This window comes from Arctopsyche grandis, chromosome 9 (genome assembly GCF_051622035.1).
Source record: "Arctopsyche grandis isolate Sample6627 chromosome 9, ASM5162203v2, whole genome shotgun sequence".
Classification (NCBI taxonomy): domain Eukaryota; kingdom Metazoa; phylum Arthropoda; class Insecta; order Trichoptera; family Hydropsychidae; genus Arctopsyche; species Arctopsyche grandis.
Window position 1 is genome coordinate 20,577,234 of NC_135363.1, and position 576,716 is coordinate 21,153,949.

The 576,716-nt window shown below is 34.2% G+C and overlaps 16 protein-coding genes and 6 non-coding genes across 35 annotated transcripts; 10 read left to right on the forward strand and 12 right to left on the reverse strand.

Annotated features, from left to right (window-relative positions):
* Positions 1-78,347: 78,347 nt before the first annotated feature.
* Ttc7 (tetratricopeptide repeat domain 7) lies at positions 78,348-86,815 on the reverse strand. The gene is made up of 14 exons (XM_077437721.1): positions 84,513-86,815; positions 83,715-83,994; positions 83,513-83,624; positions 83,117-83,367; positions 82,866-83,043; positions 82,598-82,795; positions 82,331-82,519; positions 82,135-82,250; positions 81,910-82,060; positions 81,638-81,832; positions 81,408-81,561; positions 81,089-81,339; positions 80,901-81,006; positions 78,348-80,826 (listed from the first exon to the last, which is right to left on the reverse strand). Exons 1-14 carry the CDS (start codon positions 84,637-84,639, stop codon positions 80,603-80,605), a joined length of 2,532 nt encoding a protein of 843 aa, XP_077293847.1. The 5' UTR covers positions 84,640-86,815; the 3' UTR covers positions 78,348-80,602.
* A 4,976-nt stretch (positions 86,816-91,791) lies between these two features.
* On the forward strand, positions 91,792-107,734 carry LOC143917028 (organic cation transporter protein-like). Its single transcript, XM_077438397.1, has 6 exons — positions 91,792-92,398; positions 103,887-104,124; positions 104,369-104,624; positions 104,720-105,367; positions 106,438-106,619; positions 106,712-107,734. The coding sequence occupies exons 1-6, from the start codon at positions 92,229-92,231 to the stop codon at positions 106,880-106,882; spliced, it is 1,665 nt and encodes a 554-aa protein (XP_077294523.1). The 5' UTR covers positions 91,792-92,228; the 3' UTR covers positions 106,883-107,734.
* A 114-nt stretch (positions 107,735-107,848) lies between these two features.
* On the forward strand, positions 107,849-115,622 carry LOC143917029 (organic cation transporter protein-like). Of its 2 annotated transcripts, none has more exons than XM_077438399.1 (6): positions 107,849-107,934; positions 112,631-112,862; positions 112,930-113,185; positions 114,356-114,979; positions 115,068-115,249; positions 115,323-115,520. In XM_077438399.1, the coding sequence occupies exons 1-6, from the start codon at positions 107,912-107,914 to the stop codon at positions 115,476-115,478; spliced, it is 1,473 nt and encodes a 490-aa protein (XP_077294525.1). In that variant the 5' UTR covers positions 107,849-107,911; the 3' UTR covers positions 115,479-115,520. The 2 variants fall into 2 exon arrangements, with proteins under 2 accessions (XP_077294525.1, XP_077294524.1); XM_077438398.1 differs by lacking the exon at positions 107,849-107,934 and adding an exon at positions 108,982-109,327 and having other exon boundaries at positions 115,323-115,622.
* LOC143917027 (5'-3' exonuclease PLD3-like) lies at positions 115,572-132,285 on the reverse strand. 6 transcript variants are annotated; one of them, XM_077438394.1, is made up of 13 exons: positions 132,168-132,285; positions 129,253-129,345; positions 127,369-127,664; positions 121,296-121,396; positions 121,060-121,221; positions 120,522-120,702; positions 120,315-120,449; positions 120,115-120,237; positions 119,975-120,043; positions 119,601-119,732; positions 118,746-118,885; positions 116,679-116,844; positions 115,572-116,604 (listed from the first exon to the last, which is right to left on the reverse strand). In XM_077438394.1, exons 3-13 carry the CDS (start codon positions 127,633-127,635, stop codon positions 116,305-116,307), a joined length of 1,776 nt encoding a protein of 591 aa, XP_077294520.1. In that variant the 5' UTR covers positions 127,636-127,664; positions 129,253-129,345; positions 132,168-132,285; the 3' UTR covers positions 115,572-116,304. The 6 variants fall into 6 exon arrangements, with proteins under 6 accessions (XP_077294520.1, XP_077294518.1, XP_077294517.1 ...); XM_077438392.1 differs by having other exon boundaries at positions 129,169-129,345; XM_077438391.1 differs by having other exon boundaries at positions 128,995-129,345.
* A 1,096-nt stretch (positions 132,286-133,381) lies between these two features.
* LOC143916480 (putative methylthioribulose-1-phosphate dehydratase) lies at positions 133,382-136,306 on the reverse strand. Of its 2 annotated transcripts, none has more exons than XM_077437608.1 (7): positions 136,199-136,306; positions 135,890-135,984; positions 134,736-134,849; positions 134,506-134,659; positions 134,146-134,348; positions 133,930-134,057; positions 133,382-133,554 (listed from the first exon to the last, which is right to left on the reverse strand). In XM_077437608.1, the coding sequence occupies exons 1-6, from the start codon at positions 136,214-136,216 to the stop codon at positions 133,979-133,981; spliced, it is 663 nt and encodes a 220-aa protein (XP_077293734.1). In that variant the 5' UTR covers positions 136,217-136,306; the 3' UTR covers positions 133,382-133,554; positions 133,930-133,978. The 2 variants fall into 2 exon arrangements, with proteins under 2 accessions (XP_077293734.1, XP_077293735.1); XM_077437609.1 differs by having other exon boundaries at positions 133,397-133,572; positions 133,944-134,057; positions 136,199-136,300.
* Positions 136,307-139,507: 3,201 nt separating this feature from the next.
* Positions 139,508-150,384, forward strand: Dok (docking protein homolog). Its single transcript, XM_077438383.1, has 3 exons — positions 139,508-139,888; positions 145,215-145,435; positions 146,522-150,384. Exons 2-3 carry the CDS (start codon positions 145,364-145,366, stop codon positions 148,100-148,102), a joined length of 1,653 nt encoding a protein of 550 aa, XP_077294509.1. The 5' UTR covers positions 139,508-139,888; positions 145,215-145,363; the 3' UTR covers positions 148,103-150,384.
* On the reverse strand, positions 150,329-151,737 carry LOC143917022 (DNL-type zinc finger protein-like). The gene has a single exon (XM_077438384.1). It carries the CDS (start codon positions 151,675-151,677, stop codon positions 151,186-151,188), a length of 492 nt encoding a protein of 163 aa, XP_077294510.1. The 5' UTR covers positions 151,678-151,737; the 3' UTR covers positions 150,329-151,185.
* Positions 151,738-152,665: 928 nt separating this feature from the next.
* LOC143916998 (guanine nucleotide-binding protein subunit beta-like protein 1) lies at positions 152,666-157,580 on the forward strand. 2 transcript variants are annotated; one of them, XM_077438354.1, is made up of 4 exons: positions 152,700-152,770; positions 153,395-153,878; positions 155,685-155,849; positions 155,930-157,580. In XM_077438354.1, the coding sequence occupies exons 3-4, from the start codon at positions 155,703-155,705 to the stop codon at positions 156,731-156,733; spliced, it is 951 nt and encodes a 316-aa protein (XP_077294480.1). In that variant the 5' UTR covers positions 152,700-152,770; positions 153,395-153,878; positions 155,685-155,702; the 3' UTR covers positions 156,734-157,580. The 2 variants fall into 2 exon arrangements, with proteins under 2 accessions (XP_077294479.1, XP_077294480.1); XM_077438353.1 differs by lacking the exon at positions 153,395-153,878 and having other exon boundaries at positions 152,666-152,770.
* Positions 157,388-216,949, reverse strand: Sobp (Sine oculis-binding protein). Of its 3 annotated transcripts, none has more exons than XM_077438349.1 (3): positions 216,658-216,949; positions 173,697-173,844; positions 157,388-160,077 (listed from the first exon to the last, which is right to left on the reverse strand). In XM_077438349.1, the coding sequence occupies exons 1-3, from the start codon at positions 216,760-216,762 to the stop codon at positions 158,531-158,533; spliced, it is 1,800 nt and encodes a 599-aa protein (XP_077294475.1). In that variant the 5' UTR covers positions 216,763-216,949; the 3' UTR covers positions 157,388-158,530. The 3 variants fall into 3 exon arrangements, with proteins under 3 accessions (XP_077294475.1, XP_077294476.1, XP_077294477.1); XM_077438350.1 differs by lacking the exon at positions 216,658-216,949 and adding an exon at positions 216,272-216,554; XM_077438351.1 differs by lacking the exon at positions 216,658-216,949 and adding an exon at positions 202,796-203,002.
* A 6,804-nt stretch (positions 216,950-223,753) lies between these two features.
* Sec3 (exocyst complex component Sec3) lies at positions 223,754-229,399 on the forward strand. 2 transcript variants are annotated; one of them, XM_077439063.1, is made up of 16 exons: positions 223,754-223,850; positions 224,034-224,287; positions 224,531-224,726; positions 224,806-224,969; positions 225,050-225,156; positions 225,238-225,358; positions 225,431-225,561; positions 225,643-225,898; positions 225,977-226,168; positions 226,845-226,922; positions 227,003-227,262; positions 227,336-227,552; positions 227,629-227,776; positions 228,041-228,186; positions 228,261-228,455; positions 228,526-229,399. In XM_077439063.1, the coding sequence occupies exons 2-16, from the start codon at positions 224,036-224,038 to the stop codon at positions 228,676-228,678; spliced, it is 2,616 nt and encodes an 871-aa protein (XP_077295189.1). In that variant the 5' UTR covers positions 223,754-223,850; positions 224,034-224,035; the 3' UTR covers positions 228,679-229,399. The 2 variants fall into 2 exon arrangements, with proteins under 2 accessions (XP_077295189.1, XP_077295190.1); XM_077439064.1 differs by lacking the exon at positions 223,754-223,850 and having other exon boundaries at positions 224,024-224,287.
* Positions 229,400-229,437: 38 nt separating this feature from the next.
* On the reverse strand, positions 229,438-231,354 carry COX7B (Cytochrome c oxidase subunit 7B). Its single transcript, XM_077438787.1, has 4 exons — positions 231,344-231,354; positions 231,085-231,230; positions 229,690-229,850; positions 229,438-229,624 (listed from the first exon to the last, which is right to left on the reverse strand). The coding sequence occupies exons 1-4, from the start codon at positions 231,352-231,354 to the stop codon at positions 229,568-229,570; spliced, it is 375 nt and encodes a 124-aa protein (XP_077294913.1). The 3' UTR covers positions 229,438-229,567.
* Positions 231,355-235,000: 3,646 nt separating this feature from the next.
* LOC143916997 (aarF domain-containing kinase 1-like) lies at positions 235,001-239,872 on the forward strand. The gene is made up of 6 exons (XM_077438352.1): positions 235,001-235,106; positions 236,022-236,461; positions 236,530-236,940; positions 237,019-237,192; positions 237,274-237,474; positions 238,549-239,872. The coding sequence occupies exons 2-6, from the start codon at positions 236,030-236,032 to the stop codon at positions 238,867-238,869; spliced, it is 1,539 nt and encodes a 512-aa protein (XP_077294478.1). The 5' UTR covers positions 235,001-235,106; positions 236,022-236,029; the 3' UTR covers positions 238,870-239,872.
* A 1,579-nt stretch (positions 239,873-241,451) lies between these two features.
* RpL18A (ribosomal protein L18A) lies at positions 241,452-243,113 on the forward strand. Of its 3 annotated transcripts, none has more exons than XM_077438355.1 (4): positions 241,452-241,557; positions 242,045-242,221; positions 242,468-242,647; positions 242,887-243,113. In XM_077438355.1, the coding sequence occupies exons 1-4, from the start codon at positions 241,540-241,542 to the stop codon at positions 243,043-243,045; spliced, it is 534 nt and encodes a 177-aa protein (XP_077294481.1). In that variant the 5' UTR covers positions 241,452-241,539; the 3' UTR covers positions 243,046-243,113. The 3 variants fall into 3 exon arrangements, with proteins under 3 accessions (XP_077294481.1, XP_077294482.1, XP_077294483.1); XM_077438356.1 differs by having other exon boundaries at positions 241,472-241,960; XM_077438357.1 differs by having other exon boundaries at positions 241,506-241,876.
* Positions 243,114-244,496: 1,383 nt separating this feature from the next.
* On the reverse strand, positions 244,497-257,605 carry Dcr-2 (Endoribonuclease Dcr-2). Its single transcript, XM_077438358.1, has 27 exons — positions 257,483-257,605; positions 254,643-255,016; positions 254,373-254,550; positions 254,161-254,284; positions 253,886-254,075; positions 253,486-253,798; positions 253,167-253,404; positions 252,840-253,071; positions 252,669-252,765; positions 252,415-252,590; positions 252,238-252,347; positions 251,410-251,530; positions 251,053-251,333; positions 250,709-250,978; positions 250,483-250,624; positions 250,187-250,407; positions 250,018-250,100; positions 249,743-249,942; positions 249,478-249,668; positions 249,174-249,410; positions 247,918-248,056; positions 247,634-247,825; positions 247,419-247,523; positions 247,181-247,336; positions 246,740-247,102; positions 246,481-246,665; positions 244,497-246,402 (listed from the first exon to the last, which is right to left on the reverse strand). The coding sequence occupies exons 2-27, from the start codon at positions 254,994-254,996 to the stop codon at positions 246,240-246,242; spliced, it is 5,061 nt and encodes a 1,686-aa protein (XP_077294484.1). The 5' UTR covers positions 254,997-255,016; positions 257,483-257,605; the 3' UTR covers positions 244,497-246,239.
* An 890-nt stretch (positions 257,606-258,495) lies between these two features.
* Positions 258,496-260,626, forward strand: LOC143917450 (PRADC1-like protein). The gene is made up of 5 exons (XM_077439010.1): positions 258,496-258,917; positions 259,031-259,167; positions 259,246-259,361; positions 259,665-259,796; positions 259,875-260,626. The coding sequence occupies exons 1-5, from the start codon at positions 258,803-258,805 to the stop codon at positions 260,044-260,046; spliced, it is 672 nt and encodes a 223-aa protein (XP_077295136.1). The 5' UTR covers positions 258,496-258,802; the 3' UTR covers positions 260,047-260,626.
* Positions 260,627-262,449: 1,823 nt separating this feature from the next.
* mspo (M-spondin) lies at positions 262,450-457,894 on the reverse strand. Its single transcript, XM_077438360.1, has 7 exons — positions 457,283-457,894; positions 299,948-300,222; positions 278,110-278,214; positions 274,623-274,802; positions 266,049-266,317; positions 265,807-265,958; positions 262,450-263,445 (listed from the first exon to the last, which is right to left on the reverse strand). Exons 1-7 carry the CDS (start codon positions 457,491-457,493, stop codon positions 263,243-263,245), a joined length of 1,395 nt encoding a protein of 464 aa, XP_077294486.1. The 5' UTR covers positions 457,494-457,894; the 3' UTR covers positions 262,450-263,242.
* TRNAP-AGG (transfer RNA proline (anticodon AGG)) lies at positions 384,755-384,826 on the reverse strand. Its single transcript has one exon. It is a non-coding gene; the product is annotated as a tRNA-Pro (tRNA).
* A 25,929-nt stretch (positions 457,895-483,823) lies between the features above and the next one.
* On the forward strand, positions 483,824-483,895 carry TRNAP-AGG (transfer RNA proline (anticodon AGG)). The gene has a single exon. It is a non-coding gene; the product is annotated as a tRNA-Pro (tRNA).
* A 916-nt stretch (positions 483,896-484,811) lies between these two features.
* On the reverse strand, positions 484,812-484,893 carry TRNAS-AGA (transfer RNA serine (anticodon AGA)). Its single transcript has one exon. It is a non-coding gene; the product is annotated as a tRNA-Ser (tRNA).
* A 502-nt stretch (positions 484,894-485,395) lies between these two features.
* TRNAS-CGA (transfer RNA serine (anticodon CGA)) lies at positions 485,396-485,477 on the reverse strand. The gene has a single exon. It is a non-coding gene; the product is annotated as a tRNA-Ser (tRNA).
* A 1,652-nt stretch (positions 485,478-487,129) lies between these two features.
* Positions 487,130-487,211, forward strand: TRNAS-AGA (transfer RNA serine (anticodon AGA)). The gene has a single exon. It is a non-coding gene; the product is annotated as a tRNA-Ser (tRNA).
* Positions 487,212-505,601: 18,390 nt separating this feature from the next.
* On the reverse strand, positions 505,602-505,683 carry TRNAS-AGA (transfer RNA serine (anticodon AGA)). Its single transcript has one exon. It is a non-coding gene; the product is annotated as a tRNA-Ser (tRNA).
* Positions 505,684-576,716: the final 71,033 nt, after the last annotated feature.

The following is a 576,716-nucleotide window of genomic DNA, read 5'->3' on the forward strand; positions in this document are numbered from 1 at the left end:
TGGTGCCGAGGTTTACAACGCCCAAAGGTCTTTATTAGCTTTGCAGGGGTGACCAACCTGATGAACCTTTACTGTTGCTATGCCGCACTTTTACTCTGCAGTCCTAACTCTTCTCCAATCCCCTCCATATATTTATTTTGTGTCTTAGCTGTGGACTGATTTTTTTCGTTACTAACTTTCACCTTAATGTTAGACAGTTTTCTTAGTGAAAATTCTACGTGTGCTTTGATTGGAACCAAATTGATTCAATGGGTGCGTAATACTTATAATAATAATTATGAATATCATATTTTATGTATGTACATATTCTTACAGAGTAAATGATTTTCGGAAAAATATAGCAATGCACGTAATATTCAGATACATACATATGATGGTTTGATTGAATCTGTAATTTTTATCCCAATTATGTATATTTAAATTAGAATATAAAATTCTTACATTGCCAGTTTTTTTCATCAATCAATCATTTTCCTCGTTTTATTTATTATTCATTTATTTAGATTTTATTAATTTTGATTTCTTCATATTGTTACTATTCGAGTAATTTTATTATGATTCTATTTAATTGGCTATGCTTATTACCAAATTGCTATTACCTCTTTCAATCCCAGCATATAATTCCTTACATAGTATATCAGAGGTTGCCACGCGGGCTTTTTCCGGGCGTAGTTTATATTTTGGGCGTGAAATTTTTTTTCCGACTAATAAAGGACGCATATCAGTCCAGAAACTGACATTGAAACTGAAAAGAAATTACGTCAAAGAATATTTATTATATATTAGTACTTGCTATGCCCGTTCGTAGAGGCTATTTTTGTATGCAATTACTGTTAACTAAATACTATTTCCTCTAAGCAAGAGATTATTGAGCTGCCGCAGGGATGTTAATTTTATTTAAAAATAATATTCTCAAAGGAGCTGAATAATTAAAAAACGGGAATAATGTTTATTAATGACGAAAGTACAGATCTCATTAAATGTAAGTGCAAATCTAAATACAAAAGTATTATATCCTCCACAAACAAAAGAGAAAAAGGAAAAAATATTTGATTGTGATTTATTTTATTAAATTAGATATTAAATTTTATATTGAAATACCTTGTCAACTGCATCTACAGAAAAAGTAAGCCAATAGGATAATACTGGAAAAATGAACAACGCCCAAAAAGAACACGCTTGGCGACAGTGTAGTACATATGTATGTATATATGTATGTATGTTTGTATGTATTTAGGTACATATATACATATATCCTTCTGTACGTGTGTTTTTAATTTCGTTTTTATTCAAGATTTAACGTCAAAATTAAGAATTGATTAAATTAAATAAACTTTTATAATTTAAAACATTTTACTTTTTACATTTTACTTTTAATTTAAAATAATTTTCTATTAAATATGTTTTCTATTGAAAATCTATAAGATAAATTAGATATCATCTGATTATAATATAGGTATTTTTGAACTTCAAACTAAATTTGCCTTAAACCGACTTTATACTTTTGAACAGTATAACTTTCACTAATTACAAATTTTAGCCAAACTTTAATAACCGTGTATAAGTGATATACATATGAACATTATCCGCAACAATATTGTACAATATATAATATTTAGATTGATAAAAAAATTATTACTAAGGTATTAAACTTTTATTTTATTATTATTTTTTCAGATTCCCAACCACGAGCACCAGCTGTTACTAAGATGGAGCTGTTTTTTGCAAGAGTAAAACAAAACGGTGGGTCACCTTTTCCTCACATAAATTAGTTTTATTATTGCCCCCAGATGTACTTAATTTACATCCAACTGGGACGTTCCGCACAACTGTTGACCCTCACGGTTTATCATCGTCGTAATGGAGACGTGTAATTTTATGACCCGGTGTAACCGATAAAGCACGGTCACCCTGTACACGAGAGGTCCCACTGCGTCACAGCCATGAAAGTGCATTAACGTGTTACAGCAATTGTGCATAGCGGGGTGCATAACCCTGCAATTCGTCTGGAGCTTACACACGTAGATATGTACACACTACCATATTGATCCTTGTATATGCAGAGATGTGCTACTAAATTTGCAATTTGTGTGTCAAATTTTCTAAGACGGTCAAAGTTTTGAATAAAATAATATTTTTGTTGTGGGATTGCATCCGCTTCTGGGTAAATTCAAAAATATTTGTATTTCTATAAGCCGTCCAGCAAGGTTCTAACATGCGATCAATTTTTAATATTTTTAGGCTGAATTCTATTGCTTTTATTTCAATTCAACTTGGTTTTTATTGAATTGATGAAATATTGAGTGTATTTACATACACTGGCTGAGCAGGTCAACACCCGGCTCGCTGATTTTCAAAAATCTTATCAATCGGCTCATGCGTGCCGGACCGAGCCAGCTTCAGCACACACCTGGGTGTATATTGTATGTACTTACATATGTATATATTCGTCTACCAGATGACCTCCTTCCTAAGCGAGTCCTGATAACCGGCATTGCATCAATACTAATTTTAGGTAGGATCGTGTCACAACTATCGTTTGATATCATGTATTTCAGATCTTGTAAGGCTTTATTGGCGAATAGTATGTATAGTAAATAGTGAGTAAGTTTAGTGAAAATTTGCTCATGACCTAGATTTTTTTCATGAGCGGATAATGGAAGCCTTCTCGGTACTAAACGCCTGTCGAAAATCGATTATCGTTTAACCTTCGTGCATTGTCGCGACTTTGTGGCACGCAAAACGCTGACCCATTATATTGTTTATAAACAATTGGCGGCTCATTAGACCAAATCGCCCAATTGGTTGTCGATGGATATTTAAAGGTAAAAAAAATCGGCGGGCTGTTTGGAAAGCGCTTTGAAAGTATTTTGTTTGATCTGTCACTACACAGTTTGAATTGTATTTTTATTTTATTTTATATACGTGCGGCACTGTAAATTTAGACGCGTAAATAATCTTTAATCTCACTTGTAATAAATTACTTGATTTTAAAATCTCATTCTTGAATATTGTGTTGTTATCATCATGATCATCTACAGCCACTCACCGTCCACTTCTGGATTAAGGCCTCTCCAACATGCTTCCTTAGTCTCTGTTTTGCGCAACTCTCGTCCATCTCACCCCACGCATTTTCCTAATTTCGTCTACCCATGGTCCCTGCGGTCTTACTTTTACACTTTTGCATTATTTCGGGTGACATTCTAGCACTTTTTTTGTCCACCTTTCGTCCATTCTTCTAGCCACGTGGCCCGCCCATTGCCATTTCAATCTCTTTATCCACTATGTCAGCTACCTTTGTCATACTTCTCACCCACGTGTTCGGCTTCTTCTTCGTTATGCTGAGCAAATTGCGTTCAATACTTCTTTGAGTGCATTGGACTTTGTGTAGCATCTTGGCGTTCAATGTCCAAGTTTCATATCCATACGCAATCACTGGCAAAATACATTGATCGAAGATCTTTTTCTTCAGGCAGAGTGGTATTTTTTATTTAAAAACAACATTCATTCGTCCAAATGCACTTCATCCTTATTTCATTCGTCTCTTTATTTCTTCTTCTTTACTGTCGGACAAATGTGAATCGCTACCAGGATAACGGCCACTACGAAAATTCGTCGTACAGGAAAATTGCCGTACAGAAAACTGCCCAAATATTGCTCAGAAAATGCATTTTTCTACGAGATTTGGGCAGTTTTGAGTGGAAATATCTTAATTTTATATATCGGCATGCCACGGGGATTTCCACGGCATGTGCGCTATAAAAGAGATTTTATGGTAAAATATAGATTGTGAGCTGAATGCGTTCTGGCTCACTGTTTCAGAAAGCTTCAGCTCTGCGGAACGATTGTCGTAGTACGCTTATGGAATCACGTTCTCGTTGCTATTATTCGCGACGTTTTAAAATGCATCAATCGGCGTATTCCAAGTGCAATGTAAGCTTTTGAAAAGCGTCGGTTTTCGTATGCGCGTAGCGAACGAACATTAATATCAATTCGAACAATTCGGCCGACGAGGATTTTCCCGCGGGAGTTTTCTCTTGCGCTCGCGCTCCCTTCCATTCGCGGAAAATATATTTCACAATGGTGGCTTCCTGTCGGGATTTATCGTGCGCCGGTTCGCCTGTCGGGATTTCCCCGTTTTCATAAATTGAGTGTCGCCGGTCTAGCCGCTGCCGCACCCGAAACTTTCTCCCGGAGAAAGATCCCCCGGAAAGCTGTGACACAGGATACATTAGCACTTCTACGGAAAATATCTTCGTATATGTATATATAATATATAATCGTTTTCGCAAATTCGGACAGGGGTGTTAAACCACTCGTGAAATTCATAGGTTGTACCCCTAGACTCATTTGTAATTCATAACTATGTAATTTATAAATATATATGCATAGATCAAAATATGTAAAAAATGTGGTGATAACTATCTCTCTTGAGAGTGACACGTGAAAATACCTTTCTACGTTTATTTTATATTTTCAATTTTGGCTTGGAATATTTTCGTCAACGAATGTTTGTAAAGGTTGAATAGATAGTCCCTCGTCACATTTTTTTCCATAATGACACTTAAGCCGTTCACGTCAATTGCATAAAAAGGAACGCCCGAGATAAATTTCTGATGTTTATGCTGAAAAAAGTCCTTTTATATACTATACAAATTCAGTGATTTTCGGTTTCAATTTGAAAGACGAATGATTTCTATTCTTGTCTATGACGCTTAAATTATTTTTATTTTTAATTTATTATATATTGTTGATACTCCATATAAATATTGGAAGTTGAATATTTTTAACAAAATTCAGCGGATTAACAATTTGTGTTTTATATATTACTAGCTGAACCCGGCATGCGTTGCAATGCCACAATAACACATGCAATTCTGGTTCCCGCTCCCGTTCCCGATCCCGTTTCCGTTCCCATTCCCGTTCTCGATCTCATTCCCATTTGTCAGAAAAATGCAGGCAGCGAACACATTTGAAATTATTGCGTTGCAATGACACTCATTCCCGTTTTTCCCGTTTCCGTTCCCGTTTTTGGGCGTTTTTTTTCCATAGTAATCTTCCCGGACATGCATACAACAAATCCTGAAAGTTCCATCGTAATCGGTTCAGTGGTTTAGGAGCCTATTCGAGACACACAGACAGACAGAGAGACATTCTATTTTATATACATACATATATAGACATTTATATGTACAGTATTATCGATTGAACATAATAAAAACAAGAAATACACAAGTAGTACATACATAGCTTGTGACATCGGATGGGATTAATAATTTTTGACTTGACCTTTCTGAACGTCCTTCGCTGTGTTTTTGAATATTTTAATAAAATGTTTATACGAAAACCTTTTTCGGATATTTCCCATTCGATGTTAAAACTAATAGTTTTTATGATAAAATCAATTGGTAAATACATTTTCCTATTATAAATTATGAATACGATATCAATATATGCACATATGTATGTATGTATGTATATGTAATACGAAAAAAGTGTACGTACATTGAATAGCATGAAATGGACAAAGGCATTATGAGTATTCGCAATGCGGCAGAAGGTCCGCAGAGCAACAAGTGCTACGACGAAGGCCTCTACGGAGCCTCAACGCTACGGCCCGGCCGGAGCAGAACCTTTTTGCTTATGAGCTTACCTACTTACGCTATAATCAGGTTAAGATAAAACTATTTGGGTCGCAGCTGCGCACCGCATTACCATACAATGGACTTCAAGTGCCCCCACTAAGTAAGTTTAAAGTAATAACTTTAAACGCTACATCTCCCCTCCGTAGATTTAATACACTAGGACGCGTAGGCTCGTCTATCTTCTTACTTAAGAGATTCACTGAGGAAATTTTACCTTAAAAGTTTTTCGTATATGTATTCCTACATATTTATGCTAATTGGAAAAGATAGAATGCTTTTACTATTTTTGTGTATGTATAGGTACATAAGAGTCGAAGTGTATTTTCAGTTGTAATATATTCCAACTGGCGTTTTAGGTCATTCATATTCGAATACAATTCGCAAATATGTACATTCAACAATGTGCACCAGTTGTAATACATATAACTATTGAGTTTTGACAGCTGTGATGTTTTTATGATTGCTTTAGAATCCAATAATGGTATTACGAAAGAAGGGAATACGTACCGTATTACGATAACTCTAAGAATTTGTTCAAAACTAAAATGTGACTTTCCAACCCAATCTATAGGTATTTACTACATAGTTGAGTGACGTTTTTACGAAAACCTTACCTCTCCACCTAACCTGGTACCAATTTAAGGTTGAACTATATCTTAGGTTGTAATATATTTGACCAGTTGGAATTCAATTCTCCATATGAATCAACTTATGTGAGTTAAACGGAATATATTCCAACTAGTCAAAATATTTTACAATTGAAAATATGTACATTTAACTATAACGATAGTTGGTACCAGGTTAGATGGAATATATTCTAGTCTAGTTAGATGGAATATATATATTACAACTGGAAGATACACTTCAACGGTAACATATATGTAACATATATGTACATACATATATAACATATATGTACATACATATGTACATCATTTTCCCACATATTGTTCATCTTAATTTACAATATTGTCTATTGAGAAATCTATGATGGATTCATGCTCTTACGATCAATCTTTCTATTGAATTCGTATGAAAGTTAGATGGAATATATTCTAGTCAAAATATATTACAACTTCAACTGTAACATATATTAAATATATTTTCTCTTCAAATCTGTTGCTTTAGTTATAATATAAGGGACATAAAATATTTGCAGATGTCAATTTATCATCTGCTTATATGAACATCGTATGTATGTAAGTCTGCAAATGGTGTTACAAGTTGTGCTAAAGTAGAATGATCACAGGGGTTCTTTGGAAGAAAACATTTTCTTTTATGATTCAATTTTCATTTTCATCTGAGACGATTTTCTTTGTCCTCGTTTTATATTTTTTCTTTGTTTTCATTTTAAATTAAAAAAAATTACAAATGCTTCAGTTTTCACAATTGAGGGTCTTGAATATTGAAATAATTCACGAACAAATTTATTTTGCAAAAATTTTAACTCGACTTTGGTAATTTTTACTTTATCTATGTACGTAGTAACAATAGATGAAGTTTTGTGATCATGCGAAAATTCGAACTCGAGATTTTTTTTTATTGTAAATATCATGTTTTAAAATACATATATTCGGAACAGATTTGGTAAGTGGTAAGCATCTTAAATCGCATCACTGTTTACCTTAGCACACAATTTTCTCCCTTGTTACAGATTGGCGTGTACGCGTGCACATCGCATAATACACACGTATCGATCGAATACAAATCTGCATCGAACTGTGTTTACGTTTGAGGGTGTACATTTATATAATCGTATTATATTTATACACATGCTGTCGAATTATTTATACATTAGCCTCGTTTCTGATGCAATTGACGGGTGGTCACGCGAACCTCGCGACATCTCCCCGTGACTCCTTGACCCCCGCGAATAAAACACAAGATTGGCTACCGACTGCAGAAACTATACAGGGGCTCTAGAGAGGGTCGACGGGGGTGCGAGGGGGTGTGGGGAGAAGTCTTTCGCCCCCCGATGGGGCGCAGTCAGCGCCGGAGTGCGCGTAATGCGAACCGACGGCAATGCGGAATTTGAATCGATTGAAGCCAATCAGAAGCGCACGGTCGCGGTCCCTCTCACGTGTCGCTGACACACACGCACATATGTATGTACTACACACCTTCGAAATTTTACAATTTGCATCGTTCATCCGTCAATATTGACGGCGATGATTGAACGGTGTAAGAGTTCCTGTCGCGGGGGTACCTAACTACGCCTGGTGTCGATTTGCAGGTCGTGCGTGACTCGGATGTCGTTGCAGGGATTGTCGCTTTGAGTGTCTTGAGAGTTGGGGTGTTGTTTTAGTTCCTGCCAGTTTCTATTAATGAATATTTGTCCGCTGCTATACAAATAGCGTTGGTCTATGATTAGGGTTACCATACGTCCCGTTTTGGCCGGGACATTCCCGTTTTTTACGTGCATTGCGTTCGTCCCGTCGTTTTCGTATAATTGTTTGATTTGTCCCTTTTTGTCCGTCCACTGATTATATACGTAAATATATTTCCATATGTTTCCTTGTTTTTCCAAATCACTTACATACAATATATCTATTGATTATAAAGTAACATTTGAATAATGTGTTACATGATTCATTGTACATGTTTCTGAAAAAATAATCACTGTGCTATTATTTTCATCATCATTATTTTTAAGTAACTGCTAAATACAATATTATATTATACTAGTGTTGTACCCGACGACATATCATCACATGGTTGTTGGCATATTATGCTATTGAATAAAAAAAAAAATTATAAGATATTTGTCAGTCCTGTGTTCGATGCGCACTCGGTCTTTAATTTCATATTTACATTTAATTGTTTAATATAATAAGTAGAAAAGGTAAAAACTACTTACCCACCTACATATATATGTATGTACATATAAACAATATAAAACACCAATAGAATAAATAAATAAATTAATTAAATAAATTATCAATAGATGTCCAGAGACTTAGCGACGTCTAAGCCCGGAGGAAACATTGGTAGCAAACAGTATATATATAGAAGCTTTTTCTTTTGTTATTATATTCGTACGTTTTCTTGGCATGTTTTAGCTGTGACGTACATATGTATGTCGAATCGAAACGACTATTAGAGTACGGTGAGCGTTATCTTACACAGACACACAGACAGACAGAAGCACAGAATGGCGATATTATATATACCTACATATGTATATATGTATGATTTAAATTTTTACCTTGTTTCATTTACGTATTTTAAAGAAGTGTACATATGTATGTTCTCGTAAAAATTACATTACTTAACAAAATAAGAAATCAAAATTATAGAAATCAAAATTTTCAGTCTCAAATTAATTTTGTAATTAAAAGAAACCGAGAATATCGCTTTGGAGATTTTTTAGTTATTTTATTTGTTAACACTTTTCAGAAAACAAATCAGCATGTAGGCATGAACATCAAATTTTATTTAATTTGTTTTTATTTTGTTTCTATTTCCTTTGTACACAATAATTGTAAATTCTGAAAAAATATATAATTTCTTGACAATATTAATGGTTATTTGAGGGAAAAATTATAAAAATTTTGGACGTGCAACACATTTTTTTATATGGGGGGGGGGGACTTTTTTTTTGTGGAGCGTTCCGTTTTGAGTCCTGAAAAATATGGTCACCCTACACATCTATGATGGAATCTGGTGTTACTTGTGAAACATTTGAAGGAAAGAAAGTATACGCGGTAAATACATACTCATATTAGTCATATGTACGCACATATTGTGTATGATAAAAAGCGCTTAATGGGAAAAATAATAGTAAGTGAAACGTAAAGAAGGTTTGTAAAAATAATAAGCATTTCTTCTATTTTACATTGAAGATTCTGCGGTAAAATATATGTCTCGAGACGAACAAGTGATTTTGGTAAAAACATATATAAAAGATTTTCATAGAATAGGTACATACATACAAACAAATGTATGTATATACCTACATACATGTATATAAAAATCGAATAGTAAACATAACAGATCATCCTGTGGCCTTGTATATGTACACACTTATGTATAGTTTTGCAAAGTATAAGATTACTCTATTTTTATAGTTATCAAACGATCATATTGGCGACTAGACGTCTGGAGACCATCAAATTGCCTGAGTGCGATACGGATTTTATAAGCGACAATTATTATTATCGAAAAAGTTACAGAATTACATGCTTAAGTTTTTTTCAGTTATTTTCTAGTAAATGTATATGTAGACGATTGGATCAATTACATACATATGTATGTATAATACATTGTGTTTATTGGTTACTGAGTTAAAATCTTTTGTTCGTGTATCTGTGTGTCCGTGTATTTAAAGGATTTTTGAACACCGTTCGTCCTATCGAACTGAAACTTCGTATCGATACGACGTAAATTTTTTTCCAATTTTTAAGTTGACCGAAAACGGTACTTTCCCTTATTTATTGGTATCCTCTTTTTTTAAGTTTTTGAATTCAACTATCTCCCAAACCGCTAAGCAAATCATGTAATATAAATTATAAATTTTATACCTTTATATTATTTATATATCTTTAACTCAACCGGAAGTAGTATGTATTTTACTCACTACATTTGCGCTCAATTTGTATCGAAAATGCTCTCATAGCCGGTATGTGTGAACGTGTACGTAGATATGTTTAATTATCGAATTTTGTTGTTTATCCTTTTCGTATTCCTCAAATACATACATACATAGATAAAGTCGTGGGTTGCTCACATCCGAATTTTTTACCTAAGAATAATCGGAACTTTAAATTTTTCATCCGCGTTCAAAAATAAAATTTAAGTATGTACGCGGATATCAAAATAGGGAAATTCACCAAAGTTTTGAGTTATTCAATTTGGCATCAGAAAGGCTCCTATAGATTTGGCATAAATCCAATAGCAACAAAAGTTGTTACATACAATATTTATCCATTTACTTTGAATAACTTGTTGATTAAATATGATTTGAAAAAATATAGCGCAGGTTTTTAAATGAGTTTATGACTTTTTTTATTTTAAAAATTCGTTTAATCGGGTAAAAGATCATAGGAACTGATAATCTTTTAATTTTTTTAAGATCTTTAATTGGTTTTGATTAAAATGTTGGTCTTCTTCCTCTTCTATTTCATTATTTCAGATCGATGCTTTGAAATGCTAACGATTTAAAATTATGTATATATTATTTTATCTAATACTAGTGCCAAACATGGCCAATCTAATAATAAACCTTCTATTAAATTTATTTCAATAGTTTTATTTTATTTTAATATTCATTTGTTTTTCTACGAACCAACAATAGTTACATATGTATGTATATACAAAGTCTCTTTCGAAATTTTAAGGTACTAGTGTTTTTACCCGGCTTCACTCGGTATTTGTAATATAAACAGCTTAAACATGGCGAAACTAATAGTAAATATTCATTTGTTTTTTTTTATTAAATTTATTTGAATCGAAAAAATAAATATTCAACCATATATCGATATCGTCGTCATAGAAACTTTGATTTGTTTTCGAAAATCCCAACCAAACCATACAAGCTTACGAAGTCTCTTTCGAAATTATATATTAGATATTAGATATGATAATATGTATTAAATACCATAGTAGGCAATGAATAATAAGTGCTTTCCACATAAAGCTATCACTATATTATTGTGTATAGCTATTTATAGGTTTATTGGAGAATCGACTTTAGAAACGTACAAGACGATGTTTTGTAATATAAAAAACAAATTCAAATCCCTTAGAGCTTGCGGTGTACGAAACGAATGGTGAAAAGCACGGAATCGTTTTCAGTGTTTACCCTGGCTCGGCATCGCCCATCACAAAGACAAATTGCGCACCACTGGCGAATTGAGCCTTTGGCATTTAACTCGGCGAAAATATTTTCTTAGCACTTCTTGTGCGCGCGGTCGTTAGATAAAATGTTTCATAGTTTTCTTCGTCTGCGGAGAGGGAACCGCCCTCCCCAGAACCTCGCACCGGAGGGGCGGGTCGCAAGGGTGGGCAATTAATAAGGAAGTTTCTGAATTATCGGGATTTCTCCTGTCTCTACTACAGTCCCTCAGATTTCAGTAAAGTGCTCGTTCTTCGCCTGAAACGGCTCAAGCGATTGCTTTAATTTTCTTTACCCAAATATTAGAAAATATCGCGAGCGTTTCAACGCCCGCTCACTTTGTTTACGCTCGAAAGGTGATCTTCATCATACAACTTTACTTTCAGATATCTCAACGGTAGTATAATTGATTATGAATTATTCATTTTGCTGCGAGTTTGAATAACAAAATCGGCAATCATAATATTTATATATGTTAAATCATTGAAAAACCATTACACATCTTATAAATACATACTTATATTGCGTGTAATTATGAATCCTCCAGCATATCCTTGTTCGGAATTAAAAACTCCACATATATGTAAGTTTTTTTTCATAATTATGGAGTGATTTGGATAATATTCCGTATAATATTTATGTTTAACGTAAATTATACATTGGCAAAGTATATCGCAGATTTTCGGTTTTACCTATATATAGTAATATTGAAACATGGAACCTTAAAACGAGTCGATGATTACACAAAAAATATGAGAAGAGCGGCTTTAACAATAAAATGAAAACGGTGGAAACATTATTCGCTACTCAAGAAAATTTACTATACAAAACGTAACGACCCTTAATTTCCCGAAAAAGGCTAGGAAAAGCATTGAAAAAACTGGGGGAATTTACGCCATCAGCACTGCTACAATTAATTTGCCAAAATGCTGACGCGCAGTGATTTGTCAAGCACAATCGGCTTGATGTTAACAAAAAATACAAATATGTAAAAATAGAATTCATATTTTGCATAAACAGAGTTTGTATTTAGGGCAAAAATTAATTAAAAAAAAAGTTGGATCGAATAAACAGTGAAACAATGACAACTCGCGTGAATTGGTCCGAGAGTTCTGGGCGCTGGTTCTCGTACAAAAAAGAATATTTTTTTCTTGTCTGAAAAGAAAATTATTATAGAGTGGTACGGGACAGGCTAGTAATGATGAAAAAAGCGTTTTGCCGAACCGGGGAAACTTTTTTCCTACCCCAGTTTTTTCTCGTGTCGGCATTGTCGTAGCAACAAAGAAAATGTCGTGTGAAGGAAATATTACTCTATATTTACAGAACCCCGGGTGTTGTGCCGATACTTCTTTATTGTCTTATTAGATTATAAATCAATACGAAATTGATAGCCAAATGTTTCACACAATATATAATGGTATAAGTACATATTATATAATGCACGCATAGGAACAAAGGAATATAGGCAATATATCAATTTTTTTCAAAGATGTATCAAGAATGTTTTTTTAGTAGAGATTTCAAAATTGAAAATTTTTATATAAATTATCTTTTTAAATTTAAAGAATAATATGAGTGGATTATATTAAATTACTTGAACCGTCTCGCAGTTAAATCTGTAAAATGTATGATATTGGAATCAGTCGAATACTATTTGTTTCGAGTACCTGATAGACAAAACCTTAGAGGTCAAGACGACTATTTCTTAAATAGCCAGTCGTACGACTAGACGGCCCGGCCCTTTCAGTCCTTGGAGGGCTTAGTTTGAAGACGAAAAAATCAATAGAACGTACCAGCACAAGTACAGACACAACCTGTTGTCATTGTTGTTGTTGTGGGACGTTTTCGACCCGTAAAGAAGCGCCTTCGGCGATTTTCAATTATGGCAAATTGCCAGGCGTGAGCCGAATGTATTCCAAATCTAGAAGGAAACCAATAAAGAAATGGAAGAAGAACTAAAAAAAGCCCTGCGAAGCGTTGAGCAAACAACGCGTCACTTCCGCATTAAATCACAATTAAGTATCGAGATTTTTCCATTAAGAATAACGACAATAAAGCATTACTCTCGTACCAAATTCTACATTCAAGGTTTTCGAATATAAAACGTTCATGTGTCGCGTTATTCCATCGTCTTGTATTATGCATAGGCTTTGTTATACATTATACATACGAACATGTCAGACATGTTTTGTATCGTTCCATTTCACAACGAACGAAACAAAATGTTTGCCATTAAAATAACTTCGTTCAAACAAAGGAATGTACATACCTATGAACGTGTGTGTGTGTATTTTCTCAGTCTAGATAAAAAAGTATATACGCGAAAAAAAGCGAGCGCCCGAGTTATTGCGAAAGTTTGCGCTCGTTTAATATCGCGCTAAGGGAGGGGGAGGAACCACGGTTCGAACGGCTCCCGTTCCTTTGAATTTTCTTGGAAAAATGTTGAAAATCTTGTCTTGGGGTAGGGACAAAAAGGCCCCATTGAATTTAATATAGTGGCGCAACAGAGCGAGTTAACGTCCAAAAAAGCGGTGGGTCTATTTCTCTCGCATCTGAATTTATTATGACAATGGATAAAAAGTAACGGTTCCAACATTAGCTTAATGTCTTCACTGTTCCCTCAGCTAGGACGATGTTATTTCAAGTCAAATCAAATGGACACAGTTTCAGATGGTGATCTACTCAAAAATAAATTGTTGCAACTACTCATTAATAAAGTTAGTAGTAGGTATATGTACATATATACCTACTATGTACTAACATGTAACTTTAGCACTCGAGAAGGAATCTAAATGCCTATATGAAATATTTTCTTTAGGGGACTGTCTCCTGTGCCATATCTGAAATATCACCTCGTGAAATCTAACTAAGTTTTACTTTAACTTTGACTTCATCCTAAATTGCCTCCCAAAAATCCTTTTGGGCCATCATTCATTCGTAAAATATGTCCCGGTCAGCTTAATTAAGATATCTCGGTGGAACGTTAAAATGGTTCTTTATTGCTTGATGTCTTCTGCGTTTTCTATATTTTGGTGTACATTTGTATATACAAATAGATGTTCACGGGTGTTCATTTACGCTGTATACGAACCAATGTAAAAAAGAAATGAAAAAAATTAAATAACCTTCAACTGAAACGACATTTCATATTCGTGGATGGACTCACTCGGCCGTTAAAAATTTGATATTGTTGTAAAAAAAATGTGAAGTTACGCTTTCAGCTTTTAGTGTGATGTGTGTCAACTCGTGATAACAACCCTTAACGCGCACATGTGCGCAACGCGAATCATTTTAGTAACGATTGTTTTAAATGCGACAATTTCAACTGTCGCAAACTGCGATTTGCAAAATTCTAGCACGTCTACAAACTCTCGTGACACTGTGACCTTATACATACATACTTATGAATGTACTGAAAGTTATGTAAGTTAAGTATGTATGAATGTACTGAAAGTTAACAAATTCGTATTTTTTTCTTATTAAAATCTAAAATAATTTCAATTGTCATAATATTATAATATATGTACAGTGACATCTATCGCTTTCATAAAAAAACATTGGAAAATGGAAAATTATGATAATTATTAATTTCTATGATAAAAATTTAATTAGATATTTTTAAATGAAATTCAACTAAAGATTTTTTTATTATTGGTAAAAGACAAATGAACATTAACTTTTATTTTTATAAATAACCAGGGCTGCGGAGTCTATCACAATTTACCGACTCCGACTCCGACTATATTTTATGATTAGACTCCGACTCCAATTTGAATGATTTTATTGTGATCGACTTTTCTTGCCAACTAGTAACAGCGATTTTAAATATTAAAGGATTTAAAAAAATCACTTTAAAGTGACATGTAACCCAATTCATTGAATTAGTGGTTATTAAATGGGTAGACATAAAAATTAAGTACATTTATAGTGTATTTGTATGAATTTCATACAAAAATAAATCAATGAGAAAGATGGAGAATACCACAACACATCAAAATACGTGCAATTCAACGATTTTATAATGTAATTTAAATTATTGATATTTTTAAACAAATTATTAAATTTAAATTTATCAGTGGATTTACTTCAGTAAAAGTGAACTCTAGTTGACGCATACCGTAATACTGTTAATGAAAATAATACAAATAAGTCGGAGAGGGTTGATTTTTTACGACTCCGACTCCACTTGGAATGCTCCGACTCCACGACTCCGACTCGACAGCCCTGTAAATAAAAATGATAAGAAGTAGCAAGAATAAGTAACAATTATTATTGCCGTTTTTTAAGAGAATTTCAAATCTTTCAATTTCATACATTAAATTTACAGATTCTTTTAAATATTGATCTACATATGTGTAATACAAAAACTGCGGTGATCATAATTGTATTTACTTTCAGCAATAGTAATTATTTATGATATAATTTGTTTGAGCGCGCGTTTTATATACATATTTTCCCAAATTTTTAAAATTCTATGATTTCATGAGTTTTGACGAATTAAACACAAGATTATTCAGAAATCATGTCATTTGAAACTCGTTTTAAATTTATTTAATAATACTTTATTATTTTTATGTAAACCAGTCTACAAGTTATTGGACACATTCCTACACTTCAAAATTTCAAAGGTTGGTTCAAATTCACTAATTTGCATCCGCCTTTTATATAAACTGTCATAAAATTCCAAACCTTTCACATTTTGAAAGAGCAACTTGGACTCTGATAGCTTGTATACGATAAATTTTTATTTATATCAAAGAAGGTTTCAATACAAATTGACTTGATCACAATAAAATTTTAATGGTTAGCGATCTAGAGGGGAAAAAAGTATTGAGTCTCGACAGCGTCTTATTAAATTGACGACGTATTTCGTTCTACTTCAAAGAACGTTTCATTATTTAATTTACATCGACTTAATCGCAATTGGGTCGTATCTTGGAAATTGAAAGACTCTTGTTCCATGAACTTCCATTTTACATCGTGTTATAAATAGTATACATATACGCAATACATTTTCAATTCGATAAAATAAACAAATTAAAACACATATTTATTTCCCTGGGGCAAAAGGACAACATCACCTTACAAGTGGTCCCTTTAAAATGCAAATATCTTCTTCCATCACACATTGCTTAAGTAGGTCACCGTTTCAGTCAATTATTTTTCGAAATAAGCCAGTAGCATCGGTGGTTGCGCTAATATTAACCATCGAGAGTTTGCTGGGTTCAATCCGTTGACCTCGATTGAAAATAATTTATTCCGAGTATAATCTGTAGTAGTGCTGGTCAGACTTGGATATTTGTAACTCTAAGTCGGTTGCCTCCTATCAGAGTTTGACAATTTATCTGATTTCATTGTTGAAACAGTGCCTCCATCAAATTGGCAAAATGCAACTTACCCACTATTTGAATATTAGTTCAACATTTATCATGGGCAACTCGTAATGACATCATGGGAAAGTATAAATTTAATTTAAAATAAAAGATATCCTTATCATTTTTGTCATAATGGAGAGTATGTCTGTAAAATCTACAATATCTCATTAAAATTTTGTTCGTGTGAAAAGGCAAATGGAGCTATTAAACATTTCTATTTAATTTAAATGAAACTAATAAAAACCTTGTAAAAAAAGTAACAGATGATTACATTTTCAATCGATTATTTTATAGAATTCACTTGTACTGTAGTGGCCGCTGCGATGGAATGGGTCCTGCACAAACAAAAGCCCCCGGAGCTTTTCAAGGATACCCCGGGAGGGGACCCGTCTGAGGGGGCCGGGGTCGGGGAGGCCAAGGGGGCCAAAGGAAGCAATGCGGCCCGGGCACCCGCAAGGGCGCACCTCAACTGTCCAAAAACGTTGACACGCGATCACAAGTAATATACATATTTAATATACCTAGTATAATATTAAATTATATAATATCTAAGTGGTGTAATGTATAAATTACTTTTAAAAGTGACGTGACATTTAATTCCATCTATATATACATATATGTATGTATATACTGATATAATATGTATGTATGTACAATAATATCGTTTATTCCGTTGAAATTTAATTAAAACTATATAAAAAAAACCTCTTTGGGTGTAAGGGATGATTTTAATTAAAAAGCGCACACATTGGTATTACGGTGATATGTTTTTATTTTTATTTTATTTTTATTTTATTTATTGAAAAATCAACAGACAGGATGTACAGAGATAGGTATAAAAAAAACAAAAAGTAAATAAATAATATATGTAACATCCGAGTCCAATAATAGATTTTTACAAAAATGAAAAAGATAAATATAAGGAAAACAAATTAAAAAGTAAAGAATAAAGGCAATAAATATTATATATGACTATTCAAGCTTTCTATGAGGATTTTCTAAATTTCATCATATCAGTTGGATTATTTTTTTTATATATTATCTTTAATATTACATACATTTATTTTGCGAGATGTATTCTTTGTGCGTCATTTATAAATTATATACATATATGTATATTTTTTGTTTGATTTGACCATGATGCCATTACTGGTTGCCCCCGAGCGACATCTACGATATTAAACTTGTACACATGTATATAAATTTATAGATAACTTATTTGAAATCACATTCAAATAGCAGTGACAAATAGGTAAAATGGTTTTGTCCACGATGTCTCGAAACGTGGACTCTGAAGACCAGGATGATCAGCCGCATTGAAGCTTTTAAGATTTGGGTCTACGGGCGAATGCTAAAGATCCCATGGACCAAAAAAGTTAAAAATGAAGCTCAGCATGATAGTGAGAGGCAGGGAACTTGTTTCTGTCATCAAACGGAGAAAAATGGAGTGCCTCGGACATATACATATGTACATATGTAATACAGGATCCAAAATACGAATTTTTCCGTTTGAGAATCGCGGGAAATATAGAAGGTAGAAAATGGATTGGCAAGAAGAAATTGTCTTGACTTTGAAACATGTGCACGTGGACCGATATTAGCGCCGAAGAACTATTCCGAACCGCTGAAGACCGATGCGGATATCTGCAAATAGTCGATGGGGTAGTCCAGATGCGGACAAGACATTAATAACAAGAAGAATATGGTTTTGCCAATTTTGATGAGGAATCGTTTCAACAATGAAATCAGATAAATTGACAAACATTAATAGAAAACGTACGGCTTGGAGTCATAAATATCCAAGTTTAACCAGCAGCACTGCAGAAGTACTTGGAATAAATTCTTTTCAATAGAGGTTAACCCACTAGCGGATCCAGAAAATGGTCAAGGTTGGGGATATTTTCTAATTGATATTGGCCTAATTGAAAATAGTAAATAAAAAAAATTCGGATGTGACCAACCCATGACTTCATCTAGTATGTATTTGAGGAATATAAGAAGGTCACAAAACAATAAAAATTTGATAATTAAACATACACATGCGTTCACACATTCCGATTATGAGAGCATTTTCGATACAATATGAGAGCAAATGTACGGAAACTTATTCAAGACAAAAGTTACAATTCCGGTTGTCGGATTTTGTTGAAATTTTTTTTATTACTTAAAATCACTATAAATAATAAACACATTAAATATCAAAAAAAAAAATTAAAACGTCAAAATAAAATAATTAAATATATTAAAAAAAATACTACTTTCGGTTTACGAATTCTGACCAAACCCTTATCAACTCTAAGTTAGTACATAAAGAATACAAATATGATGATTCAGCTTGATACGTTCGGGGGTGTGGAAAAAATCATGGTCACAACATTTTTAACTTTTATAAGAGAAAAAAATCCTACTTTTTATTAAATTTAGTGATTTATTTTTATTTTCATCACATTTGTACAAGATATATACTTGAATTTTTTCGTAAAGAGCACACAGTTTAAGGGGTCGAAAAAAATAGTGGAAGAAAAATCGAACAAGAGTATACTGCCACTTCCGGTCAACAGACGCTTACCAAATTTTAGACATAACTTGATATTAAATTGATATCAATTGGAATTCACTTTTGTCCAATTTAAATATTGATTTAGCTTGTAAAAAATTTTACGATACCTTACAAAATATTATTGAATGCCACGTCCCTTTTACTCTTAAATCTAAGCGTACCAAATATCCCCCTTGGTTTACATCGTCTCTTATTAAAATAATAAAAGAAAAAAACAAATTCCATAAAAAATTTAAAATTTATTCAAATCCCTTAGATTATCAAAGTTTTTCACTATTAAGAGCTCGAATTAAAAAATATTCTTTAATCTGCTTTAGAAATTATATTTCTCTTATTCAAAATAATATTAAAACTAATCCCAAATCATTTTGGTCATATATAAATTCAAAAAAAAATACCTCCTCTTCATATCCTTCCGTAATGTATTATGGAAATAAGTCGGCTTCACATGGTTCTGAAATCTGTACCATTTTTGCTGACTATTTTGACTCCACTTTCAATAGTGATTCTACCATTAACCTTTCTATCTCTAATACAGATACTTCTTCTTGTAACTTATCTACTTTTCATTTTGACTTATCTACTGTACTCAGTCACATCAACTCTCTCAATGTTAATCTTGGTGCGGGTTGTGATGGTTTGCCTTCTTTTTTCCTTGTTAAATGTGCTGTCCCATTATCTCTTCCCATAACAATCCTTTTCAATCTTTCTATGTCGAACGGTAAATTTCCTGACTATTGGAAATTATCTTACATCACCCCTATTTTTAAAAAAGGTGATAAGAATCTTATTGAGAATTACCGTCCTATATCTAAACTATCTGTCATTAGTAAAATCTTTGAAAAAATTATCTATAATTTCCTTTTCTCCAATTTCAAAAACTACATTATACCTGAACAACATGGTTTTTTTAAGGGGAGATCGGTAGAGACTAACCTGCTTAATTTCACTAGTACTCTCACATCTTATATGGACAAACGAATCCAAATAGACGTCGTTTATACGGATTTCTCTAAAGCTTTTGATAAAATCAATCACAACCTTTTACTCAATAAACTTTGGTCCCTTGGAATCCGAGGAAATTTATTTCGTTGGATCTCTTCGTATATACTAAATCGTCACCAAATCATAATTCTCAATGGTTTTAGATCATCACTTAGACATATTCCTTCCGGTGTCCCACAAGGGTCGCATTTAGGTCCCTTATTCTTTTTACTCTATATTAATGATATCTCATACATCTTCAAACATTCCTTTATACTTCTTTACGCTGATGATTTAAAAATTTGCAAACCTATATACACCATAGACGATTGTCATAAGATACAAGAAGATCTAGATAGATTCTCTATATATTGTTTAAATAATGATCTTTTTATTAATCTAGAAAAATGCTCTATTTTAAATTTCACTAGAAATAAGTCAATTATTACTAATCAATATCAATTAAATCATTCAATCCTTAACACGTCATCTTCTATTAAGGATCTTGGTGTAATACTCAATAATAAACTAGATTTCTCTGAACATATTTCTTTTATTATCAACAAAGCATTTAAATCTCTTGGATTCCTACTCCGCTCAACAAAACCCTTTAATGATCCTTATGTACTAAAATTACTTTATTTTTCCTTTGTAAGGTCTCACCTTGAATTTGCCTCAATTATCTGGTCACCTTTTTATTTATCCCATATTAATTGTATTGAGAAAGTTCAACTTAAATTTATTAAATCCTTACGCTACCTTTTTCCTACCTATACCCATTCTACTGTTTCCGACATTTTAAAAATCCTTTCTTTTAACAATCTTTCTGTCAGGCGACGACATTCTGATGCTATATTCTTCTTTAAGCTCATAAATGGTTTCCTTGATTGTTCTGATTTACTGAATAAGGTTAATTTCAGAATCCCAGTTCGATACCCTAGACGCGTTACACTCTTTTCACTTGATCCTTTCAATACTAATTCCCAAAAATATTTTTATCTGCAGCGCGTTTATCGTATGTTTAACGGAGAGCTGAATGAGGTTGATCTGTTTGGTATTTCCCTACATCAATTCAGGTCTAACATCAAGAGAATCTTGACCGATTGATTCATTTTTTCTTCTATTCTATTTTTCCAATATTTCCATTATTTTTATACTTTAGTTTAGTTATGTAATGTGCTATTTAATCATATTATAGCTTTCATTCCTTTCCATTTCATTTGTTTATTTTGTATTTACCTTTTTCATTTGTTTTTTATATTTGTAAATTTCAATTTCTTCTTATATTCTATCTTATAACCTTTTCCAAATATTTTAATACTATAGTTTAATTATGCAATGTACTACATATTTTGTCATGCCTTTATTCTTTACTTTTTAATTTGTTTTCCTTATATTTATCTTTTTCATTTTTGTAAAAATCTATTATTGGACTCGGGTGTTACATATATTATTTATTTACTTTTTGTGTTTTTTATACCTATCTCTGTACATCCTGTCTGTTGATTTTTCAATTAATAAAATAAAATAAAATAAAATAAAATATTAAGCTTAAACTTCTAGATATGAAATTTCAGTTCAATAAACCAAAAGATTTCTGAGAAAAATATAAAAAACTTTCGGTTCAGGTAAAAATATTTAAGTATAAAAATGTATAATTTCTATTACATGCAAAAAAAAATTGTCTGATTCAATTAGCGGTTTGGGAGATAATTGAATTCAAAAACTTAAAAAAAGAGGACACCTATAAGGGGAGGTACCATTTCCGGTCAACTTAAAAATTTGAAAAAAATTTACGTCCTATCGATAAAAATTCCAGTAACCGATAATATTTCAGTTCTATAGAACTAACGGTGCTCAAAAAATTCTCAAAATACACCTACACACAGGCACACATACATTTTTTCTAGATCATGAAACGGTTACTTTCATCTTGCAAATTTAGCCACTCTACTTAAAAGGGTCGTGCAGATATGCAAAAACAATAAGGGGACTCGGAACTAAAATATATTCGTAAAAATATAAAAATAATATGCATATTTAAATATGAAAAATTAGAATTATATATGAAATTGAATTCGTCCAAGGTGGGTGCCATGGCACCAATAGCACCCCCCTTGGATTCGCCAGTGGGTCAACCCAGGGAACGAACCTGGAAACTTTTTTTGAAACCTCTTAATTCAATTAGTAGTGCTTTTAAAGTTTGTTTTATACGTATACATGTACATATTCCTATGATTACGAGCCGCCACTGGGTCGCCATTTCAAATTGGTCCGCCTGCACAAAGGGCTTATCAAGTCGAGGGTCGCTTCAGATTTCGCCAACTTAATTTAATCAACAGACTCGCAGGAAATTGTCCCTCCCGGCTGCCTCTATTATTACATTTTTCCCCTTTCCGTCCATTCACGGCTTTTTTTATTGCGCCCTGTTTACAAGTCGACGTCTGAGTGCCAAAACTTTATAGTTTCAAACGTTTACGTCGACCTCTTTGAAATTATCTCGGGCCATTCTTTCTACCTACTATTCTTGTATATTTTTATTATTTATTTTTTATATGTATGTATGTATGAATATATACACACGTCGTTTTCTAGAAGGTATTCGAATCGAGCTGTGAACGTGTTCGTTCTGGGTCGGGTTATTATGGTTTGCTTCGTGCTATTGTGCTGCTTAAACGTTTCCCGTCGGATTAAGACCCATCCATCATTATGGGAGAGCAACTCGGCAAATGGTTAATCTTAATGACAAAGAGGAACACCACAAAAGGCCTGAAACGCGGCTGAAAGAGGCGCGCATCCATCAGAGCAGAAGACCCACTCGACTGCCATATACCAGATTATATTTACTAATAATAATTATTATTAATCTCATTTTATTTTACATACTTATTATTAGTCTTCGGCGGTGGAGGTCCCATCTCCCAAGAAAAAGGGCTAGCTATTTTGTCAATTACTATTGTCCTACAAAGCTAGAAAGCAAAAAAAAAATGTTAACGATAGAAATTTGCAATAGTGAACCAATTTGTTGGGCAAAAGCATCCTGTCCACCGTTCATTACTTATTATCAGAGATAGGCGCGAAAATGCGCTGAAACGGGTTCCTATTGCTAATTTCTATTGTTAACCTTTTTTTGCTCTCTAGAGAGCAAAAAAAAAAGGTTGACAATAGAAATTGACAAAAGAAACCCATTTATTTCGAGCTGGCGCATCCTAGCGCCACTCACTGCTTATTATATACTAGTTGTTTTACCCGGCTTCGCTCAGTATTTGTAATATAAACAGCGTAAACATGGCGAATCTAATAGTAAATATTCTTTTTTTTCTTTATTAAATTTATTTCAATCGAAAAAAATATAATATTCAACCAATTGAATTGTCGTCATAGAGACTTTGTATTTTTACATACCTCCTTTACGTTTCACATGGCTTTCGTGTTAGTGGTCATTTTTATCTCTTATCCGATCGTTTTCATACTTTGCCATATTGCTCATTTTGGTCATCAATATAAGTAAATGGAGCCTCCGCCATTATTACGAAGTTACTTACATATACATATATGTACATATATACATACTTAAAAGGCGAAAGATTTATTCGTATTGAACGCAATCAGATCAGAGAGCGGAGTAATAATTAGGAATAGAGAAGAAATCATAGACAGAGTTTACACGTTCTATGCAAAACTATACGAGAACGACAACGGCCAATTCCCCGCTCTGGAATCGACACACGGCCAAAGGGTTCCTGCAGTATTGCCTAGCGAAGTAGAGGCCGCGCTAAAAACTGCAAAGAACGGTAAAACCCCAGGGGAAGATAATATTCCCATTAACTTACTAAAATGTGGCGGCCCCCCCCTAATTAATATCTTAGCTAGGCTTTTCAGCAAATGCATCCAGAACCAAGCTATACCAGAAGGATGGAATAACGCAACTATCATTTTAATACACAAAAAAGGCGACAAAAGCGATATCAAGAACTACCGACCCATTAGTCTACTTTCAGCGGTCTACAAGCTCTTCACGAAGGTTATTACAGAAAGGCTGAAAAATATCCTCGACGAGAACCAACCTATAGAGCAGGCAGGGTTTAGGGCAAATTTCAGCACAATGGACCACCTCCAAGTAGTTGGCGAACTAATCGAGCGCGCCAACGAATATCAACGGCCATTGTGCCTAGGTTTCGTCGATTATGAGAAAGCCTTCGATACAGTTAGTCATAATGCAGTACTTAACGCTCTAAAAACACAGGGAGTGCCGGAACCCTATGTGGGACTGTTAGCTGCAATATATAAGAATGCCACAGCTTCGGTTAAAATTTTTTCAGGTACAGATAGATTTAGCATAGGAAAAGGAGTAAGACAAGGAGATACAATCTCGCCCAAGTTATTCAATGCGGTGCTTGAGGGAGTTTTCAGGAAATTGGATTGGGATACAGCCGGAGTAAGCATCAATGGTCGCTTTTTGAGTCACCTTCGGTTCGCAGACGATATAGTTTTAGTAGCTCGTGATTCAGCTGACCTACTTATCAGACTAACACAGCTGGACAGGGAAAGTAGAAAAGTAGGATTAAAAATTAACGTAGATAAGACTAAACTAATGTTCAATAGTTATTGCATGCCTGATAGCATCCCCTTAGATGATAAACCAGTAGAAGTAGTAAATAATTATTTATATTTAGGTCAAATAATTGACATGTCTGGTAGTAAAAATGAAGAGATAAAGAGACGTATGAAATTAGGGTGGAGTGCGTTTGGACGGATGAATGCTGTTTTTAAATCAAAAATGCCACTCTGCCTGAAGAAAAGGATCTTTGATCAATGCGTTTTGCCAGTGATGACGTATGGATGTGAAACTTGGACACTGAACGCCAAGATGCAAAATAAAATCCAATGCACTCAAAGAAGTATGGAACGCTGTATGCTTGGCATAACGAGGAAAGACAGGAAGCGGAACACGTGGGTGAGAAATATGACAAGGGTAGTGGACATAGTGGATAGAGTGAAGAGATTGAAATGGCAATGGGCGGGTCACGTAGCTAGGAGGATGGACGAAAGGTGGACAAAAGAAGTGCTTGAATGGTACCCGAGAGAAGGCAAAAGAGTAAAAGGAAGACCGCAAGGAAGATGGGTGAACGAAATTAGGAAAATGTGCGGAATGAGATGGATGAGTGTTGCGCAAAACAGAGACGAGTGGAAGCGTGTTGGAGAGGCCTTCATCCAGCAGTGGATGGCGAATGGCTGTAAATGATGATGATGATGATACATACTTACATACAAAGTCTCTTTCAAAATTATATATTAGAAGAAGATGTATGTATGTATGTACATATACGATCATATAACTTTGGTAATCAAATAAATACTCAATTTCCATGTGGATATGTAAAAGTATTATATTTTTTTCTTATTTTTCATTATTTTTAGTTTTTTCATTTTTTTTCAGTTTTTTTCATTATTCTTCATTTTTTTCAAATTTTTCATCTTTTTCATTATTTCCATTTTTTTGTACCTTTGTCTTTCCGAAACCAGTTGATTCCATATCTAACTTTATTTTTATTCGAGTTTCAATTTATTTTCGAAACCACCCCGTTGAAATCAACGGGCCCTACACTAGTCCTAATATAATAAGAGATTTGCTATGTATGTAACTTTGGTAATCAAATAAATACTTAATTTCCATGTGGATATGTAAAAGAAAGTATTTTCATCATGTCTATCGTAAACTTTTATAGTCGAAAACAGAAAAAAAATATTTTCTTTGAGATTTATGGAGATACTTTACACAAATAATTGAGAGACAGACACAATCCGTGAAAAAAAGTTACCTAAAGAAATTTATCTATTATTAAAAGGAACTAGTGTTGTGCCCGTGGATTTCAACGGGTGGTTTCGGAAAGGAATCGATACACGAATTAAAATAAAGTTATATGTTATATTTAAACATCCATAGTGTAATGTAATTTATAGGCGCGCACACCTATTAATAGTAAAAAGTCGAGCGATCATTAAACTCCCGCCGTTCGCCCACGTTAAAATTATGAATGAATGTGTGTATGTGTGTGACTTTGTGTATGTGTATGTGTGTTCGCTCCCGCGCATCTGATGCTGACGCCACCCGTTCCAACTCTCTTAATATCGCATCAGACGCTCCACACCACATTCGGTCGTCACGCCACATCCCTATGCATAACGTATACCCCTTCGGTATTCATAGCGTATAATTCTTCGGTATATATATTTTTTTGAAATATCCATTCCACGCATCCACTACATACCCCACACACATACATCGCGTTCGTTTTTATATTTATTATGGTTGTCTCTTCCTTAATTACAAATATTTTTATAATAATAAAAATAATAAAAAATAAAGTAATAAAATTAATTAAAAAATCAAATAAAAAACAATAATAAAAATTATAATGAATTTAATTTAATTTTATAAATTATTTATAAATTTATTATATTTATAAATGGTCATTTGTTCAATAGTTTTCAGTTGGCAATTGAATTGTTTGAGATATTTTTAAAGCAAAATTATATAATTTTGTTTAAAACTGATTTGGCAAGGGATATCGATTCATTTTCCCTTACGTCTGCTGTGAAATATTTCCCTTGCTTCCTATTCACTTTCCGAATTATAAATATTGGTTAATTCAAGAAGATTTTTCATCTTCTATCTTTAATCTTTGATACTTTGGTATGTTTTATTCAATAATCATGTATTTTGTGAGTCATATCAAATTACACAATAATATTTATTCGAGAATATAAATAATATACATACACCGCAGTATATTATTATCTCTTGATGTGGACAAATTCATGCTCATAAACAACCCACATTGGTGACCTCAGGGGTAAAAGCTTGTGTCTCTTTTTTTTTTTTGCTTTTTAACACATTTTTCCTGCACGTTCGCGGAAAATGGAACACAGCGGTGTATATTTGTTTTTAATAAGGGCTCTCTCGACACATCTGAATCCGCACTGGCGAAACTCATTTTACATACAAACGTATGTACATTTTTCTGGATATTTATTATTCTATTGAAATATTCCGAATAAATAACTTTTTTATTAAAATTAAAATCAAAATTATTCTTGGTGTTTTATCAAATATCGTAGGCTTATTGACATTGTTTCAGATTGATATATTGATTTATACCAGAGCAACAGTTTTTTCTTTTTTGATAATTTTGTGGATTGTTTCTCAATTTTTCGTTTTATTTAAGGAAGAGCAAGCACGCATACTTATATTTAATATGGTTATTTTTCTTAATAAATTCTTTTTTAGATATTTTCCCTTATGGTAGATATTTTTCGCTAAACCGAAACTCAGGTGTCCTTGACCGTGCGGTCCCTGAGTGGCCCCGGGCCCCAACCTGAGCAACACGTGGCGTGTTGTTCCCAAACAAACTCCACTGAATACAAATATCGTTTTTCGTTTTTTTTTCGAATTCTTTTTCCGCTCTCCGGCTAAAAAAAAGCCCTTACGCTGCGTCGATCGACACGCGAGATCCGCGAGGTTTTATTTTCATATTTAAAGTCGAAAGTCAAAGGGCGTAACTAACATCGAGGCCTATGGGGAATGACACGGGGTGTCTAGTAAATAATTCATCGTGCTCGGGACACGCAATATTTCATGTCGTATATAAAATGGAAGTTGATTATTTTTCTTAACGAAAAACTTTTCAATCTCAATATTATTATCGTATATAAATTTTATAGTTTTCAAACATGATATGCTGTCTTGTATTTAAATATTTTTTAATTATCGAAAGTTTTTCTCAGTTGATATGTTATATTTAAACATATGCAACTAAATTTTAAGTAATATATATATATATATATATATATATATATATATATATATATATATATATATGTTACAGTCGAAGTGTATTTTCAGTTGCAATTATTCCAACTTGCGATTTAGTTCATTCATATTCGAATACAACTCAACTAGTAAATTATATCTCTACAAGCGCAAATACACTTTCAACCATGTGCACCAGTTGAGTTTTGACAGCTCGGATGTTTTTACGAATGCTTTAGAATTCAATATGTGACTTTCCAACTCAATCTACATACTAGTCGAGTGACATTTTCACGAAAGCCTAACCTCTCCACGTAACCTGGTAGCGACTTATAGTTGAAGTGTATTTTAGTTGTCATCAATATTGACCAATTTTAATGTAATTCACCATATGAATCAGCTAACGCAAGTTAAACGAAATATATTCCAACTAGTCGAAATATATTACAACTGAAAATACACTTCAACTATAACGGTAGTTGCTACCAGAATAGATGGAATATATTTCAACTAGTGAATATATATATATATATATATATATATATATATATATATATATATATATATATATATATATATATATATAAATATAAATATATATATATATATATATATATATATATATATATATATATATATATATATATATATATATATATATATATATATATATATATATATATTACAACTGGAAGATACACTTCAACTGAAATATATATACATACATCATTTTCCCACATATTGTACATCTAAATTTACGATATTTTCTATTAAGAAATCTACATATGATGGATTCATGCTCTTACAACCAATCTCTCTATTGAATTCGTATGAAAATTTATTTCTGAATTTTCATACACAATTACGAATTGAATCCACCTGACAGTTATTCAAAAACGGTTAGTCTTCCATATTCATGAATATGTGATGATTTTAATCGTATTCACACAACGCTTCAAGTAGGGGGCAACAATTGGTCCACTAAACTCAATTTTCCACATATTTTCCTAACTGACAAGTGGTCTTTCGTTATCTGTCATTTTATCACGATGGCCTCGATCTTTATTGTACATACATACGTATTCTGACCACAGCGTGTATTAAAATGTATGGACATTTTGGTGAATGCATGGGCAATTGGTGTTTTAGAATTTTATGTGCAGGTAGCCTCAAAGGTCTAACAGATCCATTTCTTCATTGTCCTCAAAGGGAAGTATAAAAAAATGTACTTTTCGGCGTCGCAAAGTAACCAAACGTCTATACGGTATTGCCAGGTAAAATTTTAAAGGAAACAAATAACAAAATTCGAATATAAAATATCGTTTTCGTATTGACTTACGATAGAACAACAATTTGTTATTGCATGGAAATATCTATGCTATTTGTTGATAAAATGGCGGAAAGGAAAATTTTATTTTAAAACTACATACATAGATAGATGCTTTATTACAAGATACGCTATATATGTACATATAAATGTAGTAAGAAATAAAAACATGAAAGGATAGGATAAGCTCGCTCAATTATCTATCTATCAGTCATTTACATACAATTCTAAATCAATATATATATATATATATATATATATATATATATATATATATATATATATATATATATATATATATATATATATATATATATATATATATATATATATATATATATATACATATGTACATATGAAGATTATAAGAATATTTACAAAATAAATTTAAATTTAAATTAAATTTACCATATCAAAGAAGAAAACTCAGTTCAAGATTTATGACTGAAAGCTTTACGAATTAAAATATTGTAAGTCTAGCTTCTCTCATATCATTAGATATATCATTAGACGGTCTCCGGCACGAGCCCGAATGTGAAACGCCCGAAAACGCAAATATCGGAAGGCAAAGATCGAAAATCGAAAGATCTTAAGTTGAAAGATCAAAAATAAAGGGTACATGGTAAACGGTACATACTCACTTAATTTGCGCGAGCAGGATACAACAGGAACAAGAGGAACAGGCTTTTCCTCCCGTATTAATGTGCGCGTGCAGAATACGGGAGGAAAAGCCTGTTCCTCTTGTTCCTGTTGTATCCTGCTCGCGCAAATTAAGTGAGTATGTACGCGAGTATGGACCGGTTACCATGCACCCTTTTTTTAAGCTTTCGATTTTCGATCTTTGCCTTCCGATATTTGCGTTTTCGGGCGTTTCACATTCGGTCCCGTGAGGTAGACCCATCATATATATAAAGACGGTAATCTGTGTGTGTGTGTGTCCTAACCCTCGCCGAACATAATGAATCAACCAGTATGGGGAACAAATTTTTTTTTTTCATATTCTTCATATTTTTCATTTTTTCAGTTTTTTCATTTTTTTCATTTTTTCAGTTTTTACATTTTTTTCATTTTTTTCATTTTTTCAGTTTTTTCAGTTTTTTCATTTTTTTCATTTTTTCAGTTTTTTCATTTTTTTCAGTTTTTCAGTTTTTTCATTTTTTTCATTTTTTCAGTTTTTTCATTTTTTTCATTTTTTCAGTTTTTCAGTTTCCCAGTTTTTTCAGGCCCCGGGGTGCCGAAGGCATCGGGGGCGCTGGGGACGAAGCCCCCGGGGTGCTTCGTCCCCAGCGCCCCCAATGCCTTTCATTGGGGGCGCTGGGGGCGCCGGAGGCGTCGGCGGCGCTGGGGGCGAAGCACCCGGGGTGCCGGAGGCATCGGGGGCACTGGGTGCGGTGCGGCCGCCGGAGGCTGGGGCCGAAGGCCTCGGAGCGACGAAAGCGCCGGAGGCGAATGCCCCGGGGTGCCGGAGGCGTCGGCGATGCACAAAATGTAATTCGTAATTTGTCATTCGTAATTCGTGCATCAATTTCTTTCCGAAACCAGTTGATTCAATATCTTTAACTTTATTTTTATTCGAGTTTCAATTCCTTTTCGAAACCACCCGTTGAAATCAACGGGTCCAACACTAGTCATATATATAAAGACGGTAATCTGTGTGTGTGTGTGTGTGTGTGTGTGTGTGTGTCCTTACTCGCCGAACATAATGAATGAATCGATAAAAATCGATAAATTCATTTTTCGACGAGACGACTTTGTCGCGACTCGAACCGATCACCCCAAATAGCCTGAATATGGGTCTAAATTGAGCTAATGGTCACGTGCATGACGCCAAATCCAATTCTTCATTTCGCCTTAAACATTAATTGAAATATTCCTTCTCGCCATATAAAAATACGTAATTATAATAATTTTATTTAGCGAGGTTTTGAACCATTTTTTTTTCTTTTCACATAAAACAATTAAATATATATTTTTAATTGAAATTAATTTATATTTTAGCGATATTTGAAAAATAAAATTAATTCCAAATCACGGAATCGAACTAAGGCCCCCCTCGCCCAGAACAGGTCGCTAGCCATTAGACTACGGCCTCGACAGAAAAAACGCCTAAAATTACTTAAAATTCGATTATCGTTTAGAAGTATTGGGAACCAATCATTCGCGTATCTTCGGCTTTCGTCGACAATCGATTTCCGATTTCTTATGATTAACCATCAACCAGTATGGGGAACAATTTTTTTTTTCTTCATATTTTTCATTATTTTTAGTTTTTTCAGTTTTTTTCAGTTTTTTTCATTTTTCTTCATTTTTTTCAAATTTTTCATCTTTTTCATTATTTCCATTTTTTTGTACCTTTGTCTTTCCGAAACCAGTTGATTCCATATCTAACTTTATTTTTATTCGAGTTTCAATTTATTTTCGAAACCACCCCGTTGAAATCAACGGGCCCTACACTAGTCCTAATATAATAAGAGATTTGCTATGTATTCCTGCTTTCCAACATGTGAAATTTATCATCTGGTATAAATATTGAAAATATGTATGTATATATATTCATATGTACATATTTATGTACATTGTGCATATGTACATACATACATACACGCTCGCATCCAGGGACATTCAAAATTGGGTCAAAAGCTATCCCGTTTACGCTATTAACCCAGTTCAGCGATGAAGGATAAATATTTGAGTTATGTAGCGCAATGGCCAAAAATATGTTTATTCAAATAACATTTTATTCGTTTGATTTAAATCTGCAATTAAATCAATAATAATAAATAAATTCGTTATTATTTTGTTATCAACATATTTATTATTAAAGAGTGATTTATGACGGCTTCGGTGGTATTACCCATGTACATACATAGATAAGCACGAAACTAAGCTCTTATATCTCTCATTATATATATAATATACATACATATGTATATGTACGTTAGGTAACCCACACTTATGAATAATGATTTGGCATTTTGAGCGTGGAATTTTAAGTTGAATTTCTGTATAATTAACGACGATGGCTAAAGTTTCGAACGTTTCAAAGCACCGGAAATCGGCCTTCCATCCCGGAACTGAAACCGACCCTAAAATTCCAAGCCTATGTGCCATGACCCACCACAACTGCGATTGCGATCAAACAAACAAAAAGGACCTAATTTTAAATGGGAGCAATTCGTCAATCAGTCGTCTCTTGTTTCGTCCTTTGGCTTCAAACAACAATCAAGTGTTGGATTCGATTAGTGCCGGATGAATCAATTATGGTGAACGCTGTGGTACTGCGTCACATCGCCTAATCATATTCGATTGATTATCGTATATACATACATGTTTACATATATACCTTTATATTTTAACTCTATTAATATATACCTACGTACAAATTTATGTGTATTTAAACATATAAACAGATGTAACTGCATACTATGTATAAGGCAAATTTTAGACCATTTATATACTTTAAGTACTGAAATATGAAATACTTTCCATTCTGTATATATGTATGTTCTATATTTTATATTAATAATATGTTTTTAACCACTTAGCTGCCCAAAGCGCCTTAAGGCGCAAACAGCCGTATCTATTATACGCTCAGCGCGTCGGCTGGGAGTCTAAGCGGTTGAGAGATGTATAAAATTGAGATTGAGTGCATTTGGGCGAATGAACGCCGTTTTTAAATCAAAAAAGCCACTTTTGATCAATTTGCTTTGCCAGTAGTGAGGAATGGATGTTTAACTTGGGCGTTGAACGCCAAGATGCTACACAAAGGTCAATTCATCAATTCAATTCAAAGGAATGCTGTATTCTCAGCATAACAAGGACAGATAGAAAACGAAATATGTGGATGACAAGGGTAGTGGATACAGTGGAGAGAGTGAAAAGAGACCCGTCCATTGAAATGGCAATGGACGGGTCTCGTAGCTAGAAACATGGACAAAAGATGGACAAAATAAGCGCATGAATGGTGCCCGAGAAAATGTAAAAGGGTGAAAGGAGTGTGTAAAGAAATTTAGTGAGTGAAATGAATTGTGCAAAACAGAGATGAATGGAAGCGTGTTGGTGAGGCCTTCATCCAGCAATGGATGATGAGTGGCTTTAGATGATGATTATGAACCACATAGTATGTATGTTTATTGAAACCCAATCATTACATACTGTATGTATGTATTATACTCGTGTATGTATGTGTACATACTTCTTATTGTTTGAATTACATAACTACATACTTATCTAATAGTGGTAACTTTTTACTGTATTTGTGTACGTAGCAACAATAGATGAAGTTTGGGGATATGTAGAATACCCTATGGGAAGTTTTTACTTTATCTATATATGTATGTATGTATATACGCAAGAATAGATGAAGCTTTGTGTTCATGCAAAAAATTTAACTCGAGATTTTGACTGATTCGAACTCAGAATCGATCACTGATCACGTTTTCATGATCTAGAAAAAATGTGTCTGTGTGTCAGTGTATTTTGTAAATTTTTTGAACACCGTTAGTCCTATCGAACTGAAATTTAGCATCGGTGACTGAAATTCTTATCGATACGGCGTTAATTTTTTTTTAAATTTTTAAGTTGACCCGAAATGGCACCTCTCCTTATAAGTGTCCTCTTTTTTTAAGTTTTTGGATTAATTATCTCATAAACCACTTAAGGGATCAGACTGAAATTTTTTTATATGTAATATAAATTATAAATTTTATACTTTAATATTTTTTATCTTTAGTTTCAAGTCTTAAATTTTCAACTTTAGATTTAAGACTTTTTTGTTTTAATTTAAATTTAATTAAATAATAAAATATATGTAAAATATAATACATTATTTATTGTGTAATATGTATGTATGTATTCCGAGAAAAATCCCACTTCAAGCGTTTTTATTAGTTTTTAAATGAAAAATTTTATGTTACATTTTCGTGGAAAATGCTTAAATTAAATTTCGAACGTAGCGCATCTTTCCTGTTTCTTCATATTTACATACATCAAATTTTAATGTTTAAATAATTTTAGCCAGCATTAATATACATATAGTATGCTATATGTATGTTTGATAAATTTAAATATCAGATTCCTTTATATAATTCTTAGGTCAATTAATTCAATTTCAAATGCGCTAAAATTATACCAACAACGATTCAAGAGTTTTCAGAAGTCCTTTCAACGCATTTTATTTGAAATCAAATTAAAGGTCACAAGGCGTGACCACGTTCAAGTAATCCAAATCGACGCACCGTATAATTTTATTCGGATTAATTTAAATATTAAGCACGCGAGATTTTTCATCCGAAATTCAGCGTAAAAACATGATTACGTTTATACGCGCTATCATAAAAGGTGTTTTCCTATTAACCGTATAAACTCGTTACTACCAGCTTTCATACGTCGATATAAACGCGCACGTCAATGACATAATGTCGATATAATTTCGAAACGTATAATAAAAACGTGAGCTTTCACATTTGAGGTCGTATATCTCGCCTGAAACTTCTATTCACCGTCTCGCCTCGCAAAAAGTTTAACGTACATATATTCCCCTCATCATATGAGTTAAACTATCATTCGCGTTTATATAAACGCGATAAATTCATATGAATTTATCACCCCCTCCTATCTATCCCCAAAATCCATACAAATTCTTTATATCCACATTATTCCAAATCAGCGATTTCCACTGACATCGATCCATTGACCCGATTTTAGCATGTATAAACACCCGCAGGCAGGGGCTGCCGTTATTCATTCAATGTTTCGAAATCCTATATTTTGATTAGATTGAATTACCATATTTTACATTTGCTAATGAAACTCTAAAACGATTAACGCTAATTCTATACTAGAACTTATTTTTAATCTGTAATTATGTTTATGTGCCAGTATATGGGTGTGTGTTGACACTTTAGCGTATTATGTTTTTAATTGAATAACGCATTATCACAATAAACTCTCGGCTTACTTTTCCGACCTAAGTACAAAACAAATAGGGATCGACTTACCCTCGGCTCTATTAAACATTGTGCGTGTGTGTACATAAGGATTGTAACCTTTTCCAATCCTAAACACACAAAATGACCTAAATCCCATAAGATATCACATACATACATACATGTGTACTTATCTGTGTATGTGTAATATTTTCGGGTTTGCATAATTATGTGGTCTTTATTTGGTTTTCTGTCGAATCGGAGATGATTTCTAATCTTTTTGAATTTTTATATTATTAAAATCCTAATCGGATTGATCTACTAACGAAAATGTACGTATTTAATTGTTGATGTTGTAAATTTTTGTTAAAAATTCCAGCATCCAATATGTATGTTCTGGTGTTTCCAAAAATTTTTTAGGAACCGATGCTTCAAATTGAATATCCAAAAAATTGATTCTCTATTTGATATCTATCTATAGTTCTACTTCAACTGCTATTATTTTTTTTACAAGAACACAAATATCATAAGTATTATATATGTAACAATCTAAGTGTACATTTCGTCTGTTCATGAACAAACTTGTTTGTTCATACATTCTTATTTTCTTAGCCTTAGAGACGATTTGAAGCCATTCTATAATATCACTATGGAAAATTGTAAATAAATAAATACACAAACCAATCTGGCTAGTAACATACATACATATGTATATATATATACATACATATGTATTGTATATAAAATAACATATTGTACAACGAAATAGTTTCTGCATGCACAAACTATTATTTATTCTTTGTGCTATATTTATATGTACCCTGGGTTGCAATATTTTAAAAATCATCGAAAACACGAGTTACAATGTGGTTTCCATAGGATTTCCCGTTTTAAACACCCTTTTTTAACGTTTTGACAGCCGAAAGTTTCATGCAATACCCAAAGAATGTTTAAATTGTAAGCTTTTAAACTAAAACCCATAGTTTAAGCTTGAACAAGCTAGTATGCTCATGAACGAACCAGAGTTTTAGACTCCTTAGAATATGTATAACATAAACATGTTATAATTTTTTTTTTTTAAGGCGCTCTCATAATAGATTATCTTTGGTTACCCTAATGCGATGAATCTGGCAATACAATTTCGTGGAAAACTCAGATTTTTCCAGACAGGGAAATAGAAAATTGTAATTATTATTTAATATTTTCTTTATAAAGATGATCTTCTTTTTTTGACGTCAAAAATATTTCAATCATGGAGTTCAATATCCGGAAAAATCCACGATTTTCACGTCCATTGAACGACACTAAGGGTATTCATTTTCCTAAATCCTAGTACGTTCGAAGCAACAAGTGCCAACACAATCATACATTTTTCGATATATTGCTTCTATGCGTAACGGAGCTTATGAAATCACCGAAAATACGAGTACGTAGAATTAACACACGTAGATAAAATATATGCACATAATGCGTATACGTATTATAATATCTACATACATACATATTATATTTGATGAATAACACTATGCCGCATAGAGCTGAACGTTTATTCAACCCCTTATTAATAATAATAGACGCCCTGTGTGTTCTCCGCAGGGGAGGAGGGGGCAGGTTGTAACGGGAGTCGGGGAAAGGGGATGGGGGTGATTTTCCCGGGGTCGGTTTACTCCGACCATTACCTTTCTCCAGTTTTACGGCTTCCCGGCGGGGCACAAAGGCCGCTCTTGCGCCTATACCTCTCTCTGTTGCTCTCGCGAGCCCTCGTGTACCTCTGTTCCTTTCTAGTGACGTCACTAGGCAGGTGCGCGCGCCCTCCGACCGCCACACACACTCCCCGATGACACATTTCTATCAGGGCTGGCTCGAATCCTTTTAAAAATTGATGGAGGACGTGTGCGCCGTGTGAAATTCGCTCAAGGACCCAGGTTATACGCGTCGCCGTAGCCTCGATAATCCAATCGTTGACCTCGTTGGAATATTGCTCTTACGTACCAGTATGTAATGTACCTACATCCATATGTCTGTGTGTAGGTATGTGGGTATGAGCTGAGAACACTTTTCCCCGCACGGCTGGCAAATCAAGTGGTAGTCAACCGATCCTAGATACATACATATATTCACGGTGGGGATCTGTAGAATACCTATGGGAAGCTTTTTTTATTTTATCTATGTACGTACATATATAGTAACGATGGAAGTAAAAAGTAAATGGAAGTAAAAAATTTGTACGCCAGATTTTGACTGATTCCAACTCAGAATCGATCACTGATCACGTTTTCATCGTCTAGAAAAAATGTGTGTATTAGTATGTGTCTGTGTATTTTTTGAACAACCTTAATCCTATCGAACTGAAACTTGGTATCGATTACTGAAATGTTCATCGACACAAGGTTGAGTTTTTTAAATTTTGAAGTTGACTGGAAATGGTACCTCACCTTATTGGTGTAAAATTTATAATAGAAATTATAAATTTTATGTACTAATATTTTTTAAATATTTTTACCTCAGCCGTAAGTAGTACTTTTACTCTAGAAAATTGAGGGTTTTCTCAGAAACATTTCGTTTTATTAAACTGAAATTTCATATTTTGAGGTTTAAGCTTAATACCCAGCTATATATATAAAATTTGGTGAATTTCAACTGGACGTGGTAGTTTACTCTTGTTCGATTTTTCTTCCACTAATTTATCCGACCCTTTAAATACATATGTATGTGTGGTCATCACGAGAAAATTCAAGTATAATCCTTGTATCAATGTTATAAAAATAAAAAAAAATCATCAGGTATTTTTTCCATTTAGAAAAATCAAAAATGTTGGAACCACATGATTTATTCCACACCACTGAACGTACCAAACTGAAAATTTATATTCGTATTCTTTATGTACTTACTAAGAGTTAGATATAAGGCTTTGGTTAGAATTTGTAAACCTGGTACAGTAGTAATATTTTTTAAAACAATATTATATTATTTTATTTTGTCCTTTTAAATCTTCTTGAAATTTAATATTTATGGTGATGTTAAGTAATAAAAAAAATTGAATACTTCTTTCCTCAAATACATAAAGTCATGGGTTGGTCACATCCAAATTTTTTTTATTTGTAAAAGTACATATTAATAAAAATGGTAAATTTGTATAGGATTCGAAACGTCTATCGCGCTGCCTCGTCGTTATTTAAAAAAAATCGTCAACTTCCGCTTGGCATATCAAAATATGCGAATGTGTTTTAAATGACACTAGATCTAAAATATGTATCGTTTCCAATTGAGTTCTCATTATGATTTACAATCGTTTGTACCATCTAATGCTGCATGAACCACTCTCTTAAGGTGCAAACACAAAGAGTGGCACATGTAGGCTTTGGATAATACTTACACTACTTTAGGTATAATATTTGACCATAAAAGTCGTGTAAAGTAAAAAAAAATAGGTGTACTTATATACATATATATAAAAAAAAATCTAGCCACATGTTCATTGCCATTAGAATCTCTTAACACCTACCTACGTATGTACATCATAGTACATACATGTGAATTTGTTTTATTTTTTGTATCTCTTCGTTATATTGAGCATAATATATACGCTTAATACATGTATATGTAACGTTTTGGAATTTTATGATCAAATTTTGCTTCTATGCCACCAGATTTACAGATTTACCACTACGTTTAAAAATATATTTTTTAAACGCTTTTTATTTATTGTTCGTTTGGGGAAAAAAGTGCCCTAAAATTTGTTAAACTACGTAGAAATATCATTAAAAGATAAACCTACCTATTTAGTTTGAAATTTTAAAGCGGTTAAAAAAAATCGAACCATTACGAGATGCTGATAAGGCAGCTTCGAAACTTGGCAACTATTCGCTTTTGAGATAACTTTATACAAATTAGAACGTGGAAGCGTCGTTCCACAAAAACCAGGCTAAATTAACTGCATTTCAAACCGGAATTTATTTTGCAGATAATGAAAGTACGTTAATAACGATGTATGTGGTCGTAAATGGCAGGAACGACCCTGGTTTGCCCTTTAGCGTCCTTTTGTGAGGCCGAAAGTCCTTTCATAATCCGGGTCCAACGTCTTCGTTTGGAACGGATCGCTTTAATCATAAATTGAAGTCGTTTCTACGCACCCTTAAAGCTTTGGCAGGTGTATAACGATGATGTGAGTGCTCGTTAACGACAAACCCACATACGCATATCTATTTAGAGCAAATTGAAGAACATTCTTTAGACCGATTTTCGATCAAATCTACATTAAAACTCACAATATATAAATTTTACTTTTGTATATTGGTGGTCTATCACCCGTCGGCCACAAAATATTTTAAATTCAATTACTTATCAATACTATATCTCATACTTTCATCAAATCATGAGTTGATGACCAATTTATATTTCTCGTTATTTCATTATCTCATATATTTACACATGTATGTACATGTTCGATAACATTGCTCAATTTGCTCCAAAGAAAATATTGCTCCAATAAGCTCATTGCTCCAAAGAAACTATCATTCAATATAAAAAAAGACACATTTTCCTATTCTTGAAAATCAAAGTTAAGTAAGAATGATTAATCGGATTTCAATGTATAGGTAGTTTGTTTCTTAAAGTATTAGAATTTTTTGAATGAAGATTTTATGCTACATACATATGTATGTTTATATGCTTATATATGTTTAAGATACTATTTAAGATCCGTTTATATTACCCAGCACTGCAAGTCAACAGCTTGACAAAACACTGCACTTAAAAGACTAATTCTATTCATACTATACGGCACCGCCCGTTTTCAGCACGTTCATACTTTTTTGAACGAGTGCAGGGCAAAATCGGCTTACATATACAGAGTGCGACAATACGTCACAATATTGCTTAATGTTTATGTATGATGTTTTGGAAATTATTCATTACACATGACATCGCTTTCGCTGAAACGGGTGCTCTTGACACTATGACGTCACGTCATGCGTGGATATTTCTGTTCTGCTTGATACGTTTCGGTGACGTACTGCTTGCTGTTTTATATTAATTGATCGTGTTGGCTGCTGCTGTTACGAATATGCCACGTACATACATACATATTACGGAACACATAAATGTGTGCATATTAAATTAATTAAAGAATATTTTTTGTACTGTTGTTTACATGCAGTTTCCAGCTTGAGCTGTACTAGTATAAATTAACCTTAAATCTGTGAAAGCAAGTATGAAATAATATAGCATGAACTGATTATACAACGATATGATTTCAATTATATTATTTATTGAAAAGTAGACTCATTGTTGTATATTTTACATATAAGCCATTATATTTGAAAATGGCATAAGTCCACTTTTCTTCATTTCGAGAAATATCTCGTAAAACATAAATATAATGATTTGCGTTTAACAATATTTAAAAATAATAGTGGCCTGTAATACGTTTATTCTGCTTTTCCGGAATTATGGACATATCAAATTAAAATAAGTGATACCAATTTCTGAATTATACTAAAAAAAATACTGTTTGTGGAACTGAAAATTGGACTTCCGCCATGTTCAAGTATTATGGCTCATATTGTACCATTTTTTTAAAATACATATATACCGGGGAGGCCTAAAAGGTAAACCCAAATGCGTCTTTCTGGCCAATTACAGACTTTGCAGCATTTTTTTATTTCAAAAAATTTCGGAAAAACTCGAAATTAGCAAGACATATATAGACTTAAACTTGTACATTAATCATATTCAAATATTGGTAACATATTTGAATATGATTATGCATTTATGCTATTTGCATTTATTTTATTTTCATTTTTATTTTACACAGATATATACCAGGAAGGCCTACCAGGTAGACCCCAATGCGCCTTCCTAGACAATTAATTACACACATTGCAGTATTTTTATTACATAAATCGCTGTATTTCAAGAGGCTGAATAACACGAAACCGAACCCGACAACCTCTCTGTGCTTAGTATAAACGTAACCATCGAGCCATACTGCTGGCTTATATTTACTATATGTATACCAGACATGATCTTGACCAACTGGGAGATTTATGGTCAGTATATTTATATGTGGATAAAATATAAACTTTCGAAAGTATATTTTAGGCTAATAAAAGCTATTTTGGCAACGAACAAATATACCCTACGCAGTGAAAACGGGTAAAGATACCCAAGTACTTCCTAATTATATGCAAATGTGGAAATTCGTATTCTCATTATACGAGGGACAATCACCGACCGTTGTCCGCTAACGGACGTAATTTTTGTCGTGTATAATTTTATTACACGCAACGTGTAATTTTTCTCCAGAGTTAATTATGCGCAATTTTTTTTTCCAACTGGAAATTTCCATTTCCCACACCCCTTTGGCGCACTTTCCTCCGAGTGCTGCAGTAAAGTAAAGGTTGATCGTTTATCTTATAGTGAATTACGTTATTATAGACATGTACTGAAACATAGAGAGGAAGTTCACCGTTCGCGATGCGGAAAATTTGCATCTATTTACACCGCAACGGCGATCAAGTTTCCCGCTAAAAAGTTTTCCTCGTCAGCTTTCTTCATCTCTTTGTGCTGTTACTGGGAGCGATGTTTTTTCTTCTCGGCCTCGACCGCAAAGGCTTTAAATTAATTTCAATTTCTCGGTAACTACGCACGTTTTTCACCCCTTTCCTGCTTTTTGCTTTCCCCTCTACAATCCCTCGCCTCTCTTCTTCATCGCCGCCTTTCCTCTGCTTTGGAGATTTCTGAAGTGCGGCTCAAAACCCTACTCCACTCGATCGAATAATATTTTTTTTACTCTGCAGAAATTTGACTGTCCCTTTCCGCCCTCACGAATTCCCGCGGTTAACGCTAACAAGGGGAATTCAAATTGGGTGCTCCCGACTTACGCATACCAGTTTGCGGAATTCTCTCGCGATAATCGTTCTAATTGCCGACTGACTTAAATGCCATTGTGTCAACCGTTGCTGTGTGACCTTTGATTTCAACAGAATATATTAAGTTAAAGTATTTATAAATAAAAAAGTGGTCATACTTCACTAGAGGATATGCTGATTTCGTATTTACGATGATATGTTCATATTCATAATTAATATTACTTAGTTAGACATTACATATTTAATATATAACTTTGAAAGAGACTTTATAAGGTCTAATGTATATACGTAAGGTTTGGGTGGTAGAATCAAGAAAAAACCTGTACATTTGTATTTTGTTTACTATCAATATTTTCCCTTGGAAAATAGTGGCACGAGCGTTTAACGCCATCTACTGAAATTTAATTTAATTAATAAATTATTTTTTCTATTGCTGTTTTATATTGTTTATATGTAGGTAGGTACATAGGTAGTTTTTACTTATAATACATCCGATGAAATTATCATCGGATATATCACTAGTACTAGATATGTATGTATGTATATGTTATAGTTAAAGTATATCCTCCAATTGTAATATATTTTGAATAGTTGTAATATATTCCATATAACCTGGTATCAACTGCCGTTATGTGTAGTTGAAGTTTATTTTCAGTCGTAATATATTTTGATTAGTATATTCCGTCTAATCCACTTAAGTTGATTTATATGGCGAATTACATTCCTAATCGTCAAAATATATAATACCTATATAAAAACTGGAAATACAGTTGAACTATAAGTTGGTGCCAGATTAGATGGAGAGGCTAGGTTTTCGTGAAAACTTCACTCGACTAGTAATTTGAGTTGGAAAGTCACATTTTGTTTTGAACATCTTCTTTGAGTTATCATAATACGATACGCATTACATTTATTCGTAATACCTAGCAAATATTAACGCATTGTTGAATTCTAAGGCATTCGTAAAAACATCAGAGCTTTCAAAACTAAACTGTGTCTTTGCGCTTGTAGAGATATAATTTATTAGTTGAATTGTGTTCGAATATGAATGACATAAAACGCTAGTTCGAATATATTACAATTGAAAATACACTTCGACTGTAACATATATATTATATATACATATATGTATGTATGTATATGGAAAGCTTGTTCCAAATTTTCTTAATTTTCTAACTAACTTCAAATAAACTTTCGCGATTATCTGTTAAATATCTTACGTTTTATTGGGTTGAACTAGTATTATGCTTATAACTTTAACTTTAATCCATGGCAATGTTCTAAATATTACAACTTTAATATCTTGTACCGTTAAGGGTGATTTTATGAAGAAATCGCAATATAATAATATATATATATATATATATATATATATATATATATATATATATATATATATATATATATATATATATATATATATATATATATATATATATATATATATGTATATATATATATGTAGGATCAGGATGTGAAAAATTCTCAATGATACACATGATTTAGGTCAAACGACCTTTATTCAGCGTCTTCACTCAGGTCTGCCATAGGGCAAGTGCACTTAAATCAGCTCTCTACACGCTCTGCAGTATCCCTGCTCGCGTACACATGTACATACGTATATATGTACATATTTGAAATTAAAACACAAATTTATGTATGTGTATGCTGTTAATATATGTACACATATTCTAACAAATCATCTCCCTGTTGACATTAAGCTTTATAAAATGATTGATGTGCATATGTACAGATGTCAATTATTATTACCTATTATTTTTTTAATCACCGAACATCAACGTGTAGAAATATATACTTTCCTCACGTACAGTATAACATATGTATACTTGTTTTATAAAGCCATCTTAACCACTTAAGATTCTCAAATGAGGTCACCACCCTCCTCCCACTATATAAATAGAGAATATCTTGGAATTTATCAACAATAAAATAAGGCTTAAAAATAATTCCCAAATTCAATGTGCAGATAGAAGAAATCAATGAAAAAAGCGCTAGTATAATTGCTGACAAAGCATAGATCTGACATTGCCGATCGGAAGTGTCCTCCAGTTTATTTTTTTTATTTTATCTTATTACAAACTTTTTATAATGTATAGTCCCGATATTTTATTTAACTACGTCATTTCACCGTTATCTAAAATGGACAGCGAAGTATAATCTAGTAAAAATATAGAAAGAGATGTTGATGAAGGCGCCGTTTTTATACAGATTCATTAGATTAGTGTTCTCAGAATTGGAGATAATCATTCCCAAATGGGTGACAACTACAATCTTAGTCTTTGACTTCGTCTTCGTGCTCAACTATGAAGATATTGAGGTAAATAGCAGGGCTGTGGAGTCAGAATCGGAGTCGTGAAGTCGGAGCACACTCCTACTCTTTTTTATTATTTTCTATATAACAGTATATGCTAACTAGAATCTACATATATACAATTATTTTGAGGTAAATCCACTAATAAATTGAAATTTAATCATTTCTTTATAAAACTCGAGAATTTTGAATCGTATTTTGATGTGTTAATATATTTTTTTATTTACAATTTTATTCTAATTTTATTATTAAATTGATTTGTTTGTGTATGGAATTCATACACATACATATACATATGTATTATGACCAGTAATTCAATAAATCGGGTAACACGTCAATTTTCAATGATTTTTTTATTTCTTTAATTTTTTACATTTTAAATATCGCCACTATGTTTATTACTAATAACTTTATACGTTGGCAAGATAAGTCTATCTTACTTAAATCATTTAAGTTGGAGTCGGAGTCGGAGTCGAATCAAAATAAAAAGTCGGTAAATTTCGATCCGACTCCACAGCCTTGGTAAATAGTCATTCTTTTCGATACAATGGCATAATGATCCTCAGTAACGAGAAAAATGGCTGTATTTCCATCTCCAAAATTAATAAATATAACGTAGAGTAGTTTTCTGATGTATGCATTTGCATATGCACAGTACACACACATATGTATTTAATAATTTTGAACCAACATTCACAGGTATGAATGTTGCGATCACTCGGCACAGTTTACAACCATTAATCAAAACCATTTCTGTTCAAATGCAAGTCATTCCAGGATTAATTAAAGATAGTATGTGTTTTGAAAATAGTATTTCCTGGGACGGTAGCCGGAAAAAGGGAAACTCTCACGCATTCAGGAGTTACACACCATGCGTCAGTGTCGCTTTTTGCCAAAAGCTGTGTGTATCCGTGCGTGTGATACGCCCCGCCCCGCACATGAAATATTCACGGTCGCGACTAATGCGTCTCGCGCAGGGGTTTCCAACCACCGAGCAAATGGGGTTCGAGATGTCACCTTGCATAATTCACCGACACAGCGCAACATTGGATGTGTCAAGACTTAATTTTTGCACGTTTAACGGTGTACTTGTATGCGTATATGTATACATATATACGGTTGTGTGTATGTGTGTGTGTAATGCATGAGTCAGAGTGCGGTGGCTGTTGAGCATAAATAAGGTGGGGTTGTGGGGTGGTGCCACCCTCTGGAAACCCCCCGTTTGTAGGGGGGTGGTTCGCTGCGGCACTGCGGCTTTTCGGGAGCCAAAACTTAATAATGGCGAGGGGCTGCCAAAGGGGAGGTCTGCCAAAGGCCGGGACGGGACTGCCACCGGCAACGCTGCCAATCTGCTCTCACACCATTCCCTCTTCCTCCTCACCGCGTATTACACAGATTGTCCCTCCTTCCTATCTCATTCTTCCTTACAAATCGGTGCATCCGCATTCCTAAAGTGCGCTCTTATCAGATGACAATTTTTCAATATTTATCGAGGGAGGAATTGTTGATTTGGCGGGATACAAGGGAGGAATTTTTTGTTTGGAATGAAAATTACTTGAACCTTATTTTTAGTAAACTTTTTAATGAATTTTCATCATGATAAATGTGCGAAGTTTCTTGGAAAGTGTTCTTTTTGAGATAAATTCAGTGAAAGGATAATGATTTTGTTATTTTGCAAGTGTTAGTAAGTACTCAAAACTTTTATACTTGCTGTTTTTAAGATTACCTGTTGGGTGGTGGGAGTTATTAGGTGAGATCAAACGCGAAACAAAGAAAATTACTAAAATTGATTCGCCCGTTGTATTTAAATATATGTACATATGTACTGCATAAACTTACAGTCTCATGCGGAACATAAAATACTATTATTGTCAACTTTCTTTGTGAAGGTTTTTGAAATTGACTATAAATATAATCAGATTGTTCATTTACGGAACTTTAGGCAACATTCTAAATATATAATTATTTTTAAAATTTAATATTTTCCCATGATTTAGAATTAAGTAATTAAAAATGTATTTTTAAATTAGCTAGATAGCTAAAATTATATAAATAAATAAATAATAAATGAGGCCATTTCGCCAATTTCAACGAGGAACCGTTTTAACATTGAAATCAGATAAATTGGTAAACTCAGATAAGAATCAATCGACTTCTCCTCTCAGTACCTTATCCGTTACCGGAAGTTGGCAATCATGATTCCAATGATGATTTTGTTAGCCGCCGCCTGAAACAGTGCAGTGGTATTTTGATTGAACCATTGCCTCACATTTTTCAGGACGTCCTTCTTCATCCGGGGCCTCTCCTTCCGCAGATCTTACCTTAAATAATAAGATGCAGGAGTTGATATGTCTCAGGGTATTCAAGTTTTCGTCTCTTGATAATCTTGGCGATTTCTTTTGTTTTATTTGTTCGAGACGAAACATACACAATTGTAACCTTATCTGTCCAGCTTATAAGTAGCATTCTTCTGAAGATCCACATTTCAAATGCTTCTATTTTTTTTTCATAATAGTTTCAGTGAGGGTGCATGCTTCCACTGTATAAGAGAACTGAGAACACATAGCATCTCACTATCCTCACGTATAATTCACGGCTACATATGACTTGTTTTAGCCGAATAAAGTTCGCCCTGGCTTTGTCTATTCGACATTTTATTTCAGTCGGGTGATCCCTCTTGTCGTCTGAAGTACAACCCAGATATATGGTCTTGTTGACTCTCTCCAGAGGCACTCCTTCAACTTATTTGTAACATTATTCGTCACTCTGTTAATGAGTATCTGTTATCCATCTAGACTGTCCGCCATAAATACAGTGTTATCTAAGAGTCACAAATATCCGAGTCTGACCAGCAGCACTACAGAAATACTTCCGAATAAACTCTTTTCAATCGAGGTCAACCCAGGGCTTGAACCCAGGACTATGCTGCTGGCTATATGTACATAATATTTATCGAATAAATTTGTCTTGGTATTGTGGTTAAGTCACCGTACCGACTAATCGTTTTTTGTCAAGAATTGAGTATGTCTCATGATATTGTACAGCATGTGCCGTAACATACGATATAAAAAAAATTAGCACTAATAGTCGGCAGATATTTTTTTAATTTTGACACACGCTGAAGTTTTTCCATAACGGCCATTTTTTTACAGCCACGAGTTTTATTACAATACAAAATTTCGTTTATTTAAACCTTCCGCTCGTAATAATGTATCTTTTTTGACATCGCATGTCAAAGATTGCCAAACGAACGATTGCGAACTGATAAAAATCGCGATGAATATATTATACGAATAAAATTTTATATTACACGTATCGGTTGCGATGGCTTTTTGTAGAAATTGAAGCAGTCGGAGGAAGCGGGGAAATGAGAAGGGGGTGAATTGACTGACTGTTTTGTCTTTATGGTCAATTTGTTTTTACGACACATTCATTCTTACGATAATGGAACGATGAATATTCTTTTTTTGCGGACAACTTAATGAAAAGCGCCGGAAATTGTATCTACCTATAAATAGTATGTCTAGATGTGCTCGTATAGCGTCATACATCCGTCAAATTTTAGTTTTATACCCTACAATTTTACAATTTACACACGTATGCTTAGAAATTATTTCATGGCTAAGTAAATTTTGAAACATTAGTGGTAGAAAGTTAAAATAAAAAGAATGAAACTAATCTTACATGTAAGTACTATGTTTGTCATTACATTTTTTTAAATGTTATACATATGTATGCAGATAAGTCAAATAATGGTGGAATAGTTAAGTAAATAGCCAAAGGCAGTTTTAAAGGTTCAGCTGGTTTACTTAAAATGTTGTTGGTATGTGAGCTCAATGTATGAGCTAGACGTAAGTTAAAAGTGAAGGTCTGGTATCAGGTGTTGGTATCAAAGTTTACACACGCTTTACTCAATTTCGTTGAAAAGGTGTAGTACAAGTTCGTGGAAAAGTGTTAAAAACTTTACAGCTACAATAAACTCGTATGTACATAGTTACAATTTAAAATTAAACTCTAATTAATATGCAGAGAGAATATTCAGGTATTTTCAAATTAATAATTTTCTTAGACTTCGTTATTTATTAGTTGATTAAATAGTTTCGTAGCAAATTGATATCATCCAAAACCTCGCAACCCACCAGAGTATTCCTTCATAGTGAACGTCCAGAAACAATGAAGTTTATAATTCAAATTCAATGATAGATAAAAAAAATTCAGTTGTGACTAATCCATGACTTTATCTATGTTTGTATTTGAGGAATATAAGAAGTAAAAAAAAACAAAATTCGATAATGAAACAGAGAAACTTACACAAGACAAAAATTCTACTTCCGGTTATCGGATTTTATTCAAAATTTTTTATCACTTAAAATCACTATAAATATTATACGTATTAAATATCAAGAAAATAAAAATAATTTCAAAGGTCAAAATAAAATAATTAAATATTGTTTAAAAAAAATTACTACTTCCGGCTTATGAATTCTAACCAAAACCTTATCAACTTTAAGTTTGTACATAAAGAATTAAAACTATAAATTTTCAGCTTGATAATTTTAGTGGTGTGGGGGAAAAATCGTGTGGTTACAATATTTTTGAGTTTTCAAAGAGTAAAAATTCTACTTCTGGTCTATTAAATTAAACGAATTTTTTGTTTATTTTCCTTACATTTATACAAGGTTTATACTTGAATTTTATCGGGAAGAGCACACATATTTAAAAAGTGGAAGAAATTGTGGAGGAAAAATCGAACAAGAGTAAACTGTCACTTCCTGTTGACGGGTGTTTATATATATATATATATATATATATATATATATATATATATATATATATATATATATATATATATATATATATATATATATATATATATATATATATATATATATATATATATATATATATATAACTTGATATTAAACTTAAACTTATAGATATAAAATTTCAGTTCAATACACTTAAATAATAACTGAAATAACTTTGAATTTTTGAAACGAAAAGGTAAAAGTAAATTAAAATCCACTTCTAACACCTTATTACTAAAGAGCGGACCCAGAGCGCGCTGTTCATTGTTCACATGTTGTAAATCCATTGTTAAAGGTTTGCCGAACCTTTTTTACAAAGCATTTACAATAATGGAACAATAGACGGCGCGCTTCCGTTCCTACCTCTACTTATTACCCACTCAAAATTGTGTGCCCTTTTGAAATTCGGCACGAACCGATGTATGTACATATATGTATGTATGTACATTGGTATGTAGTTATAAACGAGACTGCAAATCATCGTGGTCGATTTGAGTAATTTTCGTCGGTCGTCATGCGCTCTCTCTCGTCTCCAAGGTCTCCCATAAATCAACAGCCTGTTTCAATACCGTTTTCCCGCCGCTTATGCAAAATGAATTATTCATACGGCGCAACTGGTTATTCTGAATTCAGAATTTCAGCAGTCAGCCGCCTTCTGAACGGACCAGAAAATCGCTAAGCACGCTAAATTTGCTAATAGCTCGCTCGATTTGTGTACGAATAGAACTATGACTGAAGAGTCACACGCGAACTGCATACACTCTATTTGAGACGGTATAAAATTAAAGACATTTTTCAACATTCCATTCCTCTGTGCATGTACAAATGTGGCACACAAATCCCACTGACACTTTTAATATCGCTTTCCTACGTGAAAGGTGAGTGTTAGGGGTTGTGGCTGTGTGCCAAGTAAAAGAACATTTTTGCGTCATTTTAAGTGCTTTGTTTTTCTCGTGTCCGATGGGGGGGTTTATCTTTTTATGAAAGTCTAACATCCGATCCATTGATGATTCTGGGCGTTGTCTACTCGGAGCAATCGCGCAGCTTAAGCACGTTCTGGAAGAGTTTCGAAAAATCTTACACGATATCAGGTTACACCCGAGCAAAATACTGATGTGTTCTTCTTGAAAATGTATCGCATAAAGATAGTGTTTTAAAAACTGATAATATTTGCTTAAAAGCGTTTCAATTTTATATTAACAAAATAATCAATTAACACATGATAATCAATTGACACATAATCAGCAGCGTGGACTAGTCGTTAGTACATACGATGTATGCTTTCGAACATATTAAGTGGTCGCGGGTTCGAATCCCACTGGTTGCTGCTGGCCAGACCTTGGTTTGTGACTCCAGGTCGATCGTTTCCTATCAGAGTTTGCCAATTTATCTGAAACGGTTCCAACAAATTGGCAACCTTTACCCATTTCTCGCAATTTTCGGGTTTTCAGCATTTCAAATTTCACTGATTCGTATAAAAATGCTGCAAATTTGTCCACCAATTTTTCGTAAATTTCAAGTTTTTCAGCATCTTAAAATTTGACGATTATATAAAAATAAAATGCTCCGAAAATGTAAGTTTATCAAAAAAAAATTATCCATAGATGTCTCTATGTTGCTTTGTTAAAAAATATTATAAAAATTGTATATCATTGTTGGTATATTAATTGGCCAGGAAGACGCATTCGGGTTTACCTGGTAATATATGGTATATAATATGTATGTATGTAAATTTATTAAAATTAAAAAAGGAATGTTTAAGGACAGATCTCGTTTGTATAAAATTAATGCCAAGATTTTGCGCAATAAATGTTTTATAGCCACATTAAAAAGTTATTTTGTGGTGTAGTTATATTTTACGAGCATGCGATCGTTGATGTCTAAACATATGTACATACATACATATATGTATTTAAAATATAAACAATTAAAACTACAATAAATGCTACTTTCTGGTTATGTCAAGTATTGCACTTAAATTTATTATTTAGTTTGCAATTTTTAAAATTAGTCTGTTAGATAATGTGTAAAAACTGCAAAAATGGCATTTTTAATAGCAATGGCCCATTGTAATTAACTCACTATGAACCCAAAACACATACACTATATTTAAAAAAAAAACTTCATTCAAAGGCCGTCAACACAGCGTGTGTATTTTAAAACCCTCCAAACTTCATACAAAAGAGTATTATGTATTTCATAAATTTAGTTTCAAACTACGATTACATAGCACGTAAAGAGAAAAGACATTTTTTCGAAATATATATAATATAACATATAAATAATATATACATTGATAAACATTTGGAAACCCGTTGTTCCAAAATTGGGATGACACCACTGGATACATTATTGAAAAATCACTTAAACCTCATTAAAATTAGATATTTTTGATAAATTTAAGCAATTAAAAATTTCATTTGGTCAAATGTCCATCGACTTGTATCCATTCAGCCAATAGTCCGTCAACCTTAATATACAACGCGCACGGAAAAAATCATGAGCGTCTTGCGTGTCCGTGTTTTTCCGTGCGCGTTGTGTTATAATTTGAAAAGTCATCATTTCAGCCGTTATATTTGAGAGTGGTGGAAGTCCAATTTTCTGTCCAAAAACACTGTTTCTGTTTGACTGAATTCACACATTGCTATCACTTATTTCGATATGTCTAGAATTTTGGAAAAGCAGAATAAGTGTATCACCAGTAGGGATCCCAAATATTCGTCGACTTCAACTATTCGAATATCGAATAGTAAATCAAGAACTATTCGAATATTCGAACATATTCGAAAATTAAAAAAAAAGGTAATTATATATGTACCAAGCATAAATTTGAATGAATCGTCTTATCATAGATGCCATTGAATTCCACCTCGTTTTTACAGCCAATAATAATTTCAATTTTTTATTTTCTTTTTTCATTATGATTTCTGGTAAAAATGTATATTTCGCCGATGGCTTCTTATATATTCGTTTTATTTTTCTGATGGTTTCTAAAATTTCGTAGAGATTATTATCGATCGAAAAGTGATTTTCTTCAAACATTTCCGTATTTAATGATTAAAAATGCGTTTCTTCACATGTAAACATTTTATCTTCTTCATTATCTTCATTTTCATCACAATTATTCCCATTATATATTTAATTTTCTTCATAATCGTCGGCTTCTTCGTCATCACTCTTATCGTGTTGATTTTGTGTATTTAGTTTATAAAAAAATATATACACGAATAATATTTTAATAGTTGATGAAATATTCGAATAACAAATGGCTGAAAAATCAGACGAATAATTCGAATATTCGATTGGGATCCCTAATCACCAGCCACGAGTATTGTTAAATATTGTTAAACATTATATTTAATGCTTTGCGAGATATTTCTCGAAATTAAGAAAAGTGAATGTATGCCACTTTCATTTATATCGGCTCATTAAATTATTTCCTTTTGAACAGAGGAATGTTCTTTAATACACATAAAAAAAATATCTTGAGAGAATCACTGATGCTAATATTGCAAGGAGACAAAATACTGGCTTCCAGATACAGTCAGCAACATGGCTCAGTGGTTGGGCTTTTGCCTAGCACTGAGAAGCGCCCAGTTCGATCCCGTGAGTTGACTTCGATTGAAAAGAATTTATTCTGAGTATATATGTAATGCTTCTGGTCAGACTTGGATATTTGTGACTCCAGGTCGATCGTTTCCTATCAGAGTTTTCCAATTTTTATGATTTCATTGTTGAAACGGTTCCTCGATTAAATTGACTAAAAACCTTCCTACCTACTATGTATGTCACCACTATTTGAGTATGTTTAAAGTACAATAAATTTGATGTACAAGTTAAAATTCATAGACGTCTCGTTAATTTCATGTTTTCAGTGTCTCGTAGTTCAGCGACTTACGTAATAAAAGATACTGCATTGTATGTAATTGGCCAGGAAGGCGCATTGGGGCTTACCTGTTAGGCCTTCCTGATATTATTTATTTATTATTTATTAATAGTTTTGGACCATTGTGGCATTACAGGAAGAACCTAATGCGCCACAATGACCTACATTTAACAAAGATAAATACAAGTAAAATTAGTAAAAAACAGAAAAATTAAAAAGCAGAAAACATGGTAAAATAAAATAATAATAAAAAAGCAACAAAAGGAAATAATAATACAATTAAAATAGTACATAAAAATGAACAAAGGAGAAAGAAAAAGTAAAATAAATAAAACAAAATATGAATAAAAAATAAAATCACAGCGAGGCCCAAATGGAAGAGAGTAGATTAAGATTCCACTCATAGATCACATTCAAATTAAGAAAGTAAAGATGAGCGCAGGTTACCAGATAAATATGTTAAAATAATATCCGATAATCTACGCTCCCCAAGGTGGAAAATATCACATTCAGGGACGGCAGCAACGACTTCATTGAGAAGTCGAATAGCTCTTGGAATAGGAGCCATTCGAAAAAGAACTGTGCGAGCAGCAGGAACAAAAATCAAATGATGATGTCTACCACGCACATAATTATTAGGGACATAAAGTCCCAATTGTTCGAGCAACAACGGGCATGACGTATTACCACGCAATAGCTGGAGAACGAAATATATGTATATGTATATAATAAAATAAAATATGCTTACATATTTGAGAATCTTTACTTGGCAAATTTTTGAGAAAAATATAAGTAGACAGACAAATGCGCACATATCCGAATGAATTAACAGTGCCCGTTCTCGTCTGGGTAAATCGCGAAACAACCCACATACATTAATCTATTTGAGGGGAATGTGCATAAACATGGCCCGTTCACATTTTCCGTAACATATTTACGATATACCTCAGTTATGATAAACTCTCCGCGCATTCCGCGCGCACAAAGGAGCACCGAGAAGAGCCGAGACCTGAACAGAGGTATGCTACACATTCAAGCATGCTTTCAACATCGACTTGAGCATTTACTGGGTGCGTATCCCAAGCCGGCTTAGCTCGATTCAACTTTAATTGCAGGGATAAGCAAACATTGCTAAGCCACGTAGTCGTTGAGGTGCCTTTACGTTTTACGATCGGGGCCATTTTCATTGCTCACGTATTTCACTTACTGTATCGTAAAAGTTCGCGCGATACCCGTAGACCACTCGTAACACTTACATACATGTACTTACTGATGAATACTTCATATACCTCTAACCGGAAGTGATGTTGACTCTTCCGCATGAATTTTATTCCATCTATTAGCGTGTATGTGTATTGACTGATTGCAAAAAGCGCATTAGTTTATTTTGGTTCATGGTTCATATACTACTCACGTGCTAATCGAATTATGCACGTGAACAATTCAAATTTTTTACATCTTGTATTTTCAAAATTTGGTTTGGTAATTACATATTTCAGGCTTGCTTCGTGTGATTTTAATCAATATAATATACATTACCTTATAACAGTTCTGCCGCTTTTTATTACATTCAATGGTAAAAATAATAAATGAATATAAGAAAAAAATACATTTTTTTTCTATATCAGAAAATTGAGATAAAATTAACGGTAATGCTAGACAATATTTTATATTTAAAGATAAATTTATATTCGATTTATGTATATTAGTCGGAATGAGTTTTTGAATGTCCATTTCGACAATATTTGATCAAAAACCCGATGAGTATGGAATAAAGTTAAAAAAGAAACGACCGCATGCCGTATATTATTTTAAATTATATAAATAAATAATTTTTATATTCAATCAAAATAATACTCATATAATATGGAACTAAGTCAACTTACTTACTTTTTTTCTCCAAGTGTCATTTATTATTTTGAATTAATTTTTTTTTTCAATCAATAAAAATCATATTATGACTTTTACAATCAATTACCTTTCATAATATAGAACCATAATAAACAATAAAATCCAACCAATCCGTCTGTGTTAGAAAATTGTAGTATTAGTTCTAAGGCTTAAGTGTACATATTTATGTATGTTTGTATTAAATTCTCAATTTTCTGGAAAATGTGGTGCAAAGGGACAATGTTGATCTACATAAAGCAGTGATTCCCAAAGTAGGCGCTACCACCCTCCAAAGGGCGTTGAAACGATCCAGGGGGCGACGTAAACATACCGGAAGAAAATTGAAAATTTATAAAAAAAAAACCGTTCGTACTTATTTCATCACTTCATCTGTTGTACAACATAAAGCTTAAGTCTGAGTGATTTTTTTTTTCAATTATATCTTTTCATTTGCTGCAGATGTTGCTCCAGCGATTATGGGGGTTTAATTAAAACAAAAAAATTCTGTTTTCAGAGCAAAACTGATTTTTTACAAACTATACTTAGGACGAGGAGATTTCAGCCAATTTCTTAATTTACCAATGGCAGATAAACTTGACAAACATTTGCTTACCTCTTGTCTTCACCAGGGGACTCTCAATTGCAACTTTGATAAACAAGCTGAAGAATGGTATTTACAGAAAGAATTGATAGAAGTAGCCATAAAAGAGGTTTAAATTAAAATTCAACAATGATTACCAGCAATTCTGGCTTTAAAAGGAGATACCTTCATTATATCCAGGATTATGGGCTATAGTTATTCTATTTATTTCAGTGTGGTCACAAATCTGCTAACTAAAAAATGAAACCGACTGCAAATAATGAATCGATTTATGCTACAAAAATATACCAAGCTGAAGGACACAGGTAAATATATAAAAAAAATTGCAGGGGCTTTCTGGGGGGGTGCTAAGTAATTTCTTATCTTTAAGCTTGGGAACCTCTGATCTAAGGTTACGTCTAGTTTCATGAACAGAACCCACTGTTCTGAATGGAACAAACATCATAGCCAGCAGTATAGCTCGGTAGTTGCGTACATGCTAATCACTAATGAGGTTCCTGGGTTCAAACCTTGAGTCTATTTCTATTGAAAATAATTTATTCGGAAGTATTTATGTATTCCATTTGATTTCATCAAATTGGCAAAACCATCCTACGAATACGTCATCACTATTTGAATATGATTTCAAATTTATATTCATATGTGTATATTGAAACCATCATGGGCAATGTTTTCAGCTATGAAGTATTGGAAATAAGAAAAAAAGGAAAAATAGAGTGTTTTTGCAAAAAATAACTATCCCAGCAAATTTCGCTAAAAGTTTTAGAAATATATGTGTTTTTGCAAGCAATCTACAAAAACCGAATAAATTTGTTTTTCCTCTTTCAAGGTTTGTTTAGTATACATAATATATAATAAATCCTTGAATAAAATCGAATAAATATTTAAGCAATATTTAAAGCTACAGCCCAAATCTTCTGTCCTTATTTTTCAAATACCAATGTTTTTATGGGCGGTATAATAAAATGATTGCGTCGAAAAATTGACTTTCACACGTAAAATTATTTACGAGCGCTGTTTTGAGCCCCGATCGGAATAATTTGTTGAAATTTGCGGCTATAAATTTATTATTGCGTTGGGTCGAGCTTATTCGCGAACACTGACCATTGGTGCACATTTAAAACCCGGTTTTAGCGATAAAACCGAAAAGAGGTGCTCTTGGGAAATTTACGACGTGTTTAAACTTCGCATTTTTCAAGCGTACGCTTAATCCGCTTTGGCGCCACGAAAATTCGACGGCAGCTGATTGATATGTTTTCGCTTCGACTTTAAAAGTGCTCCCGTTTTGTTTCAATCTATTATAATTGCTATTGAACGCTCAATATACATGTCTGTGTTTCGCACATTTTTCATCTTATAATTGATCGTTATTTTGTTTCCGTCTCATGCCTCAATATTTGTCAGATTCGTTAAAATATATCTATCAATGCTATAGATATGTTTACAATGTCAAGATTTTCTTATATAATATTATTTATATTGGGTCGGGTAGAGTGAATGTTCAGTTCGAGTATACAGTCTTCATCATGCTCGTAGTTTTTTCAAGATTCGTCAAAATTAAGACACATCCGTGTGCATGTAGACACAATAAGTTCGGTGTGTCTCCGTGTATACTAATTTGGACGCATCTTGAAAATTATACGATCATGATGAAGACTAAAACGTCAATACTCGTCAGTGAGAGGTACAGGAGCGTAACGAAAAGTGAAACGCTTTCTTCGTCAGTTCAGCAGCATTTCGAATGGCTGAAGCTAATTACTGTTTATGCTCTAGGAGAGGCATCTAGAGTAATTTTTTACTATGGTATCATTAAGGAATAATGGTATCTCTTCTTCTGGGACACGTACCAATTTGATGGTTTCGTTGCCTGTTGCTAGGAGCATCTAGCTTCTCAGCCAGATTTCTGTTAACTTGGAATTGTTCAATCGGAAATTAAATCGGAATCGGGAATCGGAACTAAAATCTGAATCGAAAATTGAAGCTGCAATTGGAATCGGAAATTAAAATCGGGAATTGGAATTCAAATTAAAATCGGGAATCGTAATGGAAATAGGAATCGGGTATTGGAACTGAAATCGGAATCGGGAATTGGAACTGAAATCGGAATCGGGAATCGGAACTGAAATAAGAATCAGAATCGAAATCATTGGTCACATTACAAATACATTCACATATATTCTTATATGAACACATTCGTAAAAATGATTTAGGTCGAGAGATGAACGCAAATGTATAAGTCAAGTGTTAAATTTTTTTTCAAATAACTTTAATTAACTTTTAATTTTCTACTTTCGTAACAATTTATTTCTAGACGCATCATTAAGAGAGGGCTGTACACCCGAAACCTTAATTTTGTTGCCGTTCCTTTCTTCGATATATATATTGAGTGAATGCGACAATATTTTATTTTTTTATTTTTTTTTTATTTATTGAAAAATCAACAGACAGGATGTACATAGATATGTATAAAAAAACAAATAGTAAATAAATAATATATGTAACATCCGAGTCCAATAATAGATTTTTACAAAAATGAAAAAGATAAATATAAGGAAAACAAATTAAAAAGTAAAGAATAAAGGCATGACAAAATATGTAGAACATTGCATAATTAAACTATAGTATTAAAAGATTTGGAAATGGTTATAAAATAAATATATATAAAGGTTATAAAATAAATAATATATAAATATATATCAATATATATATATTGAGTGAATGCTACAGTTTCACTTCGACCAGATAATACGTATTTTAAATCGACAAAATCGAGTTTTCGTATTCTCCTATTTTCTCCTCCAAAACTGCACCAATTTTTAAAATAATTTCATAATCGGTATGAGAAAGATATTTTCTGTGCAACTATGCGCCTATTTTTTTTTTTAAATCGTCCGTTAAATAAGCACGCTGGACCCTTTTCGTGGGTGTAAAAAAGAGGCGATTTTATAGATGTTTAGCGGCCCCTAGCTCCTAAAAAATAACTAATCAAAAAAATAAAACGATAGATGCATCCCAATGGTGGATATTCATAGCATATTAAAAAATAATTTCTCTAGTGCCATAATTGAGGAAGGGAGAATTTAAATACGTTTGTATGGACAAGGCGCTGGTGTCCAGCCCTCTTAAAGTGTAAAAATTAAATTTTGATTTTTCTCTCAATATTCCTGAGTTGAATAATAAATATCGCATGAGAAATTATTTCTTATGACCGGATTCTACAGTAGCTTTCGTGTATAATGGAATCACGACATTATTTGATATTCGACGACGTGTGCCCGCATAAAAATTCCCGTCGCGCAAAATAAATCCCGCGATTTAACAGCGAAAGGGGTGAGGGAGGGTGAGGAACGAGCGACATAACCTATACATGGCCGCATTCGTAAATCATGACGATTTTGCCGCTGCCGCGTTCTGCCTTTATTGCAAAAAAATATATAGATGTGTTTCTGTGTAGTGAAAATATCGGGGGGTTGTGGAAAAAAATATATAGGAAAAATCCTCTAACGGGCGCAAAGGCGTGAAAATCACTCGGCTTCAAGTGAAAATTTATTGACTGTAAAAACCGAGAGGGCCAATGCATTCGAAAGGTTGAGAACACTCGAGTCACAACAACGCGTTACAGATATTATCCGTATATATATATGTATACGTACATACATACATACATATAATATACAAAGTTTCCATAATATTTTGTTTAATTTATTTTCCTTAGATTGATGGGGGAGGATCTTCTTCTTTCTTCTTATATAAGATTGGGTTGGGGTTATTATGTCTTAATCAGGTTCCTTCAACTGAACCTACTTATCTTATTTTGTTACTGAAACCTGTTCCCACTTCCACAGGGTTGGGCTCATTCATTTTTCCCAACACCCTCGAAGTTTTCTCACAGATACCTACATATATATATATATATATGTATGTAGCAAATAAAAAATAAAAAAAATATATATATATATATATGTGTGTGTGTGTATATATATATATATATATATATATATATATATATATATATATATATATATATATATATATATGTATATATATATATATATATATATATATATATATATATATATATATATATATATATATATATATAAAATATTATTTCTAGTATTTCATTCAATTTTAACTTCCTCTATTACTTCAAACACATTCTTCGTTAGTGAGTGTTGGCTTGTAAATCTTTTTATAGATGCTCATACATATTTATTTTCTAAGTATCTCCCATTTGATAGAGCTATCACAATCCTCCCCATGCAATTTTCTTTTTAGAAGACCTCCGATCAATAATACTCGTGTATTAAACGTCGCTTAAACCAGTACAGCTTAATCTGACAACTATGTACATGTAAATAGCAGTATGAGAAATATTCTTTAGTACATTCTACAATATATGGAAAACATATGTTCCGTAATGTGTTTGTGACGTATCGGATACAGCGGTAGCTGACACGATTTATTCATATCATACAGTAGGTCATGTCAGCGAAACGTATTAAGCAGAACTGGTTTTCTTTTACCACTGTGGAAATATTCACGCATGACGTGACATCATAGTGGCAAGTGCATTCGTTCTAACGAAAGTGCTGCTATGTTAGGGCTGCCATAAGTGTCGGAGCACCGACGGGGACAACCCCCTTAAAAAAAAAAAAAAAAAAAAAAAAACATTTTTATCGATATTCATAGCTGTATTATAAAAAAAATATACAACATTTCAACACAAGTAATTGGAACTAAACAAAAATTGAATTGAAAGAAAAATTTAAAGATTGATAATAGGTTTTTTTTGTGGAAGCGTCTGTACCAAATCTAAAATAAATAAATATAGATAATTTGACGATTCACATAACTTTAACTAAATGAAACCTTACATTAATATTTTATTTCATGCCTATTCTTCTATCGCCTTCACTCTTCTCTGATTTCCGTGACTTCATTATCATCGCTCTTCTTTGCCCAATCATATTTTTCCGATGTTTTCGTTTTTTGAAGTAACTCTTTTTCCCCTTTTATATAATTATAGAATTCAATCCATGACATTTTATAATTTAAAGTACATTGAATTATGCTTTTTACTGTCTCAATAGAAAGCGAATTGCGCTCATCTGTCCATTGATTTTTAATTAATGACAACACACGTTCAACATGTGCATTGTGCGGTGGGATGGCGAACAAGTATTGGCACATTTTCAGTAGATTAGCTTTTCTTTCTGTCTCTTCAGTTTTTTTGAAATAGTATAACCATTAATCATGCACATCTTTCGTTTTCCATTCTTCGGCTTTTTTATTTTCGATAAATGACTTCATATACTTTACTTCCTCATAGATTGAATCCGTGAACAATATTCCCATTTCCCTTAAATAAGCAATAGTTTTTTCAACATGTTCCCATTCGGGTACTTCATGGAGAAGCATCCATGAAAAAACATCATATTTCGCCAGTGGAACTGACCACTTTGCCAAATAATTAATTCTAACGTTGTAAAAATTCTCTACATCTTTTTCAAATGCTGCTACTTGTGTCGTCGTAATGTCCATGTGTTTTTTCAGTTTATTGTATGCCTGGGTTGCTTGAATACCTAGATATTTACTATTATATTTACTATGTATTGAATACATATAGGTATATATATGTATGTAAGCCGATTTTGCCTTGCACTCGTCCAAAACAAGTATGAACCTGTCGAAAACAGACAGTGCTGTATATTATGAATGGGAATAGTACTTTCCGCGCAGTATTGGTTAATATAAACGGAATTTTAAATGCTTTCATAGCTTCAAGGACATTAATGCATTAAAATCCAAATGGGTCACCTTCCATTATATTTAAATCTGGCTTTAAGCACCAAAATTAATCTTATTTACCACCAATACTTGCTAAACTTCCATATTTTTTCATGAGAAAACATATAATATATTTTTTTACAGACTATAGAATATATAATATATAATAAAGTAGCTCAATTATGGCAAATGTTTAATCCAACATACAGCAATTTTAACGAATTGTTTAAAAATCCAAACAGTTTATTTCTACGCCAGTAATTATGTATAGTTTAGTATTCAGATATTTCAAAAGGATCTGATCTTTAGAGGTAAAATTTCGAAGGAACTGTTTCATTGACTTTTTATAAGAGCACATGTATTATCGTACTTTTAAAATCTTTTATTAATCAAAAATGTACTTTATATCGTTTTATTCCCATATAACATATAAAATACATTAGTATGTATATGTATTTTATATGTTACCCAGACTTTTCCGCTCGGTCAATAAGCGCCCCGACATGACCGCGCCGTCATTACCGCGCCTCGAAAAAATCACAAGAGTCATAACCGCGCGCCGACAAAACCGCGCTCCGACAAAACCGCGCTCCGACAAAACCGCGTGATTCAGTTATATTAATCAAATCGAAGTCTAAATAGATATTTTATTTTTTTAAATATAAAATTTGGGGCGGTTTTGTCACCGAGCTCTTTTTGCTAGGGTGGTTTTGTCGACACGCAGTTACATACATATGTCTGTTGCGGTTTTGTCGTGGCGCGGTAATGTCGGCGTGGCTATGTCGGGGCGCTTATTGATCGACCGGTTTTGAATGGACACCATTTTATATACCTTTTAAAATCGCATTGCACACAAAAGCCCCATTTGCTAAAATGGTTTGAAACTTCAATATAATATATAATTTCGAAGGAGACTTTGTATGTATGTAAGTATGTAAGTATTTTTGGTTGGTAATCGAAAACAAATCAGTTTCTAAGACGATCCGATATTTTTTTTTTTGATTCAAACAATTTTAATTAAAAAAAATTGAATATTTACTAATAGAATCACCATGTTTAAGCTGTTTATATTACAAATACTGAGCGAAGCCGGGTAAAACAACTAGTTTTCTATATTCATACATTTCGTATATCACATTTCTAAAGGAGAATGCTTGATAATTACAGTGTAATTACTACACGTAATGGCGATTCAAACTTCTTTGTAATAATTTTTATTTTATGAGCAGTCATTTAAAAATAACACTAAATTCTTATTAGAGATAAAATGGCGATAGTACAATGTACATACATAAAAAAATCTTTGAATGCTTTATTTTATTATTAGGGAACAGGAACGCGACACAGAATTTCACTTTTCTACATATGAATGTCATCAAGTTTGGCACGAGTGTTTGACGACTGCTATGATGATGCAATTTTACATAAAATATTTACACCCGTTGTAACATATTGTAATCTGGGCATCAATTTATTGTGTCAATGTAGCGGATTCGAGGCACGCGTGCGATAAAATAACAATATTGACAATATGCGCCGTTGGCAAAGGGTCGACCACTTTTCGTAGGACGTTTCCATAAATTTTATTATGCGACGATAAAAGCAAAATAACCCTTCGACTGCTTCCTGGAGAGGATGCGCGCACAATTTTTACGACACGCATAAAAGTGATTGACGGTGGGCAAGGTGTTAACTCGCATGAGCACTAACAAAACTGTACACGCTCGCTCGTTACTTTGCAATTATTTTTTCGCACTTGAGTGTTATTATAAATATACATGTACCATGCGTATCTATTACAAAGGCTAAAGAAAAAACATGCTTTTATTTTCGGTATCACTATATTAACTATTATGTTTTTTATACGTCTTCGAAGTCGAAATCACATTTTCCGATAATTCAAATTGTCTAGGCGTCATAAATAAAAAGATTTCTCTTTCAAATCGCTTGGATTCAGTGAAAGACACTGGTCTCACAAAAGGAGGAAAAATATGGAAAAAAACTTTTCTTATTACCGGGAAAATCTAATTCGTTTTTCCTCTCCGCATTCATTGTATGTGTATTCGTATTCACTCTTTCTCGCTCTTCATTTATTTGCTTTCTCGCTCTTCATTGTTCCTTCATTTATTTATCCTTCGTTTTGTTTTTGAAATAAAATAGCTTTCCCTGACAATAGCCATATACCTAAATGTCCACACATCTACATACATATGTATGTACATATGAGCCGTTATATTTGAAAGTGGCATAGTTCACTATTCTTCATTTTGAGAAATGAAGAATAGTGAACTATGTAAAAAGTACTGTTGCCCTTTAATACATTTATTCTGCTTTTTTAAGATTCTGGACATATTGAATTAAAATAAACGATAACAATTTGAGAATTAAGTCAAACAAAATAGTGTTTTTGTAAATGAAAATTAGACTTCCGCCAATTTCAAATATAACTGCTCATATGTACATACATATTTGTTGCTACGTCATTTTTTGCTTTTTGTTCAAAACGAACGGACCTGGGTTTTGCCAGATCTATTCTGATTTTGTATAATTTTTTTTTTATATATTTTGTTTATATTTTTTTTATATTTTTTATATATTTTATATATTTTTTTGTATAAAGGTTTTGTATAAATCATTTTGATTTCAAATTAAAAAAATTACAAAACAATGTAACGATCTCTTTCTTATGAAAGAATAATAAAAAAAATAAGTTTATATCTTCCTCACATGTACATATGTATGAAAAAAGAGACGAAAAATACATATATGTATGTATGTATGTATACGTACAAATGCGTACATAAGAAATATCAAATACATTAAACTAAATGTATAGTTTTTCTGTACTTTTACTTTATCTATGTGATTGTGATCATGCGAAAATTCGAATTCGAGATTTTGACTGATTCGAACTCAGAATCGATCACTGAACATGACCTAGAAAAATGTGAGTATGTGTGTCAAATGAACATAGTTGTATCATTTATTGAAATGACACAAGTGCATACATATGTAGGTATGTGTGTCAGAGTACATGTGTAATCTTGGTAAAGCCATAAATTTAAATATTTTTAAACGCCCTTACGAAATAATTTAAAAATAAACGCAAATGCGCATTATGCAAATTTTTAATAATTTACAGACAAATATTACAACTTAGATCGATGAAACATACTTCATGCACTGCGATTTTCTTGTCTAGATCGAAATTTCATTTTAGATTTATTACCTGTGCGTTTACTACGTATTACAGTTTTCGACGATTTCTGAACAATGTTAAAGTTTCATGCAGCACGATAATAAACAATTGCTTTCAAGTTGTATAATTTGCATAAAATTTGATTTTAAACTTTTATTTGAGATATCAAACTTAACAATTTCGAATACAATTCGTTATTGTACGTATTTTTTCATCAAAAATCGATCATACAAAAGTCTTTCTCCATACATATGTAGGTGCTACGGATCGGTAATAAAATCATTTTGAACGGAGAACTTCGCGATTTTCCAGTCGCACGCAAGGGGATTTTTCCTATTTTTATAGGCGGGAATAATGCGAATTTTCACGCGCCGATACGTTCACGTTCATGGTGGCGAAACAATGGCGATGAAATTTATGCGCAAGTTCGTCCGACTTTTTCTAGGAAGGTCGCCGCCGATCTTGAAGGCTTCGGCCCTTAATGGACGGAGTTCTCACCCCCTCGCCTCGTCGACCACGTTATCTCACGATAAAAGCCCTTACGTGCCTGCGGACTTTTGTGGGAAAAATCGCAGAAAATCTGGAGTTTTCCGATGTATTATGCACGACACTGAACGCCATATTCCCCGTTCCCCCATTAATACCCAGACTCGCATTCAATATTCATCACGTCCATTTTTACCATAAAAGCATGGTCTAACTAACGTTTTATAAAAATCAAATTTAATTATTCAAATGTTCAGAACACATTACCATACATACATATGTATGTATATGTAGACGACAGCTTATTTTAAAAGAAAAGTTTCTGTTAAATTTGAATTTTCATAAAGTAGTAAGAATTTTTAAAATTCTATTATTTTTTACAATTAATAAGATGTATGTTTTTAAATAAAAAAAACTTACCTATATTTTTAAATAAAATGTCCCATATTCATACAATTAAGGAAAATGGAAACTATTGAATTACATAAATTAGAGTTGAATTTGCGGAAAAGTATTCACAATACAAAAATTTCAGATGTGACCAACCCATTACTTTATCCTATATTCAACTGAAATTTCATATCTAGAAGTTTAAGCTTAATACCAAGTTAAGTCAACCGAAAGTGGCAGTTTACTCTTGTTCGATTTTTCTTCCACTATTTTTTTTTACCCTTTAAATATGTGTACTCTTCACGAGAAAAATCAAGTATAAACCTTGTATCAATGTGATGAAAAAAAAAACTAAATCATTAATTTATTTAACCGGAAGTGGGATTTTTTCCTCTTAGCAAAGCCAAAAATGTTGTGACCACGTGATTTTTCCGCACCCCTGAACCTATCAAACTGAAAATTTAAATATTGTATTCTCTATGTATTAACTTACAGTTGATAAGATTTTGATCAGAATTCGTAAACCGGAAGTAGTAATTTTTTTAAACAATATTTCATTATTTTATTTTGACCATAAAATTATTAAATTTTCTTGATATTTAATTCGTATAATATTAATAGTGATTTGAAGTAATAAAACAATTTGAACAAAATCCAACAACCGGAAATAGAACTTTTATCTTGTGTAAGTTTTCCTACATTTACGCTCAATTTGTATCCAAAATGCTGTCTTAGCTATTAGTATTTCATAATGCTGCTGGTATGTGTGAATGTGTCTGTACGGTTCTATATAGAATTTTGTTTTGTGACTTTCCTATATTCCTCAAATACATAGATAAAGTCATGGGTTGGTGACACCCGAATTTTTTTTTCTTAATAACCAGAAGTAGAACTTTTATCTTGTGTAAGTTTCCCTACATTTGCGCCGAATTTGTATCGAAAATCCTCTCATAGCCGGTATGTGTGAACGTGTACATATGTACATATGTTTAATCATTGAATTTTGTTTTGTAACCTTTTTATATTCCTCAAATACATAGATAAAGTCGTGGGTTAGTCACATCCAAATAGTGCTATTACAGGTCTCCCCAAGGCGACATCTATGGCCAAATATATGTGTTGAGGAACCGTTTCGACAATGTAATCAAAACCAATCAACAAATTGGTAACCTTGTTAATTCGAGTGTACAGCATCTCGAATTCGCTGATTTATAAAATTCTGCAAATATCTCCATAGATATATCTATGATTGTTAATCAATGTTTGTAATTGGCCTTGAATAATACTTATATACAATGTTTGACTATAAAATAAATGGGTTTATACTTGTGTAAAATAAATAAAATAAAAATACTTTCTACTTGGGAAAGTATATTGAAGGTGAATAAGGTATGATGTTTATAATGACTGCTTTTGTACGTGTATTTTCGTATTTTTGAATGACATTGAACAATTTTTAAGCGGGGCTGTGACCAACCTTCCGCCATTGCTATTTGCGTGTCAAATTTACCTTCGCTTGTGGCTTATCATATGTAAATTAATTATTCGAATACGTTAAATATTCAAATTTAGTTCGCAAGTATGTATAAGAGGAGGCTTTTAATCCGCGGTCTGCGCGTTTGATGTTAATGTACATCGAAAAATCCGTAAATGAATTAATTTTCCGCTGCGAAAATTTCTTAAAATATTCAACGAGGTACATTCGCAAAGTCGAGACGTTAAGTGAAGAACCGGGTAGCGAATAATTCAATAAGTGCGATTAGGCTTTATTGTATATAAAATTTTATAGCAATATACATATATATTTTTTGTTCTATTGATATATTACAAATATTTTAATGCAGAACTACATCTATTTGAAATGCTGAAAATATGTTTCTTTTAAAATCGCAATTAAATGGAGATTATCTCTCACAACTTAATACTTAGTACTCGTCATTAAATAGACCAATAATTAATCAATTTAGATTTTTTTTATTATTTTTTATAATATTGATTTCAAATAAAAAAAAAACTCAATTTCCAAGGTATAATATGTAATAAAAGGTGTCATCATCTGAAAGAAATTGAAAATATATTTTCCCTTTATAGGTGGGAATATTGGACCTAGTCCCAATTCCCAAAAGAAGTGCTACGATATGATTTGCGATATGCGACTGGAGAAAATATACGAGTGCCGGACGAAGGCTTTCACACCTAATTCCGTCCCCTACCTCACAGCGTCCCCTCATTTTGTCCGCAGTGTACGAAAAAAAATGATGTCAGATTCCAGCCAGTGTACCCTCGGTCCCTGGCGAACAAAGGGAAAATTCCGGGAAACGCCTCGACGGACGGGAAAACTTACTACGCCGGAAAAATCTACAACGATGGCGTCGGCCGACACAAAACCAAAACTTAAGCACACATTTACCGTTCCTTCATTTCAAAACCACGTACAATGATTAATTCAAGTCGAGAGAAGTTTTGCTTCTTCCATTTCATGTTGCTGAGATTGAAAGAAAATTTCCATAGTAACCGAAAATTATCACGTCGCGCCGAGGCGTGCGGATAATTGTTCTTAGAGTATGGGGGTGGCTGGGTGGGTGTTGCCGGCTAATTTCATTAACTTTATACAGCGGGCGGGCCGATATAGGGTGAATGTGACGTCACGGATTAAGTCATTACTGCTGTGAGGACAGCAATCGTCAACCGTAAGTACAGAATTTTGTCTCAAGAACGCGTATTTTATCATACTTTATTCCATTCGACAGGTTTTAAATGTGAAGAAAACAAACACATGTAAATTGAGACTTCGTCACTGATAACTAAGCAGTAAGTAATTTATTGTTACTGGTCCTAAAAAACATATTAGATGCTTGTTGCGTAAGAACTTATGTCGAGATCGAAGTCGAAATTGATATTTAATTTTTTTCATATATTCTAGCGCGGGTTTGTCGCCGAACCCTTTTTGCTGGGGCGTTTTTGTCGGCGTGAAGCTATTTCGGCGCGCGGCTATGTCGCCGCGCGGTTATGTCTCATGGGGCGAGCGCACTGCACAATATGCAGTACCATATAGAGCGCATGTACCATACACGTGTGCAAATTTTTGGGTACCTGGGTGCAATCTGCCTAAAAACAATTAAATAATACACAATAAAATACAAAAAGAAATGTTAAACAAAATAAAAATGCACAGTACGATACAAAAAAAATGAAAAACAAAATCAATCATACCCAAAGAAAAATAGAAAACTAACAAAATTTTGTAAATATTAAATTATAAAAATGAAAAAAACTTATAAACCACAAAAGCTTTTAACTTTTGGTAAAATTTATTCAACTTATGTATATGAGATCGTTATTCTCATATTAGGCGAAAACATAACGACTTATGGGAATGTTTTTTGTATTAATGTTTCGTTCTTCGGTCATCGAAAAATTTATAATATTTGTCGAAATATTTTAGGCGCCTTTTCTTTTATAGTGCCTGTTTGTGCCAAACACAAATACGTATATTCTCATATATTGGATAGTGATTGCATACTAGCAGTAAAAGTATACATTCACTTGCATTTTAGGGAATCCATATTCGGAATACTTTTCATTTACATCTGATACTTCTATTAATGTTGCGTCTTCTTCTTTTACCTCCAAGAAAAGTTTTTCGATATTTTAATACAGTGTATTAATGTTTACTTACATCAGAAGGGAAATGTGATAATGTTAGAGCAGCTTTTGCAGTTTCTCCAATTACAGCTTCATATGGGGATCACTTGATTCTTGAATACTACTATAATACTACGAATAATCTACCAATAGTTGCTGTTATGATCTCACATCCAAGTTGACAGTATTTTTATTTTTAATTTCACAGAACACGAACCTTGACAGATCGCTCCAAAGCGACGAGTGCACTTAAACAAATACAATACAATCAATATACACAAGCATTTTATACAATGCGAATTCATACAAAAATTCACAGTGGCATCTATGGAGAAATATTTGCAGCATTTTATAATCAAATTGGCGAATCTCAAAGATTAGCAAGAGAGATAGGAAAGTAGATGCTAATTTTACAGGAACCGTTTCAATGAAAATCAGAAAAAATTGGCAAACTCTGATAACACACGATCGACCTGGAGTCACAAACCAAGTTCTGGCCAGTAGTGGCACTCTAGTAGGACTCGAACCTGTAATCACTCTGCTCGAAAGCATAATATGCTAATCACTGGTCCAAGCCGCTGGTTTTCAGACCACGTATGTTTTCAATATCCTGATTTGTGTGATATGTATATGTACGTTGGCGAAAGTAAACTTCTACTAGTGACACTCTTATTTCACTAGGAAATACAGATTCACTGTAACATATACAAAAAATGCATGTAATCATTTATTGCTACTAAAATCATATGCAACGTTGGAATTTTACTATTTTTTTTAAATTAATTTTACCCTTTTATTAACTTTTATTAATATTACCTCTTTATTAATTATTTTATAAAATTTAGCTCTTAGAAACTTTAGTGCATCGGACAATGAAGCTATTCAGGTCGTGGTCGATCAAAATAATTGTAAAATACTTAAAAATGTATGTCGGTTACATTTATGTAGACGCTTTTCAAGTTTTGCTGATGCAAATCGTCAAACAAAAGTACTACACGTTTTCTACAAACCCGCATTGATGTTATGTTGTAAAACAATTTCAGAACTTGTCGCAATCTGAAAACAAGCTCCACTCTCATCGAAAAGATTTTCTCTAGAGTCACGATGAAATCTTCTCCGAGCAGTCACTATACTATGCTCAACCATGAGGAAAATGACGAATATTTATATTGTACACATACATACATACATACATATACATATTCAAAGAGCAGACGAAATTCATCATTTTATAGTTCATTTTGCAAACTTTTTGATCTCGCCTCGTAAACTCGTCGTCTCTGGATACGTGACAGTGTCGACTGAAAAACCTAATATAATCTCACAAATACATACACACATACATTCGTACAAATAATGCGAAAAAATGTTATTTGATCATTCAGATATTGTATAGACACATACATACATACATATTCAAATCAATTGTCATCTTTTTTGTTAGGCAGTTCATAACTTTCGCTTGAATGTATTTTATATTATATTATACAATAACTCACTCGGAATATATTATATCGTGTTTCGTTTTATTTTTTCCTTTTTTATTTAATTCATTTCAAATAGAGATTTATGGCACGCGATATTCGCATATCCGCACATAGCCTTGAGGCTTTTTTGTATTGCCTACTCAATATTCATACGTTTCCTTCAAACGTATACACGCGCGTTTATTTTTATTATGTTTACTTAATTTTTCGCTTTTCCGTATCGGAAATGATCGAAGAAAAAATATATATTAAAAGTCTACATTGGAAAAACTCCCCTTTTGTATACAAGCAGAGGAAATTGAACCTAATTTCATATTGAAGCATTATTAGTTTGCTTTAATTAGTGTGTTCATTGTAATGATCCATTGTTGCACAAATACAAAGACATAATTACACTTAAAATTTATACGCGAATCTATAGTTGGCTACCGCTTCTAGAAGAGCTCTAAATAGAACCTCATTTGGCCGCGTGGAGTCTAGGGGCTGTATTCTATCACCGAAGACACCGTCCTCTATTATCTACCAGCTCGTAAAGTTTCACCCACTTCTCCTCCCAGCCTGCATTTGATGCGTTTTCCACGAATTTTCCACAGCGCTAAACGATAAAATGGATTATTCGCTTTGAAAAATTTTATTATGATCGAACGTATTAAGGCCAGGGATACTTGACCTTTTCCAACGCTGACCCACATAGAGCCAGATAACTCTGTTAAATAATTCAATTTCGATTGAATTTATATATGTACATACTATACATATGTATATAAATTCAGTGATCTGGGAATCTTATTCTGCGCGGAATTTCGATTTTGGACGGCACATTGATGATATTTGCTCAAGAGCTACAAATATGTTGGGTTTCATATTGCGTGCAAGTAAACCTTTCCAGAGTACTCCGTATCCTATATGATTGGCTAGTACGAACCATTCTTGAGTTTTCTTCTATTATATGGAGCCCTAGCCATTGTTTGAGAATCGAGAAAGTACAGAGGAGATTTCTCAGATGTACCTACATGATAGTTTACGGTCACTATCCTACTACTTACCTGGTGGGAGCACTAGGTTATATGTAATTCCCTCGGGTCACGACGTACATAGAGTATATTTGGGGAAACATTTTTATAAAATACTGGTTGGGTTAATGAGCAATCCTTAAGTTCTTGCATAATTGAACAACAATATTCCCAGCCAACTCAGAGGTATCTGGACATGTACCCCCTGGACATATACCCCCTGGACAAATACCCCCGGTCGAAAACCCCCCGTGCAAATAAAATATTTAAAAATACTAATAAATAATTAATAATTTAAAAGTAATAAATAAGAATAAATTAAGTCTGGCAGAAAATATATAATTTCAATTTATATACAATATTTAATTCGCAGATAGTAACATAATAGATTACTTACGTGGAATAGCACACAATCTTTCTTTCTGACATTACATTACAATTGATTTTGGAGTTTTGTATATTTTAAATTATTATTATTGATAACTGATTTTTCATTATTAATTATTGATTATGTATAAGAAATCCGATATATGTATTTATTATTATGATCTGTACTTCTGAGTTTATATTTTTTTCTGGCTGTTTTTTTATTATTGATTATTGATTATTTATAAATAATCCGATATACATATGTACATATGTATTATGACTGAAATGATAGTGATATTGATACTGACTTTTTATTAAAGATACTGCCAATTTTTATAACATATTTTTATCCTTGGCGGGGGGGTTATTTGCACGGGGGGATAATGCCAGGGGGTTAATGTTAGGGGGTTTTTGACCGGGGGTATATGTCGGGGGGTATGTATCCAGGGGGTAATTTTCCTCGAACCACTTAGAACTATTATGTTATGTCACTATAGCAAAATTGCAATAAATTAATAAATATGTACTACATAGACTTTCAAACCTTTTTCATTAACTGTAATATAATAGAATCATTCTCAGTGCAATCTGTTTAATTGCATGAGGTTTAATCTAACCAGTCTCATATGAACGTGTATTTGTGCACAATGTAATAATGCCGAGACAACGCTATCGTATTAATTAGAGCTTGAATATGTATGTACTTCTGTCGTCGTTGTGCTGTCTTCATCCGAATTGCAATTTAATATCGATTTCATGCCGAAATTCATTGTTATGTGTGGTTGAAACGGCACGATAAAATTAATAGAGTGAATGATGATATTCTTCTCATATGCGGTTTACCATAGAATTTTACTACACTATGAATATTCAAAACGATTCCATATCTTCGATTACTATTAAAACAATTTTTATTTAAGAAAATATTATTTATATATAAAGAAACGATTTCTTTTTGTAATTTACCGAAAAATTCACTGTAAAGGGCTTGGAATACAGCCAAATTGGCAACAAGTTACTAATATATGAGCCGTTATATTTGATAGTGGCGAAAGCCCAATTTTCAGTTCCAAAAACACTATTTCTGTTTGGCTGAATTCACAAATTGTTATCACTTATTTTAATACGATATGTCCAGAATATTGTGAAAGCAGAATAAACGTATTACAGGCCACCAGTACTTTTAAATATTGTTAAACGTAAAACATTATATTTAATTTTTTGCGAGATATTTCTCGAAATAAAGAAAGGTGGACTTATGGCGATTTCAATTATAACGGCTCATGTTTTGTTGTGTTAATTTGTGCCCCGCTGTTATTTATTATATGTATATGCATATACATATGTTACAGTCAGAGTGCATTTACCAGTTGTAATATATTTTAACTAGTTAAAATGTGTTTCAACTGGTAAAAGGATTATTGCGATCGCGCGCACAACAATCTGAATATCTGGCACTCGAGTTCTCCTTAGTACAATACTTCGCGTGGGTAGCTTTCGATTGATGAGATTTTTGGGTTGCCTGATGTTCCATGATCTAGATTTCAGTGACGTGCGCGAGATCGCTTTTTGCGGAATAATCACCTAACCGTTTCAACTACCTCATGTAGATATTTCATATGTCACAATGGATTTACAATCTGATTAGTCAGAATTAGTTAATATGTATTCTGCTCTTCGTTGTACTCCGTTTCTTTCATTCACTTTTTGAATATGATTCACAAAACCTAGGCTTTCAATGCGACCTGATTTTGATGTAAAATTTTATTCACACTGCTTTTCGCGAAAACGTCACTTGACTGGTAATTTGAATCGGAGTTACATTTTTTTTCTTCTTTTGAATACACTCTTAGGTTTATCATAATATGAAACTCCTTTCCATAATTCGGAATAGTGAGTAATATTAACGCATTGTTGAATACTGAAGCATTATGTAAAAAAATCTGAATTATCAAAGTCAATGTATAATAACTGGTGAGCACCGGTAAAACCGTATTTTTGCCTGTAGAAATATATTTTCTAGTTAATTTGTATTCGAATATGAATTATCTAAAACTCTAGGTAAAATATATTACAACTGTTAATACTGTAGGGACAGTAATACACTTATACGAAATATCAATGGGAAAATTTTCACATTAAATAATTATTATTTTAGAAATATATCAAGGCAAGGATTAAATATATGTATGTATGTAGCATTGAGGTAAATACATATATGTATAGGTATATATTCCAGATTGAAGCTCATACATATATTGAATGATAAATAAATCTAGTACATTGGGAAATTGCTAGCACAGCCTTGAAAGTAAGTATATTACATTATGTATGTATGTATGTACGTATTGTAATAAGGTTTCCCTGTCTCTAACTATAAGCACAGATATTTGATATTTTTCGTAAATTTACTTTTCAAGTAAATTTCAATTTCCTTGAAAAGTAAATGTGGTGATATTGAAGCCGGAAGTTGACAGTAATAATTTGACTTTTATAGGAAACAATGGACAAAGTGGAAAAGTTTGATGATCGATATTCGTTCGGTAAAGCCGCAACTCGCCTCCGAGCGCGACTTCACGACGGAATTAATGACTTTCGAAATTGCAATATCAGATTACGCCCGATTGTTAAGCAATAATTAAATTCGGCGAATCGCGAATCCCAGTAATTACTTCTCAGGCGTGGAGATTGCTCACCAGACCGCCAAGTGCGATATTGTCGATAAAATTATGCGGGTTCGGATATCTGGGGGGTGGGAGGGGTGGCTGGAGACACTATTGGCAAGGGAACGGGTCGCTTATTCGGCCTTTTCCATTTGGCAATAAGCGAACATTTGTCCCCAGCGCGGGCTTAAGGTGAAAGGGGGCGTGATGATACATTGTGTCCCACATCCTTTGTGCCCTTACGCTTAACAAAGCCATTTTTCTTCGTCTCGGCGAGTAGACGCGAGATAAAAATGATTTATTTTCCTTTGATCCCCATTCCACAGCGTCTAGATTTTATAGATCGTCACGTAACAATGCGTCGGCGAAAATTCGTTTCAATGCCAGATTATAATCTACAGATAACATCATAACACGTTATAAATCGCTTAATACATAAACGCGTGTAATTAATTATATGAGAAATTGTTAAAAAAAAATTAAGCTCAATCAAAACATTGAATTTGGCTCAGTGCCATAGCTACCTAACAGCAGGGTCATGCAAAGCATGACCCCTTGTCCCAGCTTGACAAGGGGTTCAAATGTCTAAACTCTCAATATGAAAAAATACTTACTGTCAATCTAAAAATATCTAAAGTTAAAACAGAACATACACAATTTAAATAAATTACGAAATTCATATAATGATATAAAATCAGAAGCGAAAGAAATGGCCAGTTAGTAGGGCTTAAATGATTATTTTGAAAACAAACGTCTAAATGTCATTAAACGTAATGCTGATGAGTTAAGGTCTGACCGCACTATACGACAACCGAACGATCCGACACTTCACAACAGTGTGCGACAATATTAGGTAAACCGCACTTGAACGACAGCGATGCGACACTCTACAATCAATTATGTCAATCATTCGTTCGGTACCTCGGAGCAAAATGGACGCAATTATAGTATTGTTACGTACGCCGTGGATTGAGCGAATTGTACTTAGACCAACGGATATCTGTTATCGGTTAACTAAATGCATGCACTTACTTCCAAAGATTATATCTGGACTCTAAGTGCATTTAGGCTAAACAATGACCGTTATTAGTTAGTTCTCAGAATCGATACGGGAAGACCCAATGTCTTGGAAATACATATCCGAATACGTGACTATACAACAGGTTAACAGATTAGGCGTCCTGAGAGATCTACCCTTTATAAGGCGGTACGTAGGCGATATAATGCATTCTGGACGGAGCAGTGACCGTGCGTGTATCTCCTGAATCATAAATAAATGCTGTGAAACGACTGTTGGCTTTTACTTGGATCCTCCACCCACCCTTACGCAACAGTATCATTGATATGCGAGGAAGAAGAACAATCGAGAAAAACCAAAAGATTATGGCTACATGCTATTTCAAAGTCACGATATGAAGAAGGAGAATAATTGTCGCAAGGCAGCCCCCACTCAACGACACTGCGTCACGTCGCAAACGACAACTTGCGTCAAAGTTGGTCGAAAAATCAACTTTGACGCAAGGTGTCGTTCTACGTCATGCGACTGTCGCGCAGTGCGTTATGTCTCATACAATTTCATACAAACAATATTTGGTCGCGTACTATTGTGAAGTGTCGGATCGTTCGGTTGTCGCATAGTGCGGTCAGAGCTTTAGTGTCCGACTACCGATTCAACAATAGTGAAAAACTATTCAGAGTTAACATATTTTATATTATAATTGACAAAGTAACCGTTCAACTTAAGTCTCATTCAAGGAATACAGTGACTGAAAAACTATTTCAGTTTTCTTGAACCTCGCAATATTATAAATACATCACAAGCAAATATTTGTTAAGTTTTCTCAGAGGAATTTTATGCCCAGTTCATCACGTCACTTCACTATTGAAGAGAGACTTGACTGAAAATATGACCATAAGACAATTTTCAGAATGACATATCACGAAATACAGTTGCTTAGAAAGTGAATTTTCAGGAGTTTGTTATTTTTATTTACTCTACCAATAACAGTGGCGAGTGTTAGAGGTCTTAAAAATGATTAAAGACTGCAAAAGAAACTCTATCGGATAATCAAAACTAAATAATCTCAAATTACTGGCCATTGAACATAAACAAGTATCAAAACTTGAACATAAAAAACTTATTAGTGATTCCGCAAATCTATAAAGTATTAAAGCAAGAGAGAATAAATTTTAAAATCGATGAGCTCATAATTTATTTTCTTATTTACTCTATTATGAGAATATTTAGTATGTGCAAATACGTAGTTAAAATTATTTTATTTGATATTTTTTTTAAATGTAAGGGGCCTTTACGTAATTTTTGCATGAGGGCCCAAAATTTCTAGCTACGCCACTGATTTGGCTTTAAAAGGTTTTCTGAAATGGCAATATACCTAAATGATACATATATTTAATCCTTGCCTTGATATATTCCTAAAATAATAATTATTTAATGTGAAATTTTTCCCATCGATATTTCGTATATGTACATTGTATTATCAGTTGTAATATATTTTTGGCACGGCTGTAAAATAAATTACAAGACAAATGTCAAAACGACATTTAATGTTAAATCAACATCTCTAACATAGCTCGCACGACAGAATCGGCGTTCGCCCGGCAAATCAAAGGTCAAACGGGTTGCCAGTAACAAAAATAAAATTTAACGTTTTATTGAAATCATAACCAGTTACATTTTCACTGGGTAATCGTAATATCCTAGCAGACAACACTGTTTTTTTAGGGTTGGGTTAGGTTAGGTTAGGTTAGGGTTGGTCCTATTCATTTAAGATTAGGTTGTTATTTTTGTGACTAGCAACCCATTTGACGTTTGATTTGCCGTGCGAAAACCGAAACTATCGTGCGAGCTATTTTAGTGAGGGACATTATTTTTTTATTTGCCGGGCCGATAAATGGTACCCATATTAAAATATGTATGTATATTAAATTTGAAAAATTTCAGCAATCTGAAATCACTTTGTAGTTTTAAATTAAAAGAACGTAAATGGTAACAGTCTTTATATATTATTTTAATTGTCAATGAGTCAACATACATAAATAAATTTAAATGGAAATTTACATATTGATAAATTACATATACATATATCTTTTTTTTTTAATAAATTACAATATTTAAATTTTTACAGTATCAATTTTTCAGACTTATTCATTTTACTAAAACGGGGAAAGACACGATTACAACACATCAAAATAGATATCGATTAACAATATATCAATAATTATACAATATTACGATATATTTAAACTTGTTTATATCGACAGTGAAAGTTTTGACAAAAAAATAATATATAATTTGTAGCACAAATTTATATGCGCTATTAAATTCATATAAATAGCACAATTAAGTAGTCCAAATATTAACTAAAATATATATTTAATTAAACAAGAAGCAAGCAGATAAAGTAACAAGGTAAATTCAAACGCATTAGTATTGCTTTGTGATATTTCAATTAAGTATACTATTGGTAATATAAATCAGGCATAACTTTCAATCGGGTACTAATTTTTGGTACATGAAGACACCGATCAAAAATAAACAACGCTATTCAAATTTTATAAAGTAACATTTACCCCACGCACATTTACCAATGTGCCAAACGATTAATCTTATATTCCAATTGTGATATTTATTAAATATACATTTAAAGTACAAATCTATCATTTACATATAGACATTCAATTTGATAAGCTGATATTGTCAAGAAGTTTTTGATTTCATAGATATTAATTAAAATTAACATTGTATTGATACATAGCCAATATTCTCACTAACGCCTCGCGGCACACCATACACCTAAAGGATTTAAAATCATAATACCAAAACAAATTGTATAAATTATTAAGTGGATTGCTCTTACAGATGAAATATGTAAAATGAAAAAATATAGGTATTATCCAAAAATACCAGAACACATCGAGTCCCGAAAGACTGTAACAACACTATTTATATACAACTACTATACCTAACATTTCTAGATTTATACCCGAGTATACTAGTGCGATTCCGTGTCCACATTTATTGCATATATTGTACAGTGATGAAATTAAAATACACAAAAGAGTTACGAACAATCACGTATATCCACCAGAACATATAATATACAAATACGTTACGCTCTAATATCAAATTCTATTTAGTGTAAAATTGACCATATCTACTAATCAACTTGTAATCTTTTATGTTACAAACTAATTGAGACGAATATATATTAAATATACAATATATGTGTGCATGTATGTAATGATAGGGTTCAACAGTTGTAAATTGTAAGTTAATTGTAACAAACGAGATATAATATCGTTCAACGATAATATAACATTATAAAACATACTTTGACGAGAAAATTGCTATATTAAATAATGTGACGAGCAACAAGGTAACGTAAAATAAATCATCTTTTAATCGTTATAAGACATTCGATTTAACAAAAATGGAATGTTTCAAACAACCGCATAAATGTCCAATGATCACAACAAGCGTAATTAATACTATCACCAACCCGTCTCCATTTTTTTTTACATCCTCACCTTCAATACAAACTAATCGGTTAAGTACGAAATATACAATTTTTAACAAAATAAAATTATATCACAAAAATGATAGTGCACACACTGGCGATCCGCTAGGTTTAGTATCTTTCAAGCGAGCGTGCAAATTAGTTCTCTCACTCTTAGATGGATATGATGGATATCAGTCTTACGTCGAATAGAATATTTATAAATTGAAATTGCGCACAAGCTGATTTACATCAAATTTAGAATACGAATTATTGTATTGCTATGAACGTCAAAATTAAATATTCTAATAACAATATGAATTATGAGCTCGTTATATAATATTAAGAAAGATGCGATGCAATCAATAACTCAATCAATCAGTACCAGTGTGTGCTTATAATATTTTTAAATGAGGATCAACTCTGTTAGGATCTAAATTGCAAATTCACTATTAAAAATACTGGAAAATAACAATAATTAGAATGACAGTAAATCCAAATTAAAAACATAAACCGTTTAGGAAGTGACATCTAAAAAAATATCAATTTAGGTCGTATTCTACAAATTTCATTATATTCAGCACATCAATTATTGCCAAATGTAACACCATGAATATAATTTATGTCATAAACAGACTGACCAAATAATAGCTTATATAATACTTAGAATCACATTTAAGCAAGAACACCTAGAAAAATTATAGCAGATGTCAATCGAATACGAGTAAGATGAAACACTAATTGTAATGGTTGAGCATTAGATCTTACTCGGCAAGCTCTGGCCTCTATGATTGGCACTGCTATAACGGGATACAACATGAATATATCCCGGTATTTAAAGAAACTATTACATATACATATATGAACAAATCTTTTTTTATTCAAATTAAATACTTTTTTTTATAAAAGGAAGCATATGAATTGCACAATGGCACATATTATCACGCCTAAACAATTACAAAACAACTTCCGAATTAGTTTTGAAAATTAAGTCCATATAAAATCTGAAATTTCATTAGCATGATGGGTGAAATGACATCATCGATAAGTATTGTTATCTGTTATTAACAACAGTATAGATATCGAAATGGATAAGTAATAAACAATTTTAATATTACATGTAAATACATATTCAACGTATGTATATAAATAGACACAGAGCATATCGAATTTTTTTTTTTTAAGAAACTTCATTCAAAAATATAAGCAATGGAGGTAAAAGGCAAAACGGGTGATGATAATTCAACATTGAGAGCCGTCGCCATGCAATCACTGGCAGTATCGTATTCTTCCAAGCTTTCGAGGACTAGTCCCAGACTGTACCATGTCGTGTAGTTATTCGGTTCTAATCTTGCCGCATCCCTCAAAATCTTCTCTGCCAATCGTTGAGCCCCTAAATGATGATGGCACAGACCTAAAAATCAAAATTAAAACACTCATTATAAAACACAAACATCCATTAATGAAAACTAAATAAAATCAACAAACCCAATTGAACAAGACTGTTGACATGTCCAGGATTGATAGCGATAGCGTTCTCGAAGCACTGTCGAGCTTCAGACCACGCCTGTTTTTGACTATTTACCATACCTCGCTGAAAAGAAGGTACACGAATTAAAACAAGAACTAGATTTCTTTGTCTTCATACGGTTTGTATAAAATATGTGCATATTTACCATGTACATTACTTGATGCGAAAGAGGGAAAATGTTAGCGGCTTCCGTTACGCAAGCAGCAGCAGCTGGTGTACCGCCTAAAGCTAAATACAATTCAGCTAAAAGCAACCATACGCGAAGACGTAACATTGGGCCGCCTCGAGAGTTAGCATCAGCTCCTGCACTACCACTCGGTGTTCCAGCAGTTGACGCTGCCGAGCTGAGAGCTCGTTCAACACGGGACGCAGCCAACGAATTAGCCTGCAAAGAACCTGAAAATGAAAAGTAAATAAATATCCAGTGACATACCGAGTATACTTTGGAATGGAAGTTTAATCACTTGAATCTTTTGTTGAATCTCTATCATTGTACAACTGTAATACAGATCTCGTTTCAGATTTTCTGTCAAAATCATTTGGAACGTCACTAACAGCACCACTTTCATTGAGCGATTTCCAAAGTGTTAGCATGTGTTTTCCTGTTACCAATGCAGTCTACGAATGATCATAATAAGCAATGATTAAACTTATAATTAATCAAAATTATTAGCATACAATGTAAGTTACATACTTCTCCTCCTTCACAACGCAGTTGAAGTAATGCCAGTATCCTCAATAAATCCATACTATCAGGATGATCTTCTAGAGCAGCTGTAGCTGTATCTAAGGCTTCCTTTGGTCTTCCGCGTGCTGATAGTAGCAAACATAATAATTGCATAGCAGCAGAACATTCTGAACGTTTACCCAAACAAGAGCGCACATATATCTATAAATAGTCAATAAAAATCATGGTTAAATCTCATTATATATAGTATATCAATTAAATTTGAATTGAATACTTACGAGTGCTTCTGAAAGATTTCCTACTAGAGCGTATTGCAAAGCTAAATAATAAAGCGCCAAATGATCGTTTGGATCACAATCTACTGCTTTATGTAGACTCTCCAAGCATTTCGTATTCGCAATTGTTTTTTCAGCACGTATTGTCGTAGTCCTAAACATTTGTATACAATTAAAAAATAATAATTCAAAACATGTCACACACATTAAAAACGAATGTTTCAATACCTTGCTGTCATTAAATGCCCTATACCTACATACAAATGGCATCGAGAGAGCATGTAAGTAGGATGCTCGTGTTCTCTAGCTAATGCCATCTCACTGTACATAATACCCTCGGATATCTATAATTAAATGATTAATTAAAAAAATTACATTAAATCAAATTAAAATCTATAATAATCAAACAAAAAGAAAAACATACCCTATTAAGAGAATCGTAACACTGCCTAGCTGCGAGTAAACAAGGAGCGACAGCATTAGGACTCAATTTAATTACTTGAGATAAAACACTGACACCGCGAGCAGCTCGACCCAATCCAACTAGTGCAAAAGCTTGTTGCTGCCAAACATGCACTTCTTCAAACGAAAACTTCATAGCTCTTTCCAAGGACTGAAGAGAACAAATAAAATCAATCAAATTACAAAACGGACGTGAAATAATCAAATTTGATTTGTTATATAATACTACCTCTTGCAAAAGTCCAATTTGGCCCCATCTAACTGTCGCTATTGTCAGCAAGTCATAGATAGCACTTGCATTCTCAAAAGCGTGGATTCTCGCTTGCATGAATTCCGGACTCTGAGACAACACAGCGTCCCTAACCGCCATCGCTTCTCCAATTAAAAGCAATAGAATCGTTTCTTCACATTCATTTCGAGGGATGAACTAAAATCGTACAATAAAATCAATAGAATTCAATATAAATAACGAAATACATACCAATAACAAAACATACCTGATTTAATCCCAAATATTTTTTTGGTTTCCATGGTCCATCAGAAGTTTTGTTCGCCGGAGCAGTCCATTCATTACCGGATACTCCACGTAGAAGAACTTCAGCCAACTGCCTCGCTAATGTCAGACGTAGCGAATGCGTTCCAGACGACTCCACTGCAGTCAACATTTCACGATATCTAAAAACGCAATTAAAAAAAAATCAGCATCGAAAATGCAATTACAAGTAAATTAAAACACCGTCACACAAACCTTTCCACAGCACGTTGCAAATTGCCAGACTGCATGTGTAAAATGGGTGCTCGTTGTAAAGCGGTTTCCAAAACTGGACCGAGTCCCCGAAATCCACTCATAGCACCGCTACTTCCACCAATAGTACCACCAATGGATCCGGTTATGTTCGACGAACCTCCGACTACGCTTCCAGTGCCAGATCCACCACCTCCTTCAGCACGTTGTAAATACAGAAGAGACAATTCAGCTGCCAATTCAAAGCAGCGAATCTACAAGTATAAAATAACAATACAAGTATTGCACATTGGGAAGACTCATAACATCACAGATTAGTATTGATTTTTTCTGTATGCATGTATGTATGTATGTATGATTATAAGAAGCCATACATTGTTTGTTCACATGTGTACTAACCATATCATTTTCTCTTTCAACTTGTTTGAAGCGACTACCTCCAGGTGTTGCATTGTGTTCTAAACATAGTCCTTTAATGGCGTATGACTCGGCCACAATACGAAGACTTCGTCTGTTATTCAAGAATGATAATATATTTGAAAATTGGTTGTGTAAAAATTTTATAATATTGATCAAGTTAAAAATGGGATATTTTACTCACATTGGAAGTTGTTTTTCTGTCAAGGTGTGCAATTCAGCTAATTTGTAATTTTTTAAACTTTCGCTGAACATGCCACACGAATAGTGTAATTTTCCTAGTAAAAGGTGAGCGTCTAAAGCTACTCCAGCTTTTTTGCCGAGATCGTTTGCGGCCAAGAGCAAAAATGATTTTGCTTCTGCGAGCCCCTGCTTCGCTTTTGAAAAGTTTGTTTCGATTGGAGGCCATTCTTCCAGGTAGCTTTCCAATTTCCCTTCTCCGATTAAGAAATTTGAAAGACATTCTATAATGACAAAAAAAAACAGCATTTACTACCAATTTCATATATTACTAAAAATCCGGAATGTTTTACATATAGTTATGACACATTATTGTCCAAATCCATTAGGAATTTTCAAAATCATCTTATTGTTCAAAAATATTTATTTATAGAGCAATACATCCAGATGGTCATGACACATGATTTATGAAAAATGGGAGATATTATTGTTTCAGTGACAAGTCAATTTCGATCAATACAATACGAAATTTCAATACACAAAAGATGCTATAACCTTATACCAATGTAAGGCTGAATATTAAGTCGTTACAAGAATCACAAGGAGCTTCTCCCAAATCCGAAATTCTACATATTACATATCGAAACAACAGTGATGTGGTGAGAAACTGTAATCTGTCATATAATACAAATGGTCGAGTTTAAAGTCGAAGGTCATAAAGTCAACACTACAATAGTGTGATAAGTGCAAAGGTGAGTGTCGAGTGATGTGCGAATGGTGAACGATTCATTCATTAATTTACCGTTGGCCGGCGATCTGACTTTGAGCTGCTCGGCCAGCTCGATGACCTTCTTCCAGTTGGAGTCTTCGCGGCTCTTTTCGATATCAGTTTCGATGCGGACAGCCCCGCGGCCCCCGCGACCTGTCATGCCGCCACCCGCCCCCACACACCCGCGCGCCCACACTCCCTCCCACCTATCACCTTCTACTGTCACACACCACTCACTGACAGTTCTCACGTTCCCCGAACCTAACAACGCGATTCACGACCATCGCCACTTGGCTAACTTCCTGTGATAAAATCAATGAAATTATTTCGGAAAATTCTATCAGTATTATTCAAACCCTCATTACAAATACGTATCTTGCAATACGTAAATTTATCATCAATCCTGATTATTTTTTAGTCAACGTTTAAATATAGTTTAAAATAAAGAGTGAAAGGTCATTGTACCAAAATATCGCCTGAAGATAGTCCGACCAAACAATACTGATAATTAGTTTATAGTTCTGTCTATTCAATCAAATCTTTAAACTTTAAAACCTAGAGAGCACTGTGCTCTTCCACCCGTTTCAAATACAGGATTTTTAAAACTATAATTATAACATATCGCAGGGAAAATGGCAGAAAACGTTAAGTCAAAAATTTTATGTTTTGAATAGGTCTATCTCACAGGACCGAAGGTGAAAAGCCCGAAAAAGCAAAAATCGGAAGGCAAAGATCGAAAATCGAAAGTTAAGTTGAAAGATCAAAAAAAAGGGTGCATGGTAAACGGTACTATGTATATATAATATATATGAGTAGCATGCGGTGAAATTATCTCTCTTTTTGTCATACAGCCTTGTTTAATGTGCGCGCGCAGGATTCGGGAGGAAAAGCCTGTTCCTCTTGTTCCCGTTGTATCCTGGTCGCGCAAATTAAGTGAAGATGTACGACGGGGGGAGAGAGACTTTTACCGCACGCCACTGATATATATACTAACCGTTTTTCATATGTATGCATGGTAAACGAACATTTTCGACTTTTTAACATTCGTTGCGGTGACTGTCACCCGTTTTGAATGTGTTAAGTCAAAAAATGAATAATGGTTTTGGTTTCAAAAAAGAGAGCTTCATTTTTGAAAAAATCGATTTTATCAAAATAAGGATTTTTGATTTAAAGCTTTCTGCCAGTATATCGACAATAAAAAATATTTATTTACTCAAAGTGATAAAAAAATTTGCTCTTTTTGGATGTCATATAGGTCTCATATCAAATTTTCGTCTATTTGTAAATGTTTTCTTCCGTTTATGACTTTTTTATCACTTCCAATTTCAGTAATTCTGTACCTGTATACTTTTTCCACCTGTTGAATTATAGCCTCAATTGTGCAGTTTTGGAATGTTGTTTGATCAATTTTACTGCTATAGAAATTACAACTAACAAAAAACTTAATCCTTGCTAATAGTTTTAGCAAGGACTTAATAAATAGTTTAAGCCTAAAACTATTTATTAGCTCCTAAATTAATTAAAATCTTGGCTTATTGCAAGCATTGTAGCTCGACTTGTAAGTCTTTATCACCATCCAAAATTTCCTAATTCTATTTTAAGAATAAATTTAAATTTTAAATGCTATGAGGAATATGCGACGTTATACAGTCCAACTTGTTTATTACGTACAAGGCTATAACGATGACGCAATTGAAAAATAAATAAAAATGAATCATTTATTATTTTAGACTCTCAAAGATCAAAATATTATTGAAATACGCACTGAAAAAGAAAATACGGTCGACATTAAATTTAAAGAAAATAATTATACAATTTTAAAAAAGCTTATGAAGTACTATATAAACAATCTATGTAAAATCAATTCATTCAATCACTAACTGAATAATGCATAACATAAAATATACATTACGCAAATTCTTTCCTTACCAAATTATGCAGTTGTATAGTTTTAAGACCGATTGTCTACAATTACATACATATATAGTTATACTTTAAATTTATCGTAATTACGAAAAAATAATCCGTTACATTATAACTAGCAATTTTATTATACACTGAGGTTAATGAAATTATAAACTACTAGACCAAACCAACACGAGCAGTTATATGTATGTATGTATACTATGATGACCATTTTTTTCAAATTGAAAACCAGGACATTTTATCAAAAAAAAAAAAAAATCTACATATTATACTTCCATTATTAAAAACTAACATACAGAATTAATTTTCTTTAATGCTCTTATAAAATTCTACACAGCACTGGTTAAAATTATGCTTATCGATTAGCAAAAATTTTAAAGTTTTAACATTCAATATTGCGTTTTATCACTGGACCACATATTGTTCATCGAAGAAAAAAGTTCCTGGTAAACAAACACAATATTTGACTAATTTGCCAATATTTTTGTAGGAGACATCATTTTCGCTGAAGGCTTTTGTATATTTAAATTCATCTATTATATAAAAAAAAGTTTACTGATTTTATCTCATGACTTACCAGGACAGATACTCTAATAACCAGTACTGTACTGGTTAAAACAGTACGAATGGTCACCTTAATGTAGACTCATATTTGATTTTTATAAATTATTAATGTAAACTATGTATGTATGTATATATGTATGAGATTTTAAAATTCGCGAAGACAAATGCAATATATTCAATTGAAAAATACTTGTTTAAATCAAGAGTAGAATTTTGCGCTTTGGTGTGACGTGTAACTGTTTTAGAACCAGTAGTTTCGGCGTTTTACGATCATCGTATTTTATTTTCGGTGATACGAAGAGACACATATCGCCAAAAGTATCTCAATACCACATGTCTATTATGTAAATACATACGCAATTGTATTATTTTAAAACTATTAATCAACCATCTGATACGTTTAGATTTATCAATTAGTATATTATTTATAAAATATAATATTACAAAGCATTTTTCAAATTTTAAAAATTTCGTACTCGAAATGGGGAAATACACGTGTCAATAGATAACTATGTATAATAAAAAAAACATCGTTCCATAATTAACACCTGAATGAACTTTGTTTCTGCTCGTACGACTCCATAAATATATTTGCAGACGATTTCCACGATAAGATTGTACATTATACGTACATATTCATTCATTTATACCCACAATAAAGTTCAAACTGTAGAATGTGTTATAAATATTTCTTTTCTGAACACTTATTTATCATAGAAGCACTTAAAATTTATTTAATCGAGTTTTATTACTGCTGTCAAACAACAAAAACATACACATGAATGTGTATATTTACTTAAAAATGTATTTTTGCATGTTTATCGCCTCTAAAAAATAATTTCTTATGTTAGATAGTTGAATGTTCATCAATATTTATTCGACAGTAGTTACAATAATGTCAATGAATATTGATGAATGTCCCAAATGAACACGAGCCGTTATCGTGCTCGCGCTATAAATGTCAATTGATGACAATTTTTTTGTATATCAATAAAGACCGATTGAATATTGGCAACCTTTTAATAATGTTTTACAAACTTTCCATTTGATTTTTATAATACACGTGACGTACTTACTAGTCCGTACTACTTTTACATTTTATGTCGAGTAATAAAAATACTTACCTAGAGTCTACAGCCTGCACACATTTTTATAAGTATTTGTATGAACATAGTAACTCATTATATATTTTCTCAATCAATGAAATCACCAAAGCTTGAAACAGTAAGTTTAATAACTTCACATTTCTTTTTATTCAACATTGAAAAGTCTCGGGAATTGAAAATTCATCGTAATAGCGTTATGAAAATTATCTTTTATCTTTAATCTTTTTTTAATTTATATCAGGAAGGCCTAACAGGAAACCCTAATGCGCCTTCTTGGTCAGAGACAATGTACATTTGATACAAATACTATTAGTATTATACAAAGTAGTATAATAATTTGAAAGTACATAAATACATATCAATTAATATTCAGAGACATATATTTTAAATTATAATTGCAGCATTTTATACAATTCAAGATTACTGAAAACTCGAGATTTTGCGAGAAATTAGTTAAGGTTTCTAATTTGCTGGAACCGTTTCAATGAAAATCAGATAAATTAGCAAACTCTGATAGGAAATGATCGACCTGGAGTACAAATCCAGCAGAAGCCAGTGGGATTTGAACCCGTGACCACACTGCCCAAAGCATTATATAAATATATATATTTCGTTTCACGTTTATTTGCACTAGGGAGAAAAATACGCGACTCCTATTGATCAGCCTACATCTTAGCTTACCAATAGGAACCGAGATTTACAATTTGTCTGCTGTAAAGACTACTGAAATGAAATAGTATTATATACATTAACATATAATATCTATAAAATTTTAATATACATATATTAATTGCTTCATTGATTAAAATCATCCATCCCTCCATCCATCCATCATTCATCCCTTTAGTATATTTTGACAAACACTGAATTACTACGCTATTTCGAACAACCATATTTACTTAAATTTATTAGGGTTGTCGATAGGTTCCCAAAATATCAAATATATATCGTAATTTAGGGAATTTTTATTTTAAATTTATTAAAACCAAATCCCAGAATTGATTTTAAATGAATTTACATAAAATGTATGTTTAATTTTAGCTTCCATACCCACAAAAGTTTGTTTACTCTATTATAAACCAAACCGCGATAATACAAGCGTATAATCTATTGTCTAGTCAAATGTAATATATGTATATGTATGTAATTTTTAATCAACCAAATAAATATTTAAAGAAGAAAACTTTACAACTACAGTAGTATGTTGTAGTTTCTATATACTTATGTATGAACATAGATGTAGTAACAACATAATCGAATTAGCAGTATGCGCAATAGGTTCGAATCAATACCAATTTACAAAAAAAAAAAAAGAAAATGATTACGAATACATAACAATACCCAAACATTCGTAGCATTCCTCATACATTTTTTCTCTAATTTGAACAATGATGCTTAAAAACTCCATTTGTAATGTTTGTGTAGCATGAGCTAAAATCAGTAGCAGAGTCTATCAACAGCTCGTTTATCTGAGCTATGTACATACATATATGTATATGTAGAGGCGTGCGATAAATGCACCAAGACTACCGTATTAGAACCGCAGACTTGAATGAAAGTCTATAATCAGACGATAGGCAATAATAAAAAAAATCCGGAACCGAAGTAGAACTACACATGACCCTAGCCTGGGGTTTCTTACAGAAATGAAAGTACCGGTTACTGATTTACAAAGATTCATTTATTTGATCGTTGACACTATTTTCATTATGAAAATCATTGGAATCAACAATATTTTCGTTTAATTATTTTTAATACAAAGCGCTAATTTTATTATATTCAAAAATATACTTGTTTTTGCTACGCGTGAGATAATCTCAAATTTACATAGCGGAAACATAACAGTCGTTTAATTTCAAAGGTCAATGCCTATTTCGATTATTAAACTAAAAAACATAATAACCCTATATTTGGTGCCCCTCCCTTGCCAACTGGTAGCAATCGTAATATATTATTAATTATGATATATTATTAATCCGTTAATATATTATTTAAACCAACTAGCCAACGATTATAGGGTACTTGTTTAGTAGTGCGGCTCGCACTTTACACTCAAAAATCTATTTTTACACTTTTTACACTCGCTTTAACGTCATGTTTCGACACGTTGTTAACAGGTGGTGTAGTAACGTAGAATTTTCAAATGTATTCCTACCTTATAGCGTAAACAAAGATACGAAGATATGAAGAAGAGTCGCGCCCATATAACTTCATTCGCCTGATAAGCGTAGCCAGATATAAAGTCCCGGTTTATTCCTCGTTTCCGCTTATTTTCCGATTTGACAGAATGCCGCATTCGTTCTTTCTATTGGGTGTTATGCATTATTAAACGAATAAAAAACGTACAAACGTATTAAGACCTATGTATAAACTTCAGGAAAGTGCGCGAATACTGATTTTAGCACTTAAAGGATTCACAGACGAGTTGGTCAACCCTGTCGTCAACGGGTCTACCTCACGGGACCGAAAGTGAAAAGGTTGAAAAAGCAAATATCGGAAGGCAAAGATCGAAAATCGAAAGATCTTAAGTCGAAAGATCAAAAAAAAAATGGTGCATGGTAAACGGTACTGTGTATATATATAATATATATATATCAGTGGCATGCGGTGAAATTATCTCTCTTTTTGTCATACAGCCTTGTTTAATGTGCGCGCGCTGGATACGGGAGGAAAATCCTGTTCCTCTTGTTCCTGTTGTATCCTGCTCGCGCAAATTAAGCGAGGATGTACGACGGGGGGAGAGAGACTTTTATTGCACGCTACTGATATATATACTAACCGTTTTTCATATGTATGCATGATAAATGAATATTTTCGACTTTTTCACGGTCACCCGTCGTCAACATGCCATGTTGATGACAATATTGTTCGTATGTGGGCATGTTGGTGGTTTGCATTTCATGTCAGGGCAACGGTTGACAGCAATATTGACGACAAGGTTGACCAACCAAGTTGTTCGTCTGTGGGCCCTTAGGGCGGTTTCAGACTAGCGTTTTTTTCTGCGCGTATACGGTCGTTTCGGTATACGCGCTTACACGCGCGCTACTTTTCGCGCTTCAAAAAACCGGACGCGCGCACACGAGCTTATTCCGGCGTTTTCGCTAAAACCGGTAGAGGTGATTTAGTATCAATATGGATAATACGAGCTTATAAGCGCGTCTACGCTCGTACGAGTTGCGCGTATGGAAAACGACGCGCCTATACGCGCCTACATGCACTTCAAAAAACGAGATTATACGCGCGTATAAAACGCTAGTCTGAAACCGCCCTTAAAGCATTTCTTACTATATAGTCGCAACGTAATGTCGCAGCGTAGTCACACGGGTTTGGTGCAAACGATCGAAAAGCGCCAGACAGATTGAACCACAGATTAACTGGATGGCTGCTTTAAACGCAATGCTCGACTTCACGAATTAAAAATTGCACATCAGATGACGAGTAACCTTTCGATGTGCACAGATGCAATTATTAAAATTGAGTTGGATCTTTCTAGCGAGTTTTCAATAATTTAATAAGGAAAAATTCGGAACTAAAGTATCAGAAGCACAGAACGTATACAGGGTAGGTATGTCGGGACTTCGGGTTGATTTCGCTTAGTGTAAGTGCGAGCAGTGCGCACGCATAAGGTACACGTGTCGTTAATCTGTGGTTCAGTCTGTCTGGCGCTTTTCGATCGTTTGCACCGCATCGAGTCGCACATAAGCGTGAGCCACACTACTAAACAAGTGCCCACTGTATTGTAACCTTTTTTAATATCAGCGCTCCCTCTGTTGTAGTTTGTAGTTCTTCATAAAAATTTGCTCTAGGTGCAAATGTAGCTTCATAACCTGAGTTCAACCCATCAGTACAGAGACGTTGACCCAGTAACCTGGAGATTTCGCCTAAGAATGGCACCCAGTCAGTGGTAACCCTAGGTTTGACCGGTTCCGGAGTTAGCGCGTGGCCACGCGATATGGCGTGACGTTTGGGAGGGATAGTAGAGGGGGACCAAATGAGAGGGTGCAACGGAGGGAAAGGAGGGGCTTTAGAAGGCGCATGTGCACAAGTAGAGGGACAACTCAACTCATCAGGCCACTGAGGAGTTGGCAGCTGACGCGCGAACCACGCGTTTTTCCCGTTATCACAAGCCGCAAATAAAATACCCACGTCTGAAATGGGGGACAAGGCTAAATCCGTCGCCATCAACCTGGACGCAATTCTCATGCAACTGGGACAATTCGGGAAATTCCAACTCTTCAACTACATGCTCATCATTGTCCCGGTCATATTCGCCGCGTGTAACAATGGAAATTACATATTTTCCGCCGGTGACCTCGAGTACAGGTATGTGAATCGACCATGGTGTAGTGTTTGTACGTACACGTGTTCCAGAAGATGTTTCTTTTCCGTGATTTTTTCCTACTGTGATAACGATGTAGCAATTTAGTAGTGTTCTGATAAAAATTCTAAATAGTAAATATTGTAATTCTAGTCTGTACTTAAAATGCGGTTTGGACGTGTAAAAAAATGGTCTAGAATTTTCCATAAATGTTCTGTGTTTTTGTTTAAAGGCGGTAACTATGGACGCTTAATCTCATGTTTACACTTTTGACATGTGTTTCACGTTTTGATACAATGCAATGTACATTATATATATACATATGTCGATAGATCTTATCGCGACCTATAAAGAGTTAAATTACATATGCACATATATTATGTGTAGCTTGCAATATTCTGGATTTTTTGCATTAATTTTACAAGTAAATTTTAAAAAAATAAAATAAAAAATCGCATAATACAAACACATATTGCGTATACGTATTTAATATGTATTATGAGTTTGGATATGCTGTGTAGGTATTTCTTAGTTATATTATTTCAATAAAATAAAATAATACTAAGCAAATCCTATTTGAATTTTGGATTTCATCTGAAAATTTTCAGATGAAAATTCTGACAGTTATATTTTGAAGTTTAAATAAAAAGTTATTTGAAAAAATACATAGATGTCTCTTTAAATATACGCATATAAAAGTATTGTTTTCGTTCAAATAAGTAAAATATTAAACAATCGCATCGATTTATTCGACTAATGGTGAGCAATAATAATGCATGTAGGGGGTTGCATTTTTTTATTTCTTTTATATTATGTGCTAATACCAAACATATAGAAAACGTCTGATTTGCGCAAGAAGACATGTCAACTTCGTAACTTCTGTTAAACTGGGCGCTGATCTCTTAAATATTAAATACATTTAAAATATTTAAGAAGAGGTCTCCCTTTAAAACGTATAAATATGCGCTGCTCTTATTTAGTTTGTACATACATACATACATACATGAACATTCTGGACGAAATTAAATTTATAACTGATTTTATAAAACCACGTTTAATAATTACTATTATAATATAAACGTATCTTTATGTCTGGAGTAGGGACTCCCAATCGATGAGTAATTTTAAAGTCCTAGGGGGTGAATTGCTGAATTTTGATTCTTATTCTTATTATATTTTTTTTTTTTCATTAAAATTAATATTACTAGCTTTTACAATTTCTCATATAAATTTTCACTTCAGTAATAGATTAAATAAAGTAAAATATGATTGGTGACGTGTTAAGGCCAAAAGCCATAACACTATCAATGGAGAAGAAAGACCTTAATGTGTTATTTGTATCAAAGTTTTGTCAATGATTCAATTTCTTAAAGCAAAATTTGCTGTTGCATTTGTTGATCCACAACTAAAGAACAGGGAAAAACAGATTTTTTTTCTTTTTTGAACTTAATGGGAATAATCTCGATAAATAAAAATAAAGCTGGACTCAACAGCGAATTTTCGAGAAAAAAGCGAAATATTTTATGTAATATTTCTATATAAAAGTAGGAAAAACCCACATATAATTGAGGAAACGTTAATCTAACCGTGCTCACAAATTGATAGAAATTATGTTGTGAAATGGATTGGAGTAAAAATAGGGGGAAGGGGAATTATATTCGAAAAAAATAGCTGGAATGGTTTATAAGATTTTTAAATATTAAAAACACATAATATGATACATATATGTATGTACAAATGTACATATATACAAGTATATCAAACACATCAACGAACGTATTTTGAAGTTTTAATGGGTATCAACAAACGATATGCACATTTTATTACTGTGAAAGTCCAACATTATTTTTAATTATATGTATGTGATTTTTCAAAAAGACAGACATGTCTGCCACGTGAATATCCACGATGATATCATCCAGATCTCCAATCAAATCAGATCAATTGCATTATGATAAAATCACACCTTCCGATTTATAGTAATATTGTGACGTCAGGCGCGGAATTCGACACTAAACAGATAGGCGTAACATTCGACTATATAAAAATATTAATATATTATATTTATTTGTAACCAAAGGCGAATTTATGATGTTTTACAAAGATTGAAAACAATGGTATTGTGCATTACATTTTATTCACTGTTTTCATTCACGTTGATCGTAAGTATGTATGTATGTATATGTATTATATGAATATATGTATCGACTGTGTAAATTTCAATACGGATGCATTTAATCATAATATTTTATGGGATATACATTCTACAATTAAAAATGGTGCATACATATTCGTCGTTATTGCGTCGTAAGAATTCTAAATACATATATGTACATATTTTCGTCACATAAAATTTTTAAACGTAGCAAATCAAATAGATCTAACTAAAAGTATCCGCAATTTCATACACCAATGTAATTTTTTTTAAATTGCGTAATATTGTATGGGTAGTTTAATACTACGAAAATCTGTAATCTCGCGGTTTTTTTTAATTCATAAAAATAAAATCTGTTTCATTCATTAAACATTCTATTTTACGGAGCTTTTTTGCAACAAATTAAAGCAGAAAGCACTCGGTCAGTTTCGATGACCTCATTGGAAATTATGCAATTTTGGACAGCTGCAACGCCCTTGACGCGAAATTTCTCCATGCAGTTTTTTGGTACACTCAATATTTCCAACGAAAAATTGCACACTAAAAAAACTCGAATGTGAGAACAAGTATCTTAAATATATGAAATTCTTCAGAAAAAATAATAGGAACATTTAATAAAAACATAATATTTGCATAATTTTGTTGTTTGGATTTTTACGTAAAGATGTCAACAACACAAGCTGTCTGCAAAACTGCAAAACAATTTAAATATCAAAGTATGTATACAAAAGTTTCGCATATTATTTGGTCAAGGTCGTTCGCAGCTTTCCTACTTCAAAAATAGCTTCGTCAATTCTTTCACCAGGTCAAGTCTAATATAATACATATTTTTGGATTAATTATGAAACCAAATTTCGCAAAATTGAACTCGAAAAAATTATACCGTAAAAAAGTATAGTAAAAAAGCTACCTGGACTTAACTGACATATTTGTGAATCGAGGTATCGAGTCTAGTATAATTTTAAACATTTTTAATGTACCTGGTAAAATTCAATATACATATGTACATACATACATACATACATAAATATATATACTGTATCGAATCTCTGTCAATAGTGTTAATTTAACGAATTTCGTGTTTGGAACTACTCCAACTTTTCGAAATTTACTTTTGACTATATAATATGTATATTTATCGCAATAGTATATTACGAGCTGCTCAAATGCACATAATGCGTTTATTTATCGTAAAATGTTTGAGTACATTTGTATTGTACAAGACATTCGATCACTCGTCAACATGTTTTTATTTGGTTAGTGAAAAATAAAATATGAATTGCAAATTAAAAACGAAAGTTTAATAAGTTTTCGATACTGTAATCAAGTATAATTGCCAGACATGTCAATTCCAGAGCTGTAAAATTGTAAAAAAAAAACACGACTTCGACTTCCATAATTTGACTCGGACTCCGATTTTAAAAATTAAATGTGTTCAATAATATTTTCATTGGGCTATTTTTCAAATATTTCTTGACTACTTATACAAAGTGCCGCATAGACAATATTTTATATTTTTATTTATGAATATACATAATACAAGTAACTAATAAAATGTACACATTTGAGACGGATTTGTCAAATATCAGCCATATCATTTGACCTAAGCCAGAATAAAAAACCTTGTAAAAAAAGACAAAGCCAGCATTAAGGTGAAATAACACAGGGAAGAACGGCACGGTGTGTGCTTGGCTCCCCGCTGTGGGGGGTCTCCCACATTTCTTCAAATATGGGATACACCGTTATCGATCACTGTCAACCAAGGATACAATTTTACCGAAAACACTCCAAGGGGGCGATTTTGGCGGCGTTTCATGAATATGTGCAAGGCATTCCACATTTTTTCGCATGTTTAAAACTATCTAAAAAAACATGTGCCACGTTCATCGCTGTGTTTTCGCACGCTGGTTGCGTTTATGTTTAGCACCGAGAGGTTACCGAGTTCGTTCCTGTGCTAATCTTTAATGCTGCTGGTCAGACTTGGATATTTGCGATTCCAAGTCGATCGTTTCCTATCAGAGTTTCACAATTTATCTGATTTCATTGTTGAAACGGTTCCTCCATCAAATTGGCAAAAACCATCCTGCCTGCTGTCACAAATATCTGAATTTGTGCACAATATGTAAAAATAAATGTACAAGTCTAAATCCATAGATGACTCTATGGATTAATTCATTCATTGTTAATTTCGTGTTCTTCAGTCTTCTCTTCTCAAAATTCAGCGATTTATGTAATAAAAAATGCTGCAATGTTTGTAATTAATTGTCTAGGAATACGCATTGGGGTTTATCTGTTAGGCATTCCTGGTATATATCTATGGAAAAACAATAATATTGGGTATTGGTGAGCCGTTAAATTACTTAATTAGTAATTCAATAGTCACTCAAATTTTTAGCCACTCCGACTCTTACCAAAAAGCTACGACTCTACGACTTCGACTCCGATTTTACAATCCTGATTAATCAACAGACTTTTTATGTTTAATTCAAAGCGATGCATTGCGATGATCTATTGAAGTTTTTTTTTTCTATTTATTTTTTGTTTTTATAAGCCCATGTGCTTATATATGTTTAAAAATATTTAGAAACAAGTAGTCGTATTTAACCGAATCAACCGTTATTCATTCTATCTTTGTATATATTTTGCATATGTTTATCTCATAATATGTCAATACTTCTCGTAAGACGACACGATTGAGATAAGATTGAGTTACTCCATGTAGCACCCAATATCGTTAATACACATTTTAAGAAGACCAGTACGATAATATTGTTTCATTTATGAAATACTCATAACTCTTAGATCCATGCATTAAATCTTTTTTTTTTGTGACAATCGTCTTTTGTTTTATTCAAAAAAAAAAATTTTTTTAACTGGATTCATCCACGGACAATCGAGAGTATATTATATGAAGATAAATCACTAATTGAAGAGGATATTCTATTATCCTAACTAGTTCGAATGGAACTAATTTACTTTCGCTGATCATTTTTTTTTTTTTGTAATTTTACACGGTTCGATGACTTCAATTAAGTGTTGTGTGATCACGTTATGGTGCTAATTGGTGGCAGTTTGTGTTCCTGAAAAATTGGGCTCACATTTCATTGTCGCCAATTACACGAATTACAGCAATTCGAGATGTATAAAGATTAGTCGGGGATAATAGGAAACTATATAGTGGTGATCAATTCCGAAATGCGTATTGACTTACCGCATAAACTGTGTATGTAGTCGAAGTCCTATATATAACCGCCATTCTCAACTATAAAAATAAATGTTTTATAGTATAATTATTAATTAAATTTAAACGTAAACTACGAGTACGTACGCCAGGGGCGTAACTAGAAAAATTGGGCCCGCATGCAAATGTTAGCAAAAGACCCCCCTTTAGTATTTTTTTTTTTATTGAAATTAAATTGATAATTAACACATCATTTAAATGTTCTTTTTCCTCACCTTCGAAGTCGGAAATTCTGCAATTACATCTTTCAAAGACAATTTAGAAATTTCTTCATGTTCAATCGATAATATTGCTAATTCACTGAGTCCTAGTTGACTTTTCGAATTCCTTTTACAGTCTTTTATTAATTTTTATTTACTAAAAGTTTGTTCAACACTAGCGACAGTGACCGGCTAAGTGAAAAATAATAAAAAGGCCGTGTACACTTCAACGAATTCACTTTCCATAGAATTATATTTTGAAATTAACAAATCCGAAAACTGTTTAATAGACATTGTTGCATTAAGATCACGTCTTATCAAAGTTATAACATGACTTTCAAGACAATATAATATACATGTATGTATAGTGTTGAAACTTTATCAAAATAAAAATTAACCAAAAAAACAGACAGAAAACCAAAATGTTTAGTTCTGAACAGGACCAGACGTCAATAGAGACTGAACGTTTTCAAGTTCATTCATGAAAATATAGTGTTTTCACGAGAGAAATGTAATAATAATAGAATAAATAATTGTTGTCAAAACTACGCGGTACGTCTCTATAAATACGCTACAACGCATGGAATACAATCGGAGCAATTTACTTATAAAAATGTATCCCATGTTGTTTATTGTGTGTTTTTGAATGCATTGTGCAATTTTTACCGATGCTTGCACATCGTGCGAGTAATATAAACAAACAGATCAATTTTTATCGTCTATACGTCGAGCACCAAGCATCAAATACGACGATACTATAAATCATCAAATACGATAAATTATTTAGGATTGTCTGTGGACAATCGTCACTTGACAACAATATGACGCCTAAAGCCACGGTTCGGTGATTACTAGTCAAATGTGAACCGGTCGCTCTAGATCGGTCACACGTGATAACCCGTCACACTAAAACTGGTCACGAGAAAACTGGTCACACCCTAAAATCGGTCACGAGAAAACTGGTTGACCGATTTTAGGGTGTGACCAGTTTTCTCGAGACTGGTTTACATATGACTAGTCACCGGAGCCTGAGGGGGCTGTGTATTGTTCAAAGGTTGTAAATGCATTGTTAAAGGTTTGGCGAACAATGGATAGCACTGTGACTATCCTACCTCTACATATGACTAGTAGTCCGTTTACCAAAGCCACTTCTATTAATATAACATTTCTCTGGTTTTTACCCCCAATCCCACACCTAAAACATTGTTCTTTCGATGCCCAACCAATACTCAACACCATTGAAGAAATATAACTGGCAGTCGCAAAGATAATAGAACATAAAAGACTAGCTCTATGCGAACCGAATTTCCCCGTTATTTCCCCGAATTATAGTTTGGGTGTGTTACAAATTGTAACTTGCAACGGCAATCCACAAATATACAACAAGACAACCTAAATGCAACTTAAAAAGTAAGATCTCTTATTTCATATTTTTTAAGGAATTTAATTTTATATACTCATTTCTTTCGTTGTAAGCGCGGTCCTTAATAAAAAAAAATTGATTCTTTTTTTCTTCATAAAAAGCTCAATTATCAGAATAAGGAAATTAACAGGACAAGAAAACAAATTTGTGCTTTAAATTCAACGACACTTGAATAGGAAAGAGCTTTGTCTTTTAGTGTTGTTTAATGTAGTTGTTATATTTCCGTTGCTAAGGTGCAAGAAAAGGTTGAGATCTCCCCGTGTAATACCCGAAAATCAATCGACACACAATACAGAACGGAAGAAAGTACTTTATTATTATTCCCTGTTCGAAATGGATCTGTTGCCCAACAGTGATGTCTAGAAGTAATCTGGTGTCTACGGCATATTCAGTCAGTTCAGTGGCGGCTATCCGACCATCACGGACGTCTTCCAACACCAGTCGTCAGAATTCCACCAAAAATCTACAGATCGATCTATTCCTCTCCGGGGATGAAGATCGCTAGGCATAAGAATGTCGTCAATCTGGACGTCATTCTTTCCGAGTTAGGTCAATTCGGAAAATACCAACTCCTGAACTATTTGCTGATCGCAATGACGGTCAGCTGCGCCGCCATGTACAATTCCAACTACATTTTCTCCGCTGAAGACACCGAATACAGGAAAGTGACGCTTTTGGCGCCAATTTAGAATCTAGGAATAAATCATACCATCAATTCCGCACTGTCGTATTTAAACTATTCTATGTACTATATGCAATATATATTTTTAGATGGCATTTAATTTCCGATAAACGTAAACGTTAAATAAATTATTTTAATGCCATGACGAATTCTTCTCAAAGTTAAATTTTCCGTAAGAAATAAATAAATAATTATACTTAATAATGCTCCTCAATACACTGATATCCATATCGTTTTGTGTTCTAAACTACATATATAAAATTATCGCGTTTGACCTGTGTGGTTTATGTTACAGAGAAAACTCAACAAATTGTTTGATATCGTATTATTCTGATATGAAATACATACATATGTACATATTTAGTTTATATTGTTTCGCTTGCATTCTTTAGTTTCAATTGCGACGAATATGTAATTAACCACAAAAAATATCTAAATATAACAAAAAACTTTCCACTTTTCTAATGATGATTTTATGATTCAACGTATGTTTTACCATTAAAAAACAAATACATATACTGACTAAATTTAACAAGTGCATAACATATGGTGCCTTTCTCGGATCATGTGAACAAGAACAGCTGGAAGTTGTTTTTTACTTTTTTTTTTATCTTCAATCTTTTTACATTTCCCACTGTTTTAATTATTTGAAATGAATCCTTCAAGTCTGATTATATCTCGTTCTGCAAATTTTGACTTGCTTTTGAAATTAAAGTTTTTTGGAGAATATTCGCTCGCTTAGCATTATAATTAACAAGATATTAAATGTTGTCGTCAAAATACATGTAATCCAATTAATTACTTAATTAACAGGCAGCTTAAAAGTACATTAATATATGTACTAAAATTTTTTTTTATCTATAATATTTTAACGGGACATTTGATTTATATATGTACATTGTTAAAGATTTGTGAAATATAGATATATAGGTTTTTCAATCCAAATTGACCCTTTTTCATTTCAAATTAAACCTTTTTTATTTCAAATTGACATTGAAACGGGGTAAATTTTAAATGAAAAACCTGTATACATGTAAAAATAAGACATGATCGTTTGTCGAATTACATATATAGTATTTTAATTGAGCCACTTTCAGATCTTCTGAAAAAAGTCATCGTATTTAAATATAGTGTAATTTTTCGTATATTGCTATTTTCTTAATTTACAAACCTTGTTGTTTCTCCTCTTATCTTTATGTCTTCTGTACATTCTTTCATTAATGATCAATTATCTGTGTATGGGTCTACCTCACGGCACCGAAAGTGAAAAGGTCGAAAAAGCAAATATCGGAAGGCTAAGATTGAAAATCGAAAGATCTTAAGTCGAAAGATTAACAAAAAAAGGGTGCATGATAAACGTTACTAAGTATATATAATATATGTATATGAGTGGCATGCGGTGAAATTATCTCTGTTTTTGTCATACAGCCTTGTTTAATGTGTGCGCGCAGGATACGGGAGGAAAAGCCTGTTCCTCTTGTTCCTGTTGTATCCTGCTCGCGCAAATTAAGTGAGGATGTACGACGGGGGGAGAGAGACTTTTACCGCACGCCACTGATATATACATATACTAACCGTTTTTCATATATATGCATGATAAACGAATATTTTCGACTTTTTCACTGTCGACTTTTTCACTGTCGACTTTTTCACGGTCACCCATCTGTTTATATATTTATATTCAAATAAAAATAAAATAGTGTTTTACTTGTAAATGTGTATACAGTCAATAAAGTGAAAGAAAAAACTCACTCTTGATAAATTTTCATGAAGAATGTTGCTATTCATATTTTGTTCTAATTAGTCAAACTGTTATATGCCTCAATCTAATCATCTAATATATAATTTCGAAAGAGACTTGTTAACTATAGTTGGGTGGGAAACAAAAATAAGTTTCCATGATGACAAATAAATTCGCCTCCGGCCCCCGGGGGGGGGGGCGCCGGATTCTGATATACATATAATTTCGAAAGAGACTTTTTTATAGATGTTTGTTTGTTCGTGAGAGTCAATTTAATAAAAAAAAACAAGTGAATATTCAAATAATTTTATATAAAATAAAGCTATTCAAATAAATTTAATAAAATGATTGCTATAAGATTAGTCATGTTTAAGCGGTTTATATTACAAATACCGAGTGAAGTCGGGTAAAATCACTAGTTAGCTATAAAATTACTTATTTTTATGAATATTCCCAATTGTCAGAACAAACATACATATAGCCATCTAATTTTCCCCTTCTAATAATTGAGGAATTCATCCCGATGCGCACATGCAAAATAGATTCCTTGTATTATTTCAGACGTCTGCGCCACTAAACCCGCCTGGCCCGTCTATAAATATCATTGACACCAGTGAGACCCGACTCTTGGTTTAGTTTAACTATCGTTTAAATTTCAAATGATTAATCATGAACCGACATCAATTCGAGGCTAATGAATTATAATTATAGCTAATAGATAGCGAAAGAGTCATCTGCCACAATTTTATTTTTTTAAAAATTAATAATACAATCGTTTTCCCATCAATCAACATTAATCAATTGCTAGGTTTCAATTCATTAAAATTAACCTTTACACTGATTACGCTACAAATACATATACGTATATAATTTCTACAATGACGTTTTCAATAGTATTTTCTCATTGAAAATATTTTAAAACACATGTTTTTGATATTTTGTGTAATTGAATATTCTGCCGTCTTATTGCACGAGTGCGAATATGCTTAAATATTTATTTATGTGCGACAACAGTTGAATAACCACATGATGGAGTGTACTACATACATAAGACTAATTATTTGCCATTCTTTATTATTAATTCTAGAATATTTTAACGTTGAATTGTAATCTATTCTGAAATTATTACTTAATAAGTAGGGAAAAATTTTCACTAAATCTACCCCGCGTCTCCTCAACACGATCGGTCGTCACGCCACATCCCTATGCATAACGTATTCTAAACTTTGTTTTTTTTATATCTCCATACTTCTCTACTAGAAAATTATTCATCATTTAATTTTTGAATGAAATATGTACATGAGTTCCCATAAGTGACAAAAACCATATCAAATTTTAATTTCACTGATGGTTATCAGAAATATATAGAATCCATCGTTTATTGATATGCAAAATCAACCATGAATTTGTTAAAAACGTTGCATATATTGTATGTAGTTGATGCTCATTAAAATCAACTATCAAGCGGAAAAGAACATTGAAAAATTATTGAACACAATATGCACTACGTTCATATGTATGTATGAACATGACCCGTGGTTATATTTATTTAACCTTTTATACTAAGCTTCATCAATGTTTTCAATTGCCAACTTATTATTTTTGCTATCAATATACATCCATCAATTATTTTTGTACTACACAATTCACTGAAACATTTAAACGGGAAATTTTGTTGCATTTAATGTTTTGAACAGAAACTATTTAATAAATCCTGAAACCTGTTGTTGTTATACATTTTCAGTAATCGCTATTTGGAAAACAACCATTAGTAGAATGGTTTTTGAAAACCGTTTGTTTCAAAATTGGGATGTGACACTACTGATAATACGAATCTTGTATAAGTATAGTAACAATTCAAAAACTCATATTAGAGTCTATATGTATATAACTTATTTTTAAATATCTACATGAACGTGAGGTTATCATAAACTTATCGTTCAGAATATGCAACGGAACACACAAAATAATGACGTATCAAATAATTTCGTAATAATAGATAGTATTTATTCAATTCTATATTGTCTGATTTAATCAATTTCTAATTATAGATGTCGTATACCAGAATGCGACCCATTGGAGAATCCGATTTTGGAAACGGACTGGTTGGTTAATGCTATGCCGTCGAGTGGTGATCCTCGTAGATGTTCCCGTTATGCTACGAAAAATACAACAGAAATTCCAGATCCCGGAGGACAGGATGTTTGCAATCCTGATTTATTCAACCAAAGTCAAATTATAAAGTGTGAAGAATGGGTTTATGGCCAAGGAGACTCTATAGTAAAAGAGGTGTGCAATTAATTTTCAAAATTGTGATACGCTATGAAATTAGTTTTACTTAAAGGATCCAATAAGGAACTTTTAAAGGATCCAATAATGAACTCCCCTAAAGGAACTTTTTTTCTACTGTGGAAAATTTATAAACTATTATTAATTTGAATTGGGTCCTTTATGCAAAACTAAATTTATAAAATATATTTTGCATTGATTTTATTTACATTTATGTATCATTTTCAATTTTTATTTGTTTCAGTTAGGATTACAATGCCAATCTTGGAAAAGAACCTTAGTTGGAACTATACACAGTTGCGGATTATTGACTGCTTTACCTATTGTTGGTTTTGTGTCCGACCGATATGGAAGAAAAATAGCTTTGGTGTCTTCAGCATTTTTTGCTGGAGTTCTCGGACTAGCAAGATCATTCGCCAACAACTACTATACTTTTATTGCATTTGAATTCCTCGAACCGACACTAGGTTCTGGAGTTTACAGTTCAGCCTTCATACTCGGTCAGTTTATATTCCGGTATATGTACATACATACATATATATACATGTATTTTTATATAATTATTTATGATTTATAATATTTTTTCACATTATAGGGATGGAACTTGTCGGTCCAAAGCGTCGTGTATTAGGTGCAACCATACTATGTATGTTTTATTCTTTCGGAGCCATGTTACTCGGTGTGTTCGCCTGGTTGTTGCCATATTGGAGAACTTTCCTACGCGTCATATACGCTCCATCACTATTTTTCATATCATATTTTTGGTTTACCCACGAAAGTGTCCGGTGGCTGATCAGCAAAGGCCGGTACGAATCGGCGGTGAAGATTTTGAAGAAAGCTGCCAAAACCAATGGCGTAACACTCACCGAAAAATCAATGGAGAGTTTATACTCCAATGTTGAGTCGAAAAACCTTCAGAGTGAATCTGTGCAAGCAGATGATGGTGCGGACATTGAATTGACGCCCTTACGACAAGTGATACGCTCGCCTATAATATTGACTCGAGTGCTTAAGTGTTCGTTTTGGTGGATTACGTGCACGTTTGTTTACTACGGTCTGTCAATTAATGCCGTATCATTAGCTGGCAATTCCTATTTGAACTACATTCTTGTGAGCACAGTTGAACTTCCAGCTTATTTGACCAGTTTCGTTTTGTTGGATCGCATCGGAAGAAAGTATACCCTCTGCGCTGCGTTCCTCACCAGTGGGGCCGCTTGCATAGCATTCCCCTTTTTACCAGCAGGTATATAACTTTAAATTTCAAAACATAACTAGAATATAATCGACCAGTATCATATTTTGATATACCCAAATATTATATACAAACTTGGTTATAATGGGTAATAAATGATCAGTTTTATATTGACACTCACACTAACGGAATGCTTTAAAGTGAAAATCTGACTGCAATGGACTGTTGTCTAAGAAGTTTCATCAAAACATTGTAATATTTTACTTTAGGATTGCTCAATTGGTATATACGAAATATGCAAATTTGAAAAGTTCGTTTTTTGTTTGTTTGTAATGACTATAATTTACTAGTAAGCAAATTCGACTGTATTTGAAACATGAATTTTGTTTAGAGTTTAGGGCTTTTTGCCAAAAATATCTCTTTTAAACATACGTTTCGACTTTCTAATATTATATTAGTATCTAGTATCGATAGGAATGTTTAAGCCCTATACAATAAGCGGCGGGCTTGGTTTTATCAATTCTCGTTAAATGAACTCTCCGTTTCTATACTTGAATATTGTAATTTGTCATCAATTTTGAATAAGATTAATAATTTTATGTTTATTACAACTACATACATACATGCATGTGTATAGGTATGTACATATCCATTTAATTTAATTAAACATTTTTCATATACTCCTAGAACCAAGCCGATGAGATGAGACTTTTTTTCATAATTTTGGTTAAGTTGATGATTATCGTGGCAATCCTAGCTTTGGAAACTGTAGATGTGGATAGTGGCAGCACTCTTATGTGGAATTATATGTATAGGTAGATTCCTAAATCGGAAAAATTTCGTCACATACAGTCAGTCATTTATAGATTCACCATTAAGTGTGTATGTTTGTATGTCTAGAAAAGCAGCAACTTTATCCATGAACATCACACTCTTGCTATGTTTGATTGTCAACAATTTTTGATACATAATGGTGAATCTATGCCTTATATATTTCCTTTAATTATGAGTTGACTTTTTGGGTTAAAAATAAACAGCAAATTGAAAAATACAGTCGTTAGCCGATTTGGATTTAAATAATTCATAAACATGATGAATAAAATTGTTGCTTATATTTCCAGATATGAAATGGTTGTCTACATTGGCATATTTGATGGGAAAGTACTGCATAACAATGGCTTTCGGTTCGTTGTATGTGTACACATCAGAATTATTCCCAACCCCTCTTCGCCATTCCCTTTTGAGCTCTTGTTCGATGATTGGAAGAATTGGTTCAATTGTAGCACCGCAGACGCCTTTATTAGTAAGTTAATGTCTAATGTCATAAACAACATTGTGAATCTTGTAAGATTTAGTATGTACGTGATCTAATTTATAACCCCTCCATACTTTCAGGCGGAATATATGCCGTCGTTACCAGCGTTGATGTTCGGCAGCTGTTCATTCATAAGTGGTTTGTTGATGTTGACGTCGCCGGAAACACTTAACATCAAGCTTCCCGACACAATCGAGGAAGCGGAGAACATCTCCAAAAAACCGGTCAGCCAACGCACCAAAATCGTATAGCTCCACAGCAGCAGCGAGTGTTTTCCAATCGACTGATTTAAATTTAAGTGTCACTTTGGACTTAGGAGCGCAAGATCAATCCGAAATTGGCTCACTATAACCCGAAAGACACACCTGAAAATTAGTATTATTGTGTATTACTTGTATTTACATTTAAAATATTATGTGCCTCAAACTATCATACATGTTTAAATTGTGAACGTCTTTAATCAGCACAATATGTCTGATCTCATCGATTGTTACTAACAATTTATTTTAAAACAATGTAATACAGAAGAATTTCAGTCTTAACAAATGCAACCAATATTCCTTTTTTTGATATGTAATGTGAATTATACAAATCAATCGTTATTGCAAAGCCGTTGTTAATGAAGTTGAGACTGAATAAACATATTTTTAAGGATTTTATATTTAAATTAATCGAAATTTTATTACAAAATCAAAACATTCTACAAAATAAATCTGAATCATATTGTGAATATTTTTTTATATCAAACAATATGTTAATTAATATTTTATACCGAATATTAAATAAGCATGAAAGCGTCATAGTAACCAATTTTCACAGCGTCGTTACTTATTTGTAAATTTGAGACTTTTATTTAATTTTTATAAAAAAAATAGTTAAATGATTAAACTTGCTATTTTGTCAGTATACGTAAATGCATTTAGAATTGCAATTATAATATTTATTTTTATACAGTACCTTTATTAAAACAGACTAAACATAAAAACACTTTTTTGAATGAATAACATAACACAAAAAATATTTATACGATATTTTTATGTAAGTGTTGATTTGTTATAAAGAATGATACATTCCCAGAACCAATGAAATACATCATTCTAAGAAAAGAAAATTTATTTTTTATTATTGACTATGCTTTATCATGACAAACATTTTTACTTTGTCATAAGTGTGTGTATATTTGGACAGATAAAAGAGAAGTTGGAAATGAAGTTACCCACTCTTGATTAGCTGGGATTCGGACAAACATCTAAACAAGTTTTATCCATACTTCTACAAATATGGACAATTCTATAGTAACTATGTATACATATGTACTTACATATATGTTCACATATTTGTACTTATATATTAATATAAGTACAAATATTGATATATAAGTACAAATATGTGAACACACAATATTCAATTACTTTTGTTTTATTTGGATTTTTTATTATATTGAGATTATATAGTACACAATTTTTTCGGGATATTTTTAATCGTTCATTGCCAGTCCTATACAAATAAATAAAAAGCTTGTAAAAATGGTCGGCAATATGTAATAAATTTCTTACTGAAATTTTTGCTTCAGAAATGCTTTTTTAGAAAATTAAAATACACATGTATGTATGTACCTTAACAGGACACTTGAATGCGTTTGTCGAGAGAATAATGAACCTCATGATGCATATCAAAGAATGGAAAGAATTTCAATCAACCCAATGTGGCTTTTTTACAAGGTGTGGCGAATGACACAAATCACATATGTTTATACTAATTTGTAGGAAGAATCGTTGTTGAAAAATCTATACACTAATCTGGAAACAAGACGTAATATGTAATAGGATATGTTACACACATGAAAAAATGTTCTAAGTATATCCCAGATAGAAATCAAGTGATCCATGATATATTGTTTCACTAATTCGATATCAATGACTCGATCACCATATCAGATTATATTCAACGATTGTGAATAAAGATATATATTTAAAAGGGAAGAACTAATATTTTTTGATATATAATATCCAAAATTCCAAACATTTTAAGAGTTTATTACAAAATGACCCAAAAGCACTATCTTTTCTCATATTATTCATATATCGGTATGGGTTTATGTACTGATTTTTAAACTTTCATATTATATTATTTCTTTGAAATTATTTTTGCACTGCAAATATCTTTTACACATACATATCTTTTACATCATAACATGGAAATGTAACAATAGTATTTTAAAAATCGATCTAATTTTTTGATATATCGAATCGATATATTATGCATACAATGTAATGTGTATGTTCACATATCATAGTAAGTTTATCTATCAACATAAACAATAAACAAGCAAACAAATGGCTGCAGCTTTAGTCTAACTGTGAACACTGAATGGACTACACGTCCCAAAAAAATAAATTGCTTGTACATATGTACATATATATTACAATTGCATTGTAATAAATCTCAACAAAAACATATTGCAATATTATTAATTATAAAATAATTTAGATATAATAAAAATTGTTCACTATGGTGGAAGATGGAAAACATTCCTCTATTTCTGAATTCAACTATCATCTTGACACGATTTTAGAGGAGTTGGGGAGCTTTGGAAAATATCAGAAATTTAATTATTTTCTAATTGTAATACCCATCATATTCAACGCGTGCTTCACTACTAGTTATATCTTCACAGCTGGTGACTCAAAACACAGGTAAAAATGTATTTCATGTAATCATTGATCTCGGAATAGCAATTGCGTACGTTTAATTATTTTTTGCTAATATTTTATTATCCTTTTGTTAAAATTTACTACTATTTCAATAATTAAAGATTATACTCAAATATTCTTAAAAAACAAATTCTGTACGTGTACTAACAAAATTTTTATATGAAATATCAGTTGAATTAGTAAGCGTCAACACACGAAACACAATGACGTAGTTTTTTATCGTCAATTTCAAAGTCTATTTCTTTAACATGTAGTTAATGCATTTCTATATATTTGTTTATCGATTTGAAACCGTTATTTCTCATATTATGAGTATAACAAAATTTAAATGCATATGAAAAACCCAATATTTAAATATTAATATGTATATTAAACTGTACATCATAAGTAATTTATTACAAATACATTATATTTTTTACAAGCCTTTTATATTATATTATTATCACTAGTTCATATATTTAGTAATAGTACGAAATACTGTAAATTTGAAAAACTTTAAAAAATATTCTTCATCCTATATCGATAAAGTATTGAAAAAAAATGATTTATTGCTATAAGTGAATTTCGTTAACATACATAAAATCAAAATAAATCATTATCAGAGCCATTAAAATATTGAACAAGATATATCTTTCTTATAATTTCATCATTTCATAATCAAAAATATGATAATTTGCATCATTTAAAATTTAGATTAGTGCAGTTGAATTGCACAACTACTAATATTATATTTTCCAAACGTTAAGAGGGCTGTACACCCGAAACCTTAATTTTGTTGCCGTTCCTTTCTTCGGTATATATGTATATTGAGTGAATGCGACAGTTGCGCTTCGACTAGATAATACGTATTTTAAATCGACAAAATCGACGTTTCGTATTCTCCGACTTTCTCCTCCGAAACTAGACCAATTTTTAAAAAAAATTCACCATCGGTATGAGAAATATATTTTCTATGCACGTGTGCGCGTATTTTTTTTTAAATCGACCGTTAAATAAGCACGCTGGACTCTTTTCGTGGGTGTAAAAAAGAGACGATTTTATAGATGTTTGGCGGCTCCTAGCTCCTATAAAAAATAACTAATCAAAAAAATAAAACGATAGATGCATCCCAATGGTGGATATCCATAGCATATTAAAAAATAATTTCTCTAGTGCCATAATTAAGGAAGGGAGAAGTGTAATACGTTTGTATGGACAAGACGCTGGTGTCCAGCCCTCTTAATATATACAAGATTTTTTATTACAAAATTACATGCTGTTTTTTTTAAACGCCTTGCTAAATGCAAGTAATGATATCGTTCGATTCCAATTAATATTATTAAAACGTGATCTCACTTTCAATGTAGCCATTAACATTTACAATCAATGTCAATGAAACGAAATTCGCAATTTGAATTTAAATTAGTGCACCACGAGGGCATTCATTGCATTGTCAAGGTATTTATTGATGTATCGATTAAAAAAACATTTGCCATGAAAAACTTCAGTGGGCACAAACTCACAATTGTGCCTATATATTGGAAAATTTGCTACTACGAATTGTCGGCTTATCATCTAATTTTAAGTTATAAGTTTTTCAATATGTAAGTTTTTGGGTCAAGCTGCCTCTCACCCACTTTTATAATCTATATGTATATAAATCGTCCATTTTGCTAGATAAGATCACTGTAAGAATACATGAAAATATCTACCACTCGACCGGCGCTTTCATAGTGTAATTGATTAATTTGAATTACGTATTAGACATCGTATCTAAATTTATATCGGATGATACTTTTTAGTCTAGGGATTGGTGGCATTTCCAAACATTTTCACACACGCGTTGAGATAAAACACAATATCGAAATGACGATAGTGATTTACTATAGTTTTTTTTTTTCAATGTATCGCATAACAATGATGCATACAAATTACCAGACATCGTATGTTTCCATTTTAATTCTTTAGATAAGTTGAATATCTTTATAACACCGGAACTTAATTGCCAAAAGTTTTAGCTATAAAATGGTAGGCAGGATTTATGGTACTTACCCAAATTCACATGTAATACATTTATCCATTTCACCTTCAAACAAACGTTCATTTTTTTTATTATACATAACGATAAATTATTATAATATTAGTTTGAATATTTAATCTCATATGTTTTTTCTTTGGATATTTATATGTAATTACCTCGCACCACATAGAGCGTGATTTAAGAATATTAATTAAATTTATATCTATTCTAATCATCATATATATAATATCGCTATTCTGTGTGTCTGTGTATCTGCAATAACACTCGCCGTACTATAATAGTCGTTTTGATTCAACATACATATGTACGTCACAGCTAAAACACTGCCAACAAAATGTAAGAATATAATAAGAAAAAACCTTCTATATATACTGTTTGCTATCAATGTTTCCTCTAAGCAAGTCTCTGAGTATTTAGCGCCACCTATTCAAATTTTGTTTAATTAATTAATTAATTTTTATATTGGTGTTTTATATTGTTTATATCTAGGTAGTTAAGTATAGTTTTTCCCATTTTTTTTTTCATATTAAACAATTAAATATAAATATATTTATTACAAAAAAAAATCGATGACACACTTCTTTTAATTTTTTGTTATTTAATAACTTAAGAGGGCTGGACACCAGTGCCTTGTCCATACAAACGTATTACACTTCTCCCTTCCTCAATTATGGCACTAGAGAAATTATTTTTTAATATGCTATGGATATCCACCATTGGGATGCATCTATCGTTTTATTTTTTTTGATTAGTTATTTTTTATAGGAGCTAGGAGCCGACAAACATCTATAAAATCGCCTCTTTTTTACACCCACGAAAAGAGTCCAGCGTGCTTATTTAACGATCGATTTAAAAAAAAATACGCGCACAGTTGCATAGAAAATATCTTTCTCATACCGATAATGAATTTTTTTTTAAAATTGGTCCAGTTTCGGAGGAGAAAATTGGAGAATACGAAACCTCAATTTTGTCGATTTAAAAGACGTATTATCTGGTCGAAGCGCAACTGTCGCATTCACTCAATATATATATTGATATGTATATTGTCACATTCACTCAATATATATATCGAAGAAAGGAACGGCAACAAAATTAAGGTTTTGGGTGTACAGCCCTCTTAATATTCCAACACCCATGCGATGATATTTCATCGGGTACAACACTAGAAAAATATAAAACATAGAAAAATATGTTACAATTAAAATAATCCCAATCGATATACATTATATAAGGAACAATATATCTAAATTCTGACTAAATTGCAGATGTTTAATACCAGAATGTGAAAGTAGAAATACTACATTTGAACCGCAGTGGCTTCAGAACGCGATTCCTTATGATAAAGACAATTTTGATAATTGTGTAAGATATTCAAGCAATGAAACATCTTCAACATACAACTTTAACAATTCATGTCCCAGCAGTTTCTTCAACTACAATCAATTGGAAGGTTGTGAAAGTTGGATATACGAAAATGACAACACTATAGTTAGCGAGGTATGTCCACAAACATCAAGAGATTTTAAAACATAAAACCACATTTTATGATAATATTTTGTTGTAGTTTGATCTTGCATGCCAGAGTTGGAAGCAAACGTTAGTGGGTACCATCAACAATGTGGGGCAATTCGTATGTATGCCCCTATCCGGCATCATTTCAGACAGATTTGGAAGGAGAACTATTTTAATAGCGGGAATCACTATCAGTGGCATAGTTGGACTTGCAAAATCCTTTGCACCGAACTACTGGTCATTCATTTTATTCGAATTCTTGGATCCTGCACTCGGATCTGGAGCCTATGCAGCTGGGTTTATTTTAGGTATTGCTCAATTGCTTTTCTTAGAAGGCTGAAATAAATTTCCATTGAAAGCAGAAAATGTAAAACGCAAAGTATATAACCTTGTAAATTTCTAGGTCGAATTACTGTTAGTTTTCTTTAATGTGTAGTTGATTTTATATGGATATGAATCCTTGAAGGCTATTGACGTACAAAATACTGCGATTTTATCATACGTACATATCAGTGATCAGTATTCATAAAAGGTTCACATGGATGTCATTGAACATGGACGATGTCAAAAATTCATTAAGGTCGCACTTGAACCATTGTGATTCATTCAATTGTCATTTAATAACAAAATTATATGCTAAAAAAATTGTTTTCAATTCCAAACACAATTTTGTCACTTATATGTGGTTATAATATGTATAAAATAACCCTGAAATTTGACAATGAGTAGAATTCTATCAGAAATTTCAGATTTGATATTGGAATGAAGCTTCAAACTTTAATAACAGAACACTGTCTGTAAAGCCATCATTTTAGTTTAATTAAAGGAATCCTCAAATTCTTCCATCATATAGCAACAGATCACAATTATAATAGCAATATATCCGACGTGGATTAACTTTTTATATTCTCTATTAATTGTCTAAAAAGTGCTGATATCCTTCCAAACATTGAGCCTCTGTTAATACATTAAACAATGGCAGGTTTCTAAAAAACAAAACTGTTTCTTTAACATTAATATTAGATTTTGAACCTGCCACAAATGGATTGAATAGTTTACTCAATGTTCGGAGGAATAGATTTGTCTCATTTAGTCTTGAGTGCGAGTTTAGTCTTATTTGAGCAGCCTTTTGGATACACAGCTCCAACTGTCTTCTTTTATTTACAGTAGTAGACAAAAGCAGTTGCTTTGTTTCGACAGGAAAAACACCGTCTATGGTAAACTGCAAGCTCTGTTTTATCCCCTCAATTTCTTCACATAATAAATGAGCAAAGGGATAGGAAGACCCTTCTAAATTGTCTATTAATTTTATAAATTTTATGCAAATTTCACTTTTGTTTGTTATTTTAGCATCTATTCGCAGATTTTACGAATTTAGCATCTATTCCGAATTTTAGCATTAATAGCAAAGTGCCCAAAATACGGGTCTCTAGGCATGAGATATACCTATTCGGCATTTTCAATTCATATCTTTTCAGCTGTAGAATTGGTGGGACCACAGCAGAGAGTACTCGGAAGCACCATAGTGAGTGGATTTTACGCTGTGGGTGAAATTATTATGGGAGTTGTAGCGCTATTATCTCCATACTGGCGTACGCTTCTACGTATCATCTACTCTCCAGCTATATTATTAATCTGCTATTTCTGGCTGATTCCCGAAAGCGTCCGTTGGTTGGTGAGCAAAGGCAAATCTGAAGAAGCCGGTCGGCAACTTCTCAGAGCAGCACAGATCAACAAAGTCACACTGTCATCCAAATCGCTAGAAGTCTTAAACGTTAGTAGTAGTGAGCATTTGCCTAGTGAAGAAGTCATAACTAAATCACCACTGCTTCAAATTCTGAGATCGCCTACTTTGATGGTGAGATTGATCTGTTGTTCATTCTGGTGGATCACGTGCACATTTACATATTATGGATTATCTTTGAACTCTGTATCGCTGTCTGGGAACATCTATGTGAATTTTATATTGGTGTCATTGGTGGAGATACCGGGATACATAACTTACTATTTCACCGTAGACCGATTCGGTCGGAAAATATGCTTAAGCATTGCTTTCTTAGGTAGTGGAATCTCTTGCATAGCATTTGCTTTCGTACCAGCAGGTAATAAAATATGAAATTGAATTTAACGAATGAAAACAAATTCTATATAATATAATATTTATATAATATGCTAATATTTGACTTTTAGATATAAATGGATTGAAAATTTTTCTGTATTTGTTTGGAAAGTTTTGCATCACAATAGCGTTCACTGTAGTGTACGTTTACACCACTGAGCTGTTTCCAACACAACTACGACATTCTCTACTGGGAACATGTTCCATGTTTGGTCGAATGGGATCCATCGTTGCACCTCAAACTCCTCTTTTGGTACACCTTGTTGCTCATAAAACAATTTTATTTAATTAAATATTCATATATAACAGTATTAGTGTATTTTCAGAGCGTTTACATGGAGAGTTTGCCTTTGATTTTATTCGGTGGAACGTCTATAGTGTCGGGCTGTATGGTGTTGTTTTTCCCCGAGACTCTAAATACCAAATTGCCAGACACCATTGAAGAAGCGGAGAACATATCGAAATCGAAAAACGATAGATGACGGGTGAAACTAATTTTTTAATAAAGGCTAGTGATATATTGTACTTATAGAATATATTTATTTATTGTAATATTATATAATTGACATTTTTTTCTGAATATTTACTATTTGGAAAAAATAAAAACAATGCAAATTCATGAGATCAAATGCTATTTTTATTAATTTTGCATTCACTTAATGATATATTACACATTATACACATAAAATCAATATGTACATTAGTGTTATACAAATACAAATCACATAAAAATTTCAATGCGAACACGCAAACGGCAAAATAAAATTGGCTATAAAATTCAATATCTAAAAATATTAACTGTTTAACTGTATTTGAACAAAATAACTATAGAAAATAATCTGCAAGAGCAATAATATTTTCATCATCGGATTGAAAAGAAAAAAATTGTATATAAACCTAAAAATAATTGAACAAATTATTATCAATTAAATAAAAAGTTATAATCAGTGTATAAATCAGTCAATTTTTTTATATTAAGAAATGTTACAGTAATAGTTACAGTTCATTAAAAATGATGCATTTAATTATTATCTCATATTATGCATTGACTTTATAACTAAAAAGATCACAGATAAATTTAAATGCAACTGAAGAGATCTCGGCCTCTTGAGATTTTGTCCGTGTTATGGAGTCAAAAAAAAGTATTGAAAAATACACAAACACACGCATGCATTATGAGTTATGATTTCAACGTTCATTTTAACATAAACCATAATGACTCCAACACGTAATTCTGTGATCAACACAATTACACGTCACGCTACACATCATATAAAAAATCTACGGCTAAATAACACATAATATTAACTACGATATAACTCTAGGCCAAACGTGACACTGTATCAGAGGTAGAGCGTAAGGCGACTCCCAGTCTCGTTCAAAAAGACTTTGAAGTTCATTTCTGATATGCGTTTTGTTTAACGTCGTATCCGGCATTTCTGGCTCTTCCATCACGAGCCCTACACCAGCCGTGTTGGTGAAGTAACTACCTGACCAGTTTGACGTTCCTATATACGCCACTTTATCAGTCACCATGTATTTGTTATGATTAACACGAGCGAAAGGTATTTTTGATTGATCAGCGGTCGCTGGTACGACAAACCGTTTCTGAAAATTGAAATATTTTTAACATTTCATATAAAAATTTTGAATACAACATTAATTTAAATCCAATTATTTACCACTTGAACGTCAACTCCAGGATAAGAATTATTAAGCGCTGTCAAAGACCGCAGGAAAAAATCTTCAGATGGTTTGGAATGATTCCACCAACTGATGAGCATTTTTATTTTTACACCATCTTCGATGGCTACTTTTCGTATGGCGTCGTCTATATGAGGCCAAAACCTAAATAAAAACATGAAACATAATGAACATAAGTTGTTTAAGAAATTTATTAGTGATGGGACTAGTTTTAACAGATGATCACTGATAAAATCAATACACATATTACATCATTTATATAACACGTGTTTGTATTTAGTGATAGAAAAGCCCACTTGTCATTTGAGGCTCGAGATTTGGAGATATATGTGTTTTTTAAATCGCGCGATTTTTCTATATCTTCGTGTTGTTTGGTCGATGTCTCAAAATCTGTCAATTTCCTATTCAAAATGAATATTGGAATCTATAGTCGGGTATTTTATCTTTCATTTGTAGTACATTCCAGCTTTCAAATCTCTCTAAGTAGTCGTCCAGTTCAAATCAAAAGTCAAAAGTACGTATTTTCACTTGGGATTTTTTCCCACTGTTAATACTATTTTATATTGAATATGTTTATTTATTATATTTTATATTGAATATGTTTATTTATTTTATATTGAATATGTTTATTTATTATAGTTTATTTAGTATATTATTATGTTTATTTATTATACTATTTTATATTGAATATATTATTTATCTATTGAAACATGTTTATTGGGATGGTGTTATGGCCACACTATTTTTTGTTTTCGTTTAAAAGGGTTAATTGGAAGTGTGCTGAATTTTAAATCGGTAAAATTGCGAACTAAAAGCTCGTACTAGTATTTACTCGTATTTACACGAATCTGAATTGAATTAACACACCTTAAGCAGGCGAATTTTTTTTGCAGCGACTAGCGGTAGCAGGCAAAATTACAAAGCTGCGCGAATAAATACAATAGATTATAAAAATCACTCAACATTCAAACTAATATAAAAAAAATCTCCTATTAGAGAATATACTATTAGAATAAACGTAGTACTACGTATCCCGCCTTCCGCGATGAACCAATATCAAACGTAAACGAAGTACTATGTGACCCACTTAATAACAAAAATTCTTTTATTTTATCGAGGTACGCCAGTTATCAAGTTTTTTTTTTGTTTCAAAACTATCTAGCATTTTTTAAGTAAAAAAAAATTATTTTCGGGTTATTATGCATTTACATACTTGACCAGTGTTTTTTTTTTCATTTTCTAATTTAGGTATATATATGTAAATATAAATAACCATTCCAAGTTTAAAATAAACACTCATTTGAGAGATCATACTCTCGGACTCCAAAAAGATATTTACTAAAAAATAATTAGAGAATCCTTCTTTTCAAATAGACTGGTTAAAATTTGGGATAATCTACCAAATAATTTATTAACTTCTAGTAACCTAAACCTCTTTAAAAATATACTTAATGACTTCCTAAAAATAAATGGGTTTTTGTAGATCTAGATAAAAATGAAGCTTTTTCTGTTTATTCTTTTAATTTTTTAATTGTTTTTTTTTTGTTTGTTTGTTTATTTGTTTATTTTAATTTTCCTCCATTTTCAGTTTTTTGTTATTTTTGCTATATATAATATTTCATTTCGGGTTTTGTTTTTGATTTTTTTTATTTTTAATCTCATATACTTGATAATTGTATTTTTGTATTAACAAACCCCTTGGTCCATCAGCTATGCCGCCTTTCCCAAGTATTCTTAACTTCTAAGCAACTTTCGCGGTAATTTTTAGCGAATTTGTGAATCGAATTTTCGACCATAAAGATATATTGTAAAATGGGACCAAATATGTCAATTTACCCCTGAAGTTTTATTTTAATAGTGAATCACGTCATTCACGTTACTGGCATTTTACGCATGATGTCTATAGCGGTCATCCACGTGGAAAGGGTTAAATATCCCATAAACGAAGGCGAACCAATAAAAAGCATTATCCCTCAAATGACGCCCCTGCTCAAAAACGTGATTTTTTTTTTTGTTGCTCAGTGACAATTAAGAAAAATACTTACTCTCTTTTTGGGGTATATAGCATCAGGGGAAAATAGTCCATAACCGATATGTACACGAACTTCTCAGCCGATTTGATAATATTTACAATAGCACTCAAATCATTTGTACGGCCCACAGGACTCAGCGGAGGAGGAGAACTCTGAAAATTAATAAAAACATTACGATGACTAGCTTTCATCATCCAAACAAAAGTAATAGTATCATAAGAAATAATCAATAATTCTATTTGGCGTACGTATGTAGTTCAAGCCACCTTGCCCCCACCAACAAAAGAAAGAAATACCACAAACACACCCCCACCCCCCACTAGTGATAAAACAAACACCACCGTAAAAGTACGTAGCATTGAGAAAATCAATTGAAAGCTATTTTAAACGTTTTATACTGACAAAACATGCACATCGCTCATCAAACATACCAAATATAATAACTCATATAAATTGAATTTTCCCAAAATATTGCTAATAACATCCAAAACAATTATAAATTTCACCGAATTCAAAGCATTTAATCAAACATGAAAAAAAAACAATTAAAATTTAATAAATAACCACTTTTTACAAACACCGTTGATTTTTCACTCTGTTCATTGATCACATATTTACATATGAAATACATTAGGTGATATCAATAACAAAAAATGCATTGCGATAAAATGTAAATATCTACGCATTTCAAAGCACCAATGTAAGAGGTCACGGTCGCTATTTATAAAAAGGTATTTTACTAATGCTCGAACGAAATAAGGTCAATGAAACACATTAAAATTGATGGCGAATATGAAATTATAATATGTACAACGAAAGTGGTGATTTTACTATCTATAGTAAATTTCAATCTGGGGAAACACTCACCGATATGTACGCATAGTAAGGAACATTGTCTACGCTAATGTTCATTGGATTTTCTTTATTATAAACAGTTTGTAACGATTGAGGCCATGCATTCGGTATCGCAGAATCCTCTTTTCCCAGTATCCAATACACCTGAATAAACAAAAACATTATAATAATTAGTACAATTTAAGTGACATATTACTAATTCATGCTATCACTGTAGTACGGACATGTGTAGGTCTTTTTGTTTGACGTACTACATAAGTACATCTGCATTGGCGCAAACAACACATTTGCATGGCACAAATTGCTGCATAACTATTAGTGCATGCACGCATGCAGAACCTTTTAAAGACACATCACGACATTAAAATCACAATCTAATTACTTACATCGAATACTTTTCCCAAGTCCTTTGCCAAACACGAACAGTTGTAACCGACTATTCCTAATTCTTTCACCTAACAATATAAATGCTCATTATTTCATGTACATATGTAATATTCAATATTCATTTAGAGCGTTGTAATACTTGAGTTAGAGATCTCCAATCCATATTTGCACTTCCGATGTAAAAGTGAGCACGATCCACTATCCAAAATTTGGTGTGCAAAACTCCACCACCTAGTAACTTCGGAAAGTTTACACTTCGAACCTGAAAATAAACAATACAATAACTAAAATCAGTCAACCGCTTACGCTATCGAACGAGATGCAATCACTTAACCTTACCTCGGCTGCTTTTTTCTTAGCAAGTATTTCAGTATCTGTATTTGGATTGCTTGCCGTCGGTGCACTTTGAGCTATGTTAACTGTAATACCTCTTTTAGTCCCAGCTTTATATAAAGCTTGAAATACATCTTCTCCCTAAAAAGTACATACATATATAAGAAGTTATCGTTCAAAAGTATTGAACCTCATGTTAAACTGAATAAATACTTTTTTAGACGAATTGTGTGGATATACTTCATTTTCCCTTAAAGTCCAATAGAATGAAGCGATTTCGACTGTATTTTGTGCCATATTTATTAACTCTAACCAAGTTTCATATGTTGGAAGATTTTTGGGCACATCTGGAGGATATAGTAATCCTTCTGGAATACTTTCCACTAAAGATACCCTGAAATGTCGCTCGATTTATATACATACATATACTAAAATAGTGTATATAGTGAAGAGATTGAAATGGCAATGTGTGGGCCATGTGGCTAGAAGAATGGATGAAAGGTGGACAAAAGAAGTACTAGAATGGTACCTGGGAGAATGAAAAAGGGTAAAAGGAAGACCACATGGAAGATGAGTAGATGAAATAAGGAAAATGTGTGGAGTGAGATGGATGAGAGTTGCGAAAAACAGAGACGAGTTTAAGCGTGTTTGAGAAGCATTCATCCAGCAGCGGATGTTGAGCGGCTGTAGATGATCACGATGATGATATACTAAAAATAATGAAAAAAATATAAAATAGAAGGGAATATACCTGCATTGATCTGAACACGTTTGAGGAAGATCCATTTTTTCCATCACTGTTGTGACGGAATTCGAGTGGTCTAGAAGTGGCACTAAAACGACTAGAACGATCAGAACCATGATAATCGATATCGGGATGCATGATGGTCTGCACCAACCGTCTGAACCCAACCTACAAAATGATTATTTTATAACAGATATCTTTCAATTGTGTTTATTTTTTAAATTTTACCACATCTGGCTCACTTCTTAAAGTTGCTAGATCCTTGGTCTTGTCGCAACATAAAGCTTTGTTCCCACTGGTCATAATCGTCTTCAACACCAGTTGTATTTGTCTCCAAAACAGTCTACGAAAAATTTATATCAGGAAATAATATAAATTACGTTTCACTAAGCTTAGAATGTGAACCTACATACATAATTGAATAAGTAATGGATCACTAAAAGTATGTTCAAAATACGCCTAGTAAATATAGTTCAAAATTACACTAATTGAAATTAAGATGACCATTCGTACTGATTTTACCAGGACAGTACTGGTTTTTTGGGTATCTGTCCAGGTAAGTGGTGAGATAAAACCAATACACTTTTTTTATCTATATGGATAAATATACAAATTCCCGGGCGGAAATGATGCCTCCTACAAAAATATTGGCAAATTAATCAAATGTTCTTTTCCATTTATCAGGAACAAAGGCACCAGCCAAAGGATTTTTTACTTTGATGAACAATATATAGTCCAGTGATAAAACTAAATTGAATGTTGAAACCGTAAAATGCTTGGTAATCACTTAGTATAATTTTAACCAGTCTTGTGTAGAATTTTATAACAGCATTCAAGAAAATGAATTCATTTTTCATAAATGTGCGTCCACGATTCTTTAATCTTCGTTTTAAATAATGGAAGTATTTAGAAATACAGTAGAGCCTCGATTATCTGGACTAATTGGAGATGAAGGTAGTCCGGAAAAAATCACAATTGACAGGGAAATATGTGTACATTCAGTATGAATAATTTTTATTTGTCTACATTTACATCTAATATATAATTTCGAAAGAGACTTTGTATGTAATTTAATAAAAAAACACATAAATATTCAAATAAAATTATACTATTCAAAAAAAATTTAATAAAATTTTTACTATTAGATTAAGCGATTTATATTACAAATACCGAGCGAAGCCGAGTAAAACTACTAGTATATAATAACATGAAGATCAATATTAAATTATTCTTTATTAAGATTTTTGCTTAAAGTTAGCTGTTCTTTTTTGAGCTGCCGAATCGCGAATACTCTTCATACAATAATGGACCAGAAATTGGATTTCCAGACGATCGTCTTTGAATGAACCACATAAAAATACACTCTTCGACTTCTTCATTTCCTGATTTTTTCATAACCTTACGCTTTAAGCCATCTTCCATCTTCTGATATTAAAGAATTAGTAAACTTCATTTTTCCAATTTAACGAAAATACAACACGTTTTCTTTCCCATATTGGTAATATTAAAAATATATATTTAAATCGCGATAAAATTTTCAAGAAACAAACATCATTTGAGTATTGAATTTTGAAGACAACTGACTCATTTCTCCGTCTTATTTTTGAATTTTTATATTATGCATTTCAAAGCAGCAAAAGTTTGTTTTTAACAATCGGTATAATCGAGGTTCTACTGTATGTTTTTGAAAAAAAATGTCCTGGTTCTGCATTTGGAATAAATGTACTTATTCTAGTCCACTTTTTCTCTGTAAATAAATTAACTTTGAGTTATATAATTATAATTGTCATATTATAATCAAAAACTCAATAGAAGTCGTACTGTATACATTCGCATCGATTAAAACAGTGATTTAATAACGCTATAAAGATAAACTAATTATGTACGTATCATATGTACCGATTAAAAAATAAAATAAAAATGTTTTTTTAGCGATTATCAATTTATTTATAATTCAGTGCCGTGTTTATTTGACCAATTGACCGAATTAATTCGCAACGCATATAACAAAGGACCCATATTGTTCAATTTACATTGAGTGTGACTTGTGATAAGAAAAGTTGTACGAGCCAAATTTATAACATGAACCGAATTATATCACAAATGGAAAGTGTAATATGAGACTGTTTTGACTTACTGAAAAGTTTTTTTCGTTCGTCATGATAAAAGCATTATATTATATGCGATCTCGAAATCGTACACCAAGTGTCAACGCGTGACTAAAGTTTTGCAGGCAAATTGACACACGACCATAGACAAGCAACAGCTCTTCAATAGACGCTCGCTGATATCGATTATCGATCCTGTCCCCCTTCATTCCGTTTCTCTTTGTCCAGCGTGTCCAATCAAGGACGAAAAATATCTCAAAGCATCGTTTATTTATTATTCAATGTAAACGTGAAAGCGTTGAAAATATTGCGACATTCACTTTTCGTTCTTAATAATTTTTAACAGTCGGTGTTCGTGTTTGTTTACGTTATTATTAACACGCGTGAGATAAGCAATCATGTATATATTTTTAACGCTTATCTTTTCTTTATAATTTGACTTGTTTTTTAGATTTATCTTAGCGCATTAACATAAACAGATTGAAAGCAATTATTATACAAATTGCAAGAATCGGAAACAATTTTTTACAAGGCTCTATATTTCTATATTTCACTACGCTCATTGGTCTAACAATAAATCCTACATTCTTCCGATCGTTTTGAAACTTTGACATTTTGAGTGGTTTTTAATTCGTTTGATTGGTTCGTTGATTATTCCGCAAAAAGCGATCTCGCAAACGTCACTAAAATCTCGATCACGACACCCGAAAATTCCATACATCGAGAGCTACCCACACGAACTATCATAGTAACGAGAACTCAAGTTCCAAATATTTTATATGATTGTCGTGCGTGCGTGCGATCACAATGTGCGAAATAATCCATTTACCGCTGTGATTATCGCATAATTTGTGAAATAATGTATTTTTATGAAACATTTATGTTATTGCGTTTAAATTAGGAGGGAGTTAAATACAAACGTCTTTTTTTTACGATGCATTGAATTTTTTTATTAATTAGATTATTTATTTCTCCAATCAAATAATTCATATTCTGGTTCTAGAAAAAATCTATATTACATATGCGAATGAACGTAATTGAACTGATTTTTTTTTGTGTGAAAATAGTCGTCTTCTATAATCTTCTATATCTTCGATGAATAATTGGGGTTAAAGTTTGACATTAAATTTCATATTTTGATCAGAATATTATTTATTATTGGATACTATAATACTGTAGTATACAATAAAAAAATTAAATAGTTCGATGTAGTATAAAATATGTACATTCGTATTTAGTGACGACCGCGAATAGTATATAATATATGAGACATGTACGTAGATATGATCTTTTTATTACTTTTATGTATAATATATATCATACAGAAAAATGTTATAATATAACATTTCTCTGATATCATATAGGAATACATATGTATTTAATTTCATACTACCAATATTTAAATCCAAAAATTATAATATTTAAAAGCATAACTCCTAGTAGTATGTATATACATACTAGATAAAAGATATAAAAACACTATATCTAATGGGTCTTTTAATTAACAAACAAATTGAGAAAGTACACCATAAAATTATATTACTATCCATACGTACATACATACATATGTATGTTCATTATTATGCACGTACATATGTACTCTATAACCATGTTGGATGGTAACTAAATGAAGCTTTTAAGGTAATATTATATATAAATATATAACTGAATAAGTTTTGGCGTGACAAAAGATACTCACTGAAAACTAAATTGGCTTTGGAATTTTCAGTGAAACAGCCATCTGCTATGATCGTAGCACCTGACACTGGACTAACTTAAAGCTCGATATACCGCATAGTGTTGGCGTGACGCTACTGCACAATACAAATGTGCAAAGGTACATATGCATATGATATGTAATCAAGTACTGCATGGGTCATAAAATTTAATTTAATTTAAACCATTTTCATTCAAAATTTTTCAAAAAATAAAATTCATATACATATGTTGTATATGTATATGATTCGTATAGCTGGATTTAAATATATTGTAATATAATATGCTAATTATGGCAAAGGTGGTTGTTATGATAGTGAGAGTAGATATTGAAATGTCAAAGGGCGGATTACGGAGCTAGAAAAACGAACAAAAAAGTGGTTAAGTGATGCTCGAGAAAATGTATAAGGGTGCAAAGTAAGTTACAGGGTAGATGGGTGGATGAAATCGGAAAAATGTGTGGGATGAAATGGATGAGAGTTGCCCAAAACAGAGACGGATGGTGGCGTGTTGGGGAGGCCTTCACCCAGCAGTGAATAGAAAATGGCTGTAAATGATGATGATGATGATGATGATGGTGTACATACATACATGTAGTAACACTTTTGTCAGTTTCTTTATGAATTTTATACTAAATAAAATATTATTGTGATTGCACTGTTTTATAATAAAGTCGGTTCGGTGATTATTGCCCACAAAGCGCTCGCCCAAAAGTCACTAAAATCTCTATAACGGAACATATGTACATATGGCAGCCGAAAAGTCCATCATACAAACGATAACTATCATATTAACGAGAACTCGAGTCCCAAATATTCAGTATTCGCGATTTTCATGGCAAAAGTTGTCTTTTGGGCGATCGCAATGTGCGTAATAATCCAAATACCAATAAATTCATTACATTGGAAAAATCAATTTAATACCTATTAAACGAAAGTAATGAACTTGAACTATTGAATCCGATTATTTTCGCTTGCTATTTCCCGAGTGATTCATAAAATGATTTATGTATTTTTGTGTACAATATTCGTGAACTAGTTTCTGTTTCTAAGAAACTATAATGCCGTCGCGTGAAAAAGAGTATACAAATGGCTAAATATAAAGGAGTGATCAAAAAATTCTCTGATCGAAGGTATATATTACAAAAATAAAACCATAATATATACAAATATACGCAATGAACGTATAATACCACAATTGAGTTGTGAAATTGACCTGTTTAATGTCAGCTGCACTGAACTAGTTGAGTGGTTGTGGAGCAACGCCCGTGGTTGATTTTATCAATTATAAATATCATTTTATTTACCTTTATTTGTGTTCTGATTGTGTGACGCGTTAGAGTACTCTGTAATGTCACTGTGACTAATATGTTAAAAATAAAATAAAAAATAAATTGCTATATATAAAATATTATGGAGTTAAAATTAATGTTCAGGATGTTGGCTATTATTAAAAAAATGGAAATCGTAAAAAAATATCACGACCCCATCTCCAATGATGTTTCCAGAATGTTAACTAATTCGAGTCAAAAATGAAGTCGTATAAATGTTAATTTAAAATCAGAGCTGAAGGTGGAAATTTATTTTATTTGAACGACTTTTTGAATCTTGAAAGATTTATTACAAGTACATATTTTTCAAGATCATATTCTATAGTTTTTTTTTTATATAGAATTATGTATATAAAAGATTAAAAAGTGAACTTTCACTCGTTTTATACATTTTTTGTGTTTGAAATTAGTTTTAAAACACATCACTATAGATTTTAAGTCATTGCATATCAACCAATTAATATTTTAGAAATTATATCTTGAAATACAATAAATAGTATCTTGACAACGCCTTACAAAAATTTTATATAATTTTTAGTTGTCTTTTCGACTTTGAAGAATTTATTTAGCCAACGCTTCATATTCCATTACGCCGTGCATAAATATATACCAATATACGAATTGCGCATCACAATAGAATGGTAAAATGTTTTAAGTCAAAAATCGGTATTCACCCTATTTTTTTATCATACATGTGTACATATCTTTGATCGTACGGAAATGGTTGATTGACGAAATTGCGATATTTCTTGGAAAGTCTAACATGTTTCCAAGAAAAATTTAACCCACGTAAAAGCCGGTGGGAAATTTTGCGCCCACCTGTATTATATTTCATAAATATGCAAATAAGCTTGGCCTTTAACAGCGTCATAAACGAGGCTAATCCACTACGAACAATGAATTCATTTAAGTATCGAATTTTGCAAATGGATAAGCAATCAATTGTCATGTCCACTATACATATGTATGTATATTGGACACTTTTATAAAGGTCAAAACCCATATCACGTTCTTTCGGAGATCATTAAGCGGGGAGGCTTTCATTAAATAAATTACCCTAGAGTACTATCATCAAGCCAATCACTAATTCCAATCAATACCTACCCAATCATTGAGTTTATACATACATAGGTACATTCTAATTTTACTAATAGTACTTACTGAAAGGCGTTTCTTGTAACCAGAAAAAGATGGCATTTTTCTAGATGCAGGTATGAGATCCTTCGTCTGTCCTGATCCACCATCTCGTCCCGAAAAGTCGTAATGTATATTTGCTGAATTGTTTCCATAGCAGATATTGTTGGTGTTGTTGACCTTGACCAGAATGCTACAGGTCTGAGATGCAATTTGGAACAGTCCATCTTGCAGATTGTGATGGGTCTGAGGGCCCTGGCGTGAGAAGCCGAAGTTGTCCCAAAAATTAGGCATCGTCTGGTTTTTTTATATCATTTTAAATCCTAACAACAATAAAAATATACACTTCACATATGTTTTATTTATTGTGGAAAATTTTGAAACTTATTGATTTTTTTTGTTCACAGTTGCAATTAACAGAATGTCATGGCCAAGCAAGCATTTTCATACAATACGACGTACAGAAAATGCTAAAATTTGACATAATTATGTATTAATTTAATAAAGACTGTAATTTAGAACAGTCTACTAATACTTTGACCTAATAATTTAATTATATGTACATATGAGCCGTTATATTTTAAAAGCATCAAATATAAAGTTTTGCATTTAACAAAATAAAAAAAAAATCTGGTGGCTTGCAATACATTTATTCTACTTTTCCAAGATTCTGGACATATCGAATTAAAATAAATGATAACAATTTGTGAATTCAGTTAAACAGAAATAGTGTTTTTGGAACTGAAAATTAGACTTCCGCCACTTTCAAATATAACGGCTCATACTTTCAAAATCAAAATTAGCCTATTATACAATTTTAAATACACGATTATTTGAAGTGCAAGATAAAAAGTAAGATTAAGTGCAGAAACAAAAATAAATACCAGAAAAAATAAGATTATTGATAGCGATCATTTTAGTTAATCGTACAGATATCATAGTAACTGCTAGCTAAGGTTAACGACCCTAGTAGAATTTTAAATTATATTTTACATGTAAAAAAATTGTATGTACATTGGTAACTTTTTTTATAACAAAATGGTACTTTAACTAATTAGAAACTCTTTTAAATTGGGGTGATTTTAGTGGTAAACGGATTATTGTGCAAATTGCGATCAATCGTTGCCAATACGGAATATCTGACTCTCGAGTTCTCGTTAGTACAATATTTAGCGTGGGTAGCTTTCTATTGATGGAGATTTTGGGTACCAGATGTTCCGTGATCGAGATTTGAGTGACGTGTGTGAATCACCGAACCAATTTTAGTATAATATTTAGTATAACATGATTGCTCTTAATTTATATTTTAATTTTCAAAAATATATTGTGAACTCGATAGCTGTTTTCCATCCCTAAAAGGGAAAAAACCCTTTCACCGTGACACTCCTTTCTAATTATTTCCACACAAAGAAAATCTGCAAAGTGATAATCACTCTATTTGTATACATATAATATACATACATATTTTATGCATACTTTGAGTAAATTCTCCAAATAAAAATAATATTAAATATTCAATAACTAAAAGTATTAACGAAATGTCGAAATTATGACACGTGGAGTACATATGTACATACATACATATATGAAATTTAGAAAACAAACATTTATGTATACAACAACAAGAACTCACATACTTAACTAAATACTTACCAAGAGATGTTGAAATATTCCAATATAAATATATTGTTTTTACACATCACAATTGGGTATTGAATTTATTATTAATAAATAATGTACACTTTTAAAACAAAATTGGGATGTTAATATTCGTTGTATGTTTCATGCTAACTTCGAAATTAAATTATTTCTGTCGAGAGTACCGACCGTGTGGATGGTCTGCGGGCTTTTGACTTATTTTGCCGACGAAAGGTCAATATTTAAGAAAATCGTCTAGTAAAACGTGTCTACTATTCCACAGGCGGCTACACCCCTTCTCACCCTACGCAACTGACCCAGGATTGTACGATACATCTACACGCTATCAGAAGCCAGTGCCGTCCCCTAAAACTCAAAAAAACATCATTTATATCAAACCTAAACTACATATATTGATGAATATTAATAGAACTTCAGTGTGCATAGCATAAATATAGCAGTATTGTACATACATACATACATACATATGTATATGTACATACCTAGTCCAGGGTTATACAATGGCCAGTACGCGCCGGTACGGCGTCCCGCCACCTTTTAGGGCGAAATCACAAAGCGGTGAATGTGGGACGTGGGTATTTTTAGATAGTTTTGAACATAAAAAATGTCGCGTTCATAGGATGCGTACAAGGTATAGTCCTTTCAAAACGTCGAAAAAAAAGACCTCCTGGGTGTGTTCGGTAAAATTGTATCCTTGTATTTATCCTTACTCGACGGTGATCGATAACAGTTTTAAGAAATGTAGGAGAACTTGTCGACGTTCCACATACCAAATCCCGCGCTGTGTGATTTTGCCCTTATCGGCACCGGTACGCGACCCGGCATAAAAATTTCAAAAATCAAAATAGTATTAAAGTTTAATTTTTTCGAAAAGTTTTACCACTTTTGCAATATTTTTCACCCAAGCTCGGATACAAGAAGCGCTGTCGTGCATAAAAATGTTGTCAAGATCAAGGATACCACCAGGCTTTATGTAAGGCACCAGATGTGTCTTTAGCACATTTAAATATTGGTCCCCATTCATGGGCCCATTAACGAAATAAATGGGTCCGGGACCTTTTTTTCGCTTATGACGGCTCAAATCATTGTCTTGGGTAGATGTTTAATTGTGCTATTGATATATGTTTAATTGTGCTATTGATATATTGTATATAAACGAACAAACAAACGGCTTTGTGTCATGAACTGAAGGATACATTCATCGCTCGAAGATTGCTTTGAGGATACACTTGATGCATTTCTTGCATAATGCAAAAGAAGGGCCTGATTTTTTTGTATGGTCACGAGAAGGTACGCAATAAATTAAGGAGTAATGGGTGCGTATAAAAAAAAGCATTCAGTAGATAAGGATGCTCTCAAATAGAAAAAAATGTGAAAGTTTCCGCATATGGCAAGTGACTCAAGTAATATGTATATTTGATTGAAACAATAAATTAGCATCTTTGAGAAAAAAAATTGGCGATCATTTGAAATCACAAGCCCATATTAACGCCAAAAAAATTATAGAAAGTTCGAAAGAGCAGCCTTTTGAAAAGATTTTAGATATTATGAATGACTCGGAAATAGTATCAACCAGTAAACTATTTAGAACTTCGTATTTTATAGCTAAACATGATAGACCATATTCTGATTGTTTTGATCTATTAGTTTTACAAGAATTAAATGGATCGGAAATTAGCCATAGTTTGCACTCGTGTTATAGTGCAACAAATACAATTGAATCATGTTGGTCAAAACATGAAATCTCGGTATGCGAAAAAATTATAGAATTGGATTGAAAAAAAAGTGTAAAACTTTGTAAAAAAGAAAAAAATATTTTACAAAATCAATTAATCAAGCACACTCGTCTAATAGATTGCTCCAAAGCGACGAGTGTGTATTATATACTATATATCTTACAAAGAAAAATAATATCCAGAAATAATGAAATGTTTGTAAAAACCGATGTCAAAAAATCACTGAAAATATTAGTACATTCAGAAAAAATTGTTTTTTGGTGTAAGAAGTTCAGAATTTAGAAAATAAAATATATTACATGTAATTATGTAATAGAACTATAACGTGGAAACATGTGAGAGAGTATCCACTGTCTACACCTAGAAGTACCCGAACAAAGGATACGCTGGGGTTCTCACAGAATGGGGTGAGTGCGGGTATCCCTACGTGCCTAGACAATAGACACGCCAACGGATCGGGGATGCTATGCTTAGCAACTTGTCCTTTATAAAGAGGTACACGGTAGATCAAGTACTCTGGAGCGAGCGGTGGTTACGTGTGGACCTCCTGAATCGTTGAATAAATGCTGGGAAGCGACTTTGGCCTTTTATTTGGATCCTAATTCCACCCCTACGCAACAGTACTTCTTCTTCTTCTTGTTAATGCCTTGTCCGCATCCGGACGTTGGCGACCACCTCGTCGATTATTTGAATATATCCGCACCGGTCTTCAGCGGCTCGGAACAGCTCTTCGGCGCTCATATCGGTCCACATGCGCATGTTTCGAGCCAAGATAACTTTTTCCTGCCAATCCATTTTTTCCTTCTACATATTTTCCCCATGGTTATCAAACGGAGAAATTTGTATTTTGGACCCCGTATCATGTGTCCGAGGTACTCCATCTTTCTCCGCTTGATGACAGAAACAAGTTCCCTGCCTCTCCCCATCATGCCGAGGACAGCTTCGTTTGATATCTTTACTTACTGAATTACTATTAATATAACAATTTTTTTTTTAATATGATAAGGAGATGTGATAAACTTAATGATAAACAACTCGTTGATGCTATTGTTGTGGGAAAACCCTGGAAAATGTATATCTTTAGAAAAAGTTAAGGAAACCCAATTTAATTAAATTAAAACACTTGAACTGTGGGATTTTGAAAAAATTCAAAGACATATATAGCAAAAAACTAATCTTCAAATCTCGTTTCAATTTGTTATAATGAACGAACGATTATTAATTTTGTAAAATGTTTATTTTGTATTAAAAATGTACGCGGAACGCCATTGATTGATTTGCTTATCGCACTATACGATATTAGAGTAACTAGCGAAATTGTGGAACAGGGGAGTGAAGCCACCCACGATCAATTTTTTGAAACTGATCATCACGCCATTTATTCATTATTTTCTGGAATTTAGAACTACAAATGAAAATAAATGGTTATACCTTCTAAACGATTATTGCTCAAAAAATAATGTCATAAAGTATGAAAAACAGTATTAAAAACCGCAATTCGTGAATTCTTAGACGAGCAGACTTTTCATACAGCAGACAACAACAGACTGACGATGCTTCCAAATTTTCTAATAATTTATTTACCAATTATAAAATTGTGTCAATATGTTTCACAAGTTGGGGGCTTAATCGAAAATGTATCGATTGAGTAAACAATAATTTGGACAGTTATATTGTCATCTTCATTATGCGTACCTACATATGTACGCATATTATTCGTTTTCATTGCGTTGACCTTCTGAAATATGAACGACGTCGTTTCCAACATTTCCAATATGCACAACACCTTCGCAATGAGACGAAGCGTGCAAAAATAGTCGTGACTTTTAACAAGCAAATACCACCGTTTGACGTCATTTGTAGTGTTTAGTTTACACCATTACCCCCGCTAACAAGGTAGTGGTTTGTTTGAAACTATTTTTTACAGATGTATCATATACGCAGATGCAGATGGAATATTAGATATCATTTTTTATAGAAAACATACTATTGAATTAAAGATGATTTGGTATTGCAAGGTGCTAACTTTACGTATATTCTGTCCCATCTCGCGCCTATAAAGGTCTGTTCATACCTATCCAACACGACCCGTATCCTGCAAGTGCGGATAGTATTATTTGGTACATTATATGGACGTATTCATACTCCATTCGCGCATGCGCATTTACGCATTCATGCGCGTCCATATAGAATGTACGAAAGAATACTGTCCGTACTTGCAGGATTCGGGTCGTGCTGGATAGGTATGAACAGACCTTAACACGTTAGATTTCGTGATAAAGAGGGGGGGGGGGGATCTGTACATAGATACATGTGTATGAACATATATACAAACATATCTTGCATTGTTTGTACAAATTTTAGTAGATCAATCATCCTTTTACCTACATATATTTTGTTATCTGGGATTTTCCCAGCTTCGAATCCTCAGATACTATCCTCTCTCCCTCCCCCTTGTCTCAACAGCAAAATATCTCCTAGTTATTTTGCAAATACAAATGAGATTGAGCTATTGGCAGAGATTGTGTTGTAGGAAAACCGTGTTATAGGAATTATTTGAGAGGATAGTGCACGTGTTATAATGGAGACGACAATATACACAATCAAATTGTATCTTAAGCGGAGCCACATTCAATAATAATTTTAAAACAAAATTTATTCAAAAATATATATTTTCCATTAAACAAAGAAAATTGTATAAAAAATTTATTTCGTATAAACTAATGGTTGTGGCTATTTGCAAGTACTATATCTGCAAATCATTGGCTATTTGCAGGTACTACATATGCGAATTATTGGCTATTTGCAGGTATTATATCTGCGACAGGCGCAAAGCCTTCTGCGCATGCGCGTGAAATGTCACTGTCAGCGTGTTTACTGTTAAAATTTTGTTTTAAACCTCTTAAAATTTAGTCCGAACTCGTAAAGTGACGTAGAGTAAAAAATATAATCCAAATTAGTTAATATTATTAATTCTTAGAAAATTATTATCATATACAACGTATAATACTTACATACAAGTACAAGCCGCGAACCAGCTAAATGATATAATAACGTGCGAAATTTATTTGCCTCATGTATAATGAACGATTGATTAAACAAGTACAGCATACATTAAATGTAAGAAATTATAATCGGATTATAAGTTCACGCGCATGCGCAGAAGGCTTTGCGCCTGTCGCAGATATAGTACCTGCAAATAGCCACAACCTAAACTAATAGTAAGATTGTTTTCAGATCTTTTATGGTTCTTGCTCCGGATTTAAGCCCAATTTTTTCATCTCTACAGCCATCTCAAATAAATAATCAAAGCATTCAGTCCTAAAAATAGCAAAATATCATGCAAATTCACTGTCAGAATATTTTAGTATAATCCATCAACTTATTATTGAATATATCTGTATATTACATTGTTTTTGCAGACTTCCATGTATCACCCCATACATAAACACCGTGTCTTCTGACTAGTATGGCACTCGTACCGGGATATTTGCCCAACGCTTCGTCCATACTAGATGCCAAATCTTCTTCGAACGGTGTATTTTCTATGATGGGTATAATTAATTTCTCATCATAGTGAAGATTTCTCCCTAATGATGCATCTTTAATTCCCTAAAATAAACAATTTCAAAAAATTATCACAATTGTATACATATGCAAATTTATTATCATTTTAACAGGGGATACATATATATATATATATATATATATATATATATATATATATATATATATATATATATATATATATATATATATATATATATACTTTGATCATTTCTTGGTGGGTTATGCAGAATTCTTGGCCAGGCCAAAGCAATGTAACTCGGACAGCATGTGGTGAATGAGTGTGAATCACAGCTCCTGCATTTCTGGATCGATATGCTAACATAAAAAGAGGAGTACATTGACTTTTCTTCAAACTGAAAATAATATAAATCATTCAGAATTTGGATGGTGTTAAATTTTATATAGAGTTACAGGAATTTTTCATCAAACTTTTTTTCAGATGGAGGTAGCTCTAAGTCTTCATTATTGATCGTTTGCACAAACATTTCATCTGGTTGCATCCGCTCTTTTTGCACTCCAGATGGTGCAATATATATTTTGTTCCTAAAAAATATTCATAATTACAATACAAGACTTTCATGTTGAAAGGTTACTTATGAGATTATGAAATATCTTATATGTAGGTATATATTTAGTAAACATATTGACAATGTTGTAGCTCGAGCGTCGAAGGCCCTCGGGTTCGTCATCCGGTCCTCCAAATGCTTTACTTCTATAAAATCATACAAAATACTATATTGTGCATACGTAAGAAGTATTGTTGAGTTTGCATCCCAAGTTTGGAACCCAGATTACTCTGGTGCAAGAGACAGATTGGAGCGCATTCAGAAGAGATTCCTGAGGTACGTCAGTAGCCGTTTTGGATTAACCTATACTTCCTATGAAGATGCTTGTAGGTGTCAGCATCTACTTCCTCTTGTCAAAAGAAGGGAGATAGCTGACATCTCAACAATTTTGAACATCCTTAACGGCTCGATTGACTGTCCTCAATTATTGAGCAGACTATCATTGCGTGTACCAAATAGAATGACTAGATGTAATGAGCTCCTTTACATACCTAATACTTTTTCTAATTATGGAAGAAGCTCATTCATCTGGCGTGCAAGCTCCACCGTCAACACACTAATCTTAACAATTTCTATGTTTGACTTATTTAATATTAATGCTATACAAGCTAGAGTAATTATTGCAAATTTGTTTTTCGATGATTAATTTTAATGAAAGTTTATGATTATGATTATGAATTTTTATTTTGATGTATTTATTTTGTCTTTTTGTTTTTTGTTATATATTATATTTTTTATATTATTTCATAATTTTTATCATATTATTATTCTTATTATTCTGATATTTTTATTATACTGTTATTTCTATTTTTTTTCTTTTTTTGTTTTCTTTAACTATCTTACTCTATTATCATTTTTGTTTCTTATTTTAAATGTTTGAGCTTTTCTTTTTTTACCTATATGTGAAAATTATTAATGGTTTACTTAACATAATTATATTTTTTTTACTATCAATCTAATAAACTGTAAACTGTAAATTTTCCAAATAAATAAAATAAAATAAAATAATATTCATACTCGTATTTGATTGAAATTCCTCCACCGGTCCCGGTAACCCAACCCAAGTGATAAAATTGTCTGCATAATTCTGGAATCAAATTCCTAGGATGTTCCTGAAAAATAAAAATATAAACAGATTTTATTCAAGTATTATATCAAAGTTCACAAAACAATCTTTATCTCGATTTAACCTTTTAACCTTCATACAATGTATTAAAATTTAAGATATATTTAAAAATTAATGTTTATTTATATGAATTTACAAATATACAAGGATACTTATTTATAAAATTAAGAGAAAAGCTTTAGTATGTTTTTAATATTAACCTTGGGTAGATTATTCATTCTATTCCTATATATAGGGCCAACACTAACAGACCACTACAACATTCCCTGACTGAAATCAACGAGAAATGTCAACTTAAAATCTAGTCTAAATTGAGAGCCGTTTACCACCATGTACTTTCAGTGTACGTATTGTCAAAAGTGGTAAACGGATTATTGCGCAAATTGCGATCGCGCGCACGATAATTGTTGCCACAATCGCGAATACAGAATATCTGGCACTCGAGTTCTCGTTGACTGAAAAGAAGACTGGACTGAATTGGAATGTGTCGTTATCTGTCGTAGGAATTCTCTTGGTTCTATGCTCCTCGTCGAATCACAGCCAGCTGTACGAGCTGGCGGGAGAAATGGACCCGGTCATGAGGTTCTTCCTCTACGGAGACGGCTTCTGGCTGTTCCGTAAACAGTGGCGTATGAAGAGAACGGGAGCTCCAGGAACTGTACAGCTACTACTAGGCATCAAATGCACGTGGACCGCTCGGCTCTCCGGATGCAGTGAGACACACGACTGTGTCCCTTGAAGGTCTGGTGACAAGAGAGACTAGAACAGGAAGAAACTGGTCTCGATCGTGTCCATTGGAAGTCCTATGGCCAATAGAGCGATTCTCTTCTTGCACGCGCCTGGGAAGCTACGTCCGGGGAGTGGGGGTATCAGGATGCCAAGCTAACTTTTGGCAATGTTGCCAACTGAGGACGACGTAGCGTTATAACGGGTCTACCTTGCGGGCCCGAAAGTGAAACGCCAAGGCAAAGATCGAAAATCGAAAGATCTTACGTCGAAAGATAAAAAAAGGGTGCATGGTAAACGGTACTATGTATATATAATATATATGAGTGGCATGCGATGAAATTATCTCTCTTTTTGTCATACAGCCTTGTTTAATTTGCGCGCGCAGAATACGGGAGGAAAAGCCTGTTCCTCTTGTTCCTGTTGTATCCTGCTCGCGCAAATTGAGCATGTACCGTTTTACCATGCACCCTTTTTTTTTGATCTTTCGACTTAAGATCTTTCGAATTTCGATCTTTGCCTTCCGATATTTGCGTTTTCGTGCGTTTCACATTCGGGCCCGTGACGGAGACCGCTATGACATATACTGAGTTCATTGATAACTAGCAAGCTTCACATATAATTGTATCTAAATCGGAATCGTTAATAGAATCTTTGATTGCTAATTGTAAAGTATGTGCCACACATTTTATCTCTTTCGATTTTCGATCTTTGCCTTCCGATATTTGCGTTTTAGGGCGTTTCACTTTCGGGCCCGTGAGGGAGACCGCGTTATAACATACGGAAAAGCATGGTAAAAAACGATGATAGCATTTTTTATTGAAGTGGGGCCTCAAATTCCAAATGTGCCTGAGGTCCCCCATTTATTTGATTCACCACTGTGTGCAACAAAAACAGGGAGATTTTCACGGCACGCCACTGGTCAGGAGCAACGTCTATAGGTCTCTTCATACTTAACAGCACTGCACGACTCCGTTTCAAATATGTAATTTTATTACATTTCTATTCATATCTACCTACACGTCGCGGTCACGTAACGTTCACAGCACTTTGGCCGAGTGCAAGGCAAAATCGGCTTACTTATACATTGCAGTCCATGATGATACGGCGCAATATTGCTTACGTTGTATTGTCGAGTACTTACAATATGAATGCATACACATGCATTCGTAGCTACGCGTCAGAATACAAGTAAGCAAAAATGTTTCGGCATTTATCGAACGAAAAATTATGTATAATCGCGTTGTTGTTGGAAGAAAAAGCTCAAGAAGGCAATAAAAAAGCACGGAGGCATTTTATAGAAGGCACGGAGGCAATAGAAAAACCGAAGGAGAGTTTTGGACACTGTATAAGGAGCTTGTGGATGATGGACAATTTTTTTTTTAATATTTCCGTAAAGAATTTGTAGGCATATAGTACAACTGAAATGATCTCATCAGGTCACTGCGACACATATCTAGGAAAGTCATTAACGCATGGCACACGCTCGCCTCGTCAAAAGGTCGACACGTGTTTCTATACACGTATCTTGGAAACAAAGGAAGAACTCACTGAACCCATAAAAACCACGAACTACGTCCAGGCGTATGAACCCATAAAACCACGCTCGCGAGTACCAAGAACAAAAGATGTGCACACGACACACTTCAACCCAAAACGTTTATAAAGCAACGCAGCAACCTCCACCGGCAGAGTGAGCCTCTAGAGTTCAACTAGATCACATCTCCGAAGAAACCTCTTCGTACATACAATAACCATTGTACCAATTGAACGCAAATAAACGATCCTCTTTCAAACTACACAACACGTGTTTCGTTAGACCGGGATACGGTCAACATACCTTCCCTGTCTTACACTGATGACCGCCGACTACTAAATTGGCGATCTTACAAATTTAAATTTTTTTTAAATATTTGCGCCAAAACCATGTCGAAAGATTGAACAGCTGTCAACTGTCACTATCGATAATTGGTCCAAAACAGCAAAGCAGCAGACTCATGGCACGTAATTCGCGTGTATATTTCCACGATGGCCATGTAGGAATCTCGTCATCGTCATCGTCATCGAAACATTCGAGAATATTCCGCAACAACAAACTACATCGAGCGGAACAAAACCCAGACGACATACACCTGCAGTCATTATATTAAACTCAGGCGGAACGGCGCCAAATCCAACTCAAGCGGAACGATGCCAAAATCCTTCGAGAATGATCCACCCTTCACACTCGAGCGGAACGAAACCCAGACGACATACACCTGCAGTCATTATATTAAACTCAAGCGGAACGCCCCTACCAGTCGAGTGGAACCAAAACGGTTGAAACACGCCGCCACCATTAAAATACATCGAGCGGAACGGCGCCAATCGTTCCAGAAAATTCTACCCCTCGACAAAAGTGCATTCCTCTCTTACGCATCAACAAACCACCACCATCGATCAGGTGATTCCAGAAACACTATAAAAGGAGGTACAACCCAAACAACGCCAGTCGACCCACAGCAGCAAGCGTCGACACACAGCAGCAGACCAGTCAACATACAGCTCCTGACCAGCCACCACTACACTACGCGGACTTGGAAGATCAACCAGCCGGACGAGCCAGCAACACACTGCCGTATCCAGAGACCTTCCGAACATAGCCGAACAACGAGCCAGCAACACACTGCCGCATCCAGAGACCTTCTGAACATAGCTGAATGCCGAGCCAGCGACACTCTACCATATCCAGAGACCGCTGAACGACATACTTTTGCCCACAAATACCATACCTTTGTACAACCATAGGCAAACAATAAAACTTTATAAAACTAGCACAACAGTGTTTCATTAGGCCGGGATACGGTCAACACATACCTACCCCGCCTACAGCCAAAAAGACGGATACGATACGTTGACGGATGTTGCTGTAAGGTATGAACAGGAAATGTCGGGTACTGCTGTAAGCCTGCCGTGGCGTAAACGTGACGGTTGGTATGAATATACCCATACAAAATGTACCAAAGAATACTTTTCGTACGGCCGGATACCTGCTGAAGTCGGTAGGTGCTGACTAGGTATGAACAGACCTTTAATCTTCTACAAATCCAAGGTAGATAAGAAAAAAACATATCGAGCTGGCTGTGCAGGCAGTGTCGTGTGGTGATTTGAAAGGTGTGTAAATAGTGGGAGCAGGTAAATTGGTCGAATGCAATACACCTAAATCAATTCACCTAATGCAATTCCACTAATGACGCTTTTACCGAAAATCTATTGACCTAATGGTAAATTCACCTAATATCTTTATACCGAATGACACATTCACCTAATTTCGAGTTTCAAACCAGCAGTAGCCGAGTTTCAAACCAATAGTAGTAAATTTTATTATTTAGTAATTTTTCGACGCGATATCAATAGATGGCGTAGTAACATAGACAGATAAATGTTATAACATTTCTTTGCAAATAGCCCTTAAACTCTATATACACCATATTGCGCCCGACAGAAGATTTAAAAAGGATTTCCCACCTAATGGCGAGTGAACTAAATTAAGGACATTGAAAAAATTAATTGCTTTTGTAGCTTTGTATTATCTTTTGCTATATATACTATACTATATTATATAGCAAACATTGTACATATTTACAATAAAATTTATGATAAAACAAAGTAATAAAAAGGAATCAAAAAAGATATACAGATTTTTTTTATTGTACATATATTAAAATTGGCTTTCCAATCATCAATATTAAAAGAAGGTGAGAAGAAAACGCATGTATAATAGACAGACTAGTACAATTTCTACGATTGATACAATTTCCATAATAAATAATTAATAATTTTAAATATACGTAATAAATATAAATTATGATGAATACATAACAAATATAAATCAGTTAGTAATTTATACGTAGATTGCAAAACACAATGAAATATAAACAATAATAGCAAGACAAGAAACAAGCAATACAATAAATAATAAATAATTTATTAATCAAGTTACAGAAATAAACCAATTTATAATAAACATTTTCATATAATAAAAACTCATGAGTGGTATTACAGATGGTCAACTTATTACAGACAACACAGAACACATATATTCTTTTCAATATATGAATAATCAATATGTAAAACAACTAACGTTAAAGAAAATTGACTATTGTATCAAGTCATGTAATAAAAATACTCTTGTGTGAAGCTATAGAAGTTTTTTACAAAAATTTTGGTACGTATATAAACGAAAAGACGTTTGCTAATTTCAATGACCATCTCTTCTCCACCGATCATGGTATTTGGTTGTTCTATTAGTGACACCACACAGACCCTAAGTAAATAATGATTTCAATCAATAACTGTAGCTTGTGACATGTCTAATTGTTTCGCACAAAATTTAATGCTTATCAGCTCATTCACACAGCGATAAATAAAATTTAACATTGGAAAGAGTTTAAAAATTTGAAGCCGCATATTTTTTCGAAATCCTTTTTTAGTTCAGAATTTAATATCACATTTATAATTGGGTTTCAAGCGTGGAGCTAGGATTCTAAACGTACATTAAATCCAAATTTCAGTTCTAAATATACTAGAACGAAAAATTTAAAAATAGCATAGTATAAGTAATATTTATCAATAAATTATGGAATTCAGCATTTTTAATCTTGACATATTCTCTAACGCAGATTGCCTCCCTGCGACGATAACTGTGAACGAAACAGCTCCCATATCAAATTTTGCTAACACAAATGTGATACTGTTCCATTAGTTGTCGCATAAATCTACTAACAACAAATTTAGGATATTCTTGGCTCGATGAGTAGGACCAACGGGTCCTCAGTAGTTTCCACAGTTATTCCAACCCTTTCCTCTTCAGAAATAGTTTTCCAATGTCTAAAAAAAAAATCATTACCTTAATTGATCCCATGTTATCAAAACTTAATAAATAAAATAAGTAGGGTGAAATTGATTATATTGAGTAATGAAATGTTTCGTGCTATTCTAAGATAATGTGATTGCAATTGCGAAATATAACTTCACTTAAGTCATACGTGTACTTCATATTAATGGTTGTGGTTGGTGAGAACAACTGCGGGAAAGCTTTGCTAGCGTTTAATTATTACATTAAATAAAATAGTGAATTTGGCATTTTTCTAAAGTACAATATTCTAAATGAATTATTACTGGTATGAATTATTTCAAGTTTTATGGAGTGATTTGGCATACAATATAACTGTATATATGAAAGTATTGAATTTTGACATGTTACATTTCAGCACAAATAAAAGTTGCATATTATATATTTTCTTGAAATGTTCATTATGAGTATAACAAAAGTACATTTAAATGATAAAAAAGAGCCTCGTAAAAAAGGCTTCATTTTGACTATAGAACAAATGTACGACTTTTGCCGTGCAGAATCAACAAGACTTGAGTATGCATTGCAAAAAATATTTTGATTTTTCAATGGAGAAGTTGAATCTGAATACCAAAATCCGACATTTTGAGCAATCCAGATGTTAGGGTTTTTTGCAGACACGGGTTGTCCCTTATATTTAGATATGAATTTCTCTAGTCCACCGTATTCGATTTCCTGGTCTTCTTTTAAGTACTTTTACAACATTTTCACTGTTCTGGTAGGATAAACAATCTGCAGTATTATTAATGGTATCTGCATCTAAAACAATACAGCATTATAAATAATTGTACTAGTTCAAGAACGTATTATTTACACAGTTTCATTATGATTTTATTGATGTGAATAATTTATCTCATGAGTGATATCACATTCATAATAATATAACATCATCAGTGATTATAATTACTTATAGCTAATGATGATAGAGTATGAATTAAAATATGAATAGAATGAAAAATCAGTCCCACCGTATCTAAAGTGGGAGGTATAATTAATTCAACATTCGTGTACATATTTTGATTGGCCAGTATCGCAATATCCTGGGCCCTGGGAAAATTAATTCTGGGTCCTATGACAAATTAAAAAAAAAGATCTTAAAAATATATTTTAATGAGTTAAAAATCTATCAGAAATATTATAAAAGTACCTATATGTTAGTTGCTATTTTTTAATTTAAGATGTCGGCTGCTCTGCTGTCCCTTTCTCCTTCGTAGTGTGCGTGGGATGCGTGATGTGGAAAAAAGGGAGGAAATTGTAAACCAATGAAAACAGGGCGTAAATCTGTTTATGTATTGCGACTGTATTTTGTATAAGTTATACAGAGATCAAGCAGAGGAAAGGGGGGGAGTAAACAAAGAAAGCACGCGTGCCTTTTGAGGTTAGCCACGCGTAGCTGAGTTGTTGAGTAGCTGCCTTCTGGACGACAACTGAGACAGACCCTCTGATGCTTCCTCTGGCGCACACCGCTATACTGGCGATACTGGAGCTGGTCGCTGGTCGCTGGTCTCCAAGTATCATCACAACCCATCACCAGTGGCTGAGCTGGTGATTTCGGTGGCGACAAAAACTACGTGTTTATGCCGAAGCCGTTGGCGCGCGACTGTCAGTCAGTCTGGGGTGGCCAGCACAAAAATATATCGGACAAATCGTGGAAAATTCTCGAGAAAGTATAATTTTTTTTTTTTAATATAGTGAATTGATTTTTTAGCATATAAAATCGACAACATCAAAAGGACACAAACACTACATATGTATATCATATCAGGGGTTTATAACTTTTCATGGTTATTGTGTAGTGAAAAGACTGATTAGCTTTAATACTATTGCATAAATCGCCACCCCATGAGTTTTTTTTATATTTTAAATATTTGTATACGAGACCAATGATTAAATACTGTGTTTTCGTTGATTTCCGAATTGATATGTTGTTTTGAATTGTTGTTATTGTGGAATGAATTGTTATGTAATGACTGCCACTTAAAATCAAGTTTTGCAAGTGATGTGTCACCGCTCATGGTTATTGTGTAGTGAAAAGACTGCCAATAAATCACCACACCATGAGTTTTTTTATATTTTAAATATTTGTATACCAGACCATTCATTAAATACTGTGTTTTCGTGTTTATTAATATTTGTCATAACTATTGTGTATTAAAAAAAATTCAAAAGACTCTATTTCTTTCAATTTAAAAAATTTTACTGTGTACTTTTTATTCCCATTATTTAAATAATTAATATATATTTACTTTTTCTTTATAATTTTTAACTTCAGCAAGTGGAGACTCTTGTCTTCTACAATCTAAGACGAATTGTCGCCGGAAGATAAAGAGTGATATATATTTTCTAGTTTATTTCCGTTCGATTTCTTGTTTGAAAATAGATTTGAAATGTTGTTCAGTAAAACTCAAAGATTGTTAATGATAACAATGCCAGCTGTTCTCTAGAGTAAGTATCAAATGAAACACAATGTTTCCACAAATCTTTGACTTTTTCTAGTGTTCGGGTAAAAAGTATATATCTATATAAGAAAAATATTAACAGAGTACATATGTATAGTAAAAGTGTATTTACCTGTTGTAATATATTCTGATTAGTCACAATATGTTTCATCTATCCCATATATAATAATTATTTCATATGACAATGGATTTAAAATATGACTTATCGGAATTAGTCGATATGTAAAATGGTAAGTGTTCATCGTATGACATTTCTTCGCTGAATTCCGTTTCTTCTATCTACTTAATGAATATGATTTATAGAACCTAGGCATTCAATGAATGTAACACAGTATTGCTTATCACTTAATAAAACGGCACTTGACTTGCAATTCGAGTCGGCATGACACTATCAACTATTAGTTTAATGTGAGTATCCAATAGTTTCGAAAAAATCAGCAGCATCGGCAGCAGCAGTCGCATCATTTTTGAGATTTGTATGTAATAAAAGGCTCGTTTCCGGTTTATAAAACTTATTGATTATTTATTATTTATGTAATATTAATTGAAGGACTATATTTTTTCGATAAGAGTAGACATTTAATTAATAAGTCCAAAAAATAGTGTAAGTTCGAGCGTACAAGTTAATACAAGTTATAGATATAAAATTTCAGTTCGATACACGGTCTAGGATATATAATAATTCAAAGAAAAATAATGCTACTTCCGGCAGATTTGAAAATGAAAAAAAAAATTATAGCGCAACGATTAAAATTTTATTACACAGTAAAAAGTTTCAGTGTTTCAGTTTCAAAGATATTTAATGGTGTTTGAATTATTACTAAAATACACAGCCAAACACGCACATTTTTTAAAAACAGTGATCGACTTCATCTATTAATAAAATATAAATTTTAAAATACAACTTAATATTTTATTTTGTTTTAAATAATCTTGAAATTATCAATGCAAAAGTGCCATCTATCCGTCAACGTAAAACAACCTTCATTCGATCAATTTGTATTAGGTAAACTGCAGTTAGGTATGTATGACATTAGGTATGGTCGTCGTTCGGTATGTTGATATTCGACCAACTCGCTTAGGTATACTCGAATTAGGTGAATTGCATTAGGCGAACTTACAGTGAATCGTAAATAGTGCATGTGTCCGAGCGGGAGAGGTAGAGGCGCCCAACATTCATCGCCTGCCGCCCCGTTGACAGATGACGATGAGGCGTGACTGACGGTCAGCAAGAGACGGGGCGAGGCGAGGCGAGGCGAGGCGAGGCCCGAGGAAGTCGCGCCCCCATGGAGGTGGACGTGCCTCTCCTCACCGGCGTGCTGCAGCTGCAGTCGCCGACTACACTCGCGCTCAAAAAGGTACACAATACGTCACTTCGCACCCGCCCATCCCTCGCCTCTTCTCACCACCACCACCACTACCACTACTCTTCTCCCCTCAACCCTCTTCCCCCTTATTTCGTCGTATCTTCACCGCCAAAATCTTTGCACGGCCTCGCCCGCGACGCGTACTTTCCACGTGACTCATTGTTTACCTAACGTCAAACATAACCTATAATTGTCATGTCCCATACGCGTCACGCATTTTCCATAATATTGACTCCCAAACCTACCGTGATTCTCCGACGTACTGTGCATACGTTGCAAAGATAAAAACTTTCCAAAAAAAAAACGCTTTTGAATTCATGTATATAGAAAATATTCAAAATTATATCGCATTATCTGTATGCAATTATCTTATCAATGGTCGAGTACCTCACCAGAACGCTACTTATAGAACCTAAATTTTTACAAAATTGAAGGCCTTACGTTTGAACGTTAAATGTATTTCAAATCACTTTATTGATAATTATTTTCCTTAACTATCAACCAATATGCGAACGAATACATAATGCTTCAAAATGTATATTTTCTTAGCAATGTCGCAATAATAAGCTTAAAATTACTGCAGATAACGATTTTTTAATTCGTCTCAAATTATATCTATTTAGACGTGCATTTGAATTGAAATTCGTTTTTATAAGGTTATGCTGTGGTTAATAAAACCACGATATTTCTAATTACAATCAATTTTGGAGTATGGCAAAGGTCGTCCGACCGACAGGAATCCATTTGAGGGTATTTGTATGATAATTTTCACCGAGTTTAAGGGGAAGTCGAGATAGTGATACAACCATAGAAGTAGAATGCATAGAATGGTCATTGTTAACAAAAGTATCGTCTAAAAGCGAGCCATCGAAGAGAGACAAAGTTTAGCAAACAATGAACAAACTCTGCCGCGCAGAGTTTTTGTAGCAACATTTTTGGAGGCCGAGAGCGATTCTATGCATTCTTCTTCTATGGATACAATATATGAAAAAGAATATATAATTTACTCTAAAATAGGTTTCTTTTGCGCAGTTTACCTTGTTAAATTTCTTTAATTTGTTTTCGTTTTTCTTTCAGAAATCTTGGCAACAGAAATATGGCATGCTCTTCAAAGCCAGCAAACAGGGTATCGAAAGATTAGAAATATACAATAACAAAGATGATTCGGCTACCGGATGCTGCCAAAGAATAATAACATTAGAAAATTGCATAAAGATAACGCATTCGAGACCTAACATCATAACCATAGTTGCAAAATCTGACACTTACCAGCTTTCAGCATTGACGGAGAACGAATCCATTGAATGGGTGACGGCTCTACAGTCTGTGGCCTTTGGAGATGACGAATCTAAGAAGATTAGCTTTGACGAAGATAACGATTTGTATTGTTCGTCTGGAGAGGGAATATTTTGTGTCAAATTGTGTTCTTCGGAAGCGTCTACTAGATGTGGATTCGAACCGATTGTATATATTTTATTGATTACGACAACGGCACTCGAATTGAGAGGCGTCGATAATAACACAGTCTATGCCACCTGGCCCTACCGATATATACGGCGATATGGCTATCGAAGTGGTAAATTCACATTCGAAGCGGGTAGGAAATGTGAGACTGGAGAAGGTACTTTTCACTTAGAACACACTAATCATCATGCAATCTTTAGATGCCTCTCTTTGAAAATGAAGTCCATGAAAAAGATGATAAATGGCGAATCCCTGCACAGTTTAGATTGCGGAGACCAATTTCAAGCAGCTCTTAGCATGGAAGCGAGATCGAGGAGTCCTTTTCCTCCTTCCTCTGCACATTCAGAAGAATTGAATTTTAGTTCTGTGTCTATCAAATCAACGTCGTCGATTCATCATTCGACCGATCCCCAAACCCCTCTCATTCCACCACCTAAGCCTAGTGTTAAACCTAAACCTATTAAACCTCCTAGAAAACACATATTTCCCATTACCAAAGATAAGAGTGATGCAGATTTTAGCACCAATAAGTTAGAATTTGGAAAATATACAAAATTAGACAATTATGAACCAATTGAAAATATCATTCAACAGCCAGATTCATCCTCCACGCCTTATGATAAAATAGAAATAAGAAACGAAGCATGGAGGACTTTAGGCATAAATGACATCGATCATGTTGAATTTACGCACAAGCCCGTAACGGACAGCAACAGCTCAAAAGCAATGTCACATTCCCAGGATACTTTAAATCCGCCCAATATGGGTGAATCCTCCAAAATAATCATATTACAAACTCCTAATCTAAATCCAGATGAGGCCAATTACGATAGATTACAATATTTTGGCTCAACGAGTAAACTGAATAGATCCAGCGGTTATAAGTCGATCGTTGCCCGTCCGATGGATTCGCCGAACAGCTTTAAGCTGTTCGGCGAATCGGATAGTTCTAAAGGAACTTGCAACGATTATGACGAGGTGGAAACTGCAATGCAGTCAGTGAGATTAGCCGACGATTCTTATTTGGGTTACGGCATGTTGAGGAAACCGAGCATTCCAGGTCCACAAGTCCCGCTGAAGACGAAACCCGTTGAAAATAACAATTCTGAAAACCCAGTTTCGCATTTGGAAGTCGATCATTGCGCATTCAACGAAACATCGTACGCAATAGTCAGTAAGCCCAAACATGTATAGTATGTTTTTATATATGGATTTAGCACTCGTCTATCTTCATACATATTTCATTTTCTTAATGAGACTGCTTTAAAAAATGATCTTGCATTGTTAAAAAAATTCCTATAATACATATCCAAAGTTTTCATAACTTTTGACTGAGCCTAACGAAAAATTTTCGAAGATATGTTATGATTTATCGACTATATCACAGCTAGCGTAATATACATTCACTAGTTTTCCTTTCGAAAAGTTCTTTTAGTTTATAAATTAAAATTTATTCATGTATCAATTTTTATAAAGCTTTATATGAAGTTTTTAGCATCGAAATTATTCTTCAAACATGTCGTTATATTGGAATAATCTGCATGTATTTCTGTTATGATCACTTTTTCGGTTTTATAGAACCTTGTTAATTAGTTGATTTCATAATATAATGCAAAACCAGGATAATTTTTTAAAAATTAAACCCCCACTCCAACTTGATATTTAGCTCTTTGACTGTCAGCCATTTTGTTAAAGGGTATAATTTTCAATTCCTTAAAGATCTTACTGTTTAATAAATTGTATATGCTCAAATAGCATTCAGCATGATAGATAATAGGTATTTTAAAATTAAAGGCCTTTCCTTGGTTGTTTGGTTCTAATACACGTAATTGCAATGTGACAGTATTTGTGGTATTGTAATAAATAATAGCTCAAAACACACTGTTGACTAGGATATACATCTTAGTATTTTTCAAATTAGCTCAGATTTTTCTGAGCTAAAAATTTTTACACCACCGACCCAACCACTAGGTTTAAAAATGTCTCGTTATTTTTGGTCCATTGTAGTAAGTGACAATGTTTTTGGCAGCAAAGAGTTAATATCACCAAGAAACTACATATAATACATATACATATGCAGTTATCTTTTAATTGTACGTTGAAGTGATTTTTATCTATATTTGCTTTCACCATTACCTGTGTGATATTGTATAATAATTGAATTTATTCTAGAAACTTTTTGACAATCATCTTCTATGATATCCATTGGATTGTGAATTTGAAAATTATTTTTTAACTAACTTTACTTATAGAATCATTCAGCTACATATCCATGTATCGTTTGCTCAATTTTTTTTTATGTATTGTATTTTTCAACTACATATCGGATAAAAAGCCATATTTGTTAACTAACATTTGTGTCATAAAATTAAAAAAAAAAAACATTTATGAAAGCAAAAATGTTCGTTTTTGTAAATGCATCGAATTGTTCAGTATTTGCTCCTTAGCTACATTTATAGAGTGCCTTATATTTATACGGCGAAGAAATATCCAAGTGCCATTCAAATGTAAAAAGATTAATAACAAGTATTATGTAAAAATATTTATTAAATATCTTTATATTATAGTTGCTAATTTCCATTCCTTTTGAAATGTTGAAATGTATGCAACTCTTATTAATTAAAATTATGAGTAAAAGTCATTCTCATTTATCTTTCACAAGATATAATGTTGAAGCTTTGTATTGTATCTAAATAGTTTAGCAATAATGTATTTGTAAATCGAATGTTGCTACTGTTTTTTTTTAATTGAAATTGGTATTTTACAGTCATTATTCAACCAAGTAAATAAATCAAGCTAATTTTAAGACACTGATAGATTCCAGTTTCATCTGAAACTTGTTGTTTTAACTCGAATGTCTTATTTACATAAGTTACAAACTTTATATTCTACTCTTGTTACGAATATGTGTTTACTATTTTATTTTCTCTGTATTCAGCAACTCTGGTGCTATTTATATAATATTTACCGATTAAATATTATGTTTAACCATTTATATTCGAACTATTCATATACATTTTTTGTAGTACTTGTAAATCGATAATTCATGTTATAATATTTTTGATATATTAAAATTTACAATTATTGTAAAAATTATTATATATAAAGTTACCGAAATTTTATTAAATAAAGTTTATTATATTATGAACTAACCCCAGAATGTATTGCATAGTATTTTTTACACTTTGTTACATTGAATCATTCCCTTTATGTCGTATTTATAAAATGCCGATGGCCATGCAATGTGTGATACTGTTTCGATAAAATAAAAAAGAAGGGATTTTATTGAAATTAACCTGAACGGATTTCAGGTTTGTGCTATGTTTGTATGTATGTGTTAAGTTCAATATGTTATATTAAGATTTTGTATATATTATAAGGTACATTGTCTAAGATATAAACATTTTTAAATGTGTACGTTGCCATGTTATCAATTATAAAAATGATAATTTTTTAATAAATTCAATAAATACATTACAAATTTCTTTCATTTATTTCTTAAATGTATATTTTATTCATATAAAAAATACTCTTGTTTTGTATACGGTAAACAATTTGTATGCAGCACGAACCACAAACATGGTCATGTTTAGAGACCTGTATATTTAACATTATTTATTTTCAAAATGAAGATCAATTTCAATTACAATTTAAAGCTAACATAATATAAAATGTCCATTAAATAAATGGTAATATGAGCAATACATATATAGCATCTATTGAAAACTACGCCAAACCCAAACATTCAAATTCAGGTATGGTAAGAAACCGTGAAGTAGGCACGTCCCAGGTATAAAGGATTAATATTTTTCGTAGAATTTTGTGTTTTTTTTCGTGAATTTTTAAAAATTCTAAAATAATGGGTTTTTGGCGATGTGTATGACCTGTGCTTTAACATTTGAATTATTTTTAATAGAAGAAAATACAAACCTATATATTTATATGTATGTATGTATGTATATGTCATAATCAATACAAAAGTCAATATACAAAGTCTTGTTGGATTGAAAACATAACATGATTACATTCAATTAGTAAATTAAGAATACGCATAAGATTCTAGAAAATCAAATTAATTTTTAATTAGTGATACATTTTAGGCAAATTTTCATCTACCCTATTAAGTTATAATTCTACAAAACTGAGGTTACATATAAAAATCATACCAGAAAATAAAAATTGAGAATGCGCCTGATAAATTCAATACACGAATAAAAATGACCAGAATTTCTTTTATTAAATTTTCTTAAAAACTATTACTAAATCATTGGTCTCCCCTAATCCTTTTTAATTTCGTCCAAAGATTTTCTGGCTATAATTTCGAGATCGTTAGATGTGATTTTCATGATGGACTCTCCTTTCGCTTTCAATATTTCCTCAATGTTCTTCATTCCACCGAGGTCAGTGAACCAATTGAGATTGTCTGCTATTAAATGATTGTTGTGGCAGCCATCGCATTCCACAATGACGACTCCTTTGTAATACGCTATTTTCGAGATCAGTTTCTGGTTTTTGTGGTCACATTTTTTGCACGTGAAGCATAGCTGAAACTTAGCGTTGGGTTTCAAGTGAACTTCCTCGGTTTCTCTGCGCAACGCGGTCACTATATCTGGCATCGTCGAACAGTTTCTGCCGTTCACATTTCCAAATGTCACCGTTTTGGAAACTGCACCGTTGAGATATATATTTCTATTGAGTTTGGATGTATTCTTCGACAATCTGCCAAAGGCTTTTGTAATGCTAAAAAGTTGCACCACATTTCGCGACATTTTAGCACAGATTTGACAGCTTTCTCATATCACTTGGCCTAAATAAAGGGAGTAATCACTATGGCCACCACAACATTTATTTCGTGCAATATCTAAAATAAAATCTCATCAGAAAACTTTGTTTCCACCATTATTATTAGATAATAAGTTAAAGTGAACTATTCGTCCTGCATTGAATATCGTCCCGGAAAGTGCCCCGCATTTAGATATATTCGCAGAAGCACAAAGTTGTTGGTTCCTCTTACTTATTATTAAAAATTTTATTTATGTATAGATGACACGAATCTATAAATAATATGCTCTGTTTCTTAGGGGAACATGTTTATATTGCATCTCGTGTTTTTTTAACACGTATAAAAATATCTGGTCATTTTATAATATAATACTTACTTTTACGTATGATAGAATAACAGCATAACAACGGTTTGCTGTTATGCTGTTATTTTGGTAATTTTTCTGTAAAAAGCGACTAAAATCTGGCAACCAAAAACTTCATCGATCGAAAGCTACCCACGCGAAATATTGTACTAACGAGAACTCGAGTGCCAGATATTCCGTGTTCGCGATTTTGGTGGCAACGATTATCGTGCGAGCGATGGCAATTTGCGCAATAATCCTTTTATCCATAACAACATGTCAAACTAAATAAATGCTTTTAAAAATGGGTCGAAAAACAACCAACGATTCTTTGAAGTGTGCAAGTCAAATAAAATAGGCTCCACACTATTCTCATTGTCCACTTAATGCTATTTGTTATACTGCAATAGAGATAACTTTTGGGACAGTCATTTTCAATTTTTCGACATATGCTTGCTTATTCCATATATTTTTCTATGAACGCTATTTATATAATAGTTCCGACAGATAATTTAAATTCATGTATTTGAGTTTTTTTTGGCTATATTGGAATGTGATTTTACATAATTTATTGATTTTGACGCACATTTCAATCAAAAACACTTAATTCGAATTACGAATTAATGAGAACACACATGAAGAGTTACCAATAGTCTGGGTTCATTGGGCTGATGGTGGCCAAACTCGCAACGTGTAGGATTGACATTTGTAGCTGCTGACTTTCCCATACAATCGCGTGAGTTCGCATCGCTTTTACATCCCATTCCAGCATGTCTTCGTTATAATTAACACGCTGAAAAATACTCACCAACCCACACATCATATATAAATAGTATATATGTACATATATGTCACACAAATCATCAGCTATCATCGAGGTGTTTATAATTTGCAAATCAATCAACGAGCGATCAACCCCGCACTGTTTATGCACAATTAGCTCCGAAATCTTCGTGCTATGTATTTGTTTTGTAACCATATTAATTTATTTTCCATATGTATATATACTAGAATAAGCATTCTAACAATATGTATGATATACATATGTATTTTTCACATTAGACCAATCTATAACATTAAACTTCGATTTATTTCACTATTTTATAAATAAAATTGATCATTGACATGTTTCATCAACATTCATGTATATTTCAGACTTGATAAATCATCTATACACATGCAAAAACCTCTGAAATTATCTACTTTTGACTTTTATTAACATAAATTATATAAATTTATGCAATTTCAACGAGATTTATCTCGCACATTTGTATGACACGGCCTGTTATAATTGAAAACCATGATACTTTGCTGATACACATGTCGTAATGAGATTGAGAACAGTCAGCTTTCTTTGCAGGGAATGCACAATGGCGAAGATCTGCAAACGATGCTATCAGATGATGCACTACAATCGTCGCTTCAGCTCTAAAAAATCATACCTGACAATAACATAAATGTTCTATCAAACATGGTGGACGTTAAATAGCATTCAAAAATGGTTTCAACTCTATAAAAATTGACTTTAACGAACCTCATAATAAAATCCACTAGAATCAATGCTTTTATTAGTATGGAAAATATTAAAGTAGAGTATTTAGATGTTGCAAATATGATATCGCCCAATAAGAAAGGCAAACAGAGATTGTCTTCAACGAAGACAAAAAGACGCGTTTCAGTCAAAGTGCATCAGTGCGAATACTGTCCATACTTTGCACCTAAACCATATCTCCTCATACGGCACATGCGATCTCATTCGGAAGAACGACCGCACAAATGCCCCATGTGTGAACAAGCTTTCAAAACAATACTATCACTGAACAATCACATCAACACGCACACAGGTAATAAGCCGTACAAATGCCAGTTTTGCGATACCGCATTCGCAACGTCTGGAGAAGTCATCAGGCATGTTCGGTATCGTCACACTCATGAGAAACCGTACAAATGCGATCAATGCGATTATTCCTCTGTTGAGTTGTCTAAGTTGAAACGGCACTACTTGCGTCACACGGGTGATAGACCTCACCAGTGTCCGCACTGCCAATATGCATCCACAGATATCTTTAAGCTGAAGAGACACAATCGGACGCATACCGGGGAAAAACCATACGAGTGTGACGTTTGTCTGGTTCGTTTCACACAATCGAATTCATTGAAAACTCATAAACTGTCCGTACACAGTGTCAATGTTAAAAGAGTATACCAATGCAATCTTTGTGCATCGACATGCAGTAGGAAAACTGATCTCAAAACGCACATGCAAAATTTACATGCAACTAAGAAAGATTTAAAATGTAAGTTGTGCGGAGCTATATTCTCTGATCGCTTTTTATTTAAAGCTCATTGTAGATCACACAGATAAAGAGGAACAATTCTTTAAGTCTGATTTGTGTGTATATTCTACATCGTCTATAGAAATTCTTAATAAAAATAAACTTGTTCACATAGATAATAAGAAATCTAGTCAAAGGTTACTGTCTAAAAGGTACAAGGACCTGTTTTCTAGTCCCAATCATTTAGCATCTTTGTCGAAAAAGAAAGGTTATGAAAAGATTGACCTTAGATTCGGACGAAAGTGTAAACTGAGTAAATTATTGGAAGAAAGGAATGATAAAAGTGATAATAGGAAGAAATCTTTAAAAAGTTCTTTTGCTTCTATCAAAAATACCAAAGAAGAAATTGTTGAAAATTATATTATATAATTAAGTGTATCAAAAATTAAAATTGAAGAATACAATATTTTAATTTTGATGCAGATGATGCAGAAGGCGATTTAAAATATAGTATATGGTAGGAAATTTATTTGGGAATAATTTCTAAAAATCTTTACAATGGCAATACTGAAAGATCAAACAATCAGTAATATGATTTTTAGACAAGCTTTAATTTTTTTGAGTTAAAATTTCGATAACTATATTAAAATTTCTATCCATATTTAAACAAAATTTGTTTGATCATTTGTTATTGGAATTAATTTTTAATTAATCATTTTCATTGCACTTATTTTGAGATGGAGTATTACAGTATATTATTTTTAAATTAACCATATATTTTATTTATTATATCATCATCATCATTTACAGCCATTCACTTCTCCAACACGCTTCCACTCGTCTCTGTTTTTCGCAACTCTCATCCATCTGACTCAACACATTTTCCTAATTTCATCCACCCATCTTCCTCGCAGTCTTCCTTTTACCCTTTTGGATTCTCTCAGGTACCAATCTAGCATTTCTTTTGTCCATTCTTCAAGCCATGTGGCCCAACCATTGCCATTTCAATCTCTTCACTATGTCCACAAACCATGTCATACTTCTCACCCATGTATTCCTCGTTATGCCAAGCATAGAACATTCCTCACTTCTTTGAGTGCATTGGATTTTGTGTAGCAACTTGGCGTTCGATGTCCAAGTTTCAAATTCATACGCCATCACTGGCAAAACACACTGATCGAAGATCTTTTTCTTCAGGCAGTGGCATTTTTGATTTAAAAACCGCATTCATTCGTCCAAATGCACTTCATCCTAATTTCATACGTCTATTTATTTCTTCTTATTTATTTTATAAAGAAAGTTATACATATAATTCTTTAAGAACTTTAAACAGTTCCATACTTACTTTTTGTTTAATGTTTTTTTTTTTTACAGATTTAATTCCCCATCAAAATGGCTGTGCTACCTCCAGATCCCGTATTTAGTCTACGTGCTGCTGAAATGGCTCCTGTACATAGTATCTGCTTTCATTGTAATGGTGATTCACAACGATTGTTAGCAGGCACACAAGACGGAAAAGTGTTCACTTGGAATCTTGCTGTAATTTTTTTTATCAATTGCATTTTTAATAAAAACAAATATATTTACGGAATTTTAATTATTTATTTGCATTGTTTCAGACTAAAAGGTATCAGAATAAAATAAATGTCGGCAGTGGAACAATATTGCATGTGTTTCATACAACTGATACACTCTTCACTCAAGAGAAAGGGGAATGTGTTAAAATTTGGAAACTGTCCGAAAGCAATTACAATGTTGACCAAACAATTGTATCCGATTATTGTGGTTTCTGTCGCTGTTTAGTATCCGAATCGAACAATCTCCTTTTCGTGCCGAAGAAAGATTCTCAAATTGACGTTTACACGTTGGACGGAGAAGAGATAATGACTCTACCCGTATCCAAAGATTCTAGAGTAGGTGAAGTGATGTGCTTTAAACATTTAGAGATATCAAATAGTCAATATTTGCTTGCAGCTTACGAGAGTGGCGATGTGTTAATGTGGGATTTAAAAACTCAAAAATCGATCAGCAGCTTAAAATTGAGAGAATTTCCATTGACTTTAGATTACGATTTGATTCTTGGCCGTGGCATTTACGGCAACTCGTCCGAAAGTATTCAAGTGTTTAGTATATCAAAGAGTGATATGAAAATATCTTTGAAATGCGAAATTATCATGAAGAATGCTGGCGTCAACGTGCTGAAGATACGCAACGACAAGAAAGTATTTGTCAGCGGCGGGTGGGATGGTAGACTGAGAGTCTACTCTTGGAAGAGTTTGAGGCCTTTGGCCGTCCTCACTGAGCATAAAGCTGCCTTGCAAGATGTGTGCTATTCAGATGTGCCTATAGCTTTGTGGAATTCGCCCATTATGGCCGCTAGCGGCTTAGACTCTACGATCACCCTTTGGGACATATATAATTGATAATACCAGATTGATATTTACCTATGCTATTAATTGACAATATTGTTACTGGTTGTTTACTTATTTTTAGTCGAATATTTCTCTTAAATTGAGGTGAACTTGTTTTATTTGTTGTATATGAAATATGTATTTGCAAACTTTCAAAACTACACTTTGGAAATTGACAATTTTACTAATATATACATATGTATATTATATACAAGTTGAAATATGTGATTTGTGTAGTTGGTTGTACGGTGTCATCTCTTAGCTGGTGTTCACTGAAAGATATTCCTATGTAATGTAATGTGGGCCTTTAAAGATTCAACGTTTGAGTTGAATGAATTATATTTGTCTACTTAGCTAATTATATGTATGTATGTATTAGATTATAGATACAAAAAAGTCAGACAATCATTTTCATAATAATTGTCATTTTGTAAAATATAGGAATTGATTATGTAAAATATGAGAAATTGGAATAAACTTGTATATTTAATATACAATTATGTAATTGCAGGGTGAATTGTGATGAAATTATTTTTTTTAATGCATTTAACAATTTAAACATATTTTTTTAAAGACTGCCATATAATAACATATTGCTTTTGAAAATAAATCGATTAGCACACTAGTAAAATTACAACAAATTAATATATTTTGTTTATTAAATTTCAACTAAAAATGATGAAAATATGAACAGTACTTAAAAGGCTATTTTTTTTTATTTATTATTAACATTTTTTTTGTAAATTTTTATAATGGATAGTGTTATTTGTGTAGATATATTGAATTATATTTTCTCAAAGATCCTTGGATCTTCTTGATTTTTACTATTAATAAATAAATACTTAAAAACTTTGGTTATAAATATTTTTTACAATTTTATCAATACGTTTCAAGGTTCGTTTATACCAGAATAATTCAAGCCGGCAACTGCATGTAAACAGCAGTACAAAACATATTCTATATGGACACATTTATATGTTCCGTAATATATCAAGCAGTACCGGTTTTCTTTGGCCATCGTGGAAATATTCACTCATGTCGTGACGTCATAGTAGCGAGTGCACCCGATCTAACGAAAGTACTGCTATGTGCATATGAATACTTTCGGAAACATCATATTGGAACAATATTGATTCGAAAATACGACACAAGCAATATTACGCTGTATGTGTCGAGCTCTGTAATGTGTATGTGAACCGATTTTGTCTTGCTCCCACCCGAAACATATAGTAACATGTCGAAAACGGGCGGTGCTGTATAGTCTGAATAGAACTAGCCTTTTCCGTGCAGTGCTGTACTATGTTGTGCCGAGCTGTTGACCTGCAGTGCTGGATAATGTTTCTTAAACATGATTTAAAGGTTCATATGTGTGGATAATTCTTCAAAAACGAAATTTTAGAGTATGAAATAGATAATTGTGTTTATTTTATAATTAATAGGTACATTTTAACGGTAACTTTACCACTTGTAAATACAATTCAATGGTGGAACATACAATTAAATGCTCTTCTTGGGTATCGTATGTGTATGGTATCTTCAATGTAGTCCGTGAAAATACAGGATTTATCGAGATGAGTCTTTGAGGATTCCCAAGTAGACATTGAAACCGGCATTTTCATGAAAAATACTTAATTACATAATCGCTGGATTTTTTACACGCTAAACATGTACTCGTTTATATACAAATATAGTGTGCGCCTTACTACAAATATTATTTTTTGCATTTGGTTGTACAAACGATGACGCTGAGCTGTCCACGTCAAATTATAATACTGTGCATTGTAAAATATAATTGATTAATTTTGCGATTTAAGCGTGGACCGTCTTTCGCGTTTTGCTCACAACTGGACTACAATCCTCATCTACAGGTACGTCGACTAATCTGCTTCTCTTTCTGAGCGGTCTTGTAGATTCAGAATAATCTTTGGCCTTGGGTACTATGACTTTAGATAGTTTTGAGCCCAGTCTTGTGATTTTGAAACGTGGCAAAGTTTGCTCTGGATTGGGTGACTCGACTTCTTCCAATTGACTGGTGAATTCGTTTGATTTGGCCGGTGATGTGTCTGCCTCGCCAGGTGAATCTTCTTTGGTGTTTTTGCTTTCATTTGTATCGACTTCAATATCTGTATAAGGCTTCTTTGAATTTATGGTAAAGTCCAATGGTTCTTCGGAACTGCTCTCGTCTGGTTCTGGTTTTTGGTGGTTCTTTTGATCGCTAGGCCATTTCTTACTATCTAGCGCTTTCATAAAGTCTAAAATGGGAATAGGTATTGGAATCGGCAACGGTATGGGTAAAACTACAGGATAAGGAACTAAGACCGTAACTGAAGGTGGTGGACCAATGCCTAACTGATGTAACGGAGGAGGCATCGGTGGGCGTAGTTGTTCTTGGGGGAACATATGTGGACGGTGCATGAAATTAGGTGGTGGAAAGAAAGATGGTCTCATTAATCTGGGATCTTGAAACGGACCTTGGTGATTTCCGAAAAATGGTGGCGGTTGCATACCGAACAATGGGTTAGGGAAGTTGTTTGGTATTCTGGGATTGATTACGCAGGGTGGAGATGGTATTATGTTTTGGGACTGAGGCGCTGAAAGCAGTGAGCTCGAGCTCGGCGAGCCCTCGTGGGACAGGGGAGGACTAGATATGCGCAAATCTTGGGGTTTTGCATTCGAACTGTGCTTTTGGAGGGACTGGGACGTGATAGTTGACGTGCATCTGGAGCTTCTTCGTTTCTTCGCGTTCGCTTTCATTATTCTATGTTCCCGTCGCGACTCTGAGGTACTTTGGACGATCGTTCTCTCGTCTAAACACTTTGACTTCATCAACTTGGAGTTGGGCGCCACCGATATCACAGGAAGTTGCTGCTTGTTGCCAATCTGCGGCGAAGTGGTCACAGTTGGCGACACAACAGTAGCGGTCTTTGGAGAAAGTGGTAAATTTGCGCTTTCAGTCACCGGTGATATAGACCTGTCTGAAGTCGGTGACACCGATCTGCTTTTACAATTCTTCATCCATAGATCGGGTGTGATGAGGCTGGCTGATGAAGATGAGTTTACGTTGACTAGATGAGGGTTGAGGTCGAGATGCGCTTGGGTTTCTCTGCAAAAGATGTGCATTTTGTATTGGTTGAGACATTTGTCTGAGCAGAACTGCAGTTGGGTGGCGCCATCTTGAAAGTCCACATAGGAGACGGTATGGCGGACGTGTCTGCACCAGTCGCAAGTTTTGGCCCTCTTGAACGTGGCTCTGCGAGACTGGCTGAAGCACAATTCTGAGCAGTAACGATCGCCAACTGATTGGGAGAGTGCGTTGGTTTCAGGCGGTATTTGATTCTTGCACCAGGAACAGTCGTCTGAAACAAGAAGACAAAATTAAGCACCGTTTCAGTAAGGCTTGCGGCATATGGCGGTGACTGTTCAGTTCTCGTAATATCCTGAAAGGGTGGGTTGTAAATAGGTGGTGGATTTTAGGGCGGCTTCCGCCATTCAAGTCGAATTAAAGTCGGTGATAAATTGCATCCGGTCGACACTGGATTGGAGGGCGCGTAGACGCCCTTTTCGTGGAAGTGGGCGGGCATTGGCTACGGCCCTCCGGTTTGTCTTATCTGCTTTTGATCAACGCAACGCTGGGGCTTATCCGAGTAAAGGCGCACCTGGATAACGCCCAAAATGTAGTTCAAAATATATTATTTGTGCATAGGAAGTGCCCAGAATGAGAATAATTAGCTTTCCACTTGAAAAGTACTAGCCCCTTGCAACATATGTACATATTTCTTTCTACATACAAATGAGAAGAGAATGTTCGAATATTTTTCAAAAAATCAGGACTGTGGAGTCGGAGCATTTCAAAAGGAATGAGAGTCCGACTCCTTTTTACCATTTTTTTTTTAATTAATATTATTATGGTATGCGTCAAATAGTCTTCAATTTTACTGAAGTAAATCCACGAATAAATTGAAATTTAATAATTTATTTATATGCAGGCGCGGCTCGTGCATAGGAACTGCGGCGCTGCAGCACTCGCAGAAAAAATACAAAAAAATCACATTTGTATACATTTACAACTTGTGAATATAATTTAAATGAGAATGATTAGATATTTGAGATAATCATTATTAATGAGTATGTCAAATATATATAAATACAAGTTGTAAATGCGATTTTTTTGTAATTTTTCTGGGGGTGCTGCAGCACCGCAGTTCCTATGCACGAGCCGCGCCTGTTTATATGTAACTAGCTGAACCCGGCTTGCGTTACAATGCCACAATAACGCATGCAATTCCCGTTCCCGTTCCCGTTTTTGGACGAATTTTACAGAAACCATCGCTGGCATTCACACAATAACTCATGTAAGTTTTATCGTAATCGGTTGAATCGTATAGGATCACATACGAGACAGACAAACAGACAAAAATTGATTTTTATATAAACATACATATATAGAAAAATCATGAATTTAAATTACATTACAAATAAAATCGTTGAATTGTACATATGTATTTTGATATCTTCTGACCAAAACCGATTGTGTCCTCTTTCTCATACCCTTTTTTTAATAAATTGATTTATTTGTGTATAAAATCGATGGTAAATGGATTATTGCGCAAATTGCGATAGGTAAACGGACTATTGTGCAAACACAAAAATCGTGAATACGGAATATCTGACACTCGGATTCTCGTTAGTACAATATTTCACGTGGGTAGCTTTTTGCGGAATAATCACCGAACCGAAATTGATATTTAGGTACATATACTATGAATGCTTACTTACATACACTATGAATGTACTTCCTTTTTATCTATACCTATTTCATTCCCAACAAATCAATAAATTGGGTTACATTTTTTAAAATTCCTTTACTTTGTTATATTTTGAAAAATCGCTATTGTTTTAACTACTAATAATTTTATACGTTGGCAAGAAAAATCGATCTTACTAAAATTGTTCAGGTTGGAGTCGAGTTGGAATCGAATCATAAAATAAAATCGGAGTCGGTAAATTTGAACCGACTTCACAGCCCTAAAAAAACTTAATTTCCAATTTACCACTTCAAAAGCAATTTACAAAGGATGCGATGGTTTAATTCGATTATATTCTATTTAAGAGTACATAAGTATCCTGAACCTTTGCTTAAATTTGGTTGAAAAAAATCACCAAATGTTGAAATATACACACATACGTATGTACCATAACATCTATAAAATCAGAAACTTGTTAACTGTTTGTAAATGTATGTACATACATACATTCATATATGTTACAGTTCAAGTGTTCACTCCGATTCGTTCATGGACACTAGTTTGTTCGTACACCATCTATATATGTATATAGGTCCTAGTTTAAGTTCTGAAAGTAAAACAAAAAAAAATATCCGCATACATACATTTATATATATATTGCTGTTATCAAAAAATGTTTGGAGAAAGATAATAAAAATAAATTGCACGGAAAATCATGTCAAGTCATTAGTCTTTTTCTCACCTAAGCTTTGAATCAAAATAAGCTTCCATTGTTTACTAATTTCTGTATTCTTCTAGTATTGGTAATCACACGCTATTTATAATATAATATGTAAAATGTATATAAGGAAAATTAAAACGTTTTCGAATTATATAAAATCGAAAACAAAAGAACGTTCTTATAAGCAAGCAATTTCAATAAAGTAAAAATAATGCAAATTTAAAATTATATTGCATACTGAAATCAATAGATGTCGCTTGCGTTTGTAAGAAGAGACTTGTTTCCTTAATAACCCGCTATATTTAAAAGAAAAATTAATAGGACGCGGATAGGATTGCAAAAATATCGCGAAATACTTTAACGTCTACGTTTAACTGAGGAGTGGGGCAGTGGCGAGGGGAAGGAAAAGCGAGTTACATCCCCTCCCCACCACCCACTTCCACTCTCGGGATGAAAACATCACTAACGGCCGGTTTCAATTTCGCGGTCTCATTAAAAACAATCAAATTATTTTTTGCCAATCATCTATGTACGTCTCTTTTGTCAGTGGTGGAGAGGATACCTACTAATTTCCTAGTTTCAAATGACTCGATGAAAAAATTCATATAAGTACATAAAAATATTTTAATTTTATTTTTTACAAAGATATATATACCAGGAAGGCCTGACAGGTAGACCCCAATGCGCCTTTCTAGACAATTAATTACAAACATTGCAGCATTTTTATTACACGAATCACTGTATTTCGAGAGGCTGGAGAACACGAAATTAACAATTAATAAAATAATTAATCCATCGAGACATCTATGGATTTAAATTTTTACATATTGTACATAAATCAAATTCAGATATTTGTGACAACAGGTAGGATGATTTTTGCCAATTTGAGGAACAAACTCTGATAAAAAACGGTCGACTATTTAAGACAAATATTCAAGTCTAAACAGCTGTATTAAAGATTAGCACGGGATCGAACCCAGTGATCTCTCGTTGCTAAACATAAACGCAACCACCGAGCCACACTGCTGTCTAATATGTATGTACGTACAAGCAAATAAAACAAAATAAATATTTAATTTTGTTCAAGGAACTAATTTTCTATATTGAACATTTTCAATTGTAAGTTGATGTTGAGATTCGAGGCTAAATTTGGAAAAAAATTTTTTTTAATTAGTGGCGAGTATCTCGCAGCTACTAGTTAAGATTCTATGTATGTTAAAATTAAAAATAAAAATACTTTATTTTTTAATTAATGATCTCTACGGCCGCCACTGTTCTCGGCTTTGCACAGTCGGTATTCTCTCCATTAGTATTGCGATTTCAACAAACGATAATTACAAAAGTAGGAGTCCGTTTTTATTACTGCATTTCCCTTTTTCTCAACAGAGGCGGCGCGCGCGAGCATGAAAAAAAATCTCGCCGGGAAAATGATCCCAATCGCGGAAAAATTGTTCATTTTGCTTAATTGAACCAGAGAGAATTATTTTTTTTCCTTGTTTGTGAATGTTTGAGCGAAGGTTTACAAATACACAAACAATGGAAAATATGGATTTTGATAGATGGGATTATATGTACATATACATATTTGTAAACGTACACAAAGAAAATCGTATCTATTTCAAATTTTTACACACACTCATTCGGTATGTATTTATGAAATATAATGAACGCGTACATGCTGATTATTATTATTGCCAAAGCGTTAACATATTTTAACGAGCAAAATATATACATACATATATACATACATACATGTGTAAATATGAACTAATTATATTTTTGTATCAGTCCATAAAATATAATATTACTGGATTTAAGCTCAGAGAAAGTATTCCTTCGTTATATGTACAGACGTATATAAATAATAAGTTAATAATAAAAATTTTTCCCAAAGGTAATAGGACGGTGCGAACACCATCAAACATATATTGATTGATAGTAAATAATATTATAGAATTTAATTAGAAATGCAAAACTACATAGGTATGTACATATATTACAATTTTAAATTTTAAATATGTAAGTATGTACGTATGTAGGTATTTTCATATATGTAATTTATTAGGTACTTAATTACATATGTATGAATAAAATATGAAAGCAAATATTAATCGATTGCAATGGTGAAATTGATGTTCAACATCTTATGACGTAGTTCATTCAAATTTGTGATTTAGAAAAAATGTGTTTCTAAAACTGAATTTCTATTATTCTATTAAATACTATACCATTGTCATAAGTTGATTGTTATTAGTTGAACATACTAGTTTGTTCATATTTGAACCAATCTGGCAAGTTATAGTTTACACATATAAACAAATTGACAAACAAACTATTATTAATTGTTGCAATATTTTAAAAATAAGCGGAAGCGGTAATTATATCAACGTCGTGATGTGGTTTCCATAGGATTTTCCTTTAAAATTCTTAGCGTTTTGACAAGTAAAAGTTTAATTCGGCACTTGGTGACTCTATTTGAAGATAGGTCTTGATTGTCAACACTTAAACAAAAATTAATAGTTCGTGTATGAACAAACTATGTATGTACATACATATATAGTCTGTTCATAAACGAATGGGAGTGAACACTTGAACTGTAACATATTGTATATTAGTGGTTTTACCCGGATTCGCTCGGTATTTATTTTTAATATAAACTGCTTACACATGGCTACTAATTGTAAACATTAATTTGTTTTTTTTTTATTAAATTTATTTGAATTGAAAAAGAAATTATATTCAACGACAGCCAATCAAATAGGAATGGTTTTTTTATAGATAAAGGGAATCGGGAACCGAAACTTAAATTGAATCGAAATCGAAATCGAAATTGATATCGATATCGTCGTCATAGAAAATTTGATTTTTTCGATAACATCACGGATTTTACGAACCAAAACTTACATACATACATATGTACATACATACAAAGTCTCTCTTGAAATTACATATACATATATTAGATGGGATATATGTATAATATAATAATTTTCGTTTTTTCACCCAAACGACTTATTTAGTTTCCAACTAAAAATAAATCGATTCTTATTGAAATACAATCATAGTTAATTTTGGAAATTAATGGTTGAGGGCTGGTATGACCAGTAAGTAATAGTCCCTACTAAGTACTGAAAGTGATCGTATATATGCAAGAGCTTGCAGTGTTTTATGATGAAAGACGATATTTAACTTAAAATATTTACGTAAAATAATGTTACGATGAGCCTTCATTCCAGCTTACTATAATTTAAATATACTAAATGGTATAATCTCATCTCCTAAGCGTTTGAACGATATCTCATAAGCTTCAAAAAGCTTTAGAACTGAACAATGATACCATAGCCGTGTTTCGATTCTTCCAAACTCAAATCGCAGATACGACTATTTATAATAATATATGGAATATAATGGAGTGTGTAAAAAATACACGTGCGTCTAATATTACACGAGCTGAAAAGTTTTCAGCCGTCGCGAACAAATTCCAAGTTGCCAGACACGAGCAAAGGCTGTCGACGGGGCTTCAATGAAACTCCAAACCAACACAAGTAATTCCACATAATTTTAATTTAATATATTCTGTGAGCGATGAAAATGCTATGCATCGAATTACGTAACGCTACGTATCGCGAGGTCTATATACATATGTACATATTTGAAGAATATAATAAGTACAAAAAACAAAATTCGATAATAAAACTATGAGAGAATTTTCGCTACAAATTGAGCGTAAATGTAGGGAAACTTAACTTCAAGACAAAAGTTCCACTTCCGGTTGTCGGATTTTGTTCATTTTTTTTTAATTACTTAACATCACTATACGTATTATAAAAATAAAATATCAAGAATATAGAAATAATTTAAAAGGTCAACATAAAATAATGAAATATTGTTTTAAAAAATAATTACGACTTCCGGCTTACGAATTCTGACCAAAACCTTATCAGCTCTAAGTTAGTACATAAACAATACAAATATAATTTTTCAGCTTGATACTTTCAGGGGTGTGGACAGAGTAGTGGTCACAACATTTTTGACATTTCTAAGAGGGAAAAATTTCACTTCCGGTTTATTAAATTTAGTGATTTTTTTTATTTTTATCACATTGATACAAGAATTATACTTGAATTTTCTCGTGAAGAGCACACATATTCAAAGGGTCGAAAAATATAGTGGAAGAAAAGTCTAACAAGATTAAACTCCCACTTCCGTTTGACGGGTGTTTACCAAAATTTATATGTATATAACTTAGTATTAAGCTTGAACTTTTAGATATAAAATTTTATTTCAATACAATCAAAAATTTCTGAGAAAAACATAAAAAAGCCTCGGTTCTCTAGAGTAAAAATACTATTTCCGGTCGAGTTAAAAATATTAAAAAAATATAAGTGTATAAAATTTTTAATTTTTATTACATGTCAAAAATTTCAGTCTGATTCGTCGAGCAGTTTGGGAGATAATTGAATCCGAAAAAAATTTAAAAAAGAGGACACCTACATATGTATGTATGTATGTATAAGAGGAAGTATCATTTCTGGTCAACTTAAAAGTTTGAAAAAAAATTATGTCGTATCTTTAGCACCCGTGACCACACATTTGAAACCATTTCATGCTAACCATTGATCAATGCTGCTGGTTGAATTTAATTTCAAATTTATAATAATATTTAAATAATACAATTATACAGATAAATACATATGCATATGTATGTAGAAGACAAACACCGAGAATTCTCTCTCCACTCTTCCCTGAAAAATAATATGTACGTTCCTACTCCCTAACAGTCCAATTTATCCAAAATTACACTTATATACACTTCCACTCATATATCTATACATACATATACGCACATCTCTTAACAATCATAAATAGGTGTTTGTTCTGAAGCAAGAAGATCCCGCACCACTAATGCATATGTATTAGAGTTACCGTACGATATTTCATTACGTATTGTGCGATGTATTATATTATAAAAATAGGAAGAAAAGAAAAGCACATAATTTACCAAAAACTGGTGTAATGTACGCTACTGAATACACTCACTAGTGCCGTGTCGTGTTTCGTTAATTATCATATATTGTCTGTCAAAATATGCTTTGTGTGCATATTATTAACGTCACATTGACACTTTAATGGCGGTGTAGGGTTTCGTGGACATTTCAGCCGTTTTCAGAGACACAAACGACGTTCATATCGATTTTCACTGTGCAAAATAATAAAAAAATGTGGACATAATAATACGTCTGAAAACGGGATTAATTATTACTGACTCAACAACTAAAAATCAATAATAATACATACATACATCTTAGTATAAATATAATACGTTTTCGTATAAACGTACTTCCGGGGAAAAACTAATTTAAAAATATGCTAATGATAAAGAATACTGTTTATTCCTTATACATACATATATACGGGATTTAGTTTTATAACCTAGCAGAACAGCGGCTCCCAACCTGTGGTACGTGTACTACTTGGTGGTACGCGAAAAAAATCAGCAATGGCGGACATGGACAAGAATGAATGATGTATAATCATAAATAGAAATATTTTTAATATAATTAATAAACATTATCTTAATTAATCATAGTCGACGTCAATATGTACAGTCGATGATCGAAAATCCAATTAATACCGTTTTATAAAAGAGAACTATAGAAATAGATTGAATGAATTGAATCGAAAAAAAAAATGATATTCAACTAATCAAATCGTCGTCATAGAAACTTTGACCACTACGTCAATTTTTATAATAAAAAAACCACATTCTTTAAACTTTAAATCCCGGCTAATATTCGAATTAATTACTGAATTTGGAAAGACTCAAAATAATAATTAACATTTTGGCTATCCATAATGAAACGAAAAAGAAATACATAGTATGCAAGTACACACATGCATACATTGTATGTATGTAAGTACACACATAAATATTTATTATACACACCAGAATTGGCAAAACGGGCTATTTTTGAGCGTAGTATGTATTTTGGGTAAAATAACTGCATTTAATTCTTATGGTATATTAGTATCAGCTATGCCCGTTCATTGTGACTATTTTTGTATAAAATTACTGTTGTATACCTGATGTATGTATATTCTTGGTTCACAGAAACATAGGGTGAAAACCGGTCTCCGTGAGGAGCCAGAATGTTAAATTACAGAAAACACAAATATCGAAAGGCAAAGATCGAAAATAATTAATTCGAAAGATCAAAAAAAAAGGGTGCATGGTAAACGGTACATACTCACTTAATTTGCGCGAGCAGGATACAACAGGAACAAGAGGAACAGGCTTTTCCTCCCGTATTAATGTGCGCGCGCAAAATACGGGAGGAAAAGCCTGTTCCTCTTGTTCCTGTTGTACCCTGCTCGCGCAAATTAAGTGATTATATACCGTTTACCATGCACCTTTTTTTTTGATCTTTCGACTTAAGATCTTTCGATTTTCGATCTTTGCCTTCCGATATTTGTGTTTTCTGTAATTTAACATTCTGACTCGTCACGTATAGTAAATTTAAAACAAATATTTTTTTTATTACAATTAAGTGGCGTAAGCCTAATAAAATAATTGGAGTAATAATGTTTTCAATTTATATTTTAATTAAATGTTGAGAGTCTCTAGATGTTATTTAAGTAATTCGAACAATGATGGTTTGAATTATACATAGTTACACAATTTCTCGGCAAATTATTCTCGCAATCGGCAATCTATTCATCAATCTAATAAATCGGCAAATTATTCTCGCAAAAGCGTCCACGTGATAAATGTCTGTACGCTAGTGTCCGTGTATTAAAGTGTCTGAGCGGTTAGTGTCTGCGCGGTAAAGTGTCTCTAAAAAATATTCTAAATCTCTTTACGGGTCAACTTTATCCAATATCATCAATTCATTATAATATGTTAACAAGATGTGTGTGTATGTATGTATGTAGGTGGTACATAATTAATTATCCAATCTCGACGCGAAGGTGTAGGTACGTATATTGACTTTTTGAATATGTAGTGTATGATGAGCGATACTCGATCGCACGTGTAAAAATTTTCGCGAAGTTCAGAGATGGGGGCCCCTGGCGGTGGCGGAGCACCTATGGGGCGTCGCAGAGGCTTCTACGCCGTAGCAGCAGCGCCGCACCTAATTAATTAAGGCGATATTTGAGAGCCGCCATCATTTAGTGAGCGCGGTGTCGGATTGCGCGTCAGTCTGGAAACGATACCGGGATGCTGAAGCAGAGGAGGAGATGATGGGGAAGGGCCGATTCTCAAACACGGGGACGCGTAACACCCACAACATCACACCGAATGTTTAATACATACATACATACATAGGTAATAAAAAAGTTTTTCCGAATTGTCTATAAGGCTTATATTGATATTTCAAGTAAAAAATAAGAGTTTGAATTAGCCATTCTAGGTATTATATGTGCCTATATACATATGTACCTATGTATATATCAGTGGCGTGCGGTGACTTTTCAAACAGAGGATGCTGTCCAAAACACGATCAGTTTATTTTTTTAAATGTTATTTTATTCTTCATTGTCATATTTTATTTTATTTTTATTTTACATATATACCAGGAAGGCCTTACAGGTAAATCCCAATGCGCCTTCCTGGCCAATTACAAATACAAATACAGCATTTTTATTATAAGTCGTTGAATTGCGAGACACTGAAAAAACTCGCAAATTAACGAGACATCTATGAATTGTACATAAATTTTTATTGTACATCAATCAAATTTTTCAAATAGTGGTGACATAGTAGGTAGGAAGGATTTTTAGCCAATTTTTTTTTTCCGGGAACCGTTTCAACAATGAAATCAGAGAAAATTGGCAAACTCTGATAGGAAACGATCAACCTGGAGTCACAAATCCAGGTCTGACCAACAGCATACTCTGAAAAATTCATTTTCATTCAGGGATAGAACCCGGCACCTTCTTGACGGTAAGCAGAAGCTTAACGTCCGAGCTATGCTGCTGGCTATTTATATTTATTAAAATGTCTTTGGTGTTTTCGTTTTAGAATGAATATTCAATATTGGTGTGAGTTTTGGGCTCTTAACAATAATCTCTTTTTTCATTATATGGTAGAGAAGCAAATGTCCTTTTAGTATATTTTTACAAACCTCTTTTATGTTTCATTAATTAAACAATTGCAATTATTATTAACAACTGCGATAAAACCATTAGGGCCATAATAAATAATAATTTAGTACATAATAAATTACAACAAAATAATAAAAGTTACCATAATAAATAATAATTTAGGACGTAATAAATTACAACAAAATAATTATTTATTTATTTATTAATAGTTTTGGACCATTGTGGCATTACAGGAAGAACCTAATGCGCCGCAATGGCCTAATAATAAAAGTTACCATAACAATAATAAAAGTTACCATAATAAATAATAATTTAGGACTTAATAAGTTACAACAGAATAATAAAAGTTAATAACTTAGGACGTAACGTGCGAAATATCAATCAACGAATCAAGCGAAAGTCCAAAAATAATTGCAAATCAAGTTCAAACATAAAAAAATCGAATCAAGTCCATACATATGCAAAAGGAGATGTTGCTTCCAGAGCAAGTGTCGCGCCAGCGAGACGACTGTAGAGTCGTCTCACTCATGCGCATACGCAAGAGTGACAGCTCACTTGTGCGCCTGCGCAAAAGATTTGTAGAGAACTTCAGCATCCATAGCGATATGAGCGTGATGTGAAAAAACAAGTACCGGTCGCGCAATCGGCTACGGCCTCTTAACGCGTATGCTTGTCCATGTCGATTTTGGATCAGACAAAAGATCGCATATATCATAATCACGCAATCAAAAATAAATTAAAGAGAAATAAAATAAAGAAAATTCAGAAAACAAACGGTATGAAAATATTTTTGACGTAAATTTTAAGGGATGCGCAGCATCCACAGCATACATGGACGGCACGCCACTGCTATATAAATATGTATGTTATATGTGCCTATATATTATATATACCTATAGAAGTATGAAGTCACAATTATGTCTAAGGTAGACTTTGATATTAGTACTTATGGTGTGTTAAAAAAAATAGCCTACAACGTTAAAATAAAAGAATGCCTTATTCCAACCCATGCGAGCCAAATTTTCAGAAGCGACATTGGACTCGTCCCATAGTCTTTCGAGACTGGATGGGCGGCAGGGATATAAGACGAGGGAGGGGTAATACAATGCCGAACGAAAAATAACACGCCTCTCCACGTAAATAATAAACAATATTCTTTCAGAAAGTGGGTGGTAGGAGGGGAGGGGGGTTCCCTTTTATGAAAAGATTTATAGCTGTTGTGTGAGATGAAATTCACGGGACTAGAACAGTAATTAATATGCCCCCCCCCCCTCTCTCTCCTCCATCTGACGTCACCCCACCTCCTACTTACCCATTATTACATCGGACAGTATTTACAGACTTTTTATGACGTAACCAATTTTCTTTGTACTAGAAACGGAGATCAATCGACAAAATCGAATTTCTCACTCTTGTTCGGAAATCCGAGCGCACGAATAAATTTAGCGCTCGTTAAATAATTAAATCAATTTGAGGCGGCGGGGAAGAAGGGCGCTGGCAACAGAACGGTTGTGGAAGCGTTGGACGAGTATAGAAAACAGAAGCGATACGGTCAGAGTTGTTGCACCTTGAATTCACTTTGGTCATGTCACGTTTCCCAGAAATTTAATTACACTGTAGGCTCCTAAATGCACTCACCTGAAAGTGATCGACAGCTATTGGTTTTCGAACTCTAATCAACCAATTTTATTATGCAATCAAGTAAAACAAAGTCTCCGAAATGTGTTCTACTTAAATTTAGGGCAATAGTTAATATACTCGTGTTCTATTATAAACCCACCATCACTACAGTCCGTTTTTTTAATCAATAGAATATAAAGAATAATTGTCTCTAATTTTCAAATCAAATTTCGTATCACATACCATATTCTTAATATAAAAAAATATATGTATAATAAAATATTAATACAATAAGTGTACTATTTGATGCATCTTTAAATGTACATAAACAAGGTTCTATGGTTATTCGCCACAGGAGGATTACCCACTCGAATATTACTCAAAACTAACCCGAACAAAGAAAACCAAAAGTAAAAAAAATAATGAAAAATAAATATAAAACCACAGGCAACACTGGTATGGGCAATCCTTTAATACAAATTCAATTCGACATGAGCTTGATATGAAATATGGTACCAAATATGATCAAAAATTAAATTTAAATTATACACAGATTTTTAGAAATCAACTTTCAATATTAAATGTGTAAACTTTTTAAAATTTAATCATAACTTATGAGTAGTCACCGGAGTGTGAGGGGGCCGTGTATCGTTCAAAGGTTGTAAATGCATTGTTAAAGGTTTGCCGAACAATGGATAGCACTGTGACTATCCTACCTCTACTTATGAGTAGAGGTAGGATAGTCACAGTGCTATCCATTGTTCGGCAAACCTTTAACAATGCATTTACAACCTTTGAGCAATACACGGCCCCCTCAGGCTCCGGTGACTACTTATGAGTAAAGGACGGCTTTCGGACCGAAAAAAAAATGGTCCACTATTGTTAATTACTTTTGTGAACCATGATTTTTTGCTCTCTTATTTGTTAGTTAATGAATGGAGAGGTCTATTTTATTAAAGGGGCACCAAGGCAACGCCGAAGTCTATTTATACATTATAAGCTCCTTAAACAGACTATATTTAAGAATGTTTTTTTCTGTTTAACCAATCTTAGTTAGAAAATAGGATTAAGATTTTTAATGTATATTAAAATGCAAAATCGATAATATTTTTTTATATAAAAAAGTATAGTCAATCTTTTATAATGCGCTACATCTGCCATGCAAGAAAACGTAAAAAAAAGTTAGTAAGGAAATGAAAAACAATGAAACTAGTTATGTTTTCCTTTGTGTTATTACCACCTTTTTGCTAAATAGACTCACTGCCGTATATAAAAATTGAATATACAATCATACAGAAAATACAATTTGTTCCAGTGATTTCATTTTTTATTTAAAATTTTTTGTCAATTAATATAATTAAAAATAATTTATTTGCTTGTGCATCTTATATTTTATTTTATATTCATATTATTTTTAATTTTTAAGTAAGTTAGTGCCTATTATCGCAAACGCTATTTCATATTTTAAACAAACTTCACCCTAAGTTACGATATACATACATAATAATAAAGAACCACTGAGTGATTAATTTTAGCAAAGCGCGTTCGACACCGACAGTGAACGACCCCTGAAAATATCCGATGGAAATAGTGTGTTCGTTTATTATATGAATTTTTTATGTGAAATTCTTGGAACGATTATATAAACGAATCGTTCACAAAGGGGAAATAAATACGTATCGGATCGGGCGAACGATAAAAATGCACCGAATCGCAGAGGTCAATTTAAACCGATCGACATTATACACATCCAATATATTACAGTTGACAAAAAATTATTTACCTGTGTCATCATTCGGACTGACCGGGGGCTGAGCCCCTGGCGAGGGGGACCCCGTCCTCGTCACCACGGGTCCCCTTGGACCCTGGCCCCCCCGCGCTTCGTACCCGTACCATCCTAACAATTCATTCATGGCCGTTTCGGCGAACTCCTGAAACAAACCAAACATTTGAAATACATACATACTCATGATAACTGAAATCGATATATAAAAATATTCGCATTTATCAAAAAAAGTACCCACATCATATAATTTAATCGATAAATAGTCATTTCATATTATACCCAAATCTAATTGATACAACGGATATGATCTATTTGATAAACCATGAAAATCCATTTTACTAATCAGTATCGAAAAACTCTACAATTGATAATATTTAAAAGTTACTACATACAGTTTTAAGATTTTACTAATTTTTTACTTATTTATTCATTTTTAGATTATTTGCCACAGTTACATTACAGAATACTCTAACGCGTCACTACGAACACACATATAAGTATAATAAAATAATGATAGTGGTGACATAAAGGGTAGGATGGTTTTTGCCAATTTGGTGGAAGAACCACTTCAACAATGAAATCAGATAAATTGACAAACTCTGATAGGAAACGATCGATTTGGAGTCACAAATATCCAAATATGACCAGCGGAATTTAAGATTATACTCAGAATAAATTATTTTCAATCATGGTCAGCGACCTCTCAGTGCTTTAGTATCAACGCAACCACCGAGCCACGCTGCTGGCTCGGTGGTTGCGTTACTAATGTACATACAAACTAGGGATTTTAATCTCGGTACTACCAAAACTGTTTCTAGCGGGTTTTTTTCATCATTTTTTTCCTTCGGTACTACTGGTAATACAAAATCGACTACCGATAGATATGAAATATTATAATTTTAATTTTATGTTAATTGAATTGTTTTGAATTCAGAAGAAAACCTTTTATCGGCTAGTTTTGTATTTGAGTCAACACTCAACATCCTTTTTGACTTGCTATTCAAAGGAGCCTCTAAGTGTATCATAAATTTAAAATCAATTAATAATTATTTGAATACATATGTATGTATGTACATATATAGTATTTAAAAGCTAAAGCCATCCTTTCCAAACAAAAATTCGTCAGAATAAAGACCGCGCAGAAATTTATTTACCTTTTTTGACAATTGCCATTCGGTAACTCACGCAGTGTTGATGGACTCAACACATTATTTTGTAATTAAGAAAATACATAGTTAATTACAAATTAATTGATTAAAATTAATCAAAGATTAACCGACAATTAATTACTAAATATTTTACTGATAATGGATTAAATTTTATTGCACTAATTGCTTCAATCAAACTTCCGGTATATACCGGTAGTATTGATAGTGTTAAATGTCGGTATTTTTGGGACCTGGTACAAGAAAGGATAAACTCAATCTTGGTTGCAACTGCAACCAAATTGCTCAATGCAAGTTGAAAGAATATAGGACAAATATGTTGATAAAAAAAAAATTCCATAAAAAACCCAGGAATTACATATTGTTTTAAAGTATACGAAACTTTTATCAAATTAACATTGCGTATCATTATTCTAATTGCTTGCTAGTGAAGCATTATCAAAATATATCATGCTTTAGAAAAGTATACATACATTATGTATGATACATATCTATGTAGTACTCGTGCTATGCATGCATAATCCAACTGCAATTGTTAGTTTACAAAATAAACTATTCCCGCTGAACAAAGTTTCTAAAATCGATTGGGTGCCAAAACTCCCTTGAAGAATCGTTTTAATAGTTACAAACTACACGTTGGCGCCATGGTAACTTCTTTGGTTGCGAGCCAAACTAAAAAATAGTAAATATTCAAGAAGTATCAAACATTTTCTTTTCTCAACCTCAGTCCAACACTCCCATATTACATAGGAAAGGGCAAATCGATAAGTGGACGAGTGATCTTTCGCCGGAAGGGTACGATTTTCCGACTTTTTTGAACGGGCGAGACCAAGGTAGTGAATCAGCGAAGCACCTGCTCATCTGGTCGAATCGGCAGTGTGTTTTAATGGTGATCGATGGCGTATTTCGAGCGATGGGTATCGTGTGACCAGTGGCAGTGGCAGACGCTGGGGCTATCGTGTGGCACCGTGACGGAGATACTCCAAAGATAGACTCCTCAGCCGCAACACTACACCACCGCGGGATCTATTTCAAGCGAGCGACTTTCATACACAAAATATACAACCCAGACTGAGATAATTATTATGTATGTATTCGATAAAGTTTTCCCAATGGTATATTATTCAAACTATACAAAAACCATTGACGTGATTATCGTTTGCGTCGCGATGGTAAGCGTTGTTCTGATCGCGGTGGTTCAATGATGCGTAGCAGCAGAGAGATCTATTGGAATGGTAGTTATTTCCCAGCATGCTACGATTGGAAACAAACAAAATTGTACAATTTTACAATATAACCAACTTTAATTTAATTTAATTCAATGATCTTTACTTCCTCTATGTACGTAGTAACAATAGCCGAAGTTTTGTAATCATGCGAAAATTTAAACTCGAGATATCGACTGATTAAAACTCAGTATGGATCACTGATCATGTTTTCATGATCTAGAAAAAATGTGTGTGTTGAACACCGTTAGGGCGAAATCACACAGGGAAGGACGCCACGCCGTGTGCTTGGCACCCCGCTATGGGAGGTTTTCTGCATTTCTTCAAATATGGGATACACTGTTATCGATCACTATCAAGCAAGGATAAATACAAGGATACAATTTTACCGAAAACACCCCATTGAGGTGGTTTTGGGACGGTGTGTGCTGGACGTTCCATGAATTTGTACAAGGCATTCCACATTTTTTTCACATGTTTAAAACTATCTAAAAAAAAACCATGTGCTACGTTCATCGCTGTGTGTTTTCACCCTTAGTCCTATCGAAAAGAAACTTACTAAATGCTTATCGATACGACGTAAATTATTAAAAAATTAAAGATGCAGACACACAGAGTGCAATGCCATCGCGATCCTTGACAATACTCACCAACCAGAGTGTTTTCGATGATATTTTATCCTTGTATTGATATGGGTTTGACAGTGATCGATAACGGCGATTCCCATATTTGAAGAAATGTAGGAGAAACTTAGAATAATAAGATCGTACGGATTAACAATGAAATGAAGACCTATCACAACTGGAGTCTACCCAGACATACCATGCCGTACTATTCTTACCATAAGATATTGCTTATAGTTTTAATTTTACAAGACTTTTAACCATCAAAACAAAAACAAAAAATGAAGAATCAGATTACATGATTACTATATAGCCCTTTAGACACAAAGGGACTTTAAAACGAACTCGAAAATACAAATTAAAAGGTTGACGACGGCCGTCGTAAGGGACACCGAATGGGCGGGAGCTGATAGGCGGACCAGTGTCAGATTATCAAAAGAGCAGCAACGGGAAAGGGAAACTGCGTAACATTACACCGACCTATGTATGTGTGTGTGTATGCATGCAAAAGCCCAGTATCGAAATAAATAACCGTGTATAAGAGAAACCACGGAGATTCACCATTCGCCGAGATCGGACATCAAAAGCGCAGCTCGCCGACCGGACCGTGTAAATCGAGTCGACCAGATGAGCACACAAATAAGCGTCGTTTTAATAACACGGCAGGTGTTGCGCATCAACGGATCTTTTGTCATCGGACACTTGGGACACACAACGACCCACCCCAGGATATTGTGCAGCGTGAATCGATCGCGTAGAATGCGGTGTCTGAATAGCCCGATTTTTTTTTCATTGACTTTTATTTCTTCGTTTACGTAATTATTTTAAGGACGAGAGAGGATCGTCGCTCTCGAGATATTTGACGTTGGCACTCGTGTCAATTTTCACCTCCCCTGTTTCAAACGACCGGTCATAAAATTAATTATTCGGAGAACGTCTTTCGCGAGCGTCCTTGTACATTCGATACGTCTAATAGCACAAAAAACGATTAAAATTACAAAAAATTAACTACGTGTATTAAATAAGTAAAATTAAGAATCTGATATTCAATTATAATAATATATAGGAGATTTCAATATGGGCGTAATTATACATTGCCAGCTATCCAATACTTGAATAGCTCTCTCGTTACTTAAAATGTTAAATGAACAAAAACATTAAGAATGTACACGTCAAATACAATGTAATATTATGGAATCAATAGAAAATTTTCATTTCGGATATTCAGTCGTGATAACAAAGCAAAGAAATATTATATACAATGCATGGCAATGAAGACTTAGTTGAACGAAATCGATCACTTTTCATAACATTCACGGCTGTGGATTCGGATCAAAATTTACCGACTCCGACTTCATTTTATGATTCGACTCCGATTCCGACTACAAACTCCTACTCCAACTTTAACGATTTTAGTAGGATCAACTTTTCTTGCCAACGTATAAAATTATCAGTAGTAAAAATAATAGCGATTTTCAAAATATAAAAAAATAAAGGAAATAAAGAATCTCTAAAAATTGACATGTAACACAATTTATTGAATTATTGGTAATGACATGTAGGTATAAATTAAAAGTAAATACATTCATAGTGTAATTATATCAATTTTCATGCACAAATAAATCAATTTATTAAAAAAAACGTATGACAATGAGGACACAAAACATCAAAATGTATGCAATTCAACGGTTTTATTAATAACGTAATTTAAATTCTAGATTTTTATAAAGGAAATATTAAAATTCAATTTATTAGTGATTTTTTTTTCAATAATATTAGAAACTCTAGTTGACACATAATTAAATACTCGCAATACTATTAAATAAAGAAAATAATAAACGAAGACCGTGTGACACGTAAAGGAGGTTAGTAATAAAAATGAGTCGGTTGATTTTTTACAACTCCGACTCCGCTTGAAATGCTCCGACTCCAACTCCACAGCCCTGCTTACAAGTGATATTCTAATTTTTTAAATTTCATTTAATTTTCACATATAAATAAAATTGCCTTCAATTGTAATTCTAATTTAATAAGTTTTTATTAATACATAAATTATCGGTGCGAGGCCTTTGCATATCTCATATATGTATGTACATACATATGTATGTATTTATACATACATATATTTTACAATTCTTTAATTTCTTTAATTACACTGAGCAACAAAAAAAAAAAATACCAGAGCGGAGACTAGCCAATCTTTACTAAGTTTGACCCACTGAATTCGAATATGATATTGATTTTTGTTGGTGGGTGATCGTTTACGAGATATGAGCGTGTAAACAAAAATCAATATCATATTCGAATTCAGTGGGTCAAACTAAGTAAAGATTGGCTAGTCTCCGCTCTGGTAACTCAAAAACGTGATTTTTTGTTGCTCAGTGTTATTATTATGCGAGTTAATTCCGATCTACATACATACACGAGTGGGTTTCCAAAACTACGCGAATTTTTATCATCAGTCCGACCGCTGTACTCTGTGAGGTGGATTATATGCCATCTCGCTTGCCCTAACATATTACGCGATACAACCATATATACAACGAAAGCATTTAAATTGCAATTTCCGCTTTAGTTAGTACGTTTAGATAAAAAAAAATATTGAGATAGAAAACCAATCCTTATAAACGTGGTGAAATAAAAAATTTGCCAAATAAATGAAAAATAGCACGGAAAAAAAATCCGTAAAAAAAAATATATTTTTGACTTATAAAATTCGCTAGACAATTAATTAGAAGTATTTTAAAGCAATAAAATATAACAATTAATAGCAAAAATATCTGACTATTGATTCCAATACTCACTTTGAGCGTAACAATCCTAAATTTTGAGTTAAAGACCGCAAAAGCCAAAAAACTGTAAAAATCGCGGATTTTTTTAAACGCTCATATCTCGTAAACGATCACCCACCAACAAAAATCAATATCATATTCGAATTCAGTGGGTCAAACTTAGTAAAGATTGGCTAGTCTCCGCTCTGGTATTTTTTTTTGTTGCTCAGTGTAATCATTGAATTCACGAATCTAATGCTACGCTACGGCTCAGTAATATGTACATGACGAAACACGGAACGCGTTTATGTCTTTTTGAATTGGTAACAGTGGAATACCTTAAACGTGTACCTCTGCGATAAGTAAGTCGACCAGCGACCACGAGGCCAGGGCCGGGGAGTGGATCGGAGGCGACAGAAGGGGGTTGCAAGGTGGTGAGTGGGTGGTTGGGTGGGTGGTGTTGGTGTTGTCTGGATGTGTGTGATTTCTTGATGGAGGCGGGAGCGGCCGTCACCCGACACTGTTGTGCCACGCGATACGACACCGGATCAATCCATTAGTCATGTTTGCCAGCTTATTAGGCGACTACACCCCTGGGTCGTCTTGCGACCGCCACTAGCCTCATTATAATCCACGACGCTGTAAACAACCCGCCGGCGCTCGAAGGGTTAATGAAAAAATGCAACCAATGAATGTAACAACCTTGCATGTGTACACCTAAATTACATCTAAATTAGTGAAGGACCTACATGTAGGCGGGTCGGGTCTTCTATACGTACATACATATATATGTACATACACATCACGTATAAATAATGCAGACGAATCGGGTAGAGGGTCAAGTGAAGTTCCATTTGTAAGGGAAAATATCCTCAGTACAATTACATACATACGTAGAAGAGATAGTATGCCAATGAGGGAGTAGTACGAAGGTAGTAAATGATAGTGGTGAAGAATATTTGATGGAAAATGCAGACATCCAAGTACTTGAATTGAATAACTATTAATTGTGTGCTTTGAGTTGATAATTTAATAAACAATAAAAAAAAATGTCAGATCGATCAAAAGTAAAGAAAAATTGAAACTTATTGACAAGGCTTTCATCCAGCGATTGACAATGCTTCATAGTCCTGTTATCAATGATGATTGAAAATATATTTAAACTAGTGTTGTACCCGATGACATATCATCGCATAGGTGTTGGTTTATTAAGTCATTAAATAAAAAAAAAATTAAAAGAAATGTGTCGTCGGTCATGTGTTCGATCCCCAAGCAGTCAAATTTTTTTCAATTACCTTTTAAATATATTTAATTTAATATTTATATTTAATTGTTTGATACGAAAAAAATGTAAAAACTAGCTAAACAATATAATATAATATACAATATACATGTAAACAATATAAAACACCAATAGAAAAATGAATTAATTAAATAAATTTTCAATAGATGGCGGTAAATTATCTGCCAAGCGGAAACATTAGGAGCGATCAGTATATATAGAAGTATTTTCTTTTTGTTATTATATTCGTATATATGTATGTATGTTTTGGCAGTGGTTTAGCTGTGACGTACATATACATATGTATATGTATGTCGAATCGAAACGACTATTATTGTATGGCAAGCGTTATCTCAGACATACCGACGGAATAGCGATATTATATATACATATGATATTGTTGCGTAGGGGTGGGTGGAGGATCCAAGTAAAAGGCCAACAGTCGTATCACAGCATTTATTGATGATTAAGGAGATACACGCACTGTCACTGCTCAGTCCAGAATGACATGATGTCGCCTAAGTATCGCCTTATAAGGGATAGATCTCTCAGGACATCTTCGACGTCTAATTTGTTTACCTATTTTTATGGTCACGTATTCGGATATGTATTCCCACGGTATGAGAAGTGCAATCATTGTTTAGCTTACATGCACTTAGCTTGTCGCTAATCCTTAAAACCACTTACACCGGTCTCACGGTCTCTCAGGACGCTACCCGGCCTGATCCGATCGCAATTACTCGGCGGCTCTTTTTAGTATACGTAACAATATTATAATGGAAAATTATATCATTTAGAATTAAAAAAGAAAGACTCATTTTACATATAAGAAAAAGTAACAAAAAAAATTGGAAACAAATTTAATAATGAAAAACTACACAGGGGACTATTAAGAAATTTGTTTACAAATAATAATATTAATATATAAGGTCATATTAATTTTAAATTTGTGGCCCTTTAGGTTCTTCCTGTAATGCCACAATGGTCCAAAACTAACTATAAATTTTCAGTTATACAGATAAAGTGTGTGCAAACGTTGTTATATACATATACAAGGGAAGGCTAAAGAATACCGCGGAACACGTTAAAAACGAATTAAAACCAGTAAACACTAAAAAATACGGTTCAACATACCAAAATTTAAAAAACAATATAAAAAAATGCAATTGTACATATGACAGACGAAACGTTGCAACGCGGCCCGTAACCCGATATTGCAGCGTGTCGAATGATGGGTGCAGCGAGCAAAAGGGAACACTATTATGCAGATGCATACACATTACATGCACGCGCCTACGCGAAAGAGGTCCAGACATGATGATTTTTCATCATTTTTCAGCTGAAACATTAAAACCATTTGGTATTTTCAGCTGTAATAGATTCCAAATGTCGTGTGAGGTCCTTCATATTCGAATGCAATTCAACTAGTAAATTATATCTCTACAAGCGCAAATATACTTTCAATAGTGTGCGCCAGTTGTAATATAACAGTTGAGCTTTTGACAGTTCTGATGTTTTTATAAATGCGTTAGAATTAAACAATGCGTTAATATTTGCTAGGAATTACGAATTATGGTAATGAATATCGTATTACGATAACTCTAAGAATGTGTACTTAATTTATTAGTCGAGTGACGTTTTCACGAAAACCTAACCTTTCCACCTTACTTATAGTTGAACTGTATTTTCAGCTGTCATATATTTTGACCAGTTGGACTGTAATTCACCATATGAATCAACTTACGTGGGCTAGATGGATTATATTCATACTAGTCAAAATATACATATTCAAACTATTAAAAATATATTACAACTTAAAATACTATAATTGGTACCAGATTAGATGGAATATATTCCAACTAGAAAAATATATATTACAACTAGAAGATACACTTCAACTGTAACACATATCCTAATAAACATAACAGGCCATATACATAGTTGAATCAAGAACTAAAGGAGGTTGAAAAAGATTGATTTAATTTTAGTGTGATAGGAATAAAATGATATGACAAAAATCATATATGTACCTACGATGAAAAACAAGGCAGATATCATCGATGCCGGAAACACCAATTAAAAATATATACTATATACATTTTATTGTGAACATTCCAAAGACGCGAGATGTCTTCTCGAAACGCTAAATAACTAAAATAATAACCCTTTAAACGCGGCCGTATCAAATTTCATTCCGACAAACGCGCGCGCACACACAAACACACAAGAACAAATGGGCATTGACAGCAATGTTAATTGAGTACATGAAGACTCTGTCTGACTCCAGCATGAGGCATTAATTAAAACGACAGTTTTTTTTTTGTTCGTATTCATTTCTCAGACTACGTATGGTGCGTATGCAATTTGACAAAAGTCTAAAGTTCGACCGACAAATCGGGCATAATTTCCGCAGAGTCGAGAGTATCGACTACGTTATCGACGCGAGAACATTATTGTGCCAAGTTACACAATGGCGAATACGCGGGAACAATTGCCAATTTGGAAATGGAACTGAAACTCGAAACTCGCAGCGTTATGTTGCCGTCGATGAAACACAACACTTGATATTTCAACATTTCACATTGCGAGTCGACAACCGAGATAATATTTATACCGAGATAATATTTCACGACTCGAGTGACATCTTGCGGCGAAAAAATCTACTAAATCACACCCAAGTCCCCAACCAACTCCAATTCGATGATGAAAATTGTATACGCTAAATGACTATCAAACTGAAAAATATCTACTTGAACTGAAATGACTATCAAAGTAGCTAAACGAGTACAAGTCTATCTACATATTATATTTTCCTTGTGCAGTCCCTTTGAATGTACGTAGATAAATACATATGTACATATATTTACTGATTTACTCGATGCAATCTGATTGTTGCAAGATGCACGTAGCAGAAGTTTGAAAGTAGAGGTAGATGATGATATAATAATTACACATTAGTAAGTACCTAAACATTTAGTTTGCTAGTTATGCAAGTTCTCGTACATTTCTTCAAATATGGAAATAACCGTTATCGATTACTGTTAAACCCATGTCAATATAAAGAAAACATATCAATGAAAACTCAATTTTTTACCTGAGCAAAAATGTCTAAAAAATTCGGATGTGACCAACCCATGAATTTGTCTATAATATTTCTATGTATTTGAGTAATATAAAAAGGTCACAAAACAAAATTCGATAATTAAACATACATACACGTTCATACATTCTGGTATGGGAGCGTCTTTGAAACTTACATAAGACAAAAGTTCTACTTCCGGTTGTCGAATTTTGTTCGAAATTTTTTTATTACTTAAAATCACAATAATTTTTAGACACATTTATCAAGAAAATAAAAATAATTTAAAAGGTCAAAATAAAATAATGACATATTGTTTTAAAAAAAAAATACTACTTCCGGTTTACAAATTCTGACTAAAACCTTATCAGCTCTAAGTTAGTACATAAAGAATACAAATATAGATTTTCAGCTTGATACGTTCAGGTATGTGGAAAGAATAGTGGACACAACATTTTTGACCTTTCTAAGAGGAAAAAATCTAAAGCACATACATATATTTAAGGGGTCAAAAAAAGTAGTGTAAGAAAATCGAACAAGAGTAAACTGCCACTTCTGGTTTACGGGTACTCAACAAATTTTATATATAACTTACTAGTGGTTTTACCCGACTTCGCTAGGTATTTGTAATATAAACCGCTTAAACAAGCCTAATCTAATAGTAATGATTGGATTTATTTGAATAGTTTTATTTTATTTAAATTTATTTGAATATTCATTTGTTTTTTTATTAAATTGAACGTCACGGATTCTACGAACCAAACAAACAAACATACACACATATAAAGTCTCTTTCGAAATTATATATTAGATTATTAAGTTTAAGCTTCTATGTATATATGAAATTTCAAATCAATTCGCCGAAAGGTTTCCGAGAAAAACATAAAAAACTTCGATCCTCTAAAGTAAAAGTACTACTTTCGGTAAATGTAAAAATATTTAAAAAAAATACTATAATTATAATTTCTATTAGATGTAAAAAAAAAATCAGTTTGATTTGGTTAGCTGTTTGGGAGATAATTGAAATCAAAAACTTAAAAAAAGAGGACACCTAAATATATACATATAAAGGGAGGTACCATTTCCGGTCAACTTAAAAATTTGAAAAAAATTAAGGTCGTATCGATAAGAATTTCAGTAACCGATACGAAGTTTCAGTTCGATAGGAGAACGGTGTTACATAAAACGGTGGACCTAGATCATGAAAATCTAGATCCTAGGTTATTCTAGATCATGAAAACGTTACCAGTGATCGATTCTGAGTTCGAATCAGTCAAAATCTCTAGTTCGAATTTTCGCATGATCACAAAACTATTATTAATTACCACGTATGTATGTACATACATAGATAAAGTAAAAACACGTGCCACGTATCACTATGTGTGTCTGCGCACTAAATGGATTAAATGGATCAACGATTAATCTTTTCGGGGTACATATGCATGTATGTATGTAGATCTTTATGGAAACAGAATCGCGCGTCCATCTCTTTTCGTAAAATGCGATACATCAACTAAATATCAGGATTCAATGAATGTAAGCAAATTACATGAATTTAATACGATCAGTACTTAGGGATCAGTCGTATTGAAATTTGATTACGTTGACCCATGGAAATACAAAAAAGCATGTTACACACACAAGTGTATAATGTTACTTTTTTATATAATATCAAATTGCACTGTCGAACTGTAAAGGGTTAAACGGCCGACGGATTCAAATAACTGATGGCTATTGTACGATGATATTTCAGACCCAATTTACATGCTGCATAAATATGTACATATATTGAAGTCGGATATTGTGATCAATTTTTGATTCTCGATCGAATTGAACAAATTTGTTGCATGCTCATGAAAAGTCGCGTAAAAGCGCTTTTATGATAATACAATTTTCTTCGAAACAATACTGTCGATACAGCTACCTGAAATATGAGCAATATATAGAGACCTTACAATTGATATCAAGAGTATTGTATACGAGAGGGTACCCCAAAGTAATCACTTTCATAATTAAATAATCTTCGAAATACTCCCCCGTTTTACATGAAACCCTTGTCATAATGTTTTTACCAATTTTCAAAGCATTTCTGGAAACCTTAAACTTTATTCTATTACGCTTTCGTCGTTTTCTATTTAACCACATCAATATATTCCTATCGTTTTCTTTTCAGTCAGAATAAAGAATAAGGTTACATAATAGAGGATCAGGCTAAATCAGGAATTTTACCTCAAAAAAATTGCCAACCGCTTCAAAACTTCAAGACAAAACTCTTGTTTCTTGGACTTAAGATCGTTTTGACACCATCCACTGCTAGATGGTAAATGCCTCTACAACACGCTTCCATTGGTCTTATTTGTTTTGCGCAACTCATACATATCAACTCACACTTTTTTCTACATAATTTCGTTCACCCATCTTTCTTTCAGTGTACCTTTCACCCTTTTACATTCAATCGGGTATCATTATAGCACTTATTTTGTCCACCCGTCTTTTAGCTACATACATACATGACCCGCCCATTGCCACTTCAATCTCTTCAAATTCTCCACTATGTCAACTACCCTCGACATCAGAGGCGGCTCTTCTTAAGGAGCGGTCAAAATTAATAAATTTATATCAATATCTAGCAGTAAAATAAACGAAAATTACAAAAAAATGTGGGTATTTTCAAGAAGTTGTGCGTATTCTACACTGATACGGACAATAGTGTATATGTTACACCGAATCCACGAAATTGTCTATTACAAGCATTCGGCAAGAGAATTGCCGAATGCGTGAAAAATGCAAGCACGTTGCCCAGTTCACGGATTCCGTAAATTCTTTGCTGAATGCGTGAACTGGACAGCGTGTTATATTATAACTAAGTGTCAAAGTGACAGCTGAATAAGGATGTTTAATTTAGTTTAATTTACATATTATTATGTATAATATGACTCCATACATTTGTTTCACTGTTAAAATATTGATCAAAATGTATAAAAATGGCATTAATTTATGTATAAGTCATATGAGATGATCGAAATATAGGTATGTAGTCATATTATACATAAAAATATGTAAATTAAACATCCTCTTTCAGCTATCACTTTGACACTTGTCCACGCTGTCCAGTTCTAAAAAACAACACCGGAGCGCTGCTGTCTATTTGCCGACTCCATGCTTTGAGCAGACAAATTCTTGCCGAATACACGCATTCGCCAAAAAATTTGCCAAATCCGTGAACTGGGCAACATGCTTGCATTTTTCACGCATTCGGCAATTCTCTTGCCGAATGCGTGTAATAGACAATTTCACGGATTCGGTGTAACATATACAATATTCCGCGCCGAGTCAGGTGCGTCAACCGTTTGGCGTTTGGCGCTCCTATTCCACTTACAAAAACCAATGCGAGAAAAAGAGAACATTCAAGTATTCTCGAAACGTGAAACAGACATACATACATATGTATGTATGTATGTCTGTTTCATACATACATATTTTATTTTATTTTTTTGTTACAAATCAATATACACTCGCCATTACAGATTTGCTCCAATGCGACGGGTGTACGTTAACGAAATACAGAATACATAAACAATCAGAAATCAGAAATAATAATCATAGAGACATCTATGGATTATTTTTAGATTTTTTTTGTATACAATCTAAAGTATGTATTTCCATACAAAAACGGTTAATATGGATCAGCATTGCAAAGTCACTGGTCAAATAACAATATACCTCTCCATTACCGTACAAAGCAAGAGAGCAAAAAAACATGGTTAGCATTGGTAATTGACAATAGTGAACCATTTTTTGTGCATAAAGCATCGTCGGAACGCCGCCCTTTAGTGATCATCCAGAGACCGACGGTCAAGTTGCTTTTTTTAATCTTTAAAAATGATTCACTATTGTCTTAGCATCCAGCCAATGCCGAAGATTAGTGATCATTGATCACTAGTGGTAGGATAGTCACAGTGCTATCCATTGTTCCATTGTTGTAAATCCTTTGTAAAAAGGTTCGGCAAACCTTTAACAATGCATTTACAAACTTTGAACAATACGCGGCACCTTCTGGTAAAACAATACGCGGCACCTTTCTGTCAAAACGCATTGATCGATGATATTTTTCTTCAGGCAAAGTGGCATTTTTGATGCTCTTTCTTCCCAATTTCACAATTTATTTATTTATAAGTACACAAAATGTATTTCCAGATAAATTAAACGGTATCCATATGTAATATATTCAAGTTACATACAATGTATTTTCATCAATGTTTACTGCACTCATTGTTTCGTCATTATACTGTCGACAGCATGCAACACACCCTTTCGTCGCTCACGCATAGGGATCCAACCACGTGCGAATTTTGATTTTCAACTTTGACATAAAAATTCGCGGTAAATTATGGAACCAGCGAGCGCAATCAACATATGCCGTTCGAAGGTGTCATATTACTATACGGTTCCTGCGCGCGCTTACGAATATCAATTTACCCCAGCATCGATATTACTGAATTATTGACGGCGGGTAGTAACCGATAGGGATCGGTTAACGCTAACGTATCCGACGATCGCGATTCGTGTTTGCCGATCGTATGCACATGTCTACAATACGACATACATATGTATGTACATACATATCTCATATATCGTGTGTGTGTGTGTGTGTGTAATAAGATTTAACTCTAAGTTCTAACGTAACTAATAAATTGATACAGCTATATGGCACTTTGGAGGAATAATACACCCATCCCCAGTTTTACGCGGTACTTTTTTAGGCAAAATAGTTGCATCATTTAAGCAAAACTATCTAGCTGGCCAAGAAATCGTAAAATGCCGTTTTAAATATTGATTCAAAAGTGGAACGTGCCCTCAAATTCCAAAGAGACCTGCGAAATACGTATGCACAATATGAAGATTTGTATCCATAAATAATTAACATTGATCATGGATTTTTTTAATAAACGAAAACTCATTAATCGATAGATTTAGCATAGGAAAAGGAGTAAAGCAAGGAGACACCATCTCTCCTAAACTATTCAATGCGGTGCTTGAGGGCGTTTTCAGGAACCTGAAATGGGACACAGCAGGAGTAAGCATCAACGGTCGCTTCTTGAGTCATCTTCGGTTCGCAGACGGTATAGTTTTAAAAGCTCGCGATCCAGCTGATCTACTAAACAGACTAACACAACTGGACAAAGAAAGTAGGATTAAAAATTAACGTAGATAAACCAAACAAATTTTCAATAGTTATTGCATGCCTGATAGCATCTCGTTAGATGATAAACCTGTAGAAGTAGTAAATAATTATTTACAAATAGATCAAATAATAGACATATCCGGTTGCAAAGAAGAAGAAATAAAGAGGCGTATGAAATTACAATGGAGTGCATTTGAACGAATGAATGTTGTTTTTAAATCAAAAAAGCTATTCTTACTGAATAAAAAGATCTTCTATCAATACGTTTTGCCAGTATGGCAAAAATGACGTATGGATGTGAAACTTGGACATTGAACGCAAAGATGCTGCAAAAAGTCAAATACACTCAAATAAGTATGGAACGCTGTATGCTTTGCATAAAGCGGAATACGTGGGTGAGAAGTTTGACAAGGGTATTGGACATAGTGGATAGAGTAAAGAGATTGAAATGACAGTGGGTGGACCACGTGGCTAGAAGAATGGATGAAAGGTCGACAAAAAAGTGCTAGAATAGTATCCGAGAGAATTTAAAAGGGTAAAAGGAAGGCCGCAGGGACGATGGGTAGACGAAATTAGGGAAATGTGTGGGTTGTGATGTATGGGAGTTGTGCAAAGCAGGGTCGAATAGAAGCGTATTGGGAAGGCCTTCATCCAGCAGTGCATGATGAGTGGCTGTAGATGATGATTATTTTTATTATATTTAAAAGTGGTATAAGTCCACTTTTCTTCATTTCGAGAAATATTTAGCAGTAAATTAAATATAATGTTACTATAATGAACAATATCTATACGAACAACGATTTGAATTTATTATAATTGAATTGATGATATTTTTTTATTTGTGGTGAAACATTTTAGGTGACTAGCATAGTCCTCCTAGTCCAGTGGTTCTTAACTAGAGATACGCGCACCCCATGGGGTGCGAGAAGACATATCAGGCAGTCCGGGAGGTCAATTTTTTTCTTGACGAAAGCGCTTGGATAGCTCTAACTAAAATAATATAATTTATGGCAGGATATCGCGTCAAGCTCTCTCCACATTTCTCACAAATAATAACGAGAGTTTTCTCAGATTTTGCACACCGTCGTATCCATTGGTATACTGTTTACAATTGTTTTTGCGACAGTGGCAGATAGCAAAAAACTATAGATAGATAGATAGATATATATCAAAAAATTTCTTGAGACTAGCATGTGTATACACACGAAAGTTGGATTGCAAACATTATCTACCATTTTACATAAAGCAGAAACAAATACATACTTAATTGTTCAGTGATTAAAGCCCGAATAGGATATAATGTTCACACAAACGTAAGAATTTTTCTCGCAAAGTACATATTATTATCATTTTATAGGTTCTTTCTAATTATTATTTGACCGTAGTAAGCCCCGCCATGTGAAAAAAACGCCTATGTTGAGACGATTATGTTGGTTACGGACTCACTTGTACAACAGAAAAAAATGGTACGCAACGACCTGAATGCGTCTTATGTTCCAAGATGTTTTCAAACTCCAATCTTAAACCATCAAAGTTGTTAGAACATTTCAACAATGTGCATGGTGGTGACGGTGCAGGTCATAGTCGGAACATCTTGAAGTCAAGGAAGGCTCGATTTGATGCCATTGGTACAATCACAAAATTATGAGGCGCAACAATTCAAAAGCCCTTGTTAGCAGCGTCATATCAAGTGGCATATAAGAAAAAAAGCATACAATAAATGTATTTTTTTAAATTAAAGATTCCAAAACTTATTTTTCAAGGGGGAGTGCGGGAGCATATTTTCAAATTCAAAGGGGTGCGGCTCACTGAAAAGACTAAGAACCACTGCCCTTGTCGAATGACGGCACGCCACGTATAAAAAGTTAAGTGCTTGCTTGTTCAAATCAACATTTTTTTTCATTTTAATAAAATGATCCAAGAGATGAAGACTTCTATACTAGCGACAGACTAGTGAAGTGAAGTGAACTTAACCTTTAGTGGACAGCAGAGCGATGGATCAACAGGTGCTAAAAATTTCTGCTATTTCAACGAAACCAAGCATTCCAGCGAGATAGTCGATAGATAAGACATCGAAGCTCTCCGGGTTGGTTTGGCGGGGTATATCCTCGATAGGGTTGTATATCGGGGCTGTTGGCAACCGGATCTGACGGCAGCTTTAGCGGCGCGCTGCGAGTGCTCGCCCTCTAGCAATACGACACCGCTCGCCCGTAATCAGATACCGACATCTTTATACACATGCAATCATACATACATATACATATATAAACATGCAGACATATTTATATGTACATACATACATATATTGGCTGGCTGCTAATGGCGTAACATACACCCGGCTCACGACCGGCAGCGAATCTGCCAAATTGATCGGTCCGAGGAATCATCGGACAAACGCCGAGATGCGATGATGAGTGTTTAAGATGATATAATTCAAGCGCTTTGGCATGTCGCCTTTGCATGAGAGAAAGCGTCGTAAATTTTGCCTAAATTCATCCCAGTCGTAAAGCGTTGTCACTTTCATACAGGAGCATTTGGTGACAGCCAAAAGCCTATCATAATCAAATAGATTTATAATAACAGTACATTCAACAAAGATATTTATTTTCCTGAAAATTAGTTGTCACAATCAAAGTAAATTCATTGTTGGGTTTTAATGAGTGAAAATCGAAAATAGATCAAAGCGATGATGATGATTAAAATGCGAAGAACTGCCATCGACCTATCGCGTCGCGTCGTTTCACTGTCTTAATATGTATGTACGTATGTATGTATGTATGTATGTACATACGTCTTAATAAATAATTTATAATACAAGTGATTCGTAAATAATCTTAATAGTATATGTACATACACTTGCAAACGTAGGAACTATTTTTGTAAGTGTATGCACATATACTATTATATATATGAAACAATTTCTCACTAAAATTTCATGGGTTCAATTTAATTTGTGTATCTTCAATTAATCGCCCGCATTAGCATCTCGAATTTGTTGAATATTATAAAAAAGCTACCTACATCGTGAATTTCTCGCAAATTTGCTGTGGATCAAAAATTTTTTGATTTTCCAAATATTTCTTTATTTGTATTATTGTTTTATTTTTTATTTTTTTACATCGATATATACCAGGAAGGCTTGACAGAAAGACCCCAATGCGCCTTCCTGGACAATTAATTACAAAAAATGCAGCATTTTATTATTACATAAAATGACTGTATTTCCAGAAGCTGAAGAACACGAAATAACAATTAATTAATCCATTGAGACATCTATTGATTTTAGATTTGTACATAATTTTTAGAAATTGTACATACTATAAATACAGAAGATTTGTGACAACAGGAAAGATGTTTTTTGCCAATTTTGAGCAACCGTTTCAACAATGATCAGATAAAATTGGCAAACTCTGATAAGAAACGATCGATTTGCAATCACAAATACCCCCAAATCTAACGTACAGTATAGCGGATCGAACCCACTTATCACTTGGTGCTAAACATACAAGCTACCATTGAGCCATACTGCTGCTTATGTACTGTTATGTTTGAAAAATTATTAGTACTTATATATGTACAAAGTATGTGTCGCCTTTGGGTATTTCAAGTCATGGCACATATGTACATATAACGTATGTAATAAAAATGACCACTGACAAGAAAGCCATGTGAAACGTAAAGGAGGTATGTAAAAATAAAATAAAATATGATCAACAAACAATTAGCAGCACTTCATATATGTAGATACATGTACATATGCACATTAAGGTGACGTGTAAATCTTTCCTGGCAGAATCGTTGGGATAGGCTGTTTATAAATATTGAAATCGATTTTTTTTTATTTCAAAATGTACATCCATGATACTCTAATGCTCATTAACGTTTTTAATAAATCGAGTATTTAGAAATATTCTTTTGAAAAAATGTCCTGGTTTTATCACATCATTTTACAATCATGTAAAATGGTCACCTTAAATTACATACATACATACATATGTATGTAGATAACCTTTGGATTGTAAATAGGTTTTTGAGCTCTTTTCCTATTATGCTGTAGATTAACATTAGAATAATATAATACTATGATTACTAACCAAATTAAATTAAATTGTAAAATAGAAAATGATCAGTAGATCAGTAGCTATTAAAATAGATATAAGATGTATTGTGAACATAATTTCGTAATAATAAAAAGCATTTAAAAATCAAAATGTAGATAACCTTTAGATAATAAGCACATATCAAAACAGCAACGTTAAATAGTAAAAATAATATATAATATTATGTATATAATGAATGAAACTTTTATTATATTATATAATGAAACCTCTAACAGTTCAAATATGTATATAAAACAATCTAAGAATTTTCCTGGAAAATTCATTACATTATACAAAAACCTCCCACTAATACTATGCATGAAGCATAAGATAAAAAAAATCCAATTAAAAATAATAAAACACATACATATGTATATACATACGTAGATAAATACAACACTTCTAATCTTTCAGCCATACGACACCGAAAACTAAAAACCCCGTCGCACGTTCGGCATCATCCCAAAAGCTCGACCTTTTCTCTTTTTTTATTTTATTTAAAATTTGAACTTTTCGTCTGATGTGCGATACCACCCAGCGTCAGTGATAATTTACTTATATGTATATCAACATAAGTTGAAACACACACAATAATGGATGTTCCTGGACATGTGCACAAACATACACACACACACACAAACATATTACACATACATATATGTACATTCTATATCACACGTTTTTGGATGTGTTTCGTGACATTTGATAGCCGGGCTGTAATGGAACACCTTCGCCTCGGGATGAATTCGTGTTTTATTGTCGAGCTGCTGCCAGCTACACCGCGATACCTGTGTGAAACCGAAGATTGCACATGTATTATTACATGTATTTATGTGTGTACAATACGTGGATGGGTTTGTACATATATACATATCTAAAGGTTTGACGTTTTGATTTTTGAACGGTTCGCTGGTGAAATTCGACGACTCGAAGTTCTCGAGTTCAAGTTTGAAAAGTGATTCTATATCCTCTTTTGTTGCTATTTAGGTGATTTTGTTTATGATTATGATTTTACAAAGTAGATGAACGTGAACAACCCCATCTGTAATAATAAGCTGTTCGACAATACGACATATGTATATGTACATACAATTTGCATATTTTAATCAGTCATATTGTACTTATAATACATATACATAGAGTAAGGTGATCATTCGTACTGATTTTAACAGGACAGTTATGGTTTTTTGGGTATTTGTCCTGGTATGTCGTGAGATGAAACCAGCACACTTTCTTGTGTAATAAAATTTTGTATCTAATAGATGAATTAATGTACAAATTCTTCACCGAAAATTATGTCTCGTACAAAAATATTGGAAAATTAGTCAAATGTTGTTTCCGTTTATCAGGAACAAATGCAACAGCTGACGGATTTTTTACTTTGATAAACAATAGATGTGTAGTCAAGTGATAAAACGAAATTAAATGTTTGCTAATCACTCAATCAGTATAATTTTAACCAGTCTTGTATAGAATTTTATAAGAATATTCATGTGCATCCATGATTCATGGCATCCATGATTCCAAGAATCATGGATGCCATGGTCAAATGTGCATCCATGATTCTTTAATCCTCGTATTAAATAATTGAAGTATTTAGAAATATGTTTTTGGAAAAAATTGTCCTGGTTTTGAATTTTGGAAAAAATGGTCACCTTAGAGAAAAATTGCATTTATATATGTAGATTGAAACTGTTTTAATGATCCTAAAATCTTAAATTTTGCAGTACGAGTTTTTGGGTGGAGAAAATACGCCACTTGTAAAAAGTTTGAACCATGAAAAAAAATTAAAAATAATCATCCACATTTTATTTATATCTAAAATACTAGCTAAAAATTTGATACGAAGATCGTATACCGAATTTAGTGGTTCAAGCTGTAGAATTGTTTAAAAAAGTGCTCGAATGACACATGAGAAAATGTAAAAGGGTATAATTAAGGCCACTGGTGAGATGGATGGATGTAATCAGAAAAATATGTGGGATGAGATGGATTAAAGTTGCTCAAAACAGAGACAAATTGAAGCGTGTTGGAGGGGTGGGTCTTCATCCAGCAATGGATAGCAAATGGCTGTGAATTATGATAATGATGACATGCATTATGTAAATATTTATAACATATACATTTATATTGTGACGAGAAGAAATTGAAAGAGGAACAAGTGAGTACGCTTAACCATATGCCAGACAAACGTATGTATATATAAATATGTATCTACTTATACATATACATAATGTAGAAAATAGACGAAGTGATTCGAGAGCAGGGTTGCCAGACGTCCCTATTTGAGCGGGACTGTCCCGAGTTCAACAGACAAATCCTGAGTCCCGCATTGCCTCTGAAAATCCCGAAAAACCATTTAAATAGAAGTGGTTTGACTTCAAAAATAACAAATTTCAATTCATTAAAGTCTTGCCCTTAAACCAAACATTAAAATGGAATTTTCTTCAATTGAAGAATTAAAAAAATTATTTAATATTATTTGAAACGTTGACCTTCTATACGAAGATGTTTGTTTATTAAACATTTTTTTACTGAAGCAAACGAGAAAAAAACAGTGTGTGAGAAATGTATAATATGTTTTAAAGATCATTACGCTTGCAAGAATTTGTAAAAAATTGTGGCTCACATCCTCTCAATTCGACATTCCATTGAAATATTTTGAAAGCTGACGAACATATTTTGAAACAAGTTTTAATAAAATTTGTTATGATTGCATATTTTTTTGCATTTAAAACAAAAACTAATTCCTGTAATTGTGTCCAATATATTTTATTAACTGTGATTAAGTGATTATTTTTTATACGATATCTTCTATGTATATACATATTTGTATACATATGCATGTATGTACTTATTTATATACATTGTAATTAAATTAAAAATATTTTTTTCTTAATTTCTTCATTAATTCTTAAACTTCTGTTTTTGTTTTTGATCGTTCGAAATAGTGAATGTCCCGATCTGTGAATTTGGAAATCTGGCAACCCTGTTCGAGAGTGACATTAATAGCATCATCCAAAAACTAATAATTTTAAAAACATTTTTTTTAGTCACGCAAAGCTCTTAGAAACGCATCTTAAGACTTTCCTCAAATTTTGACAAGCAAGAGAGTTCGGTGGCACCGCACTGGGCTATTTCCACCCCACAACAATGACAAATCCTTTCGTCACAAGGTCGTCTAATTCGGTCACCCATTGTGCAACGCGGCATGATCCATGCAATCAACGTGAACGCATCTCAAAGCTGCTCACCAAACCACAACGACACCATAGAATGATACTTGAAATGACCGATGATTTATTGGTTGCTTTTCGTACAAAACATTTTGGCCAATAACGACGTATCGAAATATCGTCTTACCGGAGAGCGGCTAAGTCGACAGGCCCAGGCATATTTCGGTCTCGGCTATTTCAGTAGCCGGATAGCTTGATCCAAGGATGTAAGCGGTCGAATTCGACCAAATATCTGAAAAGTCGACTGAAAGACGACCGAGATTTCAGAAAGAGCGCATCTCCGAAACCGACACCGATCAAACGAAACCACCCAGGGGAAAAATCAACCGCAAATGAATCATTCTTTACGCGAGTATTACTCAACGCTTAAGCGGTGGAGTGTTTTCGATTCGGTTTGGCAACAAACTGTTATGTTTCAGGAGCAGTCGACGCTATTTATAAAAAACAGAGTATTTTCTGCACGTGTCGTAATATCGTGTCACTAATTTTGTACTTCAATCAACTGTCAACATAACTATGACTGGATCAGTGCTTCAATTATTGTATGCCGAGCTGCCAACTTTTCCCACGCGAGAGCTCGAAAAATTCCATTTCTACTTTTTTAGTACATTGAAAACAGAAAGACAAACCTAAATGTATCGAGCAATTGGCCATTTTTGTGCAAAATTTAAATTTAAAAGCGTTCAATCGTCAACTTAATTTTTCCATTGACTCGCACCAACAAACTGAGTAAGAAGACAATATAAAGTTTACGATGAAATGACTTCTTTAACCAACTAGAAGAATCTACATAGATTCAAATCATAAACACTTTTGTATATGTTCAAGTCCAAGTGTTCACTTCGGTTCGTTCGTGAACATTCTGGTTTGTTCATAACCGAACTATTTTTTTTATTGGTGTTAGTTTATCTTCAAATAGAGTCACCATAAAACGTTTTAAAAATAAAATATGAAACATGAAAAGATTTGAGATGCTAAAACTCCAAGTATGTATTTGAAATTAGAAATCCTATGGAATCCCTCTTTCAATGTTGCTATAATTCCCGTTTCCACTTATATATAAAAATATTGCATTCATACATATGTATGTATGTATATCGAGGATGGGACAAACGATTGAGAATACTTTATCGTGCATGAACAAACTAGTTAGTTTGTCTATTTGTTATTTTATATGTTACAGTTGCAGTGTATATTCCAGTTGTTATATATCTTGACTAGTTGGAATATATTCTATCTAACCTGGTACCAACTACAGTTTAATTTGAAGTGTATTTTCAGTTGTAATATATATATATATATATATATATATATATATATATATATATATATATATATGTATTTGCGCTTGTAAAGTTGAATTGCATTCGAATATGAATGACCTATGTAAAACGACAATTGGAATATATTACAAATGAAAATACACTTCGACTATAACAATATACACTATAACTAGCCAAATTGGTTCATGTATGAATAAACTATGTATTTAGCATGTTCATTAACGACCAAAATAAAAACTAAGACGGTAATACATACATTATCATTTGAAGGATTAAAAAAAATAGATAGAGGTCTTCCAAATAAACAGTATTTGCACATTAATATTTTTCGTACATAAACATCAAATTTAACAAAGATCGTTCCATTTTAAGTGGCTCACCTCCACTTACCGGAAAAATCAAAATCCGTGAAATACGGGTGAGCAAACATTCGTAAATAGAACAATCAATAGTAGTATCAACAATATACATACATACAGTTGTTTATTCTTCAAAAAATAGACTATCCTTATTATAAACGTATAGAATAATATTTCCGCTGTCGACAGAAATACTAAATGGAAAAAAATTCCTGCTCATCGACAGCCTGCAGCCCCGAACCAGAAGAACGTATTGATCAACGTATCAACTTCCCGATTTTAACCGTATTAATTAAACGTAAGCCAAACTTTCAAACGAGAGACAGACAAAAAAAAGTCGAAATTTCTGCACGATCTTCAGTACTATCGCCTGACCGATTTAATTAAGGGCTCGTCCCAAAATTTTTCCTCGGACCTCGTGCGGCCCCAAGTTAAAGGCTACGCATATTCGATTACGCAAGGCCAAGCCCCACAAAACGTGGCCTGAACCACGGTGGCCCACTTGCGGGGGCGTACTATTTGTAAACTGCGTGTATTTTATTTCAAATCTTAGGTCCAGCCGAGGTTCGGCTACTAATTAATGGGCCGCGCTGAGGGTGGCCCCTCGCCATATCGCCTTTCATAATAGGACCTCTATTCGTTTCGGACCGGCCGGTAACCGTATCGGGTTTTGCGAGCTGCGGGACCCGGCTCAGAGCATCTCCCTCCCCGTATCGTCCTCCTCTTATCTCCTCGTCCGACCACCCTCCACCTCTTCGGGGGTCTGAAAAAAGCTCACCGGACCGGACCGCCTGTATCAAGTGAAAGCCTCCCGCTCCTGAAACACGATAAGCTTTTCACGATCATTTGGGCGGGTACCTCCCCATTATGCGGTGTAGTGTACTCCCGGATTATCAAGCCAGCACCCTTAACTCAAACTCCGTAGCTAACACACAATAGTTTATATCTTATATACATACATACATAGATTATATAAAGTGTGATTCAAAAATGCAAAATTTATCATTAATCATACATATGAGTTATAATGAATGGAAAATTAAAAATTTATTTCTTTGGTAAAAATTTATTGCTTAACATATGATACGTTCGTAATTCGTTTCATTAATTGTAAGTTTAGCTTATTTATTTTTTGTGTATAATATACGGACTATTATTTGAACTTACAGAAATGCCTCGCAGTTATATTGAAACGCGATACTTTCATACGCGAGCGTATCGAGTATCAAACTGGGAACATTTTGTTCGAGACTGACGTTTTGTAAACTGCAAGAATGATGTGTATGTACATACATATGTATGTATATACGTTATTTAATTTACAAAACACACATAGTATGTGTGTAAGTACATTATACTTTCATATTTAATTTATAATAATTTATTTGTAATGCTTGTGCGAGTGCAATTAATATGAAACCGAATAACACTAACGAAGATATACATACATACGTACATACTATGTATGTATACTACTAGTGGTTTTACCCGGCTTCGCTCAGTATTTGTAATATAAACCGCTTAAACATGGCTAATCTAATAATAAACGTTTTATTAAATTTATTTGAATATTTTTATTTTATTTAAATTTATTTGAATATATTCATTTGTTTTTTTATTAAATTTAACCTTACATACAAAGTCTCTTTCAAAATTATATATTAGATAAGTATGTATGCATGCACATATATATGTATATCGATACCCACATCTATAATATATAATTTTGAAAGAGACTTTGTATGTAATTTAGTATTTTTGGTTGGGAACATTGAAAACAAGTCAATTTATATTAAAAATACTGAGCGAAGCCGGGTAAAACAACTAGTATATTATAATTAACCTTTTCACTCTGGCGATCACATCTAACGAAGCTTACACCAATTATGTAGATAATCCTGTAAATTTCAACATTATACAAGAACGTAACAGTATTACATAGAATAACCATACATTTAAATGGATTTTTTGAACTTTCATATTAAGCCCTATTGTTTTATATATTTAATTATTGCAATTTTACACGTATAAATAAAAAGTCTCACCAGTCTTAAAAACTTTAACTCGGACGATATTTCAAATGAGTATCTTATAGCACACCACTGTACATATGAGCCTGAAAGATTTTAATTGGTTTTAAACAACTGTGTAATTATAAACTTATTCCTTTGTGTTTATTTACATACGCACTTTACAAAGCTCATAAGAGCTCAACAATTAGTCTCCCACAAATATTATCTTTTAAGCTTAGCACGCGATCCCATTATCCAAATGCGCGACAGTTATCGATATTATCCAAATAAAACTTCATCGTGCTAATAATAGTACAATTTGATAAATACATAATGTATTGTTATAATGTTTACGGAATATATAAAAATAAATATAAAACGATCGAAGGATTTTCATTTCATAAGAATATCATTAATTGAAGAATAATCGAGGTATACAGTACATAATTACATATGTATGTATGTATATTTATAAATATATTGTATATAATACACTAAAATAATACGAATGTATGAACCAAGAGAAGCTATACATATACACACATATCTATAGGTGCAACAGGTATAATCCGTGTAATTGACTCTTAGCTGTAAAAAAATTGGGATAGGGCGCAAATAGTTAATTTTTTTCAATATTATTTTGCTTATTTTTTAATAAAATATAATAATAATTACTTTATTAAGATATTAGCAATAAAAATGGGCAATTCCTTGATGTAATTTTAATATGAAACATCCTTAATTCTAAATAATGACGCTTTCACATTTTATGCTGAATATATTGATATATTCATATCATTCAATCTTAAAGAAGGAATGGCTACAGTGCAGGTCTGGGAAAACTGTGGCCGGATTCGAATTTTTGTGAATTTTATTAGAGGATCACTTATTTTTTTATGTTGAAATTTTTTTTCATGACAGTAAATAATAAATAGTATTTTACTTGCAGCCCGACGTTCATTTTTAATTCCTAATGCGACCCTTCATTCCAAAAGTATGCCCAAGCCTGCTATAGTGCATTTAAATATAAAAAAAATACATATGTACATATAAACAAATATTGTCACCATCACTCGATGAAATGCTTATTGAAAACTCTAAAAGAGAAATCAAATCCATTAGAGAACACGTAAAGTCGTTTCAACGTACCGAAAAGTAATTAAAATCATTTTATACATGCAGAATTTTTTTTTATTTCAGAAAACTAGCTTCCATCAACTTTTATAACCTGCTTCCATCGATCAAGCAATATTTCCTCGTGGCTTTCTTTAAATAAAAGAAAGCCCACAACTTTTATATGTATGTATATATGTACACAGGTCAACCCCAAGGTGGTCCCAATAAAATTTATGAAATATAACAAGTGAAAATTATTTCAACGAATAACAAAATTGTATTTTGCACCCCTCTCAATCTACTATTTCATGAATTGTACTTTTGTAAATTAATTAGACTGCAGATTAAAATATATTTATTTAAATATTACCTTTTTGTTATTATATTTTTTTATTTTAGAACTACAGCCCAGCTATATCTTTAAAATAATTATTTTAATAATTTCCGGATTTTATTTAATTATGTTGATTAATAATTATATTTCTAAATAATCTTTCGATAACACTTGATGCAAGATCAAATGGAACTGACGTAAGAAACCCTTGGAAGTTTTCAACGAGTCGTAATTTTCGGAGTAATTTCTTAAAAATAAAATGATAGTATCTACATTCATTTCTTACATAATAGTAGTGTCTACATTCGAAAATGGTCTCGCATTAATATGTAAATAGTTGAGCACAACATATAATAGACTAACGTAAAACAGGTAAAAATATATGGTCAACCGTGACTCAACAATGATCAGAAATGTGGTGTTTTACATTTGATAAAAATTTAAAGCAACCGAGGGTATTTCTTGGTAAAAGTTTAAGAGAGGCTGTGCCTAGAATTATACCGCCCGTGTGAATTGCACACGTTGCACATATGTATAGTACAAATTATCGAAAAAACGACTTATCGTTGGGAGAATTAATTACCATTCGATCTATCGAAGTGATATTGTAATTATTATCAGCACATGTATGTATACATACATACATATGTATGTATCATCATCATTATCATTTACAGCCATTCACCATCCACTGCTAGATGAAATACTTTCCAATACGCTTCCGTTTTCTTCCACCCCAAACATTTTTCTAAATTACCATCTTCCTTGTGACCTTTTACACTGTCTCGGGTACCATTTGAAAACTTATTTTATCCAACTTTCGACCATTCTCCAAGTTACGTGACCCGCCCGTTTACATTTAAAATTTTTCACTCGTTTCACTATGTATGTATATATATCTAATACCCTTGTCTTACTTCTCACTCACGTATTCCGGTTCCTCATTATGCCAAGCATACAGCGTTATATACTTGAGTGCATTTTGATTCTGTGCAACATTTTGGCCCTCAATGCTCGAGTTTCACATCTATACGCAATCACTGGCAAAACAGTACATATGTAGATGAAAATATAGGAAACTATGTGTCATCGATGAAGTGAGTGCAGTTTATGAATGCGCGTAACATGCGTCACGCATCGGGTGACCAGCCGTTCTGGGGCAACGAGCGGAACAACGACGTTCGTTTAACGCCTGTTTTAACATACAAACACGTGTTACACATAACGACGGATATCGCCTTACAATTAATCGCGTTTCATTCGGAATAGCATTACAAAAATATATTCATGAAATCAATACGATATATCGCGGCCGTAAACTCACCCGATCAATTGTCAAACAACACGAGCGAAGACCACGGAAGCAACTTCACGAATGACCAACATATGTATGTATGTACATATGTACATATTATTATAATTATCTGCACATATCGAATAGATGTATTTAATGATTGTTTGCCGAATTTGCAAGTGATTTAATTGCGCACATATATTGTAATTTGACACGTTCGATGTGTACGCTGACACTGTATACCTGCCGGGATAGTGAATTATTAATATTAATATATGAATTATTAATATTAATAATAATAATATGAGAATAGGTTAATTAAATTTGGGATCAACACTCACATGGAAATCGTATATGCCGTATATGCCTATAGAATATGTACAGTTAATGTGATAATATATGTATGTATGTATATGTATGTATGTATGTATGTATGTACATATATACATATATCCCATGGTAGCAAAGAAAAGGAAATTTTTATTTTTTACTAGCTGTATTACCCGGCTTCGCTCAGTGTTTATAATATAAACCGCTTAAACATGACTAAGCTAATTTAATTAAAAAAAAAAAAAAAATTTAAAAATTTAAAAAAAAAATAAAAAAAAAAATATTAAAAAAAAATAAAAAAAAAATCAAAAAAAAAAAATAAAAAAAAAATCAAAAAAAAAATTTAAAAAAATCAAAAAAAAAATTTTTTTTTTTGCCTTCTAGGGCTTCGCCCTCGGCACCCCCCTGAGCCTTTGCCTTCTAGGGCTTCGCCCCTCCACGCCCCATGAGCAATTGCCGTTTAGGGCTTCGCCCCCATGATCAGTTGCCTTTTAGGGCTTCGCCCCTCCGCGCCCCCATGATTCAAAGCCGTCTAGGGCTTCGCCCCCCTTAGTTAATGCCTTTTAGGGCTTCGCCCCCCGCGCCCCCAAGATTAATTGCCGTTTCGGGCTTCGCCCCCCTTAGTTAATGCCTTTTAGGGCTTCGCCTCTCCGCACCCCCATGATTAAATGCCGTCTAGGGCTTCGCCCCCCCTAGTTAATGCCTTTTAGGGCTTCGCCCCCCGCGCCCCCAAGATTAATTGCCGTTTAGGGCTTCGCCCCCCTTAGTTAATGCCTTTTAGGGCTTCGCCCCTCCGCGCCCTCACGATTAAATGCCGTCTAAGGCTTCGCCCCCATGATCAGTTGCCTTTTAGGGCTTCGCCCCTCCGCGCCCCCATGATTAATTGCCGTCTAGGGCTTCGCCCCCCTTAGTTAATGCCTATTAGGGCTTGCGCCCCATGAGGCTGGGCCCCCCGGGCCCCCTCCGGGGCCCCACGGGGCTGCGCCCCTTGTGGCGCCCCCTTTTGAGCCCCATGGGGCTGCGCCCCATGAGGCTGGGCCCCCCAGGCCCCCATTCGGGGCCCCACGGGGCTGCGCCCCTTGTGGCGCCCCCTTTTGAGCCCCATGGGGCTGCGCCCCATGAGGCTGGGCCCCCCGGGCCCCCATTCGGGGCCCCACGGGGCTGCGCCCCTTGTGGCGCCCCCTTTTGAGCCCCATGGGGCTGCGCCCCATGTGGCGCCCCCTTTTGAGCCCCATGGGGCTGCGCCCCATGAGGCTGGGCCCCCCCGGGGCCCCACGGGGCTGCGCCCCTTGTGGCGCCCCCTTTTGAGCCCCATGGGGCTGCGCCCCATGAGGCTGGGCCCCCCGGGCCCCCTTCGGGGCCCCACGGGGCTGCGTCCCTTGTGGCGCCCCCTTTTGAGCCCCATGGGGCTGCGCCCCATGAGGCTGGGCCCCCCGGGGCCCCACGGGGCTGCGCCCCTTGTGGCGCCCCCTTTTGAGCCCCATGAGGCTGGGCGCCCCCTTTTGAGCCCCATGGGGCTGTGCCCCATGAGGCTGGGCCCCCCGGGCCCCCTTCGGGGCCCCACGGGGCTGCGCCCCTTGTGGCGCCCCCTTTTGAGCCCCATGGGGCTGCGCCCCATGAGGCTGGGGCCCCACGGGGCTGCGCCCCTTGTGGCGCCCCTGGCGGGGCCCCATGAAGCTACTCGCCTTGCGCCCCCGCGGGGGTGAATCCATTGAAACGAAAAAAACAAATCGGCGCCCATGGATCGAAAAAAAAAAAATCGAATCACGTGTTCGATGACGTCACCGATCTACGGACGACGACGACGAAAACGACGACCAAGGATACATACAAAGTCTCTTTCCAAATTATAGATTAGACTAGCTGTATTACCCGGCTTCGCTCAGTGTTTATAATATAAACCGCTTAAACATGACTAAGCTAATTTAATTAAAAAAAAAAAAAAATTAAAAAATTAAAAAAAAAAATTAAAAAAAAAATTAAAAAAAAATCAAAAAAAAAATCTAAAAAAAAATAAAAAAAAAATCAAAAAAAAAATTTAAAAAAATCAAAAAAAAAATCTTTTTTTTTTTGCCTTCTAGGGCTTCGCCCTCGGCACCCCCCTGAGCCTTTGCCTTCTAGGGCTTCGCCCCTCCACGCCCCATGAGCAATTGCCGTTTAGGGCTTCGCCCCCATGATCAGTTGCCTTTTAGGGCTTCGCCCCTCCGCGCCCCCATGATTCAAAGCCGTCTAGGGCTTCGCCCCCCTTAGTTAATGCCTTTTAGGGCTTCGCCCCCCGCGCCCCCAAGATTAATTGCCGTTTCGGGCTTCGCCCCCCTTAGTTAATGCCTTTTAGGGCTTCGCCCCTCCGCACCCCCATGATTAAATGCCGTCTAGGGCTTCGCCCCCCCTAGTTAATGCCTTTTAGGGCTTCGCCCCCCGCGCCCCCAAGATTAATTGCCGTTTAGGGCTTCGCCCCCCTTAGTTAATGCCTTTTAGGGCTTCGCCCCTCCGCGCCCCCATGATTAAATGCCGTCTAAGGCTTCGCCCCCATGATCAGTTGCCTTTTAGGGCTTCGCCCCTCCGCGCCCCCATGATTAATTGCCGTCTAGGGCTTCGCCCCCCTTAGTTAATGCCTATTAGGGCTTGCGCCCCATGAGGCTGGGCCCCCCGGGCCCCCTTCGGGGCCCCACGGGGCTGCGCCCCATGTGGCGCCCCCTTTTGAGCCCCATGGGGCTGCGCCCCATGAGGCTGGGCCCCCCTGGGGCCCCACGGGGCTGCGCCCCTTGTGGCGCCCCCTTTTGAGCCCCATGGGGCTGCGCCCCATGAGGCTGGGCCCCCCGGGCCCCCTTCGGGGCCCCACGGGGCTGCGTCCCTTGTGGCGCCCCCTTTTGAGCCCCATGGGGCTGCGCCCCATGAGGCTGGGCCCCCCGGGCCCCCTTCGGGGCCCCACGGGGCTGCGCCCCTTGTGGCGCCCCCTTTTGAGCCCCATGGGGCTGCGCCCCATGAGGCTTGGCCCCACGGGGCTGCGCCCCTTGTGGCGCCCCCTTTTGAGCCCCATGGGGCTGCGCCCCATGAGGCTGGGCCCCCCGGGCCCCCTTCGGGGCCCCACGGGGCTGCGTCCCTTGTGGCGCCCCCTTTTGAGCCCCATGGGGCTGCGCCCCATGAGGCTGGGCCCCCCGGGCCCCCTTCGGGGCCCCACGGGGCTGCGCCCCTTGTGGCGCCCCCTTTTGAGCCCCATGGGGCTGCGCCCCATGAGGCTTGGCCCCACGGGGCTGCGCCCCTTGTGGCGCCCCTGGCGGGGCCCCATGAAGCTACTCGCCTTGCGCCCCCGCGGGGGTGAATCCATTGAAACGAAAAAAACAAATCGGCGCCCATGGATCGAAAAAAAAAAAATCGAATCACGTGTTCGATGACGTCACCGATCTACGGACGACGACGACGAAAACGACGAAAACGACGACCAAGGATACATACAAAGTCTCTTTCCAAATTATAGATTAGATTATAGACATACATACATATATACCAGGAAGACCTAACAGGTAAACCCCAATGCGCCTTCCTGGCCAATTACAAACAATGCAGCATTTTTATTTCATAAATCGATAAATTACGAGACACTGAAAACTCGAGAAATTAACGAAATATCGAACAGGTGGACGAAAGAAGTGCTCGAATGGTACCCGAGAGATTGTCAAAAGGTAAAAGGAAGGCTGCATGAAAGATGGGTGGATGAAATTTAAAACTAAACGTGTGGGGTGAGATGGATGAGAGTTGCGCAAAACAGACGAATGGAAGCGTGTTGGAGAGGCCTTCATGCAGCTGTGAATGGTAATAAATTTGAGATCGTAACATGTTCTATTATTATATTTATATTTTATTTATGCTAATTTTGTTTTTAATCATGTTTTATTTAATTTTCATCTGTATATGTATTGTATACTTTCTTTGTTTAGCCATAGTGATTACTTGGAACTACTCTGTAATGTCACTATGTCAAAATTATAATAAATCTAATATATAATTTCGAAAGAGACTTTGTATATGTATGTTTGTAAGTATTTTTGGTTGGGAACGTCGAAAAATTTTTTTCCATTCAAATAAATTTAATTAAAAAACAAATGAATATTTACTATTAGTTTCGCCATGTTTATGCTGTTTATATTACAAATACCGAGCGAAGCCGGGTAAAAACACTAGTAAATAAAGTAAAACACTAGTAGTAAAACTTGTACTGTGATTAATTTTGAAATTATAGTGTAGACAAAAAAATGTACATTATGTTGAATTATAAATTTTTATATTTCTGGATATTTGCTTATGAGATGTGAAAATTAACGAACGATGTGATTTGATTTCAAAGCTATCAAGTAGTCTAGCTGCCGATACTTCGTATATACAGGTCTACGTGACGAGCCAGAATGTTAAATTACAGAAAACACAAATATCGGAAGGCAAAGATCGAAAATCGAAAGATCTTAAGTTGAAAGATCAAAAAAAAGGGTGCATGGTAAACAGTACATACTCACTTAATTTGCGCGAGCAGGGTACAACAGGAACAAGAGGAACAGGCTTTTCCTCCCGTATTCTGCGCGCGCACATTAATACGGGAGGAAAAGCCTGTTCCTCTTGTTCCTGTTGTATCCTGCTCGCGCAAATTAAGTGAGTATGTACGTGAGTATGTACCGTTTACCATGCACCCTATTTTTGATCTTTCGACTTAAGATCTTTCGATTTTCGATCTTTGCCTTCCGATATTTGCGTTTTCTGTAATTTAACAATCCGGCTCGTCACGGAGACCGCGTATATACATATGTATGTAGATAAAGTAAGAATTGTAAATAGGTTTTTGTTCTTTTATGCTGTGCATTAACATTAGAATAATATAACTATGATTACTAACAAAATTAAATTAAATTTTAAAATAGAAAATGATCAGTAGATCAGTAGCTATTAAAATAGATATAAGATGTATTGTGAACATAATTTAGTAATAATAAAAAGCATTTAAAAATCAAAATGTAGATAAAGTAACATAATTGTTATAAAGTTGATGTAATGCATTTGTTACCAGTGAAATTATAAATTAATATGAATTTTGTAACGAATGTATACACTTAGTACAATGGTTCTTAATATATAAACAAACATACGTGTGTATGAATTTTTATTATTGTAATGTTAAATTCACTATTAATCAATTCCGGTTAATTATAACCATATAATAAAATAAGAAATAACGAACCTTCACAACAAACGACAGGTCCAAATAGTAAATTTAACGCGAAATGAAAAACTGTTGAAAAAACAGCAAACAAAAGATCGTATTATGAAAATAATATATTTTATTTTGTTTTAAATTATTTGAATTAAAAACAATATGAATGGTGTACAAAAATGCGATTTTATAATTATAATAGTTAATTAAACCAAATTTAAAATGGTTCCGATTTACTTGGTTAAAAAAAATACGTGTAAAATGATCCTCAAAGTTCAATCTGTATATAAAAAATGCATACTTTCAGAACAAAATCGCAGGTGTAATGTTGCGACATCTGCAATTCGACAAAGCGTACCAAAAAAGCGATAACGTATGCGAAATTTTAGTAAAATCGGAAAAAACATCTTTGATAAAGAAAAAACAAAATTTCTGTGGCGTACGTACTGACCAATTTTTTTAAACAAAATCCCATACAAATGTATGGTAAAAATACAGCGATGCTTATACGAAATTGCCACATCCCATTTCCATGGCTAAAAGTGACATTATGCAATTGAATATATTAGCAACGTACTTACCCAATTCCCGAGGCAATAGTTTCAGAGGAAATGCTTGAAAAGTATGCTGAAATTGCGGTGATTTTCAGCGAGATAGATAGCATCGCGACGAGTACGAGCGAAAATATTATTTATTGTACGCTTCTGAAACGTTGCAATTTGCACAATAAGTAGGGGTAGTTTTGCAATAGACAAATTGCCCCCAAATTACGCTGCATAAATTTACAACGACGACAGCTGCAGCGATGTGCAATTGCATTTCACCCGTATATGTACTTTCGAAAGTGCAATTTTTGAAACATTCCAAGTACTACATACAAAAGTTTAGCACCTGTGAAAGCCACTGATTATGATCTCGATTAAATCACCCCTCTAATGTGAAAAAAAAATACTCGGATGCTAACGTGCTAACTGTTATTGCGGAAAACATTTAAGGTAGCCATAAATGTGTATAATTATCGAGTTAAATAAAGTCGGTATATAAATTTATTCAGGTTTAATCGTTTCAAATATACAGCACCATTAATAAGTTGTAAACAAAATGTAATAAAAGATGATTAATCACAGAAAGTAGATATGATTGTTGCAAATTAAATTCAATGAGGCGGAATTGTGTAGAATTCAAATGGGAATGTCAAAATAGGGGATGGATTCTAAAAACTAAAAATTATCGTTCTCATTCTGATATTTTGGCAATATTGTAACTCTTAAAGACTGTGCTAAAATTTATAAGTCACTTTTTTATTTTTTATTATTTACCAGGAAGGCCTAACAGGTGTTTAAACCTCAATGCACCTTTCTGGCCAATTAAAAACAATGCACCATTTTTTATTACACAAGTCGCTGAATTACGAGACACTGAAAGCTCGAGAAATTAATAAATTTTATTGTACATTAATCATACTCAATGGTGGCATAGTAGGTTATTACCCAATTTAATCGAGGAACCATTTCAACAATGAAATCAGAAAAATCGGCCAACTCTGATAGGAAACGATTGACCTGGAGTCACAAATATCCAAGTCTGACCAGCAGCATTACAGATATACTCAGAATAAATTCTTTTCAATCGAGGTCAACTTACGGGATCGAACCCGGAGCCTCTCGGCGCTAGGCAAAAGCCGAACCACCGAGCCATGCTGATGCGTATTTTACAAAAAAAGTTTTATATATTTATGTTGTTAAAAAATTACTCATGTGGGTTAGTTCTATTATGCAAAAATATGGGTACATCGATGAAATTATATTCTTATGAAATGGTGGGTTTCCGAAGAGCTTTCGCCTTCAGAGCTTTTAGCGTGATTAGCGTTAGGAATCGCGTGACGGCGTTTAATTACAGTTTTAACCCTTTTCTTTCGAATTTAGCCAATTATTTTTTTTTGGCAGACTAGCAACACGCCATGACTAATGTTCCACTATAATTGCAATATGCGGAGAGGGGTTGGGGAGAGAAATGTAGACGATGCAACTTCACGCGACCGGTCACAAATTTTCCGAAAATTTTCACCTCGCGCGTGGAAAATTCGACCACGTGGGCCCCAGTTCCAGAAATAGGAAGTGTTTACAAACAGGAAGAAATAGCGGCGCGATGCGGTGGGCGAGTGCGCCAGAAATAATTTTCACGTTTTATCGATCACAAAAATAAAACAAAGACACGCTCTCGGCGCCGGTTAATGTGATCGCACCTCACTTATCCCACGACGCGGATTCTTCCTACCGAATTAGATTTATACTTCTTTTGTCATCCAATAAAATCAGAAGCAATTGGTTAATATTGAGTAAGATACATCAATGGATTTCGAACGCTCGCCATACACAACGTTATTAGTATCCACACACTTCGTGTCGTTTCCGAACAAGAAATCTGAGGCTGAGAATTTCATACATACATACATTTCATTTTATTTTATTTTATTTTACATAGATATGTATATACCAAGAAGGCTTGACAAGACCCAAATGCGCCTTCCTAGAAAATTAATTACAAACAAAGCGGCGGTACCATTTCCGGACAACTTAAAAATTTGAAAAAAATTTACGTCGTTTCGATAAGAATTTCAGTAACTGATACTAAGTTTCGGTTCGATAGGACTAACAGTGTTCAAAAAATCGCCAAAACACACAGACACACACACACACATTTTTTTCTAGATCATTAAAACGTGATCAGTAATCGATTCTGAGTTCGAATCAGTCAAAATCTCGAGTTCAAATTTTCGCATGATCACAAAACTTCATCTATTGTTAATACGTACATAGATGAAGTAAAAATAATACGCTATATAATAGCGGATAATAATAATAATTACAAATTATTAAAAACAACAAAGAAGGGAATGTCTAATAAAAGAAAAAAGAGAAAGAAAAAGAAATATAAACATATGTAGGTACAGACAAAAATACATTTATACATAATAATAAACAAACAGAAGCAGTTAATAATAGCAGATAACGTAAAAATATCAAATATAAAATATAACATAAGGAATGCCTTGCAACTACAGCCAGTTCCAATAAATAAGAACCAACTGCAAATACAACACATCTCTGTGATGCCCAAATGGAAGAGAGTAAATCAAAATTCCATTCATAAATCACAATCAATCATGAAAACAATGATGAGCGCAGACTACCAGACGAATAGGTGGAAAATATCGCATTCAGACTCAGCAGTAATGATTTCATTAAGAAGTCGAATAGCTCTTGGAATAGGAGCCATTCGAAAAAGAACAGTACGAGCAGGAGGTACAACCATAAAAGGATGATGTCTACCACGCACATAATTATTAAGGACAATTAATTAATCCATTGAGACATCTATGGATTTAGACTTATACATATTTTTTTTACAAATTGTACATACATTACATTCAGAAAATTTGTGACAGCAGGTAGGATGATTTTATTTGTTTTTCCAATTTGAGGAACCGTTTCAACAATGATCAGATAAAATTAGCAAACTCTAATAAGAAAAAATCGACTTGGAGTCACAAATATCCAAGTCTAACCAGCAGTATTAAAGATTAACCCGGGATCAAACCCAATAATCTCTTGGTGCTAAACATAAACGCAACCACTGAGCGATACTACATATGTATATGTGTACCTTTTAAACAGCTGAAGTCTACCTAGGCAAGCCGTGCCGTACGATTAATTGTGTCGGCGCCTTCAATTCGCATTCAACTTCATGATGTCGTATTGGATTAGTATAGAAAAACTTAAACAATTCATCAAAAATGCTAGGGTTCTTTTAGGGCCCCCATCCAAACGAGGGCCCTGAGGCGAGTACCTCCCCCGCCTGTGCGTAAATCCGCCACTGTCAATACGTATAATCTTCATTGGTGGAATCCACTTTTGTGAGGATTTTTGTGAGTTCAGTTCCGAGTCCAACAACAGCCAAAGAGCTGTAACAGGACACCGAAGCGCATTCCACGTATTTTTAAGTTCGTTTGATATATGCATGTGCATATATACATACATACATGCATACACTCGAAAATATCCTCTGTTTTTGTGTACGGCGAGCAGCCCCTTTGCTCTCGAATCCAACCGCCCGACACTATTTATATCCGACTTATTTCAGACTGTGTACATATCCATCGCGGGACGAGATGAAATTATACCTCGATATGTGCAAAATCATTACAAATCGATGTTTCGGTCCTACAAATATCCACCTGGTTATAAATACATATACATATGTAGGAATCGTGGAATTTATCCATCGAAACAAAACTTGGGAATCGGCCGGAATTGGAATTTGTTTGCAGGTCAAACGTTGGTTATATTATACACATGCATACATACATAGTTGGCAGATTACATCGACTTAATTTAAATCGGTAAATTTTGAAATATCGTGTGACTCGAGTTTGGCAACCTTTATACTCGAAATTAATAAAAAGGCGTGTTCATAAAAATGATATAAATTGTAAATTTTGGCTAAATACATACAAATTAATATAACTTTCATTAAACCAAAGAATATTGTTGGTATGTCGTATAAATAACTGTAATAAGGTTTATTTTAATTTTCATTTATATCAACTATTATGTTTCAATTGTTTTTGCATATCGTTATTGTGTTTCAAATCAATTACTATTCAATAAATTATTTAAGATACAAAAAAATGCTATAGATAGAAATAATTACATATAAATTTCTTATTTAATATATTATTTTTAAATTATGCGCACTTCAGAAGGAATTTTGGATCCTTAGATTTTTAACAACTTATATAAATAATAAAATTGGCCTGTATTTATTTGGTCAGTAACTTCGTAGGCTTTGGTTAGTAAAAGAGGTAAGTAATATACATATATTATTGGTCACTACTTGACTATTTTCTTTTTGTCAAAAAATAATTAAAACAATAAGAGGTTTACTAACCTTTATTATTATCTATACGGTGTATTATCACAGAAAATTTCTAAAAGTTACTGACCACTCATTAAAAAAAGGCCCATTCAAATTTTTGCCTGCTCAAATTAGTATGCTATAACACTATTTTATTATTGTAACAAATTTTTTGTGGATGTTACTAACCATTTATTGAAAAAAATCTGGTCACTTAATTTGTTACCAATAATAAAATAACAAAAAGTAAAACATAAAATTTAAAATAAAATAAAAATTGGGGGCAATGATAACGTTCAATAACAATTTTTTTTGAAAAATCCAAATATTTTTAACAACTGCACCAAAATCAAATTTTCTTAAATCTGAGTATCAAAATATTCAGTAAAAATCTCGAGATAGAATTTTCTCACGAACACAAAACGTCATCTATTGTTGCTACGTACTGCAAATCTGTGTATTCGAATATTTTTTTATATGAACTTATTTTTAATTTACGATTTACAGCAATTTGATGTACCAGATTAGGATTCTTTTAAAATTTCAATAATATCTTGACCTTCCAAAACTTCATCTAAATAATTCAAAGCTTACTATTCGATATACAATATTCAAATTCGAATATTTGGCAACTCTACTACGTATGTACATATGTATGTATATAGATTAAGTAAAAAGTTTCAAAACGATCGGAAATTTGTAGGAAAAAATACTGAATCGTTAGCGATTCAGTATTAGACTAAATAGAGTGTATAGAACAGGCTTGTAAAAACTAGATTGAAAAGCCATCCATTCTAAGATATTCGACATAAATTAAGTGAAATTTAGCTGTATATCAAAAATCCTTTATATAAGCAGCAAATTTTAATATTAAAGTTTCTACAAATTTGATGAAATCTAATATATAATTTCGAAAGAGAGTATGTATTATGTAACATTCGTTGGGAACTTTGTAAACAGGTAAGTTTCTATAAAAATATATTTTCTTTTCGATTCAAATAAATTCGCCCCCAGCCCCGGGGGGCACTGAAGGTCCCCGTAGGCGAAGGCGCCGGGGGCGAATCTAATATATTTTTTCGAAAGAGACTTTGTATATATATGTGTAACTATCGTTGGTTCGTAGAATCCGTGACGTTAAATTTAATAAAACAAAAACAAATGAATTTGAATAAATCAAAACTATTCAAATAAATTGTTTACTATGAGATTGGCCATTTTAAGCGGTTTATATTACAAATACCGAGCAAAGCCGGGTCAAACCACTAGTATCCTATAACTATGAAATACGTATGTACCTACATACATATGTACATACATTCAATTTCTGACTTGGTTGTATTGAGAGTTTCCCGTGTGGATATTACGCTCGAGAGTGCAAAGGGTTAGCATGAATGACTTTTGACCTATGGGGCAGTGTCGTCAGTGCTGGATTTGGCGTTTCGCAACATGGTTTTGGTAATTTGATACGAGCCACACTGCTGTAAAATCAACACCGCATAAATCGTGTGAAATTACATCGACCGATCCGTGAATGTGTGCAAGTATTGTGATCCGGTGATTTATCCCAATGGAATATAAAACAAATTTTCATTATTATTTTCATACACACTCGAGCTTGTTTGCGGGGATGCCTGTGTGCGAATATGAGTTGGTTTACAAAGTGAGCAAGGTTGTCATACGATACAGGCGAGTGCTATCTGAACAGTCTCCGGTGACAAATGGCAGAAGGCAAGAAGTAAACAATACATTCTCTCCTCTCGAACTTTTCGAAATACACCGAAAACTCGAAACCGAGCACCTCCTCGTGAAATTTCAGGATTACTTGCGGCGACTCTATTGAATGACACCAATTTGAATAAAGCAGTGGTGATGCAATCGATTGTGATATAAAAAGTGGAAGAAACGTCATCTCTACCTATGTATATTAACACGAGTATCCGATTTCATTTGAAGTGGTTTTTGATTAAAACTAAGCCAGAGTTTTCATTGTCGGCTGCGAATAGACTGAAAATCTCTAATGAGTCTGTTTTATAAAAGCAAATTTAGATAACACAACATAGCTACATAATTTAATTGAATATTCTTAATCAAAATATGTTTATTTTCGTAATATTACATTCAATATCTTAAAATATAACTAAATTTTTATATAATATGTACAAATACATATAACTAGTGGTTATCCTCGGCTTCGTTCGTTATTCATGACATTAATTTTTTTTTTTAAATAAATTTATTTTAATCGAATTTATTTGAATGTTTAACGACAGCCAATCCGAAACGAATTACACACACACAACGAACGGTCTTTGTTTTACTAATAATAATACAAAATGGCGCTTATCCATTTAAAAACATGATTGATTCATTTTTATATATGATGTATACATATGCAACAATGTCATTTATTTAGAAATTTATGAATCAAATGTATAAAATTCAATACTTTGTTAATTGTAATTATTATTCGATAAGAGCCTTTTGTATACTTACATTATTTTTAGTTGCGTATTTAACTTAATCATTTTTTTCTCACTTTACATATAGCATTATCTTGTCGAATAAAAACTACAATTAACAATGTATGACATTGTCCATATCGATAAAAAAAAAATATATATATAGAGTTAATTCATTTTGACGCAACCAAAAAGCAAGGTTTATATATTAATACGAAAATAAATTAAATTAAACGATGACAACTTTTTATCGAGACGTCAAAACAAATCATTCCATCAAATTTAAATAGGTATGACGATATATAATATTTTAAAGGCAAAAATTTATATAGTTAGTTGTTTTCAATAAATGGTCAGTAACTTTTACAAAAAAAAATTTTGATAAACAGACAATACTCGAATAGAAAGTGACTGATAATATAATCTACTGACTAAATCAAACGAAGTTACTGAGCCAAAAAATACAGGCCCGATTAAAAGTAAATATATTTCAGAATTCGAGTGAAATTTTACCCGAATCAAAAAGCTTCTGTATATTAGTGTCGAAAAAAATACAGTTACAATCAATCGAAAACAACGTATAAACGAAACGAAACAAACCATAACGAATGATCACCAAACACAGAACGATCAAAGAAATAGGCGCAGCGACTTTTCCAACTGCGAAAACTTTTCACGCGTGTAGGAAAATCAACACCAGACGAACGGAGGGTTTCAGACCGCGCTTCGGAGAACTTTTGGAAAGAGACGTTCCACAATATTCCAACAGTTTGAGAACGTATTATCCTTTGAAATCCGACTCTGACTTGGGCAAAAGTTCAGCGGCGATCGTGACTGTGCGAAACGCGCCAGTTATAAATATCCTAGCGCGCTAGCAAACACCACTTTGTTTTTATAAATAATCGGTGACGCGTTACGTGTTACGCCGCCGGGGGGGCACGGGGGGAGGGATTTACGATGGTTTATATTTCGGAAAAATCTCATACCTTGATTTCGTCGTCCGGAGCCTCCTTTTTGAGGGGCCTGTCGAGCAAGGGGGGGCTCGCCGAAGAGTGCGGCGAAGGTCCACTGGCCATCGTCAGCGGTCTCATTAAGATGGCCGATTGTGTTATCCGACGGTGGCCGCTACTGTAACGTTCAACTTGTCATGTTTCGTAATACCAAATAGCGCGAGTATAATACGTGTCCCCCCCTCGATATAATACGTCCACACTGTACGAAGGCCAGGAGCCAACTGTCAAGTGATAGTCGTGGGTTGTTTCTGTCTCATTCGCTCCTGTGGGTTGGTTCGGGGGCGGTAACCACCCCCTCCATGAGGCTCCTGATAACAAAAATACAAATCAACCTGTTATATACCTGTAAATTAGGCAAAATCAGGTGCGATTTAGTGTCGTGTGAGTGATTATCGCTAGGTAGCTGGAAAATTTCGTGGAAAATCTTGATTTTTCCGTACAAATGTATGGTGAATCGTAATTTGAGTGCATGCATTTTCGTTTTTATTATATACTAGCTGTATTACCCGGCTTCGCTCAGTGTTTATAATATAAACCGCTTAAACATGACTAAGCTAATTTAATTAAAAAAAAAAAAAAATTAAAAAATTTAAAAAAAAAATAAAAAAAAAATCAAAAAAAAAAATAAAAAAAAAATAAAAAAAAAATCAAAAAAAAAAATAAAAAAAAAATCAAAAAAAAAAATCAAAAAATTTTTTTTAAAAAATCAAAAAAAAAAATCAAAATTTTTTTTTGCCTTCTAGGGCTTCGCCCTCGGCGCCCCCCTGAGCCTTTGCCTTCTAGGGCTTCGCCCCTCCACGCCCCATGAGCAATTGCCGTTTAGGGCTTCGCCCCCCTTAGTTAATGCCTTTTAGGGCTTCGCCCCTCCGCACCCCCATGATTAAATGCCGTCTAGGGCTTCGCCCCCCTTAGTTAATGCCTTTTAGGGCTTCGCCCCTCCGCGCCCCCATGATTAAATGCCGTCTAAGGCTTCGCTCCCATGATCAGTTGCCTTTTAGGGCTTCGCCCCCCGCGCCCCCAAGATTAATTGCCGTTTAGGGCTTCGCCCCCCTTAGTTAATGCCTTTTAGGGCTTCGCCCCTCCGCGCCCCCATGATTAAATGCCGTCTAAGGCTTCGCCCCCATGATCAGTTGCCTTTTAGGGCTTCGCCCCCCGCGCCCCCAAGATTAATTGCCGTTTAGGGCTTCGCCCCCCTTAGTTAATGCCTTTTAGGGCTTCGCCCCTCCGCGCCCCCATGATTAAATGCCGTCTAAGGCTTCGCCCCCATGATCAGTTGCCTTTTAGGGCTTCGCCCCTCCGCGCCCCCATGATTAATTGCCGTCTAGGGCTTCGCCCCCCTTAGTTAATGCCTATTAGGGCTTGCGCCCCATGAGGCTGGGCCCCCCGGGCCCCCTTCGGGGCCCCACGGGGCTGCGCCCCTTGTGGCGCCCCCTTTTGAGCCCCATGGGGCTGCGCCCCATGAGGCTGGGCCCCCCGGGCCCCCTTCGGGGCCCCACGGGGCTGCGCCCCTTGTGGCGCCCCCTTTTGAGCCTCATGGGGCTGCGCCCCATGAGGCTGGGCCCCCCGGGCCCCCTTCGGGGCCCCACGGGGCTGCGCCCCTTGTGGCGCCCCCTTTTGAGCCCCACGGGGCTGCGCCCCTTGTGGCGCCCCTGGCGGGGCCCCATGAAACTACTCGCTTTGCGCCCCCGCGGGGGTGAATCCATTGAAACGAAAAAAACAAATCGGCGCCCATGGATCGAAAAAAAAAAAAAAATTAAAAAATTAAAAAAAAAAATTAAAAAAAAAATTAAAAAAAAATAAAAAAAAAAATCAAAAAAAAAATAAAAAAAAAAATAAAAAAAAAAATTTAAAAAAATCAAAAAAAAAATCATTTTTTTTTTTTTGCCTTCTAGGGCTTCGCCCTCGGCACCCCCCTGAGCCTTTGCCTTCTAGGGCTTCGCCCCTCCACGCTCCATGAGCAATTGCCGTTTAGGGCTTCGCCCCCCTTAGTTAATGCCTTTTAGGGCTTCGCCCCTCCGCGCCCCCATGATTAAATGCCGTCTAAGGCTTCGCCCCCATGATCAGTTGCCTTTTAGGGCTTCGCCCCCCGCGCCCCCAAGATTAATTGCCGTTTAGGGCTTCGCCCCCTTTAGTTAATGCCTTTTAGGGCTTCGCCCCTCCGCGCCCCCATGATTAAATGCCGTCTAAGGCTTCGCCCCCATGATCAGTTGCCTTTTAGGGCTTCGCCCCCCGCGCCCCCAAGATTAATTGCCGTTTAGGGCTTCGCCCCCCTTAGTTAATGCCTTTTAGGGCTTCGCCCCTCCGCGCCCCCATGATTAAATGCCGTCTAAGGCTTCGCCCCCATGATCAGTTGCCTTTTAGGGCTTCGCCCCCCGCGCCCCCAAGATTAATTGCCGTTTAGGGCTTCGCCCCCCTTAGTTCATGCCTTTTAGGGCTTCGCCCCTCCGCGCCCCCATGATTAAATGCCGTCTAAGGCTTCGCCCCCATGATCAGTTGCCTTTTAGGGCTTCGCCCCTCCGCGCCCCCATGATTAATTGCCGTCTAGGGCTTCGCCCCCCTTAGTTAATGCCTATTAGGGCTTGCGCCCCATGAGGCTGGGCCCCCCGGGCCCCCTTCGGGGCCCCACGGGGCTGCGCCCCTTGTGGCGCCCCCTTTTGAGCCCCATGGGGCTGCGCCCCATGAGGCTGGGCCCCCCGGGCCCCCTTCGGGGCCCCACGGGGCTGCGCCCCTTGTGGCGCCCCCTTTTGAGCCCCATGGGGCTGCGCCCCATGAGGCTGGGCCCCCCGGGCCCCCTTCGGGGCTTCACGGGGCTGCGCCCCTTGTGGCACCCCCTTTTGAGCCCCATGGGGCTGCGCCCCATGAGGCTGGGCCCCCCGGGCCCCCTTCGGGGCCCCACGGGGCTGCGCCCCTTGTGGCGCCCCCTTTTGAGCCCCATGGGGCTGCGCCCCATGAGGCTGGGCCCCCCGGGCCCCCTTCGGGGCCCCACGGGGCTGCGCCCCTTGTGGCGCCCCTTTTTGAGCCCCATGGGGCTGCGCCCCATGAGGCTGGGCCCCCCGCGCCCCCTTCGGGGCCTCACGGGGCTGCGCCCCTTGTGGCACCCCCTTTTGAGCCGTGGCGCCCCCTTTTGAGCCCCATGGGGCTGCGCCCCTTGTGGCGCCCCTTTTTGAGCCCCATGGGGCTGCGCCCCATGAGGCTGGGCCCCCCGCGCCCCCTTCGGGGCCTCACGGGGCTGCGCCCCTTGTGGCACCCCCTTTTGAGGCCCCATGGGGCTGCGCCCCATGAGGCTGGGCCCCACGGGGCTGCGCCCCTTGTGGCGCCCCCTTTTGAGCCCCATGGGGCTGCGCCCCATGAGGCTGGGCCCCCCGGGCCCCCTTCGGGGCCCCACGGGGCTGCGCCCCTTGTGGCGCCCCCTTTTGAGCCCCACGGGGCTGCGCCCCTTGTGGCGCCCCCTTTTGAGTCCCACGGGGCTGCGCCCCTTGTGGCGCCCCTGGCGGGGCCCCATGAAGCTACTCGCCTTGCGCCCCCGCGGGGGTGAATCCATTGAAACGAAAAAAAAAATCGGCGCCCATGGATCGAAAAAAAAAAAAAATCGAATCACGTGTTCGATGACGTCACCGATCTACGGACGACGACGACGAAGACGACGACGACGACGACCAAGGATATTTACATACAAAGTCTCTTTCCAAATTATAGATTAAGACTAGTTGTTTTACCCGGCTTTGCTCAGTATTTGTAATATAAACAGACAAGGTGAATCTAATAGTGAATCTCTAATGAATATTTAATTCATTTGTTTTTTTATTAAATTCATTTGAATCGAAAAAATATAATATTCAACCAATTGAATTGTCGTCATAGAAACTTTATTTTGTTTTCGAAGTTCCCAACCAAAGATGCAAACTTACAAAGTCTCTTTCGAAATTATATATTAGATTTATTTTACATATTCAACTTCGATGAGTCAAATATTTACTTTATCTATGTACGTGCAACAATAGATCAGTGGTTCTTAACCTTGTTGGAGGTACTGAACCCCACCAGTTTCATATGCGCATTCATCGAACCCTTCTTAATTGGATAAATAAAATATGATTTTTTTCAAATTCAAAACATATGTATATATTTTACTGGTGCAAAAAATGAACCGTGCATCAACGTCACTGTATTCAAAGAACAAAACCATTAAAACATGATTTTCACACAAAAACAAAAACATAATAATGAATATTTACTGCAAATCAGTGTGACTTCTGCTGTTGCCTTTCAGAGACCAGTTCAGAAATCTTGGCAAGTGCCACTCTCATGTCATTTTCGCAACAAAGTCTGTTCCTTTTATTCGTTTTTATGTCCAGCATCCTCGAAAAGGATTGCTCGCAAAGATATGTTGTAACAAACGGTATGAAAATCTCCAGAGCTTTCTTAGCAATAACAGGGTACGCTACCATTTGTTGACACCAAAATGTTGAGAGAGTTGTTGTTCTGAAGAGTTGCTGTTGAACCTGGCTTTGCTGAATTTGAACCCCTGAAACTGACTCAACGAACCTGACATTCGAACTGACAATCGAACCCCTGGTTAAGAACCACTGCAATAGATGAAATTTTGTGATCTTGCGAAAATTCGAACTCGAGATTTTCAAGATCTAGTTTTTACTAGTTGTCATGTAATGAACTTGGCGGTCTTAAATCAATTTTTTTCAACCTATGTATGTATGTATGTAACTATGTACATACATATTATGTACATACATACTATGTACATACAGCACACTCGATTTGATTCAACGTACCAGGCAAGGATTCTGTTAAAATTTTAATAATATTTTGACATTTCTAAAACATTATCTAAATATGTTATAGCTTACTATTCGGGTTTCGATATTCGAATAATTTAAATATTTGGTAGCCCTAACTTTTCGTGATTTTTTTGCCAACAATTGAATATATGTACATACATACGAGTATATTTTGTGTTTAAAAGACAAAATCTAATTAATCAGGATTTGATCGAAGGAATTGATTTTATTTGTAAAATCAAATAATAAAAAAATACGCATGTGTGCTTAATTTGAAACATTGCCAGTGTGCTTTGTTGGAATATGAAATTTTCGACTGTGTAATAATCGTGATGTCCTTTCACGTTTTATTACCAATAAAGAATAAATTAGTTTAATATAAAATTCCCTGATTTAATGCATTATATGTTTTAAGAACATTGTTGCATTTTTACGTGATTTAAAATGTAGCTCAGTGAAAAAAACCTATGCATATATGTACATATGTATGTACATACATATGTAGATTATATAGCCACGTTGATCTCATTTTTTTAATCCGCTGTTTGGAAAAAAATATTTACGCAATTAAAAGTAAATCATCATAATCCCCAATTGTATGCCGTGCGAATTCCTTGATTAATTTGATTTTTTTCAATCGCTTCGTATGATCATTTTTTACATATTATGATCAATCAAAATATGTAAAAAAAGGATGTATAGGATGTAAAAAAAACGTGATACGCATCTATGTATATAATTTCTCATAGGACGATATAAAAACTTCGCCCTATAGTCAAGTCGATACTATATATACATACATATATTCTAATAAAGTTTTTAAAATTTATATTCAGTTTGTGTAAATTATTTTTTACGGTAAAATTAATAATATAATAAAAATTCAGTTAAAATTGGAAAACTTAAGTTGGTGAATTTGGAATTTATAATCATTCTGAATATTGTCAGGAGCGAATAAATTCTCCATGGATTTTGTGTCTTAAAATATGTATTTAATTTCTTTCGAATTCGAATAAAAATTTATTTGTTCTCTACTTTAAGTTAATTTATTTCAAACATCAAAGCCTTAACTCCTGAGCTTTATTTTTTTCTTACATTGCAATAAATAGTAGATAGTGGCAGTGACGTCGCTACGATTAGTGTCAACCGGTGCGTTAAGGATATGACCCGCTTCAACCCGAAGTCATAAATTTACAAATGAAATAATAAAAAAAAACTTCTTCTGTGACAGATATGAGACTCTTGGCTTGAAAATTTTGAAACATAGCTGCTAATTCCTTAATGGTTCTTGCCCTGATATACATAGAGTTCAGAATGAAAACGGTCAATTCATTCAAACATCAGCTTCTTGTTTTCTTCTTGTAAAGTGAGTTCAGCGTCTCTTGTTTGCTCCCCCGCCAACCTCTTTTAAACCCTTCTCTCTATTGCAATTTCATTATCATCTCACTTGAAAAGCGCTTGTTCAATTTCATACTCCCACTAGGTGACCGCACTTTTCTAGTTATCTTAATGCTTAATAGCTTCCAGTAATGATAACGGCACCCCTAGCTACCCTTAGGTTGGAATACCCTTTCATTTGTTTTATTTTTACTAGCCTCTTCTTACTTCACTTTTGATTTTTTTTAATAAATTCAACAATACTACGAAATTTAGATAAACAAAAATTCCTCCAAACGAACGAGTTGTTTCGGTTGCGAATAAATTAATTTAAATTTCGTAGTATTGTTGAATGTATTTTTCATTTACTGTCACCCCCTAAATGGTGACACCCGGTGCGATCCACCCCCCCCCCCCCCGCACCTGCCTCGTGGCACCACTGGATACTGGGAGTAATCACCAAACAACTTGCAGGGGCTCTACGACATGGTCAAGTTCGGGTAGCCATCCTGTGAGATGGGGTCGATTCGACCATGTTAGTGGCTACTACGTTACTTCCTCCCCGCCCGTATTATATAGTCGTGTTTAAAACAACACTATAATTTCACTTCCCTCCAACTATCCCCCATGGTTGGAATCACCCCCCATAACATACAATGAATAGATTTAAGTGAAACCATTTATGGACCATTTTATAAAATTTATTATCTTTTTCTAAAAAGTATCTTAATTTTAAAAAATACACTTCATTAAATTAGAAGAATAATAAAATAATAATATATTTAAAATAGATATCCCATATTCAGCTGATAAACAATATTTCAAATTTATCATCCTGAGATTTACACATGGCTGTAAAGTTTTGCACTCGACAGCCATAACCTCTAAAAAAAATTATCAACTGTCACACCTATCGTTTGACATTAGAGCTGTCTGCGGCTTGAATTCGTCGCAAAACTAAAATGTATATTTGAACACACTAAATCAAATCAGGTATGAAGGAAGCAAATAGAAATTACAACAAATATTTCATTCGTTCCTTTAATAATATAGTCCATAAATATAAATCGGAAACGTTACTTCAACTCACACCACTCTTGTGCAAATCTGTATGATTAAACACATACTTCAAATAATATTACTCAAAGTTTGGTTATAATTTGGTTGCTGTTTTAGGAATGGCTGCCATTCGTCACAGTCTCCAAAAGGAGGTCTTCGAGAGCAATGGAGAACGCCTACTGGTCGTATGCGAAGTCGCTAAATTGTTGAAGAAGAAAAACACTTGTTATTTATGCATCGTCAACAGCACCGACTTACCTACATCAGTATCGATATGTCAAGTGAAAAAAATAGACAAAAATTCATTCAAAAAGAAACGCACATGGCTTTTGAATGAAATTAGAACTATCGACGGAGGGACCGATATTGGAGTATGTTTCTTTCATTATGATTGCATTGAATTCATCTCAATTCAAAATCCATATTGGATTCGGATGAAATCAACGTATCCTCTACTAAATACACTTTATTATACACAGAGTATTATATTTATCTTTTGAGTATTCTTGCATTTTACAAATCCTGTTTAAAACTTTTAAACTACTCTAAGCTGATTTGAAATACATATATTTTAATGAAAACACTTCTATATTATGTACTTAATCTATTTTCAGTCATTGACATTAGACATAAATGCCGAGAAGCTATATAGATGGGTCGCCCTGAATGAACATGATAGGCAAAACTTCATCACTGCTTTGCATCAGATGGTGGTGCACAGTAAAGCTAAAATTGAATTTGTACACTTTCCAGAAAAGTGGCTAGGTTCGCAGTCTATCGATAGTCCTGATAGCCCCCTCATATTACCAGGTAACATAATTAAGATTTTATAATATTTGTACAATAGAATTAATGACTCTTTTGTAATAAATATTTTTTTAATTTCCAGTTCAAGTTCCCGAGAGTGAATCTGGCTACGAATATCAAGCGCTCAGTGGCGATTTAGACAATATTGGTGATCTCGTAGCTTTAATAGGAAACTGTGATACTGCTATATCAAACGCTGAACAATTTATGTCACAATTAGGCGATAAATTATCATTATTAGATGGGGTGATCTATCTCTTATATTACTACTGTGATTTGACTAATGCTTTGTCTTTCATGAAACTAATCCGTGTTTGTGCTTGTAGGAGAATATAGAAAGTATGTTAGTGTCGGAAGCACAAGTTGAATCATTAATGAATAAATTAGAGGAAGCTATAACATACGCTGAAACTGTAGAAACTAGATTAGACAAGTAATCTTTTTTTTAATTTTATATTAAACTACGATATTTTTTATTATGATTAAATTAATTAAATTAAATTTTTATTCTTAGATATGATGAAATGTTGTGTCATATTAGAGACACAATGGACAAAATGGAAGAAAAGAATGGTATGATTGAAACTGCCAATAGAAATAGTCAACGCTTGTTGTTACAATTGGAAAGCGTCATTGTAAGTATTTGAATTGCATTTTTAAATATGTATACATAGAAGTGTGTATTTTAATGGTTAATTTTATTATAGGCTTGGCTTGATGTGTCAGGATCTTCGATGGATGTAGTCTTAAATACTCCAGAGGGCCGTGAGGCTGCATTAGCCGCTGGAAATATTCTTCGTAACACTCTTACATCGACTCCTCCACCATTTGTTTTAAGGTTTATAATTTTTTTCAAAACAACATTCAAATGTATAATGTCAAAAACGAGTATTTATCGACATATATATAATTTGTGTAGATTATCAGCAACACAAGAACAACAAAGAAAAGTAAACAAGTACAAAGAAAAGTTTGCTCAAGCTGTTTCGAGATACCTCAACATTCTTCTGATTCATCTGCGTAATGATGCGATTCAAGAAGTCGCCGGATTCGGTTCCGACGGATCAATAATGTTACCCCAAAGAACTCATATTCATGATGAACTCCAAGAATACGCTCCGCTAATGCATTGGACTAAACAAATGGAACCCAAATCTTACGCTGCATTGACTGGGGTATTTCAGATTTTTATTCAATGATTTATGGTACTTAATTAGATATCAGTTTTAATGATGGTATGAAAATAATTTTAGGTGTATACAACTTCGATGAGCAAACTATATGACCGAGATATACGGTTGTTCTTTGAACATGCACGTCAGTTGATCGGTGGGAATTCCATTGCAACAAATTCAAAAGATAAGAAAAGTAAATCTAATGATTTAAAGGAAGACGCCTCTAATCATTCCAATTCGTCACATTCTTTTGATGCCATATTAGAAACGGTAATATGCGTTGTATAGTTGCTAAACAACCGCGATGCATTTTTTCAATATTATTACTTGAATGGCATATTTATACCTTATCATTATTTTATAAAATTTTCTTATAAGCAAATTCTTTGAAGAATCTCTCTTACTATTTTATTTTATTTTATTTATACTCGAGAAAGGTGGCATAGCCGATGGACCCAATTTTATATTTTTTCAAGATGTTATCAGGTTGCCTCTGTGACATCTATATGGTATTAAATTTATAGATTATAAATTTTGAAATCATAATATTGGTGACATATATGATGGCTTTTGCCAATTTGATGGGGAACCGTTTCAACAATTAAATCAGATAAATTGGCAACTCTGATAGGAAACGATCGATTTGGCTTCACAAATATCCAAGGCTGACCAGCAGCATTACAGATAATACTCGGAATATATTATTTTTAATCGAAGTCAAACCGCAGAATCGAACCCGGTAATCTTTCAGTGGTTAGCATTGATGCAACCATCAAGCTATGCTGCTGGCAAAATGATTTCACAAATTATTGATTTTTTTATTTGTTTTGTTAAGTTGATTGATTTAGTTTCTAAAAGGATATGTGTATATTTATTTACTAATAAGTTATATGTGTGAAATGTAATTTTTGGCTATAAAAATCATATAAAGTTTATATTATTGCAGGTGCTTTCTCAATTAGAACCTGTATGCTTGAGTGAACAAGAATTTTGTGTATCATTTTTCCAATTAGACGGACCTAAGGTAAATGGATTGTCTATACCCGTTATTGAACTTAATTTTGGCAGATTAATTCATTGCTATTTTTTTTATGAATGTTTAAGAGTGGGCAACAATCTCTCGATGGTTCTTTCAATGCCGATACATCAACGAGTCTTGTCATGTCACCGTCGAGTGATGATCTGAGCGGAAAAGATCTGTCGCCTGGATCGGGTGACATTCAAAACCAAACGCAAGAATTAAACAGGTCGCGCCAAGAAAAATTATTCAGCGAAGATGTACGCCGAATGATGGCCGAGCTGTTTCCGAGTCTCGAACAGGAATTGGCTGCTTTCATAGCGCACTATGAAAGAGTCGACGCTTAGTGAGTTTCTTCAATTTCGTTGAAACAATTATGCTTTTGTTGGATTTTACTTCATTTTTTTTCATTTGTACAGTGGCTGTATGCAAACGTTGGTAGTTGTGAGTTCGCATGTCTTGGCTGCTCGGGATGCGGGTAGTTTGCTGTCCGTATCACTCGGATCATGTTTGGTACAAGCCAAGCGTGCCTGCGATGCTGCAATGAAACGTCGATTGCAGGTTCTTATTGAACCTTGCAAGGCTACAATGAGAAAACCAAAATGTGGAATTTTACCATTTGTTGAAAGCTTTGAAGTTTGTATATCTGATTTAATTTCCATATTTTTAAGTTTATTCTATATATAAATTTACAATGATGAATGTTTTGTAGGAATTTTGTAAGACGGCGGAAGGTATATTCAGTAAATCAAGTAGAAGAGTCGATCTTGATAAATGGTATGTGCAATTAGTAACTGCAATGATGCAATCTATACAACGACAAGACCATCCTAAAACACCACATCAAGTTATAAAAATGGGTAAATTATAAACATATTGAGTTTTATGCATAGAAGTAGTATGCCTAGAATTGTCATTGTTAACAAAAGTATCAACTAAAAGCGAGCCATCGAAGAGAGAGACGGAAAGTCAGAAGAGAGACAAGAGAGAGAGAGAGAGACGAAGTTTAGCAAACAATGAACAAACTCTGACTCAAAGGCTGAGAGCGATTCTATGCATTCTACTTCTATGGTTTTATGTGATTAGAATGAATTTAGAGTTACGTATATGATGTGTCATTTCAGAGAATTTTCATCATTTATATGCACTATTGTGTCAATTGAAGATACCATCTTTAGATACATTGAGGAAAGAAGCAAAAGTTAAATATATTGAAGCTCAAAAGGCGTATGTTACGCATTACTTTGGAAGACCCTTGGAAAAGCTTAATGTGATTTATTATACCATTATATTGATATAACCGTTTTTATTATGCAAAAATGAAAATAAAAATTGTTTTTTTAGCAATTCTTTGAAGGTGTCGAAAGTCGCGTCAGCCAAGGTGTGAACAAAGCGGAAATATCATACCAGACAGCATTCAGCAAACAAGAGTTGAGGAAAGTGATAGCAATGTATCCGCATAGGGAAGTCAAAAAAGGCCTCGATAGTTTATATAAGAAAGTAGAAAAACATCTTTGCGAAGAAGAAAATTTACTTCAGGTACCCTTCAAACAATATCGAAAATAGATATTTTCAACCTATATATAAATTTATGACTCTTAATACACAGGTGGTCTGGAGAGCAATGCAAGAAGAATTCATCACTCAATACAAATATTTAGAAGAACATATACAGCAGTGTTATCCAGGTTCGATGATCGCATTGGACTTTTCTATCAAAGACATCTTGGATACCTTTTCGGAAATAGCTCGGTCGCACTGAAACGTCAACGATGACATGTATATCTATTTGCTCGTACACGTTTATCGATATTTATGTGTAGTATATAGCCTTTTAGGAATGTTTAATTTAGAGGTGTTATCAAAGATCGGTAGTCTCATGTACAGGGAAAGCCTTAATGACATTTCAAGAGATGGAAAACAAAAACAAAAAATAAGACAGTAACGGCTGTATATAATTGTGCCTTTAGTTTTCACAGTTTGTGAAATCATTGTTGCTGTTAAATCTGTATTAGTTATGTATGTATTCAATTAAAAATGTAATTTTATTTAATCCATTCTTGTAAATTATGCGATATCAAATGGTACAAACATTGTATTTACATTGAAAAACGTTTAAAACTCATACTGAGGGTCTGTTGTAAAAATACGTATGTTCAGATTCTTCATATTAGCTACGAATGTTTATTATTGAAATGATTTTAATGTTATTTATATTTAATTTATTCTTTAATCAAAAAAAATATCTTATTTTCTTCTAAATTAATACCTTTTAATCATATCAAAATTAATTGCTTTAAATTAAATTTTATTCTGGTCATAATAATCATCATTGTAATAATGTATGTGTTTATGTAAATGCACAGCATAAATGTGCATAGTAAAAAATGAAAGTGTAAACAAAACGGTTCCACTTTATTTCATTGAATCTCTCTTATTTTATGCAATTAATAATAAATCGTTTGATATACGATATTTTCACCAAGTATGAAGTTTTTAATTTAAAAAAAAATGCACAAAATTTATTAAATCATTTATTTAAATTATAGAATTATATATATATATAACTGCAGCAAATAATATATTACAACTAAATTATCATCCAACAAAGTGATTCAGCTACGTGAATTGATGTTTTCCTGCAAATTTCCTTAATCAATGGAATCTGGTGGAGAGAAATTAAGGTAGATCAACCCGGATGTTTTCGCCTAAAAAAGTAAATCATGAGTCAGTCAATGCATTTAGCGAATCATCTGAATCAACGATAACTTACGGTGAAAATGCTCGCTCCTGCGAAAATTATTCCGCCAATCAAAGTCAAGTTATTTCTGCGTTGTCTGGCGGCAAAAGCGTCCGACCACGAGCCGGCAGGAACGGGCAATTCGTCCATGCTTGGTGCTTTGAAATCTGAATGTTTTCCGTGATAGGAACGAGCTGAAACAGTTTAAAAAAAGTTATTACTAATGAAACTGTAAAAAAAAAACATAAAAATCAAAATTATATGTATTATATTATATAATTGATTTGTTTTATTTGTATGAAAAAAGCATAGCGACAAATTTGACGAATTACATATCAGAATGCAACGCAACAGTAACCTATAACTAACTTTATCTAATGGCGATTTTATCAGTTATCATACAGGTATTTGTAATTGTACAAAATTTTATAATTTAGTATTATTGAATACAGTGGTTATATCATCTCAACCAGTTGAGCTCAGCTTAGTAATAAGGTATAAAAATTTAATATGTGTACATAAAAGTTGACATGACTTGGATGCTGCAAAAATCTAGATGGGTCCGTACAAAATTAAAACCGTTAAATGATTGCCATTCTAGAAACTAACAACTCTTTTCAAGGCATACACATCACTATATATCAAATATCAATACTCAATTTTAACCGTTTGCCCGCGGCCATCTTCTATGGAAGCTTTGGGAGACAAGTCTGTAGCGCGGCTGTCTTCTATAGAATTTCTGAACTTTGCACGGGATTTTTAGCCTTATATGCGCCAATTTCAACTGTTTCAAGGTTCAAAATTGGTTGAATATATTACTAAGAGTTGAATGCCATCTATTCAATTTGCTTAAAATTAATATATACCAGTCAAAATTAGTTTTTTGTGGAACCATACTGAAACCTCGTTTATGTGACGTCACGTCTGTTGAACAATGGCGACGATACGTCTCAATTGTATGAAGAATGATTATTTGATAATTAAGCCAAAACTACGAGATATATTATGTATTTTATTGTTTAAAATAATACTGTATGTGTTAATTAAAATATCTGGTTACTTGAGTTAATATTAAAATCTGTATTTAAGGTCGAAAACTCGATTGCCAAATTCGCGAAAAAGGTGCCGCGTACAGGGCTTGTTCGCTATATTTATTGCCGCGGGCAAAGGGTTAATACTCAATTTTAAGCCTTGGAAAAAAATGAGTTTGAGGTTATGGCGCGTTATGTAATAGTCTGAGGTTATCGAAGCAGGGTAAAAAGTAGCAAGAGCAATACAGTTGAAATAGGTTATATGTTGAAGAATGAAGAATGAAGAGAGACAGGTGGGGGTAGACACCTCGATCGATTATATCCGATGTCAACAGTGATTACTTAACAGGGTTGGTTTCTCAGGGTTGCTTGGGAATGTTGTAATATGATGGATTACCGTTCCTGGACACGAGCATCCTAGCACTCCTGGCGGCCTGCATCGTGAAGTCGAAGGTTGTGATCGAAGATCGAACTCCCGAGCGTGATCGAAAGCCGACACTCGTAGACTCGAACTGACGGCACCCCGTACCACTTAAACACTCTCTGCAACCGTAGTGCAATCATTTGCTTTTTTTTTTTAATATAAATTAAAATTTGTTTGCCGATTAAAATTGTAGTAATAAACGAGTTTAATTTTAAAATATAAATGATTAAACAAGCGCGGCATTTTTAATGTGAATTAAAATAATATTGCTATCAGTTAATAGTGAACATGAGTTCCGTCGAAGACAAAATATATTCAATCACGCTGCAGGTTTCATACTTCAATACCATAGAAGTAGAATGCATAGAATGGTCATTGTTTACAAAAGTATCGTATAAAAGCGAGCCATCGAAGAGAGAGACGGAAAGTCAGAAGAGAGACAAGAGAGAGAGAGACGAAGTTTAGCAAATAATGAACAAACTCTGCCGCGCAGAGTTTTTGTAGCAACATTTTCGGAGGCTGAGAGCGATTCTATGCATTCTACTTCTATGTTCAATACATATTGTAAACGCAATGATACACCTAAGTCAACGACTAGTGTTTCCCCTCCTTAAATACTTTGTAATTTATTTTTATCCGACTATATGTACATATATTAAATATGGTTCGGTGATCATTGGTCACAAAGCGCTCCCCCAAAAGTCACTAAAATCTCTATAACGGAACATCTGGCAGCCGAAAAGTCCATCATACTAATGATAACTATCATACTAACGAAAACTCGAGTGCCAAATATTCCGCATTCGCAGTTTTCATAGCAAACATATGACCATCGCAATGTGACTAATAATCCAATTACCACTAAATATGTATACTATTTCCATCTTGCGGTACCGAACGGAAAATTCATAACCCCGATTTTAGTATTTTATCTCAATACCTTGTTAATTATTTGAGCTATTATGTTACTGGTAAATATTTCAATGACAACATGTTCTATGTGTTTATTTACGAACAAATATTTGATCTGTCGTCTCCCTATTTCAGCTTTTGTACAAATGGTGTTGTTACTAGTTCCATACTCTCTGAAAAAATAGACTATCTGTAATTCTGGTTCGGTGATTGCTAGTAAAATTTGAACCGGTCAGAGGACAACCGGTCGCTCTAGATCAGTCACACGTGATCACCCGTCACACTAAAACTGGTCACGAGAAAACTGGTCACACCCGAAAATTGGTCACGATAAAACTGGTCACACCCAAAAATTAAAAATTGGTTGAATTTTCGGGTGTGACCAGTTTTATCGTGACCAGTTTTAGTGTGACGGGTGATCACGTGTGACCGATCTAGAGCGACCGGTTGTCCTGTGACCGGTTCACATTTGACTAGTAGTCCGTTTACCGTAATTCTGTATATATCTATAGTTAACCATATAAATCTTTAAATATACCTATATATTTTTCAAGTGCTATATTCTCATATCACTGTGGACCATAATATAACTTGCAGCTAAGTATTGCAATTTACCGTCAAATTTCATAAACCAGTAAACGGTAAATGATTTTTCACACTACCGGTAAACCGATATTTACCGGGAAATGAAAAAAAAATGTGGATTACATAACTGTGTGTGGTTACTTTTCCTAAAAACGTTATCCTAGATTGAATCGTAAATAATAAAAAATAAATTTTAGGTGAATAATGTCATATAAATGCATTTAGGTGAATAATGTCATATAAATACATTTAATTAAATTCGTAATAATAAATATATTTTTTTTTAAATCAATTATATTTTTTTATTTAAAATTTGGATCATTTGATAGCTTGAATCATAATTGAAACAGCCATCTGATCGCATTTATTTCAATTTGGTTGGTTTTTGTTGCCAGTGAATTTATCAATTTGAAATTGCCACATTTAATACTGAAAATAAGCAAATTCCAGACAACCGAACTAAGTATACATATGCACTTAATTCGCGATAGAATATTTTCCGATAATTACCGGTAAATTTTAAAATGTACCGGTATTTACCGATGGTGAAATTTCGGCGATTTACCTGTAAACCGGTATATCTGTATACCGGTATTGCAGCCGCTTTTTGTCTCAAAAACGAATATTAAATTGCAAGAATCTATACAAATACCATAAATGATATATGTACATATGTACATCAAATCCAATTTCTAGAATATTCTGGAAAAAATTTAGAATCCGAAAATGTAGGCTCAGTATGTACATACTTCATATATTCTTATTTGACTCTCGTCCTAAAATGTTTGAAGCCCCTGCTTCAAGTCTCTCGCCAACACCTATTTTTTACAAGCTTTTTTTTTTCTTTTTACGTTGAATGATTTTAAACTGGTATTTGTCACTGTTAATAATAACAGATAGATGGTTTTTTTTTATTTTACGACTTTTCGATATTTTTGTTCATTGGTGTAAGTAGAAATACACGTGTTTTATTTTTCAACTCTTAGAAAACAGTTATAAAACTTTATTCGACAAAAATATATTGAAGACACACAATAATACTTTTAATACCAATTTGAATTTATATCATTTTTCTATTCATTTTCATAAAGAAAAAAATATATATTAAAAAAACGTGAATATAATCTTTGTATTCACACCTTAGATAATTCCGAATCTCGTCTTGAACCCAATACTTCGCTTTAGTCAGTTTTATTTTTAATTTTAGTTATTTACCAATCTACCTACATCTTATTTATCGTATGATTTTAATTATTTTTCGGAATCAGTTTATTTTCTTATATAATGTACTTTTTATTACAGTTAATAGACGTAGTAATAAATAAGTGAATCAATACATCGACTTTTAAAAGCAAATTCGATTGAATCTGATTACATTTTCATTCATATTTGAATAGGTAAGTAGATGTTTGTACGAAACAAATTCAAATTAGCTCGCACACTTATTGAAATGCCATATTTTTCAATGTATTTATGTAAAAACAAGTTATTCGACAACAAAATTTAGTTTCATAGTTTCTCCACTTTAATGTTCATTCCACTATTTTTTTTTTTTAATATGATGCACACTTAATATGGGCAAATGAATAAATTATATGTATACGTGGAAAACATATGTATGTATGTACAATACAACTTGATAATTACAAAATTTCTATTAAATTTGACACCAAAATTTAGACACTTGCCTGGTGCCATATTTAAGTGGCATAATGACATTAATGACATATATGTACAAATGGCACATCCGTCCATAATGGTTTCAAAGGTTTATAATAATCAGTTATATGTATGTATGTAGTTATGTATTAAAAGTGACAAAAAGAATCCGTTACTGATTATATATTGGTTAGACATCTAAGTAGTTACAGTATTACATATGTATGTATTTGACACGATTTTCGAATAGGCTTTTGAGCTCTTTTTTCTATTATGCTGTACATTAACATTAGAATAATATGATTACTAACCAAATTAAATTAAATTGTAAAATAGAAAATGATCAGTGGATCAGTAGCTATTAAAATATATATAAAATGTAAAAATAAAAAGCATTTAAAAATCAACAAAAAAACACGATTTTCGAGTAAAAGCAAAGTTTCCCAAATTCAAATTACGCCACTTCTGCACTGACCGTCTCATATTATGTACGTACGTATATATGTATGTATGTATTATACTTTAGCATGCAATATTATTTTATACAGTATACATTTCAATGGATTGAATCATTGAATAAATGACCAATCTGGAGTATTCGGCGCTTTCTTTTACTTTTTCTTTTGATCGTAAGCCATGTGTATCGATAAAAAGTAGTGGGAGTGGGTAAGAAAGAGAGAAAATGATTGAAATTGTACATTGCCATGGCGCGTCATCACATCACCAATTCCCCAGTATTCGTTGTGGCTTGGGTGGGTTAGCTCGCGTTCATTCTAAGATTTTTCCGGTTTTCTGTCATCTTTGAAAGGTCAACGCGCAAATTGCTTATGCAATACCAGGTAAAACCACGCCTAAAAACGAATTACTGAACGTCGCATACGAATAAAATTATATAGCCAAATTTTGGTGAAAGTCAATTTTACATACCAACTCATTTAGGACATGCAAATTCACTATACGTTATATATATGTACTACTTTCTTCCACATATAATCTAACATTAAAAAGTAATAACAATTTCCTATGTACATATATCAGATATTGTATACAGGTGATGTTGTATAGTTTTTTTTAAATAAAAAAATGCTTAATTACAATAAATAATCACGAAAATCATTAATATACTTTTTATGATCCGATATTTTTTATAAATTTTCGGTCTTATAGAATTCTGGGGCCACTGTATGTTTTCCTAATTTCTCAAATTACCTATTATACATATGTATATTCAATTCAATGGTGCTATCATTTAGTTTAATATTTATTTTAAAGGCAAAACCTTTTCAATCTCACTGAATATGTTCATGAATCATTGTGAAATTCAGTTTAATATATGTTAACTTACACTGCATAGTTTTGTATATAAATATATAACACGTGGAATGATGGAAAAAGTTTCACATTCATAGTTAAATTCTTCAAAATATATTTACTTACCTGACATGCTGAGATTATTTTAAATGTTTAAATTGAAAAACTTGTGAATTGCAATTATATTTTTAATATTTACTAACTTTATCGAATGAAACTAAACGATCAAAGTATCGTAAAGATAATATAACTTTTTCTTATATATTTTACTACATACATATAGAAACCACAATTTTACGAGAACATTTTAAATGAAGTGATAAAAATTGTGTGATACTGAGTAGTTAAGTTCTTGATTGAACAGAATTTTTTGCCAACATTTATATATACGTATGAATCTATATTTATATTTATAAATTGTTTTAAAAAAGAGTTCATTTCAGGAGTTAAAATGCTGCGTAGGTATCTCAAATACGGTTTAGCAGGTGGATTAGGTCTTGGAACGATCAACACCTGGGTGAAACTGCACAATGAAAACTATGACATAAATTCTCTGGTCGTAGTCCGTACTGGAAGATCCATGATAACCGCCTGCCAGATTGGTTTATTATACAAAACCAAATTATATGCTAAAAATCTTGACAAAACTACTGATGAGTACAAACAGCTAAGGAGTGAAGTTCATCAAATGGCTGCTAATAAACTTTTACAACTTTGTCGAAGTAACAAAGGTATTTTCGTCAAAGTTGGCCAGCATATAGGAGCCATGGATTACATACTGCCCTCTGAATATGTGCAAACGTTAAGAATTCTACATAGCGATGCTCCCATCAATCCAATTAATATGATATACAAAATCATCAAAGAAGACTTAAAAGTAGAGGTATGAGCGAAATGTCTGAATCTGACTTATTCCTATCAGATTTGTTATCATTATTTGTTATGTTACAGGCCACTGATATATTTGATGAGTTTGTTGCTGAACCATTGGGTGCTGCATCTTTGGCACAAGTGCATAAAGCCAAATTGAAAGACGGAACTGAAGTAGCTGTGAAAGTTCAACACTCCTTTGTGAGAAATAACATCGATGTTGATATACAATGTATGGAATTTATGGTCAAGACAATGTCTTGGGTATTTCCCGATTTCCAAATGGATTGGCTTGTTAAAATGACAAAAAAGAATATATACAACGAATTAGATTTTAAGCATGAAGCATCGAACGCTGAAAAGCTGGCCATGTTATTTAAGGATTACAAATGGTTAAAAATTCCCAAGGTGTATTGGGATTATACTACAGAGCGTGTTCTTGTTATGGAGTATGTTGATGGAGGATTAGTGAATAATTTAAATTATATAAAAGTAATGATATATATTTAGTTTTGTTTATCATATTTTGTATTGTTTGTAATAAATTGCAGCTATTTCTTTTTTTTTTAGGAACATAATATTGATCCATACGATCTGTCGAAAAAATTAGGTGATCTGTATTCACATATGATTTTTGTTCATGGTTTTGTTCACGGTGATCCACATTCTGGAAATATTGTTGTACAAAAAAAACCAAACGATAAAGAGGTCACAATTTATTTGTTAGATCACGGTTTATATGGAGTAAGTTTAGTTGATAATAAATTAAATAAATTAAAAAAAATGTATGTATGTAAGTGATTTATTTAATTTTACATTTTATAGGTATTAACCGATGAGTTTCGTTTTGACTATTCTCAATTTTGGTTGAGTATAATGCATCGTGATTTCAACAAAATGAAAATATATGCAAAGAAACTCGGTATCAACGAGGATCTTTATTTCTTATTTGCTGCCATGGTGACTGGTCGACCATGGGATACAATTAAAAAAGGAATAGATCGCACCAAGCCGGGTGAAACAGAGGTTAGTTGCAGAATTCAAAATCCATAGAATAATGTTATATAAGGAATTTTTATAAGAAACTCGCCGAAATATCCAGAGTTGCTCGGGTGGTGGAAAGATGGAAAAAAAAAGCAAAAGATTGAACTCTTTTGTAGTCTTCAATAGTGGTTTTAAATTAAATATTGCAGATTTTATCAATCTAACAACCAATCAAACGTATGTTAATAAAGATGGATGAAATTCATATTTATATAGTAGATACAATACATGCCGAGTTAAAATAATTTTACATTTTTCCTATACATAATAAATTGTGCTAAAAATAATATTTTAATATTCACACTGCAACCGTCATTCAGAATTTCGCCAAACAGAATTGAAATGTTGTAAATGTATTCATATATTCATAAATAATATTGCAGTCGTAATAAAATTTACATAATGAAATTTTAAGATATTGAGCTACAAAAAAATTTTATATGATTGTACTTTATATATGTATGTACTTTGTACTCTTTCTACTTTTGTTTTTGCAGTAAAATCAAAATTGATTAGTATAAAGTTTGTATATACCAAAAAGGAATCATCGATGTTATATTACATATATGTATAATACAATATATAGCAAATGGGTCTACGTGACGAGACAGAATGTAAATTACAGAAAACACAAATATCGGAAGGCAAAGATCGAAAATCGAAAGATCTTAAGTCAAAAGATCAAAAAATAAATGGTGCAAGGTAAACGGTACATACTCACTTAATTTACGCGAGCAGGATACAACAGGAACAAGAGGAACAGGCTTTTCCTCCCGTATTCTGCGCGCGCACATTAATACGGGAGGAAAAGCCTATTCCTCTTGTTCCTGTCGTATCCTGCTCGCGCAAATTAAGTGAGTATGTACCGTTTACCATGCAACATTTTTTTTTTGATCTTTCGACTTAAGATCTTTCGATTTTCGATCTTTGCCTTCCGATATTTGCGTTTTCTGTAATTTAACATTCAGTATCGTCACGGAGACCGATAGCAAATATGTATACGTATGTAATATTCAGACAACATTAAATTATACACAATAATTTATTATTTTTCAGAAAGAACAGTTTCAGCTTCATGTGCCAAATCTAATCAACGATGTTTCACATTGTCTGGAAACTATGGATCCACAGACGCTGATTGTTCTTAAAACGAATGACTTGGTGCGTAGCTTGGAATACATGCTCGGTACACATGAAAGAATGTGCGGACTAACAGTGATGACTAAATGTTGTCTGCAGACAGTCAACACTGGAAACATTAGAAATTCGAAATCTACACTTGATAGAATGTGTGTTAGATTAAGAAATTTTTATACAATGGTAACTTACTACTTTTATACAATTCTGTTAGACGTGAGGTTCAAATTTTTACTGTAGTAATTTTACTATTAAGATTAGGGGCGCGCGGTGAAAATCTCCCTATTTTTGTCGCGCAGCCTTACTAACGTATGCGATAAAAACAGGTAGAATTTTGTGGCACGCCACTGATCAAGGTAATATTAATATTTGCATCTGTAAGTTTTTTAAAAGTATTTCCATTTTGTTATATACATACTTATGTTTATTACACTTATGGTGTTCAAAAACCTTAGCCCGGCTTTACACGGGCAGGATGGATTAGACCGGTATTGTGTCTACGCCGGTTACTAGGCGCTGTGTTGTATGGATGGGCATGCAATGTTTCATCCGGCCCGTATGAAACATTGCATGCCCACCCATAAAACATGACACCTAGTAACCGGTGCAGTTACAGTGCCGGTCTAATCTACCCTGCCAGTAAAGCCGGACTTAGATTACCTCAACTATCCAAAGTGGGTCTAAGAGATAAATTAAAATTAATGTCTTCCAATTTAATATAAATGCTCAATATATAATAAGCAGGTATGAGTCCAAATAGTTTATAAATACACAAGGTTGAATCAAAAATAACTCATGAGTTATAATAGTTAATGTACATATCATAAAAAAAAGCTTTAATGAAAAACCTCTAAGTCGACTAAATATTTTAGTTTAATTTTAAGAAATGTACTGAACATTGGGTTACCGGGTGGTATATTTTTTGGGAATTTATGGTGTAATTTTGATCACCAATAGATATGCATTAAAATTAAACGCTTTTACTGCAACATTCTCAACACTCATAAGAGTTTTGATTTAATATAATATTTGCCATATTCTATAAAGGTAATATTTTCTGGTATTATCTTTTAGATATTACATAATACTTATTAAAAAAAAAATCATTGGGATTTTTTATTTTGTTGTAGATAATTCAAATCAAAAAGATGTTGACATTATTTTTTTTTATTATTATAATATATGTATGTATGTATAACATATACCTGTTTTTGTTGAAAATAAAATATTTTCGAAACACATTATATTCAGTTTCTTATTTTTTTTCCTTTTTAATATCAATTGATTAACTACTAACCTTTGAATAAAAATGAAATTAAGATTATTTGAAAAATAAAGTTTTTATATATAAAATTAACAATTTTTTGTCGCGTTTGTTTTTGATACTAATGTAAAAAAAACTATTTGAACTAAGGGAAACGCCACAGTTTTTGACTGCGATATACATACATAGTTGTAAGGGTAATTGGATTATTAAGCACATTGCGATCGCTCAAAAGACAATTTTTGCCATGAAGATCGCGAATATGAAATATTTGGCACTCGAATTTTAGTTAGTATGATGGTAGTTTTCGGCTGCCTGGTGTTCCGTTATAAAGATTTTAGTGAATTTTGGGCGAGCGCTTTGTGGGCAATAATCACCGAACCAGTTATTAGCTGCTTAAATTAAAACGATACACTAAATTCAATTAATATATTATTAGTTAGTAATGAGTATAGATTTATTTCCAAATAGACGAATAGAGTATATACTACAGTCGTTGGTCATGCACTAGATTTTGGCTACATGGATTAAAATAATGTTCCGAGATTTTAGTGATTTTCGAGAGATCGCTTTTTGCGGGATAATCACCGAACCTATTCAATCACCCTCCATTATATAGTTATGGGTTCAGTGAGTATTCCATACAAAGTGATCTCGCATACGTCACTAAAATCTCGATCATGGAACTTCTGGCACCCGAAAATTCCATCCATCAAGATACACCCACGCGAACTATCATACTAACGAGAACTCGAGTGCCAGATATTTCGCGATCGAGACTTGCGCAAGATCGCTTTTTGCGGAATAATCTGTTTACAGATTGAACACTGTGGTTCTCACTGCATCGAAAGTGACTTGATTGAAAGTCGAAAAACCAATATTTTTGCGATTTTTATGACAATATGTGAAATAGTCCGTTTATCATACATACATACATATGAAAAGCGGATAGTATTACCGGTAAACGGACTACTAGTCAAATGTGAAAATTAAAAATTGGTCGAATTTTTGGGTGTGACCAGTTTTTTCGTGACTAATTTTCGGGTGTGACCAGTTTTCTCGTCACCACTTATAGTGTGACGGGTGATCACGTGTGACCGATCTAGAGCGACCGGTTGTCCTGTGACTGATTCACATATGACTAGTAGTTCGTTTACCTTACCATACATATATAGTACCGTTTACCATGCATAGATTATTTTCGATTTTCGATGCAGTGACCCAGATCCGATTGAACAATATGGTTTTTTGACGTTTTGGTAATTGTTAACTTCATAGAAAACATTTTTTTTTATTAATAATGAACAAGAGTGCTTTCAGCATTGCTGTGACGAGTATTGTTATTTGGGACTGCCTTAATTAATTTCCGTCCCTCATATTTACATGACTAAAGAATATAATAATTCCTTTCCTTGACAGACAAAAATTGAAAATAAGTCGATTAAATTATTTTTTCTTATCGCTTATTTAAATGAAATGATATTTTAGATAAATAAAAGCAGAAAAAAATAATATTAAAAAGTAGCTAGCACGTGTAGAAAATTGAATGTTCGATGGAGCAGTTGGCAGCAGTGATCTAGAGCGAGTGTTGGCCCGCGTGGCCTGTCCGTGTCTTTCCGGTTCCAGCGAGTCGCGTCGGCCGCAACATGAAGGCGAGCGGCCAGGTAAATTCGAATTTCACGGCTCCTAGTCTCCTAGTCCACTCGCGGAGGCCCGCTGCGGGGGCGTATGAGTGGAGGCCTCGCCCCGCAATATGCGCCCCCGCGTCGAGCGTTCCCCACCCGAGCGGTTCGACCGCCATCGTCCATCACTATCAACTCCACGTGACACCGAATTCTCATATCCTTTACATCTGGATTCCATCCTTCCGCCTCTCCACTCCAGTTCACCTCTCTCCCTATTACTTTGATTGTTCTATTTCTGATCGTCCACACTGCCCCGTACTGTCACAACTTGGCGATTTCACACACTTCACATTTTGAGGTTATGTCACATTGACACGCTTTTGTATACGCTCATCGAAACACTTTTCATTTCCATTTCTGATACTGTGTTCTACAATGAGCGGTATTTACATTGATATTTTCATCAATATGCTCAAGCTTGGATGTGATTCAGATTTTTTTTACCATATGTTTTTCTCATTTTCAGTTGAAGGAGTTCGAGGTGATTGGGCGCAAATTGCCCACAGAGAAGGAGAAGAAGACTCCTCTTTATAAGATGAGAATATTCTCTCCAGAACCGATAGTTGCAAAATCTAGGTTCTGGTACTTCTTGCGACAACTCAAGAAGTTCAAGAAATCAACTGGCGAGATCGTTTCAGTTAGGGTATGATTATAATCTCATTTATATATGTATTCGTTTGGGCGAACAACCAGCTGTCCTATAATCATGCATATTATTTGACTTCCTAGATATTCGCCAACATCGATCAGGAGAAGTTTTGAGATGCTTTGACTTTCAATGTTATCGCATAATAAATTTCTTCTTACAAGTTTTCTCATTTAATGTTTTTTTTATTTTATTTTTTACATCATTTTGATGTTTAATTTATTTTCGTTTGTTAAATTTTAGGAAATCCCTGAAAAGACTCCCCTTCGCATTAAGAATTTCGGAGTATGGTTACGGTATGAATCCCGTTCAGGTACACACAACATGTACAGGGAATACCGAGATCTGTCTGTCGGCGGTGCCGTCACTCAGTGCTACAGGGACATGGGGGCCCGCCATCGTGCTCGCGCCCACTCCATCCAGGTAATTAAAAGTTCCTTTCAAACTCCACTTTTGGTTAGCGAATAACCAGCTGCTGGTGTAATTAATTCCCTTTCGCCAGCTCCCTAGACACTCACTTAAATTGAAGTAGGGATAGTTTGAAATGTCAGCGTTCTCGTACGCTAGCATTATAGAACCCCTATGACAATGCATATTGGATACAAGTTATCTCGTATTCATATTTAATATTTGTATTTTACTATATTGTTTGATATTTGCAGATTATTAAAGTGGAAGTTTTGAAAGCGTCTAGTTGCAGACGGCCCCAGATCAAACAATTCCACGATTCCAAAATCAAGTTCCCACTGCCCAAGAGGATCCAACACCGCAAACGTCTTATTAAGTTCTCAATGCGTCGCCCTAACACTTATTACATGTAATGATGGATTTTTTTTATTTTTTGTACATCTTACATCTAACATTAAATAAATGTGGTTAGGCAAATACCAAGTTTTTCTTATTTACTGCCCTTTGTTAAATCATATGAGTGATATTGTTATAAGGTGAATATCAGATTAATTTTTAATTTTGACGAATTAAGTCTTATCTATTCTTGGAATATGATAACACCAACACAACTCTACGGACTCAAGCAGAATTTTGCTATAAGAGAATTTGTCATACAGTGGCTGTGGAGTTCAGACGAAAAGGTTTGAACACATGTGTTCAATGATATAATTACTTTTTGTATTAAATAAATTGCTTAGTCAAAAGAAAAGTTCATTTCCGAGCACAAATCATCCAAAAGCGTATTACAATCGTATCAGGAACTCGAATTGAAACTTTTAGCAATTGGAAAAGTAAAAAAACCTAGATCATTTAAGGGGACTGAATCAAAAACTGTTCCTGTTGATTTTTATAACCAAAAAAAGAAGCATGGGTGTATAAGGGATGCGGTGCATCCGCTCTAAAATCGCCAGACAGATTAACGAACGGCTGCTTTAAATGCAATTCTCATCTTCTCGAATGATAGATTGCACATCAGATGACGGGTAACCTTTCGATGTGCACAGATGCAATTATTAAAATTGAGTTGGATCTTTCCGGCAAGTTTAATAAGGCAAGATTCGATAAGTTCCGAATCTTGCCTTATTAAACTCGCCAGAAAGATCCAACTCAATTTTAATAATTGCATCTGTGCACATCGAAAGGTTACTCGTCATCTGATGTGCAATCTATCATTCGAGGAAACGAGAATTACGTTTAAAGCTGCCGTTCTGTTAATCTGGCGATTTTAGAGCGGATGCACCAAACCCGTGGATAAGAGAGATCTTCGAAGATTGGTCCAAGACTCCAAGACATGGGTTTCTGAAATGGGAATTTTTTTTTAAAAGTTGAGGGTTAGCATGAACAGTTAAATTATTAGATAATGAAACCATAATAAAAACAAACGATGGTCTTATCTTAGTTAAATTTTTACCGCCTAATATTACAAGATTAATTCAACCCATGGAGCAAGGTTTCATATTATCAATACCGGCTTTACCGTGTTGGTCTTTTCGATGCTCTTGCTGAGGAAGATGATGATGGGATCAATTTATGGAGAAAAATGGTATTGGATGCTATACAACGAACAGTAAAATCTTGGTCGAAAGTAAAACCAATAACACTGGTTCGATTGGGAGAAAGATTCTTCCTAATGTGGAAATATATTCATCGGATTTTGAAGAGATCAAGGTAAGTTATCTGAAATATGCAGATTGATGGATAATTTAAAATGCTTTGATATTGTTGATCGGGAAAACATCGGAGTGGTTTGGTCGTGATCTGGGTTTTGAATGCATGATTGATGCAGATTTTTGAGTGACAATAGAAACGATATCAAAAATTGATAGTTCATATTATCTGTGTCTTTCAATATATACAGTTCCACACTCAGTATAATATAACAGCCTGGATAATTGAGAGTACACTGTAAGTGGATAACTATGCCTTTGATAGGTTTTATTTTTGTATCGCTAATGGAAATTCTCAAAATTTGTAATAAAAAATATTTTATTCCACAAACTTCTAGATCAAGTCGTTACATTTTTATGATTTCACAGGTTTAAACAAAATAACACTAAAACAAAAAATTATCACAGGAAGTTCAAAAAAAAAAAAATTAAAATGATAAAAATACTTTATTCATATGTTACAGTGATAATTCAGATAAAATTAATATTCGAAAACTAATAAAAAAATACTTTTAGCAAAATAAATGTTCATTATATTTTTGTTCCGACATTCGAAAATAAATATTTTTCATTATGTTGAGATAATACAAAAAAAATAAAATTCCGGGTATCATAAAATTTTTTTATCAGGTCTCCTGAATTTCAAAAATATTACATAATCTGACTCAAGACTTACATAGTAATTCAGACTTCAGAAACCCTAACGCTACTTATCACAATTTTGCGAAATACCGACACATGTTTCCATAACATTTCAATGTTATATTTTATTATAATAGAAAATTTCGATTATTAAAATTTCGATTCGAAAAAAAAGTCGATTAATTTCGGAATTTCCATACATGATGCATATAATCACTCAATGAAGCATAACGAGATCCAAAATTATACTGCAAATTCTCGATTTACCATAACATTCCAAATTATCAAAAAAACAAGTACATGACCCAGAAAATCATCACATGTGAAAAAACATACCCTACTTTGTGGTTTTAACCTTTCCACCGCGTACGACTACTATACATGTCCTAGCGAACATGCCCTCAGCGCGTGAGACACGCATAGATGTCTTGGAAGTTCCAACCTGTATAAGAGCCGTCTATTGTGTTAAAATTTTATAACTTGGTTGAAAATATTACTAAATGTATACTTTACCAAATTCAATAGATGGCAGTAGTCAAAAAAAATCCAATATAGGCTAAAATAATTTATAAAATATTACAACCTATATTTATAGTCGAAAACGCGATAACAAAATCCGCAAAAAAGCAGCCGCGTACAGGGCATGTTCGTTAAATTTGGTGACGTGGGCAAAGGGTTAAACATCCTGGTAAAACGAATTTGCGGTATATGTATGTTACTGTCCAAGTGTATATTTCATTTGTTCATGAACATACTACATAGTTTATTCACACACAAACCAATCTGGCCAGTTATAGTGTACACAAAAAAAAAAAAAACAAATCGACAAACGAACTATTTTTCATGCACAAACTGTTAGGCATAATCGTTTGTCCCATCCTTTATGTATATATGCTCACCCTGGGTTGCAATATTTTAAAAATTAGCAGAAACGAGAATTATAGCAACGTTATATAATACGGTATCCATAAGATATCCCATTTAAATACTTAGTGTTTTGACATTTCAAAGGTTTTGACAGCTCAAAAGAGTCTATTTGAAAGTATGTAGACACCTGGTGAGTCTATTTGAAGGTAGCTTTTGACTGTTAGCACTTACACTAAAACAGATAATTCGTAACGGGACTACTAACTAGTATGTTAATGAACGAACCGGAGTGAACACTTGAACTGTAACATATACGATAATCAATTAAAGGTATTAAATACCTATGTCATAAACTTAACAGTAATAAAAAATCATAAAAATCAATAGTTTCACTGGCAGGAACCAATGCCTAACATTTTGAGGGCAATTTTCGCCGCTGATCTTTTTGCATTGGCTTTATTGAAACCAAAACCATGAACTACTTTGAAAACTCCATTTAATTGGAATTGTAAAGGTACCATCACACGTCCTGTACTAGTTATGCTGCTTTCCCTGCAACGAAATACAAAAAGCGCATTAACAAAATTAACAAAATGTTTAGCAAAAGATGCAAATAAGTTAAAATCTTACTTGAATTTAGGCGTTGCGTGAATTTGTTCATGGAGCAATCTGACAGGTTGTTTCGGAATATTTTCACTAAACATCACTATTTCGTTGCGCATGAACTTGTAAAATATCTTCCACACCACATTTAAATCATTGCCACTATCAAAATATATAGCTCCGGCCAACGATTCGAATATATCTCCCAAGGCCTGAATGAAACATTGAAAACAATTAGATAAATATAATATAAAAATGTATATTTACACTAAATAAAGAAAGTAACCTTAGGCACGTCAACATAATCTGCGATGGTGCAGTCATTTTCTTCCAACAGAAATATGACAGTATCATCAATGAGATGCTGTCTCGACTTTTGGTACACTACAAACTTATATATGGCGACGTCGAGAGCAGAGTTCGACGACTGGATGAATTTGTGAAGGCCGAGTCTGACTATGACGCATGCAAATGTGACGTTGTTCACCAGAGCCGAGCGCAGGTCGGTAATATCTCCCGGACTCAGCGAGCCGCAGTTCTCATATATGTAGCTGGTGATCAAGAAGTCCAGGATCGCATCACCGATGAATTCTAAGCGTTGATAGCATTCAGTCACGTTGTTTTTGACGTTCGAGGAATGCGAAAGGGCCTACGGTGAATGTTACACACGTTCAATAATAAGCTGTTAAATATATCACACATTCAAGTATCGGCTCGACCAGCTTACCTGAACTAGATAAGACGGGTCTTTAAAATTATAATTCAATATATTTTCAATGTCCTTTTGACAAAAATCTAATTGATAATTCACACTGCCGATTGGAATTTTTCCTTCATTGAAAGACGTTTTTAAGTGTACATGCATCAAGTCGAAGACATTTTCCTGAAATTATTTAAAAATTAATTTAAAATTTGGATTTAATATTAATTAAAAATACATGATTTCATATATAATACATATTTACATTTTCTGGTAGTATTTTTAACCATGATAAAATTTTAAAAGCAGCTTCAATTCCGCTGTCTAATAGATAAAGGCCGATGAGAGCTTCAACGCAGTCAGAGATAACCTTAGTTTGAGCAAAATACAGAAATTAGTATCACCTATTATGTATATAATTACAAATAGCATTGATTGATTCATTTATAAATATTGAACCAGTGGATGGTATATAAAAACCTTATCAGCCACGTAAACTTCACCGCTATATGGTTCCATATTATTATCACGAATATCAAACACCGTGTCATGGTCCATTTCCAAATATTGGAAGAGAATCTCATTGATTTTTGATTTTGAGGAGTGTGACAACACTCCAATTACTACCTCTTCTCTCGGTATTTCAATAGGATAAATTGATATGGGATTAATCTGCAACACAAGTACAATTTACATTACTTTTACAGCGCGAAAACCCCCCCCCTTGGTTCACAATAATATGAAAATATCTACGTAATACTTACATTGGTATGTTTTTGAAGTAAATCAAAGATATATTCTGAGAAGCAGAATCCAGGCATGAGCCAGCCAAATTTAGCATTGAACTGTTTAGTCTTCATTCGACCGGCCAAATTGATAGCTTGTGCACAAAAATAAAGATTTCTAAAAAAACAAGCAATAACATTGAGCAAAAAAAAAATTACCAGAGCGGAGACTAATCAATTTTTACCAAGTTTGACCCACTGAATATGACAATGATTTTTGATGGTTTCCTCTCGTTTATGAAATATGGGCGTTTAAAAAAATGCGCAATTTTTACAGATTTTTGGCTTTTGCAGTCTTTAACCCAAAATCTAATATTGCTGGGCCAAAAGTGAGTATTGGAATCAATATTCCCGTGTTTTTTCTATTGATTTCGAGTGTTATTTTATTGCTTTAAAATACTTATAATTAATTATCTAGCGAATTTTGAAAGTCAAAAGTATACTGCTGTGTAGGGGTGGATTGAGGATCCAAATGAAAGGCCAAAGTCACTTCACAGCATTTATTGAATGATTCAGAAGGTCCACGCGCAGCCAGCGCTCGTTCCTAAGTACCTCCTTATAAAGGGCAAGTCGCTCCCTACAGCTTCCCCAATCCGTTTGTTTCTCCATTGTCTGGGCACATACAGTTTTAAGTGAGTCTCACGCTCTCAGGGTTCTAGGAATTCTAAGGACCACTTCTCGCTAGGCCAATTCGGGGGTCTCCATTGTTAGCCCCCGAATGCATTTTAGGTGACGGATAAACCCCATAATGTTCCCACGTTACAATACTTTTTATTTTACACATTTTTTTTTATTATGTATCCATTTCGGCCAGTTTTATATTTCACTACGTTTACAATGATTGGTTTTTAATCTCAATATATATATATATATATATATTTTTTTTTTTTTTTAACCTAAACGTACTAATTAGAGCGGTAAATGATTTTACATACGTTAATAAAAAATCACAATCAATAGAAAAAAAAATCTGATTATTGATGTCAATGCTCACTTTTGGCACAGCAATACTAGATTTTGAGTTAAAGACTGCAAAAGTTAAAAATTGCGCATTTTTTAAACTCTCATATTTCATAAACGAAAAGAATCATTGTCGTATTTGAATTCAGTGGGTCAAACTTAGTACAAATTGAATAGTCTCGGCTCCGGTAAGTAAAAAAACATGATTTTGTTGCTCAGTGTAATCAGATACAGTTGAAGTAAAACATACATATACACTCGAAAAAAATACTTACTTATTACTGACTAATTTTCCTTTAATAGTGGTGAGTTCACCTTCGGTGTGCTTTGGGTATTTGTGCCACAGGTAAAGGCTGGCCCCAAACTTCAAAAAAGAATCGCCCAAAGTCTCCAGCCGTTCTAGATTGATCACATCGTTAGATTTTGATATAGTGATTGCTTCCAACATGGAACTCAACTGTGGTCCGATTTTGGATATTTTCTTTTTCACGATGTCGATGACGTCATTATACCTAAATTTAAAATTTGGACATGATCGTGGGTATCTAGAAAACACTTCAATGAATATTATCCACATACTTTGGAGGTGCTGCGCGAATAGCTCTCTTGGAAACATTCGAGGGTATGGAAAAAATATCTGATTCGGTCTGATTTTGTTCGTTCTCGTCAACGGTTTCTACTTTATGAGAAACAAACTTGTCGAAACATTCGATATCCATCACGCTTACTTCATCAATTTTGCGATTGATATCTACAGGTTCTAAATTAGGCTAAAACATCAACAAGAAAATAAAAAGTGAGTATTGCATGACTTTTAAAAGGTTCTTATTATGAATTTACTAACATTCCATGGATATTCAGCGTCAATATTTGATTTTGTGAATTGGGAAGTGATTGTATTTCTTTCGGTGGTTTTATTGAATTCACGAGCCGGTGAGCATGGAGAAATGTCTGAAGAATGGTTTTTATTTTGAGATGTCAATACCGCCTTTTGAGATTTTTGAATTGCATGGATATCGACAACTAATGGTTCCCACTCTTCGCCTGAAATTATAATTGATATCAGTTTGTATTGATTGGTTTCCCTCGTATATATATAAATACGTCATAATTGATTACCATCTTCAAGATCTAGACAACCTAGTTTAGTCTCTCGCACTATCATTTGCCGTAATTCATTTGCTTGTAGAAGCATTGTAACTCTGTCAGTTAAAAAAAAAAAGAAATCAAATGTCTATGAATAAATTAACTTGTATTAAATTAATGTTCCAAAAATTTGTACAACTACCGATGAATCAGCGAAGGAAGTAGAATCGCTTTCAGCCACAGAACACCGGGAAAGTTGAATTTAAAACAAAATTCGGGCACTAATAGTTCCTCGTGAGAAGGTATATCAATCGAAGTAGCCTCTAAGATAGTTTTAACCTTTTTTTTGCTCAAATTTTCTTCAGCAGCTATCGTTATGGAACGTGGTAGTAAACAATTCATTTTTCCACCAATAGGTCTAACCTAAGAAAAAAATACGGTGAATCAATTCAATTCACTGCTTAAATTCAACTTGAATTGTATTCGAAATTTACTTACTTTGAGCATCGGTTGATTCTTTTCACCGACAACTCGCAGGTTATTGTACTTTAATTGGAAGTATTGAGCAAAAGATTCAAAATCGGTAGTATCGAAAGGTGAATCCGGTGTTTTATCTTCACAAACTTCAGTCACAATGTATCTGTATTAAAAAAATACTATGTTAGTAACAAAAATTGATACGAGTGGTTAAGCTATACATAAGTATTTTGAGAATAGGTTATACCTCAATGTGGTGTCGACTCGATACCACGGCCAAATCACACTGTGCAAGTATTCATCTTTAGTTACTCTCAACTGTTGTCGCTTCACAATGGACGGTTCCACACACTCATCAATTTTTTTGTGTGTATCGAGAATCTCTTCGTCAATGTCGATGATTTCGCCGCGTCTTAGTGTCGGCACCACATAGAAGAAGTTGTCATCTGATGTATTGTCCAGCGTTAAAAACGGTTGAGTGATGGCGAGCACGTCGTAAAACAACATCACATGAAATCTGAAAAATTCAACTGCCATATCAAAAATTCACACACACAATAAAATAATTTATTGACGGATTCAAATAATTACTGTTTTATTTTCTTTAACAGTTGATTTGATATTTTACGAGGAGTATTTTTGGGTGTGATTTCGATTGTAACTTCACCGGAACTGAGAAACAGGGAGAATGGACATATTTGATGCATTTCATTTTTCGTTATGAATGCATAACCGTTCTCAGATTCGAGCATTTTGTACACTTCTTGGATCTGTTGATTGGTGGTTTCAGCTTTGGGAGTTATCTTTATGTTTTGCATGAAGTATACGTCAGCTGGTACATTTTGGTTTAAGCGTTTGAAACTCGCTGGACACTGAAGATGAAAGCAAATCCTGGTTAAATAAGAATGCATGAAATACATTTTGTTGAATCATCTGAAAGAATCGAACCTCCTTTTTATAGAATTTTTGCTTCTTTCCGAATACACTCTCAGTTGAAATTTCCTCACTCGAAACAGGCCAATGCAAAAACAAAGCTTTTGTAGAGACATCGTCGAATACCATTTTAGCTCTAAAATCAAATTAGCAGGTTTATTCAGATAGTTGTAATCAGGCAGATTGTGATTGTTACGATGTAAGAATAAGGAAATGCACAAAATTGGAAGAGAATTCTTTCAGCTGAGTAATCATTTTTAAATCTAATGATACAATAGTTGAGACATGAAAACAAGTAGGTAAATATTGGATAGAATTTAGTGGCTGCAAAGCATGAAAATATCAAAATAATTACATGAAACGTTAGGGCGGAAGCACACTGAGTGGGACGTGGTACGTGTTTTGTTTTTAGATAAACTTTCAAACGTGCGAAAAAACGCAATACCCCTAGACCATATTCATGGTACACAGTCCCAAAAATCACCCCCTGAGTGTTTTCGGTGATATTTTATCTTTAATTGACAGTGATCGATACGGTGAACCCCATATTTAAAGAAATGTAGGAGAAGCTTGTCGGTTGCATATGGATATGCATACACGTGCAATCTCCCAAATATATTCATTCTGCAAGTGCACAGCGGGAAGCCAAGGACACATGACGTCCCATACCATTCAGTGTGGTATCGCCCTTAATGAGATCAGTGTTTCTGTACCCACTGTTGTCAGTAGATGGGATACATACAAATTAAAACAAATGACCAAATTGACAATTAGCAGGTATCCAACAGTGATTGGTTTATATGTAACTCCAATAATAGAATAAATCCATTAATATTCACATACCTATCTATCGGTAAGAGATTTTCATTGAGCTCCCCAAGTTTGTGTAGTTCTTTACAAGCCAAAAGAGCAGCAACTTGCTTAGCATCCTTTAAATTATTCATCGGAGGACTCTAAAAATTTAAATACATATTTTACACCCATATTTTACTAAAAACATTAATTAAATTTCAACCATACCTCGATAGTTCTCTTCATAGGTGAATTAGAAGGCATTTTTATTGAGATTATTGTAATATTTTTATTATTAATGCGTTTACGTAGCCATACCGGCTGAGGATCGGTGTAAATGTCATGATCCAGAGTAGAACAATATCTATTGAGTAAACTTATTGAAGAATTGATTGTTACAGTCGCTGAAAAAAAATAGAATCTCATTGTTAATAGGTCAAAAATACGAATATATGTGTATATCCAAGTGTTGATTTAAATACCATTATTATGACAATATGGTTCAAAGATACTTTTATATACTTTAGAAATTTCCTCTTCGCTTGGAGCAAGTCTATCTCGAGTTTTTCCAATGAGCATCTGTTATATAGAACTTAATATATGTATTTATGTATAGCTATTTTATGTGCATTTTATACGATGAAAAAACTTACCTCATTCATAATATGAAAAACGTCTTGATAAGACTTGAAAGTTTTAGTAAAATCACTTTTCTTGGGACTCGGTATGAGTATTACGTACGATGCGGTGGATTGACGACCCCTACCTTTAGATTGAATGTAAGATTTAAAAGTCATCAATTCGTCAAATCTTACAATGAGATTGCACTGAGGCAAATCAAAGCCTTCTTCTAATACATCAGTACTAATCAAACAATTGAGAGCTCTGTAAGGTAATGTTTAAATTATTATTACTAGAATTGAGTAAAAATATATAAATAAATTAGAAATGAAATTATAAAATAAAATAGATATACAGACCCTGTACGAAATTCGTTGACAGCAATTCTGTTTTGTTTCTTTTCATATAAATCTTCTCTGGTATCCGAGAATGGATTAACGTTAAAACCAGTGATAAAGTCGTGTTTCAAAAATTCGAACTCTTTGTTATGTTGCCTGACATGTTTAAGATAAATATTAAGCACAAGAGCAGTGACCCTTTCTTTGACGAAAATTATGCAACATAATTTTTCGTTGTGTTTATTGATTTTTTTAGGACCTGAAACGTACGCAACATTTTTCAGAACATATTGGATATTTGGGATACAAAAAAAATATGTAGTACTACAAAATATCCCACTAGAAACGGCCAAAGCTTTTGGTGAATACTCTTTCAAAAAGTTTAAGAGTGATTTAAGCTTTGATGACGAATTTTGAAAAATTTTTTCATAGGGATCCTCGTATTTCATCATAAACTTCTCTATGATTCCACGACATTTATTCGAAATCGTTATGATGTATTGTAGAAGTGGTTGTACTTCATAGTCAGACTTCAGCTTGATCCTTTCAACTCTTATAACAATGGCTAATATTGCTAATGAGGTTCCATAAGTCCCCAAATCATCCAAGTGTCTGATTATCGTTTTAATCAGTCGTATTAATTTGGTTCGTTGCTGCAATATCAATAAAAATAAAATAAAAAACTAGGAAAGAGGGAAAAGTTCAAATTCAACGGATAAAATTAAGTAATTAAAAATTACCTTATTTTTTGAAGCCAAGATTTCCATAAAATCTGCCCCTGAATGTTTACCAGTGGGATCATCTTCAGATAGCTTCACAATTTCCAAAAATTTTGTGACTTCACTTAAAGACTTTTCGACATATTTATCTATATCATTACAAGTATATGGAGTGTAAGTTATTACAATTTCACATGGCTTCGTGGAATAGCTGTCAAAAAAATTATACATAAAATACTTCATAGTATTGCTAGTTGATCCACATAGGGAATAAAACGTAATACAATAATAATCACCTATTAACTTCTTCGACGACATCACATGTGATAATTTTTGAATGAAACGTAGTTTCTAGTTCTCGTATGGACGCCTCTACCTCTTGGGGTTTGACGTTTCCGTTCAGAATAGTAGCAGTTAAGCCTGTAATATTCGTATGCTTTTAAATAAAATGTTTCACATAAAACATTTAATGAATTGACTCTTTATACAAGTGAACTATATTCGTTACCTACAACTCGGGGAGTTTCATGCATAGGTACAAACTCAAACTGACGCATGATTTGCCGCATCGGATGATCTTTAACAGCGGCATGACACTCGTCAAAAATGAGCAAGTTTATTCTATTGAACTGTATATAATTGTGTAATAACATATCACACAAAATTTGAGCCGTCATGATCAACACCTTAAATGTAAAATTGAAGCTAGACACGTTTTTTTCATATATATTGTACATATTTTGTTTACAGTATGGATTTAGATTGAGTGATAAATAACCTGCACATTTTCCAACTGCAGTAACCATTCATTTTGATCCCACAAATCAACTTTTTCTTGACTGGTGAAACCTTTTACCGTCAATGAAGTTAAATTTTCAACGACTTTCAAGTGCTGTGACACTAACGGAACTGTATTTACTAGGAAAAATATCCTTTTACCCCCTTCAGAATATGGGGCTTTGATGGATTCCTGTAATCTTTTCATCAATTGTATGGCTATGAATGTCTTGCCTGCTCCGGTTGGCAGAAATATAATTGAATTCTCTTCCAGAGCAATATTTTCCATCTGGCTCTGATAGCTGCGGGGTTTCATCTCGGGTATCATCTCGGGCTCCATCTCGGAGTCCGACATCTTTTAGCGCAGCAAAAAAACTGAAAATTAAAATATTATCATCTTAATCGAATCATAAAACTTACGTTGTATATATTTTTCGCCGTCACAATAGTAAAAACTGATGAAAATGATATAAAGTGGACCGTTATATTAACTTTAATTTGATAAATCAATACACTAAATGTAATATACAGTTGAATCAGTCATTTTTAAGTTCTATTATAATGACCCTGTCTAATTTACATAGAAACTGCTTCTCAATTCATCTTTTGAAAATTCTAGTATTTATTCAGTTGTGGTCATACGAGACTTTTATTTAAACAGTTTGCTACAAAAAATAATCTCCAGAATAACAATAGCACCGCTTTTTAAGGCTTCACAACTGTCCTTTTAAATTGCTTAAATTCTAATGTGACCTAATGTCTAAAGTCTTTCATCTTCGTGAGATTGATGATGAAATACCAGAATTGTTTTTGATTAACATTTATTGTGGTAAATTAATATATAAACTATTCAATTGCTTTGTTATTAGAAAATTCTTGATAATCAAAAATTATGTAGACATTTGCAATGATTCTAAAAATAGGAAAATGAGCGGATCCAGGCAAGTGATGCAATGTTATGAAATCAGCATAGTTTATTTATTGAAAAATCAACAGTTAATAAATGTATAAATGCATAAAAATAAAGAATAAATGTAATAAAATAAAATATCATCTGAGCCCAATTATAGATTTTTATAAATTACATAAAATGATACATAGAGACAAACAAATGAAAAAGGAAAGAATAAAAACTAAAACATGACTAAATAGAACAGTGTATAACTAAACATAAAGTGATATAATATTGGATAAAGATTATAATAGGAATAGAATCAAAACTCTCCCGATGGCAGTCCTGAATTGCTTCAAGAAATACCGAATAGATCAACGTCAATCAGCTCCCCGTAAAACATACGATAAACACGCTGTAGATAGGAATATTTTAGGGAATTGGTTTTGAAAGGATTAAGTGAAAATAGTGCAACCTAACTGGGATCCTGAAACCAACCTAACTCAGTAAATCAGGACAATCAAGGAAAAAATTTAGGAGCTTAAAAAGGAATGTAGCATCAGTAAGTCGTCGCCTGACAGAAAGATTGTTAAAGAATAGGAGTTTAGAATTAAAATACCGAGAACAGTAGTATGGGTGTATTTAGGAAAACGGTAGCGTAAGGATTTGATAAACTTTAGTTGGATTTTTTCAATACAATTAAATGGGATATATAAAAAGGTGACCAGATAATTGAGGAAAATTCAAGGTGAGACCATACATGGGGAAAATAAAGTAATTTAAGTACACAAGGATCATTAAAGGGTTTAGTTGAGCGGAGTAGGAATCCAAGAGATTTATATGCTTTATTAGTAATGAAGGAAATATGTTCAAAGTACATAATCGAGTTTATTAATAAGTATTACACCAAGATCCTTAATAGAAGGGGATGTATTTAGAATTGAATAGTTTAAATGGTAATGATAAGTGATAATAAATTCATTTCTGGCAAAATTTAAGATAGAACATTTATCCGGATTTAGAAAAAAGTTTATATAGCAAATATATCCAAATCTTCTTGCAGTTTATAACAATCGTCTATATGTAGTATAAATAGGTTTAAAAGAAGTATAGAAGAGTGTTTGAAGATATATGAAATATCATTAATATAGAGTAAGAAAAATAAGGGACCGAAATAAACTGATGTAAATCATTTCATCAACGAAACAGTCCTCCAGCTTCTTCATAAAAAGAGAGAGCTTCTTGACACGGTGAAGCGCCGTAAGATGGAATACTTTGGCCACATTATTCGCGGCCCCAAATATCGCCGTCTACAAACAATCATAGAAGGGAAAATAGAAGGCAAACGGTGGCTTGGGAGAAAGAAGCTCTCTTGGCTCCGGAACATCAGGTCATGGATGGGACTCGGTCTCGAAAAGCTATTTCGGCTTGCCCATGATAGGGAAGAATTCGCACGGGCCATAAACGATGTCTGCCCATGGTAGTCGCCTACGTCTGAATACGGATTCGGCATTAGAAGAAGAAGAAGAAATCATTTCATCAGATTTTTTGTAATAAAAAATTAAGTTTGATGTTTAGTTCATATATTTTGAATGCAATATGAGCATATATAATTAAGGGAAGTAATTACATAAAGAACAAATTGAATTAATATAATAAATGAAACTTAAATTTAGTAAAAGTAAAAATATTTTCTTAAATATACAGCACACGAGATATAACATTTTAAATGAAAATGTGCAGTGTTGATATTGACACGTGCAATTCGAGTGACTAATATTGCAAAGGACTACTCATTGAATGCTGATAAGGAAATAAGTGTTAACAGAAACTGGGGATAATAATGAAACCCCATGAAACTGAAAGGTTATGGAGTTGGACGAAGGCTCGAGAGAATGTTTGAGGTTTGAAGGAAGTTGGTTCATCTTTAACATAAATACACGTCATACCTTATCACCGGCAAATAACACTCGTACAAGAGCGAAACGAGCGGACACAACCGATTCACATTGTGTACTCGGCTACTTGTATATACATCAAAGTTCACTCCAAACCATCAAATTAACGACCATACATGAACTTTTTAGTCCTTGGACAATCGCCAATCTTGCATACCAAAGGGGCCTATAAACTAGTAACATGCTCATGGAAATGTATTACCAGATATATCGGGGCAATATAGTCGTGTAGCCCGGCAACATGTCCGTGTTTGCCGGCACTATTGCTCCACTATTACTGGTGGACGACCAAAACGATCAAAAACGGCCGATGACCTGTTACCATACTTAACATACTTACATACTTAACAGCACTGCACGACTCCGTTTCAAATATGTCATTTTATTACATTTCTATTCATATCTACCTACATGTCGCGGTCACGTCACGTTTACAGCACTTGGCCGAGTGCAAGGCAAAATCGGCTTACTTATACATTACAGGCCATGGCGATATGGCGCAATATTGCTTACGTCGTATTGTCGAGTACTTACAATATTAATGCATACACGTGCATTCGTAGCTACGCGTCAGAATATAAGTCAGCAAAAATGTTTCGGCGTTTATCGAATGAAAAATTATATATAATCACGTTGTTGTTAGAAGAAGAAGCTCAAGAAGGCAATAAAAAAGCACGGAGGCGTTTTGATGTGCATCTCATGTTAAAAAATAGAAAAACCGAAGGAGAGTTTTGGACACTGTATAAGGAGCTTGTGGATGATGGACAATTTTTTTTTAAATATTTCCGTATGAACCGATACCAATTTGAAACAATACTGTATACAATAAAAACACAAATCACCAAAAAATCTACAAAATTTAAGGAAGCATTGTCAAAAAGTCATTGTCAGCGCCAAAACCATGCCGAAAGATTGAACAGTGTCAACTGTCACTTTCGATAATTGGTACAAAATAGCAAAGCGACAGACTCATGGCACGTAATTCGCGTGTATATTTCCACGATGGCCAAAAAAAACGGATACGATACGTTGACGGATGTTGCTGTAAAGTATGAACAGGAAATATCGGGTACTGCTGTAAGCCTGCCGTGGCGTAAACGAGACGGTTGGTATGAATATACCCATACAAAATGTACCAAAGAATACTTTTCGTACGGCCGGATACCTGCTGAAGTCGGTACGTGCCGACTAGGTATGAACAGAACTTTAAAGTTACAAATATATTTATAAATTTAAATTGGAAAATTTGCGTGCTACGACCAAAAGTGGTGACAGCTGTCAGTGGCGGTGGGTTTTCGCCGGTGTATCGTCATGTTACAAATTCGGTCGCTCTTCAATGTTAAACCTGCACAATGGAAAAAGAAATATTGCAAAAAGTTGCAATTATATTCTATCCTCGCCTTAATCTTATGTTCCGCGACTGGAGGTGAGTTTACTCACATAAAAAATCTTATCTCCTTTAATATTTGCGATAATAATGTGTATTTCTTTTTTATTTATTTTATTTATATTTATTTTAACGATTTTGTTTTATTGTAGTTCACAATGTGCAGTTACAAGAATGGTTGAATAATGTTGATATAATAGCGGGAGATGTATTTTTTGAAATAATTGACCCACCTGAATTGGAGTACACTTATAGAATCAAACCTGCCCGAGACTTCGGGGCACCATTTGTAAGTATTATATTAACATATACGTTTAAAGAAATATATTGGAATTGTTATATATGTATTTATTGGTTTTTCTTGAAGAATTCTAGTTTTTTGTTGAAACGAGCAAAGTTGGTTCCGATGGATCCTATTGATGGTTGTACTCAACCCAACAACATTGACATGATAGAAGGAGGAGTTGCTTTTGTCCAAAGAGGGTTCGTATAATTATGTGCAGTCAATATGCAAAAATACACAAAGATTTTGATATAAAGTCGTTTGTAATATAATAAGCTGAATAATATTTTGAAATTTATTTAGCTTTATAAAATAAATACTCAATCGCAAATATAATGAAAGTTGACTTACAACAATACTATGTTCATATGTATGTACATACATATGTAGTCAAAATTTATTTATTTAGATTAAATTAAAAGTTTCTTTCTGTTGGTTTTAAATTAATTCCACTATTTTTAAATTTTAATGTTTTAATTTAGTTTTTTGTTTGCTTAATTTAGAGAGTGCTCATTTCTTCACAAGACCATCATTGCCGAAAGTGCAGGCGCACGAGCTATAATTATTACGGAGCAGTCGACAGGTTCAATGTGGGATACTCTATCTGATGACTACATTGAAATGATCGCTGATAAGTATGCATTATTTTGTTGTATATATTTTCAAGTTTTTGTGTTTTTTCGAGTGTACAATGATTTTTTTCTCATTTTCAGGACTGATAAGGAAGCTAATATTCCTGCAGCTTTTCTTTTGGGTCGTAGTGGAGCTTACATCTTACGTATATTAAGAAATTTGAGAATGCCGTATGGTGTTATCAATTTACCCGTGAACATGACTTTTGTTCCTATTCATAAAATGAATCAACCACCGTGGATCAGTTGGTGACTGCGTACAATTAAATGCAACTTATATTGTTCTATGTGAGAAACTAGTCGTCTTTTTTATTGAAATTTTAGTGATATGCGAACAAAGCACTCAATGATTGTTATAATTTTTATTTGATTTTATTACATTTGGAGTTAATTTTTAATTTTGGATTTTGATTTTTAAAATGAATTGTAAATTATTCTTTTTAAATCTTTCTATTGACATACATACATATACTGTTTACCTATTAATCTATTTTTCTTTATATTTTCCCATACCATTTATTTGACTTGTACTTACTATTTTCATTATACAAACATACTTACCAGTGGCGGCTTGTCCATATGGGCTGGGGGGCTACAGCCCTCCCAGTATAGTACATATGCATGCTATTTTTGTCTGCATTTGATCACCGGTATGTTCAACGAGATACTACAGTCCGAATAATCTCTGCAGCCCCCCCCTCTGAATTCTCACGAGCCGCCACTGATACTTACTATATTTTCTAAAAGCTTCGTAATATATCATATTTAAAGAACAGATCCATTCTTTACAGTCTTTATATTCAAACTATGAATACATTTCAATCTGTACCATTAGAAATCTTTCAATATTTATTAAAAACACTACAATTCTATTTATCGCATACTACATACATACGTATATACATATGTAGGTATATCAGAATGCCCGATAGTATTTCATTAGATGATGAAACAGTAAAAGTAGTCTAATGTATTTACATATATTTAGGGCAAATAATAGACATGTCTGGTACTAAAGAAGAGGTAATAAAGAGACTAATGAAATTAGGATCTTCGTTCAATGTCTTTTGCCAGTGATGACGTATGTATGTATGTGAAACTTTGACAGTAATGCTACACGCTAAACGCCACAATGGTACACAAAGAAGTGTGGAACGCCTTATGCTTGGCATAACGAGGAGAGATAGTAAAGGGAATATGTGGGTAAGAAGTATGACAAGGGTAGTGGATATACATAGTGGAATGAGTGAAGAAATTGAAATGGCAATGGGCGCGTTATACATATAGCTAGAAGAATAGACGAAAGGTGGACAAAATAAGTACTGGAACGGTTCCCAAAATAATGTAAAAGGGTGAAAGGAAGGCTGCAAAGAAGATGGGTGAGTTGCGCAAAACAGAGACGAATAGAATCGTGCTGAAGATGCCATCAATCAGCAGTGGATGGTGAATAGTTGTACATGATGATGATGATGACATATATACCTACGTACATAGAATATTTAACTTCACATCTGTATTTATATATATTTATTATTAAATTATTTTTTACATGGTAAAAAATACATGTAACAACAAAAAAGATATTTTTTTGCTAATTTACATACATCAAAACATTTAAGGGCGGGAAGTTATGAGAAAATGCAAAATATTTTTAAATAATGTGTGCGTATAATATATGTATTTTAATGATAGTTAAAAAATTATAACTTAAATATAGGCATTGTGATTTGCATGACATATTCACAAATTGATGCTGTAGATTGGCACTTTTCCTTTATATAATTTACGGTTTTAAAATAGTGGTCTTTAACTGCATACAGAGATGAAAATGTTTCACATTGAATACTTTGATTTCATTGTGTAATATTGTTAATTATTGTTATAACAATTAAGAAAGTGGTAATTTTATTTATGATTTGTAAACGACTGATTAAAAAAATACCACTATTTTAAAACTGCTCACAAAAAAAGTTATGTATATGAATGTGCCATCTTCGAACGAATAATTAACAACAATGAGAGTGACAATAATTTACAATCTTACGTTTATATTTCACTGTTTACATATGGATTGTCTACACAATTTGGCGATGAAATGATCAAGTGTTTACAGTCACACTCCAGCTTGCATTATACAAATATATCTGATTTTCGACAACGTAGATATTTGCCTATTTCAGATAAGCAAGCCGAAGAATAACTGTATACATTCTATATTTATACACGTGGCCTGTGATAAGAAAGCTTGCTCACTCCGTCGTCGTGGATTGAGTTTCGATACGACACGCCACGTATACAAAATTAAATATATATATGTACATATTAATGCAATGAAAACGCAATTACCTTGATCAAAACAACAGATAACATCTATTAATTTATATAAAAAAAAGAAAAAATTGTTACATTTAACTGAATTATCGATAATTATAAGTATGCAAGATTTTATTTATATAATAAAACACTATTAACTAGCAGTGTTAAAAATATCATACATTAAATATGGTAACATCAATCTCACACTTCACACTATAATTAATTATTATCTTAATGCATTTCTTATGTTCATTCTTATGATGTTGATATTCCAATTGATTTCTTTTATTATTTTATTTATAAAAAGTTCTTCTTTGTCGCGTTATTATTTTTTTTTTTTAAATTAAGTCGCACTTTATTTGTACTCGCATATATAAAATATGCCTTTTTTAATTAATCGAATGTCTTTCAAGCAGTTCCGCTGTAGTGTCAGATTTTGTTTTTATTATTATTATTTTTATTTTACATCAAATATCAGGATATAATAAAACTTATTTTAATTATTGTATGTTTTTTAAAGGGTCAGGAAACGAGGACATGTATACTTACAGATAATGGATTTCGGCGATAAAAATTTTAACTAATCATTTTTGGAACACCACTTCGACTTATTGCGCTTGTATCGAATAATTGAAAAAGGTTTCAGTTCGACAAGAAATGACTGATTTTAATCTCAAAAGGAAATAGTATATTTCATTTCATCTCGCTCCACGTTGAAGCTTACTCATAGCACAATACATAGTTCAATAAACAGTGCAATTTTGCAAGATTAAAGAAATATTTCTTATAAAACTATACCACGTGCCACGAATTTCAAGATTCATGCATCATTTAAATGTACACCCGTTAAAAGTTAGACCGTCTTGGGAAATAGACGGAGGCGGGGCCCGACCTCTGAAAATATCGGTGTGAACGAACGTTCAAGTTATGCACTCTCTCTCTCTCTCTCTCTCTCTCTAATCATAGAAAAATATTAATTTGCATTTAGATCGCATGCCCGATTCGCCGTTGCGACTTCGGAACGGATTTCAAGTTCGCATTACGGGGTCGGCGGATGTGTTGAAAAGGAGGTCGGGGAGGTGTGGTGTGGTGTGTGGGTGCATCTGTGGTTCTTCGGCGTGTTGACAGTCTGGTTACCAGGTGAAGTAGTCCTTGGGACAGTCTCTGGCCGAGCCGCACCAGCGTGTTTGCACGAGAGGTGGGCACGCGCGTCCAGCTCTACGTGCCGGTCGTACGATGCGTCTCGTGCGTCTCATGTCTCCGATGCCACACGTGCGTGAGCACGTGGACCATTCGCCCCATTCGGACACGCGGCAGTCGCGCAAACGTTCAGCACCTGAAAACAAAACCAAGCTATCATCAATTGAATCTTCGGCAATTTTTTTATTCACTCATGGTAATGTAAGTTACAGCTCGGCTATGAAAACTTTGGGTTTGGTGCAAGCGCTCGACAATCACCAGACAGACTGAACGACAGATAAACTGGATGGCAGCTTTAAACGCAATTCTCGTCTTCTCGAATGATAGATTGCACATCAGATGACGAGTAACCTTTCGATGTGCACAGATGCAATTATTAAAATGGTAATTATTAAAATTGAGTTGGATCTTTCTGGCGAGTTTAATAAGGCAAGATTCGATAAGTTCCGAACTCGCCAAAAAGATCCAACTCAATAATAATAATTACCATTTTAATAATTGCATCTGTGCACATCGAAAGGTTACTCGTCATCTGATGTGCAATCTATCATTCGAGAAGACGAGAATTGCGATTAAAGCTGCCATCCAGTTTATCTGTCGTTCAGTCTGTCTGGTGATTGTCGAGCGCTTGCACCGCACCGGAAAAGTTTATCATAAGAAATGTTAATTTTAGATAAGCTTTATTCCAGATAACTTAAAGTCAATCCTATAAATGCTAAAAATATAAATTACGCAAATATTCTTTAACATTTTTTTATAATTAAATGTACGCTTAAAAATCTTAAGTGCTACTTTAGTATGCGGTCTACCTTTGAATTGCAGTCGACTATTTTTTTTTGTTTGTATCGTAGCAACGACCTTTTTATTATAATTGTTGTTTTTTCCTGCCGCCCCATAATGTTTTCGAAGCATTTCTATCAAAATATCGTCAGCAGCGAAGAAAATACCGTTCCTAACAACCTTATCTTAAATGAATAGAGCCAACCCTAACTTAACCTAACGTAACCTGACCCTTAAATACATAGGTGTTGGTTGCTAAGATGTTTTTTTTTAAAGTTTTATTTAATCAATATTTTCACAAAAAAAAAAACATATCTTAGCATCCAACCAAATTTATTTAAGGGTAAGGTTAGGTTAGGTTAAGTTAGGGTTGGCCCTATTCATTTAAGATTAAGTTAGGATACTAAAGTAGATATGTGAAGGTAGACCGCATACTAAAGCGGCACCAAATTTTTTTATTTATTTATTTTTTTTTATTTTTTTTTATTTATTTCATACCAGGAAGGCATTACAGGTAAACCCCAATGCGCCTTCCTGGCCAAATTACAAACAATACAGCATTTTTTATTATATAAGTCGCTAAATTACGAGACACTGACTTAAACTCGACAATTAACGAGACATCTATGAATTGTACATACATTTTTATTGTAATATTTACATTAATCATACTCAAATATTATCAAATATTATCAAATCTTATATCTTATACGTAAAACCGAAACGGCGTCTGTAATTCGTTTCTGATTGGCTGTCGTCAAGGTCGTTTGTTATTGGTCGGTCGTTAAATAATATTATTTTTTTTCGATTCAAATAAATTTAATAAAAAAACAAATTAAGATTTTTTTCGTGGTTCGACGGTATTCTCATTACTAGACTGCATTTCCATTTCAAGTTACTTATATTATATCCGTGCTAAAACGGAAGAGATCGTCTAAAGTGGAACCGAGCGATGCCTGGTAGTACTACTAGAATGTATATAAAGCAAAGGCAGGTGCATTTGTTCCTGGTAAATGGAAACATTCGATTAAGTTTACTCACATAAAAAATCTTATCTCCTTTAATATTTGCGATAATAATGTGTATTTCGTTTGCACTAATGGTAAAACGTAAGGTAGGTCTAAGAAACTATTTTTGGATCTTAGATTGAAGAAAGCTGATCTACTGGATGGGAGAGTACTGAATAGAAAGGACGATGAATTTGTGGATTGTACGATAAATGTATGATAACCTTTTAAAGATTTATTGATAGCACTGAAAATTTTAAATATAAAATTGTCGTGGTTTTGCGTTTATGTATGTAATTCATTCCCAAATTGACATAATCCAGAATCACCGAGGAATTGAAACCCGGATCTTTTAGAATAAGCTTTTGAGCTATCAAAGTCGATATTATATTATACAATTTATATTTAATGGTAAAACCTTTTGAAACTGATGGTGTTTCGTGATAAGGTTGATAATCTCAATAATTTGAATAAGGTTGAACATGTTGCTCCACCGATAACCCAATATTTTAATTAAATTTTTGACCCATTTCTGGGGAATTACTTTGATTTTATAAACTATATATATATAAGACAATATTTGATAGAGATTAATAATATATTTAATATAATATCTATCAAAATGTTTGAATGAATCTTTTTCCACAGAGTTTTTTAATGCTTATGAATATTCACAATTGACATCAAGGTAAATCTTTTAGTTAACTTACGCAATTTTTTGTGATAATGTTTTCTGAGTTTGTCTGATTTGCGCGATTTGACACGATACGAACGCGCTATGCTATTCAATATGGCCGTCTTGTCTCCTCTCGGAACTTCGTTCGCTTCTCTTGGCTCCACCGTACTATTATCGTTGCTGTAACTGTAATTGCAAGACATAACATTACTTATGATTCAGTTTTTTTTAAACAATATAATATTTATTTGCAAATAAATAAATTGTGATATTTACACAGACGTGTACTTGTTCTCTGTGGTCGTTTTGTACGATCCGTCTTTCGAGTAGATCCTCGGTGGTTCGCTGGCCAAGGGGTCGATGGGGCGGCGTCCCACTATATGGGGTTCCCTTTCTGCTCTCTCCTCTTCGATGGCCAACGACAGTGCGTTATTGCCGTCAAGGATGTCTATGCTGTTCGCTGATGGTTGGTCCATCTTGAGCACCTCGTAGCTCTTGTCATCTGAGGCGTGGTGGAACACTTCCGATAGCTCGTATTCTTTTATCTGTAAAATAAAAGCAGTTGTATATTATAATACTTGGTTGGTTTAATGGTAAGAGTAGAGGTTTCAATATGTGACAAAACAGTCACATGCGTTCATAGTTATTTAATTTTGAGGAATCGTACTGGTCACTCAAGCAATAAAATCACCTTAACCAGACAGAATGCCGGCAACTGATCTCGCTAGTCGGAGATCAGTTGATGACTTTATGGCTCGGGCAACCGGTGAGTTGCCCGGTGTGGCATACTCCATACAACTGCATACATTTGATTTGGTCGCGCAATAAAGTCACCCGACTCTAAAGAGATTGCAATGGCAATGAACGGGTCACGTAGGCAGAAGAACGGATGATCGATGGACGAAATAAGTGCTCGAATGGTACCCGATAGAATATAAAAGGGTGCAAGAAAGGCCACAAGGGAGATGGTTGGATGAAATCAGAAAAATATTCGTATGTGGGATGATATGGATGAGAGTTGCCCAAAACAGAGTCGAATGGAAGCGTGTTCATGGAAGAGGCCTTCATCTAACAGTGGATAGCGAATGACTGTAAATGATGATGATGATATAATATTTATTTAAAAAAAATAGATTGAATTTTGGAACTTGGAAATGTAATTGCTTTTTTGTATAAAAATGTTATTTATTACATGATCATAGACTGTTAAATTTTCAAAAATATAAATCCGTTACATATTTTTATATCAGTCGTCATGATTCGTTTTCTAATTGTAGGGTAATAAAATGAGTACACGTTTTTTGGCAAGTGCTTTAGACTCGAAGATAAGTTCTTAGAGTTCTAATTTTGTTGCAAGTAGCATAATGTCAGAGTGCTTTTCTTCAAAATGTATTACAAATAATTATTAAATCCACATAATGAGGGAGAAGTATCTGCGATGAACGGAAAAATTATACAGATATTAAGGGCATATTGGAGAAGTACATAAAGGTAAGAAAAAATTGTCAATTTTACTATTATTCAAAATAGAAAAGGTATTTTAACCACTGTCTATTGATTGAACGATTAAATATAAAAAAATATCTCCGTTTTATTTTTTCACTTCACATACCATATACATATGTATGTATGTAATTTGGCACAAAAATAGCATAAGACTAAAATAGACAACTTATACATACTTGTCTTCTCGATGAGAGTAAAAAAAGCGTAACACTGTTCGTGCTATGAAATAAAAATAATAGAAAAAACTATCATTTTCATTGAAAATCAATAGGTTCGTGCGAGCGTAAAAATAACACGATTTTATCAGATGTCATTTGGAAAATACGCACTCTTTTTATTTTCCGACCTCGTCAGCCAGACGTTTTCAACATTTTATTGAACCACATATGTACATATATTATAGCTCCTGTGCCAGATGCATAGACTGTTACTTGTATTCGTATAGAAAATATTCTACGTGAGGGTTTTATAGCAGCGTCGATTACCTTTAAACTCGTGGAGAGCATCCATAATACAATATTTTAAAATGTGAAAAGTGCAGGAGACAACGCGTGCCCGGGTTGACGATTGCTGTCGTCGAAGTAGAAGAAGATTACCTCACGTCCGAGCGAACGAATGACAAACTAATGAACCCTTCTGTCTGCGAACCACCCTGGAGTTTTCCACCTTTTTCCCTCGGCCACCCTCGCATGTCACAAAATGATTTTTTTTCACGAGATGGAGGGTCGCACCGTGTCATATTTCGTTTCATCGGAGACGTACAATCTTCGTTGATACGAAAGGACACACCTAAAAGTAGTTCTCGCCGAATTTTCGAATCACACTTGAAGGACTTTCGACACAATCATCACCGTCCACTTTTACACTCTTTCTTTGACACACTCTTTGTTCTTAGTTTATATAAGGTGTAAGGTACATACCGTCTGAACTTTTTTCTATCATATCTATCGGCATTGATAGATAATTTGGTACTCGGGACAGTTCATAACACTATTACTTTCTATTCTCCAAAAATGTCATTTAATATATATTTTTTTATTACATACATTTCTATCATAGCTGCTGCAATGACAAGAATTACTTCAAAGCGATACATGGTCAGATTATTTGTACATAAGTACCAACTTTCAAATATTATAGTACAGTTATATATACATAGATATAGAATTAGTGTTGTGCCCGTTGATATTTCAACGGATGGTTTTTGACCCGATGACAATTTTACGATGTATTATAATTAAAAACTACCTACCTATGTATGTACATATAAACAATATAAAACAAAAATAGAAAAATTAATTAATTAATTAAATTAATTTTCAATATATGGCACTGAATGCTCGTGAAACTATTTCCTAGAGGAAATATTGGTAGCAAACAGTATATATACAGGTTTCTTTTTGTTTCTCTATTATATTATATTCATACATTTTACTGGCAGTGTTTTAATTGTGACGTACATATGTACATATGTCGAATCGAAACAACTATTATACTACGGTGAGCGTTATCGCAGACACACAGAATAGCGTTATTATATATGTATATGATGATACAATAGAGACTTCTATGGACAAACTGGTATAATCAACCATTTGCGAGAAATACATTTTTACAGAGTATGTAGGTAGCATATTTTATAAGAATCAACAAATTCGAGATACCGATATTACCGATAACGAGAAAATGTAGATACCGATCTATTCTAGGACCCGTCACAACAATTAAGCTAGATTAATTAACTAAATTAACTAGCAGTATAGATCAATGGTAAGCGTGTAATTATTTCAATTGTATGGTCATGGGTTCAATCCCTGGCTGTGCTGCTGGCCAGACCTTGGATATATCTATTCAATATATCTGATTTCATTGAAATGGTTCCAACAAATTTGACATTACAGAGTAAAAAAATCGTCACGATGAAAATGAAATAAAAAATAATTAAAAACAAAATAAGCATAAATATAAAACAAATAGGCAGCCCTGTCCTATTTCTCGCAAAATTCAAGTTTACAACATCTCGAATTCGCTGATTTATAAAATGCCGCAAATTTGTCCATAGATGTCTCTACGATTGTTAATCGATTTTTATAATTGGCCTTGAATGATAACTACAATACTTACATACTATGTACCAAGTTTGATCATTATGTTGTGTAAAAATAAAAATAAATGGGTGTATACTTGTATATAAATAAATAAAATTCTAGCGGGAGACGGAAAATCTGTATTTTAATAACAAGCAAGATTTCGCCAGCAGCGTATTTGAATCGAATAATAATGTATGTAAGTAATTACTCGATTCCGACCGGGACTTGAACCCACGACCTCTCTGCTGGTATATAATAGCTCTACCAGTGAGCTACGCTGTATTGAAAATATGTGTACATAAAATTCTATAAAAAAAAGAAAATTCTTTAAATCCACTCTAAGCTAAGCTATTCGTCAATTCAAAATGTATAATATTAAAAATTCCTTTTTGACATGACGGCAAATATATACGAGTTGTAATTTTTTAATAAAATATTTGACAGCCGTAGTGAGAGAAGATGATCATTTTTTCTTTCGTCTGCCATTTTTTAAAATGAAATGGAGGATTTATAATAATGCAGGGTACTTGATTAAACAGCTGGTTGCACGTAGAGTTTATCCTGACGAATCACTCAAATTTTGTATGCAATAAGCAATTTAGCCGTGCATGTTGCATACTGAGGCGCAAAAACAGTGCCATTCAACTTTTGGACGCTGTGGTTGTATGACAAATATTATTCATATAGAACAATTGGCTGTTTTGAATGATTAGAAATATTTACCCAATGTGCATTCATACTATGTTCATCTATTAAGAGGGCTGGATACCCGAAACGTTTATTTTGTTGCCGTTCCTTTCTTCGATATATATGTATGTATATTGAGTGAATGTATATATTGAGTGAATGCGACAATATATATATCAATATATGTATATATATTGAGTGAATGCGACAGTCGCGCCTCGACCAGATTATATCTATTTTAAATCGACAAAATCGAGGTTTCGTATTCTCCAGTTTTCTCCTCCGAAACTGGACCAATTTAAAAAAAAATTTCATCATCGGTATGAGAAAGATATTTTCTATGTTTGTGTGGTCGTATTTTTTTGAAAATCAAACGTTAAATAAACACGCTGGACTCTTTTCGTGGGTGTAAAAAAGAGTCGATTTTATAGATGTTTGGCGGCTCCTAACTCATATAACTAATCAAAAAAATAAAACCACAGAAACATGCCAATGGTGGATATCCATAGCATATTAAAAAATAATTTCTCTAGTGCTATTATTGAGGAAGAGTAGAGTGTAATACGTTTGTATGGACAAGGCGCTGGTGTAAAGCCCTCTTAAAAAGTGCAACTGTTGTTGTAAAAGTCCGGTTGCTGCTCATTATTGCTCCAAAAAATAGTATCACGAGAAGTTTAAGTAACGGTGTCAAGTTCGTGGATCTATTTTAGACCCATCAGCCCCACCTGAAGAGACACTCATTAAGAACAACTAAGCAAATTGTCACCCACGAACTCACATCCAAGTTGGATCCCTCGAATGAATGGAGAAAAGTACGAGCTTTACCAAGTTGGGTCGAAGCTTCAGCTCTCGCCAGATGTTTCAACGATCAATGGAGAACTAGATTGCGTCATTTTGTTGTGTTGTGTTGTGTGTGTGTGTGCAAGAAACACGTTCGTTCGTGATTCAGAGACCCTATTGTGATCCTTATATGGTCCCTGGTCCCGTTCTTACGGAGACCTCGAAGTTTCACAGTTTTGCTCGGACTTTTTATTTTATTTATCCCTCAGAGTTGCCACCCTCCCACGCTGAATTGGGGTTGAGCAAATCGCCGTCTGCGAACCGATAAAAGGTTGATGATCACCGGCAAAGGTCAATATCTGCCATATGCGGGCACACAAGCAGAGTCGATCGTTGAAATTTATGTTAAATCTTAAAATACACCTAGGTTATAACTTTGAATTAGATTGTTGAGACGTTTTGATAACAAGTTGAGAAGTTTTGTAATTTAAAAAATCGGTGCTCTCACACTTACTGTATTAATAACTAGTCACCGGAGCCTGAGGGGGCCGTGTATTGTTCAAAGGTTGTAAATGCATTGTTAACGGTTTGCTGAACAATGGATAGCACTGTGACTATCCTACCTCTATAATAATAACACGTATTATCGACTGTAATTTGATTTGGTTGATTCTTTTTGTAGACAATCTTTCGAGTATTTGTAGACAATATGAAAGTTATACATACATAGTTTATGAGCAATATGTGTTAGATCAAATATGCTAGAAAGACGACTTTACCACTCCAATATAGAGGTGAAGAGACAATTATTTATGTACTTTTGTACTATACAATTATTTATATACTATGGAGGAAATACAAGCAGGATACAATGAATAAGATAAAGGTACCAAAAGGGTTCTCTTTGGACCAACAAGCGCGTCGCGGATGTTTGTAGAAGGGCACGTGCCTCACTTTGAGGCGATTCTCAGAATGAGAGTGGCCTGCCTTCGTCGTTGTGTATTTGTAACGACAATTTTTTTGCTTGTTGCCGTATCTTCTCATTTTCACTTATTTATTTATGTTCGGTGGATGTACTTTATGTACTTAACCGATCGCCAAAAAATTACTTTCAATTCATTTATTAGTTATTATTATTTAATATTATTATATGTACATATATTATTATTGTATTTATTTATTTTATCATTCATTTGAATTATCTATATATTATTTATATCGACGATTCTCCTTATCGTCTGGGATAAAATTTTATTATTAGTATTAATATTGTATTTACATTTATATTTTATTACGAACAAGAAAGTTTTTAATGAACAGATTGACAGTAAACTAAGCACGATTGAACTACATATGTACATAAAGCGAATAATGACTGCACTTGAATTTCACAAGAACTGCATAGAAGCAATTATATGTAATTGAATCCCGAGAGTAGATTGCAACTTGAATTGAATCCAATTTAAAAAAAAAGCATTCCACATTTTCATTGGAGTTGATGACCTCGGCGAGCTCTCGTCTAAATTCACTTACAAAATATTGCGACATTTTGAAACTTTTCTCGTTTGGCGAATAGCGTTCGCTACAATTTCAGAAGCGACTAGATTAGTCCTCGGATAACGAGAACCAATATAGCGGGCACGATACTTTCAGACATGTGAAAAACTGTCGGATGCACTCGGTGCACTTCGGAGTCATAACTCCGAAGTGCACCGAGAGCACATTGGTGATGCACTTTTGCATATCCTCCTGGCGGTCACGTTCCGGTGAGTTATGGCCGATGGAGCTGGAAAAGGGCCACACCAATTAGGCACAGTTCCCCTTTCCGGTTCCAAACTCGTGACGCCATTTATTCGGGATTATTGTTGTACGTGAGTAAGGGAGGTAAGGAAGCCTCACACTCCAGGTGCTAGTCCTGAAAAAGGTGCAAAAATGTATTCTCGTTCGCGCCTTATTAGGTTGAACCCCCCCCCCATCTCTCCATCCCGGGCTTCAGTAATAACCGTAAAGAAAGCACTTTATGCGCTCGGACTGACAGAGGTTCGCATATAAAAGAAGTAATTACACGAGTGCGCCTAAAAGTGCGTACACATATTGGAAAGAATTTTTTCAGACGGTGTTAGCTGCTCCATGAATATTAAACGTATGAGAAAATTCGAAAATGTAAGATCGTTGCACGTTCGAGTAGTTTAAAATTCGGAATAAAAAATGTGAATTGAATTTTTATCTAAAAATAAAGTTTAATGCTGCGAATAATATATTATACTAGTGGTTTTATCCGGCTTCGCTCGGTATTTGTAATATAAACAGCTTAAACATGGCAAAACAATCTAATAGTAAACATTAATTTGTTTTTTTATTAAATTTATTTGAATCGAAAAGAAATAATATACATACGATATTGATATCGTCGTCATAGAAACTTTGATTTGTTTTCGATGCTCCTACCTAAACCTTTAAACCTTACATACAAAGTCATTACTTACCAATTAATAAAATAACTTTTAAATGGTCAATTTTTTAAAAGTTTTTATTCAAAAGTGGGAAAGCATTTATTATTTCACTTAAAAATTTTGGAATTTGTCGCATTTATTTAAGATTTTCATTAAAAATTTAAATTTGTGATGGCAATTTTGACGCCCTTAGATTTTGATGTCCGGGGCCATTAATCTATTTGCACGGTGTATACGATAAGTAATTGCAGGTCACATGGTGAAATTAACGTAAAGGTTTGACTGCACTATGCGGCAACCGAACGATCCGATACTTCACAACAGTACGCGACCAAATATTGTTTGTATGAAATTGTATGAGACATAACGCACTGCGTGACAGTCGCATGACGTAGAACGACACCGTGCGTCAATGTTGACTTTTCGACCAACTTTGACGCAAGGTGTCTTTCGCGACGTGACGTAAGTGTCGTTGAGTAGGGGTTCCCTTGCGACAATTATTCTCCTTCTTCATATCGTGACTTTGAAATAGCATGTAGCTATAATCTTTTGGTTTTTCTCGATTTTTCTTCCTCCTCGCATATCAAGGATACTATAATAGCGTAACGTTTCGTTCATCTTGCTCCGAGGTACCGAACGAATGATTGACATAATTTACTGCGTAGTGTCACATCGCTGTCGTTCAAGTTCAGTTTACCTAATATTGTCGCACACTGTTGTGAAGTGTCGGATCGTTCGTTTGACGCATAGTGCGGTCAGACCTTAAACCGCGCCAATATGTAATGTTTCGATTGAAAAACATTCATTTAATTTTTTTCAAGAGCTTTAAATATAGGTATAATAAGTAAATGGAACTCATCTTGACTTATTTTTTCTCTAAAGTTTAAGAGCTATTAAACACATAAGATACTCATACTCTGGATTAAATTTATTTCAAAGCATCGATTTTTTTCGTGTAAAATATTTTTTGTGAATATAAACTTGTTGAGTAAGTTTTGAATGGGCCTTTTACCTGCAGTACAACTTCCTTCTTTTCCGGCTTATTACAGCCAGTTTCGCAGAAACTTCAGACCATGATAAATTACTCAATTTGAACATAGAAAGAGAGGGACATTCATAAGATTGTGCAACGCTTCCGGTGTTGCACTCCCGCTCTTTTGTGTGTCGACAATGATCGCCCTCTTTGGGAGGGAAATTAATTAACATCCGCTCGGAGGGAGGCGGGTAATGAGTGGGAAAATTACAAAGGGGGTGGAGCACTTATTGTAAGACGGGTAAGGGGTTTCGTCAACGACGACATTTCGAAATTGTCTGAATATTGCTTGGGTACTCACCTTGAGGAATTGAAAAGTGGCGATAGGCGGAAGCCTCTTGACGTGAGGGTAGAAAAAGGACCCGGCTGGATGTGAGGGGTAGCGCGCAGTCATCCTGTAGGCCACACCTTGGGGTGAAGTGGGCCAATTTGGGGCTGTAAATGTGAACCCGTTGTCTGTACCGGCGTCTATCGGATCCACCTGAAATAAACGTGTCAATATTTTATATTACAATATGTATATTTAAATTCTGGATAGAAAATACCTGTGACTATATGTGTATGTATGCATATGTTACAGTCCAAGTAAGTGTACATACATTTCGTTCGTTTATGAATATTCTAGTTTGTTCAAACACGAACCAATCTGGCCAGTTAAAGTGTACACAAAATAACAAATTGACGAACGAACTGTATATTTTGTTCATGTACAAACAATTAGACCTAAGTTTAAGTATTCAATCGTTTGACCTAACCTCTATATATGTATGTATGCCTACCCTGGGTTGCAATATTTTTAGCAACGGGAATTAAAGCAATGTTGAAATGTAGTTTCCATAGGATTTCCCTTTTAAATTCTTGGTGTTTTGACATCTCAAAGGATTTGACAGCTCCAAAGTTTCATGCGACATCTGGTGAGTCTATTTGAAGGTAACTTTTGACTATTAGCACTTAAAGTAAAATCAATAGTTCGTGTATGGACAAACTAGTATTTTCACAAGCTCATTGAAATGAACACTTTAACTGTACTTGAAATGTACTTGAACACTAGAAATGAACACTTAACATATGTACATTCACATATATCATATATGTAGTACGTATTATATGGTGCTTAGAGGATGAGACGATTCTGAGGAAAGTTTTAAATTTTCCGTACAATTAGTTATATATTCGTAGTTTTCGGGATATTGATTATACCAATTGACTATTACAAATATGACGGGTAGTTAAAAAAATCAATCTTATAATGTCTCATATGGAAAAATCAATGTTTTTCACGAAATTATCCTGGTCAAAATCCTTTATTGAAAAGAAGACCCAACTATAATTGCTACTCTACAAAATCTTCACAATTTCATGACAAAACTAAAGGTTAAATCTTTATACATATGTATGTATGTATGTATGTATGTATGTAGGTATATTTTAATGATCTCTAGTTTATGACCAAAGAGACAGATGAAAATCTTACAACACGTGAATTAGTCCCAGCAGAGGTTCTATGTACACATTTTCTATGTGTTAATTGTTATACACAAATATACAAAATACTTGCTGAACCAATTCTAGAAACCACTAAGTGTAAGTAAGTAAGTAAATAGAACCATATAAGTAGAATATTCGACTGCCTGTTTAGCATAAGCTATATGAAATTCCTTATTTTAAGCTATATATGTATGTATGTACGTACTTGTATGAATCTATCTATAAATTTATCCATCTAATTTTGCTTAATGAATTTTTAGACTTATTCTAAATTCTTTTGAGTAACATTAGTGTATCTCATATGCTCACCCTCTCGAAATCATATCTAAATTTGAGAATCGTTTTCTCAACTTTTTCGGTGTATTTCGCTGTCGAGTTTGTATATATACATACAACACACATATACGAAAATTTTTGACATAGTGAAATACTTATTTCACAATATAATCATTACAAATATAATTATTATTAAATTAAATATAATTAACATTAAATATTAAAAAATATAATAAGAGATGATTAAAAAACTTTTTTTTTATAAAAATATTTTACAAGTGTGTTAATAGTGTTGCGTAGGGGTGGGTTCAGGATCAAAATTTAAGACCAAAATCGCGTCACAGAATTAATTCAACGATTAATTCAACCACCGCTCCCTCCAGAATAATCTGATCTACCGTGTGTACTTACTTATAAAGGAAAAGTTGCACAGCATAGCTTCCCCGATCCATTATTGTGTGTATTGTCTACACACTTATAGGTCTACCCTGGCGAGACTATTATTAACTCACACACTCGCCCAGGTCTGTGAGAACTTCAGCGTATCCTTAGTTCAGGCACTTACTGAGTCCCATTAGCCTAATCCGGGGTCTCTATTTTTTACTCACGAATGCACTTAGACAGTGGATACTCCCTATTACGTTCCCACGTTACAATACTATTGATAATAATAAAGTGTAACGTTTTTTAATAAATAAAGAGAAATATAGATTGGGATGATTGACTGAATCGTCATCATCCTATACAAGTTTTAAACTACCTTTAGAACGTGACAATATGTATGGTATATTGTCTAGGCACTTAGAGGTCTACCCTGGCGAGTCTATTGTTTACACACGCATTCGCCCAAGCTGTGAGAACTCCAGCGTATCCTTTGTTCCGTTAGTACCGTTAGCCTAATCCGGGGTCTCTATTGTTAACCCACGAACGCACTTAGACAGTGGATACTCTCTCTCTCTCTCTCTCATGTTCCCACGATAAAATAGCTTAAAAATCTATAAATGATCACAATATGTCTCGTATATTAAATATAATGGATGCATATATACAATAAAAACATTTTTGTTTATGTACAATATACAAACTCCTGTTTAAGCAGACTAAAAGTTGAGAAAACGAGTCTCGAGACATTGCAAGTTTGTAGACCGGAGCACACAACTAAATTTGTTCCTTTATTCATACACTTAATCGATGTTTGCCTCTTCTCCTACATCTGCCTGCTCAAATGGTCCTGATAGTCGTGATTCTGTTGTGACTGTGTTGGCTTCTTCTTCTGCTTCCTCTTCCGTTTCGTCTCCATTGGCTCAACCTCCGTTGGCTCAATCAAAACTGCCATTTCTTGTCTCAAAGAAAGTCACGCGCCAAACCGGGAGACCGAAAATTGGTAATTTATTACCAAAATGCACGAGGTCTCAGGACAAAGCTGGCTGCGTTAATTCAGCCGTTTCTACTACATATTTGTGATGATATGGTAGCACTAACGGAAACATGGTTGACTTCATCATTTTTTGATGCTGAACTTTTTGATTCTTCCTGGAGGCTGCATCGTCGCGATAGAGTAGATCGACGTGGTGGTGGTGTATTATTTGCTTGTCGTGATCGGTTTCGGTCAGTCCGGATGACAAATTTTGAAACTCTATCTGGTGAGGACTTATGGAATTCATAACTTGAAAATCATAATCGAGAAAGAATATTACGAAATACAAAAACCTTGTAAACATAGAATGAATTCAAGACGATAAACGATATATAATAATAATAATTATTATTTTTAGTTGTTTGTGTATATATATGTTTTGTTTTTGTTATGTCTAATTTATTATTTTGTTTCTTGTCTTTTCTGTTATATTTTTGACCATTGTGGCGCATTAGGAATTCCTGTAATGCTACAACGGTCCAAACTTTAAATAAATAAATAAATAAACAATATAGAACATTTCTTACCTGGAGGTAAAATTTCAAGAAAATTATATGATACAACTGGGTATATGTAGGTAATTTGAACATGCTAAGTGGTTTGTTACCTCAATGGTGATGCTGTCGAGCCAGTTGCCGTTGACGCACAGATCGAAGCTGTCGATCCCGATGAACCAATCCGGCGACGGGATCATCTTGGACATCACCGACACCTGTGAATAATGCACAAACTAGAATTAGAACGTCTGAAACGTGCGAAAGGAAAGATGGACGTCCGGTACAGATTGTCGGCGAGTGTTCTCGATTGACTCGAAAACCTGCGTAAATCACGGACCAGCCCCGAGAGCCGGCATTCCGGGAGCGGGTAGTAAGTATCTTGGGAGGCTGACGTCCTGCCCATCAATCTTGTACCGGGGGCCTCGGGAACATCCCCCATTGACAGGCGGACGTGAAAGAAAAAAATAAAATAAATAAAGAGCGCTACAAACGATCACTATAATTGGCGATTAAAGCAGTTGCTTCGGTGGCAAACAGGAAAATTGCGCAACCGGAAACGCGCGCCGTGATTGCGAATAACGAGCGAAAATCGTTCAGTACACGCTTCGTAACGTGATATTTAAGATTTATATTACTTGATAAGTATTACTAATTGATTTTAAGTATCACTACTATAGGTAGAATACTCAGATTTTTCTGTGGTTAGTTTTGGAATGGTTGATTTAAATAACTTACACATTTGAGACTCGATTATAAATAATTGATTTTTTTTAATTAAACAAAAGAAATCCTTTTTTTTATTGTAATCGTTTCTTTCATTCAAATACATACTTAATTTGTACTATCTTGTATATCCAAAATTATATTTTTTATGGGTGAATTTGATTTTTAAATGCTTTTTATTATTACTAAATTATGTTCACAATACATCTTATATCTATATTAATAGCTACTGATCTACTTATCATTTTCTATTTTACAATTTTAATTTAATTTCGTTAGTAATCATAGTATTATATTATTCTAATGTTAATGTACAGCATAATAGGAAAAAGAGCTCAAAAACCTATAAATGGTTGAATAAAATCCTTTTAACTTTGTATTACCTTTGTCGACCTGATTTTATTTTTAAATTGAGTCAAAGTGACATTACAAGTATCTCGAAGTCGTTGCAATAACTAAGTATGATGATTCATAAGTATTACACTGAGATGAATTTGGAATACGTAGCTTGCTAGCATAAAAAATGTGAATAATAGTGGATTTATGAGGTTGACAGAGTAAATGTCATATTGTCATTCGTCAATCTTTCCCTACCCTACAGATCAATGTATATGTTTGTATATGTATATGTATGTATATGTAGTTTATAACCTCTCTATAAATATTTCCAATAGGCAATCATATTAATCAATAAATATTAAAATAAGCAATTAATAATTTATCTATGAGAAAATGAGTTCATTTACATTGTCATCATCATCATTTACAGCCATGCGCCATCCAATGCTGGATCAACACGCTTCAATTTGTCTCCGTTTTAGGCATCTCATTTCACACATTTTTCAGATTTCATCCACCCATCTTCCCCGTGGCCTTCTTTGCATCTTTTTATATTTTCTCGGATACCATTCGAGCACTTCTTTCGTCCACCCATCGTCTGTTTTTATAGCTCTGTGACCCAGCTATTACCATTTCAATCTCTTTAATCTCACCATTCAAAGTTCAATGCACTCAAAGAAGTATGGAACGATGTATGCTTGGCACAGCGAGGAAACATAGAAAACGGAATACGTGGGTGAGAATTACGACAAAGGCAGTGGATATAGTGGATAGAGTGAAGAGATTGAAATGGCAATGGGGTGGGCCACGTGGCTAGAAGAATGGCCGAAAGGTGGACAAAAAAAGTGCTAGAATGGTACATGAGAGAATGCACAAGGGTAAAAGGAAGACCGCAGGGAAAATGGGTAGGCAAAATTAAAAAAAATGTGGGGGATGAGATGGATGAGAGTTGCGAAAAATACAGACGAGTGGAAGCGTATTTGGAGAGGCCTTGATTTAGCAGTGGATGGTGATGACGATGATGACTTTCACCATTATATTAACTATTTTTGTCATATTTCTCACCCACGTATTCCGTTTTCTATATATCCTCGTTATGCCAAGCACACAAAGTTCCATACTTTGAATACACTGGATCTTATGCAGTATTCTGGTGTCCAGTGTTTTGCATCCACACTTCATCAATGGCAAGACACATTGATCGAATATTTATTGTCATATGACACTAATATCGATATGTATAATAAATGTATTTAGAGCTCAAAAATAATTATAAAATTTTCTTATAATATTTTCAATTAATAAACTACATATTCTCCAATCCACGTGTTCTCACTCACACTGAAATATATCGCGATAAAATAAATATATGTAATATAGAATATCTGGAACGTGTGTGGGTATGTGAGTACCAGGCACCCCACTAGTGTTCCGAAAGTGTAACAGAAGGCGGACACATTATCGCTTCTTGACGCCTCGTTTATCATCGCTTCCTACCCTGATTCTCCCCCTTCTCCCACTTGTCTTGTATATTTTTTTTTATATATTTTATTTTGGCCTCCCCAACCCGTCTGCTTCCCCGTGGACCCGCAAGGTTCTCCTTCCATACCTGCTGCTAGACATTTATCAAAGTGTTTGCTCGCAGGACTATATCAAATAACCGCGCGAAATTAAGCGGTATAGTGAGCGAGAAGATGGTGCAGAAATTTAAAGGGGAAGGGGACTTTCACAAATGCTCCCGAATAATAGGGATATATTCTGTAATATTTTGGGGTTGATATTTTGCAATAAATGAAAGTGAATTGAATATAAAAGACTATTTCAAACGGTAGGTCCCTAAGGGATCTAAGAGCATATTATATACATGGGTCATTTTAAAGGGATCTGACATTTCAATCAGCAAAATTAGGATTAATATATTTAGAGCAAATGATAGACATGTCAAATAGCAAATAAGTGGAAATAAAGAAACGTTTGAAATTAGGATGTTAGGAAATAAGGATGGACTGTATTTTTTCGAATGAGCGTAGTTTTTGAATGAAAAATGCCATTTTGTCTGAAGAAAAAGATCTTCGATCAATGTGTTTTGCCAGTGATGACGCATGGATATGAAACTTGGACATTGAACGCCAAAATGGTATACAAATTCCAATGCACTCTAAGAAGTGTGGAACGCTGTATGCTCGGCATAACGAGGAGAGATGGGAAACGGAATACCTGAGTGAGAAGTATGACAAGGGTAGTCGATATAGCGAAGAGAGTGGAGAAATTGAAATGGTAGTGGGCGGGTAAAGTAGTTAAAAGAATGAACAAAAGAAGTGCCGGTATGGTACCTCGGTATGGTAGAGAATTAAAAGGGTGAAAAGAAGGCTGTAAGGCAGATGGGTGGATGGAATTAGAAAAATGTGTGGGGTGAGATGGATAAAAGTTGCGCAAAATAGAGACGAATGAAAGCGTGTTGGAAAGCCCTTCAACCAGCAGTGGATCGTGAATAGCTGTAAGTATTGATGATGATGATGATTTAAGTTGAGAACCAAAAACATATTAAAATTAAGCTTCTTATGACTAGTCTTCGGAGTAGGCTGGGTTCTCGTCGAATAATAATAGACTATTACATTAGAAACAAAGCAAAAGAGCAAAAAGCATGGTCGACAATAGGTGGTTAATTGACAAAAGTGAATAATTCTTTGTGCCGAAAGCATCGTCACAATGTCGATCTTTGCTTATGACTGAGCATTGTGATCTGATAGTGGTTCTCAAACACTGCATTACCCATTTTTACACTGGATTTTCAAATAATTCGAGATTTCATTTCAGATCTATGAATTGCTTCCAATTTTGGGAGGAAGCTATTGAGCACTAATTAGAGAAATATCTCAAAAAAATTGTCCTATTATATTGCTGAATGTAAATATTGAATTTATGCTAGCAAATTTGCTCTTGTATTACTCTATTAATGGGAAATTCAACCCTAAAAGGGTATCTCTTAGTGTCTGCGAACTTTGTCTGCACAATTAAAGCCGATTGTTTGCAGTCTGGATTTTGTGGTTGCCTCGATTAATGATCGCCATTCGATGTTCACTTTGCAGTTTTAAGCGAATCTGAGCTCGGATAATCCAGTTTGAGTTCAAGCTTCACGCGAACGAGAGCTTCATGGAGACAGATTCAGACTTACCACATCAAAATTAGTTATCTAGGAAGTTTTAGTGTGCAATTATAATGGTTCATCGATCACTTCGATACGATTCGCTCTTAAATCGGAAACTTTGCAATAACCGCTCCGTGCTGGTAAAAGTCGTAATAATTCCCGAAATATTCCCGTGACGGGAAGCCGATGCGTAACCGTTTCCGTCGGGGGTCTCCGAGACCCCGGGCACGTCTCGCCGAATACTAATGAACCGATTCTTCGCGTTCGTATCCCGGGAATGACAATAGAGGGATAACGGGAGGAGATCCGGAGTACCTGCCGTGGACAATTGCCGATTCTGAAGCCAGCATTGTGTGGATCGAGCGAACCCTTAATTCTGGTTAATTCCGTCCAGTCTTCCGGCGTCTAATTGAGGCTTTTTCCTGCGACCCAGAACTTTGCCGAGCATGATGGTCGAGGGTCTCGTCCTTACCATCTGCGAATATTTCGGCATTGTGACGCATTCGACTCGAGTATAAATTTATCCTAGTTCAAAAATATATCTATGCATACATATGTACGTAATGTTTGTACATTTAAATATAAAGTTTGTACAACACATTTAAATATAACTTACATTGCCGAAAATTTTTGAAAAAGGCATTTGGTGGAAAGTCTTGTAGTCTATTTTCTATTTAAGAGATGTATGTATAACAGGCAAATAAGTAAAAAAAAAGACCATTAGCTAACCATAAAAAGGTGAAATAGTTTTGATGAAAGATTATGAGACTTTCATTAGAAAATTATACCTTAAGAATTTTCAACGAAAATAAGACCATTCTACTGTAGGATCTTGTTGTCAAGAGACAAGCGAAAGAGTAAAATGAGACTCGTCGGGCGGTTTAAAACATTGTTTACTACTCAGAGAGCCGCAATGAACTACCCGTCACATTACATGTTACCAACACCATCATTTAGTCTACTCAAGCGTGCCAACCTAATCATTTATATATGCATTCTTCTAGGTTAAAAAACTAAATCTTACGATAATATGCATACATGTTTGCAGCATAAGCATTTCCATATCGTTTGACTTAATGGGACGCTTTTACAGATTTCCTTCTTATTCTCATTTCTTTTATCAAAAGCGTGAACAATTTTTTTTTAACCTAAAACATTAAACTTGCAAAATCTGTTATCCATTCAAATTATTATTATTGGATGTTGGTTTAATATTTAATCATCTTAAATAGTACTCTAACTCCCACACAGATCCTGCTCTTCATTAAATTCCTGTCCAAATTACTACTACTTGCCTTCAATTAGACATTTATTTTTATTTATTTATAACAATTTTCGTTCTAATTAGCAAATCTCTTTTCATCTCCCCGTTCCATATGATGTTTTTGAATATTTTTGTTTCAATATTATTTTATAATGTTATCACCTACAAGGGTCGTAGCGTTGGGGAGGGGGGAGGGATAGATGACCCCGGGCGCAAGATTGATAGGGGCGCCAAAATGCGGTTAATATAATCAGAGTTTTTTTTTAATGTTGATTACTATTATCTGAAATTTTACAATTAATGTTTATTTAAAATACAGACGGCACTACAAGGAGAGGCGAGGTGCCACTCGCCTTACCGATTTATAAAAATGACAATATCCTTCTTTTATTTTGATTTGAATTTATATTTATTGCTTATTTACTCACTTACTTAATGTATGCATTAAAAAATTGTGAATAAAAAATAGATAAATAATGAATGGAGGGGGAGGGGGCTAGAAGCCTGTTTGTCCTTGGGCACAAAATACCCTAGCTATGTACGTCTGCTACATATGTATACATTAGGATTGTAAATAGGTTTTTGAGCTCTATTTCCTATTATGCTGTAGATTAACATTAGAATAATATAATACTATGATTACTAACCAAATTAAATTAAATTGTAAAATAGAAAATGATCAGTGGATCAGTAGCTATTAAAATATATATAAGATGTATTGTGAACATAATTTCGTAATAATAAAAAGCATTTAAGAAATCAAAAAATATGTATACATGTACATGTTTATGTTATAAAATAAACACTAATTTAATCACACATATATGTATATTATATTAGAAGAAATTTTTTAAATATTAATGTATTATAAAATTTTCGTGCGTTTTCATAAGATAGGCTGCCCCCAATATACAGAACCTGAACTACTGGGTACCTAAATCTAATATACATATACTTAATATGTGGATACATATATTTATTGCACCATACGAAGTTTGTTCGCCCTGTAGCGTCTGGAGTCAAATGTTCGATATGAGGTTATGGAGTGCGACTGCACTATTTATAAAATAAACACACGGTTATTTATTATTGGGAGATAGTGGGGAACCACACAGCCCCCGTAAAGAATAGGGAACGTGCCCAGACCCACAAACACGCCCACACAATATTTACCCACGGTGTATTGAATTAGGGAACGATCCCTATAACTTCCGTTTGCTTATAAGCGCGGACACACACACTCGCGTATAAATCGGATATGAGATAAATGGTCAAAAACTGCCGAATTATTAGCCATACGTGACAGCGACGGGGGGTGAATAAACGGTATAATAAATTACCGAAAAAAAAAATGGAGCAATTATCGGATGTAAATAACTGAATGTAAATGTATTATAACCGTTGAATTATTTCTATTGTTCTTTTCAAAGTAAATATATGAGTCATTTTCAAAGTGGGATAAGTTTTTAATGAAATTACACCAACCAGTCTTTGTAAATATTGTGTGGTTGAAATATGTAGGTTCAAAAGTTAGAGTTTTTCCACTTTTTTGCTACCCGGCACATGTACATATGTATGTACGATGTTATCAGAAAATTAATTAAACTTGTTTTCCAACGAAAATTGAGGTGTGGGTAAATCCACATCATCATTACTTTGATCCTACTCTGAACTTATAAGTTTTCTTATTTTATGGTTGAATAATATTATTTTTGGTGTATTAATAACATTTGGATAAAAAAAAATTCAAATTCATAAAAAAAATTATAATTTCTACCCACCAAATCATCCTTCCAGTCATCGTTTCAATAATGAAACGATGAATGGAAATATAATGGAGATATACATAAATCCATTAGGCAATGAGTAGTTGAAAAATCACTTTATCAAGAAATTACGCCTAAATTGCATGAAAATGGAAAGAGTTTTGATGTGAAAAATTCAAAGTATAAAAAAAGCTTTTTCTCAACTTAAATATCTTTCATCTACATATGTGTATATTACAGTCCAAGTGTTCACTCTGGTTTGTTCATGAACATATTAGTTTGTTCACAAAAGATCAAATTGACAAGCGGACAAGTTTGTTCGGTAAACTTAAAATAATCTTCATCGAAATTAATATTTTAATTTTTTCATATACATATTCTGGCACGGTTTTGTCTCTCACGTTTTATCTCCCGTGATTTTGATGCCTCGCGATTATGTCGGGGCGGTTTTGTAACGAGCGCTTTTGAATGGACACCAGTTTTTAGATGCACAGACTATAAGTTTAAGTATTTCCTCTTAATTTAAGTACATACATATACTATATGCTTACTCTGGGTTGCTATATTTTTAATATTAGCTGAAACGGGAATGATATCAACGTTGTTATGTGCTTTCCAAAAGATTTCCCTTTTTACAAACCACTTCTTACTTCAGAAACGATTTGGTCGTGTGATGAATTTTGGGTTCTTATCCGATCGTTTTCAAACTTTGCCATTTTGTTCGGTTTGGTCATCAATATAAGTGGAAATGACGTCCGCCATTACGATGGTAAAAAATAATCGAAATAGACAAGTTTGAAAATACTCCGTCATATTTATTCGTGATCGTTCAGACTGTTCGTCCAGATTTTTCGTTTTAGCCTCTTCTTACTTTATATCCCTTTTCGCTGCCATTTCACTATATCAGATTTTAATTGTTTAAATGCCTATAACTTTTTCTTTTTTCACTCTATATTATATAATTTAACTAGTTGGCGTTTCGACTTTTCAACGGTTTTGACAGCTATAGTTTCATGCAATACCTGGTGAGTCTATTTGAAGATAGATTTTGACCGTTAGCATTCAAACTAAATAGTTCGTGTATGAACAAACTAGTATGTTTATAAACGAGCCGCAGTGAACACTTGGACCGTAATATATATTATACATATATAATTATATTAAGTAGGTACATTTGTACATATAAATATATTCATAAGTTCAAAATCACAATGTTGTATTTATGAAGAAAAGCCTCGAATAATATCAAGGACAAAGCAAAATCGACTCGATGTGTTTACATATGAAGCGAGTAAATAGAAATGATACATTTATTCAATTTACTATTAAATGTATGTACATTTCATGAAAGATTCAATTGGAAATTGCCGAAATTCACGACGTGCAATCTCCTTATTTCAATTTTATTCGCCCCAGAGCCATATACTCCACTGCTTTCGAATTTGTCATCCGCGAAATTGCCAATTTGCTTATCATCTGAATTTATATTTCACATAATATTTATATTGGATATATGTATACTGGCAAGCTTCTCCGGTTGAGCACCGAACAGTTGTGAGAAGACTGCACTCGCTAAAGTTTTTGTATAACTTTAATGCAGTTCGAGCGAGAGATTTTGTAGCTGAAGAAGATCCATTCAGTGAGAAGTATGTGCGCTCATTAGGTGCAATTGCTTGCAAGTGCAGCGAAACGGCTTAACCGAGTTAAACTGCTTAACACTTTTAACACCCCGATTCGATGCATCACCGTTCGAAAGTTTTCCGTGCTGAAATTGTTTTTTTTTATTTGTATTTTTACATATATAAATTAAATAATACAGATCACGAAAATTGGTTCGTAAATAAATGGTGAAAAAGATTTGGAAATTTGTACAACAAAAAGTCTACATGTGTTTAATAAACTTGCATATATAAATAGTTAGATTTTATATATACCACAGTACAGGCAGATCAATAAGAAATGCTTCGTAAAAATTTTTATCTGTTCTGTACTATAAACACAAGGTTTAATTTTGTCGAAGTGCTTTGTGAAACTTGAGTAATTGTTTGACTAATAGTATAACCCGCGACTTATCTAAGTTAGTTACATACAAAGGGCGGCATTCAAAGGGTTAAGTTGGGTTAATCGTGTGATCTGTTGCATTTTACCGCAACAGTGCATTGTGGTGTTTTATATAATTGCTCATTTCCTCTCAGTCTCTAGGTACTAATGTAAGCGATTCAATGCGTTTCGAATTATGAAATTCCGACTCTGCTGAATCAAAAGGGCCGAATGAAATTCTCTCGATTGCAAATGCATGCATGGAATGCTCGCTTTCAGAATGCACTCGCACAGGGATAATTGCAAGCAATTTGACGGAATTAACGGTTGACGTTGCAGCTTGAAGCTTAACATTGAGACGGGGATGCACACCTAAAGTGAGATATAGAATTCGATTATATATTTATGTATGTTCAAATGTATGTATTTTTAAAAAATGTACTTTTAAATTCCGAGTGAAAATGAGTCAATGTTAATTTTGAGTCTTTTAGGTATTGTTTTCATCCATTTTCTAAGGACTCGAAATAATATCTCTCAAACGTTTAAAAATTTCCAATATTCGAGAACTAATAAGTAGATTAAATTAAGAACGTTTTTTATTAAAGTAAGAACTGAAATTCCAATTTCAGCTTCGATTTCCAGTTCTGATTGCGATTTCGATTCCCGATTCCTATTTCAGTTGCGGTTCCCGATTACTATCCCGGTTCCAAAATCAATTGCCGCTGACCGGTTCCATTTTCAGTTTCGATTCCCAATTCCGATTCTAAATTCTACTTCAGTTCAGGTTCCTGAATCAGATTTATTTTCCGATTCGATTTCAGTTCCAAATTAAATTAACTTTGACCGGTTCTGATTTCGGTTCCAATTACTAATTCCGATTCCCGATTCCTATTTCAGTTCCGGTTCCCGATTTCAATTCCAATTCCGGTTCCCAATTCAATTGACTTTGACCGGTTCCAATTTTAGTTCCGATTCCCGATCCCGATTCTGTTCTGGTTCCCGGTTCTTATTTCAATTCCGATTATCGGTTCCTATTCCCGGTTTCGATTCCAGATTTCTATTTCAGTTCCAATTCCGACAATTGTTGTTGTGTGTTATTACTAGTACATATAACTTTATTTCATTGCATGTATCAATTATTTTTCCGAAACCACCCGTTAAAAAACTGGAACAGCGCTAGTGTTTTATAATATGATATTATTAAAATAAAATAATTTCAATGATTTCTATGAACAACACACGTTATTATTTGTTAGAACGGTCTTTGGCGTCATAAATCAGAAAGGAGGAAATAACATATTAACAGTACATATAAGTGCAGCCACAGCAGTTCAAAAGGTTCAAACAGTTCAAAAGGAACATTAGCATATATAATATGTATGTATGTATGTACATAAATGCTCGCACTTCAAAGAAAAAATGACCCGAGAACACAGTAAGATCTGTTCAGTGCATTTGCAGTCGTAGTTTCCGGTCGCTAAAGGCGGAACTGCATCTTTCTCTGTCGATAAGATTCAATGAATCAACTATTTCTTATTGATTTGGTGTATTATAGCTATTTTATATATTGCGATAGTTATAGTATAACTATTGCAATCGTATAAATTAGCAAGTTTAGCAATTTTCTTCTTATAGAATATGTACTACTGGTTTTACCAGGGTTCGCTCAGTATTTTATGTACTATAATATAAACTGCTTAAAGATGGCCAATCTGATAATAAACATTTTATTAAATTTATTTGAATAGTTTTATTTTATTTAAATTTATTTGAATATTCATTTATACAAAAGTCTTTTTCGAAATTATACCTACATATATATTCGATTTAGTACAAAAAATTGACCAAAAACGAAAATTAAATTTAAAACGAAAGACTATGTAGGCATATAAACATGTACGTCCAAACAAAGGGCTGCTGATAACCACTAAAAAAAATACCTCACAAATAAAATAAGAGTCAATTGATTGCACGACTTATTATGACAGTTGACCGGTCTAGAAGAGCCCGCATTTTCACCGCACTAATTACTAAGTATTTACTGTAGTCTTTTAGCTCAATTGTCGTCGGCTTGTTTGGTCTCCACTTAGGACTAGTACGGCTTTGTCCAACAGTTCAAGGACAGGCAATTGGAGCCAATTTGCCGTTGGAATTAGAGGAGCGGCGTCACGCGCCCCACTTGTAATTATTGGGCATTAGCGCGCCGGGAATTAGCCCTTAATTGCGCCATATTACGGTGATTTCCCAAGCCCCAATATCGGTTATTCGAGGCGGAAAAAGGCGTAGATACTCCACTTCGGAGTGGGGTTAGATATTCCCTTTCCAAATCTGCCTGCAAACAATCGATTCGATCAAGATCACTTAAACGAAGTGCTGGAATTATACCATAATGAGGATTAAGTGTATACATACATACATATAAGTAATATGCATGTAATTAATACTGATAATTGAGTGGTGGAGGCGTAATTAGCGCCCCCGCATACCCAACAATACTATGCATATTATATGTACATTCTAACAACGCGAGTTGATGTTTTGGAATGTGACCTGGTCGGAAACATGTCCTTAACTTGACGGTAGTTAAATAGCTTGCTGAAATATAAATGCCTTTGAAGGATCCTATTATTATTTTTTGTATATCGAATGTATCTATTCATATTGAGCCACAGCGTAGCGCACTGGATGAGCTATTGTTTACTAGTAGAAAGTCCGTGGGTTTAAGTCTCGGCCAAATACGCTACTTGGTGGTTATTAAAACACAGATCAACCGTCCCTTGCAAGCATTTTCCGATTTATTTAGCTGAATTGTTTTTCACAGTTTTTCATAAATTCGGGTTTTTAGAATATCCAATATGTTAATTCTAATAAACACGCTACCTACATACTTTTATTACATAAATTTGTAGTATATCAAAGTTTTTCAATAGATTTCTCTGTGATATTACATATAATCAGGGCCGGCGAGACGGGGGGAAAGGGGTATGCAAATAGCCCAGGTCTGGCTTTCGAAACGGGCCCGGGGACCCCGCAAATAATATGTATATTTTTAGCAAAAGTATGAAAGCATTATTTGACCTTAATACTCATAGGGTTTTTTTTAGGTATCTGCTTTTCCATAAATAATATAAGTTGATATTTTAAGGTTTTTTTATGTTACATGTTTAATTTTTATTTAAATTTTTTTATTTCAAATCGGATTTTAAAATTTGCACCTGGGCCCAGATTTTCTCTCTACGGCCCTGCATATAATGTAAAGTTTTAAATTGTTAGTACTTAATTGTTGTACAAGAAATAATCTAACCACATGTTGGGTTTCATACACAAAAAGTGTTGGGTTTCATACTGCGTGCAAGTAAACTTTTCCAGAGTGAATTACTACTCCACATCCTATACGATCCGCTAGTACGAAGTATTCTTGAGTTTTCTTCTAAATATATGGAGCTCAAGTGATAGGGTCCACTGTTTGAAAAACCGAGAGAGTACAGAGGAGGTGTCTCAGATATATGTACCTATATATGTACATGATAGTTTACAGTCGCTATCTTTAGTTCTATCCTAGTGATTACCTGCTAGGAGCACTAAGTTATAATTCCCTCGAGTCACGACGTAGAGTAGATATATTTTTTGAAACATTTTTATAAATTATTGGTTGGTTTGTTGAGTAATCCTCAAATTCTTGCAGAATTGAGCTTAAATGTTCCCAGTCAATTCAGATATATTAGATACCGCAATTTATTCTTCTCTCCAGGAGCACGTACCAATTTGATGGTTTCGTCACCTGTTGCCCGGGGCATCAAGCTCCTCAGTCTAATTTCTGTTTAATTGCATTTGTTTAATCCAAAATATGCTATCTAGTTGAAGGATTGTTTAATTTGAGATCGTATCGTGTTCTATTATTGTATTTGATTTTGATAATTTATGCAATTATTTTTAATATGTTATATTTTCTTCTCATTGTATTCTTTTTTTTTGCTAAGCCACAGTGAGGACTTGGAACTACTCTGCAATTTCACTATGATACAATTTTAATAAATAAATTTGTCACCTTTTGGTAATTCCTGTCATGATATAAATTTATGTAAAAAATAGATAGGTACATAATAAGTATACACATATGCATATGTAGATCCTAAAAACATTATACAATATTTGCTAACTTAAGGTTTAGTTGAATTCTGCAAATAAAAGCTTATAAAATTAATTCATTTCTTGAATCATTTAATGGCTGTGGGTGTTTGTAAAACATTATCGATATGCGCATATGAATCATTCGAAAGCGAACGAAAGGTCAGAGTAAAAATAAGATCGTCTGCATTGAGGCGTATCCCAATTTAAATATTAAAACAAGCACGATTTTCGATACACATGTATTATGCAGATATGTGGGCGAACGATTTTCGTATAAGATTTCGAAATTATATAAATCGAAAAATGTTTTTATTCGCATCGCCGTATTTTAAAGGTACACCTGCCCTTTGGATGCGAAAGCGAAAAAAATCGCTTTGACAAGAGACATTATTTCGGGTCGGTTTATGTTGTGCCAATGGAGCAAACGAAGTGCCCAGGGGTGTATTTTGTGAAATTACAACATCGAACTCGTATTAAAATTGCTATCAAAAAGCGATTTATACGGTCGAAGTATAAGGGTGTACGAGTCGAACGAGTATTGGTATTATTACGCTCTAGTACTGTACGTATGTATCTATGTACATACGTATATATACAACTTTATTGCGTATTTTGTAATGAAAAAATGCTTAAAAATATATCTGGAAATACATTTCGACCTTGAAATATTCGAAATGAAAGAGTCGCAATGAATGTGAAATTTTACCATATGAAAATGTTCAGAATTCGGCGCATACGAAAGAGAAATAGGAGAGAATGTCATCCCAGACGAATAGGAATTGGTTGAAAAAGTAGGCATGGAACGAGTCGACCTTGAAAAGCGACACAAGACTCGTTTCGTCCATTTGAAAATTCCCAATGCCGTCCCTGGTGAAGGAGATGCAGCCTTTTTGCGAGCGGCAGCCGATGCAGCATTGTTGTCGCAGTGGCCGGTGTCCCAATAAGAGCAACGCGATCTGGACACGCGATACCGTTACGGTCTAACGGTATAAGCACCTTGATAGAATTCTGCTTCAAATGTGTATGTATGCGTATACTAAAACCTGTATGTATACCATCGGCGGGACATCACGTCTGAAAGGGATCGATCTGATATCGGGGCTCGTATCGATTGTTCGAAACATTTTTATGTGACCGATTCGACATATCAGTGTCTTCCTTTTATATAATTCAGAATTGACGAGATTTATATATCGAATAGAATGGTTGTGGATGTTTATTTGAATTCTAGAAAATGCTGCATACACTTTCAATCAAAAATAAAAGTATGTAATTCTTAGTGTGAATCAGATTCACTGTCGTGGAATTTTGAGCGGTCGATTATGGAAATCGCTAGTCTGTAAAAAGAATACCCAAAAGTGCATCGGACGTTCAGATGGAATGCAAGATGTGTGGCATGCGCGACCCGCATCTCCTGCAGATGCACACCTGCTGCATTAACGAGCCGGTCAATTGCAACTGCATCCAGTGCATTTTGCACAAATTACGCGGATCCTGTCCGCGCACTTGCCGACAGGATAAAATCAATTTTATCGATGCAATATTTCCTGGCCGAACATATGTACATACATACATAGATCACTCGAAAATAAGGCGATTATTATTTGCACCAAAGAAGAGTTCATAGAAAACCAATTTATGTATCGCAAATTTTATTATATTCAATCTCGTGCACACTCGTCTTTACAGATGTGGGACTCGAACCCGTGATCATTATGTTCGAAAGCATATATGCTAGCCACTGGTCCACGCTGCTGGTTTAATGAATTATTAAAAAAAAAAAACGCTTTCGGCTCCCCTTTTTCCCGATGTTTAAAAAAATATATGTATGTAAGCAGTATAAATTGTACGTAGAATAAATTAAAGCACTTAAGAATAAAACAAATCAGTGAAATTCGAGATGCTGAAAAACTCGAAATGTTGCGAGAGAATGGGTAAAGGTTGACAATTTGTTGGAACCGTTTCAATGAAAATGATGTAAATTGGCAAAGTCTGATAGGAAACGATCGACCTGGAGTCACATATCCAAGTTATGGCCAGCAGCAACCGGTGGGATTGAACCCGTGGCCACTTTGTTCGAAAGCGTTTTATGCTAACCACTAGTCTATGCTGCTATGCTAAAATTATTTATTTATAGTAGAAACACTCAAAGGCAAATGGAGAAGAAAATTTCATGTAGCTGATCAGAAATATTTGAAAAGGCTTATGAAAGAAGAAGCATATAAAAAGAATTTAAACCATTTCTGTAAACTCGTCTTGCCGTTTCGTATCGTTCTTCTTCTAGGAATTAGGAATTTTAAGATATTCTGATCGCAAAAACGGCTGAGATTATTTATTAGGTAGGTTTCAAGTTACGAATTCCTTTCTGAAACTCTCCATTAAATTCTGGGAAAACCTCTATATTCTAGTTTAGTGCTGATACTCGTATCTACTAAGGCATTCAGGATTTGGTCCACCTTGTCGTCCGCAAGTCCCGCATCTTGCATACTGAATAAAAATATACGAGGGTATTCTCTCTTCGTTTCTGTTTGGGATATGGGCGACGAGGAGTCTTGGCCAGGAAATTACCCTGACAATCAAACTGGCCGTTGTTCCGACGGCGGATTTATGCCGGACGAAATTCCGGAAAGTCTCGGCGGGAATTTTCCGCATTTTCCCGACCAATACGAGATTGGGTCGCGCGTTCGATCCATGAATTACGTATGACGCACAAAAATAAACGCCATGTTTAAAATCGTTTGATCTCCTTTTGATGTGAGCTTCCTGTGAGACGCTTTGATACCGACGTCACATCTATCTATCTAATATCGAGTAGAGATGCCGTCAAATAAATCTTTAATAAAAGACAAAATAGAGGCAGTGCATATATGTATGTATGTATGTACAGTTTGTTTGGCGACCTTTAAATCCAGCGCTTTCTTAACGTTTCGAAGTAAAACCACAAGATCTTTAAAAGAAAATGAGTCACTCCTATACTTCTTTACGAATATAAAGTATTTATTTTTACATTTGATATATTAAAAATATAATCGTAGTGATCATATGTAATGGATCATATACAAAACATATGCTACATTATTAAATTTTAATATTTTTAAGTATAAAAAATGACAAGAAGTAATAAATTTTATTTTATACAGCATAAAGGTCTGTTTATATAATCCAGCACTGCGCAACAAAAGCTCGACACAACACTACACGGAAAATATTCATTATTGCTTGCGACTTATCATCAATGAGTAAATATGGTCACAATATGACGAAAATATTCATTCGCATAGCAGTACGGGTGCATTCGCCACAAAAACGTCACGTCATGCATGAATATTTCCACAGTGGCCATAGAAAAACCGGTCCTACTTCATTTTTTTCGGTGACATGTACTGCTGTATAATATGAATAGGTCGTGTTGGTTATTGCTGTTCGGTAGTGAATGTGTCCATATATGTAGAATGTACTAAAGAATATTTTTCGTACTGCTGTTTTCGTGCAGTTGCTGGTCTGTGCTGTGCTAGTATAGATGAACCATAATTTATATATGTACATATGTACATACATACATACATACATACAGACAAGAATACGAAAATTGCGATCTACTATTATATATGTATGTTAATTAATCTACATATACATCCTTTGATACACATTGTTTTAATTTGAAAGGATTAGCAGACATGTTTGAGTGTCATAAAAAAGATCAATTGATATTGTGGTAAGTACATATGTATGTAGGTATAGTAAATAAATTTAAAATAAAACATCTATCGATCGTCATAATAAATCTCGGCAAGTTGGTTTTATACATCCGCCGAGACTCGTTGCAAAAGTAAAGATTTCCTCTGATTGCACCCGAGGACTCGGAACTCTTGGGTATCCACAGGTAGTAAACGTTACTTTTAGTGTGGTAATAATGTATGGCGCAAGCCAGTACCATTATCCACCACCGGCCATCTTTGTTGCCGTTCGATGGCGCTAGATTGGTCATAACTTGAAGCTCTACGTCTTTATTGCTCCACTAACGTCCGCCATTTTAAACTCGAGTTGTCCAAACGCGTCGACAGATGGTAGTGTTACTTTGTATTTATATATTACATAAAATGAACGGTCGAACAAACACCTCAATGGTTTTTTTTGTGTCCCCGTACCTGATAATGTTCATTTATTAAGATAATAGACGTCATAGATGCACATTTTAGTCTGCAATCGTTTCTTGTCGCGCTTTGGAAGAGAAAAAACAAACTTTTGGATAGAAATAATAGAAAATTTGTTCAAAAAAATTCAGTTGAAATAATGCGAAAAGGGATTCGAATAACATAAATAAAATTGTGACAACCTATAAATCTTTCAATTGCATTTTTTTGAATATTATATACATATATAGATGTGATCAAAATATTACTTGTGCCAGCTATTTTTACTAATTGATCCTTTTTGCACATGAGTCAATCTCCAATACATCCAGTTAGTCTCCTAGTGACAAAATATCTTGAACTTCTTTCGAGTCTATCCCTCCCACTCTATCTTTCTACATTATATTTATATATACATATATTTAGGTCAAATAATTGACATGTCTGGTAGTTAAGATGAAGAGATAAAGAGACGTATGAAATTAGGATGGAGTGCATTTGGACGGATGAATGCTGTTTTTAAATCAAAAATGCCACTCTGCCTGAAGAAAAGGATCTTTGATCAATGCGTTTTGCCAGTGATGACGTATGGATGTGAAACCTGGACACTGAACGCCAAGATGCTAAACAAAATCCAATGCACTCAAAGAAGTATGGAACGCTGTATGCTTGGCATAACGAGGAAAGACAGAAAGCGGAACACGTGGGTGAGAAGCATGACAAGGGTAGTGGACATAGTGGATAGAGTGAAGAGATTGAAATGGCAATGGGCGGGTCACGTAGCTAGGAGGATGGACGAAAGGTGGACAAAAGAAGTGCTTGAATGGTACCCGAGAGAAGGCAAAAGAGTAAAAGGAAGACCGCAAGGAAGATGGGTGAACGAAATTAGAAAAATGTGCGGAATGAGATGGATGAGTGTTGCGCAAAACAGATACGAGTGGGAGCGTGTTGGAGAGGCCTTCATCCAGCAGTGGATGGCGAATGGCTGTAAATGATGATGATATGGGTACAAATTAAATGGCAAGTATTTAAATTAATTTGGGTATGAATATAAATCAGTTTTTGGCCAGTATTTTATTATTAAATGTCAGTATAACTAACAAATGAAAGTATATAAATCTGACGTACATACATTGGCCAGGACACAGCAATGCCCGTTGGATGGGATTGTCTATAAACCAAGAAGTAATACTAGCAATTTGTCAAAACTAAACATACCATTTAACTTAAATACTGACCACTTGAATGCTGAACGATGGATAATGGCCGTTAAATATAAATATTGATCTTTCATATTAAAATACTGAAAAAATAGACTTAAATCAGTAAAATATAAACTTTAATATATCTACATACATAGATTACTTGCAACCTCTGCAAGCTCTCATCAGTCAAAGATAAAAAAATAATTTGTTTTTAATAATTTCCTTCAATTAAAATACTTTAAAATCAATATATTAACAGAGAACTTATAGTATCTGTATTGTCCTATTTTATTTGTCCATTAGCCAGCAGTGTGGCTCAGTGGTAGCGTGTATGTTTAGCACCATGTGATTATTGGGTTCGAGCCCGCTATACTACTGGTCAGACTTGGGTGTTTGTGAGTCCAAGTGGATCGTTTCTTATCAGAGTTTGCCAATTTTATCTGATCATTGTTGAAACGGTTCCTTAAAATTGGCAAAAAAAAATCATCCTACCTGCTGTCACAAATCTTCTGTATTATGAATGTACAATTTGTAAAAAATTATGTTAAAGTCTAAAAATCCATAGATGTCTCAATGGATTAATTCTTTAATTAATTAATTAATTGTTAATTTCGTGTTCTTCAGCTTCTCGAAATACAGTGATTTATGTAATAAAAAATGCTGCATTGTTTGTAATTAATTGCCCAAGAAGGCGCATTTGGGGTCTTCCTGTCAAGCCTTCCTGGTATACATATATGTATGTATGTATCTATGTAAAAATAAAATAAATTTTCTTTCTAGGAATTTAAGAATGGATATGTTACAAACAAAAAATTGAGAATGGATATGTTACAGTCCAAGTGTACATTTCATTCGTTCATTAACATACTAGTTTGTTCATCCACGAACCAATCTGACCAGTTATAGTAGATACAAAAGAACAAATTGATAAATGAACAATAATATTAAGCATAAGAACTTTCAATCGTTTGTCCCATCTTTGTATGCTTATCCTGGGTTACAATATTTTTTAATATTAGCGCAAACGAGAATTATAGTAAGGTTGAAATGTGTTTTCCATAAGTACTTGGCGTTTTTTTATCTCAAAGATTTTGATAGCTCAAAATTTTTGACAGCTAAAAGTTTCATGCGACTCTTGGTGAGTCTATTTGAAGAAAGGTCTTGACTTTCAGCGTTTGAACTATTCGTTCGCGTATGAATACACTAGTGTGTTCATGAACGAACCGGAGTGAACACTTGAACAGTAACATATACAAATGAGTACTTCTTAGCACAAGAAAAACTAATTCGATACTGTACAAACACCATAGTACAAAGTACTATACTCTTGGTACTAAAAAAAGTTTGAAATTTTCAAACAATATTTTAATTTGCATCTCTTTAAAGGTGAGGATGAAAAAAATGAACGCTTTCCAAGAAACAAAATACGTACACAATTTGACGACAAACACATTTATTCAAGAAATACTATCGGACGTTTATTCGATTATCTATTGAATGCATTTCCGGCGATGCGATGCACTGCAGATGCGCTTTCTATTGCAATAATTCATCCGGAGCGGCATAATCAGACGGACGCTTATCGTTCGGAGAGGATGCTCGCTTCGCGCATGCTCAATGCATATTTTATTTTGCACGCGGCTCATGCACATGCCATCGATGCATTCGAATGCAGAAAAAAATACACCATTGTTCGATACATATTCGCATATTGTTTCTTCCTCGCGACAACCGTGCACGTATGTTTAAAATATGTACAAAAATATTGCAAGTACTACTGAACCACATCTCAAGTATATAAAAGTAATATAAAAAAATATTTACACAATAAACTGAATAATTAACTGATCAAAGTCGTATAAAAAGTTACCGATCGTTTAATTTAAAATTTACTGAAGAAAAAATTTTGTTGCTGTTTCATAATACATACGTATACTAGTTATTATTTTGAATTCAATAAAAACAGATTCATACGTATTATTATATTCCATATATGTGTGTACTTCGATTTAGCAATGCCTAATACGATTCGAGCATTGGTTGGCCACAGCTGGCGCAAGTCACGTTTGATTCACCTAATCTGAGTGTGGGATACCCCAATAAAACAGACTCTTTAAATCTCTCTTGCGAAAAATTGTTTTCGGAATAATTTTTGTCTAGCTAGAATTTTATTATATTATAATAAAACCGGTTTTTTCACTGTCCGGTCTATAAAACGCCACGAGGGGGTTACACTTTACGACTCATATAATTTTTTATTTGCCGGCTTACGCGCGAAATTAATTTCGCCGCGATAATAATAATACTTCATAGGAATTTTTTGACAGGGGATTACACGGAATTAATTGTTTAAATGAAAAAAAATGTAACGTCATCAAACCCACATCAAAAGTGATTATTATTAATTATAACCACGCGAGCGTCCATTTTAGGGCGTAGTTACTCTTTGATGCAATTGTAGAATTTGGTGAAAAGGGTGATTTTAGTATGCCTTCCCTGCTTAAACAAAATTGGTAAATACGTATATATACATATGTATGTATTTATAAATAGGAATTGTTCATATCCAATTAGTGGCAATCAACTCTAGTTCCGAAGCCCTTGATCCATATTGTATTTCAATTTATTCGTTTTAAATCAATTCAAAGCCTTTGAATTGCGCTTTTCCAATTTGATCGTAATTTAACCAGGAAAAATACCACTTTGTGTTTGTTTTTTAAGTTTAATTAATTGCAATTGCAATTAAAACTCTTACGAGTTTTTAATTAGTACTTTTACTCTAGAGAATAGAGGTTTTTTATGTTTTTCTCAGAAACCTTTGGGTGTATTGAACTAAAACTTCATATCTAGAAGTTTTAGCTTAAGAGAAAGTAAAACATAAAATTGATTGAAGATCCGTCAACCGGGAGTGGCAGTTTACTCTTGTTCAATTTTTCTTCCACTATTTTTTTCAACCCTTTAAATATGAATAAATGTGATGAAAATAAAAAGTAATCATTAAATTTAATAAACCAAAAGGGGGATTTTTTCCACTTAAAAGTCAAAAATGTAGCGACCAATAGATTTTTTTCACAACACAGAACGTATCGAGATGAAAATTTATATTTATATTTTTTGTGTAAGTACTAACTTAGAGTTAAAGGTTTTGGATAGTTTTTTTAGTTATCATTTAGGAATAGTAAGAATTATTTGGCCATACCTTGGAATGGTTTCCATCGACAAAGAAGTCAGCTTCAGCCCTTCCGGATCCCTGCTCAATTGAAGGAGCACTGAAAGAGTCCAGTACACCACGAACACCTTGAACGCCTTCTGGCTCGGACGGAAAGGTCGCAGGCCCCGATATGGGGGCGCCGCCCCCGCCTTCGGTTACACTGGGGGCGCCCTGGGGCGGATGACCCTCAGCGAGTGCTCTCACTTCTGAAGAAACACGCTCTCCCAAACGAAACAGTACGAAGGATTTATCGTGCGATCGACCTGAAACAAAATATTATATTACATAAAATGAATGCTTCTAAAACTTTCAATGCACTGTTTTCTGTAGAAATTATACTTTTCAAAAATCAATTCAGAAATCACGGAATGTGCATACATTTCGTTAAAAACCAAAATCTCGACACTTCGATTTTTAGTGTAACCATCATCAACTGTCTTTCCAACCATTCATTTACATATAACGCAACACAGTTTCTTTACTTGGTTTACCATTCACACATTTAAGGCGCTAACACACTAAATCGTACATCATACACGTGCATGTGTTTCCAGCTGGGAATGTGAGAGGGTGAGTTTTGGGAAGATCGCGATGGAACAGACTAAGCATGTCAGTGTTTTTCTTTTGCATATGTAAAATCAGTGAGCCCTCGGGCAGAATTCAAGATGGCACTCTCTCAAGAGATATGATTGAAAACAATATTATTTCATAATTATAATATCACAGAGGGTTCAATATTAATAGGGGCTACGGGGGTGATGGATGACTTGTATTTTAAAAATATTATATGTAAAATATGAGTAAACATATTTTTAAACAGATGGAGATTCTTGATACAAACAAGATTCTTTCCGAGAATTTTATTTATTGCTGACTGTAGGAATTGCTTTACCTGTTTATGTTTTCCGTACGTCACTGTGCAAAACTATATAAAAAAAAATATATATACATATACGTGCTGCGTACAATTCTGTGTGTCTGCACCTTCACAAACTCTTGGATAGCATTCGATCACTTCTCTCGAATGCACTACCCAACTGTTTCATTTCCTGTACTTCCTCAAAAAAAAGCATTAACTAAACATTTTGTAATTGAATGCCAAAATTTCACATCCACAAATCATTAGTGGCAAATCAGGTTGGTCTAAGACTTGTGGCAAAACGGAAAGTTTGATTCATTCTCATAAAAGTAAAACTTCTAGTCTCTTTATCTCATATTCGTTAATGTTGATGTCTTGCCTTAAATATGTAGGTTATATAGTATAAAATGGACTACTTTTATAAATTTATTATCTCAATGGTCTAATAATCAATGTATTCTGCATGTTATCTAGTAGTATGGCGTACCATCAAATCGTCATTAAATTACAACGAACGAGTGGTAGAGGAAAATCCTGTTTTGGTGCCACCGACGCCCATGAATACTGATCGGCATCACACAATTAGTATGCAACTGAGGGGGTGAGAAGGGGATGTTTTTTTCACCCCTTCAGATACTGCATGGTAATTTGCATTTTAATCTGTGTGCGCGCCGCGTAATCGTTGTCGTAATGACAATAAAATAAGCGGCATCTCTGAGAGGCGATTGCATTTTAATGATGCGGCGTTGCAATGACGATAAGCGTACAATTGTGTCCGGAAAATATAAACTTCCCCTCCCTTCTTTCGTCCACTTGTTTGTTCTGTTTCGTCGTCTGCGGTTGTAAGATAAAAGGTGGCTGTCATTTTCACAGTTTCCCTGCTGCTCTCGAAAGCTTTTCCTCGAATGAAAAATTCGATATGAAGCTCGTTGTTTGATATTTTCAAATATATGTACATTGTTCTTTGTTCACGTTAGTTTTCAACATATCTATGATACATGTATTACAAACTTATATGTTTGTTATAAAATAACATCCTTGGTATCTATTACTACTTTTTAGAATAAGGCCATGCATCTTTTGGTTGGTCGACTTTCTAAGATCGTTCTATATATTTATGAATCAACGTAAAATATCAATGTTAGAAAATTCGAGTAAGATTGATCCATATAAAAAGGATATCAGTTATGTCTTGAATTATAATATTATAGCTAAAGAATAAATAAATAAATAAATAAATAAATAGCTAAGCTTTAGAATACTACGATTTTGGAATTTGTATTTGAAGGCGAAATATTTTGGACCAAATCTTAATATAAATACAATTTAATCTTTGCGCTTTTAAATTCTAAATAAAATGCAATCGATAACACGGTTATTCATCAATTATTTATAAGAACTGTTCAGCCATGCTCTTTTGCATACGCAAACAGTTTTTATTTTAATGCAGCGTCACAGTGAAATAATCTTAAAGACGTTTGAAGTGGTAATTAGGAGAACGATTTTCTTGTCTCTAATTACAGGCTACTGTGTTATAAAATACATTATCTAACATTATAATATATTTTTTAATTTTACCTATTTTTTAATTGAATGTTTTAAAGTCATTAAATTTAATTGATCATCATCATAGCCATTCACCATTCAGTTTTGGACGAAAGCCTCTCTAACACGTTTACAACCGCCTTTGCTTTGAGCAATTCTCATCAATCTCACCCCACACATTTTTCTGATTTCATCCACCTACTACTTCTCTTGTAGCCTTCCTTGCACCCCTTTACATTATCTTGAGTATCATTCAAGCACTTCTTTAGTCCACCCTTCGTCCATTCTTTTAGCTACGTGACCTACTAATTTCCATTTCAATCCCTTCACTTGTCAACTATGTATATCAACTACCCTTGTTATAATTCTAAATCACGTACTCCGTTTCCTATCTCTCCTCGTTATGCCGAGTATACAACGTTCCATACTTCTTAGTATATTTTGGCATTCAATGCCCAAGCTTTATAACCATCCATATAATCTTATAGATTTGATACATTTGATTTTTTAGCCTCACCTTGCTAAAAAATCTGCTAACCAGTGTGCTGGACCAAGCGTCCAGTTAAAAATGTATGTTTCAAGTTAAAATATGCCAGTTTAACTATTGTAATTAGCTGTAAAAACCATTTTATCATGTACTTAACGTTGAATAATATAAAATAAGTGCAAGAAATGAAAAAAATAACGGCTGAAACAGAACAGTCTTTCCAAGGCGGATATCATTTTCACACTTGAAGTTGAGCGCGGCGTGCTTTGAGGCACGCGTAGAAAGCGCTCCGCGTGAAAATAATTATTTGTGTTAATATTGATCAATGTTTTTATTTCGCACGGAAATTATTCGAATCTGAGGAATACATACAATATGAAGACTCTGCATTAATTATATTTGGAGAAATAAAATAAAATATGAGTCCTAGTCTATAAGTATTATAAGTATTAATATATGTAGGGCCTTTTTATTGGGAGAAAATATGCCCTTTTTTTACTAGTGCGAATCATGAAATTAAATACTCCATCGTAAGTTTTTGTACAATGCTCAGACAAAAGTGACTTTATTACATAGATAAATTCAGATGATACATTTGCACTGAAAATTATTACAAACACTACCTGGTCCAATGTTCAGAGGTCTCTCGTTATCTTCCACCAGACCTTCCAGCGTTTACCGCATCCGGCTAAGTACATGTACGTTCCACGTAGTTTCAAAGTGACACGTTAACAGGTTTACGCGGTAACTAGAACGCACACACCTCAGGGCTCAGGTGCGTCTGACCCAGTGTGGGCTTATCGGGTTGGGGCTTACACGACCCCAGTTCGGGATTAATAACCGGCCGGTCGTATGGCGTTAACGTGAATAAGTCAAACGGCGATTAACGACTTTCGAGATCGTAAAAACCCAACCCCCAAAACTGGGTAATGTGAATTTTGACTAAAACGCTGACAAGGCTGTCGTGCGACGGGGCTTATTGGCTCATCAGCGAGGGTCTAAAATGTGAAGGGACCAACATTGCCGATGCTAAATTATAATACCGACGTCCTGAATATCTAATATTAGACGCGCTTATTATAAAATATCACACGGTGGCGTAAAAAGAGTGTTCGGAACAATAGCGATTAATTTAAGTTTTACATGGAGATTATTATTAGTTTGGTTAGTCGTAAACGAGTTAATGGTCTCTTAACCCATTCGTCGATTGAAGTCGTGCTTGTCGGCGAATGACCTTTATATTTCCGCTTGAAATTAAAGTCGTAATTGAAAGTTTAATGTGTTTGTGCGACTATTTTTGAACTCGTTCAAATTGAGCAGAATTCGTTAGCTCGAAAATGCGTATTCGAGTATTCGAGATATTCGGTGTAATAAATACGATTGCTAAAATGAAATATTATCCGGGGGAGTAAAAATGATTTAATTTCTAAGAATATTCAAGCGCAATTAAATATGACAAATTCCGTGACGAATTTTTCGGAAAATTCCTACGGAGATTTTCAATTATTTGAACGCCGACGCAGAATTTAAAATTGAATATCTGAAGTAATAAAGATCGGTTATTTTCGATTTTAAATTATTTTAGTTAGTGAAAGATAAAAGACGTTCATAATATCTTAATTGTAGGCAAATATCATATTTATATATAATAATTTCAAATGACGAATTTAAATATAGTAATTGAATCGTTGTTCTTAATAATTATAGTTTATAACCAGCAACATAGCTTAGTGGTTAGCAAATAATGCTATCAGCTAAGGGGTTATGGGTTCAATCCCTGACCCAGTGTTGCTGGCCAGACCTTGAATATACATATGTATGCATGTGACTTTAAGTCGATCGTTTCTTATCAAAGTTTAAAAATTTATCTAATTTCATTGTTGAAACGATCCTACATATTAGGGAAAAGAAAAATCCGGTTTTCGGTTTTTTTTACAAATAAAATTTGGTTGACCGACTTTCACCGGTTTCAGAAAATTTGAATTTGATTCTGAAATGAATTTGGTAACCCGAAAACGTATTTTACTATAAAATATTTCCATGTTTAAAAATTATTTTTATACATCTGTTTTAGCTTAAAACAGCAAAAGCTTTTCAAAACATTGCAATTTTCGGAAACGAATTCATTAGAAACGGCATATCACAAACATCTTAAAACCATATTAAAATCAATGGCGGATAATGGCACAGCAATCTAGTAACAACTTACAATAACGTTTTCTATACGTTTATACCTGAATGCGCAAAAACTGCTTTACCTTTTTTTTGTTGATCAAAGAAATATCCGCCTATGCTCTAAGAAAGTTTTGGATATACACATTTTTTTATCATCTTTAATAGAAATTTGAAATTCATAATTGTTTGTTTTGAGAAAAAAAACATTAATTAAAGAAAAAATTAAAAAGCCGGTTGATAGAGCCAAAAAAAGTCAATATTAACTGATTAATGTTTATTTGCCATTGGAGATAACGAGAAGTGCCCCTATCCAAGCGTTTCCAATTTTGCAAACAGTTAATAAACACTGTGTTATCGCGTCGGAAAAATTGGATTGGGTAATGGCCGTGCTCGCTAGTGCTTAGGGGCAGGTGTTGATGTGAGCAAATTGGCGGGAAATTATGAAACTTGTCCATTATTGGGTTTATTTTGTACATAAAACTTAACGGAGTGTTATCTGAGCGGTGCCACTAAATCCCTGGGTTCTGAATGTAGGCCTCGGGATTAAGGTAAATCCCAAACATCGGCTCGCACGGGTGGGAACGATCTGTAGAGTCGGGAGAGGGAATCTGGCCAAAGTCGAGACCGATACACGGGTCGTCAACCATTATTCCCAACAATAATATATACCTACATATATCTATGTACTAGATTCTCACAGTATATTGAGAATATCACGATTTAATCCAATAGATTGCTCCAATCTATGTACGTAATATGGAGAAGATGCAGCCCGAGCCAATGTCGATACTTGCCACCAGGGTTAGACAAACTTTCAGATAATAATTGTGAAAAGATGTATCATTTTCTGCGGGAAATTTCATATAATCGAACAATAGCAATTATATATTCTAGGACTCAGAGACAAACTGTTTCCACAAATACGCAACAGGGGAACTTATTATGTACCTATATATTCAGACAAAGTAGTATGATGCCATGAAAGCATGTAGACTGAAGAAAAATTTCTCGACATTTTTTTTCAAAAGAAATGGATTTGGTTCTGAAATGCATACGGGTTTGAAATGATCTGGAAAGGCTATTTTTTTAATAAAGTCGAAGAGGCTTTCATTTTTACAAGCTTTTTATTAGTTTCACTCTGTTAGTTCAATGGAATTCTTGCCCATAAAAAAATCTGATCTGATTTTGGACCACTTCCACTCCTTAGATCGATTTGATATTTTAACTACATACGGGGACTAGTTAATATTAAAGTAAGCCACTGTCTCCGATATGAAGCTAGAGAAGTATGATCATTAACGAACTTATTAAAAATTACATTGAAATCTTGTGTCAAATCGAAGCGATGACTGTTGGCTATTTAAACGTGGCTTTCTACCGCCCTTTTGCAACTCACAGGTTAAAAACTTGATCGGTGATAAAAGTTACTGTTTCACTCTCATCTCATACATATAAACCTTATACAAGCTTTTATGTTGGTTAAATCATTACCTCTATGTATGTAGCTGTCACTTTTACATAGCTGTCAAAACTCGTTTGGTGCCTAATGTCTCGAACCCAGTATCGTCGTGCTACGATTTATAGTCACAACGTAGTGTACTGATAAACCTATTGCATAATAGTAGAGAGGTCGTGGGTTCAAGTCCTGGCCAAATACGCTACAGGCGAGATCTTGCGGTTATTCAAATACAGATCGACTGTCTCCTTTTAGTATTTTCCGATTTTCTAGCTTAATTGTTGTGACGGATCCAATAAACTGCCCCTTAGTTTCTCGCAAATTCGAGTTATTAACATCTCAAATTTGTTGAATCTTATAAAATGCTACCCACACAATGTATTTCTCGCAAATTTGCTATGTATCAAAAAATTTGATTGTTCATACATACATAGATATCTATTGTACTGTAATGTTTGAAAAATTGATAGTAAATACTATATGCATAAACATGCACAAAAATTTATCCAACCATATTTGTACCCTTGGAGTAATACCTGTCATGGCACATATGATGTGTATACATATGTAATAAAAATAAAAATAAAATAACTCAATATAATTACTTCATATAATTGTCACTTCGATTATTCACACAATGTTAGTATCTCTGTAAGGTAAAGGTAAGCCTTTATAAATTTATTTGAATATTGTATGCATAGTGAGTTGAGTACTCGTTACCGACGACACAACAAAATTAACAAAACAACTCATGATTAATTCTATTATTTGTATATGATGAAGGTAATTTGTTAAAACGGAATAATGCGGCATTGTCGAGTCTAGGGATACGGGTTCGCTCCAGAGCCACCGGTTCAGCTTCAGAGCCTCGGAGTACATATTAAGATTCAAATGTCCGTAAGGTACGCTCGACAGAATATTTCGTTATACGAAATATTTCATATTGTAATGCAAAATATACCATTCGAGGATTTCTTACCTGAGAGCGACATACATACATATCTTCAGATGTGAAAAATTCTCTCATATGTATAATATGTAGATATAACCTACATAGATATATTATTTTGGTGAGTTTATGAACGCGAAACTTTGCCACGATTATACACACAATGTGTGTGTATAGTACGTACGTTATAAACGGGGTTTTATCCCGCGCATGTGAATATTCATATTCATGAGGGGATAATCCGCGAAAGTTTTATATGCGCGTTGGGAGCTTTGCAAATAATTCCGACGTGAAATGATCCCCGATTCCGGTATTCGGATTACAGTTTCCGGTCGCTCGTTTTTCCATCGGAATAGTTATGCAGTACTGGAAGGGTTCGAGGAATTGGGGATCGAGGCTATCTAAATAGATTCGGCTTTTGATGGATGCCTGCCTAGAAGAATGGGTCGGTTTTCCCCGAATGAAAATTCCATTTCATTCGATGGCTAATAATCGAGATGAAACTATTCGGGAAATTATCCCGAGCTGATAGTATTATAGGGCTTATTAGAATTTAATCGGATTTATAAATTTAAATTAATAACTACAAAAGTATCTCAATGGTTATATAAACCATCAATTTATGTATTTAATATATAAGTTACCTAAAATAAAGTTATACTTCGTTCATCTCAAACAATAATAACCAACATATGTAGATACATATTTACATACATACGTTCAGCTAATGGTAGTTTTTCCATTGTAATTTCAGGAAGCACGGGATCTTGCAGCCGATAGCGTTTATTTTCCATTATTAATTCACATCAAATATTATGTCTTCGGGATTGAATTATCCGCTCGGCAAAGCGAACAAATGGCATTGTTAATTAGAGCAAATTTGCGTTTAATTAATTTGTGCGCGAGTTTACCGTACGTGCGCGATCGTATTCGCTATGATCGATTTTGAGTCAAAGAGGACCTCAAGTTTGACAAAAGGACCTCCGAGGTCTTATAAATACACCAGATCGAATAATGACCACCAAAAGGGAGGAAAACTTCAACATATCTCGACAACTGACAAGAGAAAGATGGGAAGACTGGGCCTCCATTCAAATTGGTCTACGCTCGACCTATAGAAATTTGTCATATATGTATATGTATGTAATAATATTTGTAAAGGTTCACTTGTTAATTATGATATTCGTTTGTATGTCGAGATATTTGTAGAAATAACAGGAATGTATTTGATTGCTGACAACCAACAGGTACATAAAGCTTATTTCTACATACACAAAACCACACATTGATTATAAACATGCAATATACATATGTATAGGTACATACAGTATTATTATTTTTCATATATTTGTTAATATGTGTATGTATTTGAATTGAGACAATTTTTATAAAGATACGTATTAAATCGAACGCTTTTACGAATACAATTAATAATATAAACTCAGTAGCATGTACGTCAGAGGTCACCACGCGGGCTTTTTTCGGGCGTAGTTCATTTTTCCAGTATTATCATATTGACCTGTTTTTTTATCTATGGACGCAATGGACAAGGGTTTTCAATACAAATTATGATATGTATTGTAATAAAATAAGTCAATAACAATGTAAATATTTTCGTTTTAATTATTGCAGAGAAGATCCGTATTTTCCTTTTTCTGTTTTTCTACTTTTGTATTTAGGATTGAACTAAAATACATTTAACGACATTGGTCCACCAGTCCGTAATAAACATTATTTCTTTTTATAAACTATTCGGCTCCTTTGAGGGTATTATTTTAAATAAAATGAACATTCTGCTGGCAGTTAAATAAAGTCTTGCTAAGATAAAAAAATTTAGTTAAAAGTAATTAAAAAAAAAAGTAATATACCAAAAGTATTCATTGCAGTTATTTTTACATATATTTACATTATTTCTTATCAAAATATAAATATAAATATAAACTGGTATTCGTCCTTTATTAGCCGAAAAAAAGGTTCACACCCAAAATATAAACCAATAATGAATAAAAGTGTAATGGAATTGTCAATTTTTAAAGTAGAATACATATTTGATTGGAATATTTTTGGATGAAACATTTTACAAAGTTTATAATAACCCTATTCAGATTTTAATGCGATCTGTTTAGTTTACCAACTCGTCGTCCCACGTTCGCCGATGAATTTTAATAAAAGTTTTGCAATTTTACACATAATTTAAAGAGAGTGAGAGAGAGAGAGACGAGGGAAAAAAGCAAAGACCCAAGTTATAATGACTACTATTACGTTAGCTTCCACTCTCGTTTTAGCGTCGAGAAATTTCGCTATAAAATTCAATTCATTTCAAATTGAAACGAATGGTAGAACGCGTGGCAAAAGCGAGCAAGAGTGCGGTTTCTTATTAATTTAAAGGCGAAATTTCACACAAAAGAGAAACTGTATTAAAAAGAAATTGCACCGAGAAGAAAGCAAAGAGTGAGACGTAATAATAGAGGCGAGGGTTATTAAAAGGTAACTCTAAAGTACTACCAAACCGAAGAAACAGACCGCTGAGGTTCACGTAAGTGGAGCTGTAAGGAGTCGGCCCCATGATCAGCCAGTCCCTAATGCCAGTCAGAAGAAAGGAAAATTCAGGTATTCTTTAAGGCCTTTTGTATACATATGTACATGTGATTGTAATAAAACCTCGTTATAAAGACTTTAACAAAATCTCGAATATCTTAGAGCATTTTAAAGCATTTTATATACAGCATTTTAAAGCATTTTATATACAGCATTTTAAAGTCAGATATAAATATTAAATTGATATTTCAAATATATGGAACGCTGTATGCTCGCCATAACGAAGAGGGATAGAAAACGGAATAAGTGGGTGAAAAGTATGACAAGGATAGTGGATATTTTATTTTTATTATTTTATATATTATACAATATATATCCCATGACAGGAATTAACCCAAGGTGACACATAAATATGGTTAGATTAATTTGTGTATATAAGTACTATCTATTTTTCAAATGTAACAGTACATCGAATATAGTACATTGAATTGTTGATAAATAGCAAATACATTATGTAGGTAGCATTTATAAGGTTCAAAAAATTCGAGATGCTAATAACTCGAATTTGTGAGAAACTGAGGGGGAGGATACCGATTTATTGGATCCGTTACAACGATTAAGCTAGAAAAATCGGAAAATCCTAACAGGAGACGGTCGATCTGTGTTTTAATAACTACCTTGCCAGCAGCGTATTAGACCGGGACTTGAACCTACGACCTATCTACTGGTATGCAACAGCTCTACCAGTACGCTACGCTGTGGCTAGATGGATAAAGTGGATAGAGTGAAGAAACCGAAATGGCAATAGGCGAATTACATGGCTGAAGGCGAAAAAAAGAAGTGTAAAAGGATAAAAGGAAAGCCGCACTGAAGACGGGTAGAAGAAATTAGAGAAATATGTAAGGTGAGATGAATGAGAGTCGCGCCAAACAGAGACGAATGGAAGCGTATTGGAGAGGCCTTCCTCCAGCAGCGGATAGATTATGACAGTAAATGATGATGATGATTAGAGGTAGGACCGGAAGCGTGCTTTTTCCAGGAAACAGGGCGTTTTGGGTCTATTTTCCAGAAAACAGGGAAAACTGCAAAGCTAGAGAGCATAAAAAAAAGTTCATCATAAAAATGAACAAAGCACGGCGAAAAATTATCAAAGAACGTCACAAAGTTGGTTCGCTCTTTAATGATGATATACATACATATGTATCTACATACATACATACAATCATACATTCATTGGTAAAAAGTTTTTTCAATAAATTATAAATATTATAATTTAAAATAAATAGTATTTTAAGTCTAGTATGAATAAAAGAATTCGAAAAATCTGAAAAAAAGAAAACAATATGTAAGTGCTACGCAAATCTTTTTACGTAGTTTAGCAAAATAGACAATTTTCCTTAAATTTGTATTGTATATCTTCTTATCTATTCCGTAAAATATATGAAATCCGGCTGATGATCAATTCGGGAAGAAATAATTGAAAACGATGATTTTTAGCCGTGAAATTGAAAGAAAAACTCATTTGTTTTCATTGAACATGTCAATTATTGCGTACATATATCGAGATATTGATATATAATACATATATTCATAGCACAGCACATGTTTATTGTATTGAGAATACTGATACGACGATTCATTGGAAATGCCTTGTTATTAGTTGACGCCAACTAATCAAAGCATTCAGCTTGAAAACTATAATTCATATTGAAATTGTTCAACATAAGTGCTATTCACGTAGTTAAATTTTAATACACCCATACCTACACGAACATAAATTAAATAGTATCGGCACTAGAAGATGGGTCTGTTTCGAGTGCTTTAATAGTATAGTTTTAAGCATCATTCAAAGTAATTGAATGAAACAACTATGAATTTTCCAAAACGTACTCGAACAGTTAGGCAACAACTTAAAGTGTATCGCAAATTTACATAGAATTTATGCGAATGACGTGCCTACGATAAAGATGTTACAGAACGTGTGCACGCTTGGCGCACGCTTAAATTCAGATCCCATTTGGAATATCAATGGTGTCTGTAAGTACTACATAGTGGCTACTCATGTAGCATGTTAAGGGGCATTTTGTATAGGAAAGATACGTGTTTCAGGTGAACTCGCTTCGGGTACTTTTACACATTGAATATCCTCGTCAAAAGGGCGATTGAAATACCCGTTGACATGGACGTATCACGTCGGCCACCCAGCACGATATAATGGCACGAGCCACTCTGTATAATTAAGAAGTTGAGGGAACTTCATGTGTGGATAAGCCATAGGGGGTGTATGCGACCCTCCCCCCTATCGTTGTTGGCAAACAAAGCAAACTTGTGCGAGCTGTTCCGAGCCAGATAACAATTTTAACTAAGCTGTCGCTTTTCTTAAAGATGCTGCTTATTTCTGAAGTGGGCGTATGTGGCGCCGACTATCTGTCAACGTTTGTTTAACTTTTGTTTTTTTTTCCTTATTTTTTTTTGACATTCATTATGTGAAACGTCGTGCCAATTTTTCGTAATGACCGTACTAAAGCTAAGAGGAAAATTTCGCAATTTTTTTGCATGAGAAAGTGTCATAATAACTTAGTTTTCAGGTCATAATAATAGTATGTATGTATGTATATTATAATAATGAGGGTGTCTAATATAAGTGATCATCTCATCTGGTTTGTAAATTAAATTTGCAGATTTAACGTATTAATAGAGCATTTAACTATTATTTAACATTTAACTTATGAATATGAATTTTGGCTAACGTAAATAATAAAAAATATGGAAAAGTTGCGTATTCAATTGGCGTAATATCTCGCAAAACATTATATATAATGTTTTGCGTTATACAATAATACCTGTAATACATTTATTCTGTTTTTCCAAGATTATGGACATATCGAATTAAAATAAGTAATAACACTTAGTGAATTAGTCAAACAGAAATAGTAAGCAAATCAATTTTATTTACTTCGAAATGGGTGAACGACAAATTAAAAGAAATTTGAAAGAAGAAGATGTGTATATGTTACAGTACGTGTCCACTCCGGTTCGTTCATGAATATACTAGTTTTTTCATACACGTACAATTGGTAAAGTGCTAGTAAGTGCTAGTTAAAATCTATCTTCAAATAGACTTACTTGGTGTCGCATGAAGCATTTCGCTGTTAAAACTATTGAGATGTCAAAACCCCAAGTATTTAAAAGGGAAATAAGAAAACCGCATTACAACTGTATAATTATTTAAATATTTATATATTAAAATATTCAGTATTTATATATGTATTAATATGTATAAATATTTTTAATTCCAGTTTTCGCATGTATCAAAAATATTGCAACTAAGGGTAAGAATATTTTTTTATTTTAATTTTATTATTATAATAAATAAATTAAAAATGGTCAAAGAATAATAATAACAAATTAATGATCGCTGTGAACTGACAGGATATTCGAATGCCTCACTAGGGTTTCTGAAAACTCGGTTTTTCAAAATCCGACGGATCCGGGTCCAAAATCAAAATCAAAAACTTCCGGATTTTAAATTAATTTTCTTCTTTGGTAATATATTATAATATTCAAAACAGATTCAAATAAAAAACAGAGGTTGTTCGATAAATTTAAAACATTTTTTAATAACTAAATACATATGTAGGTATATGCATTTTATGTAAAGTAATGTGAAATATCGACAGCAAAACAGAATAAAATGTAACATAATAAATGAAATGTATGTTATAAAAATTAATAAAATATTTTAATCATGCTAATTCAGTTTACTGAAGTTAAAATTAATTTACAAATAAATGCAGGTGAATATTAATGTAAATGTATCGAAAAAACTTTATAAATGTATATTATAATTGGCCAGATTGGTTCGTGTATGAACAAACTAGTATTTTCATGAACGAACAAATTGTGCACTTGGACTGTAACATATATGTACTCGTATGTACATACATATGTACGTATAAAAAAGAGAAAGATGTGCAATACTTCAGAAGCAACAACTGACAAATTGAACTGAAGGAAGAATAGTGAATTTTAATACGATCTACACGGGGATGCGCTGTATGGGGATTTGTGGTGAAGTAATTTTCTTCGTGGGGACCAAAAAAAAGCCAAATGTCAAATCGGAACGTCTGCTCTCTTGACAAATCAATTCGGAGCCCACATCTGGTGACCGAAACGAGAAAAAGGAAACGGGGAGGAAGGCGAAGGAGAAGGAAAAAACCGTAGAGGCAAAAGGAAAATGGAAAACTGCTGAGTGAAGTGTGTCACTCGTGGCGGTAATGTGCGGGGAGGAGAATACTTCATATTTGATAGAGTGGAAGAACTGGAACTCCGCGGGATAACGGACAAAGTTTCAATCCCACCCTCCCATCTCCGGGATAAGTCCCTCGACAGCTTTTTTTTCTTCTCTCTCTTCCGATCGCGTTTAGTGTGATGATGGCGACATGTGCGAGGATGTTGCGACACTTTATACAACTAGTTCACTTCACTTCCCGAAGAAGAGTAAATCTTCGGAAGGGGTGATTGCCCTCAACGACTTGTTCCACACTTGTTATTTTTATAGGGAAACTTACCGAAACAAAATCTAATTAGATATTCAAAGCTACACCCAAAAAAACAAAGCACATAATTTGCAAATAATATCTATCACAATTGTCCTAGATATTATTTGCAAATATAATTATATTTAAAAAGAAAAGTTATCCGTCTACATGCTATTTTAATACATGAAAATATAAAAAAAGCTTCTTCTAGTATATGTATATGTATTGCTTCATACACGTTGCTTATAAATAACTATCGATTTTTTATGGAATAAGACACCGATTGAACGATAAAGTCTGCATTGCGAAATGGATACTGACCGAATTGGATTTTCAGACAACATGACCGAGCAAAATTTTCCCGAAGGTTTTTCTTTCGGACGTGTGTCACCGACGACCGTAACAAGCGGATATGCGGAAAAGCGGAAACGACACACACACACACACACACACACATACACACCCAATCTCGGGTCGAATTTGACGACAACGCGATAAATAAAACTCGAACGAGCAAAGTATTGCGTGCCATCGATGCTATTACATTCGCATATCTACCTCCCGCCCCCTCCTACATACATATACTCGTATAGTTTTTGATTTGTGGCCCTCTCCGTTAATATCGTCCGCGAAATGGTTGCGCTGCTTTGTCTCCTCATAAGGGTTATTATTGTGATCACGTCCACTCGAGTGGATGGGGTTTGCAAGTGGGGTGGTGTGAGGGGGACATTTTTCTGCGAGAGCATCGTTTTGGCAAGCGTTCAGGCAACACTGGCAAAACACGATATACGATCGCGTGTCTGTGCACGATCAATCTAAGTCGTGGGCTGACAGTGCAGACAGGGACCCCTGGGTCGGTCCGAGGATGGGGTGGGTCGCTACTCTCCTCTCTGGGTCATTTGCATGCGGTGCTTGATTGATAAACCGCAACTTTTTGAAAACAAGCGCTTGCATCATACCAGTACGCAGTGTTTTACCGAGAGAAAAATTGCGCAATATTATTCTAGTTAGGTCTAGTCTAGTCTAGTCTAGCTAGTTAGGTCTAGTCTAGTTAGTCATGGTCTGACTGAAATATTTCTATCGTTTATACATTTTTTTACATAGAACTGGTGATTGGAAGTATGAAGGGACAGACAAAATATAAAATTGAATAATTAGCCGATCGAAACTAAATGATATGAAGCACTTTGTTCATGTCTATATCCACATATAACACTGGATATGTATAGGTATATAAAACGTACATATAGCCATAGCGTAGTGCACTGGTAGAGCTATTGCATACCAGTAGAGACGTCGTGGGTCCAAGTCCCGGCCAAATACGCTGCTGGCGAGATTTTGTGGTTATTAAAACACAGATCAACCTCTTCTTGTTGGAATTTCCCGATTTTTCTAGCTTAATTGTTGTGACAGATCCAATAAATCGGTATCTTCCCCCTGCGTTTCTCGCAAATTCAAGTTTTAGCATCTCGAACTTGTTAAATCTTATATAAATATGCCATCTACATAATGAATTCTATGTACTGTTATGATTGGCAAATTGTTAGTACTTTTATACAGAAATAATCTAACCGTGTGTCGCGTTGGGGCAATTCCTGTCATGTCCCATATTATGTACATATATGTAATATAAAAGTATATATCCAATATCCTTGAGAGGAACAATGCTTTTTTTTATTTTTCACAAAAAAATCATCTAGTATATTACAAACCTTTAATTATAGAAAATTTCATTACATTAATAATGAAAAATAATACTGTGTTTCTGCTAAAAGAGCTTTTTTATCTCTAAGAAAACATTTTTAAAAACTGCTAATAATTTGGTATTATTAAAAATAGCCTCAGGCAGAAAGAAGAGGAAATTTTATCATTTATCTAATTTTATTATTTTAAATTATAACGTAAACTTTCAATAAAATTTCATTATTAAGAAAAATTCTAAAATCACACCAAGATACAAATGTTGAAGTTAAATTTAATAATTGAGATCCTTTCATTCAATAATAATGATGAGGACAAAGATAAAATTTATAGCGGAAGGTAATAAATATTGAATATACGGAATAATAATTTTGAAGTGGGTAATAAGATGGATTTTTAAATTTCCATTAGTTTCTGAATGTTTGAGGATACCTTTTTATAAATATATAGAGAGCATAATGTGGTTTCAAAGCTAAAGTGCTCATGGCAGATTTATAAGATTCTTTTAATTTTAAAACTAGCCTTTTTCATTTAATATTATTTTTATTTCCATTATATGTATGTATGTACATAGTAACAAGATTTTGGTCGCTGAAATTAATTTTTTGCTGATTATAGCTACAATAAAATGTATTATTTTAATATAAAAAACAAATTTCTAAAGATATATGTACATATACATACTCAATATGAGTCATCATATCAAATATATTTTATTATTTATCTAAATTATATTCGCGACTCAATAATTGATATAAAGTGTAGTGCATACAAAAATGTAAATACTGTATATGTACGAGTACATTCGCTCTTGCCAACAGATAATAATAAGAATATTAAAATTGAATATTTGAGCGAGTCTTCAATCTTCGACAAAAGACGAGATAAGACGGCCATATCCTTTCAGAGCGTATCGATTTTTTTCATCATCGTGCACACAGATTCATCATATATTTATATTAAATATATATACATAAATTTCCCGAAAAATATCGTACATAATGTATGCAAGACGCGCGGAAAAAATGCCAACACGCATTTTTTTTTTATAAATCATGGTATTGACGCTCTCGGCCTACATTCGAGATGAACCCTGTCCTCCCCTTCCATCTTTTCCAACGCGAAAGCTGTCTTATCCCCTCGATCAAATTTACGTCATTTATATAAATACCGGATTACGTATTGCGAATCATCAATCACAAATAAAATATATATGTATATACCTATACATACGTCTATGATAAAAAAAATTGTATAGGTATACTAGGCAAGCGAGACGGTCCCCCTTTTTTTAGGGGTTCCTTTATCATCCGTCGTGGGGGAGAAGAGGAGGTGAAGGGAATAATATATCCCGCGAACGCGCGGGGTCATTATTTTCTCCCCATTTTTTATGAATTTTCCAGCGGGGAAATTCATTTTTCCGATGCTCGAAGCGCACGGGAACGCTAATCATATTTTTTTCCAAATCGAATTCCGTTCGCCGCCGTGTATTCTCCTATAGAATAACTAAACAAACACGCATTTTATTCACACACACAGGATGATTCAAATGTTGCAAAGTATTATAGCATTAATATTCTAGAAAAAATTTAAATCGAAACCTCAAAATGTTCCAAAATTAAATTAAACATAAATTTTGCTCAAAGGTTTTTGAAACATTAAAATTTTTGCGAAGAGAGATTACGCTCCCGTTCTCATTGCGAATTATAAAATTTAATTTGATTCGATGTTGCGTCTGTTTCGTAATTCGTCCCGGCGGTATCGTTACCGATTCGTTTAACGTTCTCGTTATTTTAATTAACGTTCGACCTTTTACATTCACCTTAATTGCAAAAAGCAAAAAAAAAAACAATTAAGTCGATTTCAATGAAATATGATTTTAATTCGTACAACGTAACGAACATTTCCAGCGATAAAATAACTATTTTCAAATGTACATATCTATATATACATACATATATACATTGCTGGTGTATACAAAATATATACAATGATTTGTGTTCATATATTTGTATATATTTTACAAAAAAAAAAATGTTATCAACGAATAAGTATCACACAAAAGGAGAGAGCAGTCAAGGGTAGTATTGTCGTCCTCGTCCCCTTCAAACCATCCCTATTTTACCCCAGAGGAATTCGATGGAAATCCAGGCGCTTCAATCTTTTCAAGCATATGTTGTAAAAAGAAAACCAACGTAGTGAAAACGACATAAAAACTATTTAAAATTATACTATGTATTGTGTTTCAATGTTATATATATAAATAGAAAAATACATATATGTACTTAAATACATATACATATATGTATATCATCAACATTGTAGACACAATCAATACTCAATTAACCAAATTGAGAATCAAAGAGCATACTTCAAAGCAAAATAAACGCATATACCTATACAGCCCACAAGGATACTATTCTTAACATGAACTTTATTATTTAGAAATAACTTTTTGAGTTGATTAAAAAAAAAAACTAGCGTCACAATATTTTTCAAAATTGAGCTAATCCATTTTCAACAGAAACATTTACGTACATATACAATATATATAATATATTGTATATGTAAGTAATAGAGCGCACGGAAACAAAAAACGAGGCCTTGGAATGTTGCATTCTCGATCGATTGTTCAACAAATCATTCAGAAGATTAAATTTTGAACATAAAGAAGATGTTAATAAGTAAAGTGGGCTACATACTTAAGATATCTCTGTTAGCAGAAAAAAGAAAAATTTACTCATAATTTCAAGACAGATTATTATAATACAAAAATATGTATTTTTTTATATATGTACATATGTACATGCATATATGTATATTCTGTCCATACCTAGAACCCTGTTTTAAAAGTCGCGGCACCCTACTGACATTTATTACTCGATTATCCGGGCTAATGGTGGGAAGGAAGATCACGGATAATTGGAAAACACGGATTATCCGAATCATAAAATTTTGAATTGGTTTCGAATATAATATCATATTTCCAACACAAGTTTTTATTTCATAATTTTAATACTGTTTCCATGTCAGGAAGAATCTTTCTTCATGATCGAACAAGTGTTACTGGCTTTACTTTTGACCAAGATTATGTTATTCCGTGTATAGCATCCAATATCGTCATTTTTTTCCAGAAATTGCTCAGGTTGTAATCTTGCTCAACAAGAGTTTTCAGAAGATTTTGACGATAAAGACGTTTCATTGATGATGTCACATCAGGGTGCAAAAGTTTTGTAACCATAAGTCCATCGTTTGTTTTCAATATGCTTTCGTTCGGATGAGAAGAACAATCTTCAAAAATCTCCCTGTCCATCCATGCCCCTTTCTGACTATAATAATCGACAGGAAGAATTTTCATTTCAGTTCCATTAAAAGATCAAGGTTTCTTTGCTTTCTCAATCATCAAAAGTTTCATTTTACGAGTTCCTGATGCGTTTCCGCAACACATGACAGTTATCCTTTCTTTGGACGATTTATGTCCAGGAGTTTTCTCTCGTTGAAGCTAGCGTTTTTGTCAACAAGCACTTCCAGACTTGTTTCATCTGCAATACAGATTTGATCGGCTTGCAAATTTTCTCGAAATTCGATGCAGAATTCATCATCAATTGAAAATAATTGAAAATAATTAAACATACGTATGTTACGAAAAAGCCTGCTCTGAATACATGCACTTGTTACTTCTTTACTGATCAAAATCGACTGAAAGAATTAACGCAATAGTCTTTTACTACATTTAAAAAGGGAACGAAAAACATTTCTGCGTGACATCATTTGTTTCAAATATCACGCGTGTTTACGGTCGCAATCAATCGGTGCGTTTCATACTCATATCAAAAAAATTAAAATTGATTAATATTTTTCAAGCACGGACAATCCGCGCCCAGAAAATCGAGAGTATACTGTATATAAAAAATTAAGGCCATACTGTGCCGTTATATTATTGGATTCCAACTGAAATATAATATGTACATATCCCTATACTGGGAAACATTGAATATATTCGCGTAATCCATAAAGTGCTCATTATTGACAGGAAAAATATTCGATTTCATATAAGAAAATCGAGAAGAATTAAGGACAAGGAAAAAATGTATAAACGACGAGAACAAGCTACCCACCCACGCCACAGCTACTTGCAATTCCATCTTAACCCCTTAACGCCCCCTACCGTCGTTCTGATTGAGCAATTTGCGGCAGCGTTCCGCGACGGTCTGCCGACGAGATTTATTAATTTATCCCAGTAATCGGTTAATGAGAGGAAATTTCTCGATATCGTCGTGGCAAAGTATACATTCGCACACATGTAATATATCTACATATACATATACATATATCCATGTACGTTAATTTTTAATTATTCCATTGCGCGATGCAGAGTCGTTGTATTCATTACACTTGCACGTGGAATGTAAATTGGTAGTTGCTGGGGTTAACTAGATCCCTCCCCCCCCATTCTCGTTACTCAGGGAGTGTTTAATAACTAATAGCACATGCTCAGCACACCATTAACGATGAAATCTCAATAATATTTCATGAGTATGAGATGGCGGATGGTAATGGGGCAGACGAGTACGCGTATCTCGAGCGAGGATCTGCGCAGCGTCCGACCGGGGAACCGGGACTAGAGATACCCGGGGATGATTTGTGGACAGAGATGTGTTGCGAGATGACCCGGCTGCTTTGTCAAGCTGGATAATACCAACTGGATGGGGTATGTTGGCCGAAAATTAAAAGAAACACAAGGCCGTTTAACCTTTCATGTAATATTATGGTGAAAATATAATATATATAACTTGAATAGTACATATACAGCCTGAAAGCTAATATCATTAGGAAAAAACTAATTTTGGGAGTTTTTATAAAAGCCAAATTATATATTACACACATTACTACCAAACTAACCAGTAGATTATATGACAGAATCACTAATAACCATACTAACACACTTGTGAAGAGTCTCGGTGATTACAATAACATGTCTATACCCTTCAGGTATAAACACAGATTACTTAAACACAATCTGCTTTAGGTCATCGACTTAAGAGAGTCTTTAATTAATATTATATATTAGATGTATTATGAGCATTTATAAGAATTGTAAATAGGTTTTTGAGCTTTTTTTCCTATTATGCTTTACATTAATATTAGAATCATATAATACTATGATTACTAACAAAACTAAATTAAAATTGTAAAATAGAAAATGATCAGTAAATCAGTAACTATTAAAATAGATATAAGATGTATTGTGAACATAATTTAGTAATAATAAAAAGCATTTAAAAATCAAAATTATATGTCAAAAAATTTTCTAGAAAAATATCATCGCAAGTATACGATTAGACCAATGGGAATATGAAAAAGCTTTATTCAAATAAATCGCAAATACATACACATCATTCATAAACGTAGAGCTCTATAATGCTACTATACACACGCACTCTTCATTTATGCAAAATATTGGTTTAATAATGTTAGTTTTATGCATACAGAGCATACGGGTAAATTTAATACTATCTATGTACATATGTATGTATGTATATACATATATACATATGTATGTATATGTATATGTAATGTCTGAGTTAAGGTTTGTTTATTTTTGCACAGCTCAAGCCAGCAACTGCAAGTACACAAAAGTACGAAAAATATTCTTTAGTACATTCTATATAGACAAATTCATATCTATCATAATGTGTATGTGACGTATCAGAAACAGCAGCAACCGACACGAGTCATTTATTATACAGCTGTACACGTCACCGAAACACATCAAACAGAACCGGTTTCTTTGATAAGTGTAGAAATATTCACGCATGAAGTGATGTCAAAGTGGCTAGTGCACCCGTACAGTTAAAAGTATTGTTATGTGCGTAAGAATATTTTCGAAAACATCAAATTGTGGCAATATTGCGCTATATCGTCGCGCTCTATAATGTACATATGTATATAAGCCGATTATGCCTTGCAATCGTCTAAAACAAGCGTATGAACATTACCAGTGTTTTCCGTGCATTGCTGTGCTGTATTGGGCTGAGTTGTTGACGTGCAGTGTTGGATAATATAAACGGGCTTTTATATGTGCACATATGTACATATATGCATGTTATATGTTGAAATGTATTAAAAATGTTACAAACATACGTATTTAAATTTATAGTATACGATAGAAAAATATAACAAATATTTATTTACATACGTTCGAATCATCGTTAGGCGAAATACTACCAACACACTCACCTGAAACAAACAAACAGAAAAAATATGAAATCACATTATTTTTTTTATTGGATATTCGAAGTGAAAAGTAAACACAGAAGTTGATAACTTATAATTGTATTAGCGATGATGAAACTTTGGTCAAAAATCAACAATCGCAAATGAAAAGTTTGCGGTGACGATGGAGATTCTCGACAAAGCGGCAGAGTTTAATGTGGAGAAAATTTGATGGAATTTATTTGTTATTCAGCAAAGTTTCCACTAAGGAAGACACTGTTGAATCAGCCGCTGGAAGTTCGACATTTTGAAATTTAGAAATTGAAAATACCATCTCATTGTGTGCCTTAAATGCGGAGACTTAAATGTTTATTTGTCTTTCGCACCTCGAAATTATTCTGTCCTAATTTTTATCATATAATTTAAAATGAAAATGTACAGTCTCAATATTAAATATTTTATATTATATTTTGGATTTTCAGAAGATGGCAGATTTTTTTTATATTTTTTTATTTGGTGCAGATTCAGAAAATGGCAGATTCGTACAAACTATTCAAGTGACGGGAGCCAAAGTTCATGGGACTGGAGGAGTAGAGGAAGTCCATGGAGGATGATATAAACCGTCATGTTCATATGTATAAAATGTACCTATGTCAAAAAAGCCAAAAATAAAAAAAAGCTCCAGAAAAGGACTCCATACCTTTAGAATAAATAAAATTATTAGATGAAGAAGGCATTCAAACACTGACGATACTATTCAATCAAATATACGAGACTGGAAAAATTCATCAAGATTGGTTACAGTCGACATTTTTTCCCTTACCAAAGAAAAATAAGCCAACTGGCTGTGGTGATTATATGTACCTATACATAGATCGATTATTTAAATGAGCCACACACTTAAAATACTTCTCAAAATCATTCAAAAGAGAATTAGATGTAAGTGCGAAAGCATGATCAGCGATTCACAATTTATATTTGTAGGAGAATTGGGAAAAGGAGAAGCATTGTCCTGTATGAACGTGCTCCTGAAAAATGTAGGGAATTCAGGAAGAGGATATACGCCTGTTTCATTGACTTCGAAAAGGCATTCGATAAAGTGGAACATGATCGATTAATACATGCACTAAAACAAACAGGGATAGATGCAAAGGATATTGCTCTGTTGAAGAGCCTATATTGGAATCAATCTGCTGTTTTGAAGGTTGAAGACATAGAAACCGAAAACATATAAATTTGTCAAGGGGTACGGCAGGGATGAATGTTGTCATTCCCCTGACAACCCATGCGCTCTTCAATCTGTATTCGGAAATGGTGTTCAACCAGGCAGTCAATAGCCGAATAGGATTACGAATAGGCGGTCGCATAGTTTTCACGACAGACTCAGAATGAATCGAATACAACTTTAAAATTCTACTGGAATTTGAACAAAAGATTTTTCAATATGATCTGTAGAAAACGGTACACAGAGTGGTATTTGGCCTCAAAGGCTGACCAAAAATAAAAAATTTAAACATTCCCAAATTGAGTTTATGTTGGGGTCCCAAAGCAGGTAGATAAATATGACATTACACTGCGGAGTCCTTACCTGGGTAAGTCCTTACCTTAAGCTCACTAGCCAAATGTAGTCGCAGCCGAATCCTGTTATTTGTGTGATACGCTTGTTAAAAGTTCACGGCATTTTGTTGTTAAACAACCTTTACTTGTGATTATTTTTTTCATGTTAAAAGTGTTTTTGGTAGAAAAACTTAGTATAGACGTTGAAGAACAAAATATGTAGACTAGATTAAACTAAATTTCAAACTATGTTTCGACCTGTCAACAAACCTTACTATTTCTACTTAGGTTTTCTTTACAAATTTATGTTTTTAAACGTATTGTGCCTATTTTAGCTGAATCAAATTTATGTGATATGAAACTTTAGGATCTCTAATTTTATTCTAGTAAAACCAGGCTTATTTTCATCCTTTATTTATATTCTAGTTTCTGAGGATTCTGTCATGTCTATGACCCGATATCATGTACATGATATAATAAGAGGAAGCACTGTAACACATTTTACTCAAAAATTCAAAGATTTTTAAGAGGAAATCTAGTAATTGTCACTAGTGCCTTCCTGCGAAACTGAAAGAATTTCAAAAAAGTAACAACAATCGTCAGTAGCTCGCATGTAATAGTACAGAAAGCTATTTTCTGGTAAAAAAATTATTGTGGCCGGGTTTTAAGGCCAAATACCACTCTGTGCAGTAAAACTACATATGTAGTAACGAAGAAGCTTGGAAAGTTTTGCACTCCATATTCTAAATTAAGTACATTTATGCCATGAACTAAATTTGGCGATAAGTTTTCTTCCGGCGCGCGAAACACCGAACGCTTTCGAGACTTTTTTGGAAGAGCAAAATTGGTAAATTGGTTTCTAACACCATTTCCCTGGCACGCGGGCAAACTGCTAAAAGCTTTTATCCGATCCGCGGCGAAATGTCCGTGCTCCAGATATTTCGTTATTATCGGGTCGCGGCCGGATAATCGAGAGTGTACGTGGTACGCTGCTGGCTCGAGTTATTTCACACGAGGTGAAATTTCCCCGATTTTGCAGACGCCCACTCTCCTCTCGGCCTCCTGTCCGAGGGTTTGGGTACATTATCGTACTTTGTCCGTGGCCGGGTCGGTCATAAGTGAACCCGAAGGGTCGAAAAAGGCCAGCAGCGACCCGTGCAACCCCCTTCAGCCACCCCCCACAAAACCCCTTTTCTATATACACCTGCCCTCACCTCCCGTCGCAAGGGTCAAAGGATTTTTATTGAGGGAAATATACGCAAGTGAAATTTTCTAGCTGCTAGCAGTAGTCAGTGTTTCGGTACGATTACGTTGTAACGAGTCGTTAGATTTTGGACGACTTGACACATTGACCTTAAGGTGATTCAATCAACACTTAATTATTTTATTGTAGGAAACTATATTTTTGATTCGTGTTATTTTATTTCAATCCATCATGTACACTTATCTTAACAGAATGCTCCAAAGCCATGATTGTGGTATACAGATCAAGAATTATTAATTATATATACAGGTATACATCCATATATTTATATTAATCCGAGAATCTATGATCAAACATTGTACAGAAGTATTGTATGTATTATATAAGGCAAATATAAACATCGATGCACAGAGACATATATGGAAAAATTCGCAGCATTTATACAAATCAGCGAAATTCGAGATGCTAAAAAACTCGAAATTTTGCGAGAAAATCAGTAAAGGATGCTAATTTGTTGGAACCGTTTCAATGAAAATCACATAAATTGGTAAACTCTGGTATGAAACGATCGACTTGGAGTCACATATCCAAGGTCTAGCCAGTAGCAACCGGTGAGATTGAACCCGTAACCGCTTTGTCGGAAAGCATTATATGCTAACAACTAGTCTATGCTGCTTATATAATTATTTAACAAATAAATGTATATGATATAATCTACATATGTATATCATAATAACTACGATGATTGTTAAAAAAATAAATGATATAATCGAGAGAGCGAAGCGATTATAATTGCAATGAGCAAGAAGTGCTCAAATGATACCCAAGAGAGCATAATAAATACACAAGTGAGATGGGTGGATGAAATGAAAAAAATTTTAGATGGATGACTTTTGTTCAGGACAGAAATGAATGTGCTAAGAAGTCTTTATTTAATTATGAATAGTGGGTAACAATTGAGATGATTAAATATTTTCTTTCGCCACGAATGAAAATATTATTCAATTAACAGCATTATATATTTATCTATACATGTACAAATAATTAATTACAAATTGAGCTAAGCCACGTATTGCAATATAAAGTAAGTATTGAATAAATTTTAAATTACCGCGTTCGGCAATATATTAAGGCGTTATCTACGCTCTTCGTTTTAATTGAAAAAGCCCTAAAGCGAAGCGTTGGGTGTAATCTGCCATTTAATATTATCAACAAATAAACATATACATACATAGATATATACACACAATTTTCTTAATGCGGTTTTATCCAATGAAAATCATGAGAATAATAATAATAAGAAGAAGATGATAAAAGCGACAGCATTTATTAAGCCATTATGAAATAGAATACAATTTTTGCCTTTCAATTTAATATAATATAAATGTAACTATGTACATATGTACAATATACACACAGGAAAATTGAACTACATATACATATATGTATGTATACATAGTTTTTCCTATTCTATGAAAGTAAAACTTTAATGATTTTTTATGGTTTTTAAAATGAATATTTTGAATATCACTGCTTATTGTACATATGTATATACGGGTGGGTCTACGTGACGAGCCCGAATGTTAAATTACAGAAAACACAAATATCGGAAGGCAAATATCGAAAAATCTTAAGTCGAAAGATAAAAAAAGTGTGCATGGTAAACGGTACATACTCGCTTATTTTGCGCGAGCAGGGTACTACAGGAACAAGAGGAACAGGCTTTTCCTCCCGTATTCTGCGCGCGCACATTAATACGGGAGGAAAAGCTCGTTTCTCTTGTTCCTGTTGTATCCTGCTCGCGCAAATTAAGTGAGTATGTACGTGAGTATGTACCGTTTACGATGCACCCTTTTTTTTTGATCTTTCGACTTAAGATCTTTCGATTTTCGATCATTGCCTTCCGATATTTGCGTTTTCTGTAATTTAACATTCTGGCTCGTCACGGAGACCGCATATATACATATACTATTTTTGATATTGAATTAATGTACTGAGTATAAAATGCTATGGAAAATCACGATTATTAATAATACAATTTTCGCCGTCTTTTACATTTGAATAAAAATATAATTAAAAAAAACCCAATAGAAATTTTTTCCTATTAATATTTATTAACAGTTTTAGTTGAGGACGTAAAGTATTCTAATTTTTATTAAAAATTCTTTAGAGAGAAAAATATAACGTTTCATATAAAAATTTCAGTAATTGATACTAAGTTTAAGTTTGAAAAGATTAATATTGCTCAAATTATCTCCAAAATACACAGACACGCTATTAAACATACATAAATGTATACTAATACAAACCCATACAATTTTTTAAAAAACCATGAATAAGTAATCAGCGATCGATACTTTAATTCAAATAGAACTTAAAATTATATCTTGATCATTGATACTGAAAGACACACTTCATATATTAATTTTTTGAGACCAATACATATTGTGTACATATTTATGTGTATGTATGTACATATATGAATACCGGAAGTAAAAAAAGTATATAAGATTTTGAGATAAATCGGTTTTTGTCAATACATTATTAAAACGATTTTGGGCATTTCGAACATATTTTAAAAGATTGTCGCTGACATATATGTATATATGTACATAAAACGTATATATGTATATATAAATATATATATATATGTATATGTAGGTATTTATGGCATAAAACCAGTTTTGGATTTTTTGGTCTTTTTTATTTTCGGTATTCATACATACATATAAATATGTATGTAAAGTTGCTGAAACAACTCTATACAACAGTAGTATTAATAAATAATTCTATTTCTTATAGAAGTAAACAAAAAACCATACGAAAACACCTTCAACCGAGACCGAAATTCAATAACGTTTATACCATTTCATTTTGGTGAAATAATTATTCATCATATATTCCGTTAACTCCATTAATTCACTTGGGAACGTAGACAGGATTTTACAATTTTTGTAAAAACATCTTTCCGTATATGTTGAACGTGAAATGAGCACATTTTCACTCAAGCATACGTACAAATGTACTATGGATACATATGGGCGTATATATGGAGATGTGAGGACACGTATAAGTTAATTAAGGAGAAGGAAAATATTTGCACGGAAAATTTTTCTCGAGAAATTTAATTTTCGTTGGAAACCGAAGTGCGGAGGCTGCAGAGAGGGTAGGGGGGGGAGGGTCAAGGGTCGCAAACGTGCATAAAAATGTAGGTACGGGGTTCGAATGATGTTTGCGGGTGCGTAACGGTTTCGCGCTCGGTCGACCGGCAACGGGTTAACGTTTCAGTGGCGCCGTTAAATTTGTCGCACATAATTGTGCCGAATTATAAACTTCGGACGGTGGATTTCACGGTACATTGGTTAAATATTGTTTTGCACAAGCTGTACGATAATATAATACCCATGTATGTACATATGTACATATATACAGAAGAGCATCCCAAACTATAGGTACACATGGGATGAGTTATGAAGTAATCATATACACCGAGACTGCAACAGTGATTTACATATAGCTTACTCCAACTATATTGTATGTATGTATTCATTTATTTAATAACGCATAATTTTGTTTATAAATAACTCAAATATATTTTTATTTGATTTAATAATAAATATATTGCAATTTGTAACTCATAATACATATATTAAATATAATTCTCATTAATTTTCATTACTAATTTAGTTCAACTAAACATGACTACATGACTACATGCTGTATTAAGATTACCCCTGAGCGACGACATGTATGGTATTAAATTTATATATATATATATATATATATATATATATATATATATATATATATATATATATATATATATATATATATATATATATATATATATATATATATATATATATATATATATATATATATATATATATATATATATATATATATATGTATGTATATAAATATACATATATTCATAGATTATAAATTGGAATTCATATTTATTTAAATGGTGATGACGTAGTCGGTAGGATGGTTTTGGCAATTTGATGAGGAGCCGTTTCAACAATGAAATCACATAAATTGGCAAACTCTGATAGGAAACGATTGACTTGGAGTCTGACCAGCCGCACTACAGATAATACTCGGAAAAAATATTTTCAATCGAGGTCAGCCCACGCGATCAAACCCGGGAACCTCTCGGTGGTTAGCACCAAACTATGCTGTACAAATATTCTATTGTTTAGTATTATTAGGGTTTCTACTTAAAATTCTAATAGTGCGTAGATGAAGTATTTTCCTTTTTTCCCCCCTAATATTTCTAATTATTTATTCAACATATTAAAAATATGTGTTTTTTTCGTAGATTGATTTGTTTGATCTATTTATTCCTTATCTTAATACGGTAATCTGTAGTTTTAAAAATAAAAAGAAGATTGTCTTATTTTATAGGTTCAGTGTCCAATCGGTCTTTCTTGTCTGTCTGCATTTCCTTGGGTGAATGTGCATAGCAAAATTTTGTGCTCAAATTTATCTTGTTATCAAAGTGAAAATAACTTTTTATTTCATATCTAATTTTATTTTATTACGATTAGCTACAGTTTTAAAATACGATTGTCTTATTTTACAGTGTTCAATCGGTCTTTCTTGTCTATGTCTGCATTTTCTTGGGTGAATGTATGTACATACATAGCAAAATCGTTTGTTCGAAAATAAGTTTTTATTTCATATCTAATTTCATTATAAAATTTTCACTTTTTTATAATAAATTTCGTTTATCATTTCAGAGTATATATGTTTGTATGTACATATGTATGTATGAGCCTTTATATTTGAAATAGGCGGAAGTCCAATTTTCAGTTCTAAAAATACTATTTCTGTTTGACTTAATTCACAAATTGCTATCACTTCTTTTAATTCGATATATCCAGAATCTCGGAAAAGCAGAATTATTAGCAGTATTACAGGCCAGCAGTATTTTTAAATATCGTTAAGCGCAAAACATTATATTTCCTGTTTTGTAAAACATTTCTCAAAATGAAGAAAGGTGGACTTATGCCACTTATGCCAATATAACGGCTCATATGCAGACGACTGAAATTGGTTATTTAACCTTTAGATAACATATAAAAATTCGATAGCTTTTTATTTGCAAGGACTCGTCCCTGGAATTCAGCAGTTTATATGCCATAAAGAACTTTATACATATAAATTTTCTGTTCGGAATTGAACTATGCCTATATAAGCTTTCACAAAAATACATTTGCAAAAAAAAAAAAAAAAAAGTTATCTTTGCAAGGGAAAAATGTAAAACGAAAGCACATTTTTCATCGGCGGAATATCGGGATAAACAAACCACTCGTCCGTATATTGATCCGCCGCCGAATTCATGATGTATTTCACCTGTACATTTCAGGGGTGAACAAAACAAAAATCGACTGGGGATTGGATAAACAAACCCCTACCCTTCGCGTCCTAAAAGAAAACTAAACTCGCCGCGTAAACAGACCGCTTTCCGGATTAAAAGATCAATTTCGGCGGAGAAAAATGACTCTCGAATATTGCAGTCTACCGAGGACAGACTGGGGAATTTTCAGTGAATACAGATATAAATTTGTTTAATTGTGCGAACGCGGACAAGATACTGAAAGAGCTACGATTTCACGGTTTACTGAGCTTTTTAACGGTACATTAGCCGCTGGGCCACACTGTACGTACATCGGTCGACTTTCGCAAAATTTCAATTGTGAAATAAAATGAGAATGAATTCGAAAAATTTCATATTCCTAGTTAAATATTGCGACTAACCATAAATTAAATCGCTGTAAATAAAGATTTTCGGTAAAAACAGAAATATTTCGCATACGAAACTACAAATATGTGCATACATAATATAAATTATAGTGTAAATTTTGCAATGCCTTTATCTATTATATGTACATATGTATGTACCGTATCCAACGATTTCTTGATACAATGCCTATAGTTCGAAACATCTTGAATGGAAAACAGTACACATACATATTTATGACCTATAGAAAGCTTGAGAATTATAAGCATTCACATGTCTATATTATATATCAAAGCAAACTGCATACATACATACATAGATACTATAGCTTGTGACCATAAGTTCCGTATTGATTCATCATCACATAATATTTTTTTTATGTATTTTTATTTTATTTTACATAGATACTTTCCAGAAAGGCCTAACAGGTAGACCCCAATGCGCTTCTCTAGACAATTAATTACAAACAGTGCAGAATTTTTTAAACAAAAATCGTTGTATTTCGAGAGACTGAAGAATAATTAATTTTAATTTTAATTTTTTATAAATTATTACCCCATGGAGACATCACTGGATTAAGAGTTGTACAATTTTTTTTGTCATATTGTACATAAATCAAATTCAGATATTTGTGACATAGCAGGTAGGATGATTTTTGTCAATTTGATGGAGGAACCGTTTCAACATTGAAATCAGATAAATTGGTAAACTCTGATAAGAAATGATCGATTTGGAGTTACAAATATCCAAGTCTAACCAGCAGTATTAAAAATAAGCACGGGATTGAATCCGGTAACCTCTGTCTATACTACCATACTGCTGTATGGCAGTAAAGCAATACTGCTGGCTATATACTAATATGTGTAATTCAGCAAGGTGTTAATGATAAAATTTTACAAGCCTTTGTTTTACTGATTTTGGACCAGTTCAAATGTGCACTGTCGTCATTTGCATCGAATGACCGTTGTTGTCCGCGGTAAAGCGTCATTGTCAGCAATAACCTTAACATTAGCGACAAAATTCCAGAGTCGCGAGTGTGCGAATATGGCAAAAAGGAGAAACTTAACCCGTTCCGGTCCGGTTACTCGAATAAAGTGTGTGTTTAATGTGGCATAGCCCACGCAAAGTCGGGGTAAAAGCGAATTGAAAGGTCTCAACGACCCACGCGTCGCTTTTCGCGAAGGTTCTATGGACCGATTCCGCGGAACGCGAAGTACACACACTAAAAAAAGAAAATAAAAATAAACGAACAGTAACCTGCCAAGTGTGCGTATGTATATTTATATATGTATGTGAGTTTGTGCGTAAGGAAAGTAATGGTTCAATTTGAAAACTGTTTATTTAGTACTTACAAGAAGCTACAAGTGCGGGTCGCTTGCGAGATGATTTATTTTTATAGACGTAAAGCCATACGCCAAAGCACAAATTGGAACAATTTTGCTTCGATTAAAAAAAATTTTGAATGCATACTTAATTTTTTTCCGAATTTTTGGAATACTCAAATAAACTAATTTGATTTTTTTTATAACTTGATGTTAATCATCTTGAAGATCAATTTTTGATGAAATAAATAATAAATGAAAAAAGTCAAACAACTGTAAGTAGGACAAATAATATCAACCCATTAAAAAATTTGAAAGAACAATAGAAGATACATATATGTTAAAACTTCTTTATGCACGGTTGGGTTAAATAAATGCGTCTGGACGTGTAGCGAAACGTTACACTCCCACTCTTCTGTGACGCGACGTTGAGTTGGCTGTTAGAAAGACTCCCGCGACTCCTTCCCCTCCCTTTCTCTTTGAGAATTATGTATATCACAAACCTAAACAAACCTAGCCGGTTTCTTTACTAGTGTGCATGTAAATTTCACTTTTTTTATTTATTTCATTACAGATAAACTAAGTTTTTCAACATAAGTACTAGCAAATCCAAACAATTTACAAATACTATTATACATATATCCTGCCCGCACACTTCTTTATTGGAGGGCTCTCATATTTCAAAGAGCTGTCCGAATTCTTAATGAAATCGTTGCTAAGTGTGATATTTTCAACAATAGTGAGTAGGTTATTGGAGATTGTTTTAATCTATTTGTCTGGTAGTCTGCGCTCATCATTATTTTCATAATAGGATGTGATGTATGTATGAGCGGAATTTACAGAATATGGTGGGTAGCATATTTATAATATTTAACAAATCCAAGATGCTAGAAAATCAAATTTGCGAGAAACGAGAACGCATGGGTGGCTAACCGTTTCAATAATGAAATCAAATGAATTGGCAAACTCTGATACGAAATGATCGACCTGGAGTCACATATATCCAAGATCTGGCCAGTAATACTGGAACAGGGACCCTTATTAGAAAGCTTTACTAGCTAGACACTGAGTTATGTCGATTTTTTTAAAAATAAGTTAATACAAAGATTTTTGATTAATTTTCGGTCCACCAATCTTATATATAAAACCGAAACGGTGTCTATAATTTGTTTTTAATTGGCTATCGTCAAAGTCGTTTGTTATTGGACGGTCGGTAAATAATATTATTTTTTTCGATTCAAATAAATTTAATAAAAAAACAAATGAAGATTTTTTTCATGGTTTTCATTTAATTTCCATTGACCGGCTAGAAGTACTAGTATTTCATAAAAAAAACATAAAATGAATACATTCATAATATCTCCGATCAAAAGTCTCATACACGAACTTCATAACAGAAGAATGGACTTGTTTTTGGCCAACTTTATCGAATCGAATTGATGCTTGGTTTCAGTATCTAAGCTAGTATCAACTAGCTTACCTGTTCCTGGTGTGCACAGGAACAGTCGCGTTTGAAATCGATAGCGCTTCGGTTGCTAAGCCACCGATGTTGAATTATGAAGCGCGATTTCGACTGCAGCGTGTTTGTTGGCACACACATAGAGGGATCGGGATACCCACCCACTCAACCACCCACTTTCCTCCCATTCCACATGGGGAAACTTTAAGCGGCTTAACTGGCGAATGCCAAACCGGGCCCCGCAACTTTAACATGCCGTTTGAGTCCGCGACGCACAGGTTCGAAAGCTCTGGGAATGTCTGGGCGGTAGACTAAAGTGGGACTAGCACTCCTGAATTTGACCCCTTGTCTACGGTGACCCTCGTCTGGAATTATTTAGGAGGCCCTTTGGTCTTAAAATGACACCGTCGAAACGTCAGCGTCCACGAGGCAAAAATTCATAACGACCTCTGACACAATAGGGCATTTTCAGGATGGTCTGTGTATTGTGATATGAAACTGTTTACAGACATAAAAAATTAATCACTTGAAATTGAAATAAAAAATCAAAATTCTCAAATGCTTCGAATATTTATATGAATGAATGCAGCATAAAAAGTACCTACATACATATGTATAGTTTCTTTCAAATTTTCAATAGAATTGTAAATATATAGGTACTTATGATCTCTTTTTCCTATTTTGGTGTATATTAACATTAAAATAATATAATACTAGTAATGTAGTAAGAAAAAAAATTGTTAAATAGAAAATGTAGATATTAAAGATCAGTAGATATTAAAATACATAGATATAAGATGTACATACAGTGAACATAATTTAGTAATAATAAAAAGCATTTGTGTTCTGAGAGGAGTAATAGGGACATAAAAACACTTAATTTCAGGTCAGGTAACTACATATGTACATGAATCTAAAATATAATTTCGAAAGAGACTTTGTATGTAAGTATGTATATATCTTTGGTTGGAAATTTCGAAAACAAGTCAAAATTTCTATGATGACGAGTCGATTTTTTTCGATTCAAATAAATTTAATAAATAAGAAGTTAGTAAAAAAACAAATGAATATTTACTATTCATATAGATTCACCATGTTTTCGCTGTTTATATTACAAATACTGAGCGAAGCCGGGTAAAACAACTATTATATAATATGTAATGCAGAAAAAAGTGTTTGTATGAAGGTTTTTGTTGAAAAAACGAATTACATATATATGTATGTCTGTCTACTATAGATATGTACATACATATATTGTTCGTACTATCCAAAATTTGTCAATCAAATCTAATACATGAATAAAGAACTGTCAATATCAAGTTATGCCGCCAAATAAACCATTTGAACATATGTATGTATATTCGTATGTAGATAGAGCATGAAGTATTTTTAAAAATAAATATTAACCAGTAAGCAAAAACGAGCGAGCAACAGGTCACCCGCATTTTTTATGACTTTCTCTAGTTTCCCTCTGACTTTCAATCCCGAAAGTTATCCTTTGACCCTTTTTTGTCGACATCGACCATCAATCAGACACGACACGAACAATCTTGATCCACCCCTCCCTCGATTTAATTCGAGTCCATAATTTATATTCGCGGATAGCATCTACGGCGGCCATCTTTCACGGGACAACCGGACGGATCGGATAACAATACATCATCGATTCGCCCGTCGCACATTCCGATACGTATTATTATTTATTTGGATGGGGGAGGACGCACGAGCTCGTAAATAAGCGTTTTAATGAACGTCAAAAGTTGACTGTTGTTGTGCGCTTATAAAAAACGAAAAGGGGTCGTTTTGTGGGGGACTTATGGTCATAACAATAAAGGCGCCTTATTACGGGTCGCAGGGAAACGGGGGGAGTGTGGGTGGGTCACTGTACGACATTATTTCCAATTTATGACGGGACGAAAAGACAAACAAACGGCGAAAAGGAAAATCCAGTGGAAATCCGGAAAAGTTGTAAACACGCCGGGAAAAAGGCACTCGTCCCATGGGAACGGTCGCCTCGGAAACGTATTGAATTCGTCCTACGATAACAATCTAACCTTTTATTAAATTTGTGTTATATAAATGTTGCTTATTTATAAATAGAAATTCAGAAATTTTCCACAGTGATAATTGTATCGTTTGTTTTGCGTCGTATGAAATATCAAACAAAAGCCTTAGAGTTGAATTATGTATGAACGAATATTGAAAATATTTACAAGTTATTATCTACTATATTTATGTATATAAAAACAAAATATCAACTTCGTATTACATTGTTTATCTACAAAGGAAAAATATTTTTGTATTTTTTATTTTAAAAGGAAACTATTGCAACTAATTTATCTTGACTAATTTTTGTAACGATTTAGTGCATATACTAAATATTACATATATCCAAGTCAAAGTAAAGTTGAATATTTGGTTCTAATTAATCGTTAGAGAATTTTAATTTGAAGGTCAGTTTAATGACAATGTAATTTTAAGTGTGAAATATACATATATTTTATTTTATTTTTTTACAATCAAAGGTCTGTTTATATTATCCAACAATCCATGTCAACACCTCGGCACAACAACGCATGAAAAAGACTACTTCTATTCATACTATACAACACCACTTGTGTTCGGCACGTTCATACTTGTTTTGGACGGGCACAAGACAAAATCGTCTTATGTACATACACATTACAGCGTAATATTGTTTGCGATTCGGCGTAATATTGCTTGCGGTGAGTCAATATTGTCATAATATGACGTTTCCAAAAATATTAATTTTTACATGACAGCACTATCGGCAGTGGAAGTGCACTCGCCACTATGACGTTTCGTCATGCGTGAATATATGTATGCTAGCCAGCAGAGTTTGCATATTATATTTCGAGTAGACTGGTCACGGGTTCGAGTCCCACTAGAGTCCCGCTGCTGGCCAGACCTTGGTTTATGACTCCAGGTTAATCGTTTCCTTTCAGAGTTTGCCCATTTTTCTGATTTTCATTGAAACGGTCCCTGTAAATTGGCATTTCCTTTCCAATCTCTCTTGCAAATCTCAAGTTATTCAGTGTCTTGAGGTTCGCCAATTTTTATAAAAAAATGCTGCAAAAATTTCTCCATAGATGTCACCGTGGAAGATGTTTGTATGGATTCACATTGAATGCTTGTATAATTATATTGTATCTGCATTAGTACACTCGTTGCTTTGGAGCGATCTGTAAAGGCGGTGTACATACATGTTCGATTGAAATAAAATAAAATAAAATATTTCTACAGTCGTCATCGAAAACCGATTATGCTTGATACATTTTAGTGACATGTACTGATGTATAGTATGAATAGATCGTGTCGGTTACTGCTGGTACGGATAGGCCACGTGCATATTACGGAATGTATGAATATGTCCAAATATAATGGGCTACAGAATATTTTTCGTACTGCTATTTATGTATGTACTATGTAATTTATTAATTCAATTATAAGTATTTAATTATTTTTTTGAGTGATAAAAAAAATACATGAATATATATTGAATCAAATACTAATGCTATTCAAATAACCTTCCGTGATTTGAAAATTAATTTGAAAAAATTTCCCATTCAAGAAATTTCCATAAATGTATTAAGTACCCGATTACTTTATTTAACGTAATTGAAATTATGAAAGGTTGAGGTTTTGCGTCTACAATGCACTTATTAATTTTTGATTAAACTGACTTTTTATTCTATTCGGAAAAGTTGGCTCCGTCGAAAACCACCACCTCGCCCTCCTCCGCCTAAGGATGTATTTATTATTTAAGTCACGGCTGATTTCCCAGAGGACTTAATTTCGGCCACTTATTTTCGGGAGCTTAATTTTTCGCTGAATAATTAATTGCCGCGTCCTGCGGCTTATCCCCGAGTTTCCCGCCAGCCTCTGAAAAAGCCTCCCGGCGCGACCGACGAGCTTTTTCATTACGCGCAATAGTGCGGCAAGTCTATCAAATTACACCGGAGGGCCACGCCAAAATCTCGATAATTTACACGCACAAAAAATTTCGGGATCGCTAAATCGAAATTGGTTGACACGTTTAATACACGAGATTAAAATACATAGATATTCACCATATTATATTATAATCGTTTTCAAACGTAAATACCACATATATACATTACTTTTTCTACTATAAATACATAGACATATGTACAATATCCTCATCGAATATATAATATAATCGTATAAAATATATATACATACATAAAATCATAAAATTATTTTATTTCTATAGGTATACAAATATCTTGTTTTTGTTAAAAAAAATACCTATGTATCAAACGTATCAAGAATCTTATCATTTATGTTAAAGTATGAGATGGTTGCCCTCCTGTTCTTAATATATTACATACATACGTATATCTAATTTTGAGGAAGTCAACAATGTAGATGCCTTAATCTCAAGAAAAGAAGAATGCCAATCAGAAATCCGTAGAATAATAGGAATGGCCGAAAAACGGCGATGATCAGTCTGATAAAGATGTGGAAAAACTGTTCCCTATTGAATTGTATTGTAAAGTCATGGTAATTGATAACTCGAGATATGGACGTTCAAAGAGAGAAAAGAACACGCTAGATGCCTTCGAAATGTTGAAGGCGGATGCTGCGCATTCCATAGACCGCAAGACGCACAAACATCTCCATCCTCAAAGTGATGACAGTTTCATAGAGACATACATATTAAAGACCTAATGGAATAATCTTAAAATTGTACTAAACTAGCATATATTGAAGTATCAAATGTAAACTTAATCACATTAAAAAAATATTTTTAATAAGTTATCTAGCCCGTAACTTTTCTTAGAAAGAAAAGGACATGTTAGATGCATTCCAAATGTGATAATGGAGGATGATGCTGCGCATTTCATAGATCCTCTATCCTCAAAGTGCTGACAGTTTCAGATAGAATCTATACAACATGTAGAAAAAGGATTCTTTCATTTTTTAGCCATATTGCCAGGAAGAAGGTAGAGAGTCTAGAGAAGTTGGTAGTCACCGGAACACTAAAGGGTAAGCGAGAAAGAAAACGGTCTTCCATAAGATGGTTAGACCAAATTAAAGAAGTGATGGCATCGTTCTAAAACTTGGTGCAGAATCGGGAATAGTGGAGATGGATCATCCACCGGATTCCAGATGATAGAAATGACCACGACACTACATTGAGCAAACGAGTAAGAAGAATAAGAAGATCTTATTTTATTTGAAAATTTTAATGTATTATTAAAAACGATTAGCTTTCTAATTTGAATTTATATAAGAAGTTATAAGTTGTATGTATGTACAAATGTACCTTTTTTAGACCAGAGCGAAAAACGCGAATTTGGATTTTCATCGATGGACCAAGTATAAAACTTTCATTCGATCAAGGAACATAAAAGAAAAAAGTCATTCATTTTAATCAATGTCCTGGGCATCCAACCAATCGATTTATCTCGGCTCATCAAAATGATTATATCAATGATTATCTTATTTTATGATTATCAAAATTTAGAAAAAGTAGATTTTATTCATGTTTAATATTTATTATTTTAAATAAATGATTTTATTATACAGGTATATATGTATGTGGTTTTATTATTATTTAAAATCAATGATTTTTTTTTATTATTTGACGTTTCTTTGATACGATAAAAGTTTTCCACCATGTACATTTTTCGTTTTGGCGTAATGTATACATATATTATAGATATGTATGTATGTAAGCACATACATATTTATATTGAAATAATCTTCTTCAAAGTGTAAACTAACGAAATTAAAGTTGTTGACAACATGTTAAAATAATCTATTTCGAAACTCAAACTATCCCAATTAAAGTTGACGATAATATGCCAAAACAATCTGTTTCAAAGTTGAAATAATCTTTTTCAACGTACCATACTAATCTAATATATAACTTCGAAAGAGACTTTGTATGCTTGTTTGGTTCCTAGAATCCATGACGTCATCAAACAAATCAAAGTGGCTATGCCGACGATATTGATATCGTTGAATATTATTTTTTTTCGATTCAAATATATTTAATAAAAAAACAAATGAATGTTTACTATTAGATTAGCCATTTGTTTAAGCGGTTTATATAACAAAGACTGAGCGAAGCCGGGCAAAACCATTAGTATACTATATACTATATAATTATTATATAAAGTGCAATAATACAAACATAAATAAGTACATATGTATATTTATAGTTACATATATTATATCTAATTATAATAAAACTGACACAATACATTCTAAATTTATAGCCCAACGAAATATAACACACACACACAGAACACTAACCCAACAGAGAAACCGGGTAATTAAAGGCTCACGTTTCATTTTCGTTGGAACAATAACTATAATTGTAACATAAACAATCAGTTAATTCACCGAGCATAAGTACGCAGATTCAAGTTAATTAGCCCCGTATGGGGAGGGGTGGGTCTCTTCGCAGCCAGCTTTTCATTTCGCGACTATTGACCGTGAATAATTTACGCGCGCACATAAACCGGAACGGGGCTCACTACTATGTATGTACCTACTACTATCGCATCGGAAAATTTCCCGGGGAATTTTCGCGAGCGAGTTCCGACGTTTGAATTCGTAAACGGGCTGGCCTTTGTGCGAGGACACAAAGGTCGTGGTCCTTGGCTGGCCGTGGGGCCCTCGGTTGGGGACGGGAGGGTCGTCGTCTGAGGCCTAGGGCTACATGGGTGCAAAACGCAAACAAAGGACTGCTCGTTATGGCCTACCATAGGGCTTCAACAGGTCAAACCTAAAATGCGTCGAATTTTTGAATGCCTGAATAACGTAATAACGCTCTCGTTGTTTGTAAAACAGAAAAGCTTTGCCGGGAAAATGCGGAAAATTCTATTGTAGTACTATCTATTCGTATATGAATGTAATACACTTTTTATTATAACGTAATAAACATGCAGCACGTATAATGTAGCTTACTCACTTTATATTCATCTCTTTACTACAGTTTTCTTCATAGACATTTTTATAATTATTGTAATTGTGCTGTGAAAAGTCTTAAGCTGTCAAAATTTTACCATTTGAGCACGCTTTTTAGACACCGAATTACGTATATTTATGAGAGTAGCTTGTCTTGTACATTATATTTGTGATCGTAATATTGAAGAATAGTTTTTTTTATTACGGCATTTTTGTACGTACAAAGTTTAATAGAATACATTTTCCGCATAGTTATCAACAAATAGTGGCACAGCACAGACGAGCAACTGCACGTAAGCACCAGTAGAAAAAAAATCTTTAATATAATCTACATATATGTTTGGTCATATTCATATATTCCGTAATGTGCGCGTGGCATAGATGAAACAGCAGTAGCCGGGAAAATCTATTCATATTATACAGCAGTACACACGAAGTGACGTCATAGTGGCAAGTGCTCGCGTTCTAACGGAAGTACACTTGCCATAAGAATATTTTTGAAAGCGTCATTTTGTGAAAATATTGGCTCGATGCAAACAATATTGCGCCGTATCGTAGCTAGGGTTTCTGGACTCCACGTTCCGGGTTTCCGGTTTCGGGATCCGGTCTTCAAAACCCGCCGGATTCGGGTATTTAAAATTTCGAGTATTAACGTAAAAATTCAAAATGATTTTCAGTCGATACATTGAAAATATCCAAATATGAATGTCTTATTTATAGATTCTGCGTGTACATGATTCATATAATATGTATGACCTTATTTGTTCGAGAACTTGATTTTACGACTGTGAGTTCTGAAAAAACTGGAACGGAACAATGGAACGGATTTTGCAAATAAGTAAATACGGAAAACGAATTTTGAAAATAAATACGGGAAACGATACGGTATACTGAAATTTGGCTAAATTTAGAATTTCACCAATATAAAGGGTACATATTTTTAGAATTTTGCCTTTGACTATTCTAAGACTTCAGAGCGTAAAGATCGTTTCAACATTATCATCATCATTATAATACCTCATTTCGTTAACGGTAAGTACTTTATTTAAATTATTTCTTGTAATTCTCTTAAAAAATCAGTTTTATTCTTGACCGAATATGTATAGTTTTCATTATATTTTTCGGAAAACTACAAAATTCTATAATAATAATGATAGTAATAAAGGGACATAAAATCACATACATATATATTTGCTAAATGTGCCGATAATATTGGTATGCCTTTGCTGAGATATAATTGTTTTAAGAATATTAATATTAACCCGTATTTATTTGTCAATAATCACTGTTATTAATTTTTATAACATACAATATTTCATTCTGTTTTACTGTCGATATTTCACATTACTTTACATAAAATGCATATATGTATTTAGTTATCGAAAAATGTTTTGAATTTATCGAACGACCAAATTTTTGTATTTGCATTATTTTTATTATACGTTTTTATCATCTTCTATAATATTTTCCAGAATTGTATAATGAAACAAAATAAAAGAATAAAAAATAAAATTTGAATTTAAAATCTTTAAAAAAGTTTTTGATTTTTATTTTGGACCCGGATCCATCGGGTTTTGAAAATCCAGGTTTTCAGAAACCCTAATCGTATTGTATGACGATTTTGCCTTGCACTCTAAAAACTTATCTGAACGTGCGCTGCTCTATAGTATGAATAGAAGTAATCTTTTCCGTGCAATGCTGTGTCGTGCTGTTGCTTTACAGCACTGCTTAGCATGAATAGACCTTTTTAATAATTATTGTCACAACTTTTTGTAAAGCAGAAACTCTGAAATTTTTAAAAACAAAAAATTTTAAACACAGTCGATATTTTAAAGTGATTCTTATCTTTCTATATTTTGAAATACCAAAATTGTATATAGCGTAAAACCACAACACGAAAAGTTTAAATATACATATGTACATGGGTTGAAGAAAATCGTGTATAAATTAGTTCGGTCTTTCTTCAGTTACAACGCATCATGACCACATACAGATGCTGTTCATTTTATACAAACCTATTCAGAGATATTTCAAATTGAAATAAGTTGTTTTCAAAAGCGCTGAATAATACGATGCATTCTCTAATGTCTAACTAATGCATTAGCCAAAGCAGAACATGGTTGCTTGTCGGAGAAATGTGCACAAGAGCGTTTTAAGATGCGGTGGCTTCTGTCGCTGAAAGCTTTCAGAGAAGTTAAACAAATGTTGGAGAGGTTTTTGTGGTCTTCCAGCACTTTGCCAACGAAGGTGTCGATAAACAGGCGACTGAAAAACACTATCGCCGTACACACGTGTAAGTGGGAAAACCTGCGCGAAATTAATTTTCACCGGCAAGTGGGGGATTTTCGCAGACGTCGAAACAAGACTTGATTTTGTAGATTTAATCCGACGGACGCCGTTGGGACTATCGGGCCGACACTAAAAGAAAATTGGACTATCAAAGCGGTGGAGGGCAAAAGATCGTCTTGGACGATTGTTCGGCCAGAAAAATGTCTCCAGCTCAAAACGAGACTGTTTTTATTTAAACAAATGGCTCGACGTGACCCTTACAAGATTTTCTCTGACGATATTACGTGAAAATTCGTACGTGTGCTTTATTGTATTAGGACATATACCGTTATTGTTATATTATATATATTATTTATAACTAGCAATGACTGCCTTCAACCAGAAAACTTATTCCAAAATAACCACTGTAGTTCTTGCGTCACTAAATAACAAGCAAATAAAAAACGAACATCTTTCAAAAAATCTATATTAACACACACATCTTACATATATTTATATTTTAGTCAATTTTAAATCTACGGATTATAAAAAAATGAGTTAAAGCTATCCGTTTCTAAAAAAGTGATTTAGCCTTATTTGGATTCTGAGATAAGTTATTTATTTTACTTTATAGAACATGAACACTGGTCTTTACAAATCGCTCCAAATCACTTAATATACAAATCAATATACATAAGCATTTTATGCAATGCGAATTCATACAAACATCCACAGTAACATCCACATATGTATGAAGAAATTTTTGCTGCATTTTATAATCAAAATTGGCAAATCTCAATACGCTAAATAACTAAGATTAGCAAGAGAGATAGGAAATGAGATGCAAATTTTAAATGATAAATGATTTTTTCATAAAAAGCCAGATTGCTGATTGTAAAAAAATTTTATTAATTTAAAATTTAAAAATAAATGAATTTTTAATAAAAAAAAAACACACCTTCGGCTCCCCTTTATCCCGATTTGAAAAATATATCACATTTGTACGTATTGTATGAATAAATTAAAACACTTCTACAGTAGTTTTATCAAATTTGAATTGAATTTATTTTAATTCGAACCAACGCGTGCTCGTGTAATATTGTTTGTTATTTAAAATATTGCTTGGGTTTCACATAAAGAAAACTTTGACGCTTTGAATTCGCAGGGCGCAGTATCAAAGGGCTCAGCAGGGCTCACGGGAAAAAGTTATATTATACACCTGAAATATTATATTATACACGTTCAAGTTTCTACTCGGCGATACAATTCCTAAATCCACACACATAATAAGCAGGTAGGCAGGTTGTATAATTTTATATGTTATATACGTATACAAATAAATATATTTTCCGTACATAAATATTAATCACCCCGGCGAATTTCGTATCAATCTTGGCGTTGTATAATTCAACAAACAACATTGTTTTACAAAGTCTAAAATGTTACTTCTTGTTGCGAATATAAGATTCCAAAACTCCTCCATATTATAACACTGTAACATGTATACATACGTCATAAAAAGAGTGTACGTAATATTAAAACAATATTAATTCGAACTTTCTTGTTTATGACTTATGACGATAATGAAAGGTTTTACATACACTCTTCCACATTTATGTAAATTCAATATGACTGTATTTTACATATTTTATCTACGCACAGGTTACACGTTTTTCAATGTACACATACGTTTGAATAATATACGCATTCTAAAGTTGAGTTTAGAAAACGTAACGTCTAATTTATCAAGAAAGGGGTGATACGTATGACGCGCACAGACCGGTTCACGAGCAAACATTAATTTAAATATTAATTAAACAATTTTAATTTTAATTAATGCCGAGTTTGGCGGCGGAGTCTTAGTATTTTCGTATTAAATTAAACGTGTGTTTTCTTTGTAATCGAAATGTGCGCTGCAAAGCTCTGAGTAAATACACGTTGTAGTGAAACGCACGAAAACGTGTTATTGTTATCTTAATTATCCGGCGAGCGTGTAATTTATTAATAATGCGAAAACGTGTCTTTGCGAAAGCGACTCATTTTCGCTAGATATAAATTTTACAAATACATACATTAATAATAAATTAATAATAAATATAAATTGTAGTGGAAAATCTGCAAATGTATGTACATACATATACATACTTATTAAGAGGTCTGGATACCAGAAACATAAATTTTGTTGCCGTTCCTTTCTTCGATATATATATTGAGTGAATGCGACAATATATATATATATATATATATATATATATATATATATATATATATATATATATATATATATATATATATATATATATATATCAATATATATATTGAGTGAATGCGACAGTTGCGCCTCGACCAGATATTATCTATTTTAAATCGACAAAATCGAGGTTTCGTATTCTCCAGTTTCCTCAAATTATATTGGAGCACTTTAAAAAAATATTTTCTATGTTTGTGTCGTCGTATTTTTTTAAAAATCAACCGTTAAATAAACACGCTGGACTCTTTTCGTGGGTGTAAAAAAGAGGCGATTTTATAGATGTTTGGCGGCTCCTAACTCATATAACTAATCAAAAAAATAAAACCACAGAAACATGCCAATGGTGGATATCCATAGCATATTAAAAAATAATTTCTCTAGTGCCATTATTGAGGAAGAGAAAAGTGTAATACGTTTGTATGGACAAGGCACTGGTGTAAAGCCCTCTTAAGTAGACATTTGACTCGCTTGCAAAAAAGTACGCATCAAATAGACGTGCAATTTAAAATTCATGTACCCTATTGGCTCTGCCCTATACAATAGTGTAAATCATCACGTCAAATGAACACACGCTATAGTAAATACAGATCTCTGGTACGAAAATAGACATTAAAAAATATTTATATCAATATTTTATGACATTCGATAATACATCGGTAGTGAATGTAACAAAAGCAACAAGAATTTAAACAAATAATAAAATTAGAGACTGGAAAATGATTTTTATTTTATTTTATATTTCAATCGAACATGTACACGCACCTTAACAGATCGCTCCAAAGCGACGAGTGTAATAATACAGATACAATGCGATCAATACAAACAATACAAGTATTTGTACAATGCGAATTTATACAAACATTATCCACAGAGACATTTATGGAGAAATTTTTGCAACATTTTATGAACCTTAAGATGCTGAATAACTTGAGATTTGCAAGAGATATTAGAAAGGAGATGCAAATTTTACAGGAACCGTTTTAATTAAAAGCAAAAAAATGGGTAAACTCTGATTGGAATAGATCGACCCGGAGTCAAAAACCAAGGTCTGACCACCAGCTACTAATGGAAATCGAACCGTGTCCACTCTGTTCGAAAGCATAATATGTTAACCATTATTCCACGCTGCTGGTTGATTTGAAACGGACTCAACATTTAATTTAATATTTAAAGAATTCGATATTAACTATCCATTTGTTTACTAAAATATTTATAAATAAATTTAATATGTTATTGTAAATTCACTGAAAGGTCTATTCATACTATAAAAGCACTGCAAGGCAACAGCACAACGCAGCAGTGCATGAAAAAGACTACTTCTATTCATGCTATGAAGCAGCGCACGTTTCGGCACGTTCAGACTTGTTTAGGTCAAGCGCAAGGCAAAGTCGGCTTACATATACATTATAGAGCGCGACGATACGGCACAATATTGCTTGCTACGTATCGTTAAGTCATTATTGTCATATATGACGTTTCTGGAAATAGTAATATGGGCATGCGCACTTTCGTGGGTGCGCATGCACTGGATACTATGATGTCACGTCACGTCTTGGTTCCACAGAAACGTTACGATGACATGTACTGCTGTATGATATGAATGGATTTTGTCGGCCACTGCTGTTACGTCTACGTCACGTATTCATTACGGAACATATGAATGAGTCCATATATACAGTGTACATACATAGAATGTACAAAAATATACTTTTCGTATTGTTTTTTACGAAAATTTGCCGGTCTGTGCTGTGCCAATATAAATAGACCATAATGCAAAAAATAATCCAAAGATTCTCCTGAAGATTTATGCGAATAAATAAATAAATGTATACGCGTCGTTTCGGGCGGTTGTGTTTCAGCGTTTCATTTTCAGCGCGTATAAGGAATAGGAAAAGTTTTAATGATAACGTAGCGAGCTCCCCACCATAATTTTCACAGGTTTTATAACCATCATAAATATTGTATACATAAACATGTGAGCACACACACACACCATTTGATATATAAAGTACATATAAATACGTAAAATAGCATATGAACAGTTTTCCTATACGACGATTAACCAATTGGATATTAACAATAAATATATTAATATCTGATGCGGAAGCTCGCACCGGAAACGTGTCAAATATTCAAATACAATTTGACGTCGACGTGGCACAAGACCAGCGCAACGTCGGGAAAGCCGGGAAAACCTTCATGGAAAATTCACGCCAGCTTTAGTCTACGTCGTCATCAACTCGCACATTTTCACATACACACATGATGCATCATGAAAAACGCAATTTCCCGTCGGCTGCCGTTGCGCTGATTAAAGCGCTGAATATTCACGGGTCATTAGTGTCCACTTTTTACGCTGCCATTCAACGACAGAGAAAGTACATACATACGTATCAATGTATGTAATATGTATGTATGCGGGGAGTAAACCGACGCGATTGCGCGTCCCGTCAAAAGGAGTTGAGCGCTTCAGACGTCTCTAGACGATTTTGAATCCCTCGGTACTAATCCTTCAGGCTATTGATTAAACTTTGAATGGAAATCGGCGGGTTTGTATTGATTCCAGTGGCTATAGCGGATTTACAGTCTATTGAAATAAAAGGGCTCGTTGGTAGATTACCGAGTTAATTTTCAGTGCATTCATTTTGGGACAAAATTAATGTTATGTTGCCAAAAGTACCCGAGCAAATAATTTGAAAAAATAATTATAAATTTATTTATGACACCGTGATACTGTCATAGTTACGATTTGAATTGCATACATACATATATCAAGAAGACCAATGTTTGTATCAATCAATTCCATTTTTGTTTTAAATATCTACATAGTTTTAAAATTGTATTTATTCTTTAAAAACTAAGAGAAGCCTTGTAAAAATACCATGTTTTTATATGAATAATAGGATATCTAATTTTCCGAACTTTTTTAATTCTCGGCTCACGGGATCGTTCCTGGAATTCCCGGGATTCCGGGACATATGATGTAAATATAAATTATTTCCAATTTAAGTAATATATAATTTATTTACAAAATATGAAAAAAAAATATTTCGTATTGATGAGCATTTCAGAAACCGATATTCAGTTCGATAGGACTAATGGTGTTCAAAAATCCCCAAAATAAACACACAAACATACACTTTTCTCTATATAGAGCATGAAAACGTGAACGTGAATTACATATCTGCAATTTTTTTAATTTTCTCCTGTCAGCATTTACATATATTTTCATTTATTTTTAAAGTCGAGGTTATTACTTTATTTTTATTAGTGTTATTTTGAAGATTTGCTTTTGATAACTCTTTATTTAATTCTTCATCAACACACATGTGTCTCATCTTCATCAAAATATAAAAGAGTTTTTTCCATTTTAGAATTGTCAGTATAAGAAGAATACACTTGCTTCACAATATTTTCATCGTAGGATATATATATGCTAGCCTTTATTTTAAAATTTAAATAACCTTTTGATTTAAATATCTTCCCGCGATTCTATATAAGAACTCCCGGAACACGAGATTTCTGTACCGGGTCGACCAGAAACCTTAATCAATACTACGCTGTGCCGAAAAATATAATTTATATATCAATTTGTATATATGTAAATTATATATACTTTCACCTACTTAGCATATCACACATAGCGTTAAATATTTTTATTTGTTTGAATATTTTTTTAGAATTATTCAAACACAATGAACGAATTCAAGAAACAAATTCACAAAATATTCTCAAAATTGACGTTAAAGAAATTTTCGGGTGTATTAGAGAGCATTTATTACTCCCCTTGGCAGATATTCAGTGATTCGGCGAAAATACATAAAATATATGTACATATTATACATATTTAAGATTTGAAATTCCGAGCGCGATTACCTTATTAGACAAGTGTAAAGTGGTTTTGTCGATTCCGAAAATTCTTCCAGGTAAGAAAAAGAAAATAAGTAAAAGCAAAACAAATTTCAATAAAGCAATAACAATTCTGAACTGAAAAATAGACATCGAAAAACATTGGCAATTTGCGAAGAAAACAAACGGAGGCAAAACAAAACAAAACGAAACGGAAAAACATAATATATTGTCAATAAATTCAATACAGAAAGAGGTTCCTTCGATTGCGTAAAAGTCGGACTTTCAGTTTCGGCGCTGAAAGAAAGCAAAAAAAAAACAAAAACAAAAATCTATGTATAAAAATATGTGAAAGCTTATAAATACCTACATAGAGCAGTACTAGATTCTATGTAAACATTATTGTATGTAGTTCAAAAGACATACTAAACTGAAACTCTCATTTATACCAGTCGTTTGACACGAGATGAGTGTTCACACTGTCATGTACACTAGTGTAAATGAAGCTTTAAAAGCTCGGCAATAGCCGAGGTATATTAAAAATTCCATTAAAACGCGTGTCCGCCATTATGGAAGTTCACAATATGTTTCGCCGGATAGGCCGCTTTTATGACGTCACATTTACATACTCTCGGGAACGTTCAAAAAGACGAGCTCCATACATACATACATATATATATACACATCAAAATGCGTTGAAATTCAGTTTAATTTTTGCATAGCGAAAACTGCGTTTTCAAACGTCGACGAATTAGATCAATCAATGGCCCGTCAAAGAGCGCGACGTTAACGGTCTGAGCTTTCAATCAAAAGGGATCATTTATTAATTGCAAGTCTGTTTTTAATATACTTATGTAAGTGTAAATGAGATGATCATTAAATATTCTTTTGTACACGGTAATAGAGAGACATAGACATAGAGGGGGGGGGGGACGCTTTCATCTACAGACGGATTATTAAGTAGTCCTTTCATGAAAGATGTAATTATCAGCACTATAGTTTGCACAAAATGGTCTGGCACTAAAGAGAAAATACAAGAAGAAATCGCCGCACGAAATAATGAATGATAATTTCTTTAGAAGCGAATGGGACAATAATGACTGTGACATACATATTGTACTATAGAAACAATAGACTAAGGAGTAGCTTGATTTTATATTATTAAATACTAGTGGTTTTACCCGGCTTCGCTCGGTATTTGTAATAAAAACCGCTCAAACATGACTAATCTAATAGTAAAAATTTTATTAAATTTATTTGAATACTCTTTTGTTATTTTTATTAAATTGACTGGCACGAACAAATAAACATATATTATGTCTCTTTCGAAATTATATGTATACCAGAATCCGGCACCTGCGTCCCCGGAGCCTGTGCCCCCGGAGCCTTCGCACCCGGCGGTTGAAAAAAAAATACGAACCAAAGAACGAAGGTTACATACATACATATATTCAAAGTCTATTTCCAAATTATATATTAGATTATTATAGTTTAGCACATGAACATCAAAAACTTTAGCTCTGTGACTTACAATGTATAAATCTTTCAGAGACGAGATAAAATGGACGAAGTTTTGCTTAATTTAAATGATCAACAAGAGCCTTTTGACATTCGCAAAAGTAGATTTTTTATTATTCATTATACGATAAAATTGCTGATCAACTTGAAGAAATCTAGACAAAGATTAAGCTTTTTATGGTAGTTGGAAAAATAAAATCAGTCTATTAAGAAAAAATGATTAAAAACGAGATAATACGGACGAAGTTTTGCTTAATAGAAATGTAAGTAAAAATAAAATTAATAGAATTAATATTAAATGTAAGTAAAAATAAAATTAATTAATTAATAAAAATCTTAAATTGCTTACCTAATATAAATTTAATGATTTAATCAAAATTCACCTTTTTTTTGTTGATATTCGCAAAGGTGGATTTTTTACAATTATACTGAAAGATTGCTGATCGACTTAAATAAATCGAGACAAAGATTTAGCTTGTTTTAGTAATTGGAAAAGTAAAATCAGTCATCACAATATTTTCAGATTTAGAGGATTACGAAGACAATCATCATATTAATATATGTATGTATGTACAATTAAGTTTTATTTTACATATTTTCCATATTATTTTTCAATCAACTTTGAATACTTACAGTGAATACTTACAGTAGAAAAAACTACAGTGAAGATCCATCTCGACATATATTTATATCTGTAATTGTTTTTGAATTTGGAAATATATAACGCCTACATTTAAGCGGTACCATAGATAATTTCCTTTATTTCGTTACGTTAATGCTATCCACCGTGAGGTTTCCGGGTTCAAGCCCTGGGTTGACCTCGATTAAAAATAATGTATTCGGAAGTATTTCTGTAGTACTGTTGGTCAAAATTTTTAATATTTGTGACTCCAAGTCGATCTTTTCCTATCAGAGTTTTAACTAATTTATCTGATTTCATTGTTGGAACGGTTGCTCATGAAATTGGCAAAAATCATCCTAACCGCTATGTTACCACTATTTGAATATGATTTCAAAAATGTATGTATGTATAATTTCAATACCATGGGTGTCACTCAAAGGCAACCATAATAGCATCATGGGAAAATTATAAATTAATCAAAAGTATTGTTTTCAATCATAGGCACTTAAAGTATATATTTTATATATAGTAGATAATATGAATATAATAAATAGTGCTGTTTGATTTTACGTACATATCGTTTTTCCAATTCAAATGTACATATGTGCGTGTGTACATGTGTAGGATTCGCCTGACCGGAAGTCGAACAAAACCCGCCATGTTTACACGGACGTGGTGTATCCCAAAATGGCGTCATTGTACCGGGATTACCCGAATGCGTTCCGATATTTCATATTTAGGCGTGGGATGGTCCCCTCCTCCAAAATGTGCGGGGGATGCAGGGGTTGAAAGCGCGATTTCGCACCGAAGATACGCGCGTAAACGTTGATGGATGTTTAAAATGATTAATGACGTTCGATGCGTTGCACAAGGGTTGAAATTTTTGCGTGACGAGGGTTGTTGTGTTCGGAAAACAATGAGGATGTGCGAGCGTCCGAGCGTTTTAACCCTTTGCCGGCAGCTGTACGCGGAAAATTAAGACGTGACGCGACTTCATCATTTTCAATTGAGACACGCGCTCTACTTTTTTTGTGCGAAGGCTAAATTTACGCCGTGCAGTAATCGATTGCGATCGATCCCGAAGGATTTCTTAGACTTTGAGTCTACAGTATTGCAATTATTCTTTTAAAGACGAATTGAAAATATAAACGAATTATATTTATTTATTTTAATAACAGTTTCAACTTTTTTTTTAAACTTATTTTTCCTATGAATGTGTACGTTCATACATAAATATACATACCTCGCTTATTATTCAAGTTCCCACAGTCTAAATTTCACTTTTCACATGCTCATGTATGTGCGTGAATAACAAAACCATACAAATTCCTGCAATAGGAATGTTTCAAATAAGATAGGAATGCCAAACATTGGTAAAAACATCGATAATAAATCAAATATATAGACCCCCTCCTACGAAGCAATAGTCAGTCAGAACACCGATAATAAATTATAGTTAGTCAGAGCATCGACCCTTTGAAAAAGAGCATTACGGTCAGAACATTGACTTTTTAATAGTCGGAATCATTGAATTTTTAATAGTTTAATCACCAGACTCCGCAGTCAAAACCATAGATTCAACTGGTATAAACATAAACTCTTAACAATCAGTGCAGTTAACCAGTTAAAACGTTAAACAGTTAGTTCTACGCATTTTTAAGAGTCCATAGTTCTAATAATAAAAATTTAATTTGTATATACTAAATATATAATTTCGAAATAGACTTTGTATGTATGTAAGTATCTTTGGTTGGGAACAATGCTTCTATGACGACAATTCAATTGGTTGAATATTATATTTTTTTCGATTCAAATAAATTTAATAAAATCTAATAATAAAAATGAATATTTACTATTAGATTCGTCATGTTTACGCTGTTTATATTACAAATACTGAGCGAAGCCTGATAAAACAACTAGTACTAAATAAAGATCAAAGTTCCAAAGATCCAAATTAAAGATCAAAGTCGCTTCACAGAATTTATTCAACGATCCCAGAGGTCCACACGGAACCACCGCTGACTCTAGAATAATCTGATCTACCGTGTGTACCTCTTTATAAAAGACAGATTGCAAAGCACAACTTCCCCGATCCATTAATGTGTGTATTGTCTACACACTTATAGGTCTACCCTGGCGAGACTATTATTAACGCACACACTCGCCCAGGTCTGTGAGAACTTCAGCGTATCCTTAGTTCGGGCACTTACTGGGTCCCATTAGCCTAATCCGGGGTCTCTATTTTTTACTAACGAATGCACCTAGACAGTGGATACTCCCTCTCACATTCCCACGTTACAATACTATTGATAATAATAAAGTGTAACGTTTTTTAATAAATAAAGAGAAATATAGATTGGGATGATTGACTGATTCGTCATCATCCTAATTAAATTTTAAACTATGTACCTTTAGAACGTGACAATATGTATGTAAGTGTGCACTCATAATGTACATTTGTATGTGTGCACATCAAATTATTTAAATTCAAATCTTAATATAATTTTGATGAAAGTATGTATATTTTTCCACATAATATTTCACGTATTAAAATTTTATTCCATAATATGTAACAGATGATTTATATGAAAGAATATTGAAATTTTAAAAATATATAACGAAAAATCCTTATTGATATAAATAGATATATGATATAAAAAAATATTTTAATGCCGTCACGTACTTTAATATAACTGAAAAATGAAGAATATTCTCGTTCAATCCCTAGAAATCTATTCGTGGAAGCACTCGTGCAGATTATCTTTGTCAATAATAAAAAAATATATTTTGAAAATAAAACAATGTAATTCTTTTATATGCATATTCTTTATGCTTCTAAGTATCTGACTTAAAAATAGAATCTACTTCTGTGAATATATGTAAGTAAAAAGTGGTAAAAAATAAATTATAAAAAAATGAACCAACCCTGGCGATGTTTTCTATGATTGACGTCAACTTTGATCAAAAAAATAAATAAAAAAATAAAAAAAATGATACCTACACAGAATGGAACATCGCGTCTAATGGGACCCAACATCACACACGACTTGCAATTCGCCAAAAAGGACATTCTCAACCTGCCACGGGAAATGTGATTTCCCCCCCCCCCCCATCCCCATACGCATACCCATTTTATCAACTGGCAAAAATAATTTCCTAACCAACCCGTCCCACCATACAACACACAAACATACATATACGTAATGTGTTATTGCCGTCGGTACGTATAAGAAGCGAACCGAAAATTCGAAACGATCCCATTTCCTACGGTCTCTAATGATACACACGCGCAAAAGTCCGTTATAACAAATGAGTTTTTACGCTGTAGCCGATACATTCGCTATATCCGTTTGACCGAATCGGTCACATTAATTTGTACAGCGTGTTACGTGCCATCTGACGAATATTGCCTTTTTTCCCATCCCATTACATTCTCTCGCTTGACGCATTATATATAGTTGAAATTTATCATATCCCTGTCCATAATCATCCTCGATCTATTAAATAACACACATCTATTTATGATTTATTAAAATATATGTACATATGTATAATTACACATAACTCAAAAACAACATTAGAAGCCCTTATTATAAAATTATACCATCTGAATATAATGTCAAACACAATTCTTAAAAGGGAAAATATTTCTCTAACAAAACAAATAGTGTCTGTTGTAATACATATATTCAATATACTGGAATACCATGAAATAAAAAACAAAACCAAAAGAGTTAGTTGGATGTTGGTTGAAAAAATTATATGAGGAAATAAAGGACTAGTAAAAGATGAGGGCGAGATGTATTAATTTCCATACCATATTAATCGGAATAAAACTTTTGTTGCTAACTAAGAATCGATTTGTTTCACTTTCAGTGAAACAGTCTTTCTTGTATTATATTTTTTTGTTATTGGGAAACTTTGTTGTTGTTTCTTGACCGTTTCTGAAAAGGTACCGAGAACTTTTAAATAGGCCACTCATATTTTTAGAAATTTTACTTGAAAAACTCTTGCCTGGATTGAATCGACCACATTATAATATATAATATCAATATTTGAAGATCATAACTTCGAGAAATATCGCTTTGAACTGTAAGAAGTTTTTTTTTATCACTCGAAGTATCATACATGGTATGTATGTTTATTATTTGTTGTAAATCTACTTGTAAATAAAAACATATATAATTTATCATTTAGATACACATGTTTGTTTATTTGTTCGCTGTGCAAAATCTACAGTCTTCAATATGAAACCATCAAGTTTGTGTTAACTCTAACTTTTACTGTACCTATACATTATATGTATTACAAAATTTTCTGAAAAGTTTTGAATTTTACCCGCCCGAGTAAATCTGGGCAATTCGACTAAACGCTACATAATATTAACATAGCATATGTACTTACATATGTACATATAGTAATCTCAAAAGTTTTATTTGCCAAGACTAAATTAATGCATAAGTGCCATAGTCTAATGTGTACTTTACAGTGTTTCACGCCCACTCATTCGAGTCGTGGTAATGGATTTGGACGAAGTTTATCTGCGAAGTCACAACTCAAGACTAGCAAACCGTAGATGGTAAATATTTAGAAGATATCGGAGAGTTTGACGAGTTGTATCACCGTCGACAGATCTTGAAGTACCGCGGTAGCAGTGGATGGTTCCGATTGGCAAACAAGATAACGAACTATGTTCGCCTTTGATGCAGAACTTGTGGGTCACGCGAAAAGCTCTAATCGAAACCTCGACTAAGCGGAACACGTGTCGAATTTATCGACACGAGCAAAGGGCGAGGTGAAGGGTTCACGCGAGGGTTTATTTTAAAAATTAACCATGCGTGCCCTGCCCTGCACACGGGGTGAAGCCAACCGCCGAAACACACCACCAGGTGTCAATAGCCATTCGAGCGGAATAACTCTTCGGTGAATATGGAAAAAAGCATATTCGAAAATAGACTCCAACGCAACCCTTTTTTTCATTTATATGAATACCCCCACACGAAAAAAACTTTACGAGGGTAAAGTTTACAACGATAGTAATAGTTTAATTAAACATACATACATATAGGCATATACATATGTAGATATATATGTTTGTAAAATTCAAATATTCATTTCATATTTGTACTTTATAAAATTCCAGACCTTTAAAGAACTATGGAAAGATGTATGCCAGGTATCAGAAGGAGAGACAGGAAACTAATTTTGAGTATGAGCTGAAGATTTTTTTTCCATAACAAATTTTAAACCATAAATTAAAATATATATCTAACCTTATAGTGAAATAAAAATGTATATGAGAAAGTGTGAAAGCTTGTTAGATTATGTTTACATGATATGATGTGAAGAAAGTAACTGTTATAACTAGTGGCCGGACCCACAGCGCGCTGTTAATTGTTGTAAATGCTTTGTTAAAGGTTCGCCGAACCTTTTTTTTGTACTCTAGCTTTGTAAATAGAGCCAAACCGCCCCGATTCCTGGAAAAAGCACGGTCTGTATCCGTAGTCTAGTTATAACTGTTCAATTATGTAACCTATGAAGTTAGGTAGGGGTGGCGAGTAGGGTCTTCCAATAGCCAGCTGTCATCGTGTCGATCTGACAGTCGATTCTGACGAAACTTTTATTATTAAATTCTTAAAGCGCTATGTTGAAGATATTTTCTTGCATTAATTAGAGTTAACCTTCGTATTTCGGTAAAATATGAAAGCGATCGGAAGAGAAAAGGTGGTTCAAAATCATATAAATATCATATACATACATATTATAGCCGTAAGCTATAAAAATAATCAAAAAAGGCAGACAGAGGCAAAGTGGAAGTTGTCAAGCTTTCTAAAACAACCACTGCGTCGCTCACTGCCTCTGTATACGAATGTTTCATTGCATGACGACACATCCATTTCTATACATCCCTTAACAGCGAACGAATGTTTAAATCTCAAAAAACAAAATCTGATTAATTATGAGGAAATTTATAAATAAATTTTATTCAATTTCATTGTACATACGTAGATACTTAAAATCAATATTCAGCCGTGTGCCTCATTTCTGAGAATCGTGATCATGAAGTTTTCTGGGTTTTTTTTTCATTTATTTCTGGATTCGGCAATACGGAGGGTTGTCACTATATAAAAGCCTGTAGCTGCTCGTATTTGGTCGATCCAGCGTGTCGGGGATCTACCTCTTCCTCTTCTACTAACCACAACCAACTTTTCCAGGCTCTCCTTTCCTCTTTGTGCTATGTGACCGAAGACCTGGAGAATGCGTCTCGGGCATATCGTGGACAGTCTGTCCCTAATCTCGGTTTCCTCAAGAATGAAGACATTCATACGTGTTCCGACTTTTGTAATGACGTGTGGCAAACAGTCTTATTAACTGATTGTCGATTGGCATTATTGACGAGTTGGCATTAGTGTCGGCCCAAGCGGAAATACGCGACGGTCGACAGAGTTCGAGCAGACGGCGTACGGACATCTTGTGTTCCGTACGCTCCGCTGAACCACCACGTGCAAATTTTACATTTCAATAAACTACATCAAACCATTATCGAAGTCTTTTCCATGATGGTCTTTCGAACCGGACACCAGTAACCTAGGCCACAACACCAAACGGACAAACCAATAGGAAAAAAAGTGGTCGAGAAAAAATGGATGTCAATTAAGAAATCGGTATCGTTCCTTTGTTACTATCCATACCCTTCCAATACTAATAACATGTTTGCTTCTATTTCAGCAATATATTGATTGATGTACAGAGGTACATGACCGCGTGATTGACGCAGAAAATATATAAATAAAAACATAACCTACAAAGACGCATGGGACACAGAGGTAATCCAAAATTATCGGAACGATCACATAAACATCGTAAAGGATATTCAAGTAAGTGAATGTATTCAATCTCAGGCAATCTGTTCAAAAGGCAATCATGTGGGTAGGTCAGTTTTTAAAATATGTTTTAAAGTATAACAATTAATTAACGCGATTGTATAAAATAATATCGCGCTACGAAGGAATGTTTCATCGGTCGCATCGAATTTCGTATTAAAAGTGTAAAATCAGATGTAGTGTAAAATTAGCAAAGCACGTGGGGAATTATACTTGTAGCCCCAAAGTGGCTTAAACCAAGTACATACCGGTATATTCATATACCGGCAGATCTCTTTGTTTCTTAATGTGTGTAGAAACTTTCTCCCCCCTCCCCCCTCCACAATAAATGTGGAATTATACTTGTAGCCCCAAAGTGGCTTAAACCAAGTACATACCGGTATATTCATATCGGTAGATCTTTGTTTCTTAATGTGTGTAGAAACACCCTCCCCCCCCCCCCCTTCCACGATAAATGTGGAATTATACTTGTAGCCCCAAAGTGGCTTAAACCAAGTACATACCGGTATATGCATATCGGTAGATCTTTGTTTCTTAATGTGTGTAGAAACACCCTCCCCCCCCCCCCCTTCCACGATAAATGTGGAATTATACTTGTAGCCCCAAAGTGGCTTAAACCAAGTACATACCGGTATATGCATATCGGTAGATCTTTGTTTCTTAATGTGTGTAGAAACACCCTCCCCCCCCCCCCCTTCCACGATAAATGTGGAATTACACTTGTAGCCCCAAAGTGGATTAAATCAAGTACATACCGGCATATTCATACATCGGTAGATCTCTTTGTTTCATAATGTGTGATGAAACAGTGGTGATTTAAATTAAATCACAAGACTTGTAGCCCCAAAGTGGTTTAAATCAAGCACCCACCAATTTAGGGTTGTTATTTCTTCCAAAATATGTTGGATAGATTCTGGTGATAATAGTTAAAGTAGAATATTAAGATTCACGGTTAATCATTGAATATTATTACCTTATCTCTACGAATAGTTCAATTGACAGCTATAGTAGAGAATAACTGTATTTATGAGACGAAATAGTGCAACTTTCTGAAACAAATGTCAAGTGCTGAAAACGAGGTAATAGAAGCTTCGACTTCCCAGTCGCATAAAGGTCGAAATCCAACTAGGGACGTAGAACCTATTAGAGACAGGTCAAGCTCTAGAATACATCAGACTCGAAGTCAGACTCAATCGATAAAAACATTAGCGAAAGAAAATAAAGTAGAAGTTACAATGACGTCAATAGAATTAAGGTATTCGGGCGCGTTTAAAAGACTACAGGAGAAAATAGACAGAATCTCCGAAATAAATGAAGGACAGTATCAATTTATTGAAAAAGCATACGACTATCTCCAAAAACTCCATTATGAGTATTTAGACAACATCACAGATATAGAGCAGGCGGATCAAATAGACGAAGAGTTCTACATAATCACAATGACAATTCAAAATCTTAAAGCAGCATTAGAGAGACAATCCATTCAAGATTGTAAACTGAAGGTAGAGCAAGCAACAATTAAATTTGCTAGAGATAAGTTACCGACGTTAACCATTCCCACATTTCAGGGAGATCCATCTGAATGGCAATCATTTCAACAAGCTTTTAAGAATATAATAGGAAACAAAACGGAATATTCGAATGTCACGAAATTACTATATTTGCATCAATCATTACTCGGTCCCGCTTTAGCAGCTGTATCAGGGTTAGATATTAGCTCAGACAATTATGAAATAACGTGGAGTATTTTAGACAAGCAATACAATTTACCAAGACTTAATCTTAAAACTAGGATCAACTCACTTTGTGACTTAAAATTAATCACAAAGGAATCACATATCGAATTGAGAGATCTATTAAATAAGGTAACGGTGTGTATTAAAAACATTGAATCATTGGGTTACGCGAGAGAAATTTTAGATCCATGGGTAACATGTTTAGTTCTAAGGAAATTACCATTTAGTTTATTAAAGGACTGGGAAACATCTCTGGTTGACAGAGAAATGCCACCGTACGAGAAGTTAGAAACGTTTCTGCAGAATAGATGTAACGTATTACAATCTACTGCATCTGTAATTACGGTGAAAGAATTCCCTCATAACCGTCAACGAATCAGGAGAACTCATGTCGCGAATAAAAACCCATCAAGTAAGGTAAACGCATGTGCATTTTGTCGAAATAATCATTTCATAGGCAAATGTGATAAATTCAAAGCAAAATCCAGTTTGGAAAGAAATGAATTCGTTAAATCCAATAACATGTGTTTTAAATGTTTAAATTCATCGCATAAGATAACAAATTGCAAGTCTAACTATAATTGCTTAAGGTGCAAACAAAACCATCATACTTTGTTGCATCAGGACGATACATTTAGTTCAAATAATACGGGAAGGAAGTCAATTAATGCTCATTCTACTCATTTCTCTCAAAGGGAGATAATTTTACCCACGGTACAAGTAGACATTATAACGTCCAATGGAACGGTCGTTAAGGGTCGCACATTATTAGATTCCGGCTCACAAGTCAACTATGTTACCACATCTTTCGCTAAGAAGAATAACTTCAAATTAGAGAAAATCTCTCAAAAAATTGTAGGTATCGCTAATCAAGAAAGTAGCATTCGTCACATCACCAAGGTGACCATAAGGTCTTCAACCACTAATTACTCAACCAAAGTGTTGTGTTTGGTATTACCAGAAATTACTGGCGAAATTCCAACTGTGAAACTGGATCAACAGTTAATTTCAATACCAGCGGGAATCAAGTTATCAGATCCCCTTTGGAATAAACCGACGCCAATCGATTTATTGCTCGGCGCCGAGATTTGCGTTCATGCTATGAAAGCAGGAACCATCCAGTTAGGAAAAGGTATGCCTATCTTAAAGGATACCGAATTCGGATGGACAATAGTTGGTCCATATCCCGAAGTAAATAATGCTCCAGGGAAGAGCCACATAGGCTTAAGTCAATTAGACAATCACATTCAAAACTTTTGGATGATAGAACAGGTTCCTATTGTAAAACATCAATCTCTTGAGGAGAAAAGATGTGAGGAACATTTCCAAGCACACACATCACGAGATAAAAACGGTAGATTTTGTGTAGCTTTACCATATAAAAATTCCCCGGTAGTATTAGGAAGTTCATTGCACATTGCGGAGAAAAGACACAAAACTTTGGAAAGACGTTTTTTAGCCAATAATAATTTAAAAATGGAATACAATAAAGTTTTAGAAGAGTACATAAATTTAGGACATATGTCAGAGTGTGAACCTCCGGAGGCACATGAGGTTCATTGTTATTTACCTCATCACGTCGTGGTTAAGGAGTCTAGCCTTACCACTAAATATCGTGTAGTTTTTGATGCGTCCGCAAAGACAACGTCTAATATCTCACTAAATAATATTTTGATGGTGGGACCTAGTGTCCAATCAGATTTGTTAAGTTTACTACTCAACTTTCGACTCCATAAATACGTGATTACTGCGGATATTAAGCAGATGTACCGACAGATTCAAATAGCAGAGAAAAATAAAAATGTACAACGAATCATTTGGCGAACAGATCCCCAGAGTAAATTCAAGCATTACAAACTTAATACAGTAACATTCGGAACTGCTTCAGCCCCATTTTTAGCTACTAGATGTCTAAATCAGTTAGCAGAGGAGAATAGAAACAAATATCCCATCGCTAGTAAAGTGATCGAACGTGATTTTTATGTTGACGATTTGCTCACGGGAACTAATACTATTGAAGCTGGTAAATTATTAAAGGTTCAACTGGAAACCATATTATTATCAGCCGGTATGCCCTTAAGCAAATGGACATCGAACAACTCCGATATAATCACGGATGTTAAAGCTGACGATTGTTCAGATTTTAACTTCTCTAACGAATCACACAAAACTTTAGGTTTATTTTGGAAACCGCGGGAAGACGTTTTTGTATTTAAGGTTCAAACCGAAGTCGAGACTGAAAATATAACAAAAAGAAACTTTTTATCAGTAATTAGTCAGATCTTCGACCCATTAGGACTATTATCTCCATTGTTAATTAATTATAAGATATTAATGCAATCTGTCTGGCAACAAACCATTGGTTGGGATGAATTCATTCCTCAGACAATCTTCAAAAAATGGAAAGATTGTCAATTATCCAATACAGTCATGAAACTTTATAAAATTCCTAGATTGATAATACTAAATAATGTCATTAATATACAGGCACACGGATTTTGTGACGCATCCGAGAAAGCTTATGGTGCTTGTATTTATGTAAAATGTACTGATCAATTGGGAAATTCCAAATGTCATCTTGTGTGTTCTCGTTCGAGAGTCGCTCCGCTCAGTTTTGTAACTATTCCGCGTTTAGAGCTGTGCTCCGCTATGTTATTATCAAAGTTAATGAAGTCAACAATAGACCAATTAACAATTCATATTAATGAAAAATATTATTGGACGGATTCAACCGTCGCATTGCATTGGATTAGAGGAGAGTCATGTAAATGGACCACCTTCGTTGCCAATCGAGTGGCCGAAATCCAATCAATATCTCAACCCATTGAGTGGTACCATGTCTCCTCTACAGACAATCCAGCAGATTTAATTTCTCGAGGGACTCAACCATCAGAATTAAATCATAATTCGTTATGGTGGGACGGCCCTAGTTGGTTGAAATTAGACGAATCACGATGGCCTCGAAGACCTCCTGAGATCACAATAGATCTTCCAGAGAGAAGGGTAGTCACTAACGCTACCCTTGTGAGGGAAAATAATTGGATAGATAAACATTCTCATCTTCCAAGACTCCTTCGAGTTTTATCATATGTTCGTCGGCCACTAAGGAATAAACAATTAAACGTTAAAGAAAATAACGAACCGTCCGCTTTAGAATTAAAAGATGCTTTAAATAATTTGATAAGGTTATCGCAAATGGAATCATTTCCATTGGAATATCGTTTGCTGAGCAAGGGACATCCAATTCCCAGTAGCAGTAAATTAGCTAAATTGTCCCCTCTATTCCACGAGAATTTAATTTGTGTTGGAAGTAGACTTCCTCTGGGAACAACTCTATCAACGTCACCCATTATCTTGTCAAATAAGCATAAACTTACACACATGATTGTCCGAGATGCGCACTTGAAATATATTCACTTGGGTACTCAAGCCTTACTGTCGTTATTGCGGCAGACCTATTGGCCATTGGCCGGACATAATACTGTCAAAGGAGTGGTGCGTTCATGTGTCATTTGTTTCAGAAATAAACCACTGTCACACAATAGATTAATGGGATTACTCCCGCTTGAACGTACCACTGCGAATTTTCCTTTCAGTCATGTGGGGATAGACTTCGCAGGACCTTTTCCTGTGAAGAGTGGTTGCAATAAGAATTCTAAGATAATTAAGGGTTACGTTTGTGTCTTTGTGTGTTTTTCCAGTAAGGCAGTTCACTTGGAACTTGTCGGAGACTTAACGAGTTCAAATTTCTTAAATTGTTTAAGAAGATTCGTAGCCAGACGTGGCAGGCCCAATACGATATATTCCGACAATGCTACTAATTTTGTCGGTGCAAGTCGTGAACTCGTTAATTTAGTAAAATTAATTTACGAACGTCCTCATGAGGAGAAGCTACTACGGTATGTAGCCTCCGAAGGGATTCGTTGGAAGTTTAACCCGCCAAGGGCGCCTCACATGGGAGGGCTGTGGGAAGCAGCGGTTAAATCCATGAAGATTCATTTAAACAAGGTGTTAAAGGCCACCACCTTAAATTTCGAATCATTTTGTACGGTATTGACTCAAATAGAAGCTTGCATGAATTCCCGTCCTCTTAGTCCCTTGTCTTCGGATCCACTAGACCTTTTACCCCTCACACCTGGACATTTCTTAATTGGCAGATCCTTACTCGCTCTTCCAATGGAGGTTAAATATAACACTAATGTCCATGCCAATCTGCTTCAGATACAATTGACCACAGCAGCATTTTGGAAACGTTGGTCGGCGGAATATTTACATTCTTTGCAGTTACGACACAAATGGAAGAAGGACTCGAGCAACAATCTGAGTGTGGGTCAAATGGTCCTGTTAAAGGAGGAACACATGCTGCCAACCCGATGGGTCTTGGGTCGAGTCACTAAATTGTATCCCGGACCAGATGGCAGAGTTCGAGTCGTCGACGTCTTTACTGCCAGCGGAGAGTTTCGTCGGTCCAGTCATCTAGTGGCGCCATTGCCGATTCTACCACAAGGACCACTTGACAGGAAGGAAGATCAGCAAGAGGGAGGAGAAACAGCAGCTTCAATTCCGTCAACTTCGGTAGCTTAGTTTAACCCGAAGACACTACCCCCAACTCATATTACTTATTAGATGTAATCATGAGTTTAAATCAGTCAATGTTAATAGTAGTACTCCGTAATTCACTTTAATTGTGTTGTGTGTATAATTTAAGCTATTTTCATTTTAACATTCGGCAGTATATATCTCCGAATTTAATCTAATCATTTTGTCTTTATAATATAAGACTTGTCTCATGTCATCACTCGGAAGGATTATATCCGAGTTTAAAATAAACTGTTCAAATTTGACAGTTAAAATTAGATTCATGATTTGTTAATGTTAGTCTCCAAGCCACACTTAATGGAGCATCTTAAATTATTTCATGTCTACTTAATTATAACCTGCCGGGAGTCATCCGCAGGTCTTATGTTTCTTGTTATGAAAACATAAGTTAACTCTTACTGTTTATAGTATTTATGTGAATCATAGAATAAGTAAATATTATAATACTGAACATTTCGATGTTTAACGTAGAGACATCTATAATCATAGTTCGCCTTCATTTCCTGCTTGTAGGAATGAATGAATGACTTTCCAATTTACTTTTAATTTAGCAATGTTTGTGCTACTTGTTGATGAAATCAAGTTAACTTAGGAGCATTACACTCACTAATCAAGTTTAGTTGATCGGTAATAGCTGATCTGTCTTGACAACTGTAACAGTGTCAACATTGTATTGTCTAAGTTAACATCAAGATGAGGAATGCTTAAGTTTTAAACCATATACAGTCCACTCTCTCTTCTTTAAAGTAAACTTATCTTGTAATGCTTATTCACAGCTTCAAAGGAGATTTCAAAAATTTTAATGTAAATAGAAACAACATTCACCAGAGGTATACCTATAAGTTGAAATATTACTGAACCAATAAATTGATTTTATCCTCACACTGGATGAGGCAAAGGTTTCATTATTCACCCTCTATTTAATTATTTTAAGAGCTATGATTTATTGTAAACGACTCGTCAGTAATGCTGTAACTCTGTAGAATAACTGTATTGTTCAACAGTTTTCCTATGTGGGACTATGTTCCGACTTTTGTAATGACGTGTGGCAAACAGTCTTATTAACTGATTGTCGATTGGCATTATTGACGAGTTGGCATTAGTGTCGGCCCAAGCGGAAATACGCGACGGTCGACAGAGCCCGAGTAGACGGCGTACGGACAGCTTGTGTTCCGTACGCTCCGCTGGCCCACCACGTGCAAATTTTACATTTCAATAAACTACATCAAACCATTATCGAAGTCTTTTCCAATACGCATATCGGTCCATGAGATTCTTGGCATCCAAAAGCGCTTCCAGCACCAAATGTCAAAATCGTCAATTCTTCTTATATCTGCCACCTTCATTGTCCACGTCTCAGCTCCATATAGACAGATAAGAAAAATAAGGCTCCTTATGAGACAAATCTTGGTGACGTTGGTAAAACTCCAAATCTTCTTCTGTTTTTTCAAATCATCGATAGCTGTGACATTGCCGCTTTCGATATGACAACTTACGCCGCATTTCCGGTTCACTTAAACCAGTATTGGTATAAGCAGGGTTTTGGAGTCGGAGCATTTCAAGCGGAGTTGAAGTCATACAAAATTAACCGACTCCAACTCCTTTTAATAAATTTCTTTAATTAATAGTATTACGGTATGTCTTCAACTAGAGTCTCCAATTTTATTGAAGTAAATCTACTAATTTAATTTTAAATAAAATCGTTGAATTGCACGATTGTGGTCAAAATCGATTGTTTTCTCCGTCTCGTATTTTTTTTTATTCTCATTTTTCACATTAATTTATTTGTGTGTAAATTTCATACACGTTAAATGCACTTAATTTTCGTTTACACCTCAATAATAAATTCAATAAATTGGATTACATGTAAATTTTTAGTGATTTTTTTAACTCCTTTATCTTTTTATATTTCGAAAATCGCTATTATTTTTACTACACTAACAATTTTATACGTTGGCAAGAAAAGTCGATCTTACTAAAATCGTTCAAGTTGGAGTCAGAGTCGAATCATAAAATAAAGTCGGAGTCGTTAAATTTTGATCCGACTCTACAGCCCCGGTTAAAAGTGAACTCAGATAAACGAAATTTTTGACCACCTCTGTACCATTTACAATATTTCTATTTTGTATCTTTTGGTGACGGTCTAGAATCATTATCTTGGTTTGGAGCAATTTATCTGCAGACAGGTCAGGCAGGTAAGTTCAACCATATATATAACCATATAATAATGAGTTAAAATCAAAAGCTTTAATATAAATATGTATATTTATAAAAGTAAGCAAAGTCATACGAGGATATTTCTAACAATCAAATTTATTCCTTTTTATCGAAATGTATTTAATATTGATAAAAACACCATTGTTTCCCCAATAGTCTCATAATTCGACACGGAGCGAACCCTCCTGCCAACCTTCGTCGATCATTTCCGCTTCTGGCAACACGATAATATTATTCCACAAGTTTCCTACCGCGGTAATAATGGGAATTAAGGCATCATCGCAAAGGAGCCGTCAAATCAAATCCTCGCCGGACCGCTTTCCGGGAAACTACCGAATTCCGAACGAGGCGACGATTTAAACACGACGATTATATTATTACGGCATTATTCATACAACGGGTGCGATTTCCATCCACCATCTCGATATTTATATTATTGTTCATCGATATAAAGTTAATGCGAGCGAAGCTGCTCGTGACAAGTTAATGAAATACCTTGGCCCGATAATTAATTACAAAGTGTACACACACGCACACCGTGCGTTGGCAAACTTCACAACTCGTTATGAATTGCCAGTATGTAATTCATATAACGAGACGATCAAAAATTTGTGAGCGTTAACTCTATAGAGATACGTGTATGATGTATGTACATACATATAATATATGTATGTAACAATTGTGTGTGTTCATGTGTTTGAGCCTCGGGCGAAATGAACGATAGCAATTTCGATACAGAGTTTGGAGGGTTGCAGAGATGGGGTTAAAACGATCGCTTATTTGGTTCAATAATCGCATTCGACCGCAAAAATTACTGCGAACGATTTTGGAACGAATTTCAAAATTAAACTGTGTCAATTTGAGATTGACTTAAATTTAACGACTAGCGCGATATTTCTGTTATTCGATTAAGAACTTGTCAAATTAATGTAGATTTAATCAAGTTAAGGGTTTCCGTCGTACAGCAAGCCTAAGGATAAATGTTTTATATAGTAGATATATAGCTGAGAATATACATATGTATATGTATGTAGTCATGAAAAATATCACACGTATTATATTAATTATGTATATAATATATTACCAACGTCGCAAACTACTTTCAAAGCATTTTGCAAAGTGGACGTTTTACATTTTTCTGTGGAATGGAAATTTAAAACGGAAATCTGTTCACATTTTCCGTTGCACATTTGTATGAATGTGCAATTACCGTGTGTTGTGTGTGCACTCTCTCGACCGAAGTGAATGTTGCGGAGGTGGAGGACGTTGGAAGATGTGCGAGTAATGCACTTGGCCTCCCATTTTTCAACAAAAATGCATCATGTTCGTAGTGTACCATATAAGAAGACGAAGATAGTGTAAATGGGGTTCCCGTGAACGTGAGAAAATATTCCAAAGTATTTTCAGCAGAGTTAATATAAATTCTTAAGCAATATTCAATGCTAGGATTTTTAATTAAAAACTAATGAAAAGAATACAAGGCGGCTCTCTCAGCTTTATTATTTTTATTTTTTTCGCTTTTATTTTAACGAGAGACGCTCGTTAGAATTTAAGGTGGAATGAATGTTTGCGTTGATAAAATAAAGAAATTTTATTTCGTCGTTAAATATTGCATTGAGAATTTTAACCATTCCGCTAATGGAATGTAAAATCTTTGTGTGTAGAATGGCGTTCTGAAAATTCCCCCAGTCCACGCTCGGTACGCTATAGAAATTTCATCGGAAAATGCTATATAGCATAATAAATTTCCACAACGTTAAATATTCCAACTATTGACGAAGAATCGCATTAAAAGAGCCGCAAATGAAAACCGAATAAATTTTCACGAATAGATTTTCAATTAGCGCTCGTGTGCCGAACAATCGTAACGTTGTTTTCCCAATTTCGAATGTAATCATAGCGCCATTACTAATTGAGGTCATTGTTTGAACAAACGCAAGTACGTAACTTAGTCTATACATAAAACACATAGCGGTTAATTAATTTAGACTGCAATGTGGACATAACCCTTTGCCGGTCACATTTCAGCATTAATATCCTAGCGGAATAAACAGACCTGCGAATGTATTTGTCCGAATCTAAACCGTAAGCCGGGCTCTACAAATTTAACAACAGACGACGGTAAACAGGCGAAACTAAATAGTTGCGAATTTGAGAAAATGGCGGCAAGTTCGCCGAGAAGTTTTCGCCGGTTATTACGAGTCGGGATTCTTTTTCGCCGCGGAATGCGGCCAGGCGAGCTTTTTAATTAAATTCGCAAATTTATTGACGCGGCGATAATTAAATTCTTATATTCTGAAAGTTTACGCCGCAGACGAGGGTGCTGTGGGAGAGGGAAGGGAGAAGAAGTCGGCGGGGAGGGTGTGGCAACCTGCTCGAAAGCCTCCGGGCTGTTCTTGGGAAGTTTGCGGAGCTTTCGAAGCCGCTACATTGTAAAGATTCGGCAATGGGGAGGTGTGGAAAGGGAGGCAGGGAGAACGTGTGCGACTCCATATAACATGGAAAGAATTAAAGCGAATGGTTATCGATTTGCCTCATTCGAATTTTGATTCAAAAATTATATATTTATTTATATAAAATGCAATTTAAATCAGAAAATTTCATTCAATTTTGCTAATTGAATGATATATTGAACGTATTCCTTGAGCTGCACACATTTTGTATGAACGCAAAATAAATCTCATTGTACGTAAAATATAAGGTCTATGTACATATGTATGTATATATGTATGTATGTGAATATATATGTATGTATATACATATATATTCACATTGTTAAACCGACCTTCAGACATATTGAGATATTTGAATTATCGTTTGATAAGATAATTAAAACGTCCGTTAAAAGTTAAAAAGTTAAAGCAATTAATAATCAAAATAAACTATCTATTTTATCTAAGCCGACACTAAACTTCTATCACAAATTATTTTACTAGTGCATATACGCAAATTTCATTATATTTATCACAAAATACTGAAATAAACACTTTATTTATAAAACGCAATCATACCTACATACATATGTACATATATATATAAAACATTTTGTCTTGATATTTTCCGAAACCATCTTTCGGCTATTATTAAACATGACTAAACTAGAAGTACAGGTAGTCTTCGACTTATGACACGAACTTCGACTTATGGACTTCTGAAATTGTCTCATTCAATGATGTCTACCATTTTAACAGATATAGAACGAATTCTTGAAGCAATAAAAAGATCTAAGTCAGTCAAATCCACAAACATAACAAATGAAGACTCGGACCCACCTCGCACTCAATGATTTGGATGTATGATTACATTGAGAAACAGATTTCATCTCAGCGGATAAATATAAAAACGAAAGCACTGAGCTTATTTGAAGATTTAAAATTGATAGTTTGAAAATTTCAATAAAAATTTTAATGTAAGTAATGGATGGTTAGCAAGATTTAAAAAAAGGTCGAATTACCATGATGTAAAAATTGGTGGAGAGATAGCATATGTTGATTACAAAGCTGCTGAAGACTTATTGAACAATTCAATACGTGGATTAAAAGTAAAGAATATATCAATGGCTTAGTGCACAGATATTGTATGCCCATTTTTGAATTTGTATCGAATTTTAAGTTTGTACATGTTTGGAATAATTCAGGTTTTTCCTTTATTATTCCAGCATCTACAAACAAAATTCGATATACAATGGACATACAATATTGATAAACTACGTCATCGATTTAATAGAACAAATTTATATACTATATTGGAAGAAAATGCGAATATTTTTAAATGTGAACCATCTTATTCAAGAAAACCTTTCATGTTACATATTAAAAATAAAAAAACTAACACTGCTTTACCTTTCGTTGAAGATGAACAAATGGATTGTATGGATGATGAGGAAATGCTATGTGTTTGTTATGAAAGTCAAGATTTATTTGAATTATTAAATACGCACATTTTGAAATAAATAAAATTAATAAATTTTTTTCTAAATATTTTGACGTTTTATATGAAATTCGACTTACGAACTACATAGGTGCAAGAACGTATCCCCGTCGTATGTTAAGGAATGCCTGTACTATATCTAATTTTAATATGAGAGATTCTAAATTCCGAAAATTCTAAGAAATGCAAATTATCGCTTCTTGAAACTGTTAAATTAGAACACCTTATATGAGTAATATTATATAAGTTAGTTATTACTTACAAGTACGCACCACTGAATTTTCATTTCATTTTGAAATAATACAGAATGTAAAGATGTAATTACCTAAAACAAATAAAACACACAAATTAGAAAAATAAACAAAAATAACAATTTCAGTAAACCAATATATAAATCAAAATATTATATGTACATATGTACATATGTACTTCATATATCTATCACATTGAGTGCCATCAGTATTTCTATACAAACATATCAACAAAATCAATACATTTCTCAATTTACATATATACATACATACATATGTCTATAACAGACACACTTTAAAAAGTGCACAGAGATCGCAATTAGTCCGCTGCAAGAGATGGCAAATCCAGTCATCCTTAAAGTTGGGTTCGCTCTCGATCCGAGTGTCGTCATTAAATTCGCATCAAACGAGACGACAGTACCGCGACGCCAGTTTGGTCTTCCTTAATCCTTTGATCGGCCGCGCGTCGGGAAAACGCCGACACATTTTCCAGCCGCATCGTGTCGCGGTGAACTTTTCCGAGAGTGGAGCCGATGAGGGGGAAGGGGGGAGGGGCAGGAGGAGATGGAAAAGTGAGGGGGGAAGCTTAATCGCGGGGAAAACTCTCGCGGCATATTCGGTATAATTTCGCTAAATCGCTGGGACCGTTTAAAGGAAAAAAAATGCGAAACCATTAGGAAACTCACTCGGACTAAATGAGAAAAATAAATAAAATGTATGTATGTGTGTGGCATAAACGGTAACGACTCCATTAAATCATAAAGTATTTGTAATGAATTGGATTTTTATGGTTAACTTCACTAATATCATGACATGTCCATTCATTTCGTCCCCTTGAATACGCTTCTACCATTAATGAAATGGTTTGTTTGAATCACTTTTTCATTACCAAACTGTCAAAATTATTACATGTATGAATAACACATAAATCAATACTTTACTCATATTCATATCTATATGTACATACATATGTATCTATAGAACACAATTTGAATTCTAAGATCGTCTAATTGGGACACCATATAGATTTACTTTTTACTCTCCAATATTTCTATATATTTATAACATGTTTAGTGCTTCAATTGTGTTGCAAGATATGTGTATGTACGTATATATGTATGTACAATACATATACGACAGAGAGTAAAATTTATGTGTCTAGTCGACGACTTTATTCTGTAAAAACATCCCAAAAAAACAACTGGATATTTTATTCGTTTTATAAAAAAACATAATGTAGCCAACTATAAAAAAAAAATTAATAAAAAAATATATTACAACCAAAAATTATTACGTACTTCAATTTTTCAATTTAAGTGAGGGAGAGTTTTTTGAACCGAAGAATAATCTTATTATTCAAGTTCAATTCAACGATATTTAATTTAAGTTTTAAGTGTCATTAGTATAATAAAAAGTTAGAAAGCATCGATAAACAGCACGTTTGAATAACATTCTTATTAAAATCCTATTTATTTCAATTAACGTACGTAAAAGCTTTTTATTTAAACCACAAAAATCTGTCTTCTTTTCTTTTTGAGTAGATACCAGAAACCAACAGCATGGACTAGTGATTAGCATATAGTGCTTTAGAAAAAAGTAGTCACGGGTTCGATTGCCACTGGTTGCTGCTGAACAAACTTTGGTTTGTGACTCTAGATCGATCGTTTCCTATCAGAGTTTGCAAATTTATCTTATTTTCATTGAAAAGGTTCCTGCAAAATTGCCATCCCTGTCCTATCTCTCTCAAAATTCGAGTTATTCAGCGACTCGATGCTTCAAACTTCTCCATAGACGTCTCTGTGGATCTTGATCGTTCTTCTGATGTGTTTAATGTAAAAATACATAAGAACTATGTATTTATAATTGAAATTTCTTGATCTTTATAATACACTCGTCGCATTGTAATGATTTGTAAGATGATTGTGCATGATTGGTTGAATAAGATAAATAAAAAAATACCTACTAAATATGCAACAGTATGAAATAAAAATATTATTTTTACCGATTGTTGATTTCAATGCCAATCTCCTTGTTTACAAACCAGATTGCAATTAATGAAAATTGATTCTTACGAGTAAAAATCACTGATTCAAGATAAGTTCGATTTTAAATCATTTAAAAGAAGTGATGAGCGTGTGCGAAAGATTAAATGCGTTACTTCAACGTCGTTTTTAATGCACTTAATATTTGACGGGAATTTTCACCGTGCATTTGGCCGAATTAAGCCGTAAATGCTTTCCCGAAATTATTTTGCTCATTTTCCGGCGCTTCAGATCGCTTTGTACCTCGACCACCCACACCATCCCGTCTCCATTCCACGCTTTCCCCGACTCTCCATAACCCCGTCGCGGTATAAAAGTCGTCGAAATCCATTAGCGTCTACGTCGTAGTCGGCCTCTGATCATCCCAGCCAAGAGTCATCTTAATATTTTTAATGCAAACAAAGAGCAAGCGAAAAAAGGCGCCTGGTGGATTTTCCGCAAAACCCATTTCCCGGCGTAATGCACGCGAAAATACGACCCTCTTCCCGCACACTCTCACCACACAGAACCTTGCAATTTCTTCTTAAGCAAATGATTTAAATTGGCCAGGTGAGCGGAGGCGGAGGAGAGTGGGGGGGGGGGGGAGTGACTATAAAGGAATCGGTGGTGAAGGGGGTGGTTGATTTTCCATGGCTTTTCCTACATCGCTTTGCACTTTGGGGGGTTGGTCGTAAACTGGCCCGTAAACGACCCCGTAGGCGCCGGCTTCACCCAGGATTTTCCTAGTTCTATTAAAGCTAGATGCGACATCCGATACCCTCACCGCCGTTCGTGGAACGAAACCTGTTAACGACGAACACGGAAATTTTAGTACGGTCCGAACATTATACGCGCAATTTTGGCGTGCGCGCTACGTTAACGCCAAATTTCAGACAAGAGATATCCATAGATTGGAGCCCTGATCCTTGACACACTGTACAAGTGAAGCTTATACATATATTATAATATATGTAATACTAATTTTACACAGTAATCAAAATCTTAGTAAAGCGATTTTCAAAAAGGGCTAAAATTCCCACGACACACCAGCATTCATACATAATACATAAAGTATTTATTGTTAAATAGCTACAATGTTATCATCGAACTGTAATATTCATATATTTATATTTAAATATTACACAACAAATAAAATAAACGAATAAACTACTTTCTTATAAGAAAATATGTTTAAAAAGAAAAGACATTTTCAAGTGATTTTCAGCATCTGAGTGATTTAGCAAAAAATACACAACTATCAACTTTACTTTTAATATTCAATTTGAATTCGGCTTCACATTTGCATTTTATTTATGCAATGGTTTTTCATTATTTTATATACCTATAAATATAATACATTACTACACTCGTTGACCATTCGAATTATAAATTGAATAAATACGAAGATTTTTTTGATTCCTCGATAGTTGACTATTAACTTTACACACTGGTGAAGAGTCAGTGATTACAACAAGATGTCTAAACCCATCCGGTATAAACACAGATTATCTAAGCACAATCTGCTTTAGATCGTCGACTTTAAAGAGTCTCCAGTTTATTAAATAGTATGTAAAAATGTATCATGAACATAAGACCTCTAAATGGGGGTTTGAAATCTTTTCCTATTATGATATACACTAACATTAAAATAAGATAATTTTATTAGTACTAACAAAATTAAGTAAAAATAAAAAAAATATCATTTCATCAGAAACCACGATAAAAGACAAGATGTATTATGAACAAAGTTTATTAAACAATAAAAAGCATTCCAAAATTAAAATTACCGTTCTCACATATGCAGTATTTTGATCCAAATTGCCAACGACTATAGTGCTTCTTTTATATTGGAAAATGGAAAAAAAACATTATACAAAAAAGTGTGATTTCCAAAAAAATAAAATAGTAAACGTTTCATATATGTAAAAAAACTCATAAATATCGAAAAATACTATGAGATACGAATATCAAAAAATTGCTCGATTTTCAGGAGCCTTTATATCAGGTCTTTACCTTTTACATTCACTCTTGTAATTAAATTACGATTGGCGTATGCACCTTCTATGTATGTACATACCTTCATCATGTTACAATAATAAAAATATACATACATACATATGTATTTAACATGTTTATCTTTGTTGGGCAGAAGCCATCGCCGCACATACGCGTCACTAAACTCGTTCGAAACGACTCGCAGTTATTAGTTTTATCCCGCACGAGGGGTGGTATATGGTATTCTGCGGCAATAGTGATTTTAGAGGGCGGCTGACAGGTGACAAGGGTTTAAGGGCGAGTTTTGCTTGGGTTTTACGCGCCAAAGGGCGATACGCGTGTATTATTAAGTTGTTAAACAACAATTTGTTTAATTTATACGCTGACGCGACCTGCTCTATTTGTTTCCGAACTAGTCAAATACTCAACATAACGCATATTGACATGCCCTGAAATGGATCCCCAATTAATATGTTGGAAGGAAAACTAAAAGAAGACGATAATCAACATACGGTACATTTGTTTCTAATATATTATAACAGAGTTACGTGAGAATTATCTTATATTACTCAGTCTCCATACCTACATATGTATACAATATATACATCGAATTTTTTATTTGTAATATTGTGACACCATGCCGATACCGACACTAAAATCAAAGAGTTTCGTCATTTTGTGACTTGTGACACAAATCCTACTTTAAATTTATTGAATCGATTCAGTAAATTGGATTGTGTGATTTCAGCATTACTGCATTGACTGAAATTGAATTGGATTCCCGAGTTGCATAGATCCGTTGCAGTAGTATTAAATGATTTATTCAACATTCAAACATCATTACACAGTTTCTGGTAAGGTTATAATACTGCTACAATTTAAAAATATCATATTCTAATATAATTTTACAACATTTTTAGAATAAATTCAAGTTGTATAAACGATTTCATACAAATTTTGAAATATCTACATAATATACTTTATTTTTACTTTATCGTCACAACATATTATAAAGCAATATTCCGATTAAACGATTTCGTGCGTATGCATTTATTTAGTGTCACTAAGCTAACGACTTCTGAAAATAACGATGGCAACCTTAACACAATTTAATATATTCAAAACGGTCGTCGGTGTGATATTCGCAAAACGTTAAATTTGAACGCGCGGATTTTATCGCACGGAGTAGGATCGCTAATGCGATTATCGAAATTGAGTTCAAATTACATTTTGTGAACGGATTCTGCACCAGTATACCATTTTTTTTTCAAAAAACAGATTAAAAAATACAATCCTCTTACCGTGATTGAACCAGCGTTTGAGCTTGCTTGCATGTAACATGCAAAACTACAATAAAAATGATGCAACATACACTTTTCTATGTTATTATTTTTTGATAGGTTGCTGTTCGATTATAATCAACAAATTAAAAAAAAAAAGTGAATATGATTTCATTTTTTTCAGTAAACATTCAATATTCTTCTCTTACATTTGAAAAATCATTTATGTTTACATGCTGCTCATACTCGTTAATAGGAATTTATAATGGGAATTTGGGTTTCATTTTTAGACTATGCAAGCTCTTTAAATCCCATAGCCATTGCCTTGATTTTCAATTAATTTGTAAAAAGTCATCTGGAATAGTTTGCAAGTTCTATTTGGAATCATTTCTATCCTTTAATCCTTTCTATTTTTTTTTACATAATTAGAATGCATAAATAAAAAAATTCCCTTCCTACTGCAATTCCAGATTTCTTGAAAAACGATCATTTTGTTTCCTTGCAATCTAGGAGGAAAATTTAGGTTTTTCGTTTAAGCTTTTGAATTATATAATTGATAGTATTAAGTAAAATCCTATTCCAATGTCTAAACAGATCCCTCCGATATTCTTCATTATTTCACATTAATCCCTGTTCTACCAACTATTCCTGTAATTCCTTTTTATATAGATCTTGATATTCTTTTAACAATATTCTCGTTCATGTTTTCTCCCTTTTTGTTGTTCCTTTTCTTGCTTTAAATTTCTATTGTTTAATCATTTTTCTTAGTATCAAATATATCTATATGTACATCCCATGTCTACCATCATTCAATTAATTTCTTCTTCGTTTTTATTTAATTTTTTTCATCTTTAGAAAAGTGTCAATGTTATATATGTACACATATACATACATTATATTGATGTCTCTTTCTGTTAATAATAATATTTATAATATTAATAGTTATACATATTCATTTCAGAAATTTAAATTTTTATACTATAGAAAGAACATGAATATTTTTAGATTATTATTTTACCAACAAATTTTATCTCATTTCGTTAGAATTCTATTTATACAAATTAATATATACAGAAAATCATCAAAAAAAAATCGAATTTTCAAATCATATACATATGTATGTACATACGTAGGTTTTGAACTCTAGTACGCAATTGAACAATCTTTACGGACATGTACTTTAGCACATGTAAACGAACCCAAATTTAACCCAGCAATGAAGGAAAAAGTTATAAAAACTGCCATAGGGATGGGGTATGGGTTACGTTTCGACTGGGGTGAAATTTACGATCATCGCGCTACAAACAAAAGCACTTATCGAGAGTAGAGACGCCTCGTCACTATAACGCGAATTTTCCGACACAATAATAAACGATCAAACGCACACATATACAAACATATATAAAATGTTATATACACCTTTATATGTACAAGGTTCAGACTGTGGGGTTAACCAAACCCGTCGGCGGAAAAATGTTGAGATTTATTTTACGCCGATCGACAGATCTCTTACGTAATTGAATAATCGGCGGGTCGTTAAAAGCATTCGACAATAAAGCGGTCGGCGGTAGTAATAAAATTTAGTTGTTATTTTTATGGTTACGTTATGATGCGCTATCATCTTCTGACACGCGCTAGAAACGGTAATAAATATTAGAAAAATTATATATACATACATACATATATGTATATATAATTTTACGAAATTACGTAATTACTATGTTTATACTCAAGTTTGGATTCGTTCATTTTCTTAAACAAAATTATTTACTTCAAGTATTCTAATTTCGAAGTTTCGAATTTTTCTAACGATATTTGTATTTAATAAACTCAACTAAATAGAACGTGGAAAATCACATACTCTTTGATTCGCCTGAAGGAAATTCTTCGATTTTTGAAAAATCTCAAATAAAATAAATCTGTTTAGAACTTACATATGTACATATGTATGTTATGTATGTTCAGTGGAAGTGAAGGTAATAAGAGGAACACGAAGATAACTGATGAGATTCTTTCTTTGACCCACTATCAGAATTCCTCGAAATTGCATATCTACCTCAAGAATAAAGTCGTTTTTAATTTATCATAATTTCTTTATTCGAGACTCATTTTCTTGACTTTTTCGGCGTATCTCACCGTCGAATATGTAAATATAAATGTACATATATTACAGCCAAAGTGTATTAAAGGTCATTCATATTCGAATACAATTCAACTAGTAAATTACAAGCACAAATACATTTTCAACAATGTTGTAATATAACAGTTGATTTTTGACAGCTGTGATGTTTTTACGAATGATTTAAAATTCAATAATGCGTTCATATTTTCTAGGTATTAAGAATTATGGTAATGAGTATCGTATTAACTTAAGTAACTCTAAAAATAAGTATATTAACTTTAGTAACTCTATGAATATGTTCAAAACAAAAATGTGACTTTCTAACTTAATTTACTAGTCAAGTGACGCTTCTTCGAAAACCTAACCTTTCCATCTAACCTGGTACCAAATTTTAGTTGAACTATATTTTCAGTTGTAATATATGTTAACCAGTTGAAATGTAATTCGACATATGAATCAACTTACGTAGCTTAAATGGAATATATTCCAACTAGTCGAAATATATTACAACTGAAATACACTTTAACTATAACGGTAGTTGGTACCAGGTTAAATGGAATACATATATATTCCAACTGGAAGATACACTTCAAATCTCACACAGAAATTCCAGAAATTATTAAGATTAGTGTATAAAAACGAAAATGTTTTTACAAAGTAAAATCCTTAATTTATGAGACATTAATTATTAAATAACATATTTGTAGATAAATACAATAGGATAATCCGCATTGTTTACAAAAAAAATTAACCCAAAATGACATGCATAACGGGAGCAGGTACACAAAATAGCCGCATCGAACGAGTGTTCGAACTTCGATGAACAGGGACTGTATATATATATACTAGCTGCATTATATGTACATATACGCGTATACAAAATAATTTTTGTTTACAATATTCAAAATCCTGTTCAAGCAGATAAAGTTGAGAAAATGAGTCTCGAGAAAGTCGGTAGAGCGGAGCGCACCGAGTGAAAAGCTACATTTGCATACTCGAAATACAAATGACTCAAAGCTTGATTCCGATTGTTCACCGAGTATTGGAAATTTACAAAGAAGAACCAATGATTTTGCGTAAAATAAATAAACACTTTATAGTATGCGAAAGCTTAAAGCTTAATGTCTTGGTAAGTATACGACTCACTTATCTAGTGTAGAATTTCAGCATGCCGTTTTGTTTCACACCAGATAGTGAAATAATTGCGCGGTAAATCAATCAGTGCTGCCAGTGGCGTGCGGCTAATTTAAATTCTGAGTATTTTGCTTTAATGTACATACAATTTCTTCAGTGCGTAAGTATACATAGATACATATACATACATGTGTACATATGAAGCGTTCGCTCGAGTTCGAGAGGAATTATTCAATTTTTGCTCGATTACGCGCTCGCGCGGTTTTAAACCGCGACAGTGGGGTGGTTGGATTTCTGGAAGGAAATTCGCGAAGGGTGTGAGGAGTCTTCAACTCGGGCAAATTAACATTCTTTGTCTTCGGGAATATGTCGCCTATCTCTCTCCGTGTAAACACACACGTAAATACACGCACATACATAATATGTATGTATGTTTACTTGGCGTAAACATATTTAATTTTCGCGCATTGTCGAAACCGCCGCGAAACAACTATTTGCATAGCGCGCCAACACGTCAAGCCCTTATTTATACGAGGAAGCTGGAGTGTGGAAGGGATTTAATTTTAATTTTAATATTAATTAAGGGTGTGAAGCACATGTCGATGCGCCTTCACATTTGATTTCATTTGCCTACATGTATGTACATACACTATAGCGGTACCGCATATTATATTATTTTCTTTATCATCATCATCATCATCATTTACAGCTATTTACCATACACTGCTGGATGAAGGCTTCTTCAACACGCTTCCACTCGTCTCTATTTTGCGCAACTCTCATCCATCTCACCTCACACATTTTTCTAATTTCTTCTACCCGGCTTCCTTTCAGTCTTCCTTTTGCCATTCTACATTCAACCATTCTTGCACTTCTTCTGTCTACATTTCGTCTATTTTTCTAGCTAAGTGACCCACCCATTGACATTTCAATCTCTTGTCTCTCTTAACTATATCAACTACCCTTGTCATACTTCTCACCCACATATTCCTTGTCCTATCTCTCATTATGCAGCAGATACTTTTTTGAGTGAATTGGACTGTGTGTAGCATCTTGGCGTTCAATTTCCAAGTTTCACATCCATACGTTATCACTAGAAAAACACATAGATCGAAGATCTTTTTCTTCGAACGAAGTGGCATTTTTTGATTTCAAAACGGTTTTCATTTGATGAAACCCACTTCATCCTAATTTCATACGTTTTTTATTTCTTCCTCCTTATTACCAGACATTTTATTTTATCATCTTATGAAATTCTATCAGGTATTGAACGTTATTTGGTTTTATCTACGTTAATTTTTAATCCATCTTTCCTACTTTCCCTGTCCATCTGAGTTAGAATGTAGTATGTAAATACGATAAATATTTTGAAATTCTTTCCAAATATCATATAAAATAAATTTATGCATTAAGAAGGATTTTTAGTTACACAATGCTAGAGCCAGATGTTCAATAATTGTCTGGATAATGTCGCTTTATTTTCGTCTTTCTCGCCCAAAACACATTAAAAACACTCTGTATAATCAAATTTATGCAATGCGTATAATATAATATAACGTACGATAAATAGTATCGTTCCGTTCGTTTTCCTCTTTTACCGTTATTTACCGCGGCAATAATTTCTGAGCACATGTGCGACATAAAGCAGGGCATATAGAAAATATTCTAGATTTATGAACTACCGAGTTCGTATATAGAGTGGGTCAAAAGTCACGCGGCAGACGTAAAATAATTATAAAAATAATCAAAACTGTCATTATGTGTCAGTACATACATATGTATGTGTTTGTGTATATGTACATAAATGTTGAAAATAAAATGGGCTATGTTTATTTATTCGACCTGAGCAAGTATATGGTACATCGTATGGTAGATTTGCAAGTTAGAATAGGCAAATTTAAAAAGCACAGACATCGGTTTTGATTGCAAACGACCGCATTGCATAGGATTCGCGGCAGGGCAGAGGGACGTTTCCGGTTAGGAAAATGACCCTTATCAGTGGCTTTCCGGCGAAAAAGGCTGGCCATTGATCAGGGCCGCAACGCACGAGAATTCCGGCAGGGCCGAACTCGACCGATAAATAATTCAGAGTCCTATCACTTTGCGGCAGATTCGGTCGAATAATTCACGCCGGGAGAGGTGAGGTCCGAGGGGGAAAAGAGGGAGAGGACGGGAACAGGGGACGGAAATCGTTACCCTGTCCGAGGCTGACATACAACCGTACATGAATTTTTCATTAAAAAGTGGATTTTGCAGCGGAAAGGCCTTTTTAAAGCGTGCGTATGGTCGCCGAGCGTTCGCCGGAAGTTTGCCGCATCGACAGATGCACGTACATATGTACATACATACATATATATGTACATATGAAAAACTCATACATACATACATATATTTTCAAATAATAACCTATACGTATACATATAGTACATACTCTTGGAATATCGATGGCTCATTGTTCATGGAACATATTCAGAGAGTCGGAAAAATTTATTCATAATACAATACTATCGTGTTCAATTATATTTGATAGTAAATAAGTATGGTTTAAACAAAATTCAAAAATTGTACAGGAGTTTTGCAAGTATTATACATGGTGAATACAAACAATGCTCAACATCCAAAGAGACATCTATGGACAAATTTGTAACATTTATAAAAATCAGCGAAAATTGAGATGCTGATTAACTCAAATTTTTGCGAGAGAAATAAGATAGTAATGCCAATTTGTTAGAACCGTTTCACACATCAAAGGTCTGACCAGCAGCACACACCAGGGATAGAACCCGTGACCGCACAAATTGCATTTCAAATATTAAATTATTTGAAATGAACTACACTTAAAATGCTTCGTATATAAACACCATAAATCTCTCATGATTTGATTCAAATTTATAACAACTGAAATTTAAATTTTGCATCATCGCAAAATTCACAAAACTTTCAACCTTGAACTGCGCGACTCAAAGTTTAAATGTGGTCGGGGTATTAATTCGCAAGCACCACTTGCCGCGGAGTGAATTTATGTTGTAGATTTCGTACGCCCGTCTCGGGTTAATGGCACGGCGGGTTCGGGGGCGGTTTTAAAAAAAGAGCGGCTTTTACCATAATTGTATTGAAGATTGTCCCAGTAGGCAGGCAGATGCAGTCACGGCACAGACGATAAGGACTATCATTACAGGAATTGTATCGAGGATTACACCCGCCCACGCAGGAGGGATCCCGGCGACGGATAACCCTGCCGGAAGCGGGGGAATGCTTTACAAATCACCCGGGGACCTGGGTCGGGGTGGTACAGTGGCTGGCGGCTGCCTTTCTGCACGAAGAAACGTAGGCGTCGAGAACTCGAAGACAATGGGGTGGAATGCGGTTGTTAGAGGACAATAAATAGGATGCCGCCGGTTGTTATCCTGATGCGAGCTGGCATGAATAACGACAGGGGTGGAGTGCGACGTAAAGCAGCCGCAATACAGCCCTGAGGTTGGTGGATGGGTGCTGGTGGAGGGGAGGAGGTTATTCGAGATTTTGATCATTTTTTCTGGTCAAAAGAAGGATCGTTTCGTATACGGATGTATTATTCTGGATAGTCAATCTTGAGGGCGAGCTTTGATGGTAGGAAAAGACTAATACGGTGTTCAATTTGAGCTCAAGACATTGTTATGTATGCATGCGAATATTTATGATCATCGCATAACATAAATCACATTAAGCATTTCCGAAACAACAAAATTTCCACGAAAAACTACTATTTTATTATTTCAAAATTAATTGTTATCAGGTGACCTTTATTCATTACTAGTGTTATGCCCGTTGACATTTCAACGGGTGGTTTCGGAAACAAATTGATACATGATTTAAAATAAAGTTACAATACGAATAGTAATAATTAATCGAAATCGGAACTGAAACAGAAATCGGGAATCTGGAAACGGAACTGAAACAGGGATGGATCGGAAATCGGAACTAAAACAGGAATTGGGATTCGGAACTGAAACAGGAATTGGGAATTGAGAATCGGAACTGGAAAAGGAATCCGGACCCGGAACTGAAACAGGAATTCAGAACCAGAACTGAAAAAGGAATCTGCATCCGGAACTGAAAAATTAATATGGATCCGGATCTTAAAAAGGAATCCGGATAATTTAGTGCATACAAAAGTTTAGCTGCTATGTTTAGTTTACAAAATGTAATACTTTCCTATTATAAACAAACGGTCATTGACCTCGCAACCTTGAATACTATTATTATACATAACACATTACATATATTATGTGTATTTAGCACACATTTTCGAAAACTCTCTATAAGAGTAACGGTGAAAGTAATAACTCCTCAACCTTTCTATCACCTTAATTATGTAAAAATTTGAATACAGCATTTTTAAATTTATCTTCGGCCGTATGAATTACTAAACTATCTAACTCTCAAACTGTGGTGATTGCTGTATTCAATTTTGTATAAAATTTATAAACATTTCAATATATAATACATACATATGTATTTTCACGTAGTAAAAGATATCTTATGGATCGTTGTGTTATTCATTTGAATGAAAGATTCAATTTGAGAAATATGTATGCTACGCGAAAAAAACCAGTCAATTTCAATATCTGGGGATTTCAAATCTTTTTGAATATTATTATTTGGGATTATTTTTCCTTAATAAAATAACTCAAGCTTTATACCAAAAATATATATGTACATATGTACACTTTTAAACTCTATGTTTAAAATTTAGAAATATATATGTATATTTTTAATTTATTACTACGTAGTATATGTATGTATATGTACTATGTAATATGATATCTATGAATGGGAGTTATCTTTTAAATAATACTTAACTTTTTGAATGACGTTTGGAGGAGTAGTTTGAATGAAATACGCACGAAAAAAACAGCCTATGTGTTTACGACCCATAGAGAGTTAATTAAAAAATAAAAACATGCGATATATTGTTTAGAGATATGTGTACATATATTATGTGTACGTGCGTAAATTATTTGAAATTGAGGATATTATATTTCTCTAGATGCTTTGTATCTACATATATTAAACACGATCGAGGCCACAGTCATTCTTGGACAAATAATACACACACAAATAAAATGTTAATTGGTAAAATTGTATTTTGGACCATTGAATTGTATTTGGACCATGAAATCAAAGAAATTTATCAAACCAAAACTTAATTAAAATTTAAAAATTTAAATCTTGAAATGCGAATCAATATTCAACATTTTAATAAAACTAAATAAATTTTGCGTGAAATCAAATTTCAATTATATGTATTTTAAAAACTGCATACATGTCGTTTCGTAATTGAACTAAAAATTAAACTGCTGCTATATAAGACGTTTACATTATAAAAATATTGAAAAAAACTTTAAAAAGAGACTTGGGCTCGTCCGGGATTTGAACCCGGGACCTCTCGCACCCTAAGCGAAAATCATACCCCTAGACCAACGAGCCATATAGTGAAGTGGGCAAGATAATTGCAAAATTATCTGCCATTTAAAAAATAAACAAGATAAAAATCAAAAGATTTATTGGGGCCAATACATTTTATCAACGGCGATAACATTTTTATGATATCAAATAGTCCATCGACACTTATTTTTAGTTTTATATATTTGTTTACACACTGGGCAAAAATTTTAGCACATTTGATTTATGTCGAGAGAAAATTAGTATATAATATAAGCTAAATTATAGCATCCATTTAAATTATACATTCATAGCCTATTAAGACCTATATATTGACCGGAGTTCGACAGTCAAATGAAACGTTTCACATTATACATACATACATAGCCGACCATTGAAGTTTTATTAATAGCGAAAGTGTCAACAATTTTGACATCAATTCATTGAGCTGTTTCAATGCAATTTCATTGAAATCAGCCGGTGCATAATGGGCACAATACCTCATTCGTTCTCCCCCTAAAACGAGGTTTTCCCCTGTTTACGGTCGCCTGCAAATATATCACCGCGGCAAAATTATGCAAAACGCAAAACAATCTTTAATGCGAATCTGAAAGGTCCCATTTTACTTTAAGGCTTTCGCAGATTGCACCACCTCTCGCCGTAGGCTTTCCGCCACCCCTCTACCCCACTAGTCGGCACCCCGTTGAATTATGGGGACGAATTGGGCGAAGGGGATGGGAACGAGAGCTTTCGACACCGATGCTCCACCCTACGCCCCAGCCACCCCATGGGCCTAATCTTTTTGAAACAATGTAATGAAATGCCGTCTTCCAACGCCATGGCGGAGAGGAGATACCCCATCGGCACTCGTTATGTAGCGGGACAGGTACGCAATTTGCGCAATTACACTGAGAAAAGAAGGCGAACGGCTTTTACGAGCGACGAACAATTGCATTTCCGTTTTATATCCGTACTAAAGTGCAGTTTTGCCTAGCTAATTTTAAATTTGAGCCTTTGAAACGTTTACACTTCTCGTATTTGAATGTAAAACGTATTTCTTGTAAGATTTAAGTTTCTTTTTAATTTAAATTTATTTTAGATTTAAAGAATTAAACACGAGTTAAAATAGTCAAGAGATTTTATTTTATTTGATAGGACGGTGTCACGAAAACTGGCTCATGGACCTTTCACTCACGCGACAACTGGCTCACGGGCATTACCGAAACTGGTGGTATCAGTATTTGAACGAAAACAAGCCATTGGAACTATCGGTACTACAATATAAATAAATGCTTTTCAAAATAACTGTTGTGAGCCAGTTGTCGCGTGATTGAAATTTTGTGCGCGAAACGCCGTTGAGTGAAAGGTCCGTGAGTCAGTTTTCGCGGAACAGATAGGACATGAACACTCGCCTTTATACATAGATCACTCCAAAGCAACGAGTACACTTATACAGGTAAAATACAATCAATCAACACAATCAATATAAATATTTTATACAATGCGAATTTATACAAACATCCACAATGACATCTATGGAGAATTTTTTTATAAACAAATTGGTGAACCTCAAGACGCTGAATAGCTTGAGATTAGCAAGATAGATGGGAAAGAACATGCCAATTGTAAAGGAACCGTTTCAATGAAAATCAGAAAAATTGGCAAACTCTGATAAGAAACTATCGACCTGAAGTCACAAACCAGGGTCTGGCCAGCAGCGGGACTGTAGAGGGACTCAAAACCGTGACCACTCTGCTCAAAAGCATAATATGCTAACCACTGGTCCAAGCCGCCATAAGTATGTATACCAAATTTGATGGTTCTAAATTTCAACCAAAAATTTGTATAAGCGAAGAAAGAAATCAATTTTATATTTGTATAGTAGATGTAGTACATATGTATGTATGTATTGTATGTACACGTACATACATAAGTGGTATTTTTCAGCGCTTTCTTAAAATAAATGTTTTTCAACTTTATATAATATTAATTTTAAGCACATTCGCCTTAAGACTGTGTTAAAAAAATACCTGTAAATATTTATACTTGATAAGTTTGAAATTCTTTGAGGATATGTGAGCTTTTTTGGCAAAATAAAAAGGGACTTATATACGAATTACAAAGACGAAGAGCAACGTAAGCGGCTTCATTAAAAGTTGGAAAACTTTCTTTCGTATGAATATAAAATAAAACCCCACGCACACATACATACGTATGTATATTTAGAAATATTGTACAATATTTTTCATTATTTTAAAAGAGATACAAATGTATCATGTCGCAGACGAAAGTATACAGTTCTATCGGTGCATATGCACCGAAGGGTAACTTTAAAAGTTTTTATATTAATGAGATTTTTCACGAAGAGAACTTTCCAGACAATGAAAATTTACGAGCTTATTAAAACGAACGCTACATGAATAAAGGGATAAATAAGAAAGTAACTACATTTTGAGGGAACATTAGAAAAACGTTCACATATTTGTAAATGATAAAGATGGTTTAGAATTTTTCATATTTTGTACACGGTATATAACATTGCACTACGACTAAATTTCACGAGTATCCTTCTGCGAGAAAATCCGATTTTATTTTTCGGTACCGTGCGTATGCGCGAGATAGTAAAACTTACGGAAGATCTTATTAAAGTACAAACACAAAACGTAAACAATACACAAAAGAAAAACAACCGACAGGGAGGGTGCGCGAGTGGGTGGACGGGAGAAAAAACTCGCATAAAAGCAAATTGTACTTGGGACGGTCTGTCTGATAACAGGTCTCAGCGGGGCAGCTTTACGCGGAAAATTTCTCGAATTTTCTCCTCACTAATATGAACTTTTATTTCGCGCGCATTTCCACCACGGTCTTAATTCAATTACATGCATGTTTTCATCGAATAAATAGCACACGGTTCAATGCGAATTTGTATCATCAAATACATACATATGTACAATGTTTAGAAAATACAATGCCGATTACATTTCACATACTCCTATATTGTGGAACAGTGGAAATCCGAATTTGTAAACATACTTACATACACATACATAATACATATATCCCAATACAATGTTATAATTAAATACATTAGTTTAAAATTTAGTGTTATGATGGTAATGTATATAATTCAAAAGCCCTGGTAAGAAACGAATATATAAACCGCGTCTTTGACATTAGTCAAAACTCCAGACTCCGCAGTGACAGTCATAACAGATTCCGTAAAATCAGTCAAAACCATCGATTCAACCTGTATAAGAATAAGATTTTAACAATCAGTGCTATTAAACAGTAAATTCAGCTCTAAAAAGTACACAGCTCTAAATACTAAAAAATGTAGTTACGAATATATATGTATGTACATACATACATATATGTACGACATATTAAATAAATAAATCTTAGTCGGGATGTTGATCGAATCGTCATCATCCTAATCAAGTAGTTTTAAAAATACAAACTACATTGGTGACAATAACGTGACAAGTCGTATAATCAATTCACAAATATAATATTTCTCTTATTAGTTACAATGGGACACGTCTGATTTTCACACCAATATTAACAAGATTTTACTTGTCAGTAATGTAATAGCACTTCGATACTACAGTTTCACAAATTTTACCAAAGCCCATGAAAGTACAATATTACTCAATCACAGCCATAAAACACGATCACACGTCGCGTGAAAAGAAAGTAAAAATTTATTTTACGCGAGCACTTGGGAAACGGTGCGTAGTTTGCGTCAGACTTTTTTCATTTGACCAAGGCTGTATTTTCGTTGAATTATTCTTTAGGAAATATGAGGGTCTATAGTGAGAAAGGAGACGGTGGGAGAGGAGGGGGGGGGGCTCGGTTGAATTTCTGTTGTAAATGTACGGCGTTTGCGGTCAACCCTTATTCATATTTCTGTTATGTTTCGCGGCGTCGGAGGAGCGGCGACTTACACGTATCACCTAAAAGCGAGTACGTGACGAAAATGCCGGAAAACTTCACCAACCCGTGGAAAATCAGAAAAGTTTTCACGGTACGAAAAGAAGCCCTGACCCTGGTACTGCCCTCCGTTCCCCCGTCCCTCACCCCCTTGCCTCTACGAGTTTTAGTGCCGGGTACTAAAGCCTTCCTCCTTTTACGTCGAAAAATATTGTGTGCCGTTGGGAAAAATGTATTTTTAAAAACGTCCCTCTCCCCCTCGGCAGTTTAGGTTCTCGGTGTCAATAAAAAGGCGCGCTATGGGGGTCCCCAGCCATGGGAAAACGAGGAGGGGGTGAGGGGTTGCTATGCTGAGGGCCATTTTGATTTCTGCCAGTGTGCCGCTTAAATGGTCGGGAAATTTATCGACCCTACGTGATTAATCCCGACGATGCGGAAATGCGAAAGGAAAGTGCATTGAAGAAAACCTTCGCGTGTATTGTATAGGTAACTTTACGACCCTTTTGACGGAATTCGATAAATTTATTTATTGTTGCTCTAACACCGTTTGCTATTTACACGGGCTGTGTAATGAAATTTGGGCGGAGAGTTTTATTATAGGAGGAGGAAGAGAGTTCAGGGTATTGTAAACCGGCAGTTTCGAGTACTTACAATAAAAAATTCTATTGTATACGCCGAGCAAGCAATGAGTATTCAATTACATTGTATATGTATATAAATACGTATGTAAATACGTATGGTAAAACCCCGGACAAACAAACCATTGAATTAAGTATACATACATAGTATGATATATGAATGTATGCATACTAAACATGTCGGTACATATTATTTACATAACTAGTCTTAATAAATTAAAAAATATATATTTTTAAAGATTGATCTGTAATGGAGAACTGCAGTGTACTCTCGACTATCCGGGTGCGGATTATCCGTGCTTGAAATTAATATATATTTTTAATTTAATTATTTTTGCATGAGAATACAGAATAAAGAGTGGATTTGGGGCATTGGTGGATCAGTGGGACTTTTTGATAGATACGTACATATGTATGTATGTTCAGTGATTTATTTAATTGTTTTTTGCATTAAATTATAATCTCTGACACACACGCAAAAATATAAGATCTACCCTGCAACAATGCACAAGGCATACGCAACAAATAAGCGCAAGAAAATTGTCCTCACCATAAAATAAAACCATTTATTGAGAGATTCGAAAATGGTGAATCCACATCAAAGCTCAAGATATACATATGTATGTATGTAGAAACACAAAAAAAGTTATAGGCATTCACAGGAGATTGTGATAGTACTTGCAATTAATTAAATTATTTCCGGTTTAAAATACAACATCCTTGATTGTAAATTCCAACATTCATTTTAAATATTTTATGAAAATTACGTATAATATGTAGATACATATGTACATATATGCGAAACACTTAAGCTAATGAGACTTGCCGAAGCTTAATTGAGTCATAATAGAGAAAAATTTAATACGAAACGCACATTTCCGAGCGCAAGTACATTTTATACGCATAAAGTGCATTTTAGACGGGCATAAAAAAGCGGCACATTATTTCCCTGCATTTTTCTTCATTCCGGTTTCATAACCGTACGTATTCCGTATCCCCTTTATTATTTTTGCACAGCGAAAATAGCCAGGCTTGTGGGGGTTTAATTGGCACTGGCAAGGGCGTTAACCCGTTGCGGCCCTTATTGCACAACAGACACGCTCGTGCAATAAAAGAAATTGAACACTGTACACATAATATACACACATAAATACATATGAGGTCGGTCGACGGTTGAAGCTTTCCATCATCGATATGCGACATCGCCATAAATTATTTTGAACAATGGTGTCCGCGATGACATGCGGTGAATCCGACGCGTGATGAATCGACGCCGTTGAAACAATATTGTAACGAGCGGACACACAAGACTGTTGTTAACACACCAAAGTCGGGACGGAGGATATCATTATTTATATTATTTTTGAACGGAGGCGAAAGTGCCGAGCAACGATGCGTCAAATTGAATCACATGCCAAATCGACCGCAACAATTACATCATCGGATCGGAAGTTCACGTAACCGAACAATGGTCGGATAACGTATCAAGTTGATAGGCAATCTCAAAATCAATCCGGAATAAATTAACCACACGTACATACATACGTAAATATATTACACGTGTATATATGTATATTATATTTCAGGTACTACATATGTACATAGTACGCAGACGAAGTGTATTTTTCTTTAATAAAATATGAAGTCTCTCAGGAAAAGTATAATATTACTCCAGTAAGTGTACCTTGCATACATCTGTTGACACTTTAGTTAAGCGGAAAATAAGATGCGGAAGCTTGGTTGTTTTAAACTTCAGACACAATTTAAAATGAAAACAAAAACAATTGTACATTCTTAGAAAACATTTTGAGGTGGGAAAAAGTCCTTATAATTCACAATGAAAGTACATATATACATATTAATTGCTGTAGATATGAATTCAATCTTTACTACAATACATTTCCAAAGACAGACCGTGGGGGGGGGGGGGTAAGCCCACTTCCGATGTATGGGAATGAAATAACAAGCAAATAACTTCAAGAAAATCCCAGATTAATGAGCCTCCACGTTTACTCAACCTTTTAAACTTTCGATTTGTTCCTGTGAAGATACCTGAAAGAGCAAGTATTTGCATGTTCTCATAGGGCAGCTCAAAGAGAACATTTGAACAGAAATTCAAACGCTCAGGCCACAAAAACTAACCGAGTTATGAAAGAATCTCACTTAAAGATATGGCAACGGGAAAAAACTTTATTTAAAAGATATATAACCGAAAATTTAGCTCCATTGTTAATGATTACAAATATTTGTGAATAAAACGAGACTTATATAGCACACAATTCGCAGATTTTATATTTTGGCACGTCAAAACTTACAACTATGCACTTACGTTTATTATTATTTTAATTTGCCTGCTGACAAAATGTTTGACTCACCTGAAACAAAAAAAAAGTATATAAGTATGGAAAAGCAACGAAAAATCCGTAATACCAAAACATATATGTATACTTTATCCAAGGTTGGAAGTAGTTAAGAGATCACTATCCATCTTTACCTTACGCTCGATTTCGTTCAGATTATAAAGCACTCGAACGATATCAATCACATTTAAGCCGCTCAAAAGTACAAATAGAGACCCATACACAATATGTATGCATGTATGTACATATGTATGTAGGTATGTATATATATATAAATATATATATATATATATATATATATATATATATATATATATATATATATATATATATATATATATATTAAATCAACGGCACTCTCCCCAGTGTTTCGATAAAGCTCGTCGGAAAAGCTTTACAACGCAGGCTTTTATGCAAATTGATCAAATGAAACGGTTGACAGTAACGTATCGCACGTTCTATTAAAACAGATAACAATAACGAATGCCACACATAAATCATCCAACGCATACGCGAAGTTTATATTAAACGAACGGTGCATGCAAAAATGCATCGCTACCCCGCACGCTTAAGATATTAAAAATGTACGGGGAATTTTACAACCAATGCATTATGTATCGGAATGCACATATAAATGCGGCATAAACTAGTGGTTAGTATAAATGCTTTCGAACAAAGTGGCAAAGTTGCTGCTGGCCAGACCTTGTATGTGCTCCAGGTCGATCGTTTCCTATCAGAGTTTGCCAATTTATCTATTTTCATTGAAACGGTTCCAACAAACTGGCTTTCCGATCTTATCTCTCTGGCAAAAAAATTGAGTTATTCAGCATCTCAAACTAATAATACTAATAAAAAATAAGAATGTATTTTTAAATTAGCTAAATAGCTAAAATTATATATAAATAAATACCGATTTTTTTGCTGATTTGTATAAATACTGCAAATTTCTCCATAGATGTCTCTGTGGATGTACAAAGACGTCGTGCTTAATATAACATATATAAAAATTATGTATCGATAATTAATATTGTTGCGTAGGGGTGGCTTCAGAATCCAAATGAAAGGCCAAATTCGATTCACAGCATTTATTCAGCGATCCGGGAGGTCCACACGATACCACCGCTCACTCCAGAATAATCTGGTCTATCGTGTGTACCTCCGTGTAAAGGACAAGTGCACAGCTTCCCAGATCCATGTATGTATCTACATATTGTCTAGGCATGTAAAGGTCTACCATGGTGATTCTATTGTTCTGTGAGAACTCCAGCGTATCCTTCGTTCGGGCAATTACTGAGTCCCATTAGCCTAATCCGGGATTTCTATTGTTCACCCACGAATGCACTTAGATATTATCTCTCTCTATCTCTCTCTCATGTTATAGTATACTCGTCGCACTAGAGCGATTTGTAAGACGAGTGTGCATGATTGATTGAATAAAAATAAAATAAATATATCCTACTATAAAACGAGCAAATTTTGTATGTCGGGCGCGAATATTTAAATGAAACTACTATTTTCTGATATGATACTAAACCAAAAAAGTAATTTCGCGTCAAGAGTCGAAAAAAGCTGTTGGAGGGGGTAGGGTTGGTCCGTTGAGATTGGGTCCTCTAGTAATGGAAACTCTTTGTTTTGGCGCCGCTAATTTGTCGGCATCGAAACGCAGGGTTGAAGCCACAGCCATGACTGCCACCCCCGATAAATATCCATCGGTTGGGGGTAGTCAGCATGGCGCCGGAGGACCCTTCCGGGGGCCAGAGGGATAATGATGTTAAATGGGCCGGTCTTGGGGACCGGTCGCGACCTCTTGCCAAATGCACCAGCACACAGGTAAAGTCCTCTGCTGAAGCATTTAAGTCACAGACAAGTTCGATTTAAATGTCGTAAACACCGAATGACTGAAACTTAGTTCATGCCAATTGTGGATATGATCAAAATATAAACATATGTATGTAAGTATGTTCACGATTTCAATTTCATGCACCGTTCTTATTTGCCTTACAATGGAAATTTATAGCAAGAAATGCGACAAAAATTTGTGCTACCTGCCATGTGGTATTGTCTTGGGAACGCTACTTATACAACACATCCGCTTCCTACAGAAAGCAATTCAAAAATAAATGAAGATTTGGAGTGTAGAATATTTTGTTGTTTCAAGCTCCAATAACCTCAAGTGCCAAATACAACATAAATACAATAAATTAATAAATTACTTCATTCAATTTCACAGTTCAAATTTGAGTATACATATATTTAATTTCGCAGTTGCTATGTAGTCCATATACATATGTATATTGGACTCTTAAATTGGTAAAATTATTTTTATTAAATTCCGATATATTAAACATAAAAATGTTTTAAAAAGCAAATGGGCGGTTGCATAAAATCTATCCATGATTTGAGTTTTTCATTGTTTTGAAGCAAAATAATTTTATACAATCCTGTGAGTATTATATTTTCCAAAACAACATAATGTATGTATTATATAACAATATAATGTAATATAATGCATTCCCAAAGTAAATATTGTCAAAATATAATATCATATTTTATATGTGTCATATCATTTCATTTCATTCCATTATTTTCATGATGTGAATGCATCCACAGCATAATTTTTGAATATTAGTAGGCTAGGAATGAGAAGAATATTAATTTTAAAAATGTATACACCGCAATTTTCAAACATACTCTTCCCAAAGCATAGCATTGTTTTCTTAAGCGAATTTCCCGAGTGTTATAATTTATTCAACCCCCACATAAGGAAACCGCACTACCGGACGCCGAAGATGAAACACGGTAAACCTCAAACCTTTAGGGGAGGATGGGTGGAGGTTGACTTTAGCCCTCGCGCTAACACCTTAACATCGTCGAAATTCATTTCGGAAAAAATGAAACTGCTTTTTCGCCTTGCGAAAAGCGAGAAATTGGCGGCGGGAAAGGGAGGAAGCAGGAGGCTCACTAATAAATTTATTATGGGGATCGTAAACCTTCCCATCCACCCACCCATTCCTCCCACTCCCACTCAGTGTAGAATGTGGTGAGTTTTTAAGGCCAATAAAGTGTGCGCGGTGGGTTTTGCACCCGGAAGGAGGAATCGCACGGCTGCAAATTGGCCGCTGAAAATTAACTTACGACCGGTCACGTAACGGTTGGTTACCACTGGCTTCGGTCCATTTGACCCCACCGGGGATTAAGTGCAATTGGCGGGCGAGGGTGCAGCGGCGCAACAACCGAGGGTTATAATTTGAATAAATACTTCGACGGGTGTTAATTTGTACATGGACCACACATAAATAACGTTGTTCCGGCCGGGAAAATGATAAAAGGGTTATGATTGTAATATGCACTGAGCCTGAGCAAAACATGCTCCGTCTAATTAAATTGCATTTCTAATTTTCAAAAATAAAATTAAGTACTGTGTTGCATAGGCAATGTACATATGTATAGACATAGAGTATAGTCCATTCATAGAGGGATATATTTATTTATAATCGTATAAGGCATTTCGTAAGTCAATTCGGTAAAAATTCGAAAAATCTGTCATCATATACATAAATTATATCGCTATTCTGTGTGTTTTGTCTGATATAACGCTCGCCGTACTCTAATAGTCGTTTTGATTTGACATATGTACATACATATGTATGTACGTCACAGCTACAACACATCCAACAAAACGAATACAATGACAAAATAAAAAACATCTATATATACTAATCGCAACGTTTCCGCTTGGCAGAGAATTTACCGCCATCTATTGAAATTTTTTTTAATTAAATAATTTTTTTATTGGTGTTTTATATTGTTTATATGTAGGTTGTAGGTAGTTTTTACCATTTTTTTATATTAAACAATTAAATAAAAATATAAAATTTAATATATTATTTAGTATTTGAAAAAAATTCGACTATGTGGGGATCAAACAACATGACTGACGACACATTTCTTTTACTATTTTTTTATTTAATAACTTAATATGCCAACACCCATGCGATAATATGTCATCGGGTACAACACTAGTGTAGTAATAACAATCATGGCGTCGAAACCAAGAATAACTCTGTTGTATAAGAAATAAATGTCTTGATGACAGTCAGTTCTCAGTACTGCATCAAAATTATGTGAAAAAAAATTAAAGTTTTTATGAAATCACATAAATGACATTTATATAAATTATGTTAACCTTAACGTTTATTAAGAAATCCTATGCTTCTGTCTTGATATTTTTCAGTTCTAGGTGGTGCGATCACCCCCCCCCCCCCTATATTCGCCATTGCTCTGACATTTAAAAAAAAAGTCACGGTAAAAACGCTTCCATATAAAAGTTTTTTATACTTCATAATTTGATAATTTATCGCATCCAAAAATATAACCGTGCAATTCCAACCCTGCTTTTTATGGACCACCACTCCCTCTTCCTACAAACGTACATATAACACTATTGAAAGCAACTGAAAGTATAGACACGTGCACTGTATAAATTTATACCATTGTAGAGCCGGTCGATTCGATTGTGAAAGATGACGACATTGTTTACATTCGATCGTTTAACAACCGCGAACGGCGAGTTCCGCGAACCGTGAATCCGTCGAATTAGCTCGAAAACTCGATACTAATTATTGTTTGCCATCCAGTAGTTCTCAAACCGAGCGCGAAAACAAATACGGGCACTGATGGCAATTAAGCACGGAAGCAGCTGAATACGGAGGGAATAGAGAGAGGGGGGGGGGTCAAAAATAATAATACAAAATAAAATAAAAGCGAAAGGCGTGCAGAACTTCCACTGGAAGTATTTAAAAAGTCTGCAAGAGAAAACGGGACGGCAAGAGATGAGCTTTCGTTTTATAAATAAAATTTTATTCGGCCATAACGGCGATTGAACGCGACGGCAGCCGGAAAATTCAACTTTTTAGATACACAGGGAAAACTCACCCCCTTCGAAGTTATTGCGACACGATGTCGAGAGAAGGGGGAGCGGGGTGTGCTGGAAAATGGAGGAGAAAGAGGAGAAGGAGGCTTCGCTTTCCGACTTTTCCCGGAAAATGGTCGCGTTGAAACTTGAAGGTTTTATCACCTCGCAAACGACGGTTCGCAGTCCGAATGACCTTTCGTCTTCCATTGTATATAAATGAGTTATTACCCGTTAATTCGAATGGGGATTATACCCCTTTAAAAAATTTTATAACTTAGTTAAAACTTCCACAAAGAATAAATATACTTGAATATCATTTGAATTAAGTAGAATTTTTCTGGAAAAATGTAAAATATTATTTATATTACATTATTCACCGTCCACTTAGCTAAGTGCCATTTCTATCGATTGTCATTGTGTTATAAAAAACTTAAAATCATGCCAAGCATAAACGAAAACATTTCTTATGAAGACAAACATATTGTATACTGTATGTATTTTTTTTATCATAATTGAGACAACTTCCGCCACTCTGGTTTGCCGCAAAAGCGTTTTTAAAACGTTAACGCGCACTTTGGTGTGCCGGCTCTGGAACGTCGCAAAGGGGTTATACGACAGAAATAAACCGGAAATGAAGCGAACTGGAGGAGAAGGAACGAACGTCCTTTTTGGATATTAAGTCCCATGTAAGGATTAATGGCGCGTGCAGAATTTGCGTAATTCCAACGTGAAAGTTTAGAGCACATTTCGCCATAAAAGTATGACGGGACTGCTTTATGACATTCTCAAAACATCTAATAAATTGCAACCATGCATAATTTATTGCGATATATAATATATGTATGTACTTTTAAACTTGAGAAAAACCATATTATTCCTACATTTTTGTTGGATGTTTTATAAAATTCCTTATATTATACATAGATAGTATGGTTGTGCTAAAATACCAATAATTCACTAAAAGTGTATTGATATTTATTTTATTTAAAAAAATCATACAATGCATGATCTTCATACAAATGTACATAATTTCTTTATACATATTGCTATTATCTTTTTGTATGATACATTTTGGTTTTTAAGAAATTAATATAATCAATATGACTTTTGGTTACTTTCAATGTTAAATCTTCTCCTGGTTTAACTTTCTGATTTAAAATAAAATCCTTTTTAGGTAGAAAAATACAATGATTCATAAATTCGTAATTGCATATTTGTTACATACATGTTATGAATAAACGTACATAGCATACTCAATTGTGCATATGTATTGTGGATCAAGATTAATGCTAACTGAATATATACATACATACATATCTACATACATATGTATATAAAAATTTTATTAGAGTTTTGACCGTGGCCAAAGACAGACGGGTGGACATTGTGCCTTTTATGTAGATAATAACAATAAAACTGACTGTAATATTGGCTAGATAACAGACAATATAATATACATAATCTCTGACGGCGCAATTTCGTTTGGCGAACTTCACGTCACATAATGAAAGGTGTTATTCTGCAAAGCCGCACCAAATCACTATTTGTCATTTAAATGCAAATTCAGTTTACGACGGTGAGACAATGCCAGCGAAGTCGAGGTGAAAGAGCGACTCGGAAAACTCGGAAAAACTCTCGTCAAGTCGGAAAATTCGACGCACACGGACAAAACTTCGTCTAGAAAGAGCGCGTAACGCTGAATAATACGGCGAGTTTGAATATTTATACGCGTACTTTTACCGTATTATACATACATTTTTTCTGCTAAAAATACGAAAAAAAACACCTTTACTATTGATATATCACAATATCTTTTCACTGGCTTATCTAATATAATATAATTTGCCATAAGAAAACAATCAAAAAAATCTACCGAGTATTTTCTTATATAAACACGATCGATATTTTTACAATACACACGCGAAGCTCCCATTAATGCGACATATTCAACACACTTCATTCAATATAATTTTAGAATATGTTTGTGTAAGTAAATAGGTGTCGCAAGGAGATGTAGAAGTGGTGCTAAGATTCTCGCCGAGTTTTCCAGCTGTCTGGAAAAGCGCGTGTCTCGCATTATTGCCGAGTGGAAAACTTTTCGACCGAGTGCAAATACGACGCGCACACACATACATACATATATATGTATAAATACATACACATTTAAAACGAACGACGTCGAAAACAAAGAGACACGCTTTTCGCGAGTTTGTTGTTGTTATTGTTGTTGTTATGTTGGCGTTATTAACTTTACCGCGAGCAGCGCGCCCAATTTAATTATCGTAAATAAAGAGCGCCAACAGACAAATAATAACCGGAAGTGGGGCGACAAAACTCGTCGCTGAATTATTTTCAGAGGCTTAGTGGCTAAGTTTCAATTCAACAATAACACTTTTAACCTTTTAGAAGCTCTACGAAATGAAACTTTGCACATCCGCCTTGACCTTAAGGATAAAGTCGAGTGAACACTAAAATTGATTACCACACATAAATTTATACTTTAAGTATGTATATTTTGCAAAAATAAATTCAGATGTTACCAACCCACGACTTTATCGTGGTTGGTATTATTTATGTATGTGAAAATATAAGAAGTAAAAAAAACAAAATTCGATAATGAAAAATACATACGTATGTACGCGTTCACACATGCCGACTATAAAAGCATTTTCGATACAAATTGAGCGTAAGCTGTAGTAAAACTTACACAAAAAAAATGTTCAACTTCCGGTAATCAGTTTTTTTTACTTAATATCACTATAAATATTATAAATATGGAATATCAAGAAAATATAACTAATTTAAAACGTCAAAATATAACAATGAAATATTGTTTTAAATTAAATTACTTCTTCTGGTGTACAAATTCTAACCAAAACCTTATCAACTCTAAGTTACCACATAAAGAATACAAGGATAAATTTATTCATTATTTTTCATTAAATTGATACAAGGTTTATATTTTAATTTTTTCGTGAACAGCACAGCACACATATTTAAAGGATCGAAAAAAATACTGGAAGAAAAATTAAACAGGAGTAAACTGCCACTTCCGGCTGACGAGTTTTCACCAAATTTTATATATAACTTGATATTATTAAGCTTAAATTTTATTTCAATACAACCAAAGGTTTCTGAGAAAAGCATAAAAACCTCGAGTCTCTAGAGTAAAAGTACTACTTCCGGTTGAGGTGAAAATCATCATCATCCATCACATTGCGCACTACATTTTGTATCAAAACATAATTTTTATAATAAAGTTGCATATATAGCGAGTGAATTAAATTTCGGATTTCTTCATTCGAACCCAAACACAAAAGACGCGGTGAATATATTTTTTATCTAGACCCACAAAATTCCGATTGAAACCGTCGCGAATGAAGAGCAATAGGGGAGCGCGGGAAGGGGGGGCGGAGGTAGAGTAAAACGACTTCACTTTTAGGGTACGATAAGGGTTAAGAAGTCATATAATATCCCATCGAAATATCTAATCCATCCGATCAATTTCCTTTCGTCTCCGAGAACGGCGAACGAGATAAAGCAATTTCACGTGTTATCCGACTCGATGCAAAATTGCCATCCCGTTAACCCTATCCCTCCCACCCACCCGATGGAAGCAATCTTGGAAGACGCGACTCTTGAGGGAAACGGCGGGAGCGAGAGGATTGAAGAGGGCGGGGGGGGGGGAATAGGGGAGGTGGGTGTGTCTCACGTAGATCAAGTTGTCACCGGGTCGAGATGACGCGTCCCAAACGGACAATCCAGCGTCGTCTCCGTCTGTGGGTAATTAGGTTTCGGCAAAGTTTGCACATTCGGTCGGAGATTGAGAAGGGAGGTGGCAATAAAAGCCGTACGGCGCGGACACCGGCGGTTATTGCGCCGCCCCTGGATGAAATTAAACGTGAGGACTAAGGAGACCGGAGAAATTCCCGTCGGAGCCCCGGATTCGAAGCCTCCAAGTTGGGCCCCGGCGTCTTAATTAATTCGGGACTATGACACCTAGCACAGGTTCGGTACGGTTTGGTTCGATTCTACAAAGACGTATGTTAATTTTTGATTATTTTGGCCTCCCGGGGGTCGACCACCATTTCTTTCGAATGCTACTCCCAACTCCGAAAGACTTTTCGTATATTATATAGGTACATACATATGTACATACGAGTTCGTGTATTTAAGTTCAAATAGTTTGGACTATCGATGAAGTATTTAAATATAAGATTTCAAGAAGTACCGCATTGTAACAGAGAAAAATTATCTATAAAATCCATAATGTACACATGTATGTATGTACCTATGTATGTACATACATATATGCAACGTTCTCTATTCAAACGGTATTGCTGCTTTATCAAAATATATGAAATTTCTCGGGAAGGATAACACGTATACAGAACCATTTAAGCCAAAATTATATACATTGTATATGTATATGTATGTATGCTAAGATTTGAATAATGTTTGGTAAAAATCAAATAAAATCAACCCCAAATTTAGGCCCAAAATATTTTATAAATAAAGTAATTTTCCTATAATACACATTATCTAATATATAATTTCGAAAGAGACTTTGTATGTATGTTTGTTTGTTTGGGTTGTAAAATCTATGACGTTCAGTTTAATAAAAAATAAATGAATATTCAAATAAATTTAAATAAAATAAAACTATTCAAATAAATTTAATAAAATGTTTACTATTAGATTTGCCATGTTTTAGCGGTTTAATTACAAATACTGAGTGAAGCCGGGTAAAAACACTAGTAATTAATAAACTTAAGAGTATAATGAAGAAATCAAAAGACCCTAAAAGGATTGCTCTGATAGAAAGTCAGAAATTGCGAATTAAAGTTATCTTTATTTTATATATTATATTTAAATAAACACGTTAAAAAAAATTAATGACCGCTGTGACCTGACAGGTAACCCATATAATAAACTGAAAACAAAAAATAAATTCATACATTATCAATCATTCATCGCATTCAAGACTCGTGTTGAAAATCATGAAACTGACCAATTCATCTAGACGACAATCAAACAGGTCTAAACGTGAAGGAACCGGACAGTAAGAGGCGAGTTGCCAAAAGCAACAAAATACATATGTACATACATATATTGGAAAAGTCAACGATGACACAACACTTTACCACACTCAATATCCCAAAATTTAAGCCCCGATAAAATCGAAGGGTTGTCAGTACTTCCCTTCAATACTCCAAAGAAGTAGTTGGAAATGGCAACAGTCCTTCTCGAATATAGTGAGTCAAAGCCTTACATACACTGTAAAAAATAGCTGTGGGAAATAAATACATGTAATAATAAAAGATTACCAAGGTTTCCTCCAATACCACAATTTACTCCAATACCACAATTTGGAACAGAAACCCTCTAAATTTATTTAACCTTTTTAAATATCGCCATAGGTCTTCATTAATCAATATTTAAAAAAAAAACAATCAAATATACGCGAACGAAACTCATCAATTTTTTGAAAATCTGGCGAAAAGCAAAAGACTGACTAAGGTAAAGGTAACAAGAAGTATAAGTTACAAAGTTTTGACACGTCAGATTCAGACAACTTTTCTTGCGATTAAAAAATTATATAGGTATATCAATGAGTCTGAAGTTTGCCTAAGATATTTTCAACTTATATGTACATACATACATATATAGAATAAATCCAATATATGTACTTATAGGGAGCGACAATCCACCAAATAAGTCAAAGGATCACACTACAATAACATACGTCTAGTAGAGTGAACACTGCGAAACAAGTAGACACAGCGAACAACTTTAGCCCTGCCACCGTCTCTTAACCCTCCTAAAGCGGCAACTTTCCCCGGTTATGGTTGCATATGCGTTCGTGTTTTTACCACGCACACGAATAAACGTTAAGCCTTACGCGGCAAGCCCCGAAGCCGGTAAACCCTAAGCCGGCATTACTTAGCATTACGCGCGCTTAATCCGTACATAAGAAAGTATCTTGAACTGGGTGGGAGGGGTGGGATGGGTTGGGTTGGGGCTCGGGCGAGAAAATGGGTTAGGTCTCCGAGAAATTTGTCTGACGAGAATTCGGGCTAATTGCGTGCGGTTCAGGTGAACCACCGCGACTTTGGCGCACGCGATAACACCTTCAAATAATAGGAACATGCACAGGTGTGAAACGAATAGAACAAAACGAGACATTAACTTATTCTCGTTAAAATGGCGTGTTTGATTGGGAGCTTTGCCTGTTCGCCTTTTGACTAGAGTTATCATATTTCGCTCAAATGAGCCATCACAACAATGCAAATTATCCATGTACATACAGTGTACTCTCGATTATCCGGGTGAGGATTATCCGTTTTGCGGATTATCCGTGCTTGAAAAATATTACTTATTTTTTTTAAATTAATTAAATTTTGTTCTTATATGATAATGAGACGCACCGATTGATTGCGACCGTAAACATGCGTATTATTTGAAACAAATGATGTCACACAGAAATTGTTTTTCGTTCCTTTTTTACTAACTTCTTATACGTTTCACGTGGTTTTCGTTTATTAAATGTATTTTACTATTGCGTCAATTCTTTCAGTCGCTTTTGATCATCGAAGAAGGAACAAGTGCGTGTATTCAGAGGCTCATGTATAGTGCCCTCCCTGAGTGCATCGGGTCTTCTAAGACCATGGATGCGAGATGCGAGGAGACACCTATGTGAGGGACAGTACATGTAAGTTAAATATAAAATTTTAGAGTTAAGTAATTAATATGTATTTTTTAAATTAGATTATAACTAAAATGATATAAATAAATATACATTCATATTCAGTATACAGTATACCGATGCTTGAAACCATCGAATTGGGACAAATTTCCCGACCTTTACGGAAGATTACATCTTGACAAATGGCGATTTTTTTTCCGTTACCTCAGTAGGTACATATGTACATACATTGTGTGTTTTACGATAGTTTCAATCAATCCCCAGCCGATATGATTGACGCACGGCCACATCGATGCTAGTCAGCGATAAATATGTAAGGCACGAGCCCGTTCACGGCTCATTGTGCCTTCTGCTCGAGATTCGAAGCCCCCGGAGGGCTCGACGTGGCCTTTTGAGGTGTGTGTATGTGTACTTGTTTTTAGCTCTCGCTAGAGATATACATACATGTGTGCCTACCCTACAAGGAGTGAGAGAGCATTGATCAAATGCGAGATGGCGCGCCAAACGCACATGTTCGACCATTATTGGAAGCTGTCAGTCGGCGGGGGTGATGAATGGACGCCCGATTCAAATCGAAAGCATATTCTAAAATTGACATTAAAAAATTTGCTCGCTCGTGAATAGGGATAAATTGTAATCGATGGACAATAAGTGGTCGCATTTGTTATTCACGCACCCGTCATTTTTGACGGGCGGTGATCCTTCTCCACGCTCCGGTGCGAAAATGCCGACAATGAGACTATTTCGCGTTGCCTCTGACTAAAATTGCTAAATTTACAAAAGGTTTTTTTTAAATACATTCATTTTTCCAAAGGTCAAGCTTCTATTTATAATACATATGTATTTACATATAGACATTTAATTGAACATTGCTACGTACTATTGTATATATCATCGAAACATGTTAATATTTTGATTTATAGTTTTGTATTGACATAAATTACAAACAGACATGAATATATTGCCATCATATCTTGGCACAAACATACATAATAGATTACATTACATTAGTAACAACCTATTTATCCCATATTTGAATCAACGCACGTATATGAAACTTCTAGCAACGCAAAGAAACAGACTTACATATACCAATGACAAGCAAAACATCATTCAATCCTTCATTATAACTCATAATGATACAAAATCATAACACAGCATCGAGCACAATAAACGTTGATGATAATAATAATAATAATAAGAAAAAATGAAGAAGAAAAAAATCACGTGTATAATACCGCTTACGATGTGCGACGGAATTTTCGATAGGAATAATAGCTCGTTAAAATGAGATTTGCCGAGAAGCAACAATGGGGCTGTATATATTTTCGTTTTTTGCACGAGTTACAATCGTTCACATTTATGTATGTAGGTATACATATGTATGTATATATACATATATGTATGTATGTACGTATCGTTGATTCACGTAAAAAAGAAATAACAAAAGAGAAGCATTTATTATTATTTTTTATTGTTATCATTAAAAAGCTCTCGCGATATGAATTGGGCGCGAATCGTTTTGTGCGCGACCGTCCGGGAATAGGGTATGATTCGAGTGCAACAAGTGGTCGATTTCCCGGATTTTGCCGCGGGAAATGAGTCACGGGAGTGTCACCTGGACGAGACCATCCCACTGCTATTAACATCTCGGTAAAAGTTGGCTCTAGTCCACTAGAAAGTCACGTCCGAGGAATCCGCCGTGGCGCTTCGCAAAGTGCCCATCGAAGACACGGGCTCTTTTTTACGGGGAGATTCTAAAATTTTTGGCACGCAAAATCTCTGACTAATGCCACTGTCAAGACATATAAAAAAATCTATTATCTATGCCAGACATGTCTAACTCGTTTCGTTTGCGGAACATTGTAGACTTTGCAATGTAGCCGGAGCGTATGAGACATAAATATATTAATTAGTCAAAAATCTAAATATTAGTATGAAATCATACCGCATAGTTTGCTAGCTGTCTGTGACGTATCGTTTAATTAATAATGCTCAGCATTGCGCGAGCTGTTCTACATATAAAATTATTCAGATTTATATGTGTCGTCGGCACACCTGGGCCGACGGAATTAACCTTTTGACTGCCGTGGACGACGACGTTTCAGCGCAGAATTGAACATACAAACGGGAAGGTTGCTATAATGGCTGCCGAAAAAAACAATATAACAGATTACGGAGAGGCAGGGGAAGTGCCGTCAGATTTTCCGGGCCAATTTTTGAATGGAAAGATCCAAAATGAAAACGACTGACAGGGTGAATCGGACCGAATATAATCGGAAAATATTTTCAAAACCTTTTATATAAGAATATACAATAATTCAACACGGTCGCAGATCGAAACTTTTTTCAACATAGGGCAATTACACAAAAGACAAATGAAAAATTTTGAGAATATATGTATATTTATAGTTGTACTACTTGCTAAAGAAGTAACGAAATTTGATAAAAATTGGCAGCATAAACAACAATTTACTATTGATTGCTATCATCCACTGTTAAAAATATAATACATATTGCAAAAAAATATTGAAAAAAAAGTGTAATATCATCGTTATTTTCAGCCCTTCGCCATCTATTGTTGGATGAATGATTTCCTGTATCACTGGAATGGTATCCGAGATAGCATTTCAATATTTCTCTTATTTATTTTGCGTCTATCTGCATATCTGACCAATTGTTACTTTTACCTTTTCGACCGGAATATATATATAGGTATGTATTATATATTTTCGTTACGAATGTATGTATGTATTATATTTGTGAAATTTAATGGACCATTTTCGTATAAAAGACTTTTTATAAATATTATGCTTTCGATATTATTCCCGAGCATTTTTTTCTTTAATATTTTGTAGTACATACCTATAATATTTTGGGATTAGAATCGGTACAATGCATTTCATCTGTCATTTTCGTTTGGGATTTTCCCTTTTTAATAATCGGCTTGGAAAAAGTCGACCGCGCATTTTTTTCCATCCCCTTTCTCCCATTCATTATCTGTTATTTTTGCAGAACAAGAGCTAGGGGTGGTGTTTAGCTATGCATTCCTCATTTTTGAGAGGTGGGTTGTATCTTGCTTTCAAAGAGACGTTTGCCTCAGTGATTTCACTCAGCTGCCAGTGACAGCTCGCCAACTACCTCTTTATTCTTACAAACCACCCTCGGGTAACCCCTCCCTCCTTCCATTCAACAACCCAACGCTTCGAGGCAGCCACCTCTTTTGTCAGCTCACCTGCTTAATAATTAGACGGGATAGAAATGCGACCGGCAAATGTTTTCTCGTGAAAATTTTAACCGCGACAAAGTTGACGTTTCGCGAGCACACTTCATCGTCCGGTCGAAAAGTAAAACACTCACAGTGCAAACGTTTGTTTTGGAACAAATTAAGCAAACTCTTCATCCGACCACTCAGCATAATGAGAAATCCTTGTTTGCCTTGCATCATAAAATATTAAACATTGTTAGTGTAAGTTTAAAATAACGTGTCGCTCACAATATATGAACACACCACCTACATACAAAACCTTAAATTAAAATAAATCTACTGTAATTTTAAATAGCTCATTGAGATTGGGACATGAAATTCTGAATCATAAAATATGATTTTTTTGAAAATTAAAAGAAGAAAATAAATAAACTAAATAAAACCATAAAAATGTTTAAAGAATGAACTATGGAGAATGCATATATGTACATATGTACATATACTAGATAATAATAAACATATACATGTCAGAAAAAAATTTCAAGATAAAATATATAATGGTGGTCGACGACGATGATGATAATGATGATTTAATTTAAAAAAAATTAAACAGCTTAATAACAATTAATGTCTGGATATAATCGAAAAAAATACACGAATTTTTTTGGCTAAATGCCCGATTGATGGTACCAAAAATTGAACACACACACAAGTGTTTTATGTTTTGTCCTTGAAATTAGGCATGTATTATATTTTATGAGCCGTTGTATTTGAAAGTTCAATTTTCATTTCCAAAGACACAATTTGTGTTTGACTTAATTCACAAATTGTTATCACTTATTTTAATTATGTGTCGAGAATCTCGGAAAAGAAAAATAAAAGTGTTACAAGCCACCAGTATTTTTAAATATTGTTAAGCGCAAAACATTATATTTAATGTTTTGCGAATATTTGTCGAAATAAATGTGAGGGAATGAAGTGGACTTATGCCACTTTCAATTATAACGGCTCCTATGTCTAGTAATAGTATTATAGATTTATTCATTTAATAGTTTTTGATTCCATTAAAAAATCAGTCGATTGTAATCAGACTCTTTCTCGATTTTGTTTTATTCATGATAGTTTCCTCGAACACGTACGCTCGTTTTTGAGATTGCGGTACGTCCTCGTGGGATTTTTCCGACTTTTCTTACGCTCGACTTTAACCGAATTTTCACGTGATTTATTTGTACATTATATATGTATGTATACCCATACAAACGTATTTATCCGAGATATATTTGTATTATATAAGCAAAACGAAACGAAATAAAATTAAAAACGCGCCTATTCAAAACCATTAAAACTATCGATCTTCAATATTTCTCTATCCCCCCCCGTGTTTACGTTGTCACATATGATCGACTTTTCTTTATAACACGATCTCATGAGATTTTCGTCGTTGCTCGTGGGCAAAATAAATGATTCCGGACAGAATAATAAAAACAACACTTTCTAGGGCAAAACTAGGAGCAATTCGGACCGACGATTATCATCAATCTCAGTTAATCCCGACGTATAAACAAAACTATGAGACGTATATATGTTCTTTTTTCATCCTAAAGAACCCGAAGAGGAAATCCTTTGCCCAATTTGAGATGTTGAAAATTTCCCGAATTGTAAAAGGAAATTTTCGTTTACTTATTTATATGCAAATGTGTGTGCGTAGAAGCCTTTTATTAAAGCGGGCAGGTTTTCGGTTACCAATTAACAAATTCATTACCAAGAGAACATCTCGATTACTCATGTTCCCTTCCTTGTGTTTAATTACAATAAATATGGGAGAGCAATTTCGTTGGTCGGGGAACTCGTAATTTTAAATGTTCGCTATAAATTTTAATTAAGATGTCAGAAAAAGGTTCGCCGCACACAAATTGAAATCGCTTAATCCGATATCGCACCAAAATATACTGGATGTAAGTATCGAATACACAAAGGCAATTTCATATAAAACCTCTTATAGTATCTGTGTCTTTTAAAATCAACGAAGTCGACCGACCATCCTGCTTTGATATTAAAAAAATATATTATTTACACAGGTATAGGGCAAAGCTATGAATACTAGATGAAAAATTGAAATTTCATGCCTATTTTTGTATGTAACAAAATTTTAATAACATTCCATTTTTAATCCGAAACCCGACCAGATCCGATGGGATTTTTTTTAGAAAAATTCAACTTAAAATCTGATACCCTATAATGAAATTCCCCGCAAAAATATATGTACTATCGGAATTCCACCTACACATATTATATTAATAAACAATATTTATTTTGGTGCCATTTTTATTTACGGGCTACACTTTAATAAAATTTCACATCGAGAAAATGCATAAATGAAATATAAGCGCGGCTCGAGTGGCTCTCGGTACATTATGAAGCGAAAATGCACTTCCGGTGCTTGCGAATGCATTTAACCACCTGCCCTACAATTGCACCGAAAGCGTTTCGGTCGCATTTCATAAATTCTTCTATGAGTGGATGGTTCAAATTTGACCTGGATTTTAATCCCACTTTTATACATACATAACTACATTTTCAACGTTCGTATGTGGCCACCGAATAGTTCATTGTTAAATAAATGTTTCCCAATTGCAAAAAAAAAAAAAATTAATCGATTTCTTGATAATAAATAAAATCTAGATTATCGTGAAATCTAAATTGAAAATCTCCTATCGCAGTTTGTAAGTTTTTTCTAACAATAATTATTGAAACGATCATATAAAAATGACAACACAAAATTCAAAGCTATCAAAATCACAATAGATGAAGTTTTGTGATCCATGTGAAAATTTGAATTCGAGATTTTGACTGATTCAAACTCAAAATCGATCAGTGATCACGTTTTTATGATCTAGAAAAAATATATGTATGTGTTGCTGTGTGGCTGATGGTGTGCGTGGCGGTGTATTTTGCAGATTTTTTTAACACCGTTAGTCCTATGGAACTGAAACTTAGTATCGATTATTGAAATTCTTATCGATACGACGTAATTTTTTTTTTGTCCACTATTTTTTTCGACCCTTTAAACATCTGTGGCTCTTCACGAGAAAATTCAAGTTAAATCCTTGAATTAATGTGATGAAAATACAAAAATAATCACTAAATTTAATAAATCGGAAGTGGGTTTTTTTTTGTCTAAGAAAAGTGTTGTTTCTCTTAGAAAAATGTTGTGACCACACATATTTTTCCACACTCCTAAACGAATCAAGCTGAATATTTATATTTATATTCTTTACGTACTAACTTAGAGTTGATATGAATTTTTATTTAGTATTTTTTTTTAAAGCAATATTCATTATTTTATTTTGACCTTTTAAATTATTTCTATTTTCGTAATAAAAAATATTTATTATGGTAATTAAATTTTTTTTTAACAAAATCCGACAACCGGAATTAAAACTTTTATCTTGTGTAAGATTACATACATTTGCGCTCAATACTGTATCGAAAATGCTTCTCATAGCCGGTATGTGGGAACGTGCACAATGTACATATGTTTCATTATAAAATTTTGTTATTTATTCTTCTTATATTCCTCAAAAACACATAGATAAAGTCGTCGGTTATTCACATCCGAATTTTTTTTAAAAGGTTAACGAATAACTACTTGAGATAAAAAATAATCACCAATACAACTTCAGACTAAATCCACTACGCACAACGGATACACATACATTATCTAGAAACCATTAAAAGACGATCGATACTGAGGAGTTATCAGTCAAAATTTCGAATCAAAATTTCTTATGAACACTATCGATACGTATGAAGTAAAAACGGCATACGTCTATGTACCAATATATTATATTATACATATTCCCACCCAAGTATGGAGGAAGTGTATACTTTTCAATAAACCGGCACCCGCAAGTTTATTTCTTGAAGTGTTGCAATAACTGAAAACTGTTGTATCGAAAACTCGACGGAGCACACCGGCTGTCGCGGCTGTAAAAGTCTATTGTGCCAGTAAAGGGCTTTCCTGGCACACACACACCCAACCGCCCACACTAAATATGATATTACATATATAAAAGTATGCGTGTGTGTTTTATGGAAGTTGTCGTGTTACGGCGAAACGTGTCGGCAATCTTCCGCAATTGATTGCGGCTGTTGTATGTACGCTCGCCCTTAGAAAAATTGCAATAAACTCTTGGCGGATGCCTCTACGGCGGCGCGGCGTAGACGTCGTAAAATGCGGTGGAAATGAAACAATGCGAGTGGGAGGAAAAATATGGGTGATAGGAGGGGGGGGGGGGGCTGCATAAAATATCTAATATTGCAATCCGTTGTTTGTACGCTTGCAAATACCTGGCAATATTGAACTGTACCTACATATGTGCATACCAACATTTCTATAGGCATATTACACATTAAATTATACAAACTTTGTACCATTTAACTAATCTGGTGATCTTGTGAAATTCGCAGTTTGAATCCGAATTAGAAGACTTTCCATTTATTCTCACTTTCCATTTAGACTCACATTCTCATCACGGAAAATTTGCGCGCCGAAGGATTGTGTACATACATATACATATATGTGTGTATTTAGTATCACTTTCAAAGTTCAATTAAATTATAACAGAATTAAATTTTAATAGTAAAAAATTTTATCTTATATATAAAACTAAAACCATTCGTTTTTCATGTACATAATGTACAATCCGTTTCTGATTGGTTGTCTTTAAATCAGCAGCACGGACTAGTGGTAAGCCTATCTTGCTAAGATCAGTGGGGTTACGAGTTCGATTCACACAAGTTGCTGCTGTCCAAACCTTGGTATGTGACCAGGTTGGTTGTTTCCTATCAAAGTTTGTCAAATTTTCTGATTTTCATTGAAACAATTCCTGCAAAATTGGCTCTCCTTCCCCATTTCTCATGTAAAATCTGGAGTTATTATGATATATCTCAAAGTTCGCCGGGTTTCTCTCCATAAATGTCTCTGTAGATGATTCAAATAAATTTCACAAAACACTAATAAATTTACTAATAAGTTTACTATTAAATGAGTTTACTGTTAAATTATCCATTTTAATTAATTAATCGCGGGTTGAGCGAGCTCGGTGCGGACGTGTGTTTGTGTGTTGTTCCCGATAAGTATGTAGAATTTTGTGTTAAATTGGAGCTAAAGAGGAGGTGCTGGGATGAGTATGTAGCTCTTCTGGCGCCTCGCAAGTTAGTACATATTCAGAATCATTACCTATGCTTGATTTCATATTTTTTAAATGGAATTTAAATTTATAATATTTTCATATTTACATAATTACCCACATAATTTCGATCACATTTCTTTTGATAATAATTTACTATTAACGTCGATTGATTTATTAATGATAGTATTGATAATATTTAACGTTGAATTATTTCATATTTAATATTGAGTGAATGGTTTGATATTTAATGTTGAATTATTTCATAATTGATTATTTAGTGTTGAGTGTTGAATTATTTCATAATTGATTATTTAATATTGAGTGTTGAATTATTTAATATTTAGTTTTGATAATTTAATATTTGATATTGGATACTTGTACTCAACGTTAACGTTAATGTTTGGTACTAATTTAATAAATATTATGATTGTGAATAAACTGTCAATATATGTAAATATATCATAAATGGAAACACACGTCCGTCCGCACACAGTAATTATTAAGCTCAGAGCAGAGCTCCATGCAACCGCTCAGGTCCCCAAGTTGCAGATAGGGGAACGACTCTTGTAGTCAACTGCCATAGCGACATGGTGGTCCTGGACAAGGAGCGCTGAGATAAGAGTGGTGATGAGTGAATCCGTGGTAAGTTTCACTCTATAAAATGTCACACAACACTATGACGGTCTCAGGTCAGCGGCGAGTAAGTGCCGCCGCTTAACAAAAGCACAACCCGGTTTTCAAAGGTACCGTATCATCTTTGACAGAGAAGGAAACTCTATAATAAATCCCTGGTAGTGGGCAGCAGCTCTGCCAGTATAAGATGTCAAAACATTTACTGCGCTGTAGAAGGAAGTGGGAATCCACTGCAGTATTCTCCCAAGATAACTATGATGTACAAAAATAAAAGTGTGAAGAAGTCTGACTCTCCGGCTGACACCCGGCGCCTTCGAGGTTCCAGGTCTCACGGTGTGAAATTGGCTACTGGCCACATGCATGTGACTCACCAGGCATCATGTGGAAAATATGCGACTGGAGAAACTTTACGGAACAAATCCAAAATAGGTACTTGGAACGTTAGAGGACTCCTGAATCCTGGGAAAACACTGGTTGTTGAGAAAGAGATGTACAGTCATGGGCTAGATATACTCGGAATCTCGGAAACGCACTGGAAGAACAACGGCCATTATAAAACTTCAAATGGAAATACGATATATTTTTCTGGTAACCAAGATTCGTCACATAGCGGTGTCGCGGTGATCTTAGCATCTAAATTAACCAGTGCACTAATTGGCTACAACCCCATAAGTGACAGACTTATACACTTAAAACTCAACACGCATCCGTATAAACTAAACATCCTTCAAATATATGCTCCTACTGCAGATGCCGAAGATATTAAAATAAATGCGTTCTATGCTTCACTACTCGATACATTGTCAAATATCTCAAACAAAGAAATGACCATCATTCTTGGTGATTTTAATGCCAAAGTCGGTAATAATAGCAACATTGATAACATAGTAGGTAAATATGGATTGGGTATTCAAAATGAGAGAGGAGAGAAACTTATAAGTTTCTGCATTGAAAATAAAATGTCCATTATGAATACTTGGTTTCAACATCATCCTAGGCGATTGTACACTTGGATATCTCCTGGGGATCGTCACCGCAACCAAATCGATTATGTATTAATAAATTCTAGATGGAAATCATCGATACATAACGTCAAAACATATCCAGGTGCAGATTGCGGATCGGACCATAACTTACTTGTTGCTAAATTTCGACTGAAATTGAAAATGATTAAAAGACATCAAAATAAAGCAATTAAACTCACCAATGATGATGTAATTAATTTTGGCAATGTAATCAGAGAAAAAGATGCAGAATTCCAAATAAATCCTAATGTAGATGTAGAAGAGTCTTGGAAAATTTTTAAAGATCTCATAATTCGGTATGCCAGAAAACATCAAACACCGCAAAATGAACATCGTAAGTCTTTTATCTCTGATTCAACTTGGGTTAAGATAAAAGAACGTAAAAGACTTAAACAAACTGGCATAACATCGACAGAATATCTTGAAAGGTATGCAATATTACATAAAGATATTCAAAGGAGTTGTAGGCGGGATAAAGCTAAATATATAAATGACATATGTGAGGAGATAGAAAAACACGCATTAAAGAATCAGGCAAGGGATATTTTTCACAAAGTAAAAATCGTCACTCAAAAATTTTCACCCAAAACTTGGACAATAGATGATCAATTTGGAAACACGCTTACAGATATTGATGTGATACTCAACCGATGGAAAGAATACTGTTCGGAATTGTACAGTGGTAGTTCGTCGACCTCAATTGTTTCCCTAATTGATGATGTCAGGGAGCCTGACATCTTGACATCTGAAGTTGTAAATGCCATAAAGAAACTGAAATGTAAAAAGTCTCCTGGCAGCGATGGTATACAAGCTGAACTTCTGAAAGAGCTTGGTGAAACTGCGATAAAGGCGCTATGTAATATGTGCAACAAGATCTGGGTAAACGGAGTATGGCCGAAAGATTGGGTCAATTCAATATTCATTCCCTTACACAAGAAAGGATCTACAAAAAAATGCGAGAATTACAGGACCTTAGCCTTAATATCGCACTCTAGTAAAGTATTGCTGTATATAATTAAAGATCGTTTGAGCAGTTACCTTGGATGGCAAATACCGAACGAACAAGCAGGGTTTGTAAAAGGCAAAGGGACGAGGGAACAAATACTGAATATACGTCAACTCATTGAAAAATGTCGGGAGTTTCAAACTCCAGCCGTTCTTTGTTTTATAGACTATAAAAAAGCTTTTGACTTTGTGAACTGGGACTATCTGTGGAAAGTTCTACTGGACATGGGAGTCCCCATGCATCTTGTAAAAATAATACATAACTTGTATAATGATAACAATGCAGTAGTTCGAATCAATTCGCTAAACTCGACAAATTTTCGAGTACAACGTGGAGTAAGGCAAGGGTGTATATTATCTCCAGACCTATTTAATATATATGGAGAGTATATAATGCGTAGAGCACTGGATGGTTGGAAGGGTGGAGTGTCCATTGGTGGAAAAAAACTATCCAATCTTCGGTATGCGGATGACACAACGCTCATAGCTAATAATCATGAAGAAATGGCCGAACTGATCCGTCGTGTTGAGACAGAGAGTAATGTGCTTGGCCTCCAGATAAACCGCCCCAAAACAAAAATTATGATAATTGACCGTCACCAACAGCTGCAAAACAACAACTCAGCTTTAAACGGTATAGATGTGGTTGATAATTTTGTCTATCTGGGGTCACTCATATCTAACAACGGCGGCAGCGAATTGGAAATACGGCGCCGGATTACATTAGCAAAATCGGCAATGTCACAACTAACGAAGATTTGGAAGAATAGAGCCATTACAACTGCTGTCAAAATCCGTCTCGTGAAGAGTCTCGTTTTTTCTGTCTGCCTTTATGGTGTCGAGACGTGGACCATGAAGGCGGCGGATAGACGGAGAATCGATGCCTTCGAGATGTGGTCCTGGAGACGGCTACTGCGCGTGCCTTGGACCGACAAACGCACGAATGTGTCTATTCTTGAAGAATTGAAAATCAAGGATAGATTGTCAACAATATGCCTGAAACGTATATTGCAGTTCTTCGGCCACATTGCACGAAGAGGTGAGGAGAGCCTGGAGCGGTTGGTTGTGGTTGGTAGCGTCGAAGGCAGAAGAGCCAGAGGCAGATCCCCCGCACGCTGGACTGACCAAGTATCTGCAGCGACGGGCGCTTCCACGGTAGCAAGTCTTCGCCTGGCCGAATTTAGAACTGAATGGAGGCAGCTGGTTGACCGCACATCATAGTCACGATCCTCAGTGATGAGGGAACCGACAGCAATATATATCCATTTTTATGCGGTTTATATAACAAATACCGTTCGAAGTTGAGTAAAATGACTAGCTATTTATAAATCTATTAACCTCAATGAATTTATGTATTAATTACTAGGACCTATCTAAGCCATGGAGCAATAATAATAATGATTATTTATTAATGTATACGTTTTTTTTTTCTCTTCTCCATTATATTTTTGACCATTGTGGCACATTAGGGATTTCTGTAATGCCACAATAGTCAAAACTTAAATAAATAAATAACGAAAAATCCCAATTCGTCTCATTAGCGAAATTCGTAAAAAAAATCACAATCAAAAACAAAACAACAAAATATTACATGAAAATTACAATTAAGTGAAAAGATTACCAGTATCATTACTACTACCCTAAATTCCCAAGGTAGTTATGTAAAGCGAATATTCACGGATACCTTTACATATGAATTGTAATTATACGGCTGGGAAAGGAGAAATAATTAAAAACGTGGAAAGAACATTTCAAATACACATATAGAAGTATAAATACTAAAAAATTAAAACTGCAGAGAAAAAAAGGGCAGGAAAGTCTTAACTTTGAAATCATTAACTGTGCACATAGATTTTGTTCTATACTAAAAAAACACATGACTGATACCGTACTACGTACACGTGGCTTTAAAATTGTACGATTTCGAGTAATGTTTTTGCAATTTTTTCATTAATATTTTCAGAGCTGCCCCCTGCAAAGTTAAGGAACACTTCGAAAACGACTTTATCGGAGCAGGGGTGTGCGCAACACGGCCCGTAAACCGTTTACGACGGTTATTATATGAAGTTTTTAGTGTCGGCTTTACGGTTGGGTACAAAAGTACACACACATCTTAATGTAGGTGAAATGTGGATAAGGGGAAATAGGGGGAGGGGGTGGGGGTGGGAGAGACGGGTGGAACGAGACGGATTTAGTGCTTGCTTGATTAATAGTATCCTACCTTTTTATTATTATGGCGTTCGGAAACCGCCACGAACAGATACAGGACGATGCAATTCAGCTTCCAACTCCCCCTTAACCTGTTAACACGAACTAGTAACATACTTTACCACACTAAAATAGTTTAATATTATAAAATTTTACTACCCCTATCCATAACCGTTTGCCGTAGAACCGTCGTCAAAGTGATCGATGCGCAGGCAGACAAAAACAAATCTCAATTTAATTGTCATTTTTGATATTATTCGCAACAAATTTCGAATATATGTACATACATACATACATATGTTCATACATTGAATGGATGCGAGCTTTTAAAATGCGTTTACTCTAAACTATAATTGATATGACAATTTTTCAAAGCTATTTCACCACTTGAAGTATTGCAATTCTTAAAAATCACACATTTTTACGTCAGAAAAAAAAGTCAAACTAAACTAAACGTCACGCATTTAATAAAAGTTTCATATATCATTGAAGATAAACAGGAGTAATATGGCGAAGTAATGATTTAAAAGGGGGTATTCTATTCTAGAAATGTGAAAATATCAAATTTTTTTTTGTTTCATATTTTCAAAGTTTAAAAATATGTCCTTAAGAGGATTTTTCAAAATTCAAATTATTTTCGGAGATATAGCTGTTTTAGTGACGTGCATCCAACCGGCGCGTAACGTTACCCAAACTTTAAACGCGTTTTTCTCGAAACTACTTTTTCCAACACGTTTGATATGATATCTCAAGTTCTAATGAACCAATTAACTTAAAATTTGGTGTGGGTCTTTTTTATATATCCTTTTATGGTCCGTACTAGTAAAAATTTTGTTTTTTAATATTTTTAAAAAAGACAAAACTTTGAAAAAAATGACTTTTTTTTCAAACAGATGCCATTTCGCGAAAATTTATTTTTTATTTTTTTCCGTGGTACGAACCATAGCGACTCTTATTAATTAAGAATCTTTTTTTTTTTTTTCGGATGACTAGAAGGGTTGGTATTGTGTCAAGATGGAGGCACCCTTTTTTTTACCTCCCCCACTTTACCAGCCTGTAATTTTTTCAATTTTTAATGTTTTTTTTTTTCACATTTGTTATGTATTATTGAAATATTAATAAACATATAATAAAAAAAAGCATACCAAAAATGTTTTTAGTTTTTGTTTTATTGAATTTTAAAAAAAGCCAAAATTTGTTCCTCTAGACTAGAATACCCCCTTAACAACTAAATACTAGAAAAAAATCAGTATATAGTACTACATATGTACATATACGAAGCATATGAATACCTTTGGAATTTTTTTTATTTTATTTATTTATTTAATTCAATCAATCAATCTATGTACATACACTCGTCATTACAGATCGCTCCAATGCGACGAGTGAACCATATTGATCAAGAAACACACCATAATTTATACATACATAATTATATAATTATATATGACATCTATGTTCAAACATAGCAAAATGCATTGCAAACATCGTATACAATAAGATCAACAAACATTTATACAACAATACGAATTTTTATACAACAATCATCCACAGAGACATCTATGGAGAGAAACCCGGCCAACCTCGAGATACATATAACATAATAACTCAAGATTTTGCGAGAAAGCCAATTTTGCAGGAATCGTTTCAATGAAAATCAGAAAAATTGGCAAACTCTGATGGGAAACGACCGACCTGGTCACAAACCAAGCCAGCAGCAACCAGTGTGACTCGAACTCATAACCACACTGAACATAGCAAGATACGCCAATCACTAGTCCACACTGCTGGTTAAAAAAGACACTGCTCCTAAATTTACAAATATATGTGAAAGAATATGAACCTTGTTTGTTTATTTTTCATATATTGAAACTTTCTCTGGTGTAGCGCCTTTTCGCTTCTATTGAACCGTGCTCGCTTGAATCATTGCGAAGACTTCGTTTAAAAAAAACACATCAAATTGAATCGTTTCAACTTTAAAGAGGGGCCCATCAAAGTTTACCAAAAACGATTTGAATAAAAAATAAAATAAAATACCTTTTTTGTATTCATAAATATATGCAAATATGTCACATAGCATATAAAATCTGTGATACAAGTTTTTAATATAATACTTTTTTGTCAAAGGAAAACATGCTATCGATGTACATATGTACATATGCGTATGTAATAATTTGAACTTTATACCTTTGTAAAAATATTAAAAAATAAGGCATACCTTTATAAAAAAATATAAAAAAATAAACAGAAGCAAACTGTATAACGTATAACATTGATACCACGAAAATAAAACAATAATAAAAAAAATAAAAACAAAGAATTCAAGCGTAGAATAGTTGTATATTTGGGATAAATATACTAAGGTTTCTGCACGGGTCGACCCGGGACAGAAATTTCCGGGAACTCGTGGAATTTTCGATGTTCCTTGTCCTGGAAACTATCATCTTGATTCCCGGGAATAATATTTCAATTCAAACGTTCTTTAAATGATTTAATAAGGGCGAATATATGTATATCCTACGATGAAACTACATACATATTATGAAGCGAGTGTATACTTCTTGTATTGACGACTCCACAATGGAAGAAACTTTCTTATATTCTGATGAAGAAGGTTATCTGAAGATGAAGATGAGAAAATTATGTGTTTGACGATGATTGAAGAATTAATAAAGGAGCTATATAAAATAGCCGCAACTTTAAAAAAGAAATTTTATATTAATAAAAATTAAATTAAATTGAAAAAATAATAATATTACATTATATGTTCCAGAATTCTGGGAATCCCGGAAAATATCTCAACTACGTCCCGTTTCCTGGGAATTGAGAAAGTCCAGGAAATCAGGAACAACAAAATAGATCAATATGAGGGGGAATATTGTTGAAGAGAAGAGCACAATCTTTATAAAAAGCAATTCTGAGAATTATAAAATAAAGCATTGCAAACACAGGATCCTTTATACAAAATTTATATATGTAGATTTTTCTATTATTTCTAATAAGTATAGGAATATTTAAAAATTAAAAATGGAACAATTGATAAAATTTTGATCTGGTGATAATGGTAGTACGGAGAGTGAGCCCGTTATTTTTCAACAATTAAATTAATAAATCAAATGCGTCATCGCGTTTGTGAAGGGTTAAAACAATGCGTTTACTATAGGGAAAATTGTTCGTAGTGAACGTTTATTCGCTTTATTGATATTCTTTACAGTCGGTTCGTCCCCCGTGTAAACACGAGCTTTTCACATAAAAATGTACGCTCGTATGTGTTCATTTTTTTTATTGTATTCTCTTTCGTACAAATAAAACAAAGGATTTTGCCGGTACAAAGGCGGCTGAGGGGAAAAAATGCCATATCCATTGTTTCATCCATTGGAAAATTCTGTCCGGGCGCACTATTTCGCCCTTTTGTGTCCTAGAGCGTGTTAACAGAATCGTCTTTAATCTGTCGTACTCCATTGTTGCACAAGGGAAAAGGTAAATAAACTACGACGAAGAACGAAAAAGGAGTAAAAAATAAATGGGAAGAACAAAAATGCTATGAAACTTACCGCAAAAGAAATCATATCTATACAACTCGAACGTCTATTCAAACACGGGTATAAATGTAGAGTATCTTCACCGTTGAAAATTTGTAGAAGAAAAAAAAACAAACGAACACTTTTTTGTCAAGAATTTTATTCGAATTTAAAAATATAAGAAATCTGATTTATATTTGAAAAATTTATTCGATTTATTTTATTTAAATATGCTAATTAAAAATAAATTATATATATTAGATCATTTGACCATCTTTATCCTCTATAATAAATACATTTACATTTACTCTATATAAATTATTCATACATATGTCTTTTAAAAGCTACTAATCATGACTACCTTTGTATTAGATTAAGAATTTCAGCAACTATTTAAGGCAAAACCTCTGAATCAATGGAAATTTGTGTTACTAATTTAACAATACTGTGGTTTAATTTGGAAATTAACATTTTTTTTCAATATTGTATGTACATATGTGGTAGCTCTTACAAAGAGGAACAGACGGTTTTAAGCAATTTTTGTTCAGGAAACTGGAGGAAAAGCAAGATCCCGAAAAATTAGGATTTGACATATCCTTCATCGACAGATTTTACTCTGATATTTCATGCTGGCAACAAAAAATTGAGAGGCATCGTAAAAAATGTCGACAGTTACGTTTTCAATTATGAATAATAAGAAAGATGATCAGATAACCTTCGTAAATCTTCATAATTTCACATGTATCCCTGTTCTACCAACTATTCCTGTAATTCATATTTAAATCCTTGCTCTTCTCTTAACAATATTCTTCCTTATATTGATCGATTTTGATATTCCTTGTCTTGCTTTAAATATTTATTATTTCGTCATTATTCACAGTATCCCATGTATGTTTGTATGCACATATATGTTACAGTTGAAGTGTATTTTCAGTTGTAATATATTCCAACTGGCGATTTAGGTCATTCATATTAGAATACAATTCAACTAGTAAATTGTAACTATACAAGTGCAAATTAACTTTCAACAATTTGCGCCAGTTGTAATATAACAGTTGAGTTTTGACAGTTATGATGTTTTTACGAATGCTTTAGAATTCAATGATACGTTAATATTTGCTAGGTATTAAGAATTATGGTAATGAGTATCGTATTAACTTAAGTAGCTCTAAAAATAAGTATATTAACTTTAGTAACTCTATGAATATGTTCAAAACAAAAAGGTATTACGAATAATGGTAATGAGCATCATATAACGATAACTCTGAGAATGTGTTCTAAACAAAAATGTGACTTTCCACCTCAATTTACTAGTGGAGTAAAGTTTTCACGTAAACCTCTCCATTTAACCTGGTATCAACTTATAGTTGAACTGTATTTTCAGTTGTAATAAATTTTGACCAGTTGGAATGTAATTCGTCATATTAATCAACTAACGTGGGTTAGACGGAACATATTCCAAATAGTCAACATCAACTAAAACGGTAGTTGGTACCAGGTTAAATGGAATATATTCCAAGTAGTTAGAATATACTACGACTGGAAGATACACTTCAACTGTAACATCTACATACATACATATATCCCATATCTCGCACTATTTAAATCTTTTCTTCTTTGTTTTTATTTAAATTTATTGTTAAATTTTATTTTTACAAGGACTACATGTTTCATTAGAAAAACATTTTTAATGTCAATATCAATATTATGTACGTTGTAATGCCGCTTGTTTCTGTTTGTAAAAAAATAAATGCATAAATGATTGACACTCATAGGTGACATGAAATTGCGGTATTAGTTTAAAATTAACTATATATTAAATCATTCTTCTGCTTTGAATATTTAATTTGTGATCATTTCATAACATTTCAGAGTGGTCAAATCTAAATGAATTCTCCTAAAAAAAAAACTCATCAGTCAGCATTCAACAAAACGCACACCCACACATCAAATCATACAAGTGGTGAGTTGATCTGACCCACCCCGCAAACCGTAGTCGGAGTGATTCAAGTCCCAAAAGTAATTTCAGAACGTACACAAATTTGCATACGCCTCTGTATGAATACATTATCGCGAAAAAATATTTCACCTTTTTCCGCGTATTTTTCTCCACCGGATGCGTAAATATTGTGTTTCGACACAGAGAGATATAATATTATATTATACATACATACAAGAACGTCCACAAAGGAGCGTCGGATTACGCGACTACGTTAACCGAGGCGCGATAACGCATCGATTGTCGTTATTTATTTTACCTATAAATACAAATTCCCCATTTTTTATTTATTTATTTATTTACGGTTTCGGATTAAAATAAGCGGCAATTTTGGCAAAACCGCCGGCCGATGTTTTATTCAAATGAGAATTCGAGCGGAAAACCGCGGACAAAAATTTGCCGAACAAACAAATATGACGCGTATCGAAACGCATAAGTTTAACCCTCAACATGTCAACGCTTTCAATTTAAATTAGCATACTCTTGTATTACACATATGTACATATAAAACAATCCTACAAAGGCATGTGTATGTACATGTGTATTTTAATTCATTACAGGCGTTTCCACGATATAAATCCTTCATATATGTACATATGTATATGATAGCGTTGAAATCATCCATCTCCATTGTATGTGAAATTTAACGATTTTAGCTAGATTATGCACGTTAATTAATTATATGATGACCCTAATCGCTATTGTAAAATATTACACGCACGTGCGATATATTCCCACGCGATTCACACGACGTTCAAATAATTAATCTTTCGAAAATTAATTACTTTGAAGATTTTAATACAGGCACGTACCAGTTGAATCGTTCCTTTTGCTACCGGAAAGAAAATCGCTCCTTCTTCCACCGAGTAATGAGTCCGAGTTAAATTAATTAATGGGACATGCTCAGGCGAAGAGTCGTTAGGGTAAAAAAAATATACAATGTATTTAATTAATAATTCTAAATTACTACAAGGAAAGTTATACAATAATGTACAAATAAGTAGTGTTATGGTGGGGTCGTTTAATATCTCCGACATATAAAACAGAACTTCGAGCAAAACTATTGCAATATAATTTAGATAGTATGAAACTCGTATAACATACATTATGTGTGGCATGACATGGTAGACATGGCACTGTTTGCACTCTCTCCACCGAGTTTTCAGCGAGTGTTGCCGATAAATCAGGAATCTTCGTCGTTCCACTCTATTTTCGCGTTTGTTCGACGAAAAAAATAAATGAAAAGTGTGTGTTGTATAAGAAGAAGAGCGTCGCGAGCTATGCGCGATTTTAGACAATACATTTTTCATTGCTTTTAAAAAATTGGAGTACAATGGCGATATCCATCGTCGTATAAATCACTTGGGTCGTAACGGCACACCAGACTCGCTTAAACGGTCTGAAACCTCAAAGAAAAAAAAAACACAAGAACGAAGGAAAATTGGTTTTTTGTAGATGTGAGAAACGCCATATTGTACAGCAATTATTTTCAGAGCACAAGAAAATACCAGAATATACATATGTACATATGTATATACATACATGTATACTCGGTCTCTTTTCTGCTTAACTACAAATACTAAATTTTGAGAGTAAAAAAATAATTAAAATTATTTTAATGCGTAATATCCAAATTTCGTAGCTATTTTATGAATATTTATTTCAATTTCGATGAACTCGCTTATGTACGAATATATGTTTATATACAGGGTTTTATGAAGCTAAGTGCAAAGCCTTAAAAGGTTGATAGCTCATATCATTTAGAAGATTTTGAGCCACACCATACCTCAGTACAAAGCCTTATGGTTTTTGTTTTATTTCATTTTTAAAGAGTTTTAGTGCAAACTAATTTTAGTAAACTAGTAATAAACTCACAGTTAATTGCTGATACTGCCCAAGTTAACAGTAGTCGATTATTCTTTTTTTTTGTTTTCCAATGTTTTTTCAATCAAAATTAAAACAAATACAACAATCTGTGTCAACAGAAAAAAATATTACAGGCACAATAAGTTTTCAAAATTTTTTCACGTAGGAAAAAATTTATATATTTTTTTATTTAAGGAAATAACTTCATTTTCTTTAAGAGGTAAAAACCTTTTTAAAAACATGCCTACTTATTGGCCTTTCTTTTAATATATCACCCATGTAGATGTCTTGCCAATTATCAGAATTAAGGGTGTAAAAACTTAATTGAGAGAGCGCGTCGAACAAAAGTCGCCATTCACAAGTGACTTTAATTTTAACTTCTAATATCAAATAAAACAAAAAATTTGCTTGAATCATTTATTATTTATGTTCAAATCCCGATTTCTAATACATGCTAGACTCCTTTGTCCACACCTCCATGGTGGTAATTTTGAGTTTTATCCTTCATGGTTTGAAAAGATTTTTATATTTTTCTAATTAGCTGTTATTTTGTAATTATTTTTTGTGGTCGTTATTTGTAATTGACCTTGAATATTACTAATGGACAATGTTGACAATAGATGTCGTGTTAGTAAAAAAATAAAAATGAGTGTATACATGTATAAAATAAATAAATATTGACAGAAACAGCTTCTCGCAGATAAAAAAGAGCTATCGAACACACCCAAGTACATATGTATGTACATACGTTATACGTTACGTACATAGTTTAAGAACAGACATTGACGTTCGCGGTTTAAATCTTATGTTCGTAAATTAAATCTTACATGTATTATATACATATATGTAAATATAATATAATGAACATTCTGAAACACGGATCAATTTGAAATTTAAGGCTTCTAATTCGAGAGTCTGGCAGAATGAATATCAAGCCGTATACATATGTACATACAACAATATATTAATTTTAAAAATTCCTATCTAAACTACGACCACACACTGCTTATATTGCGCAATACCCGATTGCTCAGAACGGCAAAATTGAAATTTCTTTACAGCGGCCATCCCCCTGCCTCACTCGGTATTATATATTTAATAAAAAAAAACGCGTATAATGCGACCATATTTTTCATCACGCCTTTGTCCGGCGATGGGCCGCCGCTGTCATAAATCATAAATATGAAAAAGCCGTACTCACAAAAGGCCTTCCAGGCGGCGAAGCCTCCAGGGCGAAAATTGCATACAACTTTGATCGACCCATAAATGGACAGACGAGAGATACGACCCATTATTACAGCCGCCAGTAGGTACTAGAACTGGCCTAACTTAGTTACTTCGACGCAGTCAAGTCATCACAGTTCGTTTACGACCCGTGGAAATTCGCCATTTGAAATTCCGGCAATTTTCGCGTTAACACCGCGTACGTACACCGACCGGGGAAAAATTGCACTCGTAAAAATATAAACAGGAAAATGATGTTCAACGGCACGGGTCGTTAACGTTGCGTTGCGGCTACACGCCACTCGTTGAAATTTGCCCCGTGAATACAATCGATATTTGACTATTCTGAAAAGCAGACTGAACATGGACCAAACACACGTGAGTAGCTTTTCGATATCCGCAAACTCACAAATATGAACAACATAGTGATAGAAGGCAAGAATGGTACTACTGCAATGTTTTGTTAGCTGTCATTTCACATTATGAATTATTTTATATTATAAAAATAAGATTCACTTAGTTTAAACATTCAAAAAGTTCATCACACAGGTAAAGTCTACATATTTCTTATGTTTTGGCTGGTAATCATAATCAATATCATCATTATTTGCAACTGTTCGCCAAAAACTGATGGACAAAAGCTTGTACAACACGCTTTTTAGCAAAAGGTTAGATGACCCAACCCTATACATTTTCCTTATTTCGTCCACCCATTTAATTTGTACTTTTCTATATCAGTTTCATACCTTTTTGCATCCTCGTTATATTGAGCATACAACTTTCTACTCTTTTCCGAGTGCATTGTATGCAATGCGTAATGAACATATGACTTTTTAATGTGAGCTCTTATGTCACGTACGAAAGCTACAACGTGTATAATAAATAGGTAAGTACAATATATACAGGTTTTTACATAATCTTATTTAAAATCAATGTAATATATACGTATATACATCGGTGGTCGAATAGACAAATTAATATTACAATTCAAAACATATTGAGATGTTAGTCGAGTCGGCTTTAATGCTTTGCGGTTTTCGATCAAAGAAAAACCTCAAGACAATGTCACAAAGGATATTTGAAACACGTCCAGACGTTTGTCAATTTTAAATACAGACATATTTCTTGCAAAACCACAAGGTTTAATGTACATTATTTTTCAAGGTTTGAGTAAAATATAAAATAAAACAAAGACAGTGGGTATTTCAAATGTATATTATTTTAACTTGAACGCAAACCACATTGAGTCATCTCCGTAGAATAAATATAATTAAATATATTTCGTTGAAATGCGTAATACCTTTTGATTCTTATTTAGACCGAGAAACTTGATTTTGCATCGGAATATATTTTATAAATTTTCAATTAGAATCTATTTGAACCTGACTTTGCTTAATGGAAATAGCCCGCGTGAGTTTTGCGCGATTCACACTTCGCTATTTTTTTGTACAAACTTTAAAGTTGTTTTTTTATAAGAAATAAAACACTATTCAATAATAAAACTGCCACATTATTAAATTATGGGTCCAATAAACGGTGTATTTAAAAAAATCAAATTACTACTTAAAACGAATAATTTGCGCATTAGAATAAAAGAAATTGCACAATAAATAAATATATTTCTGTTAAATAAAAAAGTAACATTGAGCAATAGTTTATTTGTCGTATGAAATAAAAAAAAATGTTTCGATCATTTAACAATTAAAAAGTACGCAGCTAAAGGTAGAATTGAAAATCTCACATGATTTCAACAACAAAAAATTTGCAGTTTAATTCACAAATTCTGATATACAGATTGAATCAACTTGGGTGGTTGCCGGTTGAGACGTTGCCGATCCTATATGCGAAATCTTTAATGCTCAGCGTTAATGCGCATTCATTCATTTTAGGTAACTTATTAAAATGCTGACCTTAATTTAAGCGTTGGGTTTGTAATTTTTCAAATGATCAAGTATTTTTTTTAATTATTTATTTATTTATTAGAGGATTTTAGTCTTATTTTGTATTTTAATTTTTTAAGTGTAAAAATATTATATTAAAGAAACAAAACTTTTTATGTATTCTTTTGTTTTATGATGTAACAATAATTTTTTTCTACCGCTGTTTTTTTTTAAATATATTAGAAATTAAGTTTAAAGTAATAATTTTATAATATTTTTTTTCACTCACAAATTTTAAGAAATGATTACGATAAATGTGCATTTAAATTGTCCCCATTATTTATTCTATATCTATTCACGAAAGTATATGTACATAGGAATATGGAGAGAGAGTAGAGGCTTATTGACATAAATAAGTCCGCAATATTGCATCAATTGTGCAAAAATTGTATGAAATTTTAAATTTTAAGTCCGTAAAGTGACCACGATAAACGAAATTGTTAATAATTTTTCGTTTTATGTTTTAACTGATTTTATCGCATTAGGACCTACATACATGCAATACTACAATAGTCCAAACCTTAAAATTAATAAATAAATAAATAATTACAATGATGTTTACAAACCAAATGCACAAAATAATGATGAAATAAATGGAGCTTTGTTAATTTCCGTAAGTAATCCAAATCTAGAACGTGCGTAGTTCTACGCTTAATCACATCGGACGAATCCATTTCGTCCAAGGTAATTTTATTCTACACGCTGTGTAAAAACATCAGGTAAGCAGATTGCGTATCGCAACGTTCGCTCATTTATATATATGTACGAACATTGATATCAATGCAGAGAGAGAGAAGCGCCAAAACGTTCATTAAAGAAACAAAAAAAAAAAACACAAGCCAGATTTATTGGTCAATTAACACGCCGGCAGCTTAAGTAACAAGAAAATCTTCGCTTATTTATTTATATAATTACAAGAGGCTAACGAGAGGTATTTGGCGATGCGTGAGCGCTTTGTATCCGACGACAGGTTGCTACCGGGGTTCAAAGGAGCAAGAATTCTACCGACTGCCACCTGTCACTCGAATGGCAACAGGTGGCAGACGAGATTTAATCATCGGCCTGTAATACTGTTGGCTCGTTTATACCTGCCCGCTGTATGTGTTCGTTCGGGTTGTTTCATTTTTTTCCCCTCCCCATTATTTATACATATTATATTAGCACGACGTGTAGGCGAGCGCGCGATGAAAATTGTAAAAAAAAAATCTATACAACTTGTATGTTTGTACATATTTATTGCACACTATGTTGTAAATTGTGTATAGCTTCGATGTGTTGAATCGATTTTATTTCCGTTGGAAATATTTTACAACGTTGTTGTGATTCTCAGGACTACTGGTCTGCGATATTTTCCGATAATTTAATTAAAATAAAACGTCAAGTTGGCGAAACTTAAAGAAGTCGTATTAAAGAGTATTTAAGGCAAAATATATATTACTTCTTTTCGTTTTTGCGACTCAGTATTTTTTTTCGGTTTCGTGATGAACGGACTTTTTCTGGGAATCGACGTATTTGAAGAGTCGTCTGTTGCAAAAAAAAAATAAAGAAAAAGTACTTTCCTTTATGTATAATTAATTTCAAAATTTATATAAAATGAAATGGGTAGAATCATAAATATCAACATTGTTCCTTTGTTTAACTGCTTCTTGTTTACACGCATGTGTGTATGTATGTATGTATGTACATAGCTATATAAATATACATATGTAATTCAACATCTACATAAAATACATTACCCATAGGTATTTATTATTTAAATCGCCTTAATCTGTAGTATAATAGTCATTTCGATTCGACATACGTCACAGCCAAAACACTTCCAACATAATGTACGAATATAATAACGAAGACCCGGTGATTTCATCGGGTATATTAAAAGTAAAAACTACCTACCTACATACATAAAAACAATATAAAACGATCATAGAAAAAAAATATGATTTAATTTTCAGTAGATGGCGCTAAGTGCTCGTGGCACTATTATCCGAGGATATATTGGTAACAAACAGTATGATACATTGTGATCGGCTTTTTCTTGATTCATTATTATGTTCATATATTATGTTGGTAGTGTTTTAAATGTGACGTATGTCAAATCAAAATGACTATTAAACTACGGAGAGCATCACTTCCACACACGCACACAGACAGATTAAGGTGATTTTATAATGAATTAAATCTTCTTATTTTAATTTGACCCACAAAACTTTATAAATATTTATCAGCACTTTACAAAATGTAAATCAATGTAGATATATTTGTTTCTTATATGTACATACAAAATTTGCACAATAGAAGTACACCTTCGTATTATAAAGTCACTCTAATTTGTTATAGTGAGCAGCAAAGTAAGCTTTTGAAAGCATCAGATACGTTTTGTATTTATTTGTATTACTTGTATATAATCACACACGTGTCTGAGCAAGGAATTCTATACAATTTGATATATTATATTATTTATGTAATATATGTACAAATATACCAGGAAAGCTTAAATATGCTTTCCTGGCTAATTGTCAACAATATTATACAGTATCATAGAGACAGAGTGGGTAGTATTTTATAATATCAGAAAATTCGAGATGCTTACTTGAATTTGCAAGAGATAAATAATATATATATATATTAAGTATGTATGTATGTGCATACATATATACATTATATGTATGTATGTACATATATACAATAATACATTGACGTGAAACTTGCGCATTGAACGTCAAGATGCTACACAAAGTCCAATGTACTCAAAGAAGTAAGAAACGCTGTATGCTCGGCATGACGAGGAAAGACAGGAAGCGGAACACGTGAGTGATAAGTATGATGGACTATAGTGATAAGTGTAGTGGACATAGTGGATAGAGTAAAGATATTGAAATGGCAATGGGCGGGTCACGCGGCTAGAAGAATGGACGAAAAGTGGACAAAATAGGTGCTACTATGGTACCCGAGAGAATGCAAAAGGATAAAAGGAAAACCGCAGGGACGATGGGTAGACTAAATTAGAAAAATGTGTGGGGTAAGATGGATGAGAGTTGCGCATAACAAAGACGAATGGAGGCGTGTTGTTGGAAGCCTTCATCCAGCAGTGGGTGGTGAGTGGCTGCAGATGATGTTGATGATAAGATGATATATTAATGGTCAAACTCAATAATACTACTTCTTCGCTCAAATTAACCAGGAAGGTCAAATGTTCCGACATTATATCGTCATGGGCGCTAAGTCTTACAAATATAATATTCAATCGATGACTGTCGCAATTGCGAAACACCAAATATTTGATGCAATTGTTGAATACATTTTTCACTATTAAACAGTATACGCATTTAAATTGAAATAATTGGGCAACAATACGTTTGACTGATCGCGTGAAATGTTTCAGCCTTAATAGAGTGCTTTTGAACAAATTATTACATCAAGTGCCGATGTGTTGTAATATCTCAAGACCAAGGGCTTTCAAAAGCTCGTCGGGTGAAAGCGAGCAAATGGACTGAGAGAATAAAGTCGTCTATAAATTACGGAGCGGACGCGAGAACGAATGGGCTCCCATAATAAAACGAGAGGAAAAAAGGCTTAATTTGCTAATAAATTTAATGGGACGGACTACGGTTCGATCCGCCGCCGACAAGTGCACCCCCACATCCACCTCTCGAACCACCGTTCGGGAACCGCTACAACAATGAAAAGGCGCCTTTTAATTGCGCTCGCATTACTTATAAATTATTTTTATGCCCCTCTCTCCGCCCCCCGTCGCCATTATGTATTTGTTTTATCGTTGCCATTCTCGCCAGCACGTAATTTTCCCGGGAAGATTCAAAGCGTCGAAAAAAAAAGGAAATGGCCCTAATTGTACGGTAATAACGCGTGATCTCAGACAATTAGTTGGTGCTCGAACATAAATTGTAAGTTGCGTCTGGAAGACACTAATTTATCTTGATTTAAAATGTAATATAAAAAAGTGTGTCGCGATTCTGAGAAGACTATTATACTATCGTAACTGCGATTTTTTATGCAAATGAGTGTGCAAGTTTTTTTTTTGTTTATATTTTTACATCGCAGCGTGATAAACTTGCGACTGGCAAAATAAAATGAAACACAGATTCTCATGCGATAGTGGATTTTTAGAGTGTAAAAACAGCATAGAACGTTTATTATAAGCTTATTGCTAGAGTAATGAAATATGTATATAATAATATAATAAAAAATACAGAAAAATTCACAATAAAGTTTGGTTTTCATTCAATTGTGAATGGTGCTTGGCTAATGATGATTGTGATATATTTACAAACTATGATATACCTGTACATATGTATATCAATGTAAAAAAATACTTGAATTTTATAATAAGAAATGTTCTCAAAATTTCTTTACAAAATTATAACGACGAATTCTACCCAATTTTATTCAACCAAAAATAGCTCCAATACGAACCTTATCATTATATTATAATTTTATCATTGAAAGGCTCCAAATACTGGGAAATTCAATTTCTCTGAAGAAAATATTTTGTTCGTAATTTATATATTCTTCATGAATAGGTACCGATAATCCATAATTCAGTTTTGTTTTTATTTAATCACTCAGAATCAAAATTTGTTAGAAGAGTTCTTCAAAAATTGTATACAGACATTTTTTATTCATATATGTATGTATATACATATGTACATACATAGATATATGCCTTTAAATAAAAAAATATTAATAAATAAAGGATTTAAATAAAAATAAGTTAGTTTTTTCTTAAATTGAACTTTATAAAATTGAAAGTTTGTTTGCTGACATATTTTAAATGTGAATGGCCATGAAAAAATTCCGTATTAGATTGATGTTGAATATTGATGATATTGAAGTTTTAACGTCAAAATAACCTTCTAAAAAAAGACTGATTAAAAATATGACGGTGAAAATCTAATGGACCAAATATCTCCGAAATTATGCTGCACCATACCGGTCACATAATGATTTTATCGCCGGTCAAATTACCCGATCTCAACTCTACGTGACTGTGGCTGCTACCGCAGACTGCTATGATGATAGGTTCGTCTAATTGCACACCATTGTCGCCAGATGTCGTCAACCAGACGCAGCATCCCCTTTCTCTAACCCCGCTCTCATTCACGAACGAAAGGGGTGAAGAGGTCTCACTGCGACCGCAACATCCATAAAGGGCCCTTAATCGGATCAATGGGAGAAGTGGGGGTGACTAAGTCTATATTTACTACGCCGGCCAAAGAACCGGGTTAGATAAATTTAGAGCGCTCCGGGAAAACTCGAATCGCGCGCTACCGGATTTCCCCGCTGTGAAAGCGATTAATTATATTGGAGATTTAATTTATGCCAACGCAACACCATTCGAAGCATCCCGTGTAGATAAAATTCGGTTATTATGAAAAATAAATCGAAATACCGATATTGCACGACTGACGATACTGAAACTCATTTCGGCTAATGAAAGTTATTATCAGTTGAATGGTTGTGTTTTATCTTGAGAATGAATAATAGGTAAATACCACAATGACAATAAATTTTATGTAATGATATCGTTACCTGCTTAAATCTACTTTTAGTCAAAAAAAAAAATATTTATCCGTTTTTTTAAAACGTAAATTTTTTCCAATGCAATTTTGTTGTAAAAAATTCAAACAATTCAAGCAATTAGCTTCAAATAAAATAATCAATCGTTGAAGATAAAATAATCTAAGGTATATATAATATATACATGTATACACATGTTACAGTGATTTCATACTAGCAGTGAAAGTATACTTTCACTTACCTTATAAGGAATTCATTACATTTACTTCTAATAGTTCTATCAATGATGTTCTGTGTTTACTACAACAAAAGCTTTTCGATATCTTATTCAGAGTATAAATGTTTAATTACATCAGAATGTAAATTTTATGATGTTAAACCAACTTTTGTAGTTTGTCTAAATACAGATTAATGTGGGGACCGTTTAATTGCTCAATTTTTCATAAATTCTCAGTCCTTTTTTCCAATTGGTGCTCTTATGAACTATGTATGTAGCATCCAAGTTAACAGCATGTTTTCAATGTTCCTATTTGTGTCATATTCACTGACTGAATTGGCGAAAGTATACTTCTACTAGTTATAGTATAATTTTTCTGAGGAATACAGATTCACTGTAACATCTACAAGAGTTGATATATTTTTCCATTGCCATTTGTCACATTAATCATGATGTATGAAAATTAAATCAGACATGTGTTTGAAATACGAAAACTTTCACAAAAACAGGTGTCATTTATCTTTAAAATATACGGTATAACTACATAGTATAAAAAGATAATTGTGTGATTGATTAAATGTAGTATATGCATTCAAATTAGTACAGTCGCTTTGAGAGGCGAACAAAGGTTGAGGGAAAACTTTTAACGCGGCGTTAAATACATTTGTACGAAACTTTAGAGGAAGTCTCGAAACAATGGCGTTGTTGTATCGGGAAAAATATTAAATGGCGACGAAGCGACGAGGAAAGCGACGAGGAGAGAGAAAAAAAAAGGAAAATTCTATTCGGATGAGTGAAAATACGCCGACAATAAATCTTTGAGGAATTATCTCGGAATTGGCCTTATCGTAAATAATTGAATTGAAGATAACCAGAGTAGAAATAATTCTTCCGTTTCGTATTGATATTTCCTTTAAATTCCCACCAGAAATACATTTAGTTTTTATACAGGCACCGCCGTTAGTCGCAAAATGCGAGTTTTTTCTAGATTAATCGAGTACAAGCCCGCGCAACATGTAAATTCTATTACGTTTATTGTTGTTCAACAACAGAAATGATATATTAAAATTACGGAACGAATCGCAAAGCGAAAATACTGTTATTTTACGCGATAATATACATATTTCATTTCGTATGCGGCGCTTAATACGAGAAAATTTACGCAGAGCAATTAATTTATGTAGATTTTCTTAATTTGAGAGCGAGACTGCATAAATAATATAATACACCGTACCTCGCAATTCAACCACTAAATTTTGAATAATATATGTATATATAAGTATGCCGACAAAATCTTGTCACTCACAGACTGCACAGTCCTCCTTTATAGGCGAGTATTTACGGCAGCGGCAGATTTAAATTCTAACACACACAAAGAAACACTGGTGAAAATGTGTGTATGTAAAATCATAAGCGCCTCTTTAATTAAGCCGCCTTTTGATGATATTATATCTTCCGGTAACAAGTTCTTTTGAGTCTACTGCAATTTTCTAATCATCAAACGGATTGCCCCGTACAAACGATTGTAATTAGCCACTAAGCTGTGAGGAAGCCACATCTGAAGAATGAGAAAAATTTTATTTTGAAATAAGCATGTTTTTGAAGCGATATCTCTCCATTGTTCTAATATTGCGGGGAAATGAATTCTTCCCAAGAGCGCGAAAAGCGAACGTGCGTGCACGTTTGATCCCGAAAAACGCACAGTGTAAAAGCATTAATTTTCAAAGGGGCGAGTACTCCTCATTGAATTCCCCCTTTCATCTTTGTTGTTCAGGGAAACGCTGCAAACCGAGAGGAAAATGTCAGGATTACCGACCAAACGTCCTCCGGCTCCAGTGGGTTGACTATTCACACCCCTTTCTCTTTTTGGAGAAACAAAAATCGAAAAGTCTCAGAAAGAACACTCTTTCTACCCTTTCCACATACGTTTGGAAAAATAAAGCATCGTAAGCTGAGAAAACTCACCAGTGGAATTTTCCCATGAATTTTTAATACTAGACATGCGAAAACACGTATAATACGTTAGTACAACGATCGTTGAGCTTAGAAGCTACATTAATTTGTAATTCAAAATCCAAACATACATACTTTAGAATATCAGCAACAATATTCACAAATAATTAATCAAAAATTTGATTATACATACACATACATAAATACTTACAATACCATACCAGTCACTTATTAAACATACAAACTTCATTAAATTTAAAGCTATACATACATTAGTTGAAGATAACAATATAATTCTTCTTTAATAAAATTTAAATCTTTCAAAATATATACAAAAAAAGTAAATAAATAAGCTAAAAAAGATAAAATTTTCTTATGATTACATATGAATTTGTACATTTCATTATTAATTAAATTTTACATTTAATCCAACAATTTTATACTATTAATAAAATACTATTGTATGAAATTTATCAAAGAAAACTTAACCAGTAGCATAGATCAGCTGTTAGCGTGTAAAGCTTTCAACTGTGGGGTCACGGGTTCAATCTCTGGCTTTCTGCTGCTGGTCAGACTGTATATGTAACTCCAAAGTCGATCGTTTAATGTCAAAGTTTGTCAATTTATCTGATTTCATTGAAATGGTTCCAAAAAATTTAGAGTTTGCTGATTTATAAAATTCTGAAAATTTGACCTTGAATAATACTTATGTGTGTACATATGTATGTACAATGTTAGACCATAGAATTCGTGTAAAATAAAATAAATGAGTGTATGTCTGTATAAATACATAAATAAAAGTATGTATTACATGTACAGATATTCAGTCCAATACGTTGAGCGTCTTAAGAGAAAATTGAAGAGGAGACTTATAAAGAAGAAGTATCACTTCTGGCCTACCCAAAAATTCAATTCAAGTCTGTCAAAATTCCGAAGTCGAATTTTCACATGGTCACAAAACTTCATCTGTTGTTACGTACATAAAGTAAAACGAGTTCGAATTTTCGCATGATCACAAAACTTCATCTATTGTTGCTACATACATAGATAAAGTAAAAATTGGAACTACCCATTTTCAGACCAAACAGGCTGCACACTGCATCGAACACAGTCAATAAAAATAATAACCTATGTATATAGAAAAAATACTCCCAAAGTATTAACATACATAATAATTTCATAATGTAATGCAAATGGAATACACATTTAGATGAATATATCGATCACCCGTTTGTAAGTACATACATATGTATGTACATACATACATATGAGCATTGAATAAACACAATGCGGACGAGACGCGAGTTATCCTCGATTGTTGTTTACATTGCTTGCCGATTTGAGGATATATGTACATATGTACGTACATATTCCTAGTTCGAAACCCAACTGATCCAACTTGTTTTGGTACAAAGCTCACCCAGCCGCTGGGCAAAGTTGGGGAAAAGTCGCACAAACACACTCACATACACACACGCTTCCTCACGTTCGCATTTCCCGGAACAACTTCTGTTCCGGTGGCATTTGTTACTTTTCCAGCTGAAAATATGAGACGCCACTATGCATTAGAGAGCGCATCGCCAGAAACAATGTCATGACTGGCATACCTTTAAGTCTGACTGGGATCGTCAACCTGATAGATCCTTTAACAATGCAATATATTTAACGCTGAATTATATGTATATTGACCTGTATGTGTAATATTACTGTATATATGAGTTCAAAATCATAAAAAGTACGAATTGGTTACGTGTTTCAATTGAGCGACACATATGGTGATAAACTTGTACATATATAAATTTATTGATTACAAATTTGATATCATATTCAAATAGTGATGACATGGTATGTAGGATGGTATTGCCAATTTCATGAGGAACCGTTTCATAAATTAAATCAGATAAATTGACAAACTCTGATAATAAACGATCGACTCGGTGTCACAAATATCCTAATCTGACCAGCAGCACTCGAGATATACCCAGGCCCGGGAACCTCTAGGTGGTTTGATAAGGTTAGGTCATTAACGCAACTTCTATTCTTTTGTTTATTTTTATTCAATCAATGATGTACATTTGTCTTACAGATCGCTCCAAAGCGACGTGTGTACTATACATAGATCAAGAAATACCAAATTATACATATAAATACATTATTTTAATATATTTTTACATTATATGTACATGACATCTATGGTCAAAAATTTCAAAATAAAATTGCAAGCTTGTTTATACAATACGATCAATACGATCAATACAAGCATTTCTACAATACGAATTTATACGATCATCATCGACACAGTCATCTATGGAGAATTTTTTGCAGCATGTTTTATACGAACCGGCGAACCTCAAGACACTGAACAGTTCAAGATTTGCGAGAGAGATAGGAAAGGGGATGCCAATTTTTGCATGAACCATTTCAAAGAAAATAAAAAAAAATGGCAAATTCTGATAGGAAACGATCAACCTGGAGTCACAAACAAAGGTCTTGTCAGCAGCAACCAGTGGGACTCGAACCCGTGACCACTCTGTTCGAAAGCACTATGTGCTAACCACTACTCCATGCAGCTGGTTAAATAGCAGTATAGCCAGCTATACTGCTATTAAAAAAAAGCATTGCAAAAAGTAGTACTAGAATAAATTAAGTACCACTGCCTTGTACGTGAAAGTTTCTTTATCCTTTTTAAATCCAATTACCAAATACTAATTAGAGGAAAACACATAATTTAAAAAGAAGCTGAAACATTCAGTCGAAATAGTGATTGTTGAATGGCTGCTAATTAGAGGACGTGAACACCGTCCGTATATGAATAAGAATTTAGTCTCCCTTTAGGGTACTACCCGTGAATACTAATATTTCCCTTTACGAGACGGGTCCCTTTCACGGTCATAAAGGTATTCTTTAACGAGCGGTACGCACATATACCGAACGTTCATTCATTCAATCGAGGGTCTTTATTAATGTGCCAACTTAATTAGTCCAGTACTGAAAGAAACGACGTTTACCTTTGAGGGAAAAATTCAAATTTATTATCTACGTATGTACATATATACATACATACATACATATACACATACAATGTACATATTTATACTTATATATTAATTCCGGTCGATTTCTCGAAGTGGTCGTTTTTTGATGTGAAGAAACGACTTGGAAATATGGCATCTGTCAGAAGAGTGGAATGCTTTCGGGTTATTGTTTTCCGTTTTCTTCCCGTACGTCGCAGTCATTTTTGAGAAAATGCGACGGGGAAACTTCTCGAACCGACGCCAACTGCTGACGGGAAAAACGAAGATAATGCAATTGAAAAACGGCCGGTGCATTTCCGGGTAAGTTCACGGACAATTTTACAGTGTATTTCAGAAGCTTTGCACGTGTGACGGTGCACAGTAGCGTGCAGTTCTGCGAACCGGAAATGCATTAGTCTCCTACGATACCTACAGACTATTCAAACTAATCCACTGCCATTTGTGGTGAATTCCCTAAACATTATAATACTGTCGAATAATTTCCCATTAAAAAAATAAACATTTATTATTTCGTCCGAAAATAAATTCAATTTTTATCATCGCATTACAGTAATTTGGTTTCAATAAAACGAAAAAATTACGATGAAGATGAAAAAAATAATGGAAGATGATTTATTTATTTCAGTTCTCGATATTTTTTATTTTATTTTTCTAATATAACGTAAAAAGTCTTCTGACAAGAATTAAGTATTTAAGTAAATACTTTATTATTACTAGGAAATCCTTAAGCGCATTATTACTGCGTATAATGGGAAAGGTAATTTGATGATATTGATATTATTATTACACTTATCGAAGCTCACTAGTATCAAAGGAAAAAATGTGTATTTTCGACTTTTAAAATTCACTTAGTAATTAACTATGTATAAGTATTTTAAAACAATAAAAAATCAAAATCAATAGAAAAAACATAGATTCCAATTATAGATTCCAGTACTCACATTAGCACAGCAAATACTAAATTTGGACTGCAAACGACAAAAAACTGTAAAAATTGCGCATATTCTCAAACGCTCAAATCTCATAAACGAGAGCAAACGAAAAAAATTATTTTTATATTCGAATTTAATGGGTCAAACTTAGTATAAATTTGTTAATCTGCGCTATGGTAACTTAAAAACGTGATTTTTGTTTCTGTGTTATTAATTCTACTCATTTTCCACACCATTATTTCTCTTATAGTCTAGGAGGCAACAGAAAACCATTGGATAGATACCCCTCTCAGGATTGTTCACTACAATGAAGCAGTTCAAAAATATATTTAAAAATACATACATACATACATATGTATGTATATGTTGCAATTGAAGTATATCTTCTATTTGTAATATACATATTTTGACTAGTTGGAATATATTCCATATTACCTGGTAGTTGGTACAAACTACCGTTATATTATAGTTGAATTGTATTTTCAGTTGTAATATTATTTTGACTAGTTGGAATATATTCCGTCTAACCCATGTAAGTTGATTCATATGGCGAATTACATTCAAACCTGTCAAAATATATTACAACCGAAAATACAATTCAACTATAAGTAAGATTAAGCGGTTAGGTATTCGAGAAAACATCATTCAACTAGTAAATTTTGTTGGAAAGTCATATATTTGTTTTTAACACATTCTTGGAGTGATCGTAATACGATAATCATTACTTTTATTCGTAATATCTACATATCAAATATTAACACATTATTGAATTCTAAAGCATTCGTAAAAACATCATACCTGTCAAAACTCAACTGTTATATTACAACTGACGCACATTGTTAAAAGTGTGTTTGCGCTTGTAATTTACTATTTGGATTGTATTCAAATATGAATGAAACGCCAGTTGGAATATATTTACACATTACAACTGAAAATACACTTTGACTGTAACATATATATATTTGGAAATAAAAGGAGCTAGTATGTAAGTGTATTTAATTATCTTCGTATTTTTATGCAAACTATGCTGCCACAGACATGCTTATAAGTAGACGGTGTAAAAATGCATTTCCATAAATTCTACCGCCCAACGAACGAACGCTTTCTCTATCTCTCTCGTTGAGGGTTTTGAAATTTCCATTTAGTGCACGGCGGTGCAGTTTGGTGCACTTGCTCTATTTGCCGACTACGCCGCTCACTAACACTAATTTATGGGAGGTTGCAACGCCTTGGAGGGTACTCGCCATCGTCAGGTTTGCACCTGGCTCCATAGAGCCACTCCAGTATTAAAAATAACAACGAACAGTGGAATACCCACCCAGAGGATACTTGTTGGGGTGAGGCAGAAGACGCACATCCATTACGCGAATCTCCACAATAAAAACGGAGAGATGCTGCGAGACAAGCGTGACGCTTTGTTTCTTAACGCTTTGTTTCACCGACAAAAGAAAATCCGCTGCACGCAACTGTTACCCACCCCTCCCAAAGACCCCCACATAAAAAAGCACATTCGATATATGGACTAAGCACTGGCTACAGAGATTCAAAAACGAATATTATCACTGCGAATTGCCCACAGGCATTTTGCAAAGATCACTTCCTATCCTGGATGCATGTACACACATACATACATACATACATAGTTATTTCCTATGTAGAGAATATTGTGCGCTCGTACCGGAAGGGTCCTCCCCGAGGACAATGCATCAGATAGCGTCTCTCGAAGGGTTGAATCGGTGGTGGGCAAAGGGTAAAAACAACCCTTCGAACTGGCTGTCGTTCCCCACCCAGACAGGGCTCATTACCCACAGAGCATTTCTTCAGGCAGTGAAACGCTGCAAATGAGTGAAAGTGCTCAGCGCACGTAACGAGAACTCTTCTGAACCATTAACTTTAGCGAGGAGAATCTTGGTGCATCACAAAACGCACTACTATATCATCCAGAAGCTTTGGAGTTTGCCTCAAAGTAGGTAAAAAATAGACATATGTACATATATGCGTACAAAAAGAGGAAATAAAGAGCCGTATGAAATTGGGATGCAGTGCATTTGGGTGAAGAAATGCCACTTTCAAATCTAAAATGCCACTATATCTGAAGAAAAAAATCTTAAATCAATATGTATCGTCAGCGATGATGTAAACATATTGCATGTATGCGAAACTTGGGCGTATTAACGCTAGAATGCTGCATAATATCTAGTGCGTTTAAAGAAGTATGGAACTCTGTATACTTGGCATAACGAATAGAGGTAGAAAACGGAATACGTGTGTGAGAAGTATGACAAAGGTGTTTTTTATAATAATGAGAGTAAAGAGATTGAAATGGCAATGGGCGGTTAACATATTTAGAAGAATGGACGAAATAAGTGCTAGAATAGCACTCGAAATAATGTAAAAGGCAGGAGTAATGGATGGATGAAATCAGAAAAAATGTGTGAGATAAAATGAATGAGAATTATCTGAAACAGAGACTGGAAGCGTGTTTAAGAGGCTTTCATTCAACAGTGGATGGCGAATGGCTGTAAATGATGGTGATGATGATATGTGTATGTACATATGCATGTACCTAATATATGGTGAAGATATGTTATTTCAATTTTTATCATTCGAACTATTAGCCATTAAAATTTATCAACAGCTAAAACAACCATTATAATATATGTATGTATAAAAAAAAGACACAAACATTACTCAAAGCGTGATACGATTGAAAAAAATTACTAGATTGACATTTTATGTTTCAAGTTATATTATATGATCGATAGTCTAGATAAAAATGTCAAACGGGTCATAACAATATTGCACTTTAAGCGAATTAGTAATATACCTATTTCCCGAGCCGTTACTAGCAATAAAACAAATAAATGTTCGCACGTATAATATTACAATAAAAGGCGATAATACTGGACTTACCAGCCAAAAGGCGCCATTGAAATTACATACAAACATATACATAGGTGGGAATATTATACCATGGCCTGAGGCGCCAAATTGTCGTAAAATGATGACCATGGATATATGTATATGTACAATATTTTATTTTCACCATAGACGGTTATCAAAACTACCATCAGATACATCAATCTATGTAGTATGTCCATATATAAAACTAGACCGGAATATAACCGTTTGACTTTTCGGTCCTATCACTAATTCAGATCTTAACATGGAAAAAAAATTATTGTGTTTAAAAAATCTTTCAAGTAATGCTAACTAGATGTCACTAGAGTATTATTTGTTTTGAAAATAATACTAGATAATAATAGACAAATAAAGTACCTAACGCCCGAAGGTAGAAAATTCCAGTGTCTTCACGTGCGGATTTCGGGAAACCATACGAAGAAGAAAAGATTCCGAGGGGTTGCGAATTGAAGATGGAATGCTTTTATTAAAATATGGAAAATGTTTTCCTCTATAATATACCTAAATATGTGTATATAAAGGTATACAACTAAGCAAGCAAACTAATGAGGCACGGATGTAATATTTATGGGAGTCGAGACGTCAACCACTGGAACGTAGCCTTCTCAAGAGACGTCAACATTTCAAACTGTTTATAATGAATCAGACAAACTACAAGCCTTTATTAACAATACGCCTTTAATTATATATTAAATATTTCTATTATTGGAAAATTGAAACAGTTATTTTATCTACATACATATACGTAAGGTCGTGTGCCTTAAGGCGACACTTAGACTGCGTCTACAAAGTGACACAACAAATCACAGTCGTACAGACAAGGCGATGTTTAATTATTAATTAGAAGGCAGAGAGAGGAGACATCGTTCGCACAGACGGACCAGCTATTGCAAACGACGAGAATAAGTGTTGAAAGGGATTTAACGGGCTCGTCGATGTGAAAGGGCCACCCGGCTCGACGAAATGAAATATCGGCCCAATCGGAGACGGAGAGGGTTAACGGACGAAGAGGAGAGGTCGGACGATCTGGCCATTTCAATTGTCTATATCTCCGGCTGTAGCTTATTGCGGCACAATGAATCAATGGCAGTTGTTGAGCAGGGACGGATTTATACGCGGACGACGCTGGATCTTCCTCACGGCCCCATCTTTCCCGAGTCCCTTTTGTTGCGCGGCGACTTAATATTTCGCCGGCCCATTGTTGCTCGGGCCCCTTATTAACCGGCCGTGGAAAATCTGAATTTGCGATTTCGACATACACCCCCCCCCTCCTCTCCCCTCTTTCTGTTTTCCATCCCGTCTTCCCGATTCTCCTCCTCGTCTCGGTTGTGTGGGAAGCTATTGTGCGTCTGCGAAAAGTTTCCGCGCGCCCGAGGGACTCCTGCGAGTCTCGACGCTTAATTCTGGCGTCGTAAATAATATTCAAATCCGGAAAAACCGATTATCTGAGTACACTTTGCGCCTCATTGATAAATAACTATGATCGTTCGGTTTGCTTGAGGAGAAAAAGTATTTTGCATATCGGTCACCTGCAGCTGTGTACATATGTAGTATATAGAAAAAATAGGAATACGAAGGTAAGCTGAAGTACCTAATAAGAAACGTATGTATGTATGTATGTATTATCACGTTCCAAAAGCAGTTTGTATTTTTAAAAACTACTTGATTAGGAAGATGACGATTGAATTAACTCCCAACCAAGATATATTTATTATAATTTTAAAAAAGCGTTACACTTATATTATCGGCACAATGTATGTACATACTAGGGTTCCTGACCCGGGTCGATCCGGGACAGACATTCCCGGGAATTCACGGAATTTTTGTTGTCCCGTGTCCCGTGAATTTTTATCTCGAATCCCGGGAATTGGATTTAAAAAATTCTTTTAAACATACAACATATTCACGACTGCACGAAGGGAAATAATAAAACAAATACACAAAGAATCGTAAAATATTCTCAAAAATTAAAATCGAAGAAAGAAGAAGACTAAAACTGATTTTTTGTAACATAAAATTTAAATAATTCTGATTTTATACCGAACAAAACATTCTTTAAATGTTGTAATAAAAGGGAATGTACATATATCCTACGGTGAAGTTTCACATAATAGTTATTATGGAGCGAGTATATCCTTCTTGTATTGATGATTCCACAATGGAAGAAACTCTTTTAGATTTGGATGAAGACGAAACAATTGTGTGTTTGACGATGAATGAAGAATTAAATAAGGAGTTATCAAAGACGAATATACAAAATAACGTAAATAAAAATAACATCGAATTTAAAAAATAAATTAAAATATACATGCTGACAGGAGAAAAAACCGATTATTTAAAAAAATTGTTTATTATCGATAAAAATTGTTACCGATTATTTAAAAACTTCGGCCGAAACTGAAAGGGTTTTTTCCATTGCTGGAAATTTTTGTACCAAATCTAGAATTAGACTTTCGGATTGTCATTTAAATATTTTAGTATTGTTAAGATGCTACTTTAAATATGTTTACTTTCATAATTACATTTTTTCGAGTTAATAGATATATTATGTATTGTTTTGTAAATAAATAAATATTTTTTTTCAATAAAAATATATTAAATTGAAAAAAAAAAGTTTTTTTACGTGTGTCCCGGGATCCCGGGAATCCCGGGAACGGCCCAGGGATCCGTCCCGTATCCCGGTAATTGAAAAAGTCCGGGAAATCAGAAACCCTAGTACATACATATGTATGTATATTCGAAACTGCACATTTAATATTATAACATTTTATAGAGAGATGCGTAGAACTGTTTAAACTATTTATTCTTTGCATCGGTTAGCATTTTAACTTTAAACTGCATTTAGTGTTATGCAGGTTAATGTATTGACTTATATACGGAGTCGGTGGTAATGACTCGTTCAAAGAGTCGGATGGTAATGAGTGTCACTTGCGGAGTCCCGATGGTATTGAGTGACTATACGGAGTCGATGGTAATGAGTAAAGGGCGGATAGGGAGCGTGCTTTTTCCAGAAATAGGGGCGCTTTGGGTCTATTGACAAAGCTAGAGTTCAAAAAAAAAGGTTTGGCGAACCTTTAACAAAGCAATTAACAATTAACGCGCTCAATTAACAATGAACGGCACGCTTCCGGTCCGCTCACTAGTAATGAGTGTCACTTGCGGAGTCCCGATGGTATTGACTGACTATACGGAGTCGATGGTAATGACTGTCACTTGCGGAGTCCCGATGGTCCAAGCGCGGTCCATATATTTGATTCCTTGTCGATGTTTTGACCGACGTCTGGCATTCCTATGTTTTCTGAAATATCCTCTTACAGTAATTTTTATAGTTTTCTTATTCACCTACATGAGCGTTTGAAAAGTGAATTTGAGATTGTAGGAACTAGAGTGATTAGCGAGGTATATAATGGTATGTACTCATATTATTATGAAACTAATATAATTTTTTAGTCTACATATAATATATTTTAACTTTTTGGTATTAATTAGTAGTATTTCAGTCAAATATATCGTATACTACATATAACAAACCAAATTTCTTATATAAACATTATTTTCACATTATTATAAACACTTGCCTTACAGTACTATGAAATCCCACTATCCACTGTGTTAAGTTAAAATAATACAAAATTTGCGAGGCTAATTATTTTAACTAGCTATATAAATCATTTTATCGTATATTAAACGTCGAATAATAAAAAATAAATTTAAAAATTAAAAAAAAAAACAATAATGGTTGAAGCAGGCCGTCATTCTAAGGCGGATATCGTTCTCACACTGGCCGTTGAGCACGGCACGTACTGAATTCTCCCTCTCTCTCGCATCTATGAGGCACGTGTACAAGTGACTTCCCGCGAAAATAATTATTTCTGTTGATACTGATCAATATTTTTATTTCCTAATTACATAAATTGAATCATAGAGGTTTTAATGAATAATAATATATATAAAATATGAGGCTGCGTCCTGCATATTTAGAGATAGTCCTGTTCACTCGCTATCCATCACAGTGCGGCAAGTGCTAACAGCAATTTTTAGTAGCAATTTCATCATATATAATCGGTATAATAATTTAATATGATATTAAAAGTCCTCTATAACGAAATTCGAATATAGTAAAAGATTGACCGAAATGTGAAGCTGTTCAAATATGTATGAATAAACAAAAGCTCTTCGATATCAATCATAAACTAACACTATACTTTGAAAAGGAACATATATACATATATGCAAAGAACAAATTTTCGTATCTGTAAATACAAATATCAAATTCAAGAACTCTTTAAAAGAAAATCGTTTTGATTAATATCAGACTTTTCTCATAGTGATATCACTTTCTAAATTAACCTTCATCACAAACTTTCTACTGCGTAAAACCGAGTACAATCAAAGTATCTTTAAGTAAACGGTAAACCTTTTATTTCGTTTAATCCTATGCAAATGAAAATGAATTATACATATTTAAATCCGTATATGTATAAATTAATACCAAAGTGACTTTGAACTATTCCGAATACGAACTTTATATTCCGAAGATTTAAATTGTAATTTATTATCAAACGTACTTAGACATATGTACATATAATAAACTTTAATAAAATTTTAATCCAATAAATCAATTTGGTTTTCTCAGCATCATTTACATAGATAACTAAGTTGAAACAAAATTGACAACAACTCTCAAATAATCTGTACAGATTATAAAATAATACCCAGTAAAATAGTCCCATTGTTAATCAATTAAAAAACCATACAAATAAAATCAATATACACACCAATTAGCTAGCTTTGAGTAAATACATACATAAGATGAACCAAATTTACTTGCAACAAAAACAAAATATTACATCAAATTTAATATATTTTGACTAATTGAAATATATTCCATCTTACCTGGTACCAACTGTGGTTATAGTTGAAGTGTGAAGTGTAAAATATATTACAACTGAAAATACAGTTCCACTATACATACATAAGTTGGTACCAGGTTAAATGGAGAGGTTAGGTTTTCGTGAATACGCCCTCGACTAGTAAATTGAGTTGGAAAATCACATTTTTGTTATGAACACATTCTTAGATTTATCATAATACGGTACTCATTACTTTTATTGGTAATATCTAGCAAATATAAGCGCATTATTGAATTCTAAAGCATCAAAACTGTCAAAACTCGACTGTTATATTACAAATGACGCATTGTTAAGTATGTCTGTACTTGTAGAGTTATAATTTACTATTTGAATTGTATTCGAATATGAATGACCTAAAATGCCAGTTGGAATATATTACAACTGAAAATACATTTCGACTGTAACATACATATTTAGTTTTTATTATACATAAAAGTGTCATTTTTATATGGTATTAAAAAATATATTATTGTTGCTACATATTGGACAAGTTTGGACGACTTTCCCTACGACCGGAAGTGGTCGATTCTGGCGCTAGAATATTTATCTAGAATGTTCGTTTGATTTGTGTAAGTTTAAAGGCGACGAAGAACAAATAGTAATTTCGATTCGGCTCAGTTCAACGGCAAGAGCGTGACATGTTTATTAAGAAAGTTTCCCTCGGGTTTACCCGCCATTTTTACCACTCGGTTTCGGGTTCACCGCCGACAGATGGCGCCAGTGTCGCCGACGCGACGAGCTGATCTCTACCACTTCCCTCCTGTCTCGGGGAGAACTTTTCATTTCGGCCTAATTAAAAATGTTTCGTTGTCTGACGCCCTTCCCCTTCGAAACGTCCCGCCGTTTTATGGCGGGTCGGGTGTCCTCAGAGGAGACTTTGAGGATGATATTTCAGGATTAACCTTCCGTCTTAATCAGCAACGATTTTGCTGGTATTATATTTGATACCGCTGCGGAATTAATTTCAAGCAAACCCTCCCACTCGTTGGCTAAATTTGAAATGTATACAATCTTAGACAACTATTATATTTTCATATATTATTATTACGTATTACTTTTATATGTACATCATCATCATATATATAAAGACGGTAATCTGTGTGTGTGTGTGTGTGTGTGTCCTTACTCTCGCCGAACATAATGAACGAATCGATAAAAATCGATTAATTCATTTTTCGACGAGACGACTTTGTCGCGACTCGAACCGATCACCCCAAATAGCCTGAATATGGGTCTAATTGAGCTAATGGTCTCGGACATCACGCCAAATCCAATTTTTCATTTCGCCTTTTTTTTTAAACATTAATTGAAATATTCCTTCTCGCCATATAGAAATTCGTAATTTTAATAATTTCATTTAGCGAGGTTTTGAACCATTTTTTTTTCTTTTCATATAAAACAATTAAATATATATTTTTAATTGAAATTATTGAAATTAATTTATATTTTAGCGATATTTGAAAAATAAAATTAATTCCAAATCACGGAATCGAACTAAGGCCCCCTCGCCCAGAACAGGTCGCTAGCCATTAGACTACAGCCTCGACAGAAAAAACGCTCTAAAATTACTTAATATTCGATTATCCTATAGAAGTATGGGGAACCAATCATTCGCGTATCTTCGGCTTTCGTCGACAATCTTTTTCGATTTCCGATTTCTTATGATCAACTATCAACCAGTATGGGGAACAAATTTTTTTTTTCATATTTTTCATTTTTTTCATATTTTTCATTTTTTTCATAATTTTCATTTTTTTGTGCCTTTGTCTTTCCGAAACCAGTCGATTCCATATCTTTAACTTTATTTTTATTCGAGTTTCAATTTCTTTTCGAAACCACCCGTTGAAATCAACGGGCCCTACACTAGTATTATATAATGGCCCATCCTGATTACGACACAAAATCAAAAGCAAGGCTGTCACAGGAGAACACTATATTATGTATATGGAATTAGATGCAACATCTTGTGCGACATTGTTTGTGAATGAACCTGTTCGTGTTTGTCTGTGAGCCTCCAAAGGTAAAGATTAGTGTTGATAATTTCCCGGATTTTTTCAATTCCAAGGACACGGGATAGAATTCGAGATCACTCCCGGGATTCCTGGGATCCCGAGACATAAGACGTATTTATTTTATTAATATAAAATAATTTTTTTTAAGTCAAGGCTATTTTTATTTACATATATGTTATTTTTTTAGTTTTGTCTTTGATTATTTGCCTTATTCAATTCTTCATTTATTGTCAACACACACAAGGTCTCATCTTCATCAGAATACAAAAGAGTTTCTTCCATTGTGGAATCGTCAATTCAAGAAGGATGCAAGGTTTCATCGTAGAGCATACATCCGCCTTTATTAAACAATTTAAAGGACACTTGGACTGAAATATATTTCCCGGGATTCGAGACAAAAATTTCCAGGACACGGGACATCAAAAATTTAGCGAGTTTCCGGGAATTGCTGTCCCAAGTCGACCCGGGCAGAAACCCTAGTAAAGACACATATGTAATAAAAACGCTAGACGTATTCCGATATGCCAAATCTATACTGCAGCATCTCTCACCCGCTGGAGTGTTTTCAGTGATATTTTATCCTTGTATATTGACGTAGAAACTTGTCAAAATGATAAATAATAAGATCATACAAATTGTACATGAACGTGCAACCTCTGTATACTCCTCTGATACGCCTCCCACCACTTGAGTCCACCTACGCATCCGTGCCGCACTTTTGAGTCTGTTCTTAAATTTGAATGTCCATATTTGACCGTACGCATCTAATTTATATATTTAATTCACTGGGAAACAAAAAAAAATACCGGAGCGGAAAATAATCAATCTACATACATACATATGTACTAAGTTTGACACACTAAATTCGAATATGACATTGATTTTTGATGGTTTCTTCTCATTTATGATATAGAATATAAGCGTTTAACAAATGCTCAGTTTTTACAGACTTTTGAATTTTGCAATCTTTAACGCAAAATCTAGTATTTCTGTGACAAAATTGAGTATTGGAATCCATAGTTGGATATTTTTTCTATTGATTGTGATTTTGTATTGCTTTAGAATACTTATAATTAATTAATTAACAAATTTTAAAAGTCAAAAATATGAATATATGTTTTCATTTGATTTGTTTAATTGATGTTATTACCCATTGAGAGTCAATTGACAATACGTTACTATGTCACATTGATATATACGATGGTATTTTATATGTTGCGTAAATAAACAAAAATAAATTACAAAACATGTTTACGCGTGTCTAAACAACTTTTCCTTCGGTCGGAAAAATCGAAGACGCCCTTTGAGGCGGAGATGCGGTCGTTAATTTCCCAACAAAGCAATAATTCTCAAATGTCCACGGTTACTACGATGATTCGACCAAATAACAGCGCCATTATTGTTCTTCGCATCCGAGTCGTATTTTTCCTCTTTTCCTTCTAATACACATAATTTTGGATCGATCGCATTATCGGCTCGATTTTAATGAAAGTTGATGACCACAAAAAGTTTATTATTTTTTCAGGAATATTTTCACATGTCTGAGTGTTCCGGAATTACTTTCACGTAGAAATTCGCAAACGCTTTAATATTAGATGCGGGGGAGTCAAAACGTTATGATATGGGTTTATTTTTTAATGCACATTGTGTATTTTTAGAATACGAACCATATAATACATAATACATACATACATATGTAGGCTCAATTTAATATTGAAAAAACTGAAAATGGATTAGATTAAAATGAAACTTTATTAATATCTAGCCAAATTGTATCATACTGCAAAACTACAGTCGGAAAACTCAAAGTCAATTCTAAATATTAAATAAATATCATTATACATAAATCCGAATCTGAAAATAGTCAAAAACTTTCTTGACAAAAATAAATCTGAACTGATCTAAACAAATACTTTGCTACATATGTATGGTACCCCGATTAGTACTAATTAAGCACACGTAATTTAATTATATTCATTTAGAATGGAAAAAAAACTAGCCCGAATTGTTTAAATGAAAATTTAATTATTCACAACTACTATAAAGCACTGCTCCAACCGTTTCAATTTGCTCTGTTTGATCGAGGTGGGTCAAGGGGAGACTTTTTCCGTCCAAAAACGGATGGTTGGCATATAATTGGTTTCATCTCTTCTACAGCCTCCGGGGTCTGGATAAGACAAGGGCTGTGCTTCGGTTTTAATAACATTTCAGCACTTCCATCCCTCTCTCGACCCCTGCTCTCCCGCCGCGCAGCTCGCGAAGGGACTAATTGTTCAGGTGCCATGATTAATTTAGCCCGGCTTTCGGGGATCCAGGTCTGGAGCTGGTGTGCAGCTCGAGAGCGGGAATTAACCGTCACAATATGAAGACTTAAATAATCCCCGAGCACAAAGCCTCTTCATATTTTACCAGACGTCTTGGCGCTGTTGGATGATAGGAAGCCGATGAAATTCAGATATGTACATACATATGTATGTATCTATGCTCGAAGCGAATGTTGATGACGGAAAAAAATGGCCCTCGAATTAAATTCGGTTCACTTCGGCGAAGAAGACTCAAAATTTTAGACGACTTATTACCATAAGCATTAAATTGAAGTGTTGAAATGCTTCATATTGAAGATTATACTATTTCGCAAAAAAATTAGAGAAATTATATTTTTTACAGTTTGTGTTACAGTTGAAGTGTATCTTCCAGTTGTAATATATTTTGACTAGTTGGAATATATTCCGTCTTACCCACGTAAGTTGATTCATATGGCGAATTACATTCCAACTAGTAAAAATGTATTACAACTGAAAATACACTTCGACTGTAACATATGCACTAAAATTATCATAAGCGACGAGTTGATCATGAAATAATTGCGAATTTAAATTCACAACTTCCATTGTGTTTTTTTAATACAACAGCATCAAATAAACAATTGAATATAAATATGTATGTAAATTTCTACTCTTGTTTACACAAAAAATATTCTTAAAACGTTATAAAAATATAAGCTGAATTATTTAAAATTGCCAAAATAAATTTATATTTTTATAAAATTTTGTAATTCTTAAAAAAATCATCTGCAACCTATGATATAAAATTATAAGGTCATATATCATAATATGTATTACAAATTTGGTGGCTCAAAATTTAAAACTGTTGATAAATAAACGTATGTATATGTATATACATTTGTAATATGTTTATTATATACATAGTTAAAGATATATCTATGTGAGATTTCATGAGACACAATGTTAAAGGCTAGAAATGAGGATGAAACGTCGGAACTATGTACTTCGTTGATTCAAAAATACCTGGGTAAATAAATAAATAAGATAAATAAAAATTCTCTTCGTTGACAGATAGATTCAAGTCTCTCATAAAATGCAATGCATTAAAAGACAATGAGGAAGTCAACAATTTTATCTCAAGAGAAGGAAAATCCTAATCAAAAAATCCGCAGAAGGATAATGAAACGTAAAAGAGGTTTGTAATAAAGGAGGTATGTAAAAATGGCGTATAACGACGATAATCAGTCTGACAATGATATAAAAAACCACTCTATAATAGGAGGAACGAAAATCCGTCTGGTGCGATCTCTTGTGATCCCCAATGCGTTGTATGGAATCTAGACATGGATGCTTACATTGAAAGAATGGGACATGTGAAATGTAGTGTTGAAGGAAGATATTGCGGATGATGCTTCCATGGACCGCAAGACGCGTGAACATCTCCATCCTCAAAGAGCTGGCAGTTTCAGAAAGTTTCTCCACAATATGTAGGAAAAGAATTATTTCATACTTTCCTGCTTCAGCAGCACATACATATACGTTGGCCATATTGCCAGAAAGAATGTGGAGAGTTTAGAAAAGCTAATAGTTACTGGAATTCTAAAGATAAGGCGGGCAATTGAACGGTTTCCCCCAGATGGTCAGACCAAACTGACGAGATCAATCCTAAACGCTATTTTCAACTTGACACAGGACGGGTAGAAGTGGAGACGGATCCCCCACTGGATCCTAGATCAATGACCACAACGTTCAGCATTCAGTAATTGAAGAAGAAAATATGTGAATTGGTTCTATTATTCTATTGGTTCTATCAAAACTACGCTCAAGAAGATGATTGAGCAATCTTGATTGAGATAAAAAGCCACCAAAGCTATTATTGAGAGGTATTAGTTTTTAGAATACACTCACACTAACTTTCGAACCCCACCCAACGTCAAAGCAATCAAAAACTGATACTATTCCAAACAATATGAGACCAAATGATGACAAAGATAGGACGCGGAGCAGGCGTCTCCCTCAAAATTGGTTTACCGAACATTCATTTTTAGCGATTGTTGTTTTCCCTGTCGTGTCTTTAGGGGGACTCGAAAACAAAAGGCATTGAATAATGATACTTTAAATAAATACTTCTAATTATAAACACAATGTGCACCCTAATTATACGGCGTGTATCTTTTCCCCTCCTCCCCACATTTCCTTTACTTGCCCGTATACTCCCTCCGAAAGCGCCAGAAATTAATACGCCGGAAAAAGATACACGAATTTTTTTGCCTTGTTTTCGTCCTTTTTAAATCTGGGAGTTGGATACGACCAGAAAAAAAAGATGTTTGCGAATTCAGCTCATTAATCTTTTAGACGCGACGTCGACGATGCTCGACTGAAAAGTTTTTTTTTCAGCATTCTAAAATATAAATTCCCAGTGCAATCGAGATATTGAAATTAATTGTACTGTAAATTGTATTCAAAAACGTATTCGTTTATATTTTCGCAATAAAAATATACTAAAAAGATAAATACAAATCCGCTATAATAATAAATTGAATGTATTGTATTCGAACCCAAATAAAAATCCCTATATATTTTGAAGTGGAAAAAATTTGAATACATACTTGTTGAGCCGATAAATCTCGCATTAAATGGCCCTTTAATTTTCCGCCATGGATATGAAAAGATTCCAGCGATCTAAGCTTAACTCGTTGAGACCCGGAAAATTGGTCTCATTTTCCCTCACCAGATTTATCAATATAAAATTGGACAAGCGATTCAGCAAAACAATTTAAATGAGATATATTGGGATCTTTAAAATAATTCGTTTGATTATTTCTTTCCGCGTAAACTTTACTGGCGACGAAGCAAAATTATCATTTCAAATTTAATGTATTCAACGATTTATAAATAACGCAAAATTTTTCGACTATAAACGTCAATTTTGTTTGAAAATTTAAATCGAAAAATTGCGTTTTTTATCGTTATGGAAAAAAGTTGAATATTATCGTCGAGTGTCCATTATGATGGAAAATCCAGTAAATCACAGCGCCCCTTCAATTCTCAATTTGCCAAGATGTCATCTGCTCAATTATTTTTTTCGACAACATTAATTGTGACCCACGTTAAAAATTATCTTTGACTTTTTCTCCCGTCCGTTTTAATTCGACAAAAAATGTGTTTATATCAAATTCCACTCAAACCTCCCTTCCAATTATATTTCGAAAATGAAAACAAATCTCATCGTGAGCATATTTTATACAACAAAATCCGATATACGAGAATAAGCGTCTCGAATAATAATTATGTCGGACGAAAATCTCCGGAAATCATTTAATCTTCCTTAACATCTGAGCTTTCCGTTATTATTTACAAACGAAAAACGACGACTTGAATTTGGACACTGCTAAATTTGAATTGAAAGCTTCAAAGTGACACAAAATATTATGTGACGACCCGTCTTGTAAATATCGCACATGAAGGGGCGGGATTGAAAAGAAAAATCTTCGATGTTTCTGCAAAATCTCTGGTTATCCGTATTTTTCTCGAGGATTTGTTTTTCAAGAACACTTCCGCGTGCATAGGCCTAATATACATATGTATACCTCCAATATATATCCAGTGGGTGAACAATCTTGTCCGAAAATAATATGATATTGATTTTTTCGCACGACGAACGGCTAAATCTAGGTAAATGTTGATGCTTTCGGAGGAGAGATTCTCTTACGTTATTTTTCTTAGATAAAGTAAGCGTTTTATTATATTATTAGGAACACATATTTTCAGCTTTTTATTGAACGTCTGAAAAGGTCACGTTTACTGATAAATTTCCTGAAAATATGCTTATATATTGTAACGACAAGATGTTCCAAAAATATTATTTTATGTATAATACATAAACGGCAACCATAATGTATTCATTTTGATCAACAAATTCAATCTACAATCCACACTCAACAGAACAAATAATCAATAAACCTTGTATATTAATTAGGGCTTTATATTACTGGTAAGTATTTTAGTCAATTTTTTTCAGTATTTAAATATGAAAAGTCATTATTTATGTAGAATGGCTAGTATTTCCATATATTTACATATATTTAATCTTTCAGTATTCAAGTGGTCAGGATAAATAATAAAAGGTCAGTATTTATATTAAATGGTCAGTATTTGAACATAAACGGTCAGTATTAATGTTAAATGGTTTTATTTTGATGAATGACCAGTATTACTCCACACTTGATACGATCACCACAAACTTGATACGATCCTGATAGACAATTCCATCCAAAATGCATTGCTATTTGTTCTGGCGAATGTACGTCAGATATTTATACTGGCATTTAATAATATAATAACTGACTATTTTGTTAATAAAATACAGGCCGAAAACTGATTTATATACTTATCGAAATAGATTAAAATATTGGCCATTTAATTTGTTGCCATATATAATATTAGTAATAAAATTATGCTTCGTAGTATCTTGAATCTACAAAAGTAGGTTACTATGAAATTTACCAATATATTTGAGTATCTTGAAATATGATTTGTAAATTAGTATATACATACATACATATGTTATAAATTATACATATATATAACTATGTAGTATTCAAATACCAAAATTTAATCAATTCAGAAATTTCTACATACATATTACGGTGAAACGAAATACTTAACTAACTTTTTTAAGTTATATGTATGTATGTATATACATACATATATACATATGTATGTCAAACGTATACGTAAACACACCAATATACGATCCGATCAGCTTAACACATTCATAAAACAAATTTCTCCATATCGGAATGTGATCTCGATTCAAAAGCTCTTCTCGGTAACTTAATGCCAATTAAAGGGTTAGAGTCAAATATGCGTTTGATATGATTGATCGCAATCGATTGGTTGGGTCGAGTCGTTTAACCGTCGCGCGACCCATGCTGGGCAAATTCGACCCATCGACCTTTGAATTTGACACCAACGATTCGGGGAAAGGGTGATTGGAAAGGGAAAAGTGACGCACATACTCTTTAATTAAGGGGATGTTGGTCTAGGCGAGGTATGGTATTCATTAAGCATGGAAAACAAATCAATCATGCCAGCCGGACAGGTCAGTTTGATTGATACGCCCTTTTGAATGTCGAATAGGAAAGAAGCCAAACGGACAATGATGAATGTCCATTCCGACGGATAAATGAATGCGGACCGATGCCGGGTCAATTACGGCACTGACACGTCACTGAAGATAATTGACATGAAAAACTATCTCATTTTTGACATAGATTTAATTAAATGTCAAAAAAAACCACGCCACGGAAATTGCCAAAAGGATGTAACGACATCGATATTGATAGCATTTTTCTATAGAAACCCATTCCATAATACGACATATCAAGCTAATTTGAAAATTTAAAGCAATAGTTATAAAGCGTACTTAGTTAAAAAAAAAAAAACGATAACAAGCCTTTGGGAGTATTTTATTTTAACGACCGCAACTTTGTGGTTTTTTTTAACACTGATAAAATAATATTAATTTTAAGTTGCATATATGCACAAACAGGATAAAAATGATTCGCATCATAATTTAGACAAATAAAAATAAATATTTCAATTTTATTTGAAGAAATCTTCAAAATGTGAACTTATTAAAAATAAAATAAGCATAAACTCAAATTATTTGAAATTTTTGGAAAAAAACAATTGAGCCGTTGTACTTGAAAGTGACATGAGTTCGCTTTTCTTCATTTCAAGAAATATTTCACAAAACATTAAATATAATTTGTGCGTTTGACAATATTAAAAAAAAAAATTGGTGAAATACGTTTATTCTTCATTTCTGAGATTCTGAAGATATCGAATTAAAATAAGTGATACCAATTTGTGAATCCAATCAAACAGGATTAGCGTTTTTGGAACTGAAAATTGGACTTCCGTCACTTTCAAATATAACAGCTCAATTTATGAATTTGGGTAAAAAATAATAAATAAATGACATTTAAACCAAATATTCTAATAGAATAATTGTATGTATATTTGTACATGCACATGTATATCAAAAGCATGGTTTTTCTAACACACTCAATTCCAATTAAATTCAAAATGTCAGATCACCTCTTTGAAAAAAAAGCTCTGGAGCAGGGGTCTCGAATCCTTCGATTAATTTAACGTCATTGATTGCACGGAAAATACACGCATAAATATGAAAAGTATAAATTATACATGTATATCAGTAAACATGAACCCTCGAGAATAAAATCTGATCCACTCGATGGAAATTTAGCCCAGTTCCGAGACCCGTGCTCCAGTGCAAAGTCGACAAAACAAACATACCGTAAACTTTGGACCACTGCGCCGGCGGCCTCCAATCGGGATAGTGCTTCGGAAATTTATCTCTCGTCCAGAAAGTGTGCAAAACCATCTTGTAAACGGTCATCTTTTCAGGCTGACACGACTCATTGGCACCACCCGTCGAGGAGGGGGCGGCTTTACACAACACCCCTACGACCAACGTGAGGGCGACCAGCGCGCGAAAGCAACCCATCGTCAAAAAAACAACAACAACAACAACAACAAACAAAATAAAAAACGATCAGAAGTGGCCGCCAACGTTCATGTTTTGGTTACGACGACATGTCGATCCTTATGTCATCCGGTCAGACGCTGGTGGCCGGCCAGACTCGAAACACCGTCCATTAGGACACCAAGAATGCGACACGCGTGGAGGAAATACGCGCACCGAAATAGACCGGAGACGAGGTGGAAGTGGGTCGCCGAGCCGAAAGGGTTAAAACTGGTCGCGATGTTAACGACGATTGTGGATTGCGTGCCGGTGTGGGAGCGCGTTCGCCGCCCGTGGACTCGTTCGACGTACTGAAGGCTCGGTGGAGGTGCGGAACGCGACCGGCGCGTTGCGTTGTATTCTCCCGCGTGCCAGAAAGAGAGAGCGTTCGTGTCGAGAGAACCGCAGACTGCCCGGCCGCTGGGGGGCACCTTTGTTTTGCGGCCGATGTTTAATTCAATCGGCGGATGCTGCCCGCCTGAATGGAATATTTCGCGACCCGACCCTCCCCTTCCTTCTCTTGCTCTCTCTATCTCTCTCTCTCTATCCCTCCGTGGAGTTTTTCCCGCCCCGGAAGCCGGTTGACGTTTTTCGGAAGTCGCGTGCCGGATGTGCCGGTTAGTTTTAATTTGCGTCGGTGTCGGCTTGTGATGTGATTTTTTTCCAGGTACAAAACGCCAAGCCTTCGCAAATAGATACAACCAGAGAGATGTAATAAGAATAGAGGGGCCCTTGCGAATAAATAATTGTTGTCAATTTTAAGCGGTACGTCTCTATAAATACGCTACATCGCACGGAATACAATCGAATCAATTTACTTAAAAAAATGTATCCCATGTTGTTTATTGTGTGTTTTTGAATGTATTGTGCAATTTTTACCGATGCTTGCCCATTTTGCGAGTAATATATGTATAATATTTTATTTTATTTTATTTTATTAATTGAAAAATCAACAGATAGGATGTACATAGATATGTATAAAAAAACAAATAGTAAATAAATAATATATGTAACATCCGAGTCCAATAATAGATTTTTACATAAATGAAAAAGATAAATATAAGGAAAACAAAATAAAAAGTAAATAATAAAGGCATGACAAAATATGTAGAACAATGCATAATTAAACTATAGTATTAAAATATTTGGAAAAGGTTATAAAATAGAATATAAGAAGAAATTGAAATTTACAAATATAAAACAAATGAAAAAGGTAAATACAAAATAAACAAATGAAAAAGAAAAGAATGAAAGCTATAATATGATTAAATAGCACATTACATAAATAAACTAAAGTATAAAAATATTGGAAATATTGGAAAAATAGAATAGGAGAAGAAATGAATCAATCGGTCAAGATTCTCTTGATGTTAGACCTGAATTGATGTAGGGAAATACCAAATAGATCAACCTCATTCAGCTCTCCGTTAAACATACGATAAATATGTAAACAAACAGAGACGTTTTTATCAGACATACTGTGCTTAACTTGTTTAGTGGCCAAGATATATAGGGAAAATACAAAAATTGCAAAATAAAGCTATGAGAGGTATTTTGAATGTCGGTAGATTAAAAAGTATTAGAAGTATGTTAGATGAATTGGGATGGTTGAGTATTAATAATAGTTTAAAGCTAAGCACATTATCGTTTGTTTATAAGTTAGATCATGAGTTATTACCCGATTATTTTAAAGATTATAGAATAAGAAATAAAGATATTCATAATCATTACACTAGAAATAAGAATAATTTAGTTGTAGGTAGAGTAAGAAAAAGAAAGACAGCTGGGGGTGTCTTTCACAGGGGTGTACTAATGGATGCATTCTTGCGAGGAGCAAAGAGACACCTCTGTGAGAGACAGTACATATAAGTTAAATATAGAATTTTAGATTTAAGTTATTGAAATGTATTTTTTTTTTTGTAAATTAGCCAATAGCTAAAATTATATATAAATAAATACATCGAGCACCAAACGTCAAATACGACTGATGCTAAAATTATTTAGTGTTATATTGTTAGGTGTTATATTGTTATCACTTGATAACAATATAACACCTAAAGCCAATTCTATTAATATTACATTTCTCTGGGTACAACTGTATGTACATACATCAGAGAAATGTTATAATAATGTTCTTTTTCGAATGGCTCCTATTCCAAGAGCTATTCGACTTTTTAATGAAATGCGATTGTGTGGAATCCGCATGAAGCAAATTACTCTCTGATGATTGAGAAAGTACAAAAAGCATTTCTTCGTTTCCTATATAGGAAAGAATATGGGTATTACCCATATCTCTACCCTACTCCTTTTCTTTTGGGCATGCTTGGGAGTAATTCTCTTGAACTTCGGAGAAACTTCTCATTAATTCGTTTCGTTCTACAGCTACTGCGTGGTAATACGTCATGCTCGTTGTTGCTGGAGCAGTTGGGACTTGATGTTCCTAATAACTATGTGCATGATAGACATCATCATTTGATGGCTGTACATTCTGCCCGCACAGTTCTTTTTCGAATGGCTCCTATTCCATGAGCTATTCGACTTCTTAATGAAATCGTTGCTGCCGAGACTGAATGTGATATTTTCCACCTTAGTGAGCGTAAATTGTCGGATATTACGCTAACCCGTTTATCTGGTAGTCTGCGCTCATCATTGTTTTCATGATTGATTGTGATTTATGAGTGGAATTTTGATTTACTCTCTTCCATTTGGGCCTCACAGGGATGTTTTGTATTTGCAGTTGGTTCTTATTTATTGGAACTGGCTGTATGTGCAAGGCATTCCGTATGTTATATTTTATATTTGACTAGTGTTGATTTCAACGGGTGGTTTCGAAAAGGAATTGAAACTCGAATAAAAATAATGCTAATGAAATTGAAACGACTGGTTCCGGAAAGAAATTGATGCACGAATTAAAAATTACGAATGACAAATTACGAAGTGATTATGAATTACGAATTACGTTTTGTGCATCGCCGACGCCCCGAAGCCTTCGCCCCCAGCGCCCCCGATGCCTCCGGCACCCCGGGGCCTTAATTTATTACAAGACATTGAAAACTCATAATTAACTAGACATCCAAATACATAATTATAACATACATACACATGTAAATCGAAACAATACCCGAAATCTATGGTCATATATTACAAACATCGTATAAATACGATTAATAACATTCTTCATGTAACAATACGAATTTTTACATTCGATAAACAACCACAGAAACATTTATGGTGATAAATCTGGCGAAACCTGAGATATAACAATAACTCAATGTTTGCAACAGAAAATTGGGAAGGAAAAGCCAATTTTACAGGTACGATTTCAATGAAAATAAGAAAAATTGGCAAATTCTGATAAGAAACGATCGACCTCGACAAACCAAGGTCCGGCCAACAACGAAACTCTATTCAATTAATAATTCAATTAAACCCGTGACATCAAGCACGAAAAATTTCAATACTCACCAAAAGACCACGCTGCTAGCATCAACATAAACATAAACGCAACCACTGTATAGCTCAGTGGTTGCGTTTATGTTTAGCCCTAAGAGATTATTGGGTTCGATCCCGGGCTAATTTTTAACCACTTAATCTCCATAAGCACACGGGTGCGCGCTCTTTCGGGCTTAAAACTATGATTTGAAATTAACTTTGGTTACTTCACAGTGATATCTAAAAAAATAGTGGATGAATAATCGAACAAGAGTAAACTGCCACTTCCGGTTGACGGAAGCTTACCAAATTTTATAAATAATTTGTTATTAAACATAAACTTCTAGATATGAAATTTCAGTTCAATAAACAAAAAGGTTTCCGAGAAAAACATAAAAAACCTCGATTCTCTAGAGTACTAAAAGTACTACTTCCGGTTTAGTAAAAAATATTTAAAAAGTATTGGGGTCTAAAATGTATAATTTCTATTACATTTAAAAAAAATTGAACCGATTCAATTAGCCGTTTGGGAAATAATTGAATTCAAAAACTTAAAAGAGGACACCTATAAGGGAAGGTACCATTTCCTGCCAGCAAAAAAATTTACGTCGTATCGATAAAAATTTTAGTAACCGATACTAAGTTTCAGTTCGATAGGACTAACGGTGTTCAAAAAATCCCCAAAATACACAGACACACACACACATTTTTTCCTAGATCATGAAAACGCGATCAGTGATCGATTCGAATCAGTCAAAATCTCGAGTTTGAATTTTTGCATGATCAAATCATTTACAAAATTCGAAATCCTCGGCGGTAGTTATCTAGGTTAGTGATCTAGGGTTTGTTTGAATTAGCTACAATTTTTATACCTACTTTCTATTGGACTTCAAAATAATTCTAGTTGGAAATGTTGGTGAAATTTTCAGCGTGGCGGGCTTTCAACGGAAAAGACGTCAGTACTCAAAGGGTTAACCTTATTGCGGTGGAAAAGAAAGAACCGCACAAATACATACATACATATTTGGAACCAAAACAGTATTTAATTTTGTAAGCTCCTTTTTTCAAAAAGGGCTACTTTTTATGATCAGCTAGAATCCAAATGTTTGCATTCAGTTCGTTCGATTTTCAAATTGTTCTTAAAGCTTCTTAAGATAATTAATTAATAATTTTTGTCCAATCACTTCTTTTATCCCTGAAGAATGTACGCGAGAATTTTTCGACAAATTATTTATCCAGAACTGTATATTAGCTTTGATGGCTTTTATAAAACCAATCATTTCTGTTATACAAATCTTAATTTTTCCCCTAAAGTTAAAGATTTACATTGTTCAATTTTTCACAAATATCAGTTAAATAATGTCTAGCAGCCAATGAAGGTTATCAAATTGTTCAAATGTTCGACCTTTTGGAATGGAAAAAAATTAATCTCTCCAGAAGATCATAAAATCGACCAAGAGCGTTGTAATAATCATTGAATAAATGAGAAAATAAAACACATGTCCATACACACAATTGAACATTTACACATATGAACATTTAACACGAATATAGCTCGCGTGCTCACATGCGCCCGCGTGCACAGGCTTAAGAACCACTGGGTTAGCATATTATGCTATCGAACAAAGTAGTTACGGGTTCAATCCCACCGGTTGCTGCTGGCCAGACCTTGGATATGTGACCAAGTCAATCGTTTCTTATCAGATTTTGACAATTTATCTGATTTTCATTGAAACGGTTCCAACAAATTGGCAACCTTTGCCCATTTTCTCGCAAAATTTCGAGTTTTTCAGCATCTCAAATTTTGCTGTTTTGTATAAATGCTACAAAATTCCGTAAAAAATAAACTTTATTCACCCATTGATAAAATAAAGTATTTGAAATCAATAAAATTAGCATTTGCTTTAATTAAAATATAAAATAAATTAAATAAAAGATTGATAAAATAAAGTCCTTTTAATTAAAGCTAATGCTAATTTTATTGATTTCAAGTACTTTATTTTATCATTTATCAATGCGAAAAAAGGTCAGTACGACAACGGAAGCAATGAAAATAATGATAATGATTTTCCGGGTTCAACTATTTCCCAAGGAAAATTTGTAAATGCTAATTAAATTTTGATTAAAAGTTAAATGTCCTTAAGTTTAAAAGAACTTCATCCATTAGTGGATGGTGAATGGCTATAAATTATAATGATAATGATGTTGACGACATGTATTTAAAAAATAATAATAAAAACAATTGATTTATCATTTTCTATTACGTAATTTATGAAGTATTTACTTGCATTTATTAAAAAATATTATTTTTCCATAACCACGCTTTGTATAAACGGATGTATATAAAATACCTTTTAGTATGTTTAAACACCAAATTTTTTAGAAGCAAATAAATTATTTCCGATTTTTTGATACTTTCTGTAGAATGAAACTCTTGTTGTATTTTCGAATTCATTTCTAATCATTTTATTACACGTTCCGACTTTCATGTAAGAAGAAAATTTGAATATTAAAAATTAACAAAATGAAATACGATGATAATAAACACAATTTCATTTCAAACGTGTCAAAATGAAATTTCATGCCGGATTCTCCCTCTTCTTCACATTTTCATCCTATTCGAACAATAAAAATAAATTTTCAAGCAATCTGAATCTGTCAGTTAATTTTTACACATTACACGGATTTCGTTTAATATTTAAATATGTATTTCCATATCGATATTATTTACCATTTAACAGTATTTTAAAATGAAGTTGAATTTTACATCGATCGTAAACCTGACTATGTATACATATGTATGTATGTCCATATAAATAATTTATCTTTGCAAATGAAAATCAAATTACTTTTCCGATTGTTTCGTTACGTAACAATCGTACAAATTAATTGAAAATGTTCAACTTAGTTTAAGTTAATTTGTATTGCTTTTGTTCGAAGCAAATACTCGTACTACTCCCTCTTGTTAGATTAGCCGCATCCTTCAGGTAACCATACTTTCCGAGACCCGGAAAAGTTTTATTTTATCTTCGGACATACGCACCTACCCAAGTACAACATATGCGTACATTTTTACTATATACTATATACATATAATTCATAGATGTATTATTTTTGTTGTTTCTATGTCGTGCCCCGTATCCGGCGACAGATAGGGCCTCGGAAACTGCGATAAGAGTCCTCCTCGGATGAGTCGGGTTACTGCTCGTACGCATTTTTTTTCGACCTCGGTTCGTTTCCCGTTTCCTTTTTTTTCGTCCTCTTTTTTTGCATTTTGTTTTTTCGCTCGCTCGTTCGCTTTATCGTCGGCCGTTGACACTATCGAGTGGCGGCCTGTTGATTAGCGAAACGAAGGGGATAGGTTGAGGGGTTTCTCCATCGTCGAAAGTTTGAGAAGCATAGTTTACGACCTCTCCATGTGTTGCTAATGCTCGATAAAATGATATGAAAAATTTCTTATGGTCCAGAAGTTACAGGTTTGTATGTACATATGTATATACTTGTACATTGTATGTATGTATGTATGTATCATAAAGAAAATTCATTATAACATATGACATGAAAAATACGTAAGTACATATGTATTTATATACATATGTTATAAAATATAATTATATATTAAACTTGCTGAACCCGGCATGCGTTGCAATGCCACAATAGTGCTTGCAATTCCCGTTCCCATTCCCGTTCCCGTTCTCGTTCCCATTCCCATCATTCCCATTTGTCGGAAAAACGCAGGCAGCGAACACATTTGAAATTATTGCGTTGCAATGACACTCATTCCCGTTCTTCCCGTTTCCGTTCTCGTTTTTGGGTGATTTTTTTTAACTGTAATCTTCCCGGACATGCATACAAGAAATCCCGAAATACAAAGTTCCATCGTAATCGCTTCAGTGGCTTAGGAGCCTATTCGAGACACACACACAGACATTCATTTATATATATATATATATATATATATATATATATATATATATATATATATATATATATATATATATATATATATACATATATATAAAGATAGATATAGATATCAACATTTGCGTTTGAACTTAAATACAAAATATTGTGAAATAAAATACAACATACGTTATAATATAAAATGCCTCGGGTTCAGTTCAAAAGCCTATATTTCATTTTCTATGAAAACCTTACATTAAATATCCACAAACTTTAACGTATGTAAATTAATATTTAAAATAAAGATATGCAAACATGTCTAAAAATAAATTACAAGAACTATATTTACATTAATTTTAATTTGAAAGTTTGCTATAAACTATGCATGTATGTATGTACATATGTACATAGGATGGTTAATATCGGATGGTTGAATGTACATATATAGTATATACATATGTATATAGTACATAGCATTATACTTTATTTTTAAATGACGATAAACCAATTTAATTACAATATCTAATATATAATTTCGTAAGAGACTTTGTATGTATGTATGTGAGGTTTAAAGGTTTGTTGGGAGCATCGAAAACAAATCAAAGTTTTAATAAAAAAACAAATGAATGTTTACTATTAGATTTTTTTGCCATATTTAAGCTGTTTATATTACAAATACCGAGCGAAGCCGGGTAAAACCACTAGTTTATAATAAATTAACATTAAAACATTTCTGAAATTGTACATACATATAATAAGTACTTATATTCTTCTTCTTCTTCCGCCGTGGTCACCGATTTCTGGAATTTAATGGACGATCCGCCTCTATTCCTCTATATGCGCCAAGTTGAAGACAGTGTCAGTCCCGTCAGTTATTTGATCTGATCTGACCATATCTTGGTAGACCTCTCGCTTACCTTCCCTACAGCGTTCCGGTGACTACCAGCATTTTCAAACTTTCCATATTCTTGCTGGCCATAAGGCCAAAGTAGGAAAAACCTTTTTCCTACTTACGGTGGAGAGTCTCTCTGCCAAATCTTTGAAGATGGAGATGTTCGTGTGTCTTGTGGTCCATGGTATGCGCAGCATCCGTCTCCAACACATTTCGAATGCACCTAGAACATCAATTTCCATATTTTCTATATCACGACTCCATACAATGCAATGGGTATTTTTGTTATTTAGACTGACCATCGCCGTTTTCCGAAATTTCTACTCTTCTGTGGATTTCCGATTTGCATCCTCATTCGACTGTGATCAAAGCACCTAGATAGATAAAGTCGTCAACTTCCTCATAGTCTTTGAGAGCGTTGGACTTTATGAGAGTCTCAAATCTGTTAACGAATAGGGTTTTTGTTTTTTTTGTTTATCTCTAGACCAAGGTGTCTACTATCTATCTCTATTCGGTGAAGTAGTATAGCCATTTCATCCTCATTGCTGCCATTAACGTCGTGTTGGATGCGAATTTTATGTTAAAAATCTTTCTGCAGCCCATCGTTATTCAATCTTCCCATCCGTCGAGTACTCTTCTAGTTTTGTATTCCCCATATATATTAAAAAGATCAGGATATTGTATCAGGAGATTAGATTTTCCCAAAGAAGCTCATGTATTACATATGTATAGGACGTGCTTCTGCGTTCCTCCCGCTATTACTCGCTTAAACCCGGCTATTGCACGAAATTTAACTTAACCATCTAATCACTTATTTTACTAATTGCATCCTAGTATAATTTAAGTGTAAAAATAAACAGCAAATCGGTCGTAAAAAGCGGTTTTATATCAGTTATTTCGAAAAATTTTGTGCTAATTTTTGTGTCAAATCGGTGTCAAACGAGATACATCTCCCTACCTGAATACAAAAAAAGGGTCCTTCGCCAGCCAAGTCGGTCCCACAGAAGCAATAAATCTTCCACATAATTGCTTCCAGCCAAAAATCTTTAACGAACTTTACTTAATAGAATAATAGCAAACAGAAACGGTGTTTCCCAACTGTCTATCAGTTCTTTTTCATATTTAAATTATATTAAAGTAATTCGTGTAATTTTATATACTTTACTAAAGTTATTATTAAAATATTAAATTGCAAACCGCACTCACATATATAAATCCGTTGTCTCCAAAGAGGCGTCTCACGATAAAGATCTGTAAAAAAGTAGTATAACAATTGCTAATCTATTATTATCATAACTAACTACTTTCACTTACAAAGTAACCCTGTTAAATGGCATGTAATAACTCATAAGTGATCCAAGTGATACCTAGGATGACTATATGTCAAAGCTGACCACAGAGAAGAGTTTATGGCGGTAAGAACTCACTCCTTGAATGGAAATCTCTCTCAAGTACCGCCTTTTTCTCAACACATCTTGGATAAATGCGAGAAAAATAATATCCAAACCTCCAACAAGGTAAGAGTGACGATGGATGATAGCTTAGCTAATAGAAACCTGTATTTAGCCACGTACAATGTAAGAACGTTATCGAGTGAAGGAAGTGTGCTTGCATTAGAGAATGAACTAGAAAGTATCAAATGGGATTTAGTAGGACTTAGCGAAGTAAGACGAAAACAGGAAAACCAAATAATCCTAAAAAGTGGTAACTGTCTCTACTGGAGAGGGCTACCAAATGGTAGAATAGGAGGAGTAGGGTTTCTTATCAATAAGAGAATAGAAAGAAATATTATAGAAATAAACGACATATCGGAACGTATATGCTATGTAGTATTAAGAATCTCGAGCAGGTACACTTGTCAAATCTTCCAAGTGTACGCCCCCACATCTAGCCACCCAGACGAGGAAATAGAAGACTTCTACGAAAAACTACAGGGCGCATACGATAATAGCCGCCACCACTTTAAAATAATCATGGGCGACTTTAACGCAAAAATAGGACAAAAGGCAAACACAGAAAGAGCAGTAGGCAATTTTGGTACCGGCCAAAGAAACGACAGAGGCGATCGCCTCATAGAATTCGCAGAACACAACAGGCTCTTCATCACTAATTCATTTTTCAGGAAAAACACCAACAATAAGTGGACTTGGGAGAGTCCTAAAGGAGACAGAAACGAGATCGATTTCATCCTAACAAATGCCCTGCACTCCGTTAAAGACGTTAGTGTTTTAAGTAAAGTAGATATAGGCAGCGATCACAGATTAGTCCGTGCCAAGATGGCCATTAATATAAATTGCGAACGTAGGAAATTAATAAAAGGATGCAGTAACTCTCCAGATTTCGCTCAACTAAGGTCTAGGAAAAAGGAATTCGAACTCGAACTTGGAAATCGATACGGGAAATTAAACCCAGAAGCAGACATCGAGGAATTGAACACTGTAATTAGTTCGGTTCTAACCTCAACAGGTAAGAAATTAGGTGGTTTCAGGAAACAGATTAAATTAAGCAAAATTTCAGCGGAAACAAAAAACCTAATTAAGCATAAAAGGAATTTAGATAGGGATAATAATAAGCAAGAATACAATCTAGTAAATAAGGAAATTAAGAAGAGAATAGTCAGGGATGTCAGGGATTTTAACAGCAAGCTAATAGAAAATACCATTAAGAATAACCGTAGCCTGAAAAAGTGCAAACAGGATCTTTTCTTAGGCAAAAACCAAATGATCGCAATCAGATCAGAGAGCGGAGTAATAATTAGGAATAGAGAAGAAATCATAGACAGAGTTTACACGTTCTATGCAAAACTATACGAGAACGACAACGGCCAATTCCCCACTCTGGAATCGACACACGGCCAAAGGGTTCCTGCAGTATTGCCTAGCGAAGTAGAGGCCGCGCTAAAAACTGCAAAGAATGGTAAAACCCCAGGGGAAGATAATATTCCCATCGACTTACTAAAATGTGGCGGCCCCCCCCTAATTAATATCTTAGCTAGGCTTTTCAGCAAATGCATCCAGAACCAAGCTATACCAGAAGGATGGAATAACGCAACTATCATTTTAATACACAAAAAAGGCGACAAAAGCGATATCAAGAACTACCGACCCATTAGTCTACTTTCAGCGGTCTACAAGCTCTTCACGAAGGTTATTACAGAAAGGCTGAAGAATATCCTCGACGAGAACCAACCTATAGAGCAGGCAGGGTTTAGGGCAAATTTCAGCACAATGGACCACCTCCAAGTAGTTGGCGAACTAATCGAGCGCGCCAACGAATATCAACGGCCACTGTGCCTAGGTTTCGTCGATTATGAGAAAGCCTTCGATACAGTTAGTCATAATGCAGTACTTAACGCTCTAAAAACACAGGGAGTGCCGGAACCCTATGTGGGACTGTTAGCTACAATATATAAGAATGCCACAGCTTCAGTTAAAATTTTTTCAGGTACAGATAGATTTAGCATAGGAAAAGGAGTAAGACAAGGAGATACAATCTCGCCCAAGTTATTCAATGCGGTGCTTGAGGGAGTTTTCAGGAAATTGGATTGGGATACAGCCGGAGTAAGCATCAATGGTCGCTTTTTGAGTCACCTTCGGTTCGCAGACGATATAGTTTTAGTAGCTCGTGATTCAGCTGACCTACTTATCAGACTAACACAGCTGGACAGGGAAAGTAGAAAAGTAGGATTAAAAATTAACGTAGATAAGACTAAACTAATGTTCAATAGTTATTGCATGCCTGATAGCATCCCCTTAGATGATAAACCAGTAGAAGTAGTAAATAATTATTTATATTTAGGTCAAATAATTGACATGTCTGGTAGTAAAAATGAAGAGATAAAGAGACGTATGAAATTGGGGTGGAGTGCATTTGGACGGATGAATGCTGTTTTTAAATCAAAAATGCCACTCTGCCTGAAGAAAAGGATCTTTGATCAATGCGTTTTGCCAGTGATGACGTATGGATGTGAAACTTGGACACTGAACGCCAAGATGCAAAATAAAATCCAATGCACTCAAAGAAGTATGGAACGCTGTATGCTTGGCATAACGAGGAAAGACAGGAAGCGGAACACGTGGGTGAGAAATATGACAAGGGTAGTGGACATAGTGGATAGAGTGAAGAGATTGAAATGGCAATGGGCGGGTCACGTAGCTAGGAGGATGGACGAAAGGTGGACAAAAGAAGTGCTTGAATGGTACCCGAGAGAAGGCAAAAGAGTAAAAGGAAGACCGCAAGGAAGATGGGTGAACGAAATTAGGAAAATGTGCGGAATGAGATGGATGAGTGTTGCGCAAAACAGAGACGAGTGGAAGCGTGTTGGAGAGGCCTTCATCCAGCAGTGGATGGCGAATGGCTGTAAATGATGATGATGATGATGATACACATACTAGTGTTGTGCCCGTTATGGCATATTAAGTTACTAAATAAATAAAAATTAAAAGAAATGTGTCGGTCATATTTTTTTCGAATACCTTTAAAATATAATTAATTTAATATTTATATTCATTTGTTTAATATGAAAAAAAAATGGTCCAAGCCCATGCTAAATCAAATTACCGTTATGTATTTTCTTATAGCGTGACTTTGGCAATTTCTATTATAGGTCTGTTACCTAGAGTTAGCGCGAACAAATGTGCGTGTATAGTGTCTGTGAATAGGTGCATAGCATGCTGTCACCCTGCATTCAATAATAAAAAGACGCTCTGTCTCTTTCGCGCGCATGTGCATGAGAATTGGCGAAATCACACAGAGAGTCACACGGTTCGTGCTTTTCCAGAGGCACGCAGTGCCTAAAATCACCCACTGGAGTGTTTTCGATGATATTTTATCCTTGTTTTGATATAAGCTTGACAGTGATTGATAAAGGCTAATCCCATATTTGAATAAATATAAGAGAAACTTGTCAAAATAATAAGATTTTACGAATTAACAATGAATTAGGAACGTCCTTTCTTGACTGGATACCATGAAGACGTGCCGTGCCGTTCATTTGAATGTGCTTTCGTCCTATAAGATCGTGCCCGTTTTGGTAAACCCATCTCTTCTAAGACCTTCCAAAGGTATATTAAATTTAACATTTAACAAAATTAACCGGAATTTTTTATTTGTAAATACATCTTTAATATTGTTAATATAAAATAATATTAATATATTTTTTTCTTACGAAATCTAGGACACTGTCTGCCCAATTAGAAAGTAAGCGTGTTATTATTATGCCTTTATCAACAAACAATGTATGTCCTCTCTTTTGTGATTACATTTTGAGAACGGAAACAATTCGCGATTGTCGCAATTACGACCTTGTCATATTTACAACGAATTGCATAAATGCAACACACATTTCACACATCAATGCCAAAATATGTATATATGTACATATATATATGCACACAGATTTAAAGCGATGATATCTAACACAATGACAAACTGCATGATAATTTCAGTTTTTCCTCGGGTATCAGAACATTCCGAGCGGAATACCAGAGAGTTTCCAACATATGTATTATAATTCGAGCGTGATTCACTTATCCCGATTGACGTAAATCTGAAACATATCTGGCGCTGGGATCGGCGACGTTCGACTTTTGCCCGACTTATTCAAATAATTTATATGTTTTACGGCCTAAATTCGGCAAAGGTAGAGCTACTACCTATTCCGCAGAAATGTGCGTTCTCGTCGTCTCATTGGTATTCAGCGTGCGGAGCTCACGGTGCGCGCACAGCTTTACACCGACTTTAACCGAAAGCTTACGTTTGCTCACACTCCGGCTAATTCCTATGTGAAAAGTCAAAAGAATATATTATACGATATATAAACCGTGTTTCGCCGACATATTATAAATTAAAATCTTTAATTATGCCGAGCAAAATTAAGGCTCAACACCAAGGTCTTGACTAGAACGTGTACTGGTTCAACGAAGCATATTGTATGTACATACATACATATTATACAAACGACGAACATAATATTATGTATAACACATTTTTACTCATATATGTTCTAAAATAACAAGTCTCGTTTTATAATATGAAAATGTGTAGCATGTTTTTGGTAAAGTAATATTGTAATTCAATATATTAACAACTACTGAAAAAAAAAACATACATATTTACATTCTTTGAAAAATTTTCCACTGGAAACATACGAATAGTATCATTTTGATTTTACTAAAAATTGAATAGAATTTTATAATTAATTTCGGATATGAAATGACGGCGTAAAATTTCGCTGAAAACTGGCTATCAATTTATACGGAATTCGTTATACAAAATACTGACTATAACTGAATAGCACAATTTTTATTAATTTCAATGTTCGATTCGTAAATATTTAAAAATAATAATAATTTAAAACGCTATGAAATTATTAAAAAATCGTAATAAATTAAAAAAAAAATGATAATTCAAATGGTGTTATATTGAATTTTCATTGAAGATCATGAAAACGAAAAAAAGTCAACGTCTATTTGTTCGAATTATACTTGTCTAAAACGAAGCATAAACATCATATATATATTATAGATGCTTCAACTCATTAGTTGAGGATTTGCCGCATTATATTGCTGAAAAGAAAAAAAATAACATAATGGAACAAACGTGTAACGTCACAAAATTCACATTTTGCCGCAAAAGCAGAATTTTCCCCGGTAATAAGCGGATTTTTTCCATTAAAAAAAAATCATCTGCGTTAGCATTATTGTTTGCCCTTTGTCAATCATATTGGGAACAATCTCTGGCCTGATCGAAATTCGATTGTTCACTTATTTTTCCCGTGTCAGGGTGGTTCCCGTGCGCGAGACAAAGGACCAGGGCGGGTTCGGTTGCGGGTTCGAATCCCATTATCCATGCTTCGATTCGTAATTGACTTTGTCGAACAAGTTTCGAACCGATTGTGTTCGACAAATTAGATCAGAAAACCCCGATGAAAAGAAAGAAATTTCACCTGAACGCGCGCTAACCGGAACTACCGCGCACTCTTTCGACCACATACACTAACTATTTCGTTCAACTTCCTCCCGCAATCACGAAACTTACCAATGGATAATCGGCTTAAGTCGTCGTGCTGAAATCTCAATTCTCAGCTCACAAAATAAAATTAAACTCAAAAACTCATCTTCTAGCTTTCACTTGTTAATCGGCGATCCGAAACTCCCTTTTTACGAGGTTCGGAACGTTGCGCTTTGACAAAATAAAAGACTCATAAAAGTATTAGTTACATTGATAAATTTACTCGAAAACAAATATTGAGTCCACATACATATGTATGTACATACGCATACATACTTGGAACTATTCTGTAATGTCACTGATCGTAAATCAGCTGTGTCGTATTTTATACTACTCAAAATAAATTAGAACTGGTAAATACACTTTGACTGTGACATATGTATGTATGTACGAGCTTACAAATTTATATATCTACCAAAAGATAAAATAAATCGAGAACTAATCGAAATTTGTTGCTATGACATTATCATCATCATCATTTACAGTCACTCACCATCCACTGCTGAATGAAGGTATCTCCTACACGCTTCCACTAGTCTCTGTTTTACGCAACTCTCATCCATCTGACCCCACACGTTTTCCTAATTTTGTCTACCCATTTTCCCCGAGGTCTTCCTTTTACCCTTTTAAATTCTCTCGTGTAATATTTTCGTCCATTCTTCCAGCTACGTGGCCCGCCCATTGCCATATCAATCTCTTTACTCTATCCACTATGTCCACTACCCTTGTCATACTTCTCATCCATGTATTCCTCTTCCTGTCTTTCGTCGTTATACCGAGCATTCGGCGCTCCATAATTCTTTGGATGCATTGGACTTTGCATAGCATCTTGACGTTCAATATCCAAGTTTCACATCCATACATCATCACTGCAAAACGCATTGTTCGAAGATCTTTTTCTTCGGGCAAAGTGGCATTTTTGATTTAAAAACAACATTCATTCGTTCAAATGCACTCCATCCCAATTTCATACGTCCCTTTATTTATTCTTCTTTACTACCAGACATGTCTATTATTTGACCTAAATATAAATAATTATTTACTACTTCTACTATTTTATCATCTGATGAAATGCTATCAGGCATGCAATAACTATTGAACATTAGTTTGGTCTTATCTACGTTAATTTTTAATCCTAATTTCCCACTTTCCCTGTCCAGCTGTGTTAGTCTATTAAGTAGGGTAGCTGGATCGCGAGCTATTAAAAATATATCGTCTGCGATCCGAAGATGACTCAAGAAGTGACCGTTGATGCTTACTCCTGCTGTGCCCTATTCCAGATTCCTTAAAATGCTCTTAAGCACCACATTGAATAGTTTAAGAGAAATGGTGTTTCCTTGCCTTACTCGTTTCTATGTATTGCAGCGGTTTCCAAACTGGGAGGCGCGGACTATTGCCAGGGGAGGCGCCAAAACTTTTTAATAAAAAATAATTTTCATATCATAATATCAACAAATAAATAAAACTTCATATCGTAGCTTAACAGTAAAAATTCAATGTATGAATGTTGATTTTTATTTTTCTTTCATTTATATATATATATATATATATATATATATATATATATATATATATATATATATATATATATATATATATATATATATATATATATATATATATATATATATACATTTAATTCCTATAAAAAATTATCCGGAGAGGAAGATTTTAAAAATTGCGCATTTGCAAACGCTCTGTTTTAGCTAAAGATGCCCATTTAATTGCATATGTTCGATATGTCGCGGATAATAATATATTAAAAGATATATTATTTTGCAAACCTATTCTTGGGAAGAGCACATCCATTGAAATTTTTAATATAATAGACAGTTTTTTTTTTGAAGAAAACGACATAAAGTGGAATAATTGCGTTGGACTGTGTACCGACGGAACTCACTCAATGTCCACAAAGCAGGTCTTCAAGCATTGGTCAAAAAGAATGCACCACATGCTATCTGGATGCACTGTATGCTTCACAGAGCAGCTCTAGTGTCAAAAAATATGAGCGAGGAACTGAACAGCATTTTTACAAAAGTTATAAAAATTATAAACTACATTAAGAACAGTCCTTTGAGAGCAATGTCCTATGGAAGCTAATTATACCTCACTTTTGTATTATTGTGAAGTTCGCTGGCTATCCCGTGCAAAATTGATTCAAAGGGTGTTTGAACTCAAAGAAGAAATAGCAACCTTTCTCGAAGAAAACCAACACGAAGAGGCACATTTGTGGACGAACGATAATTTTATTGTAAAACTTGCCTATTTGGTTGAAATTTTTGGAAAATTGCGCGGTTTAAATAAATCAATGCAGGGATCACAAATACATCCACTTGTTCAAAAAGACAAAGTAAAAGCTTTCATTAAAAAGTTGAAGTTATGGAAATCAAATTTACAAAAGAATGAGTTGGATATGTTTTCACTGTCCAAAGATTTCTGGGCCACAGCCAATATTGAAGCAAGTAAAAATCTTTTTATCGACCACTTGGATGGTTTAGTGCTGCATTTTTCCAATTATTTCAAAGACCTTGATTTCTCAAAGTTTTTGTGGATACAGAATCCATTTAACTACAATGAAGAAGTAGAATTCGAGCTGACAACCACCGAAAAAGAAAAATTGATAGAATTATCATGCGATAGCTCACTAAAACAAAAGTTTCAAAATGAAACCATAATTAAATTTTGGAAGGTCTTAGTGGAGAGTATGAATCTTTGTATTGCAAAGCAATGTAAGTACTTCTACCGTTTGTAACGTCTTATTTATGCGAAACGGGCTTTTCGGCACTAGCTGCAATGAAAACCAAATATCAAGCCAGTTTAATAGTCGAAAAGGAGTTACGAGTGGCACTCTCCATATTGCCCCCAAGATTTGATAAACAACAACATCCTTCGCATTAAATTTTGATGTGTTAGATGTAGTTTAATTAGTAATTTAATATAAAAATAAATATACGCGTTCGTATAAATTTATGTTATAGTTGCCATAATTGTCAAGCATTGATACGGGATATTTAAGTGCTACATAAATAAAATATGGAAAAGTAGGTAGGTAAAAGTTTATTTTAAAAAATTAGTCTTTTTTAGACCAATCGTATTTTAACGATGATTTAACTTTTTTAATTAAATCGTTTTCCTCTTTTACATGATGATAAAATTGGGCGCAAGTCATTTTAAAATTATACTGGCAAACCAAAATTGCCTCAACTGTCTCAACTGCCAGCTTATTTCTTTCGTCCAACCATTGTGTTGACATCAGGGAAAATATTCTCTCCGCATTGGCATTGTGGACTGGAATGGCAAATATATACTCACATAGTTTTATTAAACATGACCTGTTCAATATGCTTGGTATCTCTAAAAAACTTCAGCCATTTCTCTTCCATACTCAATTTCAGCGTTGTCTCCCACTTTTCGTTGGTATTATTTTTATTTAAATAATCTTTTAAATATACGAACTGGTTGAATAGAAGCTCATTGTTTCCAACATCGATGTTCCTTACTATCGTTCTATTTCCCCCCATTCAGGAACTTGCTCGAGAGTCATCCAATCGAAAGCATTAAATTTTTTGAATGATTGGGACCACTTATCAATGCAGTGTTAAACAAATCGACAGTCTGTTTTTGGAGAAAAGTTTATGGAGAAAACGGGACAAATTGTAATACGGGACCGAGTAGTGAAATACGGGACATGTCCCGTATATACGGGACGTATGGCAACCATAGTTAAAACCTAGCAAAACCTTTTTATTATTCTGTCTATTGTAGTGTTCAGTATTTTTTTTAAATAAAGGTTTATTATTTAAAACGTGTCTATATTATTATATCTATTAAAAAATAATAGGTAGGGAGGCGCGAAAAAAAAATTTTTTTTTAGGGAGGCGCAGTAGCATAAAGTTTGGAAACCGCTGATGTATTGTATAGATATTCATCAAATAATTTATCTCACTAGTGTAAACTCTAATTATTGGTTTCATTATTTGATAGCAATTCATCGAATTATTTCATCGTGTAAAGCTCAAAAGAAAAAAGAACCTTATTTTATTATCAAAATACAAAAAATTGTATATAAAAGTAATCACTGATCTTGATTATTTGACCTGCCAGAAATTATGCTCTATAAATATCATCCAAATTGCATATGACGTCATATACCATGTCCAATTCGAACCCACCCCAAACATGTTACAATATCATCAGGCTTTAAGAGACGCCGGAAGGTTAATACCCACTATTCTAGTAGATAACATGCTTTACACCCCTACACGTGTTTTTGCAGCAACTGTCGGGTAGTCGAGCGCGATCACATTAAGCGGCAGTATATGAAGCGCCTTTGTACAGTCGGCAGTTATGTCTGATGCACTCGCCGACTGAGATGGTTTACGACCACCTTTTCACAGCATAAATAGCCTTCCAAAGCGTATAAAAATGCTAAACAGCACGGCAGTTTATTCTACGACAATAGGCTCTAAAGTCTGCACTCGTAAATAAGCGTTAGCGCGTTTTGCCGAACGACCGCAGTAATGGCAGATAGTGCTTTAGTTTCAAGCTCGATCCAACAATTATATACATCTTGATGTCGGTTCGACGTTTGGCCTTCGAACTTGAGACTTGGTCGTCGGCTTGCGGTCCACCGAGTTTACTTCAAAATTGGTCGGAACTCAGATCTCGATGTGTACCAAAACGCCTCTATACAAATGTAATGTATAGACTTATGGTCGATCGAGATAGAAATAGATGAAGAAGGGAAGAGAAGAAAAAATTATGTGCAAGAGAGCAAAGCGTGCTTGTCGCCGACAGGAGCTTTTCTTACGATCGGAAAACGTGAGCTGAAAAAGCTTCTTTGTTTTATCGACAAAACGACAAGAAAACCACAACCATTATTTCCCCCTCCTTTTTGTCTATGAGACTTATCGTTGTGCTAATTTTCATAAGACAAATGTTTTAGACGGCTCGTTTCCACACGAATGCTTGTAAAATTATACGTATATCGTACTTAGAAGATAAATTTCCAATCACTGCCAAACTTTCCAAAATTTGTGACCTAATATACGTAGCTAACTTATCAATTAGTGTATATTACAGTAAGCTTTCACTGGAAAATTGTAAAATATTTAGGAGTAACGTTTGATAAAATAATGAGATGGGCACCTCACATTGAGGGAGCGAAATGCAAGGCGATGCGGGGTATACCCTCATCGGGTCTATCTCACGAGCCCGAATGTGAAACGCCCGAAAACGCAAATATCGGAAGGCAAAGATCGAAAATCGAAAGATCTTAAGTCGAAAGATCAAAAAAAAGGGTGCATGGTAAACGGTACATACTCACTTAATTTTCGCGAGCAGAATACAACAGGAACAAGAGGAACAGGCTTTTCCTCCCGTATTAATGTGCGCGCGCAGAATACGGGAGGAAAAGCCTGTTCCTCTTGTTCCTGTTGTATCCTGCTCGCGCAAATTAAGTGAGTATGTACGTGAGTATGTACCATTTACCATGCACCCTTTTTTATCTTTCGACTTAAGATCTTTCAATTTTCGATCTTTGCTTTCCGATATTTGCGTTTTCCGGCGTTTCACATTCGGGCCCGTCACGGAGACCGACCCTCATCATACCCAATATTTAATCGCCATAGTTCTTTATCAACTCAAAATAAAATAAAATTATATCGCGCGCTCATATTACCATTATTAACCTAAGCTTCACCTGTATGGAATAACGCCTCGAATATTAACCTTTCCAAGCTCCAAGTAATACAAAATAAATTCCTAATAATAATTTATAATACACCCATATATATATATATATATATATATATATATATATATATATATATATATATATATATATATATATATATATATATATATATATATATATATATATATATATATATATATATATATACTAACTTGAAAAAACTGCATGCCATATACAATATTCCATTTGTTACAGACATTACTAACAAACTAACCAGTAGATTCTATGACAGAATCACTAATAACCATACTAACACACTTGTGAAGAGTCTCGGTGATTACAATAAAATGTCTGTACCCTTCAGGTATAAACACAGATTACCTAAACAAAATCTGATTTAGGTCATCGACTTAAGACATTCTTTAATTTTATTATGTATTAGATGTATTATGAACATTTATAAGAATTGTAAATAGGTTTTTGACCTCTTTTTCCTATAATGCTGTACATTAAAATTAGAATAATATAATACTATGATTACTAACAAAATTAAATTAAAATTGTAAATTAGAGAATGATCAGTAGATCAATAGCTATTAAAATAGATATAAAATGTACTGTGAACATAATTTAGTAGCAATAAAAAGTATTTAAAAATCAAAATCGAATCACTGGAAAAATGAGATTAGATTAATATTCTAATAAATACATAAAGACTCCAAAAGTGAATTTGATACTAGACAATATGCTATTTGGTATGTATTTTCAGAGTTTGATCATTATAACTGATCTTATTCTTAGAAAAATGCAATGTACTGAATTCACTGAATCGCCTATAATAGAAAATTTAACAATAGAAAAATCATGATATTTTGATTATTTATTGTCGAAAATCAAAGAATTCGACTGAATTACAACTATGGTATGTATCTAATACCCAATTAGGTGTACTTATTAAAAATCGGAAAAAATGGGCCGCAAACGACAAGAACACACCTCCAACGTAAATCAAGGTAAACGTCAAAAAAAATAGCACCAGAGATGGATCGTCCTATAAACAATTTTCGTTTTGTCCGCAATTTAAATGGAAATATTTCAAGTTATAACGAGCACGCCTGCGTTGAGGGGTCGAGTGCTTTTTATACGAACGCTTGACGTATCCGCTGAAAGAGGTGAAATAAGAGAGGATGTCCCTGACAGGTGTTCTCTCATTACCGGATGAAAAGGAGAACGTCGCACTCACCTGTATGTGTGTACAGTTGTAGAAGTGTCCTAAGATGTCCCCGACGGCGATCCGCCTTGTCGAAGGGAAACCAGAACGTGATGATTTCCTGAAAATGAATTGAAAAAAAACACAATTTAAAAAATATTCAACCATTTTGTAAAAAAATAATATAAAAAAATAATTTTAAATTATAAAATTTAAAAAACTTAAGTAGGAATTGGCAAAAATAATGACAGTAGACGTAATAAATTCCTCAATTGTAATATTAAAAAAAAAAACAGAACTGGGACATGCCGGGTCTACAATACTTCCGACATTCTGAAATGAGACGCAATTTGCAATTAATTCGTACCGATCCATTCTAGTTCACTTTTGACCAGTTGATTATTTTTAAACAAGTCTTGATGAATGCAAATTAATTTGGACGAAATATAGCAGAAGACCATTCTCTGAATTGTGTGATAGATGCATTGCGGCAATTCGCAATTATTGATGACACTGGAAAAAATTAAGGAGGTCGCAACTTCGTCACCCGTCTCAAATTCCACAATTCAAAATACAGAAAAAATATATTGAGACGTATACGAGTGCACTTTTTCCTTTAAGTGTCTGCCCATGAAACTAATGCATACATGTATACATACATAATACTCTCCAGGTCGAGAAAATGAGAGCACGTGTTCCCACCGCGGACGAGAATAGACGCGGTCTAAAAGATCAACGGACGCAAATATTCCAAATAGAACTTATAAAGTCGAAGAACAACAACAGTCGGATCTCATTTGACTGATATCCGCTTATACCCACTCCCGACCACTGAAAACCATTAATAATTCAAGGCTGAAACTTTGCTCCAAAAACAACAAAGTTTATTTTCAAATCATCGCACCTTTCATTCTCCCTTGTAATTTTGTAGATTAATTCTTATAAATAACTACTGCTAATTATGGTCGAAACTGACATTGAGTGATTGAGTTTATTTAAAACAATACCCATATTCCAGTATTCATCGATTTTGTCTTTGCTTTCAAACGCCAAATTGACAAACTCCACAAAACTAAAACGAGGGAAATCAATTACTTTTGAAACATGATGAAGAATAAAAAATATTAGGTTATAAAATTTATAATTTCTATTACATGTGAAAACATTTCAGTTCGATTCAGTTAGCGGTTTGGGAGATAATTGAATTCAAAAACTTAATAAGTGAAAGTAAGAAGAGGTTAGTAAAAAAAAGGGGGCACCTGCATATAAGGGGAGGTACCATTTCCGGTCAACTTAAAAATTTAAAAAAAAATTATATCGTGTCCATAAGAATTTCAGTAACCAATACTAAGTTTTAGTTCGATAGTTCAAAAAATCCTCAAAATACACAGACACACACATTTTTTCTAAATCATGAAAACGTGATCAATGATCGATTTCAAATCAGTCAAAATCTCGATTTCTAATTTTCGCATGATCACAAAACTTCATCTATTGTTACTACGTACATAAATAAAGTAAACATGGTGGTAAATATAATATATTATAGAATAAGTATACGAAATTAAAAATTAATTATTTCATTTCAGCTCTCAAGAAATTATTTCAAGAGATTTCATTGAATCTTCAGAATGAGTCATCTTCGTCATTCACAGCCATTCGCCATCACTGCTGGATAAAGGCCTCTTCAACATGCTTCCATTTGTCTCTGTTTTGGGCTACTCTGATCCATCTCATCCCACATTTTTTCCCACATCATCCCATATTCACATACGTGACTCGCCCATTGTTATTTATATCATACTAGTGGTTTTAAAATACTCAAATACTCACAAATCGCGTGAGATAAAATGTGCCGTCGTGAGATAAAAACACCACAGCTTCCATATAATTTACTGCTGGATAAAACCATACAAATGCACTCTGCTTTTTCACAAAACTAGACGTACTATTTTAAATTCGAAACACTTTACTACACTCAGAGACATATTTCCTTAGATCCTAGTGCAGCGTGTTCATTCGTATTATTTTTCATTTTTGAAAAAAAATCGTGACGAATAGACGTCGATCAGTTAGTGGACACTGATTAATTTGGTCCAATTTTAGTCCAGTGGACTGATCGATGGCAGACGTGTCGTACGTTGTTGTGTTTTGGTGGTCGTTGAACCGACCCGCGCACCCTGGGGCCGCGCACGCCGCTGCTTAACCCCTGTCAATCAACCGAAAAACGTCCGTGTCGGTACAAGGCGAAAAAAAACAGCATGTGCGAAACGGCTGGAATATTGAGAGCAACTTTATAAAATTGGCAAAGATTTTCTAAATTTAGAAACTATACAAAACAGCATAGTAAACATATGGCATTAAAAAATCTTCTTAATAATGTTACGGAAAACGTGGGTAAGAAATATGACAAGGGTGGGTAGTGGATAGAGTGAAGAAATTGAAATGGCAATGGGTGGGCCACGTGGCTAAAAGAATGGACGAAAGGTGAACAAAATAAGTGCTGGAATGGTAACCGAGAGAGTGCAAAAACGTAAAAGGAAGACCGCAGGGAAGATGGGTAGACAAAATTAGGAAAATGTACGGGGTGAGATGGATGAGACTTGCGCAAAACAGAGACCAATGGAAGCGGATGGTGATTGGCTGAATGGAAGTTTCATCCAAAAGTGGATGGTGAATGGCTGTAGATGATGAAGATGATGATGATTACATTACGAAGAAGGGGTCAACGATGAAAATTAAGAGTCACCTACAAACGAATTTTAAGATATTTTACTCACGTCAATCGTCTCAAAAATATCATTCACTATGTTGCTATACAAGTTTATATACATACATACATATATACAAATGTATATGTATGTAACTATAAAGTTTTGCAGTTCAATAATGACAAATTAAGAAAATTAACGTTGAATCAAAATCTTATATACAGAGACTAAAGACCGTTATGTGCGTGTGTAATTCGATTCTGATTGGCTTTCGTCAAACTTAATTTTTTTTAATTCAAATAAATTTAATAAAAAAAAAATGAATGTTTACAATTAATGTTTAAAACAGTTTACATTACAAATACCGAGCGAAGCCGGGTATAACCACCAGTAATCAATAAGTTTACTCCAAATGATAACCCTTTAACTCGAACGGTAACAATGACGAAATGTAGGGCTATATACTAGGATAACTCTAGATCTACCTATAGATATAAGATCTCAAACACACAATTTAAATTTAATACTATTTTGAAGACATGTGCTCCTCATGCCAGAGAAATGTTATAATAAATGTATCTGCCTCATGCTCAAACTGACTAATTAAATCAAAATAGAATGGAATAGAATATTTAAAAATAAAAGAAGTATACATTACATATGTGTGTATATTATTTGTGTGTATCTATAAATGTTGCAAAAGTTTATTGTGTTCAAGGTAAGTCACTCTTCTATGTATTTATAAAGTCTTCATTCAATCAAATTACCAACTATGATATTATACCATTTCAAAATCAAAATGTGACCAAACAAATTTATACCATTTCAAAATCTTTTAAAGTATTTATAATATATTCTGAAAAATTACAAAGTACATATGTACATATGTAGATAGAAGATGATACTTAGTTTAAAAAAGTATAAATCAAACCAATGTTAAAAAAAAAGGATTATTTTTGGCAACAGTAAATAACATAATATCATTTTTTTCTGGGCCGTGGAGTCGTAGCATTTCAAGTGGATTCGTAGTCGATCTTACTAAAATCGTTCAAATCAGAACCGGAGCTGGAGTTGGAGTCGGAGTCGGAGTTGGTAAATTTTGAAGCGACTCCACAGCCCTAATTCTAACCACAAAAAATTCATTCAATGATTTTATCCTAAATAAAAAAATAAAGTAATAAAACCAATGAAGAAATACCCTCAAACAAAATAATAGATAGAAATTTCAATCACATCAAAATTTTGAAACATGCATTCCAAAATTCTTTTTACAAATTTATTTATTTGCACAACGTTGACTTTTTTATCACGACTCACTTACGAATCGTCTGTTATCGTAAATTTTAATGTCATTATCATCGTTAAGTGTTATCATAAAGAACGCTCAATGTCAATGATAATGAATTTGCAATTTGAACATTTTGATTTATATTCCTTAATTCATCACCATATCGACATGGCTCGTTGGTCTAGGGGTATGATTTTCGCTTAGGGTGCGAGAGGTCCCGGGTTCAAATCCCGGACGAGCCCAAGTCCCTTTTTTTAATTTTTTATAACATTTTATCCACTCCAACTATGAAATCAATTAAATTTGAATTATAAAAAGTCACCACGCTATTATATAATCCAATTGCAACTTCAAAATATTCAGTCCATACGACTATATATAAAATTAAATAATTTCACATTAAATAATGTCCAAAACTGGAATAACCTGATTTCTTACTTAGTACAAAACGAAAAGCAACATATTATGTATATTTACCTAATATTACAAAAAATAATAATAAAATTAATCAAAAATATTCCCATAACTGAAGAATGTTCGAACTCTTTTGATAGTCGAAATATTGCGAAGAATTGTACGCACAGCGAAACTTCCAGGTATTTTTATAATATGCGCACAAAAGCAGCCGACACACGCACAAATCCATGTACCTACATATACTTTTTTTTTGTATTTTTAGCACACAAAGAATGCAATACGAGCGGTGAATATTTTACATACACTTTTTTTCTATTCAATTACTGCACATCCGTCTCTCCTTTGTAAAAAGTTTGCTTTGAACAATACATTGCGTGCTTTGATCATATAACACGCATATAAACATACGCACGATTTTAATAAAAGTATCATACGATGCTAATAAAGCATCCATAAAAGTAATATTAAAAATTTAAAGCAAACCGAAAATAAATTAATATTTTCTATATCACATTAAATAAAGATTGTATATGAGCATAATATTTATACGAAATTTAACTTTAAAGCATACTAAAGGCATTTCAACTTCAAAATTCATAAAATTCGCTCACCCTCTATAGGCGAAAAAACAAACTACAAAATTTAATACATGCTTTACACGATAAATTTTTTGTTTGCCTAATTTAAAGCTTCATAGCAGAATCTTTACCGTAGAAGAATTAATCAACAAAAATACAAATTCGCAGTCGGTAGGATTCGAACCTACGCTCCCAGAGGGAATCTGATTTCTAGTCAGACGCCTTAACCGCTCGGCCACGACTGCTCATACCAGAGGCTCTCAAACAGTTCATGTCGTCGTCGAATTCGAGTGAAAGTGACCCAGTTATGTCGAACGAGTCATTGCCAAACACGTTCACAGCTGATCCAACACATGATAGTCCTCGGAAGACGAAATTATAACGACACCGGCAAAAAATCGCTGTGTGCAAATCAAAATAGAAACGTGAATCAGCAATGAATGTCACACCTTCTCCCGATCTAAATTTGAAACAAAGCACACTCTAGCGACGATTTTGCAAACTACTGGTCAGAGATTAGATTAGATTAGAGATGCTTTTATTTCACATAATATAATATTCGGATCTATATATAAAAATTATCAAACAAGGAAATCGTTGAATTTTTTTTTTATTTTATCGATATGAAACGAGTGCTATAAAAAATGTACTGGGTCACAACAAAATCATTTCACACGTTTTATATCGATGTTTCGAAATCGCGACAATTTTGATATCAATAAATCGATTATAATTTATTAAAAATTTCGCAGCCGGTAGGATTCGAACCTACGCTCCCATAGGGAATCTGATTTCGAGTCAGACGCCTTAACCACTCGGCCACGACTGCATATATAGTATTTTTCCTTTTACGTACTTTTAACCTAGCTGTCATGTATCATCTTCCAAACGTATAGAAATGATATTGAATTTAATTGCCTACACTATTATTCATTATTATCTTCTTTTCTGATACACATTTCAGAAAAAAGTCGTTTTTATTCCTTTTATTCTACACAAAATATCATCGCGATGAAATACATACATCCGCTTCAAATATCATACACACAAAATTTATTATTAAATTAGTGGTCTGCGTGCACATAATTATGCACTCGGTAAAATATCGCAATTCGGATCAACGGAATTAATTATTTATTAATAATTTAAAATTAAATTAATTTTTTTGAAAAAAAAATCTTTTGTTTTTGCTAGCCGATCATATGAAAGAAGTGATATGCAGCGTCTCTTTCCACGATATACGATTCCAAGTGAAGCATTTAAATGAACATTCACACGCACGTGGACACGCATTAGACAATTATTATATATGTACATAAAACAATGCTAATTATTTTTTTCGGCATGTTAATTTAATAAAAATAAAGTAATAATATGCAGGATTTACCTCCGATAAGGAATAATACCAGGATAAAAAAATTTAATTCGACCAATTGGATTATTTCATAAGGTACATACGTTGTATATACATATGTACATACATACTCCAATTTCAAATTGGACATGTACAAATTGACATGTAACCTAATTTATTGAATTATTGTATATATACATTTAAGAGCGTATATTAATAATGTTTATGTGTTTCATAAACAAATAAATCAATGCGATAAATTAGAGTAAAAAAGTATGAGACGGAGGAATCAATCAGTTTTGGCCACAAATCATCAAAGTACCAGCAATTCAATGATTTTATTTATAATGTAAATTAAAATCATGATTTTTCAAAAGAAATTATTAAATTTAAATTTATTCAATACAATACAATTGGAGACTCTAGTTACATACCGTAATATAATTAAAGAAAATAATAAAAAGGAGTCAGAGTCGGTTGATTTTTTACTCCGACTCCGACTCCGGTTGAAATGATTCGACTCCTCAGCATTTCTTTCAACAGTAGTACCTACTTAAAAGCTTAAAGATAATAATTCTAAAAATATATTGACTAAATGTGTGTGTATGTACATATAAGTGATGTAAATATCATAAGGGCATGGATGAATATTGTCAATGTCACGTCCCACAAATGCTTAGCACCGATAATTATAGCCGAAAGCATTTCGAGATCAGGAAATGTAGCTGTTAAGTTCGGATTATCCGTGCAATAATAACGACAGGGGAAATTTATGCGCATTATCTATCGTATTTACGAGTTGCGGTTGCACAAGCAACCGGCAATAGCTGTTATTTCCTTTGCTAATAGCCATAATAAATATTGACCATATTGTTCAAATTATTAATTTTACTACGCTGCATAGATAAGTACATAGGATACACAGAATCACCTGAGGAATTTATGTAGATACGTAACAAATTTCAACGCCTCGCCAATTAACACGATCTACATATAATATGTACATGAAAGATATTAAAAAACCTCCTTAAATTTTATTTCGAAACGTAACCAGCATTCTAAAACACTTGTTTAAATATTAAAATTGTCGACAGACAACTTCAACAGTTTGGGAACCACCTGTAGAAGCAGTCGTGGCCGAGCGGTTAAGGCGTCTGACTAGAAATCAGATTCCCTCTGGGAGCGTAGGTTCGAATCCTACCGACTGCGAATCCTTTTTTTTTGCTTTTTTATTTATGTATGTAAATTTTAAATAAAAATATAATTTGAAAATTAAAGATAAATTACATAAAAATGCCGGAATAATTGTTTTTTTACAAAACAATTAATTCAACCAATTATTCCCATTTACACAATACATATCTCAATTAAATTCGATGCAGCGATGACTGCAACACATGTAAATGCCTCATAACTAGAGGTCGGAATCTGAAGGGGCTGGAAACGTGCCGCCTATTGTTCAATTGTTGTAAATGCTTTGTAAAAAAGGTTCCGCAAACCTTTAACAATGCATTTACAATCTTTGAACAATAAACAGCCCCTTCAGATTCCGGGCTCTACTAATAACAATGTTCAATTTTAATTAATACCTAATAAATGAAAATAAATCTTCCATCGTATTCGTACATAAGTACGTACTTGACGTATACACATGTTCATATGTATGAACAAATTTTGATAAATTGGTCACGTTTTGTGTGCCCGAGTGCAATATTAAAATATTTCCTACTATGCAATAACGGTTCGTAGTCTCGTTCGCAATAAGTATGACAATTTCCAGAATACGCTAATTCTCTTTTCCGGCTCCGGCAGACGCAGAAAAACAATATTATTCTCCGTCTCACGTATAGTATTAAGATAAGGGGACCGATGGGGGGGGGGGGGATGAAACAGAAGAAAATGAGCAATAGTTGATGCTCCGTAGCGAACCCAACACACAGAGTAAGCCGTGGAACACCACCAACAACTGCGAACAATTGCTAAGAACTTCGTCCTGCATGCGGCACGCGGGCCGCAGATCGGTAACCTTCGGTGCATCTTATGCATTCGATTTACGAAAAGCTTTAGATTTTTCAAAAGAATTTCACTTCGACCAAAAACAAAATGGAGATTTGAAAAATTCGGTAAACCTATTCAAAATATCCATACAAAATTTCTAGGATTAAAACTAAATCATAAGAAACAGTTGTTCCAATACCTACAGGTATATGTAGATATAGTTCAATACCAAGCAATCAGGGCTGCGGACTCTGACTCCAACTTGAACAATTTAAGTAAGATGAAATTTACTTGCCAACATATAAAATTATTAGTAGTAAAAATAATAGCAATTTTCAAAATATAAAAAATTAAAGTAATTGACATGTAACCCAATTTATTGGATTATTGGTAATGGAATAGGTATAAATAAAAAGTAAGTACATTTATAGGATGTATATATTATATGTATGTATGTGTATGAATTTCATACACAAACAAACTAATTTAATAAAAAAAAATGAGAATAAGTAATAGACGAATATCGATTTTGGCCAGAGCACATCCAAAATATGTGCAATTTTTAAGGAAATTATTAAATTAAAATTATTAGTGGATTTACTTCAGTAAAATCAGAGACTAGTTGACCCATACCGTAATACTATTAATTAAAAATAGTAATAAAAAAGGAGTCGGAGTTTACGACTCCGACTTCAACTCCAAAGGCTTGGAACCAATGCTTTCAAGCTTTCAATAAAACTGTTTTCATATTAAACTGCTTCAAAAATCTGTTTATCAATGACAAATTTAATGTAATCCATAATTTTCAATCATAAGAATCGATTATATTAATTTTGATCCAAAGTACTAATTCGATTTTATATCATTTTACGATCAAAGCACATTTTGCACGAACTCAAAGGTGACATTTAAAATTTCTCGTTACAGAAATTTAATTACAAAAGCGAACCTAATCGCAATATAAAATCGAAAAAAGCCCACTTTGCATATCAAAGCGCAAGAGGTTCAACCATTGATGTATAATACACATGTGTATTATATATCTATGGGTTCAACCGACCAAAATTAAATTTTTAAAACCAAAAAAGTTACGAAGACAAAAACAACATTACATAGTTTTACACATCTCCAACGCACGTTCCAACACGATCTGATTCGTCAAAACTTCAATCCATATATTTTTTTTAATTATCTGGAATTTGCTAGTATTGGTTGGTATATTTTTTTATCAAATACATACACATACATATATTAATAATCTTGAACGAATAAATAAAAAATTCCATTCATTCTGCAATTCTTCACAATTATCATTTTGTTTCCTTACAATTTAGGAGGAAAATTTATGATCAATTTTTTTTTGTATAAGCTTTTGAATTAAATAATTGATAGTCAGTCCTTATTTATTAAGAAAAATCGTATTCCAATTTTCAATTATCCCTCCGTAATCTTTCATTATTTCACATTAATCCCTATTCTACCAACTATTCCGGTAATTCCTTTTTATATAGATCTTGCTGTTCTCTTAACAATATTCTCCTTATATTGATCCATTTTGCTGTCCCTTTTCTTGCTGTAAATGTCCACTTAGTATCACGTAGTATTACTATTAGCGATTGAAATACCGGTATACCAGTATACCTGTTTACCGGTAAATCGTCAAAATGTTGCCATCGGCAAATACCAATACATTTTAAAATTTACCGGAGAATATTATGTATATCGTAAATTAAGTACATATACATGCATTTAATCGCATAATACAAGATTAAAAATCGATGCAAATGGCGTATTGTGGACTAGGTTGTCTGGAATTTATTTATTCACTGGCAACACAGACCAACCAAATCGTAATAAAGGCGATCGGACGGTTGCTTGAATTGTAATGGAACCTTTCAAATGGTCCAAACTTTAAATAGATAAGTATGATTGGCTAAAAATAAAAAATAAAAAATTCAATTTATTTATTGTTACGAATTTACTTGAATGCATTTATATGACATTAGACACCTGAAATTTATTTTTAATTATTTAAGATTCAATATAAGTAAGAATGTTATGTCATGTACATTGTAATGCTATTTTTTTCTGTTTGTAACAAATAAAAAATAAAATACAAAAGGTTTTCTATCCCAGGGCACCGCTACGTTGTGCTGTAAGTTCTTGTATTACAATCTTCGAACGATCAAGAAAAGCTTTTGAGTGGTACCCTCTTAGTGTTGGGTGGTATTTGTATGCTCTCTACCATAAAACAGATCCTACGTAGGTATCTAGCTATTCATTAAAATATTAAAAAGAAATATTAATATTCCTATAAAAACACAATAAGTTATTTTCTATCAAAAAGCAATAACACATATGATATAATTAATTGTATATATCTATACATATATGTAAATGGATGTAATAAAAAAATTCGGATGTGACCAACCCATGACTTTATCTACAAATGTATTTGAGGAATATAAGAAGGCCACTAAACAAAATTTGATATTGAACCGTACAGACACATTCGCACATACCGGCAGCGTTGTAAAATACTAATAGCTATGACAGCATTTTCGAATTGAGCGCAAATATATGGAAACTTGCACAAGACAAAAGTTCCACTTCCGGTTGTTTGATTTTGTTCAATTTTTTCTTATTACTTAAAATCACTATCAGTATTTATACACAATAAATATCAAGTTAAATCATATCATAATTTAAAAGGTCAAAATAAAATAATGAAATATTGTTTTAAAAAAAATACTACTTCTGGATTACAAATTCTGACCAAAACCTTATCAGCTCTAAGTTAGTACATAAAGAATACAAATATAAATTTTCAGCTTGATACGTTCAGGGGTGTGGACAGAATGGTGACGACAACATTTTTCACCTTTTCTTAAATTTAGTGATTTTTTTATTTTCATCACATTGATACAAGAATAACACTTAATTTTTTTGTGAAGAGCACACATGTTAAAAGGACCGGAAAAAATAGTGGAAGAAAAATCAAACAAGAGTAAACTGCCACTTCCGGTTAAGGGATGCTTACCAAATTTTATACATAACTATGTAAGTATTAAGCTTAAACTTCTAGATATGAAATGTCAGTTCAATAAACCCAAAGGTTTCTGAGAAAAACATTCGATTCTCTAGAATACAAGTACTACTTCCGATTCAGGTAAAAATATAAGTTATAAAGATTATAATTCTTATTATGTACATGTAAAAAAATTTTGTCCAATTTAGTTAGCGGTTTGGGAGATAATTGAATTTAAAAACTTAAAAAAAGAGGACACCTATAAGGGAAGGTACCATTTCCGGTCAACTTAAAAATTTACGTCTTATCGATAAGAATTTCAGTAACTTTTCAATTTCAGTAAACAAGTTTCAATTCGATAGGACTAATGGTGTTCAAAAAATCCCCAAAATACACAGACATACACACACACATTTTTTCTAGATCATGAAAACGTGATCAGTGATCGATTCTGAGTTCGAATCAGTCAAAATCTCGAGTTCGAATTTTCGCATGATCACAAAACTTCATCTATGTAGTTCATCGCTCCCGTCGACAAAAGTGCATCAGACGCACATTGCAATGCATCCTTTGGGAAAACCGTCGTCAAAGAGAAATTCAACATACATACATACATACATACATATATACGCTCCCAGTGTGAACGAACATCAAAGCAATGGATTCTTACAAATGAAAACCGAGAAAGTTGTGAAATACGCGAACTGAATACTTTTCCCGGCTACGAATAATTTGTACGTGTATCCGCCAGTTGCGGCTTTTCAAATTCGAGATTCTGTTCCAATCCATAAATTTTCCACACGTGAGACACTGATTTAGACACTTTTCTACAGAATACAATCAAAACATCAGCAATTACATATATGTATATGTATATATGTACATCAATAAACTAATACATAATTGATCACGTATCAAAAGCAAGACAAGTTCTGATCTTGTTTTTAATGTACCGTCAGATATGCATATGACTATATCAAGACTAGTGAGCAGAAATTGAGACATATAGCACTCACAGAGCCAATTGCACGGAGACAAAAAGTTTACTCCTGTATCTCCGTGCGTGCATTGTGTCCTAATTTGGACGCAATTTTAAACGATACAAATATTATTAACAAAATTAAAGTTACTTTAGAATACATGCTGTCATGAAGTGGCTGGTATATTTCCTCATGAATAGGCGTATAATAGTTCTACGGTAAAATTCATTGTGTCGTATAGTTACATGGTCACATAGTCAAACCGAATAGCAGTCTGTCCGTACCTGTATATAAAACGCATACGGTTAATGAACTGACCGGACGGTCTCGCAAACGAACTTGCAGATCGGAAACCCGTCGATGTGGAAGCTTTTGTACAGAGAGATGTGAATGAGCCTCGTTGAGTGTTTTTGCTTGTACCGGGCTGGGGGGCTTGGGGGGTTGAATCTAGGGGTTCAGACGAGACCCACCTCCTCCAACCCCCCCCCCCCCAGAATCCCACCTCGTTCGCTGATTAATGCCGGTGGCCGTAGTCGCAGGTGGTGGCAGCTGGTGCACGGCCTAATAAAATTTATGGCCATCGCCGACAATCAATCACCATTGCGCTCCAGATGCCCGTAATGGAGTCACTCACTTAATCGGACAAATGACATCGACGCGAAACACCCCCAGCCAGCCACCCCGTTACCCGGATTACCGTGGATTTTTCTTCCAGCCCTTGTTCGCTGATGTCATTAATCGCCGATGGATTCGACGGAGATTTACTAAAAAATTCAAGGAGGGGGATCGATCCTGTGTGCTAAAGGGATCGCATTTTCTTTGTCGCATCTATAATTTGGCGTATATTCGGCTCGGTTCTACTAAACTTATTAGTATTGCTATACGCGCTTGATGTTGTGGCCAAATGCATTTTAGATGTAGGGGGATAGAGACAATTAGTACATACATTATAGAGAAGATTATATTCCACAACTCTCATCACTGGTGCTAAATAGAGACTGTACAGACTATGTTAAAATAAACCAAAATGATTTAACAATATATTCAAGTGTGTTACTAGTGTATGTATACTATTCTAAGTAAGCAATAACTGCTTCTACAGTATAGTTTATGTACATATATGTAATCACAATCAGATACTCTTCATGTACATATATGTTTTCAGGCCAGATTTCATTCGATTATAACATTTAGTATTCAAAAGCGTTAAATTAAATACAACACAACCATGTTTATTGGTTTTCTGGATTTTGAATATCTTTCGCTTTACATACATGATCACTTCTTAAATTTAAAAATGACAATTGAAGATTTCTAATTGTTTATTTAGTTATTTAAGTTTAAGTTTGGACCATTGTGGTATCACAGAAGTTCCTAATGTGCCACAATTCTACTCATACATCACATCAAATTATGAAAATAATTATGAGCGCAGGCTACCAGACAAATAGGTTAAAATAATCTCCGATGACCTACGCTCACTGAGGTGGAAAATATCACAATCAACCACAGCATCAACAATTTCGTCTTCTATTAAGAGCTATCCGTCTTCTTAATAGAAGACGGATAGCTCTTGAAATATGAGCCATCCGATAAAGGAATGTGCGGGCAGAGGTACAAACATCAAATGATGATATCTATCGCGACCATTATTATTAGAAATATAAAGTCCCAGCTGTTCCAGTAACGACGGGCATGACGTATTACCACGTAGTAGCTGGAGAACAAAAGAGTTAATGAGAAGTCTCTCTGAAGTTCAAGGGAATTGTGATTATGAAATAAAATTTCAGTTATATGTAACAATAGCATTGCCATAAAATATGTACATACACATACTAGTACATATGTAAATCTAAAAGGTGAAATCCAATGGTGAAACCGATCTAGAAAATGGGAAAAATGCAATTATTCTTGTTGACAGTGAAGGGAAGGAGGGATCGGTTCTTGCAAGAAGACGTATTGACGTCAAGCAGGGTGGGAGACAATTTGTCAATGCATCAAGAAGGTGCTTTAATACATCGCTGCAACAAGAGGACCGAAACTAAAAGACCCTCCTCCTTTTTCCAAATGAAAGAAAAAGCAAATAAATTCCGAAACTCCGTTAAAATGATCGAGTGTAATTAGGTAAGTTTCCGCGAACGAGAGCACGGCCGAAACTCATCTCAATCCAAACCTTTTAATCATTAATGGGTTCGTCAGGTAAAACGTGAAAGTTTTTTCCTTTCCTTTCGTATACGAACAAAAAACAAAGTACCTGGGCATATCCCGAAGAACTGCCATCGATGGTGATTTCCCGGAAAAGTGCGTAAAGTGACCGGACAGTGTCCGAAAAAGTTAAAGACAAACTTCTTATCTATTTAATTTGTTCGATGATAATGAAACAAATTCATTAAGTACTTTCCTATCCGCAATATATTATAGATACATTTAAACGTATTTATATTATATACATACATACACGTGTGTGTATATATGTATGTACATACATACATACATATACTGCGCAGACAAATCATCATACGAAAATAATAAATAGGAAGTATCATTTGAAACAAATATTTTATTTGACTTTCATAGATAAAAAACGCCTTTTGATTCAAATTTATACACATGAGGTGAAACATCATCCTCTACAAACTTGCATATTATATATGGATGTACATCACGCAGAAAACACTACCTATGTATATTCTATAACAACGTCAACTATATTACATTTTCCACACATTGAAACTATCACCCGCAAATTCGCAAGCACAAAGCGACGCATAAACTTAGCCTTTTAACGACGAGCTGGGAAGGGTGTGGTCCACCGCAAACATTTCGACAATATCAATTACCCCAATGAACGTTTCGACTTTGTTCATTACTTCGTGTAGCGAGAGCGAAACGCTAATAGGAAAGTTTTAATTGCCACCGGGCGACATTCGCCACCGTCCAAAAATGTTGAAAACCGTAGCATTCGAGCCGCGAAAGGGTAATATCGACACTGTTGATGTATGTAAGTATATTTGTATATAGACGGGTATATACATACATATGTACATATGTATATAAAGTAGCAATTACGACGCTTGCCGTGGGGCGTCAGAGTTTGGCGCATCGACGCCTCCGTCTCTAATTAGCCGAACATGGCTCGTTTAGCGCTCTCTGGCCCGCGGCGTTTCACTCATAATACGCTCGTCTGATGATCATCTCACGGTGCAAACATTCACGTCCGTACATATACGAGGAAAAATCTAATACTGAATCTATCGAAATTTGGTCTGTACTTTCCGGTGAAAAAAGCTCGGACGTGATGCTTTTTAACGTTACATAATTCATTGCTTTCAAATACAATTGAAATATAATACTTTTAAATGACAACTGATGGGTCACGGGTTCGAGCCGTGGTAAAATCGTAATTACGAATATTATTATTGAGAGGTTTTTTCCTGTTTTCACGGTAAGCTTCTCGGACATGCATGCAAAAAATCCTGAAAGTTTCATCGTAATCGGTTGAGTGGTTTGGGAGCCTATACGAGACAGACAGACAAATAGACATTCAATTTTATATACATATATACATACATATGTGACTCCAGGTCGATCGTTTCCTATCAGAGTTTGCCAATTCTGACTTCCTCGCCAAATCAACCGCTCACCCTCAATTTGAATATAATATGATATTAAATTTATAATAATGTTGTAAATTTACATAAAGTACAAATGTACAAATTTGGCCATAGGTGTCACTTTGGGATAACTTCTAATATTTTAGTATTAATATTTATTCAATCAATCATGCACACTCGTCTAACAGATTGCTCCAAAGCGACGAGTGTGCTATACAGATTAGGAATTGTTTATTAATAATTTAATCAACCCATTTGTTAAACACGACATCTATGGTCAAATGATTAACTGCCACGTAGACATCTATGGACAAATTTTTGCAGCACTTTGTAATCAGCGAAAATTAAGATGCTGAATAAATCGATTTTTTGCGAAAGGGATGGGACAAGGTTGCCAATTTGTTGGAAAAGTTTCGATGAAATCATATAAATTGGCAAACTCTGATAGGAAACGATCGACCTTGGAATCACATATCCAAGGTCTGGCCAGCAGCATACAGGATAGAACCCGTGACCACACAGTTGAAAGCATTACATGCTAACCATTGATCTATGCTGCTGATTTACAGTGAAATCATAATAAATATTTTATAAAAAAATGTATGCTTCTTGTTTTGGCTAGGTAAGTCGGATTAAAGCAATTAAAAAATTGTTTCGGGACAGAAGTGGATAATTTTTCTGTTTAGACATTAATAGTTCAAATATTTAAAAAAATATATGATTAACTTAAAAAAATCATATTCAGATTATGTAGTCCGTCACCTGTCAAATTTCACAATTATATCTGACTAAGTCGTTCAGATCATTCTACATACATATGTACATATTTATGTACATAATATCACTCGTCTCTCGACGCTCCGTGAGAACGGACGTGCCGAAGACGTACTCTCTGTGCGAGCGCTCATAATACAGCGATACGCCATACCGTCAAAAAACCCACACCTTTTAACATACACAACAAACACCCCCCACAAAACGAACACCAAAAGAACACATGTTGGCACCATGCGAGGATCCAACCTGAAAAAGCGACTTAAGAAGACACTGATAACTACAACCGAAGCTCCTCAACCAGGCTGCTCTCAGACCGCTCAGATGGAGACCGAGTGGCAGTTTCCAAAACATACGGCAAAGAACGTGAAAGATGTTGCTCCTGAATTTAAAATTCAGGAGAAAAACAAATTTGAAGGGCTCTTGGAAGTTTCCGATGTCCCCAGAAGCGGTGGAAGAATCCCGCCCATCATCATGACAGCTACTGGCACTCACGGCAGCATGATCGAGTCGATCAAGAAGTTTATAAAAGACTTCACAATGACTTACATTGGTCAAAATAATGTCAAGATACAATGTAAAAGTCTTGAAGACTTTAAAAAACTTCGGGATGGATTGACACCAGACCGACAATTCCATACCTTTTCCAGGAAGGAGGAAAAGGAAATAAAAAGTGTCGTACGTGGCTTGCCGAAATTGCCGGAAGCTGATATTAAAGATGACATCATCAGACAGGGATTCCCTGTAACCAAAGTCATACAGATGAAGACGAAGGAGCCTAGGAGCAACGCCACCGAGCTATACTTGGTGTTCTTCGAGCCATCGGTATCGGCAAAGAAGATTAAAGAAATCCGGTACATCTGTTACACAAAGGTCAGTGTCGTTAAATATACTAGTAAATCACAAAATATTACTCAATGTTTCAGATGCCAAGAATATGGACACGCTGCGAAAAACTGCAATCGGCAGGCCAAGTGCGTCAAATGTGCCGGCACTCACCTCACCGCACAATGCAATCAAGGAATAGTTACCCCTGCTGTCTGCTCAGGCTGTTCAGGATCTCACCCCGCTAACTTCAAAGACTGTCTAAAAAGACAGAGCTATCTGAAAATGCTGGAATCGAGGAAGAATCGAGCATCAATTGTCAAAGCCAACCCTTGGAAACTCCCAGTGGTGCAGCCACAAAATATCCCGGTCGTTAACGATCATAACTTCCCAAAGCTACCGACCATTAAAACTCCTTCACCAAATATCCCTAAAAAACCCCACCAACCAACCAATCCCAACATTCAACCAACAACAGACCTAACTTCCATGGCGTCTATGACGAAGATGTTGAAGATCCTCCAGGAGATTCGTGCCAAGGCCAGCGGTTGCACCGACAAACTAGAGCTGGCACTCATGCTCGTCGAATATCTCGATGTCTTTGATTAACGGGAGGCGCCTGAACATTCTAGCTTGGAATGCTCGTGGACTTAAGAATAAGATTGACGAACTAGAGTCGGCGATCGGTGAGTACTGTGTTGACATAGTTTTAATCTCCGAGACCTTCTTAAAACCTCATATCCGTATTAACCTACCTAACTTTAACTGCTATCGCGAAGACCGAGAACATCATGGAGGGGGAGTTGCCATTTTTATAAAATCGTCAATTAAACATTGTCGCGTAATAACTCCGCCACTAAAAAATTTAGAACTAACCGCCATCGAACTAACAATTAACAACACCCGTCACATAGTAGCATCCGCTTACAATCCTCCCCAAAAACGATTATTGGCATCCGATCTTAACAAAATATTTAACATTGGTAGTTCGGTAGTGGTAGCTGGTGACTTTAATGCTAAACATCCATTATGGAGTTGCGTAAACACTGACCAACAAGGCACAACTCTTTTTAAATACATTCAAATAACAGATACAATCTTGCTTCATCCGGATACATACACACACTATCCTACAAATAACTCACAACCATCCACACTAGATCTTGTCCTCGTCAAGAACTTCCCAAAAATATCGACACCAAATGCCCTTCAAACCCTGTCGTCTGATCATCTCCCGATAATCTTCTCAATCGACGGGAAACCCGAGGAAATCATCAAGCATAGTTGGGATTACGGGAAAGCTAACTGGCGAGAGTTCAAGTCGTACATAAACGACCAAACTATTCTAACTTCTACCACACTCACAAACAAAACAGAAATCGACAGCTCCATAATACACCTGACGGAATCAATAGCTCGATCCAAACACCTTCACATACCTAAGACACAATATATTGAACACAAACTAGAGATAACTGACTTTGTTGCAAATCTAATTAAAAGTAAAAATAAACTCCGTAAAATTTGGCAAACATCAAAAAATCCAGCATTGAAAACATTAATTAATAAGCTCACATATCAAATTAAAATTAGAATCAAAGAAATCAAAAATGAAGCTTGGTCTAAAAAATTAGAAAAATTGAGCTCAGTTGATGGCTCTCTATGGAAATTAGCTAAAGCGATTCGCAGGACAAAAAACTCGATTCCTCCATTAGATGATGCAGGAATCTCAGTGACGCGTGATTGCGACAAAGCAGAACTATTATCAAAATCCTTCCAAAAACATCACACACTCACACAACATTACAATCACATACCAACGCATAATAAAGTCAACCGGTCCATTAAAATCATCACGAAAACTCCCACTAACAGTACTAAAAATATAAAATTGGTGCATCCGTGTGAAATCCAAAATATAATACGTAATTTAAAAAATAAAAAGGCACCTGGGCGAGATTCAATAGATAACATCACAATCAAACAACTTCCATTTAAAGCTTTAGTCTCACTATCTAAAATATTCAACGCATGTTTACTCACCGGGTATTTCCCAGAATACTGGAAAACAGCCAACGTAATTCCCATACTTAAGCCCGATAAAAGCTCAAAAAACCCGGCCAATTATCGACCCATTAGCTTACTTTGCACGCTTTCAAAAATTCTGGAAAAAATAATCTACACACGTTTACTTAAAGTCGTAAATAAGAAATTAATAAATGAACAATTTGGATTTCGCACTGGACATTCCACGACCCAACAACTAACAAGACTAACTGAACACGTGACGAAGAACTTTAATATGAAGAGAAGTACCGGAATGGTATGTCTCGACATAGAAAAGGCCTTCGACACGGTTTGGCACGATGGACTCATTCATAAGCTCCTTATTAACAAAATACCAAACTACCTAATTCTCATCATCAAATCGTACTTAACTCGTAGAAAGCTAGTGGTTAGCGTAAATAATGAATTATCGTCTCCAAAAATAATCGCAGCTGGCGTTCCGCAGGGGAGCTTGCTTGGCCCACTCTTGTTCTCCATATATATAAATGACATACCTATTCCAAAAAACTGTCACATAGCCCTATATGCAGATGATACAGCTTGCTTCACAAGTAGCAAAAAACCAGACACTATTCTTAAAAATCTTGAATTTGCAATTAAAACAATGACTGAACACTTCACTAAGTGGAAAATTCAAATTAATCAAACCAAAACAGACGCCATATTCTTTAGTGTTAGAAAACATAAGCCAAGTTCAGATCTGAAAATCCCCTCTGGAGAAAGTCTGAAATGGCAGTCAGTAATAAAATATTTAGGAGTAACGTTTGATAAAAGAATGAGATGGGCACCTCACATTGAGGCAGCGAAATGCAAGGCGATGCGGGGTATATCCTCAATATATCCAATATTTAATCGCCATAGTTCTTTATCAACGCTAAATAAAATAAAATTATATCGCGCGCTCATATTACCATTATTAACCTATGCTTCACCTGTATGGAATAACGCCTCGAATACTAACCTTTCCAAGCTCCAAGTAATACAAAATAAATCCCTTAAAATAATTTATAATACACCCATATATACTAACCTGAAAAAACTGCATGCTATATATAATATTCCGTTTGTTACAGACATTACTAACAAACTAACCAGTAGATTCTATGAAAGAATCACTAATAACCATACTAACACACTTGTGAAGAGTCTCGGTGATTACAACAAAATGTCTATACCCTTCAGGTATAAACACAGATTACCTAAACACAATCTGCTTTAGGTCATCGACTTTAGATAGTCTTTAATTAATATTATGTATTAGATGTATTATGAACATTTATAAGGATTGTAAATAGGTTTTTGAGCTCTTTTTCCTATTATGCTTTAGATTAACATTAGAATAATATAATACTGTGATTACTAACCAAATTAAATTAAAATTGTAAAATAGAAAATGATCAGTAGATCAGTAGCTATTAAAATAGATATAAGATGTATTGTTAACATAATTTCATAATAATAAAAAGCATTTAAAAATCAAAAAAAATGTACATAATATTTAGAATTCGAATAATCCACTATGTAATTTATTCTACTTACTGGAATCAATCTAAAGCATAAGAAATATTTTGAAAACAACATATTTATAAACCAATGTATATTATTGTGTAAAATTAAAAAAAAAAAACAGTAAAAACCTTGCATAATATGTAAAAATTATTACGCTCGAAGTTGTAGATGTAAAAATTCCCATAATCATTTATAAAATCTTTAATTAATATTCTATAATATTAGACTCATCTTTGTGGATAACATTCCATACATTCGATACCAAATAATCGTAATTTTAATAAATTTATTAGCCAGCATGGAGGAAGAACAAGTCATTTATTTGCAAATAAATTACACTTACAGTTGTAATACAAATTTTCAAATAAAACAAAACCAAGTCATTTTATTTCAAATTGAAACTGAACCATGACATCCTAAATATTACGATATTATGTGTCATTGTTTATAGATCAAAGCATATTCATTATGAACAATAACCGTCATTCTCGAAACAATGAAGCATTTACAATTTGATTGTTACCCTTAGAAGGCATTTGCAAATGAATATATTATTATTTGTACATATATTAATATGTTCATGAATAGAAAATGCTCCTTGACATTGAATCGAATAATTTAGAAATAAAAAATATTTACAATGTTTCGAGAACTTAAAAACCTGTACAGAAAATAAAAGTTTAATTCAATTTAGTTTTCTAATTTACTATTGTATGAATCTATTCATAATATAAAAGATGCTCACAAAAATATATACATATAATATACTAGTGGTTTTACCCGGTTTCGCTCGGTATTTGTAACATAAACCGCTTAAACATGACAAATCTAATAGTAAACATTTTATTAAATTTATTTGAATATTCATTTGTTTTTTTATTAAATTTAGCGTCACGGATTCTACGAACCAACGATAGTTTGTACATACATACATAGATACATACAAAGTCTCTTTCGAAATTATATATTAGAAAATATAAAAAAATATTACCAAATTTTTATGAAAATAATTAAACTGATGAGATATTTCATTTTATAATTAAAAAAATTGTATATTAACTTATAAGAATTACGATTTTTTTTTAATTAATAAATTTCGCGTACAAAACTGGCTTAAAAATTTAATATTCATCAACAAAACACGTCTAAAGCTGAAACTGACTGGCATTTTCTTATATAAATTAATTATATAATATACATTAATACGGTGCGCTTATTAAAATACACCAAAATGAAAGTACATTTTTTAATGCTCCGCACATTTTTCAAAATGACAAACAACGTCAAGAAAAATGCGTAAAAAAAATAAACAAAGAATAATTTAGAGGAAAAAATACGAACAGCGAGGGGGAAGCGGGGAGGACTCGAGGGGGGGGGGGTAAAAAAGCTTAAAAATACATTTTCCCAGAGGTGAGTTTACAACGCAGACACGCCCTCGAGCGAACGACCCTCAGTCGCGCTTAATGAAGACGAAGAGGGTGGCTGCGAAACGCGACGAAATATTTAAAAAAACATGTCTTCATGAGCTCGCAACGGCCGCGGAGGATGAGGGAGGGTTATCCGGGACCCCTCCCCGGCTTCCCAGTAAACTTGGTTAAGCGACGACGACGCCGACGCCAAATTGAATCAGCGTCCAAATTAAGGACGTCTACGACTATCGCGTATAACTACATATTACCTGACGGGCAAATGTGCTCCTTCCGGTAACGATTTCCCACGCGAACGTTTCAAAAAACGACTACGACCCGGAGGATACATTTTAAACTGCATTACAGAATACATTTTGAAATGACGTCATTTAAATTTAATATGTTCTTCGGCAGATCACATATGTACATACAAGCATATGTATGTGTGTGGAGAATCTGTATGGACGAACTTTGCAACTAGCCAAGCACATTTTCACTGAGAAGACAATCAATCTCAAAGGACTGGTAGTGACTACATATGTACATACATAACATATGTATGTATGTATATACCTATACAAAGGTACATTCAACTAACCAGCAACACAGATTAGTAGTTAGCATGTAATGCTTTGGATTGTGTGGTCACGCGTTATATTACTGGCTTTGTTGCTGGCCAGAGCATGTACATATATGTGACTTCAATGTGGATCGTTTCCTTTTAGAGTGTGCCAATTGATTTGATTTAACTTGAAACAGTTCCAACAAATTGGAAATCCTGTCATTTTTTCGCAAAATTTGAGTTTACACCATCTTATAATTAGTTAATATTTAAAATGCTGCAAAAATCGGTCCATAGTTGTCTCTATGATGATTGTAATGTTTGATGATCGTTGTTTGTAATTGGCCTTGAATAATACTTATGTATGTACATGTTTAACATACATATATGTCATGTTAATAATATAAAAATGGATGTATACCTGTATAAATAATTTTTCGCGGGGTTCAAATCTCGGCCAAAACTTAAAAAACGTGTTCGATTTTCTAAATGCAATTCCATAGCTACTAAGCTTACTCAACTGGAAACATCTAACCATTGTCTTTTTATATATTTTTTTATCTACACCAAAAAATGTGAAGATAACATTACATTATACTTCACTTCAGGATACTTCGTTACTTAACAAACTGTGAAAAATTGTCGTGGTGATGATGCATCTACGCTTCTCGTCGTCTTACTTTAAGAAGAAAGAAATGTGTAGGAACAGAAATAAAAGAGCAAATACTTGCGCGATGAGTCGAACAAATAAAAAAAATAGAAATATTTACTTTTGCTGGTGCTGCTCAAATATAAACAGAACTGGAAAATATTAAATGACACTTTCCAAAAATATAACAATTTATTTTATTTTTGAAGAAAAATACTATCTGTCATGTTTATCCCGACAGCGAGTTGACGTCAATTGTTATTCCACATAATAATATAAAATAATTCAATTCGCAATGCCAAGATTTCAACATAAATACAAATAAAGAATATACTATTCTAAAAAATTTTGAACTTTGGTAAAAATGCTTTCGAGCATTCTAAATAATATATTTTGTAGGAACAACGGTCACACCAAATCCCCCCCTTCTGCACCGAAGCTATAGACGGGCACGATATACGTTATATTATAATACGTTAAGCCGCCGCTGAAATAGTGCATGTCTATTCTGATGCGAAATTTGCCGAATGCTGAAACTAATTCAATATCCGGAGCACTCGTCTGTCTGTCTGTCCGTCTGTTGACAGACGTACTGACACTCGTAGTACATGCATATGTAGGTACTTGACGACGTCGATAGCGACACGGAACGTACCGTACCGAAAAAAAATTCCGGTTAATCCGGTTACGAGGCGAAAATGCCCTCCACCTCTCTCTACGTCTATCTCTCTCTCTCTCTCTCTCATAACTCAGTTAACCTTTTTCACCGTGATTTTTTCCGTGAAAAAAAACGTGACGGTTTTGCGCGAACGTTGAAACGCATTTCAAACTCGGCACCAATTCACCTCACCCTTGTACGCGGCTCTTAATCAGATTAAAGTTCACGTAATTAAACGCTCGGTAGGAGAAAATTGGAATTCGCTTAGGCCTTTCGACGAATTCAAGTTCAACTCGAGATCGCTTTAAAGAACACGATATACATATCTCCTGGTAAAATCTAGCGGAGAATGGAAAAGATTCAAGTTCAACTTGAGTCGTAGATTAAGTGGACATGCAAAATAACATTCGTATTTTAAAACGCCCGTATTTCAAGTCTCCTTTGAAACTTTCAAACGGTACAAAATTCATCTGGCTTAAGATAAATCCAAATGATATATTGTATTACACGACGAACATACATATAACAGTATAGTGTGAGCTCAATCTGTACAACTATCGGCTCGATACTATGTAAATACATACATTTATTCGATTGCCATTTTTTAGCGTACTTTATGACAACAACCCATACCATAAAGATAAGTACATAAACAACAATAGAATCATTTCATTCCAATCATTCTGCATTAGAAAGTACGTAAAACTTGAAATTGATCCAAAATAGTACATACACATACATATGTACATACATCTAAGATTAGTTTTATAATTTCATATGACTCAATCTCATATAAGCCTTGAGTTCCACTACTTTCAAATTCTCCACTCTCTAATTTTGAGTTTTTGTATGACTTAATTCACAAATTGTTATCTCTTCTTTTAATTCGATATTTCCACAATCTCGGAAAAGCAGAACAAACGTATTACAGGCCACCAATATTTTTGTTTAAATATTTTTAAACGTAAAACAATAAATATAATATTTTGTGAAATATTTCTCGAAATAAAGAAAAGCCATTTTCGAATATTACGGCTCATCACGAATACGAATATTACGAATCAACGGCTTAAAAAAATGTATTGATCCACAAGATCATTTCTTATGTGTATTAAAGAGTATATGTAAAACAACATTACAAAAACTCACATAGATATGTATATATTTACATGTATTTATATTATATTTTTTTTTAAGGAAACTGTACTGCAATTCATTTTCCTTTTTTTATTAAGTTCAAATTTATTCAAAAAATCTCTACGATCATTATTTAAATATATGTATATATAATCCACATATACATACATACAGATACATACATAGTCCTTTCCATCAGCTTTCTCAATTTACCCTCTTCCTGTTAGCAACGTATCAATCACTAGAAAAAAATGTGCGTTTCTAATAAAATAATTCACTTTGTGTCTGAAAGAAAAATATATATATATATATAAAAATGTTTTACACAAAATTGAGAATGCTTTACATGAAAATAAAGTATTTAAATTTCTGTCAAATTAAAAAAGATTCGCAGTCGGTAGGATTCGAACCTACGCTCCCAGAGGGAATCTGATTTCTAGTCAGACGCCTTAACCGCTCGGCCACGACTGCTGTTATCTGCTCTCGATGAATCGATTAATCTCAAACATTCGCTTTTATTGTATGTACAACTGTATCAGAACACGCATACCAAGACCTAAATTCGACCTTCAGACTGTTCGCCATTTGAATTACAAATTAACCATTGCATAAATAGTCTACAATTTATCTAGTCGCTGTCCAACGGAAACATATCTGACAAATTAATGGACTTACATAAAGAAGTCTTTTATACACGTTACGTACATATATACATACATACGTACATATGCATTTACATATTTCTTTCTAAACAGACTACGCCTTATCATTTGTATTGAATTTTCAACGCTGCGTATTCAATTAGTCTTTGTCTGTTTGTTCAAGTGCCATAATGGAATACGGTCTGTGGATTTGATTCGGAATTTGAAATGAGAATTATTCACGGTATTCAATTGGTACGTGTGCAATTAACCGACGGACGTTTATTGAATATTATTGAATACCTCCGGTATTGTGTATGCACATATAATACATATATTATGTAATACAATATCTACATTCGTTCTACATTTATACCACACATTAAACACAAAATTTACATATATTATATATGTATACATAAATAAATATCATCATCATCTACAGCCATTCACCATCCACTGCTGGATGAAGGCCTCTCCAGAACGCTTCCCCTCGTCTCTGTTTTGCGAAACTCTCAACTATCTCACCCAACACATTCTCCTAATTTCATCACCCATATTCCCAGTGGCCTTCCTTGCACTCTTTCACATTCTCTCGGGTACCATTCTAGCAGTTCTTGTGTCCACCTTTCATCCATTCTTCTAGCCACATGGCCCGCCCATTGCCATTTCAATCTCTTCACTCTATCCACTTTATCCACTACCCTTGTCATACTTCACACCGACGTATTCCGTTTCCTGTATTTCCTCGTTATGCCAAGCATACAACGTTCCATACTTCTTTGAGTGCATTGGACTTTGTGTAGAAACTTGGTGTTTAATTTTCAAGTTTCACATACATACGTCATCATAGGCAAAACACATTGATCAAATGTATTTTTATTCAGGCAAAGTGGCATTTTTGATTTAAAAACGGCATTACATACATACATATATCGTCCAAATGTACTCCATCCTAATTTCACACGTCTCTTTATTTCTTCTTCTTTACTACCGGACATGTCTATTATTTGACCTTAATATAAATAACTAGTGTTGTACCCGATGACATATCGCATGGGTGTTGGCATATTAAGTTATTAAATAAAAAAATAAAAATGAATATGTCATCGGTCATGTGTTTGATCCCCACGCGGTCGAATTTTTTTCAAATACCTTTTAAATATATTCAATGAAATATTTATATTTAATTGTTTAATATGAAAAAAAGTATAAAACCTACCTACATGTAAACAATATAAAACACCAATAGAATAATTAATTAATGAAATAAATTTTCAATAGATGGCGGCAAATTCTCTGCCAAGAGGAAACATAAGTAGCGATTAGTATATATAAAAGATTTTTTCTTTTGTTATTATATCTTCGTATACGTTTTGGCAGTGACGTACATATTTATCTATGTTTGTCGAATCGAAACGACTATTGTACGGCGAGCGTTATCACGACAGTTCGACACACAGATACACAGATAGAATAGCGATATTATATATATGATTATTGATTACTTCTATTATATCATCTAATGAAATGCTATCAGGCATGCAATAGCTAGTAAACATTAGTGTGGTATATTCTACATTAATTTTAAATCCTAAAAGATAAACGTATATAAATAAGCAATGCACATGATCGATTAATAAGAATCAAAAACTTACAACATACATAAAAAGTACCTTCCCCGCATACAGTATACAATGTGTACTTGAATGACAAAGTAAAATTGAGACGTTAAATATACATAATGTGAATATTTTAAAAGGCGAAACGTGAGATTAGAAAGCTGGAGATAGATATAAACCGGAAATCTGCGAAAGTGCGCATCCGAGGAAATCCCATTTGTCCCATTGCACATATGTATGAATTTATGTATATATGTATGTAGGTACTTTTCCTCGGAGCGCTTTAACCCATATTAAATTTCCCTCGTTTCTTCAAAAACAGTAGTCAGTGCTGGAATCGCACGGTCCGTGGTGGATTTTAAATTTGTATAATCAGTCCGGATATTCTTCTTAATACAAACTCACTCACCCATTGCACTTCTCATCCTTCACACAAACAGGTACACCTACTAATTGGGGTGCAACTAGTGTTTTGTCAATACGACACGGTTTTCCACTTCGTTGCCCGGACAAATACCAATTGGAGATTTACTTTACCGTTAGTAAGTACGTACAGTGACGAATATGCAAAGGTATGTATAGTCGTATGTATGTATCTACACAAATACATCGAATTCTAAACAAAATTAGCATTTTTGACAACAAAAATTCAATTTGCAATAAAAATCTGATAATGAATATCGAAAATTATTACCAGTTTGCGTCACACAGCTTTCCAACTGTTGTAAATGCAATACACCAGACTCGTCGTTTAAGAAAAAAACGAAAAATGATTTTTGCACCGAGTTGAAACGCAACCGAGCCGTCCTAAATAAATAGAATAGGGGCAGGGGGCATCGTGAGGGTCGTCCGTGATCTAGATCAAGGATAATCCGAATTCGGTAGTTGGATGTGGTCTAAAGTAGCCATGTTCGACCTTATCCCCGTTTAGGAGACTCTCGGGGTATCCAGTTTGTGTCGATTTACGACCCCGATCGACTTCCAAGTGGCCGATTTTGTTTTTTCGACCATTACCGAGTTTTATGGTCCTTCGAGCACGGAGCTTATCGCCCGTTCTTATTATTATTATTATCATCATCGTCATTGTATACCCGCTGCGTATTAACAATTTCGCAATAACATTCAATCGACCCCCTCCGGTGTGGCTGTACATAATACAAATATTACAGATGCCAACATACATATTTAACAAATAAACTGCAAGTGCGGTAAGTAAATAAATAGCATCGCGTTCCACTTCCGGCGCCGAGAGAACTTTATTTAGGGTCTGAAATAAACGCTTGCTGCGATGCCGCGGCGTAATAATGCGAAAATAAACCAAACCGACACCAAATTGGACGTTGTAATGCCAAGTGGGAAATGGCGAACGAGTATTTCGCCGCCTTTGTGCTGCGACAAAATTGTCTGGAATTAAATAGATAAATAAACTCAAAAAAAGTGCGAGCGAATGCACCGATTCCACGTTTGTTCTTCAGATAGCGATGCAAGGCGACGAAGGGGCTAGTTTTTGTTATTCTTTTCGGTGACACGCTCACGTATCGTGCCATTTAAAGTCATCTTTAACCTTTTCAAGCGATGTTCACGAAATAAACAGGCGAAAACACCATAATTTTTCAATAATCACATTACAATTCTAGAACAACGAGAATAAGTTGCTGCACACTTATAAAACCGTATGAAATAAGTTTGATACTTTTAATTACGTAAGATTTTTACAGATTTAATGAACTAACTTTAAACGATAATGAAAGAACTGTACCAAGTTTGTGTTTTTATCTAACGATTACGGTGTATTTTAACTCTAGACTCGCACTAGTAAAAAGTGTGTATTTTCATCCCTCGAAAAACGCCTACAGCAATGTACCGAATATATAGGTATAAAATATTTACAATTAATAATCCCAATTTCAACATTTTAAATTTACAATACATACACGTAGGGGTGGCTCGTGACTTTAAAAACAAATGGAGAAAGAGAAAGCTATAGCTTTAGTTTTTTTCAAAAAATTGAATTTTATATATTTTTAATGACATTTTATGCAAAGAAAATGCTTTTTTAAAGCAAATTATCGACTTTGTTCAATGGGTGTTTTTAAAAAGCAAAATATATTTAATGATAAACTTGAAAGAATCGACATATTTTGATCAATAATTTAAGCAAACCTTACAAAACATAGTTGACGGTGTCGTGTATTTTTCGAATCGTATAAAAAATATAAACGACCGGGGCTGGCATTTTCTCAATGTCCCAAAGAGGCCTTTACGCAGCCAACTAAAAGCGACACTCTGTATATGGAAATATGGATCATTTTTCTCGGCCTCGACTGACTGTCAACACTCTACACACAGTAGCAGACAAACCAAAGCTGGCGACCACGGGACCACGGTAGAAAAACGATTGCCCTGAACTGAATTACAAACTGGTTTTCTTCACTGCGAGGAAAAAAAACACTTTCAAAATACCTTTTATTTTTTGGTTAGGAGAAATTTGTGTAGGATGTCGCCCTTAAAAACCAGCATACACGTACGCATGTATGTACATACATACATAAAATTTACAAACAAAAAAAGCATCAATGCTGGACATTTGTATCCTGAAAATGTTACTTTGATCCAAAAACTTGACAAATGAAAATAATGCTACTTAAAGAAAATTTAGAATCGACTAAGTATAAATATCATATAATAATTTATTATTATGGTGAACGTCCTCCCTTATATCTCACACTAAATAGCTTACCGGCATTTGGAGTGCTAATAACCATTTATCATATTTGTGCTATAAGCTCGCTAATAGTCGGCGCTAGCGAAATCGATGATATACACACATACACACACATACACTGGCGCCATGTGAGCCCGTTCAAATTATGTACAATAATCAATTTCACAACACGCCCAATAATCAACAAATAAACGTACATATAATACATATACTGTATCTCGAAAATACAGAGCTACGAAAAAAATACTAAGCGTACATATCTTTTGTACTCGTAACACGCCGCAACGTCTTAACTCTCGTAAATCGCTTTATGAAAGCCGAGAAAAATGGCGTTTGTGAGCGGCCCCATGTTCGACGTGGTCAAAACGTCCGTAGTCACTTTGTAAGTCGTCTGTGGGCAATTCTGTTATGTCTAACAGAGATATGGGGATTCGTATGTTACATACCTGTACCGCCAATGAGATTACAACCGGCTAGACGTACATAGCAGTGGCAAACATTCGGGAATACGAATGCTACGTACATATGTAGTCAAAGTGAATACTCATACATACTACCAACTCACATACATACACAAATTTGTATGTAAGTAAAAGTATATAACTATGATATTGTAAATATTCTATAGACTACCTGCAGCGAACATAGATCGATGATTTATCTTAATTGAGCTGGCAGAATTATTTTCTACCAATGAGCTAAAATCCTTTTTCTGAAAACTGTTGGTTGTGTCACTAGTCACAAAACAATACGAGTGGGTAAAAAATAATAATATTACTTCGTAGTTAATCGTCTAGAAACAGGTGTAAACGTTGAGATACTAAACCAAGTAGAGAAGTAAAGTGATTGAATTATATGCAATCAGAAATTGAGTATCAATTAAAACTTAAAATATACATCTATATGTAGTTTCTAAAAATAAGGGAGAAATCAATCACCCTAAAATATAAACCTGCTGATGAATACTATCCTGATTCATATTAAGTTTTCTCTTTTAATATCAATGATATCGTTTGTTTGAGGGTTAGTATTTTCTCCAAGCAAACGCCGCCCGTTGAAAAAACCTATCGAAACATCTTAAATGAATTAAATTAAAATTTAAACGTCAAAACGATTCAGTGAAAAGTTGTTTCGCAATTCAATAAGTGAAAATGCTCTTTGTGCGGGAGCGTACACGGGAATTTCCCGAGAAAAGCGAATGCAAACAGAGATTTTCCTAACGCTTCCATAGCGGTCCCGCGACTGCGATTACCTGATGGAAATCTTCCCAACGCGAATTTTATCAATAATGCACGACGCATTTTGCTGGCGTATGAAATTTTACAATGACGTGAATTTTGCTGAAGCGGTCGCTTTTGCAAATGATTTCCTTTTTTATTTTTTGTAGTGATAGTACTTTTCGAGTTCAAAATGTACATATTTTGCTATTTATCTGTACATATAATGATCCGCGTCGATTTGTTATTGATGAAATAAAGACTTGAGTAAATTCTGCAACCCCAGCACATACGCTGAATGTATATATTTATACATACATACTGAATGTATGTACATGTGTACATACGTGCTGTTATATTCACAAATTTACTTCACCGTGAAAATGCGCATTGATAAAGTATACTGCCGATACGCAAAAAAAAATACAACAAAGTTCAAATTTTTATATACATATATATATATATATATATATATATATATATATATATATATATATATATATATATATATATATATATATATATATATATATATATATATATATATATATATATATATATATATATATATATATATATATATATATATATATATATATATATCATCATCATCATCATCATTTACAGCCACTCGCCATCCACTGCTGGATGAAGGCCTCTCCAACACGCTTCCACCCGTCTCTGTTTTGCGCAACACTCATCCATCTCACCCCGCACATTTTTCTAATTTCGTTCACCCATCTTCCTTGCGGTCTTCCTTTTACCCTTTTGCATTCTCTCGGGTACCATTCAAGCAATTCTTTTGTCCACCTTTCGTCCATCCTCCTAGCTACGTGACCCGCCCATTGCCATTTCAATCTCTTCACTCTATCCACTATGTCCACTACTCTTGTCATACTTCTCACCCACGTGTTCCGCTTTCTGTCTTTTCTCGTTATGCCAAGCATACAGCGCTCCATACTTCTTTGAGTGCATTGGATTTTATGTAGCATCTTGGTGTTCAGTGTCCAAGTTTCACATCCATACGTCATCACTGGCAAAACGCATTGATCAAAGATCTTTTTCTTCAGGCAGAGTGGCATTTTTGATTTAAAAACAGCATTCATCCGTCCAAATGCACTCCATCCTAATTTCATACGTCTCTTTATCTCTTCATCTTTATTACCAGACATGTCAATTATTTGACCTAAATATAAATAATTATTTACTACTTCTACTGGTTTATCATCTAATGGGATGCTATCAGGCATGCAATACCTATTGAACATTAGTTTGGTCTTATCTACGTTAATTTTTAATCCTACTTTTCTACTTTCCCTGTCCAGCTGTGTTAGTCTGTTAAGTAGGTCAGCTGAATCACGAGCTATTAAAACTATATCGTCTGCGAACCGAAGGTGACTCAAGAAGCGACCGTTGATGCTTACTCCGGCTTTGTCCCATTCCAAGTTCCTGAAAACTCCCTCAAGCACCGCATTGAATAACTTGGGCGAGATTGTATCTCCTTGTCTTACTCCTTTTCTTATGCTAATCTATCTGTACCTGAAAAAATTTTAACCGAAGCTGTGGCATTCTTATATATTGCAGCTAACAGCCCCACATAGGGTTCCGGTACTCCCTGTGTTTGTAGAGCGTTAAGTACTGCATTGTGGCTCACTGTATCGAAGGCTTTCTCATAATCGACGAAACCTAGGCACAATGGCCGTTGATATTCGTTGGCGCGTTCGATTAGTTCGCCAACTACTTGGAGGTGGTCCATTGTACTGAAATTTGCCCTAAATCCTGCCTGTTCTATAGGTTGGTTCTCGTCCAGGATATTCTTCAGCCTTTCTGTAATAACCTTCGTGAAGAGCTTGTAGACCGCTGAAAGTAAACTAATGGGTCGGTAGTTCTTGATATCGCTTTTATCACCTTTTTTGTGTATTAAGATGATAGTTGCGTTATTCCATCCTTCTGGTATAGCTTGGTTCTGGATGCATTTGCTGAAAAGCCTAGCTAAGATATTATTTAGGGGGGAGCCGCCACATTTTAGTAAGTCAATGGGAATATTATCTTCCCCTGGGGTTTTACCGTTCTTTGCAGTTTTTAGCGCGGCCTCTACTTCGCTAGGCAATACTGCAGGAACCCTTTGGCCGTTTGTCGATTCCAGAGCGGGGAATTGGCCGTTGTCGTTCTCGTATAGTTTTGCATAGAACGTGTAAACTCTGTCTATGATTTCTTCTCTATTCCTAATTATTACTCCGCTCTCTGATCTGATTGCGATCATTTGGTTTTTGCCTAAGAAAAGATCCTGTTTGCACTTTTTCAGGCTACGGTTATTCTTAATGGTACTTTCTATTAACTTGCTGTTAAAATCTCTGACATCCCTGACTATTCTCTTTTTAATTTCCTTATTTACTAGATTGTATTCTTGCTTATTATTATCCCTATTTAAATTCCTTTTATGCTTAATTAGGTTTTTTGTTTCCGCTGAAATTTTGCTTAATTTAATCTGTTTCCTGAATCCACCTAATTTCTTACCTGTTGAGGTTAGAACCGAACTAATTACAGTGTTCAATTCCTCGATGTCTGCTTCTGGGTTTAATTTCTCGTATCTATTTCCAAGTTCGAGTTCGAATTCCTTTTTCCTAGACCTTAGTTGAGCGAAGTCTGGAGAGCTACTGCATCCTTTTATTAGTTTCCTACGTTCGCAATTTATATTAATGGCCATCTTGGCCCGGACTAATCTGTGATCGCTACCTATATCTACTTTACTTAAAACACTAACGTCTTTAACGGAGTGCAGGGTATTTGTTAGGATGAAATCTATTTCGTTCCTGTCTCCTTTAGGACTCTCCCAAGTCCACTTATTGTTTGCGTTTTTACTGAAAAATTAATTAGTGATAAAGAGCCTGTTGTGTTCTGCGAATTCAATTAGGCGATCGCCTCTTTCGTTTCTTTGGCCGGTACCAAAATTGCCTACTGCTCTTTCTGTGTTTGCCTTTTGTCCTATTTTTGCGTTAAAGTCGCCCATGATTATTTTAAAGTGGTGGCGGCTATTATCGTATGCGCCCTGTAGTTTTTCGTAGAAGTCTTCTATTTCCTCGTCTGGGTGGCTAGATGTGGGGGCGTACACTTGGAATATTTGACAAGTGTACCTGCTCGAGATTCTTAATACTACATAGCATATACGTTCCGATATGTCGCTTATTTCTATAATATTTCTTTCTATTCTCTTATTGATAAGAAACCCTACTCCTCCTATTCTACCATTTGGTAGCCCTCTCCAGTAGAGACAGTTACCACTTTTTAGGATTATTTGGTTTTCCTGTTTTCGTCTTACTTCGCTAAGTCCTACTAAATCCCATTTGATACTTTCTAATTCATTCTCTAATGCAAGCACACTTCCTTCACTCGATAACGTTCTTACATTGTACGTGGCTAAATACAGGTTTCTATTAGCTAAGCTATCATCCATCGTCACTCTTACCTTGTTGGAGGTTTGGATATTATTTTTCTCGCATTTATCCAAGATGTGTTGAGAAAAAGGCGGTACTTGAGAGAGATTTCCATTCAAGGAGTGAGTTCTTACCGCCATAGACTCTCTTCTCTGTGGTCAGCTTTGTCTGATAGTCATCCTAGGTATCACTTGGATCACTTATGAGTTATTACATGCCATTTAACAGGGTTACTTTGTAAGTGAAAGTAGTTAGTTATGATAATAATAGATTAGCAATTGTTATACTACTTTTTTACAGATCTTTATCGTGAGACGCCTCTTTGGAGACAACGGATTTATATATGTGTGAGTGCGGTTTGCAATTTAATATTTTAATAATAAATTTAGTAAAGAATATAAAATTACACGAATTACTTTAATATAAATTAAATATGAAAAAGAACTATTAGACAGTTGGGAAACACCGTTTCTGTTTGCTATTATTCTATTAAGTAAAGTTCGTTAAAAATTTTTGTCTGAAAGCAATTATGTGGAAGATTTATTGCTTCTGTGGGACCGAATTTTGACTGACGAGCAGGGACCCTTATTTTTTTGTATTGAGGTAGGGAGATGTATCTCGTTCTTATACGCTTTTGTAACTGACACAAAATTAACACAAAATTTTACGCAATCACTGATATTAAAAAACGCTGCTAACGGCCGATCATCTGTTTATTTTTACACTTAAATTATACTAGGATGCAATTAGTTAAATAAGTGAGTAGATGGTTAGTTTTGTAGTGATAGATGGGTGGGGAGTCCGAGTATTTCGAAATGCAAAGTGAGAGCGAGAGAAACGCGCGCGGACACGGTGACAGTCGGACTCGGACCCTCTATATATATATATATATATATATATATATATATATATATATGAGTTCGGTCTTTCGTGTCATGCGGGGAAGACGTGCTTCTGCGTTCTTCCCGCTATTACTCGCTTAAACCCGGCTATTGCACGAAATTTAATCTAAAAACTTAACCATCCAATCACTTATTTTACTAATTGCATCCTAGTATAATTTAAGTGTAAAAATAAACAGCAAATCGGTCGTAAAAAGCGGTTTTATATCAGTTATTTCGAAAAATTTTGTGCTAATTTTTGTGTCAAATCTGAGCAAAAGCATATACGAACGAGATACATCTCCTTACCTGAATACAAAAAAGGGTCCTTCAGTCGGTCCCACAGAAGCAATAAATCTTCCACATAATTGCTTCCAGCCAAAAATCTTTAACGAACTTTACTTAATAGAATAATAGCAAACAGAAACGGTGTTTCCCAACTGTCTATCAGTTCTTTTTCATATTTAAATTATATTAAAGTAATTCGTGTAATTTTATATTCTTTACTAAAGTTATTATTAAAATATTAAATTGCAAACCGCACTCACATATATAAATCCGTCGTCTCCAAAGAGGCGTCTCACGATAAAGATCTATAAAAAAGTAGTATAACAATTGCTAATCTATTATTATCATAACTAACTACTTTCACTTACAAAGTAACCCTGTTAAATGGCATGTAATAACTCATAAGTGATCCAAGTGATACCTAGGATGACTATCTGTCAAAGCTGACCACAGAGAAGAGTCTATGGCGGTAAGAACTCACTCCTTGAATGGAAATCTCTCTCAAGTACCGCCTTTTTCTCAACACATCTTGGATAAATGCGAGAAAAATAATATCCAAACCTCCAACAAGGTAAGAGTGACGATGGATGATAGCTTAGCTAATAGAAACCTGTATTTAGCCACGTACAATGTAAGAACGTTATCGAGTGAAGGAAGTGTGCTTGCATTAGAGAATGAATTAGAAAATATCAAATGGGATATAGTAGGACTTAGTGAAGTAAGACGAAAACAGCAAAACCAAATAATCCTAAAAAGTGGTAACTGTCTCTACTGGAGAGGGCTACCAAATGGTAGAATAGGAGGAGTAGGGTTTCTTATCAATAAGAGAATAGAAAGAAAAATTATAGAAATAAGCGACATATCGGAACGTATATGCTATATAGTATTAAGAATCTCGAGCAGGTACACTTGTCAAATCTTCCAAGTGTACGCCCCCACATCTAGCCACCCAGACGAGGAAATAGAAGACTTCTACGAAAAAATACAGGACGCATACGATAATAGCCGTCACCACTTTAAAATAATCATGGGCGACTTTAACGCAAAAATAGGACAAAAGGCAAATACAGAAAGAGCAGTAGGCAATTTTGGTACCGGCCAAAGAAACGACAGAGGCGATCGCCTCATAGAATTCGCAGAACACAACAGGCTCTTTATCACTAATTCATTTTTCAGGAAAAACACCAACAATAAGTGGACTTGGGAGAGTCCTAAAGGAGACAGAAACGAGATCGATTTCATCCTAACAAATGCCCTGCACTCCGTTAAAGACGTTAGTGTTTTAAGTAAAGTAGATATAGGTAGCGATCACAGATTAGTCCGTGCCAAGATGGCCATTAATATAAATTGCGAACGTAGGAAACTAATAAAGGGATGCAGTTAAACTAATAAAAGGATGCAGTAACTCTCCAGATTTCGCTCAACTAAGGTCTAGGAAAAAGGAATTCGAACTCGAACTTGGAAATCGATACGGGAAATTAAACCCAGAAGCAGACATCGAGGAATTGAACACTGTAATTAGTTCGGTTCTAACCTCAACAGGTAAGAAATTAGGTGGATTCAGGAAACAGATTAAATTAAGCAAAATTTCAGCGGAAACAAAAAACCTAATTAAGCATAAAAGGAATTTAGATAGGGATAATAATAAGCAAGAATACAATCTAGTAAATAAGGAAATTAAAAAGAGAATAGTCAGGGATGTCAGGGATTTTAACAGCAAGCTAATAGAAAATACCATTAAGAATAACCGTAGCCTGAAAAAGTGCAAACAGGTTCTTTTCTTAGGCAAAAACCAAATGATCGCAATCAGGTCAGAGAGCGGAGTAATAATTAGGAATAGAGAAGAAATCATAGACAGAGTTTACACGTTCTATGCAAAACTATACGAGAACGACAACGGCCAATTCCCCGCTCTGGAATCGACACACGGCCAAAGGGTTCCTGCAGTATTGCCTAGCGAAGTAGAGGCCGCGCTAAAAACTGCAAAGAACGGTAAAACCCCAGGGGAAGATAATATTCCCATTGACTTACTAAAATGTGGCGGCCCCCCCCTAATTAATATCTTAGCTAGGCTTTTCAGCAAATGCATCCAGAACCAAGCTATACCAGAAGGATGGAATAACGCAACTATCATTTTAATACACAAAAAAGGCGACAAAAGCGATATCAAGAACTACCGACCCATTAGTCTACTTTCAGCGGTCTACAAGCTCTTCACGAAGGTTATTACAGAAAGGCTGAAAAATATCCTCGACGAGAACCAACCTATAGAGCAGGCAGGGTTTAGGGCAAATTTCAGCACAATGGACCACCTCCAAGTAGTTGGCGAACTAATCGAGCGCGCCAACGAATATCAACGGCCATTGTGCCTAGGTTTCGTCGATTATGAGAAAGCCTTCGATACAGTTAGTCATAATGCAGTACTTAACGCTCTAAAAACACAGGGAGTGCCGGAACCCTATGTGGGACTGTTAGCTGCAATATATAAGAATGCCACAGCTTCGGTTAAAATTTTTTCAGGTACAGATAGATTTAGCATAGGAAAAGGAGTAAGACAAGGAGATACAATCTCGCCCAAGTTATTCAATGCGGTGCTTGAGGGAGTTTTCAGGAAATTGGATTGGGATACAGCCGGAGTAAGCATCAATGGTCGCTTTTTGAGTCACCTTCGGTTCGCAGACGATATAGTTTTAGTAGCTCGTGATTCAGCTGACCTACTTATCAGACTAACACAGCTGGACAGGGAAAGTAGAAAAGTAGGATTAAAAATTAACGTAGATAAGACTAAACTAATGTTCAATAGTTATTGCATGCCTGATAGCATCCCCTTAGATAATAAACCAGTAGAAGTAGTAAATAATTATTTATATTTAGGTCAAATAATTGACATGTCTGGTAGTAAAAATGAAGAGATAAAGAGACGTATGAAATTAGGGTGGAGTGCATTTGGACGGATGAATGCTGTTTTTAAATAAAAAATGCCACTCTGCCTGAAGAAAAGGATCTTTGATCAATGCGTTTTGCCAGTGATGACGTATGGATGTGAAACTTGGACACTGAACGCCAAGATGCAAAATAAAATCCAATGCACTCAAAGAAGTATGGAACGCTGTATGCTTGGCATAACGAGGAAAGACAGGAAGCGGAACACGTGGGTGAGAAATATGACAAGGGTAGTGGACATAGTGGATAGAGTGAAGAGATTGAAATGGCAATGGGCGGGTCACGTAGCTAGGAGGATGGACGAAAGGTGGACAAAAGAAGTGCTTGAATGGTACCCGAGAGAAGGCAAAAGAGTAAAAGGAAGACCGCAAGGAAGATGGGTGAACGAAATTAGAAAAATGTGCGGGGTGAGATGGATGAGTGTTGCGCAAAACAGAGACGAGTGGAAGCGTGTTGGAGAGGCCTTCATCCAGCAGTGGATGGCGAATGGCTGTAAATGATGATGATGATAGATATATATATATATATATATATATATATATATATATATATATATATATATATATATATATATATATATATATATATATATATATATATATATATATATATATATATATATATATATATATGTACGTACTTCTTCCTTCCCGTCGTTCTCCTCGTGTCTGAGTGACTTTCCCGTCTTTTGACTTCCATAATGCGATATCCCACAACTCTCGGTGACTCTTTTTTCAGTAGCAGCCCTGACCTGGTCCATCTTGATTCTACCTTATTGGGGTTATTCCTCAACACTTCTCATAACGACCAATTTTTCCAGGTCGTCCTGGTCTCGCCTTGCGATGTGCCCAAAGAACGCCCAAGATAATAGAAAGGATACGTCTAAGACAAATTTTATATACATATGTATATACATATATATATATATATATATATATATATATATATATATATATATATATATATATATATATATTATATATATATATATATATATATATATATATATATATATATATATATATATATATATATATATATATATACATATATATATATATATATATATATATATATATATATATATATATATATATATATATATATATATTTATTTTTTTTATTTAAGGAAAACCAACAGTCTTAATTTCAAAACAGAACAAATAATAAAATACATAACAAAAGACCAATTATATGTTTCCGCTAGCATTAATAAACTAAAACATATACGTAATCATACATGAAATTTCAAATAAACATAAGAAAAAACAGAGAAATTAAATTAAAATGGATGATAGCCTATATAGCCAGCCCTCGGCTGTTGCAGGATGGAGGCATTTGATTTTCTCGGTGGAGGCATTTGATGGAGGCATTTGATATTTGCTTTCTCTTGGATATTTATGATATATAACCAGCAGCTGTTATGATATGTAACCATCAATGGTTAGCGTGTGAAGCTTTCAATTGTGTGATCACGGGTTCAATCCCTGACTGGTCTACTGACCAGACCTTGGATTTCGGACTCCAAGGTCGATCGTTTCCTATCATAGTGCGGCAATTTATCTGAATTCATTAAAACGGTTCCAGCAATTTGGCAACCTTTTCCTATTTCTCGTAAAATTCAAGTTTACAGCATATTGAATTCAATGATTTATAAAATGTTGCAAATTTGTTAGATATCTCTATGATGCTCTGTAAAATTACTCTTTAATTTGTTTAATTGTCTAATTGTCTAACTGGCCAGGAAGAGGCATTGGGGTTTAGCTGTTAGGCCTTTTTGGTATATACATATATAATATGTAAATAAATGTATGTACATGTATTATTATTCCAAAACGGCCGTGTCCATCAACACATGAAATTGTCGCGCATGAATTTTTTTTTAGAATATTAGAAATGTGAATCATGTTGGTCAACAGATATTCCTATTATATTTAGATTCGACAAATTTGGAGGCAGATCCAAGTAATCTTTCATTTCTAAAAACAATACAGAATCAACTGGGTTGTGTTTTTATTTTCCTAAAAATGAACTAAAAATATATTATACTTTTTACCATAACGTGACAGTAAGTAAAAGTATTTAATATGATTACACAAAAAAATAATCACGTGGAATAAAAATAGACAAAAAACGAATTAAATATAAAATATCGGAAAATCGGAACGAAGGCAGGATTTAAATTGCGATTCTAATACTACTCGAAGCATTTAGAGGATTTTACACGTCTCTGAAAAAACAGAATTTCCCATTTCTTTCACACCTAGGTACATAGCTGTACCTGTGCTCGAGCTTGATTTGCAAATCTCATTATAATGCACAATTCATTCGGTCGACTTGTTTTACTCGCGTTCGGATTCCCCGGACGCGGAGCGGTCCGTGTGGGACAGAGAGAGAAAGAGAGAGGAGGTTGGTATTTCCCGCGAATTTCCTCCTTTTCACCCCTCCAGGTGGAAAATTGTTCCGATAAAGGCGGCTAATGAATCCCGGCCGAGGAAAACCAGATTTATTCGAGACGGTGGAGGCGAGAAGCCGACATGTAAATACCAGCTGTAAATTACCGACAAATATCCCGAAAGTAAAAAGAAAACTCTGGAAATGAAACACATACATATGTATGTACTAATACTATACATATGTGTATATTATTTGTCGTTCGAATCACAATACCAGTGGTAGATTTATTGTCTCAAATTGACGTATTGGCTAAATCCGGATAATCCCAAGGGATCCTTTTTTTGTCGTTACTTTTTCTAAGAAGCGAAATGTATTTTTCGTTACGCTTAATTTTGATCAAAATAAAAACCAGTCGGCTTATTTTTGTTTGAATACAATTTGCTCTGTACTTTTATTAAACGTATCCATATATGTATGTATATGTACATACATACATATATTTGCGATGTATTTTTATAATTTTCACATAGAAATGCAAGATCACGTACTATTCCTCTCAAAGTAATATCAATACATCTCTAAGACAATTTCCACTCGAGCACGAACAGATTTAGATAACGTTTATGTACGAATGTACTTAAGCGGTATTTAAAATAAATAAAAAAATCCCATTTAAAAGGATAAACGAGTAAAACTTAAGGTACGAGTATTTGCGAATCACGGGGCTGGGACGTTTTATAAAATTTGCACATTAGGTGCCAACGTCACGGCGTTTTCACATTTGCGGTGAATTTTTGTCGGAAAATTTTAAGCTTGGTCGTCCGTGCGTATTTTTCCCGCTTATTTTTTTCCTTTTCCCCTTTCGCTGTGTGGAGAATTCTTATTCCGACTGCGTGGCTGCCGAGTCGAGACATCGAGAAAATTCACCACGGTCGCAGCACTACTATGCGATATTAGCGTTTTTCGCGAAAATCCCTGCAAAAGGGAAAGCAAAAAAAGTCTAAATGTTTTCCGCGAAACGTCCAGAACTGTGGGAGAAAGTGGTGGGTGGAGTAGGAAGTCGACAGTGGAAAAACTCGTCGTCGGGTTGAATTTAAAATGAAATGTAATTATCCGGCGCGTTTTCAATCGGAACACGTCGTGAATGAAACGTACCGTACCGTTTAGGGAAATTGTGTTCGGTGGTACAGTGGCCACATCCGGATACGATTTTAAATCTCAAATATAAGACCACATTAAGGACGCCCAAAAAAGTGGCCATTTAATCAATTACAATAATATACATAGCATTTGACTTCATGCAAATGATTTTATTTATTTGTGTTGTTGGAACTGCGTTTGAGATGGAGGAATAAAAGAGGGAGGGGTGAAAAATCATTAGAAAAATTTCACTTACTTCATATAATAACGTTATTTCAAAACCCGTTGTTCTCTGCATCACAAACATTGTAACAAACGACGAAAACTATTAAAACAATCGAAGATTTTTTAAATAATTTAAATAAAAAATCTATTTGAAATATTCAAGTATTAATAATATTTTTTTTGTTTCAAAAATAAATGTATGAAAATATATAAAATCGTCTAAAAAATTTCTTCACTCCTTCAGAATATGCAACAAGCTTGTCTTATCATACATTATTATTGCGAATAAACTAAAGTTTTGAATTTTTAATGAACCTTTAAGCTATGCATTTCTTCTTTTACACGATAAAGAAAAAAATATTTGGTGACTGGTTGCTGGTGTAGAGAGAAAAAAGGGCGATAAACCTATAGATCGCCGACACACTTGACCTACTAGATCTAATTATGTAAACATCAAGACAATTCAAAAGACATCCTCATCTCACTGCATACGCCCGCTATAATACAAAGTTTTGAAAAATATTAATAACCGCACATTGTTGAGAAATCATCCAAATTATATTTAAAAAAATTAATCTTGGTCTTGTTTATGAAAATCTATGAAAATTATGTTACATGTTTTCTAGTATGTATTATCATGCTGAATTCTTGAAATCTTATTTTTGGTTAGTTATTTTATGCGGAAGTGAATCGTGGACCTTAAATGTGATAACAATGAGAAGAATTGAAGCATTTGAGCATTAGAGCCATTGAAAAATGCTCCGCGTCTCGTGGACTGAACCGGTGACAAACGACACATTCTTACGGAAGATGTATATTGAAAACAATTAAACATATGTAGAAAACCCACCTATACATCGATGGCTTAGTGCACAGATATTGCACATATGACCATTTATGAATTTGTATCGAATATGAAGTTTGTAGATGCTGGAATAATTCAGGTTTTTCCTTTCAATGTAATTTATGTGGTATACACAAATTACCATGAAACCTTGATACAAACTTAAAATTGACATACAACATCTGCGCACCAAGCCATCGATATGTACTTCGGGCATTTCATGAGAAGCCCATAATATTATGGAGGGAAAAATTGAGGGCCGTCGCAGAATGGGTCGTAATTGCCTGTTTTGGTTGCGGAACATTAAAAACAGGTCAGTCATAAGTCAGGAATAATTCCAAGAAATTATCCAAAAGGCCTGAATTGGGCCAAGAAGAAGAATATGTATAGATGTATATATGATTTTTATAGAATTAGAGAAACCAACGTTGTCTCATTCAAGAAAGATGTCAATCAGAAGTATGTAATAGAAAACTTCGTAATATGCTTTGAGATTCAATGCACTGTTCATTAGCTACGTGAAAGGTGTTGATTGAGACTTTATAGGGATAGAAATGGAAATGCAATACATTTTAAGTGTGCAGCATATTTTTTTCTCACTAAATGAGTAACGATAAATATGTTCTTGGGGCGATCGCGCAAAACCCGACAAATGGCAACGAAACAACTATATATGTATATATAGGTATGTACATACATAGTTACGAAACGTACATAAAACTAGTCATAAAATCGAGCTCTCCTGCAAAATACAAATGCGGCCAAAAATAAACTGAAATAAAATAAAATAAAAATAAAAATCAATCACCGGAAATTAAATTGAACGTAGTCGTTCCGAATTCGTAAACGGCGGGTAAACAGACGACTCGTTCAAATTCCTTTGAATTCGGCGCACTTTTCCCCGGAAAAACCCCCCTCCCCCCCACGGTCCCATGTCGGGCTTTTTTCCTCCTGTCTTTTTTTTGTCAAACACCCCCTCCTTTTTTCCCCATCGGAAAAAAATAAAGTCGAAAGTTTTCACCGTGTAATTCGCCGGCCGAATCAATTATTTAGATTGCGCGCGAGTACACAAACGTTTACGCACTATTAAATTAGCAATTCGCAATAAAGGTACGTTAAACGATTCACCGTTTGTCGTATATTTATCGTACGTATAAATAATTTCTTCACTGAAGATATCTTTTCATTTCAACGGCCGCTTGAGAACGAAACTGCGATGAAATAAATACTCCCTGATACGTATTACACAACATTGGAAGCCTTGCACTCTAATAAATTAGGATTCGCGAAACGTAACCGCACAAAATCAGATCAAATATTTATGTTCACCATAACAATGTTCGGATCAATGGGACACCCCGTATATTTTCCTATGCTAAAAACACACGAGGAAACTTGTAAAAACAAACATAACTCTATTATTTCGTACAATGTTACCGATACAACCTTATATGAAGATAAAAAATGTATCATTTATACAAAATTCACCAAAAGAAACTTATTTTTTAGCTATTATATGTACAAGTAATAGAAGCAAATGATACTTCATTAAAAACATTAATCAATTTTCAGTACATACATAGATATGACGCTTTTACATGGTATAGTTTCAACGATTAACATTTTACATGTACATAGATCACCTCTATCCTAAAATTATCCGTTCAAACTCCAACATTTTAACTGTCATAAATAATATTGGAGCATTTAAAAAAAAAAGTATAATATATAAATTTTAATATGGAATGTACAATACGAAATTTTAATCTATATTTGATGTTGATTCAATAAAAATAATTATAATCGCAACCAAAATTTTTATTACGATTGTACAATATATTTTGTTATATTATATAATCTATTTTTATATTGTACAGTTTACATATACGTATCAAAAATGTAATACATACATAGCCGGCTAGTTTTCCCTGATGCATTCCAATTTTAAATTTCCGTATGAATGCGAGAAACTTTTCGCAAACAAAATCCGATGCATTCATTCACGAGGATGCTAAAAAATGCAAATAAAATATTCAACATTTTAACGGAAAAACTACGATCATCTCTTGTCATTTTTCCAACTCTGAATTTTTCAAGGAAGTTCATACAATATGAGAATTCTATGAAATGATTTATATAATTTATATATACTCTAGTATGAATTTATAAAATTATCAAAATTCAAAGTTGAAACCGTTTGAGATTATCCAAAACGGTCGTAAGCAACAATAATCTGATGCGTAAAGTGTACTGGTCGTTTTAGTCTTGAAGCTCGTTCGTAAGCCGCTTAAGTGTAAGCGGTCCAGTCGACCGCTTAAAGGGATTTTCCGGCTTTTAAAGAGTTTTCAACCCTTTTGGGACGAGTTGCAGAGTCGAGAAACGCGTAAAAAGTATATATTTGCTTGTGCGAACGTGAGGCAAACGTCAAACGATTCCACGGCAGACGCCTAATCGCATTTGCTCACTGAAAGGCTCAAGCTTTGTGAGAACAGCTTTACTTAAAAAAAACACGAGGCAAGTTCTAAAGAATCAAATTAATAGTCACTGAACAGGTTGAAGTTTTCGGAGTCCTATCGTAAGAATAAAACTGGGACACTTTTACTGAACATACATTATCTTACTTTGACGTTTCTGGTGAATAGTGCAATCCCCCTCACCCATATAAATAATTTATAGATAATAAATACAATATTATTGAAAAATAAATAATAATAATAATAATAAGAATAATTAATTAATTAATCAATATAATGTCTACTTAAGTCAGTCAGTCGGTCAGTGTAGTATGTAGTTCAATCCATTGAACATACAGATTTTATATATACATATATATACAGCAAGCAAACAATTTGATGATCAAAATACACTGCGACGTAGGGAGGCCGCTCCGCATCCAACTCCAGTCTGTCGAAGGCGATAATAAAGTTCATCCATGTACAAGTTGAATAAGCCAGGAGACATTGCAACATTAATATATCTACATATGTAGTGTTGTTGACAAAATTATTTATGCTTGAAATATTTACTTTAAGGACTGATTCTCGTTGTTTTCTCAAGAAAAAAATCCCGTTCCTGAAATGTTTACACTCATAATTAACACAACAATATTTCAGTTCATTAGAAGGCACGCTGAGTGTTTTCACAAAGGAATAAATTCAAACGCTACATCGGTATGTTTACACGTGCAGCTCAAACAGCCCGTATGAGCGAAGCGAGCGGTGGTTTTCAAAGTGTGAGGCGCGCACGCCTCCAACAGTCGAGACTAGTATGCCGTCGTGTTTAGTCTACAATTTAAAGGGTACATTTTCCGCGCAAAGCCTCCGGGCTGTTGTCGTAAAGCTTTCGCGCACCCCTTTTTTCTATTTGTTGACTGGCGGGGATGTGGCCAGGGGTTGAGTTTTCCCGGGGGTGGCATCCCTCTCATCGTCAGGTGACTAGAGGATACGGGTCACCAGCCATCCCTCTCCCGGTAGAATCAGTTCCCTCGAGGCAAGGGTACGCCAGCAACATGTTAACGTACATAAGCGAAAGTATTTAACACGATTTGAGTCCCAAGTTATAATATTATAAAAATATTATTTGTCGTATATTTTTTAATAACGCATTTATGTATGTATTAAATCTTCTATTACATATGTAATACTAGTGTTTTTACCCGGCTTCGCTCAGTGTCTGTAATATAAACAGCGTAAACATGGGGAATCGAATAGTAAATATTCATTTGTTTTTTTATTAAATTTATTTGAATTGAAAAAAATATAATATTCAACCATTTGAATTGCCGTCATAAAAATTGTATTGTTTACGAAGTTCCCAACCAAAGATACATACATACTAACATATATAAAAAAATCTCTTTCGAAATTATATATTACATTACACGAGCTATAAATGTATGCCAATTTTGTCTTAAAAATAGGCTCAAATACTTTATTTTTATTTGATATTTGTATTTCTCTACAACTGTATGTATTATCAAACCCCTTGCGTCCATCTGCATTGCCGCCTTTCCCAAGTATTATTAAATAATAAATAAATACTGATAAATTATCGCAGACAGAATGAATTAATGTTATGAAATATATACTTAAAATTAAACTTGAATTAAAAAGCAGTAATGCATTAATGAATTATATGTAACGTATATCTACTTGAAAAGATAAACAACAGTAAGCTGCTCACCAAATTTTATATATATATGTAGCTTGGTATTATGTTTAAGCTTCTACATGTGAAATCTCAGTTTAATAATCCAAAATAAAAACCAAAGAAAACCTAGATTCTGTAGAGTAAAAGTACTAAGTTGAGGTAAAAATATTTAAAAAATATTAAAGTATAAAATTTATAATTTCAATTACATGTAAAAAAAATCAGTCTGATTCGATTAGCGGTTTGGGAGGTAATTTAATTAAAAAAAGAGGACATCTATAAGGGGAGGTACCATTTCCGATCAACTTAAAAATTTTAAAAAATGATATCGCATTGATAAGAATTTTAGTAACCGATACTCAGGGTCGAAGCCCATTGACGCAACTCATCGAATTTTCACATGATCATAAAACTGCTTTTATTCTTACCACGTACATACATATGTATGTATGTAAAAATCACTAAATTTAATAAAAGGTGAAAAATGTTGTGGCCACTATTCTGTCCATACCCCTGAACGTATCAAGCTGAAAATTTATATTTGTATTCTTTAAGTACTAACTTAGAGCTGATAAGGTTTTAGTCAGAATTTGTAAACCGGTAGTATTTTTTTTAAAACAGTATTTCATTATTTTATTTCGACCTTTTAAATTATTTTAATCTTTTTGACAAATTAAAATATGTTTGATAATATAAAATATTGAATATTTCATATTTATATTTTAATAAATTAATAATATAAAATATGAAATATTAAAGAAATGTGTACTTCCTTAGCCTCTCAATCTTCCGTATATTAAATTTAAACTTGAGCCAAGTATCTGAATGATTGAAACCTATGAAAAATAGATAGAAATCTTAGGTTGAATAGGAAAACTAACTAAGATGTCAGATGACCCGTGAAATGGTCACATGATATGGTTGAAATTCCCACGCGACAAATGGAATTAAAAAGCCTAACATGCATAATATTGCTTAGATTCAATAGACATGTCAGTATGACGTATTCCGTCAATTAAAGAGTTGATGGAATAAAATCGCAATAGCCGTCAAACGTTAACATTAACTTATTGCATTGTAAGGATGATACAATGCTGAGATTTTCTCGGCAGGGCAATTTTTCAAACGCAAGATTCACAGTGTGATCCTGTCAAGCAGTCAATTTTCCCGAAAAATTTCCATGTAAACTCCGGGTGACACAGCGTTCGGTGACTTTTTTCTTCCCGCTAAGCTCCGGATTACACAATGTAAGCAAACTTTTTTTTGCCCGGAAAATTTGTCAGTCACGTTAATTTATTATCTGCCCCCAAAAGAATGAGGGGATGCTTTCCTCTTTTTTTGCTTCACCCACTACCGTGTTTTCACTTTCTAGATACATACACACACACATTCAGGAAATATTTAGAATTGTGCTCGAATTGAAAAAAGGCTATATGTACATATGTATAATATGCGAACGGATTTCATCATACGTTTCTTAGTGACAAAGTATAGTAACTATTGATACTGGTTTCGAAAGTTAATTGATTTTTTAATACTTCTACGTCGTATCAGAGATTGCAAAAGTCTTGTTCAAAACCTGTCCAAGCGGAAATTCGTTGAAATATTTTTTATTTTTAAGTTGACGTTAAAAAGGGTAGAAAAACTAAGCAAACGGAAAGCCGACCGGTCGAATCGTGTTTACCCGGGCGAAAATGTGGAAATATCGCGTCATTTCCGGCCAGCGTAAATATTGACGTTATGGAAATTTACCGAATATGGACAAACAAGCCCACCAATTTGACCCTTCTCAAGTGTGTTCTCAACGAAAAGTATGTACATATGTATATTCACTACATATATACACTTGTTCAGAAGTGGCAAACGACGGACCGAGAACTAAAATTACACCATTTTCCATAATCAGATTACTCGAAATACATACATATGTAGGTATATATATATATTTGTATTACCAATGGAACGTGTTCTAGATTTAATTAAATAAATTAATATAATACATTTCTATATAACTAACCGCTTTTTTATTATTACACTACACTTAAATAAGTAATTCATACGTATAATTTAAAAGCATATTAACTATGTAGACTTCGTCGAACCAAATAAATTACATTTTTAAAGCAATCAAGATCACATATCACAAGAACTAATTTCATATTACATATACATATATACATACATATGTATATTATATATTCTGCAACTCATAGTATTCCTAGAAACCAAACTGTGTTGGTAAACATTTACCGACTATTGACTCCGATTCCGACTTCAAATTCCAACTTGAACGATTTTAGCAAGATTGACTTTTCCGAGCCAAAAGTATGGCTCGATGGTTGCGTTTATGTTTAGCACCGAGAGATTGCCGGGTTCGATCCCGTTCTAATATTTAATGCTGCTGGTCAGACTCGGATATTTGTGACTTGAAGTCGATCGTTTCCTATGACAGTTTGACTATTTATCTGATTTCATTGTTGAAACGGTCCTCCATCAAATTGGCAAAACCCATCCTACCCACTATGTCACCAATACCCGGATTTGATTTTTGTACAATATGTCAAAATTTATGTACAAGTCTAAATCCATAAATATCTCTGTAGATTTATTAATTAATTATTGGTTAATTTCGTGTTCTTCAGCATCTCGAAATTCAGCGGTTTATGTAATAAAAAATACTGCAATGTTTGTGATTAACTAGGAAGGCGCATTTGGGTTTACCTGTTAACTCATCCTGATATATGAATATGTATCTACAAATGTAAAAATATAATAAAAATAGTAGTATAAAATTGTAAGTAATAAAAATATTAGAGATTTTCAAAATATAAAAAGTAAAAGAATTTTAAAAAACCACCAAAAATTCACATGTAACCCAATTTATTGAATTATTGGTAATTTAATAGGAATAAATAAAAAGTAATTACATTAATAGTATACATATGTGTATGAATTTCATAACCAAATAATTCAATGAGAAAAATAAGAATAAAAAAAAAATGAGACCGAGGCAACAATCGGTTTTGGGCACGACACATCAAAATACTTACAATTCAACGATTTTATTTATAAAGTTATTTAAATTCATAATTTTCATAAAGGAATTATTAAATTTAAATTGATTAGTGTATTTACTTCAATAAAATTGGAGTATCTAGTCGATACATACAGTAATACATGCTATTAATTAAATGAAATAATAAAAGGAGTCGGAGTCGGCTGATTTTTTACGACTCGAATCCAACTCCGACTCCCTTGAATCGGCCCTGCTAGAAACCGTAGGTACTTTATATACATACATATATTCTAAAATACTTGAATCTTAAAGTGACATCTACGACTATTATTATTCGCGTTGAAAATTTTAAAATAATCAAATATTAATCAAATTAACGAACGCGACGTTCAAAATTGACACTCGAGATTAATGACAAATTTCAATACAATTTTCGTCGAATCAATTATACGAGATGCGAAAACACCCCTCTTCTCTCCTTCTCTCTCTTTGCATCTTACGTAGGTATTATCATATAATAAATGAATTTTAATCTTGCCATCCCTCTATCTAGGCACATCCGGTCACCCTCTCGACAACGTATCAATTTAAATTAGCACTTACGATTGACATTTTAATTAGCGGGATTGCTTCGGAAGTTTTTTTAATCGAGCTAAGTGGGCTTGAGTAAAAATTTCCATGCAGTTGATTCGCGTGTTTATTTCATTTAAGTTGGTAAACATTCAAACATCAAACGATTGACCGTATCGCTGTAATGTACTATTTTCCAAATAGCAAATCGAAAAACCCAGATTTATTGAAACTACATACATACATATGTAGTGTGTAACACACTCTAAATTTACCCGGCAGGCACATAAATACAACCTCAACTGCGAAAGCTTCTTCTACTTCTCTCTTGCATTAAATTAAATATTATAATATACACATGCACTGTTTCTGACGTACACACTTAGACAGTTTACCTTTCTGTTGATCTATTTTTATGTGTTGTTCATTAGAATTGCCTCAAATGATTATCTTCATTTGCAGTGACTAAAAACTGTATTCGTCTATACATAGTGTGATTTTTCACTATAAGTCATTTTTTAATCAATTTATTATACGATCGAGATATTAATTCCACCAGTCTAAGATTTTATGTATGTAAAATCACTGCCGATGATCCGATCTCCATGTATGTAACTACCTATATTTAATCAAATGTAACACTAATCTTCCCATTCAATAACAGGTACAATAAATCTAATAAATTAATCCAACAATGAAAACACATCTAAGAATTAATCTGGAAGAATTACTATTATATGTTTGTTAATTAAAATAATAATGTAGATACAAATTTTCCGAAAAAAATGTTTTATTTTAAAAACCACTGTATACAAGCCCAACGTACGATGTACTGCGAGAAATGCAATTCGAAAAACCGAAGCCGATAAATCGTCGACGAAAAGTGGAAGGGTTGGTCCTAGTCGAGATTTTACGGACTCCCCTCCACCGAGTAAAGAGAGGGACGATCGAACTGTGTGGGTCCTCTGAAATATATCGAGTGAGAGATAACGCTACGAGTCCCTCTGATTTTATTTCAACGATTCGATATCCGGTTGTAATTACCGGCTGAGGACTATTCACCAAATGATATATTGGAAATGAGCGATCGTTGATTATATTCCGATTATACATACATATATTCGAACTAATCGGTTTTCATTGTCGCATACGCTACAAAGACACATTTATTTCATTATACAATATGTAAGTTAAACCACCAAAAAGCTCATACATATACATATGTATATATAAATAGAAATAAAGCATTTGCATATTAATTTCAGTCATTTTCCCAATATTTTATACAAATTTAAATTATACGTATTCCGTGTATAATTTAAATCATACAGCGTTCCATACATCTTTGAGTCCATTATTATTTGTGTTTAGCATTCCCCCCAAAATACACTCTATCCTAATTTCATACGTTTCTTTACTTCGGCTTCTTTACTTTCAGATATGTCTATTATTTGCTCTAAATATAAATAATTAATGACTACTTCTACTATTTTAACATGTAATGAAATATTATCAATCATGAATTAACTATTAAACTCTATATATATGTATATATATAGCGCGTGAAAAAAAATATACATTATTTTATTTATTTTATTCTAAACAGACCATTGTGGCATAACAGGAATTCCTAAAGCGCCACAATGGTCAAAAAATATAACACAAAAAAAAACAAAATAACAATTAATACATAACGAAAATAATATACTCATCAATTATACATAAAAAAAAATACATTTGAACATAAACATAAATACATCCATAAATAAACATAAAAAATAGCATTTAATAATAACAGATAAAGTAAAAATATCAAATAAAAAATATACCATAAGGAATGCCTATATAAAGGTATGTATGTATGTATATATGTACATATAAATGTACACGGTGCATAAAAATCAAAGATGATATAAAAATGATACGCAAGTAAGAGTCGAATTTTCAAAAAAAAAGAATTTTATTTCGTATAATGAAACCGCAATTTGTACCGTATTTTGCTATATGTAATAAAGTTTGTTTCCTTTGAAACCCCATCATTAATTAATATTTTTCTTTACTGAATGTTTTCAGGGTTCTGACACATAATAATAATAATAATATTAATATAAGAAATTTCTAATTAAATTGGTCTCATTTTCCTGTCATCTCCAACTTATAAACAACTAAAACTTATTTTCAAAAGTCACGTTTCTGTTAAATACAAGTCTATAATTTACATACATAGGTTGTTTGCAATTAACGTAATAAAATCGGTAACGATTTTCCGTGAAAAACATTACACAAGAAGACGATTCGAAGAAAAGCGCCCAGAGTCAGAGGTTGTCAAACGTTGTCGCCCGGCGAACGCCGATTTCTCAAACAAGTCCATAAATTATTTCCTCGTTTTCGCTCAACTTCATGGCGACATTTATTCGACGAAGAAAACAACATCGTCTCCAGAATATAAGAATATACCTTTTCGTATAAAAAAAGGCAAGAAAAAGACACGTCGCAAAAACAATCCATCATTCGCCACCTCATCTTATCCACGGCATCCGACCGCACTGAATCTCCTATGAAAATCGTCATAAATCATATCCGGTTTCGCACTGAGTCTACGAGGCAACGAAGGAGAGGGAGTCGCAACTTTCGCCAAATATTTGCAAACAACCGATCTCCCTTTTGTTTTCACTTTTTTATTTTTCATTTATATGACGACTTTAGAATATATACGTACAAGCGCTGCTATGCGTGGCAATAAATTGAGCTTGAGAAACTCTGAAATTCTCGCTCGTATAAATTCTAATTAATTAAACTGTCACTCGCATACTTTTTAGCGTCGATACAATTCGCGTAATCGACACGTTCCGCTTTTTCCTTGAGCGATAATTAAGTCAATTAAAAATTTACGATTAAAAAAAAAACATGAGACAACTTTTTGTGGCAACAAATTTCGTATCTATGTGTTTAGTACGTATTTGATTGACTTTTGCTTTGTAAAATTTGTTCTAATTTTCGTTAATTTAATTTTTTCAAGGTGTGAGCAATAAATAGAACAAGTTTTTTTTATTATTTAGCTATATTACTTTATTTTTTTCTTATTACACTGAGCAACAAAAAAAATTCGAAGGGGAAACATCAATATTTACTAAGTTTGACCCACTTACATAATTATTTGCACTTGCACTTCTCCACTTGCAGTCTGTCATTCAAATTCTAGTATTGCTGTGCCAAAAGTGAGTAATGGAATCAATATTCAGATGTTTTTTTGATATTTATTGCTTTGAAATTATTTAGGGAATTTTGCAAAATAAAAAAAACTTGCAAATATTTTTAATCGCTCATATATCTTAAACGAGAGTAAGCCAACAAAAAATATTGCCAAATTCGAATACGGTGGGACATATTTAGTAAAAATTAGTGAGTCTCCCCTCCGGTAAGTAAAAAACGTAATATTTTGTTTCTCAGTATTATCTGTTGTCAAGTAACCATGAATTATTTATAATATTAATATTTGAAATATGTATGTAGGTATGTATGTATATGCGTTTCCTTTAAAATTAATAAATCAAAAAGATAACAATGTAAATAAATAAAAAATCTGTATACGTAGCAAATGTATCAAAAAAATCCCTATCAGAACAATATGCTTAAAATAAATCACCAAAATAGAACACCCGAAAGCGAATTTTTCATTCAAAGCATTAAAACATTTTAAAACCATCAAATCATTTATGACGCGACGTGTAAGCTGCGACTTTTAAAATGACAAAGTTGCAAAACGTGACAGCGATTCCATCGTTTGTTTTCATCGGGACGTAAAGTTAAATTTAAACGAGAGGGGTTCACAAACTTAACCGGAACAGCAATAAAGCGATCCAATCATCATAATAATAATAACCGGATAGTAAAAAATAACCGACCGTTCGCTCTACAATCGCGATTTATCGTCTGAATTGCCTCGTATCAAATTTGCCTGATATAACCCCCACCCTCGTATTCACCGACCCCCAGCCCACCACCCATCCAAATCACCCACCTCCCTTCGGTAAATAATCACCCAATAAAACCCGCCCCTTCCTTGTCATCATCCCTCTCGGTGGGTCCCCTCTACCGAGTGTCAAATGTTCATATATTTTTAGACGGAAGGTACAGTTTGAGAGGAGTGGGTGGGTGGGGGGGGGGTTGAAAGTATAGAGGGTGAGTTTGGGGTTGGGTGCTAGTAAAATTATATCCGTAGTGAGGGGCGACTTCATATAGTCTGCAAGTGATTTAAATTGATTACGAGCTCTTATGTAATGTGCGCGTTATAACCCTGCAGTGACTGAACGGTGCCGTCACCGCTCGGCACAAATCTCGCATTTCAACCCCCTCATCAATAATCGTGGTTTACCACTGCCGCCGAGTCTCGCCCCGAGCCTCGTTTTGACCCCTTAAACGGAAGAATTAACAGTTTCGGATCGTAATGACACGCGATTGAGACAAAACTTTGGGGATTTGCGTGGATACTTTGACGTTTCGGCTGGCGATTAACCCTGCGCGATTATGTCGCGAAAGTTTAGCGGCGGAATCTTAATTTAGCAAAGGCATGCGAACGTATAATTCGTCGCATTAAAACATATTTATTAATGTGTTGAGAAATAAGAATGTTAATGGCCGATGTTCAAATTCAATTTAATCCAAGTGAACCTTTTTACCTTTTTGTGTCTTTCAATATTCCATATAAAAAATAATATAAAAGTACCTTTTTGCCTTTTAAATTATTTAAAAATTGATGAAATTCAATAGCAAATAAAAATATAAATTTTAAAAGCTCTAAGAAAAGTTTTGAAAGATGGTAAATAAATACTTGAAATATGATATTTAGTCTGCTCGTCATAGTAAATTTATGTAGTTTTAATTAACCATAAGTAATCTACCAAACTTTTTATCATAATGTATTATATATTAAATTACAGCTAAAAGCCTTACGAAAATACTAGCCATGGCGATTATTTACATGTATGAAGGCTCCATTGATTCCTGTCCTTAAACAAAGCTAAATACAATATCAATAACAATTTGAAAATATTTTTGATGAAGTCTTGAAAAACATTGATCCTGGAATTTCTATATTTATTTATTTTACAAATATATTTTTTATTTTGATTTATTATTGTAATGAATACATTAAAAATGGACAAAGAATAATAATAACAAATAATATATATGGCAGGAAGGCCTCATAGGTAAATTCAACGCGCTTTCCTGCCCAATCACAAACATCCATAAACAAATATATTTTTCACACTATCATAGAGAGACATCTATGAACAGATACGAAATAAAATTTCGAGAAATACATACAATTTACAGAGAGGATAGCATATTTTAAATCATAATCAACAAGGATTGTAAATAGGTTTTTGAGCTCTTTTTCCTATTATGCTTTAGATTAACATTAGAATAATATAATACTGTGATTAATAACCAAATTAAATTAAATTGTAAAATAGAAAATGATCAGTAGATCAGTAGCTATTAAAATAGATATAAGATGTATTGTGAACATAATTTCGTAATAATAAAAAGCATTTAAAAATCAAAAATCAAAATCAAAATCATAATCAACAAATTCGAGATACTATAAATTCGAATTTGCGAGAGACAGGATAGGTTTCCAATTTTGATGGAAGGAAGCGTTTCAACAATTAAATCAGATAAATTGACAAGCTCCGGTAGGGAACAACATACATCTGGAGTAATATATATCCAAGGTCTGGCTAGCAACACAGGGCCAGGTAATAAACCCGTGACCCTCAGTTGAAAGAATTAAACGCTAACCACTGAGCTATGTTGCTGGTTAAGTGGTTACAATCGATGGTATGTTCATCAGTAATATTCGGTATGCGGATGACACTGTACTACTAACTACTACATACATACATATGTAGCTTTAAGCATTGCCAAATGCATTTGTTGTGCATAGCTCCAGAACAGGCCTCGCATTAAATGTCATAAAAACGAAATGGATGATACTCATAAATGATACTCGTAAATGAAATCATAATATGGATTACTTTCTGAAAATTGACAACAACGTGGTGGAGAAATCTGGGTGAATCGTGTGAAATCAATCAGAAAATCTGTAGTCTTAAAAAAGAAAAATTTCCTAGTCAAACGCCATCTCAGCATAGCATACGAATGCTAAGTTTTCAGCATCCTTCCGTGCGGGACTAGTATGGACCCTGATAGATACCCTGTCTAAAAAACTGCAAACCTTTGAGATGTGGACATACAGAAGAATGCTGAGAATCTTGTGGATGGCGCATAGAACCAATTCCGGTGTGCTAACTCTGATGGGAAAGCATACCAAAGTGCCCAATAATGTGAAAATATTCAAATTAGAGTATCTTAGAAATATGATACGGAACTAGAAATACGATCTCCTGCGCCTAATAATCCAGGGAAAGATCGTAGGCGGAAAACATCACGGTTGAAGAATCTTCACAAGTGGTACGGCCTCAGCACCCGAGCATAATTTAGAGCAGCCGTCGATTAAATACGGAATGGGAATCCTAGTTGCCAACGTTCTAGGACGACATGGTATGTATGTACATAAAGAAGAAGATTACTTATGTAGGTATTATATTATTAACTCTTTAATTATATTAATCTACTTTCAATTTATGAACTAACCTTAACAACGGCATAACCATTGAAATACATACATATGTACATATGTAAATATATAAGTAATTTGAAAATGATATGTTATTATGGTATATTCGAATTTGTCATGAAAAATAAAGCAGGTTGCGATAGCTCGAGTTATTGAATAAAAGCGAAAATACATACATATGTACATAGCTTATGAAAGCTGACCCACAAAGCACATACCGTTATCTTCAACGAGTCAGCTACTCAACGTAAACGTTTTTCCCAAACACGCCACACTAATATGACACAATGGAAAATCCAATGATACTACATACAATCGAGACAACCTGTAGTTTTTTTTATCATAGATGTACATATGTATACGTTTCGTTTTCAAACCTTAATAATACAACACACATAAAACTTACTATTCACTATTTTACATAAATATTTAACAAGCATGTCAAATGTAAACTTGCAAGAATAATAACAGATAAACTGTCAATGACCTAAACTTTACACCTTAAAACAACTGTATATTTTGTCATTAAATTTCATTATAATATTTCAGCGCCGAATATACATAAATATATGGCCTAATAATATACATATGCGCATAGGCCAGAGTGATAAACGCTCATTTAGTATTTTCATCGATTTACCTAGTGAAAAACTTTCGTCGTATCAAGGGAACGTTAAATAAATGTGCTGTGCCTTCAACCGATCGATTTATCTGTATAAAAATTTCGAAAAATTGGGTTTATTGAGAATAGTTATCATTATTTACAAAAAATTAACGCTTAGTATTTAAATATTGAAGTTTATTTGAGTTACGTTGAATATGTCATTTTTACATCAAAATAGGGCAATTTGGCCTCCTTATATTTCATGAAATTTTTGGCTATTTTTGTATTGAAACTAAATTAATATATACCCAAGGAACAGTCAACGACTTTTAATCTCAAAATAATCACGAAAACATAAAAACACATTTTCTGAAAATGGCGCTTCCCCCATATAAACACCCATTGTGAGCGGCGTGCACTTTATATGGGGACTTTCGAGCAAACCCATTTTTCTTTTCAACTTGGGTCACTACCTGAACCCTAACTAGCATATTCGATCTTAAATTTCACAAATTTTTGTTCATTTTTGCATTCAGTAGCCTGTTTTACTATTTAACCTTAGTGGTCCATCCATTGTGTCACACGTCCGTATATGTAATGTAATATACATAATATGTATATGTATATATATAATGTAATATAATATATGTATGTATGTCGGAACCATTAAAAAAATCGATGATATTTTAAAAATATCGTTGTTGAGAAAATTTAAATTTAAATAAAAACCATTTTCATTAGGCACATTTCTATTTTCTTCCATATTGTACAGAAAATAGTTTCCATTTAATCACGTAATTAAATTTATAAATAAAAAAATAAAGTTGCATTCTAGTATTACATCGATGCACAAGTGATTACATAAAAATCCCAAAATAAACCACATTCACTCAGCGACCCCACTCACACTATATAAATATAATACATTCACAGGTGAAATTCAAATGAAGCGACGCGTTGCCCGCCAGGGGAGATTAAACGCGGATTCGTATTAACATATTGTCCCCATAAATAATAACAAAGCGAGAACACGAAAATAGAACGCGCCTCCGCCATGTCCTGGCGGATGTTCGTTCGTTTTGCGAACCAAAATAGAACGAATGTCCCACTGTTTGAAAGCAACATATTATATAAATCATAGGTATATAAGTATGTACATCTACCTGAGAGTATACTGCATATGTACGGTGAGCGGGTAAGTTAACATCGCACGCAATCGCATTTAATCACGTGACGTGCCACTCGCACCTGGATTTTCCGACGAGGCCATTTTGCCAACTTAGGTTTTGCGTCTTCGAATCTGATGACAGTTACACAAATGCCGAAAAATTGCTAACCGAGAATATTGACCTAGTTTTAGACTCACTTTTAATGACCCTCGAACGAATGTGTTTCTGCGAAACGTGACGACTGAACTAATTTAGGAATTCAAGACTGTCTATCATTTTCAAAGACGAATGAATCTCAAACTGATATGACTTTTCACAATTAATAAATTCAAAATGAATATCGTAGATACATAGAAAATTTACAATAATTCACCATCCACTGCTGGATGAAAGACTCTCTGACACTCTTCAATTCTCCTCTATTCGCCTCTATTTGTAATTCTTCTTTGCAACACATATTCTTTGCAGCCGCCTTTTCATCATTTTACATTCTCTCTTTACATCATACCATTCTAGCAATTCTTTTGTCCACCTTTCATCCACTTTTCTAGCCACGTGACCCGCCCATTGTCATTTTAATCTCTTCACTCCCTCCACTATGTCAACTACCCTTATCATATTATATTTACTTCTCACCTATGTAATACAAAAATATTTCTTTTTAGTAAAATCACAATTTAAATTTGATGAAAAAAATCACTTTAAATCTATGGAATCAATATACATATGTATGTACGTCCATTGGGGGTGACTATTCCGTAGTAACAATAGACGAAGTTACAAATAGATGATCAACCTCAAATAAATTACAATTATTGATGGCAACAAAAATTCAATATGAAGAGTTTGGTTGTGCTGCTCTAAGATCAATTTGGTGTTCAGTTAAAAGCGTACATAGATACTGAAAGATATTTCAGCAAAATTTCATTATTACATTATTACAGATTCTGTGGAAACATGTTCCATGCTTAGTTTTAATAAATTTTAATTTGATACTGTATTTTTATATGCATGTTTTTATCTTTTTATTTTTCATCTTATATTTTAATTACAAAATATTTTCTATTATTTTATAATTGTGATGTTATCTTTAAATTGTATGAAAGTATATGTTAATATTATTAAAATTCATCAAAATTGTTTGTATTTGAAATTTAAGTCTAATTAAAATAGATGCCAAAATACGTGTATTTAAATATGATCTTTCCATAAACGCGTTGATAGAAAATTATCTGAAATTTGTATTACTAAGACTAAGACAGTTAGCATACAATTTTCAATAAATATGGGCTCTGAAAAAAATCCCCAAAACATATAAACCAGCAGATAGACTAGTGCTTAGCACATAATGCTTTGAACAGAGTGATCACGGGTTAAAATCCCACTGGTTTCTGCTGGCCAGAGCTTGGATTTGTGACTTCAAGTCGATCGTTTCCTATCAGAGTTTGCCAATTTATCTGATTTTCATTGAAACGGTTCCAAAAAATTGACAACCTTACCCATTTTCTACCAAAATCTCGAGTTTTCAGCATTATCGAATTTCGCTGAATTTTATAAAATGCTACAAATTTACAAATTTGACCATAAATGTCTCTGTGAATGTTATTGATATATATTTATTGAATTTCGCTGAATTGTTTAAAATGCTGCAAATTTACAAATTTGACCATAGATGTCTCTGTAGATATTAATTGATAAGTATTTATGTGCAGACTTTGAATAATACTTATAATATTTGTATCAAATGTACGATGTTTCTGGCCAGGAAGGTGCGTTGGGGTTACCTGTTAGGCTTTCCTGGTATAAATTAAAGCTAAAATAAAAAAAAATATGCGCGATAACTGAGTGTACGCGTGTACAGCCATAATTGCACATACATTGCATTCGAAACGAACGCGCAAATAAAACACGCAAACCAAAACCGAAGCTAATGAAACAATATGTTTAAATGCACCCCTGATAAAACGGGTCATTATCGTGAAGCGACGTGTGCAGCACATCCGAAAGTTTAAAAATTTAAAGCAAATTAACCATCCGACCGAATCAATACAACCGGACCGGATGTTCGGTTCGAGGGCGAACTCGTATAGGATCGTAACTTCCGAAAGCCGATCATTTTTGATCACATTGCCTATATCTGTTGTGGAGGCAGGTGTGCGAGCTCGTTCGCCGCAATTTGGTCGCAAATGAAACCATGCAAAATTAAAACGTTAACGTCGGCGACCGGTGCATTTGACCCTTTGCCCGCCGCGGCAATAATTAAGTTTGTGCGAGGGCTAAAATAACCGCACACTCGGTCGTTCCCGTTAATGATTGATAAGCAACGCGGACATGTGAACGCAAACAAAATAATAAATAACGTACACCGAAATACATCAAAAAATGCACAATGCACCCATATATTATATGATGTACACTGAATGTGGGGAAAAAACGCACCGTTCAATTTTTCAGCACGATAATTAACCGCTGCTGAAAAATCCAATCAGCGTACGCTTGTAGACTATCCCATTTTCGTGTTTGCGAAATTGCATTATATACATATGAATGTTTAATTATTTGAAATATCACATCGCGTAGTGGCACGTTCTGTTGAAAATGTATATAAAAATTTGGATATCATTTCATAGCGAAATGCTTTCGAGTAAATAAAACCGTTTGAATAAATAAAAATTCTTTTCAGGGGAATTTCATTTTTTATACCAACGAAATAGTTTTTATAAATACATTCTTGGATTTTTTTCTTTGAATATATTGTAACGTTACATAGAGAGACGCCCCGTAGACCGGTGACGTCATGGTGACGCCGACCAATGGTGGAGTCGGGCGTTGCGGCCAATGGCTACACCCGACTCCTTGACCAATGACTATACGGGTCATAACGTGCATGCGCTGAGCGCTGAATATTTATAAGTATGGTGCGCTCTCGAACGGTGGCATTCGGATCCTGACCTCCACCGGACGAGCAGCAATAAAGAACTGGAACCTGCCTGCGTGTTTTCTTGTACCTCGACCTGACTCCACTTACCTTTGAATACTCTTCACTGGTGTCAGAAGTGGGATCTACATGGTTGAGACAAGGAGCCACAAAGGTGCGGATTCGGGGTCTTCATCGCTGCCGGAAGAAATGGAGCCGAATCGAGAACAAAGCCCTGGGGAGCTGAGCAACGGAGGACGGAGACGGGAGGAGCAGAGGAGCCGGGTGTCGAGGAGCCGGGTGCCAAGGACACCGGAGCCGAGCTACAAGGAGCTAAGCCAGGGAATGGCGAGCTGCCAAGAGCAGGTCCAGTCCCTGCAAAACACCTTCGCCACGTTTTTGCAGTCCTGGGAGAAGTCTGCGACACCAACGCAGCCGAAAGCCGACGTACATCCAGAACCACCGAGGAGATCAGAGGTATGTTACGAGGACAGGCGGACCACACAGCGAGACACGTACGGGGTGCGGCAACATTCCCACCGGTACGACTACACCACGTTCGACGGTACTGAACGGTGGAAGGACTTCCTCAACCACTTCGAGTTTGCTGCACGGCTGAACAAGGAGATGACGAATCTGGAGGACCGACTGTGCTGCCAACTCCGAGGTGCGGCCGCCATTTTCGCCAGTCAGCTGCCATCGACGCTGAGCTACGACGACTTGACGGAAGAGCTGGCCCAACGCTTCAGACGACAGGGCACACCGATTGCATGCCATGCGGCAGCGGAACAGAGAAGATGGAGTGCGGAAGAACCAGCCGCGGACCACGTAGACGCGATACGAGCCCTCTGCGAAGACATGCTGGAGGGCGTCCACACGAACGCCGAAGCAGTCGAACGCATGACCGTGTGCATAGCGGCGAACTCCTTCACGTACCCCAGTCTACGGGCCAAACTTGGCGCGCTCCGGATCACCCCGACTACAGCGGACGTGATAACCAGAGCCGACGCAACACGACAAGCCGTCATCTTCGAAGCGAAGGAACAACGGTCGGCACAACCAACGTCGAGAACAGTACGTCCCGACGCGGGAGCGTTCAGACCATCTCGACCGGCCGTGCGACCCCCACGATGGGTGTCATCAGACCAGACAGCGCGACCAGCCACTACCACTCCAACGTGTTGGAACTGCGGACAAACGGGACACATTAGCCGGTTGTGCCGCAAGAAGAGGGTCCGGAAGCTGGAGCCAACGAACGACGAGGATGAAGACGACGAGGAGGAGGCGGCTTCGGGAAACGAGCAGTGATCGGCCTGTTACGGGTCAGACCGATCACCGGTGCACGCAAAACACCCGGAGTGAACAAACTGGACGGCAGCGGCACGGCCGGCTCGTTTGTCGTGAAAGGAGAGATCGGAGGCGTGCCGTGTCGAATGGTGGGGGACACCGGGGCGTGCATCACGGTGATCAACCCGGAACTGTTCGCGAAGATCTCTCCTAAAGATTACACCGTCGTGAAGGGCCATTACAGCAGAGCGCGGCAAGCGGCGGGCCAAACCATCAAGATCCACCGATGGATACGGGTGACCCTTAATCTGCAGGGCGAAAAGTTTCCGTGGAACGTAGCGGTGGCGGATATCCAGGATCCCATATTGTTGGGACTGGACGCACTGAGACATGTCCGAGCTACGTTCGAGTTGGGCGGAGAGGAGAAGTGTATCATCAGGGGCGTGCAACGCGAGAAAGGCAAGAAAAATGCACCTGCTGTCAAGAGCATCCGCGGGGAAGTACCCCACCCGAAGATCACGGCGTTACTCGAGAGGGCCGATATTCTGCCAGAAGAGAAACGGCGCCTCGAGACCATGATTCGGGAAAATCGGAAAGCGTTCGCCCGGGACGAGAAGGACCAAGGAAGGACCACCAAGGCGGTCCACACCATCGACGTGGGAGACGCGAAGCCGATGAAACAGCCGCCGAGAAGGATACCGCTAGCACGGAAAGAGGAAGTACGCGCTATGATCGACGACTTACTGAAGCAGGGCGCGATAGAACCGGGGCACGGGCCGTGGGCGTCACCGGTAGTTCCGGTCGCCAAAAAGGACGGGTCGCTAAGGATGTGCGTGGACTACCGGAAACTGAACACCGTCACCAAAATAGACTCACACCCCATCCCGAGGATCGACGACACTTTCGACCAGTTGAACGGAGCGAGCTACTTCAGCACACTGGATCTGCAGAGCGGATTCTGGCAGGTACCGGTCGCCCCGGAAGACCGCGAGAAGACAGCGTTCGTAACAGAGTTCGGTCTGTTTCAGTTCAAAGTGATGCCATTCGGGTTGTGTAACGCGCCAGCGACGTTCGTACGGTTAATGACAAAAGTGGTCGGTGACATAAGCAATGTCCTCGTGTATCTAGACGACATTATCGTGCACAGCAAAACTTACGACGAACACTTGGTGCATTTAAACAATGTGTTCGAACGGATACAGGCAGCCGGCCTTAAATTGAATGCAGACAAGTGTCGATTGTGCTGCCGCGAGGTCGAATTTCTGGGACACCGAGTGTCAGCCGAAGGAATTTCGACAGATCCGAAGAAAGTCCAAACCGTGCGGGACTGGACGACTCCGAAAACACAAACCCAAATGCGCAGCTTCCTGGGACTGGCCACGTACTACCGAAAATTTGTGCGCAATTTCGCCGAGATCGCGAAACCACTCCATCAGCTAACGGAAAAAGGGCGCGAGTTCAAGTGGACACCGACGTGCGAACAAGCGTTCGAAAAGTTGAAAGTAGCGCTGACTACCACGCCAATTATGTCGTATCCCCAGCCGGGAGAGCGATATGTGTTGGACACCGACGCCAGTCAACATAGCATCGGTGCAGTTTTGTCTCAAGTTCAAGGGGGGGTGGAGAAAGTGATCGGGTATTTCAGCCGGACAATGAACAAACCCGAACAAAACTATTGCGTGACCCGAAAAGAACTATTGGCGGCAATTAAAGCCATTCAACACTTCCACCACTACCTATCGGGCTCGAAGTTCACGTTACGAACCGACCACTCAGCGTTAACGTGGCTGAAGAACTTCAAAAGACCGGAGGGCCAGTTGGCGAGGTGGCTGGAAATTCTGGGCCAGTACAACGTGACCATCATTCATCGACCGGGGATAAAGCACGGGAACGCGGACGCACTATCGCGAAGGCCGTGTACGGAAGAGTGTCCCAAATGCTCACGCGCAGAGACAACCGATCAAGAAAACGACTCGGCCCGAACGGAACCAGTAGAACCCGCAGAACCGGAAGCACGAGTAGCCCTCGTAGGGATCTTGCCCAACGAGATGACAAACTCGACGATCGACAAAATCGTCGAGTGGAAGAACGCCGGAACGAGACCACCGTGGGAAACAGTATCTGCTGAGGAGCAGGAACTGAAAATACTGTGGACCCAATGGGACGCATTGGAGGTGGAAGGCGGTAAGCTGTACCGGAGATGGGAGAACACCGCGGGAACACGTCACACAAAGCAGCTGGTGGTGCCGACTGAGAAGATACCCGAAATCATGTGGGAGATGCACAACGCGCCCACGGGGGGCCACTTCGGTATCAATAAAACGTACCGAAACGTGCGCCAAAAATATTACTGGCCGACGTGTCGAATCGACGTCACCCAGTGGTGCGAACGATGCGCACAGTGCGGGGCCCACAACGGACCACACCGAAGGAATCGCGGGGCACTTCAACCGTACCTTTCGGGGACGCCACTACAACGAATGGCAGTCGACATTCTGGGTCCACTCCCGGCCACCGAACGAGGAAACCGATACATACTGGTGGCTATGGACTACTTCACGAAGTGGCCGGAAGCGATTCCACTACCGAACCAGGAGGCAGAGACCGTAGCAGACGCCCTGGTAGAACAAGTGTTCACGCGGCTAGGCGTCCCGAACGAGCTGCACTCTGACCAGGGACGAAACTTCGAGTCGAAGTTGTTCCGTCAGGCACTGGACCGGCTGGGCGTACACAAAACGAGAACAACACCATACCGACCTCAGTCCGATGGAATGGTCGAGCGACTCAATCGAACCATGCGGGCGCACTTGACGAAGTTCGTCAACGACGAGCAGGACGACTGGGACACGCTGGTTCCGCACTTCCTCATGTCATATAGAGCGGCCCAACACGATGCAACAGGAGCATCACCAGCAGCCATGATGTACGGACGAGAACTGCGCATGCCGGCGGACCTACTATATGGGGGCCCTCCACCAGACAGCGAACCTCAGGATCCACACCGATATACCACGAAGTTGACCGAAGACATGGCCAAGGTACATCGGTTCGCCAGAGCCCACCTCCGGATGCAGAATAGCCGTATGAAGACGCGATACGACGTCCGCAGAACCGAACCGGCGTACGAAACAGGTGACCGAGTATGGCTGTACAACCCTGCCAAGACTCCAGGGCTTTCACCAAAGCTGCAATCGCTGTGGGAAGGACCGTACACCATAGTGACCAAACTTAGTGACGTAGTGTATAGGATACGCAGGGAATTCGACGGCTCAAACCGATTAATGGTGGTGCACCTGGATAGACTCGCAAGGTATAAGGCCGTCGAATATTGACTGTAATTGTATGTAACTATTGTGTAATTGTTTAAGTGTAAATTAATGAGTCGATCGGGACGATCTCTCTTAAGAAGGGGGTTATGTAACGTTACATAGAGAGACGCCCCGTAGACCGGTGACGTCATGGTGACGCCGACCAATGGTGGAGTCGGGCGTTGCGGCCAATGGCTACACCCGACTCCTTGACCAATGACTATACGGGTCATAACGTGCATGCGCTGAGCGCTGAATATTTATAAGTATGGTGCGCTCTCGAACGGTGGCATTCGGATCCTGACCTCCACCGGACGAGCAGCAATAAAGAACTGGAACCTGCCTGCGTGTTTTCTTGTACCTCGACCTGACTCCACTTACCTTTGAATACTCTTCAATATCAATACGTAAATATATTACAGATACTCGATACGTGTAAAAAAATTATTTTTTATGAAAATATTTCTGTATTATATAATATAAATATATATTAGCATGTGTACAGACATACTAATATATACATACACCAAGTGAAAGTTTTTTACACATATATGAAAAGATAAACATGACAATTAAATATCAATACACTATTCAAATTCATTATAAAAATATTGAATATTCGTAAAACTACATAAGCTGTGGACAAATGTGTTAAACCACTTGTAAAAAATGCTTTTGATCAAAGATTCGTTATTTGAAACAGCAACCATCTGCATTGTAACTTACTAGGACTTCCACTATTGTTTAGCCCTACTTTCTCTTCTAGGTTGTCTATTATTTATAAAATATATACGAAATAATCCTTTTTATGCAAATCAGTGTTTTGAGAGTAATGGTATCGCCGCATTGTTTTTATCATTTCCATTTCTGTTTTCGTCCTTTCCGGTTTTTTATAATAAGTGCATTTACTTTTATTGAAAAATGCCAAAAACACGTTAGTCAAATGAAGGGAACAGCACTCGAATTATTTTAATACATTTTCAAGGGTCGGAATAGAAAGAAATTTTCAAACAACTTAAATTATCGAGATGTGCGGTTCAAAAAAAATTAAAACCAGCAGATTCCAGATCAGTCATTTCCTATCAGAATTCGGAGAAACGGTCCCTGCAAATCGGCATCCCTGTCCCATATCTCTCGCAAAATTCGAGCTATTCATAAAATTACAAATTACTCCATATACATATGTATGTATCTGTGGACGTTGATCGTATTTCGCTTGTATAATGCTTACAATGTTTAACCATAAATGTCGTATTTAATGTAAAAATCTTATATTTATAATTGATATTTCTTGATCTGTATAGTACACTCGTGGCATTGGGGTGATCTGTAAGACAAGTGTGCATGATTGATTTAATAATACTAAAAAAATAATACAGTGAAAGAATAAGAAAGAGAACACTTTGTCAAGATCTCACTTTAACGACCGCGTCTTTCAAAATCCCAAAAACGAACAGTATGCACATACATACATATATATGTACAATAATAAAATGTACAGATATGAATAGAAATTTCATAGCTATAAAAAGTCGCCAATAAAGTGCCCCAATTACGTTGAGGTATGAGATTTGTATCTGAGAATACCAGTTAATATCTGACACATACATACATACATATGTATGTATGTATTATCGAGACAGTCACATGCACGTTGATATTTGTATTGCGATCATGAATGATACTTGAGCCATATCTTATCGTTGATAGGAACTTCATTATACAGTAGGCATTCAGCAAGTTGTATGGATGATTATGTACTATCGTACTGTGAACAAGAAATATCCAGCTTATACACTCTTTCAATATACATTTATAATATTCAAAATGTATGCATCCATTGAAAATTTATGTATGTATGTATATGTTACAATCGAAGTGTATCTTCAAGTTGTAATATATTTTAACTAATCTAACCTGCTACCAACTACCGTTATAGTTAAAGTGTATTTTCAACTGTAGTATGTAGCTATATTTTGACTAGTTGGAATATATTCCATCTAACCCACGTAAGTGAATTCATATAGCGAATTACACTCTAACTAGTCAAAATATTACAACCAAAAATACAGTTCAACTATAAGTTGGTACCAGGTCAGATGGGGAGGTTAGGTTTTCGTAAAAACGTCACTGGACTACTAAATTGAGTTGGATAGTCACATTTTTGTTTTGAACACATTCTTAGAATGGTCGTAATACGATACTCATTACCACAATTGGTAATACCTAGCAAATATGAATGCATTATCGAATTCTAAAACATTTGTAAAATTAACAAAGCTGTCAAAACTCAACTGCTATATTACAACTGGCGCACATTGATGAAAGTATGTATATTTGCGCTTGTAGAAATATAATTTACTAGTTGAATTGTATTCGAATACGAATGACCTAATACGCCAGTTGTAATATATTACAAACTGAAAATACACTTCGACTGTAACATATACATATGTACATATTATAAAACAGTATAAATTCATTCATATACCTATTCCCAATATAATATTTTACACCAGAAATAAGTGAAGGAAGGTAGCGAGGCACACACACACGATCGGCATGTAAATCATTCGAAAGTGTCGCAGTAACTTTTGCATTCGCCAACTTTTTCGTTCTGGGCAACGTTGCGCCGGTGTGACACCGTGATTTAGTGGTTTAGCGGGAAGGTTACCGCCAACGGTTGACCACCACAACATCGGCCGTTGCCAACAAACCACTCCCTCCCTCTCACCCTCCCCCCAACTCTCCTCACAAACACCGGTAACAAACGACTTTTAACCGCACCCTCTCTAAACTAGGTATCCTCCCCTCAACTTTGTTTAGATTCGATTCAACTAATTCAACAGCGGTCGTCTCGACCAATTTAGCCTGTCCGAAAACAAACTTAAGCTAATCCCATAAATATTTGATCAAATCCGAAAGGTGAGTGTAATTTTAACAATTGTGGTCCACGAAGATACGAATTTGGATTTATATTTATAGACGAATATCGAGAACGACTTTATTTATTAGGTGTATCCAGAAGTAAGAATCTATTTTAATTATGAAAATCATTTTTTTAATAAAAAAAATATTTGCGTCTACATTTAACACCTTCCTTTATCTATCGGGCAAGTTTTTTATCCCTTTTTCATAAAATTTAGACGGTTTCGACCCAAAATAGTCCAAGAAACCGTTTTTTATCCCATCATTAGAGGTATATTTTTTGCCATATTAAAAATTTTATAAAGATCAAAATAAATGACCAATTCCGGTGAATATGCGGAACCGTTCCCCATCTGTGCGTTGATTTTGTCCCGAGTGATTTTAGCGGTTTTAGCCCCACGCGTTGTCGTATTTTAAGGGTACCGTGTGACGATTGATCAAAGCAGGTCTCTGTTTCCAAACTGTCCCAATGGTTTTCAAACTTCTTTGGATGCTTGACCATGAATACCCCTTCTTATCTGTTAAATCCTGAATAGACATTTCCTGATTGGCTTCGATTTCTGCAGCTATTCGGTGTTTATCTATGACTTTTGGTGATCCACTTCTAGGGTCATCTTCTAATGAAAATTCTCCTGATTTAAATTTTCGAAACCATTTTTGGCATTGACGAACTAGTAAAACACCATAAATGGCACAGATGTTTTACGTTGCTGTGGTTGCCGAATTTTTTTTTGTGAAATTCGTACAGCATACAAAATCTTCCAATGGGAACAAAGTCTTTCATTGTTAATAGGGGTTGTTTTTATAAAAAAATTCTAATACACTCTCCAGACGTAGTCCCAACATGGACAAAAGAAATACGTGCGATTTTAACGACAGATAAATCACAACTGACTATCAAAGTTACACTATATAAAATACGTCCTTTCTTTTGGGTACACCTAATATTTAAAAATAGTCATTTTTATAAATTTTATGTATGTATTTATAATAACCATAACAAGATCAAAATTATACAAGAACGCTTTTAAAATCTTCAAACTTTTGATGCTGAAAATTTTATCTGGAAACTGGATATTTCATAAACATTTTCCGATGTTTTGAGTACATACACAATATCTAAATCATGGATTCCCAAACTTTTTTCCCCCGTGGACTCTCCTTTTTATTTTCCGTGGAGCCCCTCCCCCCTCCCTCCAACCTACCTATGTACATAATATTGAATTTTTCTAAACTTATTAACTTGGATCCACACGGACCCCCTGCAAGTCTATATGGATCACATTGAGAACCTATGGTCTATATCAAAGAAACGATACTAGACTTGTACTAGGAATTTCCCACCTAATTTGCAGCCTTTTTATAGATTTTTATTATTATATATTTCGATGTTTCAAATATGTTTTTTCAGCCTTTAATAAATCTGATACAAATATGAAGAGGTATTTAAATCTCTACCGAATGTCAATATGGCCAAAATATTCCGAGTGCATCTGCTTCACTTTCATTGTCACATAATTTTTCACATGCGGATGCACACGTCTCGCGTTCCTATTCAAATCGCTCAATCTCCGATGCAATTTTCCACAGAATTTTCCAAGCGTCACGTTAGGCACAGAGCTCGCTGAGAATTTCCACGTATATCACTTACGACATTCAGAAAATCGAGATGTGCAAACTGAATTACACTCAGTTGAATCCAATTTTCGTCGGCGTGTCGTAACTCAACAGCTCGCGGTTGTGGTCAAACCACGATTAATACAATTGAATCGGGCAGGGAAAATACACAGAAGAGATGAAGGGAAAACGTGGTGAAGACTAGCGGTCTTATCTTTAAAACTGCCGGATTAAAGTTTAATTTATGACCGCCGCAGACTTCCACGGATTTATGGAGTGCCAGACGGAAAAGGGTTAAAAGCGAAAATCAAAAATCGCAGTCGTTTGACGGTTAACCGACCGTATTCTACAGACATGTCCGTGTTTGATTTTAATTTATGCCTTTGAATCGCTTGAAAAAATACCCAATTTTTCAACGACGCTTCCAGCTCGAAAAGCTCTTTTGATGTTGATTTTTATACGAGAAATAAAGCGAAAAGTAAAGGATTAAAAAAAAGTTTTTTGATGAGCGAAAATTTCAGCTTATTTTTTAAGCCTTATAAATTAAAAATTCAAATAATCAAACATGGACGGGTCATTAATGAGTTTTTAGCATTATTTTTATATTTTATTTACTTTAGTATCGACTGTTGATTCTGCATACATAAGCATATCGAATACACTATATTGTAAATATGAACAAATTTCACAAAATATAGTAAATATGAAATCAACTCAAATTAAAATTTTCAATCACGCTTTATGAATTGCATTGCATATATTAGCATATGTTATGTTGTATAATACATGACAGTGAAAGCTATGAGGGGTAATACGACTTAGCCTGTCCGTCGATCAGGCTTAGTACAAAACTATACAGGTCACCGGGGAAATCATGGGGTTTTGTCTGTTCGGCCGGTGCGTGTTTGAGAAACACCCCTCCCAGGAAATGTATCAAAATCGTCTCGACATGTATGTACATAACTACATATTACCAGCTACCCATGTTCTCATACGTAAATACTACGCCGATAAAAAAAACCACAACCATTTGGAATATGTATGTATATATGTAAGCCACAGCGTAATGCACTGGTCGAGCTATTGCATACCAGTAGAGAGATAGTGGTTTAATTTCCCAACCAAATACGCTGCTGGGGAGATCTTGTGGTTATTAAAACACAGATCGACCATCTCCTGTTCGAACTTTCAGATTTTTCTAGCTTAATTGTTGTGACGGATCTAATAAATCAGTATCGTCCCCCTCAGTTTCTCACAAATTAGAGTTATTAGCATCTCGATTTTTCCGAATCTTATGAAAATATGCTACCTATAGGTACATTATGTCATTTTCGCAAATTTGCCGTAAATCAAAAAAATTGTTTGTGGTAATTCCTGTAGTTACACATACATACATATGATGTATATATGTAATAAAATAGAATATTCAAAATGTCCACAGGTAGTTTAATTTAATAAAAGGCGACACAATTACATGTCGTAGATGTCGTTAATGACCTGTCCAAATTAAACACAAGGCAAACGCAGATGTGTCCATATTTGCACGCAGTTTAAAATTCACCCCCACAAACAGATAAAATTCAGAAATTATGTGGTCTGAAAATTGTCTGATATAGTAACGTAAATGACATCGTACAGATAATAGAGTAGACTTGTATTCGTACGTGAACGTTTGTCAACCCCTACCTCCCGCCCTAGCCGTGCCTCCATCCCTCAGCTCGTTCCTCTGCCCCCCCCCCCCCCCGCGGCCTCTCACCCTTTCCGTCTTCGCTTTATAGTGTTAAACTTTAAATTGGGTATTCTCGGACCGAGTCGACTTTACGATCTTCTGGGTGATTTGAAGCACACGGGTCGCGGCATGCATCAGGCGCCGGGGGCCCCCGAAGGCCCCCTCGAGGGACCCGAGAGCACACCGAAATCAATCTTCAGAGCCCCCAACATGACCAGAATAAATTTCCGACACAGAATCAAGTTTTCGTTTTTGTCTGACGACGCACTCAACACCTACCGTTTTATTTTTCCTCTAAACGTGCTCCTGTGTACCACCACTGCAGATTAAAATTCAACTACGTGTATATAAAATGTAAGTGAGGGTAACTACTATGCATATACCTATACAAATAGAAAAGTATTTACTTTGACATTATTTTTTCTTTAAAGTTTTGCAAAATTATATAAAATCGCGTTTTATTAAAACTCCGATTTTAAAACAATAATAGATGTTTTAATACAATAATAGACTATCACGAATTTGATCGATTGTGCATTCCAAAGATTTGCCTCTTTCACTTATTACTTCAAAGATCATGAAAATTCATTCAAGCTGCCGTCCTTTACTCGAAATGTATTATATTTGAAAACAATTATATATTATATTTTAAAAAATTGTATTTAAAAAAAATTATATATTATAAAAATTTTTATTTATAATATATAAATTTTAAAATTTTTTTAGCATTGTCGTAAATGAGTATATTCACTTAGACAGTGACGTCCCGAAGGCATATTCAGTTAAGGCAATTCCTTCAGGTGGTAAATTTTAGGAGACGGCAAATTCTTGCAAAGTAAAATATATTTTCAATAAAGTTTGCAATAAATGAAATTGAAAAATAAACGTCAAAAAGTAAGTTTTCAATGGCAGTAACATCTCAGTGCACTCCTTTGACTAATATCTGGAATCTAGAGTGGATCATGTTACCGATATATGACCATACATTTTTGAGGGTCAATTTTATCAATCTTTTCCTTATGATGATAATTTTTTATTTACACGAGAGTTGAAATAAATAATAGATATTTTAATAACACATCTTAGATGAAGATATGAAAAACTATATGACTTTTGAAGATACTCTTCTTCGAACAGTGACCCAAGAGCTCATATTCTACATACATCAAAAATCTGGAAAAATTTTCACCTATGACGCATGCTTCTTTTTTATTGAATTGAATTAAGGTAATATCTGATTTTTAATATTCAAATCTTAAAAATATCTTTACTTATATTTTACATACAATGTTTTTAAAATATAAATCATCTGTCACCCCCCCCCCCCCCTAGCTTTTATTAATATTAAACACTTAATGATATAATAATTACGAAAAGATATTCGGTTCAACCAAACCTCTTAAAAGGGTGGCATTTTGGACTCTTTTTTTTAATTTTTCCTAAGGGCAACACATATTATATGTAGTATCGGGACGTCACTTATCTTTGGTATTGTTTGAGCATTATATATATAGTTGATCCGATGACACTTACGAAACATGTACATGCTGTCTTTTACACTGCCTCTCAACCAATAGCATTTCGTGCAGACAATAGAACATTGTGTCTTCCTACAGTGGATGAACGATATCTAAAATTGTATCATTCCACTCACCCCACTATGAACAACCGTCAGCTAACTTTTTAAATGTTTTTCATTTTTTGCTCCCTTCCCACTATCAAAAGCGTACTTGTCAACGTACATACATATCTACAAATGTACATATCAGTCTCGTTTAAGCCATATATGCGTCACCATTAATCTAATAAATACTTTGGTCAACATGACCCCATTGTTTTTTCCCTTCATATGTGTAAGCTTGTTTATAAAGACATCGCACAAGGGATGAAACTAATGAAAACATCAATAGGTGTTGTTGTGCTCGAGATGAACGGGAAAAGATAAACAGCACAATAGCCAACAGCCCCGACATTCCACTCTCTCTTCTTTTGCCTTCCAAAAGAATTTCTCACACATTTTTCTGACGCACGGGAAAAATCACCACCATTAGAGGGCGCGTGGATCGAAACGATTCTATTTATGAATAAAGGTGTTGGGAGTCGGTTTAGTTAGCGGAGAGCTTTGTGCGTAGTACGACAATACCCCACCACCGTTCCCCACCCACCCCTCGATCTACCACTCAGGAAATAATAAATTGTTGGGATCCAACACGAAAGCCAAACAAAAAGCTCGCGGCGGGGTATCCCTCCCCCATCCTCCCTCCCACTACCAACACTCGTCGAATAGTTGGGAACTCTCTATCAGCGGTTCACCCAAAAACTATCTCCAACTGCTAACGAGCACCGCACCGGCGAGGACAGACGTGGGGATAGCCCAAGTAGACGCGAGAACAAAGGGGCGCCTAAAAATTTCACGGATCCCAAGTCTCGATCACGTGCTCGAAACCCTCCGCGGCGGAATAATTTCATTTAATTAAAACGATTATTCAATTGAAACTCGAGCGGGGAGAAGGTAGCCACTCGAAGACGACCCTTATTAAAAATTCAATTACGGGAATACTCGATTTATACCGTAGTTGCATATGGATGCTAGAAAAATATTAAGCGTCGACCACTTCAGACAGTTTTCTTTGTTGAATAGTGAAACCTCGTGATGGCATACTGTCTTGGCTTAATTGGTTTGTCCACTATATAAAAGTCTTGCTTCAAAACCTTTTATCTAAGAAATACGTCTACACGTGTCGTTAAAATCTCAAGCTAATTTATTTATTCCAGGTAAAAACCCATTTCAATACATCATATAATATAAACAATAATAACAAAAAAAAAACAATATCAATATATAAAAGTATTAATATGACATATGTATGTATATGACAAAAACATTGTAAAATAGAAAAATAGTAGATGAGATAAAATAAGAAGATACAAATAAAATTAAGGAAAAACAATATTCTGAATAGATCTAATAAACTGACCATAAGTCTAACTAAATACATATGTCGATGTCCGTATGATCAGCTATATATTTAAAAGTTGGTATTTCACTATCATTGTCAAAAATTAACTGTTAAATTACAATTAAATAACTGTCAAAAATTATAGTTTCACTCATAGGAGCCAGTAAAAATATGTAATTTTCGTAGTGAAAATATAACTATACCCGATGAAAATGTAATAAGATATGAATTCACTGAAACGCCAGTGTAATTATAATTTCACTGTAACATATAGATATATGTGGTATCCGAATTGTTTACATTTTGTTTAATATATGTAATGGCATAAAATCCTAAGTTAATGTTAAAAGATTATGCGAACGAATCCACTTTTTCAATAAAACAAAGTTACTGAACAAGATGTTTAAAAAACCAATAAAACCACCGAAAAAATTACATCATTTTCTTATTTTGAAAAATAGTTGTTAATTAATTTTTATAGCTATAAATCTAAAAATAATTTGATACCTCTTCTACACACGCACATATACATAGATAGCGCTTCTCATTTATCTTAAGATAAATTTCAGCCGTTTCATATTTCTTTTTACACATTTGCGCATATTTTCCATCGCTTCTGAAGAGTTTCACATTCTTGGCTGCGTTAAAATTTATGTTACGTGAAATATTAGCGCCGTTGAAAACTTCTATAATGTGTTTGCTTCTTGGTGTTTTTAAAAAATGACCATAGGCGACAAGTGATTCCCAACCCTTTTCGTTCTACGATAACGCATCTCAGGGATCATAAAAACCATCTGCTATCCAATTTGAGCCGAAAAATATTGATTTAGAATCCGTTGAGACTGAACCGACTTGAAAAATTGCACTCGCACCAAAGTTTCAAGCCAAACAAACGGCCAGCGAGCGAACCCAACACGCTAGTCGCCAATTTATTATAACACAAAATAAATATTTATTTTTTAGTATTTAGATTTTTCAAATTAAATTAAAGCGTACACAAAAATGAACCCAACTCAAAGATCTACCGGGTAATAACACCCATCGTGTAGATCCTCTTACTTCCGCTAGCTCTGTAATTTCAACCTACCAAAATTGAGCCAAGTCTGGGATCAACCCAGGGTCCGAAATTCGTTAACTAATTGTTTCGCAAAATGAGATGAATTCACGAACCTCGATGTACTTTTCCTCAAAAGTTTTTCTTCTTCAAAATCTTCAAAAGTATGTTTGAAGATTTGTCTATATAAAATCATCCCAGTCTTTAACATATTTTTTTACAACCTCTTCTGGCTTTTTCAACCATTGAGATATTGGCAGAACTGTCTTCTGACACTTTTCTTTTGAATCAGAAGAAACCGACTGACATTGAAACCGACCGACCGAAAAATAGAAACCGAAAATTATATCACTAATGAGTTTTCCTTTGAATCTGATGCAGAATGTTTTCAAGCGTATTAACTACATATACATACATACATCCCCCAATTAGTTTAATTATGATATCCCAATATAAAGATGTAAATGTCATTTTTAGTCATATTCTTTTTTTGAATTTAGTATTCAGAATTCTAAGAACTTTTTATATTCATAATTCAAAAAAAAATAAAAAATATATATAAATATATATATATATATACACACATATGTATATATATATATATATATATATATATATATATATATATATATATATATATATATATATATATATATATATATATGTATATATATAAATATATATATACACACATGTGGATATATATATGTATATGTTACACCGAATCCATGAAATTGTCTATTACAAACATTCGGCTAGAGAATTGCCAAATGCGTGAAAAATGCAAGCACGTTGCCCAGTTCACGGATTCCGTAAATTATTTGCCGAATGCGTGAACTGGACAGCGTGTTATATTATAACCAAGTGTCAAAGTGACAGCTGAACAAGGATGTTTAATTTACATATTATTATGTATAATATGACTACATACACATGTTTCACTGTTAAAATATTGATCAAAATGCATAAAAATGGCATTAATTTATGTATAAGTCATATGAGATGATCGAAACATATGTATGTAGTCATATTATACATAATAATATGTAAATTAAACTAAATTAAACATCCTCATTCAGCTGTCACTTTGACACTTGTCCACGCTGTCCAGTTCTAAAAAACAACACCGGAGCGCTGCTGTCTATTTGCCGACTCCATGCTTTGAGCAGACAAATTCTTGCCGAATACACGCATTCGCTAAAGAATTTACGGAATCCGTGAACTGGGCAACATGCTTGCATTTTTCACGCATTCGGCAATTCTCTTGCCGAATGCGTGTTACAGACAATTTCACGGATTCGGTGTAACATATATATATATATATATATATATATATATATATATATATATATATATATATATATATATATATATATATATATATATATATATATATATATATATATATATATATATATATATATATATATATATATATATATATATATATATATATATATATATATATATATATATATATATATATATATATATATACTAGCTGTATTACCCGGCTTCGCTCAGTGTTTATAATATAAACCGCTTAAACATGACTAAGCTAATTTAATTAAAAAAAAAAAAAAAATTAAAAAATTTAAAAAAAAAAATAAAAAAAAAAATTAAAAAAAAATAAAAAAAAAATCAAAAAAAAAATTTAAAAAAATCAAAAAAAAAATTTAAAAAAATCAAAAAAAAAAATCTAATTTTTTTTTTTGCCTTCTAGGGCTTCGCCCTCGGCACCCCCCTGAGCCTTTGCCTTCTAGGGCTTCGCCCCTCCACGCCCCATGAGCAATTGCCGTTTAGGGCTTCGCCCACATGATCAGTTGCCTTTTAGGGCTTCGCCCCTCCGCGCCCCCATGATTCAAAGCCGTCTAGGGCTTCGCCCCCCTTAGTTAATGCCTTTTAGGGCTTCGCCCCCCGCGCCCCCAAGATTAATTGCCGTTTCGGGCTTCGCCCCCCTTAGTTAATGCCTTTTAGGGCTTCGCCCCTCCGCACCCCCATGATTAAATGCCGTCTAGGGCTTCGCCCCCCCTAGTTAATGCCTTTTAGGGCTTCGCCCCCCGCGCCCCCAAGATTAATTGCCGTTTAGGGCTTCGCCCCCCTTAGTTAATGCCTTTTAGGGCTTCGCCCCTCCGCGCCCCCATGATTAAATGCCGTCTAAGGCTTCGCCCCCATGATCAGTTGCCTTTTAGGGCTTCGCCCCTCCGCGCCCCCATGATTAATTGCCGTCTAGGGCTTCGCCCCCCTTAGTTAATGCCTATTAGGGCTTGCGCCCCATGAGGCTGGGCCCCCCGGGCCCCCTTCGGGGCCCCACGGGGCTGCGCCCCTTGTGGCGCCCCCTTTTGAGCCCCATGGGGCTGCGCCCCATGAGGCTGGGCCCCCCGGGCCCCCTTCGGGGCCCCACGGGGCTGCGCCCCTTGTGGCGCCCCCTTTTGAGCCCCATGGGGCTGCGCCCCATGAGGCTGGGCCCCCCGCGCCCTCTTCGGGGCTTCACGGGGCTGCGCCCCTTGTGGCACCCCCTTTTGAGCCCCATGGGGCTGCGCCCCATGAGGCTGGGCCCCCCGGGCCCCCTTCGGGGCCCCACGGGGCTGCGCCCCTTGTGGCGCCCCCTTTTGAGCCCCACGGGGCTGCGCCCCTTGTGGCGCCCCTGGCGGGGCCCCATGAAACTACTCGCTTTGCGCCCCCGCGGGGGTGAATCCATTGAATCGAAAAAAACAAATCGGCGCCCATGGATCGAAAAAAAAAAAAATCGAATCACGTGTTCGATGACGTCACCGATCTACGGACGACGACGACGACGACGACGACGACCAAGGATATTTACATACATACAAAGTCTCTTTCCAAATTATAGATTAGATATATATATATATATATATATATATATATATATATATATATATATATATATACGTATATATATATATATATATATATATATATATATATATATATATATATATATATATATATATATATATATATATATATATATATATATATATATATACATATGTATGTATATGTTTTTTTGCCTTCGCATTTTTGCTTTTTATTTTTCTTTATCAAATGTAGGTCATTGTGGCGCATTAGGTTCTTCCTGTAATGCCACAATGGTCCAAAACTAAATATAAATAAATACATAGAAGTGTCAGTACTAATTTCATTAAATTACTTCAAAGTTGATAATAATGAACCAACTATTTCGAAACAAATATTCTGTATCGTCTCATGGAATTATGTTCTTAATAAACAAACAAAGAGAGAAAAGTGGAACAGAATTCTTCACACGCGGACCTCAACAGGTTAACGTCTACTAGTAGAGGCGTGGGAAAAAAGCCGCGTCCACTCGAGCGATAAGTCTCGTTGCTTTCGAACCTTACCGACACATGTTCATATGATTGATTCGGGCATTTTATTCACGTGGAACGGCGAAAGCGCGGAGGATGGAGTGGAGAGTTCTCATTGTCCCCCCGGGAGGGACGGGCCGCTAACTTTTTAAATTGATGGCCATTTTTCCCGCGTCCGACAGCTTACAAATGGGTTATCGGGCGGTCGGAATTTATCGGCACTCCCACCACCCCTTCCGTCAAATTTAACGGCTCCCGTCTGATCGATTTGCGACCGCTGCATTTGAATACGCTCGACCCGATACAGTTTTCTCGGATGGTGCGGCCATCAATCTGCCGGTCAACACCAACATTAGCTTATGCGCGTTTACACCGCAACCGGATGTAAAGCAGACCCTTGCCGAAGGTGATCCATGTTGGGCACCAACGGTATGGGGCCGGTGGACAAGTTTCCCGAAGCGTACATGTGCCAATTAAGGAGTTCGATCCCAATTCGAATTAGGGGGATTTAATACTTAGGCCCTGAGGTGTCACTGAGAGAAATGTGTAAATGCTTGCGTAATTTATAGTTTACAAGGAAACATACTTTAACTGTATCGTCTACCGTCCTTTGTTAAAGACTATAGATTTTAGTTACGCGGTTTTATGTTTGACTTAGTGAATTGTTTGAATGGATATTCGACACCAGTCGGTTCGTTCTTGCTATATTTCAATGCTCCGATGCACGTGTGTACGTACTTATATACATATGTACATATGTATAACAATACATCTAGATATAATAATAAGTCTATCATCTCCCCCCTCCCCCCCAATGAATAAAATCTGGAAATCTATTCCGTCTTTATGACATATTTACGATTAATTCATATATTACGCAATTATATATGAACATAATCAAATTAAAACCCAAGAAGAATAGAATACAAAAATCAACAGTATGTATGCCAAATTCAAGCAATAAAGAAACAAAATGGGAAAACTTATCAGTGGCGTAGTGAAGGGGGGGTCCAGGGGGTCTGGACCCCCCCCCCCCTTGGCGGAGTGCAGTCGGCGGCAAAATATCGCACTCCTGTCGTAATTGATCATTGGTACCATTTTTGGATAGTTTTCTATCCCAAATCCATGACAGATTTTTAGGACGTAAACATATACTTGAAAATTTCCAATGTTTGCTTCCTGATGGAAAAAGCTCTCAACCTTCAAGTATTTTAAAAAATAAGACAATGACTTCGAGGGAAATTTACAACCAAGATATATGTTGTGGGCCTTGCATTCTAACTGGAAAGTTGGAAATGTGGTGGCAATATATAAGTACTAGTGAAAATCGACCAAAAAACGCACTAGCTGCAATTGCAATTTGCAATCCTTCAATATTTATATACATACTTCTAAAAATTCTAGCAACACTTCCGGTGACAACGGCCACAAGTGAACGGAACTTCTCCACACTATGATGACTAAAAACATATTTAAGAAATACGATGTCGGAAAATCGACTAAATGGACTTGATTTATTAGATATTCATAGGGATATAAATTTTAGTGCAGAAAAAATATTAGATAAATACGCGAAGATTGGATCTGTGAATTAATGTGCGCGCGCAGAATACGGGAGGAAAAGCATGTTCTTCTTGTTCCTGTTGTATCCTGCTCGCGCAAATTAAGTGAGTATGTACCGTTTACCATGCACCATTTTTTTTTGATCTTTCAACTTAAGATCTTTCGATTTTCGATCTTTGCCTTCCGATATTTTTGTTTTCTGTAATTTAACATTCTGTCTTGTCACGTAGACCCGTTTATTACGTATTTACTTTATTTTTATATGTTGTGATTTTATATTAATTAAATATAAATTATCTTGCCTTTTTTCCTGTCAAAACCCCCCCCTTGACAAAATCCTGGCTACGCCACTGAAACTTATTAATTATTTTTGAAAGGTTTTTGAAGATTACATAATTAACGAAAATATTCACATACAATCACCAAAAGTTTTCCAAAATATATGAAATTCGATTTCAAAAAGTTTTGAATAGAAGTATTAAATTATCTGAAACCATAAATACACACCACATTGAATTTAAACTTACCAGCCCGTCTCCAGTTCAAATAATGCCCTGAATGTCTATATATTCGTGTCGAACTCGGCTGTAATTCGTTAGATTAATAATTGTTACATTCTAGGTTTCTCCTCTTATTATGCCAAATAATTACTGTGTAGAATTTCATTAATTCTGACAAAAAAGATCACATATAAAAACATTCAAATTTTCATTGAAAAAAATGAATTTCAGATGTTATAAGAGAGATTGCCTAAACAATTGTATAACGATATCTCGCATAAATCTTATCAATATTACATACATAGGTGCATTATGAAATACTTGTAACTAGGGAAACCAATCCAGGGGTCCCGGATCCCGGGATCCCGAGCAGTCAATACCTATAAATCCGAGAATTAGTAAACGCAATCCCAAAAAACTCGGGATTGATCATTTCTCTTTAAATCGATATTTTTTTTGAATATGATATCTAATGGAATTCTCCATCACTGTACTTTCTACTTTCGAGATCTACTTTTATTCCAACATAACCTCTAAAGTACTAAAGGAGCAGAAATACTTTCACAGGAGAAAAATCCTTTTATTTCAAGGCATAAGTATTTTACCTATTGATTAACATTTTATTAAAATATTTTTGACCCTTAGAAATGGATTTCTGAAATTTCATATTCATAACAAATATTCTGAGAGTATTTCGATATGGAAATACTTTTTGACATCAGTGGACGGAGCTTCAGCGAAGTATAAAAAGTGCAATGCATTGTTAAAAACTGGTGTAATTATAAAATTTAAATTAATTTATTGAAAAAAGTGTAATGCCGATACTAAAAATTCTCGAAGTAATATTTAAAATCTGATTATTTTTTGTATTTTTTGTCTTTTACTTTCTCGTTATTATTTACTTTATTAGACTTTGCATTTTAAGATTATACACACATCATATTAAAAGTTTATATTGTACATATGGATTAAATTCGATTAACCAGACCAAATTTATCAACATATTTATGTAGAATTGTAAATAGGTTTTTGAGCTATTTTTACTATTATGCTGTACATTAACATTAGAATAAAATAATACTACGAATACTAACAAAATTAAATTAAAATTGTAAAATAGAAAATGATCAGCAGATCAGTAGCTTTTAAAATAGATATGTATAATATTTATTGTGAACATAATTTAGTAATAATAAAAAGCATTTAAAAAAAAAATCAATATATTTGAATATGTTAACGATAATTCTTAAATTTATCAATAATTCCTTTATCTTTACCGAATTTATCAATAATTCCTTTATATTTACCGAATTTATCAATAATTCCTTTATCTTTACCGAATTTATCAATAATGCTTAATCACGGTCCCGGGATCGTCTAATTGTAATCCCGAAATCCCGGGTTCGAAATTTTGGCTCGGGATTGGATTCCCTACTTGTAACCAACCGAAAGCACACCCAACTATTTTGATCGCCATTACATATTTTTATAAATCCCTTTTAAATACCTTCCATTTAATCATCTGAAGTACATTTTTCAGCTCGGACGTCGTTAGCCTTGGCCAGGGGGCGTTAGCTCCGCAAATTTTTCACGATTAGCGTCCGGCGCCATATCTCACAGCGAATTTTTCGCTGAAAATTCATGGCCCACTAGTTGCAAACGCCTGTCGTAATTTATTCGCAGATATTCAACGGCAATGTTCCGCTTCATAAACTGATTATGGCCGACGCGGAGTTACGGCTTCCTTTGAACGGGTTTTCCATACGCTTTTGAAACCGTTACGAACGGACGGACGAATTACGACCCCCTCGTGATTTCGAATCATCGTGCCATACGGTCATCAACGACATTAACGTTCAATCGACCGCGATTCAGCTTCCACGGTCCTAATTCGATTTGACTTTTCTTCTGAAGAATTTAATTGAAATTGCCACCCCTCCCCCGCCACTCGCATTTAGAGCGCGCATTTATCGTTCGCAATAATTATAAAGACGTAAAAGTCCGGCATTGGAGCGTTACCACGAAATTAATAAGAGAGCCCGTGCAAAGTACGATAATGGAAAAAGTTTTACGAAAATATATTCGAAAACAAAATGTTAATAGGAGAGAGAATTAAATTGCCGAAACCACAAGAATGTGAATACGCTCCTTCTTTCCATCTCTCTCCATCTCTTCATATTATTGATATTATAAATTTGCCGCACAAAAAAATTACATATATATCATTTTAATATTAGTATACATACATAAATATACGATCTTCATATTTGCGACTGGTTTCGAAGATATTAATATTATAATGAGAAATGTGAAATTACGGGAATGAGCAGGCTAATGATTTCTGTACAAATGAAATACATTATTATATAATCCAGAGTAAATGAAGCATATGATGCAATAACGATAATGAACCGTTCCCTTTCTGATTCCCCTCTTTAGGGTGCTTTAAATATTGAATGATTCCTGTATCTTAATTAACGAGCGTAAATAATACACATAATGTATGTACTGTCATAACATTTCTAATGAGCAATCCAATATGCTGACATAAATAAATAAACATGCGAATACTATTCCACCAATAAATCTCGTGAAATGTAAATAAAATTCCGCATATTATATGTATGTACATACAAACAGGTGACATATAGCTAATTAGTACTCGACGATTTTTAAATAGAAATCTATGGCAGAAAAATAAAACGAAGAAAAAAATTAAAATTCTTAACACCATATTTATCGACAATTCGATTGATATTGAATGTTGGATTAAAGCGCAACCCCTGGTGCTACGGATCGTTGTGAAAAATTCGACATTTTTATTTATCGTCCAATCAGCGCTCACTGAAAAATCGCAGTTTTGTTTTGTGACTAACTAGTGGTTTTACCCGGTGGGTTTTTTGACTAACTAGTGGTTTTACAAACAAACCCTGGAACGTAATAGTATGTATAAAAATATTAATAACAAACCGTAGGAAATTGTATGCTTGCAACAATCAATAAAGTCGGAATAGCCAAATTCACGACAAACGGAAAGAGAGGGGAATACCGATTTAATTGGATCCTTTCACAACTAGATATTTAAGTTAAATAAATGGGCAAACTCTAACAGGAGACGTCCGATATGGATTAAACAACCATCCAAATCTTGGCTGCAGCGATAGATGTGAGAAAATCGAATAAATTTATCGATTCCGGCCTGGATTTTAGTCCAAAACCTCTAAACAATCATTTAGCCATTGAGCTACGCTGTGGCTTATACATGTTCAAAAACGTTCACCAACGCTGCTACACCCAGATCCCTGATCATATTCAGAACTGTTGTAGCGAGTTGCACCCACATATTTTCCTCAGATTCAATTAGAGTTGGCGGTCTGCGCATTAGTCCGAATTTGATTCGAAGATGCACGCACGATTTGCCTCGGAATCGGAGCGCCTCTGTGACCACACAAGCGACCCATTTCCGCGGTACTAATCCTGGATAAAGGCGTTTGTTCCGCTTTTGTATTGCGCGTTGGGTGGGAGTGGGAGGGTCACCCTTCGGACGGCAAAGGTTCCTCGGGATTACGACAGCAAAAAGTTAATCGGAACGGAAGTAACGCGACGCAGCATCCCACAGTCCCGTAGGGTGACCACATCGACCGATAGAACGAGACTATCCCAACCCATCCCACACTCCTACTGTGTGCGGTTAAAATCCGTGTATTTCTTTTCTTCTCGATATTTTAAAACTCGTATTACGTGAATTTCGGGTATACTGTAAGCTAGGGATTACGATAAGCCAGTAGACAGCAAATTTCATATTTGCTGTCTAGATTTAAAATAAACAAAAACTTCAACATTTTCAATATACAAAAATATTTATTTAGCAATAAATTTTCTGTCTAAGAAATTTTAAATATTTGAAGAATCTTGTAAATCAGTATTTCTATATTATTGTGAACTAGCATAGACTCAATTTCTTTGTTCCTTTGTTTCAAATTTCAGATAATATGAAAATTGTATGTTAATCGTAAACAAGAGGAAAAATATCTGATTATTTTATTTTATTCAATCAATCATGCACACTCTTTACAGATCTATAACTATCAATTATAAATACAAGTTTTTATATATATTTTACATTAAACACGACATCTATGGTAAATTTCGATCGGTAAATAAATATCGAAACAGCAAAACGATCAACATTCACAGAGACATATATGCACAAAGCAGCATTTATACAAATCAGGAAAAAAACGAGATGCTGAATAGCTCGAATTTTCGCGAGAGAGTAGGACAGGGATGCCAATTTGTAGGAACCGTTTCAATGAAAATCAGATGAATTGGCAAACTTTGATAAAAAGCGATCGACCTGGAGTCACATATCCAAGGTCTGACCAGCAGCAACCAGATCGATCGTGACCACTTTGTTCGTAAACATTATATGTTAACCACTAACTTGTCTATGCTGCTGGTTAAATATGAAGAAAATATTAATATTAAATATGAAAAAAAAATGAAAGCTTATGAGAACAGCTTAAATATTTTCCAAAAAAATATGCGATAGATCACTAAATTAACACAAAATTTTAAGGAAATTTTCACAACCCTACTAATATCTACGTAATATAATATATTTACTCGTTCATTAGCATTTCCGTACCCTATTCATATGTTTGTACATATGTATGTATACCTAGTTACGTTGATCCAAAATAAAACCCCATTTCAATTTAGGTATTGTTAGATTTTTCCTTCATCTGAATGTAAATTTCCCTCCATATATTAGAGCAATCGCATATAACACGCTTAATTAAACAGACATGTTAACTTTTTTCCGTGGAATTGAAAATAAAAAGTTCGAATTTCGGATATGTACCAATTGTTTTCGGCTCAGTAGCGCCCGAGCGACATTTTGTTTTTGTTTCGCTTCACAAACATACCACTTCTACGGATACTATGGTGCTGAAAATCGCCTGATGCGGGCCTGTCCTACTATGAAACTCGCATTTGTCACTGCAAAAACCGAAAAAGTAGAAATGGGACATAAAAAATACGCTTTATGCGAACGAGAATGTGAGCGTTTATGGGTTTTCATACCACTATAAATGAAGCACGTATGTATGTGTATTTGACGTCAATCCAACATACATATGTACATATTTTTTTACATATTAAAAAATCTTTTTCTAATTTAAACAAAATCTTTTTTTGTTTGACATTTAATTTTCGGTTATAGTTGCATCGAAGAAATGTTTATCAAATAATATGCAATAGTTTATGGTTAATTTTCGTGCTACATATGTACATATAAAATTTCAAAATAAATAAGTTCACAATCCTTTTTGTAATATTTTCATTGAAATACATAGTCTTCCGACTGATTGCAACCTTTAAATCGAAATCATATTCCAATTCCGTATTTTATTTAAATTGTGAAACACATTTCACTTAATCAGATTCGCGAGCAACGAGAGTCAACGAGAGGAAGGGGATTTTTAAACTTTAATTATCCGGATATTAAAAAAGTTTTTAATTTTCTATTCTAGAACGACCTCCTCCTCCTTCCTCCCCCCCCCCTCTCAAGCTTTCACATCGTTCCGGTGCGGTAGATGGGGCGTGAGAGCTAACAAAGTTATTTAATTAAAATACACAACGTTTAAAGAACGAAAAAGACGAGGAGGCGGGAAGGTGTTTAAAATGAAAACAATAACAAAAAAATGTGCATGCAATACCCTCATAATAAACACGGATATTCCCCCTCCCCCGACCGTCACCACCGTGGGTAGTTAATGGCTTTATTTAACTTTTGATGTATATGTTTTTAGAAAGTTTCAGAAAGTTCAATAACTTTCAAGCGTGGAAAAGCTTCAAACGTACTGCGAAATTCATAAAACAAACATTTCCCCCCCAAATTTAACCTATATTTTCCCAAAAAATATTTCATTTAAGAATTTAAAAAACTATTCCACAATAGTGCAATAGTAATAACGTTATATTGCATATGTCATATACAAATAACGAACTATTTTTTTCCAATAAAATAAAATCGATCAATTCCAAACAGATGTTATAATACCAAATTTCTTTTTGCTCTTTTCAAAATCTGCATTAGTTTAAAATCCGAATGCATTTCCCATAGCTTCCCTTCACATTCCTCCCTTCCTCCTCACCGCCACCTCCAAGTTTTCCAATTTAAATCTGACTGTGGTGGGCAGCGCGCGTTGTCCCTTTTAAGGCGTCCTCACTATGGCAAGAAGCTTTGCTAGGACTCGGTTAAAGAGGAAAACAAATAAAACTTGTAACCGGGGAACGAACGAGCCCGGGAAGCCCTTGAAACTTTTCACCTTCACTTCTTATTTGGACAAGAGTAGCGGGGGAGAGGGGAGGAAAAGACATCCGTCAAGGGACTCGACCATCTTCCGTTGCTATCCACCTCCCACCTTTGCTCACCCACCCACCCACTTCTTCGCGAAGTTGTAAAAGCGTCTTTCACTTTTCGATATGCCGCATTTCATTTGAGCCAATCTTCAGGCATTTTTCCTCCATTCCGGCGTACCACTCTCGCAGAGATGATTCGAGGTAGGGAGCAGATGAAATAAAACAACAATGGGAGGCGACCGTCGCAGATATTGTCTGCAAAGTTGACTCAAGGTCAAGATAAAAGCAAGCAGATCATCTACGACAGATAAAAAAGCAATATCGCTCCGCGGTCCTTCCGCAATAATATCCGGAACGGTGAAGTGCCGCAACCGACGTTATTAACGCCAATTCCACTCCGGATATTTATTTTCTCTTTTTTTTCTTCCACTCGTCGAACGATAAGAAAATTTCCCATTTCGACGCATAAAAAAGGGTGACCCTTATAATGTTATCAATAGATAACCACTGAGCGAAAAATTATCGAATTCAATTTTCTTAAACAAGTTTTTCTAGTTGCGGAATTGTATTTATTTATAAAAACAACATCATAGAAGGGAATTTTACTTTGATCTCAAATCTACTGATGACTGCCGCATTGATTATACATTTTTACACTGTTATTGCAGTATTTTCATAAATAGAAAGACCTCCTGTTTTGATTCATTCATTTTAACAACAAGCTGTTTATTTGCGTAGTACATATATTACTTAATGTATGTTTGTCATTGTTTTTGTTTTGTCAATATATGTACATGTAAGTACACGTATCAATATATGTATGTATAATATATGTGCAGATATACTTTTCTTCCAGAGACCAGTGGCTTATACAAGTAGGTACACGTATCAATATACATATGTATATATGTATGTATGTGCATACATATTGTTCTTCTAGAGACCAATGATTTTCATCTCTTTGCAATAAAGTCTACATTCAATTCAACAGCTGATACACCTAAAGTTTCAATTCTGCTTTTGTAATAATATTATCGGTTTTCTTTGGTCACTGTTGAAATATTCATAAATGACGTTACGTCTTAGTGGCGAGTGCACCCGTACTAACCAAAGTGCTGCCATGCGTTTATTAAAATTTTTGGAAAAGTCATATTGTGACTACTGATTCAACGATACGACGCAAGCAAAATTGCGCCGCATATTCGGACTCTGTAATGTAAATGTAAGTCGATTTTTCTTTGCACTGCACGAATGTGCCGATGGGAACGGACGGTGCTGAATAGTTTGAATAGAAGTAGTCTTTTCCGTGCAGTGTTGGATAATATAAACGGACCTTTATCCTCTCATTTTACAACAATACATTTAGAAATAAACACTTGTTTGCAACTATTATAAATTACGCGCAGACGCGTCTAATAGATTTTCATCGTTTGTTACAATCTATTGAATTAATAACATTTGTAATAAAATTTCGCAAATAACTTTTAGGGTCGTCCCACTGGATTCTGTCACAGTTGTAGGTCACTCGCTATCCCCATCTTAATGAGGCACAATGAGTCTCCGGAGGTGGGTTTGAGTGTTCGGCACGAGGCTCTTCTGTCTGGAGAGACCCTAGACCGGAAGTGTCCGGAGACATCTGCCGGAAACGAGGCGACGGTCAGTTTCGTCATACATTTATGTCCGTTTCTCTAGTGACATCCGGTTTCATACAAATGTACATAATAATAACGTGCAATTTCGGCACAAAAGCCACCGTCCACTTAACGCTTACATATTTTGCGCACCACTACAAAGTGCGGCAGAAATACGAGCGATTATTGTAATGAATTTCTTAAATACCTACATATATATGTACATTTTTATATTTATTTAGTAGAAAATTGCTATTGAATATGTAACAAATAACAAAAGTAACAACTAAAATTATTAATATAATATCAGATAATTAACAAAACTATAATTGGTGACCATACCATAAAATGATATAATACCAAATATAGCATTTATTAAACTTATATAATTACATCTTCCACAGGGGTATCCATTAACACTCTTCAAGAAAGCACCAATTTTATTAGCACTTCTAATGCCTTCAGGAAGGGCATTATAGATTTGAACACCTCTGTGGAAAACACCTGCTGCAGTTCTTGATTTCTTAACTCTACCTATAATTAAATTATTCCTATTTATAGTTTTATGATTATGCATATCTCTATTCCTAACTATGTAATTATTTAAATATTTAGGTAATAGATTCTTGTCTAGCTTATATACAAATTTTAAAGTACTTAATTTAAGACTATTTCTAATATCCAACCATTTCAATTCATCTAACATTCATACGTTTCCCTTGCCCTATTCTGCACTTTCTGCAGTTTATCAATATACAGCGAGACAGTATATCTATTAATATTACAATATTCATATTCAAACATTTTAATATCTGATATAAATAATTGTATTAAGTCAGCTCTTTTCCAATTACTTCGATTACAAACTCATAATAAATTCTACAAACACAATCTTTTGCAATTTTTGTGCCTATATACATACATACATACATATATGTATATATAAAATCACTCTATTCGCCTTTGTCTTCGATACATCCAATATCCGAACGAATTTGACGAGTATAAAAATGCGAGTTCGTTTTCTTCAGACGCGTGTAGATACGAACGGAAAATTTATAGATAGTCGAATGTCGATTCGATATACGTCTATCAGAGCTTCGATATGTCACTGTAGCATACAGCTTGTCACGTGCATTTCACAAAATACACACTGGATACACCATGACAGCGAATATGTAGGTACGAAAAGCGGATGTGGCAAAAAATGTAAATTGCCGACATTGCGTTTGACAGTTGAATGCGCGTAGGCCGCGCATAAATTCATTCATAAATATTATACTAAATGTTTGTACATATGTACATATGTAAATAGATATTGGGGTCGGAATGTAAATAGTTCTAAACTGGCGGCGAAACCTAGTTTGAGAGATGGTATTTTTCAATTTAACCTTTAAAAGAACAATAAGCTTTTCTCAGAAGCAAAAAAAATGCACAGTTGAAATGAATAAAAACAAAAACCAATTGTTCGTATAAATGTACATACATGTATGCTTATTGTTAAAAAACAATAAGCATACATGTATGTACATATTTGTCAGAGAAATGTTATACTAATAGAAGCGCCTTTACGAATAAATAAATTGTTTCAATATTAAGCGGTGCGTCTCCATAACTACGCTAAAACGCACGGAATTCAATCAGGGTCATCACATATTCACTACAGAAATTAAAGTTTTATTTTGATATAGATTTATTTACAATTTGAGTATATGGTGGTGTTGGGCGTTGGTGGCCATCCATTTATTTTCTCAGTTGGCAGATTATTTTTATCCACTTTTTTGTATTTGTCTGTCCTTGGGAACTCTTAAATTAACGTGTAATGTATAGTTTCAACAAAAATACGTATAATATAAAATGAACGATGTTTATATTAATTAAACTTAAATAACACTGAGCAACAAAAAATCACGTTTTTGAGTTACCAGAGCAGAGACTAGCCAATCTTTACTAAGTTTGACCCTCTAAATTCGAATATGATATTGATTTTTGTTGGTGGGTGATCGTTTACGAGATATGAGCGTTTAAAAAAATGCGCGATTTTTACAGTTTTTTTTGCTTTTGCGGTCTTTAACTCAAAACTTAGGATTGTTACGCTCAAAGTAAGTATTGGAATCAGTAGTCAGATATTTTTCCTATTAATTATTATATTTCATTGCTTTAAAATAATTAATTGTCTAGCAAATTTTAAAAGTCAAAAATATATATTTTTTTACGGATTTTATTTCCGTGCTATTTTGCATTTATTTGGCAATTTTTTTATTTCACCACGTTTATAAATATTGGTTTTCTATCTCAGTATATTTTTTTTTTATCTAAACTTAGTGACTAGAGCGGTAATTGCAATTTAAAGGCTTTCGTTGTGTATACGTATGTAACGCGAAATGCTTCGGTGCAAGCGAGATGGCATGTAATCCACCTCACAGAGTACAGCGGTCGGACTAAATGCCATCTCGCTTACACAAAGCTCATTTTGCGTTACAAATGTTTTTTGTTGCTCAGTGTAATTGGTTATTAATATAATTGAGTATTCGGCGCCACCGATAAAAATGTTTTTTCATTTATTTAAAAATATTTTTTACATTTCTCTGGTACCACCCCTGAAATGTTATGTAGAATGCGGGCGATCGCAGTGACACTTTTAAGAACTGTCAAACTACGTTGTTAATTGAATAATGTGTTACTTAAATGATCAATTTACTTATAAAAATGTATCGCATGTTGTTCATTGTGTGTTTTTGAATGCTTAGGCAATTTTTAACGATGCACTTGCCCTGAGAAGTTTTTATCCGACATACGTCGACCACCAAGCATCAAATACGACTGATGCTAAAATTATTTAGGAATGTCTGTGGACAATCGTCACTTGATAACAATATAACGCCTAAAGCCACTTCTATTATTATAAAATTTCTCTGATATTTGTACTTTTGTCAACATAAAATGCTATGATTAGAACTAACAAGTACGCAAAAATTTAAACGGATTATTTGCGGGCAACATTGTATAAAATTTATTGATATAAGGACTTACTTTCAATTTTATTTCGCATAATTTACTCGGCTGCTTAAAACAACCAGCGACTCTCCGAAAACATGTTTTTGAATGAGAGCTTTATGTTAAAGGACGCCCGATTTTCTCGTCACTAACCAAACAAACGATACGTAAAATTTTCAAATAACAAATTGCATTTGTTTTTTTTTCGTTTAAAATAAAATCCGCGTTTCGGTATTATTTTTTCATGTTCATATTTCAAATCTAATTAAAAGAGTGCTTGAATATTTCTTCATGGTTTAGTCTATTATATTTTTACTTGTCGACTACTTGAATGTATGTATTATTTTATTATATAACCATAGTAGTTACAAAACATACATTTTATAACCAGTATTGTATAGTTTTTTCGTATTAAAATTTGGATGATTTTCATTTTTAAATAATTTAATTATATCGAATTAAAAAAAAATTCGGATGTGCCAACCCACGACTTTATCTATGTATTTGAAATTCGATTATGAAACATATGTATGTACATACATACACGTTCATGCATACTAGCTAGAGAATTTTCGATACAAAATGAGCGCAATTGTAGGGAAGCTTACCCAATTCAAAAGTTATACTTCCGGTTGTTGAATTTTGTTAATTTTTTTTTTAATATAAATAATATGAAAGGTCAAAATAATATAATAAAATATTAATTTAAAAAAAATTAAAACTTCCAGTTTACAAATTCTAGCCAAAACCTTGTAAACTCTAAATTATTATAGTACATTATTAATACGTATATAAATATTCAGCTTGATACGTTCGGTGTTGTAGAAGAAATAGTGTGGTCACAACATTGTTGTCTTTTCTAAGAGAAATAAATCCCACTTCCGGTTTATTAAATTGAATTATTTTTTATTATTTCATCATTAAGTCAATGTCAAAGTCAAAGTCAATGAAGTTGGTCACAGCCGATTTTTATTTATTAGTCAGAGAGAGAATTTTGGTCCACGAAGTTCATAAAAAATATTCAAGGGTAACAAAACTCATAATAATTCTCCGAAAAAAATAAAGCAGCTGCCTAGTTCCGTCCGCGAAATTGCCATTTTTTTCGTACAGATCCCCCGCTGAACCTTTTTTTGTTACCTTTGTGTATCCGATCTCTAATTATAACAAATGTGTTACGGCGAGCTCCGTCGACTATCAAGGGAGGTGCAAAAATGTGAATTTCTGCGAGCTCCGTCGACAATCAAGGGAGGTAAGTAAGTGCAAATTTCGGCGAGCTCCGGCAGAGGTCAACGGAGTCCAGCGTTTTTTACAAAATGTCATCCAATTCATCTTAATATTTTTGAATCTTTTGAATACTGAATTATTGAGATGGATAACTTTTTGTTTTCGATTCTGCCAATTTTCTGCGCGGGTTCATCCGATCGGGGGAATGTGCTTAAAAGCCTCCCCGTTGAGATCATTTGCCTCATCTTCAGGTAACTATCTATTTTTTTTACTTATTCATTATTTATGTATACTTTCTTTGTGTATTTTTATGTAATATTTTTTTTCTTTTTTGTTATAGAATGCTCAACTGACGATCTTTGTATACTGCTTCAACTGTTGATTTGCACTTTGCTGAAATTATCAAAGGCGATCGTACACTCCGAAGAAGATTAAGACGACACATCAACATCTCGAAACTTGACCCTTTAAACGTCAAACGTTTAGAGACAACTAATGGAAAGAGGAAGAGGAAAATCGGGGAACCTATCAAAAAGGCTAACTTCACTGCTAAGACATTTTCCGCTACTGGAATTGAAGAACGACCTGCAAAACGCCAAAGATTAGACGCCATAATTTATAATGCTAATAATAAAATGAAACCGTACCGATTTTGACTATTCAATAAATTGCTTGATTATATTTTGTAATCTTTCTTTTGAACGCAACCCTTATACCCTAGATAGTATTTAATGACACATTATCCCAAAGAAAAATCAGAAAAAAATACATGTTTTGATTTCTTTAATAATTTTAAATATTTACATACATATTCAATAAGACAACCTTTTTTGATTTATCCAATTAAAATATTGGATGTGACCAACATATGACTTTATCTATGTATTTGAGGAATATAAGACGTATCCAAACCAAAATTTTACGATTAAATATATGTACACACACGTTCACACATACCAGCTATGAGAGATTTTTTTTTTCATCACATTCATACAAGGATTTTACTTTAATTTTCTCGTGAAGACACATATTTATAGGGTCGAATAAAGTAGTGGAAGAAAAATCAAACAAGAGTTAACTGCCACTTCCGGCTTAGAGGTGTTCCCCAAATTTTATATATTATATAAATTTGTAATATACTTAAATAATGTTGTGAACACCTATAAGTGATGTACATATATACCAGAATCATAAATACATATGTAAAGAATATATTGTGTAATGTATTTACATTGTTGGTGAGCCATTTTAAATAAATAAACTGGAACTGAACTCTAAAACAGCGTTAATATCAGCTTGAAGGAGAGAGGCTTGCCTCTCATCCTTAACAGCAAAGAATAGTTTAACGTCGTCTGCAAACAAGAGACATGAAGCATTGCGTAGTACTTTAGGGAGGTTATTAATGACTATTGTAAATAGTAAAGGGCCTAAGGTGGACCCCTGAGTAAAAAATGAAGGAGATTCATAAATACCATATCTAACAAATTGCTTCCTATCACTAAGATAAGAAGCAAAGAGTTTAAGAAGACGTGGAGAAAAGCCCACTTCAGCTAATCTGATCATAA

Bases quoted from the DNA above. Each gene is read 5' to 3' on its own strand.
- Ttc7 (XM_077437721.1), bottom strand. From the start codon at position 84,639: ATGACAGGTCGCGGGGGCCGCGGGGCTGTCCGCATCGAAACTGATATC. The intron at 82,251-82,330 runs GTATGTTTTTCT...ATTTAATTATAG, and splicing joins GTTACGATTCTCTTAATAGG to ATATCCGAGGGTATTATGTA. The intron at 81,562-81,637 runs GTATGTAACTTA...GATCATTCGTAG, and splicing joins TGCGTTGTGAAGGAGGAGAA to ACTGCATTGGTAACAGGAAA.
- LOC143917028 (XM_077438397.1), top strand. From the start codon at position 92,229: ATGGGGGACAAGGCTAAATCCGTCGCCATCAACCTGGACGCAATTCTC. The intron at 104,125-104,368 runs GTGTGCAATTAA...TATTTGTTTCAG, and splicing joins GAGACTCTATAGTAAAAGAG to TTAGGATTACAATGCCAATC. The intron at 104,625-104,719 runs GTCAGTTTATAT...TTCACATTATAG, and splicing joins CAGTTCAGCCTTCATACTCG to GGATGGAACTTGTCGGTCCA.
- LOC143917029 (XM_077438398.1), top strand. From the start codon at position 109,143: ATGGTGGAAGATGGAAAACATTCCTCTATTTCTGAATTCAACTATCAT. The intron at 109,328-112,630 runs GTAAAAATGTAT...ACTAAATTGCAG, and splicing joins GCTGGTGACTCAAAACACAG to ATGTTTAATACCAGAATGTG. The intron at 115,250-115,322 runs GTACACCTTGTT...GTGTATTTTCAG, and splicing joins CACCTCAAACTCCTCTTTTG to AGCGTTTACATGGAGAGTTT.
- LOC143917027 (XM_077438393.1), bottom strand. From the start codon at position 127,635: ATGCCTAATTTTTGGGACAACTTCGGCTTCTCACGCCAGGGCCCTCAG. The intron at 121,397-127,368 runs GTAAGTACTATT...AATTTTTCGTAG, and splicing joins GTTACAAGAAACGCCTTTCA to ACTGTTTTGGAGACAAATAC. The intron at 119,733-119,974 runs GTAAGTAATTAG...TTGTTTATTCAG, and splicing joins ACTTGGGAAAAGTATTCGAT to GTGTATTGGATACTGGGAAA.
- LOC143916480 (XM_077437608.1), bottom strand. The intron at 134,850-135,889 runs GTATGAATATTA...AATATTTTTTAG, and splicing joins GGAATTTCAATCAAATACGA to GAACAAAATATATATTGCAC. The intron at 134,349-134,505 runs GTATATATATAT...TGTTTATTTTAG, and splicing joins CCCACCAAGAAATGATCAAA to GGAATTAAAGATGCATCATT.
- Dok (XM_077438383.1), top strand. From the start codon at position 145,364: ATGGAGGTGGACGTGCCTCTCCTCACCGGCGTGCTGCAGCTGCAGTCG. The intron at 145,436-146,521 runs GTACACAATACG...TTTTTCTTTCAG, and splicing joins CTACACTCGCGCTCAAAAAG to AAATCTTGGCAACAGAAATA.
- LOC143917022 (XM_077438384.1), bottom strand. From the start codon at position 151,677: ATGTCGCGAAATGTGGTGCAACTTTTTAGCATTACAAAAGCCTTTGGC.
- LOC143916998 (XM_077438353.1), top strand. From the start codon at position 155,703: ATGGCTGTGCTACCTCCAGATCCCGTATTTAGTCTACGTGCTGCTGAA. The intron at 155,850-155,929 runs GTAATTTTTTTT...GCATTGTTTCAG, and splicing joins TGTTCACTTGGAATCTTGCT to ACTAAAAGGTATCAGAATAA.
- Sobp (XM_077438349.1), bottom strand. From the start codon at position 216,762: ATGAGACCGCTGACGATGGCCAGTGGACCTTCGCCGCACTCTTCGGCG. The intron at 173,845-216,657 runs GTATGAGATTTT...GGTTTGTTTCAG, and splicing joins CTCCGGACGACGAAATCAAG to GAGTTCGCCGAAACGGCCAT. The intron at 160,078-173,696 runs GTAAATAATTTT...TTCTTGTTTCAG, and splicing joins CAGTCCGAATGATGACACAG to ACGACTGTTCCTGGTGCAAG.
- Sec3 (XM_077439063.1), top strand. From the start codon at position 224,036: ATGGCTGCCATTCGTCACAGTCTCCAAAAGGAGGTCTTCGAGAGCAAT. The intron at 225,157-225,237 runs GTAATCTTTTTT...TTTTATTCTTAG, and splicing joins GTAGAAACTAGATTAGACAA to ATATGATGAAATGTTGTGTC. The intron at 227,553-227,628 runs GTTTGTATATCT...AATGTTTTGTAG, and splicing joins CATTTGTTGAAAGCTTTGAA to GAATTTTGTAAGACGGCGGA.
- COX7B (XM_077438787.1), bottom strand. The intron at 229,851-231,084 runs GTAATCCATCAT...AAACTGTTTCAG, and splicing joins GATGCTCGTGTCCAGGAACG to CTCGTTCCTATCACGGAAAA. The intron at 229,625-229,689 runs GTAAGTTATCGT...TTACTTTTTTAG, and splicing joins CAGGAGCGAGCATTTTCACC to GCGAAAACATCCGGGTTGAT.
- LOC143916997 (XM_077438352.1), top strand. From the start codon at position 236,030: ATGCTGCGTAGGTATCTCAAATACGGTTTAGCAGGTGGATTAGGTCTT. The intron at 236,462-236,529 runs GTATGAGCGAAA...GTTATGTTACAG, and splicing joins AAGAAGACTTAAAAGTAGAG to GCCACTGATATATTTGATGA. The intron at 237,475-238,548 runs GTTAGTTGCAGA...ATTATTTTTCAG, and splicing joins CCAAGCCGGGTGAAACAGAG to AAAGAACAGTTTCAGCTTCA.
- RpL18A (XM_077438355.1), top strand. The intron at 242,222-242,467 runs GTATGATTATAA...GTTAAATTTTAG, and splicing joins GCGAGATCGTTTCAGTTAGG to GAAATCCCTGAAAAGACTCC. The intron at 242,648-242,886 runs GTAATTAAAAGT...TGATATTTGCAG, and splicing joins CTCGCGCCCACTCCATCCAG to ATTATTAAAGTGGAAGTTTT.
- Dcr-2 (XM_077438358.1), bottom strand. From the start codon at position 254,996: ATGTCGGACTCCGAGATGGAGCCCGAGATGATACCCGAGATGAAACCC. The intron at 250,101-250,186 runs GTAGTTGTACAA...TTTAACTGACAG, and splicing joins CTTCCTTCGCTGATTCATCG to AGTTACAATGCTTCTACAAG. The intron at 249,669-249,742 runs GTTAGTAAATTC...TTGATGTTTTAG, and splicing joins ACGCTGAATATCCATGGAAT to CCTAATTTAGAACCTGTAGA.
- LOC143917450 (XM_077439010.1), top strand. From the start codon at position 258,803: ATGTTACAAATTCGGTCGCTCTTCAATGTTAAACCTGCACAATGGAAA. The intron at 258,918-259,030 runs GTGAGTTTACTC...GTTTTATTGTAG, and splicing joins CTTATGTTCCGCGACTGGAG to TTCACAATGTGCAGTTACAA. The intron at 259,797-259,874 runs GTATGCATTATT...TCTCATTTTCAG, and splicing joins ATTGAAATGATCGCTGATAA to GACTGATAAGGAAGCTAATA.
- mspo (XM_077438360.1), bottom strand. From the start codon at position 457,493: ATGGGTTGCTTTCGCGCGCTGGTCGCCCTCACGTTGGTCGTAGGGGTG. The intron at 300,223-457,282 runs GTATGTTTGTTT...ATTTTGTTTCAG, and splicing joins GCAGTGGTCCAAAGTTTACG to GTCGATCGCACGATAAATCC. The intron at 263,446-265,806 runs GTAAGTTAACTA...TTTTGTTTTCAG, and splicing joins ACATTATCACAAAAAATTGC to GTGCTGAACGTTTGCGCGAC.